The following is a 576,716-nucleotide window of genomic DNA, read 5'->3' as shown; positions in this document are numbered from 1 at the left end:
CAATCTTCTCATCTCACTCTTAGCAAGACAGCACATAAGCATATTTCGCAAAATGTCAAACTATTCCTTTAAATGTAAAACAATGATCTAAACCAGAGTAAAGTAATCCCTTTTAAACCTTGTTTTTCTGCTAAAAGTCAAATCTTGACAGCGCCCTTTTCACAGCTGAAGCTCTGGCTGCAGCTCCAACTCCAGGTTTGTTAGGGGGGTTGGTGCTGTGTGTGTTTTCGAGTGTGGTTGTGTGTGTGTGTCTCGACCTTGGGAGCACTGCTGGGTGCCATTGATTTGTTTACCTGTGCGCTGCTGACAGTTTCTCATTAGGTTTCTTTTGCACAACACTTCCAGGAGAGGAGACCAGAGTCTGCACTTCACAGCCGACGATGCGTGATCAATGTACCTGATAGATTGGCGCTGGCAATATAATTCTGTTGAATGGCTGTTTAATGGATGTGAGCGCTCCATTTAGTAGCCACAATAAGGTGCCTTTTGTGGCTGAAGCAGCATTGCTGGGCTGTATGAGGAGGAAAACAATATCTTGCAAGCAGGGCTTTGTTAAGATTACTTTGGCAGACAAAGAGAGACTGCAGGAGAAATGGTGTTTGATTCCACTGTTAATGGAAAATATTTAAAGTATTTGCAAAGTATAGGAAAAAATAGAATTTAGCATCATTAGAATTTTCAGCATTATTATTTCAGATAGCATGAATACAGTTTAGAACCTTTTAAACAGGAGTAAACAAGGCTAAATAAAGAAAAAAAAGGGCAACACAAAGACATAAAAACAATTTACTCTTTATTTGTGGACCTCTTATAATTCTGTTGTGACCCATTAAAACTTTTTTCTCCAAATGCCTCCAATTTTGGACCTTTAGCTCTCTGTAATGGTGCTTTTACCATCAGAGCTTCTCAGTATTTACATTGTGGCTACTGATAAATTCAGCAGACTACACTGTTTACTACAAAGCTGTATGACAGTTAGATAGTGTCGAACTTTGTAGCTCCAACAGTGTGTTACAAATTACTAAGACATGCTACAAATAATATACAAATACAAATACAACACTGGTAAAAATATTAAATACATTCTATACAAACTAATATTCAGTAGCCTGTTATGAGTTTGATGTTAATCATCCCAGGGGGGTCAGAACAGTTTCAGGGAAAGCTCTGTGAAAGGAGGTGAAAAAAATGCAACGTTAGTTATCAAAAGGAGACCGTATATAATAGCCTAAACATGTACGATTTGGTTAAAGAGACAGCAGACTAAACAATAATGTTATTTGAAGATTTAGGCTACGTGTAAGACATGGTAGAAAAATAGACATACAATATGGTACAATTAGGTACGATACGATACGATACAGTTCAATATGATTCAATACGATAAGATACCATAGACGTATAGACATACAGTAGTTTGGGGAAATTTTTTACTGTTTTTCAGTCAAACTAATAAATACCTGAGGACAGACCTTTTTAAAATGTATTTGGTGGTTAACTTGAAAGGGAAAAAGAAAACTCTTTTAGACATTCCAAAAGTTATTGGACCAAGTTGATTAAAAACATACTTTAATCTTAGAGGAAATTTGCACCAAACACCAAAGCAAATTCTTTACTCTTTACACTGTCATGAGGAAACACAAATATAGTTCATATAATGAGTGGACTGCTGAGCCCAACAGGACATCTCATGATTTTTTAATATGTGTTTTGTCTTGTTTTTCTTTACACAGTTTAAATCTGGGGAGTTTTATTTGAAAATAAAATGAAAATTTCAATCATGTATTTTAAGTATTTCACAGGAGTGTAAATACAGACTTTTGGGCTAAGTGGGAAGTGGGGAACCTCCAACAATGTGGTGAGCAGAAGACAGGCCTTTGCAAGTAACAGATCGATTTATATGCTATTTCTATTTTATCTCATCTTATTCATTTTTATTCTGTTTTTATTTTATTTGTTATTACATTTCTCCATTGCGAACTGCTTTTTTTTCTTGTGCATGTTGCTCATAAACGAACATTTTATCTAATCTGTTACTCAGATTGTCATTGCAGTAGAAATACATAAATACATATACCTGAATTCAAACAAGCACTAATTAAATTTAAAATGATGCCATTTGCTTTAAAAGGTAAACTCATCTCAGTCATGATTATTTTACTAAAAAAGAGGAAAGTCAGTAGCAATCTATAACAAAATTATAGTCTTATTCAACATAAACTATGCAAACTATGCAACTATAGATTAACTATAAAAGTGATTCAATTAAATTATTTTTATGGTATTTATTTATATGCAATGATGACTGCTGAGAAATATGTATATTGATATTGACCAGTATCACAAGCGGGCACTGGGGGCTATCATAACTACCTTATGCCTCTGGCATTTCAAATATGCAAATACATGCTCTTAAAGTATTTTATTAGTCATTATCTTATTTTTTATGGCTAGCAAAATACATATTGCAAAATTCTCCAAAGTAATTAAATATGTATTTTAAATTGAAATGCTTTCCATGTGTGTTTAAATAAAAAAATCTCCAAAAAAGCCTTTGCTTCTCAGATGAATCCTCATGTCTTCTTAAAAATTTTCACACGGTCACAAGGAGGCAGTGTTGCCTCTCTCCCAGCAGCCCCGCTGCCACCACCGAAATGTGGTGATGGACGGAATCCACTTATTTAAGGTGTTAAAAGTGCTCCTGATTTGCCACTGTAATCCTGCCCATTTCACAGGGACCAAAACAGAGCGAGAGCCACGGCGCAGCCTCCTCTAAAGCCCTGGCGTCCCAGCTCATGTTCTCTCCGTGACACAACGTGACACGGCAATCAGCTCGAGGACACATCAAGGTCTAATTACTCCTCAGGTGATGCGACCCCGGTGACATCCGCCCGCCGAAATGTGATTTTATGAAGACTGAAAGCTGACAAGACAAGTGTTTCCGTTTAAATCAGTTAGGATTTACATCAAGAAGGCCGCAGCGCTGATTAGATCCCTGCCTCTTGTTATGAGGGAGAAATACTCTGAATGCAGAAGTGTTCAGACATAATAGTATGGGTGTAGATACCGTATACGGCACCCTGGGGTGCTGCACAGGCTGTCTAGTTCTAGGTGCAGTCAACATCATATTTAGTGGGCTGGGACAGGCTGAGGGGCGAGGAAGGGGGCAGCCATTCTCTAATGATCAAAATAACACTTTGTCAATGTAATAGCTCACTGTTCTTCATTCTTTACACCCACCTGACAGAACATTTCTCACAGCTTTGTTTACACCAACGCTGCTGCCCTTGTGGTCTGCTGTGACATATATAAAAATGTTGCCCCATAAACCATGATTATTTTCATTGCAATTGATGTATTGCGATCACTTAGCGAATTCCCTCTGAAAACGGGCGTCTCGAGGAAGACGTGTAGGGCTGCAATTTTTGACTCAAACATCAATGACAATGTGAGGCTTTGTTTATGAAGACGAGGAGCAACAGATGGCAAGCATATCTATAAATAAGTCGCTCTTCTGAATAGGAGATTAGTGCATTTGAGCCGGTTTTTAATGGTCTCTGGGAGAGATTAAAAAGTAAGCTGATTCATAATGCGTTTCTCTTTGCGGTGAATCACTCATAAACAAGAGTCTGGAAAGAATCTATGGATAAAAAAAAAATCTCCAACATGTTTAAGAAGAGAAGTTGTATGAGTAAGAAGAAGTCAGACACGATGACACACGTCTCCTCTGCAGGGCTGCAGTTTCATGAATCTCACTATGATACAGGTGCAGCTTCACACATAACCAACTGTCTCCCCTCGTAGCTGCTCTCATAGAAATACTTACTTACTAGAACCATAAAGGGTTCTTCGGCTTGTACACATAGGAGAACGCTTTGCGGTTCCTGGTTTTATGAATGTTCCATGTGGAACTTTTTTAGGGTGCTACCTAGAACACAACATAAAGAGTTATACCTAACCACCACTAACAAGAACCCACCTAGGGAGTTCTACTGAGAACCTTTTTATATTCCAAGTGTTTTATGTAGAACTCTTTTTTAATATTCCAAGGGTTCTGTCAAGCATCCACTCAGAGGCTTCTACCAAGAAAACTCTATATTCCAAGGGTTTTATCTAGAACCCACCCAGGAGGTTTTACTGAAAACCCTTTTTTATATCCCAAGGGTTCTTCCTAGAATCCACTCAGGGGCTTCTACCAAGAACCGTCTATATTCCAAGGGTTTTATCTAGAACCCACCCAGGAGGTTTTACTGAAAACCCTTTTTTATATCCCAAGGGTTCTTCCTAGAATCCACTCAGGGGCTTCTACCAAGAACCGTCTATATTCCAAGGGTTTTATCTAGAACCCACCCAGGAGATTTTACCAAAAACCCTTTTTTATATTGCAGGGATTCTTCCTAGAATCCACTCAGGGGGTTCTACCAAGAATCCTTTTTATTCCAAAGGTTTTTATCTAGAATCCATGCAAGAGGTTTTACTGAGAACCTGTTTTATATTCCTAGGGTTTTATTTAGACCCCATCAGGGTTGTTATACCAAGATCATTTTTGTTTTCCAAGGGTTTTATTAAGAATCCACCCAAGGTTTTTTTTTACCGAGAACCTTTTTATATTCCAAGGGTTTTATTCAGAGCCCACCCAGGTTGCTCTAGCAAGATCCTTTTTATATTCAAAGCGTTTCACCTGGAACCCACACAGGAGGGTTCTACCAAGAACTCTTTCCAAGGGTTTTATCTAGAAGCCATTCAGGGGGTTTTATCGAGAACCTTTTATATTATAGTACAAAGAACCCCTGTCGAAAGACGTCCTCAATTATTTCAACAATCCTTGTTCTTTGGGTGAAAAGGATTCTTAATAGAACCCTTAGTCTTACAAAAAAAAACCCTTCAGAACCCTTACTCCAATAAAAGAGTTATTGAAGAGTCCTCAGAAGCAAATGGTTCTGGATAGAACACCAGCCCCTCAGGATTAACCCTTTTGGAACCATTACTTCTCAGAGTGTAGATCGGTGGAGACCTTTTAACCCTGCAGAACTCACTGAGCAACATGTGCATATTTCCACCCATTTATTTTTCAAGCAAACTATTTATACATACACATACATATATATATATATATATATATGTGTGTGTGTGTGTGTGTGTGTGTGTGTGTGTGTGTGTGTGTGTGTGTATGTATGTATGTATAAAACATCATTATTAATGCCCACAGCGATTATTCCAGAGCACAAATCAAACCACAAATGCAAAATAACCAATAGCTCTTTCCAAAGTTCATGGAGGATATAATGTTGATAAATATACATAAACCCATCTTGGTTTTAGCCTCTGGGTCACATTTTCTTCAACTTATTGAAATAGAATGGAGGAAAAAAAAATCTCAATTATATAACCAGTGCTGATCAGCCTACAGATAGCCGCCCACCTGAGGCTACCTCAGCATCCTCCACAAATATTGACAGAATTCTTATCTTTTTCCACATTTTCTAACAAACATGAAGCTCGTATACAAATCCATGTTTTTTTTCCAGCTGTTAACACCCTCAATTCCTCACAAAGACAGTTTTGCATTCATCATATGTTTCCTGGAACTGCAATACTCAGGAGAACGTCTGATAAAGTGGATTTGTGGCTGTATCTTTAGACATCCGCTGTCTGGATAAACTCTACATCTGTCTTTTAATGACACTGGTGCCACTGTCTGTTCTCTGCTATAAAACTGGAGACTCACCATGTTCGGCTTTAAGGGCTTTATTTGGCTGGTGTTTTCGAAAACAACAGGCTTTTTCTTATTTAATGAATTCATAAACACGCCTGGGAGAAAAGCATGCTTGACCTATGAGAAGGTGATTGGATTTCCTGAGAACTATTGACAGGTTGTCCTAACAAGTAAAAGCAACCTAAGGAGGAGCCATGCAGCCATAATCAATTGCTTAAAAGAGTGAAGAGGACAATCATGTAGCCTCCTGAGATGCTCTTGTTACTGTACACACTAATCTCAGATATATCTTTACCTATATTAACATACACTATCTGATCATATAAATCCTTTTGAATGCCATATGGACAGCAATAATTAGTATACTGAAGGCCAGTCAATTACATGTCTCAGTCATCTGCAGCAAGTGAAGGAATTATATATTTTCTCAGATGTATCTTCTGCGCAGACCTGTCAGGAACTGTCAGAGGTCATATGCATGACTTTACTTTGTGCTTGCAGACAGTTGATTTAATTCTAGGTGAGATAAACCTGGAAAACATATAGGTTAGTGCTAAAACAATCTGTCTTGTGACTCATTATGTCTCGCTCATCAAGGAGTTTATTGGTATCAAGCTTTTGTTCTTTTTCATCTTCCATGGTAGCACACATATGTGATTTCTGATTACCTATCAAATTATTGTGAACCATTCTAAAGGTACATGTTGCAGAAACACATACAATTTTAAACATAAATGCTTTTAAATTATACGCTTTTTCATGCATGTGAGGTGATATTTTTGGATCATTTGCACTGTAAAAATAAAGTATTTGTTTTAACTTAAGTTAGTGTCTGGGCTACTTTAAGGTGACTGAATTTGAAAAGATACGTTGAGATAATATTGTAATGATTCAAAACAAATAGACGTAAATAAACTTGATCTTAATTCAGCGTCTTGAGAAACTTAATTAAATGAGTTGATTGAATTTTGTATAGTACATTCATTCAACTCATAATTTCAACTTAAAAGTTCTGACGTATTCTGAAAATAGAAAATTAAAAATTTAAGTTGAATAAACTTATTTATTTAGGTTAAGTTAATGAGAAAATATTAATTGAGTCCACTAAAGTTTTTTCAGTGTGGGGCCAGTTTAGTGTGCGCTTTTCACCACTAAACTTAATCATGTCGGTCTTGTCTGTGACAAAATGTAGTTCTAACAACTTTATTAGTTTAGTTTTTATTGTTGTTTTTCATCAGATAGTGGGAGAGAGTATGGGGGCGCTGGTTGGTTTCTGGGTCTTTGTGCCAAAGATAATGAGACTACTATCCTGTACAACAGTTTTTTTTTTTAATTTGGCTCATTATCATCTGTGTTATTCAGTAAATTTGTCCTCAGATTTGTTCTTTTGTTCTGAGCAGTTGTGGAGGTTTTGATAAATAGTGTCAGTGGTGAAATCATACATATGGGTCCCAGCTTTTTATCCAAAGCAAAGTCTTACTGTAGTGTTGTCTTTAAGATCACAGGCAGTGAGAATGACATTGACATGAGCTGTTGTTATGTGGCAATAATACTTAAACTGTGGCCTGGTGCTGGGTGGCCCAGCAACCATTTTCTAAATCACAATGAAAATAAATTGGTTCACACTGGGATTTTTTTTGTTTGTTTATACCAATTAGTAAATCTTCAACAATGTCCCTTGGCTGTTGCTTTGGAAGTTAGCCTGCACATATAAGAGCTTAAATATCCTATTCATTCTGTCCCTAGGAGCAGTTTATTTTTACAGTTTATGTTCATGAATCATTTCAACCTTTGAGTGACTGAAGAGTTTCCAGCTTTGTCTAAGGTTATATAAACTCTTCAAAAAATAAAACCAAACCATTTACAACTAAAATGAAGTTGCAGCTATTAAATACATTAAACCCTTATCCATGTCAGTACTTGTTCCAAGTTGATTTAGTCAATATGTTAAGTCATTTAATTTGAGAATAAAGGATTTCAAAAAAGATGGGTTAGGGCATTCTAATGTTTATTCATTTTATTTGATAATAATAGGGTAGACGGGAGACAGTTGCAACAAGGGGTTGTCGCAATAAGTCTTATTCTGACACTCATAGTGCACATGCTCAGCTAGAACCTCTCCCAACCAGGAAGACAGAAGACACATAAAACATCTGCCGTTGCATTTATTGAAAAAAAAAAAAAAAAGTTTTGGAGGTATGGAAATTATTTTTTTCATTACCTGTATTCTTGTCCTACTGCCTGACATTTTGTATGAATTATTCAAAACTTTCTGGGTTGGAATCCTTGTTTTGTTGTAACTGACATGTTCAGCATGTGTCAAGGTCAGCGTGTTGAACTAGCACATGATGTTCTGTCATGGGAATGATAGGGCTGGGTTGCAGCACATTGTTGCACCCAAGAACCACACTGAAACACAGAGAGATTGAAAAGCATCTGTAACATCTGTACAGTGGTAGGCCTAAGATCTACACATAAACTGGCAAAACTTAATATGCTATTTTATAAATGCTACTCAATAAAGTTACTTAGTGAAATTTTATGTATTTTTAATATTATGCAAATGTCCCCTGATCCCCAGGGTTGGGTTCAGTTGCAACATCTGACATCCTTTCAAATAAGGATCCCTCCCTCCCTCTGCACTTTCACCAGTGGTTTTTGAGGTGTCAGAGTTACTTCCTCATGGAGTTACAAAACAATCCACTGTGGTTCACATGAGCGTTCACTAATATAATAATAATAACAATAGGTTACTGCCAGGGATGTAGTGGTAAATACAGAGGTGTCCCCTTAGTGATTGATACAACTGATTGACAACGCCACTTTTTCTCTCAGTCACTGTCTGAGTGACTATGAAAAATGTTGCAACCATCCCCAGTCTCCCCTATTTGTTATTAAATTTTGTAAAATTGGTCACTGAAGCAAGTTGAGTGCTCCTGCTGCATGCGTTATGAACATTAAATACATGCAACCATGCTCTCTGCCCCCACTCAGTGTCTGTGAAACCCCTCCTCTCTTCGTGGTAACTTTATGATAATGATATGTTAATGAGGGGACTCAGCACCGCGGACAGCTCCTGCGCGTCGCTCCGCCCCTTTCCACCGGCTGCGCGTCGCGCTCGGCGACCAATAGCTGCCGCTGCCTCAGTTGAGCTCTGGATACAACAGAGTGAGCTTCAAAGAGAAACCTGTCTGTCCGTCCGTCCACACAGAGAGGAGAGCAGAGGGATGCGAAGCGGGGCTCTGCTGCTGGCTCAACAACACTTGGATGGGATAAAACCTCCCGGTGACATTTTTAACCGCCTGTTATCGTCTGTGTGTGTGTGTGTCTGCCGTGAGGACTGAGGAGAAATGCTCCTGTAGCGCGACTCAAATTATCGCCCGCGTTTTTGCCTCAAGAAATATTTGGAGCTAACGCTAAGTTGGAGCCGTTTGGACGCTGACAAGTTTGTTTTTTTTATCAACTTGAATCACGTTTGACTCGTTTTTCTTGGAGCACCGAAGCCCCGAAGGACGAAATGGAGAGCGAAAAGTACTTGCCGGAGCTTATGGCAGAGAAGGACACGCTGGACCCGTCTTTTCAACACTCCCTCCGGCTACTGGATCAAGGTAAATGTCCGTGGTTAAATAGTGAAGTAAACAGTTTAGCGGTGTGAAAACAGCTTGGGTCTGCTCCACAGTGTTCAGGTTTAACGCTTGGTTCTGGGCTGCAGGCTACATGACTCCAGCAGCCCGCCTACTTCAAGTTATAAATAAGAGGTTTGTGGGTCTACTTAGAATTTCCTGCTCGGTCACACTAAAATAGCGAGGTCCTTTCAGCATCCTGCTCATTCTGCCAAGTTGTTATGCAGCAAAGGTGCCACAGCCAGCCTTCTGTAGTGTGGAAATCAGCAAACAGGGGCAGGTTTGACTGAGGACTGCACCTGCTTCATTACTTACACTTAACTTAAGCATTGCTATATAAGACCACACACAGGGCTTGAAATGAACTTTATTCCTGCCCAATTTTACTCTCAGCAGCTCAGACTTACAACAATTGTCCCAAATTGAAGTTCTCTTGTCATTCTGAAGCTTTAGTTAAGTCAAGTACAATAGTTTGTACACAATACACACATTTAACAGTGCAGTTATTTTTTTTAGATACTTTTATACACCACACTTTAGATGACATGTAAAAAACCCCCACATGTATTGACATTAACCACTATGGTGCAGCTAAATTAGCAACTTTTCTGGCACAGATAATATGATAAAGCAACCTTGAATGACATTGCATATTTACATTTTAGGACTGCAACTAACAATTGTTTCCATTGTCGGATAATCTGTCAGTAATTTCCTCGATTAATTGATTAGTTGTTTGGTCTGTAAAATGTCAAAAATGTTAAAAAATGCTCATTAATGATTCCCAAACTCCTATCTGACATCTTCAAATGTATTGTTTTGCCCACAACCCCAAAATACTCACTTTACAGTCGCATTTAAGAAGCTGGAATCAGAGAATTTTGACTTTTTCTACGCAGAAAATTACTCTAACTGATTAATTGCTTATCAAAATAGATGCTATTTAATTAGATTGTTGATTCATGATTTTTAATCGTTGCAGCTTGAATTATTACACAGTTGTGTTAAATACGTGATTCCGAACTGGAAATTACGGCATTCTATGGTCTGTTATTTCTCATTAACAGTCCATAACATATTGATGAATAATAGACCATGGTATGGACACAGTTCCAATCATAGACTCTGGAGGACCAATAAAGTCATTTTTAAGATTAATATTTTGTGCCAAAGTGTCATATAATAAGCAGGATAATGTACAGTGTGCAGGTCAATATTGTTAAACAAACTACAACAGGGTTGTACAGGACCTAGAATAGTGACCCGCTCACTGTACATTATCCCCTAGATGATAAACGAAAGTAAAATTATTTTTTTGTAATGATGAGTGTCTCTATTGTCCCAGAATTGTTCCAACACCAAATCTTTGCATTCCAAGTGCTATTTTTGTTGTCCTGGGACAGCAGGACATCCTTTATTTGTTGAAATTCTTACCACTGGCTCCTCTAAATAAGGCTTTTGTTGCTTATTTTGAAAGCTGGAAAAATGTAAATGAAGGTAACTGGTGTCAAAGTGAATATTTGTACAGAAATATGCACCTAATTTTAGTTGGCATAACATAAGATTACAGCCAACAGTTTATGGATGGGAGCAGCAGTAAAACACTAAACCACTTGACATCCCACTTCGCAGGCTGCAGTCATCTCTATCCCATGCAGACATGTGTAAGCTGTGGTGAAAGTAGTGGAATAATCACACTCTTATTCAAATGTACATGTGTTTCCTCCTTTGAAGAAGTGGACGTGACTGAAATGGAATTCTGAACGGATGGAGCAGCAGCGGCGGCGCTTGCAGACGCTTTAATTAATCCGTTGCACAGCCTTCTGCTTTGAAGCTGTCGGAATTTTTGCAAACACTTCTTCAGACGCAGCCCCGTGGAGCTCCTCATGTGGGAAGTGCACTGTTATAGCATCCAAGTGCATCCTTCAAGTACCACTCATGGGCTTTGTCTTGAGTCTAGCAGGCTGTTGTCGGCTTTAAAGGTAACAGACAGGGAGCACCAGTCTGTAAACAGTCCTGCTGCACTGTAACTAATTCTATTGAACCCCCAGATGCAGTTCCTGCACCAAGCTGTTTTCACACACACAGCCGTGTCCCTCCTAGTTCCTGCTTCCCAAATGTGGGACCTCAAGGGGTCCTTAAAAGGATGGGGCCCCAGCAAAGTGAGGCATGATTTAATTTTAATGTTGTTTACTTGCTGGTGTTTACCAAAGTGACAAACAGAATGACTTTTCTGGATATGCTGTCACCTTCTCAGTATACCATATGACCATACATATAAAGCTAATCAATTAGTTGTCAACAATTAGCCTAAATGAATAGGGAACTGTTTTGATGATCAGTTAATCAGTTTGAGAGTTTTTGTTTAAGAAAAAGAACATCAAAATTCTCTAATTCCAGCTTTTTAAATGTGAATAGTCTCTGTTTTCTTTTAACGCTTTTGTGACAGTAAACTGAATTTTCTTAGGTTGTGAACAAATAAGATATTTGATTACCTCAACTTGAGATCTGATGAACACCGATCAACAATTTTTTACCGAAAAACTAACAGATTGATTGAAAAAATAATCAACAGATTAACTGATAATGAAAATAATTGTTAGCTGATGCCCTGTTTTCATTATTGATTTATCTTCTGCTTATATATATATATATATATATATATATATATATATATATATATATATATATATATGTGTGTGTGTATATATGTGTATATATATATAAAAATATTGTCCTTCACAACTTTTTTAAAGCCTTATGTAATCTCTTCGAATTGCATGTTTTTGTTTGACCGTCCAAATACATCCACTTTGCAATAATATAAAAATAAACAAGCAGCAAAACGTCACACTTGTTATGAGCACTCCTCATAATATTTCCTTGAAAAATAACTTAAAGATTAATCAGTTATGAAAGCAGTTGCTGGCTGATTTAATGTCCATCGACTCGTCGATTAATTGACTATTAACTGACTCAAATTAACTGGATCATTTCATCTCTAATTAGAGTCGGGACAAATTGGATCCAGTATTGGTATTAATGCTGATACTGATGCAGCCTTATTCATTCATCAGATATCAGACAGAGATCACTGATCCAGAGCTCTTTCGTTAGTTTTTACTGATAATATCAACGTTTATAAAACCAGCAGATAAACATACAAACAAACCCACAAACAAAATAATAAAAAAAGAAAAACATGTTTGGGTATTGATCTTAACTTTTATTCCAGCTGTGTTTCTTGCAACCTCAGTTGAGACGTTTTGTGTAGATTTTCTTTACTATCTCTTTCAATTGTTCCTGTGTAGGAAAGTCCACTTCACCCCATTTCCTTATGATTGTTTTGTGACTAGCTATTAACAGTATTTGACCAGAAACCTATCCCTTATTCATACATAGTCTTTAGTAAAATTAAAATTACACAGTTAAGTGCCACTCACCCATATTTCAGTCTCATGTTTCTTTAATTTTATATATTGTACCAAATAGTGTAAAATAAGAGACAGAAATCAGCTGTCATGTCAAGCCTTGAAAAGATCAGTTCAATTTGTCTGAGCTGTTTGTAAGTGCACCAGAAACATTGTTGAGTCTTGTTCCTAGGACATCATACACTAATGTTTTGGGTAAAGCATCGCGAGCACAGCAAAATAATGGGAAAATAAAGAAATACGTTCAAAGGGCTGCAGGGTCAGTGCAGATACAGCCACCACCACTCACTTCCAGTCGGTCATGTAGTACATTGTTTTTTTTTTCTCAGCAAAATGTTGCATATTATGCCTTTAAACACAGGGGACAAGAACCCAAATACACAGTCACAAACTACAGCTGGTGTGAAGAAATATAACAGCCACTTCATTAGTGCCTAAAACTATAAACCAGCACAAAAATGACAACATAAACCAGTGTGTTCTGAACAGGCAAGTTACTTTCTCAAATGATCACAAATACAAAAATCTTCCTCTCTGATACAATCAGATCTGTTCATATTAAATGAGGTACTGTGGTAAAATTAATTGCATTTTGGACTTGTTTGGAGTTTCTGACATGAAAGAGTTTGGCGCTCCTGCCATGTCCTCAAATAGCCTGCTGATACATTAATTGTAATGTGCTGCTGGTTTAAGGAAATGTGGCACATTCTTCCCTGTAGTGTTGAGAATGGAATAGATAACAGTTTTAACCTTCATACAGTTTATCATCACATTGTAATATAGTGATGTGTAAAATCAAATACTTCTCTACTTGAATCACTGTCCTCTATTCATATTCAATGTATGCTGGAGAGAGTAATGGCTGTAATGGCTTGACAATATCGATGCAGATTTGAGTCTTGTTTGAAAGAACAGACTTTGCTTAATGCATCTTTCAGTAAGCTGATTCATGTACAGTAAGGTAAATTCATCCCAGTCCGTGAGGTAGATAAGGCTGTGTTTTACTCAGCACTTTTTGTTATCAGCTGCTTTCCTCACTCAAATCTGGGTTAGTCTTTTTCCTAAGAACACATATCCTCCTCACCCAGACCGGAGCACTGAATACTTAATGCCAGTTGAAAGACACTTACCAACCACTTCCTTGACAGAGTCTCTCTTAAAGTCCTTTATGCACACTGCAGGTCTTCTGTGAAGTTATACAGCAAAGATTGGCTATTTCCCCTTTGAGAGGTCCTAGAGAGAACCTCTCTGCGGTGTAATGGTTCCACCCAAAACCGTCTCTGGTGGTGCCACCCAGACCCCTTCCACCTTCGGAGGGTGCTAACAAGAACCCACCAGGATCTTGTACTGAGAACCTTTTTCTATTCCAAGGGTTTCATCTAGAACCTACCAAGGGGATTCTATTGAGAACCTTTTTATATTCCAAAGGGTTCATCTAGAAAATACTCAGGGAGATCTACAGAGAATCCTTTTATGTTTTAGTTTAAAGAACCCTGGACGAACCCTTGACTAAAGAGTTCTTCAAAGATTGTTCAAATCCTTGGGCGGGTTCTTTATATAAAAAGGGTTTTAACAGAACTCTTCTTCACCCTTTCTTCAAAAAAGTTCTTCCAAAGTAAATAGTTCTGAGTAGAACCTCAGCACTTCAGGAAGAACCCCTGTGGAACCCTTATGTCTAAGAGTGTAGGGTGAATGTTCCCCCTGTGTTTCTTTTTCCAAACATTTAAATACCTAAGTAACACAACTTCTTGATATAACACTTCCAATAAAGTTAGTTTGTGATGTTTCTGTCGGGGGCAAAGATTGCAGTTGGACACCATCGCAAGTGGCAGAATTAATCCGTGACATTTTATGAAGTAAGCAGAACTCTGCGGTGCACAAAATTTGGCCGAAAACAGTCTGCCACAACTCCAAAACTGTAAATACTGTTATCTCTCTCTTACACAACAGATGGAACACGATGCAGCTTAATAGAGCACTTCTTCTGCCATCTTGCTGATGAGTTCTGGACTTGATTATGCAATTGGCAGGGGAAGCAGGGAACAGAGCTAGAGTAACTAGAGTTACTGCGTGCAAGCGGCGAATATGAGATTACTCCAGGTCTGGAGAGACTTCCATTCAGGAGAAATTAGGGGAGCATTGTGTTGGAAGCTCGGGGACAGGGCGGCCTGCTTTGATAAGTTTGGGCCATTCGCAGAGCTCTTCTCCCAAAAGGACCATATCTCTGCCCCTGTGACAAGCCTCATACAGTCAGCCACAGACACTCAGAGCTGGAGGAATATCTTAAGCCAAAATAAGAGACAAGCAGGACCTGCAGCCTACATGGAATGAAAAATGCTCAGCAGCATACTAATGACAGGCTTCTAGGTACGGAAACACCTCAGGTGGCATGAAGTGCCTCTGCTATTTACATTAAATCACTGCTACCCTACAAAACATGGAGGAACGAGAGCGGCAAGCAACATTTATCCACAATACTATTTCTTTATCAGTTATTTCTGTGAGTGAGAAAGTGCACTCTTGACCTTGGAAACAGTTTGACAGGAATACAAATCTTTACTTGAGGGCTGTCACTATAATTTGAAATTCTAATTATCGGTCTAACATGTTAGAAAATTAAATATGCAGTCTGACCCATTGCCCTAGCTGTTGCCTGCAGTAAACTAAGCTATTGCTGATGTCTTTTTTAACATGACACCAAAGCATCTGGGGAGTAATGTGTGGAAAAACTGTGGAGAAAGTTAAGGCTATGTGCTGACTTTGCAAAATGCAACTGCCTTATAGTAAATGTATTTCAGCATTCGGTCACGTGGGGTGGGTTTGAATTAATCTGAACAAATCTTGTGTTGGTTTGAGTTCTGTTCAACCTGATTTTTTTGAAAAAGCTGAAGCAGTTGAAATCGTCTGAAAAATCTCACATTGTAAGTAAAGTTACAGTTAAATTTTATTTTGGTCTAACTATTTTCAGGATTAATATATTTATTTGACAACATGTCAAAAAAAATGTCTGTAAAATATTCCAAGGGGCGAAATCTTCAAATCAGAGCCTGTCCAACATGGGATTTTTGAGACCAGTTTCAGAGGGGGAAATTTCACTGATTACTGATATGGTGGCCAATTCAGTGAATGTTTGGGCTGGAATAAAAATAGACCTTTTCTACATGCTAAGATACTAAGTAGACTGCTTTCTTCAACAAATAACTTTATCAAAGAATATTTATCAAGTCCAAACCACCAGTTTATTTAAAAGGACAGCATTTTGTTTCCATTCAAGTCTTTGTAAGATCACATTTTCAAACGTGTATACCAATAAACTAATACGGTATATGGTGTCTGGTGTGGTTTACCATTCATACTTCTCAAAATAATTTACATTTTACAGGTACACAATGAAAACTGTATCAAAATTCAAAGTACAATCAATTTCTAAGAGTTACAAAGACAATAATACATCAGATATATCATGTTCATCAAAAATATCTCAATATCCACACTCATCCTTAGTTACACAAAAGGAAACTGCAGAAACATTATCATTATTGTGATTTTCACAGCCGTTAAGACTTTTATCTTTTTAATAGAATTCACATTGCTCAACAGTTTATGCATATTATCTTTGGGTGAAATTCCTAGAAAACTGTGTAAACAATAACATGTTTAAAATGTAAAGTCACTCCTTGCACCAGATGTATTCTGTTTGTTCAGTGTCTGGATGCTGAGCAGCATGCAGCATCCCACTCTGAATGTTTCAGGACCTCTGGCCCAGTTTGGACGTCCTAACCTCGGCACAGCACATAAGCTCCATATCTAGTGCTTTTTAATTGGATATTCCACAGCAGGAACCCAGCACACTGTTTGCATTACATTAACAGCCTCAGAGAGCTTCCTCACAAAGAAAAACAATAACAAGAACAAAAAAAATAACCCCGAAAACACATAATCTGCACAGACTGAGCAGGTGTGGGAAAGTATCCTTATCCTATGATGCCCCGCCGTTAATTCATACATTTCCATCTCATCAACAGAACAGAGGGATATTTTTAGCTGCGCTTGAGTTTTGCCCCGAGTGAGAGCAGTTCCTGGGTTAGAATGCCCAGAAGTGAACAAAAATAAGCTTTGGCAAAGGATCAAAGGCAGAGATATCGTTTTGTTGGGGAAACAGTGCTTGATAGTGATAATGATCTGTGGATCTGCGGCTGGCCGACATGCTGAGCCACACAGTGAGGTGGAGGCGCCACCACAGCCCTGAACCTCTCCGAGGCTGAGAGCTGACTGGCGATTTGACCGCGGATGTAGTGAACTTGCAAGTGAACTGTAAGAGGGCAGACGGGGAAAGCACCGGCGACCCGCTTTGCATTCAGACAAGCCGAGTAAGGCTGCCGAGCGGTGCTGTGGATCAGAGGTGTTTGCAGAGCTCTGTCTCTGCTTTGCTACAACTCCCACTGGAATCAATGTAGGCCAGAACTGACACTGGCAGACCTCGGCTATAAAACCCAGCAGCATCTCATGTCGTGCCACATGGTCGCATTGATTTCACTGCTAATGTGGGATGCATGTTCTGACTCGTTATGGCAGCTATAATCAGCCAACGACGCTGCTGTGATTGAGCTCTTTTCTCACTCAGATACAGCACTTGATGGGCTTTAATACAGCTAAAATGTCAAACCTGGAATATTAACACAAGTCATCTGTGTTCCTCAGCATGTAAACAAACAGACACAGCAGTTGTCAATGAGAAGTAATCAAATATATCATAACAGTGCTGGAAGAAAGCCATGAGCAGTCATTTCCAGCTCCACTTGGATAAGCTTAATTGACCCAGGCTAACAACTGGAAAGTAGCCAGAGGGAAAAAAGTGACTGAAGCTTGATCAGATTTACTACGCTGTAATATGTCAAATGTGTGTGTGTGTGATCTTTAGGTTGTTGAGGAGCTCTGTCCTCATATGGCCAAAAAAGTTTTAATCAGTCTATTCCTTACCACAGTGGTTCTCACATCCCACTCAGCCGCTAAAAGACGTTCAATATCAGGCATAAGCACTCAAATATATAAGTTTGGTAGCTTTCACGTGTTATACAGTAATCCCTGAACAGTCTTGGGAACAGGTGGTGGGAGGGGGTCACAAACACCAACCTGAATTATTCTGTGGGCTGCGACCTGAAAAGGTTGAGAAACACTTTACTAGTACCATCCAGAATGCCTGGTCAGATTTTCCTTCCTTTCCTTGTTGAACTTGGGCTACATAGCGGAAATATCGATATAACCATACAGTACTATACTACTATTCTATACTTCTTTTATTTTTAACTTCCATGCAAACAAAAACAGCTGCCTCACATTAAACAACACAAGTTAAAAACAAGACTCAAAACTGTAAAACCAACATTCTTTCAAAATGAAAGCTACGTTACGAATGAGAACAATAAAGCGTTACAGGATTGAGGTTAAAGAGAGAGTTCACCCAAAAATCAAACTTTAGTCATTAGCCACTCACCCTCATGCTGATTGAAGGTTAGGGTTATTTTGTTAGTCCACAAAACACTGCTGGAGAGTACAGGAAAACAGAATGGCAGAATGTCCCAACCAGTTGATGTGAATGGTGATCAGTTTTCAAATGGAAAAAATAACCCAAAAAACATCAAATGTCCCCATACTGCTCATGTCGTGTAATGTTTGAAAACAGGTCACCATTCACTTCCATTGTTTGGGAGATTCTGCAATGCTCTATTCCTGTGAATCTCCAGCAGTGTTTTGTGGACTAAAAAACTAAACCTGACTTTCAGTCGGCATGAGGGTGAGTAGATGATGACTGAACTTTCATCTTTGGGTGAACTATCCCTTTAACTCTTCCTCTGAGGCGTTTGGCCAACCAGCGAAGAGGTGTTACCGCCACCAACTGTCACTCTCAAGTCATGTTACAAAGGGGTTAATCACAAGGCAACTGCATTCACGATCAGGCAATAATGGCGTGAGCTCATGTGTTAGTAGCTCATGCAGTGAAAACAGTATTGCCAAATCTCTACTGGTGGATACATTTCTAACATTGCATGGAATATAGTATTATATAGCCCAACCATATGCTTGAGCTAATAGAGAACAGAGAGAATAAAACTTGACAAATTTTACACAATTTTTAAAGCCATTAAAGCATAGAATAAGCTCCCTGTCAATCTGAAAACCTGCACAGATATCTGTATTTTCTCTCCCAAAAAAAGAAGTAACCATGCTTGTCAGCATTAATTTGTTGTGTTGTGTTGATTTGTAACTGCATACAATATTTTATATACAAAGTTAGAGTTGATTTGTTTTCTGCTCTGTGTTTATTCCTTTGCTATTGTGCTATTGTGTTTGTTTGTCAAGATGATGCTCTGTGTTTTGTTGTTTCCCTTCACCTGCCCTGGGACTACAGATAGAAATGAACTAGAAAGCTACATCTGATATGAAGCAGCTTTTCTCTTTTTTTAGACTAATGCATTTTGTACATGGTCCCTGATATAAATAAATTTAATAAAGTAAATGAAAACAAAAATTCAGTAAACTAAATTTTATGTGGATATATTGCTGTGCGACTGCAACATCAAACAACAAGAAAACAAGAGACTTTGCTTTAGCATTGGTACCATAGTTCACATATCATATTGACCTATCTTTTACAATGTGACAATGCATATCTGATCATGCTGAGTCTCTTTGGAACTTAAATATTAATATTCAGTTACACGTTGTCCACTTTCTCTGGACCTGTTTTCTGTTTAAACCACCATTAAAAAATCATTATGCCACAAAACAGAGCTTATTAATTGCAATTACTCCTCTCCAGCTGTTGGTTCATTCTCCACAGCGACTCCATCACCGTCCATGCAATCCCATCACCATATTGCACAGGATACGTCTCCACCTGGCGCAAAGCTCGCCTTGGGCTCAGCTTGTTGATTTAATGTTGAGACTGTCAAATTTTCATGTCGAACATGCCGTTCCGGTATAAATGCTGCATTCATATTTCAAATGCCACAAAGATGTGCATTTTCCTCCTCCACCTGCATGCATACATTGCTGAGGGCCTGCCTAGAGCTGTCTGCTAGGACGGCTATCCAAGACTCTCAATTAAAGTGGCCAGCCAAGGCAGTGTAAATAATGCAAACTGTACTTGTTAAGGCAGGAGTATGCTGAAAGATGATATTCCACATCTCATTCAGAGGAATGAGGAGTGAGTTGGTAGGTCTTCGGTATGGCTGGGTAAAGTTGAACATTTTTTGACGCTGGTGCCAATTCCACCAAACAGTGCTCTTTTTGTGGATACTTTACTCTTGATTGTTTCTACAAAACCCTTTTATCGCTTAAAAGAGAAAGCCAAAGTTATATTGTAGTCTAAACCTGCACAGCCATTCAGAAATATTAAAGGGATAGTTTGGATTATTTGGAGCAGGGTTGTATGAGTACTTATCAATAATCAATGTATTAGTGACGGTGGATTAGGTCATCACTTCCTCAGTACCAGCACGGAAACAAACCAATTTACTGCTCTGAATAGGATAAGCAACAAAATATATTTTAGCCACCTATAAAAATAAACTCACTTTAAGCGTACATTATATTTTCACTGCTTTACCTTGCCATTACACAGCCTTTTCCGAAAAACCACCGTTATGTAAGCGTTATGTATCGTTCTCTGAAGCAACTAGACTCCTCTGGCTTAAACAGTAATTTGCTGGTCCCCTGCAGCCTTGATCAGTGTTGTTTGTTTTGATGTTGGTAAATCTGAAATAACCTTTTAAAACACCTCAGTCACACAATAACACAAACAAACTAACCTTTTGAGGCAGTGATAGATCATCAACTGCTGTGTTTTGCAAGGTAAAATTACTGTTTTTGCCAGTGGAGTCTGGTTGAGTGAGCGAAAGTGATCTGACAGCAGTTTCCTATTGGAAAAGGCTGTATGACAACAATGTGGTTGAAATACTGGTGAAAACACTGTAAAGATAATGTACACTCAAATTGATATAGAGTTTTTAGGTGGCTAAAAAATGTCTTGCTTCCGCCCCTGTCCACAGCAGTACGTTACTAATCTTCTTACATGGCTACTGCCACTTCCCCAAACTTGGGGTGTGTTGGCTACTGTCTTCGAGAATAAATTTAGGTGTTAGGTTTAATTCAGTACCAAAAGTCCTTATTTTTCAGCTAGACCAGACAGTTTAGATCTTTCTTTGCAGGGTGGATATTGAGAAGAGCCCTCATCATTTTCTCTGCATCACTTATAGATCCATTAATAATCATTTTATTGGATGATAATGCGCTCCGCAGTGCTGCCCAAGACAGGACGCAGACAGGCCAGGATTACACTGGATTAGGTTGAAAAGCAGAAGAAACCCCCAGACTGTATCAATCTGTTTACTGTGCCTGAGGCTGAGAGACAAAGGGAGATGGGGATGGAAAAAGAAAAGAGAGGGTAGGAGTGGGTTGGCAGGGCTGTAGTGAAAGTAAGAGTCTCTTTCCCCAGGGAAAGGTTATTTGTAAAGGGGATTGTACCAAAGTCAGTTACAAAAGGGAAAATGCAATCTGAGGGAGGGGGAACAAAAAATGGAGGAGTGAGGTGGAATGGGAGTTGAAATAGAAGGGAAAAAAAGACGGTTATGGGAGTGCTGTCGTAGATGTGTTAGTGATAAATAAAAAAGTTCGCTTGTAAAGGAAAATATAGAAACTCCCATGTTACTGTGAGCCCTTCAATCTCTTCTATACTTTAAGTACAACCCCAGTTCCAAAAAAGTTTGGACACATGGGAAAAAAAACAAAAGGCAGGGATTTGCAAATCATTTTCCACTTGTATTCAATTGAATACAATACAAAGACAAGATATTTAATGTTCAAACTAATAAACTTTATTGTTTCAAGTTAAGACTCTACCAAGTGAAAGCTATCGATTAACAACATCCAGAAATGCCATAGACTTCTCTGGGCCTGAGCTCATCTGAGATGGACTGACGCAAAGTGGAAAAGTGTGCTGTGTGCACATTTCAAATTATTTTTGAAAATAATGGACTTTGTGTCCTCTGTGCTAACATGGAAAAGGACCATCCAGACAGTTACCAGCACAAAGTTCAAAAGCCATCATGTGTGACGGTATGGGGGTGTGTCAGTGCCCATGGCATGATGAGTAACTGTCACATCTGTGAAGGCCCCATTAATGTTGAAAGGTGCATAAAGGTTTTGTAGCAACATATCCTTCCATTCATATGACGTCTTTTTCAGGGATGTCCTTGCTTTTTTCAGCAAGACAAGTTCAGGTACCAGACTGACCTGCCTGCAGCCCAGACCAGTCTCCTATTGAAACAGAGATCCCGGACTGTTCAGCACCTGAAGTCATATATCAAGCAAGAATGAGAAAGAATTTCACTTTCAAAACAGTTAGTGGATGTTGTTAAAAGGTGATGTAGTAAACATGCCCCTGTCAGCTTTTTTGGAACATGTTGCAGTCATCAAATTCAGAATGAGTGTATATTTACAAAAAACAATAAAATTAATCAGTCCAAACATTAAATGTCTTGTCTTTACACTGTATTCAATTGCACAAGTCAAAAAGATTTGCAAATGATTGCGTTCTGTCTTTATTTATGTTTTACACAACACCACACAACTTTTCTGGAATTGGGGTTGTAAAACATTCTTTTGGGAACGCATACTGTACTAACAGGTGAAAAACTAGAAGGAGTGGTACATCTCATCTATGACTAAATCAGTGACATTGCTGCTGTGATGAAAGACAAGTGTGATTTCCCACTTCCTCAAAGGATAGGAGCGGTGTAAATTCATTGCTTATTCATTTTTGACACTATGGAAGCTTTCCAAACACACTCCTCACTCTGCACATGTACAGGAACATCCTTTTATGATGAAAGTGTTTTACTTTAGTTTCATATTCAGCAGAGAGCAAAAAGTATTTGCAGCCCAGCTCCTTATTGTCTGCACTAAACTGAGTTAATATTTGACTTTGGAGTTTCTTTTTACCGTTTGTACTTGAAGGGGTCCTTTCTGTGTCCCTGCCTTGATCTCCCCGCGACAGCCACCGCTTCCCTTCCCCTCTTCTTTATTTATGTCGTTTTGTGTGGTTGGCACCTCAATAGAGTGGATTGCACTGGATTAGCTTCTCCGCCTTCCCAACTGATCCGATCCATTTTGTGTAATCCAACTCAATTTAATTATGTTTATCGTTCCACCTCGCTGGTGCAGAGGAGCAGCAGCACACCTCTACCGAGATAAGCCCGGGGACCTTGTGCCTTTTTGCTGGCAGAGTATCTGCCTGAGCCTGTTGCTTTATAAACAGATGGTGTAAGTCACCTACACTCTCAGTAAATACTGTGTTAGGTACAATATTGTGATTCACAGCTCCCCTCAAACATCACTGTGACATGGAAAAAATAGCCAAGGTTGGAGATCATCACCTCAATTTCTTTTTTTCTGTTGTTGTGAGAATTTGTACAGTTTAGTAACATCGCCCCCTCTGATGTCAGGAGAATTAATGTGCCCACTATGTATACAGTCTTCTTTATTACTTCTCCAAGTCTAATCTTTGGCATTGGGTATCAAAACCTCACAATACAAGCCTAAAAATTGTTTTTCAAGCGCTAGTCATTGGGAACAGTTCAAGGACTCACAGATAGCCCAGCTATGTGAAAAATCTAACTTTTTCTTCCTTATGTAGCAGTTTTGTAGCAAATTTTGTTGCAGGTTAAATGTATTCATGCCTTTTCTGATCTCAGAATTCCTATACGGGTGAGACATGTCTCAAACCTGGTCTCAGATACAGATTCAGTGTAGTGGACCACACTGAGCTGCTGATGTTACAGCCCAACAAGTACAGAGGAGGATAAAAGCAAAGAATAGACCCTGCTCTGTTTTTTGTCCTCAGCGCTCCTCTGTCATCTGCACTGCCTCTGTAAAAACTCTGCTTTATAACCCTGGGACCAATCTATTATTTTAGACTTGTTCTATTGTCAGGAAAAGGTCTGTTTTGTAATATTATTATTTATTTTATTATTATTTTTTTTTTCAGCATTTTCATTGGGGAGTTGTGCTGAGATATACAGCACTCGAGACTTGATATAGCACAGGCACAGCTAAAAAAGAAACCAAGAAAGTAGAACATTCGCATACTGCACGTCATGTAGAACATGCATATTGCAAATCCCAGCAGAAAACAATAGAAACAAAACAGAACCAGATAATATTCTTCTGTCACCATAAATTAGTGTCACTTTGATGTAATGAAAAGAAACATTTATAAACTTTCTTCCATAAGTAACCATTAACAGCAGTAATCTGCTTTGATGCTTAAAAGTCAAACCAAAATCACATTTATACCATCTTCTAGTTAAAAATAATGTTGTAAAAAGTAATGTTAAGTAATGTTTTTTTTTTTTTTTTTTTTTTTTTTTTTTGATTGTGTTTGAGTGACAGCAGCTTGCAGGCTGCCAGTGTGCTGGTTAGGGTGGAGTGATTGGAATATTGATCATTTAAATAGATGTCATGGACCACAGCACATCAAGCTAAGATGCGGGGCAAGACACGTGTTCATGTTTGTTTGTGAGTTAGATAACAAGGAGACTTTAACAGAAAAACTAATGTGGGTTGTTAAGTCATGTAGCTCTTGTGTTGCTGCTGTCAGGCTGTTAGTCATGCGATCATCTCTCAGCTTATGATAGAACACTATTCAAGTTTTGATTGGTTGTATTACAATAAGATATCATCTACATAGATGGATAACAGAAAAGCATTCTGTAGACTTAATGTAAAACTAGAGGGTGCCATCATGAAAACAAAAAATATGAAATTCTAAGTTTTTCTTACTTCTTTTCTGATCTTGTGATACATTTAAATGAATCAATTGACAGAATATGGCAGAAATTGAATTTAATATTCATAAATATGCTTTCACTAGTGTACAATCACCTTCAAAATATAAACCATTGTGATTTTACTACCATAGGGTGAGCCTTTTGTATTTGTCCTCTTCCACAGAGGTTACCAAGTTGCACTGCCATGTTTCTACAGTAGCCCAGAACGGACAAACCAAACCCCAGCTTGAGATATGGCCTGTTTTTAAGACGTTTTGCAGGAGGGTTGAACAATTAATGGCAATTTTATCAAAATCACCTGGCAATTTCAAATTGCAGGAGGAGTAATATTTCTAAAAATCAAAATGCTGTCAAAATACTTTTTTTTTTTTTAAAGTAAATATTGTCCTGGTGGCCTGGTAGCTCAGTTGCCCCACATGAGACTCTGCAGCAGCTGTGGGTTTGACTCCCACCTGTGGACCTTTGCTGTGTGTGATTCCCCATTCTCTCTCCCCCTCACCTGCCATATCTTCAGCTGTCCTGTATGTTAAAGGCATAAATAACCCCTGAAATATAAAAATAAAATAAAATTGAATATTGTCCTGCTTCAGAGATGCCCTGGCATACACATCATATTCTACAGACTATGTAACAAAAAAACATCTTGTTTGGTACAGAGCCAGGAAAAAATTCCACCATAATCACTTCAATATGTTTTTCAAAGAAAATGAGAATAATGATGTAAAATATAGTGCTCCCCCCAGTATTGCAATTAATATTGCAGTATTGCAGCCACCGTAGGTTGTCCTGTATGCATGTAATGGATAGGTGAGGTGTTTTTGCAATCTGCAAGCTCAATGCTGGATGCCACTGAATCCTACGCACTGGCCCTTTAAAGGAGAACACAGGAAAAGTGATTTACAATGCAGATATGTACATTGCAGCAGACAAAAATTTAATTGCAAATTGCAATTTCAGTTGGACTTTGAGTATTAATATCCTGTTCACTTTTTGAAAACAGAAAAAGAAACAGAGGTTTTGGTGGTGGTGATGGTGGTGGTGGGCATGAATGTTTAATGAGCGAGGGCGGTGGGATATCAGTAATGAAACTAAAGTGCGCTTTCTGGGTTTTTGGAGCAGGAAAAGTTATCTTGTAATGTACTGAGAGAGGAGGAGAGATGGATGCTCATTTACCACCAGTGCCAGGAGACCTTTCCTCGTGTCCTGCTGGGCTGCTTGCTTCGCTGTGTCCCCCATCTCTATTTTAAGAGCTTGATATTAAAGCCTAATTGTGTTCAGAGTTTTTCGGGACATCTCCCTCTGTTTCTTGTGCCCTTTTTTTTTCTATCGTATAGCGTGTCAACGAAATCATTAAAAATAGAATAAGATGCTAAGCACAATATGTAATTCCTGTGTGTTTTTACACAGGCTTTCTAAATGACCCCACTGCCTCATTTCCAGCACAGTGAGCAGATGCAGCATGTATATTGTTTTCTGTCAGCCTGTTAAACATGTCACTACTATTGCAATTGGCTGTAAAACATTCATTAAGTCTTATGGGCACACCATAAACAAGGGGTCAGAGCAGGATATATGACCCTCATAACAAGCACAGTTATCCACTCTCTCCTCGGTAATAAAATCATACCGCTGCTGCTGTCTGTTTGACACTACACCTCGTGTGCTGCTTCGCCGTGCCATTTGGCAGCACTTCTTGTTAAAGTTTGACCTAGGACTTGCCCAATCAGATGGCTTGTTAAATTTTGACCTGGAAGTGGAACCCTGTCTGTCTGCTTGTTAAATCTCCATCTCTCTCTGCGGCCATCATTAGCCTGCAAAAAATGTTTGGAGCTAATACGGAGTCTTTTTTTTGTGTGTGTGTGCGTGTATACTCGAGAAAACAAAGGCCTCGCAGCATGCTGTGAGCTGAGGAGTACATAGCTCTCACAAAAGCAACAGATTGGAGTTTTAATTATACAAACCTTTATTTAAAAGGGACAGATGTTCTGTTCTGCAAGAAGAAATTATCTGGGCAGAGACGCAGAGCTAAAGTTTCTTCTTAGTTGTGTGGTGCATAACATTTTTAATAAAACAATTAGTAAAACTGGAGGAAATATAATTATTACAAAATTATTATGCTGCTTCCCAGTGCAGTTTTCCTATTTCCATGTCTTTCCTAAAGATAAGGTCAAGTATTCAGCAAGACAGGAAGAGGCAGCTGCTTCTTTTGAATCCACTAAATGATACTTAATTCTTGGAATAATTCTTGGCTCACTTGTTGTTTTGGTCACATTTACAATCCTACATCTCATATTTATGCATAGCAATCGATTTGGTTAAATAGTGTCAAACAGAATTTGTTGTAAACTGGTCTTTCATTGTAAGGCACCTATTTTTTGGATGAATACAAACAATGGAACCATTAAACAAATGTAACAAAACAACTGAATGACAAAGCTTGGATTATTCCATATGATAAATGATAACTGTATTACTGCAATACTGCAGCAATCAGCTGACTTAGCTAGGTTTTCAAGTCAGGAACACAGCCTCTCATTTGGGACAGACTGCCTAAAGCATCTTGGGATTGCCAGGAGATGGCTAACAAAATGCTAATAACAATATCTGTTTTCAAGACAGAAAATGGATAAATAACTGCAGAAGACAGTGTATTTTTATTTTACCATATCTCTACAAAGATTTTGCAGTTCAAGGCTGGATCACAAAGTTTCTGAAGGACATAAGACCTCACAGTCCACACTGTAAAGGTACAACACTAGAATTAGCATTAGTTTAACATTAGTCTTTCCTTCGCAGCTTACTTTGTTGCTAACCCTGTCACTTTTACAGCAAAAAAGGTAACATTTAAGGGTCAGGGCTCACTTGCCCTGGGGCAAGTCCAATTCCATGTTGGGCAAGTAAATGTGGCAGCTCTCATGCTGGACTGGATAAGTGGTAACAAAGAATTTTTATTCAACTACAGCATAATCGCTTAATTGTTAAAGTAAAGTTTCATCCAGTAATGGCAGACAAAGCTGTCTTCAACCTCTCAAATATGAAGATTTCCTGCTTTTCCTAGCTATTATAATAAGATATCACCTTGGACTTTGAGAAACCTGAATGGACATTTTTCACTATTTTCTGACATTTTATAAAGGTGAACATGACGGTTAACTTTACTCTTATTTGAAAACCACTAATAACAAAAAAACAATTTGTGCCAGTAAAAAATGAATTTGGGTAAGTAGATTTCTGACCTGCTTACCTGATCGAACAAGAAAAAGCAAAAAAAAACCCAAATGTTGAACCCTGGGGTGCACCTAAATTATGTGCTCATGTACCTAAATGAATGAAAAAGTTAGTCGCACCAATGTAAAGAGTTGGTCTGGAGCCCTGTATGAAAAGAAAAGAAAAAAAAAATACAATAACTGCTCAAGCTCATTAGTTCCTACCAAAGACACAAATCTATAAAATGTCACAGACATTCTGATCAAGCTCTTGGAGCCAGTCAGGAGAAAAATGAAAAAATCTTTTCCACAGAGAAAAGCCTTCGGTGTTGTTTGCTCTTCTTTCAGTGAAGAAATGCTCTCCAGTTCTGACATAACTGATGCTATCGCAGTATCCACGCTCTTCAGGAGCCGCCATTGTTTCTTCGAGACAAGTTGTTTCCATGCACGCTCCTTGCTGTTGGCACACCTAAAACCACGCCTGTAGTCTGCCTGTAGTCTGCCATATAGGATGCTAATTGGCTGCACCACACAAACGGATAACATGAAGCCTGGCATGATAGATTCTCACGTGATCTTGTAATCTCATAAATCCAGCTGCCTCGCAAGGCAAAGGTAACTGCAGTTTTAAGGAAATATTACTAAAACAGGACAAATTTTTTGGCACTATTTTCAGCTGCGGATTAATACACATTTTGTGCACTTGTGCGTATTTACAGCAGCCTGTGGGACTGACTTAGAATAAACTACAGCGTGTGTGTTCACTCAGTGCGGCTCATTGATGTGTTTGTAAGGGGTTTTTGACAACAATGGAGCTCTACGGCACAGAGGAGTACGCATCAGACCATAGTTGTTGTTAGCAGGATCAATTTATTGATGGTTTTGGTCTTTTGATGAGTTTTCTTGACAAAAAGAAAATCCTTTTAACTATCTTAAATAAATGACTCCACATTCTAAAGATTTCAGGCCTTAAAAATGATCAAAACAACATGTATTTTTTGCAGTGCACAGCAGCTCCATCACAGAGGTATTTATAAAAGTAAACTGCAGCTCCAGCTCTTTATTAGGCAGCTCATTCATTAGTGACGGGATCATAAGTATCACCACTCAATCCTTTTCTGTCATGTGTAATGCATCTCTGGCAAAGATGATTGTAATTACAGCGAGCATGCAGTCCACACAGTCGACGCCTCCTGAGCTGGCGTGTCGATGGGAGGCTGCAAGAGGTGAACGGATAAAAATCAAGTTTATAGATCTGTGGTTCGCACGCGCCCACCCTTCCACCAGAGGGCCGGGGTTTTAATTGCTGTCTGACCAGAGCTGGTTCTGTGTGAAGATGGGCCACGATGATACGAGGAGTAGGGGGAAGGAATGGTTTTCTTTCTCTGTGGTTGTTGTATTGACAAGTTCTCATCCTGGAGGAGCTGATAAGAACACAGGATCCAGGGAGACACCCAGAGGAGTGGATACCGTTTCAGGGACAGGAATCAGAGCGGCTTTTCAGGGGTCCTGCGTCAAATCCAGGGTCTCGACGGCACAGAGGCAGGGTGGAATCTAACAGTGTTACTGCACAGTCTGCAGCTGATGGAGAAAATGCCAGAGCAGGTGGCATGCATGAGCAAAGAGCCTGCAACCTTGTAACATAAATGAAACAGCTGCACGCACGAGGACCATCGTATTTGAAATCAATGAGGGAAAGTGCATTGATTTACACAACAAAACACAAACACAGGGGACCTCGCTGCTCGCTTTATGTTAGGTCACTGTTTCAACGCTGCTTTATTTACTGGAGCATCTGCTCATACACATTTAGACACAAACAAAGGAGTATTCATGTCGGCTCCAGACTTTTTGTGTTTGTTTGAAAGCTGTACTGCTGTTAGCTTTTCAAATGATTGCACTTAATTAAGCATTTCTTAATACACTGTAAAATAAAACATGCAGGAATGTAATGGAGTCAACTAATCTTTTCTGGTTAACTTAAATATACCTGTTATAGTGAATTAAATTTTAAAATGTCTAGTATTTATTTTCATAACACTTCACAGGTTATAAACATGAGATCTTCTAACTTAAACTCTTTTGACTTAAGTTGAATGAATGCATTATAAAGAGTTCAACCAACTCATGTAATTATGTTCCTACAGAAACATAACAAGTATTGGCAGACTTCCCAGAATGCATTGTAGGAGAGCCAAACTCTCCTGAGCTTCTGTTTTATAGTTTGAAGAAAACATATGATGGGAACAAGTGAATTAATATCAGTTTTATTTGGCTAGAATAGTGTATTTGTTTTGTTTCAAAATTACCTCAGCTTTTTAAAAAATGTTTTCAAATTCTGTCAACTTTATTTTAAGGCAGCCTGGACACTAACTTATTCAAGGTTTTTCTTTTACAGTGTATAACAATTTTAATAATAGAGGAATGTATGGATTTTGTTGGCTTGTTTTTGCCAGTTTGTCATCACCGTAGTTTGATTGTTGTCCACATGTTGTCATGTATAAATGTGAGATATGCAAGATAGAACTGCAAGTATTAGTCGAGTAATTGATTAGTTGATGGAAAGTAAGTAAGTAAGTAGCCAAGTATTTTAGTAATCCATTAATCATCTGTAATTTTTCAAGCAAAAATGTCCACCAGTGTAAGGATCTGTTGCTTTTCTTTGTCATTTGTGACAGTAAATGAAAAGTCTTCAGGTTTTGGACTGTCTCTGTTGGTTGGACAGAGGGAGCAATTTGAAGGCGTTGCTTTGGGCTCTGGGAAATGAGCATTTTTCCCAATTTTTTGACATTTTATAGACTAAACGGTTAATGGAAAAAATGATTGCCAAATTAATCAGTAATGAAATAATCGTTAGTGGACTGCTTGATTTTTATAAGTGAATTATTTAAACAACATTTATATAGAAATGATTCCATCCCGAACTTTTTAATCCACATAAATGTTGATCACTGTAATGAATTTAGGAGCAATTTTGATTAGAACTACATAATGAGAAGAAAAAAAGAAATCTCGCTGCAGTGCTTTCAGAGCGGCTCAGCTGCTCTCTGGTCAGGGAGGAGAATGCATGTATCAGAGCAGGATCACATCACAGATCAATACATGATGTGTAACAAAAACCAAATACGGGGGTGCACTGACACACGTAGCTAACCCTCGTGTAAAGTGACATCACTGCAAACACTTGACTTATTGCTCCCTTTACTCCCTCACACAATGCCTTTGAGGCTGGAGAATCTACAGGGCTGGAGGACAAATTGCACTTTATGTGTCATAGATCTCACTGTCAGAAGTACATTACCCCCACTGCGCTCCTCAGGTCGCCCAGTGAGAGATAATTGTGACCCCTGCTGGGAGGGAAGAGCCCAACTTACAGGAGCCACCTTCTGTTCATCACAAGGCGCTCGTTGAATGCCTCTTCCTCTCGAGTTAAAGTGGTAATCCTGGGCTCGTTCCTGCGATGTTTTTCTTATATCCTCTCCATTTTTCAGAGGTAGTTACAGCGAGCAGCCAGGGCCCTCTGCAGATTTACAATTCAGTGTTCCCACAGGTTTTTCAGTTCACAGTATTCAGACATTAAAGTCTGGAATTCACAAAAGAATCTAAATCTTTAATATTTGCTTCTATGACATATGTTACCCTTAATTATATCTCAACTACTGTATAAGCTTTCTATTATTTTTTTGCAAATTCAAGTGTTTTAAATGGTAAATATGACTTGATTTTCATCACTTTGGTTGGAAATCTGTTCTTTTTGGTCTGAGTGTATGCCCAATACACATCACAGCCTGTCTATTCTTTTGTATTCATGAGAAACAGTAAATCACCAGCAGTAAGACAACTGTGATGATACATTTTGATGCATTTTTATAATGTATAAGGCGTATATTTACAAAAAGCCCAAGCTGTCCACTTTTGTCCACAGAATTGAATTTTGTATACCTAAACTCTATCCCTGGATGTAGGCGTATTTTCTCCTCTATAAAGGCAGACTGTGTAACTTATAAAACAAATCAAACAGTCTTCATCCAACAAATAAAGCGACTGCTCTCAGTTCAGTACACACAGGGGCTTTACTGAAGTTAACTTGGTCTGGTCTGACCAGTAGCTTAGTGTGGCTCATGTTTGCAAACAGAAACAGACTTTACTGAGTCAGTGTTGCTGACTTTGACTCATCGCTACTCATGCTTCTGTTACACCACATTTTAGTGCTTACTGTTGTCCTCATCTTAAACTTAAAATAAACAAATAAGTAAAAATCTATAAATTCTTTTTTCCTGTGCTTGGCAATAGTACTAATTCTCAACATTTCAGCTTTATTGTGGACATTTTGGCTGTTTTTTAATAACTTTATACCAGGTTTTGCTGTTACAAGTTATCAAATTCATCACTTATTTTATTCATCCTGCCACCTTTCTACAGATTTTGTATTTTACAAAGTTAGAGAAATAAAAATAAATAAATAATAAAATAAACAGATAGGAAAATGAGGCAAAAAGGGGGGAGAGGACTTCTCAACATTTCAGCATCATACATTTTGACTTTATTTTCAAAATAAAAAAAAAAAATACAACATTTCAACATTTTCAATTCAATTTCCACCTTGTTCGCAACATTTTGATTCTCGTCAAAATGCAAAATAATAATAATGATAAAAAATCTTCTTCCTCACTTTATTCCCCTTATGCAGGGCCATCATACTCTTGTTGTGGCTGCTTGACCAAAAATAAGAAAAGCTAGCTATGAATTTATTAATTTTTCTTCACATTGCTCTAGTAAGTGTAAAGGACACCAAAACCTCAAACATTCCGATTTTTTTCCAGCAGTAACTAACCATTGTATGACTATTGTGTTTTATCAGTCAGAGTGAATTGCTAATCACACATTTGTTATGTGAAAATGTGACATATTAAAAAAAAAAATAAAAAAACAATCACTCTGAAATGTATTTTGAATTCACACAACTCGCATCATTTGAACACATTTGAAGAATTTGCATGAGAACACAACAAGCTCATTCACACACACACACTCACACTCACACACAGAGAAACCACAGTAAAACACATCCCCTCTGCGCTGCTGTAGACCACTTCCCACTCTCACTGCCTCTCCACTGTAGCTGTATTATTCAGCTCCAGTCTACCTCCAGTACTGTTCTCTCCACATAACACAAATAACCCCCTTGGCAATCGGTAGTGTCTGCCTCATTATCATATTTATTTAAAGTATCGTATGACCCATTTCATTCCAACATGGGTTTCTTCTCGTCATGATTGAGTAGTCCCATATTTAAGGGTGGTCTCCAGAGATGCTGCTGTGCATAATGGGAACATTACTATTAAGCATAGTCACAGGCCCGTCCTTGTCATTAGAATGAAACCAGAAACACTTCTTCTGTTCCTAACTAAGCATTGTTTTAGGTTACAATGACTGCATTATTACAGATACATTAAAAAACTGCAGACTGGAAGAAAGCATCTTTCTATGGAGCGAATGTTGGAAATCCAACTCAGGCGATCAATGATCTGTCATGTAAGCAATACCAGATGAAATACTGAATATGTTTGCCCGGTGGCTAGTGATATAGTATATAGAGTCATGTTGGTGAAAGGAGAGGGCTGCGGTGCCACCCTTTGTAACGTGACCACTCTAATGGACCACATCTGATGAATGGTCATGATTGCGACAATAATACAAGGAGAAATCTGTCCGATTGCCAGGCATACACATCAGTGCAAGCTTTAATGGCCGAATCTGTCACTAAACGTCTCGAGCTCGTTCACAATGGCCACTGTCCCGTGGCTGGTAATGGAAGATTAATAGCAGGCTACCGGTCCATCTCTGATCGGAGTTATCGAATGGTTTCCCCTGGATACGTTTCTCAGGACTTGGCCACGTCTGGGCTGTATTGATCGGCCACTCGCAAATTTATGGTTATGTTTCTTCAATTTGCACAAAGGCAAAAACATTGTTGTCTCTCCTGGCATCAGTCATTGACTTCCTGCAGATGCGTCTGCCGCAGTAGGTCCCAGCTCTCTCAGTCCCAGAGGGTCGAGCCCTCTCCTTTTGTGACAACGTGAATGTCATCGCTGTTATTTTATCCATCTAATTGACTGTGACCTTCTCAATGCTTTACATTTAGGAAGGTTTATTGATAAAGGTTGTTCTCTGGTGCTTTAAATACTGCACATGCTGATATAATATGGTTGACTGCATGGAAGTAGCAGATCAGTGTTTTTCGTAATTGACTCTTCAGCTTATGAGTCTAGTCTTGTTTAAAATTCTTTGATACAAGTACCACTACCAGTACCTTTAAAGTGATATGAATATGAATAGAGTACTTTGGCTGCAACTAATAGCTATTTTCATTGTTGATTAATCTGTTCATTATTTTCTCGGTTAATTGATCAGTTGTTTGGTCTATAAAATGTCAGAAATGGTGAAAAATGTCAGTCAGTGTTCATCAAAGCCCAAAGTGAGATCCTCATCCTTGTTTTGCCCACAATGCAAAGATATTCTGTTTATTCTCATAAAGGACATAAATAACTTTTTCTTCATAAAAAACAGTTTATCAGTTATCAGAATAGTTTCCTGAAATAAACCTCATGCATTTTATGCATTTACTTTCATCAGATATTCACACAAATAGTAATTTCTTTCTAAATCAGGGTGCAAAACTGACTAAATACAGATGTGGTTTGACAGCAGATGTTATGATACTTCTTGGTACTGGGTTGTTTCAGTCAGTACCTTAAAGGTATCGATATCCAGCCCTACCAGACTGCTTTGCTCGCCTTGAGTTAGGGTGATGACATTCTTTCAGGAGTATCTTATAGGATTTTGGATACCAAAGCCACGGTGTATTCCTTTGAAAAACCTAGTCTAACCCACTCGGCCCTACAGCCCTAAAACTCTCGCCTCAAATTGATTTAACCTCAGCTCCAGCTTTAGCTTCAGATTTAGCTCCCTCCCAACCTGGCAACCCTCCGCCCCGCCCTCCGTCCCCACACTGTCTCGTTTAGCTTCAATGCACGGGGTTTCATTACCTCTGCCTTAGTCAAATGGCCGGGAGCTCTGGACTGATATTTCAACTGAGACATAATTAATGAGATGTGCATGTCTGGTTCTCTCTCCTCTGAGCGAAGCACTGTAAGACGTCTGCTGGGACTAAGTATAGGAGCTAGAAGCAGCAGAAAGAGGAGTAGAGTGGATACTTACTGCAGCTACACAGGTGCAGCAACAGTAGAACCAAGACCACAATTTTAGAAACAATGTCGAAATAAACAACTGTTCAGAAACAAAGCACGCAACTGCAATGAATTTGGCTGCACTCTTTCTATACCGTCTGTTTGACACATTACATAGAGGTCTGCTTGTTTAGATTAGAGCAACTCAGGTGCCGTATGACCTGGAATCAAAGAAAATTTACTGTCCTTAAACATGGATTTAGAAACCTAATCTACACTGTATGTAGTGTTGACCTGTTTACAAAAGCAGAATTCCACAGGCACTTTTAAGCAGAGTGAGTCAAGACAATACACTGGAAAAAATATTATTCCATCATAAAATGAAATGGCAAGCAGATACAAAGAAAACACAGTTATCACAATGTTAGGAAGATAGTATTAATTAAATCATATTATGAGTCTATAAAAAGGCTTTATGATCTTTTTAAGAACTGACATAATTAGGTGATTCATCAGTTCTTGATTGGAAAAATCTTAATAATTGATTTATTGTGTAAGTGCTTTTTTTTAAGGAAAAAGACACTGCTTCAAGCTTCACCAGCTATTATGAATAAAATATTACAGTAATAACAAAAATATCTTTTGGCATTTTTGTTATTTACTAACATTTTGTGGAACAAACTATTAACAGAGAAGTTAAAGTGATTATCAGATTAATCAATAATGAAAATAATCTTAACTGCAACCCTAATTTCTTTCTTCATTTAGACACGATATATTAAGGCATAACATTTGATAATCCAACCCCCAAAGATCAACACTTTAACGCAAATCTATTCCTTCCTCCCTCAAAAGAGTTTCGAGACGTTCAGGAAAGTGTCTGTGGTGTGTTTACTTACAGTGTGTTGTCTATATAATCAATAATCTGTTTTTTATTAGTTTGTGCCGATAAAGACAGACATATGAAGTGTTTGGCGGTTGAAGCTAGAGATGAAACGATAACTGGTTTCCAGATAAACCACAGTAAAATTCCAAATAACCATTTCAAATATTAATTATCATTATATCCCTGATTTATAGCCTTCCTTTGATGGTTCAGCAGCAACAAAAGGTTTAGGTTTTCGATATAAAACCTGGCCAAATGATTTCAGTGTGTGTATTAGTACTTTCTGAAAATGTGCAGCACATTAAAGAAACTGTGATAATACTGATAACTGTGATAATTTGGTCACTATAGTTTTGTCTCTAGTTGACACAATGTTTAATTAACATTTATTGAAGCTTTTCTAACTAAAGAACAAAAATATCACAATATATGTATTTCAAAACGACAATAATTTTCCAAATTATCAAAAGCAATCATATATATATATTTTAATATACAAAATGTCGTCTGTTGACTAGAATTTATCCAGTCTGTCTTTAAAATAGTTACCTGAAGGAGCCTCTTTATCCTCTTGAAGCTTGTTCCATGCTCTTACAGCACAAAGTGTGAAAAAGTGGGTATAATTTTTAAGAGTTCTCTCTTTACTCATACCAATTAGTCCAAAAATGGATGATAGGCTCGGCTGCGATTTCATATATTCTGTGAACCAGCTTGTAGAACTCAGTCACATCTCCTCCATGTCTCCTGTATACCCGAGGTAACTGTAATTATCTTAACCTTTCTACATATGACCTGGAATTAACTCCTCTCTGAACCTTTTCTCTATATTTTAGTTTATTAGGGCAGCAGACAGAACTTGCAAATTCAAGATGAGATCTCACCAAGGATTTATACTCACCAAGGATTTATATTAGAATATATTCTCTTATGCCAGGCTTAATTAAGGCTTTTCTTATACCCTTTCTCCTTTTCCTGCTTAGGAGCGCCTGAAGAACATTTTCATGTCTGTTGTTTCATCTTCAAGTTCCCTGTATGTGAAACTCATTCAACTCATGGCTTCTGCATCTTTTTAGCGAAAGGCATGACTTTGCTCACATGTTAAATGTTTTGCAGCCACAGATCTGAATGTGTAAAAAGTTGAAATTCGTCCAAATTGCTCTCAGATATTCTGAGCCAGAAATGAAAGTGGCGAGACTTGGCATTGTGTTTCCTGAATTTAAAGCCAGCTGCGGTGCTAAAAGGTGGACGATGGAGAGCACCGACAGTCAAACACATGGTTTGAAAATTATTTTTCATCCAGTATGGGCTGTTTGACACTACAGCAAAGTGTTATAGTTGTTTTGCTCTTGTAGTTTATTCAGTGAAAGCTGTGGAAAGCAGAACGCGACAATTAAACAAAGCTTCTTTAACACAATGAATAAAGCCCTGTGGCAATACTAAAATCATCATAAACAGCATATGTTATGTTTTTGCATAACAGTGTGTAATGACAGCTTTGGCACGGCATAAAAACACTTAGAAGCAGTTTTCTGGCCCTTGATCAACACAGATTTTTACTTTTACCACTTGACAAAGTATCTTCAAATGACTGAATCCAGTGCACAGACTCAAAAATAACTTCTCTGTCGACTCAGAGGTAACCTTAAACTAGCTTTCACGCCTGTTCAGTCATTATTTTTTGGATGAGCTGGAGGATTTAACTGTTAGGTAGGGAATTAATGTAGAGACTATTTTAGAAACTGTCTTCAGGAGGCAACGGTGTGTACATTTTTACTTTTCACATTTCAGAAATGACCAATATTGGTAGATAGTTTCCACTGTCAGCGCAGTTAACCAAACATCACACGTGTGTGACCTTCAGCTGCTGAGATTCCATCCCATTATCACCTGCCCACAGTTGGCATGTATGTGCTTCAAAGGCGTGTTTTGCACCCAGACTTTCACAGCGACCATTTAATGGAGAGTTTTCACTGCCAAGTCTCATGCAAACACACTTTCTATTATCAGCCGTTGTCACACCAAGAGTCCAGATGTTTTTATGCAGATTGAAATAACCCATTAACCCTGCAAGGTGCAATTTAATTCCTGAGCGGCTTTAAGCAATAACGGCTCAGACCCTAACCAGGCGAACTCGACGACAGCGGTGGTCAACTGCCTCCTATATATTCCATCTACCATGCTAATGATGTGCAGTGGGTGGTGATGCACTGAGGCATTACACATGCCTCCGCCGTGGTGTGAGAACAGCTTCTGTCTTTCAGATGACACAAAGACATGTCTGCAATGTGTTAAACCGTCATCCTGAAGAGTGTGCGTACCCTTCACGGCCTCTTTTCTCTAAGTTTCACAGCCTTATTTGCTCATACGTCTCAGGTCTAACATTGACAACGCTGTCAAAGATTACTGTCAGACAATATACCCAGAGCTTGAGTGTCGGCCTAAAACAGCATGTCTTACCTTGTGGTTAAGACGCTGAATAATTGGGGAAACAATCCCTGTTATTTCAGCGTTTCCTCCCCTTGAATTTTTTCCTCCTCTTGTTGTTGTTTTCCCTGCTCTGGTTGCTTCTGAGTGAAGTGACGTGCCAGTGGGTGACAACACGCAGCAAAATATGGTTAACATGTTTCATGTGACACTTCAATTTCCTCTCTGTCAATCACTGTGGCTGCTGTATCTCTCTTATTGCTCTGCCAGACTGACAGCTCATGATAGATCTAGTTCTCGGTTAGTGGCAGAAATATGTGATTACACAGATGAGCATGCAAATACATGCAAGCAAGACCTACATACACCTGCTCGCGCTGCGTATGCGCACACTCGCATGGCGAAAACTCCATCTTGCAAATCCATTTCCGTTAGGGTTGAGGCCGAGAATGAGCAGGAATCAACCACCTTGTTTTAGATAAATCTGTATCTAAATAAAAAGGCTCCCGGTCGTCCACTGATCACAGGGTTGGCAGTTTGACCACTAGCTCCTTTCACTAGCATGTCCTTTGGCAAGACACTGAACACCAAATTTGCTCCCAGTGTTCAGATCAGTACCTTTAATGGTAGCCAGTAGGGATGTAATGGTAGCTGATTGATCAAATTCAATCAAAATGAGCTTTCATTTTCAATGAATGAATCTAAATTAAGTCTGGATTTAAAAAAAACAACAGTTCAAATACAACACAGCAGAGCATATTGGCCTTTGTATCACACTTGATACCAGACACACTATCTTTTTAATAAAGAATTTTCGAATGTAAATGACAGTAGTCGGAGCATTAAACCAATGATCTGCTGATCTTTACGAAACAAGACTTAATAGTTTAACAATGGCATAGTCATCAGTCCTAAAAAATATATGTGTTAATCAAAGCTTGAATAAAATAGTCAAATCGAATCGAAAGTCAAATTGAAGCATGGATTTGGAGAATTATAACACAAATGGAATGTGGAAACGCTGATCCATATTGTCATCCTTTAATCATGCTTTTATTTTGAAACTCTCATGGCAAATCTGTGTCACGGTTTCTGTCCAACTGCCCCTCCTTCCTAAACAGTGGTAGCGCCAGACAGCTTAGGACAAGAAGCCAAGAAAAAGTCAGTGAAGATATTTACTCCCATCTCGGGAATAAATCAACAGTGTGGAAATATTTGCTGTCATTGGTGTTTGGAGAATAAAATACTCAGGATACGTGACAAACCCGGCCGGGCATCCAGTCCACCAACTTGTTGCTCTTGCTATGGTAATATTAGCTGCTCTGTTTCATCCATTTTACGGTGAAAAATGGTAACTGGTGGTTGCTTAAAACTGCAACTCACATGATCCCATGTTACTTCACAATGTCATCAAACTATGTCTTTTGTTATTGTTTTTATGTGAGAGGAATTTACATACTGTGCGTTTAAAGTGAAGTATACTGCATGTAACCAGTTAGAATAATTTATGTCTTTTTTTTTTTCTTCTGTTGCCGAAAGCAGAAAAGAAAGTTTTGGCAGCTTCTTCTTTAAGTGATTGTTTTAAATGGGCATATGATATTGTCTCATATTGAGTGCAGGCCCCTGAACTGAATCATGATTGAAATTGTGTTGTGGAAGACTTGGTGATATCAACAAATATTGCGCCACTGTCCAAAGAATCGATATGACATTGTATTCTGATGAAATTTTGATTTACACCCTTAGTAGCTAGCTGCCTTCTCTGTGTTTGTGTGAATAAGAGCCATTGAAATGCTGCCATTTACCATCTATAACAAATTCCTACATGGGTACTAAGACTTGAATCTGAAAACCCATTTAAATTCTAGCTGTGTGTGTATTTTTAAACCTGGCCTACATTACTTGTTATTTTTTTACAGTGTACAAAAAAGCAGCCCTCATGATTTATGTCAACACAGCTGGTTCTAAAATCATCTGAAATTCCCTGAAAATGGATTTTGTTTACAGTAAATCCTGCACAATCTGGGCACGGAGGTGAAGGCTCCTGGGCTCTGGTGTATGCCTGCTGTGGCCTCGGAGAGATTGTCATAAAAATGGTGCGTCCTGAAGAGACAGCCGGCGGCGTTGCTGAGTCGACAGCCCCACTGTGTCCTAGAGTAGTCCATTAGCTCTACCTGCCCCTTTTCTCCACAGGATCCCCACAGCACTAAATGAAGCCAGGCATATTTTCATCTTCCTGACAGCCTGGCTGCGGCTGCAACCATGGGAGATGGAGGTCTGTGTCAGCCTGCACATTCTGCCGCATTTCTGTCGGCAGGATTGGCCCAGATCACTATATCATTCATATAGGACTTAGCTTTTTTTCGTAGCCTTTTTTAGAACAACAGATTTCATTACAGTGAGGACGGGCAGAGCTTTGGTCACCATATATACAGTATATCATCTGACTATACCGAGCTGTCTGGGTTAGTTAGTTAACCTCCAGGTTCAAATGAGCCGTACCAGCCTGCAGTATCCAGGCAGCATCAGAAATGCAGCAGTGTGATGGCAGCTAAGGAAGTTTCTACACAAAGCTACACTTGCACACATCTAAATAAGCACCTACAGTGTGTCAATTATGGTGCTCTACTGCATCAGCAGTACGAATTCTGGAAATCATATAACTCTGGCCTTAAGCTGCCTTTCTGAAACCCTCGATGTGGCTCACTTTTTGGATGACTCATAATCATTAATTGTTAATCATTTATGAGTTGAATCAATTATTGATTCACGTTTTTGACAGCGCTGTATGGATTGGCAAAACAATCCTGACCTAAGAGGGACTGTGCCTGATTCAAAATTTTGCCAGTCGAATCAGTTTTGGCTCTTCAGTACTAATATCTGTCTATATTCTACTCTGTTTTTCATATAGATAATATTATACCAAACAAGTAAGTTAGCCCTCTGAGCGAATGTGTGCTTTCTGCGCGGTGATTTGGAAATGTGCAACAACAATTTTGCTAACATGGGCAAAATTGTTAGTTGCCACATCACAGAAAGCAGAAGATAAAGTTATCTCGGTGACTACTACTATAGATTCAAGGTGTTCTTGTACCTGTCCGTTTGGGAGTGTAATTCAGGCTTCACTCAAACTCGGCCGTGTCCACAGCTGCAGGTACTCATCACAGACATCTTCATTGAGTGGACGGGACAACTTGACACAGTGGATTGATTTTACGAAATGTCCCCAGAAGCACAAACGGCAAAAACTGACTAGTCAACTTGAGGAATTTCAGTAGAGTGATGGGCCTCCAACTGTTGATTCAGATCCTTGACTTTGAGGCGGTGGCCCTAAACCAAAGTTCCATTTACTGGCTTTTTCCACAACTTTCAACTGCATCACATGGTCTCCACCAGCAAATAATTTGAGTCTTGAGTCAGTTTGAGCATACTCCATCCACCGATGAAGACTGTGAGATGTAATTAAAAGCTGAAAATTATCAGTGAAGTCGAATGCCATAAAACAAAAACACTGAGTTTTAGTTCTAATGCAAAAGGACACTGTACCACATGACAAATTTACTTTTATATTCTGTTTTGGCTTTTGGGCTTGATCAAACATGTAATTTGTGATAAATCATTTGATGCATTGCTAATCTAATTTATTAGTACAGCTTTATGTAACATTACAACCTAAATTTACACAAGTATAGAAGAAAACAACGCAAACCTGTCTGAATGACACTCTACTGTGCAGCCAGAAGGCATGTTCCAGCCTTTATGCATCCAAAGACATAGGTTAAAAAAACATATGGCTTGATTTATGCACGGTTTCCTTGTGAATGACAGGGTGTTGTAGCAAGTAAACACGTTGGTGGCATTTGAGGAGAACTATACTTAATGCATGCAGAAAAGCAAGTTGCTACACCTCATATACTTGCATAAATTTCATAAACGGAATAACAAGTGATTGTTTTTATTTGTATTCTGACAAAAGTTCTCTCACTGTCATTCAAGTTTGCTGCTCATATACCTCTCAAAAAGCATTGTTTTTGTTCAGCTCTGCGCACTGGGAGCTAACCGAACCATCTGCCTCCAGAGTTGCTCTGCCTCTGAAAAATGTTTATAGAACAAAAACTCCAATCTGCAGAATGAATGCTACCCCATAACACTGGCTATACCTGGAGTATTTATGTGCGTTTTGCTGCAGATGCTAGGGAAGAAAGCTTTTCAGTGGTGTGGAGGAGTTGGAGCAGCAGCTCAATCTTAAACTATGGTGGCCCATACAAAGCTAACCACCCACTCAAGTTAGAGATACATTGAAATGTGTTTGTTTGCCCAAATGACTGAGTGAGATGGTGAAAATAAAAGAATGTGCACAGTCAAGGGTCATACATTCACTCTTTTGTGCAGTGTGTAAACTAACAGAAGCAATACATGCCACTGCTTTTGCTAATAATTTATTCTCCCAGAAACCTCTCAGGAAAAAGTGTTAAGTAAAAGAATGAAATTGGTAGAGTGCTGACCCTAACCCTGCCAGACAGCAGATGGTGAAGCACCTACTGCAGTGTCACCACAACTGCCAGATGCAACCAGCAAAAATTTGCAAAGTTCTGCCAACATTAACATACATTGTCCTTAGCTGAAACAAGATTCCAAACTGAAGCAGTTGTTGATCTTGCAGCCCCTAGTGGTTGGTTAAGAAGAGTGAGAAGTCAGCTGTCAATGGTCGTATAAAACAGTGAAGTGACCTTTGACCTTTTGGATCAACCATCATTTATCCTGGTAGATACTTGTGTGTAATTTTGTCATAAATAGTGTAACACAACCTTGAGTTATGGCCAAAAATACATTTAGTTAGGTTACTGTGATCTTGACCTTTAACCAATAAAATCCTTGAGTCTAAGGGGACACTTATGCAAAGTTTGAAGAAATTCCCTCCAAGCACCAAAATAAATTAGACTGATGGTCCAGTAGAATTTGAGATCAGCTTCAGACAAGCTCTAGGGTCAGTGACCATCATGCATGCACAAGCGTTTACATGCTGCCTTGCTGGGATAATTATAGTGTGGATATACAGTGAAGAAATGTACCAGACACCTCACTAATAACATAACAATAAACCAACATGAAAATAGCAATTACTAACATTAACCACAATGTTCTGAACAAATACATTACAAACACTAAGAAAAAATAATTTGTATTTTGGAACATAGAATTGCAAGCTTAAATTCTCAATAATGCGACATGGGAAATGGTACAAATGAGGGCTGTCTCTCACCCTATCAGCTGCACATATGAATGTCACAATCTTACAGCACCCCACAAGTTACATTACACAAACTAAACAAGCTTTCCATATGGTGAAAACTCTGAGTTGATATGCATCAGCATCAGCTGAAACAGAACCTTTCACCACTAAACTGAAGTTCAGTTTCGGTGTCATGCAATCTTACCAATACCAATATTGCCAGTAATGACAATAACAATAATAACAAGAGGGTTGGTATTACTGTAGTATCAGCAGATATCCAAAGTCAGATAAAGGAATCATGTTGGAACTGAAAAAAGTGGATAAGTGCATCTCTAGGTGATACACACCAATGCTTTTGCTAATAATTTCCTCTGTGAGAGACCTCTCAGGAAAATGTGTTAAATATCTCCCCCACAATCTGCATCCACAGTCATCATTACTTGCTTAGTTTTGTGCAGCTGTGAACACAATCAGAAAGCAACTCTGAGACGTATACAGCCTACCTGCACTCACATCCACTGTGGGTTTCCCACTCAACATTCAAGCTGTCAGTGAATAGAGTTCAATCGAGCACTGCCGTTATAGCTTCCCCCCCCTGCCAGTACTCCCCTGCCTCGTTCAGTTACAGCTTTAATTTCCTCCATCGTGATATTGTTTGGAGTCACCGCAAAGTTAGTGCGCCTGTGAGGACGCAGGTGCTGAGAGCCAAAGTGTCATCCCCTCTGGTGTGTGGTCGATAATGAGACTGGGAGAGCGGTATGAATAACTCCATGAACTCTTTTTCATTTCCTTAATCTCTGCCCACAGGCCAGTCCAGCAACACTGAGTCATTATTTTCCATCAGTTTGCCTGCTACTTGATCACATATATCGCCTCCTATGGGGCAGGATAAAGAAGGGAAGAAAAATCCACTGCACAAATGAAAAACGCTCCGTAATTCAATATCTTTAATAAAGATGGTGAACAAATCTCCTTGTTAAGCTCCATGTAGGGTGATTAATTGCAGATTTCCTTGCAACTTCCAAGCCCACAAGCAACTTGTGACCTCAGGCTACCAGACCATAGAGGTGGCCGCAGGACAAGCACTCCCCCTGCTTCAGGCTTTGGCCAAGCACAATGAACCTCACAAAGGCGTGTATTCTTTTTATCGTTTTTTTTTTCCCATTTTACTTTGCCTTGATCTTGTCACCAAGCTGGCTCCCCATCGTGGTTCTCTGCAGTATCCTCTTTCATAAAATCCCAGGTTTGATGTGCTTACCGGAGATCTGGTAAGTGCTTGGCAGTGCACGCCGGGTGACTCAGCGACCACGGATTCAGCAGGCCGACACTATCGCTCCCACAGCAAGGGCCTGAAGCGAGGCTAAGCACTCACAATTGATTTAATCACTTAGAATAGGAGCAGAATATAGGGAGGCTCTGTTCATGTCTCCCCCCTGCTTTTAAAAGCTTGGCCACGTACAAAAGGTTAATCAGATATGGTGACCTGCTGGAGACTGTGCTATCAAAGTAGCAAGGGTTACTTTCAAAAAGGACTGCAGATTAATCAATCAATAATGCCATCCACTGGGTCACTCCAACACAGTAACATACCGATTTTGCGCTGAAATTCATGTCAGAATGTGGTCAGAAATATAGAGCAGGTTAGTAAAGTCAGTAAAAATATATGGAGGTGTCCTTAACGGGCAAGACATGAGGTGGAAGTAAAGAATGCCACCACACAAAGCAATGATTTTTATTATTTTCTATAATGGAAAATTATATGAATATACTAGAACAGTGCCTCAGACTAACTTTTCCATTGATTGCACACTCACTACCAACTGTCATTGGTCAAACAGCACAAGATTTGATGGCACTTTTTTGCATAAGGGGGGTGAAAAAAATACTGATACACCCACATATCACAATATCATAGTTTACAATACAGTACTGGTCTCAAAATCACTGTGATAGTATTTGTGGCAATACTTAATTTTGTGTTGTATTTAAACCCCTGACTGCTAGACTGCTACAGTCACAGTTCTAATTGCATAAAAAAACTTTTTAAACTCAAATTTTATGAAAATGTTGTGTTCCATGACAGTATTGCAATTTGTTGCAATATATTGGATCCTATTCCCTGAGTTGCTAAAGATATTGTATCGGCAGAATCTTGTCAGTACACAGCCCTAATTTGCATCGTTGTTTCAGACTTTATTTACATAGTAATAATACAATATGGCACAGGATTCAATTGAACGCAGGCTAAAGACACACCACACGAAAGGCAAAATGTGCGATAATTTTATGTATTAAAAATGTCAAAATACATAATTAAAAAATCTGATTATATATCCTAATGTTATCAGTATTTACAGCCTGAAGAAATTCTAACTCAAAGAAGTTTTTCATCCAGACCTAAAAATGAATGAGTGAAATCTTTTATGCTATATCATTACTACTAATAAAAGGTAATAAATTAATGCTAAAGTTAGCCAACTACCCCAAGTGATCACTTCCTCCCAAGGTGTTATAAAAGATAGGCTGACATTATTCATTAAAACTAGCTTATGTTAGCTGAAGTTTAACGTGTGGGGTTATCAAAATGTTCACATTAAAACTTAAAAATTACCTGGTGCCTCGTTAGGTATAACCAGCAGTGCTGAGAGAGGGAGTTTAACCCCAACCCTCTCTTTACATGGCTCTGTGTGATGCAGTAGAACAGCTGTCATTTAAATTTGTATGATAACAACGTATCAAAAGTAATGTGAAGACAATATGAAAGGGTTCCCTCATATGGATGAGCTACAGAACGTTATCACCCCTCAGCTGTACTGAACTTCATGCTGAGTTTCAGCTCATTGTTTAGCTGTCTGACCCACATCTTTACTATTTTGGATCACTATCATCGCTTTCATAGTGTAAATTTCAGCCGCAGCGGGCCGCTGATTTTCCTGACAGTACCGTTGGAGAAAATAAACTTGGGACTTTGGGATGGGAATTTTTATTTATTTTCTTTCATTTTATGGGAGACAGGTATCCCCAGAAAAATCAGTGAAAGTGAATGACTACATTTGTGAGAATGTGTACAAGTATCGTTTTTCAGGCTTAATGTCTAATATAATTGTGACTTTTAACTTGTCTGTCAGAAGCAAGAGAGGCTGTAGCTTGGCGTTCTTATGGAGCCTCAGAGTGAACAGGGAGGATGCTGGGGTTGGATGGATGTGTCAGAAAAATGTCAGACTTTGACACAAAAGACTGTTTTTCATTTCCCGTTTTCTGCTGACAGTCAACATTGCTCTCTTTTGATGAAGGTGAAAGCTGTCAACTTCTTTTGTTAGATATATTTGTTTTAACCAGCATTTTAACCACTGGTGAGTTTCATTGTTAGTGTAACATCAGTATTGTTGTTATGGTTACTTACAGTCTTGCCTGAGAAATGATTTACAATAAGCGATGATGATTAAACTGTTGACTGTAGCTGATATGTCCCAGTTTACAGTGTTAATGGACACATGCCAGCCATTTAGAGGATTTTTCATGAAAATGCCCTATTACAATTACCCAGCTGTTATGCGAATGATGTTACAATTATTTACAGCCGTAATTGTTTCATCTATAATTTTACAGCTCTTTTACCTCAAGACACAATTTTAGGAAATCGAAGGAATTAACAATTAGAGATTTTATTTTAGATTTTTAATATCTGTTTCAGTGATTTCCTAAACAAATCTTGCTGTAATGTAAGTGTTTAAAGGGATTACAGTTGCCGTGATTGAATTACTGTTACTGTAATATGTTACTCTGCAGGCTGGCACAGGAAAGCGTTCAGACAGAGGGCAGGGCTGTGGGATTTCCTTGCTTCAAGGCTTGATGAAGTAGTTTAGAAAATGTCAAGGGCTCTACAGAGGACTCAGTTTGTAGCTGAGAAACATGAGGACAGCCCCTTGACATAGACACTATGGGAGGAAATGTGAAAGTGTTCGTGTGTGTGTGTGTGTGTGTGTGTGTGTGTGTTTAGCAGGGGGGTTAATTTGCACTGCTTTGCTCTTACACATTCCCATTTCTCATTATTTATTTAGTCAGAGTACACTCTTAAGCAGAGTGACCTTTAGCACCATCCTGATTGAAGTAGCCTGTGTACACTCTTAGAAACAGAAGTGCTAACTAGAACCATATAGGATTCTTCATCTTGTCCCCATAGGGTAACCCTTTTTGGGTCCTGGCAGAACATTTTATAATGGTTTCACTTGAAACCCTTTCGGAGAGTTCTACATAGAACCTGACATAAAAGGTTTTGCCCAGGACCATTTGTGAAAGGTTTCACCCTGAACCCCTTATGAGAGGTTCTACAGAGAACCCGATGTTGTAATGGTTCCACCCAGAACCCTCTTGGGGGGTTTTATCCAGAGACCCCTCCACCTTATTCTAGGTATTCTAGGCAATTCTACTGCTATCAAGAACCCACCCAGGGGGTTCTACTAGGAACCTGTTTATATTCCAAGGGTTTTATCTAGAGCCCATCAAGGGATTCTACCAAGAACCTTGATATATCTTTAGGGTTTCATCTAGAACACTCTCAGAGGGTTCTCCCAAGAAAGATTTTAAATTTCAAGGTTTTATCTGGAACACATGGGGTTCTACTGAGAACCTCTTTGTATGCCAAAGGTTTTATCAGGGGGACTACCTTTTTATACTCTAAGAGTTTTATCTGGAACATATTCAGGCGGTTCTTCCAGGAACCTTTTTATATTCCAAGAGTGTTATAGAACGCACTCAGGGGGTTCTCCCAAGAAAGTTTTTAAATTGCATGGCTTTATCTAAAACACAATGGGTTCTACTGAGAACATCTTTATATTCCAGGGGTTTTATCTAGAACACCCCCAGGGGGTTCTACAGAGAAGAGAACATTTTTATATTCCAAGGTTGTTCGCTGGGGGTCTACCAAGAACCTTTTTATATTCCAAGGGTTTATTCTAGAATGTACTTAGTGGGTACCCATAAGAACCCTTGATGAACCGTTGACAAAAGAGTTCTTCAAGGATTTCAACAACCCTCGAAGAACTCTTTCTTCCAAAAATAATGTTTTGAATGAAAAGGGCTCTTAATGGAATCCGTAGTCTTTCAGAGAACCCTCGATAAACCCTCTCTCTTCAAAAATTGTTCATCAGCTGCAAATTGTTCTGGGCAGAACTTAATCCCTCCAGGAAGAACCCTTTTGGAACCCTTATTTGTGAGAGTCTAGCCATCAGCAGGCCCTAAAATGCTTCATTGATACCAGGAGAGGCAATGATGATCCCTGGTGTCATAACCTGTAAAACCACATGCCAAGCCGTGGCTGAGGAGTCACTCCACTCATAGCTGCACTGCAAATGACAATGAGATAGGATATATGTATGAAAACAATATGGGCTTCTTTCCCGGCAATTAGTCTTGACTGAATCGATGAAGCGGCTGGATTGTCTTGTTTTTCAGCATTGCTCTTGGCTCGCAGATAATATTGGTATTGGTAGACAAGTCATTTCTGCGAAAATGATATCAGATTTGTTTAGAAAAGATCTTTTGCAGGGGTCTCTCAAATCCACTGCTTGTGGTAGAAATGTAGCCTCTCAGATTAAGTGGCTCAGCTGCATGTTCACCTCCATCTTTGGAGACATTTCAATGACGATACAGGCTGAGACATTGTTAAAAGGGGAGGGGTGGCGGTGTCCGTTTACCCAGGAGAGAGCCGGTGTAATCCATCAGCCTGGCTGCTGCCCGTTCAGCACAGCCGGCCCCAGCTGCCTGCTGCTAACCACCCCTCCACCACCTCGCACTCCGACTTCCCTGCCTCCTCCTTCGCCCCCCCCTCTATCAACATCTCTCTTTCTGTCATTCACAGCCTCTCTAGACTCGCCATTGGAGCAAATATTGTACACTAAAAGCTTCCCTGGATTTTATAATTTATTATACCTGATCATCTGCAGCTGACCTGACCACTAACAACAGCAAAAAGAGAAACCATACAAATATTTAATGTTAAGTGATGCATTATATACCACACGCTGGCTTGCATTAAGCCTATACAGTAACAAGGCAGTGTCAGGAGAGTACCAGTATGTTCAGCTTCCATAGAAAACATCTTTCTGTCTGTCAACAATTCTCGTATACAGACCAAACCCCATCTGATCCTGAAGATGTATTTTTTTAAAATGGCTCACAAATATGTAGTTTCATTTTTGGAAAAGTATAATTAATTTCACAATACACCTGGGCACTGTACTTTTAAAAAACTATTTAAAATTATAGATGTTCCGATACCATCTTTTACTTCCAGTACCAATTCGGATACCTGATCTTTTTGTGTCACCGGTTACTGAGTACCAATCTATACTACTAACTGCTGTATGATTTAATGTGATTACTATCATTACTGTACAGCCTTGCTCAGGTTAAACCATTTATAAAACAACTGCATACAGAGAATAAGTGCCATAGAACATGACTTCACCATTTTGGGGGAAAGAATTACATATGGGACGCTCCTGTGAAATAGCAGCGTCTCATTTTGAGCTTAATAAATGATATTCAGTAGTACGGGACTAGTGTACAGACAGGTGTACTTACCGATACCAGCATTGTAGGCTGTATCAGAGTTTGATCCTGGTATTGGTATTGGAACAACCTAATTGCTAATTAAAGCATCTGTTGGGAACTATTTTCAGTGGTGGATTAATATGCATTTTATGGCACCAGGACAGTGTGTGGTATTGACTCAGAATGTTGCCAGACTTAACCTTTAGAGATGCAGTTTGCATTTTAGGGAAATATGCTTATTTGCTGAAAAGATACATAAGACGCTCAATACTGCTATGATGTCTGTCAACTAATATGAAGCTAAAGCTAGCCAACGATTATCTTAGCTCAGGATAAAGACTGCAAGTGGTCACACTCCCTCCGCCTACCGTCTTGTTTGTTTAATATAAACAAGAATTGACAGTAAAAACTAAACTCAAAATTTCAAGGCGAGTCACTTTTGAGTTTTGAGCCCAACTCAGACTTCTGAGTCTTAAAAAAGTTTTACCAACTACTAATCTTTTGTTGAGATAATTAACTTTTCTCTTACAAAAGTAATGGAACTATTTCTTGGCCAAGGGAGCGACTTCTCAGAATATTGCCATCACCGTGAGGTTGCAACCAGTTGTGATTAACATGCTTATTTTCTACCTGTAGACATGTTGGTAGAAGCAGATTTTTAATTTTTCATGACAGAGTCAGGCTAGCTAACTCTAACTCTCGGCTGGGAAGCTTTCCCAAAATTTCAAACTATTTCTTTCCTGTAAGGAGAGTTTCTTTTGTAAGAATTCTTTTGTAAGAATTAGTGGGAAGTGCTGGCTTCCTTTTTGAACACACTGGTTTATGTGACCCTTCCTATATAACACTAAAATATACATGTGCTCAATATGTGGTAACACAACCAGTAGAGACAGATGGTCCACCTGCCCAGAGATGGTTCTGCTGGAGGTTTCTGCCTGTTAAAGGGCTGTTAAGAGTTTTTCCTCACTACTGTTGCCAAGTGCTTGCTCATGGTCAGATCTGATGGGTCTTTGTAAATAATATTAAGAAGTGTGAGGTTTAGACCTGCACTATATGAAAAGTGCCCTGAGAGGTTCTGTCATGGTATAAAATGAACTGAACTGAATTAAACCATATGTGGTAAAGACAGATCATACAGATCTGAAAGGAACCCTGTGTTTTATATTGGCCATTATTTCATTGTCTGATCAATGGAAAATATTCCTGTCATTCTGTAATGTTACATTGGTGTTTCTTTTACCAGCTATGAAAGCTTGCTGGTTGCAGCTACCACACTAACACACTGTAAAAATTATAATGCTGTAGTCATTTCATAATACTATTTGAAGTCTCTCTGGCCTTTGATGAAAAGCCTAAGGAGAACCTGAAGTTAGCTCTCCATATCTGCAAGTAAAACAAGCTAAAGTCAAATAAATTAAGCCACTGGACTACAGTAATTAGCATGAATGTAATTCCACTCTGGAATTAATGATTCATGGGCGAATGTTTAGCATCCTAATTTGCTTCCGCAGATTAAACCCATGTTCCCCCACCTCGGATGTAATCTCTTTTGTTTCCTGTCCGGCTCTTTCTGCTACATTTAGCACCTGTGTGTCTGTTCTTAGCTGCCTCGGTTTCAAAGTGAAAGGTGCACAGAAAAGTAAAAGTGAACAATGCTTTCAGTGTGTGCGGCTGGAAATGAGAGAGCAGCGCGTATCAGTTTCTTGTCCATTCAAGGGTATCGCTTACTGTAACTCTACACGCCGTCATGGGACACTGAGTAGGCGCTGAGGTGCTTTTCACTGCTGTCCAAACTGTGTCCAAAGCTGTGAGGAGTACATGTAATGTTCTCTCTAAAATATCTCAGTTGAAATGACTGTACTTCAATTCCAAACGTCAGACAAAAGCTTCATCTGAAGTCATTCATTGCTGCATTTTCTTTGAGGTCAAATCTCCTGCAGACAAATGACATGACGAGAAAAAAAAATATCCCATACAAGTCAAGTTATTATGAAGAAATATGAGGACCAAGAGAAATGATCACACTAGCTGTATTAATATTTGATCATTGCAAAATCATTTTAATCTCCTTTTGTAATTAAACTTTTGACAGTCATGTAATGGAGGTTCGGCAAAAGAAATGTGGAAAATATCACATAACTATTTAATTAGTTCCCGGAACTCATTAGAGGATTTTTGCATACACATTGCCTATAAATCTGATGTATGGGAATGACATGGTGGGTCATTTTGAACAGAAAAAAGGAAAATATTCAGTTTTGCTGTCTTTTGTGTGTCAAACTTGAATAGATTATGCTAATTACATATAAATAATTACTTATCTATAAATTCATAGCAATGAAATGAAGATATTAGAGAGATACATATGCAGTAACCGGGGTAATGATCTCTTTTTGCTCCTCCTGTGCTCAGAGTCTTGTTGCAGCCTCAGTAGGGACAGCCTGTCACAGGGCAACAGGAAAAGAAATGGAGTGTATTCAACAAACACAAAATAGAGCTGTTGGTTTTCCCTCCCCTGCGGAGTTGAGTTCATGGTCAAAACATTTTCTTTCAGTAAGCATCCATAAACTGTAGGCCTTGAGATTCGTCCCGCTGCGCGTCTAGGAGCTCAGATCATGACATCTTCCACACGGCAGTTATGACATTTTACATTTTCAGCCGATGCCTTCATCCTGAGCGCCTTAACTTTGAGTGCAACAGTCGAACGGGCTTCAGTTCCCCGCATCACAAGCAACCAAAAATACGGCGCGCACAAAGGTTTTGGGAACCTCGGCGGCTTTGAAATATTCATGTGACCGTCGAGGCATCGTGTAGGTGCAAAGTGGAGGAAGGAAAGTAAATAAAATAAGAGCCAAGGAGGAATAGAAGGGATTGTTCCCCCTCATAGGAGGCATATCATCCGTGCAGCTGGCCTAAGCAACTCTGTTAAGGCAGCGTAGAGTCACTCTTCGCTCTTCAGTGCCTTCGGAGACTCATTAGGACCTCCCTCATAACTGTAAAACTCGTCATGGTCTGCTCCCCGAGCAGTAAGACTGCGATCTTTCTTGGCATCTGGTTATGCTTCAGAATGTCTCACCCCTGCGTAATCAAGACATTTTCTTTTAGATCTTATGTCTTGTTTTACTTTGCTTACGTGTAATGGACTCCCCAGCAGCATTCTCTGTACTTACAGATCAAAGTCAAACACACATGCAGGGATAAGTAGTATTTTGTTTGTCACAATTACAAATTCTTTACAACCCATTACATAGAAGATGCTCTTATCTGTAATGGGACTCTTGTGTTAATGTTGGAAGGTGGACTGAGAATGTGAGCAGGCAAATTAAAGTTAACAGTGGTGGTCATAGCCGGTGTCGCTGGGACTAAATGGCCATTATTTTAAGGGTTAGTTTGTCAGCAATTTTTGACAACCAGTCATTCGCAAATGACTAATAAAGTCAGCTGCATTTTTGAGCATCACAGTGAGCATGCTGTATGACATTAGATGTCCTTTTTTTCTAGTCATCTGCACATTTTTTAATAGGAAGTAAAGTAATTAGAGGAGTCAGCTCACTTCAGATTCAGTCAGATAGCATTTGAAACATGATTTGGTGCCTCAGAGAGTAATTTCATAATTAAAATGTATAGATTATGAAAAGATTTTTCACTACATCTTGACTTTAGTGGTACAGCATGATATATTATGCGACTTGGATTCTTTCTTATGTATTTATTCACAGTTTTACTTCTTACTTAGGTTTAGGAAGGAAATTATGCAAGGCTGGATAATTACCATCATCAGGTCAAACTTTTAATTTACTCAATATTTTTTGATTTTATGACCAAATGCTCATAAAACTGATGACATTGCCATCAGCCCGAGCTGTACACTGTGGTCAGCTTTGTGCTATTTAGCAAATGTTACACAACATTTATGAGGCTGTCTATCTGCATGATAACACTGACATTATTTAGGATGTGACCAAATATGAGGGTAGTAAGTAGGACTGCAATTATTTTGCAGATATTGTAATTGCGGTTCGACTCATGATGACACGTTCCCTTATGTCTGGAGAATATTATTTGTTGATGAGGGCATCTTGGAAGCACCACAATGCTTCATATTAGGCTTGGACGGTATCCATTTTTTCCTACCTTCATACACTCCTGACATTTTATCTGGGTATATGATATTAGGCAGTTAACATGGCAAAGCAGGCTAGCTGGGCTAGCCCGTTAGCTTATCACTTGTCTATTGAAAAAAGTCTTTACCAGCATTATAGCATTACAGTAAATACACTTAACATCGATAAGATGCTTCAACAAAATAAAATACAGAGAGAGAATATATTTATTGTGCAACAGTGACTGACTTCTGCACTGTAATGATAGCAGATAATGAGCGGATAGACAGGAAGCATAAACACACACACAGTGGTTTCAAAATAAGATTTGAAAATAAAAGCCTCTGAACATAAACATCTGAATGTGAAGAATTCACAACATAAAATAAACATGATATTTTGTTCCTGTCATGAATGGCGGGGTTACCATGGTGGCCTGCCCGTCCCCCCAGACAATGGTAACACTAGGACAGTGCTAGCACTTTGGATTTCACAGGGCTTCACAGTGTTCAGCTGCTCTTAAATGGGCATTCTAGCTATTTGCTACTACATGTCAAGAGGCAGCTTTTGAAGAAGAGAGCAGTCAAAATCTAAGATGCAGGGGCGGAAATATCCTCAGTTTTAGTCCCTAGTATGAGTCAGGTTCCACAAATGCTGGATCCTACACTTCCCATAATCTCAACTCATTGGTGTCTCTGATCAGACCATTCATACTTGGTAAATGCTCATGTTGTTCAGTCTCAACAGCCCCAACTTGTAACACAGACTTTGTTAAAAAAAAAAAAAACAACCTCAAAAGTCTCAAACCAAGTTGAGAAACCCTGATGATGTTTTTTTTCTCAGGCCAAAGCTCCCTTCAGAGCCACAGAAGGCATTTAACAAATGTTTTCACAGACTGTGTGGCGAGTAAACTGAACTTTACGTGTTAAATTGGTGGAGTGCCCCCGAAACACTCTGGATCTTGTAGTCTGCCCATTGAAATTGAGCTGAATTATTGTAACACCTTTTTTTAACAGTGAATAATGCTGCAAGTTCATCTGTCATAAATCACACGTGCCTTTTTGAGGCACTAAGATTCAAGTTTTGTAAGGATATACAATGAAGACCTTACAATAGATTTAAATGAATTGGATAGACAGACAAATTCAGGCGTGTACATCTACTGTGTGATCATGTACTCAGCCGCTGCGCCTATTAATCCCACGTACAAAACTGTCAGATAATCTGTGGTAATAAAACAACAGAGGATGTATTTGTAGAGCTGATCCAGAGTGTTTGCCAGCCCTGCGCAGCTGATGCCAAACACTGTCTCTGTGTAGAAATGAGTGTACCTCCGCTGGAGAACATCAAGTGCCTTATTTCATTTGCAATATTGATCTTTCTCCTTCTCGAATTGTTTGAAGCGCACTACCATGAAAAGATGACAAACTGCAATCAAATTGATTTGGCTCAGTTAGGAACAGAGGTTGACTGAGCTTGTTGCGATCAGAGGACAAGCGGCGGTGAGAGGCGGCGTGTTTGCTTGTTGGAAAATGTTAGAAAATAATATGCATGTGATGATATCATAGCCACTCATGCACCCTTTAATGCTTCTCTAATGCCTACTGACTTAGTGTGGAAATGAATTTCTCTGTGCACCAGAATCCGAGACGTGGCTCGTGTGGATCCAAACCAGCGCTGAATGCTTTTAAGAGGCACTTACGCACTTTGAAGCATTTGTCTGCAGTCTTAATTGACACGCGATGAGTAATTGAAATAAAAAATGAAGGTGGTCTGGTCATTATCAGTTATGATGATTCAGTGTATTTTGATAATGCGGCCCGAGATGAGTCCCAGATAATGATGTACATTAAGCTGCACAGTTTTCATTTTCATCCTTAAATCCCCCCTCCCCAGGCCCCCCCAACCCTTTCACGGCCTAATGACAGTTTTATGGGAAACTTCATTAGGCGAAGGGATGTCGAGACCGATAAACATCAGCTTATGTTAATTGTGGGATAAAGTGGCCTTGCTGTGGTCCTTTCATGTTGAGGTCCACAAAAAAAAGTTGAGGTTGGGGTAGATGATTTATTGTTAATTAATACATGATTTATCTTTGCAGCTCCATGCATTTCTTTCCTCCCTATTCATTGGGACACAGCCACTGAGGCTCGGTGTTGTGTTGTACACTGTGGTCTGCAGATAACCTAATGAAGAGAAAGCATTACAGGCTGTACTGTTACTGTGGACTGCTAAACAAAGACGGTGATTCATCTAAACTGTAATCTGAGGAGAGAAGAAAATGGGTGTCTTTTAGTGTTAGACCACCATATTGGTATCATACAGACCTTTTATTAAGTATCAGATCTCAGACAGTCATGTGGTCCACCTCCTTGACCACAGACACATAAAAAGAGCCTGCAGTAATATTATACTCTCATTAGCTACATGCGTTATTTGCTCACTTAATTTCTGTTACTTTTTGTATTTGCATCTGTACTTTTTTGAGTTTCCAGGTGCAGCGGGTCACCCTGTGTTAGGCTTGTGATCACTAGTGAGTCGTTCATATGCCTGCGTATGTTCAGGGTACCAAGAGAATTAAAAAGTTTATCCAATGGAATCCAATGAATCCTCACCAAAAATTCCTGTTAAAAGAAGGCAGTTCCATCTGCCTGCTTTTGCGTGCAACGGTGGTGGAGGTATTTCTTTGTTTTATCCACATTTTGTAATATATGTGGTGCAGAGTGTGCTCCACAGCTAGAGACCTGTTTCTGCAGTGATTTCATGGGCAGACTGTGCATTTACTGCCAAAAGACAACTTTGCTGCTAAACTTAAATGCCTCCGCTCTGATCGCCAACACCCTTCTGCCCTGAGCACAGCCATCTTCACTGTGCGAACACACACACTGCAGTGCTTATGCATTGTGTTGATGGAAAATAGATTAGGAATGTTGACATATATCAAAGGAGAACTGCAGATTTCACAGAAAGTTCTGCTCCTGATTTGCAGACAGACTTTTCAGTGTGGCACGAACGCTGTCGTCACATGAGTATGATGCTAACGAGACATTTGTGGTCTAGACAAGGAGTTAACGAATACATCATGAAGTGAAGCATGTGACATAAATGTTTACTAAAGGTGGCCTGGTAACTCAGTTGGTAAAGCATGCGCCCCATGTACCGAGGCTGTGAATCCTCAGCAGTGGCTGTGAGTTTGACTCCTGACTGCTTCCCTTTGCTGCTCTGTTCTGGCTCTTCACTGTCGAACGAGAGTCTGAGAGCAGTAGCTAAAAGCCAACCGGCGACAGACTTAGCAGGTCGCTGATAGCCCATATATTTGTCCTACTTCTCAATCTGTATAGCAGCAGATAAAGACATCAGATCTGTGTGGGGTGATGAGAAGACTAACATTTCTCTTGATTAGTGCTGCTAGCTATTTATCTTTATGAACCAGCGACAGCAGTGGACGGAAACAATCTTTAACCAGTTTGGTTAAGCGCTAAATTTTGATGGAAAGTTGGTGAAGTGAAGAGTCAGTCCTGTGTGTAAATCAAAGTGCTACTAGTTACTAGTCAAAAAAATTCTAATGACCTAACAACTTGGTTAGTGCAACATGACATCACTTCAGCTCATTCTCATGGGCTGCAAAATCCTAAATCACAGCAGAAAAGAGCAGCAGCAGCACCAAGACTTATAAGTTAGTTTTTTCGTCCAGACTTTCCACCATTATTTTTAACTTTACTTCACATTCTGATATTTTGTCCCCACGGTTCATGTGCTTAATAGAACTTTTTCACAGCAGACATTTGACATGAAATAGTAGTGTGAATGTAGTTGTTAACAGTGATACTAATTAAAATTTTGTTCCATTCAGGCCGAACAGAGTCAGGATGTTCACATTGTGCATGTTGGCTCACAGGAAATGGAACAGGACCTTAATTAGTATCGCTGGTAACATCTATGTTTACCCTACTATTTCATAGCAATTTGTGAAAAAAAGGTCTGTTGCTCTGTTTGTGGACTTGTTGATTTGTGATAAGTGCAACCAACTTTTCAAAGAAATACTGGATTTGCATGGTAGCCATGATGCATGATGAAGTATATTAAGCATTTTAAAATGCTGCTTGCAAGCTGTCATTAGAGGTACGCTGTGGAGTTTTTTTGTTTTTTAACTTAACTTTAAGCCTTACTCATCAAAACACATATTAAAACCCTATGATTCAGTTGTGGCTGTGCAACGAATTACAGTCTTTAGCCAAAGCTACTATTGCAGACTGGCAGGCCTAGACTGCAACTAATGTGTTCACTTCCTAGGTTAACAAGGCCAGAAGCAGAGTTTCTAGTGGTCACTATTTCACTTAAACTGAGACAGTATTGACACTAGAGTCTATAATCTGCAGCTATAGGTAGAGTTTTCACAGTATTTTTTAGGATCATTTCCAAACATGAGCCCAATTTGACCAGTTCTGGTTTAATGCCATCCTCAGTAATAGTGACCATCTCATTATTGTATTTCTAATATGGTAGATATTGGCCTAAGAGTGGCTGAAAAAACGAACATGCACATTGATAGAGATACAACATTAGTCTGATTTGGATTAGAGGCAGCTGCTGTATGTTTACAGTTACACTCCATCGGTAATTGAATCTAATTAATTATGTGTAGTATATCTTTCACTTCTCTGATGGATATACAAACCCTCAATGGTAAAACAGGAGTTTGTTTCAGTGGGAGGCTTTGGCTTCATCCTGCTGCTTTCAGGAAACTTCAGAACAGTTTGATGTTTTTCTAATGTATTGTGTTAAAACTGAATATTTTATGACGAGAAATATTTTGAATTATGTATGGGAGAATATTATTAACCTATATAAGAGGATGTTTGAGGATCAAACTCATTCCATATTCAGCATTTTTTAGGCTACGGTTTTGAATGTTCTATCGATTTGCTTTGGAACTTACCATAGTCAGCAAGTTAAACAATGTGTTTTATTATAATATTCATAATACACTTAGCACTTCTGTGCTGAGTTGATGGGATGGCAAGGTCACACAGACAGCTCAATTACAAGCTCAAGGCTTTGTATTATGATCAGTAGTGTTTGTTTTGCATTCCAGGACATTTTATTGTTTCTTGACAGCTCAGCAAAAGTGTCCCCATCAGCCAAAAAGTCGACTTTAGCAAAGATAAAGTGTGACTTGATTCATGATATTGTAATTTTGCTGAATCAGAGTTTGTGTCCAATATTTGCATTGTTCAGCTGACATCTTTATTATCTGAGGAGCAGGAGGTGGGTTGTGGCTGAAAAAGTGATGAAACGCACACATGTCCTTTAATGTCTCTTAGATTCTACTGAACCTCGCTGCATCTGCCTCCATGGGGATGCTCAGGCGGGGGAGTCCTGGAAACTTATTAGGGGAGAACTTTTTAAGGACATCCATCCATTTGTCCGTCCGTCCATCCATCCATCCATCCATCCATCCATCCATCCATCCATCCATCCATCCATCCATCCATCCATCCATTTTCCTCCATTTATCTGGTGCCAGCAGGCTAAGCAGGGTAATCCAGAAGTCCCTCTCACCAGTAATGCTTTCTAGCTCCTCCTGGGGGATCCAGAGGCGTTCCTATGCCAGATGAGATAGCGGGTTCTGGGTCTGCCCTAGGGTCTCCTCCCAGTTAGACATACCTGGAAAACCTCCAAAGGGAGACATCATAATCAGACGCCCAAACCACCTCAACTGGCTCTGTTTGACACAAAGGTGCAGCGGCTCTAGTCCAAGGTCACTCCTGATGTCTGAGCTCCTCACCCTATCATCCTATCTGTACCCAAGGCATGGCACCACGATTAGCATTTACACCTCACAGCAAAGAAGGTCATGGGTTTCCATTCCAGTTCAGCCACAGCCTCTCTGTTTGGAGTCCCTGCGTCTTCATGGGTGCTCTGGTTTCCCCACCGTCAAAAACATGCACGCTAGATCAATTCTCCATTCAGTACCCCTGACCAAAGTGCTGGCTTAGATCTGGAGTTGGTCCCTGGGAGCTGAACATACATCAACTGGCAAATCTAAAACTTTTCCTTCTGGCTCAACTCCTCAGCTTGAATGTCACCTTTTAAGGACACCAAAGAATTTTTCATGTATTGCTGGCTTGCTTATTCCCACTTTACTTTTCTTTTTAATTCAGTTCTAATTATTGGTAATTAAATTCTGAAAAGGACGCAGAGGACCAGCTCACCCTACCTCTAAGGCCCAGACACCCTATGGAGGAAACTCATTTTGGCTGTTTGTATCTGCAGTCTGCATTCTTTCAGTCACTATACCTAAAGTTAATGACCATAGGTTGGAACATAGATCAACTGGTAAATCGAAAGCTTTGCCTTCCAGCTCAGCTCCTCCTTCTCCACAACAATTGCATCACGCTTTTCCACAGGAAAAACTTAAACTCCTTCACTGTGACTGAGTGCCACCTTTAAAAGAGACTAGATAATGTTTCATGTATTGCTGGCTTGCTAATTTCGCTTTATTTTCTTTCAATGCAAATTAATTGCTAATTTGACTTAATTTTAGACCACATGCGATTTCAAGTTATACCACAAACAACAAGTGCAACTTTGGAAACTTCCAAGACACTTACTGTCAGCGTCTTATCCTATAAAACCTCAATCTATTACACTTTGCTATTTAATGCAGCTGCTCATGATTTCATGGATGAGGGCACATTTTGTAAAGCAAAATGCTCTGGCAGGTTGAGAACACTTTGATAATCTCCTCGCGCTTCAAGTCTTCAAATGAACAGGTGCCAAGATAAATGCACCCTGCAACTATCCTAATGATAAGCAAACAACACAGGCCTAAAGTATAAGGAATGCTGTCACACGAAGCAAGAAGCCTGCAGCAATTCTGGCATCTGTGAGGCGAGTCGAACCCTTACAGGCCTCTTAAAACAAGCTTCTGCACTTTGAGCAACCCTCGCCACCCGAGGGGTTCTTTAAGGAACTTTAATGTTCTTACAGAACCATTTTAAATTTGTGACTCACCCCCGAGGGTGACAAGAGCATTCCTAAAGATCCCATGATTTTTGCAGTGAAAATGTTCTTTTGTGTTTGTCTAATGCTCTCGCCATTACCACTGAGTTTGGCGGATTAAGATCATATGAGTCTGACTTCCACAGAGATCCACAGAATGGAGTCTCTGACTGGCTGGATATATTTATGATGCTTCACAGGCCGGATGCTGAAATGAAAGAGGCACCACTCGAGGGGCTCTCTGTCTTAATCCGTGGACATTATCTCTACACTGTAAGCGGGTCTTGGCTCGTTACCTCGCAGTAGAGAGCCAGGCTGGCAGGGTTGCAGGGAGAGAGGCAGAAAGGGAAGGGGAAGGAGGGAGGGCCTCGCCCGGCCGCCGAGAATGTAATCTCCAGATTAGGGGGCGAGACGAATTCCTGCTGCCAGCCTGACCTTGTCAAGGCAATGGAGGAGCCAGAGTGAAATTGAGATTTCAGGACAGGAGCGAGTCGAGGCGCTTTTTTTTTTTTTTTTTTTTTCCTGAGCGTTAGCGTTTCTCTTTCAAGGGTCATAGCCTTGACACCATGATTCACGCTAAATGTGTGTGGTCACACTGGTAGCACACATGAAATGTGTGTGGGGCAAACTGTTTCTGGCACTGACCATACTGCCTGAAAACCCTCGGCAGTCAGTCAGTCCACTGCAGTCTTTGTGGGATAAAGCAACAACATAAAACATGTCTTAATTTATTGAGACTGGGAAATGGCAATGTGCTCAATTTTGTTCTCATATGTTAAGCCAACATGGATTTTGTATTTAGACATGTTTGAAGACTTAGTTGTCCCACATTATACCTAGAACGACAAGTGAAGACAAAAGAAAAATGATTTTGGCATCTGCACAGAAAATCCTGCAGTGCTAAAATACAGATTGTTTTTTAAATGAAATAAAATTACTTAACATGAATCTACAGTGTATTTGACATGTTTTTAAAGCCACTAAAAACTTGGTAGACATTCTTACTAGGGGTGTGTATCTCACTGACTGAGACGATTCGATACATGCTCAACAATACAATATATTTTATAAATCTTTAAGTGGCCAACGATTCGGTTCGATATGATTCAGCTCTGTCACGATTCGATACCATACAATACAATACGATGCAATACAAGTAGAGTGCTGTTAGTTGCCAAAAAATCCTGATAGTTTTACTAAATATAATAAAAGTAGAGACAGAGAGAAGGAGACATTACAGTGATGTTTATATCTTATTATGAGTCTCATGTGTAAATGAGATGAGAAATATGAGTATTTCTGCAGTAAGATGATGTGCTGCTCTGTTTCATATGAAGAGTGCTGTGGTTTTGATCAGTGTGGAGGAACAGTGAAGTGTTACCTGCTCTCACAGTGACATGACGTCTCTGTGGGTCAGACTCGTGTCTCTGTTCTCTGCTGTCAGACACGTTTTGCATAAATGATCTGCAGCAGCGTTTCTCATCTTTCTTATGAAGCCCAAACTTATTCTACACTTAAGCGTTATGAAAGTTTGGTGGTGCGATGTGGTACAATGTCACTTCTGTTGCTGTTTTCAGCGCCGTCTGTTATGAGCAAATGAAGAGGAGACACAGGAGAGGGACGAGGGAGCGCTTGTTTTGTGAGCCCGCAGCAGGCGTCCAGCGAGAGCGGTGCAGGCAGAGACAGCGGGAGAGGAACGTTAACAGTGGCAGCTCCCTGATGCCAAAATTAAACGTATGCACATCCCAATGAGATGTATCGATACGCTAGTGCTGCATCGATTTGTTTCCGATTCATGTTCAGCTTTTTACCGATGCAGGGCCGTCTGAACCGATGCACTCGTATCTAACACATTAAAGTCTGATGCATCGGACGCATGAGTGAATCATTACACCCCTAATTCTTACATTTCTCTAAAATGTTTAAAGCTATTACATATTATTATTGAGTTTTTAACTGCTTATGAAGAAAATGAAGATTGGCTGTTCTTATATAGTTATTCTTAATGCCTGCTACCAGGTCAGATTCTCCTTGAAATCAGATGAAACAAGCCTGTGTTTACAGTTTTCAAGCAACTAATACGTTAGGCAGTTAAAAAAATCATTTCATTTTTGACGCTATATTTTGTGATTATTCTTGGATTATTCTTATTACAATTCTTAGGGGATTTTCCAGCTGCTACAACCTTAGCCACTTGGCTTTTGTTAGCCAATTAATAATCAACCGTTAAGCAACATTTGAATCAGAACTTGTTTTTCGTTAAACTTAACACATAAATTCATAAACTGGTGGATGGAAATAAATGACATTATCTTTTTCAGCTGAGCCCTGGCCACTTCAAAACCCAAATCCACAGTAACCTTCTATGTAATTTCAGTAAGCATTTAAGATGTATTGAAATAAGTTTTAATCCAAATTTAAAATATTGTCATTTAGGTTTTTGTCCATTTTCCTGATAATCGGTTTGAAGTGGGCATTCTTATGCTCAGACATTTATTACAAAAATTAGGGCTGCACCCAGTGCCTAAAATAAAACAAAACAAAAAAAAATCCTGACAAAGTTTTAAAGCCCAAATATAGGTATTTGGGACAGCCCTGATGAAAATTACGCAATCAATTCCATGAACCAAAAAAAAAAAAAAAAAATCCACATAAGTTGTCCTAGTTGTCCAAACGGCTTCTCTGCTCCTGCTTAATATGCTTCTGAGTCTCAGACAGCTCAACAACAAGGAACTGAAGCTATTTAGGTTAGTTTTATGGCTCCAGACTCCTTTGACAAAAACAGATATTTTACCTCACATAACACAGGACCTCAGCTGTAAACACTAAAGTCACACAATAATAGAAACAAACTGACCGATCAAGGCAGCGGTAGACCAGCAACTTCTGTGTTCTGCGACGTAAATCTACTGTCTTTGTCAAAAGGAGTCTGGCAGCTTTAAAGAGAGCAAACATGGCAGTACACTTAAACTGATACAGATTTTTTTCAGGTGGCTGAAATACATTTTGCTGCTGCCTCCACAGAAGTACACTGCTTAGCTTCCATGCAAATATTCCTGTCAATGAAAACAGTGACCTGTATTTTAAACCAGGTTTTCTAACAGTTCCAAATATCTATTTAATGAGACACTCAAATTTAAAATCATATGCACATTTTACTTACTTTAAATGTGCACAGGAAGTTTTATTTTGTTCATCTTGAATTTCCGTACGTTTTCAGTTTGAACATTTTAACTTTCTGAGTGACCTCAGTGTCCTTTGATTGGGTTTATATAAGCATGTTCTGGTGGATAGAAAGTGGAAAATGAGAATAATGATGCGGCATTCCTGTTTGAGCATTTCATTCATTTGACCCGTAATTGCAAAACAACAAAATAATGAGTCTGTCTGCGGCAGACAGCAGCATACAGCATCAGTTGCATAAAGGAAGTGGCGGAAAGCTGCCGATAAACTACCATTGTGCTATTTAGACAAGATTCATTTTTATTGCCTCAGACGCTTGCTGGAGCAGAAGAGAAACTCACTGTCTTCCAATTTTCAATTCAATTATTTACGCAAGGAAACACACTGAGAGCTAAGCTTTTCTGTGCAGGTGCATCCTGTCTGTGCTGTGGAGAAATGAAGAGTGGTGCAAACACTAATAACATTCATAAAACACAAATGAATACAGAAAAATTGTCAGTTGTGCTGCTATTTCATGATTAGAAATGCAAGCAGCATCGCCTGGAGATAACAAATGTAACTCAACATGTAACATTTTACATTAAACATAATAAAAGATTGCATAGCATGTAGCTTAATTGAAATGCCAAATATCCCTCCTGTTATTTCAGACCAAAGGAGTGTCAATGAATAGTGCATAAAGGCAGACATAACTCTGACAGTCTTTATTTCCTGCAGCTGAAAGGTTTCTATGTGAAGCGTAAGCTGCCCGGGGGCGCCATGCTTAGATAAATACCACAGTTAGATAAATACCTGTAGGTTGAGCCAGTCACATAAAGAATTGTGGCATCTTTTTTATGTACAATTAATTCCAAAGCAGCAGTCAGTTCCACTAAATTGAACCCAGATATGGGGTTATATGGCTCCACTCGCGCTCTGAAGGAAAACACACCAGCCGGGGTTTTTATTCATTTCCATGCTACCTCAGTCTCATCCACAGCTTTCACTCACAGCATAAAAAGGTGTCATAAGATCTATAATTCAAAGTCCGTGTCAAGTTAATTCAAAGTTTGAGACACAAAGTGGTGTCAGAGTGCCCTTGAACATCCAAAGCCACTACGAGGTCTTGGATAATTAGAGTTTGAATCATTGCATACACCAGGGAGAATGTACTTCTCATTATATTTGTGAGCTGTGAACTTTTGCTTCACACATATTGTTTACCAAAGTGGCACCACTAAGGGCACCCGCACTGCCTTATTAGAGAACTGCTGAGCCAATGCCATTTTTCTCATTTAAATTAAAGCGACATCGGCTCTTACCACTTTGATATTATTGGTAATCAGTTATAGGAAATGAAAGAAGGATAATTCAAAGTGAACCATTACCTCATAATCCAATTTAAAGCATATATTCCCGGTAAAGTTGTCCATTAATAGATGTTCTTTGTGTTGTTGTTGCATGCATTTAGGATTGCAGTGGTTCATTGGTTTCATGGTCTACCATAGTATGAAAATAGATGGTTATGGTAGCATGTATATATGTTTATACCATACCGTATTAGTGTAACAAAGAAGAAAAATCAAGTTGATATCAAGTTTCATGTCTAAAGTGATGATTTTGTAGTACAGTATACCATGAAACTGTAACCATTATCTCATACCATTGCAACTGTTTATGCTTTGGATGGATGAATGAATTAACACGAGCATCGTTTTTGTCTGGATCTGTTTCATTGACATAAAAGAAATAGTTCAACACTTTGTTCATTTCTTGCTAAGATTTGGATGAGAGCATTGACACCACTCTTGTGTCTGTGTGACATGTATAGAGTTAGATTTTGCTAGGAGATACGCTTAGCTTAGCATAGCGTAAAGACTGGAAGCAGGAGACAGCTAGCCCAGAAGCACTGGGTGGTTGAATAAACTGTTGTTTGTCAATGAATAGTTACAACACAACTTGTCAATTTGAATTTTAGTTTTTCTAAAGACTAATCAAACAAGATTTTTTACCTGACATTTCACATTCAACGTTATAAACGCACCAAAAAACAGGATTATTAAACAGTTGAAAGCTCCATGGAGTCCAGTGACAATTTTATAGCTTTTACTTCAGTCTGTCTTTCAAATCATGAGATGTTGAGATGTTTGAGCGCCGCTCGAATGGAGACTAATGGCATTTGTGGCAGAGATGAGATGAGATGAGATGAGATGAGATATCCCAGTCCTGAAATAATGACTCCCATCAAATTCCCAACTGTCCACCTATGTCATGCACTGGTCAGGTGGCTGCAACCAGCCCCCACTGCAGACAGGAGAGAATAAAAAAAGAAAAAAAATTATGATTCCTGATCCTGCGCCGCTCCCTCGACTTTTGTTCCCTCCCTGTTTCAGTCCCATTATGTCAAGTAATTGACGGTAATCCCACAAGAATCCAGTGTCCCACCAGATCCCCCCCCAAAACTGTCCATTACCTGTAACCTCTGCAGAGTCATTTGACTTGGCAGTTAATGCCAATTTTACCCTTTCCTACTGAAAACAAAGGCCAGATGGTAGTAAGTGTTAGTGGGTTTTTGTCCAGTGTTAAAAAGGCTTTAGAGTCAAATGAGTTGCCACAGTTAGCATCCTTTGTCATCAAGTGGTGCTCAGCCAGTTTTTGTTCATGATCATTAAATATGACTCGATAAACATGCAAAGCATGGCGTTAAGGCTTTATATGGCTGGGATCTTCACTCTTAAGAGGCCCAATGAAAATGACATGCATTTGTTTCTCACCGCACCATATAGTTTATGTTGAAATTTTGTTGGGGTTGTTCTCTGTTGTAGCCTCAATGGTTTAGGCAGATGAAAAATGTCATTTCATATAAAAACAAACACACAAAGAAAAAATATAAATAAAAATCTTGTGCACTCTACAAACAATGCATTATAAAGAAAAAAACACATTTACATTTATTTATTCATACATTTATTCTGTTTGCAAAACAGATCAGAACGAGGTTCGATACATTCACTACATGAACAACAGCTACATGATTCCATTACTGTAGTTATGAATCTCCCTTCGGTCATGTCTGGCAACAAGGGACGCACCCGGTGTGCAGATACTGTATTTACGACGTACCTCACCCCTCGACATGAAACTGGGAGACTTAATGACCCAATTGCCTCCGTTATCAACTCGCCTCTCCAGCACACAGCTGAAGTCATGCATAATCCCACAAAATCTACCCAGCTTATGAATTTTAAATGGGGGAGGCCTAAATCACAGAGCTGCTTTTAAGTGAATCCATTTCTAATAGAAAAGCAGACAGCTGGGATGGTGTCCCGTTGTTGGGTGTCGACACCCAGGCGACGCTTTTTATAGACTGTAAATATATTTTTAATGTGAGCAAAGGTTGGAAGGTTGACATATTTGATGAAAGAGGAACCCTAAAAAAAACCTGAAACAAGAAGAGCCCAGGGAAACCAGGGTGGGAACTATAGTTCTCTTTGCTTAAATGATAATTCCAGTTCATTACAACATCAGTTATTTTAGTAGTTTTGTACACACCACCAATTGCTCTGATATGGGATTGCCATTCAGGAACCGTGCTGACTTGAGAAGCTATGCAAAAAATGGCTTGGCTTTTAAAGCCAACATGTCACAGCTGCTCAGAGATTTAAATGGAATAAATGAATGAAATATTGAATTGTGAAAATTTCTTTAAGTTATGTTTGGCTCTCTATATGCTCAGCAAGAGCCACTTACCCTATATATTGTTGAATATGTATGTAACATCCATTTCCCTGCAGGCTGTTGCTGCTGAAACGTGTTGGTATTCTTATTGGTGAAGAGCAGCTGAATAATTTTCATTCCTCTGGTTTGATTTGAATCATTTACCTTTGAGCAGCTGCACATGTACAACACATACAGCAGGCATATAATCCTTTAGATTCTCTCATGCTCCACAATTGTCTGATAAAACAAAAAGTAAATGATAATTCTGCTTTATTACATTTGTTTCATTGACCTGAACTTTAAGGTTGGTTTATTCTTCAGAAAAAAAAAAGTTGTTCGAAGTGTCATCCAATCATGTCACCGTGCAGAGACTGTTAAAAATGGCCAGGTGATAAACCTGCTGTTATAAAAAGAAGCAAGTACACACTTTTCAACCATCTCTGCTAAAATGCAGTGAGTTGTACAGATGTAACTGCTTTACACATGAAAAGTAAACGTGTGAAGAATAAAAAAAAAGAGAATTTGAAAGAGAAGCCCAAATACAGGGTTTTCTCATCTGTTCAATCACTGCATAAAGAATTGTGAGACTGTGTTTTTGGGAAAGTTAAAAATATAATAGTTGCACTGAGGTTGTAATTGAAAAACAATCAACAAACACCTCATGTGAAGCATGTGAAACATCCTTTTTTTCCTTTTTTCTTAGTACCGTAATTTCTGGACTATAGAGCGCACCTGATTATAAGCCTCATCCAGTACATTTTTAAAGGAAAAACCATTTTGTACATACATAAGCCGCACCTGTCTATAAGCCGCATGTGCCCACATTGAAACATGAGATATTTACAAAGAAAGACGGTACACAGAAAGAGTTTTCAAAGTTTTAATAATATACCTTAGCTTTTCTTTCCAAACAGTGCCTGTGACGCGGCAGTAACATAGCAGCAATACGGTAGCACAGCGAAGTTACATTAAACTTGCGTCTTCCTCGACACATATATTCCACCTGTCTCACTCTTGCCTTTTCTGCTCGAGCGCCCCTGGCGGCCGTTAGAAAAAATGCATAAATTAGCAGCATCATTACATAAGCCGCAGGGTTGAAAGCGTGTGACAAAAGTCGCGGCTTATAGTCCGGAAATTATGGTAATAATAACACTGGTTTTTACCAATTAAATAGCCGAGATATGGGAACTTAAAAACAGGGCAAGAAACATGAATAAGATCAAAAGACAGATGATTCAGAAACCTGCAGGTCTGTTGCACTTACTGGAGGGGAAAACATAGGTGAAGATAAGTGTATGCTGATATTTTTAAGTGCTTATCCCAGGGGCCAACAAAGCTCCTAAATCCGTTGGCCAAAATACATTTTTAGGTTTCCAAATATAAACTTATGTAAAAGCAATACAGAACAGACAACTGAATGCAACTTCACACTATCGGAGTCCTCCTTAACTATGACACTTGTGTTGTCCCTTTTCCATGAATTATGATGTGGTGTCTTCTGAAGGCATCGTTTGCGGTGGAAAACAAGCTGGACTTCTCAGACAGTGGAGGAAACACATCGACACACGCTCCAGTACATTACGTCCTTAGATGTGTCTTATTGTAGCCACTGAAACTTCTGCGTCCATTCACTGGCAACAAACTCAGTATTTGCTGTTTTTGTAGAATGGTGAACTAAAAGGTGTGAATAAATTGGAATGCTTGTGGAACCTATATGGAATATTTGGTGGCCACAGAGTGACCTTTAATGGCCACGGGCTATCATGATTAATGGCCAACCCTATCTACCGTAGCTGTTTGGGCCATTTGCAATGTATTAAGAGAGCTAGATGTGGCAGAGAAACACTAATGTGCATGTGTAGTGCGCAACAATGTGTAAATAAACCCAAAGCTTAAGTATTATGACTTTTGTGTTCGGTGAACAATTTTCTTTCAAGTGACTAGGCACCAGCTTTGAGTCTAGTATCCAGCTACTATGATAAATAAATGGTTTGAGCTCATAGTTTTCCTGTGCAGTGAGGGATTGTTACAACATTTCAGGTGTGCTGCCTTTTGGTGTTACCTCAAAACAAAGCGGTTTAGGCAATGTGAGTGGCACAAAACCAGATAACAGAGATCTCGTCGTCCACTGACTACCTGGGTATTTCTAAAGGCAAAATAGTTCCTTGAACAATGATGAGAACTGCCGCTGGCAGACCTGTGCTTCTTACGTGTTTTCACATGCACTCCTTACGCTCTTCCCCCCATTAGTGGTGGGCACACGACTTTGCAATGTCGCTGCTCCAATTTGAAGGGCCACCCTAACAACTTTGTGTTGGTTCTGCAGTGTAGTTTTTTTCAACTTTCAGTAAGAGCTGGGAGATTGTCCCCAGTCTCTGCTAAGTGAAGCATTTAAAGACTGACTTGCAAGTGTATGGCGATGTAGTGTATGTAGCTGAACTCTGTCTTATTGTGTCTTTCCCTATCAGACTTTGTTGTACAGTTCTCACCATACTCTCATATAAAATAATAAAAATAAGTAAAATAATAGCCAAATTGTAATAACCCAGAATTATCCTTTAGTATTAGTTATGTTAAAGGCTGAGAAACCAAAGCAATTAAACATTATGTGTGCTAAGGCTTAAATTGGAGCAAAATAATGAAAAGAACTGAGCTGCTCTTGGGCAGTTAGAAAAACCAACATGTTTCACCAGCCTCATCAGGGGAAAAGTATGTACAGTACATCCAACAATAGTGTATATAGGCCAAGTGGCTCCTCTAGAGCCCATAAAGTCAAACATAAGAGACCTTAAGGAAATCTTCAAAATTGAATATTGTATTCATTCATTCCATTTGGGTCTCTGAGCACACTGACTTTCAAAGCTCTATCATACCACTGGCTTTCTTTCATTCCTCGCATAGCACAAGTCAACGCTGTGGCAGAATAAAAGATGGTGTTCTCATAAAGGACAGCAACCCTTACCATCTAGAAAGAGAAACTTGCAGTGATATTTTTCAATGAGTTCCAGATTCACTGATTCACTAAAGGTTTGTGTCAGAATATCCCGCTATTCACCATCCATTTGCAGCAGGAAGAGAGGGGTCACATACTGTAGAACTGGAATAGAAAACAACAGGCACGTTGCACGTCTTCCAGTGATGCATGTTTAAACTGCTCGCTTTCTGAACGCTTGGTAATGACTCGGAGGTGGAGGTGGTTCTCGGTTCACGCTGCCATATTTTCTCCCTCGTAAACTGCGGCACAGACGGGATCTTTTTGAGAGAAACTGTGGTTAGTTAATTCACAGGAGCTGACTCTGTGTTCAGAGGGTGCGCTCATTTGAAGCTGCAGTTTGGCTGCTTATTACACCTGCTGATTGATTGCTGTGCCCTGTTGGGGATTTTATTTGGACTCAAAATGCAAAATTGTCTTTGTGGGCAAGTCTGAAAAATTGTGCTGTAAGCTATAAGAAAAAAAAAACGACAAAGAAATTAGACGATTTGCAGTTGAAACACAATCTCAGTCACTATCTCCCAACACATCAGAGACTGAATGTTTTGAGGACAACGCCTGGTGGAAGGAGGAAACTCTGTCTTGGCATGTTGCTAGGCGATGCATTAATATTAATGTTGTCTTTTCTCAGAACGTGTGCACTCTCTGCCCCCCCTGGGATAAACTGAAGCTTAAAGATATCTCCATCTCACTGATACTTCTTTTTTACCCTTGTTAAAACTCATATCAAGGGTTTTAATTACATCCTGCAAATGTAACGCTGCACAGCTTTGTAGAGAAATCACAATTGCCTTTTTAGTTCCCACTTTGCAGCGTTGATATGCTCTGCTAATTTCTGACCCAGTAAAATTGAAAGATGGGTATGTGGTATATCTGCTCGTGCCGTGTTTGAACATGCAAACATGTTTGAGTTTATCATGTTTTCAGATTGAGACAGAGCTTATTTCGCCTGAATCTAATCGCCGTCACATCTGGGTCTGAGCCAATCTTCAAAAGTCTCTATTAAAATGTAAACTGTAAATCTAAAGAATCATGACTTCCCTGTTTCAGTCTTATTTTTCTCCTTTGAAAAATCATTTTGAACACGAGAAATAAATCTGTAGACAGAGTTCGCCCTCTGCCTCACCCTTTCCCCTGCCGGGCTTTTAGCCTGGAGTCTTTGTCGTAGCCTCCCCTTACCTCTCAGCTGCCCTCTCTGCAAAACCATTTTCCTGGCACTGAAACACAGATGTTATCCATCTGATTAAACGTTCAAGGTTACATCTCCAAATACATCAAAGTCTCCGTCTCCCATAAGAGGAAAGCGTGACAGCCAGTATTTTTGGTAGCCTGGAGGTGCAAGCTCCAGTGTCCTCCCTGTCATTTTTTTCCACCCTGTACGAGTAAATTGGTGTCTCTGCTCAAATTACAAAGTATTATGATGATGGAGACTCAGCCAGCAGGTGAGATTAATGATTCTAAAGAGATCTAGCATTTTTTGTCAATAAAAACAGTACTGATAAGGTTTATTTACAAGGCCTGCTGCTCAGGAAGATAAGCCCATTTAGAGATAGTAACTCAACAATTATGATAATTGGTTAATTATTTAAGTCATTGTGTGAGCCAGAAATTCCAAGAAGTCTGAGCAGCCATTTTATCAAATATTATTCCTTCTTTTATATCACTGTGAAGTGAAATATATTTGGGTTTTTGGCCTGTTCTCTTGCACGATGTAGGGTGACACTTTACAGACTGCCCACAACTGAGCTTCCTGTGTCAAATCTGCAGTTTACCCCTGTGGTTCTTTCATCCCCAGTCTTTTAAAATATTTCACTATCGACAGATTGGTGCAGTTACATATTATTAATAGTTTACTGTTCACTTCGAATATAGTGTGTATTAATGTTTAGGTAGTATTTTTGATCATTTTGAGCCTGTGTAAAAAGGTCTTCTGTGGAGCCGACCGCCCTCCTCATAAACTTCACCATGGTTTTTTCATGTTAGTAGCCAGTTAGGCCAGCTAATTGGCTTACCTCGCTACTTAAAAACAACTATGTGATTATCAAAATGATGAAAAGTACTAACTAAACACTAATACACACTACATACAAAGCAAACTGTAAAATATTAACAATATGTACAAATCAAACTGTAAAATGTTAAGTATTTTAATAATTTAGGAATGATAAAGGACTTGGTTGAGCCTAGACAAATACTGCAGATTTGACAGCTATGACGAATGAAGGGACGGGCGATCTGTGAAAAACATACATCGCTACTGTGTGCAAATGGAGAGTTGGTTTATAAAAAGCAGCAATGTCACCTGCACTGCAAAAAATCATACAAGAACTTAGTAGAATTAACTAATTCTTTCTCATTAATAGGTTTTATTTATTCAAGTTAAGTATTTTGACTTGAAATAATGAGTTGAATCAATGTACTGTACAGAGTTCAATCAACTAAATTAAATTTCTAAAGAAACATGATTAGCATATTAGCAGATTTCCCAGCATGCACTATTGGAGAGTTAAGTTCAGCTGACATGTTTTCTGAAGTACAGCTGAATCAATATGAAGTCAGTTTGTTTTGAATCATTAAAAAATTACCCCAACTTGTCTTTCCAAATTCAGTCGACTTAAAATTCAAAGGGTGTGTGGACACTGCACTTAACTTTTATGAGTTAAAACAAATAGTTTCTCTTTTCCTCCTTCTTTTTTCTGGACAAGCAGATTGATATCAATTTAATCTGTGCATTAAAAAATGGGGCTGCAACTGCTACTTGTTTTCATTATTGATTAAACTACAGATTCTTTCTCAGTGAATCAGTTCAGTTAGTGTTTAAGAAATGTACTGACCTCACTTGAGCCCAAAGTAGTTGTCCAACCAACAGTCTAAAATTAGAGCTGAATGGTGTGTTTCCTTCTAGTCATTGCTAGGTAGATGCTCGTTGCTATAACTTCCGAGAAAACGTGGGATTTATCAGAGAGTGAGGAAGAAAGTTAGCAAACGTGACTAAACATAATGTGAATAAAATTTTGATGCAACGTCGTCCATGAATATGATTCCTGCCTGAGTCATGTCAGATAGATTTTCATCAGCTATGATGGTTGTTTAAAAGTGAAGAAAACAACTCTAAAAATGTATTGTTATTATTGTTTTGCTGTGAGAGAACCAGAACTTAGATATTGTACATTTCAAGTCATTATGTTAAACTATGCTAAGCAGCCAACTGACACCAGCTTTGTATATAACCTACAGAAACACCAGTGTTATTGATCTTCCTCTTGGAAAGAAAGCGAGTGTATTTCTCAAAATGTTGAACCGCTCCTTTAATCTATATTCATTAGCTGCAGTCCTGCTGCAGCCTTTTCACAGTCTTGTATATTTGCTGCTTGTCAACACCAACTGATTGCTTTTCTTCTTCTTCCATCTTTCTAGAGATCGAAAAAATTCAGAAAGACGAGGGGAAAGAAGAGGAGAAATTCATTGACGTCGTCATCAACAAGAACATGAAACTGGGCCAGAAAGTTTTAATACCAGTCAAGCAGTTTCCTAAAGTAAGTGCTATAGTACCACCACCAGAGACTTCGACTCTGAGAGTGTGATGTGCACAGATAGAGAATTTCAGATTGTGTTATTTATAGATAATGAAGCCAACTACAGTAGCTCTGGTTTTGATTTAAATTCCTTACAACAGCCACTTGACACGTTTTGTTGATGCTTTATGTTATTAGATGTAGCATATCTGGAAGCCAGCGTACAGGCAGAGTGTTGGCTGACAGAACTGGGGTAGAACTATATTAGGGATGTTACCTTGTGTCGGAAGAATTGTTTAAGCTTTAGAGACGTTACAACCGTAATTCTCACACTCCTCCCTCACACACACACACCTCTCCATTACACTGACCTTGGTCAATGACGCTTTGATGTCTCGGTATATTAATTTGTCAATGAATATTTATGAATATATGATTCAAAGGAATTATCTTGCAGTGGATTTCATTTTCTTGAGTGGATTTCTTATGATACTTGGTATCAGGCAGGAATTTGCCCTCTCATTCTGGCCTTGTGCCCCTTAAAAAAAATATCTGCCCTGCGGCAATAGTGGCCTTGATGCCCCGCCCGCACCGCCCCAGCTGATTTCACCGTTTTTTCCTCAGCCTCTTTCTTGTCGATACAGCTTTTAGACACAGCATCTTTTGTAGAGATTCTGATTGGACAACATCAAGTGAAATGCTGCGCACGTAAGTAGTGATGGGTTGGATTTCAACCTACAGAACTGGGTTATTTAACTGTGGTATAGACTCACAGCAGAGACAGAGCACCCAGGACAAGTGTGTGAAAGGGAGTGTGTGTGTGTGTGTGTACTTTATGGACAGGAGTGATGATGTGATACAAACTTTCTTTGATCATGAAGTCTGAAGCTACAATTCTATGGTTTACACTGCAGACTGGAGTCTCTCTCAACAGCTAGGAACACATTATATACACTCATATGCTGTCTCTGCTATGGAAGCCCATTACCACCAATGTGTTGAAAAAAGATCCTGGAAGTCATTATAATGACAAACTTTATCAAAATAATGACTTTCGACCACTAAATAATAAGTTAGAATCTAAAAATAATTAGTAAGTATCAAAAAATTATGACTTATTATTTCAGAACAACGCCTTCAACAGTGGTTCCCAACCTTTTTTTCCTTGAAGACCCCCTTTCTTGTATCTAAGGAAAGCTGAAAGTTAATGATTAATCCTTAATCGATTGATTGCTAAATAAGAATTTAACCGATTAAGCATGTATTAATTGATAATTAATCAATAGTCTAGAAATTACATTAATTGCACCTCATTTGACATTGTTCTGTCTGGCAGGGTCATTAATTAGAGAAGAAAACCTAAATAAGAAACTTAACTAAGAAAATTAAAAAAGAAAAAAAAAAGTGTTTTAATTATGATTAATTATTGATGATTGATCTATCAGTTGAGGAAAATGCACAAGATTTGCAACACTAATAGGAAGCCAAGTCTACTTACAGACAAGTGACACATTTTGAAACATGAAACTTTTTTCTTTCTTTTTTTATTACTCACTTGTCTATTCTATCGCAAAACATATTTTTGGTGAGAAAAGTACAATAACAGCTGCTTTAATGTGACGAAGAGGAGAAATAATCATTTTGTCTATTAATATGTAATTTACCAACTGTAAGGTGCTGAAATAGCTTGAAAAAAAAATACACCTTGAAAATGCTTAAAAAGTGCTTGAATTTGACTTTGGAAAATGAGTTAAATTCATTATTCATTATTAAAATCGTTGTTGTACAGTATTTCATGGCCTTGCTGTCTTGGCATTTGGCCTGCATGTCCTAAAAATATCGATACCAAAACCCAAGTGGCAAATTCCAGGCTGGCCTGCTTGGTATTATATAAATGCGCTTCGAGGTCTTTTTCAAGTTCTGTCTTTTTTCATGAAAAAATGTAGCTTGTAGGGTGAGTGTATGACTGCAGAGCGGCACATAAGTCACATGTATAGAGTCCTGGACAGTCGGCTTCACGATGACCTCCACGTGAAGCTGTTTTTGAGCGATAGCACTGTTGCCACCGTTGAGAGCACTCCAGCCTCGCCCGCCACCAAGGAGCCTTCACCGGCAGCTGCATTTACTGGAGGCGCACGCTCTGTGCATGACAGGGATTTCCCGCTGGGAGCGCGATGGGGAGGCTGGTGTAAAAGTGAGAGGGCCGGCTCTTAGACGGGGACATCACTCAAGTTTTCACCTCGGCCCTCCGGGGGGAAGGACAGCGGTAACCTGCAGGATGTGAATGGAGAGGACAGCGGGGAGGAAACACAGCACAGGAGTCAGGCACTGAACCAACAAAGCTTTATAGCTGCATTTGGGTTTAGTTTTCCTTGAATCATGCTCTTCTGCTCAGTATTACTAGAGTTTTAATGACATGTACAGTAAACTAATGTCAATGTAAGTTTAAAATGCAGGGTGTGAAAATCATCCATAGTATCCCAGGTTTTATATTAGTACACACCCAGCATTTAATTTACACATAATGGTCGCTTTGAAGACCAACTATAGAGGCGTGTTAGCTCTGTGACAAACACACGCTCAGTCAAGGCTCTTTATATTAAAATAATTGTCACTGAAGGATCAAATCTGTGAGCACTGGGGAGTTAAACAGGAGAATAATATCAGTAAGGAAACATCCACCAACAATACAGGGTTTCTGCTGGGCCTTAAAATGTCTGATAACGGTGGCCCCACACTACAGGAGTGGGCCGATTTACCTCTGATTCACCGCTCCCAACAATCAGATTAGTGGCACCTTGGTCGACACCCATGTTCAGCCCGGATTATCTGGTAATGTTAGGGGTTTACAGATCCAGTCTGAACTATAGGCTTTAAGATGTCTTACAATGTCTTAAATATGATTTTGACAGGTCTTAAAAATGGATTTATGATGATAAGGTTATGGTTATAAAGTTGTATTTAACTTCTGGATTGCTTTTAAACACTTTTTTAACACTTTAACAGCTGCAAAACGAAACCAACATTGAACCAATAAATATTAATGCATGCAAACTGTGCATGTCTTTTTTCTTTTTGCCAGTATGGATGCGAAATAAGTCTTGCATTCATGGTCTTAAAATAGTCTTATTTTTCCTTAAATTTATCTTGTATTATAAAAAGATCATTTCAAATTCATTAATGCATTATCCCATTATCATGTTACACAACTTAGATCAATTACTGCTGTATTCATATATCTGCAAACTGTCAAGCTGTTTTCATGTCAACCAGGTCATTCACATGAATGTGTTGATTCCAGACAGTTGCAAATATTATCTGCTAATATTATAATAATAAGCCTTTATTGTTCCCCTGGGGGAAGTTCCTATGCTACCAAGCAGCATGTAAAGTAATATATAACATATATAAATAAATTAAAATAAGCTCCACATTTACCAGCTGCAAGATTAAAGACACATTAATGAATCAATAATTAGATTTCTAAGAATATAATCATGTACATCCTACATAATGAGAACTTTCACAAGGTCTCAACGTATCAAGGTAATTTAAAATCATTACACACACAGGGTTGCATAACGAAAAAAGAGTTGTAGTTCATTCATGCTAAGCATAAATAAAACATATACACAGATACTAGTAGAATGAGATAAAATATTAAACAAAATAAAATAAAACATTTACACATATACACATACACCCAGGAAATAATTCTGTAGTGCATTTTTTTTGAATATATCAGTGGTAATAATATGGTCCACACTTTCGCATTGCTTGATCCCTAAAATGCCAAAAATGTAAATTCCAAGACAACGTCCTCAAAAATCAGAAAATATTCACATTTAAAAAGCTATAATCAGAGAAATTTGATTTTTTCCTTAAAAAATGACTCAAGCCAATTAATCAATTATAGAAATAGCTATCAATTAATCTAATAATCGATTATTCAATTAATTGCTGCAGCTGTAGAACAAAGCATATCAGTATAATAAACGTTCACCACAGAGCTTACTTCATGCCCTGATCCAAAATCCCAAGAAAAGACCTCATTGGCTTCTTTTGAGGGAACCAGAGCGATGCAAGCTCCTGGACTGGCCTACAAAAATCCCTGCAGCACTGCATTCCTTCTATTGTCATGTCCCGCCCTCCTGTCCCATTTCGCTCCAAAAAAACGTCACGATTCTCTCGAAATGCTGTTCCATCTGGACTTTAACTCTGATAAAAAGAGTTATTCTCACCAGGTGTTGACATGCGCTCTGATGAAGAGCTGAAATAAATTTTTTGGGGATCGCTGGGAGCTGTGTATGCATGTATGTAGTGTCATCTGGAGGCTGATCTGAGTCTCCCAGGTTCACAGCTAAACAGATTTGCTTTGACAGCTTTGATAAGTAGAGCCACTAATACGCTGTTTAGAGCTCCAACCAGCCACCGAAGGAAGACAAATTCAATTTGTTCCATCTGACAGGTAGCAATGGCAAGAGTGATCGGTCTGACTCGAATGGGTTTTCTCCTGAGCTGCGAGCATCACCTTTTGGCTTCTGGCATTAAAGTGGCACAGACATTTTCCAAATAGCCATTTAGAAGCACGTGGAGAGAGGTTAAATCCATCCTGCACAAACATCGCTTTTTATCAAAATGAAGCGGGCAAGGACGCCACGCAGCAAGTTCCAGGCTGCTGATTCTCTGTGATAAAATGGAGCTTTTCCTCAACCATGATTTTTAATACCCAACACTGACAAATCTTTTAGACTTTGAAAGATATTGGCAAGAGTGATGGTATTATGGTCTTGTGTGGAGTAGAGAAAGCTCTGCGTGCAACAGTCTCTTAAATTTCTTTTATATTTTCTTTTAATTTTCTTTTAAGAGGAGTCAATTCCAGATGGACTGAATTCTTAATCATCCAAATCTGTTCGTGCTCAGGTGTGTTGGATTATGAATACCACTTGATCATAAACTGGAGGGGCGTGTCCCATTGTTTGTTATTAGCGTATAAAGCCCCCTAAAAAAAAAAAGAGAGAGAGTGAACAAATACTAAATGATGGCTGTCAGAAGAAGAACTTCAGCAATGGTGAAATCAACACACTGTTAAAGAAACTTAAACACAGTAAATGTGTTATTTTCCAGAGTGTCAGTACTGGCCTTGAAGGAAACTGAAAATACCTGGAAAACGACAAAACATTTGCAATGATGTAAATGGCGTGTTGGCAGAGGGTCAATCTGTAATTGAAGTACGTGAGTGGAGGAGTTAGATCAAACTTAGAGCTAAGTAAACTAAGTCTTAACCTGTTTGATCAAATGATTGGTTGTAAAGGAAAAGAAAGTTTTCATTTTTCAAGAAAGCTTTTTTCTATTTGTTACCAGCTAATTGGAGATTGAAGTAAAATGTTTATATTTCTCTTTAAACTTTTATTTTTAATATTTAATATACTATTTATTAATGTAGGTTTTTTTTATTGGGATGACCCAATAATCCTTTTGGCCATGGCTGTGTGGACCTAAAAGAAAAGTTTTAAGTATTTTCAAAAATTCTGAATCACAGAGGTCTTTCAGCAAACAGTCATGAATGTCCAGAAAACATTAGGCTAACGGCTGCAGTAGAACATGACATTAGCTGTGGACAAACTGTAGCTCTGTTGGTCATGCACATATGCAAGCGATCGCATGATCCCCTCCAGTGGAGATAACAATAACTATACTTAAATCTTTTTGGTTGTTTAATAAACGATTGACTGTGAGAATAAGAATGATTTTTTTTCTGTCTTGGTGAGAATGCTCTCACCCGCTCATAAAATTTACTCTTACCTAAGAGAAAAGCAAAAATAAAAAAATACACTGGTGAATATTGAGAAAGAAATCAATAGGTACTAATAAAAGAAGAACACATCTTGGATATGAACGAAAATAAGACAGAATTTGTTTGTAAATCACTTCCTGCATGAGGCACAATGTCTTTTTAATGCCCACCCAAAACGCTTTTTATAGAAAAAGATCAGATTTAATTGAAACCTCGTCCACAGAAATAGAGCGAGAATCGAAGATTTCATATCATGATTTAAACAGTATGACACACAGTGTCACTCCTACTCAGGAGCTAAAAATACTACACCTTTTGAACAAGGATGCTCTATCAGCGCTCATCTGTACATTTGCCGGATCTGTGGGCCCTCTCTCAGAAAGCATCTTTTGGCAGAAAGCACCGCAGGCCATTAGCGAGGCGTAAGGAGTCCCACTGGTTTATTTCCAGTTCAGACTGTGGCTTTTCTCTGCGCTGGGAGCAGTGATTTATCCTTCTGCCGTCGTTCCTGTCCTGCTGTCCTCAGCACAATCACACCGCACTGGCTCTCTGTGAGCACACCTTTCGCCAGACTCGCAGTATTACATCCAGCGAATGATGAAAAGATCTCAGATGTGCCTCCCACCCTCTCTCCTGCACCCCCTTCACGTTAAGTGTGATTAATCATACATCCTTTCCCTGCTTGTGTCCGTTGTCTTTCTAATCATCCACATGACGCTTTTTTTTTTGTTACAGCTGAATATGATCCCACAAGTCTGTTTTTTTTGTGTGTGTATGTATTGTCAGTCAATGCATCTTTTATGTAGTTTTATAATTGTATTTATTTTTTTGTGCATGTAACACCACAACAGAGCAGCAGGCGACAACCTGTGATTAAACGCATCAGCTTTTCTTTTGGTGATTACAGGCAGCATCAGCAGCACAATCCTCTCACACAGTTTATTGACATGAACCAGTACAGGAGCCCAGGCAGGTTTTTGTAAATCACATAATCCCCCATGATAACTAAAGCATTAGCCAAACCCCAAAGCATCAATCACAGTAGGAGTCAGACGGATTTTGATTTCTGATAAACAGCAGGGATTACAGTTATGTGTTCAGTAAGACTCATATAGTTGGAGGATTTTCCATATGTGTGTGTGTGTGTGTGTGTGTGTGCCCATGCAGATGTATCGACTGGCTGGTGATGTGTTTAAATGTCCAGACTAAGACTCTGACATTTACTAGCATTAGTCAAACAAATATGAAGCAAAGCTGCATGATCTCTTTTTAAATAGCCTGGAACTTAAAATAGTGCCGAGCAAATACCATTATATCATGTCAATATGTTACCCACAGTGCTGTCTGAAGTGGCTCAAGACTGTGTGTGAGTAAGAGAACAAGTTGTAAAAAGTTATACCTAACGCTGGATGAACTTGAAAAAACACAAACGAGCTGCTGGTCCCTGATCTCTTTCTCTGTAATCAATGTTGAATTAATCAGTTTGAGGTTATTGGTTTGAGGGTTTGTCAATAATTTTTGGTTTATTTACTCCTTTATGACAGTAAGCTGAATATCTTTGGGTTGAGGCCAAAATAAGTTTTTTGATGGTGTCATCTTGAGCTTTAGGAAACTCTGAACAGCATTTTTTTTTTTTTTTTTTTACCATTTTCTGACATTTCACAGATTAAACAACTAATCAATTAAACAAGAAATCAAACAGATTAATCAATGAAAATAATCAGTATTTGCAGCCCTACAAATGTCTGCATATGAGTTTATAGTCCCTTTGTAGTAGTATTTATCTATCAGCTTTTGTAACATGCAGGTCAACAGTCCATGTGGACTATCTATCGTCTCATGATGATTTAGCTTTTGATTATCTGTTTTTTAAAAATTCATTAGCATTCATAAACTGTAATAAAAAAAAATCTGTAGAAGTACAGATAATATCCTGGCAGAAAATTACTAGTTCATTTTCCATTGAGTTTTCTCTTTCACTTTAGCACCTTTGGACGTTCTTGCTCCAACAATGCAGAAGGTTCTCCAGAGTTAGGGTAAAAGGCCTTTTTGCCTGTATTTTTACTGACTTTTCTTACAGTGTGTGCGGATACAATCTGGTTGCAGACGTCTCTCAACTCCCAACTCCATTCTCGCATATCAAGTTGCTAATCGGACTGTAAACAGCGAATGTGCAGTGAAGAGGAAGTCTTGGCCCGGATGTCCCTCGTCCATTATCTCAATGTCTGCTGGCTACACAGGAAGGCTCAAAACATTGCTCCCAAGGGCCAAGTGTCATCAGGTGACATCTGATAGGTTCCAAAATTGCATGGCCCTACGTTTATTGTGTGGTATTTGATTAAAGTTAGGAAAATACACTATTTAAGTTGTAGACAATCGCTTGCACTAACGAAAGTCGAAACTACATTTAAAACTAGACAGTGTCTCAAGATCCAACTCTGTCCTCTAGAAATTGTTTCTTACGAAAAATTCACAACAGGAAACTTATTATGAGAGAAGCAGAAAGCCTCCTGAAAGGAGCACCTCAGCTCACTTGGTAGAGTGTGTGCTCCATGTACGGACGATGGGAGCCGTGGGTTCGTCTCCCATTTACGTCTCTCCATTTCCTGTCATATCTTCAGCTGTCCTATTGATTAAAGGCATAAAAAGCACCCGAATATATATATATATATATATATGTGTATATATATATATATATATATATATATATATATATATATATATATATATATATGTATATATAAAAAAAATAAAACATAAAACCACCTGGTTGTATTAAACTAATCAGGAAAGATTTTACTGAACATATTTGCAAAGTTGCAATATGTGCACACATTTGTTTTCACTATTATGAGTGCTCTTGCAAGAATATCTGCTAGTAGCAAATGAAGCATTATTAGACTTTTTGCTAAAGCTTGGTTAAGGTTAGAGGAAAAACTGTGGTCTAGGTTTACTGTTGAAAAAAATAGGACGCTGATTATCTAAAACTGATGGTTTAACATTTTTCCTAGTTACCCCATGTAAGAAATCGCCACTGTCGGAAATGAACAATCTTTGACTTTGTTAGAAACACAGATTTTTTTCAGCAAAAAGTGGCCCTCCGATGATCAGATATAGCTGCTGGCACATAATGCAAGATTAGCACTTAAGGCTAGCCAAATTCTAATGAGCATGCTTGCTAGCATAACAGAGGCAGTGTGATTTCATCAGAGTAGCAGTTATATTCAGTCCAATGCAACATTGCTTTGACCTCCAGGCAAAACAGTGTCTTACATCCCTGCATGACTGGTGGAGGCTGTGCAGCCATTGGCTACTATCCAAGCCAAGTTCCACTGACACCTAGTTTGGAAAACTCCCTATCTGAGCCAACTAATCAGTTGACTTGTAGTTGTGTAGCCTGACCCCCACTACGATCTGGACTCAGGGAGCTGACCCTGCTTTCTGGTGTCTATCCTGCACTTTACACACCCACCGTCCACCCCAACCAGGTCCTCACAACTTGTGTACAGAAACATAGCACTAATCTAACTTGAAAAAGCACAATCCATTTAAGAATTATGTTTCCCAGATTATTTCCCAGATTTTTGTGTTATGTTACCTTTTACCATATTATCATGTCCAATGAAACCCCAAAACAGACATATGTGGTTTTAGTGTGTAATATAAAGCCAGAACATGGAAATTATGTCATTTTAAATAGTTTGCTGAGTTGCTTTTTATACAAACTGCACAAAGTTTCGAGAAGAGGGAAAAGCACAATAATGAAGCAGGGCTTTTTGGCAGCCTCCAATTTTTTTGTGGAAAATGCTTAGACAAACCCTTGGAAAGACATAAATATTCATTTTCTGTGATATTATTGGCAAAGTTGACCTTTGGACTAAGTAAGGTTAAATGCTTAACGCTGTGGTCCTATTGTGTTTTCTAGCTAATAAGTCACAGTTATAGGTCATCTGGGGGCAGCTGTTTGCAAAAATATTATTCAGACTGAAATAAAAATCAACTTCAGTGTGTTTAAACTTTTGCTACTCAAGGCCCGTAGCACTTCTTGTAATTCTGACTGTTGAGGAAAAATTCTTCAGCGTGACCTTTTGAAAGAGACCAAATCCATGCATGTATTCCAAATGGTTCAAGAAAAACTTTTGATTTACTTTGGGCAGGAATGAGAGGTGTAATATCTTTTGGGCAATGCCCATACTTCTCTTCAAGCCTGACCAGTTCTTTTTGGAAAATTATTTTTTTGGGTATTTTAAGCCGCTATTACAGACAGTGAGACAGAGAGACAACAGTTAAATGAGGGGGACAGTAGCAAAGGTCACCGGCCAGACTCACACTAGGAATGTGGTATTCTTAACCTCTGAGCCACGGGGTCACCTCAAACCTGTTCAATGTGTGCACTAAGAATTTATTTTTTATTATTTTGTACAAGTGGGTTGATATAATAGATCTAAAAGAGACAGTTTAAGAAAATGAATTGATAGAAAAGAATTAATGAACATTACATTTTTCACATTTTGTGTGTTTTTAATTAATTTTTTGTTGAGAATGACAGATTCAATTAGAAACTTGCCCACAGGATATTAATTGCATGAACACACATTGTTTACCAAATCCGACAGTCACACAAATTCTGAAGTTAATAAAGTCATAATTAAACTGAAGTTGTCAGAGGCTGTCAGAGGAGGAGTTTCCTCAGGTGTTCTGGTAGATCAGTTGGTTAGTGTGCTGGTTTTTCAGTCAGACCATTTTCTCATTCAACAGATTTTTTGGGGTCTTTCTATTTTAAACTGCACACTAGTCTACACTGTATCTTCCAAATGAAACTGCATTTGTTCTCCCTTCTGCTCACCAACAATCCAGTGTCTAGTTGTGTCCCTGCTTTCACTGAAACTCAAACAGGCTCCAGAGTAAACTCGTCTTTGCATCAATTTCTGTCTCAGTCTGTTTTTTTTTCTATTCCTGTAAATTGTGTAATTCTGTAAATGGCACCTACGCTGCCACTCTGAAAGCAACACAGGAGCGCGTTTGTTCCCGATCAGAAAAACAGCTTTTCCTCCCTGTTCAAACGTTTTCATCCATCGGCGTGCAGCACATTGTTGCTAGACTGTGCACTGAGATATCCCTACAAACATCCCGGACACCGTGTCCGATGCACGACCTGTCAGGAAGGTGGAACGTGTGCATGAAAGCTGTAGCAACACAGAGGGAAGTCAGCCGTGTGATCCGGCTGTGCAAATCATTGTTCAAGAAGACGGCACAGCTCAGTGATCAAGGCTCCATCCAGGTGGAAATGATGGATGCGCGGGACGTCGGTTAAACTCAGCACATTTTAAAATATTTCCAGAAACCCTGTGACGCCCCAGTAGCGCTGTCTCCTTCGATGATCTTTTTGTAAACCTGAATACATTACAGGCGGGATCCATCTTGTTTGCTCAGATAACTTTAAAACTCACATTCCTGACCCAACAATATGTGTCCTGCTCAATATATTAGGAGTTAATTAAGCCTCATTTACAGAGGACACTTACTAACATCTGGCTTTTGTCTTCAATCGAAAAGGGTACAGTTGGCATTCAGTCACAGGTATTTATCGGTTCCAACTAGGGCTGCACGATATGGTTAGAAAGTCAAATTGCGATTATTTTGATTGAAATTGCAATATGGAATGATAATTTTTGCATTACAATTTTCATTTCTACTGAGAAACACCACTTTTACTGCAGACACAACTGGATAACGTGAAGCCTGGCAGGATGGTTTCTCTTATAAATAAATAGATAAAGCGACCAGTGGAAACACTGAAAACTCGAACATGACAACATAGTCATGATTAATTCATATTCAGACATAACAGATATCATCAATATATCCCCCAGCCCTACTTAACTCACAGATACTTTTAAAAATGTCTTCCTCCAGGCTCACCTGCACACACAATTTGATCCTCAGCTTTCCAGTGCACATCTGAAAAAAATAACAAAGGAAAAAATGCCACTGTGGGCTGGGGGAAGCAAGCAACAACAAAAAACTTATATACACAGTAATTTTCGTGTAAAAATGGTACTCGTATGCAATTATGTTTCAGGTGATTCATGGAGTGTACAAATGGAGCATCAAAGTTCTCACACTGTAATGTGAAGGTATACTTACATATTTATTAATCCAAGGTCAGAACTTTGCAGGTTGCCACTTATTCCCATTTGCAAGCGCAGGGTTGGAATTAGCACAGTGGGGCATGGTATTTAAGTTGAGGCGAGGGCTGAGTGTGCTCCTGTATGATCACATCGAGCCACAGGTCTTGTGGTAATTATAAAAGTTGAAGGAACATACAGTATAGCAGCTGAGAAGTGCTGGAGCTCAGCCTGGCCAGGATAAAAACCCAACAGTCGGTTAATGCATTAGAGCGAATCACTAAAGCTCGCCTCTCAAATCCCTCACCCAGGAATTGGCAGGAGCCTCCTAATAAGCACTTGTGTTGTGAACAAAAGGAAGAAGAGATATAGGTGAGGTGTATAACCAAACTGGCTGTTTTTTTTTTACCTCCTGCTGGCTAATTGATGACCTAGATAGTTGAGGGAGACAGCTGTATAACTCACTGTTAAAGGAAAACATGGAGAGGGGGAGTAAAGCATCGCTCTCCTTTTGTCTCCCTGACCATCTCCAGCTGCTGGTGGAAATGTGTTTAGCCTGTGTAAAGGTTGTATGACTTAGATGAGTGTCTGCACAGTGGCAAAGCTGATGGTAATGCATAACATTTGGGTTTTTATGGCTAAAAAATGGTGACCTTGTGAAGTAATCAAAGCCAGGAAGCCTTTGATAGATGGCAACATGCCAGAGGTGGTCAAATCTAATGTTGGCCCAAACCAGCACATTATGATAATGTTGCACATTGAAATGTATGTTCAGACATTTGGGAACATGCAGTTCAGAAGTCAGTGCATGATATGACCTAAAATACAGTATATCTCAACATAAATTTTCACATTAACTGGTGTATAAATGATAAATGATTTTCTGATTCTGTGGCTATTTACACCCCAGCCTCAAATTGCATTTTTGGCTACTGATACCTGGGTACTTGTCTCTGCCATGCTAGGCTATATACACGTGGGAGCAAATAGCCACATTGACTGTTCTGACCCAGGTGCAAATAGCATCTGCCATTATGAGGGACTTCTGGACTGCACTTTGAGGCTAATTAGTTGGTTGAATTCTGCTGGTTAGATTATATTGATTTTTTAAATATATCATCAGCTTAAAAGATCACACCAACATAACTTTACAAAGATGAAAAATTATGAAAATAAATCAAGTGACATCACATAGGTAACACTGTTACAGGAAAGCATAGAGAGGGGGAGTAAAGCATCTGTGTTTAAATGTGTGCAAATGTGTTTAGCCTGAGTAAAGGCTGTATGACTTAGATGTGTGTCTGTGCAGTGGCATAGCTCATGGTAATGCATAACATTTGGATTTATATGGCTAAAAAGCGGTGACCTTGTGAAGTAATCAAAGCCAGGAAGCCTTTGATAGATGGCAACATGCCAGAGGTGGTCAAATCCAATGTTGGCCCAAACCAGCACATTATGATAATGTTTCACATTAAAATTTATGTTTAAACATTCGGGAGCATGTGGTTCATCAGATTTAGGAAATGTTTCGAATTGATATCAGTAAAGTTCTGACTTCACAAAAGTATATTGGCAGAAGTCAGCGCATGATATGACCCAAAATACTTCATATCTCAACATAAATTTTCACATTTACCAGTTTTTTTTTTTGTCACACTGGTGCACGGTGGATGAATTGGTTAAGCACAAGGCTTTCCTGTGGGAGAGCAGGTTTCAAGTCCTGTCAAGATCTGACAGTAGTGTGAAATTACATGTCAGTGGTACCATTTTTTAATTATTGTTTTCAATTTTAATTGCAATTCAGGTTTAGGAAACAAACCTACTTGGTGAGGTTTGGGGTGAGACAATAGTTTATGTCTGCCATGTAGCCACAGTGGCTATTTACACCCCAAGTTCAAATAGCACTGCCCTTTAATAATCCCTTTAATAATTTAGTATTGTGATAATTTTATTGAAAAATTACGACTGAATTAAGGCTGGTTGGTGACCCAGGGGTTAAAGGCACAGTTTACACATTTTCCCTCTCGCCTGTAACACTATTTATCCACCTAGACTGCTCTGATATGATTTGCAATTTTCTGTATTTTTTTTACAACATATATTCTCCTAAAAAACACACAAGAGTTAAGGCAGTAAAGTCAAGATCTCAACATTATTTAAATATGTATATTACTCATTCTTTATTGTGTATTTAATTCCATTTAATTCTATGTTTTTAAATGATAATGTCACTCACTTCATTGTCTATATGTTGGAGCTTGTGTGTCTTAAGAATTATCTTTATTGTCTACGCTGTATTGGAACCTGAAGGACACTACCTTTTGTTGGAAAGATGAAAAACAGTATTATTAAAAATGATGAATAACCTGATACATAAGTGCCATGTCTCTATTAAGAACACTAAAGGTGATTTTTTTTTTTTTGTTATACCACCACCATTATGAAAAATACGATAACTAATTTAACTAAATTTTTTTTTATTGATATAGCATCCCCTTTTTCTTTTTATTAAAGAATATCTGACTTCATCATTTCCTCCCCACTCTTGAAACCAAAGTGACACCCTTGCTGCTGGCTTTGTGAATTTAGTGCTAATTTTATGTGAAGATTTCCAGACAGATAGTCCATTGCAGAGCATCTTCTTTCAATATAAAAGCCATTAAAAGGTGAAACAGTGAACCTGGACAGACTGATTGTATCCTGATGCTGACAGGAAAAACTGCTGATAAGTTTTCATTAGCTTCAGTTGCTGTTTGAGCCACGTGTGATTGACATAAGAAATGTCTTTACTCTTTATCTCAAACGCACAGATTGTGATTGATCTGTGCTCTCCCTCGCTCTCTATTGCAGTTCAACTTTGTCGGCAAACTCCTCGGGCCACGCGGGAACTCGTTAAAGAGGCTACAGGAGGACACTCTCACAAAGATGTCAATTCTCGGAAAAGGATCCATGAGAGACAAAGAAAAGGTAACGCTCCACTATGTTATTTCACTTTTCTCCCTGCTCCTTTCTCTCTTTTACTTCCACATCATTTTATTTTGTTCTGCTGCAGGAATTCTTTCACCTTGTTTGAATTGAAGGTGGGCTGGGCCTCTTTTTAAAGCTAAGAGATTTAAAATAGGTGGTGCAATGAAAATCCAACTTAAATCCAAGTAGTTTGTCAGAAAATCTCTGCTCTTATTCCAGTTTCCCGCAAAATAGATATTTCTTCATGACATGTTGTAAACATTCTTGATTGTCATTATTTCAAAATTAATCAGATTAGTCACTCCTTATTAATTGTTCAGTTTATAAAATGTCACCTTAGAGTGAATATTGCACATCACAAGTTCCCTGAGCCTTCAAATGTCTTGTTTTGTCTGTATTTCAAATGGGTATTGCAGTCCAAATATAAAATATTAGAAAAAGTTGTCTCTCTCCACCCCAGACTTGAAGCTCAGGCAGGTGGCCTGGAGGTTTCATAAACACTGAACCCACACAAGCACAAGACAAGTGTAACATTATACTTTTCCAATGACAGCAACAATGAATCCTACACCGTGAGCTGATTAGCTGATGTATGTATTTACACTTTATTTATTGTTTGCAAATTATAAACCAGCTCATGAGGAATTTATTTATAGCTCTGTTCATTGTCTGTCAACGTAAAGTTAAGCCTGTTATCTCAGAAACAAACGCCTGCTGCTCTGAAAATACACACTCTGAGTCTGAGTTCATTGACTGCTTGCCTTGCTGCCAAACTCCATTAACACTTTGCTGATTTTAACAGTCCTCCTTCTAAAACATTATCAATTTCTCTGGACTCAGACACTTATTCAGCAAGTTTTAACAAAATTCAGTATTAATATGGGATGTAACAATACCAAAAACTCAAGAAATGATAAAAAGTCTGTGATATGATGTTTATCATAATATTAAAAAACCACTGTTGTGATTAAATAATAAATCTGACATGAACAGAATCTTTTGTTTATATAAAATTTGTTTTCCCTTAAACTTTAAGTGCTTCTGCTTTACTTCTTCAATAAAATTAATTATGGATGCCATTGTAAAACAACAGAACAACACAACAGTGCAGCAGTCATTGGCAATCCTTTTATAACATAAAACATTAACAAAATAAAACAACTGATCATGTAATATCACAGTAGATATTGTCACAATCTGGTCTGGTATCATGATATTGTGATCTACCCCCAGTATTAATTTAAGCCCCTTGTCCCAATCTTGTTTCTCTAAACTTTAGGACACCTCTGCCCTTTAGTACAGAAACTATATTACATATTTCTCCTTTAAAAATATGATCACATCATTCTGAATAAAGCTGAGTTTTTTCCTTTCACTGTACCTTAAATTCTTTAGATGTTTGTCTCTCTTTAAGTCAGATGTGAGCGGATCATCCCAGTAACTACCGAGTACGTTTGACTGACAGCTCGCGGGTCACATGGGCTGCATTCAGTTTTGAAAAACAGCTTCATCTTGAAAACAAATTTCAAAAGTTTATGGAAATGTGAATGATCTTGGGGATCACCAAACACGCCTGACATCTCTCAAAGCCTGCTCTCTCATAAACAAAACACACACAGTCAAATCACAGCGCAGACTGTGCACAAGATAACACTCGGTATAGATGTATGCTTTTGTTTTCATATAAAGTCTGTCACAAGACAAGAGAAATTCTCTTCGTAATGATTGGAGTATAAGTGGTGAAAAAAGGACGGATCTTATGAAGAGGCTCAAACTTGAAATTTCAAACACAATGCAGTTTAACAGCATCTATCATCCGTGATGATGTGGGTACATAAAGAGAGGATATAAATTGCTCTAACAGCGGCTCTTTAGCGGCAGAATTGATTGCCGACTGGACTGGTTAACAGAGAATAAATCGACTTCACTTGGCTCGTCTGCGTCTCTCCTCTCCCTCTGTTTGTCAGGGCTGATTTGTTGGCGGCGATGATCCTCGCTATCATACAGCACATTCTTTTTGATTACCGTGATCAATAGTCTTTGATGGTTGACTCCTCCTCGAGTACCTGGAGAAAAAGATCTGTCATGGAGATGTGCTGACCTCGGCGGCCCTTACCTGTCCGCTCGAACCCACTGCGGGATTTATGACTGACAGCTTTCTGTCGACAACGCGCCGCGCTGCGCTGCTTCCTCCTTTTTAAGGGGGTGAAGAGGGATACACCCTCGCTACAAAACTACTACTTCATCTTCAGCCGGTTGCTGACTTTCTGTTTTCAGCTGTGCAGCATGTGTCACTTTCAGCTCTTGAAATTCCTTCTGTAGGTCAGGGAGCTGAACCACTGCAGAGCAGGAAGAGGGGTCTGCTCTCAAGTCTTCTTCAGGTCAAGTGAAAACAAACATCACACAAACGAAAAGTCATTGCTAATGTGTACTTAACTTCTTTTAAATAATTATCTGGATTGGAAATAATTGTATTTTTTTTTTCAGTGACTCATTTAAGTGACTCCAATTCAATATTAAATTGTAGGCTTATTATCAGTCCGTCCAGGAATCTATTATTAAACCAGTTGCCCACTATTTTGATAATCAGTTAATTGGTTTGAGCAATTTTTTAAGAGAGAAAAGTCATTTTTTTTCAGATTCTAGCTTCTTAACAGTGAATATTTTCTGGTTTCTTTCTGGTTTGTGAGGACGACGTCTTGGCATTTACATTTTTGACATTTTATGGACCAAACAACTAATCAACTATTTACAAAAATGATCTACATATTAATTGAGAGTGAAAATAATCATTACAGGAGAGACTTAAAAAATTATATATATTTTTTTGTGTTTCAAGGGATTAATTAATCGATCGGTCAAGAGAGAAAGCCAATCCCTGAGAATTTTTGCAATTTTGTCCAATCACCACAACTTTTTTTTTTCTTTTAAGGTTAAGGTTTTTGGCTCTTTTCTTTCACTGTGACAGGATAGCTGAAGAGCAAACAGGAAAGAAGGCCACAGGTTGAAGGGATAACCTTCAGCTGCTGCAGGCTCTCAATCACTGCAACTTTAAGCAAATTTAACCAATTGTCATACTTTGCTGTAAGTTCCACCAATCATAGCAACCCCCAACGTGAACGTAACACATGTACGTCTCAATGAACTGACTCAGTGATGCATCATTATTTTGATAAAGCACGAGGAACAGTGCTTTTATTTTATGTTTGAGTTGCCTTTGACAACAATAATTTAATAGCAAAAAAAATGCCTAAAAACACGGCAATATGTATCACAATGTTTTATTTAAAAAGCTGCTGTAAATCAGGCATTTTTGCTCGCAAGAATCCCAAAAAAGCCGGCAAAAACCTGAAGCAACTAGATTATTAGACTGGCCAAATAGAAGACACTGGTTTTATTGGAATTTAGTGCTTCTTTTTCTAGATTAATATATTTATGGAAAATTCATGGTTTTTCTCAATATCATTATTTTCTTTTTGCCTCTGTGCCCTTTTTTCCTCATTTTTCTCTCCAGTTTCTCTGCTGCCCTCAAGTTGCTAAGCAAAAAGTGATATTGTGATATTTTTCACTTAAGCAGAGGTCACTCTTAAGGTGTGCACCCAAACTCTACAGCCGTGTGTATCGTGTACCATTTCCAGCCTTTTCCACCTGTGTCTGAAAAAATCCAGAGAATGTTTTCAGTCACTGGAGTGCAGGTAAGATTTTTGCATCAGTGTGAGGCAAAGAAGACAACTGACACATAGACTATAATAACAGTTACAGACTGTAACAGTCAGGTAACAAACACATGTTCTGACCTCGGCAGCCTTACCTGTCTGCACAAACAATAGATACATAAACCTAGAAAGGGCATTGCTACTTGGCCTTGACTCCAGTTTTTCCAGTGGCAAAAACAATGATGAATTTTTGATTCATGGAGTTTTTATATCTGTAAAAATTTAGTTGAGCCAGGAAATGCAATTTAAAAAGCTGTGATGTCATCACAATGTAAAGTTGAATTGCTCCTCCCATATGATCCGGGACATGTCCTCGAGCAGGGCTCTACTGGCTGACTAAAGACGACTGGGCTTTTGCTGTCAAGACTCCTCAGTTATGGAACGTCCCGCCTGAGGATCTGAGGCTTGCTAAATCAGTTTACATCACCTCTGAAAATGCACCATTTTAAAACAACCATTTTTTAACTGCAGGTTTTAATATTACTATTCATCTTTATTTGCTTAATTTTAGTTTATTTTAATTGTTTCAGTCTGAGGTCTACCGTGTAAAGCGCTTTGTAGCTTTGTTTTGAGAAGGGCTTCATGGATAAAGTTTATTATTATTATTATTTTTATTAAATTCTATGGGCCGAGCATGAACTTGAGCACAGGGACAAGGGAGGAAACACTACTGCACATATTCAGTGGGCCACATATTCAGGAAGTAAACCTGAAAGCTTGTAAACTTTTTCTCAGCTTAAGTGCCAAGCGAGCAATTCTCATTGGACTGAATGGGCGCCATCTTTGTGTCCTGTATCTAGTTCATTATAAGACATCTGTGGTGCAAACACACCGCGGGATTAATGACTGAGCTTTCTGTCAACGCAACGCCACGCCACGCAGCGCTGCTGTTTTTTAAGGACATGAAGACGGATATACCCTCGCTACAAAACTAATACTTTATCTTCAGATGGTTGCTGACTTTCTGTTTCTATGCCAGTTAAAGAAGAAAATATCCGCTTGGTAAGTAATAAGTATGAGGCAAAATTTCAAACTCATGAGATAAAAAGTCCTAATTATAAGATAAAGAATGAGAGAAAACGTCATTACTATAGTAATTTTGACTCTTTATCTCATAATTTTGATTTATTATCTTATACTTATGGTTTACCATGGGGATGTATTTTTCTTTCACAGGTGGTAATGGGCTTCCACAGTTTTCAGCTGCGCATCATGTGTCATTTTCTGCACTTGCGATTGTGTAGGTCAGAGAACTGCACCACCGCAGAGCAAAAAGAGGGGTCTGCTTTCAAGGCGTCTTCAAGTCAAGTGAAAATAAAGCAGTCTCGCTATTACAGAAGAACATGTTTCTATACATACATACATACACACACACATATATATATATGTATATATATTAGAATATTTTTAGAAAATACATGCTGTACCAGACATCTGACTGACAGGAAGATAATATACTGGTTTCATCCCGTGAAAGACAGGAGATGGAAACGTAATTGTAGTCTTGCTACTCAGAAAATACAGTGTAATAGATGTGTTGGAGGATGAAACTGTACAATGTTCAGTACATTCCTTTTTAAGCTCTTGCATATGGCGGAGACACTGCGAAGAGCCGGGATAATTGCTCAGATAGTCACTGCTGCGGGACCTTGATCTTGTGTTGACAAGAATGTGAGCGGAGAGAGGTTGAAAGGCACCAAGCTGTCGGAGTCGGAGTCTCCCCGCCTGGTTATGGCACCGTGGTTGTCCTGCCGCTGTCAGAGCAGGATGATGTAAAGGCATCCGTGTTCCGCGCCCCCTTCTCTTTAGCGCCGTGATTAACTCATCCATTTTCCTCCCTGGGACTTGTACTCCCTCTTTAATTTTCCTGATAGACAAAACAATCACATTGTCTTTGTTTCACTTTTGGTAAGTCCTGTGTCGGCTTTAATTGCTGCAGAGAAATGCCTCCATTGTCTGCAAAGGACTGATCTGTATGAGTGAGAACTGTCCTACACCCAGAAATTAACCTAGCCATGAGTGCTTGCTTGAAAATAAATTGTGAGTCTGTTATCAGTAGAAGATCTAGGGATGATACAATTTAAATCACATTAACAAGCGTATGAATTATGGGAGATAAAGTTCAAGCTGACAATGTTTTGCAACAAATTACACTTTTAATTGTACTCACCAGCTTACAGGCTTACTAAGTCAATCTTTTGACATTGTCATATTGAATGAATAAATGCAGATTGTAGAGTTGTTGTTGCTATTGTGTTTTGCCTCATTGTTACATTCTATTATCATTTCCAATGTCTTTTTCATTGCTCTTTCCCTTCACCTTTTGAGTGCCTCTTCTTATTTCTTGGGATTTTACTCTTGTCTTCCGTTCTTGTACAGTACAACAGGGCGTGTGCTATCTTGTGTGTCCTTTTTGAAAACATCTCGTGATGCGCAGGAAATGATGCATGTGTGGTTTATTTGGAATAAATGGAATAACTGTGCAGTGTGACCAGCAGCACTTCCTGAACAACAAAGAAAAAAATAATTCAATCCAATGCCACTCACCATACTGAACAGAGAATCCATGCAATCAGGCTTAATGTCAGTGAACCAAAAGCCCCTGAGCTATTAGCATGTACCACCAAAGATGGAGTCAAAACAAAAAAATTAGAAAATACGTGTGAATGGGTGGATTGTACAAAAGATTTTCCCGTTAATGACAGATAAAAGTTTTTACCAAATGAGATTTTTATAGGAAATGGTAGACGAGTAAATTTATTTATGACACATTTAAAAGCGCTAATGTTGACCAAAATGCTTTTACTATAAAGTCAAAACACAACTGAAAGGCTATAAAAACATCAATGGACTGAAAAATTTTGAACATTATGAAAACATTATGTACATAATCATCTTTGGATTTCAACTTGGTGTGGAATCAAGTCCACATGTGGATGGAGAGAAAGGCTCTACAACATCATTATTATTTTATGATTGAAATTGTGATTGCGTTCACAATCTGCAATACTGTCAGTGAGAATGATAATTTTTGCATTACATTTTTTCATTTTTACTGACAAAAAAAGCAATTAAAATTGTGATGATGGGTTATTATTGGAGTCTGTACCAAACAAACAAGGCCAGGTCATCTATGCAGCATTACAGTAGTTTGTTATAATTCTGTTCTCTCACACATTTTCCTGTTTCAAAAAATTGTAATTTGGCTCTGTTGTTGCAATTTGGATCTTGCAGTCACAGTGATATTGTGATTAATTGTGCAGCCTGGACATTAGCATCATACAGTTTACATTTGACTTTGCTACGGCTGTGATGGTATACATATTCCTGTGAGATGGCGATTTACCATGACTTCCTCAATACTTATGTTCTATTGGACTTTAATGAAACATACTGTCATAGCTCTTTTAAGGAATGGGACAGTGCATAAATGTGTGCAGTCTGCAACCAGGTAGAGTGAGTGCTAAGCAAGTGATGATGCTGCTCATAGCAGAGCAGAAACATAACACTAAGTTGTCAGCCTGGCAGTAAATGTACAGTACTGGTAACAGTGTCACTTCTCAACACCAAGAAAAGTCTCATCTGTTGTTTTCCAACTGCTGAAAAATTCACAGGGTTAGCCCTGAAGTATGCTGAGTAGGAGTAAAGCTAATACTAACGCTAAGGTTGTAACTTTACAACATTGGCTTGGTGCAGTCATATCCCTTTCAGAGGCTTTGCAATCCAGCACCGGACTGCAGCATGTTTTTTGAAGATGCAGAATAATAAATCCATTATGATAAATCCAGCACCAAATGTCTCCTGTAGTTTTTTTATGCATATTTCCATCTTGAATTCAGTTATTATTGTTGTTAGCATGTTCTTAGCTTCCCACTGGCAATACCACGATGCCTTGGGTCGAGTCTGTCGACCAATCAGAGTCTGTGTTCCTGATTTGTGTGTGACAACGCTGATCTTTAGGTGTATTAATAGATAGATGCACTGATCTCAACATGAGATTAACCCTTCAAAATAAAATTTGCGGTGATGAGGGTAAACCCCACCCCCACCACAGGCATCACACTGCAGTATGCTGTTATCATCACAGTCCTACTGAGCACTGTGGTTTTCAGAAGAAGTAGTGCATTTGCTTGGGATTATTTTTAATACACATGATGAAGATTATTTACAGCAGCAGAATAGTGGCTCATTGATGTATTTGTAATAGGTTTTGGAGGACAATGGAGCTTTATGGTTCAGAGGAATAAAATGTATCAGGCTTTGGATTTACAGGATCAATTCATTCTTGGTTTTGTTCTTTTCGTGGAATTTGATGACCATAAAAAAAATCATATGTTGATTATATATATGTTATCAGACTTGTGTTTACGATATAGACATCGGTTTATAGATGTCAGTGTATAGAGAAGAACTAATCATGAACAGCATAGGTATCACTTATCACCTTTGACTTTAAGTGATTGGTCAATAGATCTAGCTGAGGAAAACTGAAATACAAACTGTTGCTTGTCCATGCAGTGCTTTAAAAACAAATGAAAGAATCTTTCTTTATATTACTGGGAACCAGTGAATGGAGGCCAATAAAGGGCAGATACAGTATGGTCTCTCTTGGTACAGGCAAGGACTCTCACTGCTTTAAGACTGCTGCAAGCTGGCATTATATGGCAAGTATATGTTTACATTGCCTTATTAAATAGGACGTGATCTTTGAATGTCAAAAGTGTAAACAAACACTGTATAGAACTAGGAGACATCTGTGTTGCACGCAACGTGATGTGTCAGAATTTACTCCCATTTTCCAGCTTCTGTCCGTAATTTCATTTGTGCATGAACGCTCGAAGCTTGACATTATTCTTTACCTCTAAGCTCCGTCTGCAGGAGCTCCTGCGTTCAGAGCGTCGTGGCCTTCTGTTTCCAGGATGAAGGGCTTTTCATAAGTAGATTTAGAGAGGGAAAAAAAATGTAAACAGGAGGGAGATGCTGCCAATAGATATGAAAAACAGACAGCTGTAATCTCCCACCGTGGGCTGCTTAGCTGGACTCTTTTGCTGGATCACGGATGCTTCTTATCAGCGCTGCGAGAGGGGCCCCCATGTATGAAAGCTGCTATTATATCTACAATATCATATGCAAATGCTGTGGTCACACATAGAGATTGGTTTCATACCAAATGAGATCTCCCCTAGATAGAACATTGACACTTTCATATGTTAAATAGAACATGGAAATGGAAAAATGGACAGTTTTTAAAGAAAGTCCTCAGATGACACATGTAAACCGGATCATCTGTTTTCTGGCTGATGATGATAATGATTGTTTTTCATATCTTTTTTTCATGCAAATATACCAGAGAACACATTAAAGGGAAGAGGAAAGACAGATCGTCTCTTTCTAACACCCTGCTTACACTCCCCGCTCGACACCAGCAGCTCCGTCAGCGCTGGTGCTATGTGCAAAGGAGCCCTCTGCTCGTAAAGCACAGATTTATGGGGGAAATTAACATATCATTAACATACCACAGGCACTCTTAAAAGAAGGTTATTTATAATTAGGTGACATCAGAGACACTGGCGTGCTTGGTGCTGGAGAGGGAGAAGGGGAAGAGGAAGTTGCCGCCATTGGAAAGGCCCCGGAGAAGACTTTTTTTTTTTCTTTTTTGTTGAAAAGAAGAAACTGGGACGCCAAACCTGTTGTTTCCTTTGTGTAATGTGGTGGAGACATTTGGGGTTTTTGCTGTCCTATTTCTCGCCATCAATAACATTATTCTGGCCTGCTTCTGTCGGCACTGAATGGCCTGCGCAGCCCCTCACTGTTTACATGGTATGCTTTTCTCTTGCAGTCTAAATGAACTGTACTTGTGCAGGCAGAGGTGGAGAGGAGGGAGCTGCATCTGCTCTACTTTCAGGGGTTTGAGCAACTAAACAACAAATCCATCCTCTTTTAGGCATTCATACACACCTTTTTAAAACTAAAATCTGTAATTTTCCTGAATGTTGACATGCTCTGTACAGGAAACAGGTGGCTGATGTTTGAACGCCAACAAAGATGGCAGACTTATTGTTGAAGGTGGCCATTTGTTCAAATCAGCCACTGAAAAACTAATCGTGCTGAGTTTATGTTGTTGAGCACAGTTCATGTAAATAAAGATGTCATATGAACTGTAAGTCTGGTGCAGCATTTGTCAGCCGTGACATGTTTGACTTGACAGGCTGATCAACATCTTGCAATCGACATCACTTGTCAAACTCCATCATACTGATGGATGAATCAATGTATTAAGACAATATTTGGAAATATGGACACCATGGATCAGTTCTGAAAACTGTTCATATTTACTTGCGGCAGAAATTAGAATATGTTTTGTTCAAAACAAATAGGATTTTAGCCACATTAGCAGATGGGTTTGCTGGGGTATTAAGAAATCCTGATGGTCTGATTTTCAATACTGTAATAAATACAGACACCCCTCTTTCTTTTTAACTGATAAGGAGATGCTGTATTGTAGTGTGCAGCTTACGCCACTAGGGTCAGTCTCTGTGCAGCAGCGCAGCTGAGCAGACAAACATAGTTTTCATTAGAAGAAGAAACATGATACTTTGGGGATAAAGTTACAGGACTAAATTACTAAAAAAATAGAAAAATGCTTCTTCCCTTGTTTTGGATTATTTTGGATTTAGTCCAGATGTTAAAGGTAAACTAGCAAACACTGCAGACTCCTGACTTGTCAGAGTGGCGTTTCGTCATGAGTAAGTTTGGTGAGCGTTAGAGGGAGAGGTGCAGACTAATTACTGTCTATGGTGACAGAGTTATGGTGAATGCGCACTGAGCAAAGAGAGAGTTGAGCAGTGTCAGGTTGTCATCCTGGCGGAATAAGTACAGTGACCGCACTGTACATTTCCACTTTAGGTTTGAGTTTGTCAGTGAATAAAGGCTGCAGCTTCTCAAGACTGAAGTGGAGCTCCTGTGTGTGTGTGTGTGTGTGTGTGTGTGTGTGTGTGTGTGTGTGTGTGTGTGTGTGTGTGTTGTTTACCAGCTATGGGAATAGTGTGGATATGACGATCAGCTCCGCCTACATCGTGGGAGTAGAAGCACACTGTAGAAGTATAGTGGAGTACAATTTAGTTGAACACTTTCACAAGCTTTACCTAAATACTGTCAAAATACCATACACCCAATAAAATGTCAGGAGGGTATGAGGGTATGCCCTTTTCCAAACAGTTTCTAAGGACAAATTCCCAGATGGTTCTGTGTAACAAACCATCTGGCATGTCAAGAGAACCTGGGGCCACCTCCATGGAATATGTTGGTGGCCACAGACTAATGTTTTGTGTTAAACCCTGTAAAGGGAACAAAAATGTGAGCTTGATGAAGCAAAGAGTTTTGCCCAATGATGGTGCTACATAAAAAGTCATAGGATCACCAAGCTCGCCAAAATCAGAGGGATTAATCCTTCCGAGCATAATGGATATCTGCACTGTGGCAATTCATCTGATACTTGCTGAGATATTTCAGTATCGACCAAAACCGGATCGACTGACAGACAGACAGACATTGCCCTGGAGCAACACTGCTAGAGGGCCTAAAAAATTATTTTGGAGAATTATTTTTCCTCCAAAAAGCAAACACAAAACAATCTTAAACTGTTTGCTCTTTTTAAGATAATAATCCTTTAGATCCTTGCTTTTAATTTGTCTCTCTGCTGCTGTGTCCTTTTTTTTTTCTGGCACTTCACCTGACAGTCAAGTAAAATGTGCCCAGCGCTTTGATGTCTTTATCTTTAGATATTCTGTTGATGAAGAGGTGATACTTTCAAATCTTGTTCTTCTGTAGATAAATAACTACTCTTGACACTCCAGTAATTTTCTCCCAGAAAAATACTCTTTGTCCACATCAAAGGGATAGTTCAGATTATTTGAAGTGGGACTGTATGAGGTACTTATCAAAGTCAGTGTTGTAGATGCTGGTCGGCACGCCTCCAGAGAAGCAATGAACTGCCACGGAGAGGGTTGTCAGAAAAATGTGTTTTAGGCCCACCGAAAAAAGTCAGTTTAAATGTATGCTATATTTTGAATATTTTCACAGCTTTACCATGCTGCCAGGCAGCCTTCTCTGATGGGAAACCTCTGTTGTATGAGCCAAATATCATTTTCTCCAAACTAACCAAACTCCACTGGCAAAATAAAGAATTTTACCTGACATAATGCAGGAGTTGCTGGTCTACCACTGCCTTGATCTGTTGGCTTGTTTGTGTTATTGTGTGACTTTGGTGAATCCAAACTATCCTTTTAAAAGACCGAGGTCACATGATAAAACAAAGTAACTAAAATAAAGTGGCAGTGGTAGACCAACAACTCCCGTGTTCTGCAAGGTAAAATTACTGATTTGTCTATGGAGTTTGGTAGTTTGGGGACAACAAGATTTGGCTGCAGTTTCCTGCCAGTAAGGCTGTCTGCCTGCAAAGAAAAGTGCTAAAAATATTCTAAATATAGTGTTAACAGTAGTTAATACACTTACTATGGACTAATTCATCATACAACCTCCATTTCAAATAATCTGAAATATCCCTTTAATTATTATTTTTTTAATTCTTAGACATAATGCACTACATTGTTATAAAATCACTATTGAGTCGTATCAAGTATTATACTTGCCACCCAGAGTTGCTGAATTTATTCACATAGATGAGATAAATTGCAACAAACAGAGCAGATATTATGATGAAGTGTATAAAAGCACGTATTTTATCTGTACATTTGTTATGCGGACAGGCAGCTGTGTGAGGGACAAAAGCAATCGGTAAAATGTGACAGCCGCAGTTGAAAGGATTGTAAGGATTGCCTGTTCGCAGAAACACAAGTTTACAAGGATCCACATAAATATTTTCTGCCTGTTTTTTCGGAACTCTGCAGCATGGAAGCATCAAACATCATTATGAGATGCATATAAGGAAAAACTCTCTGCAGTAAATCCTTCGAAATACAAAGAAATGGGATAAATGCTCCTGACTGTGACAGCTAACACACACTCATTCTCTACACTGAGGATATACACTTGTAGAAATAAAAGCACTTACTATTGGAGAGTCATTTTTGGTTCCTGGGAGAAACTTTTAGAAAGGGTCTACTTGGAACCCAACAAAAGGGGTTATATCTAGAACCATCTGTGAACATTTCCACCCAAACAGAGAATCCTTCCACCCAGAACCCTCCGTGGGAAAACTTCTTTATATTCCATGGTTTGATGTAAGCCCACCCAGGGTATTCTACCAAGAACCCTTTTATACTTAAAGGATTTCATGTAGAACTCACTCAGGGAGTTCTAGGAAGAAGAACCCTTTTATTTTCCAAGTTTATTCATAGAAGTCACCCTCAGAGTTCTACCAAGAACCCTTTTATATTCCAAGAGTTTCATACACAACCCAGCCAGATTATTCTAAGGAGAATCCTATTACATTCCAAAAGTCTCTTGCAGAACCCATCCAGGGGGTTCTACTAAGAACCCTTTAATATTCCAAGGGATACATCTAGATCCCACCCTGGGTAGTCTAAGGAGCACACTTTTATATTCCTAGGGTTTCATGTGGAATCTACGCACTGGGCTACAGAGAACCAATTTATATTCCAGAGGTGTCTTGTAGAACCCACCCGGGAGATTCTACCAAGAACACTTTGATGTTCCAAGAATTTTATCTATAACCATCCCAGGGAGATCTACAGAGAACAATTTTATATTCTAAGATTTTCATTTAGAAGCCAACCAAGGGGTTCCAATGAGAATCCCGTTATATTCTAAGGTTTGCATCTAGAACCCATCCAGGGTCTTCTACTGAGAACCCTTTTATATTGCTAGGGTGCCATGTACAACCTAACCAGGGAGTTATATGGAGAACCTTTATATATTCCAAGAATTTAATGTAGAAATCAGCTAGTGTTCAACAAAGAAGCCTTCTATATTCCAAGGATTTCATAAAGAACCCACCCAGGAAGATTAAAAATTTTCATTCAAATTTTCCAAGGGTGTCGCCTATAATCTTCCAGGGTTTCTAAGAAGAACCACAATGTGTTCTCAAGATGAAGCACAAAAAATCTGTTGTATAATATACAATCTATGTTACAATTAGCCCTTCAGGAAGAGCCCTATTTCTCAGAGTGTATGATAACTGTTTGGTGATTTTTGTAGGAAGAAGAGCTACGGCAGAGCGGCGAGGCCAAATACCACCACCTGAACGAAGACCTGCACGTCCTCATCGAAGTGTTCGCCCCGCCAGCTGAGGCCTACGCCAGGATGGGTCACGCTCTGGAGGAGATCAAGAAGTTTCTCATACCAGTAAGTTCACTTCTCTCCACACGCTCACACACACACACGTTCTCTGGCTCTCCTCCTGAATCTCTCCTCAGCTGCTCTTTGGCCCCGGCCAACTCATTTTCGGCCTGTCCACAGCGAAGCCGGTGAGTAACAGCGGAGACTCCTTCACTCACACTCTTTGTCTGTTACTTGCACTGTAATTCTGTCAGGTTTTGCAGGAGCGCGCGTGTGTGTGTGTGTGCGTGCGTGCGTGCGAGGGAAGTGTCTGATTCAGTGTGTGTGATCCTGGGTGGGAAGTCAGTGGGTAAAACAGGAATAAAAGAGCGCAGGAGGGAATCTCAGCACGGGCCAAACCCTCCTTGGCAGCAGCATGCAGCACGGAGCTTATTTACTCTTCCCCCATTCATTATGGATGATCTCTGTGATGCTCAGAGCTATGATGATTTACATCTCATCATTAATTATCAGCAGACCCCTCCCCCACCTCCTCCCATCCCTTCCCTTCTACGTCTTCCCACTGCTGCCATGAAACATATTTATTGATAGAGGGGACACATGACAATCATATCAATTGTTTTATGATTAAAGACCTATTTCCATCTTAATTATGTGTTTTAATTTAGCAGCAAAAAACAACTGTGTGAGAAGATAAAGGCAAATGGGGTCCCAAGGATTTATCAGCGTGAGATCTGAAATGTTTTGCTGCCTCAGGAACAGCGGTCACGGCAGTACTGTAAAGTACATTAATTAGATATTCCCGGGGCTGTAGCCCTGGAGATAAAGGACGAAATTTAATACAGTGTAATTGAAAGCGAGTCTATTGCTGTCTGCGTCTGTGTGTGTGTGTGTGAGTGTGTGTTTGAACATGCTGCCTCTCTGTGTGCAGGATTACAATGATGAGATCAGACAGGCCCAGCTGCAGGAGCTCACATACCTGAACGGCGGCTCCGAGGATGCCAAGGTGCCATCGGTGAGGGGCAAGTCAGCCGTCCGTGGAAGAGGGACCCCTGTTCCAGGTCCTCCCAGGTAACCTGCTTCCAAGCATGTGTGTGTGAGTGTGCGCGCAAGTTGTTGTGTGTACATGCAGTTTATTTCAGCTGGTGAGTGGGTATTATTTACAGTTCAGGAGCTACAGGGAAGGCAGGTCTTTTTGGTAAATGGACGTGTACAGTATCATGTTGCATGTTCAGAGTTAATGGTGTCATTTAGAGTTACAGCACATTTACTGTATGACTGCCTCTGTCTGGCAACAAAACACCAGACATATTTGTTTATGTTTATTTCATTTAAAAAGGACAATGCATATTAATTAAAATGAGCAATTAAGTCCAATAAATAAGTGTGCCAGTTTTAGCTGCAGAGGCTTATTTTTATCTGCAGTCCCTGGCAGGTTGATGGCATTTAACAAACATCAACTGACAACGTACAAAAGCACATAAACAGACAAAACAGACTGACGGCATGTAAAAAAACATTAATTAATACATATAAAAGCACATAAGCACAGAGAAAGGCAGATTAGAGGCATGTGAAAAACATTAAAGAATGCATACTTGTGCACATAAGTGTAAATAGTAAAACATTGACATAATCATATATCAAAAAACATTAAAGAAAGCATACTGTATATAAGCACAGTAACCAATTTTTTATAGATTTGGAGAATGCTAATGCTATAATTTATAACATGAAAATGTATTTTGTTGATATATGTCATTAATTCAAGGTAACTGTGTTATTTGCTAGTCAGTGCTAGCTGGTTGCTACTTCCAACAACCTGCAGGAAAACACTTTATGTGTTGCGTACGTAAGAGTGAGGAAGGAAGTTGGTGAAGGTGATTAAAAGTAAATTTTCATCTGCAGTCCCTGGCAGGTTGATGGCATATGATAAAAGATTAAAAGATAACATGCAAAAGCACATAAGCCCATAAGCACAAACAAAAGCAGATTGATGCATGTTCGATTGTCCAGTAACCACTCTTGTATAGATTTGGAGAATGAGTAAAAGGCATATTGACTCGTATTGACTCATAAACATAATCAACCCTCTAAATCATCACTGTCGTATTTTTTCAGCCAGTGCAGCGTTTTGAAGTCAGAACTCTTATTTTAAAAAGTAGTGACCAACGGTTACATCACATTCTCTGTCTCCTCTCTCTGCTCTCTGTGTGTGAGAGCCGCAGAAAGAGTTAAACACACATAGACACACACACAGGCAGAGCAAACTGAGGATTGCTTCACTGTATTAACACAAAATCTGTTGTTGTGTGGAGGTGTGGAAATCAGAAAATAACACTTTCTCTGACTTTCTGCTTTGTACTTGTTACTGGTGCTCACTCGTCTTATTCCTAATTTGCACTCCAACTTCGAATGTTAGTAACTGCTACTTGCAGTTCTGATTTTTTAAATGTATCTTTTGGTATTGTTTTTTGAGTACAAGACAGATGTCACATCAAAGACCCAGTGTGTAAGATTTAGATGGATATATTAGCAAAATATGACATAAATGGTATATAATATTCAAGTATGTTTTCATTAGTATACAATCACCTGAAAATAAGAATTGCTGTGTTTTCATTGTCTTAGAATGAGCCCTTTATATGTATAGAAGGTGTGGGTCCTCTTCACTGGAGATCACCATGTTGTACTGGCATGTTTCTAAAGTACCCCAAAATGGACAAACCAAACACTGACTCTAGATCAGGCCTTTTGCATTTTTGTGGATTTTCGTCGGCACTGGAGGTTCTTCTACATACTTGGCAGGGGCAGGGTGAGATGAGGTGTTACCAATCTGCAAACCCACTGCCAGATTGCACAAAATCCTACACATTGTTCTTTTAAAGTTTTACTATATTTTAGACCTTATTTCCTGACAGACACTTTTTTTTTTTCTCTGTACGTGCCAAACATGTTCAACTGCCCATACAGTTTGGTTCAGATTTAGTAGATCTACTGAATGTGTCAAATGTTGGCTGCAGTGCTCACTGAATTTGGGGTTGTGACATGTGTGCATTAGCTCCTGATTTACTGAGGCAGCAGCTCATTACACAGTCAGTTCCTGGACTGATCCTGGGGCTGCCCTCCTAATGCCTGCTGCGAGTCATGGAGAGCTCATACTGTATGCTTATTCACTATTGGGATGTCTGAGTTCAGGAAAAACATGGTAACATGGCGATCTTGACTCCACGACGTTTATCCACGCTATGTGAGAGATTAGGTTGCTCCTAGAATTATACAATCTTTATGAGTACTTAGATTATTAATGCCACAGGAGATAAACAAACTTCATGGGAAATGAAAACCAGATGAATTAATAATACACACAAAATATACATAAGCCAGTGGTGGGATGGTCAGAGCGGCAGGTCCATCAGCTTGGAGTGCAGCAGGTGGAGGGGAGACGGTGTTGTTACCAGAGCCGGAATTTTGTACGGTGGCAGTAACAGCTTTTCTTTGATCGTGAAGCCTACATGGTTTACATGGCAGACTAGAGTCTCTGTTAACAGTGACAAACACATCTACATTATATATGTTCCTCTTTCCTATAAAGCATCTGTATTTTCATTGTGCTGCTGGATGTGTTGCCTCTATGTCTCTATGGTTTAATACCGGGAAACGGGATTCCCGGGAGGTCTAATCAAGACCATTTCTCAGTTCATAGGAAATACAATGACAGGAAACGGGAGAAAAAATGTTTTATTTATTTATCTTTTTTAAACACAGAACATATTAAAATATATTCAGAAAAATGTAGGCCCACAGTTTACTGTCATAAAACATGCAGCAGATATGTGTTTGTGTGTGTGCTGTGTGCCAGTAAAACACAACACAGCCTATTAATTAACACACAGCGCTGTGATTAAAAAGCGCATGCATGCTCTGAGTCTGACCTTGTGGGGTTGCGCCTCTATATTGTAGGTAGTACGGTAACACCTTTTGGCCAATCAGATTCATTCTGTTGCAGGCTGAGAGGAGTAGCTGTAGAATACTTAGGTTGATAGAATGGCTTAGAAAACAACAAATGACCTTCTTATTATTCACTGACTATTCTGAGTAAGTTTCTTATTTATTTTTTTTAATACAAACTCATTATATATTGTGTGCTATTTAGAATAGAGGAACATCTGGATGACTTCCAGTGTCCCTGTACTTAGCGTTAACAAATAGGAAAAAATTGAACACTTAACTGTTAAGTTAGATTCATTATTTCTGTTTGTTTAAAATCATAATTTTATTTGATTGCGTTGCTGTCCTGGCCAAAGGCCAAGTGGCCCCTGAAATGATGAGATTCCAGGCCAGGATACTGAGGTAAAAACAGTCAAATACATTAAATGAATGTTTTATTTAAAAAAGAAAAAAACAGTGACAGTGACATTGCATCATTTAGAGATATAACACAATCATTTTCATGTTCATATTTTAGTTTAATTAACAAGCTCAAAACCTCCCTGGTTGTTTAATGCAAACTATTATATATGTTGTTGTTCAATAATTAGTTCTATTTTTCTCTCTTAAGTTATCAGAATTAGTTTATGGGTCTATTTAATTAGTTTATTTATCTTTAGATGACTAAGTAACAGTACATTTTCTGGATATTTCTCTTTATCTAAGGTCTTTATGTAGAATTAATGTTAAAGTCATATTTCCTTCCTTGTGGCTCCTCCAGATCTTATCTTTGCTGTTTCTACTCCCAGTTTGAAATGACACACAAACAGCAGCTCCAGCCTGGTGCACCTGTTCGATAAATACACCACATGTTTTTGGGGCACGATGCATCAAATCTGGAGCTGAAAAATAGGTGTGAAAACACCATAATTCTGGCCACTGATGTTCACATTTTCCTGACTCCTTGTGTAAATGCAAATAACGGCCATCTTTTCTCAGAAGTAAAGGTGAAAGTAGCGGTGCTTTACTGCACAGGACAACCGCTTGTGTCTGACTTTGACGATGGATGCTGCAGTTTGTGTTCCATCACCTACCAGCAGACAAATCTAGTAACCTTCAATGTCCACAATCTTACTGTAAGATACTGTACTCTAAGCATATTTATGACAGCATGGGATGAAAACATTCATGAAAATATTTTCTTCTGCGCGGTGGTACCGTCTGGCATATGTTGTGTGAGAGAGAGAAAATAGTCCCTACATTAAACCGCTCACAACGAGGTCTGTGGATTATTATTATGAGTAACTGGGTTCATGATTTCATGAGACGTTGTTGTTGAGTTTTTCAGATCTATTTTTTTTGGCCCCACAAGCCCAGTGCCATTTAGTTCCATTATATCTGAGAGAAGGCAGACATTTCTGCTCATCTAGATGAATAAATAGCACCGCAGACCACAGGTAAAATTTGTATTTTTGATTTGGGGGTGAACTGTCCCTTTACAGGTGGTGGATCAGAAAATGCTCATATGGGTAATTTTGGAAGACACTGACAAACAACCCATTATGTAATTTAGGATTTGTTGGCATTAGCTGACTGGCAGGAAGCGCAGTGTATCATAATGTACAGGTACATACTGATATAAAATTATTCCAGTAGGACAGACTGAAATAAAACTTGGAACAAGCCAAACAAAGGCTTCCTGTTTAATGTGATGGGTTATCTGTCTCTGTGGAAGTTGTTTCTCATATTCTACAAGAATGAATGACAGCAAAAAGCGTCTTCTGAAGGCAGAAAAATGAGCCCTGATATTTTTCTAACTATGCTGACTGTGCGCAGACATCAGCAGGAACTACAAAGAAGAGGCAGAAACCATAGATGATTGGCATAAAACTACAAACCAAGGCACTGCTGTTATCATTTTAAAGTTGCACTGTGCAACTTCGCACAAGACTGGATATTTACTGAACTAGCAAGGCTTTCTTTCTGTTCACCAAAAGGAAACCAGCTGGACAAGAGAAGCAAGACATCTAATGCTGATGATTCCAGCTTTCTCTGAACGGAGCTGTCAATAAAGCTTAGAGAAAGTTCAATCACGAGGACTATTTCACTCCTTTCCCCCTCTTCTTTCATTGATCACACCTTCCCAGCTACACCTCTTGGCCTCTGTCCATTCCTACATGTCACTCCTTCCCTATTATCCTATAACATACACCCACATGGGAGCTGTTCGCTAATATACATTAAGCTGTAATGGTCATATAGTGTTAGGTCTTTGTTAATGAGAAGCCACCCTTTTCACTCTTACGACTAGATTCTAACGAAGATGGCTGTTCTGCGTTCTGCAAATGCAGGGACGGCATAGAGAATCCACTCAATTTTCAAAATAAAACGTTCTGTACAGACTCTCAGTTGTAAAAGTGCACAAAAAATAGAAATTGTATGCATAAATGTACGTTTGATTTTAGTGTGAATTGCCCCTCAATTACTTGATTATTAATCGATTATTAAATTAATTGCCAACCATTTTGATAATTGATAGAGTCATTTTTTTAATAAAAACTGTCCAAATTCTCTGATGTCAGATTCTCAGATGTGAATATTTTCTGGTTTATTTAGTTCTCTATGACAAAGGGAGAATGCAAGAAAAAGTTTGGGAACCACTGGATTAATCGACGATGAAACTAATTGTTAGTTGCAGCCCTATTCAAGACTCAATGTAGAATCAGTGTAGCATCATTCAGCTGTTATGTTGTTGACCAACTGTGGCAATCCAAAAAAAACTGGCCACTGATATTGGTCAGTGGCACTTGTAACAAAAGAAAAAAAAAAAACTGATCTACATTTGATAATCATAAACTGGTGCCTCCTCCTGATTAAACTGCTTTTAGGAGACACAGTTTCATTTGGATAAATATGGAGCATCTGTGGCCAGGGAAGTCTTTCGTCTGTTCTCTTCAGCCATGCTTTGTGATTTGGGCTCATGCTGCGTGCATTTGGTGAATGGAAGTGTTATGCTGCCATATTTCACCCGACACCAGCGCTCATGTGTGCTGAAATAGGTCAGACTGGCCATTAAGTGAGCAAGTACCTTTAATAGAAAAACAGAATTGATTGCAAAGACTGTCTGGTAGTACACAGTGATGCAATGTCTGGTGTCCATAAACATTAGCAAAGCAACGCCAAATTTGCATAAAAGCCTTTATATGCAAATGATCTCCAGTAGATGCTTGCCTCTCTCTACTATCCCTGTGAACCCACGCTAATTCCAGCTCTTCTGAGACCTCACAAGACTACAAATAAAAATACTCATGGCCATTAGAAGACTTTAACACTCTCTGCGTCACTGCTGGGCTTTAATAGAGAGACAAAAAAAAACACAAAAGGCAGAGTCGTGTTGTTTGTTCTTTGTGTTTATAAAAGAAAACACACTTCTTTCATCAGATTTTGAGATAAACAAGGTCACCGAGCTGGGGTGTTTGTATTGCTCTTAGTCAGAATATAATTGGCTGTGTTTTAAATTACAGTGTAATTAGAATTTACCGTGACTAATATGAGTGTGATAGCAGTGAGTCCCACAGGCTTCTGGTCGCATGCAGTTCTCTACATATTCGCGCTAACATGTTACTTTTGATCAGGAGCAGCGCTCTGGATTTAGACTTCACATCTTCCTCTTTGCTTTGACTTTGTCTTGAGATGCTGCTGCAAGAGAAGTCCTGCTCTTAAAGGGGAACAGACTCAACTGCACTGTAAAAAAAACAAAAAAAAACAACTGCTAACACTTTATATGTTAACAAACAACAAACTTATAATGTTTATTAAAAATGTGTAATGCTGTAGTTTATGTAATGTTATCATTAGTTTGTATGATATAAAATAAAAATTGTATTTTGTATCATAGCTGATAGAAGTTAACAGCTACATTCTGATTCATTTCATTGTTTTTTAAAATTGTTTTTGAATCAACTATTTATCAATTCACCATTTATTAATGATGATTATTATTATTATTAAGTGGTAAAAAAATAAAATAATTGTAAATAATTGTAATATTTGTTCAAGTGAAAAAAGTTAGTGTTTTGGCTGCTTTAAACTTTTAAGTGGGCTGAATTTAAAAATACAAGTTGAGGTAATTTTGTAATGATTCAAAACAAATAAACTTTTCAAGTCAAGTAAACTTGATATTAATTCAGGTGTACTTGAGAAAACATGCAAGATATTAGGTTGAAACAATAACTGTTAAGTCATAACTAATAATGTTTTCTTGAGATAATTCCCATTTCTTCTTCAGATGAATTTGAATCTTTGAGTTTAAGAAATCAGGTTCAGAGCTCATTTCTAAAACTTCCGGATTCAAATTTCCGTAAAGAAGAAAAATAAACTATTTCAACAAAAGATTGTAGGTCAGCAAAACTTTAATTTATTTTAAAACAATTTATATATAAAAAAAAAAGCTGAGTTGGATTCAAATTTTAAAATAATTACTGAAGGCAGCTTCCTTGAAAGTTCAAGTTTCCTCAACCTTTTTTTTTTCATTGTTTTCATTACGTTTTTCTCTCAAACAGTGCATGCTGGGAAATCTGCTAATATGCTGATAATTTCTTTCATCGTCAAAAGACTTCAAGTCAGAAGAGCTCAATGTCATTTCATGAAACTAACAATTTTAAGTTTAATCAACTTGAACAAATAAAACGTGTATATGTCCATTAAGTTAATGACAAAAGAGTTCATTCTACTTAATTCCTGTATGATTTTTTTTACAGTGTCTTTTTTTTCTCCGCTTGAGGGCGGTCTAATTTCTATCAAGTAAACATCCTCCGCTGTCCCCGTTAGTCAGAAAATTAGAGAGATTTTTTTTTCTTCCTTGTGCCCCAGATCTGAGACGTTTCACCAATATGCCGCACAGCTGAAATGAAATGCATTGAAAGAAAATGACCCGGAGAGCAACCTTGGTAGAGTTTGTGCTGCTGCTTCAAACCAGTTAAACGTTTTTAAAAAGAAAGCTCAGCCGGTGCAGAAAGCTTCAAACAACATGTTACCAGACCATGAGATCAGACTGCCTGTGATTTCCAACAGAGCAGCTTGACTTTTCCTTCATCTTGATTACAGTACAGGTCGCTTCTGTGCAGAATTTTACCTCACCCAAAACTTGGACCACGATATGCAAAACATTACTGGTAAAAATCGTCTTTTTTCTACTAGCACAGCTTTATTTCAAGACTGAACGTTTAAAAATCAACAAACACACAGGGAAGCATCCATCACAACAGGCAGAAATATCTCTTTTTCATCTGCGTTTTCCTTAATAGACAGGAAAGCAATTCAGCCACAAGACATGCTGTGTTTTGAGTAATGGACGTGACTCACTTTTTCTCGACTGGAGGAACTTGCCCTCCACCCTCGCTGTTCCTCTGTCTCCACCTACACATATAACCTGCTGCAGAATGTATCAGATTCATCGCTACGGTTGTACTGAGCCATTCTGGCCGATGTAGAAAATCATTAACTGGAGTGGAAGTAGACGAGGCAGCTTGACTCCAAACATAATAAATTACAGCACCTCAACATAAAGATCTGGACAGCTCATATTGATGATATATAATGCTATGCTTGTAATAGTATCTTTGAAGGCATTAAGATCATCTGAACGTGTTGTGAAGAAAGTGGATACACTGAATGTTACCTAATCCATCCACGCAATGCACTCATATTTGTTTCTTTGTCTAACACTTCACAGAATGTATCACATTAGCCTCAAAAAGCCTAATAAGATATTGGAAAAAGTATTTGAGTTTGTGTTCTTCTATCTAAAACTGGGTGGGTGTCTGTGTCTTTTGTCAGGACTCGAGGAGGAGTTCCTCCCCTGCATGCAGCTGTGCCCCGAGGAGCAGCACCCAGAGGAGCCCCGCCCAGTCGGGCTCCATCTTCCAGAGGGAGGGGGGTTCAGAGAGCCAGAGGCGCACCTCCAACCGCCGGATACAGGCCGGCTCCTCCCATAGTTCAGGACACATATGGCGAATACGTGAGTATGCTGCAACTCAAGGGCAAGTCAGCAACCATACCATATGCACAAATATACAAAACTAAAGGCCATTTAGTCAATAAAAATACAATTTAAAGGTGCAGTAAGCAATTCTGGAGAAATATAGTTGATGGTTGAGTCTCCTTCCCAGGTTATGAAATACCAGCACCTTGTGTTGGTGGCTCAACAATCAACTACTCTCCAGAATCACTCACTGGACCATAAGTCATTTTCGAGCAAAAAGGCCAAACAATTGCCCATTTCAGTTTCTCATTTTATATCACTGTGAATTTGATATATTTTGGCTTTGGATTGAACAAACAAATCAACTTGTTTCGTGCTGTGGGAGCTTGTACAAGGCATTTTTCATTATTTGCTGGCAATTCTTATTGACCAAACGATCTACAGATTGATTTAAAAATCAATCAGCAGGTTGATCAATAATGAAAATAACTGCTAGTTGCCGGGCTGCTTATCCCTCTTCAGTGAAAGATAATTGTTTATGGTGTCCACACATTAGAGAAGTTAGACTTCAGCATTTCTGGCAGAAATCTTGCAGTTTTAAACAAAACCATCCCCTAAACCCATCCAAGAAGAAGTCTGAATATTTTCTGGCATAAAGGCTTGAAGCTTACTTTTCCCACATGTCACCAGAATTGTAGACTAGGGATTTACAGTAGTATTGAACTTCCATATAAGTAGTACTAGAAACTGATTTTAATATAATGGTCAAATCAAAGCAGCAGAAGCCGCCATATTCCTACTTTTGGTCCCTAAGCTCTCAAAATCCTGAAATCTACATAATGCAACTAAATAACATCTGTCAGACTCTGCCTGTGCTTCTAAACACAGGCTTTCTGTTAAAGTCTGATGCCATCGTTGGGATTATTTTCTCAGTGTGGGTTCTCACCAACACTGTGTAGTCCAGTTGAACCAAACCCTGGAGAGTTTACTCTACTGTAAACCCTATTGCTAACTGTTATAGAAATTTATCATTACTACATTATGCACAGTTTGACCTTTTACCCACATATATGCTGAGCTTGTATAACTTGTGTACTTCATCACTCAAGTATTTTTTAATTGTTACAGTCTGGCCATGAGAACAGAACTGACTGTCCTGTCCTACTGATATGGATGCTTTCAAGACTACCTGTATCTTGTGCTCAGGGTCACACATTGCTATCACTTCCTGCCCTTTCAGCAGAAACATTCAGGCTATGACTCCAACTGATTAATAAAATACACAAAGACAACCTTTTGGTTCAAGTATTTTATTTCTCACTGGTAAATCAGCAAATTCTCACGACACAAACTCCCTGGCAAAATTATTCTTTCTGCTTACACCACTCAAAATATTATTGGAACAGTTGTTTCCTTTTTCAAAACTCTGAGGATGATTATTCCAAAAAAAAAAAAAAAAAAAAAAAAAGATCAGATTATAAGATTTTTTGCCCTGTTAGTCACTATGAAGTCTATTTTAAATTGTAGAGGGGAGGTTCCACTGCATGGTTGGCTCAGCTCGGCCCAGCTTGATTCCACTCAACTAAATGCGCTTTTGGTACCAGGTTCTTTTCTCAATTAATTTATTTTCCACTGCAGCTGGTACCCGTTCACTGTAGGTGGGATTCTTAGCTGATTGTCATAACAGTGCCGGCAAGCTCCATCCAATCAGTGGTCTGCTGTGCTTAGTTTTGGTTCAGCTCGCTTGAAATGTCACCTGAGGTGATACCAAAGAAAGCTGTAGGTACCAGGCACTACCCACTGTTTCTGCCAATAAATGCCCAGAAAAGAACAGTTCCATGCAGTGGAACTGTGGTATCAGAAGACTCCTCCTCCTCTGGAGAATCAAGACTATTTCCTTAAAACAAAGTCTTGTAAAATATAAGAGACAGATAACTGTCTACATCACTACATAACACTGTGTGTGAGGAAATCCATTGTCTCATAATTTGGGGGAACTGGCATGTTGCTAAAGTCTCAGCTTGTAAGAGCTGAACTCAAACATGCAGTGCTGTACGGTCCACCATATTTCATTTTTTGTCTTGTTACATGAGGCGTCAGCACAAAGAGTGTGAATTTATGATTGTAGCCATTATTGTGATTTGGTTTTGTAGCTTACCTGCAGTCTTGTGGGAACCTGGCTGTAATATCAACAGCTAGCAGAGATGAATATATTAGGCTTAGAGTCAGAGCCTTTGTGCAGTTGCCAAGAGAGTCTCCTGCCGCACTGTCAAGGCAAGTCCCCCTGAGACTCCAGCATCAACATCGCATATTTAGCAGATAGAAGGAGAGAGGAGGTGGCCCTCGCTGGAAAATTGCCCCAGCAGCCCATACCTAACCACATCTGACAGGTTTATTCAGAGGTTGCAATTCAAATGTGTGGAGGTCGTAGAGAATGACTCCTGGACCAGCTGTTTCCCATCATTGTCACAGTTGTAAACTGCATCCCCCAACACCTGCACCTGTGTATCTGGGTGGAGAAAAAAAAAGACCCCCAACATCTGCCACATGATAAATCTAACCGCATCGCTACAAATTAGAGCCTGAATGAGTTTGACTCTGTATTATCTGAATGCATCACCATCCACAGACAAGTGTTCTCCATCGGCCGCTGACAAATAGCCCCTTTTATTCATCAATGAAATGACAAAGAGATGTTTCGTGTTCACATTTGTTGCCTTCATTTATCACTGTTTAACATTCATTCTCCTTTTCGCTGTGCGGCATCGCCACGGGCCAAAACATTAGTTCAGCTGGAGGCGTTTTCTTGCTCTCTCTTGCGCAGACAAACAGCACCAGACCTCGATAACCTCGTGGTGATTTTCTCATGATGACACACGGGTGTACGGCATCTTTGTCTGGATGGTTTAGGTTTACATAATCCCACCCTGTTAAAGCTTCTATTTGTATCAGTATTAAATTACTCTGAATCCAATTGTTACCAAACAAAATCACAGAAACGTTATTATCCTGTGATCCAGTCTTGGCAGCCCCCATCAGTCTTGAATGGTTGCTGTGATTGCAGCCAAATCTCATTTCATGTAATTCATTAGGTGCATTGAGATCTCTGCTTTACCTGCTGCTAATCCCATTGGAGAAGAATTAAACATGATGTAATTCTCATATAAGAAGGCAGCATGTGATCTTTTTTTTTTCAACATTGCCGCTATGAGATCCTAGGAAGCTAATCAAAGTGGCAGAACCTCACTTTCGTGCTAAATCTAAGTGTAACTGTTTGTTTTTGTTCACACACAAGCTCAATTCCTTTGGGTGAGAAGACCAGGAAATGTGCAATGCACGTGGGTTGGTACTGTTTATGTTAAATCCTCCAGATACAGTAATCCGTTCTGAGCATTGCTGACTGTTGTGGCATCATGAAAAAAAAAAAAACATCCCACCCCTCAGGCTCTTCCCTGCATGTCCGGCCCTGTTGAGAGCCAGGCGTTGTTAATTGAATTGTGTTCTCTATGGTGCTGTCCTTGTAGCCCTTTTAATCTAAATTGAGTGTAATGGTTAGGAAAATATTTCAGATAGTGTCATAAAGAAGCTGCCTCTGACTGGTGTGGCGGGCGAGGCCAGTCATGAAGATAAGATTGAAACCTATTCACTTGAGACAAAACCTGTGATTTGAAATAATTGCAGAGAAAATGAATCTATTTTTATCTATTCTAAATGTGAATCATCTGTAATTTCCAACACACGTTAGACATTTGGGTAATTTATTTTCGTATCGTGTTTCTTTTCCTATTTTTATCAGCCATCCTAGCAGTGTTGGTTGGGTTAGGCCATCACTTTGTCTGGACTGAAATATCTCAGCAATTACTGGATGGATTGTCATGAAATTTGTTACAGATGTTCACGGTGCCCAGATAATGAATCATTATGACTTTGGTGATCAACTGACTTTTCATGTAGCGCCCCCAGCAGGCCATATTTGACTTTGTTCAATATTTTTCTTCATGAGCAAATACCTGTAGAACCAGAGATTCCCATCAGCCTCAGCTGTGTTGTTTTGTTGCTAAGCAAGCAACCTGCTAAGCACCACTGTGGTAACATTGCCTTTGTGAGCATGTTAGCTTGCCAATGTTAGCATTTAGCATGGCATAGCATGGTAGCATGGCTGTATAGAGCTGCAATGATTTGTAGTTGAATTGATTTAAAAGAATATTAATCACAAACTACTTTGATAATTGATTCATTATTTCAGTCATTTTTCAAGCAAAAACATTTTCTGGGTTGGTTTGTTTTTTTTTTTCTTTTGCTTTTTGGACCAGTGATTGGAGAAAAAAAGCATTTTGGAGATGACACTTTGGGATCTGGGAAATTGTGACAATTGTTCACTTTTTTTTAAACTGTCAGATTAATCGATAATGAAAAATATTTGTTAGTTGAAGCCCTAGTAAATGCAGCTCTAGTAAAAGGGTTTTAAACATGGGAGACAACAGTGAAAACCATGACAATCAATACATAATTAATATTAGAAATTCTGATATTGTAAAATCCCATTCAAGGTAATTCCTTCATGCGGCTGAGTCACAACAAAAAAGTTGTCAGTTCGAACCCTCTGGTCAGCCACGGCCATTCTGTGTAGAGTTTGCATTTTCTCAAAGTGTCTTTGTTGGTTTGTCCTGGTGGTCAGGTTTCTTCCACAGACAGAACTCCAAGCTAATGTAAAAATGGGCAAAGAGATGGAGCATGGATGAAGCTGAGGTGACCGAATAAAGTTACTACCTAGCGGCTAGCCATCTGTGACGGTACTTACCTGTCACTCAAAGCGGGCATGCCCTTAATTATGCATAACTTTAAGACTTAAAAGAATTTAAATGAGTGAGTCATAAAAACACACATACTGCACTGCTATCATGAACAGGGAAATCAGCAAGGTCTGGACAATATATCAATATTATACTGTGTCGTGATCCGAGACTAGATGTCATGGTAGTCTTTGGATATCGTTATATTATGATGCGGCATAAATGTAGTCTTTTCCTGTTATTAAAGGGTGCATTACAAGATTTTCTGATCCTACCAGATTGTTCTAGATGTTCTAATATTTTTCTTTATTTAATTAGTCATAATAGTCAGTAATTATCAAAAAATCTAATTGTGTTAATATTTTGTGAAAGCCCCAATCGTCATCCCTACAGTATTGTTGCAATTTCAAGGTATTTGGTCAAAAATGTTGTTGTTTTTACTTATTTTATCACCTCAGCTGCTTCCACCCCTTGGAGTACACATGTCATCAGTCACAACCTACGTTATCAACAATTCTGGTTATTGACCAACATTAAACATCACTACTGTGATAAGTCTTTCAGCTACATTGGACTAAAATCAGCTATATAGAGACCGAAACTGTTTTCCAACCAAGGCTTATTTCTGCTGTAAAATTTGACATTTTAAGATGGGGTCTGTGGAGATTGGCTTGCTTTTGGAGCCAGCCTCTAGTGGTCATTTGGGGATCTGCAGTTTTTGGCACCTCTACCTTGTCTTAATTTCTCAGCCCCGAAGTTTGAACATTAGCACATGTAACACACCAGACTAAGATATTGGACTTGTTAAAAATTATACATAGTGGTAACATTTGCGTTGTGAGCATGTTAGCATGCTAACATTAGCATTTAGCTCACAGAACCACTAGCATGGCTGTACTAGTTTTTTTCATATCTTGAAAAAGTCTTAATCATGGGAGGCATCAGTCAAAACCACAACAATCAATAAAAAATGAATATTAGAAACAGAGGGTAGAGTTTGCATTTTCTCACAGGTCCTGTGTGGGTTCCTCCTGGCGTTCCAGTTTCCTCTCATAGTCCACAGTCATACAGACGGGGCATACTGATGACTGTAGATTGCCTGCAGGTGTGATTGCTGGTGTGATTGTTTTGTCCATGTGTTAGTCCTGTGATAGACTGGCGACCAGTCCAGGGTGTACTCTGCCTCTTGCTCAAGGCGAGCTTGGATAGATTCCAGCCCCCCTGTGGCTGCACAGGATGAACAAGTACAGTCGAGTACAGCTACTTGCAAGTAGTGATACTGAATTTCATTTTCCAGTGCAGATGTGCTCCTGCAGGGCTAATTCATTAATGACATGAATTCCTTTTATAATACTTGACAAATGTGAATAAGCTTTATTTTAAACTTGGACCAGAATCAGAAGGTGGTAAAGTAACAGTATGGAAAGCTCAGACATTTGTCAAGCGTAACACAGGGAAGTGATATTTCAACTTGATGCATGGGCCAACTTTTTGGCATCCTCAATCTGATATCTTGAGTAGTATTTCTACCCCTGCAGCGGAAAAGTTTCTGCAGATTCCAGCCTCTTCAGCTTTCTGAAATATGCTGGCAGGAAGAGCCGTATAAATGACACATAACTTTGACAAATTTTGAGACCAAGACAGATGACCGAGAGTTACAGACGCTGGATTATTTGTTTTCTTTGAGCAATATCACGGGGTGTTATTTTTCCTTTTATTGTTAAGAAGTTAAGAGCGGTGTGTGGCACAGCTGTGCGGAGGCGCGACATTTCTCTTTGAACAGATGGTATCGTACTGAAGTCGTCTGGGAGGAACAAGGCTTTTCTTCTTCTTTTGATTTGCTTAATTTTCTCACGCTTTGTTGTTTCCATTCGTGACACCTTTCGGCTTTTTCGCACAGGCCGTGCAGCATGCGCACTTCTCAACAAAGTTCACAATGTGAGGACAGAGTGTTGTTGAACTCATTTGGATTTAGTGCAGCGCGCAGGGAACAAATCCAGCGCCTGAAAAGCCTGCTCTGGGTGTCAGTGGCCTCCTATCTGTTACAGTGGTATTGTAGAGCACAGTGGAGCGGCTGTGATACTGCTGTTGTAACATGCAGTGCCAGGCCCTCTGTTAGTCTTCAGTGGCCTCAGAGGCCAGTCCTTATCTTTTAACAACACGCCTCTCAGCCATCCACTGGCATACAAATGAAAGACTCACTTAGGGGCTGCTCTCCCTCTCCCCCGTCTGTCTCCACTCCCCCCTCCAACCTCTCACTGTCACACTAATCCTGTTTAGTGCTGGAAACACAGCTCCGTTGCAGCACTGTCATGCTATTGTGCTCTCCAAGATATTTTGAGTAAATGGTATATCAATACTAACACATCAGATACTGTATTATAATAGCTTCAATCACACTATCGTCTCGGCCTGCTTTCAATTTTAAAGTTGTTTTTCCATGTGTCAGACGGCAAGGAAAAGAATCATTTTAAATGTGCCGGTGTGATTTATAAACCAGGCATGTTTCTCCTCTCAGCCCGCTTGTAACTCAATTATAGAGTAGCTGCTCTAATAAATGGCAATAACATGCCATTGTTAAAGTTTAATGTGATCCTTAATACCAGTGCCGTGTTGTCCAATGTGAGTGGACAGCCCCTAGATAGAGCCGCCATTGAGAGGACTGGAGGACTCAGTTAACAATAATGGCACATGGCTTGTGCTGAAAACTAATCAGGCTATCTAGTACTAGCTCTGCTAACACTGTGCCGGGTCTGCAAAGGGCACTAAATGACAAGAAACAATGGGTTGTGTTTGTAGTGAAGTGTGTAGGCAGAATGGTTTGCTTTAGAAATGGTTTCCAATATGTATGAAAAAAATATTAGTTAAAGCTACTACAGGGACTGTTAGAGCAGAGCTTTTTCTGTATTGTTATTCTTACTGTCTGCCACCAAAGTTACAGTGAATAGTATGATAGCAAATTAAAAAGAAGCAGGAGGAGATTTTTATTCAGATAATTTTACTTTTTAGGTTATATTTTGTGATTATTACAGTGGAAACACTACCACTTTTGTCCATAGGGACATCCAAAATCAACAAAATGTGAAAGATCCTTGTTGTAGCTTTAAGTCTTGGGAATATGGATGCTCTGTTTTAGGCCTACAGCAATGGTGATGTCATTTGGTCTGTCTCACATCTTTGGTCCAGCTGTTTCAACACCTACTGAAAATGATATTTGTTATAAGTGTATCAAGTAGGGATCTCAACAGCTAATTTGCTTACCCACACATAGGGCTGTGACGGTATGGATTTTTTGTGAGCGTGGTGAAGTCATGAAGAATACCCTCATAGGTCCTTTAAGGAATAGGGCAGTGCGTAATATGTATGAGCGGTGTGCAAGTGAGGGAGAGCGAGCAGCAGACGGAGTGATGGTGCCGCTCAATGTAAAGTACAATGTGCAGGTTACAGTGGGTTACTTAAGAAACGCTACAGCTTCTCAAGAAAAAAATTTTCCTCTGTTGTTTCCCAACTAGTAAAAAACACCAAACCTTGTTATCCCCAAAGAAAGTTAAGCAGGACAGACTAACAATAAGCCAATGCCATTGCTTGTATCCCTTTTAGAAGCATTGTAATCCAGCCTTGAACAGCTGTGTCTTTTTTTGAGACAATTTGAAATGAATTAATAATGAATCTAACACTGAAAGTCTTTTTTAATTGTTTATCCATTTTTCTGTTTAAAACAGTTGTTGTTAGCTTGTTTTTAGCCGTCCGTTGGCAATTCCATGATGCCTTAGAGTGTCGACCTATCAGATTTTGCGTTCCCGACCTGTTGTGTGTGTAGCTGTCATCGAATGCATTAAATTACAATACATTTATAATTGATATGTATTGTTTCAAACTAAAAATTGCGGTGATGATGGTAATGAGCTCAACATTGCATCACATGACAGCCGTATTGCTCTTACGCCTGTGTCGTTGCAGTCCTACCCACACCCTCTGCTAACGGGTTTTCTAATTATCAGTCTCTTTCAGAAAGGCAACCAAGTAAAATGTAAATGCTACTCTTCGGTTTAGTAGTAGTTCCTAGCACTATGGTGTACCACATTGAGAACAAGCACCCAGCTGCCATGTCCAAGGATGACTCATAGTCAAAGATTACGTCGGTGCTAGATGGGGATAGAAAGTGTGATGCTGGTGTTATGCTGCCAATCAGTGCAGTAGACGGCAAGGGATTCACAGTGGTAACGTTATTTCTGTACCTCAAACCCAAGTACATTATGCCATCAAGCTCTACTGTGACTAAAAATTTACAAAACAATTTGAGGAGAAGTCAAATTAGCCAGGGCAGACAAGCTGGCTCTGACAATTGACTTACAGACAGCTCTTACAAACAAAAGTTTAATTCCAACTTTTCACTTCATCATTGCTGACTGGGAGATGCAGTCCAGTGTCCATCAAAAGCAGAATTAACTGAACCACCCCTAAAACCAAGAAAGCAATTTCTCCCAGTAGTCTTTCTTATAGCACGATGCTTGGACTAAACTGACAAATATGCATACAAGATTTTCTCTGATTTTATTGGGCTGATTGACGGGATGAACGTTTTTATGCCTCACTGCCCACAATGTAACTGGAGGCATTATGTTTTCAGGATGTCTGTCCATCCGTCTCATCCTTGTGGACACAGTATCTCAAGAATGCCTTGGGCAGTATGAACTAATTACATTTTGATGGTGAATGGTCACTGTGATCTCAAGTTTGTCCTAAATTTGGCACAAACATCCACTTGGACTCCAGCATGAACTGACTGGAATTTGGTGGTCATGGGCCGAGGTCACTCTGACCTCTGACAAAACAAGTTTTGGTGGTAAATCATCTAACAATGCCATGTTTTCTTATGTTTTTTTTGTTGTGATATAATCTCATGAACCCTCTCATGAATTTCTCCTGATTTTTACATCTCTTTTAATGAAATCCTTATAGAGAAGCTTTCCATTTCCCAACATCCATTTCCAAAATCAAACACTCTCTCTCTCTTAAATATTATACTAACTGCTAATTTCACTGTTGACAAGACGGTGAGATTAAAGAGGCTAACTTTTTAGAGCTTGTTTTTTTTTTTTTTTTTTTTTATATGAATTACAATAAATGATTAAACTCATGTCACCAGAGACTTACACGAACACCAGTTCCTGCTGAAATGTTTTATTGAAATATAAACTTTGACATTATAAGCTAAAGTATGTCAGGTGTAGTATATTTCAATAATACCAAAGCTACAGGTTACTGATGGTAAATAAAACTATATTTTAAGTTCAGACTTTAGCCCCTGCTGCCTTCGTAATATGGGGATCTAGTAATGAAGGTGAAAAAAAAATCACATTAAATAGTTTTTGTTTTTTTGTTTTTTGTTTTTTTTGCTGGAAAAAATAAATTCATTCAACCAATTTTGATACCAATAAAAGAGAACATTTTGAAGGTGTAAGAAAAACATTTCCTTTTTTTTAAAGTCTCAAACTTGTAGCACTGATCTGAAATAACTTTATGTTAAACTGTGATAAAAGTTCATGATATCAGTGGCTAATACAGCCCACACAGCTCATTATTTTTAATTAGCCCCACCTTTGCAGTACATTACTGCCGGCACTTCATGATACCACTGCTCAGTGTATTTAACCATTGAAGGCACTCAGATGTCTGAGGGGTTTTTTTCACATCAGATTATGTAACTCTGCAGCCTGAACTCTTTAATTTCTGATATTCACAAGTTCACCTTCCATTAATAGCCCCGCTGGACATGAAGCTTCGTGTCTTGGTACTAACTGACTGTTGATGAAGTTTGAGTTGATGAACAGTAGAGTTACAACGCATGATGTGTACGTTGTTTTAAAAGTTTAGGGTCTGAGTTCCCATGACACATTTCCTAGAGGTCATGTTTCATAGGCAAGCTTTTGAAACAAATATGTATGTCATATACTGGTAGAAACTTCACAGAAGTATTATGTTTTAATTTGATGTAAAAAAAAAAAAAAAGGTAACAGAGTGCTTTTGTTATGTGTCCAAGCATTATTTAATTTCTAAAAAAAAATCTGTGGTCAGTAAAGTAACCAGTTGAGTTGTGCAAGTTTTGACTGTCCTCCTGTTTTTATACCCAAAGAAAATGCATTAGTATTTTTATTTGATAACTCCGGCTGCCTTCACAATCACAGCTGCATTATTTTACTTTTTGTCCTCCTGCTGAGACTCCCTATCGTTCACTATTCATAACCACGCTTGTTTATTCCAGCCTGCAATAGGTACTGTATAATAGAGACAGCTTTTAATAGATTGAAACAGAGTGATCCTAGTTTTGTGACAAAACCAGGCGTGTTTGTGACAAAAACAGAGACATTATTTTAATTTCAAATGGGATGACACCGGCAATTCACAAACTTCCATCAGAGGGTGGCAAAGCTGTTTCAGCTTCAAAGACTTTAGTTGTGGCTTTGAGCAAATAGTGTATGTTGCATATTATTTTTGTTGTTTATTTCACCACTTTGAAATGCTAAAATATTAACAATACACAGATCGAATACAGCTGGTTGTTACCTGATGGCCATATAGGCGAGGGAAAAATGTCAGAAAAGCATTAATTTAATGTAATGTAAACATTGTTATTTCTTCTTGCTTAACATGACAAAGCTAATACCAGTTAGATGTTTGAATAATAAAATCATATTGCATTTCCAAAGACCAACATGCTTAGACAGAAGTTCACTATCATAATCTCATAGGTGTTCACATTTTAGGCCAGTTTTTTTTTTTTTTTTGCCAGATCAGTCCTCAGAATAAAACTGACGATTATCCATCATGCAGGTGCTCAATATTTATTTCTAAAACACAACAAATGTATGAAATACCATCCTTTTAGGTTGCCAGTGTTACCACTGATGTACACAACATCTGTTAAGCACATAAACATGCCACGAGCTGTGTTTTGTTTGGCTTTGCTGCAGTTAACCCCTTCTTCAGAGCATTTCAACCCGACCCACAGAGTAGTCACACGCATATGTGTAAATTATCTTCATTAGCTGAAAAGAGAAAGTGATGAAGTTGATTTTGTAGAAGGTAAACAGAAAATGTGGACTATTAAACATATGAACCATGGTTGCTGACTTGGGTTGAACATTGTGGGTGCAAAAAATGTCAGCCTATGTACTGTTTGATGGTTAGGGGCAGGGTTAAATAGCCTATTTTTCTGAAAAATGACACATTTTCTATCCTGGGAACAGGAGCTCAATATCCCAGTGTATGTGGGTTCCAAAACTAAGCGCTTCAGTGTATTATCCGGTGGTATTAATAATCATTATTGAGGCAGAAGAACATCATTTCAACATTAATCAACATTATAATGAACAAGTGTGCATGGCGCATGCAGCTTGACCTTCACCACAGCTGTGAAGCTGACATGCCGACATGAAGTTTATTGCCTGTGATCTGTCGCTGTCTGCCTGAACCGCCTCATGGAAGTGATATTTTACAATTCGTAAAAAATGTTGCAGCAAACGTCAGTCCAGCGCATTTCATCCCTCCAGCGCAGAGAACAATTTGCATCTTCATCGTTTAATGTTTTGAAGTATGTCCACACAAAGCTGGTGGCAGACATTATGCTGTGTGCCTAATTCAGATTGAAGAGCCACAAGTTACTGTATTAAGCGCGTTAATGATCAGAAGTGTTTGAATTTGTGACATTTTGTGCTTGTTAACCAATTAATTAAATAGTTGGTGAGCTCGGCCTGTAACACATAAGAGCAACAAAACACACACTGCACCTCATCATGTAGCTTAAATTAAATATTAAGAATAATATGGCTATGACTTTATTCGTGATTCTTTCAAATGCCAATGAAATTTTATTTTGCATCTTTTTCCTGCTTTGCCTCAAGATTGGGGGGTCGCTATACCCCCATCTTCAACTCTGGGGGGGGGCACAGGTGGCGCCTAAGACTGTGACACCATATCTGTAGCATATCTGACTATCTATACTGAGTACTGAAAAATGCCTCGTCTTTCAGTATCAAATTTAGATACCCAAGGAGAAAATCCCATCAGCATCAGTGAGTCATCAAGCATGCAGCATGTTTGAACCATAATCTAATAATGTTGGTTATTGGCTGTTTAACATGTTATTACATGTCATTGAGGCATGTAGGAAAAAGAAAATTTGCAACTTAACCTCTATACTACTATAAGAATAGTGGAGCATCATAATATCCGCAGTAGTAGGTTTTATGTAAAGCTGGATTGCATTACTTGTGCAGAAGATTTTTTCTGTCTTCTATTCCTGAACAAGCAGGACTACAGATGTGCCCAAGATTCAACATTTCAACTTTCCTTGTCCTTTTGGTTTTTTTTTAAATGGCCTTTTAAGCCTGTTCCCTCTTCATGTCCACAGCCTAAATATTAACATTGTTTGTACTATTGCCAGTATTATGATGATTATCTTTGGCAAAAACTCTTCAAAAATTGTGAGGATAATTATTTTCTCTGCTGGGTTTCATCAGGCAGAAAAAGGTTATGATGGGAAATTGCAAATCAAAGCATAGAGTTTCATCTGCCTGTTGAAATCTGCTTTTAATTACAGCCCTTTTGACAAAATTGCACAGCTTTTTGAGAACTGCTGCGCCTTTTGTTTTAAAAGGCGTTCGAGGGGTTGAATATTATCAAAAGTACAGCTGTTGACTAAACTTAGTCCTTGCATTAGCGTGGGGAATTGTTGACATTGCAAAAGCTCTTGTAACTGCAGAATTACAAATGCCAGCAGGGACTTAAATTCCCTTCCAGCTACCTCTAGACAAATAGAAGGGAACTGATAAAGACCTCCACAAAAACCAACACACCTTCCACTCGCACAAAAAACAACAAAGGAATCACAAGTGTTGAAAGCCACCCAATGGGATGACCAAGGAGAGGTTTGAGCATAAAAAAAATTATTCCTAAAATGCAGCTTGCAGGTATTTTACCCAGAAACATGGAAGTGTTGCTACATCTGGGTCTCTTTGTTGAGAGTCGCACATAAGTAGTTCCTTTACACATACTTCATTTCTGGAGGATTAAAGATAAAAGAGTCAATTCAAATGCTGTCATTTGGCAAATGCATGTTTCTAATCAGGAATTAGGGCCTTAATAATAATATGGATGTGATGAGCATTTTCTTCTGGTGCTAAATCTTACAGACATTCATTTCAAGCATGCAAATCAGGGGCAGATGGAATTAGCCAAGAAGTGTGTGGGGGATGAGAGATGTGTCGCTAGGGGTCGACGCCTTTTGTGGAACATAAGTCCCATTTATCCCAAATTAGGACGGGTGCGGCACTGGTTCGCTTTGATGTTCCTCTTGGCGGGGGCCTGGGTGGAGCGCCGAGCAGGAGGGGACGGGGCAGATTGCTGGAGCACAAACAGATGTTCAAGGCTCATCCTTTGAGGTAGTGATGAAACGTTGCCACAGCGAGAGTCTTTACATCCCACTGTCAGTCAGTTGACACAGAGACAAGGGCAGGGCTGCAGTTGCCACTCTAATGGGGCTGCATATGGGCTGCTATACCAATAGCGGCAGATTGGCAAGCAATTTGACCTATATCCGTGCTAAGTTGAAGGCTTCTGTACATCGCAATGTATCATTAAAACCTTCTCTGTGAGCATTTGATGAATAGTGAAAACATTTCTCCGTAGGATACCATGGTTTGGTGAAAATACTCAAATTCTTGCAAACCAATTTCGAAAAGGTGCTAAGGTCACAGTTTAACCAAACAACACGGCACACAGCAGCTGGTATCCGTCTTCTCAGCCTCTTCACTCTGCATTTCAACAAGTTTATAATGTTGCACAGGTCATCATATCAACCTCTCTTCACTGTCCAAATGTTTGCTTTTTTCTCCTAACCGGTTGGATTTTGTCTCTTTTGCCTCAGGAATATGACGACGGCTACGGAACAGCTTATGATGACCAGGGATATGAATCGTACGACAACAACTACAGTAATCAAGGACAAAAGTAAGTTCTGCAAATTTATCCAAATAACACTTAGTATTGGGCATTTACCAGCCTATTATTTCTGGCAATTCTGCTAATATTGGACATTTCTGCCTTGTGCAGTTCACATCCAATACCATGGTTGTGTGTCAGTACAGGGAGCATCTTCTCTTATGTATAGAGGTGTCGGGGTCAGGTGTGTACGTGCCACATCCAACATTCATTCCAGAAATTGTAAGTCTGTGACTTACTTTAAAACTGTGCTTCATACTGACCGTGGCCTGATGGTCTGAGGCTGCTAGGGGTTTAAATCACAAGTTTGATCATGATATGATACTAAAACAATTTTGACACGATATTTGCTGATATCATTAAGTCTGCCCTGATATGAATCGATATCAGATGATATCAATTGCCCATTTTATATACGTCACAGAAGAGGATGCCACTTCTTTTTTTATTGGCTTTGGCTATTAAAGAGAAAAATTTTGCATAAATGATTATAAATAATTGTTAACAGTTAAGTGCTGTAAAGTTTAGCTTAAACTGACTCCACTAACCCACATAAAACATGGCTTAACAACAAGAACATTTTGCAAAAGTATATAATTTGGGTCCATAATAGCTGTCAAGGTTCAAAGACTTAGATGTGGAATTTCAAAATAAGGGTATATCTTAAAGATCATGTTTTCACTTTGCATCAATGGGATTGGAGTTTTGATTATTGAAAATATACATCGATCCAGATTAATGGCTCATCAAACCCCTAATGGACACATAAAGTTACTCTATGGCCACCAGATATTCCATGTAGGTGGTCCCCTGTTGGCACCAAGTTTTATTCCCATACTGTGAGCCTTCAGTGACATGTTACACAAACATCCCAGTTCATTTCAGTTCATTCAACATTCAGCATTCTGTTACAACAGTGAACAGTGAACAGTACTTGTCGTCGGCTAGCTACCAATATAGTATGGGTTTACTAAACCTGCTCAAACTGCTAACATGATCCTTACAGAAGACACCAGAAACATTAAAGGTGGACTGCGAAAGAAAATTTAAGTGTGACTGCAAGTGTCTAGTGGCACCGGTTTCCTCTTGAAAACTGAAAACTTTCTGAGAAGCATCAGAAACAACACCTTCAGGAAACACCACATCAGAATTGTGGCACAGTTAACGATGGCTCTCTTAAGTTTCGTTAAATTGCCTTTTCTGTATTGTTTTTACATTATTCACAATTGGGCAACCAAATGTTGGGACTTAATGGCCCATGAGGTAAGTGCTTAAAATATTAGAGTCAGAATAATAATGTGTGATGTGAAAGGGATTGCTTAATTATCACCTGACCTACACCTGCAGTGCCCCTCAGCCATGAAGAGAAGTTTAGTGTCTTTTAGCTTAATGTTTTGATTATTACAGACCACAACTTTACTGTTTAGCTCACTGCTCGCTTTACCAGCGGCAGGAGGCGAAACATTAAATTGCTGATAAACCCTCAGTACAATACCTGCCCAGCACTAAACAGCAGACAGACAAAGTTAGCCGCTAGAGGTAAACACAGTGGAGCATAAAGCAGCTGAGGAGCCAGATATTTTTTCAGGAGTTGATGGTGAAAAGCAAAAGGGAGGGTGAATATAACTTTTATAATATTTAAAAGTCGATAGTGTGTCAGTGTTCTGTTTAGAGCTTGTTGTGCTGCCTTCAGGTTGCCCAAAAAACAAAACAAACAAAAAAATCGTGCTGCTTTATTGCTGGCTTTTTAAAACCACAATAAGCACAATGTTTTCCTAACTTTAACCATATCCCAATCATACAGTCGCTGCCACAGGGTACATATTGAAATAGACATAGACAAAATAAAACAATGAAACAATAAAAGTTAAGAAGCCTTTCTGTGTGGTGACAACACAATTCAACAACATCCAAACTCCATAACAAAAACTGAACATTAGAACCTCACTGCAGGACAGTTTTATGAGAATGTTTTAGTTTTAGTGTACTAACCAGAAATAAATAACCCCAATTCAAACCTTAAAACCTTCTAACCTTAAATCTTCTGGTCTGGAATGTTGAATAGCCACAGACGTTCAAGGTACTGAACATTTTCTAAAATATAGTTTTTGAATACTGTAGTCAACAAACTCCACTTGTCCTATTGTTAGCTAGTGCATGTGTGTGTGTGTGTGTGTGTTTTATACAAAGAAACAGATAAGCAAACTGTAAACCAAGCAGATTCAACTTAAAGTAAATAAACCCTAATAGTTGCAATTCTCTGTACATAATTGATACCAAATGCATTGACTGATTGATTTTCATGTTGAATATATTTCCTCTATCACTTACTTGAATGGGGGAAAGACATGCAGCAAATGGTCACAGGCAGGAATCAAACCAGCCTCAGTACATGGGGCGAACGCTCTACCAACTGAGCAATGGGAGCACCCTTCTTTTGTTGAAAGATTATTTTTTGGGAGGAACAGCATTGTTAACATTATTAGCTTTCAAAATCAGATAACAGTGGCTTCTTAACACTCCTTATACATTGTCTCTTCAACTGCAGACACTGAGTTATGAAGGCCTTGTTCCGACTACCAGTCCATATTTGTTTTTGGACACAGATTTTTCTAATTGGATCTGAGCCACTCTTGGAGGTTGTTTGGGTTGTTTGAGGGGGTTTGTTTAAATCTGGTCACTCGGATTTCAAAGTGCCTTTTCCATCACTTGCAATGCGACGCACATTTGACAATATGGAATCCAGAGTGATGGAAGTACAGCAAAGAGGCTGAGCAGCTGCTAGCTGAGCGCTATGAGGTACAACACACTGAAATAGGGTTGTCTGATGTTTACTAAATTGGTATGAGATGATGTCCACAGTAAAACATCGCAGATGGACGATGATGTTGTTGTTGGGGCGTCTGTAGCTCTAACAGCAACCTCCAGGCCAAAACAGGCATTGCAGCGGTTAGCCACAGGGTTATGTGGCCAGGTAGGGGGTGTGCAGGGGTGTTTATTTGTGCCTAGAACATAATCGCTGTGGAAACAATTACAAAATAATGTTTTATTTCTCTGATTGCCCAGTGTTCTTGCTACCACAGGTCCCTCTTCCCATGCAGTCCCTACGTTGCATGACCAGGAGGGCTGCCAGCAGAAAAGAAACTCAGAGCATCTCACTTTAATAAGAAAATAAACGAGACATGGAAACGTGACGTTTATGCAGTGACCAGCTGCAACAGTTCCCTTTTATTTTATCCCTCCCGTCAAAAACGTAATGAAACTTCTGCTTTTGGGCAAGTCTGAGAGGACACGCTACCTCAAATACAGAAGGCTTTTAAATCATGATGTTACAATGGTAGGAGGCTCACTGGTTGATGACTGTCAACCACTGGTGAATGACAATGGCATCATCCTTTGGCACCACCCTATTCTGAATGAAGAGTCTGCTGGCACTTTGGGGGGAGACTCATGTACACTGTCTTTACAGTACAGTTGTTGGAGGGTGTCACAGCACACATAGTTATTGATGCCTATGTTGTTGCCACAGCAACCAGTGCAGATAGGTTGGTTATGTCTGGAAATGCAAATCAGTGTTGGTCTGCCTTAAAGATCTGATTTGAGAAACAAATCTTTTTTTTTTTTTTTGCCTACAGCCTGAACAAAGCTGATAAGTCTAACTCCCTGCTGATTGAACATGTGCTTGTTACATGAACAAAGAGTCCTGGAAATGCTCCAACCTCATTGGTAGTTCCTGATAGACAGTTATTAAAACTGACAGAGGCCTGTCAATGTTCATCTCAAGGAATCATGGAGCCTTTTCCACTGTTATCATGTTATAATACTGCTCAGAGTTCATACCAGGGCAATAACAGTACTCTAAACAGCTTGAGCAAGTGCTCTGAATTAAAAAGCACTTGAATATGCGATGAGTTGTATTTATGTCTGAAGTTTATGAGCAGCATCTGAGGGTAGCGAGTTTGCTGCAGTCTGGCCATTTGGGCTTGAGTAAATGTAAGAGAATATGAGGTAAAAATTGAGATTTTGAAGCCTTTTGGCTTCAGAACAGCTGGATTATGGTGCATGAGATGCTAGGAGTCATTTAAGCTAATTTTCTGCCCTGTTTGAAACTCCAAAGAACACCTACTGATAATTTAGTATTTTGTGAAGTGTAAAATGTTTTGACTGACCTTTGGGTTGTCCTTTAAGATGAAGTCAAAAAAGTGAAATTTAACATTGAATTCCACCTCGTAAATCAGTGGGTTTTTTTTGGATCTAAGGTTTCAAAACAAACCAATCTCAGCAGACTCAGTGACGATTCACACTCTCCTCCAAGGAATTAATTGCAGCTCATTACGTTAAATGTATTATCTTTGTTTTAATCACCATTTAGAGTATCTGGCCAAAGGTGCATTTGGCTCAATGTGTTTCTCATCTCAATGCAAAATAAACAGTCCTAGTGTTATGTTGCTCCATTTAACAGAGGGTCCTGCACAGCTAAATGCAGAATATTGATTTTCTTATATCCAGGGAGCTATCGCACTCTCCAAGCCGCACAAGGTCAAAGGCTTTCGCTTTGGTTTGTCGGTGTCCCACTGTATTTTATCAGCACACAAGGTCCTACATTTATGTATGTATCTGCCTGTGCCACTTCAAAGAAAGAATGATTGTTGCTACATTTAGCGTGTCAAAAATTGGATTGTATTGGCAGCTGCTGGAAAAAAGGAAAACAGACAGAGAAAAAAAAAGAACATTATTCTGTCCCTTGGCTTTTGTGAGCAGGGTGGTCGATGTTTTCTTTTGTGAAGGTGTCAGGATGTATGTCACCCAGCCTTCATCCATCTTTTGTGCTATCTCCCCCTTTTTTTTTTTTCTTGGGCCAGCTCACACACGCGCGGACACACACGCGCAGACACACACACACTCTAACACGCAGAGGGATGTATCTGGAAGTGTTGCTGGTTAGGTGTGTAGGGATGCTTGCTGGGGGGGAACGCAGGTCCGCCTCAGGAATCTGCAGCTATTTGTTTTAAAAGCAGCCCGGTGAATAATGGTGGGGGTGTTTTGGTGAACGTGGGAGCTGGGGCGAGAGTCGGGGGTGGTTGGGAGGGAGGGATGGTCGGTGACGGCACAGAAGAAAAATGGAGTCCATCATGTAAAGGCTGGAGGCTGGGTCGACTCAAAGAGATTTTCATGTCTGTTATCTGGCGGGAGACAAAGCAACTAATAGGGCTCAGACATTGCAGCCTGCGCCTCCAGAGACAGCTGATTCACTTACTTCTTCTCTTATATGTGTGTCCTGTGTCCTGGATTTGGCTGAAAAGTGACTGTTACTGCAGGCTGATGTTGTGCATGTGTACAACATAAGCAGCTTCATGATCTAGATCTGTGATAATGATTGATTGATGTTGTCCATTTGTCCATAAATACATAAAGATATATTGTATGGCATGTTCTTTTTATTTGTTCTTTGTTTACTCTGCAGGCAGTACATAAAGAACTATCTACATCATTTTGGTTGTAATGTATTTTGCAGTACATTTTAAGGAAATTACAAGCCATATTTTGTATTAAATTAGACAAGAACTAGAAATAATATGTGATTTATTAGACAGTAAACAAACAAAGCTATAACACTGACACCACTGCTACCATTTAAAAACAATATGTAAACCACATCTACCAAGTAAATGCCAAAATGATAGAGATAGAGGAATATTTTGTTTATGAGTAATTACACAGACTTATTGTAATAGTCTACTGTTGGCAAATAACAAGGGTTTAACAGTGGGAAAATAGTACACTTTACAATACAGTTTTGTTGCAATGTGTCACTAATTACTCTCTAATACAGTGTAATAAGGGTCTAACAGTAGGAAATAATACACTTTATTACATGGCTTTGTTGAACGCTCAATTCTGATCAGTTACAGTATTCTGAGGTGTTATTACTTTATATCAGACAAATGCTGTCTATAACAGACTGTTGTTATGACACAGTTCTGATCATAGACTGTGGAATAATAAAAGCTTTGTTAAATCACTAAAATTATTTTGAAATTAATATTTTGTGTCATATTATTGATAGTTTTTGGTACATAACCGTGTAACCAGCAGGATAATGTACAGTGAACAGGTCATTATTGCAAAATAATGAAAAATAATTATTGAAATAAACCCCCCTCTGGATGATTCAAGACCGCAGCACTTTGCGTCAGGTTTCTGCATCATCCTGTCGGGATTTATTTCACAATGACAACCTGTTCACTGTACATTATGCTTTACATAAATTCTAATAAGGGTATAACAGTGGGCAATAATCCACTTTAGTTTACAGTACAGTTTGGATGTAATGCCTCTCTAATAACTCTAATTAAGTTGAATAAGAGTCTTATAAAGGGTGAAATGCTGTCTTATAAAGAAGATCATTTTTCTAGTTTTTGACTTGTTATGTCTTACTAATGTTAGGAGTCAGGAGTACTGTGTTTTTTTAGGGTATAGCTGTGTTTGTTTACTGACTAATACTATTTCTAGTTCTCTTCTCTTCTTTTAGTATAAGACATTCTAATTATATCATAGACCACAGTATATATACACATACTGTATGTATGCATATTACCATTCAAGTTCACTATAATCCATGTATTACCTTTAATTATTGCAGTTTCAGCAACTGCAGTAAATCCTGCAGCATAATACTGCTGTTCCATAGCCTCCTTCCTCACAGTCACAATCCTATTTAGCTTTGTGATGGACAAAGGTGCATTATTTTCACCCGGAGCCCGAGGATAGTCATAGCAGGTCCCAGCTGCAGCAGGGCCTCGAGGAGAGTGTGTGCTGGTGTGTGTTTGTGTGTGCCGGTGTGTGTGTGTGTGTGTGTGTGTGTGCGTGCGCGTGTGGACGAGAAGTCTCCTAACAATGTTTCTCGAAGCCTAAGGAGCTCCCAGTCACCAATCTGAGCTCTGACTGCGTGGCAGGATTTCAGTTGCCGGAGGATAACAAGCAGAACAATTTACAGTCTCTCTGTCATGGTATTACCCCGATGGCTTATGCTAGAAACAGGCCTGCCATTTGTGAACATGAAGGGAAAGAAAGAGGATGTCTTTAAAAAGCTTTTGCTCTTAAATAGATTGTAATGTTGCATGACTGGATTTACTGATACCTTAATTACCTCAAACTATGAAATACATTTTCATAAATTCTTTAAGCATGAAATGTATTTAGCTATAGGTGGTTAATGAGAAATGTTTTCTTATACTAGATAATACCACAATGGATTTGTCATAATTTATACTTAAAGTCAAGACAGAATTTTCTCACCAGACTCGGAATCACCAGAGAAAAGACTTTAGACTGTATTTGTGCTGATTTAATTGCTCGGCCAGGAGATAATTGATTTTGATAGTTGATTAATTAAGCCACTTATTAGCAAATGTGAAACATGCAGCCATTCCAGCATCTCAAATGTGAAGATTTGCAACTTTTCTATGTTTTATATCATTGTATCTTAAAACTTAAAGGGAGGATTTTAGTATTCGGCATCTAGCAGTGAGCTTGCAGGCTGCAAACACCTTGTGTCACCCTCCTCTTCCAAGCATGCAGGAGAACCTACAGTGCCTGTGAAACGTGTGCAATATGCAGGAGGCTGCACCTGGAGCCAGTGTTTGGTTTGTCCTGGTGGTACAACATGGTGGCCTCTGTGGAAGAGGACCCACGCCTTTTGTAGCTATAAAGAGCTCTTAAGTGACGAAAACAGAAAGATTCTTGTTTTCAGGTGATTATACACTCATGAGCCCATACTTAAGAATTGTATATTCATTTTTGTCATGTTCTGCCAGTAATCCCCTGCAAATGGCACGGACTGGACCTTTAGCCTGACACTGTTTTCTAGAGTTTTATACACTGAATTTTATCATTTTCATCAGTGATGAACATAATCATTAGTTAATAAAATCCTAAGTTTTGGCCATGTGACAATACTGATTAAAAATGCTCTCCAAATGCAGACAGTACGTTTATGTTTATAGTCAGTGTTTCCCACCATAAGACACTGTGTGTATCTTTAACACCTAACACATATAATGCATTCCCTTTCTCATAATATGTATGCAAAGCTGATTTATTATTTTTTTCTTGAATTGCTGACATTCTGTCTTGCTTACAATCTTCTCTGCCTTTGTTGTTACCGTCACCGGCTGTTGATTGGCAGGACTGTTTATCGTATTGCCCTTACACAAGATAAAAACAAAAACAACACCCACAGGGTACCTTTAAATTGTGAAGTCACACGAATGACTCAAATCAACAATACTTCTTCAAAAATTATACCACCATAAAAGGGATTCAAGGACTTTTATTATCATTATACAACCCAGGGTTGTATAGCAAAATTAGAGTTGTAGATCCTTCGTAATACACACAAAGTACAATATATTTACAGATAATTCATTTATTTCAGAATGAAGTAGGGTGAAAATATAAAATAAATACATATATACATACCCGTATGCACTTAGGAAATAATTCTGTAGTGCAAAAATGTCAATGTCCTTCATTTAAATTTAAAAAAGGATTCATATTTAAGTAATCTTGACAGCAAAATGTACTTAACTATGAAAAAATAAAAGTACTTAATCAGTAATTAAAATGAATCATTCATGTCAGCCCAGAGTTGCCTTGTTAGCCACAACAATTAAACCTACACCTTGAGTTTGAGCAGAGAAATGATTTAATGTTGGTATAACTGTGTCACATAGTTCACAGCTGGTTAATTAAATCTTTATCATCTTTTTGTGCACTAATTGTATGATTTATGCATTTAGCACAAAGTTCTGTAAACAGTGCTAATTAAAGCTGTCATATAAATACAATGAAGTAAAAAAAATACATCTTTTCTTTTCTTTTCACATATTTTATTTAGATTTCTCAGTATATACAATTAACAGTTTCCACAGTAACAAAAATAGACGTATGATCTTAACGACAAACCAAAACACAAGTCGAAGACAAAACACAAGACAATACAAAATAAGACATACACCAACATCCATCTACTCCGCATACATACAAGCTCAACATCTGTATATATTTGATGTATATTATTCAATAAAACCATCCTTCAGGTTGTGACCAATAGTTTTGTGGTATTATCATCCACTAATCCTTCATTATAACAACCCACAAAATAAATGAAAAATCAGTAAATGAAACAAAACAAAACCTCAAATCAGGCTTGAGTACATAGACCACTCCTTTTTCTTCTTTTCTTTATGCACACAATGCTTGCAATACTTCTCCCCGTATGATTTCAAATTAAGGTAAATTATTCTTTTTCATGACTATTGTCTTTTCCATCAAATAATAACACATTTCAGTTTTCCAGTGCAGTAGTACAAGTTGTTTAGTATAAGTTTCTTTGATACAGTTGAAGAAAGAAGTATACAAATCGATGCATTAAAATAAAATTTTACACTCAACAGCTGTGATAACTATTGTTCTATATGAAACCAAACCTTATGAATTTTGTTACAGTCCCAAAACGCATGGATCAATGAATTTGTTATTCCACATTTAAAACAGTTCCCTGATTTATTTCAATCATATTTATTCACCTTCTGTACATTATTTTATATTGGGCTAAATGCACATTTTCATCAACTGTTAAATTAAAAACAGTCATTCCATCGTAAATTAATATCATTTCTCTTTCAGTTTTGATTCCACTACTGTATTCTAGATTGCAGCAAAGTGTTTATAAAATTTGCTTTCTACAGGATTCTGTAAACTTTACCTATTAACTTATTATCTGTGTGAATCACATATGATTTATTCTAAATTGTTCTGCTGTTCAAATGAATGTAAATCAAACATTTGGAATAAACGTCTAAGTTGCATATACTTCAAAAATTATTGATTAGACACACTATACTTTTTTGGAACTCAAAGAAATACATTTGTTTCCATTCATTAAATCATCAATAACGTCTAATCTCAATCCATCCATGTAGACCAGTTTAAAGAGATAGTTCACCCAAAAATGAAAATTCAGTCTTTATCTGCTCACCCTCATGCTGACTGAAGGCCAGGTTTAGTTTTTAAGTCCACAAAACACTGCTGGAGTTTCGCAGGAAAACAGTGTTGCAGAATCTCCCAAACAATGGAAGTGAATGTTGACCAGTTTTCAAACATAAAAAAACAACAGAATAAAAATATAAAATGCCTCCATATTGCTCATCTGGTGTAATCCAAGTCTCCTAAAGCCCCAACATGCTAAGTTAACTAAAAAAAAAATATTTACAGCATGTTCTTAGCCAAAATCTTCTCTGTAGATCTTAAGCTTGGAGCCATGTTTATGTGCACATGCACACTGTCTAAACAGGGTGTGTGTTGTGATGATGTGCAAACAGCATGTTGGGGCTTTTGGATTACACCAGACAAGCATTATGGAGGCATTTTCTGCAACACCGTTTTCCTGTGAAAAGTGTTTTGTGGATTAGTGAAATAAACCCAACCCTCAATTGGCATGAGGGTGAGTAATTCATTTTCATTTTTGAGTGAACTATTCCTTTAATGGTGAATTTTGAAGAGCTATCCAATGAGTAATATATTTAATGAAATACAATATGTTTGTTTGAATTGCAGCAACACAGAGACAGTATAAGTTTTCACAGGTATTTCTTAATTTTTTAATAAACAATAACTGTGCCAGACAAATAAATTAAAAATGCTATAATTACATAAAAAATATAGTCATACTGGCCTTTTACTAGATTTTACTTTAATGCAGCACTCGAGTGCAGTCACACTGTTGGGCAGTGACAGTGGTCATAAAATGTTAATGCTCCCTGCTGGGAGTAACTGGGACAAAATACTATACTGCACACTAGTTAGACTAACCACTGCCAAACGAGACGAGACAACCTGTGTGACTAAACTGTCCACATACTGTCACTCAGAACAGAGCAGAATTGAGTCATTTAGACATAATTAAATATGAAAGCCAAATAAGGCGTACACAACCTTAAGACACGAGACATAAGTTGTTTTTAGATGCCCTGAAGACATTTTTGCGACATTTACATGTTTCAGAAGAGAGCTGACACCAGGGGGGGAGCCTCGTGGAACGCTACCTCAGCGTGACAGCCATGGCAGTCAGTCCCCCAGCCTCCTCTTACCGTGTTTATACAACACAGAGAACTGAGCCATCATCTTTTTTGGAGAGGCAGCAGAGGGCCTCATCTCGGGAGAGCTATCGGAAGCTGCAGAGCTTAGCTACCAATCTAGTGCTAAGGTCAAGGAGGTTGGAGAGGGCGGCTTGTGTGGAGAGCGTCTTTAATTTTATTAGCGGAGAAAAAGGTGACGTCTCTGTAGGGAAATGAGAAGGATGACAGCTGTGGCACAGCCCTGGCTGGACACTTGGAGAAGGTCACGGTGAGGTCGTCTCTCGCAGCTCGGGTGTGATCAAAGCATTATTTCATACTTGACACCTCAGAGACTGCCGGCTGCTGACACCTCGCACCTTCCCTTGCATCTTACTTTGGTACGCTACATCGCAGGCTGGATCCCGGGGCCCGAGGGCACAACGATGGCTGTGTGACAGTGTTTTAAAGGGCAGACGCGTCCCTGAGGAACAACTGTAAATCTTAGTACAAGAGATGGGCACGGAGGAGAACAGAGACGGACAGTGGCTGGATTTCTAAGTTTCATGGTGTAGCAGTTTAGAATCGATCGCTTGAAACAGACCAAAAACTACTGAAAAACAAGATCAAAAACACACACACAAACCTCCAGTCAATGAACAGCTTAGGGGCTAGTTAGTCATTTTTACTCTACCAAATATTACAAAAGACTGTAATATATCTCCAAGGCTTGATGTATGAATATTTCATTGGGACGGTACCTCTGTATCAAACCCTGAAGAGCAAGATATCAAACCATGGCAACAACTTGACGGTTTTCTCAATTTCACAGAATCTTCCTGCAAGCACATTCAGACAAGGACACTTCATACACAATACAAAGGGAAGATCTGAGGTCTAACATCAGCTAATGCCAAACTACCTTCACCAAGAATGCCTTTAGCAGCCTGCTTGCTCTTGAAATATAAAGGAATGCCACAAAAAGATTCCAGCATCCAGCTTACTGCTATAAAATGTGGTGGTCATAGCAGTGAATCATGGGGTCCCCCAGCAAAGTAGGGGGCTGTAAATGCAGACATAGGAACAGGAAGTTTATGATATAACCAGGATGTTTCATATCTATGTGGTGTTGCAAATTGTTAGCTGTGTTGTAGCCATTATGGTGCATCCTTGGGGAGTTTTTGCTCCCAAGGCATCAAATACAAAAGCTTTGTCAGTGCTGTAGGCATCCCTCTAGAGTTATTTCTGGAGGCACCCTTCTACCATAACGTTTTAATGTGCTGTCAAGGTCAGGTGACGTAGTATAAAGAGCAAGAAAGTCCACGTTTGGAGGAGGTGGGACGGATGGATGGGTCGAATAAACAAATGACTTTCATCCAGGAGACCGGGGTTTGTATCCTGTGTGGAAACCAAAAGTCAGCGCTGATTTCTTTTTAAGTTGTGAAACATTCGTAAGTTTCATTATCTGCGTTAAGCTATGTAAACCTACAAAACCAGGGTACTTATTTTAACCTTGATGATGATCTTCTCCTAAACCTAACCAAGTCGTTTTTTAGCTAAAGCTAATGCAGTAGTTTTGTTATGTAAACCTAACCAAGTACTTTTAGCGCTGAAACCTAACCAAGTAGTTTTGTTCCCTAACCAAGTAGTTTATGTTGCTGAAACCTAGCCTACAATAGTTTTTGTGCCTTTATTTTGAAAGTACACCTGGACGTTGTGTATTTATTTTTGCTAACTTGACTGCGTAGCCATGCTAATGTAAAACTGACTCTAAAGAAGTACCTTTAAATTCATAGTTTTAAGCATAGTTCCACTGACCAAGCTGCTAGATTTTAAAAAGTTGGGGGTAAGAACATGGTGCAAGGGGGCAATAGGTGTACTACACCAACAAACGTGCATTAGAGTTGCTGTACAGCATTTCAACAAGACTAAGAGTCTATGCTAGCAGCTCTGCTAATGTCAGCACTCTAGCACGCTCACAGTAATAATGCTGATGTTAGTATGATTCATCCTCACAGAACCATGAATGTCTGCACCAAATTTCAAGGCAATGCATCCATTATTTGAGATATTTCGGTCTAGACCAAAGTGTTGGACAGACCGACAGACTTGTCCCCTAGCATGACCATAAAAATGTTATCCAGAGAGGAATCCTTGGATGAACATAGACTAAAGATTCCTAACACATCATCTGCTGTAACTGGGCCATAATTGAATGTCTACAGTTTTTGCAGTGAAGTTTTGTCATTTTTTCTGCCAAAAATTATTGATTTTACACATTTATTGTGGTTTATGCTTTATTTTTTACCTCCTTTCTTTTCCTCTTACGCAAGAGGACCATGGGCTGACAAAATCAGAGCAAAGCAAAGCAAAAAATAATACATTCTGAGCATACAACAAAAGTAGATTCCCAGTGGGGTGAAAAGTGGTAGGTTATTTTTTTCTGGGTTTGTTTGTTTGTTTTTTGTTTGTTTGTTGTAACAATGTTTTTTTTAGATTACAGAGTATTGACTAGTTCTGTCATCTCATGCAGGGGCAGAACATGTATACATGTCAGTCGTCAGCTAGCTGTCGGCTATAGTCTTTGCGTCGTGTTCAGGTGCAGCTGATATAATGTATTTGATCAGCCTGCCTCTGTCAATGCTGCCTCTTTGAGGTCTGCTTGTTGTGTAAGGGCCCTAAGGCAGACAACACCCGTTTAGTACAATGGGAATATCAGTATTGTGTTTTTTGAATCTTAGTACAGATTGGCTGTGTTAGCTGTCTGCTTCTGAAATGCCTGCGGTGCTTCACAGATGCCGGGTACCTCGATGCTGTTTTCAGGGCAGACAGCTTGTCAAGATGAATGACAGCTGCTGTGTCGGGAATTAGACCATCTGAGGGGAAGGAGGGCGGGATTTACACCGCTCTCTCTGTCTCAAGATAAAAAGTCGCATATTGTAAATGTAAGGTCCTTTCAGCGAGACATAAAGCCTTCACAGATACCCAAACATGTTGCCAAATGATGGATTTTAAAAAGTACTGTGGACTGACTTGACTTGAAGAGGCAGTATTTTCCCTAGAGGAGGATTTCATGCACTTTTCCAAAAAAAGAAGCAAAGTAACATAAATGGTCTGTTCAAAGCCAGAAAGAAGACTCATTTGTAAAGTCAAATCTTTGCCGTAGGCCATTTCGTCCCTCTTTGTGGCTCTTCAGCAGGGGGTCAGCATTGGAGATAGCTTTGCAATCAGCCACCACACTGAGCAATCACCAGTGTATCCATAAGGAGGGTTTCCATTTGAAATTATGTGAGCTTCATTTCAGTCTAAATGGTAAAAAAAAAGTAAGGCTTTTTTTTTTTTTTTTTTTTTTTTTTTTTTTTTTTTTTTTTTTAATCCACTTTCATTGTATTGTTGACTGAAAATCACAACTGAGCTGGCATAATCAAAAAATTCAATGTGGGGGCATTTTTGTCAGCATTTTACCTTTTCAACCTTGTGACAAGAATGAATGAAAAACATCATTGCACAAGAAGCATAAAGGGAGTACTCACAGTCATGATCAGTTAAAGTGTAATATGCAAGAAATAGGCTAAAAGAAGAAAAGCAGCTTCTCTCCGCATCAGCCCTGCGCTGTATTACCTCTGCAGCCCTTCGTAATGTCCTACTAGATTTCTTCAAATTTATCACAGAGGACCGGAAGAGTAATGGCGATGTAAGAAAACAAAGTCCACCAGGGACGTGTACTACATCATTCAGATTTAACACCGCCATCTGTTTCGGGGTGCCCAGGAACGGCAACATCAGTGCTTAAGACGAAGCATTTACAGAGATGACAGATGCTCCGGAGAGGCAGGGTCTTTACCTGTGTGGAAAACTAGGCCTGGAATCAGATGCCTGATGAAAGAGACACACTTATCCAATAGGTGTTGTGTTCGCCTCTCATGGTGCACGCCTGCGCTTTAGACAGATGTGGGGATTTGCTTTTTCTTGGCCAGTGAAGTTTGGGGAGACACAAACCAGCGGACGCCTTCTGCTAATGAATGTCAAATCAAAAGCTGACCTATTTAGAAAGTCAAAGCGCTTTCACACCTATGACAGGGCAATATCTCGAGTGAGATCTAACCACCCCAGGCACCTCGTCTCAGGCTTATGTTCATGCTGCCAGATGCGCACTTCTGACAAGGCAAAGCTGTGATTTGGGATCGATAATGATAAATGTAGAATGTATGAGGTTAAAGTTTCTTAAAGTTTTATATTTTTTTATCTCAGGGTTTTGGGTTCTCTTAATCCACCTTAAATATTTTCACTTAGCAACATTTCTTTTTTTGTCTTGAAGAAACCTGACTCATTTTTCATGTTTCATATGATTATACTGTTTTGGATACAAAGTAGGGTTTGGCGATGTGGATTTTTAGATTATTCACTGATATATCATCTCAATATACACATTTCCTCTAAAGTAACCTCCCATAAATTCTCAAATAGTGCAAACATATGATGATCTTATAGAATATAAGATTATAAAGTAGCACAATATTAAACATCTGCAGCAATAAAATGCAACATATACAAATGCAGCTGTAATATTAATCCAAAAACATCATATACAATAGTAAGACTGATGGGTTGGTAATATAGATCTGTGCAATAAGATTTTTGATAAATAATCATCAGTAGTGTGGATATAATGACTGAGTGCAAATAATAAAACAGCTAGAACAGTCTGGTAAGTTCAGAGAAATATATCACTTAACTGTAATGCAGCCTTTAAAACCAGGATAAGACAACACTTATTACCATATTACAATATCAATATAATATTGATATATTACCCAGTCCTAATAGAAAGTATATCAAGTTGAATGTTATTGTGATACTGTATTACAACAAGGGCTTGGAATCATTACTAGATATCGTCAAGATATCGACTGAAATAATCCAGTACCAAGTTATATCAGAATTTCTCCTGTCACACAATACCTGCATTCAATCCTTTTTGTACCCAGATCCAGAAAGAAAAGACTATTTGCGTGGTTTGGCTCGCAGCCAATCACCACAAGAATTCTTTGATTTAATGCAGGTGATTGGCCCACTGCTACAACCGCTGTAACCCATACAGTCTGTGGTGTGGTGAAGTTGAGTGTGGTGTATTTGATGGAATTGGTATTTCAGCGTGCTGAGATGCCACCAAAACATTCAGCAGTACTACACTACACTATAGGCCTGTGGCATTTGATAAAAATAAATGCATAAAATGCCAAAGGATTGTTTAATTATTACACAATCTGTATCAAATGAAGTGGGAAAAAAGTTATCAAGTGAAACACTCTATTAGTATCCATATAACTTTAAGGGTACTGGTACAAGGTACAAGGTAGATTGATTTATCATTAACACAGGGTTGTATAGCGAGATTAAGTTTAAGTTCCCTGTTTTGCTACTAATAAAGGCAACAATTCTGGTGGTACAGCAGTGGATACTTCTGTATCTTGCCAGACAGCAGCAGGGTGAATTATTGGTCCTGGTATTGGTATCGTATAAGTGATACCCAGTCTTAATTGCAACACATATTCATGCAGATTTTATATTCTTGCTTTCTGCCACTTTCTAAAAGTCAGCTTGCTGCTAAAACTGAGCTAAACAATACAGCTAAATTGCTCTTCCACTTTACGTTAGCACATCTTGCTAGTTTGTTACAAGAGAGCTTGAAGCAACATGATGTGTTATATCAGACTTGTGTTAAACTTTTAATTGCATCATAGATATAATATATCAGAATTAGCACTTGGATGGTAGAAATTTTACTCATACAGTGCTAACAATGAGTAACTACTTAAATAGCCTAAAAATTAGGGACATACAACAATTATCAAGGCAGATAATGTGAAATCTATCTTTTTGTTGTAATAGTGATATCAGTCAGATTTGGTTCAGCCAGACCTATGAAATATTAAATCATTCATTTTGCTCACTATATTTTAGCCTCTCACCCTCGGGTGTGAATAAAATACATATGAACTTCTTTCTCATATATAAAAAAATGTAAAATTATCGGTTATCTTATTTTGTTGACCATAAGAAGCAGGTAATTATTGTTTATCCATTGCAGCTGAAGGAAGTCAATATGTTACTGTTAGTATTGTAGTTTACACTAAAAATCTTTACGGTGCACATTCATTTTAAAAAGGTCATCTTAAGTTAGAAGCTTAAATTCCAGATACATACATTTCAGAGTGCTGATTGCTGTCGGGCAGCAGACGCCGTGAAACTTTTGACTACACAAAGAAGCAGAATTTTCCCGGAATCTTTGACCTTCAGGATGCATCTCAGGACTCACCGCTCTCTGTAATTGAGAAGAGAAAGTAACTACGGAGAGAAGTTGTGTAGCAATATTGATAAAATGTCACCTCAGAAATTAGAGGCCCCTAACAGCTTTTGTTGCACTCTTCTCCTTTGTGCAGAGAGCAGCTTTCAGCACAGCAGACTACTATTATTGGTCCTCTCTGCCTTTAGCAACAGTTTTTTTTTTTCTTTTTTTACATTTTTTTTTTGTGAGATAAACAGTGAAAATAAATGAAGGGAGAAAAAGTTGACAGCCCACAGCATGTAAGCAAGCCTAAATTGTGTTAGCATTGCTGTGCAGCATCCTGGTTTGTGTTATTTGGATGTTGTTGAATCTGACACAGAGCTGGACAGGAAAGCTCACCATTACCCAATATGTCACATACTTCCCTATATGTCTGCGAGCACCTGTGAATTGTGACAAATTGATTTTCTGACATTCATAAAATTGATGTTTATTTTGAAGGCCACCTCTCTGGAATGCACCCCTGCATTTTAGCATAATGTGAAATCTAATTATTTAGCATCCTGTCAGGTCTTGTCTCGGGGTACACAACATGACGAGCCAAAACATGCATTCACTTGTTACGTGTCTCTCTGTCTCCCCGTCCTCTCCCTCCCTCTGTCTCTGTCGGCCAATGAGGGGTGTCAAGGATACTGCAGTGACTTGACATCTGTGGCAGATGCATGGTGGCACCTCCGCCGCGAGGGCTGACTGGAAACCTCGCGCTCGGAGCAGCAGCAGCTGGCCTCGCTCCTCGCAGGGAGACTATATTAGCGCAGGGGAAAAACCTTGTTTGCTTCTGCTGGCTTGGCATTGTTTGTAGTTGAATTATGAACTGTGTAAAATTTATGCTAAGCCTGACTTAAGGCACAGGCCTCTGCAGGGAGCCGTCTCATGTCTCATTGAGCTGCTGTAGTGCTCTTAAAAGGAATCCTCCCACTGTCCTCAATTGGTCGTGTTCATCCTCACCAAGAAATTGTTGCAGGAAACAATATGACAATCAGTCAGTTTGTTATGTAGCTGCTGAGAGGAATTATCAGTTGCAGGGAGGATGCCAAAGTAAAGATCAGATCACACAAAATACACAACAGCATATGTCTTTTCTTTACTTTATTGGTGTTAAACAATGCATTTTACAGCTGCATTGTCCAGGTAGTGATACTTCACAGTATCACAGCATCGAACAATTATATTCAAAGCAAAGTTTGTCCCCATTACTAACCCTAATCCACAGAACACACTTTTGTTTCCTATGGAACTACTTTCTTCTGAGGAAAAAAGTCTGTGAAAACGTGACAGTTTTCAACAGGGACACTATTTCTGGAAAGACACATTACAGTAGAATTTTTTTAAATGTAATTTTTCTGTGCTGGCAGCACTATAATCAAAACTGCATTTACTTCAATTGCATTATGCTGCGTTCAGACCCTAAAATATTTTTGTCTGTTGCCATGGTCACTGTGTCAGATTAGGCAATTATAGAGTCGTGCATTTTTGTCTTGGCCAAGAGACATGACAGATGACACGTTGCTCTCAGACTCATCATCACTTGCCACTGGGATGTCACCGAGAAGTAGGTGCTATAGGGACTGACTTCTGGGAACAACTGTGTAAACAGTGGTGTTGTGTGTGATACTGACTGTCTCTGTTCAGAAAAGCTTAAAAAAGGATGGAAAAGACAACAGTACTTTTTCCTCAGTTCTCCTTCACAGCACCAGCAGCATTGTTCCTCTGTAGTTTTGCCATGTTTATAGTAGTGTGTAGAAGACCAGTCTGTGCTCCTCTCAGCCACAATTTGGAAAACTGTTGTGGAATTTGTCAAAGAAGGCAAAAAAAAAAAATTCTAACATGCTAGTCTTTTCATGAAGGCATGCTAGATGCGGCGTAGGTAATCGTCCACTGTGACACACTAACATGGGATAAAACTATCAATTGTCGTGGTTGATCCAGATTGTCGATCCCAATCGGACGCAACACCCTACATCTGCTGGATCTGGCTATAATTGAGCTGATATCATGTAGTCTGAATATGGAATTAGCCTGAACTCAGAAGAATTCTTAGAGGATGACATCTCAAATACAGCCAAAACTCTACATGCAGGGGATAAACAGTTTTTGTGATTTTGATAAACCAAAGTTGAAAAATAGTTGTTTTATATTAATTTTGCTAAAATGAATACAATTATAGCCAAATATTTAATTAATAGCAGAGTGCAGAAGTTGTTTTGTTTTTTGTTTTTTTCCACAAAAAGTGAATGAATTATTCTGATGGTCCATTATTTCTGTAACCCCAATAGCCTTAAGGGTGTCCTAGTAGACTGAAAACCTATTTGTCTAACAGCCTGTTATTCTGAAAATGCCCATTGCACCACAGATCCACTGCTCTGAAAATACACACTTTCGCTGCAGTTTTACTGTCACAGACATATTTCCAGCGTTGGAATAAAATCATTGAGTTTTACCTCAGCTGGTGCACGCTAGAGTCATTAGAGGGGTTAAGGTTTATCAACTGTGGTGACCGGGTTTTGTTTTCAGAATAATGGGCTATTGGAGAAATGGGCTTTCCGTCCAGTGAGACATTTTTCTGACTGTTGGGGTTTCCAAATAATGGGTCGACAGAACAATGGCATGGCACCGCTAAGCCAGCAAACTAGCTAGGCAACTGCTATGCCAAAGTAGACTAGGCTAACTGACAATTTAGTTTCATCATTCAGCTAAATAGTAGCATTTAGTGTGATGTTAACAAGACTTTTAACAGGATTACTGGTGGCTTTTTAGAACTGGCAAATTTCATGTCACACAGAGAAAGCAGAATGTTAAGTGGAATATGTGCTGATCACAAAATCTTTTACTGTATTAACGTTTTGTTTCTTCATACAAACTTATATGGTAGCTCTTTTGCCACCATGAAGGGGCACGATTAATACGAATGAGTGTAATAAAGGAAACATGGAGAGGTACATCTTCAGTTTGTCAGTGAATGTACTGAAATATGCAAAGAGGAAAGATTAGCAAAAAAATAATGTGAAGATTAATCATAAGTTCATCACTTAGGAGCTATTCTTCATGAAGTAGATACTGCAAAGTGAAAATAGCAGACAGAATTTGTAAAAATTGATTTCCTGAAGTGCTGCAAACTGTGGTGTAATTTGATAGAGGAGTGGAGTGTCTCAACCTCTCAGACCTCAGTTTGGCTTTTTAAGATCACACCGCAAAAAGCTACTCCATTACAGTAACTGGAGTCAAATGTAATCCGTTACTTCCACCGCGGTGTGCCATTACTGTCACCTCTTTGCCCTCGGCAGTCGGGCGGTGTTGATGTGGCGTGCTGGGGTTTTGGATGGCGCCTTCAGCTCCTCTAATCCGGAGAGCAGAGAGGTGCTGCTGTCGCTGACAGACTGACTGACAGGCAGGCGGAGAGGACCCAGCTGTGATGGCTGGTGTCGGCTCAGTGGCAGCCTTATGATGAATTGCCTCTCTTGAATGATAGCGCTGTTACTGAATGATACTGACGCAGGATTGTTCTGTCAGCATCTCACCGGCGACCGCAAATAAAGAAATAAATAAATAAGCGAGAAATGAAGCGCTATGCAACTTGCCTCCCCATCTTTTTATTTTTCATTAAAGTTGCCACCTCTCATAGATCTCCATATGCAGTGATATGGAACTGGAAGTTTGTGCAGAAATACGGTGGAGGAAATTGCCTTGTACAACCACAAATGTGGCCGAACTTTTGAGCGATTGAAAGCTCCTCTTGGCTGTTTTTTACTTTCATATAAAGCAGAGTATAGCTTTAAAAAAAAAAAAAAAACTCCTCCTGTGTGTTTTTCTTTATTGTCACTGCATAAATTATATGTGATTGCATCATGATTAATATGATTTTGATGTTCTGTAATTATACTGAAAGCAAGTTACATTGCATTTCTTTCCTGATAGCTGCAATTTCCATTTCTTATTTTCTCATATTTCATATTTATTCACACCTCCCTGTTCTGTGTGTTTACAGCTCAGATGACTACTATGAATATGGACACAGCGGAGAATCATATGATTCATATGGTGAGTTGCTGACCTCTCTTCCTTCAGTATATCTTGTGTCAATTGTCAGAATATCAATTTCTAGTTCCTGCCTCTGCACTGCCATCTTCACCTCAGTTGCCATAGCATCTGGGTAATTGTGGGCTGTGTTAGAAACATTCAGAATAAACATGCTGAAAGTGATTTACTCGATTCTGCAGGTCCTCAAAAAGTTTAAGATCCAGTGAGCCGAAATTTAGTCCTTAAAATGTCTTAAAGCTATAACATTAAAGCTGTTACATTTCCGCATTTAATGTTTTATACTTTAGGTTGTGTTCTGCCATTATTCCAAATGTTTCCAACAATGTTCAAACACTGTCTGTCTGTAAGTCTCCTGTTAGCCGTTGTTAGCTTGTTGGTATAATTTATGGGAAAACACGAGATACGTCGGATACAGCAGCGAGTCAGGAAAGAAGTTGATGTGAAAGAAACTTAAATCCTACCTCATCCATGAACGTGCTTTCTGCCTGAGTCAAGTCGGATACATTTCTATCTGCAATGGTGGTTGTTTAACAGTGAAGAAAACAACTCCCATGATCCCATGCTTCCTTATGACACCATCAAATTACATCTTTTGTTGTTGTTTTAATGTGATGATTTTGACAGGTTTTTAAAAATGTAACGAATCATGAAATTATGAATTTATAAAGTTCCATTAACTTCAATCTCTCTTTTAAATATGTTTTTTTAGGAAAAATTGTTATTGATCGTGCTGTAACAGCTACAAACAAAGCCATAATGGAATCAATACACACTAATACAAACTGTGTAATTCTGTCAGAATCTCCTCTAATTAAGAACATAGCTCCTTGTAGAAGTAATGAGTTAAAATTGTTTCTGTTAACGTTACATTCGGTGCAATTTCAGGGAGATCGTGCACAAAGTCCAGCCCCAGCCTGACCCTCTCTGCACTAACAATGTTTCCTCTTTCAACATTTAAGGCAAACTACACACGATTTTCCCCAAAAAACAATGCATCTCGTAAAAAAATAATCCCTCTCAATCATGGCCCATGACCCATCAAATGTGTGTACTTGCACCTGCAGAAACCTCGCCCTTAGAGATCACTGAGACAACCATGTCTCGTTATTTGTTACGGTAGAGATGCCTTACCAACCCAAAATGTCCACGCATTATGTCCTATGAATTAGATCCAACTATCAACTATCTGTCTGTTGCGTTTACAAACAGCAACTGACAAATCCTGCTTATTCTACCTTTAAAAGCAGGAGTGCTCTGGATTTTATACACAGTAGCTAAACATCAGTCACATAAATGCAATGAAGACATTATTGAGCTGTTTTGGACTTTGATTTTCCTTCATATTCTTAGTACTTTTTTTTTTGCCAGTATGGACTAGAGATGCAACAATTAATTAATCAATGGAAAGAAGATTGTTTTATGATAATCAATTGATTGTTTCAGTCATTTTTCAAGCAAAAATATCAACACATGCTGGTTCCAGTTTCTAAAATGTAAGGATTTGCTTCTTTTCTTTGTCATTTATGACGGTAAGAGCCTTTGGTTTTTAGACTGTTGGTCACTTTGTGCTCTTGGAAATTGTGATGAATATTTTTTACAATTATTAACATTTTATAGGCTAAATAATTAATCGATTAATTGTGTAGTCGTGAGATTAATCAATAATGAAAATAATCGTTAGTTGCAACCTTAGAATGGACTTGAAATAGGTCTTTAACTGCATTCAGAGTGATTTTGAAAATGTCTTACATAGTCTTAAATTTAACTTGTTGAAACCTGCAGAAACTGTGGATTTATTCACACTTCAGATCTTTTACTCCTTCAGTTCATTTGCTCATTGGGAGACAGCCATGCCCTAAACACCAAGACCCATTCACAAACAAGTCATCCTTTTAGTTACAGCTGCAAATAAATTACAAAAAACAAAAAACAAAATCGGTCAGAGTATTAAATTTTAAATGATGTTTTAAATTTTTATTTGGTTAAAAAAGAAACGTTACTAACAGAAACTTTGACTTCAGAGATGTTCGAATTTAGGTTGCAAAACAAAAGTGCTGCCCTTGGGCACTGATGATTCCCTCACTTCAGAGGAGAAAAGAAAGTGTCAAAAGCAGGGAGGCTTTAACAAGCTGATAGTGGAGCTGCAGAATCACTTTTAGATCTACTTTTACTTCACTAAAACTGCTGAAATCGCACATGAAAAAGAACCAGCACTTCAGTTGGCCCAAAGAAGCTACTGTAGTCAGGGTGCTCATGTCTCACCTTCAGCAAAAGTCCATTCATAAATACAGAGATCAACACTGTTAAGTCTTTGGACACATTGAATAAAATTGGAGTGTGTGTGTGAAAAGAAAAGATTAAATGTGACTTTATATTAATTTTTTAACATTTCCAGCATATGCAAAAGCACTGACAAGATAACAGCCAGCAGCTTACTAGCAGAATATAATGTCGTATGCCAGAATGCTTATATGAAGATAAGTGTTCATAAGTTCTTCATCTTAAAGTGGCCACAAGGAACTTTCTCAATGTGTTGATTTTGGAGGCCCCTGTGGACAAAATTAACCTTACTAACCGCAGAATAAAACATCAAAATTTAAATTATCCAAAGAAAAATCTCCTCCTGTTTCTTTCACGTACTACTCACTGTAACTTTGCCTAGTAAAATGTAAAGACAGGCCAGTTTTACTTGATTTCACGGATAATCTGATCCAATGGCAGCCTCTAAGAACAACTATATAGAAATAGCAAATCTTCTCACTATGCCTTTCATATACATGTACTCCCTTCCACAGTTAACAAAGCCTCTAAACTGCAATATGATGCCATAATACACTAAAACTTAAGCAGCAAAAACGAGGGCTGAGACGATACACTTATCTCGCAATTTGATACTATCACGATACTTGTGTGGTGATACGATATGTATTGTGATTCTGCAAGTGTTGCAATTCGATATTACGTCTTACTGTGATTAAAATTGCGAGTGAAATTGATCAGTTTGTTAAGATAATTTGAGCATGATACTAATTTCTGTCAGCGCATCAGTCGGGATTCCCATTATATGCTAGCATTGTATTGACGGATCAAGTGGTAGTTATACAGAAAAATTAATTGATTTTTTCTCCTATACCTACTAACAACCCACCCAAATGTTGGCGAGCATGTGTGTGCCACAGTACTGTGTTTCTACATTTGGCTTTCTATTTAAGGCCACTTTCAGTGACTGGTCTTTGGCTCAAAAAAAAAGAGGTGTAAAAAGATCCAGTTGCCACAAAGTTCAGACAAAGTTAACACCACTGAGATACCTTTCAACAATACTGTGTCACAAGCTTTTGACAAGATACAGTCAAAAGTGGGCCAAGGTCGTATTTGCTGCAGAGTGCACTTGATATGATAGTAGAGCTAACAGAGAACAGTACAGTCGACCGTGCCGCTGTACAGCTGAAGGAGTATGTGTGTGAACAGAAAAACTACAAAATAAACTCTTTATATCAGTTATTCAGACTCTGGACTTGATGTGTAGCTTTTGATTATTTAAAACCAAATCTGTTCTGATGTAGGTGCAAAACACACAGCGTTGATTTGGATTGTGATGGATTAGTTTGTGCTTTTCTGTCTGCTGAGCTCCAAATAGAACCCAGCTCTTGGAAACAATACTTAAATTTATTATGTATGATATGTAAATGTTTCTGAACATTTTTAATGAGCAACTGATTACGTAATTAGTTAACTTTTTAATTAACGCAACACATTTTGACTCCCAACTTGTCAAATATGGCAGATTGGTCAGTGGTCCTATACATCAAACTATGACACTGTAGGTGCTCCCTAGCTTCAGCTTTGTAAGTGCAGGGCTCCCTGGTAAAGTTAGCAATATCCAACGTCCAGATAGACTTTCAAAATAAAGGCTCAGTTTTAGGAAACAAAACTACTGCTAGGATTAGAAAAAGATCATGCTTTAGAATGTAACTACTGTGAAACTACCAGAAAATAATATTTTATTTCACTGATCAACTGCTTTGTTCTCATTACGGCACACATACAGAGGCAGAGCAGACTGAGGATCACTTCAGATGTTTTCACACAATATCAGGCACTGGGCGGCGCTGTGGGCCTGTTTATTTATGCTTCTTAATGTGACCACTGTGAAACAATCAGAAAATAATGTTTTACTTCACTGATTCACTGCTTTGTTCTCACTACTACCAGCCTACTTTGAACAGTGCGTTCAGAAACAATGCTGCATATTCTGCCTTTAAAATAAGTAATAACATAACATACGTAACATAACGTAACTTCCAGAAGATGAAAAGAAGGCAACTTTAACTTTTGGTTTCACAACGCAAACCCCGGTCTCCTGGGTGAAAGTCCTGTGTTTGTTTCACCCATTTAAATGCGAACTTTCTTACACTACATATTACGTCACATGACTTTAACAGTACGTCCAAAACATAATGCGAGAGAGACAACTCCAGGACTGACGCTAGAGGAGTATTGAGAGTGTCATAGTCGGAAGCATATGAGGCATTGGGAGTGAGAGCAGGCTGGCAGTGCTAAAGCGTTATAGAAATTTATGTTGCATGTTTTTTAATGTCTTGAAATAGATTGAAAGTGATGGACTTTGTTATGAGAATTTTATGTCTTTTAAAATGTACATATGAGTACTCATTTGGCAAAACAACTGTATGTCATATTATGTGTTATTTCTTCTGCATCTGGAGGATAATATATTGAAGATCTATGTGCGTTCATTTCATGCTTTAGAGATTTGAATGTGTTTTTGTGGAAGCCGAAGCTAATAAAAAAAACTTTCCCAACTTTTCTGACCACACAAGTGGAAGAACTAAGCACCTTCAACTCATTAAAGTGCTGCATGCCTCCACATAAAATAAAAAGCGCTGCCACATGGGTCGCACAGAAAAAGGGCGACAGTTCAAAGAATACCAGATAAACAGCGTTGATGTGCATCCTTGTTCTCGAAACACAAGGTTACCTTGGTCTGTTTCTTCAAAGTGACTGTCAGTGAAAGGGTGACAGGTTTAATTAAGGGGTATTGGCTATGTGCTGCCAGCAGAGAGGCTGTACACAGAAAAAAAACAACCCTTTGTGAGCCTCAGCTCTAGGGAAGTCTCAGCGCTGGCTGAAGATCAGACAAAGGGTGCCATCGATACTGGCACTTTCACATTGACAGTACCAGGGGGTGAACAGGGGCTGATTTGGGCTAATGGTAATTGTGACCTTTTTGCTGGGAGCCACTAAACGGGTCCTTTTCAAGTAGCTATTTGATCCTCTCATTCAATTATCCGAGATGCATCCTTCCAGGTGAAAGTCAAGCTTCTTGGTGAGAGTCGCTGCTTGTATCCCCAGCTGCTTTTGTTATGAACCGAGCGCCGTCGATACCAGACACTTGGAGTGCTCGCAACTTTCTGCCGCATTGTTTTCATCCACGGGAGCGTATTTACAATATTTGCATAGAGCTTTAAAAAGACTTACACGGCTTGTTCTAAATGAATGAGTAGTGCGCCGCCTCTGTAATCACTCCCCATCTGTTTCTTTTTCCTTTTCCTCTTCAGGTCTGGAAGAGTGGGCAAACAGTCGCGGCAAGGCACCGTCAGCACGAACAACCAAGGGAGTGTACAGAGATCAGCCATACTCCAGATATTGAACTGTTTATACAACCCACACCTGAGTCCTCATGGCTGTTTCAACCCAAGTAATGGATTTTTTATGGACGCTCCCACCTTTTTAGAATTGAAAACTAAACCGCAAAATAATACAGGATAGTGAGACACTGAATGAGTTTTCAAAAACGGCATCCCCCCTGATTAAAAAAAAAACAAAACATACTCCTATTGGGTAAAATGTGTAAAGCAGTTGAGGTAATCTATCCTTTCCTCCAGGAGAAATCGACTGGACGTTGAGATTAAGAAAGACTCCATAGTACATTAAGTTTCTCTCTCAGCTATGTGATTGTGAAGAATGACATTGTATCAAGCTATTCTACTTGGTAATGATTAGTGACTCACTATAAGCTGTCGATACAATGTTTCTACACAGCTGCCAGTGCAACTTAAAGGTATCGTTTGGAATATTTGAAGTGGGGTGATGAAGCACTTATTTATAGTCAGTGTTTTAGCTACAATAGATGCCTCCAGTTAAGAGAAGCAGAGGGGGGCACCAGCACAGAAGCAAAGCAATGCACTACTGTGGCAAAACATATTTTAGCCACTTCCAAAAAGATCCACCTAAAATAATCAGTGTCAGTTTAAGTGTATGCTATATATAGCATATTTTTCCTGCTTTACTTTGTTGTCAGACAGCCTTTTCAGATGGGAGACCACTGTTATATAAGACAACTATCACTCTCCTCAAACCAACCAAACTCCATAGCTAAAATCAGTAAGTTTATTTTCCAAAACATGGGAGTTTGTGTAAAGCAACAATAAATAATGTGTTGTGAATTTGTCACACCGCAGAAATGCGTTATTAACCACTCAAGCAAATTTGAATGATTAAAAAAAAAGTGTATAAAATTTGGTCTCAAAATAAAAAAAAAAAAAAAAGAAGTTTTCTTTGACCTAAAAATTACCTGAAACATGGACGATCCATCCAGCAGTATTGGACATGTCCAGACACATCTGAGCCACCAGAGCCAGAGAACAGTGACAGGATGGTTTTTTTTTTTTTTTCTTCTGTGTTGGGTTTTTGGAATCAAAGTGAGCTCAAGTGAACTGCTGGGCACATTTGGACAGAGATCAACTGGGGGTGCGCTGACCACTATCTACTGTAGGTAGTACACTGACTATGGATAATACCTCACCCCACTTAAAATAACCCAAACTATCCCTTTAATTTATCACCCTCTACTCTTCAAACCTTGAACTGCGTGGTTGATCACTTTAAAATGTAGTAGCTTAGTTCTAGGAAAGTGCAGTACTGTAGATATTTTTTCTGAGGGGTAATTGGTGAACTTGTGTCCCTTGTAAATGAAACATTTACAAAATTGAAAAAGAGAAAAAGTCATACTGTATACACATTGTTTTGCTGTTTTCCTCCTTTTTGTAAAATAATAGTTCTTTAGTGTTAAAGGGCTTATAAAAGCATGGTGTGCAACTGTGGATATTGTCAGCTGTTTTATTCTGAAATAGCCTATGTAGTTGTGTTCATGATTCTGGCCCCCCAAAACATTCACCTTAATACATCTATAAATAGACGCTCATACTTTCTGTACACCGAAACGACCGGAGCTGCAAAAAAGTTCAGGAGCTATTTAATTTTTGTGATTTTTTTTTTTTTTAAGATGCTCTAAATAAGTAATTTTGATGTCATTATTTGATTTAATACAAGGTACTTTTCTGACTTTGTAGGCATAATAATCAACTTTAGGATACTAAATCACATGCTGGTGAATTGGTAGTCATTTCCATCTAGAGATTTGTTCAACTATATTGATTTTGAGCTTATGTAAGCCCTTTAATATTTTCTTCTTTGTTGATGCTGAATAAACATTTTGAAAGAAAACCCTTGTGTTGGAGAGAATAATTATGGACTCATAAAAAAGCCTTATAATTTAAACTAACAAACCAATATGAAAAAGATTGATATGTTTTGAATCCTGTAATGGATTAAAACAAAATGTATATCGCCATAACTAAGTGAAAAACAAAATAAAAGAACATATGTTCCTGCATAAAATCCAAAGTGGTGACAATGGCATTAGCAAAAATAATCAGAAACAGTGCAAACAGCAAATGGCTGTTTGCGCCCTTGTAACTGACCTTAGTAATCTGATAAGAATGGTTTCCTATTTGTATTTGAACGCCATGTGATGCATTTTGTAGGAAATCTCTCCGACTGAGATTTGGAGGATTTAGCGATAACGGCATCGCCGCTCTTGAAACTCTCTCCACTCTGTTTGTTCATATAATTCGATGTGAAGCGAACGCTGATCACGTCAAGCATCATCAGTAAACACACATTAACTCTCTGAGTGTTTACCCTGACAGAAACGGCTCGTAGCGCCGCATCAAAGCCTCCTTGACCTCTAGCCCATGTTCGGTTCAGTAACAGCGGGAGGGGTGGGATTGCTCTCTCTTCTTGTTTTGCTCTTTCTGTTCTCCTCCGGTCATGTGACCCTCTCCCAGTCGTTTAAAGAGCCTGCCTTTGCCCCGTCCATTAAAGAGACTCTAAATGACCCCCAGCTGACCTCCGCAGAGAGAGGATGGCAGTAGCTGTTTAAAAAGACCTCCGTCCCACAAGGTAAACAACCTGACCCAGTTTAACCCTAACCCTAACGTAGTTGGACATAAAACCTCTCTAAACTTAAATGTAATATGTTTTCCTGTCTCTGTTAAGTCCGTAATCTAGCCACAAAGCTGGGAATAATTAGATATCTGTAACTAAAAACTGTAAAAAAGTATGATAAATAGCAGTAATATTTCAACGAACTGTGTAGTGAAATAACTATCCTAAGACTTTGATAAAATATATCCTCTGTTACAATAATTGAACCATAAAATATTGTGTCTTGGCATTTGTCTTCACAATATTAATTGTAAAATATATTGATGTGAGGAACTTGCATGGTGATAGTGCTATTTATATTCCTTTCCAGGTTGACGTCCCGGTTACACCAGGCCATCCATCCAACTATCTCATTGGTGCTAAAGGTATGTAGTTTTCTTCACTATGTATCTGATGTTCATCATGATGTTTTTCCTGTATAATATATACTGAAAGTATGGGGTCAAATCAGGTTCAAGAATATTGAAAGCTTCAAGGTTGGACGTGATAAACCCTGGAGGATTCATGTAAAGCTTGCAAGAAAAATGGTCAATAGCTTAATATCACAGTTCTTTTAATTATTAAAATATGTGTGTTATGTCTCTGAAGTCTGTGATGGTTTCTTGCATGTAAACACAATGTTATAATGGACATATGGGGTCAAAAAAGGGCCAAAAAGCTTTGAGGTTTTGGAGATATTCTTGAAACGGCTCCCAGAACTCTGCCCACTTTGGTGATTTTTGTGTAAGTTATGTATGTTAATATACTGATATTATGGGATTAAATAAAGGTCAAAAATATTTAATACTTAAGTGTTCTTGAAAAGATTCCAAGATCTCTGCAGAAAAACGCGCTACAGCTTAATTTTAGTGTTCATACATATTAATCTCAAGTACAATACAGCTGAAGAACAGTGAACCTTACTTTATTACTTTAATGAGTTGTATGCAAGTAAATACAATGATACACTGAAATTATGGCATTGAATAATGGTCAAAAATATTAACTGCTTAAGGTTTGATCTGGAAACCCTAGGGGATTCTTGAGAAGGTTCCAATAAGCCTGCAGATAAATGGGCAATAGCTTAATTTCACAGGTCTTCTGATTATTATTAGATTAGATCTGATAATTCATTGCATCTAGACATGATAATATAGTATATATATGGGGTCATACAAGGGTCAAAAAACTTTGAGATTGTAGGGATTCTTGAAAAAGTTCCAAGAAGTGTCAGACAAATAGGAAATAGCTTCATTTTAGGGTTCCTACGTATTAAAAAACTACAAGCTATGATGTTTTTGATGATTTTCACGCAAGTTAATATGATAATATACTTGAATTATATGATCAAATAAAGGTCAAAAATATTAAATGCTTAAAGGTTGTAACAGGTGAACCTGAATTATTCAAAAGGTTCCAAGAAATCTGCAGAAAAATAGTCAACAGATTAATTTTTACGTTCATACGCAATTATCTAAAAATTGAAGTATGAGGAGTGAGATTAGGATGTCTGATGATTTTTGCACAAGTAAATATGGCAATATAACTGAATGGGATCAAATAAAGGTCAAATATATAAAAAAGTTCAGTTGGATCTGTTTGTAAAGTTTCAAAGAACTCTGCAGAAAAGTGGGAAATAGTTTAATTTTACAAATCTTCCAGTGATTAAAAGATGCATGTGTTGTCTTGCGTGTCTGTGTTTTTGTGCATGTAAAAATCGGTTTAAATAGGATGTCTATGCTTCAAGGTTGGATCAGGCAACCTTTGCAAATCCCTGAAAAGTTTCTAAGAAAAATGGAGACTAGCCCAATTTAACTCTTTTCAATTATGAAAAAGTGTGTGTCTAAACCATGCAATATACGCACTTATATAAGGATAAGGGAAAGGGGTTAGAGTGAGGGCTGGGGCTGCAAACAGTCCAACAGCAGAAATCCTCTCAGATGAAGGCCTGACCCAAACCTAACCTGTTTGGGTGTTGCATTGAAAACCCTTTGGAAGTACAAAATGAAATATTCCTCAGAGGACACAGTGTTATCATGACATATCAAATATTAATGTGACTTTGAGGCAACTTGATGTTCTCTTGACGGGTATTTAATGTTGAAAATATTTTTCCCGGGCTTGTGAAATCCTTCAGAATCGCACCTAGTTTGGCAGCTCGACCCTCAGCTCTCCTTGCACATTCCCCTCAAGGGGATTCCTGTCCCGCTGGACTCTCCACCTCACTTTGCACCTATGCAATTAGTCTATAAACGCACTCTGTGTCATCTGAACCACAACAGGATCCCTGTTACTGCAGTTTAAAAATGACACCCTGTGCTTGTATTAAAGTAGAAAAACATAATGCCTGAATGCCAAAAGAAACCTTGAAGTGCAGGTACCAGAATCTTTTAAAAGGACTCTCCTAAAAATCCCCTTCTTTGCTTTGCTTTTTTCATTTTTTTTGAAGCTCATATTGTTTGTCTTTCTCTTGTTTCCTCTCTTAATAGACTTGAAAAAACCCCACTCGAGCTCCCCTCTAAACATCCAAGCCCACACAATGTCAGACCAAATCCCGAAAAGGCCGCCCAGCTTCCACAAAGAGTCCGCCCTTGGCCAGGCGGTGGACTTTCAAATTTTCCGGACCGAGGTGAATCCTGCGGGGGACGAGATGGAGTAACCTGTTAAGATGCGGGAAAAAAAATAGAGCGGTGTTGGAAAAAAATACATGTATCACACATCGTCATTCTCTGGAAAAAAAAGGGAGGGTGAGAGGAAATCCGTGAGGCAAATTCCTCATCCTCTGGGACGATCTGTCGGAGTATATTTCCTTCAGTGCTTCACTGGCTCTGTATACATTTTACATACACACAGGAGTGCTATGAACTGACTGTGAACCTGCCCTGTGTCTTTCCTCTGTCAGCTACTCTAACGCGTACATTAGACGTTTACTGTTGCCTACCAGGGAAGACGAGTAAATAAATAATGCAACATGCTTAGGGAATGACATCATATTTCTAGCAAAGACGTCTCTTATCTCATATTCTTGCGCTCATTAACCTATATCCAATCCGCTCCAGTGAATAAATAATTCACCAAGTGCCTTATTGTTGCATTGTTATGACAGTTTTTGATGTTTAGTCCCATTAAAATATGAGGCAGTACACTAGAAAAGGTAGCAGTTTTTCTTCTTTTGTGCTGTTTTTTGGTTTTCTGTGTGCATTACCTACCCCAATGCTAGAAAACGCCACCCAGCCACACGCGAGAGTACAGTCTACTCCAGATGTATTGCTTAATCAGAATCGACTTGAGTGGATATTACAATTCCAAAATAGCTTTCTATCGGATAGAGAGCTTCATTCTGTCTTGTGCATAAGTCCAGATAGGCTGATCCGTATTCCACACAGTTGTATGTCCTCAGTGGCAGACAATAGTTTTCCATTAGAGGAAGTGATTCTCTCCGGAGCCTCGGGCCAAGCCTCACACAATAACACAGCGACCTAAAGCTTGCATCTCGGGCTCTCAGAGTCAACTCTCATCACCTCCGGGGGCTGATTCCCCCTCTGAGGTGGCTTAAAACGTCAGGCTTATCTGAAGTAAGCTTGTCCGAGTTAATAAAGTAAGAGCAGCTTATTTGATTAAGAATGCATACAAAGGAGGATGTAGTGATCTGTCACTGGGAGACAAGTCCATTTCAACCCTAGACTACAGATCGATGGGTCATGAACGTACAGGGACCACTGGAGGTGTTTTGGAAAAGGCTTCAGAGGATCTTGTACAAAATCTCACCACGAAAACATTTTTTCTTGATCTGTTTCTTACTACGAATGAAGAGGCCCTACATGAACACACTATGTTCCACCAACTTTTGAACTATTGTGGTTCTTTTCAAAGAGAGGTTCCTGATTTTTTTTTTTGACTATTTGTCCTTTACTTTGTCATTGATTGTAGCGGATCAGCTGAAAAAATGTAATGCGTATTTCTGCATACCGATCAGAGTTTTGCAATTTTGCATCTAAATGTGATTACAGTTCTGGGGTCCTTTGCTCGTGTTGTCAGTCAGATGTGATTAGACCACACCATACAGTCCTGTTGAAGCAGGCTTGTTGAATGTTTGAGCAAATGTTTAAACTCTTATAGGAACAGTTTCACATTTTAAGAAATACGCTTATTGGCCTTTTTGCCTGGAGGTTGTTGAGAAGATTGATACCAATCTCATGTCTGTACGGTAAATATGTAGCCAGCAGCTAGTTAGCTTATCTTAGCATAAAGATTGGAAACAGAAAATAATTAGCCTAGCACTGTACAATGGTTATAAAATTTGCCTACCAGCACCTTTAAAGCGCACTATTTAGCATACCATGTCTCATTTTTTTAAAAGCCAATTTAACAGGCAATAGGCTCAATAGTCTTGCAAACTAAAACCACAGTGCTGTGTCAGTATCAGCTGCTAGCTTGTTTACGTTCATACTGTCAGCGACCAGGTGCTAAGTTAATATTTCCAGCATGTAAGGTGTTGCTTCCTGTAGCGACAGGGAAACGCAGATAGTGAATGCCGCCTGAAATAGGCAGCTAATGGCAGGATACCCACAGTCTACATCCAATAGTCAGACAGACAGTAATACTATATGACTGACTATTTCTTGGTGAGGACCAATAACTTCCTGGAGTGCCCACTGGTCGCCACTGAAACTGGGTTTTCGTTTTTTTATACTTAGGAGTGCTGGATGGGAGATTTTGTTACCTTTAGAGCGTGCAGCTGTTTCCCACTGTTTCCAGTCTAAGCTAAGCTAACTGGGTCCAGCTTTATATTTACCATAGATGACATGAGAATGGCATCAATCTTCCCACCTAATTCTTGGCAAGAAAGCAAATACTATAAGTGTGTTCTCCAAAATGTAAAGTAGCGAGGAATTTTATCCTGAACTTTAACTTTGACTTAGGTTTTTTTTTTTTTTGTTTTCTTATTTAGTCATTAACATAACATAATATGTGATAAACGTACCCTTCAAAATGTTGTAATGACTTACAGTTGTAAGTTGCACTTCTTGGAAAATGAGACAATAAAAATTGGTTCAGTCTTTTTGTTGCTTTCAGACCATTTTTGCTCACTGTCCCTGGGTCAGATTCATGGGGGTAGGGGTGGTAGTGGCATGTATTACTGTCTGTCAGAGCTGGCAGGGCCAAGATCAGAAATCTTAAAAATGCATACATGGTGGATTTAATTGAATTTTCTATAAATACAGTACAAAATACAGGACAAAATAGTTATATATTTTTTTAACATGCCCTAAAAGGAAATTATCTCTGTCCTGTTTTGGCTTAGAAAGAAAATTTAAAAAGCAATGGCTTTTTGATTCTGTGAAGTGTGCTTACCTACTTGTATTCCTCTTAATCATGTTCAGGATCTAAAGTGGCCGCCTCCTGCCTTTTGTTCTATAATTAACTGGAGGGCTCTTAATCTTACTGAGATTAAAACACCCTGATCAATGCTGAAGTGTCCCTCTGTCTCCTTTAGAAGTGAGCACTAATGTGACCACGGGTCAGTGTGTGTCGCCTGCTAAGTGGAAACTCAGATTGAGAAGGATCGATCATTACGGGGCTTTGAGTGAACGGGCCTGAATAATGGCAATAATACACAGAATGTACCACCATAAATTTGACCGATGGCAATATTTTCAGTGACAGCAGACATATCAAACTTTTCCTTGATCTTGAAAATATAATTGTTCTTTTCTCATGTTATTTTACAGTGCACCAATAAGATGTAACAAGCTGTGCTTTGAATTAAATTAGACAAAAAAAAAAGAAAGAATATGTTAATTAGTCAGTAAATAAACATAATTATTGCCATAATTAGACACCATACACCCAACAGTACACAAAGCTGTACTATTTATCAAACTAAAGTGTATTATTTCCCACTGCAAATTACAATTACAATAAAACTGTGCACTCACCCAAAGACAAAATATCCCTCAGCTTCTATAATTTTGGCCTTTACTTGGTAGGTCAGCCCCACATTTTATTTTTAAATTGGGAATTAGCAGATCTGTGATTTCACTTTAGTTTACAGTACAGGTCTGTTGCAATGTGCCCCTTATTACCCACCAATAGAGTTCAACAGTGTTCTAACAGAGGGAAACAATACACTTTAGTTTACAGTACAGGTAATAAAGGTCTAATAAAGGGTCTTATACTGTCTAATGAAGAACAAATTATTTCTAGTGTCTAATTTGAGTAAATATGGTTTGTTACATCTTATTGGTGCAATGTGAAATAAAGTGTCACCTTATTTTTGCGCTCTTATTTTTGTAATTATAAAGCAAAAAAAAAAACATCAACAAGAAAATCAAGTCATCGGTGAAGAGAAAAGAGGAGGGAAAAGAAGAGGGGAACACAGGGTTAGAGCAGGTGCACAATGAAAGGAAATCCTTCTTTAAATGTGCAAGTGCTTTGTAGGAGAAGCAGATATCAGACAAGAAAAAGACTTAAAAACAACACTTCTTTTTAACGCACGCAAGCGAAGCCAGTATTTACTCTTGTCAGCCACATTGTGCAAACTGTACATCATGTTTCTGTATAATTTCCATCTGCTGTTTTGCATTAAACCCACCGTGTCGATAAGTAAATTCACGTGGATGTGTTGCAGACACCCTTACCGCTAATAAAGTTTTCCTCGTGTTGATAACAAAGCCTGATAATTCTTCTTTTGTCAGGTGTGTTGCGATTGTGCAGCTCTGACTACAATGAAGCACCTCTCCCTTTGATACCTCACTTCAAAGTCAGTATATGTTCAGCGCCGTGTGTCATGTTGGGAAACAAATCATAAAGGCAGTTCCACTGTCCCGACTGCTGAGGACTGACTCTCCATAATGAAGTGTGAACTAAATTTAGTTTTATTAACTCTGAGGAGGGAAAAATCGTGATGAGTTTTGGCAGTTGGCATGTTTTCCTAACTTCAAACCCCACCACTGCAGGGATATTATTTACCTTGATACACCCTTGAAATAATAGTTGCAGATCAAATAAGTTTTTGTTGCAAAAGGCTGTCTCAGTCTCCAACCTTTTAAATATTGTATGTTCCCCTCCGCTGCTGCCTTAGATACATCTCTCTCTTCATGTAAATGCTGCTGTTCTTTATTCTTTCAGGGTTTTTTTTCCTCCTGCTTCCATCCTTCAGGCCGTTCCACTTTGAAGTTGTTTCTCAGCTGTGTGAAATTTGAGATTAAAGTCCATCTGTTCATGCCCCCCCACCCCCTCGCCCATCAATACACACATGGATATAAACAAAAACAACAGCAGACAAAAAAAAAGTGGTTGTTGTTTTTAATGGGTCAAAGGCAGCAGTAATGTGACTGAGCCACAGACGGTAACGGGTCCGTTGAGTGAGCGCTTTCAGCTTCACTGGATCAATTACACCTGACACAGGCCGTTGCAGACAATGAATTTCTCATCTAATTTTTATTTATTTATCAGTCCAGGAAAAAGGGGAGCTGAGGCCACAATCTTTTAAAGGGACAGTTCTGGTTAATTGATGTGGGGTTGCACGGGCTACTACAAAAAGAAATATGTAAGTCTGCTGTCCAATAAGAGTATTGGAGCCATAGAATAATAAATATAATATATTAATATAGAAACCCTATTTATTATGTAATCTAGGTATGAAATTGTTTCCCCAGATTCAAAGGTTGCAAGACAAGTTAGACAAAAGCCCGTTATCCTGAAAACAAAAGCTCACTGATCTGAAAACACACACTCTGGGGTTGGAGTTCAGTGACTGCCTGCCAGACTCAACTGATAAACAGACATTTACTCTTTTGGCGAACATCAGTTTTAATTCTACTTAACTGAAAACTGGAAAACAAAAACACCAGACCAGAATGGAAGTTTCTAAAGGAGCAACATACTTCTTGCTGCACTGTTGTAAGAGAAGCAGTGTTTTAACTAAACATGTTTCCTTAATCTCTGATGACATATCACAGTCATTTTATGATTTACTGCAGTAAACATATTACATATTTCTCCTTTAACACACTCTATGTAGAATATTTTCACTGCTTTACCTTTCCATCAGACAGCCTTTTCCATCAGGAAATTGCCATTATGAAAGTTAAATATTGCTCTCCAAACCAACCAGACTCCATGAGCAAAATCTGTCATTTTTCCTAACAGACAATGGGAGTTGCTGATCTTCTGCTGCCTTGATTTATACATTTGTTAGTGTCCTTTGGTGTTTTAAAAGGACAGTTCAGATTCACACACAATAACACAAACTAACTAATCAAGGCAGCAGTAGACCAGCGACCTCTATTCTGTGAGACAAAATGACTGATTTTGCCGATGGAGTCTGGTTGATCTGGGGAGCAATATTTGGTTTATATAAAGGCAATTTCCCGTTGATAAAGGCTATCTGCAGGCAATGTGAGGTGGTGAAAATACTCCAAATATAGTGTACATCTAATCTAGTACAGATTTATTTTTTCAGATGACCTTTTTTTAAATGGCTAAAAACCCTTTTGTTGCTGAATCTGTCCACATCAATTCATAGCTTCCATGCTGGTGCTCCTCTCTGCTTCCCCAAAGTAAGTAATAATAAGTCATGTATTAAGTTATACTCCCCATCAAATAAACAAACTATCCCTTTAAGGGACTGTGCAGTCCTTCATGCCCCGTTTGTATGTGTGCATTGCAAACAAATTTCCTCCCTTTTTTATTTGTCTTTCAGGTGTAAATAGCAACATACTATATTTCTTCAATAAACCCAGCGTGGGGCCGAGGCTGCAGCAGTTTTGTTGGCTTTTCCGCTGGTCAGCTCAGTTAATAAACTGATGCATTCTGATGATATCCAGTCCCACCTCCACTGTATTGTTCGCTTTTCATTCCAGCTGCAGCAGCAGCAGCAGCAGTGAGGGAGCGCCCTCAGCGTGAATATTCTCTGTAAACCAACAGCGCTAGCAGAGACGGGAGATTAAAACAATTGTTTATGCTTTGAGTGCATATGGGGAGATATAAGCAATATAAGCAGACAGAGAGTTCAGAATGAAATGACACAGATATTGTGCTATCACATTGCCAGCTCAATATGAATAGACTTGTAGGGTAAGAGGATATTGCAAAGACAGCGTCATGAGGAAAGTTAAAAGCCCATCACCTATAGTGTTTACCTTAACACCTATTTCCACTTATGGAACACTGACCTTCCAAATGACATTTGCCTCCTGTTAAGCAGAGACTGTTTGGCATTTAGCACGTCCTCATTCAGCCACTACACTTTAACTCTGCCCAGGAACATGGTAAATAATGGAGGAAAGAATCAATGTGCTGCCCTCTTGTTCTACAGGAGAAATCTAATTACACTTCAAAATGATTTCTTTGTAAGGTAATAACTACTGTATATTAGCCTTGGTAAATACCAAGGAAATACAAGGAAATAATAAACTGTGTATTCCTGCTAATTCCAACAATATCAGTATGATGACTTATAACCAGCTTGTAATGTATTATATCTGCTTATATGTCAGGAATTTCATTACTTTACTTAAAGCACTAAATGACCACTTAGAGTAACTTATAATCACATTCTAAAGCATTAGAACAATGATTATAATGCATTATAAAATGCTGTGATCACTATGATCCTTTCCAAAAAAAAAAAAATCAAGTCACTGACAAGCAGTTATAAAGTGTTATGATTGAAAGTCAGAATTAAATGATCTGTTAAGATTATTGTTATGATAAATAATGAAGGAAAGAACGCTTTCATTGCTTTAATGCTTATTAACTAGTACTGAGCTGTAAAACTAAATGTTCTAACTAATTATTTGTATGCCAGTCAAAATTTCCTTCTTTTGTGTTTATTAAAGTAAGAATTTTCAGTTACTTGGGGAAATAAGGTCCCTAAAAAGATCCCTAATACACAAATATTTTAGGAAAGTAAGAAAAAAAAATACACTGAGTATGAAATTATGGACTAATATATTATCTAACTCATTATTAATTTATTGCATTAAAAAGTCCTTGTTTGAAATTTGCATTTACTCAAACTATTTGACTTTGTTTCAGCTTTTTTTTTTTTAATTTAACTGTAATCAAAGAGTACACGTAACACTATTCCAATTATTTAAACTCTGATAACCTCAAACCTTTGAGTTTATGAACTCAAAAAAAATTGATTGCCTCAATTTTTTTGAGTACTGCTTATTATTCTTTGGGTTTACAGTGTGATGACAAGTAGAAATGTAATGAACTAAGTGGGTGTTGACTTGAGTCAAAAGTTTGATGACTTTAGAATTGACTTGACAAAATTTTAAAAAGATTTGCAACTCAACTTGGACTAAACGCCACTGACTTGTGACTTCACTTGTACTTGAGCCTTTTGACTTGAAAATACTGATACCTTCCCTCCAAGTCCAAAGACTAAAAAGTGTGCAACAAATCAATTCATTTCCCTTCATTTTCTTAATCAACTAACATAATACTGTTCGTTTTAAGCAAGTTGATACTTAAAGTCTGTGTAAAGGAAAACAGGAGTTTTTTTTCTAAACACATTATAGATGATAGAATATAGTGTATGAAAATGTATGAAAACACAGAGCTGTGTACTGAATAGTGGAGTTAGACTGTTAAACTCAGGATTTCTGTGTTCAGGATATTTTTAGTGGACCTGAAACGTGGCTCGGTGAGGGACTGTGCCATGGTACCCCAACACTATATAAGCTCCAAGAATAACACAGCCTTCAGCGACCCTGTCAGTCCAAATCAGCCCAGCAGTTCACTTCAGCTCACTTCAGTTCCAACAACCTGACACAGAAGAAAAAATAAACATCCTGTCACCGTCCTCTGGCTCTGGTGGCTCAGAAATGTCTGGACATGTCCAATAAAGCTGCAAGACAGAGCATCCATGTTTCAGGTTGTTTTCAGGTCATAGTGGTGTTTGACACTGAGACAGCGGGACGGACAAGCTCTTAGGATTTCAGAGCAGAGAAAACTGCTCATCACAATTTTGAGACTAGATTTTCTATACTTTCTTTAGTAATTCAAATTTGGCTGGGTAGTTAAAAACACATTTCTGTGGTGTGACAAACTCAGAACACATTTACTGTTACTTGTTCTTTAATTCCACAGATCCACTTTGTTTGAACCGATCCAGCAGCTTCTATTCAAGTTGCAGGAGAGAATCATGAAGAACTCACATTACGTTACTGAGCTCCAGTTGGAAAAACTGATACCAAAAATAATTCTGCACAAAAACTAGCTAGCAGTGGTTTACAAAAAACACATTGCAGTATTCAAAAAATGCGGGTCTAAAATTAACTTTAGCAACTTTATTCAACATTTGAAGTTAGCGAGCTAATGCTTAGCTAATGTTAGCTTAACAGCGACGTAACTTTGTAACTCTCGACTTCACTTGCGACTTTTCAGTTCTGATGTGAGACATAACTCGTAATCTGTTTGCAAAGATTTGAGACTGACCTGTGACTTGCAAAACAGTGACTTCATTCCACCTCTTGTATTTTGTTACTTGGAAATTACAGACTGTGTACAGTGCACTTATAGAGACGCATCAACATCAGTGAGATGACACTTTACAAAATGTAATTCACCAAATGTCTACTTACAATATATATATGTAAATATACTATTATGTTCCTCAGTCAACTCGAAGGTGATACGTAATTAGAAAGTATTCTAATGGCAGGCAAGGAGTTAATTACTAGGAGGCTTTGGCTGCAGGATGAAAAGCAGGCCCTCCTGTCACTGGTTGGCAGCTCAACTCCCAGCATCTCCTGTTGAAATATTGAAGTGCGCTTGACCAAGATACTGAACCCCTACCTGCTCCGTCAGCCAGCGTCTTCCATGGCTGTATGTGGATGAATGAAGAGACACATTTTAAAGTGCAAAGGTATGTAATGGTACCTCTTTCTTATAAATCATGCTTCATAAAGGCTTTAAGGTGCAAGTACTGGCTTTATGCATGGATAATGAGAAATTTACTATTTATTACCCAGAATACTTTGGGGTTGCCAGGTTGTCATCCTTCAGGAGATGCCGCCCATGAACTGCCTGACAACTTACCCTCTGGAAAAAAAATACTGTTTATTATAACTGTTTTTTTTCCCCATCTTCTACATTTGATCGACACTGTACATGCTATAAAAAGATGCAGGGAAGAACAGACGCCATACAGAATCTATATAGGACTGTGAGTGAGTGAGGTACACGCAAAAGGGCAAAGCTGTCAGGAACTGCTGACAAGCAACAGTGCAGAACAACATAAATGTTCAGGTTTGTCAGTTAGATAAGACGGAGACTTTAGCAAGAAGGCTAATGTTGGTTGTTGTTCGGAGTCTGTGAATCTTGTGTTGTGTAACAGCTTGAAAGTTCTCCATCTACGTAGACAGAAAACGGTATTAGGGTCAAAATATGCAATTCAACTTCAGCTGGACTTTGAAAATACATTTACTTACATTTATCAACATAAGATGGACATTAATGTGATTAGTCACCATGCAATGATTTCCCAGCCCTTCTGGGTGATCTATATTTGAAGTCTGCACTCTGCACTACCTTCTCGTCTCTCGTCGTCTGCTTTCCCATCATGCAGCTCACAAGGAATTTGCCACATGTTACAGACAATGAACTGGAGCATCTGGTTCTTCCCAGGTTGTCCCTTTCTGTGTGTCTCCAACATGGATTTATAATAAAAACTGGATACCGCACTCCAAGCTGGTGCATATTCATTTCCATGAATGCTGACTGCTGAGCTCATGAGCCCAAGAAGTTTTCCAGCTTCTGAATTTTCTTGTGCGTTGTTCACATGCTCATTACCGGTTGATTCCAACAAGCACGGCACGTCTGATCCATCCTCCGCACGGCTGCAAGCCCCACCAGCAGCGTTTCAGAAGCATTTCAGCAGCAGAGTGTTTTGCCCGCCTGATTATGTTTACTTGCTCAGATTTTGTTGATTAGATCATCTTTCCTTTCTCTTTGTGCTTCTACCTTTTTCTTTGGGCTTCTATGTAGTTAAATAGTTTCTTTCCTGTCTGTGTTTATGATCGTGAGTCTGCACGGGGCCTTTTATTTTGAAAATTAAACGGATTCTCCCTGCCTTTTCTGTGTCTGACTTCCTGCCCGTTCAATCTGCTCTGTGTTATTTGATGTGGCATCAGTCAAAAGTAGACTCTGTGCGTATTTGAAGCGGAGAGCCACTTCTGGGACGTGCCGAGGCGCTGCAGGTGGAATCACAAACATTGTGTAGAGTGACTGAGATCGGCTCTGGCTGACATGGTGCAGCCATAACGTGACACCATAACGCCCTGTCCATGTGTTACAAAGTCAATTATACAGCAGTAATATGTGTAACATAATCAAATATACCTGACACCCTTAGGCCTCCATGATCAATATGTGGAATGTTTCTTTTACTGTTATACTCCATGGGAGAAATAAGTGACATTGTTCCATGTTTTAGCGATGTTAAACTACATTTATAGGTTTATTTTTGAGCTTAAGATTATTGTGTAATAGTCTAACATACTTCTGTGTCACTTAATATGTGTATGGGCTTGAGTTATATGGTCACAACTGACAGAAGATTTTGTTATTTATCTCTTGCTGTCAGAGATAAACAGAGATCACCTCTACAGATATCTATGTTCTGGGCTTCTTCATCACAACACAACACGGTTCTTAGACTTTACACTGGGATAATGTCACTCACTTTCAAATCACTTCTCTAGTCTCTGGGAAGTTTGCAGATATAAAACCTGCATGAATCAAAACCTGATAATATTGTTTGCCATTGAAGGTGTCAACAGGTTTACAGACGTCTCTGTTAATTTTAGTCTGCTTTTTGGGCCTCAGGAGACTTTGTTCATTGTATTCAAGGCTGAGTGACAACAATGTACCCAGCTCTCTTAGTACATGCATGGTTTCTACTCTGAGTGTGAATGTTGGAGTCGCAAGTGAGTGTATATACAGTAACACATTCTCTTCTCACCTCGTTGAATCCTGACATCTTTGTCATGGCACTTTGGCATCTTATGGGATACGCTACCTTATGTTTAATTACATGAGTGAAGCAAGTTGCAAGACAAAAGTCAAATGACGCACGTAACAATATGCAGCCTGAAATATGTAGAATATTTAGAAAAAGTGTTAGAAAGGTAAGAGAATGAAGAGGTGAGGAAGGGATTTGGCGCTGCCTGGGGGCAAGATGTGAGCCGAACGGCCTCTGAATCAAACTGTAAACTGTGTCACATCCAGGCTGAAGCAGAAAGAACTCAACTGTATGATCTTGTACTGTATTAGCTGGATGTCCTGTGTAGGACAGATAATCAGGTGAGGGGGTCCTGAAAGAGACGGTGAAGCTGATGTTGGCAGTAGTTCAGCCTGTGGGGGGGGGTTTGGTCTGGACATGCACCTCAGCAGCCATCTGCAGAGCTGATGCTGCTGTTGGCACTTTCAAATTTAAATGTATTTTATTGGCCTGAATATCACAACAATATCGCCAAAGCACCAACAATATAAACATATTATATTAAAGATATTATATAAGATAAAATACACATATATAATGTATTATATAAGATTAGATTAAGATAAGAAACACATTTATAGCTGCAGACTTAAAGGATTTTGGTAAAAACCTAAAACTTTCTTAATGACTTCATTAAAAGTTTGTCTTATAAATGGCTTATAAATAAATATAAAGCATCACTTAATTATTTATTAGCCATTATTAAAACAATTAGTTACAACTTGAAACCCACTGTAAAAGGTTGTCGTATTACAAAGTAGTACCTGAAGAAATGATTGTAATCTGTCTGTCTGTGGTGAGTCATTTCTGATGGTTTGATTTTGTCTCAGGCTTTGGGGGGCGACCCAACCCCCCCCTCCCCTGCCCCCTGGGGCTGTCAGGTGAACACGACTCAGCTTTAACGTTACATCAGTGCTGGATGAGATGATGAAACTGTCACCGCTCCTTTTCTCTGCGTGCCCCCTCAAATAAAAGTACAGAGATGGACCTACCAGACCTCTGGGACTGTCCGTCTTGGTGTCTTTTTTTTTTTTTTTCCAATAGTGCAGTGGATGATTTCATGCACCTTCCTCCTCTGCTTCAGACGGGCCTCTACATCCTCCTAACTTTCTCCAGCCCTTATTATTTCTCTCGGTCTTTGTTACTTCAGGTCAGCCTGACTATGTTGATTAGATGGTCTCGCAGCAGTGGAAATATCGAACCCTGGTCATTTGACCTCTCGCAGTGTGTGCCCTCAGAACACCTCTCTAGGTTTTAAAACACATATTAAAAATTTCCCTCACGTACACATTCTTTTGCAAAGGCCAGATGTGTGTGGTACTGAAAAGACGTGATGAAGCAAGCTGCTAACTCCACTGCTGGTGTTCATCCTTGAGCTAGGTCTAATGTAACTAAACTTATTTACAGCAGTTCAGTAACGTAAAACGTAAAAAGTACAAGTACCTACGATACTGAAGTACTTGTACTTTTCTTGAGTAATCCCTATGTTCTGTTTTATACCTATCATACCATACTACACCATATTTGACTAATTCTGATTGAATAAATGACAATGCATCACATGACGTGTCCTGCCAGGTTCAATCAAGAGTTCAGTTAGGAAGACCATCTTTACTTATTTAGTTATTTAGTTATTTTTTGTTAGATTTTGCCGCTATCTCTGTCAGCCGATCATATTGTTGCTGTCAAACCATAACAGTAACCGTTCACACATGCAATTTAAGGGGCGTGGTTGTGAATTTGCGTCCTTTCTTTGGGTCGAGCCCAAGTTTGGTGAATTTTGAGGAGGCGGAGTCACAGCCTCAACCAATAGCTAAGACGCTGGCCTCGGCAGGTGATGGCCACTCCCTCACACTGGTGTATTTGTGATAAGCATTCAATCTGCTTCTGTCTCTGCAGTTGTCGTAGCACCCTTTCCTTCCCTACTACAGCTTCATCACCCCCTTAAAACACATTAAATATGCCTACACCACAATGGGATCTAGTCTATTCACATTTCTCACCCTTTTGCACACATGTCAAATAAAAAAAGTCTTTGTTCAATCAGATCGAAGTCTCTCCTGATTAAAACAGGAGAGACCATCAGATGTTGCATTCCAAGGCGAGCTGAATGAATGACCATAAAATACACCAGAAGAAAAAAAAAGAACTAACGAAGACATGTACCCCAGCAAATATAATTACTAGGTAGAAACCACCCAGCATGCACTCCTGAACTGGCAGCCTCCCACCTCCAAAAAAATCCTGATTGGTCACATCAAATTTATGATGCGGGAAATTAGCAGAGCTCATCTTTTCAGTGTAGGGGGGGGGTTAAGGTCAGACCAAATATTGAGGCAGCTAAATGCCTATAATGTGATAATATCAGTTGTATAAAATGTCTTTTTGTATTTTCAAGTTCACAAATTACTTGTATTTTAATGAAGTACATTCTCTCATTACAGTATGTTGTATGTTTTAATACATTTGATGAGCAAGCAGGCATTTAAAATTTGTATTTGTGCCAATCTCTGGTCGTAGTAAAAGCAGCGTGTTGGCAGAGCAGTGTCTTCAAAAGCTGCATTCAGGCACACTGATGATTGAAGGTCACCTGCTTTTTGGAATGCGCAGCGGGACTGAACGAGGGTTTTTGTGTCGCTAAGTGAGCGTTTTGCCACCCTTAAATTTTCAAAGATTATCTCAGTTGCATCTGACTATTTTCTTCCTGTTAATACGGGACAAACATGTTTTAGTCTTTTTTACATAGATTTTAGTAGTGAAAATATGCCTTGCAGATGTCTGCGCAGGAGCAGGGGTGTTTCTAGAGGGTGGACCTGGGGGAGGGCACGGGCCACCCCATGATCCTCATGTATGATTAGTTATCTGTATGCACTGCTTTCTTTTGTATGTAGCCCCCTTTTTTTTTACATGGCTAAATTACTTAAATTTCAAATCATAAAAATAGAAGTATTTTTCTTGGTGGAATGCTGAGGATGAATTTAGGAGTCTCACAGCCTGAGGAAAAAGGTACAATGGTACAATTTCTTCAGGAGGACTTAAAGAATAAAGTACAGAAGCTTTATTTTATATTTTGTTGGGCCACTCTGTCGTGCTCTGACTGGTAGGACTATTTAACTTTGAAATAAAAATTTGAAACACAGGAATACAAGAAAATACTGTAATGTATTTAAATTAAAGTAGATATGAGAAATTAATCAGAGCATATTCATGTGCATATGTGGCACAAACTTCATGCCTCGAATAAGTCATTGGGCCACCTGAATCAAAAAAGTCCAGAAACCCTCCTGCACAGGAGCTAAAATTTTCACACTAATATTTAAACATACAACATGTGACTTCTACCGCAAGCAAAACAATAGCAAAAGATGTAATTTAATGACATTGCGGAGTAGCATGGGATCATGGGAGTTGTTTTCTTCATTGTTAAACAACCACAATAGCTGATGAAAATTTATTTCTCATGACTCAGGCAGATATCATGTTCATGGATGAGGTAATGTACGAAGTTTTATTCGTGTTTTGTTTATTCCCATGCGCCAACTTCCTTCCTCACTCTCTGACATATCTGACAAGATATATTTTCCAACCCATTTGCCATTTCCCAGGAGACTTTTCAGTGGCCTCTCTGTATTTCCTCCCAGGATCACAATTTTCCTGTATTTCTCCTGATTTATGGCAAATTTTCACACTTTTTTTTTTTCTTTTCATTATCACAACCTGTTTCTGGCAGTGTACAGCATGTGTAAGCCTCATGACTCTCTGTCCACCTGGACAACAATACAACTACACCAAAGTGGACTTCTTTGGAAAGAAGAATTCCCATTTCTTAAGAGAAGTTTCAAAGGAAAGGGTCATGCATTTTATGAAATCTGCTGCGTCAATTTTCTTTTAGGGGCAGGGCCAAAGATAAATGAATGAAAGAAAACTGATGCGTATTACTTTGTGTCAAAGGTGTGCCTTACTCTGTATTCTTTCCTTAGAATTCAAAATAAAATTTGAAGCATTTAACATAAATAGTGTTGCAGTTATTTAAAAAATGCATGAAATGAAGTCTCTGAAATTCAATTTTTTGGCTTTGAAGCATTAAGGTTGACAAGAATGATCTGATGTAGCCATACTGTTATTACAAACTACAGATTTCTTTACCTTTGAACAATGTTGGAAACATTTGAGATAACATGAGTACACAGCTCAACCAAACATATGACATATGTCTAGTGTTCTGTGACATCTTATATAATACAGCTTTAAAACTATCCTGATTTTCACAGGGGACAAATATATTCCAAGGCTTTATCTCATGGGAGATGCATTTTGTGGTGCATATATTTTGTTTTAATTAAAAATGACTGATGTCTTTATTATCTGTCAATTAAAAGAAAAGTGTGTGGATTGAAAATCATCGCACCACTGCTGCTTTATGTTTCCTTTACCTTCACAGTCGTAAAATCCCTGCAGACGGAGAAATCTCATGCGGCTGCTCATCCTGAGAGATCATTGCGTGTTATGGTGGGTCATATTTAGGGCAAATACAATGAGGTAATTTGGTTTTAGATTTAATGAAATGGCTCCGTTTAATGTGAGAGCTGTCTAAATGGTCAGGGTGGCTGCCGTCCGTAGGAGTGGCGGGATGACATAAATCAGCAACAAGGAAGTTTCCCTCCTTGCTTCCAGAAACAAGAGGCACTTTTTGATGTTAATTTGTCACAAAGCTGTGTGCACACACACACGTCCCCGGGGAAAATGATAGTGGGCCTCCCCCCCAATCACAGGCCTCCACTGTTCTACAGCCAGCCCCATTTAATAAATCACTTGGGGAAAAATATCACATCTCCTGGGTACCTTTAGACATGAAATCCTCCCCTGGAGTTCCAGCGGGGTCACGCTCGTACAAGAGCCGGTGAAATTAGCATTTTTTTGTCTTTATCCAAGCAATTCTTCACCGGGCTTCTTCAAATGACTTCCCCTAATGATACTCAAGGGTACTCTGTGCTTTTACTGTCTTTAGTAAGGGACAGCTCTACCCTAATTTCTCTTTTTGTTGTCTTTTCTCCACAGTCATTTGTCCGACGCTGCGACAGCCTTTACATGCTCTTGGACCAAAGACACCTCTAACTTTCTCAAATTTTTTGGGCTTACTCGCTCCCATTCAGTCCCTGACATCACACAAAACAACTGGAGTCTTCAAATGCAATCAGGTAATCCATCACTGTGAATAAGAAGAACAGCAGCCGCGTTTTGAAATCTGGCATCACAACATGAGTGGGAGGTTCTACAATTTCACACTTTCAAAGAATCTCATGTTGTGATTCAGGAACACCACAGGAGACGAGATGGAGGGGATCATCTTACTGTTCCTTCCTGCTTCTCTCATTTCTGTGTTTTTTTTTTTTTCCTCCTCAAAAATAACCCTTTCATACAACACTGAATATTCTCTGGTTATTTTAGTACCCCTCTCCTGTCAATAATCATCCAGTCAAATCTAAATTTACATGTCGGTCTCGTGTCTGAATAAGCCCCGAGTCACTTTCATGTAAAAGTCTGTAACAGTTTCAACATGACACAAGTCAGAAGTGAAGGCTGTCAGACAAGAGGTTAAAGATCGTGTGAAGTAACAATGTGTGTTCTGAGTTTTTTACACCACAGAAATGTGCTATGTATGTACGTAAAATCAAGTCTCTGAATAATGAAAAAATGGGCAGTTTTCTTTGCGTGTCTCGTTTTCAAACACCACTATGACCTGAAAAGGACCTGAAACATGGACGCTCCATCTAGCAGCTTTATTGGACATGTCCAGACATGTTTGAACCACCAGCGCCAGAGGACGGTGACAGGATGGTATTTTTTTTTTCTTCTGTGTTGGGCTGCGAGCTGAAGTGAACTGCTGGGCTGATACAAATAGTGAACAGTTTATCAGTCTTACTCCACAATTCAGTACTACATAGTTCTCAGTGTTTTCACATTTGTTCAGCAGACTGACTGAATGCTTGTAAGGGTCAGTGAGATGAAGGGGATTCATTTTGTTGCTATTTGTATCTCACTACTACCATAACACTACATCATATACACTGGTCCTTTAATGGGATCTCTCCCTCGCTGCAACCAGCACAACCACTTGTTCTGGTGTTTAACTCACACTGCACAGCTGATCTTTTTCATGACCAAATCGTTGTAATAAAAAGTCAGCACAAGTCATATTTGGCTGTTTCTCGTTATTCCCCTGACTGAATAGAGTGTCTAATGCCAATTAGATCCACTCAAAATGTCGTAAAAAGTTGTCTTTGTCTTTTGTCAGTTGACTGGTGTGAAACTGCTCCTCAGATATGACTTCAAGTGACACTTAAAGTTGAGGTAAGGTAAAAACTTTCATGTTCTAGACCCTCTAATTATGAGATATGAGAGTGGCAGAAACATGACAATAACATTTATCTGTGTGATATCCCTAAAAAAGTGTGTGACTGTCCAACTGAACTTGAGTCTGTCCATAATGATAAATCTAATCTGTGGTGAATACTGAATGTTTTCTGTGATTATTCATTCGTTTCTTTGCATTGAAAGCTGTTTGTTGCTAACATGGTTGTTGGCCATGGAGGTACATGAGATTTACTCTTCCCCCTTTCTGTAGATCTGTACTATGCTGCCAGAATCCCAAAGTTGAAAGCTAAATATGGAGCCATTTAAAAAAAAAAAAAAAATTAAAAAATGCATTTTTTGCACATGTATTTCTTGATGTGCCCAAGCGTGTATCCACCTCCCAGCACCTCTCTAATTAACAAGTTTGATCTGCACAAAAACTGAAGAGTAAAATCAAGAATTTGTTTGACAGGGCATTTTTGGCCAGGCACAGCAACTTCCCTCCTTCATATGTAAGAGGCAGATGTATGAGTGGTTGTTGGTCTCATCAAACCCTCACCAAGAATCAAAGGCTAACGTCAAAATGTCAAACTGTTCCTTTAACGTGTCTTTAATGCCATTGTCTGCAAACTGTCCCTTTAAAATAGGCAGCAGACGTCTGTGTCTAATAAATGATGAAACTGATGAGAAAATGTATCGGTGTATTCACGTGGGAGAGGACAGGCCAAGTGTCCCTCACAGTCCTCACAGTGGTTTTTAATTAAGTTTTCAACAGCAAAGAACATATTAAAATCCATCAACACTGTCATTTGTATTTGTTGTAACACGGGACCAAGCTGGAGGGTCTCTGGTGTTCTGCCTCAGGAGGGATATTTTCTTTACTTAGAACTAATTTAGTCTTTTTTAAAGTAATTTTAACTTTCAAAGCTCAAGATCATATTAATTCCTAATTAATATTTAGCCTAATAATATTTTTAAATGTGCTTCTACAGGATGACGAAACCCTGAAAAACTACACTTAGAAATAAAGGTGCTATCTAGACTCATATAGGGTTCTTTGGTTTGTCCCAATAGGAGAACCCTTTTTGATTCCTGGTTGAAGGGACTTGAAACCCTTTCAGAGAGTTCTCCTTAGAGCAAAGCATAAAGGGTAACAGCTAGAACATCTGAGTTTTTTTTAAAAATATTCCATATTTTATCTAGAACCCAATGAAGAGGTTCTGAGAGAGAACCTGTTTATATGTTTTATGTAGAAGACACTCAGGGGGTTCTACAGATTACAGGTCTACAGATACAGGTTTTTATCTAGACCCCACCCTGGAGATTATACAAATAACACTTTTATATTCTGAGGGTTTTAGCAAGAACCCACCACTGGGGCTCGACTGAGAACCCTCTTATATTATGGTACCCGTGACGACTTTAATTATTTCAGCAAAGAAGAACTTGAACTTTTTCTTGCAAAAGGGTTCTTTGGATGAAAAGATTTCTTGATGTATCCTTTAGTCTTGCAAAGAACCCTTGACAAAACCTTTTTTCAGAAAAGGGTTCTTCAGAAGCAAATGGTTCTGGGTAGAACCTCTACCCTTCAGGAGGAACCCTTATTTCTAAGAGTGCACTGTATGTACAGTGATGTAAAGCAGTAGCTGGTAGTTGGTAGGTGTCCTTCTATCACATCTGATTTGTGTGTCGTAAATGTGAAGGGTATTATCTCTCTTAATTCATTGAGAGAACGTGAAAACATGACCTTCACTACTCGAAACAGCGCTTGTGTTGGCACGAGGCTCGCAGCTTCCATTCATCCATCTTTTCTTCCGTGTTTTGCCCAGCTGAGGAGGCTCTCATGCGTCTTGTGACCCGCTCTTGCCGCACAACTTGGATTTTCTGAAAATGCAATTATTTTTAATGCCAGAGAAACAATTGACTCCTCTCAGATGTAATTTAATATGACAAAAAGAGCAAAATTGTGAATGAACAAAGGGCTGGGATGATTGGCAAGGGCTGAACCCTCCGAGAGCCCCTCCAGAGAGGTTTGCATCCACGCTGAATAGCTTCAGCTGGTCTGCTGGAATTTGATATGGCTACCATGACCATACTCTCAATCCTTAATGAAAGCTTTGTCTTCCTCACATGTATGGAAAAAGGCTTCAGAGCAGATCGCGGTTAATTTCCCCTTCTGTCAAACACAGGAAACGAACCAAAAGGTTAGCAAATGTTTAAAAAACACAAATTAAAGGTGCATTCAGTCATCTATTTTGAGGTCTGTCAGCAGGAAGAATTGCTACAACATCACCAGGTGTTTGGCACGGACCTCCCCACCCCTTTACAAGTCCCATTTTCACAATGTAGAGCAGCATGCTGGGTAATTAGAGCAGGGCTCCGACAGAAGAGGAAGCATGCTGCCGTGGATAAATGCTGGAATAACAATGCAGCTCCGTCAGTGTGTCAGCTCCACTTTTTAACCTCCGGTGCTGAAATGTTTTCTGATGCTGTTTGCCTGCTTTTAGCGCCGTCCTCTGCATCGCAGAGTGGATGAAAATGCCGGTAGGTAGGGGTGAGGTGTGTGTTTGTGTGCGAGCAGCAGGGGGGGTTTGGGTTAGGAAGGAAGCCAGAAACCTCAGCTCCAGGCCAAACAATTACTGAGTCATTCTGTATTGATCAAAAACCTCTCGTGGACACATTATGACCGTTTTCTGAGCTAGCACGAAAACCCTCACATGTCGTCTTTTTTAAAACCCAAACCAAAATTTGCTTTGAACCAACTGTTTCTCATAATGCCCCGGCTCAGACGTCGTTTAAAGGATTTGATGCGCATTAAACGAGCACTTTGGAGCGTCTGATGGAAAGGCAGCATGCATTAGGGTGACTATATTTGGTGGCTGAGCGGCAGGGCTACAAGCTGTCCCTACCAGGCTACTTTCACATTGGATAATTGACAGCACAGATTCTCACGCCCTCGCACTGCCAGGCTGCTGGACACAATTCAACATGGGAGATGCTCATTAACATAAGTTGGGAAGGTGCTGTCAGCCAAGTGCTCGGCTGTGAACATTTTTACATTATATAATGTGAACCATGGCAACGTAGATTCAGAAAGATAGATAGATCATTCCAATTTTTTGGTGAAAATGTATTCATCAAGGATTCATATATATGAAGAATATGTAATCTATAAATTTTTTTTTGTTGTTTTCATTTTTTTAATTTCTAAACTTGTTCTGTGCCAGAAAACACCACTTTGTCCCAGATAAGAATTCACAACTTCAAAAAATTTAAAAATGTGTTAAATGCCTTCGAAATCTAAAGCAAATATTTTTATGAAAATGTTGTCGCTTTAAAGTCCATAATTTTTACAAAAACATGACTTAATCAGGCACAAAAAGATTTAGTTATACCCTAAGGACCCCTGTCTCACTTCCTGGTTTAAAAAAGGTGGGAAAACTGCTCAAGCTCTGGAGAACTTTCTATTTTTCGATAAATTCATGAAGTAATATTGCTATCAGATGTGTCTCAGCCATAACATATCAACTCTGTAGCCCTCCTAAATCAAAGCTGAAGAAGAATTATGGTGTGAAAATGTTTTACTCATGACAACTGTGTTGTGATATTAAAAAATATAACATTTTGTCACCCTCTGAAGGACATGTCTAACAGCTGTTAATGTGTAAAGCTAACTGAACATGACCTTTTCTCCACAGTGTAGTCTCACTCCCTTTTTTTTCTTACTTTGTTTTTGTCTTTTTCGCTGTTACATCTTTTTTTTTCTCATTGTCTTTTACATTCTTAACATTGTTATTGTCTTTTTACATCTTCTTTTGCTAGCTATGTCATTTTGATCTTGTTATGTCTTTTTTGTCTTGTTAGATCATTTATTTCTTATTAAGTCTTTTTTGTATGGTTACATTTTGACATCTTTTTCGACTTCTTATACATGTTAAGGAATCATCCTTTTATGTGTTATTATTCCATCCATTTGGCTTGAAATTGTCTTAACGTTAGGAAGGTGGCACGCAGTGATGCAAGATAAAAAGAATCAATAATTCCACTCAAAATGCATTAAAAGTAAAGTAATGAGCCTGTTTTGAAAATGTAAGGAGTAAAAAAATACAGATAGTTGTTTTTAAAATGTAGTTAGTTAAAGTAGAAAGTTGTCAGAAAAATAAATACTCAAGTAAAGTACAGACACCTAAAAACTCTATTTAAGTACACTATTGGAGTATTTGTACTTTGTACCTTGACTTGACTCTGTAAATTTGAAAATAGTGTTGAGTGAGACTTTAGGGTGTATGAGCATAAACTGTTGAACTAAAAGTTCTCTATAGGGGAACATTTTCCTGCTGTTCCTACTTTCATTATTGTGAGCATGTAGGTTTGTGTTGTTTTAATATGTATTAAGTACTGACATTTTGACATTTAACTTATCTTTTATTTTCTGCTGACTGCCTGCCAGTGTTTGAGTGCTTTCATTTTCACAGCAGGAATTGAAAACAATGAGCCAGTATTTCATTTTTTCAAATAAAAAGCTCGAAAATATGAAAAAATGAATTCCAGGGGGCAAATTTTGTCTTTGCTACCTGCAATAATATGTCTGTTTTTGGTCATAAACAATGAACCTCACCTCAGTCCGGTTCTGTTCTTTCAATCATTGTTATTCTGGATCAGTTTTGGGTGACATCATCTCCACTGTGCCAACAGTCTCTGAAATGTGAGCTGTGCGTGTGCATGTGTGTCAGTAAGAGCAAGACAGGGAGAACAAATGTGACCCTCCTTTGTCTTACCGCCAACCACGCCACAAGCACAACTCGGTTGCCATGGCGCCGTGAAATGAAGAAAGTTTGACAAGGGTGCCATACATTTTTAAACCACTTATTGGCATTGCCTCAAAGGTAGCACCTCCCGCTGCCCTCCCCTTCAGCTGCTGTACAGCCACATCAGTGTCAGGCCCCGGCTCCCTGGAGGAGGGCTGCCGCGGCGGGCCGGCTGGGACTCAGGAGCCTAATTGGGGCCCGAGGACGCCTCCCTCTGCTGCTACAGCTGCGCTGCCGCTGGCTGACGGTAGGATCAAAACCCCGTGACTAGCCAGAGGTCAGAGGTCGCCTGGTGGCTGCTCAGCATGCAGGGCCAGAGGAGGACTCCGCTGTGTGACGGCAGGCGGATCAGGCAGCGCCGTCCTGCAGTCTGCGTGAACTCTGACTGAAGCCCTCAGCTGCTCACTCTGTCTCCGCCTGTAAAAGGAGAAGGCAAAGATAAATGTTGCTGATGTATGAAGTTAGAAATATGCACACTGTAATCATTGTTTGCATTCTTTTTCCTTCTGCTTTTGTCTCAATTCTGCTACAACAACGGCTCGAAACAGATTCTTCTTGTGTGCTTTTCAATAAATCCAGACCCAGCAGCACCTTGGCAAAGAGGCTGAGGTTTTCATTACGTCCTTGTTGAACTTGAAGTACAAAATACATGTTTGACTTTAGTCAAATATGCTGTAGGTGCGCTGGAAGATTTGATGGATTTTTCCATTTCACATTTCTTTTCACATTACAACTTGTTAGCAAATGTATGAACCTGAAATTACTGGATTTCTTGACAAGGTCAGCCATGTCAGGTTACAGTACTGAACTGTTTTTGCTTTTTATTTGTTCTTCAGTTCTTCAAACTCATAGTGAGTGAGTGGGTCTGCTTATTTTGTACATACAGTTCCTGTTTCTATATTTGACCTGTTTCAACAGTTCATATTTTTTTTATATTTCATCGTGCTTACATTTTTATATTTTTTAGTTTATTTCAATATATTTTTTTTGATGCTTCTTTATGTTTTTGCCATCCACTTTGCTGCTGTTAAATTTAAATGGTTACATATTCGTAAAAGAAACAGTCTGAAGTGTAAAAGTAAAGTTTAAAAAAAAGTACTAAGTACTAAAGTAAAAGTAAAGTAAAAAAAATACTACAATAAAAGTAAAGTTTACTATACTTTGTACTTTACTTGCAGGACTTTACTTGTAATTTAAGATTTTCACATTGTGTTGTTAATTCTTTTACTTCAGTGAAGGATCTGAGTATTTTTTCCATCATGACGGGTCACAGAATTTAACGGGTCACCAAATACAGTGTAACACCATCACTAGTGCTACCACTTATTTTGCTGAGTCACCAGTTAACACAGTCACTCAGTTGGTCTTGTTTCATTACGTGTTAGTTTTGTTTCCCTCGTAACTTAGAACAATGATCAGTGTTAAAATTGGATAATAATATGGATGCAGTTGGATTTAGGCTCGACTTATTGAAATGATTCTGAACTGTAACACTGTTACATGTGTTATGTGTCATGACACGCCGCATTAGTTCAGTGATGTCATGTGATGTAGTGGTTACCTCAAACATAGTCTTACCCTAAACCTTCCAAGTAGTTTTGTTGCCTAAACCTAAACTGCTACCCTTTCACACCCTTAATCACATGTTAAAAACAATGTTAACAATGTGATAAAAGTGGCTTTGCAGCTGCGTCAGCTACAGCAGCTTAAGGTACCTTCAGCTTCAGTATCAGATGGGGGGGCGGTGACAAGTCATCAGTGACAAACTGGGATGAAAACGCTTTGGTTCAAACATGATCGGTGAATACTCGGATTACAGACAGATCCTGGGGGGTTATGGGGGCTGGAGCCTGTCCCAGCTGAGACTGGGCGAGAGGTGGGGTTCACCCTGGACAAGTCGCCAGTTCATTGTAGGGCTGACGCACAGAGACACTCACACCTAAGGAAAATTTAGTTATCAATTAGCCTATTATGCTGCATGTCTTTGGACTAGGGGAAGAAGCCGTAGTACCCAGAGGAGAACCCACATGGGCACAACGAGAACATGCAAACTCTGCACAGAAACTCACCCCCCCCCCCCCCCGGCGACTGGAGAATTCAAACTCAGAACCTTTGTGCTGTGAGGCGACACTGCTAACCACTCATTTTAACTTATCTACTTGATTTAACTCAAAAAGTGTGGTGGCTCAACTGGACAGCTATGGACAAATGGAGATATGAGAAATGCTGCTGTTTTTTTTAAAATGATAATAACAATTGAATTATGTCCAGTCATTTAACATATTAACACTTAACACTTCTTGCACAGAATATATTTGTTATTTCGGTCCACTTGGCAGCATCCTGCTCCAGTATATTTTTATTTTTATGGTGTAGTTTCTCTGTACCAATCTTTTTCACTTCTTACTCTGCAACTGTACAATTAAAATCCATTAGAAAGAATCCCTCCATCTCTAGTAGGAGGTAGGTCATTCATTTCCAATTTAAGTGCTGAATGGTGGCAAAAACACAGCAGAATAAAGAAATGACCCAGCAGAACTTGTCTTTGATAGTCAAACTGGCTGAGATTTACACCCTGAATCCTCCTAAACGAGTTTGAGAAGACCCCTGTGACACGAGCAGAAGCAGAGACCGGCCCTTCAAAGCCAACGGCAACAAACTACAAGGCTGAATATAATTAAATGTGTATGGGCACAACTGTTTTGACGCTGCCAGGGTTTGAGCAATAAAATGATTTTGACAGGCAGGGATTTATAAGCAATACGCGTTTTAAAAAAATATACATGGTTTAGCACACTATAATGCATTTGTAAGCATATATAAGGTCATTCTTTAGCATTGTGTTATGCTATTTTAATAGCATAGTAATAAGCAGCTAAGTCAACAACAGTAAGTCTTCCTTTGAAGCATCTATAACTGGTGTATACACTGTTAATGAATGGTTGACAAGATATCACTGCTGGAATCAAATGAAACACATGAATATCATATGTGAAAAACAATGTTATTAATGAGATAATGAGATTACATTTGAATGCACTTTCAATGTTGCCCCTGTCTATAATGCATTATAAACATATTTCTAATGCATTTTTTTACTAAGAGCAGTGTGCAATTACAGTACAGAATTCATAAATATTCATAATGCTTTATCACAATAATACAAACATTTTATGATGACTTAGAAGATCAAGTATCATAATATTTCATAATTGCGACATATAATTCTATAATGTTATAATAAACTGTAATAATGCATTATTAAATGATTATAAAATAGGGAAAGATTTTCAACAGTGGAATGTAAATGTCCATCATTCAGTCCATCAAAAGGATTTGTCAGATTGGAGTATTTGATTTCTGTTATGACCCATAAATCAAATATATTAATTTTACAGTGTTTTGTGTGATGTTCTTATATAGATTTATTGTTTATCATTTATCATTATTGTTTACTGGTATTTTACTTAAAACAAACAGTGACTACATTTATAAGTTTCTCTAAGTGGTCATTGGGTGCTTTGATTCCTGAGGTGTACGCCGATATACCACATTACAATCTGGTAATAAATTACTAATCACATTCTAATTATAAAAACACATTAGAATTCTAAAAAAATAATATCATAATACTGTTCATTATAAACGTGCATATAGAAATTGTTATCAGGCAAAGCAAACTCCATCTCCTGATGAAGGCTATAATATGTGACTGAGAGGACCTTCATTACTGAAATCTATTAGCAAAGTCTCTTCATTAGTTACACATTTATAAACCATTTTAATCCTGTCTGTGTATGCTACATACATGTGTAAAAAAAAGTGAATACATGCTTTATAATATGCTAATAATACCATGCTTCATAGGAGAATATACTCGCTTTATAGGGGTTGTTAGTGTTATTAAATACTGTAAAGAGTAATATGTACCAGGTACAAACATGGCGGCTGACAGTTCCTTCCATTGGTTCTTGCTGTATTGATTATTGGTTTTACCGATAATGCATGTGCTGGATCAATACAGACCAGTGATGACATACATCATAATCCCGTTCACCTTTCAAAAAGAAAAATCTGTTGTTGCTGAGGACAATCAGACAGCTACTGGAGAACATCTGTCTTCGTGAAGCACATGGATCCACCAAAACCAACAATCAATAAAAAATCAAGCTGAAAAAGACGTTTCAGTCGGACTGAAATGAATTTATTGTCGTGCTCAACAGTCAATGGTTTTTCAAGGAGTCAGCTAAGCCGTTCACTTACAGTGCATCATTACTGCATTCACTTCATGCAGGAGGGAGGGTGTGTGTGTGTGTGTGTGTGTGAGGGTGTGTGAGGGTGTGGGGGTGGGTGGGATGATTTATTTTTGTTTATTCAAATAAACAGTGTCAGTGCAGCGGTCTATGACAAACACTCAATTGAATTGCTATTGTGATAAACAAGTTACTGCTCAGACACCTTAAAAAAAAAAAAAAAAAAAAAATGAGGCTGGGAAAACAAATATCAAGTGTTGCGGTGACTTCATTTCCATAGCAAAGGTATGAATGAACTCAGCATCACCCCGACGACAGCTGCTTTCTCAATCCATTCTTTTCATGTGGAGGAATTCATCAGCTTAAACACTGAAGTAATCAAACCAATGGTCTATATTCACATACTCTAACTACATCTCCTCTATATGCATTTCTCATACAGTAAGTCTACAAATATCTCAGTGTGGCATTTATATAACTCCTGGAATACTAATATCCAAATAGAAAATAAAATATCTTCATAAACATGGTTCAGTGTTTTACTGATTTTAACTCACTTCTAACTTGGAAGGATTGTAAGAAGAAACTTGGCATCACCAGATGTGTTTCCATCTATTTGATAAAACACTTGAAATATAAATGGACAGAGAAATTTAAAAAGTCAGGGAAAATGGAAAGAATAGAGAAAGGAGAAAAAAGTCTGTACTCAGCCCATAATTCATTATTAAAATGCACATCATTATATTATCTTGAGCCCCCCCCCCGCTTTTTCATATTTCTTTATTTTTTATGATTACTATAATGATTATTCTAGTACACCAGTTCCCAATCTAGGGTGTGGGACCCCACAGGGGGGATGCCAGAAATCACAGGGGGTTCCCAAGACTTTCTCTGCTCGAAGGTCCTGAAAATCAGATTTGCACGTCAACTAAAGTCACAATTTCAGGATTCTTACACCTTTTCCAAAGTCAAATTCAAGCACGTTTCAAGCATTTTCAAGGTGTATTTTCAAGCCTTTCCATACAGCTGTGGTTAATGACATACCTACATACGAAATGATTATTTCACCTCTTTATCACATTAAATCAGATCAACCAATATTTTATTTTATGATAGAAGGTTCAATGTTTCAAAATGTGTCACCTGTCTGTAAGTACCCTTGGCTTCTTATTAGGGTTACAGTGACTGAAAATGATGGCAAGTGATTAATTAATAATTAATAATACTTTTTTCCCTTTTTCATTTTTGTATTGTTTTTTCAAATGTACATGTTTAATTGTTAAATCCTTATTTGGCAATTAATCAGCTCAGCAAATATCTGATTCATATTGTTTCTTCATTTTTGATTATGAAAGTAATGTGATTACAATTTCAAGCAGTTTCATGCACTTTATCCAAAATCCCAGCACTTTTCAAACCTTGAAAACACTACATCAAAATTCAAGTGTTTTCAACGATTTTCAGCAATTCTCCCAGTCTGTGTCTGTTTTTTTTTTGTTTTTGTTTTTTCAGTTTAATATGCGGTTAAACTCAATATGGCATTCACAAATTTAAAAAAAAAATACCTACACATTTGGGATGTTGTTTGTTCACAAAGAAAGTGAGTTGAGTTTTGGATTATTTGAAGTACAGGGTGTATTTATATCCATTAGTGGATTTCATAATGTTATAGTCAAAGTAAAGCAAAGATTTGGGACAAAGATCTGGGAAAGGGTTTAGATGAAAATAGCTGGCTAAACATCTGTGAAAGAACATGCTGTCTATTTACATGTAACAACATCAAGGAAACTCATTTTAAGTTAATCAATAAATTATTTGTCACTCCCATAAAAATGTATAATATATCCACAGATAATACACCTAAAACTTTAAGATTCATACATGTGTTTTGGCAAAGTCATCTGTTGAAAACTTTCTGTAATTCACTCCATTCTTTCTCTACATCAGTCCTGAAAATAGAATTTATTTTACATGTCTGTATTTACTGAGTGATGCCAGATTTCCAATTAGATCTAAAAAAGGAAGAATATTAAGAATATTAATCAACAGAACACACTTGTATAATCTAACTCCCTCCTATTTCTCAGCTCTTCTTGACCAATCATCACAGTACCTACCTTTAGATCAGGGACATATTTTTTTCTAGCATCTGTTTTGCTTTGTTTTGTTTAGTGCACTTCTAAATATATTTTTTCTGTTGCTGATTGTTTTTTTCCTTTCTTTTATTTGTTCTTTGGCTTGCTTGTCTGGCTGTTGTGTTTACTCGGGGGTGTGGGGGTGGAGGGAAGGGGTGAAGGACATGAGGCATTCAGTGTACGCTCTTATGATTGTATGTTTACATATTGGTGCTGGTTTATGGTACACTTGTTGAAATGAAAAGATGCCCTTTTTTTAAAAAAAGAAAAATTAAATGCCCTCAGAAGGTATACCACTCTGCTCTGAATCCTCTCTACTTTACATATTTTCCATTTATTTGACAATTATGGGTAACACTTCTGACCTACGGGCAAAATGTTCAAACTTTGAAAAAAATCACACGTTTCCCTTTAATCTTTACCATTTTTTTTTTTTTTTTTTTTTTTGGTAAATTAACGCTCGGCCAGAATAAATCGGGGATTAAGCTAAAAAGCAGGAAGCAAGGATTTTGCTGTGGGATGTTATCAACTCTTGATTTCATTCATCAGCTGTGAAACATGGCTCATTTTCTTCTGTGAGAGAAGACGCTGAATTAAAAAACAGGGTTTTCATCCCAGAAACTAGAGCATGTTGTCACTTTATAGGCACATTTCCCACAAATCTCATTATTTCATCTTCTGTAATAAAACAATTTCCAGATGGTGAGAAAAGCAACTGTTGGATTTTGGTGATTGATGCGATTTGTAGGGATTGTGTTGCATAAAGTCATAAACTGTTATTTTTATGATATTTCTTTGTGACTTTCCATTATGAAAAGCTTATTTCTGATGTACTGACTAAACTAGATTGAAATGACAATGGGAATATAAAACCTATTGCCTGACAAGAATGTCTAAATTGAATTATTCTGAAAAACTACTGTATTAGAACAGTTACAACTTTCTTTTTTTTTGGCTTTTTGAAAGTCTCACTTTGTACAATCTATGCAACGTGGGTATGTTTGTAGCTGATTTTTCAATTTCTCCTTTACATCTCTGAGCAAATCTGTATTACACTGTTGGTGAGCCACATAGTTAAACAGTTTTGTTTCACTTGGAAATGTCACGTTATGACAAAGTTAGGGTCGGGCCATAGAGGTGTAAAACTGAAACAGTTCAGTTCGAGGGTTCGTGGCTATGTAGTTCGTTCACTTTCCTCTAAGTTAAGCGATCGCATTTCCGCTCAAATGCATTTCACATCAGTAAGTGAATGCATCACTGTTTACACAGCCTGATGTTCAGTGCTGATTTAGACTCGTCTTTGACAACAATGATCCAGCACGGTAACCTCATATTAAAGATTCCATTTTAAAGACTTGTTCATACATGTACATTACTGAAGAATAAACACATCTCTATTGTGAGTATATATATTTTTTTATTTTAAAAATTTGGTTATGGTTAACATTAAAGGGATTGAACACTCAAAAGTGAAAATTCTGTCATTATCTGCTCACCCTCATGCCGATTGAAGGTTGGGTTTAGTTTTTTAGTCCACAAAACACTGCTGGAGTTTCACAGGAAAACAGTGTTGCAGAATCTCCGAAACAGTGGAAGTGAATGTTGACCAGTTTTCAAACAGAAAAAACAACTGGAAAAAAAAACATAAAATGCCTCCATACTGCTTGTCTGGTGTAATCCAAGTCTCCTAAAGCCCCGACATGCCAAGTCGACTGAAAGAATATCATTTACAGCATGTTTTTAGCCTGAATCTTCACTGTGGATCCTTAGCTTGAAGCCATGTTCACATGCACACGCACACTGTCTGAACTGGGTGTGTGTGGTGTGACAGTGTGCAAAAGGAGATTCTGCAATGTTGTTTTCCTTTGAAACTCCAGCAGCATTTTGTGGGGGAGACCAGGACACAGCAGGGGAGGCGAGAACTAGGTTGTTCATCAGCAGTGTGTGGAGCCAGAAGATTTTCACACCTGAATTGAGGGTTTACTTCAACCAAACCAAAATTTGTGATTGTTGGAACAGAAGACAGATTCACCGATATGGTTTTGGTGGATTTTGTTTTGTTTCTGTGTGTTTTGTGATGAGCTGACAATGCAAATAAGCTTGTCTTTCTTCTGTGATAGAGAGAAACTTGAATTCAGGTGGTGTACAGCTGTAAATTTCTGTTTAAAGCTATAATATGCAAGATTTCTGCATTAAAATATCTTTTTAAGATGTGTACTAACATTATCCCCAGTGTTTCCAACAATGATCAAATGCAGAGAAATCTCATTTTTTCAAGGTAATGGTCTGTTTAGTGTTAGCCACTGCTAGCTAATTGCTATAACTTCAGGAAGAACACAGAATACGTCACATATGTCAGAAAGTGAGGAAGTTGCGCGTGAATAAAACCTTGTCCATGAACATGATTTCTGTCAAAATAGATTGTCATCATCTACAACTCCCATGATCCCATGCAACCACACGTCATCAAACTACATCTTTTCTTATTGTTTTAATGTGATAGAGACCCCTAGCCACAGAATTTACATATTGTGCATTTAATAAGGAAAAATGTAAGAATAAAAAAAAGCCTAAAAATCTAAAAAAAAAAAAAAAAAGAGAAGGTAGTTAGAGAAGCAATTCCTAAACTCATGGCTGTGTCCTATTCTATCTCAGACTTATCTTAACTTAGGAAATCCTAACTAGAGCTGTAAACTTGATTTTTTAAAATATATTTTATATATTTTTTATAGACACTCATCCTGCCATGCCTGTGTTTAAAATGTCCACAACAGCCACCTCACTTTCCTTTTCACTACATCTAGTTGGTGAGACAAGACAAGAAAAGATCTGGTGTCTCTGCAGTCGATGTACAGCTGGAGAATTTAGTGTCATCATATGGTTTGAGCAGCTGTCTGTGTTCATGTTGTTCCCCATCTATTTGTCACTTCCATACAGATATCAACAATTGTGCTGCCATTTCTGACAGTTATTTAGAGTTTAGGATGGGGTCAATGTCATCCTAATTTAGGAAATTCTGCAGTTAGAAACTTTAATAGATGGACTTCTATCCTAAAATGAGATAGGAAACATGTTTCTGTTATACCAAAAACACTAAATGTCATCCTAAACTGAGATAAGATAGGATTTCAGACTGAGGAAGTTTCTGTAATGAGGCTCCAGGTGGTCATTATTTGTAGGGATACTGGGCTTGAGTCACTTACAGTGGCCTCAAGAAGCTGAAGACTTTAAACCCATGACTAATTCCTGAGTGTAGACCCACAGTTTGGCGTAAAGTCAGTATTAAAATAAGTGTCAGACACAAGTCACCCTTGTGTGCTGACTAAGTGTTTATTCTCAACTTTTTTGCTATCACACCTCCTTTTTTTCCTGTCTTATTTACTACGGCCCTTGCAGTAAAAGCACAATTTCTACAAAACACCTACAGACAAATCCACTTCAACTCCTGCAAGGGTTTAATGACAGAGCAAGCAGACATCTGAGAGGAGACATTATCATCCCGGAGGACGAAAATGCTATTATAAACTGATTAGGTGGAGGAGAGCTGGATGGAAATCACTCTTGAATCTTTTTTTAACCATTAATTAGTGGTTCTGTCAGTGCGGTTCATTCTGCGGGGATGACTAATGCGTAGAGCTCTCCCACTGCTCCTCATGACCAGTTGGTACATTGCTGTCACATTTGCATATGTAGCTCTGACAGGAAAGAAAAAAATCCCGCCGCTTATTAATGTAGCCGGAGTTCTGTGTGCAGTCTGTATGTTCGAGTACAGACTTTGCACTTCTCGCTCTGAAACAAGATGACATGAAAGCAACAGGATAGCTGCCTTGCATCAGTAAGTGGTTGACTGCAAAATGACTTACGGTTAAGTTTTGCAAACGTGGCGGCTCTGACTTGTGTGAATGCATCCACTTGCACCTCCACTGCTACACTGAGACATGCCAAATGTTGCATCAAACTCTATTTAGATTTCAATTAAGGTTGAAACACAATCTGCTTCTGATCCTCTCTGACAAACAAACATCTCCCTCCGGACCCCGTCAGATAAATTATGAGCCGGAGAGGGTTTGTAAGACGGTGCTTACAGGCCGAGGCCCAATGAAAACATTGCTTAAGCTTGCGGCAACACATTCACACTGCTGTCCAGATGTCTCATGTGGAAATCTTTTCACAGACAAAATCAATATACTGCTTGTGTGATTTATTTCATGCCTACAAAGTATTTTAATTAACGTAATTTTTTTTTTTCATCCTCAGCTTTGGCTTTAAAGACCCCCTTCAGCTAAAAAATGTCTCTTTTTTTTCTTTGATGTTTGACTTTCACTAGAATTTTTTTACATCCCTCTGCTAAAGTTCTAATGTTTCCGTACTCTGAAGTCTGAGTTTGTGATGGCCATAATTTGTGACATCACAGATGCATATAAATGATAAAAAAGTGAGTCAAAAGGTTCATCCCAGCAATTACTTTTCAAGGAACTAAGAGGTTCCTTCAACCTGTTGTTGTCTGCATTTTCACCACAGTTCAAATGCCTGCGAAGATTAGGCAAATTAAGCTGCGTTTACACCACAGGAACTTTCCCCAGGGACCAGGAACCTTTGGAAGATCTTGGTGCATTTCCACGGCAGGAAACGGGGTCTACATTAAGTTCTTTGGACATGATTTTACGCTCCAAAAAGTCCCTGTTCAGGGGGTAATACTTTCCAAAAGTACAGCAGCATTGAGGTTGGGTGTTGCATTTCTGACTGGTCAAGTTCTTGCAGCATTTTCTTTCATGATACGTCATTGTTGCATATAAAAATAACTGCATGCATCAGTGGACTTATTTGTCCATTCATCTAAGGTCTTTAGATAGAAATGGAAATGTAGAAAAAACAGGCAAAATGGGCTGAAGAAACCATATAGTTCCCTAAAAAGTAGTTCCTGAGATTTTGGGTAACGCAACTTCAGTGGAAACCAGTAAGTGGTTGACTGTAAAATGACAACTGCTACACTGAGACATGCCAAATGTTGTATCAAACTCTATTTAAATTTCAATTTAAGGTTGAAACACAATCTGTTTCTAATCCTCTCTGACAAACAAACATCTCCCTCCGGACCCCGTCAGATAAATTATGAGCTGGAGAGGGTTTGTAAGACGGTGCTTACAGGCCGAGGCCTGATGAAAACATTGCTTAAGCTCATGGCAACTCACTCTCACTGCTGTCCAGATGTCTCATGTAGAAAATTCACAGACAAAATCAATATACTGCTTGTGTGATTTATTTCATGCCTACAAAGTATTTTAATTGATGCATTTTCTTCTTTATTTGCAGCTTTGACTTTAAAGACCCCTTCAGCTCAGAAATGTCTCTTTGATGTTTGACTTTCAAAATATGTGCAGTTTTCACAAGTTTTTTTTTCTCATCTCTCTCCTAAAGATTGAAGACTCTGCTTACAAATTTGTGAAATCTGTGTGTTGATGGCCATGATTTGTAACATCAAAAATACATAAATTATACAAGAGTGATGAGCTCTTCACTGGTAGGTGAAAAAAGGTGTTGCTGACAACATGATGCGTCATAGATCGGTGAAATCAAACTGTGCTGCCACCCAAAATATCTGCCTGTTGTTTTCTGCATTTCCACCACAGTCTAAGGACCTGCAAATATTAGGCTAATGTCCACCACAGGAACTTCTCCCAGGGACTAAGAACCTTTGGAGGAGCTCAGTGTGTTTCCACCACATGGACCAGGGTCTAGATTAAGTTCCAGGGGACATTATGTCTCCCCCTAGAAAGTCCCTGCTGAGGGTTTAGTACTTTCCAGAAGTTGAGTACTTGCAGCATTTTATTCCACAATGGCTTATCATTGTTGTATAATTGTGCGCAAAACTGAAATCTTCTCAGGTCTTTAGATAGTGATGGAAATGCAGACAAACTGGCAAAACAGGCTGAAAGAACCATTTAGTTCCTGGAAAAGTACTTCCTGGGACTAAATGTTTTCGGTACTGTGGGTGAAAATGCAGCTATAGTCTACTGACATATAAAAGAGCAACAATGACACAACATGAAATAAAATGCTGCAACTATGCAACCAATCAGAAATGATCAGAGCTGCAAGCCTCAACCATAAAATTTGTGTACTTTTGGAAAGTGCTACCCCCAAAGCAGGTACTTTTTGGCAGGTAAAATAATATCCCCAGAAGTAAATTTAGACCCTGGTCCCTATGGAGGAAACCACCAAAGGCTCCTAGTCCCTGGGGAAAGTTCCTGCAGTGGAAACATGGCTTTTGAAGATGTTGCCAGATGTTAGTCTCATGTGATTTAGGTAAGAATTATTTCATTATCTAATGATATTCAGAACCTTAGAAGCAAAATTCAGGGGATTATTTATTTATTTACTCTTTACAAATCCAAGTTGTCAAAGGCAAGACAATAAGCATACTACTACTACATTTAAATATATAGGAAATAAAGTCAGTTACATTTCTGATTAACCACACTGACTAGTTTTAGAACCATTGAAGAAAATAATTAACTTGGTAAACAGTTAAGACAATATTAATTTAGTATTCCTAATGGAAATTCTAAACATAAAATTTATAAAAGTAACGCCATCACAGTAATTAATCAAGACACTTGCGGAAAAATGAAAAGAGGTCTTCACTTTTGTTAGTGTTGCCTTCAGGGCCTCCCTTGACTACCCCCAACCACTGAGGTGGCTGAAACCGTACCTTGTGCCAGCTGTGTGTTCCTGAAATATTTATTGAGGGAGATGGGCGACATGAGAGAGAGAGAGGGAGAAATGGCTGTTAGTTGTGGGTCAGCTGTGGGCAACAGAGGAGGGTCAGAAAAGGGTTGGAGGAGAAGAGTTTGTCTGCCTTTACTTCTATTTTCAGTATTATCAGTGTATTGTTACATATGTGGTTGCTCTGATGTTTATATTAAAGCTGTTCTGATGAGTATTGTGTAATGTGAAAGGTGTTGCTTGTAGTGAAAACCTTACAGAGCTCCTTAAAGTGTTTTTGGAACATTTTACCCTCTTTTTTTTTTTTTTTTTTTTTAGCTCATGTTGATTTTGATGGCTGACAACTTTACTGTTTTGGTTCACTGTCACCAGTCTCATCAGCAGCAAGCATCTGTTTTCAGTAAAAAGGTTCTAATAAACCAACTGTACACTACCTCCTCGGCTCCAAACAGCTGTTGAGTATAATGGTGAATGTAGCATTTACATTTGTCAGGTGGCCAGAACACAAAATTAGAGATAATGTTGCTCAAAAACTGATGGATTTGTGTAAACAGGCAACAGTTAGCTAACACAATAACCATAATGACACTGTAAGGTTATAATATGCCAATACTGTTTAGAGTGTACAGTATATACTGTATGTAGATATGTTTAGTCTATACTGTATGTTTAAAAACTAAATTAAAACATAATTCAGGTGTGACCTCATTGACAGTTGGATTCAGCAGATCCCACTGACCACCAGATATGGATTGGCCATTGGAAAGTTTGGGAATGCATCGGGTGGGCTGGTTTTATGAGGACTTGTCTTATTTTTCCCACCCTGGCATTATACAGCCAGTATACATATATTCAATAGATCCTTCTTAGCTGCAGCAACACAGCTGGTACACTCCGTAATAGCAGGTAGCAGCTGTCATCACAACTGAAACTGAGATGATCTAGCCTGAAACATGGATAAAAAAAGAAAACCTATGGCCAAAAGAGAAAAGGCCAGAGAAAATATAACAGATTTATTTAAGCAATCTGCAGGTGACGATGAAGACAGTGATGAAGAAGAAGCAGAAACATCTAAGAGTAGTGAGCAGGTGCTTTGTTGTGCTTATTCTAGCTAAACTAGCTAAATGAACTGACTAAAGAACAAAATGTTCCTGTCCTGCTTCAGGTTTGACCATTTCCAGTTTAACTAGTCAGACTCCGAGCAGAGAAATTCAGAGAAATTTACGCTGAACTTCTGGTTGCGAACTACTTTCTGTCTATGGGAAAAAAACAAAACAAAACACATACGTAATAATACTTTCATTTTTACTAGAAAGAAAGTAGTTCCAGTGGATTCTACAGCAGAATGAAAGGAGTTCCTATATGAAACTGCTCAAAATAAAAGGTATTTGAATTATCTTGAATAACTGAGTCATGATTTTTAGAAAGAGATACAGCTGTTGAGTTTTTCACATGTATTTTTTGGTGCTTTGAGCATCACAAGCCGAGTGCCATTTCGTTCCATTACACTGGAGAGAAGGCAGACATCTTTACAGCCAACTCCAAAACTCTGCAACTCACACTTACAAAAACTTTGATGGACAAAAAAGCACTATAGACCAGGGGAAAAATGTGTATCTTTGATTTTGAGGTGAACTGTTCCTTTAAGCCCTTGTTTAAAAAAAAAAAACTGTGACATCTGTGACAGATAACCAATCACACTTGAGGATAATGGGGTGGCACTTGTGGTGGCCAATCAGATTTCGCCCTTTAGAAACATCTCTGGAAATAACAGGAAGAACCGGAGTCTCTTCAGTGCAAGCTGTGCCCCACTGGTCCCTCCCTAATATTTTTCTCTCACTTTTATAAGTCAGCTAATTTTTATTTTGTTACAGTCTTGTTTAGCTTAATGAAAAATGCTGTTGACAAAAACTGTGATGTAAATGAGTAGTGACCTCTGCGTCAGTTGACTGACTGGAAGCTGATCACTGTGACAGCAGATCCCAGTGACCCCTGAGTCCCTGCGTACCCACGGGTTGTGCTGTCTGTATTGCCTCTGGGTCCCAACGTCCACTGCAGTCCCACCTGCGAGCTGAAACAAGCGGCAGCATCCCTCTCTTCATCCCATACAGAAACGTCTTTATTACAAACCAGAGAGCTGTTTGGAGATAAGCAGGCTGGTTGCACATCATGGCTCTGTGTGCGCTGACAGCCCGACAGATGAAACATGTTTCCTGGATCCTTACAGTACTGACTTAACATGCTACCAGCACCAAACCCCAATGACACCTTTGGTTTAATATGTAAGGCATACACTGTAATACATCTGTGATGCTATGGTGGTAAAAAGAGATTTATGACACACAACAAGCTATTAAGGAGCTGTATGTGGTGGGGTAATCAGGGGAGGAAATGGGCTGGAAATTCTCTTCTTCATGCCACATTGATTCATCCTTCAGTGAGAGAAACCTCCCCATTATGCACACCTCATCTAAAAGGGCCTGAGGATGATCATTGCAGGCCCACAGTACGCCGATCCCAGGTCTGCTGCGAGGTCAGCGGAGGTCCTCCCTGCAGCATCTGGACTCTCAGGAGGCTGCCACAACTGCTTGATCCATGGAGTGTTGATAATATCACTGCATGAGCAAAGAGTGCGAGGTGCACCAACATGCATCATGTCTCTGTGGGCACGGGACGGCAAATCTGTCTCACAATACGAGCTTTCTGCATCGTGCTGCACTGAATACGAACATTTCTCTTACAAGGTGCATTTCACATGAAGTCTTTTTTAAAGAATATGTTTAGTGTTTTGTTTCCCTATTTCACAAAATGTTTGTTCATCAATATCACTGACTAATGTCCAGTGGCGGAGCCAGAGGGGTGGCCAGGGTGCAACACTTTAACTCACCCACCTGTCTGTAAACTCATTGTGTTGTTGATGACATGCTGATGAACAAAATTCTACAGCTCATTACAAATCGCAAATGGTGGCAGCGTCATGTAGAGCTGTGGTGGTAACAGCATTACCATGGCAACGTGATGCCGTCCCCTGCAATCTCAGATAGATCGGTGGCTGTTTATCAATGAAGACAACAACTCCCATGATCCCTTGGCACCTCACTACATCTGTTGTTATAGTTTTGCTGTGAGAGAGATTCCCAGTGGCAGATATTATGAATTATGTGTTTAAAACCCAGTCCCTCCGGGAAGTTGCAATGTTGTGATCACCACAATTCACCAAGTCCAGTTCAACCAGTCCTCATGAATTCTACACGACCTTGCAATTCTGTCCAAACTCCATAACTTTTCTGCAAATTGGACCAATCAACATAGCTTCCTGCGAATTTTCTACCAATCACAGCAGTCCCCAGCCGTTTTATTATTCACTTTTTTTTTTAGCTATTTTTTTATTTTGTCACAGATACTGAAAAGAACACGTTTGTCATCATTTTGACATTTATCGATGCTCTGTTCATGTTTATTGTGTAATTTTATGCTGTTTTGACTGAATTTGAGCTCCAGAAAGATTTTTGCCTTTTCATGGGATACACCCGAGGTGCACTTCTTTATCTACAAATAAAGCAAAATAAAGTTTTTGTAATCATGAGCCATTCTGCTAAAGTTACTTAGAACTTTTAATGAATTATATTAAAAAAATCACAACTTTCTACTGCAATTTTCACTTGCTCTTATATTTATTTGCAAAAAATGCCATTGCATCACATTTTTTTTTTTACAAAAGCTGCAATGAAATTAGACATTTTAGGCTGCAAGGCTGGAGGGACTAAATTACTTAAGGAGCCAGTGTGAAGGATTTAGTGGCATTAGGCTGTGAGGTTGTAATTCCAACCAACTGAATGCTACTCGTCTCACCCTTCCCTTCCAAATGTGTAGGAGAAACTACACCGGCCATGAAACTTGCAAAAAACGTGAAAGGACCTCATGAGGAGCTCAACATGATTCTGATATACCAGGCTCATTCTAAGATAATGAAAAGGCAAAGATTCTTATTTTCAGTTGATTATGCACTGACAAAAACATATCTATACTTAATTTCTGCCATTTTTTTGTAACTCTGACACAATGCACTTTTAAGAAGTAATTTTTTTAAAAATTACCAGCATGAAATGAGTGGCATGTGAATGTGTTATGGGTCTAACACAGATTAATATAAGTATAAATGTTAGTAGATGCTGAGTCTCATTTGCTCACAGCAGTAATGCTATGTTTTAAATAAATGTACAAGTTCTTCAAGTTAAATATCTTTATATTGCACATAAGACAGTGGTTCCAGTGACAGAGTGAATGTCATACTCTGAAACTGAGTGCGAATTTAGCTCATTCCATATTTCATTGACTCAATTTGCAGCAGATCCCCTCTAATACAGAGAATAGCCGCAGTAAATACACTTTCCCATTTCACTCAAAAATTTAAGCCCTTTGGTAAAGACCATTCTCTGTCCTCTCTTTGATTTGACATTTCATTTTATTATTTTTTGCCACTGGGCTGGCTGCACCGTGATGGCAGGACGACATGGAGGGCTAATACTGGCACAAAGTGGCCCTCGAGTGCATCAATGGCCGGAGCTCAAAGCAGAGCAGCCGCTGCGGTCAAGGTTATGATGCAATGAAAGCCATTTGCCTCATATTGCTGCGCTTTAGGCCACTGTGGAACAATTTCAGGGCAGCGCTGCTTTGTCCCAGACCCCTAACATGTCATTTAAATTCTGACTGTGAAACCAGATTGGTCAAAAACTAAAAATCCACTGCTAACACTCGCAACCTCACGGGACTAAAGTGACAGATTCAGCTGCTGATGATACCATGATATTGATTTTGAGTTAATTCAGTACAAAATGCCTCACTGTTGTGGTTGTGATTAAGATCCTGTGGCTTAATTTGATCTGCTGTTGTTTCGTTCGTCTAGTTTGGAGCCGTTTACTGCTTCAAAGTTTCTAATTAACTAGATACAGAGGAGAAAAAATCAGTCTTCAAAGTGAGTATCTTTAATTAATACTGGGGAATTAAGAGAGAGGGACCAGGAGCTTTATTGATCTTTTACCAGTTTTAATTAACTAAGTGAGTTATTTTGGCTGCTGTGTTACATTCCTTAAAGCAGCTTATTTATGCAGCATAACACCCGATACAAGTCGAGTTTTTGAGGTCAATCTCATATCTAATGAATGTCAAACCCATTTAAATTTCTTGTTGTGTTGTGTTTTTGTTTTTCCTAATGTTTACACTGTTTTATCAGAGCTGATGAGATTATGGGAGGGTATGGAACTACAGTATTATATGTTAAAGTAATTACAACGTGTCTGTTAAACAAATTAAAAATCCCAGTGTCCTGTCCTGTCTTATTCCTCATTTATATCATGGCTTTTTGGACACAGTTAGTATGGTTATCAGAAATGATAGACACCAGTGTTCTCCATTAGTTGTGTATTGGTTTCTTTTCTCGTGGGCAGAGGAGTCTGTGTTTAACTTAAATGTAAACCTTTAGGGAGACATTTAAAATAAGTCTGAACTTTGAAGAATGGATTAAAAAACTGCAAGTCTTAATCTTGTAAAACTCTTAAAACATTTTAAGATTTACTCCACACACACGCACTGTCTCATACCTTAATTTTTAACAACTTGTGAAATTATTAAATGTTTGTTTAGAATCTACTGTGTGTGCTAAATATGGCTTTTATGAATAAGGGTGGCTGTAAAGAAATAATGGTAATGCCACCACTTGTTTTTCAGGACTTGTCAGGATTTTCAGAAAGCCTTACATAGGCCTACACTAGTCTCCTCTATCTTGTCTGTATCTCCTTGCAGTTCTCAGACATTTTGGTGCGCATGTAAGTGTTCATGTTGCAGTGTAAAACATTCTCAAAGAAATTATTCTGAACTAGTTTATTTTTGGGAAAGTGAACTGAACTTGTGATATATGAACATGCACAATACTGCTGATTTGATTCTAAGCCCCAAGGTCAGAACTCAGGACTCAAACTATGAGTTTACAACCAGGCTAGCATGCTGCTAGCAACTCTGTGCTGCTGTGGGCACTCAGCCACTGCAGCACTTTAAGCTAAATGCTAATGTCAGCATGCTAACATGCTCAAAATGATCTAGAGCCATTGATGCATAATAGAAAACCTCGATATAGCAATGCAGCTCAAACTTGCTCTCTCTGTTAAGGATTTTTGATCCATGGAACTTTTATATTTGTAAAACTCTCCTAGAGCCAAGAAAAGTTTGCCTTGTGAGCGATTCTTAATCAACTAAATAGCGACATCTTTGTTTCCGGCACCCTGTGTTTAATGCATCCACGGTTAGAATGCTAACATGCTCAAATTGATGAAGCTAACATGCTGATGTTCAGCAGGTATAATTTTTTATCATGTTCAACATAGCTAAGCATGTCAGCATGCTAACATTTGCTAACTGCCATTAAAGGGCAACTGAATCTGCATTGTTTTCCAGATTTTTCATATGTAAACTCCCTCTCAGCTATTAGCAAAAAGCAGTGATGTAGGGTAGACATAATGCCCTCCCATCCATCAACCTAGGGTATTTATATGCAGCAACATCATCATATAGAAACATATGTCAGGTTACATGGAGGAGTACAGCTGAGGCTGATAGGAATGTCCACAGGTGGCAAAAGAACACACATCCTTTACTCAAGTAGGTACAAAGACTCTTGGAAAAGCCTGGTTCAACTTCTTTACTCAAACAAAAGTGAAAAAAGCATAAACCCTGAAATAAGTAAAAAAAAGTATAAAGTTTAAAGTATAAAAGTAAAAGTAGTCATCTGAAGGACATTTCTGCCAGTTGTTTCTGGGTAAAGTTAACTGAACCTCACCTTTTCTCAGTGGTCAAGCTTCCTTCTGTTTTTGTCTTGTTTGTCTTGTACGTAATTTTCATTGTTACGATATTATCTTTTAATTATCTTTTGTTACATCATTTATATATATATATATTTGTCTTGTTATCCCTTTCATAGTTTTTGTTATGTCTTTTGCATAATTTTTCATTTTCTCGCACCTTTTATCTTGTCTTTGACATGCTTCGTGTTGCATTTCATCTTATTATGTCTTTTTTATGTCATTTTCATCTTTTGTCTTGTTACATCTTTTACATTATTCTTTTGCCTTGGTATGCCTTTTATGTTGTTTTCGTCGCGTTATGTCCTATGTAATTCTCATCTTGTTACATCTTTTACATCATTTTCATTTTGTTATGTCTTTTGCTTGCTTTTGTCCTGTCATATACTGTTATGTTGTTTTTGTTTTCTTATGTCATTTTTGTCTTCCTATGTCTGCCATGTGTGATATGTCCTGAGATATTCATCAAGGAATCCTCTTTCTTGTGTTTTTGTCTCATCCATTAAGGTCAAAATCAGTCATGATGTTGGGGAGACAGCACACAATGATGCTAAAGAAAAATATCAAATTCCACTCAAATTAATTAAAATTAAAGTAATAAGCCTGTTTTGAAAATGTAAGGAGTAGAAAGTACAGATATTTGTGTCAAAATGTACGGAGTAACACTAAAAAGTTCTAAGAAAAATAACTACTCGAATAAAGCAAAGATACCTGAAAACTCCACTTAAGTACAGTAACTAAGTATTTGTACTTAATTACTTCCCACCTCTGGGGATGTCATTAGTTTTGCTGGTATTTGGTCATAAACCTAAATAATGGACAAATTGTGACCTTATGAAGGCACTAGAAGAAATGTCATGAGATCATCAAAGTTATTTGAATGTATCCTGAGGGGAACATAACTGTCTGTACCAAATTTCACGGCGAACCATCCAGCAGAGATAACAGAGAACAGTCAGACAGACAGACCCTCCCTATACAGCTCTAGAATGGCTTAAAAGGCTCTGTAATTTCCTAAAACAGGTGGGCACTTTAGTTTTCAGTAAACATGCTCAAACAGGAGTGAATTGTGCATTTGTTGGGGACTATTTTCAGCTGTGGATTAATACACATTTGCTGCACTGGTGAGTTTTTAACAGCAGGTACAAAAAAGTCCAACGATATGACTCACCGATGTGTTTTTTTGGCACAGAGGAATACATAGCTGGTATCCGATGCTTGCATATATTTTTTTTATTTATGACAGATGCTATATTTGTTGTTTTTTTCATGAGATCCGTTGACATTAATGTGAACATTAATGTCAACACATCCTGCAAGGTTAAAGACATCCAGGCAGAGCATCCTATAATATTCTTCAAATGAATATCATACCTGAGTTGAGTGACTGTGACAGGTGTGATTTTCAATGAAAGGTCATTTTCAGCCTTATATTGCTGTTTATATAACACATGGGGATAAATATCAATAAGGTGATAAAGAGCAGCTCTGAAGCTGCCTGTAATGCTGCAGGAGCGAGCTGTTTGAAGCTGCTAAATTTGAGACTGAAATTGCATTTGTGGTCATGTTCATCATGTTGCTCCTGCAGAGATCCCCCTCTGTTTCAGAAGCCGGCCTGCTGAGACTTTTGTTAAAGCAGAACCAGAAATACAGCTGGACTCTGTGAGGGGTTACTGCCAAGCTGGAACAAAAAAAAAAACAAAAAAACCCACGCCTGTGCTGTTCATGTTCACTGAGTTTTCTATCACTTGGAGGTTTTGGGTAAATAAAAACAAGAGGGCAAACTGTAATTTTCTGGATCAGTCAGGGAATAGCAGCAGGAATCAGGATAATAATTCACAGATTCTTGAGAACTGGGAGAAATCATGTCAAAAAAAAAAAAACCTTCTTATCAACACTGTAATTCCATTTTTGGGAGGAAATTTGTTCTTTTGGATTTATAGAATTTATGAAATGTTTCAGTCCACTTTAATATGTTTAATTTCTTGCTCTGTGCCAGAAAACACCTTTGTCCCAGGCAAGATATCGCCTTCACAATCTAAAACTAACAATAATAATAGGTGTAAATATGTGCTATTATAATTATCTCTGTTTAAACATATTTTTTAATGAAAATGTTGGCCCTTTAAAGTTGTGTCCCAGGTTTCCATCAACTCAGTCAGATTTCTACTATAACAATCAGGCATAAAAAGGTTTAGCTATACCCTAAGGACCCCTGTCTCACTTCCTGGTTTCAAAAAAGGTGGGAGTGCCGCTCAAGTACTGATAAACTTTTTATTTTTCAGCCAATTTCTTAAATAATTTTGCTGTCAGATGTGTCTCAACATGTTGACTCTGTAGCCCTTCTAAATCAACGGTAAATAAGAATTATGGTTTTAAAATGTGTATTTTGATCGACATTAAGAGAACTCTGAGACACTTTAAAAAAGATAAAAAAGGCAGTTCACCATGACGAGGCTGTGAAATGAAAAAATTGAACATTTTGTCAACTCTATAAGACGTTTACATTTAATTAAAAAACACAATGACCGGGAGGTTGCAGAGAGCCGAGGCAGCCGAGAGTTTGATCTTTTAACATATACTTTCCCAGCATTATTGAAGAGTGAAAATCAAAACCCCCTCAAAATATGGTTTTGTCCCAATTCTCAAGAATGAGTGAATTCTAAATACAAATTCTAAGAAAAAAGAAGCAGTGATTATCCAGTGAAGGATGCAGTTCTCATGTCCTGTACATCACCCCTGACAAGAATGTACTTATGTGATTAAACCAAGCTATGAAAAATTTAAAAGTCTTAAGTTCACCTACAAGTCACACTGTTCATTACAACCCTCAATATGAAAGGGTTGGGTGGAATTAAAATATTTATTAAGAGATTTTTTTTGTGTTCATCCACTTGAAATGTAGTCACAGGCTACATTAAACAGTGAAGGAGATTTGCTCTCAGTACATTAAAGCTACTGTAACTGATTCTTACAATTTAACATGTATTAAAAGACAGTGTGAAAACAATATAGCCATGTGAAAAGGGGCATTCATAGTAATGAATCTGCAAAGAATTATCAGCTAAATCTGTAGCACCCCCCCAGCTCTCCAAAGCTTGATAGTTCCAGTTCATTGTCTAGCTGTACGCCTGCAACTTTATGGTTTTGGAGCACTCTTACCACACTCATAGCGTTATTTTCGGGCCAGATGAGGCAGCAAAAGAGTGGCAAAAACCACTGTACACTACCTCCTTAGCACCAAACAAAAGGTAAAAGCTTTCCCTGAAGAGTTGGTAGAGACCAAAACAGAGCAAAAAGAAACTGCAAGTGGAAGTCAGTGAAGAGTCCATGATATACTATTTTAAAACAAAGAAATATGACATCATGAAAAAAATGTCCTCCATTAAATAAATCTGATGTCTTTTTTGTTTGTGTAAAATTTGCTTTTGCTTTTAACTTTAAGTGCCAATAATTTCCAGTTTTAATAAAATAAAATAAAACTAGCCATCCACGACCTAAGCATGTGCAAAATATTAGCATGAATTCTTTGGCAGTGTTGAATGTTTGAATTATGTATGTACAACTGCAAAACAAAAACAATGCAGCAGTCACTGACAGTCCATTAATTAAATAAAATACAAATCATATTAATTAGACATGTAATATCACGGTACATTGAGTCATGGTTTGGTATTTCATTGATACATGCTTTAATTGCAACATCACATTCATATATTGTTACATCCCTCCCAACAAGTTTGCCATTTAAACTTGAACCAGGATCAGAAATGTCTACGATTTGTCGACTGACCACGGCGTGGTTCTGCAGGCAGCCATCTCTACAAGATCAGTCTGAAAGAGAAGGAAAAAAAAAAAAAGGTCGCTGTTTCCTGTGGCTTCACTTAAATATGGTGGGTTTGATTGCTGTGTTCTTTGTGATGCTTCTGGTGACGATACTCTGACCAATCAGTGGTCGGCAGTGATTTGACCTCACACAGAAGTGATACCAAAAAAAAAAAAAAAAAAAAAAGCAGGCACCAGGTACTATTCCTTATGGAAACATTTTTTAAAAAGCGAGCAGAGTTGAGTGGAGCCGATACTACACAGTGGAAATGCACCTTTAGTTACACCCAGTCTTTTCTCCAAAAACAAATCAGTAATTTGGGGATGCCCGAAATGTGAAATATACGGCATTTATTTTCCCTTAGGAATGAACAACACTTGACAAACACTTTTGCCTCTACCTCCTCCCTAAATCATCCAAGCCATTTAGATATGATGAGGAGCTACGCACTACAAAACGCTTTTCTGACAGGCCGCGGTAAACAACAATCAGGTAAATAAAGAGCACAAACAGTGTCTGGGCTCGCTCATTGATCAGCACAAGTAGTGCGGCATCATAATGGGTCCTGCGGTATCTGATTTACAAACCCAGCTTCTGATAGTCAGACCACACTGTCTGTAAGAGGCTCTATTAATGTGGGTCATCAGCCACAGAATTCAGCTGTGCATGACTAATTCAAGCTTTGCATTCATTTAACAAATGTGTAAATATTCCAACCAGCCTGCTTCAACAGGAAAGAGACCAATCAGATTTAGGTCATTCTTATTTGACTTTTTCCTTGTTCACATTGACTTATTTTGTGGGACATGGTATAAGGAATTTATTATTGCATAGTTTTTTGGGTTGTTTATTTGTGATTAGAAGTATAAAGCTGTAAAATTGAGTGCACTATATACACTGTGGCTTAAGGGAGACCATGTTGTCATTCACAAACAACTGTCAGAAATGTCAGTGTTTATTGTAAATACCGAATTTGCGTTTGCGTCTCAAATCTCCCGGCGATCACGGCTGCCGACATTGTGGACATAATAACAACATAACTGCTAGACAAACTGAAGAGAGGCACCTGGAAAATGATTACCGGTCTGTTGGTGCAGATCAATTCAGAAAATGATGAATAAAAGTGAGATTTACTTCGAGATTTACTGTCCGTCACTGTGACACAGCAGACTGTCTCGTCTCCAGCCCTAGTCGCTACACGGCAGTTAGCATGTGCAAACATGCTACTGTAGTTAGTGCAGTTAATTAGAAAGCAGGTAGTGTTTAAGTGGGCTTTTAGGGGCTCCTAGTTCAACCATCAGCAGCAGCTGCACCATAAAGCTGCAGCACCAGGTTTTCCGTGTAATAACAACTCTTGAATGTTCAGCTTTGACTAGTGCATTAGGACAGAGGTCTTCAACGATTTCCAGCCTGTGAACCCTCAGCTTATAGAAAAAAGGAGCAGGCACCCCCCTTCTCCATATATTGCATTTAATAATTTCAGATCTTCTCTCATTTGCACGTACCTGTAGCTGCTGAGTTAGCAGCAGTATGGCTAATGTTAACTGTGTTACCTTATCCTCATCCTGCACTTTTGCGGGTGGATTGAGGCAGGGCTCGGGGCAACTAAAATGCCATGTCAGGTAAGAAATGTGAAGAACTGAACTATTTCAATAATTTATTATGGGTTAAATTCATGCTTGATTCATGCAAAAATGACAGGAAATGCTATTTTAGTCTCTCAAATATGGAGATTCACAGCTTTTCTACATTTATTATAATATTAAACCGAATAACTTTGGGTTTTAGACAAACAAAACAAGACATTTAAAGGGACAGTTGACCCAAAAATCAAAAAACATACATTTTTCCCCTGGCCTGTAGATCTATTTATACATCAAGACCTTGTGGAGTTTTGGAGATATAGGCCACATTGGTGTCTGCCTTCTCTCTAGTATAACTGGACTAAATGGCTTGTGGTGCTCAAATTACCAAAAAAAATGTGCATCTGAAAAATTCAAAACCAGTGTCTCTTTACAAAAATCATGACCCAGTTACTGGGTTACTACAGTTAATCCACAGATGTTGTTGTGAATGGTTTCATGTAGGAACTACTTTCTTTCTAGTAGAAAGGAAGTTTTTACAATTGCACAAAGAAAGTGTCAAAGACCCTTGGAGAACCTCTTGGGTGAACACACAGCCAGCCACAGCAAGAATTAAATGGACCTTTAGTATACTGACAACATTTGAACTAATTTAATTTACTATAGCATTACTTTATACTAAAAGAGATGATGTCTTCAGTTCCCCTACAGTACCAAATATGTGCGACATCAGCTAATATTGGCTTAGAAATAGACTAACATCAACAAATGTCCAGCACCAACCACAACACAAGCATTACTTTTGGCCAATACCCAGGATTCATGCTTGTGCAGGACGCTGGCTGCCGTTGACATAACAGCCACCTTCTGAAATTTCCTCATACTACCATAAGAGGAGATTAATTCCATTCTGATGTCTCTGTGCACACAACCATTTAATTAAGTAGGTGTTGTGTATTGTCTTGTCACAAAATCTACTGAATAATTTTTCATGTATGTTTTCAGAAACGATGACCTTGCTGATTTTGTCTACTTGTGTGTTTTGTTGTGGCACAGGACAGACAATCTGCTACAGGTGTAATGAAGCGCTGTGTGATTTCTCTCGTGCAAGCTGAAAACACACTGTATCTTAAAGCAGCCCTGACACATTGGGGAGTCCTCCATTATATGTGTTGAGGTACAGTATATGATACCCTGCCCGTGCTCAAACTGACCCTCTCTGTTCCCTAGATTGGTTATTGATCCTGCTTTCTTTACGCATATTGCCGCATGCGCTTTTTCCCTTAGCCCAGTCTTTTATGTGGAGACGGTCCAGCCATTGTGTCGTATCTCGTTGCATGAAAAATGCTGAACGGGATGAGCCGTGTCATCCTCTCCACCATGTCCCCCCATAAATAATGATCGTTTCAGAGGCCCGTCAATTTGGCTTTGTAGAGCAATATTTTTGAAAGCATTTATTTTTTTCCAATTCAATAGATCCTCATATTTCATTACCTGAAGCGGCCAGACATGTGGCTGTAATCCACAGCGGGCCGAAACCCAATCAATAGACATGATAAAGACACTCTAATCAATCAATACCACTTTTCTTCAGCATCAGTCAGATCATGGGAGTAGTTTCTGATAGATTTATTATTTTTTCTTAGAGTTTCTCCCATTCTTAAACATTTTACAGAGGTGGACACAAAGTAATCCAGTCCAATATAAATGCTCTGCACTAAATGCTACATGTATTTACACTATATTCAGAGGTGGATTTAGTCACTTTGGGGCCCCATCTTTTAAGTTTTGTTATGTCTTGCTGCATTTTTTTAAGTCTAGTCTGTGTCTTGTAATGCCTCTTTTACAACTTGTTATATTTTCTTTTACGTTGTTTTTGTCTTGTTACATTTTAATTTTTTAGGTAGCTTCCATCTTGCTATGTCTTGTTACGTCTTTTAAGTCTTGTTATGTCTTTTTGTCTTTTACTTCTTGTTACCTTTATGTCGATTTTTGTCTTCCTATATCTTTTTTGTCTTGTTCAGTCTGTCATGCGTGATATACACTGATAGGTATAACCCATAACAATAATGGTGATAATAATTAGGTTGAAATAATTGTTGATGTTAGGAAGGAAACGCGTAATGACGCAAAATAAAAATAATCAATAATTCCTCTTAAATGCATTAGAACTAAAGTGAAAATGTAAGGAGTAGAAGGTCCAGATATTTGTCTTAAAATACAAATAAAAGTTGCCAGAAAAGTAAATATTCAAGTAAAGTACAGATACCTGAAAACTCTACTTTAGTACAGTAGCAGAGTATTTGTACTTAATTACTTCCCACCTCTGGTTTTGAGGTCTGTTGGTACAGCAGAGGATACTTCTGTATCTCTTGCCACACTGCAGCAGGGTGAACAGGCTGTGGCTGCAGTGGGTGTTGTCTTTTAGCGTAGCTTCACTTCATTTTTCAACAGTTTGTACACCACACCGAGCTGTTTGTTAAACAGATTGGCAGCTGTCCTCCTGAATACTTTCTGCAGTGGAATAGTTCAAGCTGTGTGTTTGGGAGGCCCTGAAACACCCTTGAGTTAAACATCCAAATGACAGCTCAGCATATAGATTAGACATAATTAGAAAAAAGTTCAAAAACAAAACCTTAACCTTAACCTTGAGTTTTTGGGGGCCATTACTGTCCCACCTGTCTCCACCTGCCTATACTGCAAAGGGGGCTTATTATTTTTAGACTTTCAAACTTTAATTATAACACAGTAGCTTTTTATTATCATCCAACAGCAGCTATCTACAGTGCTAACCTTTAATGGAGTGTAGCTCTATTGTGCTTTCTCCCTCTAATGATTGTGTCTGTACTTAAAATGAGCTATGAGATTGTATGTGTGGGAGTATTCTTGCATTTCAATATCACTCGGCTGCACTGCAGTCACAGCATCCATTCAAATAAGGGAGGAAATAGATGGTGATTTGATTTTGAGGTGGTTCATTCTCGGGCACGCTGAAATTAAGATCTTCAGTGTTTTATTACTGAAGGTAGCTGGTAAGTAGTTGGACTTTGATAATGCGTGAAATAATTCATGATTTGGGATTAATGTCGGATGCTTGCTGGGTAGCAGAGGCAGGTTTTATCCTTTCACCTCGCTGCAGAGGTTTGCCAGAGGAGCGGGAAAATAAAAAGCTCAAATGTGTGAATGCGATCAACAGTCACGAGGCGAAAAGGTCTTTGGATATGCTTCACATGCTTGGATAATGAGCGAACACAGATACTAGTGAAGGCTACAGTATCACCTTGCAAATGTGGGCGGTTTTTGCTTTGTTTTGAGCGAGGATACTCATATATCATTCAGCCGTCCCCTCTGACAGGCAGCCAGCTGTGTCCATGTCAGTATTCTGTCAGAACAGCAGTTCTCTTCAATCAATCATCTGATTACCCATTCCAACATTTCCAAGATGAAAATGACGCGGTGAATTAGATTGGAATTGGCGACTCCGGTAGAATTAGCGAGCGCCGAAGGTCCCCCGGGGGCCCTGCAACTGGCCTGGCATCACTAGCTTATTACAAAAACATAATTGGGCGGCTGTGACACTTCACGGTGGCCCCCCTCTGTTTGCTGGCGCTTCACTCGGACGGTCCGTGATGAGGCAAAGCCTTGCCTTGTGTCTTTCGCTGTTGTACAACAAAATCAATGATTCGTAAACAGCGCTCAGTGACCCGAAACGCAGCAGTCGGTGCTGGGTGTCAGATAGGCACCCCTGCCACTACGTTCAATGTGATTATACACAGCCAAATGAACACCGAAGCCATTCTCTTCAATGGAAATGTGTGACATGAAACACACTCAGGAGCCTCGACTGTGTTCGGTAATTACTTGATCTTGCAGTTCACAGCCTTTGGTAACACACAGGCGGTAAGTCACCCAGACACCCAAAGGGTAAATGATAGCTCTACAGCACAGTATGGAGTTTCATACTGAGCAGCCGCTGTGCTTCAGCTCTCCTCCTAGTGACTCTCAAAAGTCCTTCGCACATCCTAACTTGCTCTAACTGACAGACCTATGCACACACACTCGTGTAGACACACACACTCCCTCTCTCTCCCTCTAAGACCCCGGAGGAGCAGGGGTCTGGCAAATGCTGCTCTATGTTGAAAGGGATTAGAAAGATTTGTAAGTGCTCAAGCTGACTCCTTCATGTCAGGATTGCAGCAGTAGCTGGAGGGCTGCGGTCGGACTCTTTTTTTTTTTTTAAATGGCGCAAGCAACTTTTTTTTTTTTTCTTTTTAGCCTTGCTTTTCTTGGCCGTCCTGCTGAGGCTAATGTGAGGCAGAGAGGCAGGCTTTCAAAATCCAAAAAACCTCCCGGCGCTGGCATTCTTCCGGCGCAATACAGCTGTATTTGCTGTCATTGGCGGATTATTTTCTCTGTGGGGTTATGATGTTGTTAAGACACTTTCCCAGCCGTAAAGTGGCTGTGCACAGTGGAAATGGCCTGTTCAGTTCTGACTGTATTATTCCTCCCTGTGGAACTTTGCGTTCTGTTACACTCTGCATATATTGTGCAGGCGGGGTAAAGTTTTATATCAATTTTTCAATTCTACATAGCCTGAAATAGTTGTCAAACGGCTGTGATTGAAAATTTCACCGTTCCCAGAAGAAATGCAGGATGTTATGAATGAAGGAAAAATATATAATCTGTCTTACAATTGCAAAACACGAGATTTATCCCGACTGAAGCGCTCCGTTCTGCATCTAGCCCAAATCAAATGATTATATGTGCACCACAAAAACCTATTTGTTTCCCCTCACTCTAATGGTCCTACCCATGGCTCTTTCCAGCCTTGTGATCACAACCTTCAATTTCATACATGGCGCTCTGCGATGGCACAGGTTGTATGAATAGCGCGGGTCAGGCACATCCCATCCAGCGTTTCATTATTCATTGTTCTCATTTTCCGTGAGAGATTCATTTCTTTCAGGAAGTCATCTAGAAAGCATTGAATGCCTATTTCCTGCTGGCCGGTGTGAGAAGGGGCTGCGGGAACAGCAGGGGCGGGGGTATGGAAATCTAGCAAATAGAGCTGACAAAAAAATAAATAAATAAAAAGCCTGCCTCTACACAAATTGCCTGCGTTTTCTGTTGATAGGAATCACAGCGTGTTTTTGTTGACCACGGTTGTTCATTTGTACATGCAGAGATATCTATGCACCTTAATACCTGAGTTACTTCATTCCCCCTTTACATTCTCTAGCAGAAAAACATCTATTTCTATATTTATGAAAAGAACCCAAATGGGGTTGGTAATAATGTATTGGCTTGGTCAGCATGCTCATTTTGTGATTGCCTCTAGATAGCTGAATGCTATTAGGCTGATTTGCCACTTGTGCATGCTTCTCTACAGTAAGACTGATGCAATGTGAGGACATGTGGTTCAGTTGACAAGACAAGAATACTTCAGCAGGCGGCAAAGTGTCACTTAAATAACCCAAGAATCATATGATTGTATAATCAATGGCACTTTTGCATACAGTGCTACTCAGCCGCAGTCCAGAGACGTATTGTTGCATGTTCCACACAAATGTTAATGAGCAGCAGTTGTGCTGCTGTGGTTGCCTAAATGGTTGTAGGTATAAGGAGGTACAGTGTTAATATTCGCGAGACAATATAGTGTGCACACCTCGGTATAAGCTGATCATAATCAATTTGTTGCTTTTGCCCTTTCATTCCATGCACAGTGCTTGTATTGTTTTCATGCTATCTAAACACTCCATCTTTGCACAATCCATAGAGCTCTGTCCTTAAACAACACCGACCAGATATCAGCAAAAACACAGGATTTTTCTTCCAGTCTCCAGTAATCCTTAGTTGTTTCCAATTCGAAAACAGATTTTCTGATGCTCTCTTGGACCCAGCTGAGTGAATATATATACACTAAAACTTTTGAGCTCTTGCCATATGGGCCTAACCTTTGTTACATATAACCATCTGGGAAGTTGTCTTTAGAAACTGTTTGGAAAAGGGGAGGCACTTTCAAAAACACATGGTAGGTGATGATCTGTCTATCACATCTAACATGAGCTGACTTCAACCAATCGGATAAAACTAGCTGAAGCTGGTTGGTCAGGAGTCTTAGGGTGCAGGGTGTGAACACTAATGGTGTCCTTTTCTGAGCTGTGACAAGCAGCTTGTGTTTTTTTTTTTTTTTTTCTTTTGTCCAGTGTTACTGTACTGTACAGTTACTGGCTCAGGAGGTGGAGCAGGTCATCCACTAATCGCAGGGTCGGCAGTCTGATCCTGTCCACATGTCGGATTGTCCTTGAGCACTGAACTGGTTGCCCACTGCACCTTTCCACCGCAGCTCTGCCACAATCTGTGCAGGTGTGTGAAAGAATGAATGAATGTAAAGTGCTTTTTCCATGAAGTTAGAAAGACAGTCCATTTACAGTAATTTATAGTTACAGTCAAGACTATTTGGGCTCATAATTCAAATGCAGACTGAATTCCAATTACTGTGAGGCACGATCCAAATATAGGCCAAAGTTAACTACACCAAACAGAACGGATTACTGAAGCTACTGTATGTGTTTTTTAAAAAAAGCAGCAGAACATTATTAATAAACTGGACTATTTAAAACATGCAAGGCAACTGATTTCAGTTTTCACTTTTAAAAATGAAGAAAATAGGCCTTATCTGGGTCAATAAAATCTTTGATTTACATTATGCTTTTATGATTCCTATTCTTCTAAATGGAAAAGATTTCAGGTATGAGTGGCTTGAATCTTTGCCATTGTTTTCAGCCCTGCCACTGAGTCAGGATGACAGCATCAAGGAGCGAGAGACAGGCTGCCACGGTGTATATAAATACCTGCTCTCTGCTGCTATCTAAGTTGACAATTGTCAAATGCCACTCCTCATTTCCCACCATGTGACCATAGCAACCATGTTCAGCTCAAGCTAATGAGTCTGAGTTAGCGAAATCAAATGTTGCGTTTGTCCTTGTACTCGCGTGTTTTACATTGCTGGTGTTGTGACCCAAACTGCCTGTGAATTTTGACAAAACAAAAGTCCTTTTTTTAATGAACATACTGTGGGTTTGACACAGGCATCAAACTGTAATATTCATAAAACCCACTCAACTCATTCAGTCATCCTGCTGCTGTCCAATCCAAGAACTTCAATCAAGCCAACTCAGCAAGTAAGTGATTTATGTTGTGGATATTATGGAGGTAGTCCCTAAAGGCATCCATTAGGCTTAACTACATGACTGAAAGCCATGACAGTGAAGGCAGTGACATGAATAAGGGGCACAAATAATTCAGAGGCAAGTTTCAATGTGCTTGACTATTCACATCTTGCACAACACTATTTTGCAAATAAATAATTAAGCATAAAAAATTGCATTGCAGCAAATTAAGATGTTGTCATCATCAAGTGATGATGATCTAGTGCTCCTTTTTGAGACAGAGAGGGGAACTTAAATATTTTAACTTAAATATCTAATTGCAATTATTTTGACTGATATTGCAATTGCACTATGATTTGAAATATTAGAGGAAAGGATAATTATTACATCATTAGTCTCATTTTCATTGACAAACACATTAAAACGATTGTGGTGTGTTATTTTTGTCAAGGGTCTGTGCTAAAGAAAGATGTTTTCTGAAGTCTAGAGAATGATGTGTTGGCCAGGACACCTCTGCAGCACACCACAACATTTAATTTAAAATGGTATTTTGACATGCGTTTCACCTTTAGACAATATTGTGCATCCTGCGATTTGAAAATTGCAGACCATATTGCAATTTCGATAAAATAAATAAAGCCCTATACATCATTGTCATACTTTATCTCATTTGCTTTTCCTCAAAAAGAAAATTGCTTATCCTTTTTAGCACATAAAACCGTTTTTATTCTGTGAAACAAGTGGTCTACCATGTTGAATGTTTCAAATGTGATGTTGTCAACAACATGCAGTTTGATTGGTCAAATCTGTACCCGCTGAAGGTGAAACCTCAGAAAAATGTACCTTCATCTGAACAAATAAAAGCAGTGTCACTCTGAAAAACTCTTTGTTGTTGTTGTTCATGTGAAAGCTTGGCTGTGTAGGTTTAACAACATTAACGTGCAATTTACTTGCATGACAAAAACATAGTGTGCAAAGGCCTTCAAGGTTAGGGACAAAGCCTTGTTTCGGTTAATAAAAATGCAAATGTTCATTGCAGGCAGGTAATGTAACATGAAGTTCAGTTTGCTATTTTACACCCACCGATGACCTAGACTTCCTCATCCTTACATTCCACCTCAATACACAGAGCACACTACGTCCTGCATTGGCACTGAACATGGTACATAATTTCAAGGGATCTTGGGCTGAGGAGGCATTATGGTAAAAGGAGGCTTCACAGACATAATTGGCATCACGCTGCCACCCATTCACAGTACAGAACACCAACGTCAATGGACAAATGCAACAGGAACCACTTTCAGTCAGAAAGCACCTTTACACCGAGTTACAAAATGATTTCTCAGATTTCTCCAAGTCTCCTGTTGCCATTAGCTGCCCCATGCTTTCAAATAGTCCACCCTCGTAGCCTTCACTCAACCATCAATAAGGGAAGTCAGCAGAGCCAGTTTCCTCCATTTGTGTTAACCCTGTAGACCTCTGTACAATCCCAGAATGATGCTGCAGTTCATTAATAATTTTCCTCCTCAACCTAAGCAAACAGCTCCATCGAAAAGAGAAAGAAATTGGCAATTACAAGTGGTTCACAAGTAAAAAAAAAACACTCTTTAATTTGACACCAAATATGTTGCAATTGTAGACCAAATTTGATTCAATGTATTTCTAAAAATACCAGAGAAAACAAGAAGTAGCACTGAAACTGCTCTAAATAGCTGTGATGCTGTGGTGTCTGCTTAAAAGTAGAGACAAAAAAAACTTCAGGTCAATTTTATAACCAGTATGATCCACAATATTCCTCTCTGTTCCCTTTCTGAGTCAACATTCAGAGTCTGACAACAACAGATCCTTCACTGGATACCGCTGGGCTTTCAAAATAAAATTGTCCCACACTTTACCCCACACGACTGCTTTAGAAGAACATCAGTAATGTGCCAGTCGGTAGTGTTTTTGGCAACTTGTATGAGAAGAATCGATGAATTTATATGTGGAAAAGTTGTGACCTATTCAGCTGCCTCACCCCCGAATATGTGATGTAATTTCAAGCAAAAAACTGAGTGCTTTTGTCATTTTCCATGATGGTGTTGTAAGTCATGTTTCTGGCAGCATATAGGAGAAAAATCACTGAATGTATATGTGGAGAATTCAGTCACCCAAACCAACTCTTTGTTGCATTTCACCTGAGAAAAAGCCTCCACTGCGGGCAGCGAGAGCCGAGTAAGATCCGCTAGTTTCTGATGGTGATTATGTGATGTCATTTCAAACTAAAAACTCATGTAGGTAGGTAGGTCATGATTTTGGTAACTTAAATGAGAAGAATCAATGAATTTAACTGTGGAAAAGTCGTGACCCGGTTGGTCCTTCCTACCTATCCTATGTCGCACTTCACCCAAGACAATAGTGTCTGCCTCAGAAAAAAAAAAAAAAAAAAAAAAAGTTTAAGTATCTACACCACAAAGCTCACTGGGGATGATTTTAAAATGACAGGCATTAAATATAGAAAGGGCACTCTTGGATGCTATGGGGTCTAGAGAAAAAAGAAAAAAAGATTGATCGAGATGAAGAGAAATGGTTCAAACTTGAGCCGTCATCTTGCCGGACACAATCCTGAGGGCTGTATTGATCTGTCAAAATTGAGTGAATCTCTTCACTCCTTCTGATCCACAGAACATGACACACATCCTGCATGGCTAGATGGAGCAGATGTCGGGTATTCCTGCGCCATCGCACGTATCAAAGTATAGTTGTAGCAAAGGTAATGTGGTGACGCGCAGGTAAGCGATACCCCTCGAGAGCCAGCTTCTGGTCTGTGAACTAGACAACAGCGTGGATCTGATATCAATCAAAGTCACATTGAAAACAATCAGCTGATATGATACACCCCGCGCAGACCGCAGGAGAGATTGGAGGAAGAGGCCCATGACATGCCGGCGGTATCAGACGTGGTGTGGGATCCATTATCACATCTCCCCTTCAGAGGATGTCACCTGCCATTTTACACTACTCAGGGTATTGATCATTTTGCACCACATTTAGAGGAAATTCCACCCAAGGTGACACCAGAAAACACCAGAGAGAGGCTAGGACTTAATCTCCTCCTTTGCAAATGAGCTCTTAGATGAGTTAATTTAATCCCTGGACTAAACAAATTAGAGTTAGGAGGTATCATGTTCTCTGCCAAGTCCTAATGGCCTCATCGTTTCTGAAGCGCCATGTGAGAACGGGAGAGTCCCTCAGCACTGCCTCATAAAATGCATCCACAAAAGACAGGTAAGGTGCTTTCTCAGCCATTAGTCACACAGCTCTATCTAATGGATACGCTAGGAATAGACAGGAACTGGCAACCAGTAAACACACTTGATGCTTGTTTATCTAATGACTAACTACATCAAGATTTCTTTTACTAATCAGTAAATTGCTGTATCATGGAAATGGTACAAACATCAAATGAGATAATGTGCTGGGATTCTTCCAGTGATGACAGTGGTTTATTTCTCTCTCTTACAAAATTGCTCTTGGTTATTACATACTATTATCCCATTACTGGCTAAAATGACAGATTTTTATTTGGCTGGCTCACCCGAAACCCATGCTTTCCTAAGTCCTCATGGAAATACAGTTGAAAGTACAGAATGCAATGATTTGCAAAAACCTTTCAACCAATATTCAATCGAATACAGTAGAAAGACGATGTACGTCATGTTCAAACTGATAAATGTTATTGTTTTTAGTAAATATACACTCATTCTGAATTTTGATGCCAGCAACATATTCGAAAAAATACTGGGACAAGGTGATGTTTACCACTGTGTTGCATCACCCCTTTTTTAAACAACACTCAGTAAGCATTTGAGGACAGAAGACACTAATTGTTTAAGTTTGGAAAGTGAAATTCTTTCCCATTCTTGCTTCAGGTACTCAACAGTCCAGGGTCTCATTGTCGTATTTTGCGCTTCATAATGCGCCACATATTTTCAATGAGACACACGTCTGGACTGCAGGCAAGTCAGTCTAGTACCTGAACTCTTTCACTATGAAGCCACACTGATGTAACACGTGCAGAATGTGTCTTCTCAGAAAAAGACATTGTCTGAATGGCAGCATATGTTGCTCCAAAACCTGCATGTATCTTTAAGCGTAAACGGTTCCTCATTGCTGCCTAATAAAATGCATCCATAAAAGACAGGTAAGGTGCTTTCTCAACTCTTATCTAGTGGGTATGCTATAAATAGACAGTAATTGCTGGCAGCCAGTATCTAAGAGTAAACACACTTGGTGCTTGTTTATCTAATGAGTGACTACATAAAGATTACTTTTACTGGTCGGTTATTACATACTATTATCCCATTACTAGCCAACATGAGAGATTTTATTTGGCTGACCTACAAAAACCTTGCTTTCATAGTTTTGGTTTTTATTATTTTGTCCTTTCAGAGGTCCCCACAGAAATACGGTTCAAAGTACAGATTGATGGAAATGTCTGCTGAAATGGTGCAGCAAAAGTCCACCAGCACTGTAAGCTTTCATTTCGCTTATAACACCTAAATCTACATCTCCATTAAGCATATTGCTTTTACGCAAATAGCAAATTTAGCAGTGTGTTTACTGGTATCTTACTGTAATTCCAAGGCTTTCTCTGCTCAGTGTGTGAAAAGTGAAAGGCTGCCTTACCCTTTTAAGAGTCCGCCACTAATATAGTAATGAAGACAGGATCAGAATCAATGCAGCAGAACTGGAGATACCATCTAGTCCATGTTTTGATGTTCTTATGGGCTGTATCTTCAGACTACTCCTTTTTCTCCTTTTTGGTAAGAAGCTATGGATTTGTAGATTTCCACATAATTAATTAAGTTCTATTTGTAATAAATGATAAATTCTTTGCCCAACCCTAGTGCCTACACTACCCACAATGCAGCTTGACCATAAATAAAACAGTTGGAGATTTGGGTGTGTTAGACTTCAAGCGGCTCAAGTATCCTTGAGCCTCTAGCCTCAAACAGACATGAGCAGTGGGCTACAGAGGTCTGGTTAGATCACTTCTTTCTAATTTTGTGTAAGCCGACTGTGACTGTTTTTAAGAGTGTAGTTTGGCAGCTTTTTTGCAACCAGAACATTAGCAGTACCAGCGGGAGTGTGGCGCTAGTGGTTGATGCACTGCAAGTTGGGTGGTACTTGGTTTTGGCTCATTCATTCAACAGGAAAAACTTGCCTCGCCACAAATTTTCAGGTATTACAGCTAAACAGCGCGCTAAAATACATGTGAAAACGTTTGAAGTGAGAAACGGGCAATGTATTAACAGAATTGTGATGCATAATTAATCAGCACTGACTAGTTTGAAAGTCTGATCCCAGTTCTGTGAGTCTGGTGCTTTTTGCTTGACGAACTCACTGAGAATGACGTGACTGTCAAAGAGAAACTATGCACACCCTGCTTTATCTTCTATTGCACTTCTTTTTCCAGCCAGTGAAGTCACCACCTGCTGGCCATTAGAAAGAAAACAGGTTTAAGTAGCAGTTAGCACTGGCTCCACTTTTCAGACCCAGAAGCACCATCCACCATTTATTATTGATTGACTATTATACAGTTTAGGATTCTAATTTCACACAGACTTTTGTCATTTTCAAACTTGTAGTTGTCAGATCCAATCAGTGCTGACTCAAGCGACATGCATTGAACTGTGTAAACCATATCTGAGCAAAAGAAAATCTGTGATACTGTATGTTATTTCCCTCAAATTGCTTTGCTTGTCATTTTACTATTTTCATAGCCACACTACTTGTTTTTGGAGGCAGTCATGTTTGCCTGGATGTTTTCTTCTTATCAGCATTACCTCAGTTATTGCATTTGGAGTGATTTGGAGTCTCTCTGTTTTTGTCTGAACCCCAGTCAAATGTGGTCCCACAAAAGGAACAAACAAAAAAAAAGGCTCAGTACTACACCAAATAACAGCTCGGAAGCACTCAGAAGCACTTGAGAGCACTCAAGACAGCCACACATTCTCTAAAATCACTGATAACTGCTGGAACACAAAAAATGAACACAAAATCCTTTTGCCCATTGTAGCAGTGTGAGTGTCTTTACAGTAAATATAGGAAGGGTAGATTTGTAAAGCCACTGCATCAATGGCGTTTTGTCAAGGTCAAGGTTAGGTACTACTTCCTTATAACAAACACTGACTATTGGTTTCACATGTAAAACAAACCCTGTGTGAAAGTTAAAGTCCAATGCAATTAAGCTCGTCTTGGTTTGGCAAAAGGGAGAAACTTGAATTCAGAAGGAAAATATGTGTAAAAATGTTTCCACTTCTTGACACAACAGTTTATTTTGCTTATTGGACATAGGGAACGAATGTATCGTACAACACTCGCCATTCGCATGCATCTCTGACTCGGGACTCGGGAGGACAGAGGGAGGTGGTGTTGGGGGGCCAATGTAACGGCAATTGTTTGGCGGTGCGTTTGTTTTTCTATGTCTCGCGTTTCTGTCCCTCCTCCTCCTTTCTCTTCTTTGCTGTGCGCTTCAACAGTGCACACAGACATGACATGACATGACATGACATGAGCTAACGACCACTTGTTACATTACTGCAAGTGCAATAAAATCCTCTAAACAAGTGTAATATATTAATTTAGTTGAGCTAAAACCAAGGAGATGTATCACTCTGAAATTAGTTGAGCCAAAAACAGCCAGCTTCTCCCCCTCCAACAAGCATGCTGTGGCCCAATTTGCAGCTCAGAGTCTTTTGACGCTTCTAACTGAATCTCTGTGGTTTGAAGTTTAGTTTCTCTCCTGTGTTGCCGTTTGTATTTTCAAATATCTACTTTATTTTTGCCACTTTATATCCGCTTTCAGTTGGGTAGGAGTCGTTTTAAGTTACTGCTGATGAAAACCCATTATCTCCTGTGTCACGGTCCCCAGGACTTTTATTGTGAAGAAATTATAGGAAATGAAACATCCAACGTTTTGCAGGTGCTTGACTTGAGACAAGTGCATCATATAAGGGTCAATGGTTTATTTATTCTAAAGCTGTAACTTTACATTGTATTTTCTATATTCAGCAGCATTTAAGTTAATCACTTTGATGTTCTAAAGTAAGAGAGAAAAAGAGACTTGATGCATTTTTTGTTGCTGCTTTCGAGTTTAAGTCAAGTACTTTGCTGTTTATGTTGCCTTTTTAAAGCTCTGTCTACACAGAATCGTTTTTTTTAACTCATCTAAGAGTGCAGTAAATGTTTGTCTTGAAAATAGAATTGTGTGAGAGAGGTGTGATCTCAATTCTTAGGGAGAAAAATTGCAATTCACATTTTAGCGAGAATCGTGCAACCCACTGACCCCAATGCTTTCCCCATAGGAAAAGGACTGATCATCTGTGGGAACCTTAAGATTTGAAAAAGAATTATTGATACTGTCAGAACAGATGTGATCTGATGAGATGATCAACATTTTTCAATAGCGGAACACAGGGAGACATCGAGTTGTCACTTTCTTTGATCATACGTCTCCATACAACTGGATATTTTTATGATTTTAGATATAAAAAAACAACATTTCAAAAAGTCAGTTTATGAAAAAATGATCAAGAAGGAGAGCATGTTCTTGAGATTTCTCACTGTGAAATGGTTTCCATGTTTGATGGAAGCAAATTCTGTGCTGGGGAATGTAGGCTCGTGTATTTCTCTCACTTTCATTGCAGAACATATTTACATTTAAAGAAGCGATGCTCAGTTTTGATATCACTTCTGCTTCAGGAAATTTGAAGTACTTCTTCAGACTTCTCTCCACCCGTGGTCTGACTGATGGAGAGGTTTTCAGATTGTACCGTGTAGTTTAAGTGGTTAAACATTATAGCTTTAACTTGAAACCCAGACTACAGTATGTGAGGCCCTTACCTGCACCTATACCCTCCGGCAACAATTCACAAATAGACACTTCACACCTCAGCCTGCTCAAAATGTCACCATCTGACAACTTTAAGCAGCTTTCCGTATCATTTTTTTTCCCGAACTGAGCTGACACCTGTCGCCTTGATTAAAGAAATAAATCAGCCTCTCTCATATTCTAAAAATATGCCGAATGAACATAACTTCTGCTTCCCAAGATCTATAATTAATGTGGTCACATCCAGCGCGGGAAGAGGAAATCTGATGTTCCCCTCTCCTCTCCTCCTCCTCTCCAGCGCCGTCCTCGGCAACCCAATAATCCCTGAGAGAACAAAGCGAGCTGTGAAAGCATAAATATAACCGTAGTATCAAAACTTTCAAATCTCTGCCGTTACTGTTCTGACAGCTGCCTGCACTAATTAGCCATCAAAGGTCTCCCTCTTCCACCAACAGCTAACACCAGTTCAGTGTATAGCTGCTGTCAGAGTGTGTTTGCATGTCGAGGAGTTTGTGTCTCCTTACCGTGGGCAAAATGAAGGTAAAGGCAAAGGAGAAAAAACACATGTAATGATTTTAAAAAGTTTGATGTGACTCATTTAAAGGGACAGTTCACCCCAAAATCAAAAATACATATCTTTCCTCTGGCCTTTAGTGTTATCTATCCCTCTATAGACCCGTTTACAGTTTGTAGACAATGAGAAAGCAACCGGAGTACAGCAGACCACAACAGCTTGTCAATGGGCCACTGCAAACACCAGCAGTTTTGATCGCATCCTCAGTCTAGTCAATACATTTAATAGCTTGCAGCCGTAGACGCCACCGGTTGCGCTGAAACGGTCCTGTCGGAAGTTTGAACAGCTTCTGTCGACCACTGGAATATCGATTCTGAAGTATCATAGATGCAACAAACAGACATTTTGGTGATTTTGGTGCTGGTAAAATGTTGTACTGTTTTGTAATTCAGCCTTTGCTTCTTGTTAACTTGTCTAGATGACGGGGGAGACTGCTACTTCTGTCGCTGAAATGAAGCTTTTTGATAACGTCGGCTGTAAAAGGGTCCAAAATATCACTCGGCTTGTGGTGCTCAGAGCATGAAAAATAAATAAATAAAACAAAAAATACAGTACCAGTCAAAAGTTTGGACACACTTCTTATTCAGTGCAGTCACCAAAGCAAAAGATGGCTACTTTGGAGAATCTAAAATATCAAAAAGCTAAAAACTTCAAAGATTTAATAATGTTATGAAATCTTTGAGACAGTGTGTGAGAGCCTTTCATATTTTATTCTTAAACTGCAACAACATATTTTGCCTTGTTTTCAGATTTATTGCCTTTGAAATAATTCCATAACGCACAGGGGCGTAATGATACACTGACCTGGATTGAAAATATCGATCTATATCATCATCTTAAACATACAGCTTTATTTTGAAATTATCATGGCATTTCTCAAATGCCTGGAAGTTTTCAGTCATAAAATTATCAAATCATGATTCAGTTTCTTTTTGTAAGTTGAAATAAATGTAACTGATTGTGTTAAATTGATATATAATATCATAAGATATTGACCGCAGGCCACTGAGCTGAATTGAATCGAAATCATATCATGCAGATGTGCACTGTTTGTCCAAATAATTGATATAATATTGTATCGTGATGAAACTTTGTTATTGTTCTAAAATGCAGATTAACACTGGAGACATCAAACTATGAGCTATTAGGGGTGTATATACAACATAAAGAAAAAAGACTGAATGAGAAGATGTGTCCATTCTTTTGACTGGTACTGTACATTTAAAAAATTTAACACCAGTGTCTCTTTCCAGAAATCATGACCTGGTTACTAAAGATAATCCACAGACTCTGTTGTGAGCAGTTTCATGGAAGGAACTACTTTCTTTCTCGTCAAAGGAAACTAGTTCTGGTAGATTCTACAGTAGAAAGAAAGTAGTTCCTACATGAAATTGCTCACCATAAGAGTCATAATATTTTCAAATGTATTTTTCTTTTCTGGTGTTTTACACTTCAGTTTACCAGTCAATTTATTGTTAGAAATACTTTGTATTTCTTTTTCTGATAACTTTTTACTTTTGCTCCCCAAGTTTTAACACTAATTGTTCCTTACTTTTTAAAACAGGCTTGTGACTTTATTGTAGTTTTAATGCAAGATGAAAACAATGTAACAAGATGGAACAAGACGAGAAAAGAGACAATAAGACAAAAACAACATAAAAAACATAAAAAGATGAAAATGACACAAGATGAAAATGGCAAAATATGCACAAATAGTAAGCCATAACAAGACAAAAATTACATAATGACTAATGTTACATAAATTATAAAATATAATATCTAAGATAAGAGAAGATGAGAAGATGAAAATGACACACAGACAACAACATAGGACATAACGAAACAAAAACAAGTTAAAGGACGTAACAGGACATAAGACAAGATGAAACAGACGAGGGGAAAACTGAAGGTGAGGTTCAGTCAGCTTTGCACAGAAACAGCTGGTAGAAATGTCCTTCAGAGGACAACTTTTTACTTTCATATTTTGAATATGTATCACAACCTGTACTTTTTCACTTCTACTTGAGTAAAGACATTGAATCAGTACTTCTACTTTTACCAGTCTTTTTTTTTTTACACAAGTATCTGAACTTCTACTTGAGCGTATACTTTTGCTACCTCTGTCGCGAATACAAGCAGCTGACATGAGCTTCCTCTGTAGGGTGTCTGGGCTCAGCCTTAGGGATAGGGTGAGGAGCTCAGACGTCTGGAAGGAGCTTGGAGTAGAGCCGCTGCTGTCCAGAGTTACCAGCTGAGGTGATTCGGGCATCTGATTACGACGGCTCCTGGACGACTTCCCTTGGAGGTTTTCCTGGCACGTCCAACTGGCAGTTGAAACCCAGGCCCAGTACTTGCTGGGGGGAATACATATACTGTCTGGCCTGGGCACGCCTTGGGATCCAACAGGAGGAGCTGGAATGTGTTGCTGGGGACAGGGTCATCTGGATTACCCTGGTCAGCCTGCTGCCGCCATGACCCACTCAAAGTGAAAGTAAATGGATGGATGGATGCTTTGAGTACCTGAGTCCCATTTAGTCCCATTATGTCCAAGAGAAGGCTACAACTGATACCTCCAAAACTAAAAATATGTATTCTTGATTCTGGAGTTAACAGTCCCTTTAAAATCAAACATGGACTCCAGCCTTTGGACAGTCAGGAGGAATGATAAACGGTTACGGATGAAATTATTACAGGTCTTTTGGGCTTTTGTGGCAACAATGATATGTGTACCCACTTACTTTGTCATGGATTATTAATCGGCAAATGTGAATCACTGTCAGTCCGAGCAAGGCTAAAGCTTATTATTTGTTTGGTTTGACTTTATCAAAGTGTCTCTCACTGTGACAGGTAGACCATATCCCTTACATTTGTCACTGATGATAAATATGGCCCATTTAATCCCAGTCATCCCGGGGAAACCAAAGCAGAAGACAAACGACGCCAGAGCTCACTCACTCTGAGGCTGAAATCTTCTTGTTTGATGGGGTACAGGTGGTGATTCACCTAACTCGATTTGCTCATTAAGACCCTCCGATGGTCTCAACGCCATCCAACTCCTGGGCCATGGGGGAAAAAAAAAAAACGGCGTATTAAATCAGCGCAGACTCAGCTGCTCGTCTCCCTGAACCCACCACGTCGCCCCGTGAAACCTCTCATCTTAAGAACTGTCACTTTGTATTAATACAGCCTGCAGACAATCTGATCAATTATGTAAATAGTGAATAATATATTAAATTCAGCATGAATTTCTCATAAGTATGTCACGTTGACAGAGAGGCTCCCTGTGTTACACTGTCGCCTGTTTGCTGCTATCAAAAGCTGATAAAAGCATTTAGAGATCCACCTTTGATATCTCCTGTGTGATGCAGAACATCTGTCAGAAGTCAGAAGATTTATTTAAAAGTGTTAATGTTTTCTAAGTACATTAACACAGGACTCACCTGCTGACCACTGTCAAACACAGTGGAAGTACTTTAACTTTAAAAAAAAGATAAAAATAATAATTTTACATTTACATTAGAGCCTGTAACCAGGATCACAAAATGACCAATATATGACTGGTTGCCTGTGGAAAAAGTGATGGTGACAACACCTGTGCCTTTCTGAAAAGTTAAGAGATGCTGCCTCAGATGCTCTCTCTCCTCATTAGGGACAACTAATAAAAAGGCACTGGTGATCTGAAAAAATGCTGTGTGGACACATACCCTTATACTGATATGGTTCAACTATGAAAAATATGAAACCTGAAGGATAATCATACAGTATAGGCGGTTTCCTACTAATGTTTCTAGACATGACTACCTGTCTTCACCTCAGCTGAAAGGTTAGAGGAGCTGCTCCAGGGGTGTAGCGCAAAATTATATACCCTGTACATAGTAATTCTCTATGGGCCCGTCTCCAAATCCATGGATATTCATTCTAGTATCTTTGTAGGCCCTCTTTGCACAAAGGCCATGTATACTTAGTTCCCTTTTCAACCCCAGTGCCACACCCCTTAGCTGTTCAATATAACTGGACATTGCAAAACAATGATGTAAAATACATATTTACATAAAGAGAATATTTCTTCAGTTAAATAACCCATAACCAGCTAAAAAGGAGAATCTATGGGGTAAAAAAAATGATACAGTTTACCGACATACTTCAAGGCTCAACAACAAGAATTGCCTGCTTGTTCAGGGCAAGTAAAATGTCATTTTGGGCTTGCAACTCACTTGCCCAACCAGGCAAGTGGTAAAAAAAAATTAAAACCATTTTGATAATCGGTTATTTTTGGGTAATTTTTCATGCAAAATTATCACTATCACAGACTTCCTGCTTTTCTGTTTTTATTATCACATTAAACTAAATATCTAAGGTTTTGGAACGACATAACAAGACATCAACTTGGACTTGGATACATTTTAAAGCCCTAGAATAAGCATGACAATGGATTTTAGTCTTTGTTGTTATTTGGTAACCACTAATAAATAAAACAGTTGTGACAAGTAAAAAGTGAGTTTAGTCAAGCAGATTTCTGACCATAAACTTTCTCAACCAGCAAAAGACAATACATTGAATCCTGCACTCACAGGTCTCATGGGCTTAGCCATGACTTGAAGCGATTATTTATCCCTCATGTCTGCAATATTTTTTTATTTTTATTTTTACAATATATGTAAACGTGAGTGAATAAATGTATATATCTGCATTTTTCAACCTGGGCGGAGCAGGGTGCCAGAAAGCAGCTCACTCTGCCCTGGGTTGTAATGCAATAGACAACTTGCAGATTTTCCCCTCTTTACCCAGCAGCTTGGAAGCAAGATTCAGGAGCCCCCAAAGTTCTGCTGCAGTGTTCATTCATCAACAAGCTGTAACCTTCACTGTACATTTACTGCCACAAGACAATATCACTGTAAAACTTTCTTTCTGCTCTGATTGCCTTTTCATAGTTCTGGAATATTCACACATACCAAAGGAAAACTGAACACTGCACAGAAAGTAAGGTTTCTCATTTGCTGCTAATGCTTTGAGCGTGATGCTGACAGGATGTCTAGACATGGGGTGAGGCTGTATTTATCCATGTTTTCTCCTTCTGTTGAAACAGAATCTCAGGGTTCTGTTTTGGTGCTGTTAGGGTGACCTGAGGTCTGGGCTGGTGTGGTATCTTGATGACTTGCTGTGTGCCACAGTTGGGGGAAAAGCACAGTAGAGAGTGTGGTGAAGCCAATAAAGTGGTGTATTGCAATCTTGGCACCAATAATAAGTGTCTCATTCCGACTCAGCAGCTCAGCATTAGTGTTCCGTTATGTTTTTGTCATTTTATTTGGTGGAAACACCATATATACATGTCTCTGATCTGACATGTGGTCACACACAAAAAACGCCTTTTCATTCTGGTTACAGGACTAATACCAGCAAGGCAGAATGAAAAATAAGGAATGATTCTTACTGGCTCCGCCATCTAAGATAGTTAGTAGCTTATACTGGCAACCTTTCCTTTACTCTGGTGACTCTCTTAACAGCCATCTGAAGGCAGCGGATCTATGTTCCATCTGTACTCTCTAATTGGGATGATGTTGCACGCTGTGAAGCTACAATTACAAGCTGCAGATCGGCTGGATAAGTTTTGTGCAACCAGAATGTTCCAAAATAACCACAGACACCCCAAACTTGATGTTTTGGTTAATTACTCTAGTCTCTACTGCAAATCAACAGGTGATTTGGGGATGGACACATTGAAAACAGTATGCACAGTTCCATGAAAAAACGACAGATGAAAGAAAACTTCTCTCCGTTAATAACCCCCTCAGGACCATCTGCTCCAGCCAGTCCTCTCCCGTTGCCTCCATCCAAAATGTCCAGGGCAGCCCCCCTGCTGGAAACATGTTCCAGCACAGATGTCTAAGTATTGCGCTGAACGTTAGCTAATGTTTTTTTTTTTTTTTTTTTTTTTTTTTGACTGTGCACCAGCTCTCTCTTTCATGATGTCAAGCTGCAGACAACAGTCAGTGCAATTAATAGATGGGTGAGTCATTGTCCCCCTTGGCCCTCTGTTCTTCTCATACATGTCCTCCCAGGCTTCATGCTTTTATACTTGGCACATTACAATGTGTTGACAAATCAACTTATGAGCGCTTAATGGCATACAACAAGATAATGTCACCCATAACAATAATGTCAACAACACTGAAAAAAAAAATCCCACTGAAAAATAGCAGTTCCTGGAAGGGTTCTTGGCTGCACGGTGTAGAAGACAGAATGTGTTCAGGCATTAAGGAATCTGGATGTTTTTTATTGATGTGTCATGCATACAAATAAAACTGCACAAATTAACATAAACCAGGTCCAAAATGTAGCACATACATTTTCAAACAGCAGACAGGCAACATTAGCTATAGCTAATATATTATGTTCAGAATTGAGGAGGTAAAAAAAATTCTTTACCTTTGCTAAATAGCCAGACACAATGCTGCCTATTTACACATGCAGCAGATACAGAACAACATTTGCATTTATTAGTAGCGACAACAGGGTGCAGTGGTTGCAAGTCAGTGACAGTATATGTCATCATGGCAAAATGTGGTCCTGGAACCACCTGCTGAGATCAATATGAAGGCCGAAGTAGTAGTCCTAAAGTAGGTGGGTAGAAGTAGAGAAGGGGCCATTATCCTCAACTTCATGCCCCTAACTCACATTTGTTTTAAGTCCCAGATCACTGTATCCCAGTTTCAATCCCGTCCACTCTTAAGACATGGGGGGAAATTTCACATTGTGTCATCATACCAAAATGTGGTTCTCTCCACACCTCCTGTAGTGGAAACTACACAAGAGGTGGTTTTGAGTACTTTTGCTGGTGTTTGTCTGTTGGTCTGTGGACAGATTTTGTCTACATGATAGCATCACAGCTGTGCAAGATGCAGTCATGAAACCTTACAGGTGTGAAATTGAGATTAAAACAAATGCAGACTTAGAAGATGGGTGTGGTCCAACCCATGAACACTGAGTACTTAAAGGTGGGAACATCAACATGCCGTCACAGCTGGTATCATATCTGTCACGTCTTTTGCCACCTGCCAAACATAATTACTTTTCGATAACCAGTTTTGGTCTCCTCCAACTCAAATACCTGGGTCTTTGTAGGTTAAATGCTCCATTTTGTTCAGCAGCTAGCCGCTAGCTTCATCAGTCTGCTGCTGGTGTTGGGCAGGTAGTGTACAGTGGGGTTTTTAGAGTTATTGGAGCTGCAAACAGCTGCCTGCTGCTATTGGAAATTAGGTTGAGGCAGTGGTGGGACTGCACCAAGCAATAAAGTTGCAAAATAAAACCAAAGCAATTAGCTGCACAATGTTAAAATGCTCTGTAGAGTTAAGAGAAATTGTTGCGTCTCAAAACCACCTTTCACAATACACATATTAATTTGATCAGTTTTAAAAATAAAAATATATATGAATGCAGCTTTAACAAGCACGTCCTTGTTATTTTGAGGTTATTTAAGAAACTTGGACTAGCCAATTCCAGGTTGTCTTACATTTAAGCTGCAAATGATGCTAAATGGAGGAAAAACATAAATATTCCTGCTTTAAGAAGCAATTTATCAAAGTTTCTCATGAGACTTCTTCCTCCGCAGTTAAGCTACTGATGAAGGCAGGCTGCTGTGGAAAGTTCTTAAGAGATCATGTTCTGCAGCCAAGACTCAATATTGTGCAAGTAGTTCCATTCCAGCATTTCTCACTGCAGCTGTAACAAGATTACTGTGCAGGCTAAATCATTGGCAGAGGGCACAGACAGACACATATCCTGCTTATTTACAGGTATACCAACACAAATATGATAAGTCTGGATCTGGAATAGTGTTGGACTGCAAATGGTGCCACTGACAGTTTGCCACAGCTTTAAAAAGAACTCTGCCTCTCTGAAGTTATATTTAAATTGCATTTGCTTCTTGAATTACTGAAGTGGTTTTAGTGAGAATTTGTTTAAAAAATTACAGCTGTGATTACACACTGTATAGCTATGTGGAAGCTATGTGGAAGACTAATTTAAGTGTTCAAACTATCAAAATAATGTCCAGCATATTTACCTTTACTATTGGTATCTGATAGGGATCTGATAGATGTTGGCCATTTAGGTACCCACAATGTAATTGCAGTTCTGAAAGTTTGGAGTGTACAGGGGCTTAGAAGATTATGATGTAAGTATTTGATGCTCTATCATGTGTCATATGTTGTTGCAGCAGTTTTTGAGTTGATACCATATACTGCATAGATTTGGTACACAATTTAACTATTTTTGACCGCTTGAGGAGCAATAAAAATAGTCGAAAATCCTTCCATAATACCACATTAAGACACAAAGACCTGAAGGAACACTTAGAAAAGTTCATGTTGTGATTTGCTATCACAAACTTTTGATATTCAGAGATTTCTGCCACTATTGCTTTTTTACAATTGAATGGCAAGTACTTCTGCTCTGGATATTGCTCTGAGACCCACTTATTGTCACTTCCTGGGAAAGCCATACTTCCTGGGTCATTTTATACAGTGAGGCCATGTCTCAAAAATGGTTTCACTACAATGAAATGGCTACTATGGGCATCATCACACAGGAAAACATCGGGTTCATTAAATTCACAGAAGTCTCAGTTTTCCAGTCATACCCAACTTATGCAATTCCAATGCAGTTTAGGAACCCTAGTGTGCAGAAATGTTATCATTCTTAGAATAAGAGAAAATAACGCATTTATGCTGCATGCAAAAAAATATGTTTTTTGCCCAAAATTGCATGGGATTAGCATAAATGAACAGTTCTGTAAAGGGGAGACTCTTGGGTACCCGGAGAACACATTTTCATTTAGATTGAAGCAAGACCTCAAGGGGCCTCTCTGAAAAAGGCCAGTTTTTCCCCCTGCCAAAATTTAGTCCCTCTTTTGAGTGTTATGTAGCCCCCCTTCCTGACAAGCTAGCATGCCATAATTGGTACCAATAGATGCTATAATCGAATCCACAGCAACCTCAGAAAGACAGTAATGTCAGGCGAGGGCGTTGCCACAAAGTTTATTAATGCAGTCAGCAGGACATTTTAATTTCTGGAAGCGGGATTCCCAGGATTTCACCTCCAAACTATTTCCTGTTTCCAGGGCAATAGAAAATGGGAAACCAGGAAAAAAAAGTTTGCAAAATATTCAGGACATTAACGGTTGTTCTGTGTAGCCAACGTTAGCAGTTGTCTGTGTAGCTAATGTTAGTGTTTGGTCTGTGTAGCTAACGTTAGTGACTAGCTAACGTTAACAGTTGTCTGCGTGGCCAACCATAGTGTTTGGTCTGTGTAGCTAACAGCAGTGATTGTTCTGTGTAGCTAACATTAGTGGTTGATCTGTATAGCTAACCTTTGCAGTTAGTCTGTCACTAACATTAGCAGTTGGTCTGACCTGTAAATGTCTCTTTAAATTAGATGTTGAGCTCTTGGATAATGATGGCATTTTCACAGCTTAAGGCAGAACTGTCACTGTACTGTGATGTTGTTCCTGTTTTCTGATTTAAAGACAAAATATTGCTGAAATTCGCACCCAGTGAAGCGTTTTCTCACTGGAGGCCATAATAATGAGTTGACTAAGATTAGCTGGTTTCACTCAGACCAGAGTGGTGTTGTGGTAAGTGCTGTAATGTGTGCACACTGCAAATGACAGTATATCATCCTTTATGTTAAAATGTATTTTCTAAATTGTAATTCTGCTAAGTAAAACCCATTTTGACTCAATATAACTGTAGTCGATTTAATGTAATAGACTAATTTACTACATTTACCTTTTTTTTGTATCCAAATTACATAATCCCTATACATGTAACCCGTTACTTTCCAGGCCTGGTTTTCTGTATGTTTGATAAGCTACTGAATGGCGTACATGCATCAGTGAGAAATAGCTTCTAATCTTCCCTCCAGAAACCAAGGTGAAATGGGACTGTAAAATAAAGTGTTGTTTTTCCCATGAAATTGCAAGGTTATTGGCATATCCTTTAAAAATCCACAGCTAGAATGAATAAAATAAAGATCCAGGATAAAATATACAACCTGCATATTCCTTCCCACCGCTCCAGTAAAATGTTTTTGTTTATAGTTGCAGTATCTGGAGTATTAAGAGCTTGAACATTAGTTCACCAACTGGCAGGCTGAAGTGAGAGGTGTATGTGTGTTACTAACTACTGAGCAAAGGGAGAGCTATTTTTCCTTATTAAAATCAAAAGTAAACAAAGCCCAAATAACATCCAACAACAGCATCCTCAGAGAGCATGAATTTCCGTCAAACGTGTGAATTCTTTTTTACTCTCTCTGGCATTTACCCTTGTATTCAGCAGGCCTGCAGCAGATCCTGCGAAGGTGCAGGGACGAACTGCTTTACTCAGAGTGGAGATTCTGACAGCAGGGATGGGATGGGGCTTTTGAGAAAATAAAAGCCATCACATCCAGATGTAAGATGACACCGTGCTCATTTGCTTCAGAGGTGAGAAATACTCAGGGCCATGGTGCTGAATGACCTTGGCAGTTGTGTCCCCAGGGAGAGGTGAATTAATAGCTGACCTTTAGATTATACCCTCTACTTCATTCTCTTTGTTTTCCCAGGCAAGTATTTACTTTTTATACAGTAGTATAATCTAAGGGGAATTCAAGTGATTAGAATTTATAAGTGTATGTATTCAAATAAGCTTAAAAAGGCAGTCATCATTGAATGGACAGTCTTTTCCTTGCTGCTGTCTGTATCTGTAAAAATATCTGCATTTGCATTCACACTGGTAGTTATTAGAATTCATCTTTACTGTCTCTTTTTATGTTAATGTATAAGATAAGGTACCAACAAAATATACAAAAGAACATAAAACTAACCAAGTAACTAAATTTATCAAATCAAATATTGGAACAAAAGAAAAGAAAAGAAAAAAAAACACAAAACAAAAGAAAATTTTAAAACATTAGTAAAAATGAAAGGAAAGGAGTATATAACAGAAGGGGACCCATATTGATGTGAAGTTTGTCTCTTAAAAATTCAAAAATTGAGACACATTTGACAATTAGAAATTTGACATGGGAAATAGTAGCTTGATGTGTCATAATTAAAAAAAGAAGGCTGTTGATACAAAGCACCATGTGTATATATCACACTCAAAGCAGATTACAGTCATCCTGAGGGGAATATGGATGTGTTTACAAAATTTCATGGCAATCCAATTACAAGTCAGTAAGATATTTCACTCAGAATCCCAATTATCAACCTCATGAGGGCACTAAAGAAAAATCTGGATCAAAAACATCATTGGGATACATCATCTGGGAACCATGAATGTCTTTACAAAAGTTTTTCAGACCAGTAGGAAAGGTCAATGCATTTAGGTCATTAAGGCGGGTTCACACAAGTCTTGATTAGTTTGGCTGAACCGAACCCTGGAGCATTTACCCACTTGGTGTGCTACATTTTGGTTGGCGTGAACACCAGACTCTGCTCTAGAGTAAGTGGCATTTCATTGGTTAAAAAAATGTTCTCTTCATTTTTTGGTGACTGGTGAGCTAGCTGTGTGTTTGCTACTAAAATGTGGTCCAGCCGGGGGAAAACCTGGACTAAGTGAGAAAGACATACATTAGTAAAATGACACTATTCATTCCAAGCAAGCTGACAGTTAATATCCCAGAGCTACTTTGGTTGAACCAATCTGACATCCCCCATCAAGTTGCTGGAAAGAATCATAAAGAACTAAAGTTATGTTACTGAGTGCCAGTTGGGAAAAAATATACCAAAGATTTTGCTCATGTACAAGAACTATCCATTTAAAACAAATTGCAGTTTGCAAAACTGTGTCAAAAATTACAGATGGACAACAACAACTTCTGGCTTTGACATTTGCGGTTGCATTGAGAAGGTAAGTTGAGGCTCTGTTTTTAAAATGGCGAGACATCAAAATGTCCTTCAACAATAGCCAAATCTTTTAATAACTTTTGATCACAAACTAGTCTAGATGGTACACACCAATTTGGAAGTCAATCTGATCAGTTCTATAGGAGTTTGTTCATATACAACATGTGGAACGCACCAAAAATGGACGACTTCCCATTGGGTTTAAGCTGTGGCTCCAGAAGGCTGGGTATCTCATCAAAAAACATGAAGTGCAAAGTTACAACAACTTCCTGTTTCATGGCAAAACATCAAAACTTGACACATGCCACAGTGACGTCCTTCAACAGTAGCTAAATCTTTTAATAACTTTTAGAAGAGGAGTACAGTGACTGATAGAGAGCTGAAAATTATGATGTCACAGTTAAACTGACCTCTGACCTTTTGAATAAAGCTAAATAAAAAACCTGCAGCGAAGGGGACGTCCATCCTCCCAGTAGCCGCCTCAGGAGGCGTTCTCGAGCTACTTGTTTGGCTCCTTGATTGGCGGCCAGGCTCAGCTCTTCAATCCAGAATCTTACAGACCTCTTTCACTGCAGCTGACGCAAGTTAGGTGCAATTTTTTATATTGATGAATTACGCAGTGTTAGAGACACTAAAGCAAATAATTTTGATTACAGTTTTACAGGCTTTACATGTGTTTTTTCACTTCCCCTGCATTTCATTTAATTATACATGATTCAAGACTCAGAAGTGAAGTTATAAATTTGAGTTAATTTGATAAAGATAAATTTACAGTGTTTATAGTTAACTATTAACAATTTTATGTTCACGGCAGCATCTTTAAAAACAGTTTACAGTTTTACAATTTGCTGAATCTGCCTCACACATTTACCTAAGTTACTACGGCATTAAAAGGAAAGTAGGAGAAACGAGAGAAATCAGTAGAAGAAGGAGGACATTTGATCATACTGGTTTAAACAGGACATTAAACCTGCAACAAGTGATGTGGCCATTATGCACTACAGGAAATGGATTTTACATTGCCCAGGATAAAAATCCAACACTCAAAACTAAACTTCAAATAAAATAAATGACACTAGACATTAGAGAACGACGAACAAAAACTTTAAATACACATGAGTTCAGGCCAGAGGCCCAATAAGATTTAGGAAAAGCTACAAAAGCAAAAGAGGTTATCCTCCATTTATCACCTCTAACATTATCACTCATAGAGATTTCATACAATTAATTAATAAGTTCTTGAACATACATGTGAGTCCATAAAGTGCCTCTTTCACAGAGCAGCTGTCCCTGTGGCTGTGGAGGGGAACAAAAGCTGTTAGGGAGCCAGCAGTGAATATATATAATGACCAAGTCAAACCAAATAACACACAAGGGGAAAACAAGATGGACCAGTACAAGGGAAACTAAATCCCCCCCTCTGACTTGGCAGCATATGGTTTGGTCTGATGAGCTGGATTTTAGATTTAACAGGTCCAACCCGTAGACACAGCTTTTGCTCAACCAGGAAGTGAACTGCCCCCAACAACCACAGTAAGTCAAAGACAAAGAAACACATGGTTAATATAAGAGAAAAGAGCCTGTTTAACCCCACAGTGTGAGAATGTGAGCACGCCATTTAAACAGTGTGAGGATACAAGCAAATTAACAAGATTTACATCAAACTATATGTTTTAGCGCGTTTGACTGCAGAGGAAATTAACCTGTGCAGGTGAGTGTGAATAGCTGATAGCATGGCTGTTAGCATAGTTGTTACCATGTGTGGCTGTTAGCCTGGCTGTTAGCATGGTTGTTAGCATAGTTGTTACCATGTGTGGCTCTTAGCATGTGTGGCTGTTAGCATAGTTGTTAGCATAGTTGTTACCATGAATGGCTGTTAGCATTGCTGTTAGCACTCTTTTTGCAGACACCACTTGTGCAGAGCAGCAAAATATTCTCTTCATGTTAAAATGTGTACAGAAATGTACCAAAAATGGTAGAACTACTTTTGTTAAAAAGTTTAGAGGGACATTCATCCCCAAATCTATTAGTTCCCCTCATCTGTTTATCCATTTGGACACTTTTGGTGAGTGGCAGTGTTTTGAATGTCTGTCTTCTCTAAAACTAAATGGAACTAAACTGCACTCAATTTGTGGTTTAAAAAAAACAAAACAAAAAAACAAAACAAAAAAGCAAGTTTAACAGCAACGTTAAACAGCAATGTTTCTTTAGGAATTGTTTTCTTTCTGCAGTATCTATATATCTATAGGTTTTGGGAAGGTTACTTTAAAAATGTATTCCATGGTACCTGTTTAAAATGTTTAGTCAGTAACCTAACCCAATTATCACAATATTAAAGTAATGCAGTTTAATTACTTTCGGATTGCCTAAGTATAAAATATTACATTATATGTTCAGGCCTGGACTGTTATCAACCACCTAAAGTTTCAGGGAGAGTCAATCATGTACACTTGAGTTAATACAACTTCTTGTGTTTTGGCAAAACATGGAAGTGCCTGCACAAGATAGCAAACATGCTAGGTGCTACCTTGTGCAGGCAGGCCGACTGTGCCACAGACTTTGTGCTTCGAACCACGTTCTAGTCTGTCTAAGGCCCAAGTGGTTTTTACTCCAATGCATCGAGCACAAGATGGCAAACACACCGGGCCACGCCTTTGTTTTGCTTTCATTTTCAGACCTCCTGCCTGTGGCTGCACAGACCAGACGCAAGTTCATTTGCTGTTTTGCAGACGTAGAAAATATGGCAACTGTGCTGGTATAAGATAGCAAAGCCACCTGCACCACCAGTACAACAGCTTTGTGCCTAGATAGAGCTTTCAGCGTGTTTAGCCCATCAGTCCTCCATACATGGACTTTGTTGTTCTTCAGACTATGTCATCTAACTTCTGTGGAATCAGTGCACCCATATGGAGATCATTGGGACACAAAATTCCTAACTCTAACCTTATAAGACTGGAGAGTATCACCGGTGGAGATGGGTTGCAGAGATTTTGTGGCCAAATCACTCAAAACATAAAGTTCTTCCCAATGACCCCAATCAAGCAATTACCCCATACAGTCACTAATGCAATCAAGGAGGTGCTCAGTATTGCTTATTGTTTCCTGGTGTGGGCAGGAGGAAAAAAAACAGCTGCTGCTCGTCTCTGTCCAAATCCAAATCATGTATTTGTACTCAAATATCTGTGGCTATGTACTTTAATTTAGAAGAGCAAAAGCCCCAGTGATTCATCTTTTTTCTCTTTTCCTGTTGGGAGTTTGGCTGCTGACGGCCAACCCCGAACCATAATGCTTCTGTCACTCACCACACTGATTCAGTTTACTCTCATTTCCCAGTGTCTGGATGCCAAGGGCATGAAAAGGATCAGATCAGTCCACTGGCAAGTGTCTCAGAGCATAAAAGAAGCGCAGTTAACAAGCACAATATCAACTGGGAACAAAGGACAGGGCCAAACTGTCGTCGTTAAATGACAAGGCATGGTAATACATAGCAGAGAGTGACATTTATGTATGTGCAGTATCATGTCACGGGCGATAAAAATCTGTCTCAGAAACACATTTTCAGGCAGGAATATCAGCCTCTCATCAGTTCTTCCTCACATAACATTAACATCACACCTTGTCCAACACTTCACCTGTAAATATTTAACCATGTAGTTTGCTCTCACTGTCAATATTTTATTGATGCCAAAGTGGTTTAAGTTATGGCGGGGTTAATCTTAAAACGGGAAACCTAGTGACACTGGGGTGAAACAGAGTTCACGAGCTGGGACAAATGGAAGTTTTTCTAGAAAAATACATCCATTATTTATCAAATTTATTGCCTATACTGCTTAGGTGTTTCTATACGAAGTTATACAACCATATTTTATTTTATGTCAAAGTCATGTACAGGAAACAATGTTGTGCCAGAGAGAAAAAAAAAATTCTATATAAGCCCCTGAGCCGACACACGAACGATGCCACCTTCCCCTCCCCTTCCTAACGGTCAGTTATGAATGTACATTAAGTGACTCTCTCAGTTCAAATCAGCCCAGCAGTTCACTTCAGCTCACTTCAGTTCAACAATCTGGTAAAGAAGAAAAAAAAGTCACTGTTTTCTGGCTCCGGTGTTGTAAACAACTGATAAAGATGCTAGAGGGAGCGTCTGTGTTTCAGGTCATAGTGGTGTTTGACACTGAGACAGCGGAGTGGACATGCCCCCAGTATTTCAGAGGAGAGAAAATTGCTCAATTTTTCATGATTTTGAGACTTAATTTTATATGCTGAGTGATGTTTTTAATTATTCAAATTTGGCCGGGTGGTTAATAACATGTTTCTGTGGTGTAACAAACTCAGAACACACTTTTATTGTGCTTTATACAGTCTTTAAGGCTTTTGTTTTAATTCCCATAGCTGAGGGTGAGTCAACTTCTTTGTTTTTCACTTCACCTTGTCGCCCTGCTGGTATTTTTCTCTACGGAAATTCATATTCACTTAACTAAAGATGTTTCATTACAGCCCCGTCTTGGAAATAGTTTGCCCTTTAAAAGAGAACTAGTGCATGGAGTGGATGAGGTTTCTGCTCAAATATGCTTCCCCTCCTCTACACTTTTCACAGACTGCGAGAGCATTTGCATAACATTTCTCTCACCAGCGTGGGGCTCTGATGAGTCGGAGGTCCTGCTCGCTGAAGAATACGGCAAGTGATGTGTGAAATAAAGCAGCAGATGAGACCTTGTTCTCTCGCGGTGGTGGAGAAGGCGGACGGAGACTGCAAACGGGGACAGGGAGCTCGTGACTGTTATAGCAGGTACCTGGAATACAAACTGAGAAAATATCTTGGCTTGAATCCTTTTCTTTTAAACAATTTAATATACTCACTTTAATCACACACTCCCTCAGAAGATGAATGTTATCAGAAATGTGTTGTGACCTGCAGGCACGTAGAGCAAACAAAGTGGGAAGATTAAATTTAATACGTAATATTTTGACTGTATAGACTTGTTATAATAAAGGTAAGCAATTACACTCTTTGACATTAGAAGAGATAATGCAAGACATAGGGTAGCATTAATGTATTTTTTTTCAGCCAGCTTCACTGTATGAAATGAGTAGCAAAGGAAACGTGAACTCTGTTATTTTGTCTCTATAATTAACATATGAAGATAATTTCTACTATTATTAGAGAAAAAATTCACCACCTCCTTGCCTCCACCAGTGCTGATTCAGCTTCAAATCCAACAACATCTGTAAAACCTGATATATATTTAGTCTATTTTTCTCCCATTTCTCCCCTCAACAACTAACCTCAAAGATTTCATCATCTAAACCATCAGCCTGCCTCCTGGACCCCATCCCAACTAGGCTGCATCAAGAAGTTTTGCCAGTTCTTCACTAAATATGATCAATCTGTTATTAATAAAATGGTTTGTACCACAGTCCTTCAGAGTTTCTGTCATTAAACTGCTCCTTAAAAAAACACATATGCTTCCTTTAGGAAATGCTTGAATTTCCATTTTTATGCAGATGATTCCCATTTATCTCTATCAATCAAGCCAGATGAAACCAAATCAGCTAGCTAAACTTCAACCACGTCTTAGGGACATAAAAACCTGGACGACCTGTAATTTTCTGCTGCTGAACTCAGACAAAACTGATGGAATTGTATTTTGCCTCTAACATCTCTGAAATTCATTATCTAAATATAGTTAGATGGCTTTGCTCGGCCTCACCCTACACCAAATCTCTGAGTTATCTTTGTTCAGGATATCCTTTAACTCCCACGTAAAACAAACCTCAAGAACTGCCTTTTTTCACCTCTATAATCTTACTAAAATCAGGCACTTCCTGTCCCAAACAGATGCAAAAAGCTAAAGTGTTTGTTACTTTTGGGCTGGATGCTTCAATTTCTTATTGTCAGGCTGCCCCAGTAAGTCTCTAAAGACCCTCTAGTTGTTCGAGAATATTGTGGCATGTGTCCTAACAAGAACTAGGAAAAGAGATCGTATTTCTCCTGCATTAGCTTCCCTGCATTGGCTCTCTGTACAGTCCAGAATAGAATATAAACACATTCTGCTCACATACAAAGCCCTAAATGGCCAGGCACCATCATACTTTAAAGAGCCCTGTCACCTCACAAGAACACTGTGCTTACAGAAAGCAGTGTTACTTGAAGTTCCTAGAGTCTCCAAAAGTAGAACGGGAGCCGGAGCCTCCAGCTATCAAGCCCCTCTCCTGTGGAACCAGCTCCCAGTGTGGGTTCAGGAGGCAGACACCCACTCCACATTCGAGTGTCTGGATGGTAGCTGGATGAGAAGGCTGGTGCTCAGACAGGCTGTGACAATAACTGCATTATTGCATTACCACATTGACGTTGCAATCATATGCCACCCGTGGGGTTGACTTCATTGCTGTCATCACCACAAATTTCCTTTGTTGGGTGAATCGCATATTATTCAATTGCACATTGCATTTGAGATCAGCGCTGTCACCCACAAGTTAGGAACACAGCCTTTGATTGACCAAAAGATTCAACCCAAGGTATGATGGGATTGCCAGTGGATGACTAACAATATAATAATAACAACTAGCTTTAACAGGGAAGAATGGATAAATAATCCAGAAGACGTTCTATGTCAGATTTATCGTTGTGGATTAATTTTAGAGTCAAAAGACAAAGGCTGGATTACAGATGTTCTGAAAATGGTATAATCACACCAAAGCAGACATTGTAGGCACAGAGATAACCTTATTGTAAAGCCTTTCCTGCTCAGCTTACTTTGGGACCAATCCCCTTCACTTTTCCAGCATTTGGGAAATAACAGAGTAGAGCCTTGACAAGCTGTAACTTGAACTGTACATTTACTGCCAGATTGACGACTTACTGCTAACTTTTTCTTTGACCAGTCTGTTGATCGCTCATTCTCTCTGACACATTACACACTACCCTATTTCCTAAAGAATGCTCATAATAGTATCCATGAATAAAGTTAAATAAAATGTAATTATTTGGGGAGTTTGATAAACTGTCATGCTGCAGGAATATGTTGTTGCAAAGTGAATTTAACTACCAGTGTTTTTATGTAAGCTAGCTAGCCAAATATTCCACTCAATTGCTCCATTAATTACACGTGAAATAAAATACAAATAAATCTTTACACTCATTTTAAGCAATATTGTTAAAAGTTTATTATTATTATTGTTATCTCAGTTACAATATTATTACACTATTCTATGCATCTTACAGAAATCTGAGAATATTATCTACAAAAGCACTTTATTCAAAGCTTTGCATACAACTAGATGGAAAAAAACTTGCACCATACTATACAATACTATACAAAAAAACTTTGCAAATCTGATTTTGTAGTTTTGGTAGCATTGCAGTAGGTGCTTCACCATCTGTTGCTTGGTGGAGATCTGCACTCTACTTAGTCACCACTTCTAGTTTATGTATTCAGTGATATATTTGAGACTTTGAGACCTTAAGTCATTTCTGAACTAGAAAACAGCGTTGAGAAAGGAGAAATACAGTCAGGTTTCTAGAGGTGAAAAACACGAGCTGACATGAGCTCAAATTAGATGTCATAATAGTGAGGAGAGGGGGAGGGAATGCAAGGAAACTAAAAGTCTACGATAAGTCAAGAGCCATTATGTGATTAGACCACATACATACACTGTAAATGAAAATTATGATCTCCTGTCATTTGTTCTTTGAATTGAGAGAGAAGGGGTCGAGATTTTCCAACAATGTATAAGTGTGAGAGCCTCTCAAATGGGCGCCGTTCTGTAATTAGAGAGTCACTGGTATCAATCACCCTGCAGTGGCAGGCTAATTTTTTCACCATCAATTACCTTGAACATTTTAGACGCTGATCAGACGAGACCCGTCTTAAACCCACTGCCGAGCTGTCATTGACACTAATGGAATTTTAAATCTTCCCTCACAGTGGAGTTCTACTTAAGTGCAAGTCCCAATTATGGGGAGGGTAATTTAGCTAATCTCCTCGAAAAGCGACGAGACTGCAATCAATATCAAAATATGTACCCTGCTTTGGAGCCAGAAATTTCCCTCCATTCTGAAACACCATGTCGCCACTTCAGAGATTAATGCAAACCATAAAAGGATAGCTTACCTGTACCAAGGAAAAGATTGAATCAAATATGATTTCGGTTAGTTTCTTTGTGGTTGTTTTGCCTTGGTTTAAGGAGTAAATAAGCATCATGATATTGGTTGGTGAGTCAGAGGAGTCTCAATACCTACTGACAAGACTGTCCTGGAATTTTGAAAGAATAATTGTGGTACCCAGGAAATTATTTTTTAGAATTATGGTGACCCTCTCGTCTAGCAGCATAATCAAAATGTCCAGAAATACATTAGTACATGACATCCACTGTATCTCAAGAAATAATGGCTGGGTTTAGTCGTCCCCAGAGGATGAGTTCTACTCTTATTCAAGTGAATCGATGGTCTTTTTTCCATTGGTTGAACATTGTGTTACAAGCCAATGCTGCATACTAATTGACTATAGTATGTACTCATGCTACACATGGCAGAATTTATTCTCCACACAACAGCAGGTCACGGTAAAGTTACCTTGATGAGGAGTCTAGCATCTATCAGTTCACTGTAGGTGTTCATCTTGTTCCATTCCGCCATTGCAAAAATTAAAACAGAGGCGAGGTCCGGTCCTTCCAGTGTCTCCCACGAGACCATATTTCAGACAGAAAGATGTATGGTAGTCTACAGTGAGTAGTGATGGGAATTCTGGCTCTTTTTAGAGAGACAGTTCTTTTGGCTCAGCTCACTAAAAACAGCCAGCTCTTTCGGCTCCCAAGTGGCTCCTCATTTTTTTTGTTGCTTAAATTAATTTATTACCAAAAATAATGTAAAACCGTGTGTAAAATAAATTACTAATGTAAAAAACATACATTATATCAAATGTTTATTATTTATATGGCTTTATTTATATACTCAACATACCCAACGTGGAGCAGAGTGCTTAATTTTAATAACAAACAACACATATTGTATAAAATACTAATTTTCTGTGTAATTGTAATATTTAACACTGGATATATCAGTCTTCTGTTATGCAATGAAGTTTTAATCTGTCAACAAGCAGATATTTTGTCTGATAATAATAAAGATTATATATATGACTTGTATATGACTTGGTTTTACAAGGCAGATAAAAGAACAGATGTTACATGTGACAGAAGGAGGATCTCTTCTATTTTAACTTCAATCAGTGATAAAGAAGGCACTTTAATTCTTCAGCTATGAACGTGGTCTGGAGACTACAGGTAACCTACAGGTGATCTAACAGGATGTTAGTGTCTCTTCCTCTATTCTCTCTTAAGTTTGTTGAAAACTGTCCGACTTGACTGCAGATTTTCGTCTCCGCCTGATCTCGTCTATTTTCAAGGCAAGATGCAGTTCATCTCGAACGAGCCTAATTTCTCACCTTTCCAGCGCGTTGCCTCTGTCTGTAGCGCATGTTCTCTCTCGTCTCCCTCCCTCCTGTTCCTGTGCTCACTGTGCTGTGTGTCTGTAACCCTTCCCCTCCTCCTTCTACTCAGTGTCACCTGGACTTCACCACCACACATCTTGTAACTTTTTTTTTTGGCCCTGTTAAATGTGTCAATTTAAAAGAAAGTTTTGCAAGTCAAGAAAGTCATACCTTGTTGTAGGTTTGTGGCGGTTCAGCAAACATCACCAACACCAACATGGCAACCCCTTGAAACATGATCTTACCTGATGATGTTTGATGCAACTTCTGGTCTATTTATCAGTGGGGAAGCAAAAGAACAAGTGAGAACCATTGTACGTGTGAATACATTCCAGTACAAAACGCACAGGCAGTCATACTAGAGCCTTTAGCTACACAGCTAACTGAGCTAATGGCAGCTAGGAGGCTAGCTCCAGCCAAAGCTACAGCAGGTAGTATACTGAGCAGCAGGTGATACAGTGCCCCCTGTTTGTTTGGACTTAACTTTGACAGGTGGCCATTTTTAAATGCCAGTCCTTCAAGATCAGGGGGTTTATACAGCAACATCACCATGCAGAACATCACATCGTGTGAGAAAAAGTTTGTAGAAGGGTCAGGAACATAGCATTTTAATGCCAAAATATATGTTCTTAGACCAAAACTTGAATGTTTGGATTTTGATACATAATGAATACTAATTGTAAGTTACAGAATGATATTCAAGGTTCCAAAAAAATAAATAAATAAATAACAGACCTGCCCTTTAAGATAGCTGAACAATCAGTGTAAAGCCCCTTTTTCCTATTTTGTAGTGTCTTCAATACTGTAAGATGTTACAGACATTGCAGCCTTTAGGGACTGCTAGCAAGGCTTAGCCTTTTTATATCATGATATCAATAATTTACAACTTTTGGGAGTGAAACTTTATAGGCTTCTCAGTTTAGCAGCTATTATATTCCTTATTTCTCAACATGACAAGCTACTGCTGAGCTTCTTTCTATGAATAGAAGCCATATCATCTCTCATCTCTATTTCTGCTCACTCCTTAAATTTAGCATCAGGTTCTTTTGATATGAATGCACTGTACGTGTGACTCTTTATCTTCCGTCAGATTTTGACATATGTAATCAATAACCTCAGACAATGCAACGACTTAGGAACATTCTCGGCTTCTGTCTTAAGTTGAGCTTTTAATAAGTTATTCCAGACTCATTTCTCCCCATGACACACTGTGGTCTCTTTTTGAGAGTTTAAATAAGCCTCAAGTAGATGAAACTTAATAAAAATCCTTGAGTGTGACCTGTTGTTGAAGGCACGCAGTCACTGCCAAGGAGGAAAACAATAAGTCTGGATTTTTTGCGGAGGAGGCAGTCAATAGAAAGGAACTATATATGAAATGTCGTTTACTTCGAGAGAGGAGTCATCGGCTGTGTTTACATGCTCACAGAAACTTAGCTACTGGCTTCACTCCAGTTAAGGTCTTCTTCAGGTTAAGCTGTTTATGTGAACTTTTGATACCCTGTTATGGAGTGGCTCTACCGCCATGAATAAACCAATAAACACAATATTCCTCTCTTCCTTCTTTATACAAGAGATAGCAGTAACAAGATGCACAGTGTCACTCACTAATGTGTTTTGTTGGAAAGGAAATGTAGCCTCAGTGTGTCTGCCTGAGCTTGTGTAAAAAAGCAAAACTGAACAGATGTTTATTTATGTCATAGAGAAACAGTAATTTTGATAAAATAATCTCATCAAGAGGTTGATATTGTAGCTGTTCAGGAGCTTTCAGTCATGTCACATAATCATAATTAGTAGATTGAGTTCTCATGGAATTGTAGATGCTCAAATATACTTTTCTTTCGGAGGAATTGTCAGAACGTCTTGTCCATGCTGGCTTAAAAGTTGGGCTTCAGGGTTTATTTTTGACATTGGCAGGAGTAATTTACCTGATGGATGGCTCCAAAACAGCTAGTAAATGGACCTTGTGAGCGAACGATCAAATTTTGGTCAAAGTAAGCATGTTAGTGTCAAACTGCAATTTTCTCAAGCACTCCTAAAATGTTTTCCCACGTTCAAAACCCCTAGAAGGCTTTTAACACTGCATACTCTTAAACCAGGGCTACCCTTAACCCTCACCCAACCCTCACGCTGTGCCTCTGCTAAAGCCGAGGTTAGCCCACTTTTGCATGTGCCAGAATTGTGCTTGTGTGAAAACTCTCGTGGCCAGAGGCTAAATGCAGTGTGAAAAGCCTTTAGGTTGATATGCTGTAACCACTTTGACATATCTTCACCTCACAGGTCTTGATATGGCTAACATGTTAGCAAAAACTTGCCTATTTACACATCAAGGAGGCACCAAGTAACAACCAACAACCAAGCAACGTTCACTTGCGTTTTGGATGCCTAATGGTTTTTCATCTAACTGCTAACATAAATGCTCCACTTAGTTCAACGCCAAAAACTTTGTCTGTCTGTTGGTCAAGCTTTTTGCTGAAAGCAGCTGTCTTCTCCTGCTGGAAACACCCCTGATGAGAACAGCATGACTGAACTAAGACAGGAGAATTGTGGGCCGTACAGCCGAAACAGTGAGCTAAAAGCTGCTCCTACACAGCGCCCACCTCATCAGATTATTATGGCTTAAATTCACGGGTTACAGAAGTGTTGCCTCATGTAGGTGGAGTGGGGCGGGGTTGTTGGACTCCTACAGACTCCGTCTTTGTAGTATGCTAGCTGTGTTTCCATGGAAACTACTGCTGCATCTCATTGCTTTGGTACAAAGAAGTACTTATTTTTAATCATTTTTAAACAATCTACTTTTTTTTGACACAGAAATATGCTTTTTTTCCCCCCTACACCTGTTGGGGGGCTGAGTACCTGTAACCTAACACTCCTTATGGTTTGTTACACAGAACCATCTGGGAAGTCATCCTTAGAGACTGTTTGGAAAAGGGCAGGCACTTTCAAAAATCACTAAGCTTAACAGATGAAGAAGATGAAACACATTTTCATTAAAAAAAAAACAAAAAAACAGGCGTCTGCTGCTTTTTGCTCTTCTTTCAATGAAGAAATACTTTCCCTTCCTGCATATTTTTTTGCAGGAAGGAACAAAAGGACAATTACAAAAGCTTTCACTGATCATTTCAGAACTGAGTGAGCAATTTGTTTATTTCCTTCTTTAGAATTTTCACATAAAAATATTGCCGATATTTAATTAAAAGATGAAAACCCCATGATTCTCCAAGTCCTCTCAAGATGATTTCTTTGGGCTGCTGATTCTCTTTTTACTGCAGAGAACATTTACTCAACAGAACCTAATAAAGCTGGGCAGCCTTTCCAATCATGTCTCAGCCTCACTTGTCCTGACAGCTGGGAGTCAGACTGAAGACAGATGGGAAGCTCGAACAGTAAAGAAAAGAACTTACTACATCTGACTTCTTAAGGAAAACTTAAAGGAGGATGTTTCCTTTAACATATAACAGCGTACTGTTTTATATTGGTAAAATCATACACATTTGAATGCATCAGCAAAATTAATTCCTCTTCTTTATCTTCATATATATTATGTCAGCTCAGGCCAGCAAATAAATTGCAAAGTCATCATCATTTGCAATTAATTACCATAATTTAAAAGGTTAAATAAATACAACGCAGTGAATACAAAACAGTGCAAGTTTCATACTGTATTCTAGCAGCCGTGCGACAGTAGGCAGCCAGATGAGGCACACATTCTGGGATCATTCACAGGTTTGAATGGTGATCGAGCACAGTGAGCGGGGGGGTCCGACAGAAAGCGTCTGCCCCCAGGGCTCCTGCTGGGATAATCCTGCCTCGATAACAGGAATGAATTTTATTCTAATCTCCTCCTTATCTGCGCCGACTCCATTTGGATGTACGCAAGACACATTTTCTCCTTTATGCACACGAGGTTCAATTCACAAAGTCAACATGAATGTGTTTAAGGTTGTTAATTAAAAACACACACGTCGTGCAAGCGTGAGCACACACACCAGCACTAGACAATGCAGTTTACCCCTAAGAAGCAGAATGTCACCTGAGTCACTGATTGCTAAATTTTGAAGGAGACTGAATTGTTGTACTTGATGATTTAAGGGCTGTTTCGACACCAGTTTTTCCTTCCCAACACAGATACTGACACCTGAACTTTGTGTATCAGCCAATACAGAGTATCGATCCTTTACCAATGTGTTCAATCCACTCGGTAAATACAGTTCAGTACAAAATTAAGTACAATTCAGTTCAGCACGATTCAGAACAAATGGTCAGTCAGTCAGTAACTTCAGTCAGTCAGGTTTGCAGCGTTGGCCTCAGCTCTGCTAAAATACTGGCAACTCATGCAGGAACTCTGACTGGGAATGTACAAAATTCAAACAGATTCCAGAGACCCTCTTTTTGCAAACCAGCTACAATATCATATCTGATGCAGAAGTAAGGCGTTTCTTTCTCTGACCATAAACTTTGGGAGGTTGCTGGGAAGTAGCAGGGTCTAATAGAAACTGGGAATGTAACGTCATCAACGCTGAGTGGGCCATTTTTGGAGGATACCAACCGTGACCTGTCCGCTGTCGACACGCATCTCGCTAGGAAGTCTCAACTTGTTCAACTCGGTGTCACTCAGTTTCGTCATGGTTGGTAAACACTGTTGTATAGCGGAGAGTAACAGCCAATCACTGTTAAATCGTGAGATTACTTTTCATTCTTTCCCAACATGGAAACTAACAAGGCCAACATAAGCAAGTGACACTGAATGGTTTGGATGGCAGCTACAAGAATCAGTCCCTCCAGGATTTCATGGGCTGTTCTTGGGATTGTGGCAGGTTAAAATGGCTGATTTCACCTCAGCTTTTCTAGAAAATTGTGATGAACGCTGCAAAGTTTTAGTGTTTAGCAATAAAAATGTAGGAGCAAGTGAAAATTAGAATTTAAAAAAATATGTTGCCTGCGGGGGGTTCACTAAAAATCAAAGGCAAGGAAATAATGCAACTGCACTCTGTTCTGATTGTTCTAAGTAATTTGTAACTAAGTACAGAAATTCTCACAAAATATGCATTCATTTTTAAATGAATGAGTTACACCTGGGGGGCTCAAACTCAGTCACACAGCTTACACACTATAAAACAAATTCTAAAATAGCACACACTAGCAATAGCTTTCTGGTCTTTTCAGTACCCGAACCAAAATTAAAAACAGAAGCTGTAAATACTAAAACACAGAGTCAGTTCATTGAAATGTACATTATGACATTTGCACAGGGGACGGCTATGATCAGAGGAACTCTCGGGAAGCTAAAATGATTGGTCACATTTGTGGAAAAGTTCCAGTGATTTGGCAAACTTGAAAAAATGTGCAGAATTCACAGGGATTATTTGAATTTGCATTTATGGTGGTATTGTTACCGTTTTGCTCCTCTGTGTGTTCTCTCAAAATTAGCACCAGTCAAATTCTGGTAAATGATTTTGAAAGTGTCTGGTGGTTTTGCTTCTCTCATCAGCCAATAAAAAGAAGGGGGTAATCTTTTGACTGTACGTCTCTCCAGTGCTGACACAACACTGTGGAAACTGCATTAGTTTCAGCTATGCCAGACTGTGTCTCCTACTAGGGCTGAATGATTTTGAAAAAAAAATATCTAATCGCAAATATTTTGCAGAAATCTGTGCCAGATTTTTTTTTAACAATCTGTAGAGTCTGATGCTTAGGACAGGACATCTCTGCCTCATGACACTCATTCATTTAAAAGTTTTTTGACAGACATTTTCTTTTAACAGATATTGCACCTCCTGTGATTTAAAAGCCATATTTCGATATCGATACAATGTGTTGTCCTGCTAATTATGGATCTAAGGCTAAGTAATACAGTAATATATCGCCTCTATTTCTCTGACAAAAGCTTCTCTTTGTCTTATGCGCATACTTGATGCATTTTTGATGATTAACAATTACTTACATAGTAACAGTAACACATACTCACCAGTACTCAGTGCTGCATTTTGAGCAGTATTTGAGCAGGCATTTTGCTGAAATCAGTATTGATAAAACCCTAGTTGATTTGTCTGTTGCAGATCACAGACGTGAGAGAGTATGGCTTCATTTATTAATATTACTCCTGTTTAAGTCCAGGTGACAGACGTTTTTGAATGTGCTCCCATTAGTAAACGTTGCCTGTCGTCAGTACGCAGCCTTCGCTAATTAGCTTCGAGACTGAAATTAATCATGAATTGAAGATGCCACAAATGAATGCCTCAATCTCACTGAAGTATTTTCACATTTCTCTCATAGTCAGTGTTGCAACACATTATATCAACAGCCCTTATGCTGTTAGCTGTGAGTGGCACTCCAGGAAAGTGGAAGACTGAGTGCTGACCTGTAAAACACACATGCAGAGAGACAGAGAGAGAGATCAAAATGAAAATGTTCCCTATAAAGACTTTTTGTATCTGGAACGCTGGATTATTGAATCACTGGACCATCTGAGCAACACAACTGCTTTACAGCTCAGATGTATAAGTGTATCATTTAGCAGGACCTCAGGCTATGAAATCCTACTCACATCTACACTCTTAGAAAAAAGGGTTCTACACAGAACCATTTGCTTCTGAAGAACCCTTTTGGGAAGAGAGGGTTTGTCAAAGGTTCTTTGTAAGACTAAGGGTTCCATAAAGAACCCATTTCAACCAAAGACCTATTCTTCAAGGATTGTCAAAATCCTTTTTGCACCATAATATAAAAGGGTTCTCAGTAGAACCCCTTGGCCAGATTCTAGATAAAACCCTTAGAATATAAAGAGGGTCTCCATAGAACCTCCCTAGTATGTTCTATATAAAACTCTTGGAATATGAAAAGTTTCTTTGTAAAACCTTTTGGGTGAGTTCTAGATTAAACATGTAGAATATAAAAAGGTTCTCCATAGAACCCCCTCAGTGTGTTCTAGATAAAACCTGAAGAATACAAAAAGGTTCTTGGTAGAACCCATCAAACCCTTCAAATATAAAAATGTTCTTGGTAGAACCACTTTGGTGGGTTCTAGAATAAACCCATGGAGTATAAAAAATCTATATAGACCCCCCTCACTGTGTTCCAGATAAAACCCACAGAATATAAAAGGGTTCTTTGTAGAACCCCCTGAGTGTGTTTGGGGTAAAACCCTTGGAACATAAAAATGTTCTTTGTAGAACCCCTTTGGTGGGTTATATAATAAACCCTCATAACAGAAAGAAGTTTTCAGTAGAACCTCTGGGTGTGTTCTTGATAAAGCCCACACAAAAAATATTCTTGGTAGAACCCCCTAGTCGGGTTCTTGTTGGGAAGCTGAGAAGGTGGAAAGGTGCTTGATAGAACTTCCCAACAGGGTTCTGGGTGGAACCATAGAAGGAACCTCTTGGGTGGATCTTGGGTGGATTTTGGGACCATCTGTGAAAGGCTCCACCTTTCACAGATGGTTCTAGGTATAACTCTCCAAAAGGGTTCCAAGTGGAATAATTCTAAAAGCTTCTAAACCAAATGAAAAAGGGTTCTCCTATGGGGACAAGCAAAAGAACCCTTTCTTGCTCTAGTTCTGACCTCTATTTCTCAGAGTGTATGTGAGGTGTATTTCATGCAGGGACATGCAGAATAAAGAGAAATACCTCTGCGGTATCACCAGCAGCGATCAATGCAGGGATATCTCACAGGTGGATTCCAGAGAGAACAGCGAACACTCACTCCAAATGTACAAAGGTATTATTACACAATGCCTCGCTATCACAATCTCCATTATTCTATTAATGGAGACTTGGGCGGACTTCTGATTAAAATGTCAGTGCCACGAAGGCAAAACCTCGCCGTGACCTCCCTGAATTTGAATTAATGAGATATTTAGACTGTGGTTTTCTTTCCCCACTGCCCCAAGGGCTACGTGATTATCCTAAGCTGTGGAGTACATCTGTGTCTATTAATTTTCATCTGACACTAAGTAGGCAGGCACATATTCAGCAGACATCCTGGTCACACATAGTGGAGCTTTGAACCCGCACGCTGTGGGTCAGCAGTCAGTTTGTTAAAGCTGAGGAGCTCCTCAACTGATGGCCACTCTGACATTTCTGCACCCTGAGCACGGAGAAATACTGTAGCTTCTAGCGGACTTAATTAAGAAAACGTCTCGTCACCTTTTCAGGATTGTATTGCTCGGTTGTCGTGTGATTCTTACTTATGTCCTTAGTTCACAGAACTGTACGAAATTAATGATGTGACGAGACGCTTCAAAGAAGTTGCTCTGTACTGTACATCACTGAGAACTTTTTCCACATACTGTACAGAAGCCTGTGGAATACAGAAACAGGTCAACACTGGGGTAAAACTGAGGCCATGATGTGAATTCCATTGGCAAGCCCTGCTGCATGTCCGTCTCCTCCCTGGCACTTACAGGAATCACAAATCACCTGAAACGGGCCCACCAAAAGAAATTTATCACAAAATGACATCATAAATTTATTTCTCAGAAGGAGTGACATCATTAACTCTGCCATTTGTCTTCCTGCAGTGGTCCTCCTGCATAATAAACCTCAATACAGCACTGAATTCAGGCTGCAATCAGTGGATAGTGCCACTTCTTCAAGTCCTTAAGCTTCTCTATGATTCTTGTAACACACTCCACATGTAAATGTTAGTAAGTATTAATCAATGTTTTTTTTACTCTAATATCAGCTCTGCAAATGTAAGGGATCTATTATTCTCCCAGATGGACATGTACAGGGACAGCCGTGGACACCACAGACCCCTATTCATTTTCTTCATACTATTTTCTGGAGTCTGCATTCCGCTTACCTTGCAAGGCAGCTTGATTCATGAGATCTCGCTAGATCAAGCAAGAATCCATTTTGCCAGGCTTCAAGGTATCTGATTGTATTCACACCAAAGGTGGTGCAGCCAATCAGCGTCCTAGGAGGGACTACTGGTGGCTAGGGGTGTGGTTTTAGGTGCAATGACAGCAAGAAGCGTCCATGGAAGCGACTTGTTTCAAACAAACAATGGCTTCCTGAAAAGGCTGGTGTAGATACTGCAATAGCATCACTTATATCAGAACTGGAGAGTATTTCTTCGTTGAACGAAGAGCAAAGAACGACACGACCTGTCTGGTCTGTTAGGTTAGCATTCCGCACATGTGCAGTGGTACATGGCCCATAGACTTACTATAGGACTAGACAGGGTTTTGCCGCTCAGCCCTGCCGCCAATTTTCTCCAGTGGCCACTTGTGGTGTTGCAGCAAAAAGTCCCCACTGGCCGAAAATGTAACACCACTGTGCATATTCAGCACACCATATAAGCAGGAAGTAAACCCAGACACTAGGAAACTTTATCGCCTCATGTGCCAGGTGAGCAACTCTTATTGGACTGAATGGGCGGCATCTTTGCATTCACTATCTAGTTCACTATATCTATGGCATGGACACGTCAGTGGATGAATCCACGTGGCTCCAACAAATTGGCAGTATGTGGATATCCACACTGAGCCTACACGTACATCCTCTGATGATGAAATTTAAGTTGTGAGTCCGTAAGGTCAAAACATCACATGGACCCTAGCACACTCACAGACGTGGAAGGTATAATTTCAGTTCAACTGTTTATTTGCTAATGAGGAGAAATGTGTTGTGGTGTGCAAAGATTCTTTTTCAGTTTACTTTTTGTCTTGTTAATGAACTGATTTGGACAAGATGCGCTGCAGCTCCCCTTTCTTCCCTAAGTTAAAAGACAAAGGCCATGTCTCACTGGAAGAGGGTGTGCACCAGCCAAAGTATTAGTAAATGCAGGGTCTCGATTGGAATTTGTTATGTGGGTGGTTTGAGGAGGAGGATGTGGCCTGGTGCATAATCTAACCAGGCGACAACTCATTTGTCTCCTTTGCTCCTTTAGGTCCGAGCTGGTCCAGCTGGTTTGGCTGGGTGGTTGTAAGATGCCAGGGGCAGTGATCGTCTCGAGGTCCACTGCATTTAATCCAGTCCCTGAACTTCACTTTCAGACAGTAATGAGTACATTTCCTATCACTAGCCAAACAGCCCTGTCCCAATTTAACCACTTAGCAAATTGTTTATTAAGCATTATTAGAGCCACCATAATGTAAACCATTTACTGAGTTTTAACAACAATTACTGCACGTATCAAGATACTTTCCTTCAGGACAATAAAGTCTGTCTATCTATTATCAGGGGTCCCCATAACTAGCTTGCTTTGAAATACAAAATATTTTACAGGATGAAACAAACATGAGTCTGCACAGCAAAATAGCACCATCTCAAACAACATTACTATATCATTACAAACACAACTAGACTGTCTTCCACTGACTGAGATATTTAAATAACTACTGCATGAATTCAAAGGATCATGTTCCCGACTTTCAGAATTTTAATTTGCCAAATACTTTGACAAATACCTCCCAGGCTAATGAGATTCCCACCATACCCCATGGTGGGTCATACTGAACATATAAAACATCGACCGTCAGTGCAGTTACATTTTTTCCTGCAAAATTTGCTTGTTGCATCTAGAGCATGAATGCTTCAAGGTGAGGGAAACATTTGGATTATGAACTACTCAACTGAACTACTCAAGGTGCAATTGTTTGTTTTTTCTCTAAAACATATCAGGCTCAACAATTTTTTAGTATATAAATGTATTTTTTAAGTGACAGGTGTATGTTGTGAAGTGAGATGTACCAATTTCATTTTTTCTTCCCAATACCAATAACTGAACGTGTCTAATGTGTAACTGTGTGTCCGTTTTAGGGACCAAGAAGTAAGACAATGAGGAGTTTGCTGGGGAAAAAAATAGGGTAACAATACAAACCAAGAACTTAATAACTAGGCCTATAAAAGAGGTCAACAAACTAGAACTACACTCAAAATAGCAGCAGCAAAACAAGGGCTTAACTGAACAAACTGACCTAACATATTAGGCACGTTTGAGATCAACTGCGCCTAGTTGGGAGAGCAGACGAGATCAGGTGGTCACCGCAGCAGGAGGCGGTGACAAGAAGCTGCAAGTCAAGTCGGACAGTTTCCAAGAGACTTCAGAGAATAAACAAGAAGAGACACTAACATCCTGTTAGATCACCTGTAGGTTACCTGTATTTTGCAGCCCACAGTGAAGTTGAAAAAGAGGACATTCCCCTACTGTCACCTGGAACATCTGTTCTTTTATCTGCCTTGTAAAGCACTTTATAACTGTTCGTTTCATAAGTCTCATATATAACCTTTATTATTATTATCAGCCACAAAATATCTGCTTGTTGACAGATTGAAATTTAACTGCACAACATAAGACTAATATATCCAGTCTTAAATATGTCAGTTACACAGAAAATTTGTATTTTATACAACACTTGGTGTTGTCAAAATTAAGAGCCAATAGGAGCCTGTCAGCTCATTGATCAGATGACAGCCAGGCGCTTGCAGTCAGTGGAGAGCAACTGCGGCGCCTGGTTTTAAAAACTGCGGCCGCCTTGATCTTGTGCGGTTATCGTTGCCCACGTCTGCATGATGTCAGAGCGAGTCAGGATCAAGTCGGACACAAATCTGTGTGTGTTGTGTGGCGATCACCGGTGATTGATTCTGTGCAGGCCTGGCTCATCTCATCGCACCTAATGAGACATGAAAGAACATAAATACTGGCTGAGCCAAACCAAATAACGTAAGGGGATGTCAACTAGAACTAATACAAATGGAAAACTAACTAAACCCAAATACCCATCTAACATGGCAGCACATGAGCTGGCCATTTAAAAGTCCTCTGTGCTTGGCCACACCTTTTGCTGCTCCATGAAGAAACCCCCCCCCCCAGCACGGTAACTCAACAGACAAAGACAAAAATGATTAATGTAACAGAAAATTGCTCATTTGTGAAAATGTGTGCGCTCCATTTAAACAGCGTAAGGAAAGAGATTACCAATCAAATAAACTGTGTAATGTGGACTTTAATGTGGAAATGAATTGTTGGGGGTGTGGTTGACTGCTAATGAAATTAAGCAATGTACTTAACAAAGTAATGAGGTGAGTGTGTGAACAATATTATAATTTCTCTCTTACTTTGTGTGGCCGTGGCCATTACATTTACCTGAACTTGTGTATGTTTACCTGTGTATTGGTCGATACAGAGTACCAATCCTATACCAGTGCGTAACAGCTGTATGAAAAAAAAAAAGATGTACAGGATAGGGATGTTCCTGGCGAGTAATTTCCCTCTTGATTAAACACAAAATTTAATTTAGACTAGTCGACTTGTCTAAGCTGTTAAAATTGAGCACAATTTATTAATTTATAATGTTAAACACTGTCCAAAAAATACTGTGTATTAAGAGCTATTTGAAGCCATTAATCACCGATCACAATCGCCAGATCGTATTTTAAGTGCAGCTGAAATGTGTGCCTCTTTGCTCAGTGTAATACAAACACTGCACATTAACCTACAAAATATGACAATGCAGTCTACATTCAACATTATTTTTATTTTGTAGATTAAATCACTGCCAAACCATGTTGGTTTTACGAGCTATCACCTGTCCAACTTTGCTGATAAAAACATTACGGCAAGAGAAGCTGCCTTCTGATGGGGCCGCAGCCCCAACTAGTGGTGGATGGCTGCATAACATGTTAGAGGCAACGATTAATATGTACTATAAATATAATTAATATACTACTATTAATAGTAGGGGTGTAACGATTCACTCATGCATCCGATGAAAAATCTAGCGACAGAAGTGACATTGTACCACGTTGCACTACCAAACTTTCATAAGGCTTAAGTGTAGACTAATTTTGGGTTTCATAAGAAAGATGAGAAACACTGCTGCAGTTGTCTCTCAGTCAGTGAGATACACACCCCTAATAGTTTACCCGACAAGTATTTCTGGTGCCGACTAGCAAGGGTGGTGATGTTTAATTGCGTAGTCGACTAATTGTGCACATCTCTAGTACAGGATTCTGCTGTAAATTAGCAGGGTCCTGTTTTGACAAGGGCATAGACTCACGTCCTCCCTGATGACCCAATCCAGCATTTTAGGCTGTGTTGGAGGCATTTCAAATGATGTAACAGTATGGGAACAACCTTATCAGATACCAAGCAAACAAAGTTTCAAATGTTAGATCTAAAGGAAATCACAGAACCTATATTTACAATTCTGTTACGCTGCTTTTAAAACTCTCCAAAAGTTATAAAATGTTGCTTTAAAGCCACTGAAAATTAGGCTTGAAAAAGTAAAAATGCATCTATGATATCAAAGTTTAGGTTTCTAATTATCTTCAAAGATCTGAATGAAAATAAACATCCATAATATTAGAAAACAGGGTTCCCAAACAGCTCATTTTGCTGTTTAGACCATTTTTCAAGTGTGTGGGCGTGTCAGCTCATGTTTGATTGACAGCTGCTGTGGACCGCTGTAGACGTGGGAGGCAGCAAAACATATTTTAGCACCTAAACAAAAGACCGCCTAAAAAAAATCAATATGGGTTTATGTGTGTGCTATACTAAGAACATTCTCCATTTTACTTTGTCGTCAGGCAGCACTTTCCAATGGGGAACTGAAGCTGCTGCTCTGCTCTCTTTCCCACCATGAGACTCCAGATGGACAGAAACAGTCTTTTTTATCTTGCAAGACACAGGAGTTGGAGGAGTTTGTGTTTGTTAGTTTGTGTTACTGTTTGATTTCGGTCACTTCAGTCTGTTTGAGTCTGAACTAACATTACTCGCTGCCGATCGGGGCAGCGGGCAGACCAGTAACTCCAGTGCCCTGCTGGGAAAATGACAGTAAAGGCTTTCAAACACACAAGTAAAGTGGGGAAAATGTCCTAAATACAGTGTACACATGAAATGATATCGATTTTTGCCAGGTTAAATCACCGCTTGTGTTAAAGGAGCGATATAACGGCTTCAGCCCCCTGCTGTTGAGTTGGTTCAGACTCAGAGACCAGCTGCAGCAACGAGAAAAGAGTTTTGTTGCATCCACACAGCGACTGACATGGATTTTTTTATGACTGGTTTGTGGAATTAATTCCATAATAAATCACAGAGGAAAAAACATGCCCAATTCAAACTAGGAAAGTGTACAAAAACTTACCTAAAATATTTCAAATTTGGATTAAATCTGATTTCAAATGTTTTTAAATGCTTACGACTATGTTATGACCCTAAATTACATGGTTAGAAGACTATAAAGGCTTTAAAGAAGTCTCCTCACTTCGCTGCTTACATACTGTACCTTACACTATTATGGACTATTTTTCTAAGCCATTAAACTTGTAACATGTAAAGCAGCACAGCAAATGGGCCAAAACATGAGCATTATGGGCATTTAGATGAGAGGGCAACCACACATCAAATCTTAAGTGAGCAGCCCCACATTGTCACTGCAGGGATTCTCTGCAGTCTACTGTATGTTGTGTAACAGCATTTTCCCGCATCATGTAAAATGCAGCAGTTCATCCATTTGTCATAGAGCTACAACAGTGGTGTGTGTTTATTACATATCACATCACCCCGCTACCTTTAACACAGTGTGTGTGTGCATTTTTATTTTAAGTTGCTCTGGATTTAATCGTCTGAAACATAAGTGGGAGTGTGTGCATGCTCAAGTTTTACACTACGAGTTCAGTTTGTTTAATTTGATCGACGAAGGAAAAAGGAAATATCGAGAGGTATAAAATCCATACAGGCAACTTTTTCCCGGTTCTATCGAAAAAAAAAAAAAAAAAAATTAGGACAGTCAAGTTACACAGTCTCTTTGTCTATTGATTTCCCTGTGGATGCCAATGCAGTTAATTTAATACAGTTCATTTTCTGAAGTGAGAGTCAAAGGAGGAGAGATAAAGAGCAAAGAGAGACATGGAGGGAGGGTGTCGGAGAGGAGAAAACACACTGGTTGCCATTGGTTTTCTCATACCACACTGTGCATTTGATGGCAGCTGCTGCGAGTTTGATATAATACAGACTTCCTTTCAAACACGTTGTTATTTTTCTGAATGTGTCATATTGCTGAAATGGCACAGACCTGAGTCAAGTGCTTGTATAACAATGAGCAAAGGCACTTCTCTCTCAGGTTGATTGAGACGTTGAATGCTGCAAAGGTGGGAATACGTATAATTTGAGCAAGAATCCAGACAGGGGTCTTCTTACTGATCCAAGGCAAAAAAAAAAAAAAAAAAAAAAGCAATGGGAAAAACGATTAGAGCATGAAATCAAAGAAGATCCCGAGCAAACCAGCGGTGCGATCCTTTTACCTGTCTGGCTCGCAGAAGGAGTGGGAAGAACTAGGAGACAACAAATCCCTATTGAGTTCTAGATGAGGATAATTAAATCAATCTTACACTGCTTTATTCGATTACCTTCTGGAAATCTTTACCAGTGTCCTCTGCACTGCATGTATGATATGCTGTATTTCTACCATGATTATGTAAAACAAGAGGAATGGTCAATATTTGCACGTAATCCAAATTGAAGATGGTGTTTTTTTCAGGGCACTGCTGAAAACACTTACTTTTTCTCTGAATTTCTACTCTTATCGCTTGTAAAAATGTATGAGGTCAGACATTGATGTTTATTTTGAAGTTTAATTAGAATTAAAGTATATATTCAGTGAAGAAATAAATTATCAATTTGTGCTTTAAGTTGTTGATAAATTGGTTTTGGTCCAGATGTGCTGCAGCTGCACAGTTTTCTTTAATGATCCAGATTTTAATGCACACCATATGTACTGTCCTATAAAATATTAAGCTAAAACTGTATATATGTACTGATTTGGCCAGAATGTAGCGTGTGGTATGCAAACAAAAGCATATGACACACACATACACACACACACACACACACACACACACACACACACACACACACACACACACACACACACACACACACACAAAACTAAGTAACTGGATTCATATTCTGTGCCTGTTTTCTTTGTTTTGTTTTTTGTTATTATTCTGGTCAGTGTCATTTTTGTAATTAGAATTTATTATTAATTTAAAAAAAAGGAATTATGCAGCTATTAAATAGCTTTTAGTTTCATGCTGCATACTACTATGAAAAGTAAAGTAGTGCATGTTGCAGAGCATTGGTTCCCAACCTGCGGTCTGGGCCACCCTTAAGGGGGCACCTGAAATCACAGGGGTACAACTTTTTCTGCTCTGAGGTCCTCTAAATCAGATTTGCATATGTTAACTAAAATCACAATGTCAGAGTTCCTACGCCTTTTCCGAAGTCAAATTCAAGCACCTGCACCGTACAGCTGTGGTAAATGACATATTTATGTACAAAGTTATTACTGCTCCTTTTCATCACATTAAATCAGATGTTATTGTGATATTATCAACCAAAGTTGTGTGCTGTGATTGAATTTTACAGGTGGGTAACAAATTGAAAGAAAAACATGACAAAGTTTCATAATGTGTCACCAGCCTTGGCTTCCTATTAGGGTTGTGATTTTTGTGCATTTTCCTTAAGATAGTTGAAAATGATAAAAATTGATTAATTGATTAATATTTCATAATTAATAAGATATAAAACACTTTTTTCCCTCAAATTTGTAACTAATTATCTCAAGTTACCTTATGCAGTGAATGACTCAGTCAGACAAAGCAATGTCAAACAAGGCACAATTAATGCCATTTCTAGACTATATATTAATTATTGATTAATATATGTTAAATTCTTATTTGGAAATCCATTGATTAATGATTAATCACTAACTTCCTATACAGTCTGGCTCATCGCACATCTGACTTATTAGTTCAACTAATTCAGGCAGCGATGTAATGCTGTTACAATTTTTAATTAAGTACAGTTTCAAACCATGAAAACACTACATATTTTTTTTAAGGATTTCCAGCACCTGTAGGAATGCTGCAATTTATACAAAAGTCTGGACACATTTCTTTGTCCTCAATTAAAAATAGTAAGCCACAACTCTGTGAGCTCTCAGCCCTGTGATAATGAATCATTATTATTCTTTTGGTAAGAATGAGTGTGTCTAAGCATTTAAATCACTTATTCTTTTAGTGTATGTTTGTGTGTGTGTTTGAGCTGGGGGGGGGCTCAGCTTTCTTTGGATACAAGTAGAGGTGGATTCCAGGACAAAAGGTTGGGAACAATTGTTGTAGAGTATGTAGTGCATATGTGGTGATGTTTAGTGGGTCGTCTTTACCCTGCTCAACACATTAGTTTAGAATAGTTTTCCTATTCCCATAGGTCAATGGAGATGTACTTTTTTAAGTCATTGGTCCTAATGAACCAGTATGAAGGATTTAGTGGCATCTAGTGGTGAGCTTGCTGCAACCAACTCACCTCACCCTCCCCTTCCAAGCTAGTAAAATGACAGTGGCATCTCTTGAGCCAGTGTTTGGTTTGTCCACTGTAGAAATCCAACATGGCAGACTTTGTGGAAGAGCACCCACCCCTCTTGTAGATATGTAGAACTAATTCTAAGCAAACGAAATAAAATCCTTATTTTTAGGTGATTATAGACTTATGAAAACATACTTATGAATATTATATTCAATTTCTGTCATATTCTGCCAATAAATCTTACACCGGACCTTTAAACCCAACTGAAATTTTGATGCGATGGCAACCCTCCAGGTAGAGTCAGGGATCACAAAACTTATTATAATTCAGCCTGAGAGGAAGACGAACATTCATATCAGAATTCTGACAAATCCATCCAGCAGTGGAGATCTTTTACTCTGGACTAAATTGGTGGACCGACTCCAGCTAAGTAACCAACGTTGCCCTCCCTGCAGCCAAATTAGAAAATAAGTTTTTCAGGGAAATGTGGTTTTATATGTACAAATCTAGTTTTAAAAATATTTTTTATCTGCACGTAATGCTTTAGTTTGCCTTTTATGACCAATTTCACAGGCCCTACTTAGCACATACATTGTGTGTTTCAACCAAGCCTAGTCCTATATACTTATACAGAGTCCTACACACACTACACAAGGGCCCCACCTCCTGCTCATGTCAAAGCAAGTGTGAGTGTTTTCAGCTTTGCATGAAGAAATAAATACACCACGAATGAACAGTAATCAGGTAAACTTGTGTTTGCTCCTCTCCAAGGTTGATATAATTCATTCACAGTAACATTAAGTTGCTGCTCCTCCCTCGGTCTGTCTGTTTGTTAGCTGAGCTGCAGTCTGTCTGTCTGTGTCCTGCTTATAGACACATCCAGAGCTGCTCTGTGACTTTGTCTCTGGCAGAAGTGAGAATGAAGTACAGCTAGTTATCACATTTAATGAGCGCCAGCGTGCAGCAGCGTTTGTAGTCTGTAGCTCAGAAAAGATGATGTGTGACGCGTGAACATATGCATGTGCACAGTTTCCCACAGCAGCCTCTGTGAAGACCTGTCTGTCCAGACCATACATGGACATGATGCGACTCCTCTGAGGTGACCGGGTGTGTAAAATGTATTCAAATCCTTTAATGAAACAAGAGTACTAATATCACACTGCAAAAATACTTTGCTACAAGTAAAAGTATGGAAATATTATCAGATAAATGTACTCAAAGTATTCATGTTGCAGTGAAATGTTCTCTGTCAGTGTCTGATGTTTCTGGATGAATATTATTGCTTCAATGTTTCTGCTGTTTCCTGCTGTAGATGTTAAAGGTTGAGCTCATTTTAACTACTTCATAGGCCACTGTTGGCTAGTTTAATCTACAGCAATGCATCATGGTCTATAAGACCATCAAATGTCTGTAGCACCACTGTCCTGTGAAAACCATTTATATTTCTAAAAAATGTCAGAAAACATCCTTTTTTCAGCTTTGTGGATTAAAAAGTGCAGTATTTTCCTCTGGGATGTAGTGTAGAAACATAAAGTTGGATAAAATAGAAAGTACAGAATAAGTGCAGTACTTGGTGTAAATATGCTTTGTTACTGTCTATGTCTAATTACAACTCTGGACTAATGGAAGATGGAAATTAATGGATTGATAGAGACTGATGATTGATTAAATATTGAATTAACTGAATAATTACCTAGCATTGGACCCAAAGCTCAGTGTTATGTTTTAGTATTTTTCTACATTTTATTATTTCTTACTTATTTTGATGTCAATATTCACTTATCTTAAGATTCTACACAAAATATTCTATCCAATAAATATTGTTTTTGTACCTCTTTCTGTTCTATATAGTAGATCTACTTATTCTTTGACTGACAGATGGAGCTAACAGTTTTAAAAGAGAGAGGACTGTAGTGGGGGCACCGAGGTGTCAGGTGTGATTGTGTGGCAAATGGTTTACATGGCTCTCCGGTTGGTTAGGGGCCCCATGGAGGTAAGAGCAGTGGTGGACAGAAGTGAAGTACATTTACTTGAGTACTGTACTTAAGCACATTTTTTGAGTATCTGTACTTTACTTGAGTATTTGTTTTTTTGGAAACTTCTGACTTTCACTCCACTACATTTCAAAGACAAATATTGTACTTTTGACTCCACTACATTTGTAGGACGGTTGTTGTTACTTTTCGACTGAGCTTTGAAGTCAGCTGTTGGTGTTTTTTTCTTTTCTAAAATGCAGTTGGTCACATGCTGTGTTCCTCACTAAAGAAAACCAATCACAATCTCAAATGGGATTGATGTAAAAGTGGAAATACATCATCCAGGTGCTCTCTGTAACAAGAACAAGCAAACTCTCCCTCTTTCATTCAAAAAAAAAGTGGTAATGGTGACGGCAGGAGAAAGACAAAATTAAATCTCAAGATGTTATTATAATTATTCATTATTCCAGGTAGCTTTTAAAGTTGGATTGTTTTTATCGGGGTGAAAAATACAGCATAATTCATGTATATATACTGCCTCTGAGGACAGAAAGAAATCTGTTATTTAACAGACTTAGAGAACTTCTTACAGTTATCTTCAATCTAATGTTATGATGTGATTTTAATACAGTTACATCAGAAAATTACAATAACTGGTTTTTGGTTTTGATTGTATTTCTATGCTGAAGTTTTTATAGGTGTTTCTGTAGGCTTTGTGTAGCAGAGTGGTTTACAAGCATCAGTGCATCATTAGATGGTTTCAGAGAGTTACAAGGTTCTGTAAATGCATCATGAAAACAATACAACATGTATTGATATTAGAAAATGTACTTTGTAATTTGTACTTTTGAATACTTAAGTATTATTAAAAAACATGTACTTCTAAATGCTTAAGTATTTTTAAAACCAAGTACTCTAGTACTTTAACTCAAGTAAAATTCTGACTGAGCAACTTTCACTTGTAGTTGAGTAATATTTGACCAAGAGTATCTATACTTTGACTCAAGTACTGGGGTTGAGTACTTTGTCCACCACTGGACCTGCTGCACCAACACTGTTGAAGCCTTCCTCTAACTTAGACCAGGCATGAATCCTACGCCCAGTCAGAGACAGCCATACAGGACGCTTTTATTTATTTATTTATTTATTTACTTATTTTTCCAGGGTGCCTAATACAGAACAAGGTGCCCAACCAAATAAAAGGGTTGGCCTGTTTTATTATCTCACTGATGACGTTACAGTTCAGTGGAGTTTTTTTAGGGTAAGTGAGCTCAGAGATGATTTCACCAGTTCAAAAGCATCAGCATGTGCTGTGACATCACAGATGATGACATCACAGCTGATGTCACAGCTGATGACGTCACAGTGATGTCACAGGTGCAAAAGTTAGTATATATAGGTCGAGTAGATGATTATAGACTAAGTTCAAGCCAACCCGCTCCCTTACAGGATGACTTAAGGGGCGGGTTGCCAACAGGCCCGTGGCTACGATGGTTGTACTCGTAGCCTGAGTGTTCCGTGTAGAACACTCATATGGGCCTGTTGCACCAGGAAGGTCTAAGCCTTCCTCTGGCTGAACACAACCCGTTCCCTTACAGGTCAAGGCCGGGTTGCAAAGGGGGGATTTAGGGTAGGATGGGACCTGCTGCACCAACACTGTTGAAGCCTTCCTCTAACTTAGACCAGGCATGAATCCTACGCCCAGTCAGAGACAGCCATACAGGATGCTTTTATTTATTTATTTATTTATTTTTGCAGGGTGCCTAATACAGAACAAGGTGCCCAACCACTTAAAAGGATTGGCCTGTTTTATTATCTCACTGATGATGTTACAGTTCACATTTTTTTTTAGGTTATGTGAGCTCAGAGATGATTTCACCAGTTCAAAAGCATCAGCATGTGCTGTAACATCACAGATGATGACATCACAGCTGATGTCACAGCTGATGACGTCACAGTGATGTCACAGGTGCAAAAGTTAGGATATATAGGTCAAGCAGATGATTATAGACTAAGTTCAAGCCAACCCGCTCCCTTACAGAATGACTTGGGGGGCGGGTTGCCAACAGGCCCGTGGCTACGATGGCTGTACTCGTAGCCTGAGTGTTCCGTGTAGAACACTCATATGGGCCTGTTGCACCAGGAAGGTCTAAGCCTTCCTCTGGCTGAACGCAACCCGTTCCCTTACAGGTCAAGGGCGGGTTGCAAAGGGGGGACTTAGGGTAAGATGGGACCTGCTGCACCAACACTGTTGAAGCCTTCCTCTAACTTAGACCAGGCATGAATCCTACGCCCAGTCAGAGACAGCCATACAGGCCACTTTTATTTATTTATTTATTTATTTATTTATTTATTTTTATTTTTCCAGGGTGCCTAATACAGAACAAGGTGCCCAACCAAATAAAAGGGTTGGTCTGTTGTATTACCTCACTGATGATGTTACAGTTCACATATTTTTTTTAGGTTATGTGAGCTCAGAGATGATTTCACCAGTTCAAAAGCATCAGCATGTGCTGTGACATCACAGATGATGACATCACAGCTGATGTCACAGCTGATGACGTCACAGTGATGTCACAGGTGCAAAAGTTAGTATATATAGGTCGAGTAGATGATTATAGACTAAGTTCAAGCCAACCCGCTCCCTTACAGGATGACTTAAGGGGCGGGTTGCCAACAGGCCCGTGGCTACGATGGTTGTACTCGTAGCCTGAGTGTTCCGTGTAGAACACTCATATGGGCCTGTTGCACCAGGAAGGTCTAAGCCTTCCTCTGGCTGAACACAACCCGTTCCCTTACAGGTCAAGGGCGGGTTGCAAAGGGGGGATTTAGGGTAGGATGGGACCTGCTGCACCAACACTGTTGAAGCCTTCCTCTAACTTAGACCAGGCATGAATCCTACGCCCAGTCAGAGACAGCCATACAGGCCACTTTTATTTATTTATTTATTTATTTATTTATTTATTTTTATTTTTCCAGGGTGCCTAATACAGAACAAGGTGCCCAACCAAATAAAAGGGTTGGTCTGTTGTATTACCTCACTGATGATGTTACAGTTCACATATTTTTTTTAGGTTATGTGAGCTCAGAGATGATTTCACCAGTTCAAAAGCATCAGCATGTGCTGTGACATCACAGATGATGACATCACAGCTGATGTCACAGCTGATGACGTCACAGTGATGTCACAGGTGCAAATGTTAGTATATATAGGTCGAGTAGATGATTATAGACTAAGTTCAAGCCAATCCGCTCCCTTACAGGATGACTTAAGGGGCGGGTTGCCAACAGGCCCGTGGCTACGATGGCTGTACTCGTAGCCTGAGTGTTCCGTGTAGAACACTCATATGGGCCTGTTGCACCAGGAAGGTCTAAGCCTTCCTCTGGCTGAACACAACCCGTTCCCTTACAGGATGATGGTCAAGGGCGGGTTGCAAAGGGGGGTCTTAGGGTAGGATGGGACCTGCTCAGTGGTGGACAGTAGTGAAGTACATTTACTTGAGTACTGTACTTAAGTACATTTTTTGAGTATCTGTACTTTACTTGAGTATTTGTTTCTTTGGAAACTTCTGACTTTCACTCCACTACATTTCAAAGACAAATATTGTACTTTTGACTCCACTACATTTGTAGGAAGGTTGTTGTTACTTTTCGACTGAGCTTTGAAGTCAGCTGTTGGTGTTTTTTTCTTTTCTAAAATGCAGTTGGTCACATGCTGTGTTCCTCACTAAAGGAAACCAATCACAGTAGCTCCTCTCAAATGGGATTGATGTAAAAGTGGAAATACATCATCCAGGCGCTCTCTGTAACAAGAACAAGCAAACTCTCCCTCTTTCATTCAAACAAAAAGCGGTAATGGTGATGGCAGGAGAAAGACAAAATTAAATCTCAAGATGTTATTATAATTATTCATTATTCCAGGTAGCTTTTAAAGTTGGATTGTTTTTATCGGGGTGAAAAATACAGCATAATTCATGTATATACTGCCTCTGAGGACAGAAAGAAATCTCAGTTATTTAACAGACTTGGAGAACTTCTTACAGTTATCTTCAATCTAATGTTATGATGTGATTTTTAAAAACCAAGTACTCTGGTACTTTAACTCAAGTAAAATTCTGACTGAGCAACTTTCACTTGTAGTTGAGTAATATTTGACCAAGAGTATCTATACTTTGACTCAAGTACTGAACAGCTGTCATTTATTTATTTGCTGGCATATTTGATAGCTCTCAGTTGTCTTTGTGAAGTCCAGACCCACTCCTTATGTCTTTATGCAAACTTTCAAACTTTTATTCAGAGTAATGATGTCTCTGACGGTGCAGGACATCCGTATCATTCTGATTTGGTCAGTCTGGCTGGCAAACGTCACCTGAATGTGGACCTCTGTCTTCGTATGTCATTGAAGTTGGAAAGGAGAAAACAAACATCCGTGGAGAGCGCGGATAATTTGATTAAGAGTAAAAGGTTTAACTGTTGCCATTTATTGTGGACAGGAGAAGAAGAGGCCACAGAGGGTACAACCAATCTGATCACTAAACAGAGCTGTGACAAATAGCTCTGACAATCCTGTCAGCCGTGCAAACATTGGGCCAGAGTGTCTGAAACTGAATGGAGACCCGTCAGGCCCTGCATGACAAATCGTCTCAGACTGACATTCTGTCTGCCAGCCCACTAACTTTCCACCATCAAATAGTGCGATGTCCGTGCTCAGAGATTACGGAATAAATGCCATATTTCTACCTTTCTCATTTTTTTTCACTTCCTGTTTACTTTGAGGGATTTTTTGCACCTTTTTTTACACACAAACCAGGCACTGTGACTCAAATATTCTAGACAGCAATAGAGAAGCACACAGAAATAAGTGAGCAATCAAAGCACAGTGAGGCTAGACTGACAAGTCTCTAAATGCTTCGCTCAATATAGATGGAGTTAAACTGAGTGGAAACAATAGAGAAGCAAAGTCCCTCCCCTTCCTGTGTGCCCCATGGGACCTAACTTCAGAAAAAAATACTAACAGTAGTCTATGGTGAGAGACAAATAACTTTTTGTTCCCATTTGAATTGTGCCATGAATTACACACATTATGTTTGGCATTTTAAAGGATGATTTTACAAGACAAGAACATGTGGTAGGTTTGTTGTACTTCAGTTTTGTGTGAAACCGTTCAGTGTACTGCATCTCTCGTCTTGCACAGTATACGTTGTAATGTTGTCTTACCCGCGACTCCTGGGCTTTTTATCAGGCAAGAAGAGGAAGAACGAGGAAGATACGTCCTGGTGTGAAAACACACATAGCTTCAGTGGCTAATGTTAGCTTTTTGAGGGAGAAAGTCATGGCATCACTTACACAACCATTTGGTGTGTAGTCTTTCTAATTATGTATCCTCAGTTGTTGCCTCAACCTAACCAAACTGTGACACTGTTAACCATGATGAAGTTCAGCATATTTTATGAGGGTCAACTGACTATGACGACAATGGTCACTTGACTATTGTTACTCAAAATGTACACCAGACTAAACACCATGAAATGCTACACTAAAAGCTTAAAATGTGCAGACACAACATGCAACGTACTAGTCCTTCATCATGCAAAGGTCTAGTAGCAAAACATCGCAAATAAATGATATGTTGCAAGTTAGACAATGTGTGGGAGTCCTTTTGCAACTTTTTGGTCTGCTCTTGCCAACGTCTGTGTCTTATCTACTAGATGTGTTACGTGTTTCCTTTGTTCTAGGCATAACATGCGAAATGTCAAAAAAGTAGCGTGCTGAAAATGATTATTGCGTACACACAGTTATGTGTAGTCATGTCAGAATGTGAATAAATTACTTAACAAGTTATTCTGGGACTCATTTTCCTTCATAGCCCCTTTTTTACCAGTACCAATGTGAAATAGGTCTTAAATTGCATTCACAATGGTCTTAAAAAGGTCTAAATTTAACCTGCAGATTTGCTGTAAATGCATCGCTCAACCCCGGGAAACCCAGTTAGTGGTTCAAAGTGCAAAGTGATTCTCATTCTCTGACATTGTAAACAGCTGTTGGATTTGAGCCAGCAACCGATAACAAACCTCCCAGTCTGTTCTGCTGGCTACAACCAGTTGAATCTGAGAGAAATGCACCCAACTGTATGCAAATAGTCACCTTTCTGAAGCAGAGTTATGAAAAAAGTTATCACTTTGCATTGTCACCGTGGGACATAGTTACTTAATGAGACTGCAATTTAACTGGAAATGCCAAGCACATTAAGTGCATTAAGTTTTTCTTTAGACCGGTTAAAACCCTGAATATGTTTTGACATGTACCTTTTACATTTAATGACATCAGAATCAGACATAACTTCGATGTCCTCATCCTTTAATGGAGAAATGTAGCGTGCTGTGTTAGCTTTTACAAGTAAAGCCAATCCATTCCAATTAGAGTTACCACATGAAGGTGCTGGAATAAAGCAGACCACCTAGCATCATGCAATCATGCAATGACATTTTAAATCTGTGTAAAGGAAAAAGGGAATTTTTCTTCTCAAAATATTATACATCTTAGAAACATTGCTAAAAAAAATATGTGGAAGAAATATGTGGCATTGAATTATGGAGTTAGACCATCTTTAGTTCACAATTTGTGCGTTCACTTCAGCCCACATCAGTTCCAACAACCCAACACCGAAGAAAAAAATACATGTTGATGATTTCTGTGTTCAGGATTCTTTTGGGTGGACCAGAAACCTGGCTTGGTGACGTGCTGGAACCATGGTCTCCAAACACTATATAAGGCCCTCGAACAGACAAATAAAACATCACCAGCTGCCCCTCCCCTGACCCTCCCTGACCATCAGTTACGAACATACCTTCAGTGTTTCTCTCAGTCCAAATCAGCCAAGCAGTTCGCTTCAGCTCACTTCAGTTCCAACAACCTGGCACAGACGAAAGAAAAATACCATCCTGTCACCGTCCTCTGGCTCTGGTGGCTCAAACATGTCTGGATGTGTCCACTAAAGCTGCTAGACAGAGCGTCCATGTTTCAGGTCATTTTCAGGTTGTGGTGTTTGACACCAACACAGTGCAGCGGACACGTCCACAGTGTTTTAGCAGAGAAAACTGCTAATTTTCTCATGATTTTGAGATTTAATTATATATATATATATATTTTAAAAACTTTGTTTTAATCATTTAAATTTGGCTGGGTAGTTAATAACATGTTTCTCTAACGTGGCAAACTCAGAATACACATTTATCATTGCTCTACTATTTCTTTAAAAGTTTATTTTCACATTAAAAACATCACTGTACACTCCCCTCTCATACTAAGCATACAAAACATACAGAATTATGAAGGTCAGTACATCCAAATCACAGACAAATACACTTTTTACTCACCTCTACTGGTATCTAGCGGGTAATTTTGGTTTTATTTGACCATGTTTTGACTTATCAGTCTTGGAGATTCCTGTTGACACACCAATACATTTCAGGGGGAATGGAGTGTTGCTGCTGGTGCTCACAGCACTAAAAAATAACATTTGAAAAATCTCTTTCTAGAAGTAATGCCCCGGTTAGTCAGGAAAACACAATCTGGACAGTTTTTATTGGAACTACTTTCTGCTGAAGAAACAGTCCCAGTGAAAACTGTTGACTGCAAAGTGTGTTACTTAACACAGTCTTGAAGGATCGCAGGCTATTGAAAGAGAGAGCTCATTCACCAGCAGTTTTTCTCAGAGCAAGGCGACGTTGTGCACTCAGTACATGAAAACAAAATCCAGAACGGGATAACCTTAAATCAAGCTATCAGAAACCCGGGGGAATAATTGAGCCATATTGTACTGTATGTGAAAAATTAAACTGAAAACTGCAATTTTGGTGGCGTGCAGGTTAAGCTTATTAAAGACACACCGGTTTGTGGTATTAGTAGTGACAGTGTGAGATTTTTCCCACTGAGAGTGTGATCTAACATCAGCCAGAGCCGTACACACCTGCCAAATACTGTAGGTGAAGTCAAGAAACGGCATAGCAAAGGTTTGTCTCACTGCACGTCGCTAATACAACACTGCAACAAAATTTAAGGCAAATTGAAATGAACAAGAGCAGCGATGCATGCTACAGCGCACAAGATGCATCACATTATCAATATAGAAAGATGTGAAAGGAGAGCTTCAGGAGCGCAGGAGCCTATAGAATGAGTTTCTAATATGGCTGGTGTACATTAACATGAGATTAACGTCTGCATTTGCATAGAGCCAAATGATTTGAGTAAAGCTTTCAGGTATTCACCACCCAGTATATACTACAGTAGCTGTGCAGATGTCAGGTGCTGCTTTTGCTCAATCAAATTAGATTATGCCTCATTATTCTGCACACCTCTGTGCAGGCTGTAGTTCCTGCACAGCTTATGAAAAGTTCCAAACAAATATTGGCAGAGTAGCCCAGTGAATAAAATAGTAGAGAGAGGAAAAGAAAAAAAGAGTGTAAGTTTGTGTTGCACAGCCCATTATACCTAAGAATTATGTCCATATTGGATATTAGGGAATCACTCAAGGTTTAATCAATTTAATTTGTTTATTTGCATAGGGACACATGCGTGCCATGAAACAATGCCACATACCATAGCATTTATAGCCTAATTTAATATGCAATGTTTATTCCTAGGGTGTCCTCTAAAACACTGGTTCCCAACCTGGGGTCTGGGCCACCCTTAGGGGGCACCAGAAATCACAGGGGGTCCCCAAGACTTAATCTGCTAGGAGGTCCTCAAAATCATATTTGCACATGTTAAGTAAAATCACAATTTCAGGGTTCATACATGGTTTCCAAAGTCAAATTGAAGCACTTTTCAAGCATGTTCAAGGTTCATTTTCAGGTTTTTCCAGCACCTTACAGCTGGTAATTGACATATTTATATACAAAATGATCATTTTACCTCTTAATTTTGGCTGATAAAAGCACAATAGCATCTGATTTAATGCAATAATCTTTTGTGATAGAGAGTTTCATGTTTCAAAGTGTGTCACCTGTCTGTAAGTAGACTTGGCTTCCTATAAGGGTTATGAAACTTGTGCATTTTCCTTAACTAACATTTTTCTTTGTTTTTTTCCTCTTTTTTTTCTCATTTGAAATTTAATTTTAAGTTTCCTTATCCAATGTATGGCTTCACCAGACAAAACAATGTCAAATGAGTTGCAGTTAATGGAATTTTTAGACTGCTGATTAATTATCAATTGATTAATACATGTTTAATCTGTTAAATTTTTATTTGGCAATCAATTGATAAACGATTAACTGTTAACTTACTGTGCAATCTGGCTCAGTGAATATCTGACTTATTTTATTTCTTTATCTAAAAAGTGAACTAACTAATTCAGTCAGGTAGCAATTCATTATGAAAGTAATGTGATTTCAAGCAGTTTCAAGCACTTTATCTAAAACTCAAGCACTGTTCAAACCTTGAAAACACTCCATTAAAATTCAAGTGTTTTCAAGGATTTACAGCGTTTATATGAACCTTGCAATTTATACAAAAGTCTGTGTTCCAGCTGGGAGGGCACAGCTTTCCATAGATACAAGTAGTGTGGGCTTCAAGGAAAAAAAAAGGTTGGGAACCACTGCTCTAAAATACACAAACCCAAATAGCAGAATACATATTGAGCAGCACAGGACAAGCAAATGCAATGATGCAGTAAAATCACCATAAAAGTGATTAAGCTGACCAGCAACTCTTCTAGTAGACTTTGAAATGATCCCAGTCAGGATCATTTATGAGTTTTGTAGGCAAAGAGTTCCACATGTTGAAAAGACAGTCTGTCCAAGTGAGGATTCACAAAAATCTTACAGTTTCCCACAGAGGCGTCCTGAGTGACTGAGCCAGAAATCTGGTGAGTCACCAGGCTGCTATGCACCTTAGGAGCCTTTAGGCAATTATGTGTGAGTTAAATATTAACAAATGAAATGACCAAAACTTAACATACTTATTCTCTTACTGCCTTACTCAACTTACTCTCCAAAATTTTAGTTTTATGATCATATATTATCACAAGAAGCTTGATTGTATTAGTAGCTGAGTATGACCAAGAAGTTACACAATGACTTAAATGTGACAAGATCATAGAATGCATAAAATATGTAGACTGCATAAAATGGTAAACAAGTTTACTCACCATTTTAACATGTTTCTCCAATTTTAGTCTGGAAACTCAGACAAGCCCAAGACATTTAATCTGATCAATACATCATCCATTAATCTTTAAGTTTAATTTGTGGACTTCTGAGGAGGGCTGAGTCCTGGAAAAAAGCAAGCAGACACAGATTTCTTAATTTTGGAATTAAGTTTTCAAACTGTGCTGCTGAGCGCTGCAACTGCTGGGCAGAAGCTGACGAGATAGTTTTATCAGTCATTATACAACTATATTTTCTGCATATATCTGAATATCTGCATAAAGACATGATTCTAGGTAAGTCATTTATATATAAACTGTAGTGAGCTGTAAGATTATAGCAGTTTTCCGAGCATGAAGATTGAGAGGTGAGTTTTCAAACCATGCTGCTATAGACTGTATGTGCTGTGACAACTGGGTGGAAGCTCACGAGATAGTTCTATTGTATAAATATATAGTTATATCGTCCGCATATGTCTCTCATATATATATATCTGCACGGAGACATGATTCTTGTATAAACTGAAGTTTATAGTCTCTAATTAAGATAACTTCTCATTGTTACTGATCAAACAGAATTGGAACTATTGAAGAGTTTTATCAGGAAGTTACATTTGGAAAGTTCATAAATTAGAATATCATGGTTCAATGTGTAGATGTTCACATGTCCCTCACATGCTTGGAGCAATTTTGGGGCTACAGAAATCCAGACTCTAGTAAACAAGAAAAGTTAAATCCACCGACGCTTCCGTTCACTACAAGACAGAACTTCAGTCCCCACAAGGAGGAACAAGAGGAGTTTGCGGTGATGGTTGTCCAGCTGATTTTTCCACTTTGCCTGGAGGAAGTCTCCAAATACACAGTTGTGGGCAGCACTCAAGAACACTTAGTGCACCATTCAAAAAGGATGACAAACATGGGCATGCAGCGTTCCAGATGAAGTGAGACCATTCTTTGGTTTCCCCGATGAGCTGACTGTTGAGAACAACAATATGCTGCAAAGAAACAGGTATATCTAAAACACTGCACTCAGCGTACTTGGCAGTGTTACACAAAGGGCGCAGAGGAGTGGAAGCAACAAAAGGAAAGGGCAGGAGAATGTCTTTTTGCTATCAATAAGTGATGACACTGTGCGGGCAGCGAGGGTTTGGAATAGCCAGCAGCTCCATCAACCAAAGCAACCGCTGAAAGTTTAACCACCTGCACTATCCTGTGCTACTTCATACTTTCCAGTCCAAAGGATTCCTCAAAAGTTACACTGTCCTAACGGTGCTCAATACAAGGCAAGGCATAGGGTCCTTCCCAAAGAGGTCCTTCACAGACGGGGTTTGGACTTTAGTTAACCAAGATGTTTCGAGACATCAGTCTATGTTTACACCCCGACATGACTGACTCCTTGACCGTTATACAATGACTTGACAGCCATCCATGAGGACGCTACACCTCTAACACTGAAGTTTCAAAATAAAAGAAATTTGCTGCAGAGTCAATACATGCAACCAACAATACAGTCATAGTCTTATGCCCATTTCTGTTGGCCTTGCCTTGAAAAGTGTGTTGGCATCAGGGATACTGATCCAGACAGGTTCAGCGGCTTGTGATGCCCCCTCTTTTGTGGCCTGTTTGACCTGTGGTGTTCCCCAAGGCTCCACGCTCGACCCCCCGCTGTTCTGCGCATATGCCATCACTGGGACATATCATATATAAACCCAAAATTTAGTACCGTTGTTACATAGATGACATGCAAATTTATTTTCCATGAAACATCTGTGAATAAGGCAATTTAAGTCAAGGCCAATTTTACTGTCTACAAATGTCAAACCTTCACCCAGAAACCTACTTGTTGAATTTCACAGTGATGTATTGCAAAACACATTACACTATTGTCTTTATCAAATGAACAATCAAGAGTTAAAGTCTATTCCTTACTGCCACAGATACACCAGATTAAACTGCAATATATGTACTTTAGAAACTGTCTCTTGTAGGGACCACTGAAACAGTTCCTCTCAGTCGAGATATCGGGAAGAATACAGTATCATGGAAGTACCACATACACAGTCCACTTAGAGTGTGTCCTTATATTATTATAATACCTCTCAACTTAGGTCGGATGAAAGGCTTCAGCTGTGAGACATTTATGTTCTCAGCTGAGACCCTGTCATGTTGGACAGCATCGCCACACCCCTGTCTGAAATGGAGGCTACGTCATAAAGCCCAGACCAATTTGTTTCCGGTCAACTTCCTTTTCACCCTTTTTATTATTCTTCTGTTTGCTTTCAAAACCTCATTACCAGCTTTAAGGTGGAATGATTTCACATTCTTTGTTTTGCGTGTTTTATATGTCTGCTTTTGTTTACCCTGTGAAATCTTTTTGTTCTGGTAAATCTGAGAAAAATACGAAAAGAAATAGATTTATTTCTTTCCAGATTACCATCATCTTTGCACATAGATGTGTGACTTGTGCAGTCTTGGCCTCTTTGTGTTTCTTCTGCTTCATCAGTAGTCACGGTAACATTGTTGTCATCCTCATGTTGATGAAACCAGGGGTGCGAGGGTGCCTTCCAAATAATGCACCACATGGTGTGTACTTGGTTTAACTATGTATAAAAAGAGAACAATGAATAGCGTTTTACAGTTTCTATCTTGATTGAATTCTGTCTGCAGTCATTACACAACATTACCTGTTTAGAGGTGTTGACGCTCAACACATTGCTCCTTAGATGGACATCCCAATCATTTTGTTGTTCCCCACAGTACTTACCAAGCGCGTTTTTTATTGTTCTTTTGTTGCGATCATTCTGTCCGTTTGCTTGGAGATGGCAAGCTAATGCAATGCAGCATTTGGCACCCAGAGCCTCAGAAACACCACTGCTGATTTGCAGATATATTAGAGTATGGTACTTAGCTTGAAAGAGGTGATTCGACTTCAGATGTTCTAGGTCACATATACAATGTGTTTTCAGAACTGTACCTTTACAAATTCACGCCCTTGGTCAATAACAATCCTCTCTACTCGTCCAAAGTCAAGTAGAGTGTTGACTATTTTCGTGGACACCTGAGTGGCTGCTTTAGTGTGGATGGATTTTGCAACAACCCACTCAATGAAAAGATCTATGGCTGAATAAATCTGTCACATGAAATACAGACTGTTGTAAATCTTTGTAGCATCCCTTTTACTAATTTTCCTTTCAACCAAAACCTTAGCATTTATTACCTTTTAAGGGGTGTATACTCAGTGTTGTTACACTGCTAAAATATTGCTCAATTACAAGTAAAAGTACTGGTATTAGAAATATATTTAAGTAAAAGTACATAGTATTCAGTGCAAAAACTACTCAGAGTATTAGTTACTTTTAACTGTTGATATCACAGTCACCTCTCCAAACTAGGGTAGAAAATTTTATATACGTTTTCTTGAACCAGTAATTGAAAATAATAATCAATTCATAATTTTTTATAAATTTGTTTTACACTTTTTGGTCATTTTTTCTCGTTTTAAGTCTAAGAATGGCTGCAAACGTCTCTGCCAGACAAAACAATGTCAAATGAGTTGCAATTGCTGCTGTGTCTATTAATTAAATATCCATGAATAAATTTTTTATTGGTTAAATTCTTAACAGCAATTTGTTGCTTAATGATCAATCATTAACATCCTTACTACAAACCTGTGCTGCTGCAGCATTTTGTTTTGTTTTTCGTTTGTATGTCTTTTTTTTTTCACTGGCCAATTTGTGATCAGATCACCCGATTAGCTACTAAAATGCAGATGAAAGGTTTGGATACTAATTAAAATTGTACTCAGTACTCAACTATGATTTTAAAAGTAACTGAGTAGATTACACCTTTGCATTGCACACTTAAATACGAGCAAAAGTACAGACTTGAAAATCTACCAAGTACCCAAAAAAACTACTTAATTACAGTATTATGAGTATATATCATGAGTATATCTGCAGCGTAGGGACGGGTTAAACTTTAGTTTTGCATACCAAAATACTTCTACAGAATAATTGCATTTAAAAACTTAAATGAAATGCATTACAGTTTATGCAGATCTTAAAAGGTATCAGATCTAATGGGATGTATATAAATTGCATTGTACACACCCACTTCTGATTAGGGTTGGGCGATGTCTACCACACTGACATACAACAATGTCCACAGTGAAACACTGCAGTGGACACTGATATTGTCGCTGGATCTAAAAGGGTCTTCATCTTGCAACCACACTTTGTCTGGTGTTAAAAAAAAAAAAAAAAAGACAAACAAAGTACAGTGAACAACAGCAACAGCTTCTTTTTATTTTCTCTCCTGTGTGTCAAAAAACGAAACTTAAGCAACAAGTCTTTGGCGCTCAGAGGGGACGCACTACCTAAATTACAGAAGGCTTTTAAATCACGATGGCTCAGCGGTCGATGACTGGATGATGGAATTGTCCACCAGCCAAACTCTACTTCAGATTCTGTGATAACTCAGTCAAAAAACTCTTACCCCACACAGTTGGCTGGTGGTAGGATGCCAATTCCCTCTCCAGTGTCCGGCGTCTCCCTGGATTAGTGCCAGGGTTGTCGCGGCACTCCTTCAAGACATCACAAGCTCGATCCTTGTTGCACACCCCCAAGCTAAGTTTGTCCTGGAGCTTTGAATACAACTCCCCCTACAGCGCAGCAGGAACATGCATTCATTTAGGAGGGTGCATGTACGTACAATAACTTGGTAGGTTACATTATGACAAAAAGAAGAACCAGAAACCCCAGCGGCCCTGACAAGTTGCAACTACGCATTAAGTATAATGGCTAATATTGAGAGCTAAGACAGAACAACTCACAATAAACAGACTTATAATGTTCCTGACATCTCAGGCTTAAAGGCTTTATTCACACTGTGACTCTCCTTTCACCAGATATTTGTTTATGCCTACCAAATCACCGCCTTCCTGCTCTCAGGATCTGCAGAGGTCATGGTGAGGTCATGAATACGCACAATTTATCAAATGGTGTTTTTTTTCTGTGTGGGATACTAAGGCCAAGTTCAAGCATTCAAGTCATGTGCAAGGCACAGTAGTTAAATCAAGTCTCACTTTTGAAAAATTATCTGCTGTGTTATCACCACAAGTGCAATTCAGACTCGGGAATTATCTCATTTACGTAACAAAACAGCTGTTAACCTGCTACTGTGTAAGTCAGGTCAAAGTAAAACTATGAGTATTTAATGGGAGAAAATGCTTCACATCTTTTTGAAATATATTTTGTTTCTCCATCTCTTTTGACAGTACAGCGACTTACAGATAGAAAAGGGAGGCCGACAGATAATCAAGGACCCTGACCTTGTGAGAATATGGGCTGTGCTGGAAATGACATTTTGTGTTCTGTTCAATTCAGTCATATAAACAAATCTTCAAAACTAGTAACTGATAAATACATTCGTTCACATAAAACACCCCGTGAAAATGAATCATGCTGTAGTGAGTTACAAGTCCAAACCTGGGGAAAAAAAATCAATAGCAAACCACTGCAAACAAACAAACAGAAGTGACAGCACAAAGCTTGTGTAATTTTAAGTTTGTGTAAAGGAAAGAGAGTTTTTCCTCTAAACACATCACACATGTTAGGAAATAGTTGCTGAAAACATATGAGAGCACTCAGAATTATGTAGTACTGAATTATGGAGTGAGACTTAAACTGTTCAGGATTTTTGGGGTGAACCTGAAACACGGCTCGGTGTCGTGCTGGAGCCAAGGGCCCTCCAATACTGTATAACCCCCATGAACCCCTCTGGTAAGTCACAAACTAACTGAGCGACTCTCTCAGTCCAAATCAGCCCAGCAGTTCAAGTCAGCTCGCTTCAGTTCCAACGACCCGACACAGAAGAAGAAAAATAAAACCATCCTGTCACCGTCCTCTGGCTCTGGTGGCTCATACATGTCTGGACATGTCCAATAAAGCTGCTAGACGGAGTGTCCATGTTTCAGGTCCTTTTCAGGTCACAGTGGTGTTTGACACTGAGACAGTGGCGCGGACACACCCCAGTGTTTCAGAGCAGAGAAAACTGAAATTGAAATTGTTGCACCATTGATACAAAAGACAGTATTCTTTAAAGTAAGATCAGCTAAAGTTTAGCTAGTTAATGTTAGCTAACATTAGCTAACAAACTAAGACTCTTGATCAAATATTATGTCGACAAAACCTAACAATCCAAGCTGATACAACTAATGTTAAATGTTAATAATTGTTAGTTTTAGATAGATACCAAAAGGGGAAAATAACTGAAAAAAAAATCTTGTTCTTAACATGGTGGAAAAAATAAAAATGAAATGAAATGAGAAATTAACTATTAGTAGTTAAAGCATGACCAACAAATGAATTCATGTAAATTTTATAATAAAATAAAATATTATGATAAAATAATAATTATGTAGGCTATAATTCCTGCTTTCAGTTATTAAAGCTGTTTTGTTTGTTTTTGTAAAATATGATATGCATTTTTAATCATCTGCAGTGAATTGTAAAAGTCATTTGACATGATTAAACCAGAAAAGAGAGAGTGCAGGTGCCACCGCACAAGGAAAAATATCTAAAAAACATGTTTGTAGGCTCCTACAGCTTGATGACAACCTCAGCTGCTGAAAAGACGTTTAAAATGACAGTAACGTACCTGTCATCTGTGCATAATGTTATAAACACAGCCAGCTTCAGCTTCATATCATCCTCCGAATCCGTAACTCATTTCCATCTTCAATATTAATAACAAATTGTAACAGTTACAGTCTGATGTTGATATAGATTCTAATAAATTCAGATTTTTCATCTGCCAGAATTGACGAAAACATCTAATTTAAGAAGTTTAATCACCATGAGCATGGCCTGTTACACAGTTTACTACCCAAGAGTTTGATCGTTTCAAACATATTTTCATAAATGAAGAGTTAAAATCAAAATGCCCTCGAAATACATTATTCTCCAGAATGAGCACTGCACACTATCTGACATTTAGAGAAGCTTTACATGTGTCATATTTGCCTATAATGTGAGAGACGGGGAAGCAGCAGAGTGTTCTCTTGAAGCAATACCCAGGAGGGGAAGTCGTCTTATTTTCGTTGCATTTCCTCAATTCTTTCTTTTAAAGATTTTCTAGTCTAGGGACATGTGAGCTTGTGTTGCTCCCTTGAGTCCAGGAAGTGGAGCAATTATTGAGTTACTTAAATAAAAATTGAACAAACTGTCCTAAATTGCAGCGAGATGGGCAACTTAACTGAAGGTCACATTTGCATACAATTTCCCTCTATTGACTTGTAACCTGAACAACGGTGGCTCGGAGAGGTGAGTATTTCCAGTGACAGCAGCAACATGCTTGAGTGCCGGCGAGGAAGCCCTCGGCCGTGTAAAAGACTCCCAGTAAAGTGTTTGTCACACATGCTGAAGCTCATTTTTCCCAGACAACACGCTTTTCCTCTTTGTCGCGGCGCCACAGGCACGCACACCAACAATCACAGAAAGCGCCTTTGGTGCAGAAATGTCATGCAAATCGACTCCTTCCTGAATGTGGAATATGCAGCCACAGTCGCTCAGGTGGAGTTTTAAAAGGAGCAGAAAGGCAAACGTGTTTCCAGCACGTCTCTGCTGATGAAAAATGGGGCATTGATGGCCGCTGCCCTCCATCTCTTCTTGACACAGTTACAACCTGAAGCGAAACTCCTCAAAACTGTTCGATAGCAGCACATGATGATTTTAATTTTCTGAAGTTTTCTATAATGGCCCGGCTGCTGAATGTTTTTTCCTTCACATTGAGAACATTTTGGGTTTCTTGCCCCCCACGAGCAACATGTGACCAGCTCCCATTAATTTAATCATACACTTCACCCATGGTACTTATCAGTGGGTCATGCCCCATTATAAATACAGTTTTCTCTATTCATGCACACAGTGATTCCCAGTAGGGTTGAAGAGTAAGTGATTAATTTGATTGGCTTCCCCCTCCGGCAGTACAGCCGCAGCCTTGGCGCGAGTTCTTTCATTGTGCTGAGCAGATGGGAGCTGCTACCGAGCTCCTGATGAAATTTTATGCGAGTACAATCTCACCTCTGTGCAGCACTTTGACAAACACCCTGTCTAACATGTTTTTTTTTTTCTAGTGATGAAACAAACACTAATAATTAAAATGATTACTTTGTATAAGGTTAACATTGCATTAATGTGAAGCACATGTAAATTATGTATTCAGCACACATGATGAAAGCAACATGAGAATAGACTGGTTTGCACCAACAAAGAATAATTTAATAGAAAATTACTTACTGGTTTAAAATCAGTAAAATTAAGCAGGACTCTGTTGCTCAATTATAATAATACTGTCTGTTAGGTATATCGTTTATTGATGTAAACCAATATTAAATAGTTAAGTTAATATGGAGATGCTTGCTTACCCAAATTACAATTAAATTCATTAATGAATTCATGTGTTTCTTTGGGGCCTAATAAGTATAAAAGACAACAAAATGTTACATTGTTCCCTAGCTAAAAAGGAAACAAAATGCTACATAGTTTGTGAGTTAGCTAAAAGGTTAACAAAATGTTACACTGTTTGCTAGCTTGATAAAAAAAAAAAAGTTAACCAAATACTACATTGTTTGTAAGTTAGCCAAAGGTTAACAAAATGTTACATCGTTTTCTAGCTTGCTGGAAATTTAACAAAATTTTACAGTGTTCGCTAGCTAGCTAAAAAAATTAACAAAATGCTACATTGTTTGTTAGCTAGCTGAAAGTTAATATATTAGATTGTTTGTCAGTTTGCTTTTTAAAAATCAGACAACAGCACAATGAGAAAAAAGAGACTGTCTGGCAGCAAACTTGCCGACTGTTACTGGATCAAAGAAAGAAGAGGCACATAATGAAATTCAATTTGTTTAAATCTGTTTACACTGAGGAACTTATTTTGCTTAATCCATCTATAAAAAGCGGCCATTTCAAAAGTTAAACCTCCTCAAGTCTGAGTTCAAAGTGACACTAAAATTGGAGTTTAAAGTTTTGGTGCAACAGAAATCTATCTAGGTTTAGACTAAAAATTAAACTGAGGTTTAATGAGAAGTTTAAAATGATTTTTTTTTTTTATTTCACCGTAATTTTAAAGTATGGTGCAACATAATTTAATGTTAAACCATGATTTAATTGAATTTAAAAAGTAACTCCTGTTTGTGCAACTCAGCCATAGTGTTTCATTAGTTCACTGTGGAAAATGACGCATTATTTATCACTAACCAGCTGTAAAACTTAAAGTTAAATAAAGTGGATTTTCATGTGCTTAATAACTGTGATTAGTGTGATATAACCTTTTATGCAGCAATTCTGCTCATGAGAAGTCAAATGGGGGGGTTAGATTTGGTAAAAAAAAACAAAAAAAACAGCCCATATAATAAAGGTATAACAATGATTTACTGCCATTTCTGTGTTTTGTCACCTTCATTAAATTAACAATCCCCGTTTGTGGCAAAGGGAGGAGTTACCACTGAAATATATTGGGTTGGTTATTGAAATTCTGTCAGCATTATTAACCTTATTAATAAAAACATCAGTGTTGGTGAGGTTCCAAGTTTTTCAGATAACTCAGTAAACCCGATTTTTGGAACCAGCCCCAGTTCTAAATATACGGTACAGGGATGTGCTCAGCAGAAAATACACACTGACTTTGGCGCATAAATAATCAATGTCCAACAGCACACTCCTCTGAAAACAGAAGGAGAGATAGACATCTATATCTTATATCTTACTATGATTTTGTAGCATTTGACCAGAAGTGATTGTGCACATGCACATTTAAAATGGTTTAATCACATTTAAAGGACAATATATCAACAAACACATTAATAAACACTTAGAAATTCCCTTATATCTGCCTGCAAGAACGCTTTAATGTGTTATAAGCCATTAATTAATTGCGTAAAGAGTGAATATAAATATAATTAGGGGTTTGAAGTGTGTCTTGAGGATTGAAGATTTGTTCCCTATTTCATTTGTCCTCTTGTCAGCCTGGTGGCCAGTTTGCTTAACCCATGAAAATCACTAAATTAAAAATGCAGAGGGGCTGCCTCGTGTAACATGACACCTTCAATGTTAACCTGGAGGGAGAGAGACACCTGCGTCTCTGCATATCCCATTAATCTTGTTATAGTCCCATCCTCTTTCTTACTGTTAAATATGCATTAAAAAGAATGGAGTCATTGAGTATATTTGGCATATAAAAGATACGGGCTCATCATTAAAAATCCATGTAAGCCCTTTAAAGCTGAAGAGAGGTGATTTCATGCTTGGCTGCATCATTTCGTAGGTGCTACACTCCGCCGCCGCCGCCGCCGCCCGCCCGCCCGCCACCACAATACAAAACACACACACACACACACACACACACACAAGAACATACACGGCATCAGACGGTGACGTCCTTGGTTCTGCCTCCCCCATGCGAGGCTCAGCGGGATGGATGCGGTGTCTGAACTAATGGAGCAGGGAGAACACAGGCTGGCTGCGAATAGAAGGAGGTGGAGGAGAGATCAGGGTGCTCTTGAAGCACCTCTTTGCATTTGCACAACAGCAGGTTACTGTCATCGCGCTTTTTTGGAGGAGCAGGGTAATATTTAGCGGCAGATTCCTTCCCTGGGAGCTGGAAAAACCGGAGATGCTCCCTCTGGACTGCTTCTGGGCCGCGATTGAAAGGTCCCTTCCTTTTGTTTACATGCGACTTCACGCTCATACATCAACTCATTGCTGAAAATATGCTTCTAAATCAGACTTGGTGCACTAATGATACAAATGTGCCAAAAAGTCCCCAAAAGAACATCTGCGGTTCCATAACCATAAAAACATTTTGCCTCTGATTAATGTGGTATTCTTAGGCTCATGGCTCTCCTTAGCAGACCACCAGACGAGATGTTCAATCAACTATGCATGACTTGACCTTAATGGATTTTTCACTGGGAGGCTTGGGTTGGTTATTAGGGAACCAGCTCATGTGGAACAACCTTGTCCCCTTGGGAGGGGAATTACACCAGTTCAGAGGAAACCCACATTATGGCATGAGGAGAATAGAGGAAAGCACCATTTCCTCTTGGCTCGCACACATCTCTCAGTTTAAAATGTGCCAACTGTGTGATCTCCAAAGAAAATTTTCCATCTGCTGCTTGATTATGAATTCCCTATTCTCTTTACTTTATAGTTAGAGCTGTCGGCCTTTTGACTGCGGCGCTGCTCATTTGTCCTCGCAGGGTTTAATGTCGCCTGTTGTGATTTACTCGCGCACTTGTCACATCTTTCACTATATTTCGGACGTTAAAATCAGCTCCTCGTTATGTGTAATTAAACAAATGTGCCCGTGATTGGCTTAATTTACAGTGGACGAATGAGTGGTGTTTATTAGGCCTCGTGCATTTTTTAAAAGTTGCTGCAGAAATTAAATGGTTGCATCGGGCGCCTGGTTTAAAGCGATGACCGTTATTGCGACGCCGACCACGAGCCTTGATCACCGAGCTCTGTTTACCCCATTCCACTTCGCACACATCGGTAAATAAACAAACAAAATGGCCCGGTGTTGAATTAATTTTCTCCTCCAGCTGTGTACTCTAATTGGGATAATAAGCTGAAAGGTTATCAACACTCCATGAGGCATTATTCAAGCACCTAGCTCACTCTCTCCTCCTCTTGCCTCCTTCAGCAGAGTGTGTCTGTGCCACAAAGTAAGAAATGAAACAACATATCCATTTATCTATAACTACACCTAATACAATACAACCCTACAATTAATGTTAAAGGGGGGTAAAAAGATAAATACTTATTGATTCAAGGCTCGAGAGTAAACTGAGTTTTTTTTAAAAAATGTGAATCAATTAAAATCAATTAAAAATGCATTAAGGTGCAACACTACCTACTGATGAGAAGCAGAATGATTTTAAAAAGCCGGGGCTTGACTGGTTACTTTTTAGAAAATGGATGTAAACAATCAATTCATTCAATGCAGCATGAAACAGCAGGAAATCACAATCCTTTAATAAATTTACAAGATCAACAACAGTCCACAGAACTTACAATAAATAGTGGCATCCGGGTCTGAAAAGTGAAGCCAACGCAGAAGTGCCTTGCACCCTTGAACATGCGTTCGTTTTACAGCCGGGCATATACAGTGCGATTTTGGGCTGAAACATGACCACTGTGAAAGAAATGTGCTTTTTGGTCATAGCTCCAAAACAGTCGTCCTACGTCGCACTGTGAAAGAGATTCAAAGACGGCTGTTGTCATGGTCTTGCAACCAAAAATAACCCGGGTCAAAATTCTGAAAGTGTCAAAAGATTTAGGACATCCTAGGCCTATTTATCAAACAATAGGCATGCACAAACGTACATTCATGTATGCTATTTTCGCATACTACAAATACTTAATTTTAAGTTTTCTTTCCCTCGCCACATTCTCCTTCTCTTCCACTTTGGATTATTTTCCGTACACATCAATACCACTGTTGCAGGGGCTCTGGTTTACCTTCATTGTTTACCACTGTAGCGTTGTAGATGGATGATGCTTGGATGGATGACTACAGTTCAAAAGGTGTGATCATCATACAGTCTGTTACATCAAACTTGATATCATACCCAAGTTTATTAGATCCATGTTGTACAGTGTGGCTTGCGTTAATCCTGGCCACCAGGAGGCGACTCCACTGGTTATAAAAATATGTCCAATTGTATGTACCCTTAAGGCAAAATGACCTCACTTCTCACCAGATTTATCACCTCACTAAACAGTTTCCTTATGTGTTTATGGTCTCCATGGCTAGTTTCAAGTCTTCTTCAACACAGCATGAAGTTCATTTTGTAAACTATGGTCCCATTTAGAGTAAAACAGTGTATTAGTGTACTTTTTAGCTGTGATGCAAGAAAAGTTGTGACCAAGTAGCCGTCTGGTTTCCAACGAGACCTCCCGAAACAATATGACATATGACATATGAAATATGACAAACTTTGTGCCCAGGCAGGCCACCATTTTTTTTCCTGCTGAACATCAATCAAAGATTTTAAATTAAAGGGGTAGTCCAGCTATTTGGTATTGCACTTATAATAATATAATAAAATGAAGTCAGAAAGCTAAAAAACAAAGAAAACAAACAAACAACAAACTGAATAACTAATGGATCCTATCCTTTATTTATTTTTCTATGTACAACATACAAACAAACATGACCACATAAGCATACACATACAGATATCCAATAAACCCCAAACAGATACCCTAACCATAACATATACACACGTACAGCACACACACACAATTATTGACATACATAGTAACACATACTTGTTGTTACAGTCACACCACCACCCCTACCCTACACACACACACACACACACACACACACACACACACACACACACACACACACACACAGGCAGACACAAACATGTAATGTCATTATATCACAGTATGTACAGAGGTGGGTGAAAGGTGAAAAAGGTGGATCTTACATTTCCCATAATGCAACATTGGTGACAGTCTTTCATTAGATAATTCAAATGCCCGCAGTTTGTAGTGCTGGCTCTCCTGACATCATCATTATACAGTACAAATGTATTCACAGGCTGTTTATTACTGATAATAATGAGTAAACAGTGTCATGTGCACAGTTGGTGGAGGAGCCCTTTAAATCTAAATCGTTTTGGGTCAAATCATCTCACTCTTCATTTGCAGGAGAATGTTCACGTACATTGCTCCGGCTGTTATTGAAATGGACGCCTAAAAGCCAAGTGGAAGACCGTTTGCAATACTGAGCCAAACAAATAAACATGACTTCCAGTGACTGGTTTTCAATTTTTGTTCCAACTGTCTGAACAAAACTTGTCTCTCCTTAAATTTGACTATCTTGTAACTGTGTTGTTGTTTTATTGGATTCAGTATATCCCCAGTGGATTTTTCTAGGAGAAATCTTGTCATTTGTGTTTTGACAAGTAAAAATTAATTGGACTGACACTTGATTTCCACACAGGCTTTGACGCTCAAGGTTGTTATCATCATTATTTTTATGTCTTTGTTGAATAACACAATGGTTCTGCACATCGTGTGACTTATTCATCAAAAAATTACAAATGCTCTTCTTTTTATTTTGCATTAACAATGACATTATATTGGTCAGATTCACGCATCTATTGATGACTTAATTGAACGTGGCTTGTCTCAGTCAGAGGGCGTACAGGAAGTGCTTTTCTTGTTGAACTGAGTCCAAGTTCATGGTAAAAACAGGTCCATTATAGGCCATCTAATTAGACCATGAAGTAAAGCAGCACACTGCATTTAAACAAGACCAAAACTCTTTAGTCATGCTTGCAGCCCTGTGAGGCTAAAATGCTGATTATGCAAACAGCAAACAAAGTCACTGGGTGGATGAAAAGTGCTTAAACTATCTAGCACAAAATGTAAAGCTTGACCAGTGCTACACAAATGTTGTCATCTAAATTCTCTACATGTCAGATGTAGCTCTAACATTTTATCACTATAACCTGTATTTTCTCACCTTCAGCTGCTCTTTAGACATCATAATAATTATAGTTTAGCATGCTAACATGAGCATATTAATATGTACTAAGATCTGGTATGAGACATGAAGGGTCAAGGTAATGCAGTAGTAGTGGGCTGTAATGCTCATTAAACACTGGAAAATGCCTTTTTTTCCCCAAAAAATATAACGATTGGCCTGAGGGAAAAGCTGTATTTTGAAGCAGCTTTCATCAGTCTAACCTGTACGCTGGACTTAATCTTAACATAGTTACAGGGAAAGTTTAGCACCTTTCGTGTGACGTGACTGTTGATTGTAGTAAGTTGAAGCAGTAAATTCTTCAGTGCTGCATCAGTTTGCACGCGATGCAACATGCATCCTTTAATCACAGCTTTACATACTAATATTAAAAAGTCACATATATTTAACTTTTTAGAATATTTGTTGTATTGATACACTAACTTAAAGAATATATTTACATCTAACTTTAATATTAGGATTTTTTAGCAGGGCAAAAAGTCCCTGTGAGGATGTAATTTAGTCACTAGAAAACAAACTGGATGAAAAGTACTTAAACATAAAATATGTAATTTCTGACACTGTGGAGATCTCTCACATAAAAACAAGAAAAGATGTTGTTTGATGCGATCATGAAATTCTTTTCTTTATTGTTAAACAACCACCATTGCAGAAATGGTAATATAAGTATAATGTTAAGTTATCATGTTTTGTAACATTTCTCACAACCTTCCTCACTACCTATGTATCTGTGGCTAGTGGATAGCAAGGAAATGTAATGTTAACTTGAATAAGCTACAAAATATTCTGGGTAACGATTTGAATCACGATACGGTGCAATATATTGTGATACATTCAATACTGTCAGCAAGGTGATATATTTCATATTGTTTTCGTTTAATTTTAGGTTAACTGTCATTATATAAAGAACTCACCACCATATGAATAAAATCAATATTTAAAAAGTTATTTAATTTATTTTATTATCATGATACAGTGTCACAAAACACAATATCGTGATCATCAAGTGTATCAATGTTCCCTCCTGGGTTTGATCACTGTTTAAAAAAATTGGGATGATGTAACACAACTCAAAAAAATGAATATGATAAGTCTAGTGTTTTTAGATATTTGAATGCAGAAATGTTGCATATTGAAGTTATTTCACACGAGAAGGAGTGCTGCTGTACTGTATATCAGCACTCTGCAGCCTTGTGCCTACAACTGAATGACAGTATTGATTATTCAGAACAATGGCATGGTCTTGAGTGTGATATTGCTTTTATACAACTGTTAGCAGCTGACCATCCTAGTCACTTTCTGTCAGTTTACACATTACCAGTAGAACTCAACTTAGTTCAGATGAATCCATGAAACTGTCTCAAGACTCTATTTAGCGCTGTCTTCTTAGAGAGTGAATTTTTGAGACTTTGGTATGGACCAAACCACAGGACTGAGACGGCTCGAAAAGGTGGAACTCGGTCCTCTTTCAGACAGACTCTGGTGTGGTTTGTTTGTGGTCTGAAAGTAGAGGAACCAACCACAGCATTTTACGATACCACGTTTGTTATTGTAGCTAATTTAAGGAGGTAAACTACAAATAAATCCATCTGCTGCTCAGCAAGTGATCTTATAATTTATCTGTTTAAGCCATTTATATATTATGCGCACCATTTCATCGCTATTAACATATATCTGCGTAAGCACAGGTGTTTTTCCCTGATTAATATACAGAAAGCTGTTAAAACTGCTGTTTTAACAGCAACAAATCATTACTGTGCAAGACACCTCATTTTCATCCTGTCTGTGGTCTCTTCTTTGTGACATTAATGAAACAGTTATTAGAACAGCTGTAAAGCAGAGTGATAACTGTAGTTAAAGTCTCAGTGTTGTTGTTTATCAGCACTCTCATCAACTTACTTGGTCAGAACAGCGTGTTGCATAATGTAGTTTTAAATCATTACCACTCTTGGTGGAAAAATGTGAAGCTTGGCCTGACAGTGGCAGCTGAAGATGCTTTTCCCTCTGCCCTTCACAGTGGTCACTGTATGACATTTCAAACTCATCAGGCTCAGTTTTCAACTTTAATTATTCTAAAGCCCTAGTTGCATGGGACTAGCAACATCGTGGGGACCTCTACTATTTTGTAATGACTACACAGGTCTTAATCTCATGTAATTTTGCCATGTCCGTAATTTATAAAGTAAAAATTTCACAGAGGTCCTGTTGCTTTCTTTGTTCTTTCTTCCAGAATAATGGAGGCTGCATCGGCAATTTATAAATGAATGTTTTGACGGCATTTTTGGGTGCAAATTCAGGAGGCTCATCTTGCTGCACAGCATGGAGACCCATTTGCAGAAAGAGCAAGCTCAAATCAATCAGGAGAACGAAATCTCTAAAGATGATGAGATGGATGACATGCATGGCAGTGTGCAGTGAGGAACATCATTCCATCTTTGAACACGCTTGACAACAGACAAACAGACATACAGTCATATCACAGAGACAATGTCTGTAAATTCGCTTAGCCTCGCAAAACAGATGTGATGGGGTAATTTCTAAATCATGAGGTCCCCAGGTAGTAGTAATCCTGCAAACAGGGCCTTGTCTGTGCTTTGCCAGCTTTGGCTGCAGTGATCTGCCTTAAAGTCTGTGTAAAGGGAATTCATTTTCTTCTATTTAGCACTACTTTGTGGAGTTTGACCAATAAACTGTTGTTCTTCATTTCTGTGTTCAGGATTTTCTGAGGCAGACCTGAAACATGGCTCGGTGTTTTGCCAGAGCCATGGTCCCCCAACACTATACAAGCCCCATGAATGACACCGCCTCCCCCTCCCTAATGGTCAGTAACAAACGTACCTTCAGCGACTCTCTCAGTCCAGATCAGCCCAGCAGTTAATTTCAGCTCACTTCAGTTCCAACAACCCGACACAGAAAAAAATTATACAATCCTGTTACTGTCATCTGGCTTTGGTGGCTCACACACATCTGGACATGTCCAATAAATCTACTAGTTACGTGTTTCAGGTCATTATTGGGTCGTAGTGGTGTTTGACACAGACTTTTTCATTATTTTGAGGCTTAATTTTAGCGATTTTTTCAATCTTTCAAATGTGGCTGGGTGGTTGATAACATGTTTCTGTAGTGTGTCAATCTCACACCACACAATTTGTTATTGTTTTACACAAACTTTAATTGATCAGAGAACAATTGAACTGTTTTGACGTTCTCTCACAGCAGCTAAGCCAGCATTCTGCTGCCTGTGTCTCGTGAACAGCTATCGACAGCACATCTGTTTGATGAAGAGATACTAATAGGATAACAGACCACACAAAATGAGGTACATCACTTATGAAAAGACTCTAAGCTCAGTTGCATTACATGATACAGATCAGAGACATGGCATCCCCCTGCCACTGTAATTATGCACCACAATGGTGCCAATGCATTTAAAGCAGCCACATTATTACAACTGACAGTAGACTCATCTCTTCATCACTTATTCAGTGCGAGGCAATTTTCCAAGGCTTCCCCAGATGGTTGTCAATTTTATGCAAAATGGAAAAGAGATTCAGTCCAGCAGAGCCCAAATTGATATCTCCAAGTCATAGGTTGGATAGTTATTTGAAAGCCTTGAAATAAAGTATGGGGTCTTGGTCTCATATCTGTCTGACAAAAGTGACAAAGAAAAATACAAGGTTTTCCAGAGATATCCTTTCGAGAGGGATGACAAAACATCCTCGCCGGCTTTTATGGAACCATTTATTCCACTTTAACATCGCCCACACTTTTAAGGGTCACTTAGGTTGCCTTAAAAGTGGCCATTAGCACAGCTTTCAGAGACAGGGACCTCTTGTAGGAGGAGCACCACTTGATACAAAGAGCTTTCGTCCCCTGATCTTTCAGTCTAAATGCAGCGCTTCGACACTAAAACAAACATATCACGCAGGGTTAAATTAGAATGTGTCCAGATAACAGATCGCAGCTTGTTTGAAATTCATTAACACCGCACGCATCAAGTGTATTCACTCCACTTATATTTAGCAGCCTATCATTATTAAATAGGACTCGCGCAATGTGATGTTTGATGATTTGTATAAAAACCCGACAGTGAGTCTTGTTGAGCCATTCATTCACATCTTCTCATTGCACATACCTTCTCGCTTGTTTTTACTTCCTGATTGGTTGTTTTTTGAATCCATTTGTGTCAGACTTAAAAGCCCATGATGAATAGGTTGGACTTGACCTGACTGATCTACGGCTTCCTAGAGTGTCAGCTGACTGACATCCAGAGCTGTGAGCCAGAATGCGATTGCTTTCCTCAGTGATGTTTGTTGTAGCAAACAACTCAAATAGCTTTTGTTAACATTCCTGTAAATTTCCGATTGGGATTCATCCAAATATTCAGCATCTCACTAGAACTGTCATCTTCCTTATTCCTACTAAATGGCACACATTAAACAACAAGGCCTCAGATGACAAATGGCAGCAAAAATTGACTCTTAAGGATCACTCAGTATTTACACAAATGTAACTTTGTTAGGCGAAACTGGACTTTGGTTTGGTCAGTTTGGCTGATTGATTTTACACAATAAAAGCTGCTCATTAGTTTTTACTAGTTACTGCTGACATTGATTAATTTTCAACATACCTAAATTGTTCTCTTTTGAGTGAATAGTATGCACGATCTGGTATGATTCGCCTTAAAGAGCTTGTAAAGCAACAACAAATGTGTGTTTGGTTTCTGACACCACAAAAGCACGTTATTGACCACCCAGACAAATTTAAATTTGAAAAGAAAAAAAGGTCAAAATCCTGAAAAAATTAGCAGTTTTCTCTGCTCTGAAACACTGGGGGTTTGTCCGCTCCACTGTCTCAGTGTCCAACACCACGATGACCTGAAGACAACCTGAAACATGGACGCTCCATCTGGCAGCTTTATTGGACATGTCCAGACATGTTTGAGCCATCAGAACCAGAGGACGGTGACAGGATGGTATTATTTTTTCTTCTGTGTCTGGTTGTTGGAACTGAAATGAGCTGAAGTGAAGTGCTGGGCTGGTTTGGACTGAGAGAGTCACTGAAGGTACGTTTGTTACTGTTTGTTCGGTAGGGTGAGGGAAGAGGGAGAGGGTGTCATTCATGTGTCGGTTTGTTAGGCTTATAATGTTAGGAGAACATGGATCCGGCACGTCGCCGAGCCATGTTTCAGGTCCACCCAAAACATCCTGCAAAACAGTTTAAGGGTCTCCACATTTCAGTTCTACATAGTTCTCAGTGTTTTTGGGAACTATGTTCTAACATGAATGTGTTTAGAAGAAAAACTGATGGGTCAACAGACTCAACCCAAGGCATCTTTGTATTTCCAGTGGGTGGCTAACAAAACGCTTACATCAACATCTGTTTTCAACATGAAAAAATTGATAAATAACTACACAAGTGTCTTTATCATTATGGACATTATGGACTTATTTTACCACATCTTCAAAAAAGACACTGCATGTCAAGGTTGGATTAACAAGCTTCTGAAAGGGATATGATCGCACCAAACCAGCATTGTAAAGGTGCAACAATAGTGTTAGCATTAGTCTAATGTTAGCCTGTCCAGCTCTGGTTACTTCAGGACTAAACTCGTCACTTCGCTGGCAGTTGGGAAACAACAGATGAGACTTCCTTGGTGTTGAGAAGCTGCAGCGTTTATTAACTGACACACTGTAACCTGTATTATAAATTTACTGCCAGATTGAAAAGTGCTCTGCTATGAGCAGCATCATCGCTCACCTGCTACATGCTCTACCTCACTGCATGCTGCACACACTTACGTATGCTTCCATAAAGTTCAATAAAACATAATTATTAAGGGAGTCATGCCATCCCGCATCACCACGATCAGAAAAAATCCATACTGTCACAGCCCTGGCTGTATTGCAGTCATGTGATTATTGTCACAGCCCTGCTCTTCAGTCATGTTGTTGACATGTGCTGAGACTGGATCAAAAATACCAGTGTTAGTATAAGAGTCATCGCATAGCCCGTATGATGACTGAAACAATCCTGTGCACACTTGCATATAATGTGCATCTTTGTAAGGACAGGGATTTGTTTTTACTGTTTTTCTTTAGCAGTGCTCTATGATGAAAGACTCTCCTGTGAGCCACAGAGCTTTATATTGATGCAATGACTATACAAGATGCGGCACCCTTTGCTTTGATTTATTAGCTACTCTTCGATGTAACTGTACCCACATTTGAAAGGTACATATTGGTCGCAGCCCGCTATCGATTCCTCTACAGTTAAATGGATGGCTTTGTTTAGCAGTGAAAAAGTGAGCAATTTTACCCGCACTAGCAAGCTGTTTAATAGTCCCAAATCTATATTTCATTAAAATGATGACACATTGCACCCCTAGCCCTCTCCTAACTCCTGTTCTATTGATCCCCAACAGTTTGGGCCTTGTAGAGAATAATAAATTGCCTCTGCACTCTTTTTAAACACTCACCTTCCATTATACATGTAATGAAGCACAGGAATTACACAGTTACATGAGGGAATTTGAGGTCACCCTGCCATGAATCTTTATCACTCAAGATGTGTTATGGAGCAATTTCGTTGTCATGATTGCCACGCACAGCAGATGGACAGTAAATACCATCGAGCAATGTTCTCACATGATATACTGCATGTTCTCTAACAGAAGAGGAGAAACAGGAGAATCCATCTCACTTAGCCGCTCATAGTTCCCCAATTTTTTGTGGATAACAGCCAAGAGCGCCACAATCAATACCATTTCTCTACTCACAGACACACACTCTCCTGCTTCACATGTGCCCCGATCACAGGGAGAATCCCCGGCTCGCAACGTGTCATCATTCATGAGAAGATGACCTTTACTGTCCCCAAACACCGAGCAGCGTTTAGCCGGAGAAGACAGCGCCGGACTTTTCCCGCGTCTCATTTTTATTTTCACACAATTAAACCCGGGCGAGGGGACAGAGCAGATCAAAATGGGATGAGAGAATGTTTTGGTAATGGGAACCTGTTGTGTTTATGATGAATACTGGCCAATCCGTCTGCCTCTGGAGGGTAAACACGTTTGACATTTGGTGTTGACCTTATCCCTCCTATTAGGCTGCTTGTTTTTCTGACAGAGATGGATAAGGGTGCTTTTTCTCATTTCATCATATAGAATGATGCTGGTTAACAAGGTGTCCTTGTTAGGTCAGAGCATATTCACATTTACATGTTTCACTGGGACTGTCACATTAGAGGTGAGCTCATAATGAACGGGGGCCGCTCTGACTGCCGCTTTACTGAAACGAGGAGGCCATAGGCTGCCATCTGAAATGTCAATGTGCAATGATTTTAAGTGATAGCATGCAACATTTTCACATAACTAGATCTCTATCTATACTCATTATTATCCTCTGACGCACTGTAAAAAATCATGCAGGAATTTGGTGAAATCGACTTATCTTTTCTTATTAACTTATATATACATTTTATTTATTCAGATAAGCAAAACTGTGACTCCAAATAAGTTTGGACTAGATGTAAAACAGAAATAAAAACAGAATGCGATGATTTGCAAATCCTTTTCAACCTATACTCACTTGAATACAGTACAAAGACAATATGTATAATCTTCAAACTGATCGACATCATTGTATTTTTGTAAATATACATTCATTTTGAATTGGATGCCTGCAACAGGTTCCCCAAAAAGCTGGGTCAGGGGCAACACTGGGAGAGTTGTAGAATTGTCATAAAACACCTGTCTGAAACATTCCACAGGTAAACAAGTGAACTGGTAACAGGTATCTTGTTCACCTGTTAACAAGTGAACTGGTAACAGGTGACCGGGCCATCCTCAAAACCACTTTGTGAAAAAATGCGAGGTCCAACAGTTTAAGACCAGTGTTTCCCAGCACACAACTGCAAGGACTCAAGAGATTTCACCATCTACAATCTATAATCATTAAATATTTCAGAGAAATTCCTGCATGTAAGGGGCAAGGCCCAAAACCAACACTGACCCCTCAGACGGCACCGTCTTAAAAACTGACACGACTATATATAATATATACATGAGTATATCAATATAAAAATTACATGGGCTCGGAAACACTTCAGAAAGCTGTTGTTGGTAAATAGAGTTTGTCACTACATCCACAAATGCAAAGGACAGGTTTTGGAGCAACAACATCCAGACAACATCAACCAGAGATGTTCCTGCTTACAAAAAACAGTTTGGCGAGTTCAGGTACTAGACTGACCTGCCTGCAGCCCAGACCTGTCTCCCGAAGTGTGAGATGCAACAATAGATAGTCCAGACTGCAGAGAAGTCCAGCAAGAAGTCAAGCAACAATGGGAGACAATGTCACTTTGAAGAGTTCATAAATTAATGTCCTCTGATCTCAAACACTTGCTCAGTGTAGGAAACAGTCCATGTCCAAACTTAACTGTTGTCTTTGTACTGTATTTAAGGAAGTATACGTCAGTAAAGATTTTCAAATGTAACCCACTGCCTCAGCACGCCCGTTGCCATGTTCTCCATACCTCCCCTGAACTCTGCGCTGTGATTTTTTTTATGTTGGTAGTGGAGTGTTGTGAGGGAAGAAGGAGGCACCAGACGCAGGATTCAGGATTGTGGTTTTGAGACCTCGGCTGCACTTTATTTCACAGTGACACTCTTAATCTCAGCTGTCTGCTGTCACAGTGGCTGCTGGCTTCATCACCTTGCGGGGTAAGTGAAAGTAAACTTCTTTAGAAATAAATCTTTAACTAAAAAAAAAACAAAAAAAACAACAACAAAAAAACAACAAATGACAACAAAATGAATAGCACAAAAAATGCATATCAAGTGAAAATAAATTTTACTGTGTAATTAAATTATATACAGTACTCCTAAAGGAATAAACTACTGACATAACATGACATTCTCAAATAACTCAATAACAATAACTCAAACACATGACGGACTTTCGCCCAACATGTAAATAAACAGTACACATAAACAAGGGGACAGAATGGGTGGTTTTAAATCTCAAAACTACAGTGCCTCGGATGGGACAAACAGAGTTTAATTGCTGCTTTGCTGTGGAATAGACAGTGCAACAGTGCCGCCTTGTTACTTAAAGAAGTAACTGCCTTACACAAATAATTGCTTTCTGTTTTTATTTACATTTTACACGTCGTCCCAACTTTTTTTTATTTTGAATTGGGGTTGTAATTATTTTCAGAACACTCCAGAACTTCTTCTAACTTAACTTATTAAATTACATTTCAAAAGAAAGATGATTAGCGGACTTCCCAGCATGCATTGTTTGAGATTTAACGCTCCTAAGACCCTTCTTTTTTATAGTTCGAGGAAAACATATGATGAGTATTACATATATGGTTATGTATATGAGTTCTGAATTCAGTCCCCACCTGCTTACACATTAAATATATTCACTGGGAGCAGTTTAAGGTATTGTCTTTGTTCCAATGCTGCAGCAATGTAGCTCCAACAGGAGCAGCTGAAGCTTTAAGTTCTTTGTGTGGAATAAAGAACAGACTTTGTGTGAGGAAAGTGAGGAAATGTCAAAGGAAATCAAATGTGTTTGCAATGTTTTTCAATGTGGCTGAATAGTTCAATTGGTTAAAGTTAATATTATAATCTTATGTTTTCTCAAGTACAACTGAATTAGTATCAAGTTTATTTGACTAGAAATTTGTTTGCAATCACTGCAGAATTACCTCTGCTTGTCTTTTCAAGTTCAGTCAACTTAAAACATTAAGGGAGCCTGGACACTAACTTTTGAAGTTAAGACAAATAGTTTATATTTATCACAATTTCATGAAGGCTTTTATCAGATTATGGCTGGCTTTCCAATAAAGAAATTGTTAGCCAGAAGCTACTGTAGCTGAAAAGTCAAAGAACAGAGTTCTGCAGCCTACACAAAGTCAAACAGTAAATCAAAGAGACATCACAGTATACTGAACGCACCGCTTGATTGACAAGTGACCTCTGGGAGGTGCAGTGCAGTAACGCTGCAGCAAGATGCTAATCAGGATTAGCACCTGAGATCTGTGGTGTGCAGCGGCAGACTGTGATAAAAAAATGGATGCGGAAATTTGCCCCAGACTGACCCAGACATACTCCACCCACCATCACACATCCGTTACTTGGAACAAAGGATGAAATTATAAAAGGTTATTTTAATTGGTCAATAAAATTCTGTGTTTTACACCAAAATGAAGACTCATGAAATTTGATTTATTCATGATTTCCTCCACAAAGACGTAACCAGCCCACTAGTCAAATACGGCATGCACCATGATCCATCAAACAGCATGAGATGCCTTTTCTCTTTTGTGTATCTGTGTTAGTGGACACACTGCTGGATCACAGGTCAACCAGTGCACCAGTAAATCTCCTGCCCCTCCATATGGCCCTGTGCTCTAATGTTTACCATTAGTGAAGAGATCAGGTCAGGTTTTCTGAAGTTGTGTTCACTAGAGTGCTTTTGACCAGATGCGTGGGTTGCATATAGCTCGGCTTTTGTATAGAAGGTTTGAAAAAGGGTTGGAAAGCTGTGAGTTTATTCAGTGTTGCCCTAAAGATGATCTGTTTATGTTTGTTTGGCATTAACTATGAGACAACAGGGTCAAACTGTGGTTTTACACAGAAAAAAAAAAAAACGATAGAGCTGCAATCCCTCTGTCATGCAGTCAAGCGAGGTAACAACAGAACTGACCCAAGTGCAGACATGCAACAATCTGAGGTGAGATTCAAAGTTTAATAGGAAAGCAAAAACATGGAAAAAAAAAAAAACTTACAGATCCAGGCAAACAAGGAAAACCAAAGTCCAATCACTTGACCACAAAGAGAAGACAAACCGGCAACCAAGGAGGGAAAGACACAGGATTAAATAGACTGCGGAGGGGAAGGATAAGACACAGGTGAGGACAATGAAGAAGGGGTGAAAATAATCCGTGATCAAGAGCGGGAAAACACACAAAGACAGGAAGTTAAAACAACAAAGACACACAAGGGAAGACATAACAAACTAAAACAGGAAATTACCAGATGAACCCCAAGACCGTGACACCACCTTGCAGGGTCCTGCTTTAAAATCAGCTCAGTTAAACTGCAAATGCAGGACAAGCTTCTTTTAGTGGACTATCAGCAGCAGATTACTATGCAGCACTGAACCACTGCTGTTAACGCCTCAGATAGTTAAAGCAACATTATGCAAGAATCAGTATTATTTACAACTTGGCCACCCAGTTTTAGACTTTTACACCTCTGTCGACAGCTGTACATGTGCATGTGTTGACATGCTATAAGCTATTACAAGGGGTTTTTTCCCCATTCTGAGAATATGGACTGCATTTCATATAGTCTGTTTTCTTGCCCAAGGACACATATTGGCTGGTGGAGCTAGGGATTGAACCGTACAACCCTCCTTCTGAGTCACATTCACTCCTTTCTGATACAGCGCTAGCTTCTTCTTACAGCTAGCTGAAGACCCATAGTTGGTGGTAACATGCCATAAAGCGTTACACACTTCTTGCAGGTGATTGCACCCACTTAATCCAATTTGCGTATTGTTGGAGCAAGTGACATTCTCATTATTGAAAGTCAATTTACCATCAAAATGATTTTAAAGCTGTTATTTTAAGGTTAAAAAGTTGCAAAGTAGCTGTGTTTACGAAGTCTCTATTTAAAGTTAGTAATAGCGCTCACAATGGAAATTGTGTGCATAAAATGATACCATCAAAATAAAGCATGCAGCCAAGTCATTAGAAAGTGATGCAGTTTTTGTTTTTGTTGCTAAAACAGATACCTGTTCCAGATGGAAATGAGGTTGATGAGAGTCATGGGAAAGAACCAAAACAGATAAGCTGTGTGCCGTAAAACTAAAACGTTGAGCTGAAAGACACTAAAATGTGCTGTAGAGCTGAGGGAACTGCAGAGTTGGGTCATAAGTTAAAACCAGATGTGGGTGTTGCTTAAAACCGCCTCCTCCTCCATCAGTTGCTTTTGCAGACAGGCTGAGAGGAAAGAGTGAAGATAAATCCATGTTTTAATTCCAAAAAGTTTTAAACATAACCACAGAACTCTCCTCCTACTAGTAAAGGAGTTTGGCATAAAAACAAAATCAGTGTGACTGCGGTGTTTCTTCCTCCAGAAGCTCCAGTCTGTCCCCAGCTCTGTCCCCCAAAAACTTTCAGCAGCTGTCCATTGGTTCTGTGCTCAGGTCCAACCCCGTCCTCTCCATGCTTGTATTTCACAGCAATAAAATATTACTTTCACTTGTTGAGTTTAGTGGTAACTTTCTTTCAGGCTGCAGACTCACTGGTTGTTGCTGTTGTGTCCTTGACAGTGCAGAGCTTCTGAAGGAGCATTTGAAGGGAGGGGTGTGTCTGAAATTGATATGAGTAGATCAGACATTGCAGGTCAAGTGTGCTTTTTGTTGTTTTTTTCCTTTTTTTGGTTGCTTTATTTATTGTATATTAAAAGACTACACAAGAGACTCACAATTGAGCTTCAGATACAGGATTTGATCATAATAGAAGACTATTACAGAAGTTTTGTATAAACTTATCATGAGTACTGACATAGACACATTTTGCTATGATGATACTCAAAAAATACATCAGATATATGCTATTTCAGCAAAGTACTCACTCAGCCCTGTTTTTCATATTATATATAGTCATTTCTCACAGCTGTATTTGGAAGCTCACAAAAGAATCCATCTTACCAGGCTTCAAGTTATCCAATTGGTCCCAAACATGGTGCAGCCAATCAGCATCCTAGGAAGGACTACCAGCAGCTATGGGTGTGGTTTTAGGTGTGATGATAGCAAGAAGCATCCATGAAAATGACCTGTTTTGAACAAACAATGGCGGCTCCTGAAGAGGTTAACATAGACACTGTGAAAACATCAGTTATATCAAAACTGGAGAGTATTTCTTCATTGAAGGAAGGGCAAAGAACAGCACTGAAGGCTTTTTTCTCCATGGAAAAGATGTTTTTGCTCTGCTCCCGACTGACTTTGATCTGACTGGTTGCAGTTACCCTGTGTTAGACAACTTGCAAAGTGTTTTTTTTTTTTAAGTGCCTGCCCTTTTTTAAGGACTACTTTCCCAGATTGTTCTGTGTAGCAAACCATCTGGTGTGTCAGGTGAAGTCATTTCATCCATTGTTAAAATGAAAATATTGATTAGATCAGCTTTAAGGAAAAACACTTTAAGGCATGAGCATCATTTAAATTTGATTTTTGTCAACCACCTGTATTGATTTGGACTATCTCTACACAGTTCCAAACTAAACTGAACAATCTATAATCTTTGTAGTGCAGATGGAATGGAGGGTATTTGCACATTATATGACATTGTGCCACATTTCATGCACTGATTGTGTACTTAAATAGAAGTGCAAATTCATAACAAATGAACAAAGCCAGGTTTGAGAGACAACTGTGTAAAAAAAAAAACGCAGGTTTGAAAGTCACTGCTGGTTATATTCATACTGTGTTGTCCATAGTTAACATTCCTGCCTCTCTTGTACTTCTCCAAGCATGTGAAGCTTTCTGGATCATAAAAATCTTTCTTTCTTCAGTTCACAGACTCTGCACCCTGTGAGAACACATTACAAGGCCTGTGCTTCCACCTGAACCCTGGCTTTGATTACCGAAAAGAGCAGGTGTGAATTAAGCGGGTGCAACAGGATAGCTTCCTGTGAATAAATGCATTTTGATTATGAGCAAACATTGCCCTCCTTTGGCCCTCATTATGCAAATTAGGAATTGTATTTTAGGGGAAGGGAAGGGATGGAGGGCGCGGGGTGATTTGTTTGCAAGAGGATTTTGTGCAGCCTGGCAGTCATATGCTGTTGATTAACGGACTAATGGACAGGCAGCAGAGTGGGGTGAAGTAATTTCATACCAATCACTATTCATTACTTAATGAGAGATGATGACTCGGGGCACTCTGCGGCTCCGACGGCAGCAAAAGGCAAAGTTGATGAATCGTAATAAAAAAATCATATCATTATTTACCTCTTTAAATTCACCGGGGCTAAGGAACATAATTAAGAGGCACACGGGAGAACGATGGAACAGTTTTTTTCACTGAAAGACAGTCATTTATTATGACCTAATAGGATTTTTGTTTACAGCGCGGGCCATCAGAACAGCAGCAGTCTCTACCTGTTGAACCAAAGCATAATCAAATCAAACACACAGACCCACAGTATATTTCACTTCTCAAACGCTGCTCAGTTACTCATTGACTTTGTAGCCGAGTGAGCCAGAGAGAGTCATCTTCTTTTATGATTTCACTTAATTAAATTTTACAGGATTTTATTTTAATGACATGTTATTTCTGGAGCTTGTGCAGTGGATAATGAAGAGGCTGTAATCTTAAAGCAACGATGCACAGGAACATGTTTTTTGAGCGGCTGAAATGGACAATTTTGTCCTTGGTTAATGGATTGATAAACGGAGTGCAGCTTAACTTCAGGTCACACAATTGTGTATTAGTATAATGAAAACATCTTTGTCATGCAGTGGTTGTTGGCAAAGTTAAACAGAGCATTGCAAAATGTTAATTATTGACTGTATCTACCTTATCCTTGCTCTTATGACTCTGTCCAGTGTCCATGGACTTGTATTTGATGAATTGACAGCTTGTTAAAGTCTGTGTAAAGAAAATGTGTAGTTTCTAAAGTCTTCTAAACACATCGCACATGTTCGACCATAGTTGGTGAAAAGAATGTGAAAAGACTGAAAATTATGTAGTACTGAATTGTGGAGGCAGACCATTAACGAACCAACACACAAATGACATTTCCTCCCCCTCTCCTCACCCTCTAACAGTCAGTTATGAACGTACCTTCAGCGACTCTCTCAGTACAAATCAGCCCAGCAGTTCACTTCAGCTCACTTCAGTTCCAACAACCCAACACAGAAGAAAAAAATACAATCTTGTCACCGTCCTCTGACTCTGGTGGCTCAAACACATGTGGACATGTCCAATAAAGCTGATGGATGGAGCGTCCATGTTTCATGTCATTTTCAGGTTGGAGTGTGTCACTGAGACAGCAGAGCGGACACTCCCCTAGTGTTTCAGAGCAGAGAAAATTTCCAGTTTTTTCAGGATTTTGACATCTAATTTTATTTAATGAGTGATTTTTTTTAATCATTTAAACTTGGCTGGGTGGTTAATAACACATTTCTATAGAGTGACAAACTCAGAACTCACATTTATTGTTGCTTTCTAAGATCTTTAATCACAATATGTACTGAAATTTAAAAAATACTTTTAACTGGATCCTACGTTTCCTAATCTTGATTTCTTGCCTTTTTTGGGCCCATTTGTCAAGTTTAACATATTACTACTGTTTAGATGCAACATACAATTATTTTTGTTATGAAAGAACCCACTGATTTTTCAGCTAATGTCTTAGTCCATAAGATGTCATACAAAATACGTTGTTTGTAATCAGTGTTAGGTTGTGTTACTAATTCATTACGGCAGGTTTACTTCGACTGCCTGTGCGTTGTGGAATTTGTTGGTTTTTATTTTGGTATTTATGTTAACAGATTGGAGCAATCACACAACCTGAGTGTGCACTCATGTGCATGTTGTGCACGGCTGCAGTCACGCTTCAGCTTCAGGTCTGCCTCTTTTTTCCATGCAACTTGCGCAGTTCTCAAAAACAACACAGTGAAAATGTTCTGTTGATAGTCACATCAACATCATACCCACAACATGACACCTCTCACTATACTTTCATTGCCTATATCTGTAGAATATGTCACAGACAAAACAAATCAGGTGAAAGGCAGTGTTTTTCTCCCCTCTCCTTCTTTCTCTCTGAACAAAGGGGAATAAATAAATCACACTGCTCTCTGGTTCTTCTCTTCCAAATTCTTTTGCAAACTCTGTAGAACGATAGAGCTGGCAGTAGCAGCACCGCAGTAGAAACACTGCTTGTGTGGGCATCACAAGCATATGAGCTACAGCTGCTCAGCAAGGTAGCCATCATGCGCAGGTACACGCAGCCAGTCTGGTCCGAGCTTTAGAGTACTTTTGTGTTACCAGAAATGAAAACCTCTTTACAGTTCCTCACATGTTGGATATATTGTCCTGATGATGCGACAGCAAATAAGGCAGGCCTATATTTTCTTGGTCCAGGTAGCTTCTCAAAAGTCATGCATACGAACAATAAAAGTGTGCAGCGTTTTCAAATCACGTGGACCCACCCAACCAATGCTCTCTGTAGTTTACTCTTTTATAATCCAGGAGAAGTTTTTCGAGAAGTGTGCGACTCGAAGCAAGATTTGATGCAGAATTTGTTCAATGCATCCATCTCAAAATGACTTGAGATACTTGGCGATTTCAGTGTCCACCGATTCTGAGGTCATATGTCTGTCCTCTGTCTCAGATTAAAAAAAAAAGTCACCCTCAGAGTCTCTGTTGACAGGTGCAGGCAGCTGTAGTTCTTGCAGTGCTGGAAATATGATAAAACTGTAATTCAGCGGATTGCGTTTTTGAAAATATAACAAAAGAGTACTTCAAACGCAAAGCTAATGCATTTTGTGACTTATTACAAAACTTGAGCACTCTAATGAGTTACTTTGAGTTACTAGCATGTGACACCAGCACTGTTTGTCCTCATATGAGTTTTGTTGGTGCCTTCTAAAGCCTTTACTACTAACTGTAAAAAGAATTCATATTTTTGTAGCTCTGTCCATCATTTGTAGCAGTTCTTCTAATCGCCCAGATTTGGAAATTTGGCCTCATGGCTAAAAAGATGTTACACAAGGACAGAAACAATTAGCAGTCTGACAATTAAATGTAAGCAGACCTTTTTCATAGCAGTCATGATAACATGAAATAGTTGTGTAAACACTAGTGTTACAAATGATATTAATTAAGGTCATGTTCAGTTTAAGGACCTTTCCACTGAGCCAACGTGCGCAATAGCAGCATCTTGACTCTGTTTGACCTGAATGGAATGGAACCTTAATTAGTATCATTGGTAACATCTGTGTTTACATCACTCTTTCATGTCAGAATGACTGCTGTGAATAAGGTCCACTGTAAACATTATTACAGTTCACAGACTGATTTCTTGGTTCAACTTTGATCTGTTGGACTGACCGTGACGCTAACAGCTTTCTTGTGCAATGTCTGATTATCAGTGGTATTATATTTCAGTGTTTTGCAGTCTGGCTCAACACATTATCATTCTTCTGTAGGTGGAAAAACACTTGTTTGTATTTCTCTAAACCAATCACAGTCGTCTTGGGCAGCGCTAAGCCCAGGATGCAGCAACGGAGCCCCTGCAAAATAGTGTCAGTGGGGAACTTGTTTTGGTGAGACATTTGCATGTGGGAAGGTGAGCCCCGACATTAGAACGTCTAAATCACCGCAAGCTTGTTTACATTCATTCAATTTGCCATTTGCATGTAGGTTGCTAACTCAGAGATTGTTTACTTTAAAAACACAGGTAGTGCCTGAAATGCTGCCGGTAACGATCAACCAATGGCAGGCTTATGGCTTGATGTCACCAGGCATGTCTGTGCTGCGATGCTTCTTGCCCTTTAGGAACTATTCTTTGCAATGTTGTTGTGTTCCTGAATCTTAGCAATTTAGTACTGGGCATGTCATAACCAATGTTGTCATAACCAATTAAACTGATGGAAAGAGCTATGAAAAGAAAACCAAAACTGTCATAAAATGGCAACCAAAACTACTTTGTTGTGGTTAGGAAAAGCATACTTGTGTCATTTTAATTTTTTGACCAAACAGCTAATACTGTCAAGTTTGTCAAAGGTGAAGTCTATGACTAGTTTTTAACTGACCAGCAGTCCAAAGTTCAAAGATATTATTTCTATAAAAAACATAAAACAGAGAAAAGCAATATGTCCCGACATTTAGGAAGTGAGAACCAATTTATATTTACCGTTTTTGCTTAATTAAAACTACTTAATGATAAAATTGTGTTTAAATTGTTTGCTCTAGGGCAGGGCTCTTTAACAGTTTTAACAGCAGGTTAGCTGATAGAGAGATGGAACAGGCCCCCCCCACTAAGTCAGAAGCATGGCTAATATTAGCTGCGTTAGCCTCACCTTTTTGCCGGTGGTTTCTGAGGTGGAAGTTGAGAGTGAAGTTATAAAATGATCCACTGGGGTTCATAAGATCATGATATAGCTGACTGGCCAACGTGTTTCACTAACATAGCTAAGTAGTTCACTATTATGGATAGATGCCGCACAGTGATTTAGCAGGTTAGCTAGCTCACAAAAGAAAAGAAACAATATCAAATATCAAACAACAATTTGAGGCAGCCCCTGCATTAACTCTGAAGACTCCACCGGGGTCCTGCACCCCCTATTTAAGACCCCTGCTCTGGGGTGCCACAGCGAATTTTTGCCCTAGGGCCCCAGATCAGGTTAATACGGCCATGACTTTAACATACATATTTAAAAACACATAATTTATAAAGTAATTAACCTCCCCTGTGCTCAAGTTGTACACCTAAAAAGATCAGAAGATTAAACATTAAAAGCAAAAGTGCCTTTTCCTGAACAGATATTTCATGTCACTTGCTTATCATTTTCCTGCAAAACTCAGCTATTAATGTGCCATGACTCACAGTTGTTGTTTGTTAAAGGTCTTCAGGCAGGGTGTTAAAGATGTGTTTTATGTCCCAATTTTTTATCATTTTTGGGGTTATTTAAGGAGAAATGTGGTAGATTTTATGGTATCTGAAGCAGTTTTATTTCTTCTCTGCAGGTTTTTATGAGTTTTTCAGAGAGCTATGTGTTACTTCAGGAGCTGAGGCACCCAGATGAAGTGCCGAAGTGCATATGGTCCAATAATCTAATCCATATGGTTGAAGTTATTCCTCATGTAAACATCCAATTAAATATGCTCTCTCATTCTCCTCGCAGTGTTGATCCATCATTACTGAACAGGTGCTGTTTGAATAGTGAACTGTGTAAATTTTGGAGCTTGCCGAAGCTCTCCTGTCCCCTGACAACTGGTGTGCGTGTGTTTTTGCGTGCACGTGTTGGTCTGAAGAAGAGAGACAGACAGGGAAGTAAGTCATATTCCAGATCACTTCACACAGTGGGAGGGAGACGGCGGTACGCCCACATCAGATTGATTCTGGTCATCACAGTAGATCACATTTCAGCCTCAGTAAATTTGAATTATGTAGCCACGGTATTAGCTGCACAAGACTCCCAGATGTGAGGCCACCAGCTTTACGCTCTTCAAGTCTTTTATGTCTGACTGTAATGATGACCATCATGCTTCATCCCTGCAAATAATGTGTTTTCTCAGTTTTTACCAACTTTGTCCAGCTGAGGAAATAACCGTTCCTTCTTAGAGGCAGTACACAACTATCAGGACGAGGTGTTGAAAATGTGGAAGAACGTTCCCTTATAACAGCGCAAGTCTGGATAGAATAGAGCCCAGCTAACATATTACCCAGTTGGTAACATTTGTCCATTGTTGTCTGTCTTTTAGTTCAGTTTTATCCTTCATTAGTAAATTCTACCAACATGAATCAATCAACGTGCATCAGCGTTTTTCCCATGATCAAGGCCCGTCCACTACATCTCCTGAAAGAAACAAAATATTCTATTAGTATTACCTAATTTATATGCATTCATTCAAGAGCGTTTACTGCATTTTGCTGTAATTTACAGTTGGTTGCTTTTTTCTCACCCCTTCATTCTTTGTTCTTTGTATATCACCAATCAACACACGGAGCAGAGCAGAGGAGCGACAGGTAGTTACATAACTGAGCTACCCAACAAAACTAATTTATTACTGTAATCCATCTAAAGCCAAAGATAGACAGATGTCAACCCCAACCCGGTCAAAAGCTAGTCAAGGCTAGACCAAACGAAACACCCTGCTCCTTCTGAAAGAAAAAATATTTTATTTATGATATTTGCCTAATTTATGCACAGTCATTTCAGCTCAGTGTGAGGGCATTTACCACAGTTCGCTATAATTTAAAGTAATTTTTCTCACTCCTTTCGCTCCTCTGCTCTGTTTGCTTCACCAGTCACCCCACACATAGACAGGGGGTTGAGGAGAGACAGGTACTTATTCCAGTTAGTTACGACTTTTAACGTTACTGTAAGTGCAATAAAAGCTTCACAACATTAGTAATTTATTAATGCAGTCCATCTAAAAACAAAGTTAGACAAATGTCAACCCCAAACCAGTCAAAAAAGCTAGCCAACACTAGCTAGCTGTTAGCAGTTAGCAGACAGGTTTACCCAAACACTGGGCATTGGGTTATGTATGTGTTTGTGAAAATGCTAATAGATGATGCTAGAAGTGCATGTTCCACTATCTTGACTGTGTGCTACAAATACTTGAGTCACTTTGCTGTATTACCTGATGGCTGTGCAGTTCATCACTCCTCTAGTAGAAAGGATTGACTCGTTACTACCTGAGCACACAGTTAAGAAGTACATGGATGACCAGTTGCTCCTCATTCGCTTCATTTATGGACTGCATAGCAAGATACTTGTGAGAAACAGCTGGGACACCCTGGTCTGTGCGATAGCAGACATGAAGAAGCTCACTGAAGTTCACCTGATGACAGAGGAGGATACATGCAGATTCATTTTCCAACACTCCAATAACTGGAAATGGCTTGAGGTGATGAAAGACCCTTACTCACTCAATATACCAGTGACAAAGAGCTTGTCAGCCAATATAAAGAAGGCAATTGTTTTGGCACCAGCAAAAAATCTGTGAGCTCTTTCATGAGTTCGTCAAAGATGAGGACCGTCAAATTGCTGAGTGTTTCTTGGACCCAGATCACGTCTTCCCCTGCATGGCAAGAGAATTTTCTGATCATATATTGAACGGAGAATGATGAAGAGTAGCTGGAATGATGGAAAATGGTGATCCACAGTGCATTCTTTTCTGAGACCTTGTGTGCTACTGATTTGAAAGGGTTACTGCGTTGTGAAGACAGGCAGCTCAGACAGTTCTTCAGTGTCATCCTAAAACCTACAACAAACTAACTAATCATTCCTATCTTGCAAACTTGCTCACTTAAAACCAGCAGAGGTAGCGAGAGCACACGGTCGGTTGCACCTGAGTGAAGGTCGACCCCCTGAAGGTCTAAAGACCCCAGACCCAGGGGAAGTTGGGATGGCCACTTCAGACGGGGAATGCCAACACTGCAAGGGTAAAACAGGTGGTAAGGCTTACTAATTCTTAATACTCCCTGGAGGGGGAACATTTCGACTCAATGTTCTAACCTGGATACCCTTTGTAGGATCTGAGACTGACGAACAATTGTACCTGTCACTCACGTCCGCACATAGTTTAAGTCGTGCGGCCTGTTGCTCTCTTAAAGTTGGTGTGGTCTTTGTGTTTTTGGAACAGGTGACATTAGCTGACATCTGGCTGAACACTTCTCTGGTTCTTGAGCCGACTTCTCGATTGAAGAACATAAAGCCCTCACCCCATGCTAGTGTGAGTCAGACCTCTTTCTCATCTGCAAGACAACCCTGGATGTGGGAAGAAAGATGCAGTCTGGGAAAGAAATTCAAGACCCGAGTAACCCCCCTCTGCCAAAAAAGAAAGATTTTCAAATCTTAAATTTATAACTTTAATGCGGGGCAATTTCTTGTAGGTTTTTATTTTGCAAAATTAGAGAGTACTCAAAAATTTTGTCTTGTAAATTAGTGACTTTTTTCTCTTAAATTCACCATGAGAATCTCTCTTTAATGCCTTCCTTTTTTGCTCGTTTTGTTCTTTTCGACTTTTTCTCTTGGAAATTCTGAGTATTTTTTCTCAAAATATTACCCCTCTCCCAGCTCCATAATTTTCATCTGCAGTGGTTTCTTACTTGTGAATTTATATCTCCACCAAGTTTTGCCATTTTAAATCCTGGTGTAAAATGGCCTGTAATCTTTTTACTTCTTCCCTTTTACCTACCAGTAGGTAAAAGAAAAGGGAAAAGCAGTGCTCAGAGAGAGGGAGTTCTTACTCTCACACAATGCCAATATGCTGCAGCAACATTTTAAAAATAAATGTTGCTTTAATTAGTTTTTGCTAAATTGGTGTATTCAAGAGAATAATAAGCCGGTACGAAAAGGTCATCCATGTAGAAAACCAAGATATTTTGTGTTCCTGCACAACACTGCATCTCTTGTTGTAGTAATGTGTTTTTGTTATGTTAAGTGAACTTGAATTATTTGTTTTTTTTAACAGGAAACTGACTGCTTCTCATATGATCATAAAAATATTGAGTACATTTGGATAATTAAGCTATTTGCTGACAAAATTAACATAAAAACTGTTTATCAAATTTTTCTTCCTGAACATTTCAGTGGACTGTATAGAAGTGTAAAAGTTTTATGCCATGCATGCATTGGGTTTTATAGTGTCCACTACTTTCTTAGCTGTAATCTAAAGTGTTATCCCATCCTCTGATTCTTTACCTGTGTACATAGTCGTTGATAGAAAATAAAATCAGTCCCATCATGCAGGAAACATTGCATCACTTTTTAAACTTGGGTGTTACTTTTATGGTTTATTGTTTGTACTGACTTTGCAGCAACAGGTGGCCTCCTGCATGTGTTCAGCCGTCCCCACTGAAGTCCAGCTCTGCAGCAGTACAAGTTTCTGACACCCTCCCACTGCTGGATAATGAAAAATGCATCACCATTGATCTCCTCCCTGTTGCAAATCTTGCATAACGTCAACTCGAACAAACCGTCCTCATTTATTTCTGTTATTCGTTCTTTGTCCTACCTGGTCACCATTAAAATGTAATGCTGACGGTTAGATACCCCAACATCAAAGCTGCTGGCACCGCTTCTTCCCAAATGAGATGAGGCCTCCTTTCAATTAAAACCGACTCCTGGCTGTTCTTTGTCTTCTCGCGTTGGTGAATTCTCTGTAACCCTTTCATCACCTCCTCCTCATTAATTCACCTCACACGGCTTTCACTGCATTTCTTCTTCTCTTCCTCTCCTGTTTTCCGACTCCGAGCTACCTCACGTCGACAGCTCGGCATGTTCGCGATGATAATGAAACCGGGAGTGGTTGCAAAGGGCTGATGTCCACATCCCATGCAAGAGCGCGTAACCCGGGCTCCTGTTCCACCACCAGCAGCAATTCCAGCAGGTTGCCTTGCTCTGCGAGGATTAGCATGAATGTACAATGAAGCCTGCGCTGAGGAGGCCAACACAGCTTTCTGTTAGCATAATTTTTTCCCTCCTTTCAAATTCATAAAGCGGTCCATCCCTCCCTCTTCTAGACTCCCTGCTGGATGTCTCCACTGAGGCAAACTGAGGCTTCATGTTTCAAAATCATCAGCATTTGAGCCGATGTCTCTATTTGATTCTTCTTGTAAGCATTTCTGCCAGCAATCCATACTGTTCCACTAAATTAAAATGTTTTAAATCCTTTAATGTTGGCACTTCTTCCCTTCTACCTACCAGTAGGTACCCAGTCTGCATTTCATTTGTACCTCGTATGTAAAGTATCACTGTAAACTCCAAATTTGCTCACTCAAATTAAAAGTTTGATGTAAAAAAAAGCTGGAACACAAAAGTTTTTATGTGCACAGAAAATAATTTTGGAGCTGGTTCAACAAATAAGAATAAGAATAATATTTTATTGATCATTTTTTACAAAGCAAGGTCCCATGGGGCATGCCAGAAGGGGAGGGACTACACCTTGATGTTCAATACTAACTGTCATCATGGTTTGCAATGTTTTAGCTGTACCCTAAGGACCCCGTCTCACTTCCGGGTTTAAAAAAGGCGGGAATACTGCTCAAGCACTGGTAAACTTCATTAAATAATATTGCTATCAGATGTGTATTAACCATAACATGTCAACTCTGTAGCCTTTCTAAAGCAAAGCTAACTATAAATTCTGGTTTAAAAATCTGCATTTTGATTAGCATTAAGAGGACTTTTTAGCTTTTTTTTTTTTTTTTTTTTGGCAGCTCACTATGACTATGCTGTGAAATGGAAAAAAAAAAATCCATTTTGTCAAATCCATAAGACATGAAATCCTCCAGAGTTTCCATCTGACAGAAGTGATGTCTACATTTAATAAAACATGTAATAACTAGGAGTTTTGCCCCTTTATTAGCAAAGGGTTTGATCTTTTAATTTATATTTTCCCAATATAATTGAAGAATGAAAATCAAAACCCTTTGAAAATATAGGTTTACCCCATTCTAATAATATTTTGTTACTGTAGGAGTGTGTGTGTGTGTGTGTGGGGGGGGGGGGGGGGGGGGGGGTGTCTTGTTTTTATTTCTGTTTTGATGGGGAAAAATTAGGGTGTGTCCCCTGAATGCATCAATGTAGGTTTTACTGCGTCTCAAATTTGAATTTGTCAGTGATGCAGGACACGTACCTATCAACATCACTGTGTCTTTATTAGGTTCCTCTTGCGAGCACTTCTACCAACAATGCAAACTGTTCAGTTCCACTCCAATGTGAAATATCTACCAAAGATGACATTTGAAAGTAATCCCTGGTAAAATCTTTTGTCCCGACTACCTTGACAGAGGATCCACAGCTGCTGGTGATTAAACGGCTCAGTAGCTTTAAAAATTAGCTCAGAATTATATTACTTTTTATTAATAGACTTCTCTTTTATAGTGTGGAGAGAGAAAACTATATCTGTGTAAAATGAAAAGGGTGAATAGCCAACTCTTCAATTCAATTCTGAAATTTAATCAAATTGCCAATTAACTGTATTAGCAGGGGAGGCTGCATGTTTAGAATTGATGGATCCCAGTTGCTCCTCTTCCTCATTCTTAATGAAACTGTACGGCGAGTGAAGTCTTTTGAGGTTGACCTTCATCTACTAATCTGCTAATTAACTTTGAATTAGACTCTGATGCTTAATTATTTACCTGCATATGTACAGCTAAATATTCACAGATTACGGGGGGTGAGCATAGATAAAGATGAGAAAATTTGTGTACCGTGTCTTATTGAGAGGTCCTGCAGACATGGCCACCCTGGCACTGCTACAGAAACCCAGGCAGCTATTACGCCCATCCTCCCCCATCTGTCCCTCCATCCATCTCAATCCACCCTCCCCCCACTTATCCCTGTGGAAGCCCAGAGGAGGTGGAGAAAAAAGCATTGAGGAAAAAAAAAAGAAGAAATGTGAAGTCAGGATTTTGCTTTTTATACGTTTTTTTTTTTTTTTTTTTTAATGTATGGATACGCAGCTCTAATCAGCCTAAATCACAAAGTGAAGACTGCAGCAACACCAGCAGACTGAAACATTTTAATGAAAGCTCCACTCAAACTCGCATTTAATTTTATTTGCCCTTTTTCTCTCATGTTAAAATACAGCTACAGGCAACTGGTCAGCGAAAATCCACAGTCATTTTCGCTTGTTTCCGGGCCATTATGGGCTTTGTGACTGGATCCCGTCTTGGGCTGAAATGGAGGAAGCATCCTGTAAACCTGCCTGATTTTCAACTATTTGGTCCTCGTCTATTCCTCTAGCTTCTGCTCGCACAATTCGAACCCTGTGGTGAAACAATCTCTTCAGAAATGGCCCAGTTTAGGAGATTTTGATCTGCAATCAGTCTCAATCCTCTTACCTTTTGCAAAAACCTGCTTTTCCCTCCTTTCTTAGAGCTATGGTAGACAACTTTGTTTTGCTGTCACTGAGAAATAATTTCATAATAATCTTTCAGTGAATTGTAAATCAAGAGGTCTGAGACAGAGCTAGACTTCTGCAACTCCTCTTAGGTGCATTTCCAGCCTTTGGGGAATCTGGCCCGTGATGGTTTAAACTTAAACTTTTGGGATTAAAAATAGGATTTATTTTCACCCCTGTGTCTCAGACTTTGCAGGAGCAATCCACAAAGAAATTGTGGACCGCCCAGACAAAAGATCAGCGATTGTTCTTCTAAACTTTTGGGATTAAAAAGTGGATTTATCTTCACGTTTTCTTGTAAACCTGTGTGCATTAGTGAGCTGTGAGCTGACTGCACTTTTTACATTAAGATAATTAGTCTGTCCATGCTGACCGGAGGAGAAATCCACACAACATGGGGCTTTGCACTGGCATTTTTGGCCACACTGAGTCAAACTGTGTTGCGCTGAGTTGCATTTCCATTACTGCTTTGATGGTGCCAACAGCGCCCCAGATGGACCTGGAGTGGGGATAAAGCAAGCCTGTCCTGTCTCCAAGCAGGATGTGACGATGTCTTGCCGACCGTGGGCAAATCATGACAAGCGACCTTTTCTCCCCTCAAACAAGCGAGTGTTGTGATTCTCAGCTCATATGTGTGCAGAGAGAACAGAGAGAAAGACGTTTTTAAAAGTCTCTTTATGTTCAACACTCAGTACTTCTGTAGTTTCTCTCCTCTGTTGCTGTTCGTATTTTCAGGTGTTTACTCTATTACACACAGCTGATGTCTTCTGGTCCATGCTCGCTCATGATTGCGTTGGTAAACTGTCATGTGTGGACATGACGTATGCTGCTTGCTTGTAGGAGGGGCTCAAGACAGAGAAAATGAAATCTAACTCAGATGAGACTGTTTTTAGGCTTTCTACCTACTGCAGCTTTAATGGATGATGTGTTTGGAGGCTGGTATAGTGAAGGGCTCAAAGGGATCTCTCAAAAACAATCTTCCACACCTTTTAAGATCTTTTGTCACTGTGTGAGAAACATTTAATGAAGTTTCTAAAATCTATACTTGTTCAATTTGTGCTCATCATAGCCTTATTCAACTGAAACTTATTCACAGAGTCTATTGGACAAAGACAAGACTTGCTAAGATATATCCTGACATGAACCCTGTCTCTGATAGATGCCATCAGACTGATGCAACACTTATTCATATGGTTTGGTCTTGCCCCCTCAGAACCTTTACCTCCGTTTCAAATAAATACTGTGAACCTGACCTGTAGCAGCACTACACATTTATTCAATGGGCGAGAGACTTGAGGAGTTTGTTGCACTTAGATACTCAAGGAGGGATGACACAGGAATGTTTGTTAAAACTTGCTGCTCACATATCAGTTTATTGAGGAGTTCTCCTCTCTCGCATAAGTTTATAATGTTTTTATTGTTTATATCGCCAGCCTTGAGATAACATTATCATATTTATTTGTTGGATTTACCTTTCTTTTTTTTTAAATACATGCATCATTATAATACTTACTTTTACATCCTCTTGGTGGTTTTTTCTTCAATCTTATACTCTGCCTATTTTATACATAAGTGCTTTATGCAATAAGTGTTTTGACCGCTGTGGGTTGTTCTTTTTCTCCTCTTTTTTTTTTTCTTTATAAATGTATTATTTTCTTATTTCTCCTTCCTCCCATTTATTGCCTGTCTGTCAGCCTTTTTTTCTTATTTGTTTTTCGCCTTCTTTTCTCTTAACTTTAGGAGCCAGAGGCTGAGAAAGGGGGAAGTAAATTTTGATGTTTATTACATATATTGTATTCTTGCTCTCTGTTCTTGTCACAAAAATCAATAAAGATATTTGTCAAAAGAATACAATTACAGGCAGCTGGTCAAAAGACATTTGTAATTATTTTATTTGTATTTTTGACAGACATTATTCTCCAGATAGCATATACATTTAGTTAATTTTGTAATGTCAACATTAGAGAAAGTGAAAAAGCTGCTGTATACTAACCTGACACACTAGATGGTTTTTACACAGAACCATCTGGGAAGTCATTCTTAGAAACTTTTGGAAAAGGGCAAGCATTCAAAAAAAAAATTGGATGAACCATCTGTCTATCATGCCTAACTTCAACCAATCAGGTCAGTGCTTCCGTGGACACTTCTCGCTGTTGTCATGCTTGTCTACACCAAAAGTCGTGCAGACACAAAAAGATAACGCAAAACCAAGATGGATGCATACAACATGAAATCTAGTGAGTACAGCATTTTCAGAACAAATTCAAAACATCTGCAGTATCTGTCAGTAATGACCCCTACCAAAACAATGAACAAAGAAGCTCAGATTACAGCACACTCATATTTTTACACATAAAAGGACCACTGTGTAGGATTTAGTAGCATGTAATGGTGAGTTCGAAGATTGCAAACACCTCGTCTGACTCTGCTTCAAAGCCTGCGGACAGGGGTCTGCGACCTGCGGTCTGGAGCCGCATGCAGTTTTTTGACCTCAGTGGTTCTGTGTGGCTTTGAAAAAATGATTAAACAGTGGCTCTCTAATATTTTATTAATTTTAATTTATCACTATTGTGGGCCTAAAATGAAAAATCTTACATTTTCCAATCATAAAAATGTAAGTAAATGTAAATTTGTAGTCTTTGTAGCCTTAACATGGATTACTCTAATGAAACATACATTACATTATGCAAATAAACCCCCCTAAAACTTGCACAGTGGACCTTAAATGTTCAAAAATCTTGTATATGTAACCTTTAAGCTAAGTATCTCCTGGCTGCAGTTTCATTTTGAAGAGGCAAACATGAGAGTATTATCAATCTCCTCATCTCACATGAAGCAATTAAGCATATCTTCCATGACAAACTATTACTTTAAGGCATATTTATAAGTCATTTTATTGAGTTCCCATGCTGCTGGTGCTCACGATATCTGGCCTTCACCATTCAAAAGATGTGACTGATAAAAAGGTTTAGATGCCCACGCCTAAGTCCCTGACTGTCCCAAATGCTGTCCACAGGAAGGATGAGGACACTTTTGTGGAAGTTGAAGTTAACTTTGCATGTGTAGACCCTCCTTCCTGTAAATTAATATAAATTAGCCTAAAATGTCTATGGGAGGTATACCCAAAGTAAACTGAAAGCTGTTGTTGAACCATTTTGTGTACATGTGTTGTTTGATCTTTGACAGGAAACGCTGTGCAGCAGTCAGAATCACTGTAAGTGCTACTGGCATTGAATAATAGAAGTCTGAATACACTGAAATTTAGGTTTTTATTTTCCCTGTTAATATTGTTTTGCAAACAGATGCCTGCAGATGACCTATAGCTGAATTTATTAGTTAAAAAACCCAATGCACCAAACATGGCACATCTGCACCGTGGTTCTGATCCGTCCTCCGTACGGCTGCAGCGCCCACCAGCAGTGTTTCAGAAGCATTTCAGCAGCGGAGCGTTTTGCCCACCTGATTATGTTTACTTGCTCAGATTTTGTTGGTTAGGTCCTCTTTTCTTGCTCTTTGTGCTTCTGCAATGGATCAGCAGGCTACATGGTTAAATAGTTTATTTTCTGTCTGTTTTTGTGATCCTGAGTCTGCACTGTGGTCTTTTATTGTGAAAAGGAACTGGATTCTCGCTGCCTTTCCTGTGTCTGACTTCCTGCCTGTTCGATCTGCTCTGTGCTAATTGACGCGGCGTCTGTCAAAAATAGACTGGACACGTATTTGAAGCAGAACGGAGCGGAGAGCTGCTTGTGAGACACACAGCAGCACTTCTGATGGAAACACAAGCACTGAATCGCTCGCGACGTAACGCGACGCAGCCGCCCCTGATGGAAATTGCGGGTTAGAACAAACATAAAGACTTAGACCCACAATGATAAATCTGATATTAACTGAGTCTTAAAGTAACTGGCATTTATTTGATAATCAATTAATTGTTTTAAGTCACTTTCTAAAGAAAAAAAGTCAAAATTTACCGGTTTCTTTACTCAGTAAACTGAATATTTTTGAGATGTGGACTAAACAAGACATTTGAGGACGTCATCTTGGACTTTAGTGATCAACATTTTTTCACCATTGTGTGACAATTTATGGACCAAATAACTAATTGATTCATGGAGAAAATGGTGGACAGATAAATTGATGATGAAAATAATCGTTAGAGGAAAGCCTTGACGTTTTGACTGACTTCATTTTTCAAGTGATAAAATTGTGACAGGATTAATTTATAGATGAATTGTTTTTAGTCCTCTTTTGATAATTAATTTGGATAAATCAAGACATTTGGGGACGTGATCTTGACCATGATCGACATTTTTCACCATCCTCTGACTTTTCATGGACCAAACTAATGAAATAATCTTTAGTTGCAGCCCTAAAAACATTATATTAGGCTCAACAATTTCACCATATTTATATCGAGATAATCCAAAAGTAATGCAAAGTAATCAAGTTACTTTGTGATACTTGGATTACATTACTGACTACATTTTTAACAGAGGATTAGTGAGATGGGAATACATTTTTAAAGTAACCCTGTCTGCTCAACTTCACATCCACACTGACTGAGATGTTGCAGAGTTGTTGTTTTATTCAAAAGAAAGTCTGGTGTCAAATTTAGTTGCCTTTCTAATCCCTGGCAGCAACAAAAGCTCAGCGAAAAACAAACTCTATTATACAGCAGAGAGCAACAGCTGTATCCAAAAAAGCCGGACTCATCAACATTAGATCTGTTGTTTCTTTCAACCCTCTGTCATCCTTTATATATGAAATATAAAATATAAAGAAATCAGACAAGCTAGAATTTTGTTTTGATGTGTTTTGAAGTTTGAACTCTCTGCATGATGAACTCTCTGATATAAAAGACTTGTCTGTATTGTGACGCGGTTATCAGTTCCTCATCTTAAATCTTCATTTCGTGTGTATCCCGTCGCCGGCGTCTGCAGCCCGAGGCGGGCCTGCAGGGCTGTTGCACTTACAGGACCGCTGCAGCTCCGCATGAGGGGAAAGTTAAAGGAGTTCTCACTTCTGCGGCTTCCACGTCGCCGGAGAAGAAACCGACTGAGACTGCTTCAGCGAGGAACACGGGTAAACAAGAATGCATCTGGAGGACAAATGTCGCGCGAGAAAAGCATGTGATTCTGCCTCGCAGGAGCCGTGTGATGTTCAGAGGAGGATCACAGCGGCCCCTGACATCTAAAGACGGCGCCGTCGATTCCCAAGAGTCCTAGCCCTGCTCCAGATCTGGATGGAGGGAGGGGCGGGTAGTAGGGAGGAAAAAAAAAATGTGAATACATGTGGCTGTGATGCTGGATTTGGATGCATTTCAGAAAAGCACACCATATGCACTTGTCACTGAGTGGATAATCCCGAGATATGCGGGATCAAGGTTAATCTGTCGTTAAAAATGAAATGGATTCAGAACATATCAAGACACAATATCTCCAGCTCAGCATGTTTTGTGGTTTTGCCATCGCAGCAGATTTTGTTGAAGGGCGAAAGTCATGATGACTTACTTGAGAGTCCAGACATAAAGCCCATATGGATATTTTTTTTTCTAGCACGCTGTATCCTCTTTCACCTTTCTTTCACTGCCTCTTCTTTTGCATGATAGAGTGGACCTTTGTAAGGATCATCTATCATTACATGGGATTACCATTTCTTTGCATGCCGGGATCTCTTAGGATTACAGGGAGATTACTTCATATTTTATAAACCCCCCCGTGCCAGATCTGCCTTTATCTTTTCCATCCGGCCGTTTTTTTGGTAAGACGCTGAATCTCCACCGTCCTGAATCCTTGTCAGGGAATTCATTTCCACATTCTCTGCATGAGTAAAACTTGTGATTTATGTGCATCCTTCTTCGTTCCAACGGCCGCAGAGAACCTGCAGCGTCTTTTAAAGACCCAAATGAATATTTATAGATCTCAATTTTTACATTTTTTATACCGATTAACCAAACAAGCTTTGAAACTCCCTCAAGACTCTCACATGCTGTCGCTTGTTCCGTGTCCCCCCAAGGCTTTGAGGGAGATACAGTAGCTGTGCTGCGTCGGAAACAACACATCATTAACAATGCAGCAAGCCATGATGGGTAAATGTGAAGGTCATGTTCTGATGATACTGTCATTACAGAATCCACATATTACATGGATGATGATGAGGAGGAAAGTGATGGATGAAAATCTTGTCACCAAAGACGCATGTGATGCAAAAGTTGACAGACAGAAATTAAGACAAAAGGTACAGTTTGTAAAATAAAATGGGATCTATGGCAGAAATGAAGTTTAATATTCATAAGTATGTTTTCATCCATGTATAATCACCTGAAAATAAGAAATATTGTGTCTTTGCTACTTCAGTATGAGCCCTTTATATCTACAGAGGACGTGGATCCTCTACCATGGACGGTGACATGTTGCACCTTCAGGTTTCTACAGTACAACAGACAAACCAAACTCTGGCTCTGAAGAAGGCCTTTTCTCACACATTTGAAATGAAGGTGAGGTCAGCAGTACTCATTTGGTCTGCATCTACAACACAAATGCTAAGTGCCACTAAAACCTACACACTGGTCCCTCAAATACAAAGCTGTAGATGGGAGGTGGTTAGCTGTAGGTTAGCATACAGACTGGAAGCAAGTGACAAAGTGAAAAGCACATATCAACAACATTAAAGGATACAGGGGGCAAGCAGTGCAAGGTTTATAAATGTTGCCACTCAAATCATTTTATCTATTTTAGATTTACTCCTAATGGGTCATGCTAAATTGAAGTAGTAAAGTAGTAGTAGTACTGTAGTAGTAAATGTAGTAGAAAACAGAAAAAATATATATAGTAGAATAAATAATCAGATCAAACACAATTATGAGAATAAGATGCAAATTGAAAAAAAGATTTTTATTTGTTGTTTTGGTAAGTGTGTTCTGACTTTGTAAAGAACAAGGATGGCTGGTAGCCATTTTGTATTGCCTCCACTCCTTATGCTAAGCTAGGCTAAACACATCCCAGTATGACTGATTTAAAAAAAAAAAAAAGTAAATTAATAAATAAATAGCAAAACTGGCATGTAAAAATGATGTGATAAATAGCCAGTGTTTGGGAAAGTACTTTTAAACTGTACTGTACCAAACCTATATGTAACCTATTTATAGCCTGCATAAGCTACATCTCAACTACTCTTTAAAAAAATAAATAAAAATAGCCAGTCAAACTGAAAGTACTTTCAATCTGACTCTTGAAACTCATATAGATACAAAGAGGTATAACTAAAATGATATTGAGTAAAATGTAGGTGTGTTTGATTTAGGGACTAGGACAGCCCGATCGTAGAGGCTCAGCAGTTGCTGAGGTGGAATCAGGAAAATCTTACATCTCCATTTGAAATTCATAGCATTTGATTGCACATTTTAGATGCAAACCACAAGTGATTTTAATCAAATAGCAGGTGATTGTCAATAAATGTCAACTGTGGCCAGTGAACTGTTGTATTGTGTCATATTGTGTGAAAAAACAATCATGAGAATATTATGAATATGTAGTTTGTTATTGGCTACCTAAATTACATGACAAAAGTAATTAACTCCTGAAAACGTGACAGATTTGTGTGTAGTTAAACTACCATCCAGCTACAGCAAATTGTAGTCAAACTTAAACTCCATGTAGTTTTAACTACACCGCAGCACCGGAAATCACATCAACCTGCTGAGGAATTTACAGATAGAATACATACAGAATAGTACTGTTGTTGGCACAATGGTCGCTTTTAGGTTGTTTCTTTTTTTTTTTTTTTTATTTACATTTTTTCATCTTGTTTCATTGTTTTTAGTCTTGTTGTCTTTTCAGTTTTGTTATGTCTCTTACATTGTTTTTTGTCTTGTTAGGTTGTTTTTAGTCTTTTCTTTTTCTTTTTGTTGTCACATGTTTTGCTTTTTCTTTTTTTGGTCTTGTCACATTGTTCTTTATCTTGTTATGTTGTTTTTTGTCTTATATCTTTTCTTACCATTTTACATGTTTACATTGTTTTTTGTCTTGTTATGTTGTTTTTTTTGTCTTATCTTTTTTTGCCTTGTTGCGTTTCTAAGAAACTACAGATATTTGTATTCAGATGCAGGCAGTAAAAGTTAAAGGTCGTCAGAAAAATAAATACTCAAGTAAATCGTCTAAGTGGCAGAACCTAAAAATATCAATTTATTATTCATAAGCCGTATTGCTCAGCCCTAATATCAATTTCCTCATGTAATTATAGGAAAGAAAGCAAATAGCATATTTATCAAAAATTCTTTCAAATTGCATTGTTGGACACTATATTAACCATCTCTCTTTGCTCTTAGCGTCTCTCTCCCTGTGTGTCTTGACAGCCTGTCATCCCCCACAGATATATCTGGTTTCAGGATTCACTGACCTCTGCAGTTACAGCCCACCACAGCTGAGAAATGATATGGATGTGACTGGTGAAGTGTGTTCACCAGCAATGCTGCGAAATTGGCGGGTATTGTTGGAATCACTTTTGGGAGTTGACTCGCTATTATCCAGCACCAGAGAAGGTTGGTCACCTTGAGGAAAGGTGAAAAGAAAAGTTCCATTAACAAACTCTCGCTGGCTTCCCGGCGCCCGGATGAACGGATTTCGTGTTTTCGTAGCCTTTTATTCTCACTTTCGTTAATCAGAAGTTTTACCTTGTCCTCGAACCACCTACCGTTGAGACGAGGAGGCATCTTGACACTTTATTGCCAGCACGGATGCTACAGTAAATGTTAAATGTCTCTGGATCAATATGGTTGCCCATAGCTCTGCACTGTACCGGGTCTCGCACACTGCTCTGCTCATTAGAGATGTGTCTGACCTATAGGCTTACATCAGCTCACTGGCAGCAGATAGATATACCTGTAAGACTGAACACACGTACACACACACACACACACACACACACTTTTTGTTCTGCAGCTCATCAGTCCAGCTCTGAAAAAGCAAAAAATTACCTAACCTCAATGCAATAAGACAATCTATCACAATTTAAAGGGTATTGTGTCTTTTTTTTTTAAGTCTCATATTACTGACAAACTCATATTACTGCAAAATAGCCTCATTTCTGAACCTTTTAATAACCGCAGCCTGTGTCACATAACAGGCGAGGACAGAGAGTAGTAGCACCATCTGCTGGAGACACTAACAAAATGTCCACGGCAAGTGAAGGAATGAGAGAAAAACTGGAAATCGGGAGAATATTTATGTCTGAGAATATAAATGATCTTACAAAATGAAAGATCCCAGCATCTATCACTCATTCACAAGGAATTCAGTCAGACTGACCCTTGTTTCAAACAGGAAAACGTACTACAAATGATTGATAGAGGACTTCTCTTTGATTTGCAGGAAAATCTCTGGCTTGAAATTTGACTTCTCTTCAAACACAGCGCTGGCAGAATTTCCTGATGGAGACCAGACACTAATTGTGGAGTAGACATGGACTCCTGTCCGAGGGGATCTCGACCTGTCGAGTGAGGAGACGGATGTCCTCAACCTCATAACAGGCTGGAGGCGTGCCGTGTGAACAGCAGCTGGCCTTACTTTAGCCGTATCAACAGATGAGAGCTAAAGTGAGGACATGCAAGGTTTTATCTTTTAGAAAATGATGTCAGCAGCATAACATCTGCCTCTCAGAACAAGTAGAGGAAGCTGGTTGGTTAATATAAAGTTATGGCAAAAAAAGAAAACTCTTTTATAGTATTTTTAATGACAGTGAGTATATTGATATCAGTTTATCAGTCATAGATGATATAAATGCAAATGTCTTCAGAGGCTGAAGTTGATTCTAAGAAAATAACCCTAGTGATGTCATCAGAGTCACTCTTCAACCAGTCGATTAGTTGAAAAAACTGCACGTTATCAGTTAAATCAGCCACAGTGCACTGAGTGACTCAAATGTGCGTTAATCAAAGTTACACAAGATTATGGTGTTTATTTTTGTCTTGTAATGTCTTTTTTGTCTTTTATGCTGTTTTTCCATCTTGTTACATTGTTTTTAGTCTGAATTCTTTTCGGTCTTGTTACGTCTTTTACATAGTTTTTTGTCTTGTTACATTGTTTTTAGTCTTGTTACATATTTTCCATCTTGTTTTCCATCTTTTATCCCATTTTTTTGTCCCGTTACATAGACAGTACAGATATTTGTATTCAGATGCAGAGAGTAAAAGTAAAAAGTTGTCAGAAAAATAAATACTCGAGTAAAGTTCTTGAAGAATCTACTTAAGTACAGTAACAAATTATTTGTACTTAGTTACTTCCCATAAGCCATATTGCTCAGCCCTAATATCAATTTTCTTATCTAAATGGGTACACAACATTGGCAATCACATGAAGTCTTGCAGTTTGACCATTTCTTTCTCACATGTAGTTATATCATCGTCTTTGTGACGTTTTATCATGTAAATTAATATACAGCAGCAACACACATACAAACAGGGTCACCTCACACTGCAGTATAAACTTCCACAGAACTTTTTCCCAGTATTACACAGTTTGACCAGTATCATCCCAGCCTGTGGGAATAGCAATATTTCCAACATGCTCGTGCTAAATTCAACAGTTTAACGACTGAGTAAACATTAAAATAACATGGCATACTTCGGCCCCAAATAATAATTCTGACGAATGAGAATGTTGACTTTAACCAGTGCTCAAGAATATAAAGACAAATGTTATCGAGATGCATTATGGGAAGTGTGGGATCCATTGTTTTTTGTGGGGTGATTGGCCCATTCCCAGACAAATGCTGTGGTCAAATACTCACAACAATTATGTCCTGTGTCTTTTCCTAAATATGTCTCCTTGATCTCAATGGAAAATGTCTCCAGGTCAAGGACATACGTGAAAGAAAATTCACTTAGGGCTTAGGAAAAGACAGCAGACGCTGTCCAAAATTCATCTACAATGTTCTGCAGAGGGACTTGATGTTGATAGTTTGTTTTCGTGAACAGCTGAGTGGTGTGTCACGATGTTGCTGTGGAAAGGAATTGTGAGACGGCATTATCTCCTCTCTTTTTTGTAAATGATGGTCCAGTGTGTCCTTTAGTAAAGGAGATAGAGCAGTGAAGCACCTTTCCTCAGAGAATTCGACCAGCTCTTATCATAGAGGTCTGGGTCACTTCATTCAGTTTGGAACCTTCCTAAGCAGAAAGGACTATTCAGCCACAACCCATATATCAGTATATTTCAGCCTGTGCTGCTCATTTTGAGCATTACTTTTAGCTATGCTAGCTGCGTGGCAGTAGGAATGATTGGCTGTCGGTCCACCACTTTTTTCAAGAATAAAATATCTCAACAACAATCAACTGGATTGCAATGTAATTTTCATGCCCCCTCAAACGTGTATCCTAATAACTTTTGTGATCCTTCAAGTACAAAGCTGGGGTTGGGAGGTGGTTAGCTGTAAGTTAGCATAAAGTATGAGAGACAAGAAGCCTGGCTCTGTACATTTGTAGTTTTAGAAAATGCCTCAACAGCCGTTGGGCGGATTGACTGGGGCACAAAATTCCCGTCCTGTGGTGATCATCTGACTTTTCATCTAGTGCCACAATCAGATCAAAATTGTAAGTCAGTACTTTGATATATGAATGAGCAAATATCTGCAAAAATATTCCCATCAGCCTCAGCCTACTTGGCCTACTTTGTGCTTAGTGCTATTTAGCAAATATTAGCATGCTAACACGCCAAACTAAGATGGTTAAAGTGGTAAACATTATGCCTGCTTAATATCAGCATGTTAGCAGTATTAGTGTGAGCATGTTAGCAGACCCACATTTGCATTTAGTTCTGATCACAGCTGTCAGAGCTCAGAATCAGAAAGACTGTAATGATCCCTGGGGGAGGGCAGAATCGCTCACGTTACAGATGCTCCCATACAAGAGTAGAGAATATATAAGTGTAGAAAGAAAATTGAAAATCAGTACATAAACATGTACTTTCTACTACAATTCATAACATAAAGTACAACAATAGTATAAGAATATGCACAAGCCTTGTTCTATAATCTGTAGCAACAAATGTGTGTATATACATATAGAATATTATATATCTTGGAAAAATAGAAAACAACTAGTGTCGAGAATTGCTGGGATTACTGTTGATTTGTTCATCTGTAGTTGATGTACTAATTGAGAATGTAGATGTGTCATTTCTGGCTAATATCTTTGTTTGGATTAAGAAAAAGAGGCCCAACTAAGAAAACGTTTTGTTTTTGGTTTTTTTTTTACTGTGCAATATTCAAAATAAAGCAAAATGGTAGATTCCTGTGGATTAGGATATATTTCTCAGTCTGCAGACACTATCACACCCCGATATCATACTTGCAGGCTCCCTTTTTCAGTTTTAAAGCTATAATATGTGACATTTTCACATTAAGATATCTACGAATGTTAGACCTATATTATAAATTCTGTTATATGTATGCTTACATTATCCCAAACTACCATAATGCCACGCCACTTCACGATGTCATCAAATCATGTCTTTTGTTATTGTTTTAACCGCTCGTGGCTTAAATATTGCGTGCTTAAAACACTTTCTTTGAAATACAGTATAATTTTCCAATGACAAGACAGAATACAGGGGAGAAAATGAGTTTAGAAACCCAAAAATGAGTTACTGGTATTGATTTACAGCCCTGTCACCCCCCATTATGGTCACTCTGTGTAATGGAGCAGTGCCTTAAATAAAAAAAAAAACAGTCCTGCTGGTCATAATAAGAGACTACACTTGTTTTTGAAAACATGTACTTTGTGGCAAGGTGTTCTTAGTTGGAACATCCTTTCAAAGAAAAAAAAAAAATCCTCCAAACAAACTGTGCAAACATGATTGTGCAGAAAGATCTGTGGCGATTTGCTTTCCCCCCATAGCCGCTTTCACTCTTCCAGATTAAAAAACATCAAGATGGAGGGACATCATTCAAAGCCGCATTCAGAGTCCAGATCTGCTGCCTTTGTGCTGCTTTATCTTCCTGGTAGTTAGGTGTGAAATCCTGCTCATCAGTGTCATGGGAGATAATGAGACCATGTGAGATCTTATTACCTTCCAGCACCGACAGTTTCATGCAGCAATAATTACTCCCACTGGCGGCTTGCTTATTGACGATGCCTGCCCAAAGTATCACTCTGGGACTAATGGTTTCCCTCCTTCACAAGGCAAACAATGGAATGAACACCGCTTCAATCAACTCAGAGTGATGGATTTAATGACAAAATCATTTTTCCTCCACTTTATCGCAGAGGAGGAGCGACACATGCAGAATAAGATAGGTCTCCGAGGGGATGTGTTTGTGCGAGAGCTGAGCTGTAAACAAGTGCGCTGCTTTTATTTGCTGTGATTTCATTGCATTTGATGATAAGTGAATGTGACCGAGCAATTGCTGTTAACTTGCAGCAAATGAAATGCATTACTATGTGTGAGCGCGGGTCCCTCATCAGTTTTCGCCGTGATGTCTTTAGGGTCGGTGTGGAAAAATGAGCTCTATTGATTTCAAGGCGAGGAAGAAAAAGGGTAAAAAAGCAAGTAGAGGGACTCCAACTAGCCTCAGTTGGATCATGAGTTCAACATGCAGTGACAAATGGACGGTGGAATGAGAAAGAACACCCTGAAATCAAATTGAGTATGGATTGTTGTGGCCTGGATTTATAGCCCCGGGGTATCCCAAACCTGGAAGTCATAAATTGATGCAGTTGAAATGGCGCGTCAGCGGGGGATTGCCGCTATGATTCGTTTACTGCGGGTGTCACCGACGGACAATACAAATGGCGAGTCATTGTTGTCCCACAACAGGGCTCGTTAATAGAATATACACAGACAGAAGTTAAAGGCCGTGACAAATCTGCCTCTGCGGAGCACGTGGCTCGGGAAGGCAGGAAACAGCCACATATCTGCACACAGCACAAGCACCACTCAGGGACACTGACACTGACAGGGTGACAGCCTGGCTGAAGCAGTACACTGGTCTGCACCGACAGTTCCGTGCCTCTGTATTGGTCTTTTAGGAAAAATTAGGCAACAGACAGTCAGTTGATTTATGATGGATCTGATAAAGTTTGGATAACTACAGACAGTACACTTTTAGAATTTAAGGTGATAACTAGAACCATAAAGGGTTCTTCGGCTTGTCTCCATAGGTGAACCTGTTTCTGGTTCCTGTTAGAACCGTTAATAATGGTTTATGTTCTAACCCTTTCAACAAGTTCTACTTATAAACCAACATAAAGTGTTATACAAAGAGCCATATATTAAAGGTTTCACCCAGACCGTCCTTATAAGAGGTTCTACAGAAAACCCTTCTATGGTCTAATCGTTCCACCCAGAAATCTTTCTGGGGGTTTTATCCAGAACCTTTCCACCCTTTAAGAGAGCCGACAAGAAGAACCTTTCCAAAGGTTTTATCTAGAAGACATTTAAGGGGTCCTACAAAGAACTTTTTTGTATTCCAAGGATGTTATCTAGAACACACTCACTGGGTTGTAGAGAGAACCCTTTTATAGTGTAAGGGTTTTATCGGGAACACACTCAGGGGATTCTACAGAGAACCCTTTTAAATTCCAAAGGCGTCATGTAGAACATACTCACTGGGTTCTCGAGAGAATCCTCTTATATTCCAAGGTTTTATTGAGAACACACTCCAGAGGTTCTACAAAGAACCTTTTCATAATCCAAGGATTTTTTTCCAGAACCCACCAAGTGGGTTCTACAAACAACCCTTCTATATTCCAAGGATTTTATGTAGAACCCACACAGGGGATTCTACCAAGAGTTTTATAATATGTTGTAAAGAACCCTTGACAAACTCTCTCAATCCTTGAAGAACTTGTTCTTCCAAAAAGAGTTCTTTGTGAACGAATGAAAATGGCTCTTAATGGAACCCTTAGTCTTACAAAGAACACTTCAAAAAAGGGTTCTTCAGAAGCAAATAGTTCTGTGCAGAATATCAGCCCTTCAGGAAGAACCTTTTTGAAACCCTTATTTCTCAAGGCTTACCTAGTATGCTGCAGGCCACATTTTGGCCTTTTTTTGTGGCTCCAAAACTGACATCCATACAAAAGTTTTGTCTCCTCTTAAACCAGAGAGTCTGCAGATTAATTCCATACCTGGTATGTCATGATCCGCTGACGTGAGGCGTGATACGAGATGAATCAGCCCCGGCTTTGATAGCTGTCATTGCTGCTGTGTATCTAGATGGTCACTATACTCAAGGTCTGCTAGTAATCCAATGAGAGATGCAGACTCCGAAGGCTCGGGGAGGCAGGAAACAGCCACATATCTGCACACAACACAAGCACCACTCAGGGACACTGACACTGACAGGGTGACAGCCTGGCTGAAGCAGTACACTGGATTGGTCTGAGAGGAGAGTATTCTGATTTTGTATCGGCCTTTTAGGAAAAATTAGGCAGCACACAGTCAGTTGATGGATCTGACACAGTTTCAATAATTACATACAGTATCTGCAGGCAGATAGAACAGATCATACAGCAGTTTATATTAGTTTTTATTATCTCCACCAGCTCATGTTTGCAGCTAATCTTGCATATCAATGGAGCCATCAGCATAATATTTTCTGTGCATATCTGTAACTGTATGTTCAGGACAGGGGAAGTAACTAAGTACAAATACATTGTTACTGTAGTCGCTAGTAGATTTTTCAGGTATCTGTTCTTTACTTGAGTAGATTATATAACAATACATAATGAGACAAAAATGACATAACAAAAAAAAACAATGAAACAAGATGAAAATGATGAAAACTGACAGGAAAAGACAAAAGACTAAAGAAAAAATCTAAAATTTCTTAATAATATTTAATAATACGACATAAAAGATGTAACAAGATGAAATACAGTGAGAGATTTGTCCCCAAAGAACCATGAGGTTCCGTCAGAATTGCACATAAACAGTTGGTAGAAATGTCCTTCAGAGGACAACTTTTATTTTTATACATTTCAGACCCAGGTACTTTATTACTTCTACTTGAGTCTGATCAGTACTTCTCTCTTTTTTTAAACAAGTATCTATATTTTGATTTGACCTGTCAAATCAATACTTTAAAATTGATTTCATGGATTTCTTTGCTCCTCTAGAGTGTATGATCAGGACTGCACCCATTACATCATTATGTTCCTCAGAGCGACGATCTGTTACACAGAAATAACTGACCTTAGAATGATGTAATGGACCAATCAGAATCAAGTATTACAATGTTGTTTCGCGTGGAATAACTTGAATATTTTAACCAGCATACATTTATTTTTTTTCATACCACAGAAAATATGAAATAATATATCTTTGGATGTTAGTAGCCCATTTGCCTTTAGAGTTATTTTGCTTAAAAAAGGACAGTTCTGCTTTTTTTCACAACCGATGTATTTCTGTAGTTTCTGACCATGAATCCCATTTATTATGATAATATAAATAGATAGAAATAAATCCCAAATTGCACCTGAATGGGCCGCTATATTTTAAAACTGCATGCTCTCACAACTATATTAAGTATAATTAGACATATCTGAAGCACTGTAAAATCAAATATATATTTTAAACTAAATATGGGCTGTTATTATGTTATGTCTGTTGTGTGTCTGCTGTCAGATGTTGGTCATGCTGAAAACAGAGATCTCTCCATCCTGTGATGAAGACTGTGAGATGAAGTAAAGCTACAGAAGAAGCTGAGTGGACCTTAATCTTTATTTTTCTCAAATTGGGGGAAGATTTCAATGTTCAGGTATGGTTTCACTTGAAATGAAGGTATTTTCAGCATATGATGAAATGTGGGATAAGTTTAAAACCTGTTTCACATAGAGGAGGATTAACTCACGAGAGCTGTGTGTTCCTTCATGTTCCTCCAGGCACCAACCAGCATCCCTGCAATGAGTATGTCAGTTAGAGAGTGATCATTTGATTAAACACAAACTTTTTACTTAATTTTTTTTTAAACAAAATATTGTCCTTTTTTATCGTCCACTACTATGAACATTTTGACTGGTGTTATAACTCCCAAGTCTGGGTTAGTGGATGAGATGTGTAACAATAATTAAAAGTAACCAGTGAAAAGGTAAGAAGGGACAACTGAGACAAAAGTACAAACAAAGAGTCTTTTTATTAAGGAATTAAGTGCAAAAGTAAGTTAACTTTAAATTAAGAAAAGCTAACATAATAAAAGGTTAATTTAACTTACTAAATGTCTTCGGCAGCCATAATGTGGAAAAGTTAATTTAAAAAAAATGTTGATCCTTAATTTATGAAACATTAAATATATTCCGGTAACACTTCATGTTAATACTAATATGCACTAATAAGACCGTAAGTGTGAATAATAGCATAATAAACATATTTACTGTTAGATTATAAGTTTATAGACAGCTTGAGAATGTCCTCAGTTTCTTACAATTGTTCATAATAGCATTACAAAACCATTTATTTAGGTCAGTTAACTTTTCTATCATTGTGAAACCTTTACTAAGGTTTTGCTGTTACTTTATCAAGATTTTAACATACTTTGTTATTCATTTTTTTTAGCAGTGAAATATGCACATATATATATGCATAACAGTTAAATATGAATTTTGGGGGTGCCAGATCAAGACTGTGAACCGTGCTTATTAAGGTTAATTAAGCCTTTATTAAGCACTTATTAACAGTTAACTATGGTTTTGGCTGTATCAAAAGTTTGAACAGTGCTTATTAAAGTTAATTAATCCTTCATTTTGCACTTTCAGTTACTTGTGATTTTTCATTTTCATTATTTCAGGCTTTGCTAATAACTGCTAATAAATGCATAATGAAATCTTAACAAGGCGACAGCAAAAGCTTAATAAAGGTTAACAATGATATAGTTGTCTATAGTGTATAAACTGTTAATACATTTCTTATAAGTGCTTATAAATGTCTTATAATTTCACAATAAATATGTTTATTATGCTATTACTAACATTTACATAGTCTTATAACAGATTAATGTTTATAAGCATCCTATGAGAGCCTTATTGCCTATTAACTAACTCTTATTACAAACACCTTTATATAAGATGTTAGGTGTGTTTCATGTGTTTTTATAACGTGTACTATACACTCAAAATTTCAATGTTGCTTTTGATTGGTTCTTTTGAATTTGCTCAGCCTCTTGTCCTCCAATCAGATCTGTTATGCCTGTGACCAGCTGACAGTGTGAGATAAGAACATTTTTCAAAGCTGGAAATTTAACACTATTCTCCTTATGAGATCAGAAAATGGTTCTAACGTCACTGCACTGCGTAAAACATGCCCGTTTATTTGAAATGCTCATTATCAAACCCGAGGAAACACAATCAATCTGTCAATCAGAGCTGTGAGGTTTCAGGCTTTTAATTCATTTTTTTTATTTTTCATGTGATTAATTCTCCCTTTAATAATACTTGTATGCTGCCAACGTAAGCTTTCACATCATCGACAGAATTCCACTATCAAGCTTTAGCAGTCTACACAAAACATCTTTGTTCAGACGTGCAGCCGGGTGACCCGCCTCCTGTGAGATTAGGATGAACCAAACGTACACAGCTGGAACTGTTTACAGATCATATCTTACCTGAGGCTAGCTGCTGCTCCGGCTCTCTGAAATGACTCCTGCTTCTTCAGGCTTGCTGTCGACCTGAAATCCATCCTGAAGCAGCAGTGTTACGGTTTCAGCTCTAAAATTCTTTTTCTTAGCATTGAATGCACCCAGGTTTGTTGTTTTTTCATGTTCAATTGATATTGATTACATTTTTTTTTTTTTTTTTTTGCTGTGGCATGATTTTTTTTAAAAGCTTAATAATTTGTTCACTTAATCGTGTTGCACTTGGGATGAATAGTCAGGCTTGCAGAAATTTCCTCCACCTTTCATCTGCATTTTTGTAGCCAGTCAGGTGATCTGATCGCAAACGGGCCAATGAAAACACAGACATATGGACGCAAAACAAATCCGAGCGCTGAGGCAGTACACCTTTGGAGCAAGGATGTTAATGATCAATCATGAATCAGTTAATCGCTGTTAAGAATTTGACCAATTAAAAATGTTTTCATGGGTATTTAATCAATAGTCATGGCAGTAATTACACCCATTATTTTGACATTATTTTGCCCGATGGAGCCATTTGTTGAAAAAGGAAACTTAAACTTCAACTTAAATAAAAAAAATGACCAAAAAAAATATTGTTTTGTATCTCATAAATTATTAATGATTAATCGATTATTAGCATTTTCAACTATTGGTTCAGGGAAATGCACAAAATTTGCAACCCTGGAGAGGTGACTGTGACATCAGCAGTTAAAAGTAACTAATACTTTTTACTTTTACTTAAGTATATTTGAAACACCAGTACTTTTACTTGTAATTGAGTAATATTTTAGCAATGTAACAGTACTTGTACTTGAGTACAGATCTTCAGTACTTTTTCCACCACTACAAATGTAATCAGTTACATTACTTTGATGAACTAATGAAAATAGTTGCATTAAACTGCGTGATCACATCTGCCATCAGGTCAAACATATCAGCTGGCTCACAAATAATGAGCTCAGAAACTGAGCAGCTTCATTCACAGAGATCTTGTACATAGTTACATCTGGCCAATGCAATCAAAAAAGATTTGTTTTGTTCTGCTGTCAAAACATAACTGCAATAACAATCAACCATCAACCATTTAATAATCACCTGCCTTTAATGTCACACTAGACCTGATGGGGGATAGTTAGACATACAGACATTTAATTTGAAAAACCAAAACCAAAATATTTTTTCACATGTTACAGATAACTCCAAATTGTTTGTAAATGATAAATGTATTATATGTTGTTATTTAAAAGGTGTCTAAGAAAGTCTTAATCAAGTTCAAGAAGCTTTTCAATTATTTTAAAAGTGCATTTTCATTCACTGAGACATTTGTCTCTTACAGCGGACCCCAGCAGACCCTGGCAAATAAAATGAAAGACAGTGAACAAAACCAGAATGCAAAAGGAACATTTTTATTTTAACATCATATCTGTTATAATAATACTATGCTATATATATATTTGTATTTATATTTTTACATAGGACACAAGCTACTAAGGAATACATACAGTACAGTCAGCAACATAGAAAAATATTAGAGTAGTATTGGCACAGATGAAGTAGTATTTACTGTACTTTACATGTTATACATTCAGCAAAAGAACTGCAGAATGAAATAAATACATGTTCCTCACAGTGAATCAAACATCTTTTTACATTCAGTTCAAACACATGAAGCAGACGATGATATCACATCTCCTCTCACACACACACACACACACACACATACACACACACACACACACATATATTACACATCCTCCTCCACCCTCCACACACACACACACACACACACACACATACTCACACATACATACTACACATGGACAGGACTCTCGGTAAAGGGCAATCAAATACAAAAAGGTTCAAGTCAGCTAGTTTTGAAGGTTGACAGCACTTGCAAAGGATCTATTGGATTTATGGATCACCTCTGAATTCACTCTCGGTTATTACAGCAGCATACATGTACAGACATATTTAGTTATAAAAAACAAAAATACTCGGCTCTACAGAATGGAGTTAAAGGAGAAATCTGTAATATATGAGCATGATATGTCAACAGAGAACAAAGAATCATGCCAAATTGAAAATCTTGCAACAGTCGCGGTGTCTTGAAATTTCTATTCAGGCCCATAATGTTACTGTTATCATTTGCCCTTTTTACATTAATTGGAATTCAAATTAATGCCGAATGTTTGCTGAATTAATTAGTGTCTGTTTATGGATTGTAAAAAATCATTAATAATCTTTTAGAAGGAGTAGATGTTTATAATGATTAAATTGAGCAATATGTTAATGGGGTTTGGCAGGCAGTAAGGCAGACAGTCGCTGAACTCCAGCTCCAGAGTGTTCTGGAAGCAAATTTCCCATTCATTCACTCCACTGACGTTTCAGAAAATCCTTATATAAGTAGTTTTTCATCCTGGAACCATGTCAGCCAACTACAAGATTAATCACAATCATAAAATATTTGATGATTCCCAAAAAAGAGATTGGGGAAAAAAAGGTAAAGGTAAGAGTGAAGGAAGTGCTCATCTTATATGCCATGGTGCATGATACCACTTCTTAAATTTAACTTTTGTCCGCCAATCAGAGATGTCACACTGTAAAATCAAATGCTCAAACTAATAAATTTTGACTTAAAATTTGTTCATGAGTTCAACTAATCTAAACATGTTCCAATAGAATTTTCTTTCTTTGTGTCTATTAAACTCATAATTTGATCTATATAAACTTTATTGAAAATGAAATAATTAATAAAAAGTATTCAGTTCCATTAACTTACTGCAGTGAGAGAGGTGAGCTGAAGTTGCATTTACTGAAAAAAAAATTTAGGTGGCTTAATCAAAAATTTTCATTTTATTGTAATCAGTGAGTATATGTAATGCTAACTCCAAATATTTAAGCTCTGATAACCTCAAACTTTTGAGTCTGTGAATTAAAAAAAAATTGTGGCAGCTGGATTGTGGGTATTGTAGTAGTTATCCAAGACAAATAAAAATATTTTTCTGAGAACAAGGTTGATATCATTCAGACTTGAGGCTTCTACAGGAGCATCATTTCATAGCTTGTGGTGAATCTACTTTGGATGGTTACAAAAATTATGACAAATAATTTATATCCTCGACTCAGAATATGAAAGGGAGTTTCACTTCCAGAACGCCACTGTTGAGTTCCATGAACAGAGTTACAAACAGCTGATCAATTTACAGTTATCACTTGTTACGGTCAAATTACAGAGTTGCACTCGTCTTGTGCTCCTGCAGTGCTCCTGCTGCCTGCCTGAGCTTCCTCACTTTATGTGGACTGCTGTTCTCATTTTAGGGCGTCCAATTGTTACATATTGCTCCTTTAATGTAAATACAATTCTTTCTGATCTAATCCGGCGTCTTCAGGTGAAACCCTTTACAGGACAGCCATCCATCTACACATGAAACAATTTCAAAGCTGCATTTGCCCTTGAAGGGGCCAATCTCAACACCACAAACACTCTTCTCCCTCCGTCGATTCCTGCTGACCCCTTTGGGTAAACACACATGGCCCTAAACGCAAACAAGCTAAAGCCTCATCTATATACACTATGTGAGTGTGTGTGTGTGTATGTGTGTGTGTGCGCGCGCTAAAAAGGGCGGGGGTGGTGGGGGTTGAGAAATGATGCATGATGCATGGCAGCTCCTACAGATTGCTTACACAGCTCTGCTTAGTGGCTTTTTGAGAGCGATCTCTGCTGCCCTGAAGGAACCCATTTGATTAGAGTCAATCACGGTGACACTCTGCTTACCGTGCAGCGCCGCAGCAACAAAAAAAAAAAGAAAAAAAAGAGCACTTTGCGACGCCACCTTTTGTCCTTCTTTGAAGATGATACAATGCCTGAACGGCGGAGACGGACAGCCGCGGTCAGTTTTTACAAGTGCAGGATGCGACCTTCACATATAAAGAAGCAGTGCATAAAGCAAGAAAACACACAGGGAAAATTAGCGGTTTAGACTTCGTAAAGCTAGTGGAGGTTGATTCAAGGTTGTCGATAAAGTGCACTTGCCATCAAACCAGTGCAAAGGTTAAATATAGTTCTCTGTATGTACATAACTACATATGCAGCGCTGGATATGAGACATCTGTGGCAACACTATGATAACAGTTCTCTAATGTCAAAATGTAAACATTATTTGATGGACAGCACGGTGATGAGGAAACAGTCCTCAGCTGTATGCTGGGAAACGACATCTCTCGCGTCACGCTTGAGTGTGACAGCAAAGGTTGTGGATTTTTTTTTTTCTTTTAAAAAGCATACATTTGCTGATGAGATGATCAGAATATGGCATCCTATATGTTCAACAACACGAGACAGTGTCTGCTACCACGGTGCTTCCCTGCTCTCATCATGCATCATATTGAACTTGGTTAAAACAACATGACAGCGTGTGAAGGAGAATCTTGGCAGTGGGTCTGTTTTATGCAAAATCATCCCAGTAAAACAAAAGCAATGACACCCTGATTTACATCATTTAAGAAATAATGAATTTCAAAGTGCCTTATGGAATCTATCCTTGTGTGGACAATTTTAATCTACAATTTAAAACGGCTCATTAACAAAGTGATGGTCATTAGACCATAGGATTGTATAGTACAGTCATGGATAATGTGTTTTTATTTCACATTATGTGTGCATATTTGCTCTTAATTATATCAGTAAGCTTGTTTTTGTCCCACTGTCTCATGATTCAAGAGACAAAATAGAAATAGGTTGTGTATCTTAATTGTGTTATAGATAGAGATAGAGATAATGTTATAGGTTTGCTTCAATGTTATCAAAGAATTGACCATTTGCCAAACTCCTCCCCTAAACAGCAGCTGCCCAATCATAGCTTAGCAACCATAACTATCAACAACAGGCCTGTCAAGCTGTGGATTTGTTGTACATGTACGTATAAGACATGTTCTGCATTCAAAGAGTTTATAGAGTGGCATCTTTTATTTAGCATTTTCAATCCTAAAAATGTTAGCATGTCAGGCTAATTAGTTTACTACCTGCAGTAGTAACCAAGCATTATTTCCGAGGCCAAGGAGCAGATCATTAAGAGCTATGTTACATTAGTTTGCAGGTTTGAGGTTGCTTTTGTGTGAAGCTGGTCCTGGATGCTATCAGAGTTTAGGCTAACTTTAGCTGCTGTGCCCTGCTCTTTATGGGATTTGGGGAAAGTTAGCAATCCAGCAACCCAATCAGTTTAACTCGAGATTGTACATTTGCAAAACTTTTTTTTTTTAATGTTAAAGCATAAACATACTCCTTGAAATATTAGTTAATATGTTAGCTAACCAGCCAAACAGAACTACAATTGGACAAAATCTTATTTTTTTTTAATGTACAGTAGTCAGCCGGAGAAAGATTTCTCAACCAACTCATGTAGCTAGCGACAGTAAGGGAACTTTCACACCTCAAGGTCCAAACCAAGGTTCATATATTTGTTACATCGTATTCATTTCATATGTTTAGCTTTGGTTTCACCTTCCTATACTTCTGACAATAGCCTGCCAGAACTTCCTAAAATTAGTCAAAAGCCCGGACTATTCCAAAAAACATTTTCACACTAGAAACAAACCAAGCTATGGATTAATTTGATTAAGACTGAAACCACTTCTTTGGCTGATTGGTTCGGGCGATGGGGAGGTTTCACACTTGTTATTTTGCTTCAAACTGGAAAGTCCCAAAGTCTGCACAAAACAAGCACCTTAGACAAAACGAACAGAGAAATAAGATTCCTGCTTCTGTCTACCTCTTTCTGAAATGAAGGACCTATTGTTGTGGGCTGGGCTTGGCAAATGATCAATTCATCAGTCTGGTCAATCAACTTTTCAATCTCTCAGTGCAAACAGTCAATTAAAAAGTGAAGTCTAAGGCAGCGGGTAGAGCAATCTGGTATCAAAGACACTATATTGCTCACTTATGCTGTAACCATACACTTCTGTCATGGTCAATGAGATGAACTGGCTGACAGATAAACAGAAGTAAATGGATGAAAAAGCAGATATGCACTGGACTGAATCATAGGCTACATGGGGTAACACTTCTGCCTCCATTGTATACTTTGATTTTCATTTGATAGACTTGATGATAACAACACACAAGAGATCACATTTAGATGGATTACTTACACTGTAGACACATAAGCAGATAAAAAATAAATAATTTAAACAATATATTCATTTCTGTATAAAGGAACATCTATGTTTTGTACAACAAAATACTTCATGTACAATCAAGGGGATAAATGCTGCGCATCTATTGCCTCAGTTCTAAGGATAGTTTAAGACTATCATCGGTGTAACCCTTAAAGAAGAATTCAATCATCCGGGCTTTAAACCATCTCTAAAGGGAAAGTAGTTAAATGCTTTCGACCACAATTAGCGTCTGTTAGTGTTCTGGCTGAGAGGTTATTCATAAGGCCAACAAAACATCTACAATCAATCCTGTGATAGATGTTTTGTTTTGCATGGCTACACATCAAACTCAGACGTCTGAGTTAGCAATTTCAACAGTCACAATACACGGATCTTTAATAACAGCTGCTAACAATCCTAACAAATGGGATATACGGGCCTCGCCTCTTGGATACCAGGGATTATATACACTGAATATACTGTACAAAGTGAAGGTAAAGACCTCGTCCTCCAAAACAGCTCTACCAGCCATCAACAGTCTCCGTCCCATAAGCCTGCAGTGCTAGCACCGTTATTTGAAGTAGTTGAGCCCTGCCACTAAGAAGAACTTCTCCAGGAAGAGCTCAGAGTCCAGGACAGCGATGTGGGCGGCGCGGCCGATCAGGGTGTTGGCCGTGTTGGGCAGAGCGTGGAACACGTTCTGGCGGATCAGCCGGCACTCTTTAGCCTCCACGAGCGGCTGCAGGAGGTTGTTGATCATCTCAGTGTAGACCGGCCCTTCAGTGCAAAAAACGAGGAAAGCTACAGTGAGTCCTACAGTGTAACTGATGATCTTTTTTTATTCCAATACCACCCAAGAAATACTATAGTCTGGCACATAACCCTCCACAGATTACCACTATTTGGGGTGTGTATGTTTCATTTGTCTGTAAAGACTAAACAAACATGATATAACGTGATAATTAGTGAGGGTAATACAAGCATAATACCACTTTAAGGACATGGTGAGCACATGGTAACATATCCCTAATTGGCTACAGTTCTTTACATTTAGAAAATCCTTTACCCATCACTAGCAATGATCTGTATTTTCCCCTGGAGATTCACCAATTTAATTAGAAACACTGAAAAACATTTTTATCACCCAAAGATGAAAGAAATTGGATGCCCAGATCCATGTGATATATGATCTCTTCACAGAATCACCCACTCCAGTTAAAGAAACGACACCATTTGTATGGCTGTCAGTGCTGGGTTATGGCAGCACAGAGCTAAGATTCAGTAGTTAGCTAGCTAGCATGGTGTGGCAGGTTATGACACACTCACTTTTGGACATGCAGATCAAATTCCCCCCAACATTTTGTCACAACTGCCTGTCTTGTTTCATTCGGAAATATTTGACAATACATTGATGGACTTTATAGACTTTAAAGTGAGCCTTTGTACATTTGTTGAACAGCGGGCAATGTGGCCACATCTGGACATTACAGGATAATAATATGTGCGAATACAAAGTGTAATAAATTAACAAGAGCCATACTACTGACAGAGTACTGAGTCAATGGACTGACTTTGTAGTAATCTGTAGTAACGGTTACACAGTTATATCTATCTGAAGCATGCTAAAATTGGCTAACAATGGCCACCATAACGTTTTGATCGTACCAGACCAAATAGGGCTGAAGCAGTAAAATCAGTGTGTTAAATTAAGCAAAGGGTACATTTTATTGCTTATGATTTTACTTTAAATTTTAAAGAAGACGATGTGTTATTTCTTCATTCAAAAATTACATGTCACTTGAAATAATCCCAAATTAAAATGTCCACGCAGTGATGTTTACAGAAACACTGCTATTGGATTGGTTCTCAGTATTTGCATAGATATTAAGGCTCAATTATGCCTCTTTCATGTACAAAAATAGATATGTCACTTCATGCATAGAGGCAATATATTCTCTAGACGGCGCCACTCAGAGTCAAGATTTACCCCAAAGAAGAAGACGAGTTAAAAGTTTCTAACAACAACAAACATGGTGACGCTGGAGGAGGTTGTGCATCCATTAAATATATCACGACTAACTTATGACAAACAGTATTTCCAGTACTTTTGGATTTTTAAAACTGCTTTGTTGTTCTGTGGTTATGTCTTGCTTGGAATATATTTTACACTGCCCCTATGACTGCCAACGGCACTTCACTGTTTTGTCCATATCTGTAAATATACAGAAATACTGGTTACTTATTACCGTATTTCTGCATAACGTACAGAAGGCTCCATCCATATCCATATGCATATCTAATGTTTAGCATAAATGGGCCTTTAGGAGAGTTGGATTGTTGTTCTGAAACAGTGAAAAGAGAAAGAAAAGAGAATCCGGTGTAGCATTAATACATGCACTTCTGACCTGTGGTCCTGTCTTTAAGAGCAGTTTTGCACATCTCTATTCTTGCAGAGTGGAAAGGAACATAACGGTCCTGTGGAGACGCCACCAACACCACATTCTTGAAGAACTGGAGCCCTAAAAGGACACAAAACACACGGGTAAACGAGACTGCAGAGTGTGTGTGTGTGTGTGTGTGTGTGTGTGGGAGAGAGAGGGGGAAAAAGGTAGAGAGAGAGGAAGACAGAGGAAAGGAGTGAATTGGTTGTAAAACGCAAAGTACAATCACAAAATACAATGACAGACTTGATACGATAAAACTGCGTTTTTTCTCAAGTCTCCTGTCAGTGTGCTTTTAAGAGAGTGCACTGGTGGGTTTCCAATGACAGGGTTTGGATCATTTTGTCAGCCTGCCACAGCGCTGGAGGGGTAAAAAAGTGTTTTCAGGCTTATCTTCTTCAAGCCTGTGTGACAAACGACTGCTTTGTTCCACTCACACAGTGGGGAGGCCTCTCACAGGCCTCTCTCAGCTCGCTGGCAGGGGTTTGAGTGTTAGCGAGCTGACACATACAGAAATTTGACAAAAAAGACACGATGACAACATTTTCATGAATATTTGAATAGACTGTCTTTCAAGTAATAGTCTTTTAAGTGAGGCAGTCAATATACTGTCTCTGTTTCACATTTGCTCGCTTTCAGCCGGTACCTGGTTTCTGACTCAGGAGATAGAGGAACGTTTTCCGTGGATCGACGTGATCTCTGAAGGTGAGCTGCAGCAAGGAGCCGGATTTCTTCAGCTTCTGCATTAACCACAGACCTGAGCAACACATGGATGATATTCTTAGATTAGAAGATGCTGCTGAGGAGCACAAAACGTGGAAACGCAGTGCCGCACAGCATTGTAAATACAGCACATCTGCAGTGTGCCTCACCTGTGCTGACCAGCGTGCTGTTGTTGTACAGCGTTCCCAAGTGTGGGCCTGACAGTGAGAGGAAAGTGTGCAGTTTGGGCAAATAGCAGCGGAAGCGAGGCCTCGTCAGCACGGAGCGGATGATGATGTTCCCCAGGGAGTGTCCGATGAAGCTGGTGGACGAAGACAAACAACTTTCACAGAGATAAACTTGCAACTTGAGTGGGAGGCTGGAAAAACAGAGCCTCCAACGCTGCTGACCTACAGTACTGTGACACTGTGCAGTGTCTTATTATAGACTCTGCATTCTGCAAATAAAAGAGATGAATAGAACGAGAAAGGGTTCTTCAACTTGTCCCCATAGGAGAACCTTTTTGGTTCCTGGTAGAAGTCTCACTTGGAACCCTTTAAGAGAATTATACCTAGAACCCAACCCAAGGTTTCACCCGGAACCTCCTACACTCTTAGAAATAAGGGTTCTTCCTGAGAGCTGAGGTTCTACCTAAAACCATTTGTTTATGAAGAACCCTTTTTTGCAGGAAGGCTTCATTAAAGGTTCCTTGACTCATTTCAATCCTAAGAACACTTTTTGGAAGAAAGAGTTCTTCAAGGATTGTTAAAAAAAACCACTGTTGTGAAGGGTTCTTTGTAACAAAATATAAAAGGGCCTGGGAGGGTTCTCAAAAAAATCCTTGCAATATTAGAGGATTCTCAGTAGAACGCCATGAGTGGATTCCAGATGAAACCCCTGGAATATAAAACGGTTCTCAGTAAAACCCAGGGGATCAATCTTGTTAGCATCCTTGGAAGATGGAAAGATTCTGTGCAGAACCCCAAAACAGGGTTCTAAGTCAAAACATTACACTACAGACGTTACCTGTAGGACCCCTGAGTGAAACCTTTCTCAGATGGTTCCACGTGTAGCCCTTAATGTTAGGTTCTAGGTACAACTCTCCGAAGGGTTCATAAAAGGTTCTCCTAAGAGCCAAAAGGGATCTTATGGGGACACTTTTTTTATATAATTTTCAGTTCTAGTTAGCACCTTTATTTCTAAGAGTGTATGAGCAGTTATACAAAGAACAATTTTATGGTGTCATGGTTCCACTGGGGGTTCTTTACAGAACCTTTCCACCATCTAGGGGTGCTAGCAAGAACCTACCCAGGGGTTTCTACCAAGGACATTTTTATATTCAAAGGGTTTTATTGAGAACCAACCTATGGGGTTCTTACAAGAACCTTTTTACAACCCCAATTTCAAAAAAGTTTGGATGCTGTGTAAAATGTAAATAACAGAATGCAATGACATGCAAATCAGAACAAAGGCAAGATATTTCATTTAAAACTGATAAACTTGTTTTTTGTAAATATACACTTATTCTGAATTTGATGTCTGTAACAGAAGAAGAAACAAAAGACTGTGAAAGTTGTGGAACATCTGTCTGAAACTTTCAGAAGGTAAACAGGTTAACTGGTACCAGGTGACAGGATCATGATTGGGTATTAAAGGGCATCTTTAAAAGGTTCAGTCATTCACATGCATGGGTGGGATGAGGTTCACCACTTTGTGAAAAAAGTGCGTAGGCAACCAGTCCAGCAGTCTACAATCCATAATATCATTAAAAGATTCAGAGAATCCAGAGGAATCTCTGCATATAAGGGGTAAGGCCAAAAACCATTATTGAATGCCTGTGACCTTTGACACCTCAGTCAGTGCTGCATTAAAAACCCACATAATACTACATGTGATCAGAAACACTTTGGAAAAAACATTGTCAGTGAACACAGTTCATCACTGCATCTACAAATATAAGTTAAACGTTTTCCATGCAAAGAGAAAGACACATATCAACAACATCCAGAAATTCCACCTTTCAGAAATTATGGATGTTGTGTCCTCTGGACTAAAGAGGAGGAGGACCATCCAGATCGTTCCCCGCACAAACTTCAAAAGCCAGAGTCTTTGTTGTTATGGGTGTATGTTAGTGCCCATGGCATCATGGGTAACTGTCACATCTGTGAAGGCCTCATTAATACTAAAAGGTACATACAAGTTTTGGAGCAACACATGCTGCCATCCAGATGACATCTTTTTCAGAGACGTCCCTGCTTATTTCTACAAGACACATTCTGCAGGCTTCATAGAAAAAGAGCTCAGGTACTAGACTGACCTGCCTGCAGTCTAGACTTGTCTCCTATTGAAAATGTGTGGTGCATTATGAAGCAGAAAATATGACAATAGAGACCGTTGAGCACCTGAAGTCGTATATCAAGCAAGAATGAGAAAGAATTTCACTTTCAGAACTTCAGCAATTAGTGTCCTCAATTCCCAAACACTGACTGGGTGTTATTACAAGAAAAAAGTGATGTATCACAGTGGTAAAATTCTGCTATTCTCTTAGAATTAATCAGTCTGAACATTTAATATCTTGTCTTTGTACTGTATTCAACTGAATAGATTGAAAAGTTTTTGCAAATCATTGCATTCTCTTTTTCTTTATGTTTTACACAATGTCCCAACTTTTTTTGGAATTGGGGTGTAAAGACCCTTTGATGAACTCTTGACAAAAAAGTTCTTCGGGGATTTCAACAATCCTTAAAGAACTTTTTCTTCCAGTAAGAGTGCATTGCATGAAAAAAGTTCTCAGTTGAACCCTTAGCTTTGTTAAAAAGGGGGTTACTTAGAAGCAAATGGTTCTGGGCAGAACCTCAGCCATTCAAAAAGAACACTTTTGGAACCTTTATTTGTGAGTTTAGGAACTACTTCAGATGGAGGCTATTTGGAGAATTTAGCTACTGCATTGGTAATTACAGAAAATTCATTAACTTGTTAAATGTTTAAACATTCTCAAAGGCAATGACAACTTAATGATGCTCACATAGAGGACATACCATACAAATTAATAGCGTCTCCCCAGCAGTGGGAGATATTAGATTCTTGAAGCTATGTCTGTCACTTAGTTTAATTACTGTACTGTTACAGCTCTACCCAAAATCCCTCATCGCCATGCCTGCTCCTTCTCATGTGTCTTCTACCAAACTAAATATAGAAGAAATGTAGAAAGAACCAGATGCTATTGTGGCAGTCCATTGCTTTTGTCTTTGATACGTTCTCTCCAGAGAATACGCCGCAATAAAGAAAGTTGAGAAACTTGGGTAGGGACTCTTACAAAAAAAAATAAATTGGCACATTGAGGGCAATTAAGCAGGAAGATGAATAGCTTAATTTGATTGGAACTAGGCAGCACACTGCGGCATAAAGGAGTACAGTCTATCAAGTCAAAGTCAGAAACTTATTGGCACTGTATGATAAGAGCTTTTCATCCATTTTGTGCCACTTAACCCATTCTGAGTGTACACAGACCATATATTATCATGAAACAGTGATTCTCATTCATGCTGAGCCCTTGTGTCATTGTACAGTCTCTGCTGCCATCTACTGACCAAAGAAAATGCTGCTTGAAGGGACAGTTGAAGTTATTTGAAGTGTGGTTGTATGAAGTACTTATCAATAATCAGTGTATTACCTGCAGCAGTAGGTGGTCGACATGCCTGCAGTTTAAAGAAGCAGAGAGGAGAACCTGCACAGAAGCTAAGAAATGGACTGTTGTGGACAGTCAGCAACAAAAGCTACTTTAGGCACTTAAAGAAGACCTACCTAAAAAAAAAATCAGTATCAGTTCAACTGTACGCTATATTTAGAATATTTTCAACACTTTGCTGTCAGACAGCCTTTTCTGACAGGCAGCGCTTGTTATATAAGCCAAATATTGCTCTCTCTATACCAACCAAACTCCATAGGTGAAATAAGTAATTTTACCACACAGCACATGGGAGTTGTTTGTCTACCGCTGCCTTGATCTGTTTCTTGTGTGACTTCAGTTTTTTAAAAGGAGAGTTCAGATTCACCAAAGTCACACAATAACACAAACAACCTATCAGATTGAGGCAGCAGTAGACCAGCAACTTCTGCGTTCTGTGAGGTAAAATTACTTATTTCACCTATGGAGTTTGGTTTGTATTTAGAGAGCACTATTTTTCTCATAAAACAGCAGAATAAAGCTGTGAAAATATAAAGTGATAGTAAATGTTTTTAGGTGGTTTTTAAATGGCTAAAATACCTTTTGTTGCTAAGGCTGTTAAGGTTTACTTACTTGGATGGATAGACTTTTCTTACTCAAATGGGAGAGTTTTTTGTTGTTGCTGTTGTTTTTTGTGTATATCTTTTTTCTTGTACTACTTATTTTCTATATCATTGTTTTCTAGTCCTCTATTACTTCTTTTCATATTACCATGTGAGACCTATGCTATAAAAAGGGGACTTTAAGTTCTGAATATAAATGTTTAGACTCAAAATTGTAATCAGTAATTGTGATTGCACTTTGATTTGCTCCAGTTTATAACTGAGGGAGACCTGAGATACGCCTTGTAGGCTTTTGGCCTTCCTTGCATGTTTTTATTATTATTTATGTTGTTTGGTTTATGTGTTTAATTTGTACTAAATAAATCAAATCAAATAAATCATCAAATAATCTGAACTATCCCTTTAAGCTGATGACAGCTTCTTTTCTGATTCAAATAATCAATCAAAATAAATCAAAACCAGAGTCGTCAGTAATGTGTATGTTGCAGAGTATTAAAGCCGATCGTCTGACCTTATCCTGCCGATGGTGAGATTGTACAGCTGGATATGCTGAATGATCTCATCCAGCAACCTGTCCGTCATGGTGTCGAAATCTGCAAACGTGTCGGTCTGCGAGGGAAAAAGGGAGAGGAAAAAGCACAGCAGTCAGCGCTCTGCAAATCGCCTTAAAGCACTTTCAGTAAAATGTGACTGGACTTGTTATCAATTTTCTCTCATATCGCCGTCGTCATCTACAAGATGTACCTGGTTCCTTTCAGACATGAGGAAGTCCAGCCTGGACCCCGGCAGTCCTAACTCGATAAAAGTCTTCACCAGCCGAAGGTCTGCGCTGTTTCCTGGAAGCAAAGAGGAAATTAGACATACAGTTTCTGGCTTGGCTCTTATGAAGAGTGCCCATTAATCATTTAAAAGACACCTGGAATTTGTTTTAAGGAATTAGTATTCACAGACTACATAGCACAAAGTGATATTTTAATTTTGTAGGACATACTCTCAGTGACTATATTACATTTCCAATGCTAATAAGACGCTAAGATCTAAAAAAACGAGAAAAAAAAAGTGTACAGTATGTGTCAGTTTAATAGATGTTTCGTTCTCACAGTGGAATTGGTCCGCAGTGAACCAGAACTCACCATCAAGCCCGTGGACGCACACCACGAGGTGAATGCCGTCATCAAACTCCTCATCGTCCTCCTCAGGGGGGAAGTAGGGCAGATCTGATGCCAGCAGAGGAAGGTCGCTGTACAAGCTGGCCTGAAAGCTCAACTCTTTGAACAGCTCCTCTTTGGCTTTGTAGAAACTGGAGAAAGAGGAAATGACATTTGAAAAAAATAATAAAAAAACAAGAGAGATTATGTTCTGTGTGTTAGCAATAAATTGAAAAATAAGTTTCCAGTATTGTGCAAAGACAAGCGAATAATGTGCAATCTTAGTTACACACACACACACAGATAAAATGCTGATGTAAGATGCTGTTTTTCAAAAGAAGTTTGTACAACACTAAAAGTGCATCTCTCAGAGGTGAATCACTACAGTTTTCTCCCTTTACTCCAAAATACACTCTTATAAATAATGGTGCTAACTAGAACCATATAGGGTTCTTCTGCTTGTCCCACTAGAACGGCTTTTCTACTAACATGGAACTGGCCCCACTCCAGTTCAAGGTATATATTCTCAGGTCATTGTGCAACACTATTGAATCTTGAATGGACTGTGGTTCACCACAGCTGGAACCACAGCTAATTTGGTGGAAACAGACCTTGGAACCCTATATAAAGGTTCTACCTATCCCTTTCAGACCAACCTTTTCAGATGTCTCTTCCTGAAATCCAGCATAGAGTTATACTTAGAACCATGTGACAGGTTCCATCCAGAACCCACTAATGGCCCTTTTCCACCACATTAGGTTTAGTTCAGTTTTGCTCAAGATTCTCTGAACCTTGATGTGATCTAGTGAACCAGCCTGCATTTCTACCACTTTTGAGCAGAACCATTTTAATCAAGGATATCATCAACAGAGTGCACTGCACAATACACACTAACCTGTAGAACATGAGACATTCACTTTGGTTCCCACAGAAAACCTGTTATTTTTTGTGTTCCTGCCATGAACCAACTTTCCAGATTCTGAGCCAATTTATCTATGGAGGAAATGTTAAGAGCAGTTCAAAATTACATACATGGACCGTAACAGAGCCGGTTCCATGTTGGTGGAAAACGCCTAAACAGGAATTTCCTGTTTAGAAAAAGGGAACCCTTCTATGGTGTAATGGTTCCACCCTAGTAACCAACTTTTTGGATTCTGAACCAATTTATTTTTGATGGAAATGCTCAGAACGGTTGAAATGTAAGTGCAGGATTCAGAACTGGACTAGTTCCATGTTGGTGAAAACAGCCTATCTGGGAGTTCTATCCAGAACCATCCCACCTTCTAAGGGTGCTAACAAGAACAAGGTTCTACCAAAAACCCTTTATATTTCAAGGGTTTCACATAAAACCCTCTTGCCTTCTGGGGATTTATTCTAGAAATTAAATAATCTATGTTAAAATTATTAATGCTTAAATTGAGGAAACTTTAAAATGATGTTTAATGAGTGAAAACATGATTTAAAAATCTCAGAACAATGATGTTTCATGCTTTCAACAATCTCGGTTCTTCGGATGAAAAGGATCCTTAACATAACCCTTAGTCATATAAAGAACGCTTGATGGGCCATTTCTTCAAAAAAAAAAGGTTCTTCAGAAGCAGATGATTGTGGGTAGAATCTCATTCTTTCAGGAAGAATTCCTTTAGACCCTTATTTCTGAGCATGTATAACAGAAAACCTGCTTTGCATTTTCTATCTGTTTAATTTTAGCTCACACTGCCCAGTCTTGAGCAAACAGAGGCTTATAATACACAAAAGTCCCACAGACTCACAAGTAGCTTCTCAAAGTTTTATTACCCTGTCATCCCGCCAGGTTACAGATATGAGCAGCGCAGGAGTCAAAACAAATCCGATTCCAGCTCCTGTACTTTTCAGCTAATCATGATGGATTTGTCTGCGCTCTTTGATGTGATTTAATACACTCAGGAGGCATTTCACCTCATCTTGACTTCCTCATTTCATATTTGCCCTTGCTTCATTTTGTTATGCTAGGCTTTCCAAGCATGAGTAACTGCCAGCTACTGCAGATGTCAACAGCCGTTTCCACGTGCCCATAAAACCCTGTGTTTTGGCCTTGTTTCCTGGAGCTGGTGTGGATTATAATCTCACTCCAGCAAAGTTTACCCTGGAAGACAGCCTGCATTTTCTGAAACATTATTTACTGACATCCAAGTCAGAAAGGGATTATTTTCACCTGCCTGAAGACAAGTAACTAACACATTTGAACATGCTTGAATGCAGCCTTAATGTCCAACTGAAATTACAAAAGGCTACCCCTTTTTGCAGCCACAAATCAGTCAGAAAAAGCTTTTCAAATTAGGGGTTTGTATCTGAAAGAAAGAACAGTCTCAGGAATGCGCTTTTAGCCTCTTTTAAATTGTCTGGTGTTCATGTTTGATTGAAAGTAGTGATGTGCATGTCATGAATCAACTGTTCAAAACTCTTTTTACTGACTTGGGAGTGACAGGTCCTCATCTCCACTTCATTCACTGACCTGCCCCTCCTGCTACCTGCTACTGGCGAGTCCAAACTGTGAGGTGAGGGTTCCATGCTGCAGTCAGTAACAGTTCGATCCATTCAGTCCAATAATATTTGGAAAGTCTATTTAAATGATTTTATCCAATTCAAGTTAGCGTATGGCAAAAATGGACATTAGCAGGCTCGGCCAGTGGAAGTCTCTGGTGCTGGGGCTGGTCGGGGATACACAAAGCGCTGGGTGACTGACCCAATATGAATCAGTAAAAAGAGTCGAACCACACATCTCTGATCGAAAGCTGAGCAGATACTGAAATGCAATGTAAACTACTGCAGCTATAGATTGTTAAGATAAAAACTTATTGCTGAATGATTTTTAAAATATATCTAATTGTGATTGTGAAAATGATTATGGTGTGATATTTGCAGGCATCTGAACCAAACAAAGATGTTTTCTTAAGTCTGTAGAATATGATGTATAAAATATTTTACACTCATTTTGCCATTAATGAATTTTGTGTCTCCTGTGATTTGAAAATTGCAGTAGGCCATATTATGATTTCAATAAAATTTTGATTGTTCAGCCTTACGTAACTAAATTGGTCTCAATTGACAAATGTTGCAGGTAAGTTTAAGCTGCTCAGAGGACTACAACTGACTACCTATTTTGCTATCTTGACTGCTAACACCAGCAATGTCCCCCCTTAGCAGATAGTTGATTGACAGCATGATCAGCAAGTTAAAGTGCAACAAAAAACATGTGTCAGTGCTTGTCAATAAGGAGGACATTAGCGAGGAAGCTAATGTGGGTTGCAATTCTCAGTGGCTGTGCATGCGTTGTGTAGCCGGCTGCTGTCTGGCTGTGAGTTAGTGTCACTGTCCTTTATGTAGACAGAGATACAATTGCATTCTACCTGCTAGACAGCTAATTTGCAGTTCAAGGGCTGTGGCTCTTTTTGTGTTGTGAAGACAGCTCCTGTCTGGCTGTTAGTCAGTGTCATTGTCTTCAAATGTAGATAGGGATACAATGACGTTCTGTCTGTTCATGCACAGACAAAAAGGTAACATATTTCAGCTCTTTTTTTTTTCAAGAGATCACAGGAAGTTGGATTTACAAAGCAGACCCATATAGTAAAGCAGAAAATAACTTGCTGTGTAGTTTAAAATGGGTTTACAACACATTTACAGCACAATTCGTCCTTTGTTAACACAAAATTTACCTAAATCATAAACTCACTTTAGCATCCGCTCGTTGGTCTCGTCATCCATGTTCAGGGGATTGAGCGAAGACGAGGAGATGATACCGAAGGAGCCCAGGGGCTGATGGGTGATAGGTGAGGTAGCCTGGCGAGCGGACATTCCACTGATGGACGGAGAGTCTCTGAGAACAGAAGAAAATGGCAGGCAGGTCGGGGCACAGGACACTGACATATTCACCACCTCCACCATCTTCTTATTCACGAAGGCCAGCCCTGAGTTGGGGATCTTTGTGGGCTTTGTCTGGCAGTCTAAAGGCTCTTTCTCATTGGCTGATACCCCCTCAAGGTCAACAGTTGATGTGATATCGTTTGCTATCAGCCCTGTAAGGTCGCTCGGCCTCTGTGCGGCGGTGGTGCTGTTGGGAAGGTCACTGGAGTGTTGAATCCCAGAAGGCTCAAGAGATGTTGGGGAGGGATCCCGACACTCCGGGTCTTCAACAATAAGCGGTTCGCTCTGATGGAAACTTTGGCACTCATCTCCAGTGTTAATTCTCTCCTGATCTGCTGCACTTTTATGCACACATGGTTTGTTTCCACAGCTGCAGGGCGCTGCTTCCATTTCAACGAGATGCACATCCTCCACTGAGGCGCTTACTCCACTCATGTGTGTTTGATGGTTCATATTCTCCCCCTGGCTGCCAATAACAGCACTTTCCTTCACATGAGGGCTTTCTACAGACTCTTGTAAAAGCAAGACTTCAGACTCACCACTTAACACTGACTTGGTTCTGTTTGTCTCTGACAGGTACTGTGGAGGGTTTGACTTTTCAGAGTTAATATTCTCCTTGAGAATATGGCCAAGATCTGTTGTTAAACTTGGGTCTAATAGAGATGATTCTGATTGCTCTGAATCCAGGTTGCTGTTCAACGAAGAGCAATCCTGCTGTTGCACTAAGCTCTTAGAGTCTGTTTCTTGGTTGAGCAGGACATGGTCCTCCTCAGTGTCTTCAGGGCTACTTATCTGCGGTGCAGAGACTGACTTGGTCAGTTTGCTGAGTTGCCTCTGCTGCTGGTCCTCCTCGTAAGGCAGGGAGCTAATAGATGTGAGTGAGGCCTGTATACCTGCGCTTGGAAGGCTGCCGTTGCTCTCCATCTGCAGTCCTTCCAGAGAGCTGCGGTGGACCGGATGGCGACTTACTATTTGCTGTGGAATCTCCCGTTCGCTGGAGAAGTCTAGAGGTGGCCGGCCTCGCAGTGCAACCTCCAGGGGCCATGCCACCGAGCTGGGCTCGCTCTCAATACCTGAGTCCGAAATAACTGAGGATGAGCGCTTCATGATTTTGGAGCCCACCAGACCTCCACGGTGAGTCATCTCTTTTCTGAGATCACCAGGAAAGGGAGGCATTACTGGATGCACATTGGCAGTGGGTAGGCTGATGAGAGGAACGTCCTCACTCTCATCATCCATGGAGTGATTTAATGGCATGGCAATGTCAGACTCCTCTTCATTGTTTTCACTCTCTTTTGCATTGCTGTCATTTGGAGGATCACAAAGTTGGACAGTAGTTTCTGTTGCATGATGATCAGGAGACTCATCGCTGCTGGTATTAGAGTCAATGAGGGGAGTGTGGTTGGAGGAGAGAACCAGAACTGCTTCTCCTATATATGGATCTACATCACAAGGCTTAACTGTGATGTACCTCAGGCCTGGATTACAGCTCTCCTCATCCTCCTCTTGTTTTCCCTCTGATTCCCTCAAGTTTCCTGCCGCTGCTCGAGACGGTCCAGCACCGTCCTCAGCAGGAATGAGGTTCTGGGTACTTCTGATGTTGGTGCTGGTCTTACTCTGCTCTGCTATGAGTGAAACATATGTGGGCAGGTCCATGCAGTCATCACTGTCCAAGGGATCCTGGGGTATTGCTGGTGATCTTTCAAAAATCCCATTGGCAGGAGTGATTGCAGGATCGGAGCTTATCTGCCTATCAGCAGTTGGCACATGTGACACCCACTCTGGAAAAAAAAGCAAATTGCAGTTCTAGAGTAAAGCACTGGGCTTAAATAAGCAAAAAACAGCGATGAGCAGTAATAAATTCAGCCACCTTTCATATTTACCTGTTTGAGGAGACTCCACATATCTGTCCTCAAAGATGATGGGCAGGCTGTTCCAGTCTCCATCGATGTCCAGGCACTCGACAGGTAAAGGAGGCATCTTGGTCAGGTAGTCCGAGCTCCGCACTTCTGCAGCTATCTGGCCATGTCTGTTGATTCTGTTGAATCAGCAGAATGATGTTGTAAATACCACAGTATTCTCCCATTCATGAACATAATTCTTTCTCTGAGAAGGCTGTCACTTACAGTTCCTCTTGAAAGGTCAGAGATATCTCTTTGGGGTGTTCGGTGAAGAAGTATGCCTCTGAGAACCTCCTGACCTGGTGTTTCCAGAGAAAAACAAAACAATTTTCAACTTGGTGAAGCCTCAGCCTTGTCTTTAATGGCATTACAATGAAGTAGTCAGTTGCACTGAGCCAAAAATTCAAGGTATGCCCAAAACAAATGCTTCAAATATCTTTTTTCCAGTCTGTAGCTGCGTTTCGATCCAAATGTTTTGCAAACTTTAACTAAACTGACAGACGAAAATGCAAGTGAATGCCTGTTTCCATCCACTACTCTTATGTGATTATTAGAGGTTGATTGATATCCCCTGCTGAGATAAGCAGTAGGTGGCGCCAATTCTCTGGTCAGAAAACAATTGTACCATTGCAGAAGAAGAGGGCGCAACAAGATGACGTGAGTAAAAGAACACCAGTCAAACCTAAAATGGTGAAAAATTTTGTGACATTTCTGTTTGTTTCACGAATTAACGTCAGGACGGTTACAATTGGAGTGATCATGCATGCATCATAGCGCCATGTGAGCAATGACTACACTGTTGGAGTGGAAACAGCTGATCAGCCATGTGAGTTAAATGTTCACTAAGCTAGAACCTATTTAGAAAAAAGGCTTTCCATCACTCATTAAGCAAAAAAGGCAAAAACCACCTCAAGCAACTTTAAAACTTTTTTGCAAACTCGGAGAAGACTTTTTGAATTTTGCCTTTTCCACCAATCTTTTCTGCTGCGACACTTCAAAATCTGCATGAAAATATGTTCATGTAAACACAGCTTGCGACTCAAGCTAGATCCAAAAGCTTTCTCCTTCTCCAGGTTCAATTAGAAATGCATCAGCCTTGAAAGTCAGCCACTGTGACAGGCAAATCACCAGGAACACTATTTCTGGTGTATTTTCCACCCCATAATAATCACAGAATAAGTGTTAATTGAAATCCTAACTCCACTGGTGGGTGGAGGCATGACAGTATCCCCTCAGGGTAATCAAATACCAAAGCAAACATGTTCATTATTTTCAGACAACTGAGATGAAACAGTGCCACATAACAGAGCCTTGAGAGCTACTCCACTGTGAAGCACATATTCAAATTAAATAGTCCAGTGATTAGATAGAAATTGCATTGGAATTGATATTAGCTTGCTCAGCTGGCTTTAAGCTACTGAGGTCTACAATTGCATCTTATCATTTCACTAATGTCCTCTGTTGTGCTCACAGATAGTCTGACTCTCCAGAGTTTTGTCAGTTTATGTCACAATTCTACGGACGCCCTGAGAGGCAAGCGAGAAAAATAAATTCTGGTGATCCACTTTCCAAGTCTGTTCTCTACTGTGTTTATTGTAGAGGTCTGAAAGCCAGACCAGACAGGCCCCCGAGAGGCTGAGTCCATTAGGGCAAGGCTCGGTCCTTTTGTTTTTTTAATAGACAGGGATTGGGTCAGATTCAAGCTCATTTAATTGAATAAAATGAAATGTGCACGTTGACCATGCCTGCAGAGCATCAGTAGAAACCGGATAAGTTGGAGAGTGGGGACTTCCTAAGACAGTGGCTCTCAAAATGGGGTTCCTGGCACTGAACTGTTGGGTCTGTAAAATGTTTTCAGATTCATTCATTGAAATTATCGTAATATATTTATATCAGCTGGGATAGTCTCCAGCCCCCTGCAACCCTTCAAGGAAAAGCAGCTGCAGACAATGAATGAATCAGACAAACAATGCACTCAGTGGTCATGTGAAGTGCTAAGAAAGGTAGGCTGTGAATATTTATTTACTTATTTACTGCTGTGTTGCTTTGCTTGTGCCAAAAAGTTGGCACATCAGAGGCGGGTGCACCGTACCAGAAAACAGTGGTTTTGCTGGCAACTTTGTTGAGGATGGGGTAAGGCTTGGTGGACCAGGGCCGGGCTACAACAGAGGTTTTAGGCCCATGCTGGTGATTTGTTTTAGTTTTATATTTTTGTTGTTATTGTTGTAATGCTAATTTTGGTCATTAGAGGCTGAACTGCACCAATATGGAAATATATTTCCCTAGTTGCCAAAAATATCTGGCCAGAAAAAATACAAGAGTAAGAGTAATGTTACAAATTTGCTAAAATACAATATATGTATCTTGTTAATGATCCATCTATGTATCTAATGCATGTTGAAATTCAGACTCACTTGGAAGAAAACTGCTTTTAGTCCAATTTAGAACACAGGTTGGTGGTTCACTTCAGCCCCTTGTGTGTATTACCACAACAAATGTGTAGAAAGCTGGCAAAACTTTTTTAGATGCGACCAGCGACACTATAGGTTGCTCTGTCGGTTGGTCTGCCGGTTGGTTGGTTGATCGGTTGGTCAATCTCCAAAAAGTCCCCTAGCATTTGGCACCTTGAAAGGCTGGAATATTTGCATGCCGATTGGGTAAAATAGGGCTTGATAATGGAGGTGGCCAATCGCAAAAAGATGCATAAAACATTGGACAAACCATTTGTTGTGCGCTCTTGGGGGAGGGATCATTTCACTCAGCAGAGTTCCTATTTCAAGGAACTTAAAAATCCTTTTTGCTCACTTCAGTATAATTTAGACCTTTATCTCATATGATACCTTTGTCCCGGTCCAACTTGGAGGTTTCTTCTTCAGCACAACTGGTTTAAATGTTATTTTTATGCCCAAAGAGATTATTCAAGATCTTGTGAAACCTTTAAGAAAATTGGTCACAACCTGCCTTAAGGAGCTACCTGCAGACCTAAAATGTCAATGATTATGAAACCGTTGCGATTGTTCTGTAGTATTTCTGTATTTTGTGTGGGTGCTGAGGATGAAGATGCGGCTGAATGTAAAAACGCCGGCACAAATCACAAGTCTCTCGGCTGCACTCTAATACGGAGCCGTGTCTGGACTGCAGCTCGGAGAACAGACAGCGAATATTGAAGTTTGAGCGTTGTGTAAGCGCGCCTTTGATGGAGCGCGCCTCTCACCCTGAGCGTGTGGTGCTCCTGGGCCAGGTATGAGAGGATGTGGGGGTTGAGCACAGCGGCCTCCAGGAAGCGGCTCCACAGAGCAGCCAGCTGGGAGCAGAGCTGGCTCACGTCCCTGCTGATCTGCTCCCCCACCTTCTCATGGCCCTCCTGCAGCTGATGGAGACAGAGCGGAGTCAGAAAAAAAAAAGATATTGTTATAAAAACTGAATGCATTAGTCCTCCCAGAATACATTAGTGCATCATTCTTGTATCTGGTGCTCAGTTTTCCTGCTAACATATTTATACCTACCAACAGCCTGCTGTCTGTCTGACTTGGCCATCACAGCTGGGCTGTCACACTTGATTTAACACTTCAAAGCCATTATTTTTGAATACATTATTGATCCCTGTCATGACTTCAGATTTTTAGTCACCAAAGAAAATACTGAAATCTTATCCATCCTCATTAGTATTGTCTGAGGTAAAATCTACTGTCCTACAGCAATAGTTAAAGAAAATAGTTCCTTCCTTAGCACTCCTTGTTTCAATTAATCCAAATTCCTTTCCTGATGGTTCACACAGTGGTTTTCAAAATGGTTCTGGGGTCCACCAGGGATCCTTGAGTGGGTTTTAGGAGAACCCCAGCAAAAGGAGGAAAAGAATATTTTAACATTTTTTAGAAGTTGAAGAATAGGGTTGCCCATTTTATTTTATTAATTTTTCTTTTTAAAAAAAAAAAAAAAAAAAATTATAGTGATGCAAGTTTGATTGCTGATTGACTCGTATGTAGATTTTATTGTGTTTAAACCCAAAAATAAAATTAAAGATCAATTAAAGGGGATTCATTAAGAAAAACCTCCTCTTAAGTTGGTGGTCTGGAGTGTAATATGCATCTATTTTGGGGGTCCTTGACATGATATAGTTTGGGAACATAGTTAACATGCCAACTAAAGAGAAATTTTAATTTTAAACAAACCATTACAGTTTTCATTATCTATACATGAAATTAACTGTTTGAAGCCATGCACAACTCACAGTTTTGCAAATATAATTTAACTGTTTTACATCCATGGGAGCGCATGTGGGCCAAATTAATGTTTCAACATCATAGCAATGATGCAGAACAATAAAGTTAAACTCACAATCAGAAAAACTTCAATGTACATCATAAGAAGTTTGTTGAACATGAACATACCTGTAACTCTATTGTGAGCTGATTTAGAGTTTCTTCTACAGGCAGCACCTCTGTGGACAGAGAAATTATTTGTAGAACTTAATGCAGATGACTTGACTACATCAAGCAATATCTATCTATCTATCTATCTATCTATCTATCTATCTATCTATCTATCTATCTATCTATCTATCTATCTATCTATCTATCTATCTATCTATTCGTGGTATATACAACGTATACTTGTACACTGCTACATTTGAGATACAAATATTATATTTTTTTTACTCCATCATATTTAACAGTAACACAATATATGACCTTATGCAACATGATGCATTATTATACAGTATATTAAACTAACCAAACTACCCCATCATCACAGCTGTATGCTCCACTAACTGAAATAAAAACACAGACTTCTCTGAAAACATGCATTGAAATGGTGAAACACTCGCTGATACAAAACAGCAATCACTGATTTCTGATCATGCATTTGAACCTGCAAACATGTACATGTACACACAGATAGAGGAACAGACACACAAACATAAATACTAGTAAGGACTACATCCATGCGTGCACATGGATACACACCCACACATACACATATACATATGCAAAATGTATAATGATAGTGATGTGATAGATTTTTACATAAGTGATCATGATACATGTAAAAGAATGTCACTATTGTGCTTCATGTATTCTTGGTAATGTCATGTTATGACATTTTTAAGTAGAAAACACATCTGTAATACATCTGTATCATGATATTGTAACCTGTTGCCGTGACTAATGATATATAATGCTCAGCAATAATGTGTCAGCAGAAATAATGCAGTATTACATATAATGTAATAATATGCTGGAAAGGGTCAATATGGATAATGAGTGCTAGTATTTTAACATTCTTGTATTTGCACTTTTACCTGAGTAAATAGTGCAAAGGACAAAAAAGTAAAGGCTTTAGTGCAGAGCTTTGTATACTCACCTAAGTCTAGTGGGGTCTGCTGGAGCTGTGGGATCTCCTTCAGCAGTGCAGTGTAGTATGTGTGCAGGCCTCTGTGTGCGACCAACAGGAGGCGACAGAGCCTTCGGTGCCACGTGTGAGCTCTCTGCAGGCAGTTTTCACTGGGCACGTAAAAGCTTCCCTGCAGAGAAGGAGACACAGAGGAAATGTCAGCCGCTATGTAGGTCAGCAGTCACCTCTAACAAAACGGCCTGCCTTAATAACGGACGTGTACGCACTTGAACTTTATAGGTGCCACTGCAACAGTTGTGTAGGCTTGTCTCTGACCTTGTGTTAAAAGGAGGAGAAGATAATTCCATGGAAGATCAAATACGACGTTAGAAACAAATGGGCCCTAAACACAGCTTGTTGCGAGCCGTAAAAGCAGATCAATAGGTGGACGTCGCATGGGGAGGATGTGCCGCATCCCTGTTATGACCTTTACAAGTTCACAAGCACGAGAAGATGACCCAGAATCCAAGGTTTTCTGGGGCTTGATGAGTGAGAGAAACAAGGAATTGTGTATATAAAATAGTATGTATTAAAACTGAAGAATCAAGCGTGTTGATCTTAAAATCATCCCTGTAGATAAAATCCCTGTTAGCTAAATATAAGCTGTAATATGGAGCATGTTTCCAGTAGATGGCTCTCTAACAATGCAGTACAGATATTAACTGTATCTCACCAGTGCAATTTGCAGCATATAGGTTTCTGTCCAAACAGCTGCAAATCACCACAGATTTGATGCTTTATTTTTAGACATAAGGGTTCCAGAAGGGTTCTTCCTGAAGGGCTGAGGATTTACCCAGAATCATTTGTTTTTTAAGAACCCTTTTTTGAAGAAAGGGTTCATCAAGACAAGGGATTCCATTAAGAACGTTTCTCATCTGAAGAACACTTTGTCCAAACAGCTACAAATCACCAAAACTTTGATGCTACTCTCCTAGAAATAAGGGCTCCAACAGGGTTCTTCCGGAGGGCTGAGGTTCTACATAGAACCGTTTGTTTCTCTTTTTGAAGTAACAGCTCCTGAAGTTTTTTTTTTAAGTCTAGGGATTCCATTAAGAACCTTTTTTCATACAAAAAACCTTCTGTCCGAACAGCTACAAATCACCTCAGACTTGATGCTTTGGTTGCAATTGCCTTGAAATTCTTCTTGAAGGGGTGAGGTTCTATCCAGAATCATTTGTTTCTGAAGAACCGCATTTTAAAGACAGAGTTTGTCAAGAGTTTTTGTAAGGGTAGGGGTTCCATTAAGAACCAAATTCATCCAAAGACCCCTCTTTCCAAACACAAAATCACAAAGCCCTTGAGGCTACACTCTTAAAGATAAGGGTTCCAAAAAGGATTCTTTCTGAAGAACCCTTTTTTGAAGAAAATGTTCACTGATTGTGTTTTGTAAGACTAAGGGTTCCATTAAGAACCTTTTTCATACAAAGAACTCTGTCCAAACAGCTACAAATGACCTAAGTCTTGATGGTACCTTTATAAAAGGTTCTACCAGGAATCAAACAGGGTTCCAAAAGGGTTCCTCCTGAGGGGCTGTGGTTCTACCCACAACATACCATGTTTCTTTGTAAGACTAAGGGTTTCATTAATACCCTTTTAATCCAAGGACCCTTTTTGGAAGACAGAGTACTTCAAGGATTATTGAAATAATTGAGGAACAGTTTTGTTAAGAGTTTGTCAAGTGTTCCTTGATAGAATTCCCTGAGTGGGTTCCTGATAACACCCTTGGATAAAAGGTATATAAAAGGTTCTTGGTAGAATCTTGCAAGTGAGTTCTTGTTAGCACCCTTGGAAGGTGGAAAGTTTCTAAGTAGAACCCCCAGAGAGGGTTTTGAGTTGAACCATTATGCCATAGAAAGTTCTCATAGCAGGCTCTGAGTGAAACCTTTCACAGAGGGCGCAAGATATAAACCTTTATGTTGCGTTCTAGGTAGAACCTTATAAAAGGTTATATCAGGAAACAAAATAGGTTCTCCTATGGTGATAGAAGCCTTTATGGTTCTAGTAAGCACTTTTGTTTCTAGAGTGTACAATCGTGTCTTTCATTTATCTTGATGAAGAGCTTATGGTCCTCTGCTCAAACAACTATCACTGAACACGTCAGCTGTCATAACATGGAACCATGGGAGCCTTGAACATGACCACAGACTTCCCACGTCCACATCACCCTGACCTGGAAAGGTCTTCTACCCAGCGAGTTCTTCCCATGGCTGGGATATTTTGGTAGCGCCAGTGGGACTCTGAGCTCTGAAAGGCATGTGATGCCTGAGTATCTGGGGATGTACTGTAATTTGCCCCGAGCAAGCAGAGTCTCCGGCCCTATCATCATACCTGTACGCGCTCTGTAATTGCAGCGGCGCAGTATACCCAAACCAGGAAGGAACATCTGTATGTTTACTTTCATAATTCTTTTTACCTTTATAGAGGCCTGCCTGGATCAGTCTACAAGCAAAGGGCAGAGAAAAATAGCTATTTTTTCAGTATGAACTAGTCATTATCCCAAAACCAGAGATTCTCTCTGAGCTGACAATGCCTGGGATGTGCCGCAATTGTAAGTCACCTGACGTGAGAATTTCTGCTTTTGTTTGCTGCTGTTGACACAGTGTGTAGTAGCATCTAAGCGTCCTGTTAATCCTGCTTTCAAAGGGACAGTTCACCCACAATCAAAAATATTATTGCTCTTACCTGAAGCCCTACCCATTTAGATAGTTTTGATGTGAGCTGCTGAGTTTTGTAGATATCGGCTATAGAGATATCTGCTTTTTCTTGAATACAATGGAAATAAATGGCTTATGGTGCTCAAAGCACCAGAAACTACACTGAAAAAGCTCAACAGAAATGTATCTTTCTAGAAATCTTCTTGTTGTAAGCAATTTCATGTAGAAACTATTTTCTTTCCATCGTCCACCAACCTTTTCACTGCACAGAAGAAAGTGTGCATCTACTCAAAGAGGAGAGGCTCATGCTCATGACAGCACAGGATGTAAACATCAATGGTGACTACGCTGTAGCCTCTCATGTATAAGTAGATGCATGTTTCTTTCTACGTGGTGATAGGTTTGGTTAGTGTCCAACACTGCATTAACAGTCTCTTGAATAATCTCCTGTATTTCAACTAAGGTGGCTCCATTTAGACTAGTCATAAAGATGCCATTAAATGTAATAAGGCTGATTTGGCGACAAAGTACAGAACCAAGGTGATTTAACCTACAGAGTTACCTGATGGACAGAAAGCAGTCAGCTAATTTACTTGTTGCTTAAGTAAGCTAACCACTGTCTGCTGTAATCAGTCTGCTAGTTGAGCTAGTTGGCCTGGTTAGCTCAGTTATCCATGGAGCTAGCCACCAACTAGCTAACTGAGCCCCAGCAAACAAATAAATAAATAAAAAAAAAAAAAACATGGTACTGTATTCCCTGTCAAACTGGCCACTGTCTGTCTCAGAGGCTGTGTTTCCTGTGTTCATGGGAATTATCCATGACACTATTATAAAAACATTTGACAGTGTAATAAAACTTAAAGACATCTTTATGTCAAGTCCAAAATGAAAACACACTTATAATGGTGTCATGATGGCCAGCATCAAAACCAACCACAATTTTGTCTTAGTCAGTGTCAAGTTGTGACAACAAAAACATCCTAAATTAATGACAGCTGTCATTAAAAATTCATAGACTCCTTCATGTTCATGACAGGTGTCATGACATGCTTATAATAGTGTAATCACTGTCTTATTCACACCTTAGCAAATAAATGGTATCCTATTTTTTTTCTACCGAACTACACCTACCAGCTGCATCACCATGCAAAAGGAAACATGGATCTACCCATGTCCGAGAGGTTACAGTTCATCTGAGGAGGATGGCATTGATGTTTGCTTCCCTTGCTGTCACAAGCACAAAGCCTCTCCTCCATGAGCAGATGCACGTTTCCTTCTGCACGATAATACAGTTGATGGACGATAGAAAGAAAAAAGTTCAGGTCCTGAGAAACCGCGTCATGATTTCTGGAAAGAAACATTCCTGTTTCTTTTTGGCGATTTTAGCACCACAAGCCAAACTCTGCATCTCACACCAAAACAATCTATTTGGATAAATAGCACTACATATAAGAGGAAAAATAAGTATTTTAGCATGTGGGGTGAAGTGTCCCTTTAAAGACATTGTGTACTGGTAAAGAAGAGCTTCTCAAAGGACAAAATATCTGACATGATTTTTGAGTTGTTATCTTCACAACCTTGTTTTATTTCCGCCAAAAAGAGCAAAGATTCTCAGGTGTGTGACTTCTAACAGCATCATTTTGCTCTCAAAACATCCTTTCATACCACGGAGGGAACGTTTCCTTTCCTTTTGAGATGTCTTTTTTTCAGAGATAACAAGATAACACTTAGAGGAAACGCTGTGGTGTTAAGGGGGGAAAGTGCTGAAATCGTAGCATAGCCGCAGGTGAAAAGCTCTAAATAAATAAAGGTGAAGGAGGAGGCGGCGCTCTGAGCACATTTCACCTGCAGCTATGTGGTACGTGGCGCTTGTGAGCAGAACTCATTACCGCGATCAAACGAAACCCCCCTGCTTGGCTAAACGCAGAGCTTATTAAAGTGCCCAGCCAGGGGTGGGAGTAAAAACCAGGAGGTGGAGGGTGGGGGCGCAAGCAGGGCGCTCATTAAGATTTACAGTGTAGGCCGTGACGTCCGCAGGGACCTGAGAGATGCATGTTCTAAAAGGATAGAAAAAAATGGTACCAAGGGTTTTACAGCTGTACAAAAGTTTGAATAATTGGCAAAAAACAGAGAAAAGTTTAGATAAAAGAAGATCTGATCAAAGATGAAGTCTACATCAAAATCAGTCACTCTGTTAGGGGTGGAAAATCTAATATCTGAGTTTGGCCTGCATGCTGCTAATATTGAGACATGCAATAAAAATAGTGCAAACGTAAGAAGAGTCCAGAAAATGGTCCAAATAAGTTTTTTTTTTACATGCGCTATAGTTGTGTCCCAAGTCCATAGCACATGTCAATTTTAAACAGGTTTTGAATATAGTATGTTGGCAGTAGAAAGGTGACAAAATTAATTGGACTCAAAGATGTCATGTGCACTAAATCTCTTTGATTTTGAGTGACAGATACTGTAGGCGTGCCTCAAATCCATGTTACATAATCCTATACAGTAATCTTAAAGGGATACGATACACCCTCAGTTTGGAGAAACAGCAAGGAGTACTGGCATTGAAGCTAAGCAGTGTACGCCTGTGGACAGGGTCAGCAACAAATTGTATTTTAACCACTTACAAAGCAATCCAGCTAAAAAACCAATATCAATTTAAGTGTATGTAATATTTAAAATATTTTTAGCACTTTACTTTGCCGTGAAACAGTCTTTTTGGCCAGGAAACCGCTGTTATATAAGCCAAATATCACTCTCGACAAATCAACCAAACTCCATAGGCACAATCAGTAATTTTACCTCACAGAATAAGAGATGCTGGTCTGCTGCTACTTCAATCTGTTTGTTTGTGTTGCTGTGTGACTTTGGAGTTTTTAAAGGTTAGAATTCACCAAAGTCACACAATAACACCAACTAACTAAGATATCAAGAAAGCAGGAGTCTAGCCAGTCCTGTGTTCTGCAGGTAAAATGAACAATTTTGCTCATGGAGTCTGGCAGCTTTGGACACTGCGCTATTTGGCTTATATAACAGCAGTGTCCACTTCCACACACTCGTGAACTGATATTGATTTTTTTAGGTGGACCTTTTTTAAATGGCTAAAATATGTTTTGCTGCTGACCCTGTCCACAGCAGTACATTCCTTGGCTTTTGCCTCGACATTATCTACTGTAGCTAACACCCTGACTATCAATAAGTACCTCATACAACCCTACTTCAAATATCCAAAGCATTCCTTTAATAGTATGCTTTTTCAGCAATTAGTGTACAGATATTGACACACTGCATCATTTTATACTGAACAGAAAATAATTGCACAAATTTGGATGTCAATGAAGATGTGACTGAGTAGCTCTTAATTTCCACTGTGCATTGTATTGTGGGAGAATAGTGTACATAAATCAACCGTCTGGATACACTATACTCTATATATATACTACAAAAAAGGGTATGTTGCATTACTGAAGAGTATTAGGGCCAGTCACAGGAGAAAAATGAGAGGAGAATGGAAAATGAAGTTAAACACCTTTTCGACTTTATTCTCAGTTGTGCATTGTTGCAAAACTGATCCAAGAAGATGTCAGAACACTAAAAGTTAAGTATTACAGTAATCTTGAAAAACACATATTGTGGGAAGGTTTAGTCACAGTTCGACACACAGTGGAGCTCGCATTGTATCATTTTCTGTTAGCATAAAAAGTAGGCTGTTTGACAAAAAATGTTTGGGAACAACACTTTGCTTTGTGAGATACCATGTCTGTATGCTAAAGTGTGAAGCTAGAGCCAGGAGACAGTTAGCTTAGCCCAACATAAAGTCTGGAAATAGGGAAACAGCTGGCCTGGCTCTGTCCAAAGGTAAAAAACACACCAACCAGCATGTCTAAAGCTCAGGGAGTTACAAGCTCGAACTACTTCTTGGGTGCAATGACTTCTTGGAAATGACAAACTATTCTTTTAAAGGGAAAAGTCAACACTTTCATGTGGACGTCCCATCAGTGGTGATGGTAAACAAACAATTGAAGCAATATCACCAATATATATAATGACCAAGTTTGTCTGAGCAGCTTTAAAATGAATAAAGTTAATTCTTCATGTATAAAAGTGACAGCAAGAGTTTCCAGCTGCTGCTACTTGAGAAATCCTGCTCTGAAAGCAGTCTAACTGTATGTTTAGGTGATTAAAGGGTAATAAAATAATTTAAAGTAAAAGATATATAATCATGATGAATAATTATGATAACAGTAATTGGATTATCACTTCTGTCATCAGGCAATTGTGCAGTCTGACTGTACTGTAAATGAGCACAGAGGCCTGAGAGGGAGGTGACAGGACTGCACCATCATTTCCAGGGAGAGCTGCTATCACTTCCAGATGCTCAGCCTGGAGCCTGCATGCCTGGGCAGGTGGGTTAATCAGATATTACGAAAAGCCACAGAGCAGCACAGTAATAATCTCTGTGTTGGCCTCTGGTCTTTAAGCCTCAAGACTGCACGGAGCCCCGACAAACAGCCGATTCTGAGGGACAGACGGGTCCAGGATCGGTAATCCAGATCGGGATGTCTCTCTGCAGAGCTCCTGGGCTGAATCCTGCCGCTTGTTGCCGACATGCCAAAACAAATCACAACTAATTCCACCGGCCTCTGTCCCTAAACCGAGATCACGTTTACGTCATCCTTTGGCATTTAGCCGCTTGCTTCGACAAAAAAAAAAAAAAAAAAAGGGAACAACCAGCTGAGCGGGGACAACGCCTGGCTCATTTTGAGCTGTTTTCAGCTTTGTTGGGACAAAACGGGCTTTCAACCGTCTGTGACTTTCTGTTTGCACGCAGCCGAACCGCTAAAGGTTAACATACCTCAGAGATGACAGGCTTGCAGTAGCCAGCTCCGAACACAAGGTTCTCTACAGACATGGCAGATGGGTCGCTCGCGCTCTCTGGCGAGCCCTTCCCCAGCCAGGAGCCCTTCCCTGTACGTGCAAAGCTGCAGAGAGAGAGAGAGAACAGGGACACAGGGACAAGCCGTCAGTGTGTGTGAGTGTGTGTGTGTGTGAAGGAAAAACAGATAAGCTGAGGGATGGGAACTGCTGCTATTCCAATCAATCAAGTGCTGCAGTAATCTATGTAATGCATTGCTAAACACTGAGTTTATGATATTGACAGCTGAATTCATCGGGTAAGTGTTTGGAGAATGAAGCAGCTAAAGGACGCACTCTTAATTGCGGCTGCCAAAACAAACAGGAAGATGCCAGCAGATCATTCTCCTCAGTTCTTCTGTCCTTGATTATAGTTTTCACTGAAAAACTCAAAATCTCTCTGGTATAAACAGTTCTACAATCCAATAATCTACAAGAAAGATCTATTCCCTTTTCCCTAAATCCCTTCCCTGAACAACTATTGTCCAATCGGAGCTTTGCAAACGTAGCTCGGCACAGCAGGCCTGTCAAGCTTTAGATCTGTCAACATGTCAGAGTGAAGTACGTGGAGTTATAGCAGGATTCAATATTAATGTTCTTTTTCACTGGTTGGACAAGTGGGTCAAAAGTCTGCTGGCCTTAAGTCAATTCTTACTTGCAGCTGGAGAACTTGTTTTAATTGTTAGCCATGTTGACCTCTAGTTACCTAGTAAGTGCAATATTCTGCTTTTTTTTAGTGTTGTCGTTTTTAGTCTATCCAAAGCCAAAAGCATAATAGCAAATGTGTAAGGAGTGGAATAAACAGAATGTTTATTTGATCTACGTGAGTTGCCCAGCATGTTCGGCATTTCTTCCACATGCTCCACAAGGTTACAGATTATATTAAAGGCATAATGCAACTTTTTTCCTAAAAAACACAAAACAATATAGAGACTCATAGAAACTATCCCCCTTTAATCATTATTTTCTCATTATTTTGCTGCTCAGGACACTTTACCAACACAAAATGTCTGTATTTGACATTCTGCGACTTTGACTCAATAATGAACTATCTTTCTGGTGTGTTTAAGAACAGCTCAGACAAACGCTACTGATTCTTCTTTTTAAAAGACCAGCAAAAATTGCTGTTTGCAACATCATCAAAATAGTCAATGGCCAAAAATGGTCCCACACGGTCGTCAAAAACTGCAATGTGGCTATGAGGAGGGGGACAGATGTGTTGAAGTTGTGTCCAAACCCAATAATGGTCCAGTTAGACTTTCTTACAAACCACGAAATATTAATCATACTATTACTATGAAAAAAGTAAGTAAATGCAAATTGACACAGCATGCGTCCATGTGGAATGGCTGTGATCAGACGTCTACACAAAATCCACTCCAGTTACAAAGACTTTTACTTGACATCCATTTTTTTTTATTTAAAAAACATTTCTTTATGTGTAAATTATATTCCTGTCTCATCATTACAATCCTGTGATGTTTGTAAGAGCCATAAGTCTTTATCCAAGCTGTCTCTGATTCCACTTGGGAGAGATCTGAGCATTTAAGTCAGTGTTGGGAGTAGGTCACGGTGGATGAATGGGTCAAAAACAGGACTTTCACCCAGAAGAAAAGGGTTCAAGTCCTGTGTAGAGCCAAAGTCATATTAAGTTTTAGAATTAGCTGACTCATTATCAGTTTTTCAGGACGTGTAATGCTGTATACATAAACATTAGCAGAATAGCTGAATAGGCCGATTATGTTAACAACATATTTTGACATTGACAGGACGCCCAGATTGGACATCCAGCTGGAGGTCAGACAGGGTACAGTGCCAGACGTTGGCAAAATTTTCATTCTGGAGCTATTTTTGAACCATGATAGGATGTTTTAAATTGGATGTTCAAACAACGGTCATTCAACATCTCAATGTTTGCTAGGAATTAAGACTAATACACTGTGTGTGTGAGGAGGCTGATATCTGAGTTTTCAGGCCAGTGTTAGTGTTGTCCTGTCTTTATTGCAACCCCAGCTAACAACATGTGATGTTTCCATTTTTCTTGTAACCTCAGAATTGAAAACATACAGTTAACATCATTCAGTCTTCTACATGGTTCATCAGCTGGTGAGGCTGCTGATTTCTTACCTCAGAACCTCGGTCACATTCAAGACTCAGGTTCAGACTCAGGGTCTTAACAGGTTTCTCTTTTTAAAAGGACCCTGCTTTCTGAGCAAAACCTCAACTGGGTTCTTTTAGTTATGTTATAATAAAAAAGTATTAATGCTTTGTGTGAATTCAAGGTCCGTAAAATACAAATGTTAGCAAGATCCCTCTGAATTGTACCTGATAAGCGGCTGATGTAAGGCAACCAGTGAAGCGTGTATGGAGACAGAAATGACGGACAGGTGGAAGTAGTCGAACATGACAGGGACGTGGTGGTGGAGGCCTCTCCGCGGATGGAAGTGGAGGCTGAGGGTGCGACTGCTGATCAACGGGACAGTCGCTATCTCTGCCAGCCTGAGGAATGGAAGAGGAGACACAGATGTTACACTAATATATACATCACACTCTTACATAGCTCTTAATCTGCTAATCTGCAGAATTTTGTTTTTGTGTGTCTTTAGTGTTTAACACTAAAACTTAAACGCTGCTCACTGCAAACCAAATGGGTGGAACTGGACGAGGTCATGCAGGTACATGACTTTGCATCTGTGCATCTGTTCGCGCTGAAACAGATGAAAAATGACGTAACAAGATGAAAAAGACGTAAAAGACCTAACAAGAGGAAAAACAATGTAACCAGATAAAATAGATGCAATATTACGGAAAATGACGAAAAGGACATAAGACGAAAAAGATGTAAAAAGACCAAAAATTACATAACAAGACCAAAACAATCTAAGAAAATTAAAAACAATGTAAAAAGATGAAAAAGATGCAATAAGATTAAAAATGGTGAAAAGGACAAAAAAAAGACGAAAAACATGTAAAAAGGCCAAAAATGATCTAAGAAGACGAAGAACGTTGTAAATAAAATTAGCACGACAAAAAAGACAAAAAACAATGTAGCAAGATGAAAAAGACATACAAAAAATACACAGCAAGCTGAAAAAAGACCTAACAACCTGAAAAACAACAAAAAAAAGACCTTGACCTTGAGGTGGAGCTGCATTAGACCAAATTCCACCCACTGACTCTGCAGTGAGCAGACAGAATAAAATCAAGCTTTTTTTTTTTATTGCAAATTAAAAAGTTGCAAACAGAGAGTGTAGATTAATTATGTGTGCATTAAGTGGTTTTATTGCACATAATAAAAAGAAATGCTATCTATGTTGTAATGTATCTATTATAACTGACCCTGGAGAGTTTGTACCTTGGTACTAAAAGCAGCAGCTCTTTGTTTAAGGACTAAATGACTAAATGTCTTAGTCTTTTGACAGACTCTTCAAAAAACGCTGGAATAACATAGCTCCATAATTCAGTCCTGTGTACTGTCGGCGAGGACTATAATCACACAGGTATGACGAAAACAGTTCAAACCCACAGACACAACACTAACTCCTCTTCACTAATGCACAGCTGCTGGTCGATACGTGAGCAAAGCCCCAACAAAAATTGCACCTTTTCCCATGTATGCTAATTCAAAGTACCCATTTCTTCTCCTGTTTGTCTCAGGCAAACAGGCAAATCACAGCAATCGAGTACTGCTAGCACCAACGTTGTGATCAGGTGCTTAAAGAGATGGCTATGAGCCAAAGGACATAATAGCCCTTATTCATGCCTAGTTTGCATTCTCACTCTTGCATAAAAGCTGCACAAGGGGAAAGTCTAGTATTCGCTCCCTCTCTCTCAAACACACACACACACACACACACACACACACACACACACACACACACAAATATTCTGCTCACACACTTTTCCATCCTGCTCAAAAAAACCTACTGTTGTTCATTGTCGGTGAAATGAAGATCCAGCTTCAACTGAAAGTCCACCTCACTCAAGGCTTCCTCCACCTGCAAAATGTTAATACAGTGATGTTAATGCACATTATTCACTCAGCTCTATTTCCACTTGGTGTGCACTTTGGGAGTTTTGTAGTAATTTAATTGTGTTGATGACAGCATATCCAACAAGTCATTAGGTGTTGCATTGCCATAGCATATGATTTACATAATTTCTATATCATCAAACCATTAAGTGAAGTCAAATTAAGTCAGTTTTGTATATACATAGGCCAGTATCACAAATCACAATTTGCCTCATGGGGCTTTATAATCTGTACAGCTGTAATGAAGGTACTTTTCATTACTAGCATCTTGTAGCACAATGTGTATACAGTCTAAGAAATAAGGCACAGATTGAAGGGTTGAATGTTTTTGTTAAAATGTTGTTTGTATTGAGATATTACAGCTACGGCTGGGTACCATTCACAGTTAAACTGATACGATACCAATATCGGAACCTGGAATTCGATGTTACCAGTATGGTACACAGTACGTGATTTGCTATTAATTATGAGCATTTTAAACCCAACACAAAATTCAATCATTCCCTATCCCCTACTTCTCTCCCAAACCTGTCAGTCCGTACCCGGGGCATTTAACACTGTTGTTTTGGTCTCATATGAAGGGCATGTGATATCATTTCTGTTATGTTGTTGCTATGCTTGCATACTGTAGTACTTCCCTGGTAACAGAATGAAATTCACAAACACTGGTTTCATACTAAAGTTTCGGACACACCAATAAATCTCACACTCAAACGTTTCCCTGATCAGCTTTGCATTTCACATTACAAATACTGCAGCAAGTGTTGTCTGTGTCGAGTTTTGAATAGTGTAACTACACTTGCATTTTCAGCACGCTATTGCCATGATTCACTGTGACTTGACCAAGCTGCTGCTCGCTCTAATATCACTCTCTCTCTTTCTTTATACCCGATATTACCTTCTCACCCAGATGCAGTCCCAGATACTAAAATTTAGCACAGATTGATTTAACTTTAATCAGTACTCAGTGGTACAAGCAATTCCATCAGTGCCCTTAAAAGTACCTTACTTGTAGCTGCCTTACAGCTGAAACTGAAGGCTGGCCTTGTACTGACAAACATACACCTACATGTTTGACTAGCGTGGTTGGTATCTGCGCAGGAGATACCATGTGTTAATGAGTGTACAGGCATTAGTGTATTTTAATCTGCTGTTTGGTGATTCTATTGTAATGTGTAACATATATAAAGATCATGTAGATGATTTGACTTTATGTAGTATTTATGTATTTTAATGTATTTGTTGTGTTTGTGTAGTTCTGATGTCAGGTGATACTGTGGTAGGAGTCAATGTCATTGCCAGTGGCAGGCTATATAAGGCTAACAGTTTCCATAAAGCACTGCTGCTGTCAGGACCACATGCTGCCTGTGGCCCACAGTATTATATGTGGAGAGGTATGACTGTTACTGAGCCTGGAGGGGATCATGCAACCAGTTGTGTGAATGTACATCTCCTGAGTATTTGAGCTAATCTTGCATATCTCTGGACCCATCAGACTAATATTTTTGCTCAAGGACTTCTCATGGTTGCAACGATTTTACATGTTTGAAAAAGCTTTGTATGACCTGTACCAACTACTTACTCCTCACTCCATTTCACTGGCCAGTACGGACCGCAAGTCAGCAACAACTGCTAGGCTAAAAACAACACTTACCTACTAGCAGTGTTGGGAAGTAACTAGTTACATGGAACTCAACATAACTTAAATTAAAAGATAAATGTAATTGTACTCTGTTGCAGTTACTGAGAAATGTGTAATGAAAAAGACACTTATTATATTACCTGGCAGTGATCAGCAATTTTCCTTTAATTTGAAACTTATGTCAAACATAAAATATGAGCAGCAGTGACCAACAAGGGTATTATATCATGCATCACCTATGAAAGAAATACACTTGGGCATTGGAAAATGAAGTGTGGAGTTTAGATTAAAGAGCAGTGGACCTTGAGACATTCAACAATGCAGTATGCATCTTTCAAACACCTAGTCAGTTCAGCTGGACCCGCAAATAAGAACCACGCTCCAGCTTGGACTTAAGGCTGCTCCTGTTCGGTCAGGAAAATGAAACAGACGAAACAGGACTCAGGCTGGCCAGACAACCGGAGGTCAGAATCTGTTGCGCCCACATCTCACAGAGACCTGCTCCGCCGTAACATCCCAGATCGGGCAGGAATCCAGCAGGATGAGGGGAGGAGAACCCTGTTTGACATGGATGATGCTTCGTGCTTAAATGCAGTCAAAGTTGATGGACTGTGTTTCTAGATATCAAACTGTTTTCTTTTTTTTACAAATCATTTTTTGGGCTATTTTGCCTTTTTTATTTTAAGATAAGACAGGAAAGGGGGAGAGAGGGGAAGACACGCAGCAAATAGGATGCAGGTGGGAGTCAGACCTGGCGGCCTCTGCAGAGGACTGATAGCCTCAGCACTTGGGGCGCACGCTTTACCAACTGAGCAACAGGGGCGCCCCAGATATCAAACTTTTAATGTGAAGATGTCGGCGAAATTCAAAAAATGCACTACAGAATTTTTTTCCTGGGAGTAGACATGTATATGTACAACTGCATATCTGTAAATAATATATATATATTCTCTTATTCCATTGTGAATTTAATCAATTATCTGTATATGACACAACCCTGTGTTGCGTAATGATAACTTTGCAGATTCCTTGATTGATTCCCTAATTTACAGCAGTAGAAGGATGTAGATGAATAATGCTATTCGGCATAGAGCCTAATGTGACCAACCTTGTTTGCAATTTTAATTGAGTCACTTCAGAGCTCTCTTTAATGAAGTGTTTATGTTCTCTGTGTGGTGTCCCTGCATTTCTTTTAATCTGATGTAGGTTGAACAAAACTGAATTACTCTCATGTTCAAAGTGCCATACACTATCACAGCTTAGGGGAAAAAAAGAGCACCTATTTAAATGTGAAAAACAAAAGGTAGGAACAAACTACAAAGGCGGTGAGTCTTTTGAAGACTGAGGTGCAGTGTTGCTAATTATAATAAAGGTTAGGCGCCATTCTTCTTCTCTTTCTTCTTACATTTGTCCAGAACACACACACACATGCTGTAACGTTCACATACAGATCTTTGCAGTTGTGTCTGGTATTGATGTTCTGATTGATTAAGCATACATATGGGTGTACACGGGGGAAATGAGGGGCTATTTTTGTCTGTCCTATCTGTAGCCGTGAGCGGCAGATAACCACCTGAAGGTTAATGAGTGGGGAGCCTTCGGGAGAGCTTACAGCTGAAATCTGACATGCCTTTAAGCTCCTCTGTCTCCACACCTCCACATGAATGTCTAAATTTAATGAAATCTTCTAAAATTAGGCCTCACGCTGAGACAGAATAGCCAGACTGAAGCTGGGATCCTTTTGCAGTAATCCAGGCATCTTCACTGTAGACATATGTCAGAGAGCAGCTTTGGTGCGGGGTAATTTCAATGTGTCAGCTATGGCTATCATATGGACGATTAGCTCCAAGCAGGGCAATCTCAACTCCCCCGCACCTCAGCCTCCTGCCCGTCTCATCGCTGTCACCGCTGATCAATTTGAGCTCCGGTGGCTCCCAACAACAAAAACAGGCAGAGTGGACTCTCAGGGTCGCGCCCACGGTGAAACCGTAAAGGACAGTACATCAATAACTGTCTGGCAGGTTTACACGCCTGGTCATTTCAGCTGAACATGGGCAGTCTGGGGCTCAGGGAATTTACATTAAAGCATGTTAATTCCAAGAGGCCAGTTGTAGAACTAAATAATCCTCAGGCTCCTTCTGTTTCTACAGTGGTTAAGACAAAGTTATTTTCAAAAGGGGGATTAACTTTGTCACTTCCTAAAAATTAGTTTAATTTATAATTGGTAATCAAGGCCAGCCTTAGTCCTGTTGAAGTCCCAGGCTCTATATTGTTTCAGGGGCCCAAACCCCAGTGAATAATTTAACCATCTTTTCATCAGCACTGGCATTTCCTGGTGTTGTCAGCAGGCGCAATCATACAGTGACAATTCCTAAGATTTCTTTCCTTCAAGAGCCATGGCCAGCCTCAGCCCTGTTGCAGGGCTTTTCTATTGTCACCTTTTATCGCGCTGAGCTGTGCTGAGTTGCTCTTGAGATGGACCATCTCTGGAGAAAGGCCAAAGCATGCCCGAGCATGCCCTCTGAGCGGGTTGTGGTGATGTCTCGCCAACCGTGGCCAACCGGTGACGCTCCCCCTTGTCCACCTCAAACAAGTGTGTGTTAAGACAGAACTCGTGTGTGCAGGAGAGCAGAGAGAAAACAGTGTCTTTTTTAAAAGTGTCTGCATGTTCAGCTCTCAGTGCTTTTGTAGATTCTTACTGAATCTCTGTCCTGCGTTGCTGTTTGTACTTTCAGATTTCTGCTTTATTTTACTGATTCATGTTTACAGAGGTCATGTTAAGTTATGGCTGATGAAAGCCCAATATTTCCTGACTTCTGCTGTTTCATAATAAAAGCTTTGAAATAACAAAAAAAAAACAGGGGACGTTTATTATGAAGAATTTATAGGAAATGAGGTGACCTTAAAGTGTGTGGCCCTCATGCAATGGAGATGCAAATCCCTGCTGTGCATGGCTGGTGAGTCAAACCAAGCCAGCATATGTGTATGGAAAAGGGGTACAGGAGCCCCAGGCACTATTTTGCTTCAGGGGCCCAAACTTCAACCATCTTTTCATCACTTTTTTCAAAACCACTGAGATTTCTGGTTATAAAGGAAAAAAGTCCAACTAGGTAACCCCAGGAAAGTATGGAGTCCCAGCCCTGTTGATAAGTCCAGTTATTTCTAGTGACTGTACAACTATAGTTTCAATTGCTAAGATTTCTTTCCTTTAAGAGCCCCTTTAAGGCTGCTGGGCTTCACTTTTGTGAAGAGCTCACCAACTCATCAATCTGCTTATGTCTATATTTGCTACAGTTTGTGCACTTTGCCAGGGGAGGGGCTCTGCTCTGTTTGTGAAGCAGAACAATCGATAGTTCTCAGTGTGAGGGTCAGAATGAAGCCCCTGCAGAAGCTTGGAAGATAAATCCGAGGCATGCAAGATGATTAAAAGGATAGACAAAAGGTAAAACACATATTCTTGCTACACATTTCTTGTCTAGTCTGGTTTCTGTGTTTTTAGGGCTGAAAATTAAAGTCAGGGAAATATCAGTCTTAGGTTGAAGTGATCACAGCCAAGGCAGGAGTTTCACAGGTGGCTTTAGCTGCCGTGCCCCTGAGTTTGGCCTTTGTCCCTCAAAAAATTATTAAGTGGCCTTGATGCCCCACAGTGCCCCAGCTGATCACACCATTTTCTCCTCTGCCTCTTTATTGTCAATGTGGTTGTTAGATCAGTGTCTTCTGATTGAACAACATCAAGTCTACAATGAACCACTGGGAAAAGGGACATTTATGTCAGTAGTCTGACACAAATCTAGCACTGACCAACCAGGACGCTTGCACTCCAAGTTCGTTAGCAGCAGAACCCAAAGAAGCCACAGGCGAAGTGCGTTGCTCGCTCTTAATAAAATCACAGTAACTTAGTTCAGTGTGCGATGGCTTATCTTGACGATTTTATTTGAGATGTTCTTGTGGCCAACCAGCACCTGATCCTGAAGACTGGCTCTGCAGAGGGAGTTCTGTTCACTCTTATACTAATATTTAAAGCTACCAAAAGGAACTTTAATGTTTTATTGATTTTGGAGACCTCTGTAGACAAAAGCAATAGTGTTTTACACCATAATAACCAGAAAATATAGTGCAAACAATAAAATTATCTAAATAAAAATCTCCCTCTGCTTATTTTTAACCGGTTAACGTACTACTCACTGTAACTTTGCCAGGAAAAATGTAAACACAGGCTCGTTTACATAGGTCACAGAGAGATATCAGTATTAAACTGTACCTTTAAATACTTCATTGTCTACCTACACATGCTGACATGCTAACATTTGCTATGTATCGCCAAAAACAATGTACAACATAAATTGTTCAATTTGCTTCACATATGACAGTGGCAAATTCTTTAATAACTGAGTCTGCTTTGACCTTTTATCTGTACATTTTGTTGTGACAAAAAAAAGAAGTAACTGTTTTGTTGACATTAGCATTGCTTGTTATGATCAGAAAGGCTGCTAATTACATTGCTAGCTAGCTTTGACAGACACAGTCACCAGATCAGTCTGAAAAGCTCGATATTTCAAGTCACTGTTAGTAAATGTCAGAGAAGTATTACTACTCCATTATTCAGCATGATTATATGACTCCTTTATTACGTAGTTATGGTAGATTTCTGCTTTAATTAACTGTCTTAAATCTCTGTTATGAAAAAGGAGTATTGTTTATGTCTCATGGTGGGAGTGGGGACTAGAAACTAGTGTAGGAGGGAACATTGGTTGATAAAAAGCATTAATTAATGGCCATTTAATTTAACTATTATACAGCTGCTTTCACTGTAATTATCTGTCATGCATTTTACAGCCAGACTGCTGATAAAACACATGCAGCCAAATGGCATTCCCTGTTCCCCATTCTCAACAGGAAGTGTGCATGTGTGTGTGTGTGTGTGTGTGTGTGTGTGTGTGTGTGTGTGTGTGTGTGTGTGTGTGTACAGAAAATGTCACCAGCATGACTCACCCTTTCTCCGTCCAATAGCAGGTGGACTTTGAAGATCATGCAGTCGTTCACCGTAATCTCCTCGTTTCTGTAGAGGATCTGAAATATCCGGCTGAACACGGTGCCATCGTAGACCCCCGGTGAGCTGAAGCTGCATTCTCCTGCGGCGGGACACGACAACACGCACAACAACTATCAGTATCACCGATTCGCTGATCTGCAGCAGTCGGTTGTGTCATAAACAATAGTAAACATGAATAATTAACTGATAAAACACAGGGTTGTTCCTGGAACATGCTGTTTTCATGAATAAAAATAAAATTAGGACTTGAATTTGGCAAATGCATCACCTGATATTTGCAGTGTGTGTGCTCAGATTTGTGAATATGTGCACGGATTTGAAAATGCATAATGAGTCTTGTGAATGCTTGACCTGACATTTCCAAATGTTTGCTTGGATTGGTGAGGGATCTGAGTGTGCGTGTGCATTCAGATCTGGAAACATGTGCCAAGGTTTGTGCATATGTGTCCAGATTTTAGAGTGTGTATTAGTATTACAGTTGTAGTTCATGTTCTCAGCTTGTTTCTAGCTGTCTATTTGCCATCTTTTTAATTCAACAGATACTGTGATAAAATCCTGCTAATATCCCGGAGAGTTAAAAACGTTCAGTGAGCCATCTAAACACCATAGCAACATGCACAGAACAAGTTATAAATGTTTGCATAAGAAGTGTCCATGTCAACATGTACAGAAATGAATACACAATTATAAATCTCAACCTGTTCCACATCAATCTGCTTGTTGCACATACAGGCTGCACTCATAAAAAATAAGGGTTCCAAAAGGGTTCTTCCCGAAGGTCTAAGGTTTTACCCAGAATCATTTGCATCTGAAGAACCATTTTTGGAGGAAAGAGTTCTTCAAGGATTACTGAAATCATTGATTTAACTCTTTTGTCAAGGGTTCTTTGTACCATAATATACTAGGTTTCTCAGTAGAACCCCCTTAATGGTTTCTAGATTAAACCCTTAGAACATACAAAGGTTCTCAGTAGAAACCTCTGGCTGGGTTCTACATTAAACCCCTGGAGTCAAAAAAGGTTCCCAATAGAACCCCTTGGTGGGTTCTAGGTAAAAGCCTTGGAATGTAAAAAGGCTCTCAGAAGAACACCCTGGGACAGTTCTAGATTAAACTCTTGGAATATAAAAAGGTTCTCAGTGGAGCTCCCTGAGTGTGTTCTAGATGAAACCCTTGGACTATTAAAAGGTTCACAGTAGAACCCCCTTGGTTGGTTCTAGATTAAACCCTTGGAATATAAACAGTTTCTCAGAAGAACCCCCTGGATAGATTCTTGTTAGCACTTGTTAAAGTTGTAAAGTTTCACAATGGAACTCCCAGAGAGGGTCCTGGGTGGAACTATTATACCATCAAAGGGTTCTCTGTAGAACCTGGGTTCTGGATGAAACCTTTCAGAGATGGTTGTACGTATACCCCTTTATGTTGAGTTCTAGGTAGACCTCTTTGAAAGGGTTCCTAGTATAGCCTCAATAAAAGGTTGTAGGACACAGGGAGTAAGAACCTGTTCTAGTCAGCACTTTTATTTCTTAGAGTGTAATTTACAAAACACCTCCAAAGTGCAAAATATGTCCTTTTAAAGTCCTGTAGCAGTGAAGGATTAGTTTGACATTTTGGGCAATAGACTTGTTTTTTTTCTTGCAGCAAGTTAGATAAAAAAGATCCATAACACTTTATTAGCATAATGAGTGGAAACAGGGAAACAGATAGCCTGGCTCTGTGCAAAGGTTACAAAATCTGCCTACCAGCACTTCTAAAGCTCACTAATTAGCATGTTATGTCATTTTTGTTTAATCCATACAAAATCTAAAGTGTAAAAAATAAACCTCATGGTTTTACACGGAGTTGGGAAGCCAGCATGGCTGCCAAGAAACAGTTTGATACATTACTCCCGGTTGCAACTTTTGTACTGAGTAAACCAACAAGATATAACGTGGCAATAAGACAAAGCTAAGCTGCTAAATTGTGTACTAAGGTGAACAAAATGCCAGGGTGGCAGCAGGCTTGGAGAGTAACAGTAAAATCTACTGGAACTACCTTCCTTTCTGCTAGAAAGAAAGTAGTTCCTACAGGAAACTGCTCACAACAAGATGTGTGAATTATGTCAAGTAACATGGTTGTGATTTATGGAAAGAGACACTGGTTTTGAATTTTTCCAAATGTATTTTTTGGTATTTTGAGCAACACAAACAATGTGCAATTTAGTCCCATTATGTTGGGGAGAAGAAAGATGATCTCTAAAACTATAGCACCACAAATCAAGGGAAAAATAGGTATTTTTGATGTTGGTGTGAACTGTCCTTTTAAGATCATGTAGCCTGCCCATAATTAAAGTATATAAAATGTTAGCTTAGCAAGCTAAGATACAAACTAGTGCATAAACACTCAGCAGAATGCAGGAAATGAAGTGTTTGATGCTCAAAATTTCCACTCACTTGGATTTTTCTGCACACAAATAAGTGCACACATGTATGCATGAAACAGTGAGTACCCATCACTGATAAATGGCGTCCCTGCTGTCTTCATTGTCAACATCTCCCATGTTGCAGCACTTCTGTGCGTGATACGATGACTGTTTACTCTTTGCTGCTAGCACTTTCCCCAGCCCGGCCGCGCTGCAGCGACCGAGGCAGAGCCGCCGTCCAGCTGCGAGCCGTGAGAGGCCTCTGAAATCCCCCGCTGAGGCTGTGCTCTTTTCTGTCTCATTCTCGCTCTCCCCGTCTCGGCAGGCCTCCTCCTGATAATGCTGTCACTACTTGCAGCATCAAGCGGCCCCAGCCAGGCTGACAGATGTATGGGAGCACGACTGTTGTCAGGGACTTGGCGGATGTGTGACAGAGACGGCGTAATCCCTCTGGGTGTGTACTGTATGTGGACGGAGTTGTACGTCTGTGTCAGCACCGTCGCCCCACAGTTGATGTTTTGTTTTTACCATGTCTGCTCACGCTTGTTTGGGTTTCTTTCCACTGGCTCTGCGCAGGAATTAACATAAATGATTGTGCGTTTGACCCGTAAAAAGGACTCATGATCTCCCTCAGGTGCTTCAGTGGCCTCTCTCCTGTGCTGGGGCGGCCCTTCAGTGTGGCCACAGTCACTCAATCAATAAATTGCCCTCACCACATTCACACGCTCACACACGCGGTACTGTTCTATCTTTGAATGCCAGTTTGCTTTACAGAATTGATTAAGTGTTACATTTTGTACCAAGGGAGCAGGAGTGATAAGACCTTGATAAGACAGCTGCTTTGCTGAGATCTCTGCTTTGACATTGATAGCAGTGCCGTTTGCAAAAAAGAAAGCAGCACCTGTACAATTTAATACAACAGACTGAGTTCTACTTTTTGAAAATAACATTAGATTTCAGTCTGGAAAAGAGGACGGCATTCATTTTTTTTTGGAGACTAGCATATGTTAATGTTGCTTTGAATTTCTTCGAATCTTTATTGTAAAATACCAGATATTTTCCTCTCTAAAACTGTAATATGTTTCTCCTTGTTTGAATTAGACAGCAGCCACAAGCAGCATTTACATGATAATGGTAAATGTTAAGTAACACAAATCATTCGCTATCCTGATATAAGTCATGAAGCAGGTTACTGTACACCTTAGCAAATGCCATCTTCAGTGCAACATGTGCATGTATATTAAATTTAAATTTATGTATTAGTCTTAGTCCCCTCAGTCGACTGAGATTCTTCCACTTGAGCAATCGTCGTTTTTCTTTGTCAGGCAGTGCGCATCACACTTACAGGATAAAACAGACATGAGCTTACAAAAATGCACCGGGAGAACATTTCAAGGAGAATTTAAATGGAATCATAACTATCTTTTTATATTAAGTGGTGCACTTGGCGAACTGATGAGACAAGTTGACAGGAGAGGTTGGTAAACAAGATTCAGCTCTTGTTTTCTTATCAGCGTCATTGTACACAGAGCAATGTAACAGCAGGACAGGCTGTAAACTTTATAAACCGAGTCTCGAAAATCACCACAAACCACAAAACTAACTGTGATGGGAGAGGAGAAGAGTGACAGAAACTGTTCATCCAGACGCACCAGCAGAGGCGCAAGACAGGGGACACTTCTGCTTATTTTTACCACTGATAGGCTCAGACTGTTATTCTGACAACGTTATGGAGCGCATCCCGACAGCGAGAGATGCCAAACTAACCAGACTCCCTTTGTAAAACATCTTCATCATCAGCTTCATTCAAGAAACAAAATCAGACTCACCAAAAACATCTTTTCACTGTCCCAACGATCGCCAAAGCAGACGCATGCTTTAATTTCTCTGACTGTGTGAAAATATTTTCACATCACAGATGATGGAGGAAAGCATTAAAACAGGAATTTTACTCGTAAAAGAGACTCATGTAAGCTGGAATTTAGTGTGGTACACTGCACTGTAAAAAAAAAAGAAAAGAGAATGAATCATTAAATATTCATACGGGACGGCCAAATCTGATTCAACTATCTATTCAACTCATCTTTATCAGGGACAGCCTGACAGCTCTAGTGGAATAAGGCGGTGCAACATCCGTAGAAGAGCAGCCGTGCCCTCTGTAGATAAAATCGTCCCCTTCTAAAGCATCAAAAACACAATGATTCTTATTTCCTGGTGATTACACACTGGTCCTCTAAATCTTGTAAATGACAACAATTATTATTACATAAAGTAAGTCAGAATTATGAGGAAAGTCAAGAAATGTCTTTTCACTTCAAAATTCACAATTAAGACTTAGTCAGAAACCATGAAGGGGCCATTAAAGGGGCAGTTCAACCCAAAATATTTTTTCCCCTGGCCTGTTGTGCTTTTTATCCAGCCTTTTTATTAGCCTTCTCTCTACCAGAACTGCTTTCTTTTTTTACTAGAAAGAAAATAGTTTCTCCATGAAACTGCTCACAACAAGGTCTGTGGATAATCTTGAGTAACTGGGTCAGGATTTCTGGATAGAGACACCGGTGCTGAATTTTTTAAAAAACAAATTAGTCCCATTATATTCAGGAGAAGGCAGATAACTCTGCTGCTGATATCTCCAAAACCATAGACCAGAGGAAAAATATGTATTTTTGAATTTCGGTGAACTGACCCTTTAAAGTCAGTGTTATGAATCTATTTTTCCCCTGCAGAAAGCATTTTCTAAAAATGTCAAACACAGTAACAACATGCAAAAAAGTGGATCTCATCTACCTGACACTAAAATATACAAACACTATGAAAATATTTGCAATATTGAATATTATTTCCTCACTGTTCTTGTTCATCTTATTGGATATAAATGTGTCAGAATACATTTCAGTGCTCCCATTCATGTTTACAGTGAGTCAGATGTAGCTTCTGTTGCAGCAGAAATACATCAAACCGGGCCAGCTTGGACATTTTGGTGCGCTGCAGTTCTCACAGGTGTTGGGGAGTTATCACATCCTGCACATTAAAACCCGCTGAAATGCCCTTAAGCTTTAGCCACAGTGAGTCTGTGCTGGAAATAATCTGCTTACAGCCTCTGGTGCTCTACATCTGCTGTGTGTGAGAGTGTGCGTGTGTACGCGCTTGTCGCTCCCTATCAGTAAAACACACAAAACTCTCAGCGCAGAATTGCTCTTCATGATACTAATATGGGGGAGTATCTTATTCTGTGCAGTAGGAGACACCTTAAACAGCGATCCAATTCTCCCAGTTAACACTGTGACTTGAAAATCACCCAGTTATTGTGCATGAATCACAGTCATTAAATACTTGAGTTGAGTGTTTGGCACGATCCTTCACACAAAATTCATTTGTCTGAAGGGCACAGACAATTGAAAATGTCAAGCATACACCTTCACAGAGAACACAGTAAGGGATTATTTCCTGGGTCTTTGTTTGATGGATGTATTTCCTCTCTCTGGCTGCTGCATTTATGCTCAGGATGAAGCCTGCCAGGTGTACAGCTTAATACATGACCTTGTGGAAGGCGCTGCAAAGGGGAGGGGAGGGCTGCAGCCTTCCCATTACAATATGGATATGATATTCACTGTAATGTACACTGCTGCAGTGTTCCTTATTGAAACATATGCTACTCAATGGGAAAATAGGAAGACTGTAGGACTGCAGTCAGTGGATTAGATTGTACAGCTGCCTCCCAGAAATTACATTTATATACAACTAATTTCCAAAACCATGCATTTCACATTTATTATGCACTTCATTTGACTAATTAACTTTTTTTTTTTTTTTTTTTATGTCATGATATTTTAAGTAGAAAAGCCTATCCAGGGACAGGGGATGCAAACTAGCCTTGGCTAGAAAACATACATGCAACACATCTGCAGCTTGTGATTTTAACCTGATACAAACTAATGAATAAAAGAAATAAAAGAGCAAATACAGTTTGAGAGAAATGTAATGCAGAACGTTTTGTATCAACATGATGAGGAAAGGTCGCTCCTTGCAAGTTGCAAAAATGCTGTTTTACTGTTTTACTGGGCGTGAAATATTGACTGACAAAGAATTTCATTTGTCATCCGCCAAAACAGACAATCTTGCAAAATGGATTCTACTCATTGTGAGTAAAGCATTATTCAAAACTCACCAGCGACTAGAGACACGAGATGTATTTATTAATATTTAATCAAAATATCGCTCTTTTGCACCTTTGTTGCAGGAGTCTCAGGAGATTTTTAGTCCAGGTCATCTATGCAGCACTACAGTACCTAATTATAATACCTTGCACATTTGTCCTTTTTCAAAACTTTGCATTTTGGTTCTGGTTCTGCGATTTGGATATCGCACTATTGCATATTGCCATTTCATTGCAAATGTGATTAATTGTGCAGCCCTAACCCTAATTACCAGAACAATAAAGAAATGTTGTCTGGGCAGGAACTATGCTATCACCACAACATAATTATGAAGACAATTTTTACATTTCTATTCATGTATGGATTGAATAAAAGACGTAGTTGCGAGGCATTTTCTCACCTTGCACAAAGCCAGGCTGGCTGTCTGCCGTTGCTTCCAGGCTTTAGCCTTAGCAAGGTTAACTAAAACTTAAACCTGCATTAAAGCTGTGGTGGGAAGGTAATTTTTGGTGTCACTGGGCAAACAATCAGCCCATTATCATCCTAATTCGATGTGCTCTTAATACAACCTTAGCGATTCTAGAGAAAGATACCTGACTGTTGAGTCAAATACCAATGTGTTGGGATGTTGGTTGAGTCAAGTCAACAATGCAAAGCTACAAGCTGTGAGTCACCAGTTTAGACCACTTAATTTTTTAGTTAAGTTCCAGTACTGCTGAAAATGCTGGTATCAATGAGTACTTAAGGCTATACATGAATTTTACTTGAATTTCCTCTCTTGTTAACTCTGTTTTGGTCTCCACCAACTCATAAAGAAATTCATGGCTCTTGAGCAGCTGAATACTCCACAGAATTCACAAGCTAGTTCCTAACTTTTTCTGTCTGCTGTTTGGTGCTGAACAGGTAGTACACAGTGTTATTTTATCAGAGCTTTTCCCCAGAAATAAGCTTCCGGCTGCTTCTGGAAAGCAAAGCCGATGACAGCGGTGAGACTGAATTAACACAAGCAACCCGGAAGTTAGGCTTGCTCTGGTTCCCTCCACAAAAAGCTAATGGAATTTTCCCCATTTCATTTTGGATTAGTGCAGAAAATAAGCTCTGTGGCCAACAAAAGTTGATGGTTAAATGTTTTGTACAGCAAGATAATCTGCCAAAAAGAACAAGGCTTTTATGATTTTTGAAGAGCAAATGCTATTGACAATCCCAAGCCTTGTTTTAGACAAATAACCTAAAATCAGATACAATAGTCATGTGATCATTTATAGTTTAAAAATATTGATTACATATTTGATATCACAACCCCCTCTTACAGAATGAATATCATTTTATTCTCTTCATTCTTGATGTTTGCTTTAGTTGCTGACTCACTTTTCTTTACATCAAGAAGAATAGGATGAGAATAGAGATAAAATTGTTAAAAATCAACTATATTACATAGTATTTTGTCTTCTATTAACTACAGCAGATGTGTCTGTATTTATCCATACTGTGTGTTTCACTGAATCCTCCTCCAGCTGGACTATGCTATCTTCTTTTCCTCACCTGACATTGTGTAAAACTGCACCTCCAGGATTTGGCGCTCTAAAAATAGACTATTGAGAGCAAGACTACTCTGAACTGCTATTTTTATCGTTTCCATTGCATTCCATTATATTTTATTACATTTAGGGTTTCGCTCCAACTGTGAACTAATGAGGTATAGGAAATGTTCTCCCCTGCTGGCATTGCTGTCACTAGGTTTCTGGGGAAAACGCTAGAAATGACATGAATCACTGTCACATCTTAGACTGAGACTCATCGCCTTCACAATTAGCCACATCCTAGCCACCACACTCGAACATTCACACACACACACACACACACACACACACACACACACACACACACACACACACACACACACACATCGGTTTAGCTATGGCTGTGAGAACATTTAAACTGACACATTATCTCCCTGGTGGCTTTTACCTTAACACCTGAAGCTACTGTACATGCCTAAATGTCCCTCTAATCCCCAAGGTCCTCATAAGTACGGTGGGTTGCACTGTCAGGAATTGGTCCTTACAAGTACAGCTACAGCTCAAACCATGAACACACACACACTAGTTCTGCTATAGCTGTGAAAATAATTGGAGCTACATACCTGATATAACCTGAATCTGCACACAAAATCATATTTAGCACCCCAATGTCCTCACAATCCCGAATGTCCTCGTAATTGCAGTAAGTTGTACTGCCAGGAATTGGTCCTCACAAGTACAGCTACAAATCAAACCACACACACACACACACACAGTGCTCCAGTCATGACGAGCTAAAAATAGCCATTATTACTGCGAATCAGTATTGCCAGTGAAACGGCTTCCTGCATTGCCAGAGATTCAGATTTTAACGCTTGGGTTGATTCAGAAACACTGTGTCACAACCTATGAATACAAAAGAGGACAAGACATGTGAGGAATCTTTTATGATAGAAACCATCTGCAAAATAATTGTATTTAGGAATTAGAGGCTGTAAAACACACAGTGCATGAAATAATGTGCTGTATTTATTTTGATTTACCGAGCTGATTGCATGTTTTGTTGCTGATTATCTACAGTATTTTAATTAAGAAAGAAACATTTCATGAAAAGACTTTAATTTTGTGAGAGAAAATTTGAACAACTTTAAACATCATGGTGACAAATTAATGTAGTTTTCTTTAAAAGAAGGCATTTTAAGATTAACAGTCCTATTGTGCTCCACGCTGCACTGCTTTAAGCCTGTTCTGTCAAATTCAGTCCGTAATCCCTCATTATAAGACAAAAGAAAAAATGCTTCTCCTGGAGCACAAAAATTCTAATAGTTTATTTGTTGTAACTATTTGGAGGCATAACAGAAAAAGGAGGACCACTCAGTTCTTGTCAAGAAATGACATTGGATTCAGGAGAGCTGAAGCTGACTGAAGTGTAAATGACAGGCTTGGGGAGTAACGGGTTACATACAGTATTATGTAATCAGGATACAAATAAAGGTAAGTGTATTCCATTACAGTTACAGAGAAAAGTAAAAATGGTGATTATTAGCAGGATTATAATTCTATAATACACTTTAAAATAAAGAATGATATACTACCAAGCACAATGTGCACACATTTTATGAGTCTCACAACAGCACTCTGGTCTGAGTGAAACCAGCTAATTTTACAGTCAATTCATTATAATGGCCTCTGGTGACTAAATGCTTCACTGAGTGGAAATTTCACTCTTATTTTGACTTCACAGTACAGTGCAAGTTCTGGCCTCATCTGTGAAAATGCTGTCATTATTCAGAGACATCACCTTTAAATAAGCATTTAATATAAAAGAGGAAGGTCCAACCGCTAACATTAGCTATATAGAAATTCAGTAAGCGAGCTAACCTGTCACTGCTACTACTACTACTAAGACTGTTAATATTTTGGGGCTGTAGATGGTGATGCTGGTGACCAAGGTGTTGGTGGGTAAAAACACACAAAGCCACCCAAAGTAAGTTTATGGCAGTTTACTTAAAGTTTGAATGTGCAGTGTGAATCACTAAATAACAGAGAACATTTAAATGTGCATAACAAAGGATGGAATATCTGGACAAACAATTAATAAACTTAACAATGACCATAAAACTTACAGTATTAGGCTAAAGCCTTTGAACATATTATGTACTGAGGTGATCGGAAAGTAATGCAAAGTAGTCGGGATTAGTTTACTGATTACATTTTTTAACAGATAACTGGTCCCTTTATCAGAATACATTTTTAAAGTAACCCTCCCAAGCCTGGTAAGTGCACTCTCAGTTCTGAGCCTAACTCCCCCTACTGCATAATTTTGAAAAATGTTATAAAGTGTCATGGTGGGGGTGTACAAGACAACCACTGTAGGGTGCCTGGCATCGTGGCTATGAAGTGTGTGACGTGGGAGGTAACAGTGCTCACTGTAGCAATAAACAGCTAGTAGTCAGAGCTAAGCAAACATTGGCAGTTGCTATCAGACTGTCCATGTCCAAGGAGAAACATTGGAAACACAGAAAGTCCGCTGTGAGGACTCAGACCGCTAGAGCTTTGACAGTCACTGTAAAGCACATTTGTGGCCCTTTTCAAATGTTTGTGTGTTGTAGCTAGCCGAGGTAATGTTAGCAGCTCAGAGAGGCTGCTCTCTCCGGTGTGTGTGCGTCTGTGGGGAAGTGCCAGTACATCGCCATAGCCCCACTGTTTCTCATCATCAAGGGTATGAATGCAGTCCGGTTGTGCTTCTACAGCTGATGAAAGCACAAGAACTGAAAAATCCTATTTGATATGTCTTGGTCAGCATATATTTGAAACTGAACACTGTTTCACAGACTCCCACTCTGATTAGTGGGCATTAACTTTCTTTTTTAAATATAACTCTCATGACTTAAGCAGTCCCAAGTGGTCAACGCTATCTCAGCTGATTTATAAAAAGTAGGTGGTGTTTTGAGCCATTTTCAACCCATGAAATGCTGATCTCTATAGATTTATTAAGAAGTGTCTATAACACCAGTAATGATGTTTTAATCTGATATAATTTAGTTGACAGCTCAAAAAAACATAAGTGCTCAGCACCTCTTTAACATTCTAAACAAGTGATCTTGTCTCTATTTGGTTTTTGGAACATATTGGAGAGAGAAGATTTTCTGCAGAGTGAGTCAGTCCATCTTTAACCCAAAGACAGCCAGATGTCCTAAATCACTGAGACAAGGTAGAGCCATAAAATTCCCAGACACCATTCTCATTTTCTGATGCAGACTCTGTAGCGGGGGCGCGCCAAAAGAATCACTTACTGCGCACTTGTTTTCTTGTTATAAAATCCATTTGGTTGTTTTTAATTCTCCGGCTTGTATCCACAATTAAAATGAAAGATTCCAGTGCTTTCTGAGGTAAATCCACTCAATAAGCCGATGTCAAAATATGGTTGTTTTCCTCTGGCATCTGTGGATTGCTTTATTTCAAGAGAAGCCTTATTCATGTCTCTAATTTGAGCTCTTTTGAATCCACAGATGTCAGAAATACAGCCAAGACGTGAAGGAACGAATCTGTGAGACAACTAGAATCCAGAGAAGGTAGTGCAAAATGTTCATATTTCACATTCACATGATTGTTCACTGTAAAATCATGCTCGACACACTTGTTCCAGCAAAGGCGCAGAATATAAGAGCACTCCCTGCACTGCCTTGTACTTTAACACAAAACACTGAAAAGATTACTGTTTTCACACTCACTTCAAAGACAAGCATGAACAACACCATGTGTGTAATTCAATCCCCTGTGTTCCTGTGTGCTTTCTCACACTCAGGCCCCATTTGGATATGGACCACTGTGAATGAAACATGTTCAAACATGACCTCAACTATAGACTCAACCTATTATCACAATTTGTCTCTATTTGGGGCAATGATGACCTAGATTAAAGTTTAGCTGTTGGCCATTCAGTGTTCTCTAACAGAACCTGACAATTCTATCTGCTCAAAACTTGTGTACAGTGTATCGTCTCTGGCATATCAATTGTCTTGTTTTTGTCAAAACAGCAATTTATTCTTGTTATATATACACCAGGGACAGGCCCAGGGGCCTCAGTGTCAGTTTGATGTGACAGTTAACATTTCTTGCTGGACAGTCAATCAAACAACCACAAAGCAACATAAAGCGATTACTAAAAGACAAAAAACAACTACAAAGAGACATAAAACAATCCCAAAGAGATGTAAAATGAGTACGAGATAGAAAAAGGACTGAAAAGAGATGTGTAATGACCCAAAGAGATGCAAAATGACTTTAAAGAGACAAAAAAGGCCACAGAAAAACACAAAAAAGAGACAAAAACAAAGAGACACAATACAACCACAAAGACACATGAAATTACCACAGAGAGACAAAATGACAGCAAAGGAATGCAAACAACCATAAAGAGATGCAAAATGACTACAAAGATAGACAAAATGGCTACAAACAGATCCAAAATGACCATAAAAAGACACAAAAAGACTGAAAAGACAGAGAAAACAACAAAAAAGAGACATGAAATGTCCAAAAGTGATGCAACATGACCACAAAGAGATGCAAAGAATTACCAAAAAGAAACAAGAAATGGCCACAAAGAGTCACAAAGTGACAACAAATGGACGAAAAAAGGCTAAAGAGAAACACAAACTATCCACAGAGCGACACAAAATGACCCGAAATGACAACAAAGATCCAAAAATGACAACAAAGAGATGCAAAATGACAACAAAGAGATGCAAAACAACTGCAGTATGAAATAGCTACAAAGAGACACAAAATGACAACAACGGAATACAAATGAAAGCAAAGAGATGCAAAATGACAGTAACAAGGTGCAAAACAACTACAAAGAGACACGAAATGGCTACAAAGAGATGCAAAATGACTACAAGGAAGTATGTTCAGTCTGGGTGGTAGGAGGGCTTTTTTATGTCTGTTGTCTCATAGTCCATCCATGACTGAATATGAGTTCTGTCCTGTAAAACCTGAAATCCTCGATCTCTGGTGCAAAGGTGCAAAAACAGATAACAATGACCGAGAACCAATATCGAAGAGCTGGGAGCTTATCTGCAGACAAGAATGAGGACAGTGTTGTGAGACTGCTCTGTGTGATGTCTACACAGTGTGTGTGTGTGTGTGTGTGTGTGTGTTTCTCCTTACCTGTGTTGTCTTGTGTTGTTGCTATCAATCTGTGGGGCACTCGAGGTGAGACCTTCAACCCTGCTCGTACCTGGTAGAACCTGAGGGACAGGATACAAACGTAACGTAAAACACTTAAATAAATAAATTTATGCACTGTCATGTCCAAATGGTCTGGAGGTACCAAGAAAATATATAATTTTTAATCAATCACGAATAGTAAAAGGTACATGCTGCTGCTCACCATTCTGCTTCATACCAGAGCCTGACTCATTTATCTGCTGATATTATTGACCAATATGGCCTATAAACGGGTCTGTCAGAGACCCAGGGATCATTCAGATCATGTGACGTGGGGTTGTATAAGGTGGTCATGGATAGTCAGTGTATTAGCTACAAGAGATGCTGGTCGGCATGCCCCCAGTTTAGAGAATCAAAGCAGGCTCATCAGTTCTATTGCTGTGGACAGGATCGGCAACAAAACTTTAAAAAAGATCCACCTAAAAAGATTTATATTAGTTTAAATGTACACTATTTTTGGACTATTTTCACAGCTTGGCGTTTGCCATCCTAAAGCATTTTCTGACAGGAAATTGCTGTTACAGAAGCCAAATGTTGCTGTCTCCCAACCAACCAAACTTTATAGGCAAAATCAATAATTATACCCCACAGAATACAGGAGTCATTTGTCTACTGTTGCCTTGATCTGTTAGTTTGTTTGTGTTGTTGTGTGACTTCAGTGAGTTTAGAATTACATTTTAGATTCACTGAAGTTACACAACACAACAAACGAACTAACAGATCAAGGCAACAGTAGATCAACGACTCCTGTGTTGTGAGATGTAAAATTACTAATTTCACCTATGGAGTTTGGTTAGTTTGGAGAGAGTGAAAACTGGCAATGCATAATGGTGGTTTCCATCAGAAAAGGCTGTCTGATGGAAAAGTAAAGCACTGAAAATATTCTACATGTAGTGCACATTTAAATTTTATTAAGTACGTAATTTTTTTGTTGTTGACCCCATCCACAACAGTACGTTACAGGGGGCATGCTGACAGGGACCTACTGTAGGTAATACACTGACTATGAATAAATACCTCTTACAGTTCTGTTTCAAATAATCTGAATTATCCCTTAACATTTGTAAAACAAAACTGTAACAAAAAGGTATCAAAATGACCTGATGCAACCATCATGTCACAGTTCCCAACAAACACAGTACTCAAAATAGCCTTCAGCTGCCTTCATCCCTATGTGGTAAAAATATACAAGTATTTTAGGTACTTACATAACTTCAAATTGAGCATTGTGGTAATATGTCTAGATGGAATACAGGACGCTCTGTTTGAACATCGACAGGGACAGGTTTTAGGTAAAAACTGCAGCTTTTAGATTTCAGAAGTGCTCTTCATGACATGCACGAGAAGTTATAACAATGTCATGTTAAACAAAATCAGCCATGAATTGTACAAATGTAGCTAAATTATTAAAGGATAATGGGGAAATGGCTATTAATAATGAAAGGACACGCACCTCTATTCAAAGGCTGTAAAGTATACTGTACATGGTATCAGATGAGCACTGCTGCGAGAACTCTACAGAACTGGAAAACATTTAAAGTAAGTTGATCCCAGTAGGGAAATCAGCTGTTACGGCTTCAAATGTAATTGGCTCCATGAGAAAGAAAATAGAAGCACGGAGCTATAAAATGGAAAACAGAACAGTCTCGCTGACTTAAACAGGGATTATTTACATGCCATTCCTGACTATAGGCGGCGATGGAAAACACGTCTTTGAAAAGGTCACTTTGACAGTTCGAGTCAGTGCTGCTTTGTGTAAAAGCACATCTCAGCTCTCCGGGGACACATTGGCAATCTGAGGGACCAAAGCGTGGGGCTGTGAACACTGTCATCACATCAGTGTGTTAGCGGCAGCCGCTCAAGATGGAGGCTTGACAGGGAAGAGCACGGAAAAGGTTTTTGAGGGTCGATAAATAAATCAGGGGTGTTTATGGGATGAAGGTCATTTATAGACTTGTGTGCTCAGCGTTTAATTTTCAATAAACTGCATTATTAGGGGAGACAGGGAGCAATTGTAACACTCAATTCCTCCAATCACGTGTCATCTGTGTGAAACGTACTAGGCAGACGTTTTCAGCAGAAAACTGTGTGGATGTACAGTGTTGCCAGGTTGATTTCAACATGTAGCTTAAGGCGGTTTTGGTATTTAGGTTCACTCGTATTGATTCTGTCCACTTTGGGAATATTTTTGTAATACTGTAGATTATTATCTTTAGTGAAACTCGCAACATCAATCTTTTCAGATGGGGTTTTCAAGGACAAAAATCTTTTATCACAGTGTTATCATAGCAATGAAAGATGGGAACTCAACAATGGACCAGAAATGATGTATTGATCCCCTATCAACCAGAGAGACTGGTATAAAAAGTGGGGTTGAAGTTGTCAATATCAGTTTAAGTGTATGCTGTATTTATTTTCACCTCTGTACTTATTTTGCCTTATTTGATGGGAAATCACCACTATATCAAATATCACTCTCCCCAAACCAACCAAACCTTAAAGGCAAAATCAATAATTTTACCTCACAGAACATGGGAGTTGATGTATTCTACTGCCTTGATGTGTTTGTTTGCGGTATAGTGTCATTTAAAACTTAAAAAGGATAGTTGGGCTCACAGAAGTCACACAGTAACACAAACTATCAGACCAAGGCAGTATTGGACCACTCAGTAATTTTACTTCCACAAGGTAAAATTACTGATTTCACCTATGGAGTTTGGTTGGTTTGGAAAGAGTAATAACTGGACTGCATAATGGCCCATCAAGCTGCCTGATTGGGATAACAGAAAGAAAAAAAGTGGTTATTCGTTTGATTTTATTGATTTCTCCACTTAACAGTGTTAATGTAGGGGAGGCCAGGGGCAACTGTAACACACTCCAGTCAAAAGAATGAAGAAGGGATGTCACTAGCAGGATCATTTCACAGATTTAGATGACTGCAAATTTAAATTTACACCAATTTTATCTCTAGGTTATTGGTTAAAAATTAACATGAACAAACTATGCTAATCTAGGTGTTGCTAGCTAGTATGTGAGATTTTATGATGGCTGCGAGATAGGGGAAATTGTAAAACTGAGTTACAATGTAAGCACCACATTTGTCTGTGTTTACATACTTTTCTGTTAGGAAGAAAACATATTTCACTTAAGCTAGATGTGAAATTACTTTTAATACAAATCAAATAAAAAAAAACATCTAAAAGAGATGTATTTGAAAAAAAACAAATACTAAATTATATCATGATATACTACAGCAGTATTAGAATTACTTAAAGATGTGCTTTTATTTGAGATATAGTGGGTTAATATTTTTCAGAGTAACAATTAGCCCTACAACTGGAAATTACACTTGCAACACTTGCATTAAATTTAAAATTATAGTCTTTTCCTTATTAATGAAAATATATCAATTGTATTATTAGTGTATACATGTACAGATGCCTTATATCAAAAGATTACTAGTGTATTCCAAGTAAAAAAGTGTTACAACTGCCCCTGGTCTCTTTTATTTATTCTGACTATTAGGTCTAAGAGGCAGAAAGAAGGCATCTAAACTATTTGTTTGTATACAGATGGTGGAGGACAATGGACCTTTAAGTTTATAATAATATATAATGTAAAGGTACAAGTTTATAATATTTTGTTTGCATCATTAAACCAGAATAAATGACATTAAGAAAATGCAGCTGTGTCCTTAATTTGAGTATCTGAAGCTATTTAAGATTCTAACTTTGCCTCTGTTAGTGAAAACTAAAAGTGTCATGCTTATCGCCTTCTTCACAAATCAAATGCAGATTTAATCAGTATTTTTAATGCAATCAGTGTACAACTGGGCTCTTCAAAGTGTGCAGCTGTGTGGTCCTCCAGTCTGGTACATAGATCTGTATTGATTTAAGCAATTAGATTGCTGTGTAGTGAGATGCATAGGTCCTGGTGACTAAACTATTCCTATCCCACCGTGCTTCATCTTTACATTGGGATCGAGTACTCAGATATCTGCTGCTATCTGAGGCAACGTGGCAACCGCTAAAAACAAACATATTAGTGCACTCAGCTGAAGGGATTACCATGATAAAGCTTTAGCCCAGCCCATTTGGAGAGGGAAAATCATTTTGATAAAGCTGGGGTTTCAGCGAGCCGGAGGCCGACCAGATGAGAGGCTTTAATCTTCCTGCAGACAAATCATTGGATAAACATGGCCTTTTTTCATGTTATAGAATATAATGAAAAACTCAACTGAGGAAGTACAAATTTTAATTTTAGCTCTTTTATTAATACTGCTTATTATTCTTTTTATTGGTGCAGTCCATTATATTAAAATTTGTTGTTTCTGTGTTGTAATGTTTATGTTTGTGTATTGCATTGCCATCCTGAGGTCAGGAAAAGTTTAATGCCCCCATTTTTGGGGATGATTATTTTTCCCAAAAAAATAACAAATATTTGCCATAGAACCTACATAATGAAAGAAATTCAGACACTGCACTCTGTTAATGTTCAGAGTATGTTTATTAAAATACAAGAAAAGACAGTGGCTGCGTCTGAAATTCCACGTTAACATTTATATTTCAGATTTTTTAGTAAGTCCAAAACCTTATCATGAAGCCAATAGTGCACATATTTCCAAAGGAATATTATAGTATGCAAGCACTGGAGCCTGTGCTGGCATAAATATCCCACAATGCAATGTAGGAGTGACAACAACAACAGCATTGTAACAGATAAGACAACAGAGACGTCAGCTGAGGGAGCTGAACTTGTGCCAAACGACAGTCAAAAGCCGATAGCAGCTAAAATCTGCTAGCTTAGTTAGTTTTTAGCAGCTCCTGTCTAGCGTGGCATTTTTTTATTTTCTATTTTCTGCTGCCTCATTTACTTTAGCTGAATAAAAAACTGAATCTCAAGATTAATACCAATAGTTATTTGTATATAATTCAAAAATCAGGAGGTACATTTAGCTTTTGTTAAGGCTAACTATGTCTATCTCTCATCTCTCCAGCTAACGTTAGCTTTAAACACACAATATCTAAATTCTGCTGCTAGGGGTCTCACATTAACACATAACACGATGCAGCCGCGGCAGGTGGAATTTAGCCGTCGGGCAGAAATCATGTTCATGGACAAGATAATATTTGAGTTTCATTCATGTTAAGACTAGTCTCGTGCATGAAACTTCCTTCCTCACTCTCTGACATGTCTGACATATCCTTTGTTTTCCTGGAAGTTACACCAACTAGCAACTAGCTAGCAGATAATGCAGTTACACAACTCAACAAGATATATATCATATGTCTAGTGGTTTTAAACATTTTAAAGTGGAAATGTTACATATTATAGCTGTAACTTGATAAAGCTCTCTTGTTTTTGCCAACCTGTTGGCTGTGTCTCTGTTCAGAGCTATATGGATGAAAATGGCTTCTCCAGCCTACAGCTGCTCTTCTCAGTTTTGTAGTCACTGCAAATTGTAGGTTACATCATGCATGATGTGAAAAAGTCAGATACTGGTCTCAACTCAATTTTGACCAAATTTAGTCTGCCTTTTAGAGCAGGGTAATCTGTTGTCCTGAATGTTGATGACAGGTGCATTTACCCCACGCTGAATTCTAAACCACCCTTTCATGGACCACATGATGTCCTGACATACATTTTCAGGGAATTATGGGTACTTGCTCAAACACAAATGAAAGTTGTTCAACGCATTTTTTTTTTTCCTTTTTCTGAGTTAGTCAGTTTTACAGAGTAATCTTTGTCCAGCAGAAGGGAAAGAGGTGGAAGGGTACATCACTTTAATTTACCCAATAAATTAAATTCACCATTCCAGGATGAGTCATTCTCATTAGTATTCACTCATCTTTTTCGACACATACGAATTGCAGTGCACAAACAGGTACCATACACCATATTTAACTAATATATAATAATTAACAGTATTTTAATCGGTGGGGGGGATGGTGTATTTTCTACAAAAGTCAAAGCAAGTCACTGTCTGTGATTTCCTATACAATACAGTCAGTTTCAGTTTGAAACCATTGTACTGAACTACTTATGTATCCTACAAATTTGATTTCAGTTCATGTTCACTTAAAGGGGGAGTTTGTACAAGCAGAGAGGCAAGCACTAGCATGGAAACTACAGCAACAAAATGTATTTTAGCGGCTTAAAGAAAGGTCCACCTAAAAGAAATGAAATTATGTATACACTATATTTACAATATTTACACGTACACATTACTTTGCCGTCTGACAGACATTTCCATTGGGAAGCTGCCGTTATACAAGCCAAATATTGCTCTTTCAAAACCAACCAAACTTCATAGGCAAAAACTGTCATTTTAAATGGCAATATACAGGAGTTGCTGGTCTGCCACTGTCTTGATTTGTTAGGTTGTTTGGGTTATTGTGTAACTTCTGTGTTTTAAAGACTTAGTTTGGATGCACAGAAGTCACACAGTAACACAGACAAACTAACAAGTTGAGGCAGTGGTTGTCCACCAAGCTCATATGATCTGTGAGGTAAAATGACTGATTTTGCCTATGGAGTTTGGTTGGTTTGGAAAGAGCATTATGTAGCTTGTATAACAGCGTTGCAGTTCATTTCTGAGCTTCCATACTGGTTGCCCCTCTCCGCTTCTCTTAACTGGGGGCGTTCCAGCTGGCACTACTGTAGCTCACACGCTAACTCTCAATAAGTACCTCATACAAACCCACATCCCATTAAAGTAGAGGAAACAGTCCAAAGAATAAAACACACAGGTAGGAAATTACGTGGATCAGCTGTCAGCAAATCATTGTGAACATGTTCTGTGAGTTTGCTGACTTGCCAGTCGTGAAGTCAGTTAATAAAAACAAGTCGAATGACTATGCTAATATGATATCTGCAGAGAAAAATTGCTTACCCCCTTTGAAAGAGATCCACATTGTGAAACTTGTGCAACTCTACAGAAAACTCCAGTGTTCCCTGTACTTCAGACATGATATAATCCCACTCATCACCTGCCAAAAGAGTAGACACAGTAAATATCAGATAAATCAGTGTAAATAAGACACAGTGAAAGATAAGACAAAAGATGATATTTCTAACAAGCTCACAGTTATTTTGTTGGGTCACTGAGGTGATATGACTCATACAGTCCAGCGTGGAAAATGAACCTGACTGAAGACCAAGACAGACATCTTTGTCTGAATATCAGCATAATTGTTCAGGTAAATGTTGGAAAAATGAACAACAGCCTGTGATTGAATTATTTCTGGGTAAAAGAACTGACGTGTGCAGCTGGAATCTGCTTTCTTTCTTGTATCTAACTTAATAAGGGATGCTGTGAGCTGATTTGAGTTCAGCTTCTATTCCTGTAAATGTCAGCCCTTTGCTACATTGTTATATTATTACCTGTATAATTATGGTTCTGCTGCTTTAATATATTGCCCTTTAATTAAATATCAAATATCTAAAAAAAAAAACTGGCAATTATCTGTTATCTTCTTTCCACAATTATATTATAATGGTATTAGTAAATTTTGTTTTTACTGTTTTTATTTAAAGGTCTATTGTATCCCAAGGCTTTCTCTATGTTATGATGTGTTTAAGTTGTGTAATGATTTTGCAAATACTATTTCAGTAACTCTTGTACCTTGACAAGCATTAATTACTTTTTTCTTTTTCAAGAATATTTTTTATTGCAGTTTCATTTAGAATACATTCATTTTAGGTAAATAAAAGCAATCTCATTTTTCAATTTTCATATAGCCATAATTATTTTGCTGAGAGAGAAAAACAAGGAAAGAAAAAAGTATAAAACAAATGCATAAACACATTTACAGCTACTGTCTTTACAGGAGTAATCATTCATACCACACCTTTACCCTCCTTCAAACCTCTTAAATGACTTAACACTCATCACTTTGCCTCATCAAACACTTTACTCCTTCCTGTAATCTTCAAATGGAGGATTTCGGCCAGTTCTCTCGGCCACATTTCAAATGAGGGTGCAGCACCAGACTTCAGTAATTTTAAAACAAGCTTTTTAGCCAATACAAATTGCAAAACAAGACTTTTAACCAAAACTGTTTGAGATGAACATTTAATCTTCTGGAAAACAAAGTTTAATGAAAAAGAATGATTCATCAACCTCAATTTCTATGCTGTATTTTTACTTGCTAGTTTAAATTAAAACGTCTATTGTGATCACACAGCACTGAAACTCTTGTTAATCTCCTGTTATACAGGTACCTAAACTAAACTACTGAAAATGTACACATTCAGTTCCTATTACACCTTAAGACCAGGGGTTCAGCTGAGTGCTTTATTGTATTTAGCAACAAAATAAAACTAAAATTACTGTTATAGTGATAGTTCAGATTATTTGACATGGAGATTTTTATCAACAGTCAGTATTTGTTACAGTGAAAAGGGACTGGCATGCATGAGTATGTTATATTTATGTCATATTTAATATTTCCACTGCTTTACATAGCCCTCACACATTCTTGTCTAATTAGAAAAAAATTGCTGTTTTATAAGCCAAATATCACTCTCTCCAAACCAACCAAAATCCATAGGTAAAATTACTCATTTTAGATTGCAGAATACAGGAGTTGCAGGTCGACCACTGCCTCTGTATGATAATGGTTTGTGTTACTGTGTGACTTCTGTGCTTTAAAAGGACAGTTTGGATTCACCAAATTCACACAATAACACTAACTAACTGGGGCTGCGGTAGACTAACAACTCTTGTTTTCTGCGAGGTAAAACAAATGATTTCGCCTATGGAGTTTTGTTGGTTTGGAGAGAGCGATATTTGGCTCAGTTTCCTGTTAGAAAAGGATGTCTGATGGCAAAGTAAAGCAGTAAAAATGTACTCTAAATAGTGTATACTTAAACTGTTATTTTTTCAGATTGACTTTTTATGCATGGCTAAGATTTTTTTTTTTTTTGGTTGACCCTGTTCACAACAGTTCCTAACTGGGGATGTGCAGACAGGCATATAGGTAGCTAATACACTGACTATCGATAAGTACCTCATACAGCCCTCCATTAAATAATTCAAACTACCCCTTTAAATGCTTAAGTGTTAGGAATACAGGCCTGTGCAAACATGGTCATTGCCTCAGCTCATTGAGACAAATGCAGTGTGCCTAAATGCATCAGACCATTGAAAATGGAAGTCTCTAAATGAACCTGTGATCAACATATCCCAGGCTCACTGAGACTCAATTCACACCCATATGAAGAGTGTTTTCCATTAGCAGCAATCAATCAGTGTTTCCCCAGTACTTCCAAACATGAACCATTCATTTTACTTAAAGTCCACGCTGTCTGAAACTATTAGGGAAAACACAGACATGGACTTTGCAGCATTCAGAGAAAGTGCTGTGGAAGCTGAAAACCTGAGCTGCAACCAACCAAACGGAGATGAGACACTGACAGTGTTTACAGTAAAAGCATATCAAATACCCTCTCTTTGAATGCTTTTGAAATACGGTCCTTGCATGTGTGCGCCATTTGGTTCGTGTTCCTGTAAATGTTGTAAAAACTGACACGCAGCATCATCATTAGAAAAGAAGATGCACGCATGGGTGTCATAACAGAAGCGGAGTCATCTTCAGAAGTGTGACTTCACTTGTGCATTACGACCGCTCCTCAGCTAAGCTGGCTTAAAAGCATAATACTGTTTCAGTCGACTTTCTTTAAGCGGTGAAGATTTATCTAGTCAGGCTGGTTTTATTACACCAGAGTGCAGACACTGGGGTATTGTGAGAAGTTAATTCGCTGCTAATAAAATGCAAAAGTTCCTGCTAATTACCGTTAACTCCATCTTGCAGATATCCTCTGAATACCACCAATCTCCCTACCATGGCCTACAAAGTGACAGCCTTGAACGTTTTGTGAGGCTAATTTATGAATTCATTGTTTGTAAGGCCCAGCAGCACTCATTATATTGTCACGTCCATCTGTTCTTGCACAGCACACACAGTTTATAATTATAAAAGTGGCAGATTTACCATTTTAATTCGTAGTAGTAAAGACAAGTATCCCTGGCAGATTTGATCAGCTGTAGCTAGCTAGCTAATTAAGCTAACAGGGGCTCCGTTAATTGGTTGAAAGCTCACCTTTGGCTTTTAATGTCTTCAACGAGGATCCTGTAAATGGAGTGTTTATTGTGTTTGATGGCTATGTGCGATATTGTGCTAAAAAACTGAGGCTAAAGCAATACGTTAGCAAGAAGTTAGTATCCTCCCCAGCTGATTATCCATTTAACAGACATGGAAATAAAGAAACAACTTGTATTGTAATGTCAAACGAGTTAGTCCTGTGAGGAAAGTGTAATGTCATAGTAATGTCACGTATGATTACATTGTAACCTTGGTTCTCTAAGTGAAAAGACTATCTCTGACCTTTAGCGTTAAAATGTCACTACTTTATTACTTTATCCTATTAAACATCTGTGTGAAATTTTGTCATAATTAGCCGCAAATTTGGTTTGTAGTGTCACAATGACTTTTGACCACCAAAGTCTAATGAGTTGATCCTTGAGTCCTGGTGGACAAATTTGAAGAGATTCTCTTGCAGATTTGATCAGCTGATAGCTAATTAAGCTAACAGGAGCTCCATTAATTAGTTGAAAGTTCATCTCTGGCTGACTTTTAATGTTTTCGCTGACTCCATTTAAAACAAGAATCCTGTTAAAGGAGTGTTTATTGTTTTTGATGGTTCTGGGCTAACAAACTGAGGCTAAAGCCACATGTTCTCTGCAAAACGGTAGCATCATTCCCAGCACATGATCCATTTAACTGCCATGAAAATAACGAAACAGCATTGTTGTTGTATTACAAAGTAAAACAAGTTAGTCCAGTGAGGAAAGTGCTGTGTGTTCTCATGTAACATATGGGAGCATTCCCTGATCATATGAAGTAAATTACATGGTAAAGAGACACAACAGATAGAAATGATTGTGAAGACAAACCATCATGTTTGTAAGACTCTCTGGAATAATATTGCTGATGTTGCTGGAGTGAAATAAAAAGCAGGACAGAGCCACTAATGTTACCATAAAAACTGAAAACATCCAGGACTGGTTTTTGAGGAAATACTACCCAGACTACACAGGCACACACTACACTTCTTTCAACAATCTGAACTATTCCTTTAATGTAAAACATGTTCTGATTAAGCCAAGAGTCAGTTTTCATTTGTCTGCCAGGAGAAGAGAAATGTATTCCAGTGTCCTTACCCAACACAAGAATTTCATTAGTGTAAACAGGGTGAGTCTCAGGTGTCTTTTCAGTTGGAAGGGAAACATCCCCTCCACCTCGCTTATGCTGATAAGATGTATTATAGGAATCTTGCCAAGTGTAGGGAAAGAGGGACCAGTAAATCTTCAGTAAAACCTCAACCTCTGCCTTCAAAAACCAGCAGTCTGAAGGAGAGTAAAAAGGTGACCATGTCCATGTTAACGCATGAACATAAAAGCTTAAAAGCAGTACAGTAAACAGGCCTGAGAAACACACTAACCTCCTCTAATGCAGTACATTAGCCACTGCTGCAAATGGCCTGAAGAGTGACAAGAGATGACACAACTGCTTTGCCTCTTCCTGCTGAATCTGCATGTCACATCGACACACTCACCACATAAGAGCAAAGCTTTTTGTGTGTCAGGATGACCACAAACGATGCTCATAATGTCAGGAGACAATTATTGGTCATTTTATGTAAGGCTGTGGGACGCTGGAGTATGTATGGTTTGTGTTTCCTCCAGCATTGATTAAGATAGCCGAAGCTGCTTCACTGCCTCCCTAATTCAAGCCAACGTCCTAGTTATCTGTTATCTGCTGCCTCAGAGATTCAAAGACGGAGCTGCTCACTTCTCCAGCAATGTGTTAGGTAGGCAGTGAGGAGGAGAATGAACACTGTGTGCTTGATTAAATGGAGGCTCACAGTTCAGGGACTTGGGATTTAATATGCTTTCTTTCCCACCAAAACAATCAGTATATGGCTGGAGCACACAGAGGCTACATACGCTGATTATCAGCCTCTGCTGCAAATTCATCAATAAGTTAATCAAATCGGTGAGGCACAGGCCACAACACCCACGCTGACGGCTTCAAAGGCATATAGCTGTCATTCATCTATGTAGGATACATCATGTTTCCTTTGAGCACGATGACAATGATGATCACGATGATGACGATGAAACAACCCATCGACTGCAGCATTAGACAAGGACTTAAAGGGCCACATGGGGTTATGTTTATTTTCATATTGTCAGCTAAAATTAACCAACCAGTCAAGTTGCATTTCCATGTCTGTCCAAACTCATATAGTGGAGACTTTGAAGGACATCAAAGGTTCAGTAGGAAGCTATTACATTAAAAAAAATACTTTTTGTCATATTTTTCTGAAACTGTCATCAGCACGAGACAGATTATAGGTCCTCCTAGTGCTCCTCATGGCCAATCAGAGCCAGGAGTCGTCTCTAATGCAGGTGGCTCAAATTCAAAATGTTGGTAATTGATGAACTGGGAATGAGACTCAACAATCAACTATTTTTTTTAGCTAAATGAAGTCACATTGTTGGCAAGCATAGGTAGGCAAATTAAATTCTAGGAATGGCGGACCCCGCCACCAACAATGAAAACTACCATATAGAGATGTATTACAGATAATAAATACACTGAATGGCTATTGGCTAAAAATAAGTGAACCATAGATAATATCACCATATTTGATGACCTGGGAATGAGACAGATGCAGATTTGTTGGCTGCACATCCATGCTGCGGATTTCCCATTCCACCACATCCTTAAGGTCACTACAGTCACTACATCACTACAGTTTCATGATGGGCAGCCAACATTATTGTCACCAATTCAGTATCTGATCACATGGCTCTGAATAAAAGGCCACAAACTTGTTTGTTTGTTTTTTTTTACTGAATATTATGATGTCACAGTGAGGTTGACCTTTGACCTTTTGGATATAAAATGTCATTATTTTTCATGCTATTATTTGTGTGAAATTTTGTCATAATTTGTGTACGCCTTATTGAGTTATGACCAAAAACGTGTTTTGTGAGGTCACAGTAACTTTAATATTTTATGTCTCATTGAGTCCAAGTGGACATTTATACCAAATCTGAAGTAAAGTCCTTCGAGGTGTTCCTATGATATCATGTTCACAAGTTTGGGACAGATGGACGGACAATCCAAAAGCATAATACCTCCAGCCATGGCTGTCATATTCACAGAGGCCTAACACATCACATGAAAAGACCAAAAACAAAACATTTGCTTATTTCAGTGTTTTTCAACTTCCAAGGCCTGTCTGTGGCACTCAGCCCTTAGATGATTCTTGCCTGCAGTAACAATTTATTTTCAAAACAAATCCCAAATGTGTTGGATTTTTTTAAAAGCCTTTGGCGTCTCAGACAATACTTGTTAGTGAGGTTCTTTGCTGGTTTTGGCCTTTTAATTGGACTTGTTGAGAGAAAATGAAAAATAAGGAACATAGGTAGACTTACCCATCTTGTTTTTTGTTTGGGGTTTTTTTGTTTTGTGTTTTTGGTTTTTTTGTTTTTGTTTTTTTGTCTCATTCCAGTAGGCTTATCTTTACACTGTTTCAACAATGATCTAGTATTTCCACACCAGGATTTTACACGGCTTTGAAATGTAATTTAGACCATCATGTTTTCATTACATGACTGTATTTCCTGATCAGTTCCTATTTTTTTACTTGATTTCCTAGAAATAATGGAAATTGAAACAAAGTTTTGAGAAAGAGTTTACTTATTTGTAATTTCTTTGAAATAGCTGCCCCATTTACATAAAACTTGCAGTAAATAGAACTGAATCCAAAAAATGAAAACATCTTAGAGATTTATTTTTTTTTCTTCTTTTCTATTTTCTCTTATTTTTAAAGCTATGATCTGTAAGATTTTCATTAAAAGAAAACCCTTTTTTGGTTATTTGTGCTTGATCTACTTTACGTAATACCTCTCTATATGGTAGATTTCATGTTGGTGGTGGGGTCCGCCATTTCTGCCCTGGAATTTAAACAGCTTACCCATGTTTGCCTTCATCAAGACTTTGTTTGGCTGCACTTTAAATAGATACATCAGTAGTGTTAAGCCACACTTGAAGATACCACAGCAACCAGAACTGACATATTAAGGACTTTAAATTAGAGCTGTCACAATATCAGATTCTCACTACACCATTATCGTAGCCAAAAGAATTCCTGACCGATATTTATAGAAATGTCTATTTTAAAAAAAAGGCTATCAATCAAATTCATCTTTGATTTTGTTTGTTGTGCATTTAGTCTATTTTTGGCAAAAGAATTCCTCTTAAAATATGAGTCTAGGAAGGCAGGGTGAGAGTCTGTAACAATTGTACAAAAGTGTACAAAAAGTACAAGTACACTTAACAAATAGTGAAAGTCAACCAGAACTAAACAAAAGATCTACAAGGATCATCAATATTATCAAAAGTGTACTGTTAATATGATATCAATATTTTATTTTTTAAACATCCTGGTTTTTGTCTGCAAATTGCAAATTCACACTACTTTAAATCTTCATTTACCCCTCAGTGCTTCAATTTCTGTGGCTGAAGCTGGCATAAAAAATATCAGACTTATCCTTACCCAGCATCTTACAGAGAAAACTTTTTTTTGGCTGATTCCAGTGGGCCTATATTTAGACTGTTACAACCAGGATCCAGCATTGCCCACCAGGATTGTACAGGGCGTTGAAACAGAATGTAGACTATTGGGTAATAAAGTGATAACACTCTGTATTACATGCCTGTACTTGTTTCCTAATAATTAGGAAATTTCCTTAAAATAATGGAAAATAGAAGCAAAGTTCTGAGTAAGAGTTTATTTAGTTTTGATATTTTTTAGAGGAATTTCCTTGAAATACAGTAGCCACTACAGTAGCAAGTCCGCCATTTCTGCCCTGGAAGTTAAATTGCTTACCTATGCTTGCCTACAATGTGACTTTGTGTGGCCATACTCTAAATAGATATATCAGTAACATCAAGCTGCACTTGAAGATACCAAATCAACCAGGACTGATATTTTAAGGATTGAAACTTAAAATATATCCCTTAATTTTTCTTCTATGGCTGAAGTTGACAGGGATGTAACCATATATTGAATATTGTGATCTTGCAACAAAAAAATTTCAATATTGTGCCTGATTGTGATTATACATATTGTGATATTATATGGTTAATTATATTGTTGTATCATTATTTCATGTTATTTTATATTTAAAAATATATATTTGAATTTGTACATACTTCATACATTCATTACAAAAGACAAATCATTTTTTGCATGTTTAGATGGCTGCTACTTTCATTTTATTAAAGAGGGAAAGAAGCACTTGAAGTTAAAAGCAGGGTTGCAAATTTTGTGCATTTTCCATAACTGGTAGTGGAAAATGCTAACAATCTATTAATGAATTATTAATTAATAATTTATAAGACAAAACATGCATTTTTTTTCCCACATTTTCATTTCTTCCTTTTCACTCTTTGTTTATCATTTTCCAAATTCCACATATGGCTCTGCTGGCAAAATAATGTTGAATGAGACACAATTACTGCTATTTCTTTACTATTGATTATACATTTTTAAACTGTTAAATTTGTAACGGTGATAAATCAATTTATGATTAATCACTGACATCCCTAGTTAAAAGGAAAAACAAATGCTCTGCACATAAAATGTATTATTCAATAATGGGCATTTTTTTCAAGTCATTACTTTTCTTTGTTTTCTAATATCATGATAAATATCACACCATGGACTTTTTATTGAGGTATTATTGTACCGTGATCTTTTGGTATCCCTAGAACTTGGTATGAAAGATTGTGGAGCAGTCAGGTTAAATAGAAAAAATACTAAACATGTGACTGTTGTAAACCACTAACCTGTTAAGGGTTTAAACAAAAATCAAACCTACAACACCAATGAAGGTTACATAACCAGGGGTATGTTGAGCCCTGTTCACCTTGCTACTGTACAGACCTCTGTTCAAATGTATGCTCTGATCTGATCACTGCACAATGCTGCTGCCCGGCACACAGACCTGCACAACCTGTAGACTAGCTAATGCTGATCATTTGCTCCTTATGCACTTTTACTATAACTAACTATCTCTTCCTCATTTTCTACTTGCTGCAAATCATTAAACATTGATCATTACAAAACAGCCATCTGCTGTCTTATTACTATTTAATGCAAGCCACACATACACACTGGCTTTCTTGGAGGTCTGGAGTTTGCAGCTCCAGTAATTCCCCCACCTCAAGGAAAAACTGCTCTCCTCCCATTCCGGCCGCTCCTGTTGGTGTCAGTTCAGTTGGGAATGCTGAGTGACATCTCCGATCTCAATTTTGGGGAGGTGGATGAGGGGGGGAATGTGAATGTGGGATGAGCAGATTTCACAGGCTACGTAGGTGTCATTGTGACAGAGTCATTGTGTGCCACGACTGGAAGCTGCTGTATGTGTGCACAGCTCAAAGGGCCGGAAATTAATCTCAGGCATTATTCCATTCATTAACATCCAACTCCCTCTGTAGAGCACAATAACTGAAAAGGGTCTATCAGCAAATATAGGGATCTGTGACAAAGGACCAGTGAGTTACAGCACCTCCTTCAAGCAAAGAAATTAAATGAAATAATGAAAATGATGTATGTATTTAAAATATTTTAATTTCATTAAGATCTGTCAAATTAAAGTTACTTTAATAACACTTCTTTTTCCACTGTGCCTGATTTTAAGGAAAAAGAATCTGCACACTGGATATGTGAGTGTCCTCACTGAGCCAGCAATCATGTGACAGCATAATCTAGCAGTTGCTAAAACCTTCCATGATGCTGTACAAGGCTCTTTGTTGTCAAAATTACAATTCCAAATCCCTGCAAAGGCAGAGACAGAGTGGCCTGTGTTATCAAGTTAAATGAATCGGAGTATGACTTTGAGAGGATGTGACCGGCATCTTTGCTATCTCCAAATGAGATTCTCTTATGATCAAAAGAGATGGAGATTTTCTGCAAAAAAACAAAAGGGCAATAAAGTCATTGGCCGGAAAATCCTACATTCACCACATGAGATGTCTTTTGTGGTGTTTGGAGAGTCGCTAGAGCATGAAATCTGCACTTGAAATCCTAAATGGATTACAGTTTTCCATTACTTTAAGTTAACTATTTCAAACATTTCATTAGGCTACTTTTAGCTAATGATTTCACTGTTTATTCATTACCTTTAACTGGGCCTATTTTATCCGTTGCTAGCTATGATTTGGTCTATCCATTACTAGCTAATAATTTCACCCTTTTATGGATTACACTTATCTAACTATTTGAATAGTTTTAACCCCTATTATTGTGCGTTACGTTTAGCTAACTGTTTAAACAAGTTTAAGCTGTTACACTTCTTGTTTTATTTAACTGCTTTAACCATTTCTCCATTACTTTTAGCTAACTGTTAGACTGCTCACTTGTTTTTATTTATTTAGCCATTTATCCTTCACTTTTAGCTAAACCATTCAGCCATTACCTTTAGCTAACTGTTACACTTCTCTGCTTGTTTGCATTCAAATAACATTTTCATCCATTAATTTTCACTATTTAAACCATTTTCTTTTAAACTTCTCTTCAAGCTAACTATTTTAGCATATGTATCCATCAATTTAAGCTAGTTATTTCAGCTATTTATCCATTACTTTTAGCTTACTGTTACATTCCTCTGCTCGTTTGCTTTTAGCTACATATTTCAGCCATTTATCCATCATTTTTTAGTATTCAAAACATATATTTATTACTTTTAGCTAACTGTACACTTCTCTTTTAGCTGAATAGTTTTTGCCATTTCTTTTTTTCTATCACTTGAATCTATTTCAACCAACTGTCCATTACTTTTGGCTAACTGGCCCACTTCTCTTTCAGCTAAGCATTTTAGCCATTTGTTCATCAGCCTTAGCTAACTATTTCAACCACTTATCCATTAGTTTTGCCCAACGTTACACTTCTCTTTCACTGAATTATTCAAACAATTTATCCATCACTTTTAGCTCACTGTTACGTTCCTCTGCTCATTTGCTTTTAGCTAACAATTTCAACCTTTTTTCATTACTTTAACTAACTGTTATGCCTCTCTTTTAACTATTCTAGCCATTTATCCATTTGCTTTAAATAACCATTTCAACTATCTCTGATACACTTTTCTTTTAGCTAACTGCTTAAGACATCACTCAGCCATTTATCCATTATTTTTACCCAACCACCACAACTATTAAACCACTTATCCATGACAACTCTAATTGATTAATTTGCTTCTATGAGGATCATTTGCATGTGTGTGAGAGCCACACATACAAATATGCATATGCTCTTCAAAGACTTGGGCAAAAGTATAAAAATAGGGCACTGGATTGAGATTTTACTTAGAAGGGACACACTTTAGTCCTGTTAACAAGGTCTTGTGGTTTTCTTCATGTGAAATGTTTACACCAGTCACATGAGGGCCTGAACTCGTGCTGCATTACAGCATGAGCTGTAATCTATTTAACCTTGCATCATTGTTTACTTCTGTTCTTATCTTTTGTGCAGCCCGCTGTGACAAACTCTGCTGCATTGTTTCATTTTGAAGTGGCAGCTTTGCTTTGTTCATTTTAGACAGCGTGTGTAGGACTGTTTGAGACTCCAGCAGCATCTGTGAAAAACTGATAATAAACAGCACACGCTGTACTGTGGAGCAGCTTTGACAAACAGATACAGAACTGCACAGTTGCCAGCTTAGTTTGTCAATCTAAATTGAATTATTTTATTTAGATAAGTATTATGAGAGTGCCTGCTTGTATTTTTTATTAAAACCTTTATTTTGAAAGGCTAATTTGACTTAAATGTCCTTTTTTTGCTTTTTTAACTTAGAAATGTGGAGTGTCCTTAACTGTACTTACTAAAGGACACATGTCCAATGACTACACATACAATAGGTCAGTCAAAGACCCACAGCTGCCATGTGAAAGTAGAACATATGATGTACAAATGAAGCTAAAATCTCCACGTTTCCTATCAAATCCATCCTCGTTCAGGTTCTAACGAGCAGCCTGCAGTCCACAGTAGCAGCTTTCTCTGCTGTGTGATGTATAACAACGAGCAATCCTCTCATGTTCCTCACACACACACACACACACACACACACAAACTCACACACACGCAGACAACAGCCATCCCAGTGAAATCAGAAGCAGCGTGTCACATGTAGAATAAAACAGCCTCACCTTAGCAGTGATGAAGAGTAATGTCCGCAGAGGGTTCGGCTCCAGCCTGCACTGAGTAGATCGCAATGTTTATAGCAGCGCTTCTCCTGCTGCTGCTGCTGTTGCCATGGTTATTCATCCAGACCCTGTATGTTCTGCAGTCCCCCCCTCTCTCCTCTCCTCTCTCTCTCTCCCTATTCCCTCCCTATGTCTCTCTCTCTCCTGACGGGGATTTCAATTTGGGAAAGTGCGGCAGCGTCTGTCGCGGAATCTGCCTGCTGCTTTGTGTTTATCCTGCCGGTTCGCCCCGCGCTTTGCACACAATGAACACATATAGACAGTGGGCAGTTTCATAAGGGGAATATTAATAGCCAGAAGCAGCACCCAAGCTGTGTGTGTGTGTGTGTGTGCGTGTATTTGTGTGTGTGTGTGTGTGTGTGTCCTGCTGCTGCACTATCAGTGTGTGCGCGCGAGTGTGTGCGTCCAGCGGGCGAGCTGACGTCAGAGCCTGCCCGCTAAAAGCTGAAGTGAACCGTGCCGTCGGAAATTACCATGCCAAGAAACAAGGGACGGGTGTTATGCAAACACAACATTAATGCAATGACAGGAGGCAGGTGACTTGGCCATGTCAGATTAGCAGAAATATAAATCAACTTTTCTGACTCTGCCATTTTTGTGCAGTTACTTACTAAAGTAGGGGAGACCGGGGGCAACTGTGACATTTTTTACACTGTCCTCCACAACTCAGACTGCTTTATACACATTCATTTTCTGACATAAGAGAGAAGCCCCTGACTGTTTTTGTAGCTAACTCTTACATTTCTCATTTTCTTTTACCTAACTATTTAACTGTTTGGCCATTTATCCATCACTTTAGCAAACTGTTGCACCTCTGAGTTTGTTTGCTTTTAGATTACTATTTCAGCCATTTATTCATTAGTTTTAGCTAAGTATTTAATCTGTATATCAATTTTTTTAGCTAACTATTACATTTCTGCTTTAGCTAAGTATTTTATCCATTTATCCATTCTGTTACACTTCTGTCATTGATGGCTTTTAACAAACTATTTAACCATGTATCCTTTACTTTTAGATAACGATTTAAATATTTATCCATCACTTTTTGTTAACTATTTATTCATTTTTAGCTAATTGTTACACATCTCTTTTAGCTAAATATATTTTAGCCATGTGGCCATTACTTTTAGCCGACTATTTAAACAATTTAACTCTTATTTTTGGCTAACTGTTACACTTCTCTGCTCATTTGCTTATAGCTAACTATTTCAGTCATTAATCCATCACAGTACACACCCACTCAGACAGCGACAAGTGCACTGAGGTAGAGGAGGAATGAGAGGCAAACATCCTGTAGAGGCAGAATATTTTCACATCTAATGTGATGAATCGAGGGTTTATTTCGACCAAACAAGAGTCAGTGATTGTTGAAACAGCAGACAGACTAATGAAGCTGGTTTTAGTGAGTTTTACTTTGAAGTTTGAATGAAGTGTTTTACAATGATATAACGAGGCAGTCAAGCTTGTCTTAAGAGAGAAACTTGGATTCAGAAGATGTGCGGTTTTGTCTTTCTGTTTAATAAGGAAAATAACTGTGCATCGTTCGTGTCTCAGCTTGTAGGGCTTTTTTAATACTAGGGGACCATGCCACCATAGGCATAACTACACTATATTAAGTACATTTTTACCACTTTACCCTGCCATCAGACAGCTACTTCCATAGACTCCACTCACAAAACCTTTTACCTCACAGAACACAAATCTCCCAACTTCTGTTTGTCAACTGGTTTGTGCAAAATGTGAATTATAAAATGTTTGGCAATATGCACCATTCAACCAGCAAGTCAACTGACATGATTACTAACTTAAACTTGCATTAATTAATCTTTTTTTGGCCTACTGGGGCCAAAAACAACAGGGAACACAACAGACATTTCATAACATATTTTTTGCCCAAACTTTTGCATTCATGCATCAAGCAGAAACAGACCAGCTCAAGTGAGAATTTATTTGGAGTCATGTTTGTGGCCCCCTGTCAAATGTAAGTTCAATATTTACTCTCCATTTAGCTTGTTTTAGCTCGGTCTCCACCAACTCATGAGGGAAATATTGAGCTCATTAGCAGCTAAAGAGCTAACTATATTCACCAGCTAAGTTTGTCTGTCTTTTGATGCTGGGCAGGTCATGTACAGTGGTGTCTATCCAACCCAGTCTTTTTAAAACTACTTGGTAACATTTAGGAAATGATCATAGTTTGGGTTAAATAAGTATGGTACGTCATGTAAGTCATGATGTTAGTGTGTCGTAAGATGCACGAAACACTGTTATTTTAAATTTTAAGTAATGTTCACTTGTTTTCACATGGGACCATATCCCAGCTTCTGCACATGCAGATTTTCTCTGTCTTTATGATACATCACCTGACACTTTTTTAATGGGATGGATTGATGTATCATCTGCACACAAAAGGGAGCTTTTTTTTTTTTTTTTTTTTGCTGAAAACAGCCTGCTGCTAGAAACAAGGTTGATGAGAGCCATGAGACTGAACCAAAACAGTAAAGTTATGTGTAATAAAACCAAAACAATGTGCTGAAAGATACTAAAACTCTCTGCAACACTTGAGCAGAACTGCAGAGTCAGCTCATAATTGTCTGTGGGTTTGTCACTGTGAGTGACACCTTCCACATTCCACATAGTCACTTTTTCCATTATTAATATAACCTAAAATATTAATGTAGCCTTAATGTGGATCCTGTTTTATCTTGACGCCCTGTCTTGAAAATAGCCTTTGTGTCCAGTCTGGTTTAAAGACATTTCATAACAGCTTTGTGTTTATTTGCTGCATATTTCTAAATTAATGTGTTTAATCAAATTACCACACTGCAAATCATGGGTCCATGTAGTATTCCAGCATGGAAGAAAATTTGTACACATTACACAGTGGGAGGAACAGGGAGTTAATAGGGGCTAACAGCTCCTTTTTGCCCAGGGGCCTTCTGGCAGTTTAATCTGGCCATGTGCAAAGTGCAGAGAAATCTAGTGTTGTGTTGCCTGTGGTAAATATTTCTTTCCAGACATCAAGGATGAAGTCAAAAATTGATTTTCCCACAGACATTTAAAGGGAAATATGTATGAAAGAGCTCCAGAATAAGTGAATTACAAAGCAAGAAGATAGCAGTTGGAAAATTAACCACATTTATACACAAACACAAATATATTCTTTGAATATAACGGTTCTACTAGGAACACTTTCAGAACTTTTTACCTAGAACCCAACATAAAGGGTTATACCTAAAACCTTGTGTGAAAGGGTCCACCCAGAACCTCTTATGGGAGGTCCTAAAGGAGAGCCCCTTATGGTTCTATCCAGAGCCTTTCCACCATTTAAGGGTGCTAAGAAGAATCCACCAGCGGGGTTCTACCAGAGGGTTCTTCCAAAAACTCTTTAATATTCCAAGGGTTTTATCTAGGACCGACACAGGGAGCTCTGCCAAGAACCTTTTTGTATTCCAAGGGCTCTATTTAGTCCACACCAAGGGCGTTCTCTGGAGAACTTTTTTGTATTCCAATGGTTTCATCTAGGGCCCACCAAGGGGGTTCTACCAAGAACCCCTTTACATGCCAAGGGTTTTATCTAGTACCCACCAAGGAAATTCTGCCATGAACCTTTGTATATTCCAATGATTTCTTCTATAGCCCAACTCTTTTACATTCCAAGGGTTCTATCTAGTACCCACCAATGAGGTTGTGCTAAAAAACCTTTTATATTCCAAGGGTTTTAACTAGTAACCACCCAGCGAGTTCTGCCAGGAACCTTTTTATATTCCAGTGGCTTCTTCAAGAGCCCAACCCCTTTATATTCCAAGGGTTTTATCTAGTACCCACTTAGGGGGTTATGCTAAGAAAACCTTTTATATCCCAAGGGTTTTAACTAGTAACCACCCAGGGAGTTCTGCCAAGAACCTTTTAATATTCCAAGGGTTTCATTTAGTCCACACCAAGGTGGTTCTCCCAAGAGCCTTTGTATATTCCAATGGTTTCATCTAGAGCCCACCCAAGGGGTTCTACCAAGAACACCTTTACATGCTAAGGGTTTTATCTAAAAAACATCCAGGGGTTCTACTGAGAACCCCTTTACAGTATATTATGGTAAAAAAAAAAACATCCCTGATGAAAGAATTCTTCAAGGATTTCAACAATCAACTCTCACAAAGGGTTCTTTGGATGAAAAGTGTAAATTAATGGAACCCTTAGTCTTACATAGAAGCCTTGATGAACTCTTTCTTCAAAAAAGGGTTTTTCAGATGCAAATGGTTCTTGGTAGAACCTCATTATTTCAGGAAAAGTCCTTTTGGAACCCTTAGTGTGGTGTAGTGTGTAAGCCAGGAGCTTGAAAGAAACAATAGACTCAAATCTAAAGAATAAAATGTTCTATTTTTGTTTCACTTCCCAATTTTGGGAATCTAAGGAGTGAAAGTGATCAGATATCTAATGCAGACTGCGTTCAGCAAAGTAACAATAGACAGACACCCAGTAACCAGGGCTATCTCATTTGTTCCTGGCAGTCAGGTACTGCAATTAAAATGCCATCTGTCCTGGTTAAACAAGTCCTCACAGACTAATCACTTGTCAGATAAGGGGGAGGGGAGGATTATGTAACTACAAGTGAATAAAAAATGTCCATGACCAATAAGCTGTTGGCGTACTGTGTATTTAAGGGTTGTCAACAATAGGAAATGAGTTTTCTCTATTGTTCTCCTTGTGTTTCTCTGATGCACCAAAGTGAAGCTGTACAGGATGACTGTTTCCCTCCTCTGTTCCCAGTTTCACCTTCCCCTTCACAAACCCAAAGTCAATTGCTGCTTTTCTCTCATGGCGTTCTGCCATAAGATGCGAGCACTCTTGATTAAGAGAGAAGCACTATTGATTTTTTTTTTTTCTTTTCCAGCCCAGATGACCATATAGTCTGAAAAAAAAAACTGGCAGAAATTTCAGAGAGGTTACACAGCAAGGACACCAATTTTCACACAGTTCAATATCAGACTTAGATGATAATTTCTGGTCTGTAAAAGTATAACCACAGAGGATAACAGTTTCTTTCTGTTGCTGTACCCCAGCAGTTGGATTTTGCTTTTTATCTGGCAAAAAAGTGCTCTCTGGTGATGTTATGTAAAGCAGGGATGATCAGAGACACGCCCACCTTATCCTCAACTAAGTTCATATTGTCAGTGTGAAAAATAAAATAATGATATTAAAATAAAATATACCCCAGTCTCATTCCCAACTCATCAAATACTGACATGTGGACACTGCACCTTAGCAAGTCATACAAATAATGTATGCTAATGATAACATATGCATATCAAGCACGACAAATGTAACAAGATGAAAAAGGACATATAAGTCATAGTAAGACAAAAAAGACAAAACAAGATAAAACATGTAACAAAATGATGTATCAAAATGAAAAATACATAACAAGATGAACCATACAATCAGAGGGGATCTTTTTATACACTGTGTCTATACTTCTACTTCTATTTATAGAATGTGTGTACTTTTGCCACCTTGGATGCAATGCAACACAACGCAACAGAGCGCAGTACAACGTAACGCAACATGACGTACTTATTGTAACCCTGATCATGGTCTTATCCTAAACCTACTCAGGTAGCTTTGTTGCCTAAACTAATGCAAACTGTGACTTTTTCCACAGCATTAAAGGGAGAGTTCACCCAAAAATGAAGATTCAGTCATTATCTGCTCACCCTCATGCTGACTGAAGGCCAGGTTTAGTTTTTTAGTTCACAAAACACTGCTGGAGTTTCACAGGAAAACAGTGTTGCAGAACATCCCAAACAATGGAAGTGAATGGTGACCAATTTTTAAGCATACAAAACAACAAAATAAAAACATAAAATGCCTCCATACTGCTCATCTGGTGTAATCCAAGTCTCCTAAAGCCCCAGCATGCCAAGTTGACTAAAATAAAATGTCATTAACACCATGTTTTTAGCCTGATTTTTTACTGTGGATTCTTAGCTTTGAGCCATGTTCACATGCACATGCACACTGCCTGAACTGTGTGTGTGTGTGTGTGTGTGTGTGTGTGTGTGTGTGTGTGTGTGTGTGTTGTGACAGTGTGCAAACAGCATGTCATGTCATGATGCCCATCCCGATGCTCTGCAGATGGGTACCAATGATTGCAGAGTCTTCGTGTCCTGGGCTTTTCACGTCCCATACCAGTTTGTGATTTTTCCAGTCAGGATGTTTTCTATTGCCCCTCTGTATTGCTCCTTGTCTTCACAGTCACCAGGTGTCAACCCAATTCAACACCTATGTAACATTTTAGGGCAAAGTGTTAGACAGCACTCTCTACAGCCATCACTAAACCACAACATGAGGGAAAATCTTTTGGAAGAAGCCAAGGCTCTCTAAGCCTGTGAAACTCCTCTGGAGGGATGAAAAGCATCATCCCTCAGTGTGGCAGGCCAGAGAGAAAAAAGAGTTTTTACAGTTAACTGAGGTAGAAAAGTTGGTATATCAGGGAAATCAGTATATGTGACAAAGTGCGCAGGATGCCCGCAACTTTGTAAATTGACAGTCAGAAGTAGTGGTGAGTCCTCCACTGTAAGTTGATCAGCTGTTTATACCTGTCAATTGTCTGTCAATGTAAAGCCTGTTATCCTGTGAACAAAAGCAAACTGCTCTGAAATAATACACACTGGATGATGAGCTACGTGGCCCCTTGTCTCACTCTGCCAGAGTCCATTAACATTTCGCTTAATTTAACAGTTAGAAACATCTACGCCTTCTACAAGATTATAAATGATTTCTTGTGATACATAATCAGACACTTTCGTATTCAGCATTAAATTAAACTCTAATTATTGTGAAATGGACATTCAAAACAGTTATTCTGGTCCAGAGTGGTAATTTCAAATGGGGACGCCACAGCGGTAGCATTCATGTCAAGTGAAGCAATCTCCCTCCTTGATCTCGGATACAGATTTTTCCTTTTAAAAGAGTTATGTTTGAAAGTGTGTTGACACATTTGTGGTGTCTGCTGATTGCTTGCTCAAAATACAACCATAGGCTGCAGGTCAAATCAGTATTTTCTCCAGTAGGGAGCAGAAAACCCAAATCCACAACTCAGAATGTCCCCTTAAAAACACCTAAACTAATTGCATGCTTTCCCGTATTATGGGAAACCATATTAATGTCTAGCCGACTAACAAGGCTGTCAGCCAGCTGTTTGGTCAGGTCAACTGAGCTGATCTTTAAAAGCTGCAGCTACATAACTCTACACCCACCACACTGCAAAGCATTTACTGCGTTCAAAACCTACCAGGGTGTAACGGTGTCACTTCCACATAGGCTAAATTTGGTGGACCACAACTTGTTTTTGCAGTTTTGTGATGAAAGCCCTCCTGCTCGTACATATTTAACAGCTTATAATACAAAATCAAGCTGTATTCTAACTGGAGGGCCTTGGCCGTCTGCAACTCCAGGTCACAAGTGTGTTAGTCATGGGGTCTGCCGCGTGGATGAATAATCACAAACTGTTTTCTCTTTCCCTCTGCCCGCACTATCTGTGTCTGCTCTCTCATTGAGACCATGAGCTCTCAATTATCCAGGCTGGACACATGATCTCTGCCAGATCTCTGAGGAGGCCCAGTCACTGGATCATGTTTCCCTCGCAGCTCTCTCAAAAACAAAAACAATCAATTCCTGCAATATGATACAGTAAGTAAATACTTTATCCTTTATATTGTTGGTTGTAGTAAATTGCAGAGTATCAGGAGACTGTGAGGTTATTGATCCATAATATCATATTATATAGCAGGGACAGTAACTGCCAGGCTCAATAAACCAATAACCCAATATATACACACAGGAAACACAGTGCAAGGGCTAAAAATATAGGAGAATAATTTGAGTTCTATGATGGGACATGCACATACATAAGAACATGTCCATATGCTCCTGGAGGCTCATTACAGAAACACTCCCTGAGAGGTTATTCAATACGATACGAGACGATACGATACGATACGATACGATACGATACGATATGATACGATACGAGATGGTATGGTACAGTGTGGTGCAGTATGATACGATATTATATGATACGATACAATACAAAATACTTTATTAATCCCAGGGGAGACCTGAGTAGGACAGACAACAGGTAGGACAGTAGAAGGTATACACACCTCAAGGCAGTACAAGAGCACTGTAATAAACAGTGCAAATATCAATGTGTGTGTACTAAAACATGTTAGGGGCCTAACATAGTATCAACATATTACTTAACATTCAAAGAAAGAGGAAATAATATCTTCTGGTTACAGAAGCTTCCTCATGGCTGTGTTCTGTCCTATCCCAGACCTATCTTAACTTAATATATCATAAACTAGAACTGTAAACTCTATTCTGTATTCTGTAACTGCTTCCATTCTTGACAAGCTGTCTCACTTCACTTGTCACTGGCTTGTTAGCTTGCTATAATGGACGAGAGAAGAGGAGAGGAAACACCATCTTTTGGGGTTTTTTTGTGGGGGAAAGGAAACCAAGAGGGCCAGAATCACGCCCCTTCTGGTTTGCCCCCTGGGACCTTATTTAAATATAAATGGCAGTCTGTGGTGGAGACAAATTATTGTTTTGATTCCATTTGACCTGTCCCATGAATTTCACATATGATGTTTGTCAATTTCGAACATAATTGTACAAGACAAAAAAGTTCCAATTTGTGGAAGGCTGGCTAGCTGGCATAATCTTCATAATTATGCCATATATTATATTTTGACATTTTGCATGGAAAATTACAGGTTTATTTCAACCAAATTAGCAACTGTGAAAAGACGAGCAAAGACGGTTTTGGTGAGTTTTATTGTGTTTCTGTCAAGTTTGAATGAAGATGACACAGATAGCTAGTTAGCTAACAGTTGTCTAAGACAGTGAGATTATTACTGAAATGCTACAAAACATTGTATACAAAATGTGAATACTATTAAAAATACGTAGGCTACCAAGCTAATTGTGAACAGTGAAGCAGCTACCTACAGTTTGTAGGTGAAGGTAATGTTAGTGTAGGTTTGACAGGAAGTTAACGGACATGCTCGTAAAATGCATATGTCACACTACATTGTACAAATACAGAATACATGAACAAAAATTTGAAGCGTCATCATATGATTTGAGTAGGCTTTCAGTCATACTTACATACAGCAGTGGTGCCATTTGTGGCGGTTATCTTGAATTAAGGACAGAGTCTTTGCCATCCTAACTTTGGAAATACCTCAGTTAGGATGGTCCTGTAGCTAATCCTATCCTAAGATAGGATTTTTTTTCTAAATTCAGTGAAGAAACATGTTCAGATGAAAACACAAAAAAGCATAAATGCCATCCTAAACTGAAATAAAATAGAATTTTAGACTTTCTGTAACAAGTTTCTGTAATAAGGCCCCCAGGCATTTTCAGACTGACTTCCCTTTAAAGCAGCTGCTGCAGAAATTATAGCGCATCCATGCTTTTAAAACACAAATGACATTTGCTTCAGAGAGATCTGTACGCACTGGCAAAGCAGTTCCTGTCACTTCAAAAAATGTTGCCTACCATACACGCTGGAAAATCTTTTTGGGATGAGAAAGTTTAAGCTGTAAGAAATGTCAAAATGTCTCTAAAGCTAAATAAATTTAAAGAATGTCACTGGGCATTTTCTGATTTGGGTTAATGTGATTTTCCTACGAGAAATTGGCCCATCGCAGCTCATTTTAAGCTCTCAGATCTTCTAAAGTGCAGCAAAACTCACAGATCAAACGCCATAGAATCAATTACATAAGATGCAGGATACATAAACAGCATGTCTGCCTGAGGCCCCTCAGGTAATAACAAGGCTTCCTCCGTGTCAACACTACACACTAACATGCATTTTTCAGCTACACTGATGAGTACACATGATTATGAAATCCACATTTCATCACTCACTGGCTGCTTCTTCCCTATCCTGACGATAATTATTAAGAGAATTACATACAGGCATACGTGTCATTAGGAGGCACCGTAAAGAAAAGAAACAGAGGGTGGTTGGGTGGAGGTTTACACATGGAGGCCCACAGGCTTCTGCATCTTTTTAAGTGTCGGTAATAAAAAGTAGTCACCACCTCCTGAAGAACTCCTGGCCAATGGGAACCCATTGAACAAACTTTTATGTGTCCTCAGAAAATGCTTGAGCATCTCCTGCACCGCTCCTCTCCGTCAGTCCTCAACATGCGCAGGTAGGACTGACTTCAGGGGGGAATTTTCATATCTGTGGCTCCTTCTGCTCCTGCATCTCTCCACCGTTCCTCGCTGCTGAGCCTGTCTGTCTCCCGTCGCGGAGGGGAGTGAAACATGGCCTTCCACAGCTCTGGTTTGACGAGGTAAGTATCTCATTTTGAAATTCTGTCAGGGCTCTTTTGTCTTTGAGCTTTTTGTGTCATTTACATGATAATTAGGACCAATTTCAGACTCAAATAACAAGTAAACAAAACAAAAACGAAAGCATTCGTTTTAACTTCAAAAGTTAGGGTCCAGGGTGCCTTAATATTTTAAGTTGACCAAATTTAAAAAGATAAGTCGAGCTAATTTTGTAATGATTCAAAACAAATGAACTTTTCTTGTCAAACAAACTTGATATTAATTCACCCAAGTATGAAAATTCATCATCATTATCTGCTCACACTCTGACTGAGGGTTGGGTTTAGTTTTTCAGTCCACAAAACACTGCTGGAGTTTCACAGGAAAACAGTGTTGCAGAATCTGCCAAACTATGGAAGTGAATGGTGACCAGTTTTCAAACATAAAAAAAACGAATGATTAAAAAAAAAAAATAAATAAATAAATATTTATACCATGGTTTCAGCCTGAATCTTCACTGTGGATCTTTAGCTTGGAGCAACGTTCATGTGCACATGCACACTGTCTGAACTGTGTGTGCATGTGACAGTGTGCAAACAGCATGTCGGGGCTTTAGGAGACTTGGATCACACCAGACAAGCAGGAGGGAGGCATTTTATCTTTTTTGTTTCTAGTTGTTTTTTACTGGTCACCATTCACCTCCATTGTTTGTGAGATTCTGCAGCTCTGTTTTCCTTTGAAACTCCAGCAGTGTTTTGTGGACTAACAAAATAAACCCAACCTTCAATCAGCATGAGGGTGAATAGATGATGACTGAATTTTCATTTTTAGGTGAACTATCCAGTTAATAAACTTAACATAAGTTGAACCAACAACATGATCAATGAGCTCTGGTTTGATGAAGTAAATATCTTAAATTGGATTTCTCTCAGGGCTCCTCATCAGCAACTTTAGTATTTAAGCTTTTTGTGTCATTTAGCTAATAATTAAGCCATTAAGTTCAGCCATAATTAAGTTCAGACTTAAATAACAAAAAAAAAAAAAAAAAAAAAAAAAAAAAACACTTAAACTATTTGTTTTAATTTTAAAAAGTTAGTGTCCTGGCTGCCTTAAAATTTTAAGTTGGCAAAAATAAGTTGAGGTCATTTTGTTATTATTTAAAACAAACATGCGTTTCTAGTCATATTAACTTTATATTAATTCAGTTGTACTTGATAAAACATGTTCAATAAGCCCAAGATATTCAGTTCAACCCCACTGACAAACATTACAAACAGATTTGATTTCCGTCTACTTTTTCACACGAAAAACTTAAGCTTTAGCTGCACTGTGAAAAAAAGTTGAGAAAACTCATATTATTAAGTCACTAAATTTTTGAGTTTTAAGTCAAACTCATACTATTATGTTAATGTTAATAAACTAACACCATTGTTGTCGACTTATTGAGATAATTTAGTTTTCTTCTTTGGATAAAACTGAGTCATCGGGTTTTAAAAACCCAAATAATTATGTACAGCAAACATTGTTCATTTGGGTTTTTGAAAATTAAATGCTTGCAATCGAAAATATTAAATTATTAAGTATTATATGCTCTTACTTTACTTTTGAAATACTTTTTTAAAGTTTTTAAAGAATAAAAGTAAATATCTCAACAAAAGATTATAGTTTGGGAAACTGTTTTAGTTTATTTCAAGTTTGAGTTGCAAGTTTTCACAGGCATTTTTTCTTAAAAATTATATATTAAAAAAAAGGAGGATCTCAAAAGATGCATGCTGGGAAGTCTGCTAATATAGTGATCATGTTTCTTTAGAAACTGAATTTAATGACTTGATTGAACTCTGGACATTCATTCAGCTCATCAGTTAAGACTTATAGAAAAGTGTAAAAATAAATAAATAAATAAATAACACATTTAATTAAATTAAACAAAAATAAGTATATTTATGTGACAATAATGATTAAAGATTAGTTGATTCAACACAACATTTACATTTTTCTCTGTGCAGCACTCTGATCACTCTTTATGGGTGCAATAAGATTTGTAGCTTAGCATAGATTAAAGAAGCTGGCCATTTGCCTTTTAATCTGGCCCACACACACGCACACACACGCCGCCTGTAAACCACCACTGCGTGACATTTCAACAAAGTAAAAGGGAAAAAAGCTCTTAAGTGATAAACACCAAGCTTCCGGCCTTTAGCACTTGAGTGTTTCCATTTAATTTGCTGGGACAAAGCCTGAATAAATGAATGAATATTTGATTAACGTCTACAGTACAGCATCGGGATCTGTGAAGACGTTTTCACACATCTCTTACTCAAAGTCTTTGTCCTCACATCAAGTTTATAAAGACTGAAATGTACTGCTGATTGCTTCGTGCTCAACAGCCATCCATTTTTAGGGTAATTAAGACAAATGAGAGAGCAGAAATCAAGCCAGGAGTGTTGGCTCGTGCTCAGCATTCTGCGAGCACCTATGGGACGTCACGACATGGGTGGCAGCGAAGGGAAAGTCCCATCAAACCTTGATGAATGCCAGGAATTGAAGCAGATGACATGTCATTACTTAATTGACTTGACTGAGTGATTTCATGGCGGGATATTTACTGGAATATATTTGGGGATTTTCTTTGTCTTGGCAAGTATTTTCTTCACTTTCACAACTCTAAAACAGGACCTATAATCTCATAGGATGCAAATTACATACATTTACACGTACAGTAAATGTGATATGGGTGCATGTTTGACAGAATTTCATGTTAAACATTTAAGAAGCCATGCCTTCAGCTCAAAGCTTATATTACGACAACTGTCAACTCCTAGAATCCTCCGATCTTCAGACGGCTTTCATGTCATTTACTCAGAACGAAAAGTCACCCCTGAGGATTTCTTTGCCTGCTATGCAAAACACTTCAAGCAGCAATTTCTTCTGCAAGGTTGTCACTATATTAGCCTGAATGTGAGGACAGATGCCATCTGACAAAAATATCTTGTTTCATACCACAGGAAAAAGAAGCAATTTTGTTTCCATTTTTGTCTTTCTACATTTTGCTTTTACTTTGTAATTGCTGTACAGCCACAAGTGTGACGAAATACATTGAGAACTAAGTCAGAAGCTTCAGAGGAAGTCAAAAGAGATGATTTAAAGAAAAGCAGACTTTGCAGAAAATAGATTTGATTTGGCCAGTATTGATGTTTATTTGTTGTTTTTCTGTCTGACATTAAGGAATAGTTTGGCATATTGGGAAATAGGTTTATTAGCTCTTTTGCTAAGAAACAGATGACAAGATTGATTTCACCTTCATATTTGTCTGTTGAATATCTGGTTTCACAAAGATAGACTTTGATCAAAGTAACCAAACTTCAAATATGTAAATGCATCCGTTCCTCAAATTATCTGAAATAGGACTAATTTGTCCAAACTCTTGGAAAGTTAAGACTTAAGACTTTTTTTTCCAAATTAAAAGACATGACCGAGAAATTGTGCCAGACCACTCAGTTTCCAAAATAAAACCACTAACGATATATTTCCAAAGGGTTACTGCATTTTCTAGAAACTATTTTCTTTCACGCTGCTTGTTCCAGAGTATTGTTAACAAGCTTTTTTTTTTTTTATTTTGTGGCATTAAGTATGACTGGTCAGTGAGTGCTCTCATGTTCAGAGTTAGCCTGGTGGTTGGGTTTTATCACTTGAAATAAGTACAATAACTCTTTATTGTCGTGAAATTTTCAAACTTGGTTTAGACTAAGTTAAGTTAGATTAGAACTAGCCTAACACTATAGACCAGTAAAAATATGTGAAAATGATATTCATAGAAAATAGTTAGCGTAGCAAATCAGGAGGGAAAAGCTAATCTGGTTCTGTCTGGTAAAAAAAAAACTGCCTATGTAAAACTCCCAAAAAACCCTTGTTTGTTTAATCCCTACAAAAGATGAAGTGAAAAATTTGTGACATAAATTGCGGTTATTTTTACATGAGCTAAGCTAAGCTAACCATCTCCTCACTGTAGCTTAATATTTAAAGTATACAGAGTGCTGCAAGGAAGATCTCTCTGATCCATACACAAAAAGCCAACGGGATTTTTCAATTGGATTTAGTGCAGAATATAAGAAAAATAAGCTCTGTAGCAAACAAAACTTTATGATACTTAAATGAACATGTTTATGTATTTATATTTAATCACCAGAGGTAAAAAGCTAACATTATGCTATAAACAAACTACACCGTGGTCCCATGACTCAGGATCACCCCCGCTAAGTATCACTGAGTCCGGTCTAAAAACAACAACCTCTATAGTCCCATTTAACCACCTTTTTAAGATACATAAATGCTTTGAAATACACAAGTGGGTAATTTACAAATGCATTTTATGCCAAAGAACAAAACAATAAAATCTCTTAAACTTGTTAACCAGAGACCTTCAGACAAATATCGAAAACAAAAAAAACCTGTTGACTTCAAGAAGAGCCAACCAGAAGTGCTAATATGCGAACTCATTTCTGGGTTTCCGGACTCATTCCTGCAGTATCAGTCTTTCAATATGTTCTCATATGTAAATGACAAAGTAGGGCACTTGTTAATGACTCCCAAAACCACATTTATCACTGGTGGAAAGTGTCAGTGACAGATGTACCACACCTTAAGTGCGCTATGCTAGGGCGCTTGGATCGCTCAGTTGGTAGAGTGTCGACCGCATTTACCGAGGCTGTGAGTCCTCTGCAGCGGCCGTGGGTTCGACTCCAGCCCATGGCCCCCTGTTGCGTGTCATTCCCTCAGTCTCTCTCCCCATTTCCTGTTATGTCTTCAGCTGTCCTGTCATTAAAGGCATAAAATGCCCAAACAAACAAACAAAAAAAAAAAGTACACTATGCAACATTAAACATGTGTGAAACGGAAACAGTTTGGTTGAGTTTAGACAACAAAGCTACTTGTTTAGATTTAGGAAAAGATCATGTTTAGGTTGAAAATAACTACTCTACATTATGTAGGTCACGTGGCGTAAGTCACATAAGTCACGTGACATAAATTGTGTATGTAGTAAATATTTAGATAAGTCAACACTGACTTTTGGTTTTACATGGACCACGAACAACACATCCTCATACCTAAACACCACAATAGATCAATTGTCAGTTACTCCCAGCATATACCACATATATCACCAGTGGAGAGTATCGCCAATGACAGGCCGACTGGACCTTAACTACATTATATCAGTCATGTGACATAACTCATGTGACATTACACAACATTGTGAAACAGCTGTAGTTTGGTTGGTTTAGTTGGCTTTGACACAAAAACTACTTGGTTAGGGTTAGGAAAAGATCATAGTATGAGTTAAAATAATTACGTTACATGTGTCATGTGACTGTAACATCACTCGCCTGACGACATGACTCACATGAGATTTTACACATAGTTACATTACACATTTATCAAACCAAAGGAAAGTACTGGCAGTGACAGACCAATTGGTCACAATTTGGTTAGATTTGGGCACCAAAGCTACTTTGTTAAGGTTAGGAAAAGATCATGGTTTGGGCTAAAAGTGTTTAAATTACACAAAGTTTTAAAAAACTCCATGTTTACGTTTTGTTCCACACAGGATTCAAACCTCGGTCTCCTGGGTGAAGGTCCCGTGCTTGTTTGAGCTTGTTTAACCCATCGGTCCACTCCACCTCCTCCAAATGTGGACTGTCTCGCTCCCCCCCCTGTCATTCATGATATGTCCATTAGGGGGCGCTTCCTAACAATAAACAGATATCAGGCATAAGCTCGTCCTGGATGAAAAACTGCTCTTGTCATCATTATTTCGGCCATGACGACCTATATGGCTGTTTTTGTTGTGAGGACGGGCTGCGATCTTCTCGTCTAACTCTCAGCAAAAAAGCCAATTAGTAAATTTCCCCTAATATCAAACTATTACTAAATAATTATTGGTTTGTAAATTTGAAGAGTTCAATAATAGTTTATCTCTTGTCAGATTTCATCAGTGATGTATCGTTGCACCAGTCTAGACTGTAGATGAATCGGCGTGGAAGGCAGACAGTCAATCCCACTGAGGCTCAGGAGATGCTCCTTTAACGTGAAGGGCATAATATTAGAGCCCAACGCCTCCTCTGAAGAGACCTTGCTGACTTAGCCATTAGTCATTTCTCTGACACTGCACTCACTCACACACACACACACTCCTCAAGCAAACACACACATTTCTAAGAGAGAGTTCACAGACTGAAGACGGGTGACGCCCTCAGTAACACCACCCCTACCTCATTTATTTCTCAGATTGATGAGCTACAATCCTTGCTTCAAGAAAAGAGTCCTCACTATCACTATCAGTCACGGCGATGCTGCATTTGGGGTTGCCGTGGAAAGCTGTCACAATGCTGGAGGACACACATCCTGCATGAGAAGCTAAAGGAGGAGGGTGTGCTAATGCTCATAAAAGGGTGGACAAAATGTACCACTGCTAAAACACTGTTGTGTAGGATCACCTTGGAGAAGCTGTCATTTATCATCCACCTTCTCCAGCATTTAGTGCACATACATTAGGCTACTTGAGAGGAGCAGAAGCACATACCTCCACTTCATAATGCAGGCAATCATAAATAATATCCATGTTATTTATGTATTCAATAACGGTTGATGTAATTGATTCAAGAGGCTTGTAGTGATTCATGTCCACTGCAATAGAGCCATCCTGAAGAAAGAGTGGAGTTTTAGAGAGAAACTTAATCTGGCTGTCACTGGACTGCTCTGAGGCCAGAAATGATCTGATTTGTTAAATTACACCTGAATGGGCGGGGCCAAGGAATAACGACCTGTCTGACTGAGTAACATATGACGCCCAGTAAAAGGCAATCGATCAAGAGGATGACAAGTTCAAATGACCTGGCCTCAAATTACTCATGCTAGTTTTTAGTTAGCCTGCTAATCTTTCAGTACCCTATAGTACACACTATAGCAATGTACGAATGAAAAATGTCATTCATTACAACTTGGCGAAAAATGCATCCCAACTTAAGGTCCACTTACAAGATTTTTCCAGGGCTAACAGGCAAATACATGGTTGCCAACATATTGTTGCCGGTGTACCTAAAAATGTCAAAAACAAAAAAAAAAAAAAAAAAAAAAAAAAGTGGGGGAAAAAAAAGCTATGTGGACATATCACCTTATATTGACATGGCAGATGTTTGCAAAAATGTACAGCTATATACAGAATTGGGTCCTCTTGATGGATGTAAATACTCTTCTTCTAACTCTGTTTTTGGTCTCCACCATCCCCTGAGGGGAATATCTGGCTCTTTTGCTGCTAAATGCTCCACTATGTTCACCAGCTAGCCTCCAACCATGTTTGTCTGTCATTTATTGTTCATCAGGTTCTGTACGGTTGAATCTATTTGAGGTTTCTCACTGAAAACAGGTGCCTGCTGAGGCTGGAAACAAGGTTGATAAGAATGACCCAAAACAGTGAGGCTGCAGGCCGTAAAGCCGAAACAATTAGGCTACCTTAAAGAGGCCAACACAACTTAGTTCAGCTGAAAAAAAAAGATTGTAGCAACTTTGATTTTTCACCATAGTTTATTGTAAGCTATTTGAAACCAGTTTAGCTAAGTCTCTTTAGCATCAATAAACAGAACTAAACAAACTACTGTATTATCAACCACTGATCTCATTCTGTGGTCAAGGTAGCAATAATAAATATGCAACGTTGGGTTACACTTAAAAATTAAGTTCTTGAGTAGGTTTAGGCAACAAAACTACTTAGGATTTAGACAGTATTGTGTTTTGGTTTAAAATAATTACTTTCATCAAACATGCAGACCCTCATTCTTTATACTACATTCAGTACAACAATTATTGTCCATGGACTTGAGTCTATTACGTTTTGAGACTAATTTCACAAACTGCTATGATACTGGGTTGATCTGCACTAAAATGCATCAGAAACGTGATTATTTTATTCATAAAAATGTGTTTGTCAATGTAACTGACAACTGTTCCACCTCCATGAGATGTTATGACTTTCTCACTGTCATATTCTGCTTACAGTAATCTTTTTTTTATCTTCACTGGATGCATTTGAAGGAACAGCGTAAAGTTTTTCTTTCTATTAATGTGCTCAGGATGAGCACAGAGGACACCAGCAAAGTGCTTCATGTCATCCTTGTAGAGTTATTGATCCACGCTCAAAGAAACTGTCAAAGAGAATTAGATGCATGAATGAATGCTGATTTTCTCCTTCATTCCTGAACAGAAAGCAACCGTGGCATCTGACGATGGTGGCGTACTCCCCTGTCTGCGTGGCTCTGCTGTCCCTCCTCCTCGCTCCAGCACTTGGACGTAAGTCACCCGCTGTGCGATGCACCATCATTGACACATCACAAAATCAGTGTACCGTATATTTCATGAATACCGCCATCGCTGTGAAACTGTTTGTCCTGTAAACACAGACAAAGACTCAGGTTAACGTTAACGCCCGCGTGTTGACTGTTGCTAGGTCATTCTCTTTATCAGAACTCACAAAGCAAAGGCCAGAAATAGCAGACACACTGTGCTGGTCTGTGTTGTGGGATTAAATCAGATTAAATGTCCCCTCTGATAATCACAGCAAGCCCCTTCGCTGCTGTTGTTTGGGGACACAGTAAAGCTAACATGTGAGTGCCAGATACAGTAGGTGTACTGCTTTTTCGAAATTTGCCTCATTGTCACGGCGCGCACATGCAACTGCATGTGACACCTTAATTGTGGTTCATCTCCCGCTCATTGCACTAATGACTGGCTTTCTGAGCGTAATGCCGCGGCAGGCAGTAACTTTAACAACTTGAGGCCCACATGCACAGTCAGATAAGTGTTTAGTGGTAGTAAATACGGGATTATAAATACCGTCTCACCACTTTATCTCATTTCTCAGCAGTTATGAGGGATCTGGGAACGGCTTCCAGATGTGTGGTGTTCACGCTGTTCACTGTAAATGAGCTGACTCAGGTTATTGACTGGGGAGGCCCTCTGGCAGTCACCATCCATGTTTCATTGAGTTTTTTTACAGAGGCTCTTCCCCTTCACATCAGCAGAGTAGTGACTCAGGGATAGCGCCCTCTACTGACACATCTTAGGAATTGATTTTCCTCTATGACTTGTCTTGGGACTGGAAAAATTTGAACCACATATATTTAAGAGGTGTTATACTGAAACTGATAAGCTTTTCTTTTTTATATTCATGCCAGTGTGTTAATGGAAATGAAAAACCAGACCAGACTTTAATTTTGTGGATTAATAAAACAAAAACAAAATAAAAGAATAGATTTTTATTAATGGTAAGGCTCTTATTTTAAAAATAAATACATTTAATAGTATAGATTTTCATTGAAGGCAATGAAAACCTAGGCCAGATGTTTATTTTGTTGATTAACAAAAATATAACAACAATATAAACGTACATTAATGGAAATGAAGAGCCAGGTCAGGCTTTTATTTTGTATATTAAAAAAACTCCAAACAATACCAAAATAAAAAAACAAAAAAACAAACAAACAAAAAAAACATAAAAGTGTTGTTTTTTATTAATGGTAATGAAAAATCAGGCCAAACTTTTATTTTGCAAAGTAACAAAAACAAACAAAAAGTATACATTTATAGTAATGAAAATAAGAAGCCAGGCCAGACTTTTATTTCTAGATTAAAAAAATAAAACAACACAAAAGTATGGATTTTTATTAATGGCAATGAAAAATCAGGCCATGCTTTTATTTTGTAGACTGACAAAAAACAGGCCAGTCATTTATTTTTCATATTGCTGAAACAACAACAATATAAAAGTTTAGATAAAAAAAATAGCAAAAACAAAACACTGAGACAGTAATAATGAAAGCTGAAATCAAATGGCAGTGATGTATTGCAGGTTGCAGTTTCCACCAAAGGAGGCTTCTATCTTGATAAATCATACACATAAATAAGAAGGAAAGGGGCTCACCGGCCACATTGACCTTCTACAGTAAAATCTTTTTGATGACATATTGCTTTGGCCACAGTCATGCAACACTAGCCGCCATATTTATCAACATTATGTTTCCATCTCTGATGACATATTTGGATCACAAGGGGTCTGCAGCAGTCTGCATTATAAATCTCAAAGCCTGTGTTGATTGCATCTGTGTTCATGCTTTGTCATGTGAAACACTGTAACTGTAGTTGTAACAGAAACTCACATTAAAAATGTAGCACAGTACATTATGATGCTAATCCAGTCTGACTTTAAAGACTTTGCTTTTCCTGTGTATCTGTCTCCTGGAACATGTCAACTGAATTAAACTGACCGCTAATACATTGCTTTTGTCAAATTCAGCAAAGAGCAGATGTAACAAGATTACTGCCTTTTTTTATGTCCAATCAGAACCAGACTTCAACCGATTGGATGGTGATACCGTCTGCCCACCAATGAGAAGCGGACAAGATGATCTTCCAGGTAATGACCTACAGTTGGGTTGCATTCAAACAAAAGCAAAAATCAGCAGTTGAAACTGTTGTAAAACCACAAGCCTAAGCCGTGAAAATCCTTAAAGCAGAAAATAGACTATCTAAAGGAAGGTGGTGAGTTTAATTAGTTGAACAGGGTGGGCTGCCTAATGCCTCAAGACACCTTCAGATTTCAAATGAGCCAAATAAAATGTTCCACTTGAGCTATACAGAATTTCAGTTGGAACAATTCGAACTCAGCAAGATTGTAATTGCTCACCACTGCCCTGTTTCCAACTCCTTCAACACATCTGCACACATCCTGCTCTGTGCTTTGAAAAACTAATGCATTGTTAAATAGTTGTTTATTTCACACTGGATTCACTGCTATTCCTTACCAGCCTTATCATTCATTTTCTGTAACTGTGAAATAATTATACCTTTATGATGGAAAAAGGCTGTAATCCTATGCTGGTTGGTCCAGACTGAACAATTTCCACACACTTTCAAAACTTTCTATGGAGGACACATATATAATGCATTATAAATATATAAAGAAGACGCTTCCTGACTTTTCTATGGCGCCACCAGCAGGTTGAGGTTAAGATGGTGAACAGGGCACAAATAGATTTAAAATTACACAGAGCTCTGTCATTGTAAAAACTAATCCAACTTTATTGATATAAATCAAAATTAAATAGAGTTTAATCAGTATGGAGATGTTTGCGTACCCAAATCAAAATAGATTAATTAATGAAAAATAAATTTGAGCACTGTCGGGATCTAGAGAGCATGAAAGTAGGGTGGGAGGATTACACTTTACATTGCTAGCTAGCTAAAGAGTTAACAAAACAGTACATTGTTTGCTAGCTAGCTAAAAATTTAACAAAATATTTCATTGTTTGCTAAGTAGCTAAAAAGTTAACAAAATGTTACATAACTGGCTAAAAAGTTAACAAAACATTTCATTCTTTGCTAGCTCGCTAAAAAGTTTGTTAGCCTACTCGACTCAGCAGCAAAGCTCTAATTTCTCATTGGCCTAATTAATGGAAGAATAAAAAGCAGACTGTTTTAACTGGGATGAAAGAAGGGGTTGAGATTCTTTGAGGAACTTGATTATTTAAACTGCAAGTGTAAGTTTAATAACATTTCAAATGTAAGTTTTGGTGCAACAGAATTCAATTTAATCTAGGTTTAGAGTACAAACTAAAAAGGGGATCTCAACTTGTTGCACTCCATGTCCATTTTCAGAATCATTCAACTCAGTGTAGTGGACACATTCGGAGGTCTGGGCGCAGGCAAAGGTTTAAATCGAATGTTTCTTAATTTTGAGCTAGTTTGAAAGTTTGGTGCAACATAATTTAAAGTTAAACCATGATTTGTAATAAGGTTTATTAAATAATCCTTGTTGGTGCAACCTCAGTTTAAGTCTTGTTCCTAATTAACAAGAAAATCATACTGACTGCTTTGTTGAGACATAATCATTTGTTATCAAGACCATGTAAAACTGTATGATCTCAATAAAACAAACACTTCACTGTATGGTGTCATCCCAGAAAATAACATATTAAGCAACCTGTCTTATTCTTTATTCTTCCTATAAAGTTTGCTCCTATATATGTAGTAGTGTTTTGTTATTGTATACAGTATATGTTAATGATCATTATTATATCACCATCACAATATATGTCACACATTATCCTTCATAGGTTTCGATCTGATCACCCAGTTCCAGCTGGATGTGATCGCTCTGAAAGGTGTGAGGAAGGTGGACGGCTCCACTCCCCTCCAGGTGGCCTACCGCCTCGACAGGGAGGCCAACTTCCAAATTCCAACCATGTAAGTGCTGTACAGTAAAGAGGGTTTAAAGGAAAACAGATAAAAACACACACGAATGTCGAGCGGCAGGCAGCAGTGGTCTCCTGATGCAGGTGTTGCATTATTACAGGTCCGGCACAGATGTTACTGCGTGGCGAGCAGCATATAATTGGTAAAGAAAAACATGTCTGAACCTATTTTGGCATCTCTCAGACACAAAGGCAGAGCGGAGGCATTTTGTGTACTTGTGTGAGTGAGTGTGGGACCCTAATTGGAGCCCTTTGAGACATATTTCACCATGCCTTTTTTAATGATTTATCTTCTGTTGTACATACTCCTTTAAAGGTTTAGACTGAACAGAGACAGCACTGGATTCCTGTTAAGATTTGCCCTACTTCGTAATTAAAGGGTAGTTGTAGCAACATGGGGCAAAAATAAGCTGTGGGCCCCTCTTGAGAGACCCTTTGAAATGTTGTATGTTGTTTTGAGGCAATAAGTCATTCAAATAATCCAGCGGTCTAAACAAAAAATTGAGAGCAGTTTTGATAGCCATTAATTAATCTTTAAAGGGTTATTCATTTTGCAAAGCATAGTCAGGAATCCACTTAATATTTCACTTTCATAAAGTTGAGTGACTTGCAAGTATCAGACTTTTAAAAGAATGATCCAAATCGAAGCAGCAGAGGCCAAGACTTGGCATCTTGTCAGTATCTGTCAAGCTTTAAATACAGTGCATCTGTTAGTTAGACCCTCCTTGTCTGAAAAATGCCTGTATCTTTCAAATCCCATGCCTTTAATTTATGAATTTGTAATCTCAAACCTCAGCTCAGACCACCCTGATGACATCACTATCACATCAACAGGGTTACCTTTCAACTTGCCAAAAATCAAGGGCAACAGGAAACATTATACAACTGTTTTCACAGGATGAGTAGTATAATGCTCATGGTGACCTACTCGAGGTTCATTTATGAAACTGGTGGATGGCTCATTTGAGCCATTTATCATGAAAAAAAAATCAAAACATGCACTAGTCCCAAATGTACCCACTGACACTGCATGAATGAAACTGAATGTGGTTTCGTGTTGGACTGCTGGTTGGACAAAACAAGCAATTTGAAGATGTCATATGGGATTATGGGAAACATTTATGGACATTTGACCATCATAGACTAAATCATGACTGATAGTGAAAACAATCATATGAAAAGAATGGTCAAACTTAAAGCAGCAGAGGCTGACATATCCAGACTTTTAGTCACTTGCAAGACTCAAGCACTTAAAATATTCAATCTCACATCATCCGTCTGTTTATTATCTGTCATTAGACCCTCAGTGCCTGGTAAATGCCCTCGTCTTTCAAATTCCACATGCCCAGTTTGTTCTGCAGACTGTCAGTTCAAAATCTGTAGTGATGACACCATCAGGGTTATTTTTCAAAACTTTGTGAAGCTCCCCAAGAGAGAAGCTGAGTAGATGAGTAAACTGAACTTCATGTTTTAAATAGGTGGAGTGTCACTACAAAGCTTTCAATGAACAGTTGATCTACATGTCAACCCTCGCCTGTAGTCATGAGCTTTTTTTTACTGACTGAAAAAATGAGATCACAGATAGATGTGGGCGATATGAGTCTCCTCTGTAGGTTGCTGGGCTCATTCTTAGAGATGGGGTGAAGAGCTCAGACCTTCGGAGGTGACTCAGTGTAGAGCCGCTGCTCCTTTGCTTTGAAAAGAGCCAGTTGATCTGGGTTGGGTATCTGATCAAGATGCCTCCCAGTTCCCTCACCTTGGAGGTTTTCTGAGATCATCCAAGTGGTTGCCTTGGAGATCTTGCTGCCTACCAATCAGGGATTTCTAAATGCAAGGTACAGTGCATGCTAACAAATTTACGCCCTTTATATTTTTAAGGACACGCTTTACGTGACACAATGATCTCCCCCCATTCTCTTCAGTAGTAAGTACATGACCTCTGCATTTTATCTCCCCAGGATGAAGGGCCATCCTAAAGACTTTGGATTAGTTCTGCAGTTCTTTTTTTCAAGTCTTTTGCCTTTATTTGACAGTGACAGCCAAAGATATGACAGGAAAGGGGTTAGAGAGAGGGGATGACATGCAGCAAATGTGCCGCAGGTGGGAGTCAAACTGCCGGCCGCTGCAGAGGACTGATAGCCTCAGTACATGGGGCACGCGCTCTACCAACTGAGCTATAGAGGCGCCCCAGCAGTGCAGTTTTTGCTCAGTTTTTACAACGAAAGCTGAGAGATTGTCCTCAGTCTCTATTGAGTGAACTGACCTTTGTGTCCACCCAGTTTGTAATACAGGCTGTCAGTTAAAAAAAATTGTAGTGATGAGATCATCAGGGCTACTTTTTCAAAATCCTTCCCAAGAGACAAACTGAGTGGATGTGTAGACTGAATTCCATGTGTAAAAATGGTGGTGTGCCTCTATCAAGCTTTTGATTTACAAGTCGATCTTTGATCTAATGCTTACCTTTGATCATGAGCTATAAGAAGTGACCAAAAGAAGGGGAATGTGGATACAAGCCACTGAAATTAGCTTCTTCTGTAGGGTGGCTGTCATATGTTGTCATATGTTCAGGATGTCTGTGATGTCTGTGAACCTCCTCAGTCGTCCAGGTTGTCTGGACTCTATCTCTAGAAGCTTGAGGTTCTTGAGTCCGTTCTACCTCTCACCCAAAAGACTCCTTCAGTACCAACTACTGACTTTCAAGGTTTAATGACCCAGACAAGAGGTTAACTATTAGTCAGTTAGAACTATAGAACCCTTTTGAATGAAAGATGAAACGTCTTCAAGAACCCCAAGCAAGCTGAATTGCCTATGTACAGCACCTAGTGAATATGATCAGGGTGCCTGCTGGGCACCTCCCCTTGTGGGTTTTAAACTGCTTCATCCTACATTTTCCTATAATGCATCTCAGTAGCATATTTCATTAGATGCTCAGTGCCTGGTAAATGCCCACATCTCTCAGATTCCACAGTTTGTAAAGCAGACTGTCAGTTAAAAATTTGTAATGATTGCAACCTGAGGGCTGTTTTTTCAAACTTTCTGCAGACTATATAAAGCTCCTAGAGAATATGAGCATGCCTTGTGGGTGCCTGCCCCTTGGAGGTTTTCTGGGCATGTCCAAATGCTTGGAGACTGTGAGGTAGACCCAGAACATGCTGGAAGGATTATATATCATATGTTGCCTGGGAACACATTAGGACCCCAAAGGTGGAGCTGGAAAAGGTTGTTGGGGAGAGGGGCATCAGTTTACTGCCTAGCCTGCTGCCACCATGCCCCACACGTAATAAGGTGCAGACAACGGATATATGGCTCCTACATTTTTGAATAGTCACATTACCACAAATCAATGGCAACAACAGTTGCAAAAATAATTATGAACCCTTAACCCTGCATTGAAGCTGGGGGTTTCAGGGCCCAGTGAGGTCTGTGGTCCTGGGGCAGTTTTACACTTCACACCAGTCTATAATACAGCCCTGCTTAGCAACTGCTGTATCAAAATATAGCAGTTTTGAACTTATTTAGCACAAGTGAAAGGCATGCTGTTCAAGATATAATTTCAAAAATGCTTCAGTACAGAGTGTGCGGGTTAATGGCTTTACACTTTACATAACCAAAGACGTCTCCCGGTGTTTCCCAGTGAGCCCGCTCCACTCTGTTTTGGCTAATCTGTTCCTGCAGGCCAGCTTTCCTCGGAAGCTCTTATGTAACTTGCTGGCACCCTGCATCTACACCACTCGGGCCTGTCACACTGAATGTAAATACATGTTTATTTCCTCCGCAGGTCCAGTGGCACAGACTGTGCTTTGAAGTCTGTCCCTGCCAGCAAGCTTTAAGCTGCACTCCCTCCCTTTTTCTCTGCAGGGCAAAAGCAGCACATACTTTGGACTTTTTCACCTCAGGCAAAGCCAGAGCGTGGTCTTCATTTGTTTTACTGGCTTACAGGAAACGCTTTTTTTATTGCCTCACCTTGATCGTTTACAAGATGGTAAAAGTTCGGCTGCAGCGCCCATCTATTAATGCACCACCTACTGAGAATCTGGCTTGTTAAAAACACAGAGAGCAGCAGACTGTGGATACTAACCAGGACTGCATGTTGTAATTGAAGCACTGATTTATACACTGACGCAGCCTCTTTCATAGTATCTCATTTGAGATATAATAGCACGCCTTTGTTTCTTTGAAGGACGTATCTTAATATTTGACTCTCAAAGACCATAATGGCAAGGCTTTAAAGTTATTTTTAACCACATCTCGTGCTTGATTTGACGGCAGTTTTGCTGTGTGGTGTTTAATATTTTGTTATCATGAATTAACTCTGACATTTAAAGATATTTTTAGAACATGACCTGGCTGCTTGAGAGACATCTTTGAGCTTTTGTCATTCAATAACTATGATGATGAAATATCATCAAACAAACTAGAACATTCTACCCTGATACTTTAACTAATTTGAAGCTAGGGCTACACATCGTGGACAAAATCGAATGGGCTATCATGATATGTTTGATCAAATACCTCATAAAATTGATATTCATTAATATTGTGGCAATATTGTAGACAAGTATGCCATTACATACATGCATCACACCCTATGCATAGGGCACCATGTGCTGGAGGGGGGAACCAAATCAGCCTGTCACAGCTCTATCTTTTGCATTAATAAACTCTGCAAGGACACCCCCGTATACTGATACTGATGTATTGCAGTATCATTTAAAACTAGAGGACCATAGTTATCATGTTAGCATGTTGGGAAGGGGGCTGAATAATGCTCCAAATTTATGCTAAATTGTAACGGTGAACGGTTGAGTGAAAATTGGTTTTCAAACTAGAAATGAATGATTGATCGGGTCGATTACCTGGCATTTTGAGATGATTGGCATTGGCCTCTGCCTGTGCCCACAAGACCAATAAACAGAAAATGTCTGCGGACATATCTAACATCTTAAATTGTGACTTCTTTTCTTCTTCATCATCATACTGTGCCTGTTCTCCCTTAAATACCAGTCATGTTCTATTTACAGCATAACCCAGTGCAACATCCATCTAAAAAACATGTTGCTGTCTAATATATTAGATTGCAATGTGCAATGTGACTTTTCATTGCTTTGTATATGGCTATACATGACTCTATAAATATTGGCATTGGTATCGGCCATTGAAAAACCCATATTGGTCAACCACTACCAGAGACCAATCAAATTCAGGCTGTTACACTTGGGACACCCAAATGGTCAGCAGGCAAAGTTTGGCAATTTCCTAAGGCCCCAAATGACAAAAGGCCCCAAAAGCATCATAAATGTATGGTCAAAAAAGTTTTGTTTTGTTTTTTTCAACAGTCCACTAATTCATTATGTGTTTCTAAAAATCCATATGCTAAAATGGCATCAGAATGCTTAATTCATGGGTGCATGTGCCTCCCCTATAACTGAGATTATACAATTATCTTACAGCCAACTTTAGTAAAAAAATGGCTTGGCTTGGTGAACAGACTGTGGAAAAATGAAGTGAGGCTACACCAGTGGTGCTAAAACAAAAGGAAGAAGTGTGAGGAATACCCACCCCAGCCATAGCCTGTTCACCCTCCTGCCTTCTGACAAGAGATACAGAAGTATCCACTGCTGAACCACCAGCCTCAAGAGCAGCTTTTTCCCTCAGGCTGAGAGACTGGTTAATTCATCCTCCTCACTCCACCATAAATAGAAGTTTATTTTTCTGACTTATTGTTTATTCAAGGATTTGAAAACTGGAGAATAAGGGATGCAGAGGGCCAATGCTGGTGTTAGTCTTAGGCTCTACAATGACTACAAATGCCCCTGGGTTCGGATAACTTTTGGTGCTTTGAAAAAACACAAAACCAGGAAAAGCCACCACTTATACAATATCCCAATATGACGATATTGATAATCTAAGATGATAATCTAGTCTCATGTGACAGTGTTGATATAATATTGGTAATGTATTGCCCTTGTTTGAACCCCTGTGCCTGATGTCTCTCTCAGGCTGAACTTTCCTCGTGGCTTCCCTGACGAGTACTCCTTCATGGTGACTTTCCGCATGATCAAGAACACAGTGAACAAGGTGTGGAACGTCTGGCAAATAGTGGACGAAGACGGCAACAAACAAGCCGGACTGAGGCTGAACGGCGACCAGCAGGCTCTGGAGTACTTCCTGATGGGCGCCGACGGCAACCTGCAGACCGTCACCTTCGCCGGCCTCTCTGTGCTCTTCAACACCAGGTGGCACAAGGTGATGATCGGCGTGGAGCGCGACCAGGTCACCCTGTACGTGGACTGCCAGCCCGTGGATCACAAACCCATCAAGGGCAAAGGCCCCATCAACACAGAGGGAGACACTCTCATTGGCAGGCTGGATGCTGATCCCTCCGCCTCCGTAGTGGTAAGCGAGGATGGAGCATTGCCTGCTGCATTTAATCATGTTCACTGAACTCTCCTTACAAGCTCGATCAGTGAAATGGTGCTTTCTGCAAACAAACACATCCTGGTTTATATGTGTGCTGCGCTCTGCTATAATTCTAAAGTGCTGCTGTCACAGCAAAGCTGCTCAGCTGGGTTCCAGTGGGGAAAAGGAAAAACTTAATCCCTGCAGAAAATAGCACTGGTGTAAAATCAAGCCCAACCACCCGTAGAGGATTGATTGATTCAGAACTACAAAGAAACAACCGAACCATGACAAAGCATTTCAAGATTCTTTGTCAATGTCACATCTGAAAATAAATGCATAGAATTATATTTGTAACATCAACATCTCTTTTTCAGTTTGAACTGCAGTGGATGTTGATCCACTGTGACCCAAAGAGAGCCCAGAGAGAGAGCTGCAACGAGCTGCCTGCCACCGAGGTACAGTAACAAGGACTGGGATCTGCTCAGCATCTGCTGTGGTTTGTGGTTTGATTCAGGTTGATAGGGCTTCCAGCACGCTGAAGGAAAGCAGGGCAGAAATGCTGAGATAGAATTGCAGGAGTGTAACAAATACTTCGCCAAGCAATTTCCTTTAGTACATCCAGAGGTTGCAGTTCATCCGGAACAACTTGCAAGTCCGACAATGTGGAGATTTTTTTTTTATTGTTGAGCAGCAGATTGGAGTTGTAGTTCTGCAAACATTTCTTAGAGGCAGAGCTGTTAAGGACCACGCAGACGTGATCTCACTGGCCGAGTTAAACCTCAGCGCATGCAGCCAAAACACAGTCGCTTGTTAGCTGACTGGCAAAACTTTAATAAAAAAGAGGAAGTGTGATCAAATTAAAAGTGTGAGATCAGAAACCCAACCTGCATAGTGTGCATTGTGCCAGATTTTTGTGGTTGCCGTTTCATTTTATCTCAGCACAGAACATATCTGGCATGTGCCACTCGTGTCGAAGTCAGAAAACAACCAGTACCACATGTAGCCCACAAACAACAACATGGCTTTCATGGTTACATCTAAGTGGAAAAGTTATTGCACTGACTTTACCCACACAAAAACTTGGGGTAAGATGAATAAAAGTCTCACTCTGATAGAATGTACAATCCCGATTCCCTAAAAATCCTGACACTGTGTAAAACTTAAATAAAAACAGAATGATTTGCAAATATTTTTGGACTTATATTCAGTTGAATAAAGTACAAAGACAAGATATTTAATGCTCAAACTGATAAAACTTATTGTTTTTGCAAATATACACACATTATGAATTTGATGAACCAAGGACACTAATTGTTAAAGTTTTGAAAACGAAATGCTTTCCCATTCTTACTGACTTTTTGTTGTATTTTGCGCGTCAGTATACATCACACATTTTCAGTAGGAGACAGATCTGGACTGCAGGAATGCCAGTCTACTCCCCGAACTCTTTCACTACACATTGTCTTGCTGAAATACCCAGGGACGTCTCTGAAAAAGACGTTGTCTAGGTGGCAGCATACGTTGCTTCAAAACCTGTATGTACTTCTCAGCAATAATGGAGCCTGGATGGTCCTTTTCCTCTGTCCTCCCAGAGGACATGATGTCCATGATTTCCAAACAGAATCTGACAACAGCACACTTTTCAACTCTGTGTAAGTCCCTCTGAGATGAGCTCGGGCCCCAGAGAGGTCAACAACATTTCCAGACGTTGTTGATGTATGTCTTTCTTTTTGCATGGTAGAGTCTTAACTTGCATTTGTAGATGCAGTGTTAAACTGTCTTCACCAACACTGGTTTTGCAAAGTGTTCCATATCTTTTATACTATGGGTTGTAATGCCAATTTTAATGCAGTGCTGCCTGAGGGGTCAAAGGTCACAGGTATTCAATGTTGATTTTGGGCTTTGCCCTGTATATGCAGAAATTTTTAAAAGATATTAAGGATTGTAGATTGTGAAATCTCTAAATTCCTGCAGTTTTGTGTTTAGGAACGTTCTTAAATATCTGGACTATTTGACCAAGCAGTTTTTCACAAAGTAATGAACTTCACCTCATCCATGCTTGAGTCTTTTGATGATGCCCCTGGAATATCCAAACATGATAACTGCTACAAATCAGACCTATTTACCTGTGGAGTGTTCCAAACAGGTGTTTTTGAGCATTCCATAACTTTTTGTCTTTTGTCAAAGTCAAGGTTTTTTGACATTTTTTTTTTCTGAGGGGCAATTCTTTGCACAGCCAGCAGAATACAGTCATCATCACATCGTACAATTGTTTACACACAAACAAAAAAAATAAAATTACCAAAAAAAAACTCACATAGAATAGCATAGTACTATTTAAAAGACTAATAGCTACAGGAACCAAATAGTTTTTAAATCTGTTGGTCCTGTATCTTAGATGGAAACAACTTTATATATTTACAAAAAACAATTAAGTTCTTTTGAAAATTAAATATCTTGTCTTTGTTCTGTACTCTATTGAATACAAGTGGAAAAGGATTTGCATCCTTTTGGAGTTGAGGTCTGTGGTATGAAGACTGTTGATTTAATAGGTTACATATGTTGCCCTGCCTGAAATAACTTCCCCAGTAGCCTACAGGCACATTACCTGCTGCTACTTGATAATCAGCTGACGGAAATGCAATATAACCCCTGCCACCTGCTATTTAAGACCATTAAAAGTGGTTTTCTACACGCTTGTTGCTGAGGAACGCACAGCAAGCTGGCAACACTAAACTACAGAGGCGGCCAAGAACTGCCATGCTTGCAGTTAGTTTTTTAAAATGCAGTAATTTCAAGATCAAGAGTTAATTGTGAGAAAACAAAAGGCTGATCCGTCCTCATCATTTAAAGAAAAGATTAGCTCGGGTGCAACTTCACACAAGTGCACTTCAGTTTCCTTGTGATAAATTAGCACAGCATCTCAAGGAATCTGCCTTTTGTTTTCTCGAAATAATGTGATAAATTATCCTTGTTATCATGAGAAAACAAGCTTCATTATGTTGAGATAACGAAATAATTAATTTATTATCTTGAGATAATGGCAAGCATGTCTGTTCTCAGCCTCCGCACCTAACAGAATATACTTTAAGAAAAACCTATCCATGGAAATAGCTTTTATTTTCATTCCTTCTTTACAGAGGGTCAGCAGACTGACTAACTATAGATGACTGTTACTACATATTACCACCAATTTAGAACCTAAGTTAGCTCTACTAACTAACCAAGATAGATTACCGCAGCGTGAACTTTTTTAGCCAGTAACATGAGCAACAGACTTTATAAGTTAGCTTAATTTTCTCGTACCTTTACTGTACATTTTTCTTGGTTTCTGTTTTTTAGCCAGAAAAACCGTAGTTAAAGCATGTTAAAACAGGAAGGGAGTTAGCTAGAAATGGATGAACCACCCTTGCATGTTCTGTCTGTGTATTTATGAGGTAGATTTGTAAAGCTCCTAATAAGTGTATTCCTAAATTGAAACATTTTGATTGCGTGTAAATTGTGTCTTTGACTTCGCACCACCATGGGCATATTTGTACCTGATAAAAAAAATGCACTACTGTTGCAAAACACTGGCAAATTCTAGCCTCTGTGAAGTCATTTCCTGACTAAACCAGGTTATGTTGCGTTCATGTGATTAGTTGTGTTAATTACAGCTTTCTGACTTAATTGTGTTTTCATGTCACTGAAAGCACTTTGGCATTTAGTCGGATGGAAGTGCCTGAAAAGGCGAACAAATATGTCTGTCTATCATTCATTGTAATTTTAAATTTACTTGATATAATGCCAGATTCCCTACACACAGTATTTTTCATCCTTACACAATCAATTTTGCAATCATACAACCGTCATGTCCGAAGACAGAACACTGACAAGCCAGAAAAATGGGTGTCATTGGTCATGAGGGTGGATAGAAATCATTCATCAGTGAAAACTAATTGGAAATCAGTGAGGAAGAATTTAATAGTGGTGAGACTGATTTACATTTTTGTATAAGACTAGAACTGAAGCATGAGGCATCTAGTAGATACTCGTTTTTTTCAGGTTTTTTCCAGGTAGGACAGTGTTATCCTGAAATTAAAGCACACACACACACACACAGAGATTGTGAAAGGCTTTTATGACTAAATATTATCTTTCATTTCAGTGTGGCTTTAGCACAGTTAATGAGATCTCTGCCTCGAAAGAAATACTTGCAGCCTGTGATGAAAATGCCACTCTGCTGTCTCACATCTCATTCTGTAGAAAGTCAGTGCAAATATTTTCATTCATTCACTTGTATCAAGATGCAAATGTTCCTACCTAATACAGACAGAACTGTTTCCTGGCCTGGTGCTCTCTATTAGTTTTCAGGCTAACATTCCTGCATCCTGCAGCTGTGAGTAGTAGAACGGGTTCTGTATGTGGGGAGTGTTGGTACTATGGGCTGTATATTCAAATGACAGCATGATAAACTCACCACTATGATCATGAACAGGTGCGCTTCTGCTGACACCTTTGGTGAGGGAAGTGGTGTGACTACTTTGACTAACTCTCCTTTTATCTGATTTCTCTTCTTGCTTCTTCAGATGTATGCCAATGCTGAGGTATTTATTCATCTACTCTACTTCCTTTTGCTTTGTCAATTTAAGCAAATAATCTACTAAAGTGCTTTGGTTGCCTAATTGCCTCATTGCTTTGTTCTAAATCTAATTTGTGGTGGTGGTTTCACTTGTTTGCTTTTTAACAGTTGTGTAGGTAAATCATTTAATCAATTCTACGCCAGTTCACATGTGTAAGTATGGTGTTGTATTGCTGCCATTCCAGAGAAAGAAAAATGGATCAGTATCATTTTATAATGTGAATAGTTTATTGTTATAAGATGTCTTTCACATTATAAAAAGAAATTTTCTTGTTAATGTATACAAAGCTATCACTTTATAACAAGAAACTTAATAACAATAAACATGATAACTATTGTTATAACAGAACATTTAATGTTATAATGTTGTTATAACAATATGTTATTCATCCTGTTGTAACCTGAAAGCTATCATGTTATAACATGATATCATGTTATAACATGATATCATGGTTTTATAAAAAAATTGGTTATGTTATACAGTTTTATATGTTACAACATGAAGTGTTTTATACATAATGTGACAACTTGTTGTTATAACATAAACCATTTCATGTTACAACGTTATATGTTATTGTTACAGCGTGAAATGTTTAATATTATGTTAGAACAATATGGTATTATAACCTGAAAAGTTTAATGTTATAACCTGATAACTTATTGTTTTAACATTTAAAATGTTTAATGTTATAACATGATAATATGATAATGTATTGTTTTGACATGAGGTGTTTCCTGTCACGTAATAACTTACTGTTACAACATGAAACATGTCTTGTTATAATGTGATAATATATTGTAATAACATGAAACGGTTCATGTTATACCATAAAATGTTGTATGTTATAACATGATAACTTACAAATTATCACATTATAACATGAAAATGTTCTTGGTATAACATTAAATGTTTAATATTAAGTGATAACTTGTTATATAATGAAACATGTCATGTTATATAACATGACATAACATGTTATAACATGGCATAACATGTTATAACATGATAACTTATATTAAACTTAAATGTTACATTTTATGTTTAATGTGTTTAACATATTGTTATAACATGATGTTACGAAATATAAGTAATCATGTTATCACTAACTTGAAATATTTTATGTATAACAATTAGTTACCACGGTGTAACATTAAATGTGAAAAACATCTTGTAACAAAAAACTTTTCACACAATAACTTGATACTGATCTGTTTTCCATTTTCTACTGAGGCAGTGATATGCTTCTGTATTAAGACTGTAAATCAAGTTGGCACAAAGAAACATGGAGTTCTACGTCTACAGGCTTTGAAAAGACACATACATCCAGAATGTCATATTAACATCAGTATCAGTACCATTTAAAATAATTTGACCTCCTTTGCTCAGGTATTTGTCCAATTTTCTGTTTTGCTACTTTAAAAACACAACATATTAAATAACTTAAGATATAATGTGAAAGAATTCACCGTTCTGGATTTTTCTTTCATTAAAAGTTAAATTGATAGTTTTTATTCAGTCATTTCACTGTCATTTGCTGACTGTTTGTCTCCACTCACAGCCTGACAGATCAGTCCAAGGACCTCCAGGACCCACTGGTCCAGAGGGCCCCAGAGGCCCCGCAGGAGAAAACGGCAGAGATGGAAGAGATGTAAGTGTTTCCTCCTCGATAACACGCATTCTTTCTACAAATTGCTACAGTTCCTTATTGTCTGAATCATTTCTGTTAATGCAGAGCAAGTACTCCTCTCTTTACGTCTCTGCTCACTCTAACTATGTCATTTTGTTTCTCTTGCAGGGTCTTCCAGGTTCTCCTGGCAGTCCAGGTGCTCCTGTGAGTATGACAAGTTAAATGATGCACTGACAAAATACTGCACAGACCTTTGATCCATCCTCACTCTTTTTGTGCGTTGTTTGTTTGCCATGTGATACCTCAGGGAAATCACTCACTTTCCCTCCGCGCTCCAGCATTCGCAGAATTTCAAAGCGGATTTACGAACATCATAATATGACTTGTTGTGACACATTATTTATTAATTCTAGGAACTGCAGTGATTTCATAGGCCAAGCCAGATATATTTACTTTGAAACTGCAATGATTTTGTGGGGAAATAATTAAAAAAGATAAGGTCTGTAGCAATCAGTGGCTTTTGATATTTGGTAACCAAGAGAATCTTAACAAATCAACACACATTTCACACATTTTGAAACCACAGTAGAAATCTACAGCAGCTTGCAGAAGCTTGAAGCTGAATTTCCTTGAAAGCTAGGAAATTCAGCTTCAAGCTTCAAGTGAACTGAAATAGAAAGTGTGCTGCAGTGGTGGATCACAAAGTGTAGTCCTTACATCCTTACATGACTGTAGAGATGAGGAACATGGTAGTTTCTGGATTTACTTCTTTGTATATCCCTTTTACACAGGCCTACACAAATGCTTGACGCAGCATCAGGTAAATTTGTCATAAGCTGCTTATTTACACAATATCCATGTTTCTTTTGGTGCATTTAATGCACATTTTGAAGCATCACATTACCAAAGGTTGATAGAAACTGCAAAATGTGAGCAAAACGTCAAAAGCCTTATTTTTGCATAAACCAAACCTTTCACCTACATTTTGGTAGCCAGTAAGGTGATTTGATCACAAACAGGCCAATGAAAACCAGAACAGAAACCAAAACACCGCAGCAGTACAGGTTTGAATGAACCTGATGAAGGATGTTAATGATTATCATTAACCATTAGTCATTAAGAAACCAATTAAAAATCTATTGGATATTCAATCAATAATCATGGCAGTAATGGCACCTCATTTCACATTGTTTTGTGTTTAATAAAGAAACTTATTAAAGAAAAAAAAGTGACTCCCCCAACAGAAAACATTCAAAATTAGAAAAAAATGTGTATCTTATAAATTATTATTGATTAATCGATTGTTGGCGTTTTTCAAACATCAGTTGAGGAAAATGCACAAAGTTTGCAACCCTAGTTTGGAGAGATGACTGTGAGCGCTGAGCAGAACAGAAAAGAAGTTGAAGGTAATTTAGACTGAAGATTTAGAGAAACAGAAACTCCATTATTATCATTAAACATCAACAGTTAAAAAAGTAAATAGTACTCTGACCAGTTTTTGAGACAAATACTTTGTAGTTTTACTTAAGTATTTTTGTAACACTAGTACTTTTAGTTGTAATTGAGTAATATTTTAGCAATGTGACAGTGCTTGCACTTGAGTACACATTGTCAATACTCTTTCCACCACTGAAATATACGTACATATGTTATATATTTTGCTGAGTTGTGCAATTATAGTTTCCCAAATGTTTCTAATTGCTTTAACTCCTGGAAAAACATGGGATACATCAGAGAGTGAGGAAGAACGTCTGCACAGGTCCCTAAATGTCACATGAATAAAACTTTAACATTACCTTGTCCATTAATCTGATTTGTACCTGAGTCATGCCAGATAGATTTTCATCAGTTATTGGCAGTTGTATAATAATGAAGATCCCACGCTAATTTGTAACGTCATCAAACTATGTCTTTTGTTATTTTTTTAATGTGAGACACCCCTAGCAGCAGAACTTACATATTGTGCATTTAACTCACATGACTGATCAGCTGTTTCTGCACCAAGCAGTCCCTTCATGATTCCCATGGCTCTATAATACCTCCATGATCGCCAAACACAGATCACTGTATGAGGCTCAACTGGTGCTCTTTTAATTACATCATCTTGTGGTGCCCTTCTTCTCCTGCAATAGTATAATGGTTTTCTGGCTGGAGAATTGGCGCCACCCACTCCAACCAAGCCCTAATAATTGCATAATGGTAGAGGATGGAAACAACCAGTCATTCAAATTGTTAGGTTGTTCATTTACTCGAAATTTGGTTGACTTACAATACAATACAATACAATTTACAATACTTTTGGATGGAGACACTGATAATGTTTGCTAACACAGAGGACACGATAATCCATGGAATCCCAAATTGAGAGGATTTTGTCTTTGTATTTTTAGTTTTAAAGATATTAAAAGTCTTTCTAGTCAATCAGTGATCCCCTAACCCTAACGCAGGATCAATCAATTAAAACTTCTAACCCTATTTGTGACAGAAGTTCAAATATTCTATTCCTCCTTTTGCAAGGAACCCCTATAGCCCAGTCAGGGACCCCAGTTTGAGAACCACTATGATAACAGGCAAGCTGGAGCCCCTCCTAGCTTCAATACGTGGCTGTTTCAAGCCATTTGTTTGCTACTATTGGATTTTCACCTTTCGCAAGGTTTGCAAATAAATTGGCAATCTGGTGAGGAATCAGAAGTTTCAGGACTACAGATGTCTTGTAACAATCCTTATACTCTTTCTGTTGAATTCAGCAGAGACCTAGCCATCCTTTCTGCCTCCAGGGTGACCATTTTACAGCACTGTGTAATGAAATTTACAGCATTTTAGGTTTCTTGAAAGTCCTTCTTCTCACACATACACACAAATAACACCACAATGTGTATCTGCAGTGATGCAACAGACCTGAAACTTTTTTTGCAACTAATTGAGCCTGAGGGTTAACTAGAGGCAACATGTTTACTGCTGCTTCTGTCATCTATCGTTGTTCTTTTCCCGTCCAGCTCATTTGTTATCTGCTTAGCCTCACACAAACTCAGGTCGTCGCTGATCTAAGGAACAACGAGCGCGCGGCCCACCTTTCATTGATTAACTGTTGACTGTCACCGCCACTGTGTATCTTAGCAACAGAGCGGAGAGATGCAGGAAGAAGATGAAACTGTTGTTATTCCTGTTGTGTCTGTTTCCCAGGGCAGCAAAGGGGAGCAGGGGGAGATCGGTCTTCCTGGACAGAGAGGCCTGCCCGGTCTTCCAGGATCTCCTGTAGGAAACATCACTTCATCCACTGACACACACGTTTTGTAATATCTGCCAGTACTGCCTGTGTGTGATGGTGTGTTATTGTTGTCTGCAGGGTACTTCTGGCCCAATGGGCCCCAGAGGACCTGTAGGGGAGAGAGTGAGTAACATCTAGATCAATTTGAAATCACTCAGTCACAAGATTTATGACAATGTATTTGATTTTCTTTCCCCTCCTGACGGCAGGGACTTCCTGGCTTTCCTGGACCTCCAGGTCCTCCTGTAAGTGGACAAATCTCTCATTAAAGCAACATGCATGGAGATTATACCATACTGTACGTGACTATGAAGATACTACCAATACCAATATTCATCTAAATCTAATGTGTCTCTTGTTTCACAGGGCCCAGCAAGCGAAGGACCACCGGTGAGTGTTTGCTACATCCTGTTTTATTCTGAAACGTTGTTGTGATGCTCGTACGTGGCCTTTCTTACCAGCGACTGTGTTGTTGTATGAACTGTTGTGTGTCTGTCTCTAACAGGGACCACCAGGAAAAGCAGGAATCCCAGGAGATGAAGGAAACATCGGACCTGAGGTCAGTGCGAGTGTGAGGGGATGAAACAAACTGATTTTTAATTTAAATAAAGTGCAGTCACTCAAGTATTGTACTAAAGAGAGGGTTCGGATTATTTGAAGTGTGGTTGTACAAGGGACTTACACTGTAAAAAAAAAAAAAATAGTAGTTGAGATTTAAAATTTCTAGGCATCAGACTGCAATAGATTTTTGAGTTTGGAGCTGTTTTAGTTTTCTTCTTCAGATTAACTTGAACTTCCTTGTCATGCTGCATATGTCTAATTGTTAGCAGTTCTACTAAAGAGTGATTTCCTGTCCAAACTTCTTACATGGTTTCATTTAAATAATTGTTCAAGCATCAATGAGATCAGATTATCCAATATGCCACAAAAAGCAAGAGGGATTTTTTTTTTTTTTTTTTTTTTAATTACAGATTGTGAACTTTTTTTCTTTTTAATTAACCTCTCAGATGTAGCTTATGATATGAACTAGTGGACTAAACTCACTAAGTGTATATAAAATAGTTAAAGATAACTTCATGTTGACCTGCTATATCAGTAGAATGTTGTTTATAGATTGATGCATCAGTAACAATCTTCTAATGTCATATAACTTAATATATATTAGTCACACAGGAAGTTTTTCTGCAGAATGACTACTATTACTTTTGATACTTTATATAGGTTTTGCTGACAATGCTGCAGTACTTTTGCACAAGTGATACTACTTGTAATGGAGTATTTTTACATTGTTACTTGTACTAAAGGGCTCGTAATTAATAATTACAAAAATAGTGACAAGTTAAGATTGTTGCATACATCAGCCTTTAGACTATTAGACAAGCTATAAATGTCATTGTTTACTAGTTTAAAGATCTTTCTGTTTTTGCATCAAAAGCTTGCTTTTATGTGTTTGATATCAAATGTTATAGTAATATTTCTTTTTCCTGCAGGGTCCCCCTGGAGCCAGAGGAGGACCCGGTGTCGCAGGGCCTCCTGGCCCTCCTGGTCCACCAGGGCCTGTGGTAAGAACTGGAACTAAACCACACTAATTTATCTTTAGTTTTTCATAGATTTTAGACAGGTCACATATTGCGATGTTAACTGTAAATCATTTTTATTCCAGTTTTTATTCAGGCACTTAAAATCTTCCACATAGATTACGTCTGCTGATTGATGATATTACCTGATATCATTTTGTTTAAATTAAATTAAACTTTTCATGTCAGACATTACAAGTACAGTTATTATTTAGTAACTGAGAGTTTTGATTGTTATTTATAATTAATCATGATTAAAAAGCCCGTGAGACAGAGTTTAGACATTGATATGATAAATTCCTACATACGTTCTCTTGTGGAGTGTCATCAGACGCTTCTTATAGACTTAAGCCTGAAATCTAAAAAGTGTACATCTGATTGTTTTATGTCAAAGATGACTAAATTGACTGGTCAGTATCTGCATGCCTGTTAATGAAAGCTCACTATCAGCCCCATGCTGTATACTGACCATCTGCTGAACAGGTGTAACCCCAGTAACCCTCATACTAATTTGTCATCTCTATTTGGACACTTCTACATTTCCTCTCGAACTCATATTTCTATGTGAAATCATGAGCGTATGATGGGGCTGCATGCTGCAGTTGATCCTTCTCATTACATCTCTGGGGATTTCGGCTGTGGTGGATTTATGTGGACATCTAAACCCTCGCGGCTGTTTTAGATGTCACTCTGCTGTGTTTTAGGGACCGCCTGGTGCCAGCAATGAGGGAAGTGGGGAAGCTGTGAGTGTTTTACTGTCTTACACACTGCCAAATGTTTCCTGGATGCATGGCAACTGGAGTGGTGACAGTGAATTTCTGATCAAATGAGTCATTGAAGTTAAGAGGCTCTGCGGCAGCATGCTTGTTGAGCATTCGGCTGTCTGTTTTGTCTGTCCCGTCTCTTATTTCTGTCATGCCTGTCTGTTCATGTGTGTCTGTAGTGTCCTGCTGCCTGTCCTGCTGGACCACAGGGACTGGCTGGGCTACCAGGGATGAAGGTGAGGAATGTCATTGTCAACATAACACTTAAGTTTTGGTTTGACTTAGTTATTATTTAGTTACGTGAGGACAGGAATTTTCCTTTTTTTTCCACTTCTGCTATCTTATCTTATTTTCTCTTCTCTTATCTTATCTTATCTGACCCCTACTTCAGCCCTCCAGCCCACGCACACATGTACATACAGCTGAAGAAAAAAAAATTACTTCTGAGGTTTAACATTCAGTTACAGTTTTTTCCATTTCTTAAACCTTTATCTTCAGTAAATGTCTCTTTTGTGACATTTTTTTTCTTTGAACAACCAAACAGAGTAAACGTATACACATTCATAATGATTCATTATCACAGAACTTGAGAGGTCACAGAGGTGGATCCAACTAAGGAGCCTATTATTTCTGATTGAGGACAAAAAATATATTTTAAATAGTTTTGTATACATTTGTATAAATTGTGATTAAATGAACATCTCCAAATCATTTGACCTCAGAGCAGGCAAAGCCTTGGGGATCCCCTGTGATCTCTGGCTGGACCCCAGGTTGGGAACCAATGCAATAAGCTGTACAAAGATGAACACACACCTACACAACAGGCAAACTTGGATGCCATGAAAAAGACTTCCTAAATTAAAATGACTGCAATTTATCATCCAGCACGACAAAATCATTTCAGTTAGATAACTCTTGTTTAAGAATGTTTATTGCAGCAGCAGGACATTAGAGTTTGGCGTCTAGGCTCTGACCTCATCACTCCTCATAGATTATGTTCACATTAAGATATTGAGGAGTGATGAACACATATCTTGGACCCCCCTGTTAGAGTCTGCAGGTGGATGCTGGGGTGGTGGTGAGGCTGAATGAACAGGCAGTGGTGCTGAAGCAAAATTAAAAGAAAAAAAGATATTCACAGTAACTTTTCACTGAGCAAATCATCAGGTCAAAAAACTGCAAAATGAATGGCAGTAAAGAGTCAACATCATTGTGTTAACATCGTCATTGTGAGCATGCTGACATTAGCATTTAGTTCAAAACAGTGTTGTCATTAGGTACAGCCTCGCTGAAGCGTCAGTGTGGCTGTATTAGTCTAGTTATTATAAGGAAAATGGAAAACAGCAGCTGCTTGAAGGCAGGAAATAAACATCCACCTAAGTAGGAGGGGAACCTCTGGACTTCATTTAGACATTTATATTCATAATGAATATACAGGAACTTTAAGCTGCAACAGTAATAATATCAAATCTAATAATACAAAATTGTTAATGCGATTGATTGGTGCCTTCAGGGACACAAAGGTTTGCCTGGTGATCCTGGAAAAGATGGAATCCCTGGAGAGAAGGTATGTGTACCAACTGTGTGAATTCCTGTTTCCAGTCTTATGTATGGGCAGAGATTGATACCAAGAACAACCCACATGTAAATGATTTGATTGCAGCCCATAAACAGCTTAATGTGATCATCTCTGTTCTCGGAAGTTAATTAATTTGCTCTTGTTTGTTTGTTTTTCCACAGGGAGACGCAGGAGAACCAGGTCCTCAGGGGGCGCCAGGTCGCATGGGAGATGACGTAAGGGAGCCAATTCCTCAGACACAGTGTCTTATTACAGTTCTGTGTCTGTCTCCATGGGAGGATGTGGCCTATATTTTTGAAGAAAAAAAAAACAATGTTCTTTTGTCATTTTAGGGACAAAGAGGTCCCATTGGATTTCCTGGAAGCCCAGGAGAAAAGGGAGACAAAGTAAGTTAAAACAAAGTTTTAAAAAAATGAAAATTTACTGTGATGATGATGATATAAATATTTTAGTTTCACATTTGTTGATAAAAGCCTCTGTTCACAGGGTCCTCCTGGCTTCAATGGCGTCCCAGGACCTACTGGCCCACCTGGAGCTCCTGTAAGCCGTCTTAATTTGATTGGTTCTATGTCCTCTGTCCTTGGGCATTTGCAATAGAGCATGATGTAATTGATCCTTCCTAAGTCCCAGCTTTTTTCGCTCTGTGCTCCAATGACAGTTGAGTGGGCTTGGTAGCTTTCTTATTTCTTGTTTCAGTAGCTAATGTTAGCAAAATGCTAGTTTAGCCAGCATTTTGCTAACAATAGCCAGCTAAATATGTGACCCACTATGTTACTTTTACAGGAAGGGGAAAAAGTTGACTGTGGTAACAAGTTTGCTGAACTGTTATTGGAGCAAATAGCAAAAAGGGGCGGGACCTAAAAAGGTTCAGTTGAAAACTGTCCAGATGTTCCTCTGATTGAATCTTATCTTTCAGGGCGTGGAGGGAATCCGTGGACGTCAGGGTTTGGAGGGTCCTAAGGGCGACGAAGTGAGTTCTACACTTCAACTTAGATTCTGGACTATTTTGCAAAATATAATCTGAAAGACTGTTGGGCTTAAAACTTTGATTTTGATTAGGGAGCAGTGGGACCTCAAGGAGAGCAGGGTCCTAAAGGGGATAAAGGAGATGTTGTAAGTATGCTCATGATGGGATTGAATACACTTTCCCGTGGCTCATTCATTCTTTAGCAAGGTATTGTTTAAAGTGTGACAGGGTTATAACTGTGTTATGTAACTGCACAGGGAGAGCCTGGTTCAGACGGCTTGGATGGACTTCCTGGAACTGATGGAGCAAAGGTGACCTTTTTCAACAGCAAATATTTTTTTTGTTCAGTATTTAATAGCTTTATATACTGTAATTCTTCAAATAGTGGCCGGGGCCTTTATTAGAGACAGGCTTCATTTCTAATGATTTCTGTCTGATTTTAGTGTCTTGTTTTGATCTGCTCGTGTTTCCCCTGTTGAAATGAACTGCATCATGCTATTATTACAAACTCAACACTCACTATATACATACAAATTAAAATCCCTCTCACTTTTCAGTGGACAGAAACCATTAATTTATTAACAAGGCCTTTATTATGAAACATTTTCAGGAACATGTTCTGTAAAACTCATTATTTGAGACAGCTTTTATTTAGTGTTCCAGTTCTCAATATCTTTTCATACCATTTTTCCTTAAATAAAGACCAGGGCTATTATCAGAGACAACCTTTATTTCTAATTCCCTCTATTAGATAAGTACAATTGGTCATTTTTTAGTGCAAAGTCCTGTTTTGATCCACTCCTGTTTGTCCTATTTAAGTTAACTGCATTATGTTGTTCATACAAACTCAGCACTTCCTATTTCATATTAAAAGTTCTCAGACATGGAAAAGTCATTTTTCCAGACCTTTTTAAAGTTAACTGAATTATGCTGTTAATACAAACTCAACACTTCTGTTCTGTTGTGTCTGTTTCAAATTAAACGTCCTTGAGCATTTGAGAAGACACAAACCCTTCATTCTTAAACAAAGCTTTTGTTGTGAAAATGTGTGGAAACGTGTTGTTCAAAAGTCATCATTTGAAATCCAGTTTTTATTTGACAACCTGTCTTTATTTGAGGAAATATTTTTGGTACAAAAATATCCACATGTTAAATTGTCCCCCAAGAAGCATGTGATAAAGATTCAGACCATCATAAAACTCAAAACTCACTTCATTCACTCGTCTTTTTTCTTATGAATTGAACATTTTATTTATGAAGATGAGGTTTGTTATTTTGTATCCAAAGATTAATAATGTTTCCTCACCTTTTCTATAAGACATACTGTTTATACATATGGACTAACACTTTCTTGATTGATGACTGACTCTTATACTTGTGTGTATAAACTTCTACTCAACAGGGTGAGCCTGGTACTCCTGGAGCTGTTGGTATCAGGGGGATTGTGGGTATTCCAGTAAGTCTAACTTATTTTAAATTCATTCTGTTTCTCTTAAAAACTGTTATATTTTACACTGATGGTCAATAATATTGGGAATTATGATTGAATATAAGTGTGTGTATTGAAAAGCGAGTCAAAGCAAGGACACGGTGTTCTCTGAGGCCACGGAGGAGGTCAGATAAATAAAACATTAAAGTCAAGCAACCAGCGGGAAGGAAAATCCATTGCCAAGAGCACATCAACCTTTGCCTGTAGGTGTGTGAGGTGAGAGGCTACAGATACGGCTTGAATGGTCAAACTGACTCTACCAACAGCGCCGTAGGAAAAGAGCCTCGTGTTTTCTACCCTAACCTCTGACAGAAGCTATGCAGCCTCCATTTTTATTTTCTGCAGAGTGATTTTGTAGCAAATAATTTGCAAGCCATCACAGGAAAATGTGTGGTTGTAGAGAGTCCACTGATGACATTTAAAGCTCCAGTGCCATTCTTTTTCGGGTTTTTCAATTGGAAACTTTAACTCAGCCAGTAGCAAATGCAGTGACAAAGGTTAGACTGCTGATGCCTCCCCTTCCCTCAACCTAAGAGGTTTATATGTAGCGATGTAATCCTGCAGAAACCTACGTCAGGTCATGTGGGAAAACATTCTCAGAACGTCTTTCTTTGATGTTAAAACATGTCCTTCAACCAGAATTTAAATGTTCAGATTTGAATACATAAGAAACACTACTGGAAGGCTACAGAATGTTATTAAGACCTACAACAACACAAAAACTCATGGACCTGCTCTTTAAAAGAAATGGACAATAAGCATTACATGTAAGTTAGTAGCATACTTGTCAACCCTCCAGTTTTTCCCAGGAGACTCCCCATTTTTCATCACCCTCTGCCTATTTTCTCCCAAGATCACTATTTCTTCTGTATTTCTCCTGATTTCTCACAAATTTTCATACGTTCTTATCCCTTTTCCCCAATCACAACCTTTTTCTGACACTATACAGCGTGCACAAGTCCTATATGACTCTAAAAGTCTACTAAACCAGACTTCCTAAGAATTCCTGTTTCTTTAGGAAAGTTTTAAAGGAAAGGGACATGCATTCTCTAAAATCTGCAGAGGAAAAGAATAAATAAATGAAAGAAAACTGAGGAATATAAGTTTATGCCAGAGATTTAAGAAAATTCACACAAGGACAAATTATTCTGTACTCTTTTCTGAGAATAAAAAAGTAAAATTAAAGTATTTATTAATTTTTGTTTTCATTCTTTCAACATTGCCAGAATGCAGCTAACAAAGTCTGTGAAACACAAAATTTGTTCTCAAAATCCTCTCACTTTCTGAGGTCTTAAGGTTGGCAAGTATGGCTCAAGGGCTGAAGTGTTGGTCTGTTAGTTGGTCCACTATTTTCATCTCAGCTGAAATATTACAACTATGAAAAGAACTGACATGAAATTTTATACAGAGATTCATGGTTTCCAATGATGAATCCTAATCATGTTGGTGCCCTGATTTCAGCAGATTGATTTTTGTAGCTTTTAGTGGAATATGTCTAAGATGTTGAACATGGTAAACATTACACTTTATTAGAGTCCAGATGATGTGACATTTAAAGAGTATCTAGCTTCTGTAATGTAATGTACTTCCAACTGAAAAAGGATAGGCAGGCGGAACATAAGGTTGGGAGGAATTTGATTTAAACATTGAAAAGTGGATGTGCCATAACCTGACTGTTGCTAACAAGCTAACAAATGAATCTTAGCTCTGTGCTGCTAAAAGTTGGAAATTGAATGATGGGTATGTCATGATATTATTGGCTGAAATTGTTTGGTGACATAAGCACACATCATATGTTTACAGGAACGAAACATGAATGGATATTGATAAAAAAATATTTTATTTAAATATTTTTTGGCATATATTTTTAATAGTCCACAATATGACCAGAAATGTGATCTAAAAGGGTTAAATTACAATTTTTCATTTCAACTAGAGCATCAGCATGTTAGCATGCTGTTAGCAATTAGCTCAGAACATCGTTATGGCTAATGCCCCTTTCACGTGTTAACAACTTGCTAACTTTCACATCATCAAGACAGTTGTATGATGAGAGAGTTTGTTTGTGTTACAATACTTGGTATTCACAATATAGCACCATGATTACAATTCTTTGGCTAATGTGCATCCATTTTTTGGTGTTTTCAGGAACTTTCATATTAGTAAGCGCCATGTTGGTTAGGCCCATACTGGAGCTTTACGACAAATTGAGTTTCCAGTTGTATTACATCATGGAATTTGACGTGAACACAGGTCGTAAATTCGTAATTACAATAACTCCGCAGCAAAGATACATCCTCACAGAGCCACAAGTATGTATACTGAAAGTATCTGAAATATTTTGATGCTACATTTACCTTTTTTCCTGTTTCCTCTTCACCCCACATAAACAGGATTGAAGGGTTAAGCAGCAACAGATGAATTTTCTTTTTAAGTTTCTTATAATGTGTTGTTGTCCCCAGGGGCTGCCAGGAAAGCAGGGAGTAGTTGGACCCCCTGGTGAAAAGGTAATTGGAATCATTTCCTAATAAATGAAGCGTGTCCACGTTGTACATCCAAGATTTTATTGCTGCACTATTAAACAGCAGCAGACTGAGCTGATAGAAATGACAACTTGAAGACTAACATGATTCTGATTGTGGATTTAGGGCGATACTGGTGCTGAGGGAGCCGTCGGGCCTGTTGGACTTCCTGGAAAGACTGTGAGAGTCTCCCATCAAGCCTCCAATAACACTCTGATTATATTTATCTGTTTATCTGTTGGTCTGATGCAAGTCATATTTCATCTGTGCTCATCTGTTTTCGTGCAGGGTGAGTCTGGAAAACCTGGGGAAGATGGGATACCAGGAGCTAAAGGATCAACCGTGAGTTGACATTTACTTTTCAGTCATGTGCAGGTCATGTTCATGGTTCAGTTAGTTGCTTTTCTATTGATTTTAGTGTTTAATGGAGGAGAATTGCACTTTTTATTGAGGTTTCAGGTACATCAGTGTCACTAAGTTGATGTGTGAGCTATACTTGCAGCTGTTAAGTGTATCTGTAATCAATTTCCAGGGAGAAACAGGAAAACAAGGACCAGTGGGCCCTGCAGGTCCTCCAGGCATCCAGGTGAGACACTCCATGTACCATTGATGGAATTATACCTAAGTACAAATTTTAGGTACTAGTGCTGTTTGCTCTTACTACCACTAAATATTGTACCTTTTTACAACTTTTTTGTACTCCATTACATTTGTCTGACAGCTTTAAGTATTAGTTACCTCAGATTACAATTTTGTGTGAAAGTGAAAACAAAGCATTTCAAAATGTGGTGGTTTTGCAAGTGTTTGTGCTAAATTAAGGATTAAGTGTTTCTATATGTGTTGGAAAACCAAAAACATCAGATACAATTATAAAGGGACTTTTACTTTTTGTGTAATTCTGATAAGAATAATTGCTGTATTTTTAAATGTGGTTCCTATTTTTTTTACATATTTTGGGATCTAAATGGGGTCTAAATGGCTAAGGGCTCTATTATAATACTGAATGGACATGTACGTGGACAGCTATGAACACCATGGACTACTTTACAGAGTTTGCTTGGAGCATGCATTCCCCACATTTTGGGTATTTGAATGAGTCTAGGCATACATCCTTGAATAAAGAAATTACGTCACACACACCTTAGTGGGCACTTGAGCACTTGTGGATATGGACAGTATAATACTGTCTTAATTGGTAAACTGACCCTAACATGTTAGTTCAGATTCGGACTTCAAAAAAACAAAGTCACACAATAGCACAAACAAATTAACCAGTTGAGGCAGCAGTAGACCAACAGCTCCTGTGCTCCACAGGGTAAAACTGCTGTTTTTGTCAATGGAGCCTGGTGGCTTTGAAAAGAGCAATATGGTGGCTTCATCTCTACAAGGATCCTTTCCATAATGTTGTCAGACAGACAATCTGAGCCTGTCAGCGACAGAAACAAGCACTTCTGTGGACATACTTTAATGGGTTTATGTCCCTGTGGATTATGTTGCAGCCATGGCATTATATTTGAATTATTTATTAGGTTGCTGCAGAGTGAGTCGATCTACTGCACAAATTCCAAAAGTTTTGTATCTATTAGTCATTTAGACCTCAAAATATGTCAAAATTAAGGCGAAGGCTTAAAAATACTGGGATTAGCCTACTTCCTTATGTAAGGTTTTGAATGTCAAATGTTTACTCGTAGTGGAGTACTGACACTTTTCACTTAATTAAAGGTTGTGAACAGCTCCACCACTGTCATATACTGATCTACTTTCAGAGTGTATGTAAGACTATGCAGTGTGCTTTAAAAAGTGGCTCCTGATAAGAGAATGAAGAGAATTTAAAGACTCAAGATGACCAAGACCATTGCAAACCTTGAAAAACTGTCAAGTGTAAAAATGCAATAGATGTTTATAAAATGTTGCGTTTCCAGGGTGACAAAGGAGATAAGGGTGACACTGGTGCCAAAGGTATGAAGGGTCACACTGGACACAAAGGTGATCAGGTACACAAATCTCATTTTTCATTTTTCTCTCTATGTTACTTTTAGATTTTACCAATATTACTTTTAAACATCATGATGAGAATATTTAGGTGGAGCGAAGTGCATAATGTTTTCTCATGTGTCGTCCAGGGGCCTATGGGACCAGTGGGATCAAAAGGAAGCCAGGTAAGAACTGTCATCATCTTTGTATTTGTTTAGAATCTGTCTGTGAATGAGCTTTCACTGGTCCAGTAGTTACACGCTCACCATGTTACTTTTATAAACAGGGGGACACTGGTATAACAGGAGATCCTGGGGTCAAGGGAGACCAGGTATGTGGAGCTAAGTTTTCTTTAGTTGAAAATGCAACAACCTTTCTCCCTCTGTGCGTGGATTTGAAGGAAGTCAGCTGATGTTTGCGGTGTGTCTTTGTGTTTTCAGGGCCCTCCTGGTGTTACTGGAATCAAAGGAGAGGTATTAAAACTGCCGTCTGTACTGCAACTCTCACACGTCTGTTTCTAAACTGTTGCCTCGGGATATTTTCACATAGGAGTTGATAATTCTACCATTTGCATTGTATACAAAGAAGATAATGTTACTAGTTGAATTTGTGCCCTGAGTATCTAGATTAAAAAAAGAAACAAACAATGAAGACGTACCTGTAATAGCTGCAGTTTTCCTAATGCCAGAATAGGGTGGTAATGATTTCTTTGTTTCCACTTAAAGCGAGGAGAGAAGGGCCAGAGAGGAGCTACAGGAGAGGAAGGAAGGACAGGCCAGCCGGGTCATGAGGGTTTGGCTGGTCCAATGGGACCTCGAGGGCTGGAGGGAGAACCAGGCCTTCCTGGATCACCGGGCCCCAGAGGTCTACCTGTAAGTGTTATCATTGTTAATTTGTAATAAAAGGCCATCAAAAGCTTAAATCAGACAATTTGGCCAAAAGGTGAGATCAACAGTGATTTGTGGTGACTAACCCTGCTTAATCATTAGCTAGAGACAGAGCAATATCATAACCAAACAGGAATTATGGGTTTTCAAAAGGCAAATACTTTTAATGATCAAATGATGTGGGTCAGGGAGTTATGGGTGAACAGGTCTACAGCTCTGAAGTATTTGAATTAAATCACTCTTGTTATTAGGCTTCGCCCACATTACACACTAACTTCACTGTAACATTAACATCCACATGTTAACATTGGCATGGTAGCATGTTAGCATGCTTACATTAGCATTCAGCTGGGGTCATTCCTATGTTCCTGGGGCCCTACATTCAGAGGGTCCTATGTTCCCAGAGTCCTATGTCCCACAGTTCCTAGGTTTAGAAAGTCCTGTGTTCCCAGGTTCTTCACTTCAGAAGGTCCTATGTTCCAGATGGTCCTACATTCCTAGGTTCCTAGCTTCAGAAGGTCCTATGATCCAGTGGTTTTAAGTTCAGGAGAGCCTACATATCCAGTGTCCTATGTTTCCAGGGTCCTGTTTTTCAAGGGTTTGAATTTCAGTTTGTCCTATGTTCCTGAGTCCTAAGTTCAGTAGGTCCTATGGTCCCAGGGTAGTGTGTTTCAAGGGTCTGAAGTTAAGGGGGTCCTACATTACCCAGATCTACACTATATAGCAGACAATGGCTTAAAGGTAGCATTAGGGATTAACAGAACCTAGAACCCTGGGAAAACAGATGTAGTCCCCAACTGGCTCAGAATACTGCCATGCAGCCTCACAAGGCAGCTAATATAACAGTAAACAGGTCATAATTTTATTGTTTCTTGTTTTCATCTCTTCTATTTGTGTATTGTGTTGTTAATGCAGGCTGTGAGCCTGATGAATGACACCTATATTGACTGAAATTGTACAAAACTATGGTCTTGTTGTGTTAATGATTCTTAAAAATTCACAGGGCCCAAAAGTGAGTGATGAGAAGCTTCGGGAGATGTGCTCAGCTGTTGTTGAAGGTGCAGTTTGTTGACTTATCACATCCATATCTTCACATGTATTTAACCAGTGACAAGTACTTCTTGTAAAATAGTTTGTTTTCAAGTTAATTTCCTCTTTGTCTTTCTAGAACAATTAGCTGAGTTCATGAAAGAGTTCTTGAAGAAGCCAGCAGCCATTGGTGCCCCTGGTATTGCAGGACCTGCAGGACCTCCCGGGCCCCCTGGACCAGCTGGAACGACAGGAGCAGCCGGACCCCCAGGGCCAATAGGTGCCAAAGGCCACCCAGGCTTCTTTGGACTTCCAGGCGTACCAGGCAAGAAAGGTCAGCCAGCCTTTTCAAATCCATTCTCCACAGCTCAATAATAAACCCGGTCCTTAGATAACCAAAGCAGCTGGCCGCAGCAATCTTCTGAAAAGCTTTAAGTGGTTTGCAAATACTGAATGTGTTTCAGGAGCACTGTGATACATAAACTGTGCTGTTGTTTGCTTCTCCTTTATTTTCCTGGAGAGCATCCAGAACTAATACAGTGGATGTAGTGGCAAGAAATGAAATGAAGCCTTTACTGAAAACAAGGCTGTGGGTCCTGGCAGGAAGCCTTTGTCTTCACACCGCCACAGCACAGTGAAAGAAGTTATGTAAATCACTCTGCAGATGGAAGAGATTCACCCGTGCATTACATTATACAATCAATGATTCACTAAACGAGGCTGAATCAGAGTGAAGTCATTAAGTTTCCTAATTACATCGCCGGAACTGTGGAAACAGTATGCCTCTCTTATTTCAGATCTGCATTCATCTGCGTGTCCTCTATGTGTTCTTCTGTTCTGCAGGTGATACCGGGGAAAAGGGAGATAAGGGGGACAAGGGAGAGGACGGCGTGGGAATCAAAGGAAGCCCAGGCGAACCAGGTGCACCAGGTAAGGCTACAGTCTTGTCATAATTAGAGCACATCGCTGCTGAGAGGAAGCCACCCGTCTTCAAAACGTTTACGTCCTGAATTGAACATTACAATCTCCTCACTTTTTGTGTTCGAAATATGAACTATAATGATAGTGCCGCTATTGTGCAGATTTTACATCTTCCTAAAGAGGACAAATTTGTAGAAACAGCATGTAAGCATTAAGTCTCTGGGTGGGTGTTTCCAAAGACAGCGGTTGACTTTTTTAGGGCCAAATTTGTCTGCAGAAGTGCTGTTAAAGATGCCCTGTGGAGTTTTTCTGTGAACAAACAAAGCTGCTGAATAATAAACATGCTGAATGCATTTCTACCCATGTTAAATCCTGCATTGATGCATTTTGTGTCATAATACCACTGTAGATGAGTAGAATATTGTTAAACCAACCAAGTACTAGTTATTATTATGGTTAAAAACTCCACAGCTGTAAACTTCACATTGGCTATATATTCTTCTACAGGCTTCAAAAGGGGACGGTGAAGTGAGGTGTTTGCATCTGCAAGCTCACCACTAGATGCCACTAAATCCTACACACTGGTCCTTTGATTTCACTTCAACTTTAACGTTTCACGCTTTCCCTCTCCGCCTCAGGTGCAGCAGGCGCCCCTGGCATTGGCAAGGATGGCAAAGATGGAGGACGTGGCGAGCCAGGAAGTCCTGGTGCCCCAGGAACTCCCGGTCCTAGGGGACCTTCAGGACCGCCCGGGCTTTGTGACCCATCGACCTGTATAGGCAGAATTCCACCTTTGTATTTGGTCAGCGGAAAGAAGTCTGCCAGCTACAAGAACCCGTGAGACATCCCAACTGATTGAAACAGTCCAGATCTCATCCTGCGGTGACCACGTTTAAGGGCTTCTCACAAGTCGTGACGTGCTGATCTTTGGGAGTCCTCAGATGTGTCCATCTGAACCACGCATCAAAGAAAAGACGCAAAGGGAAACAGAGACAAGGCACAATTGTAGAATACTGTATAGACGTTTTAACTTGTATGTGATTTTAGTGAGAGCTTATCTGATGTTCAAAGATAGCTGCTACTGATGCCAACGCAACTTCTTCCAGCTGACGACAGGCAAACACGCCCATGAGTTGTCCCGTACAGATCTATGCAGTCACAACTCCTGACCGCCAGCCTTCAGGAACACAAACATGAGCAGGTTGTAGTCCACTCAACAAAAATGTGAAAGCAACAATGTATTTACTCCCATTTCTCATGAACTCAAGTAAAAGATCTAAGACTTCTTCTATGTACTGTAAAAATGAAAAAGTTAAGAAAAGTCAAAATCTCAAGGCAACTTACAGTTCTTTTAATAGATTTATGAGTTTTGAACCAAACTCTAAGCTTTTGGAAAAGTTTTACCAGCTAATATTGTTTAGTTGAGATACTTTGAGGTACTTTTCTTCTTTAGATAAACTTGAATCTTTGATTTTTAGAAATCATCAAAAAAAAAACCTAAAACCTATTTCAAAAATGACTGAGTAAATTAATTGAAGTGAAAGTGAAAAGTGGTTAATATGTTCGATTAGAACCATTTTATTTTCAGGCACCCAAATAATAAATCCGGTTCACAGCTCAATGTGACCAGTTTTTGAAATAGAATTTTTTGAGTTTCTAAATCTAAAGAAGAATAGTGAATTACATATACAAACCTTTTTGTTTTAATTTAGTTCAAATTTTAAGAGTTTAATTTTGTCCCAAAACTTGTAAATCTGTTGTGGTAAGTTGCCTTGAAATTTTGAGTTGTCTCAACTTTCTTTTTTACAGTGTGCGCACAAGAGGTTTATTTCTCTCAAATTTTGTTCAAAAATGTGTTAATTTGTGTTCTTTCACATAGAGCTACAGATACTGAAACCTCTTCCCAAGGGGGCAAAGTTATGACCTGTCCTACTCCACCCCTGATTGGCTTATTCTGATATTCTTACCCAAATCCTAACCAGTCCCTCCTCATGCCTGAACCAAACCAAGCCAACCAATGAAGGCAGTGAGTACTAGTCATGTAAAAGCAAAGCAGTCAGAGGCACAGTAGGGCAGCATAACTTGGCCCTCCTAGGGAAAAAAACATATGTAGTTCAGTTAAGCTCAGTGCCTAATAAAAGCTTTTTTCCAAGGAAAAACTGCAGTGTGAAGTTTAATTTGTGATATAAATTTGACAGAAATGAACCATTTGTGTGCAGAGAAGAAGTCTTATACATAAGCGTTGCATTTGTATTTTTGTTGTGTGTAAAATAAAGGCACATCTCTTTGATTTCCTCTTTTGCATGTACTTCTTTTAAATCCTCGAATAAGCTCTCTGAAAACATTGTTCCTCCTCTTTTAGCTACAGTACATGTAAAGTCTACATCAAACCTGGTCCCATTTTGACCCACTGATTCTCCACTGCAGTTATGAGCCAGTCAGGAACAAAATTTGGTAAAGTGGAACTGTGTTTTTAGCCTTTGCTTCCAAAACAAAACTCTAAAAAAATTCAAATCAATGCTTTCTCATTTAAAATCATACACGTGTTTTGCCTGATTTTGTCATATTAATGTTCTTTTTCAAACAGTGTAATAAAGTGATGTGTTTTGGAAGTTTTTGCGTAGTAAGACTATTTAATGGAGAACAAAATCTACAACTACAATTCCAAAAAAAAAAAGTTGGTCATTGTTGATTTGAATACAGTACAAAGACAAGATATTTAATGTTCAAACTGATTAACTTTATCGTTCTTTTTGTCTTTGATGTCTGCAACACGTTTGAAGAAAGTGGGACAGAAGCATGTTTACCAGTGTGTTAAATTACACAAAAGTGAAATTATTCCTCATCCTTGCTTTATATATGCTTCATAAAGCACTACACATTTTCAATTGGAGACAGGTCTGTTCTGCAGGCTAGCAAGTCTAGTACTAACTACCACTAGATCTGGATGGTCTGTATCACGATACTGTTACCGATTAACCTTTTTTGAAACCTGTTGCAGGCATCAAACTCAGAATGAGTATGTATTTACAACAACAATAAATTTTATCAGTTTGAACATGAGCTATCTTGTCTTTGTACTGTATTCAGTTGAATACAAATTGAAAATCATTTGCAAATGATTGCATTCTGTTTGTGTTTATGTTTGACACAACTGGAATAATTGGGGTTGTATCTTAGAGCTGCTGCAGCTATGTTCTATTACTATTAAAATTCAAATATATGCAAGTGAAAATGAGTCACAGTATTACATAGCACAATTAAGAGAAATAAGATGGTTGGTATTCACACGGCAAGGTCGATCAATGAACTTCACATTCCGTTCTACAGTCAAATGGTTTTGTGTTGAAAACAAGGTCCCTGGGTTGTTATGGATATAATCTGGATTCAGGAGGGCATTTCACTGTTGCCTGGTTACAAAAGGAGAGTCAACATCATCCCCACCTCTGTCTGCGCAGCACAAATACATTCACAGATCAAATATGACCTTTACCGAGCTGCTGGGAAGAGTTAGCACAGCAGTCATCCAAAGGACATCCCTTTGATTTAATAGATCTTATCATGGCTCAGAGCCAGTGGATTTTAAGTTGCGTGCATAAGTGAGAGGATGCACATGCTTCATAAAATTCTATTCAGCACAAAGACTGGAGATTGCTTTTTATATTCAGATACATATTTAACATGACGGATGGCAGATCTCAAAGGGAACTTATTTTAAATGTATGGTGATAAAACTGAGCGGGCTCTTTCAGACAGTATGTGAAAATTCAAAAAAACATAACAAAGCCTGTTTTATAAAATGAATCTGTTCCAGTCTTTATTATACAGTACAGTACATGTGTCTTTCCAATACTTACAATATGCTACTAATTTAAAATATCTTAGCACCAATTCATCAGGAAAAGATGGTGAAACAGTTACTGCATTAAAACACTACTGTATTTGTTCAAATCATGAATAATTTAGCAGTATAACTTAAGAAAATCTTGGCAAAAACAGCTAATTTGAATAATGAAAGATGTTTGGCTTACTGTATATGTATTACAAAATCTTAAACTGTGTGCAGAAACTTAGCGTCCCACCCTGTAACACAAAGTCTATTGGTAACTGTAACAAGCATTTACAAAATGGAGAAAGGGCAATACTGATACGGTTTCACTGACAAAGAAGCAGCTAATAGAAAGATATATTAAATGGTATGAACATATTGACAGAGCAGGTCATTTATTTCAATCACATATTTTGGACCAATTTTTATTCTGAATTTAATGTAGTTTTAGTGATATAAGTATTTCTCAGAAGCAGAACTGCTCTGAAAGCATAAAATGTCTCACTGGTTGAGTTAAACCTCAGAGGAGGTACTTGTAACATTGTTGGTGGCGTGACCTTACAGTGAAAAGCAGCTAGTTAGCATAACTGGCCAGCTAATTTTAAGCTAGCCATTTTCAGGTATTTATGCAAGCTACTAGGTCCACCCTGCCGGATTTCTAACCTCACGTGATGACCATGGGTTAATGAAAAATAAGCCTTTTTCATACAGTAAATATTTTTTATATTGAAACCACACTTTGGTAGCCTATATACAAGTTAGTGATCTTTGTTTGGAAAAAATAACACCCAATTATTGTAATATAAGCCAACCCATGTAAATTTGTTGTAACTATGTAACTATGTATGCTGAACAGAAGCCTTTTGTCCACAGGTGGCAAAAAGTGAAAATGGAAGGATAATGGTAAATTCAACCTTTTGCTAACATTAGCTAATATTAGCCACCATAAGCTACTGGTCATACCAGACCAAGTGAGGCAGCAAATCCCCTGAGTCTACTGGATTAGCAAGGGTGCATTTTATTGCAACTGAACTTCTTATCAACTTTTCATTTGTAAGATGAAGAAGGTGATATGTTTTTCTTTAAAAAAAAAAATATAGCCTTGCCTTTAAGGACTGTACAAAAGAAGTGGACATAGTCACCCTGACATCACCCATGGGTTTGTGTTTTGAGTCTCAAGTTTGGCACTTTGGCTTTCAACATGTTAATTGGGATTCTATAGCAATAAAAGGCCAAAACAAAATTAAAGCACTTTTACAACCAAGTGTCCTTTTAGGTTAAAATGTTACAATCAACTTTCATGAAGTGAAATTATGTGCAATGGTCAAACTTCTGAGATGAAAACAAAGACAATACCAAAAAACAACTTCACGGCTAGTTAAATGGACATAGCGACATGGATGTGTATTGCTACACCTCTATCCTGATTACTGTTTTAGCATCTATTTTACTCTAAACAGGACCATAATTTACAAAAAAATAACATTATGTTGTATTGAAGACTTGAAACTATTGATTAAGGCCATAAACTCATTAGGAATTGCTTACTGAGGTCATGAATCAAGTGAAAAGTAGGGTCATTTTCTCATAGACTTCCATTGCAACCAGTGGAGTTGCCTCCTGCTGGCCATTAGGAAGAATACAAGTCCAAGGCACTTCTGCATCGGCTTCACTTTTCAGACCCAGAGGCTACGTCCACCTCTTTTATGCAGTCTGTGCTTGCCTTACCCTGACAAATTAAATCAGTCCTGCCTCCAGAGCAGTTGAGAAATATTAGTCAAACTAAAACTTCCAGTCTGCTTTACCAACATCTTCAAAACTGAGTTGTGTCTGACCCACAACTTCACGTTCTTATGATGCGCCTTCCATTAGGTAACCTGAGCAACAAATAATACATATTACTGGCCCATATAGTGGTAATCTTTGACCTGTAGGTCTTACTGTCTTGCCAAGCTCAGATGAGATTTCTGTATTCTCTTCTTGAAAATTGCTCCCCCGCTTCCCTTTTGATCTTGTTTTTGAAAGGAAGACAAATGTGATACCTTTGTGGGGGCTATTTAATAGGTTCTAGATGACCAGCATGTCTGAGGTTGGGGAGAGGTGTAATTGGTCCATGAGGGACGTAAGGCAAAACATCTTTCAAATGGGCATCACAATGCTCTGGTCATCAAGATGCATGGAAGCAGCTCTCCAATTTCAGGTTCCAGGGGACAAATAAAAAAAGCAAGGTCTTTTCAGAGCAGGGCTGAGCTGCCTGCCCGGGCACTGCCACAGCGTAGGCACTTAATAAGCCTCACCGAACAGAAAGGAAGTGACACATTTAAAGAAAGTAGTGTGGAACAAGCAGCTTTTCAAGAAAGGTGAACAAAGGCTGCAATTATACCACCTCTTCAAAGCTGTTTACTGCTCAAGTCTATGCATACCTCAAAGTGAGAATGACCAGAGCCACTTCATTAAACATAAAAGTACAAATCTAACAGTGACACGTCTTCCTGTCATGACGTCTCGCCTTTTGAGACTTAAGGTTTAATGGGCGTCCTGGGGTTGAGCTGGGAACAAATCATTACATGGGATGTATGAATTATGCATATGTGTCCTGTTATTACCATTTTGGACAGAATTTCGGGCAAATTTAACTTCAACTTGTCTCACAAGACGTTGATATTCATGATCCTTTAAAGTTTGCTGATATGTGCTCCAGATCAACACCAACAAGAACAGAACCAGACGGTACTTCATGATGTAGAATATCCAGGTAGAAAGTGGGCCATGGGTCTTTTTACCTGCAGATGTTACAATCAGTAACTGAACATTTCCACCTCACAACTTGTGTTTAAAATTTCCAGATTTGTACCATCCTAGCATTGGTTCGATTCAGGAACCAAATCTTTAGTTGTGAACGCGCTCTAAATGATACAATGTCATAGAAAATAAATGATAGGGTGGGTGTTGTGTTACATTTTTTTAGGCAATTTAAGAGAATTTTGATATGAAATGTTTCATATGTCTCCCAAAGCCAAAACTAGAACAATGTATCATCCTCACATTGGTTCAATTCAGAAACCAAACCTTTAGGTGTAAACCCATCCTAAATAATACAAGTTCACACAAAATGATTGATAGTGTTGATACTCTTGCTTTTTTTGTAGGCCAATAAACTGATTTTTGGAATCATATCTTTCAAATCTCTCCCAAAGCCAAAACTGAAACAATCTTACTTCTTATCTTACTTATGTTGGTTTGATTCAGGAGCCAAAACTTTAGGTGTGAATGCGCCCTAAATGAGACAAATTCATACATAATGACAGTGTGGGTACTGTGTTGCTGTTTTGTAGGCAAATAAACAGAATTTTGGAATGAAATCCTTCCAATCTTTCCCAAAGCTTGAAACAACAATGCCAAGGCTCTAATTTATGAGTAATTTCTGCTGCCTCCAGTTTGTACCCAGAATAAAATCTTGTTTCGTTTATGTCTAAATACAATCAGACATAATCACGTTTACAAATGTGTTTAGGGGGGAACTTTTCCAGCACTTATTTCATTTTCCTGCCTGCTTTGGGGTGCCGATACCATCCAAAACAAGGCCACATGAGAACAATGCTACTGGCTTGGAGGCGAGAAGTGCACAAATGTGGCCATTCATCACTCCCCACACTAACTCATTAACACTCCTCCTACACAAAATCACTATTGGTATTTGAGATTGTGCCTCACACTGTCTGTCCTCCCCCCTTCCCATCACTGACAATAAAACAGATAATTCCCCTGACTGAGTAATTACCAATAGACTGGTAGAAGACCCCATAGCGAGGGATCAATTTAGTGAGCAGTAACTGACATCTATTGCTTGACAGTGTGGGCTGTGAGCAGTAATTGATGCAAAATGGTGTGAGGAAGGCAGGAAAAACAAAGACTGTGGTCTTCCTGCAAGAAAATGCCTAACTGGACTTTTGAGATAATTACTGATGAAACGATACAATATCAGACTCCCAAATCTTCACTCCCGATGGAGGGTTTAAGAGGAGGGAATTGCACCATCCTTGTTATCTCCCTATATATTTTACAGGAAGCATGCGAGTGAGGAAAAAAAAAACTATTTAGCTGCCCTCTTTACCCCATATTTAATCTGAAATAGTCCCTCGATGCTTAATCCCCATCCATCCCAAGCTTCATACCAAAAAACAAACAAAACAAAGAATCTGACCGGCAGCACATATTGCTTCAGCCCTCCGTACTGAGGTGATCTTGAAAAAGAAAAGTTCTTGATTCAGACTGACACAACCAAGTTCATAAATACAGCTGGACTTCAAGCTCCATGTGTCTCCTCTTTCTTAAGTCCCCTTGACGTTTTTGGTGTGGGGTCTTTGCGCCAGGCTGGCGTAGTAGGCACACTGGCTGGGGTCACATTGGCCAGGAGGACCTGGAGGGCCGGGCTGGCCGTGGGGACCAGGGTTTCCTGGCTCTCCTTGCACGCCGGCTTGTCCCGGGCTTCCGTCTTTGCCGTAACCAGGCAGACCGGCTGGGCCTAGTGTGGGAGAGAGGAACAATTAGGGCTCCAAGCTGGGTGGAAGCGACCTATTAAGAATGAATACAGTAAGTAAAAGACTGGTTGTTACCTATGGGGCCAGGTGGTCCCTGCTCTCCTCTTTCACCAATACCAGGTTCTCCCTTTTCTCCTTTTTCTCCCTTATCACCTGGAAGGAACAGGAAAACAGAGGAGTCGCTATGATTTCTGCACGTCATCAGTTCTGATTTTATGACAATAAGCTCAGGTCCAGACACTTTTAATGGAAAAGATGCAGAGTAAACAGGGTTCAACTTAATCTGTACTAAGACTTAAATGTTTTACAGGGGGGTTGTGTTTTGCACTGTTCTTTGGTCAGGCACAGTCGGTTCATAAGGGATTTGACCCAGGGCTATCCTTTGCCCCAGACTAGGGGTTAACCCTGGGTTAACTTAGCCCCTTGTCCCATACACATTGTTAAGAGTTAAGTTAAACCCAGGAAATTACTGCACTTCTAATGAGAACATTTTTTCTGTGAATATTCATTTAATCCTTTAGCCCCATGTCACACTGGCAGCTTTTAGCCTCAGTTTTAGTTGATTTTCAGGGGATCACCCCACAAATTCTGGGCTAACCCTGCTCTGGAGAAACAGCTCTCTTAGGCTGGGGCTAGGTATAGTGTGAAAAGCCCTTTGGAGTCTCTGATGGTAAAAGTGGGTCACCTTTGTATTATTGGCTGCCGCCTATGGTGACAAACAAAGAGTTTTTTGTCTTGCACCAAATCTGTTGTGCCTTTTATCAGCAATTGCTATAATACACTTATACCAAGCGCATAGTGCGCACATTATGTGCTGCACTCACTGCAAACCTGGAAGCAAAGGGGGAATGATGCCAGAGCTACACTAGCTGCCTAAGCAGCATGTATGCAACCCTTTGCTTTGCATTTTAGTGCATATACAAGCAGGCTAGAGTAGCCCTACAGCCTGCTTGAGCAGCTTCATCTAAAATAGGGGAAAAAGCAGTCTTTTTCTCACCTTGGCAGTGCCCTGGCAGTAGCAGTGCTGCAGCAGCAACACTGAAACATTGCTATTTGTAATAAGTAAGGGTACTTTGTTTCAAAAATCGAGAGCTTTAACACAAAAACTTCATGACTTGTAGGTGCTGAGCCAAAAAGGCTTACAACCGTCCATGGTCTCCCTTACATTACTTTTAATTGCATCTAATTAATTAATTATTTTCATTTTAATGTCAGGAAATTGAAACAAGTAAAAATTCTAACTTTTTCTTTGCCTTTTGTGTAGATTGTATGAAGACATTTGAAATGAAAATACAGACACTTTTAGGAAAAGTCAGGTACCAGCAGCATTGTATTTTTTGAATCAACAAAGTTATTGCACATCTAAATTTGAAAACAGTCAAAATGAACGCCTTGGCTGCTCAGGTGTTACAGAGATCAGCCTCCAGCTACAGTCTTACGTCTCAAGTTGCTAATCAGACTGTAAACAACAACCGGTGCATGAAAGAAGAGGAAGTCTTGGCTCAGATATCTGTTATCTGGACGTCTGCTGGCTCCACCAGAAGCCCCGAAACATTAGCTGTTGGCCCCAGATGTTTAATACTTGTCAGACGATAGCAGATGGGTTTGGAGATTGGAAAGAAGCAAACACCGTGGAAATAGTGAAGCAACAAAAGCCTTTAAAGAGAACTTTGTCCTACCTTTAGGGCCCAGTGGTCCTCTGGGTCCTTCTCCTCCATTCTGTCCAGGCATGCCGGGCTCTCCAGGTGGGCCAGGTCTTCCAGTGCTGCCATCCTTACCAGGAGGTCCTGGAGGTCCTGGACGGCCCGCTGTGCTCTTCACATGGGCTGGCTGCATCTGAGCCATGAGGTAAGCCAGTTTAGCTAAACAGAAAGGAAAAGTGAATTAAATGTCACAGAACTCTATTAAAGGGACAGTTCACCCCAAATCTTTTTCCTCTGGTTATCCATCCTGATGCAGAGTTGCGGAGTTTTACCAGCTGTACAGATGTCTGCCTTCTCTCCAATATAATGGGACTGAATGGCACCAAAAACATGGTTGAAAAATTGAACGCCAGTGTCTCTTTCCAGAACAAATGATCCAGTTACTCAAGATAATCCACTGACCTTGTTGTGAGCAGTTTTGTGTAAGAAACTCTTTTCTTTCTATGGTAGACTACCAGAACTACTTTCTTTCTACTAGAAAGAAAATAATTCATAAATGAAACTGCTCACAACAAGGTCTGTGGATCATCTTGAGCAACCGGATCATGATTTTCCAATACGACACTGGTTTTGAATATTTTTTCGACTGTAGTTTTTGGCACTTTGAGCATCACAAGCCAAATTATAGTGGAGAGAAGGCAGACATCTCTGTGGCTGATATCTCCCAAAACTCTACAGCTCACACCAAATTATTTAGATGGATTTGTATTTTTAATATTGGGGTGAACTGTCCCTTGAAGGCAACACTAAATGAGCCCAAATGAGGCAAATTTTTCACTGAGCTCTTCAGGCGAAATGGGAGCCAAAAACAAATAGTCTCCTCACCATCTAACTGTTTAGCCAGCTCCTCCTGGATGAGCCGTCTCATCTGCTCCAGTGATACTGACTCTCCCTGAGACAACAAAGACGTTAATGAGTAACTCAATTATTAATACCTACATTTAAACCAGCTGGGTGCATGTGACTGTGACATGAACGATGTCTCAAAATCTAATTAAGCTTCATTAAACTTAAATCAGGAATATGACTCACCCTTTGGCCTGGGACACCGGGATTCCCTGAAGGTCCTTGTGGCCCAGGAGGTCCCATTTCTCCTGGTGGTCCTGACATACCCATCATCCCTGTGTGGCCCTTTCTGCCTGGAGGTCCAGGGTTTCCAGGCATGCCTGGCTCTCCTGAATGTCCTTTATCTCCCTTTATGCCTGGGTCTCCCTGGATTAGATGACAGCAAATTTAAATTTACAGGATCAAAGCTGGATTACTGGACGGTGAGGAAAGCCTTAAGGGAAGTAGAGTTGGTTCTCTACGCTCTCTTTCATGTATCAGGATCTGTTTATGTCAAATGTATGTATGTATATTTCTTTTTAAATTTATACCACATACGCGAGAAATCATCTAGATTGCTTCATTATCTGTTTTGGGGTTTATATATGTATGTAATGAAAGGAGGACCACAGTAAATCAAAGCTGGTCTGAAATGTCTCTAGACAAATGAAAAAGCTATTGACAAAAATGTGAAAAGCTCTTTTTGTCATTTTGAGTTGGAAACTTCAGCTCATTTGACTGGTGACTGTCAAACTGGCGAGCCAGCAGGATCCAGTATCAGATCAACATGTCAAAATAACACATCAGTCAAGCTTCATGCTGCACTGCCCAAAAAAATCTGGTGAAAACTGAGAAAAGGCTGTTGATGGCAGAGCTTGATGAATGTCTTTTTGAAGTGAAAACTATCCTGTGTTTAAAGTCTGTGGTATTTATTTATTTATTTTTTTATATTTTGGGAAATCTACATCATTAAGTCCCACTACAGCTGTTACTGACAGGTCCTGCGATGCACTGTGCAGACAACAATCACCTGGACTACCTGGACTGAAGAGACATGAGAAATATTACAGCACCCCTGTGGCGTAGGGTTTATGACACTGAACTTAAACTGCGATGGTCTCCCTCGGTTCCCATCATCTCTCCATTATTGCTATCTAATAAAAGCATTACAATACAGTGTCTCTTTCTGTATTTGGTAGTCTTCTCTTTTCTTGAACTGTGTTTCAGTATTTTCTTGTTTTTTCTCACTTGGCAACATGTTTTTTTTTCTAAATGCTGTGCTTGTACAATCAAGTTGTTTCCTAATTTTCTTGTGGTTTCTTTAGATTTAATATATTTTCTTAAGTGTGTTTGCATTGAATTCTCAGGGCTACTGCTATAGAAAACTACAACAAACATTTTAAAAAATGTTTGAATCTATACAAAGTTATTCCAGTCTGGAATGGTAATTTCTAAGGGGAACACTGTGGCTGTAGCGCTCAAGTGAAGCGAGTATTTCAACTCTTAACGTGTTTCCTTAATCTCTGATGACACATTGTGGTTAACTTATGATTTATTACAGTAAATATATTACAGAGCTTTCCTTTAAGTCTCCTTTGAAGCAACTAAATAACAAGTTAATATAGGCTTGATGCTGGTAACTGTTTTTCATGTTGACACGTGCTGCATTAGCTTTGCTGGTCTACTGAAGCCAGTCAGTTCTGCTCTGTAATCTTCGCTGACAGTGTGTGCGTGTTTGTGTTGCCACTGCATGTAAATGAACTTGATAGACAAGCCTTTGAGGTAACAATATAGCCATGTGCGAAAAAGTACTGGCCAAACTGCAGGAACTGCAGGAAACTCTGACGAGCACCTAGCAGCTATGTTGCTAAGACCATAAAGTTGCCTGCTGGGCAGAATGAATGACTTCATTTATCATAAATGAAGTAACTTGCAAAAACAAAACAAAAACTCAGTGCCAATACTGTATATCCTGCTGTTGAACCAGCCTAAATAACTGCAGGGGAAACTCTGTCTCCAGCACTCACCTTATCTCCCTTGTTGCCACGATCACCAACTCTTCCTGGCATTCCCTAAAAAAAAACAACAAAAACAGTGGATGTGAGAAAGAAATCTGTTTATTCAATATCATGTTAGTCATCAGTGATCTGGTCAGGAGCTTACCTGCTTTCCCTCTGGGCCAACTGGACCAGGCGGACCCTGCAAATCCAGACAAAAGTTTAAAGCATCATCCGCAGCTGGTGACATCCATGAGCTGCAAGTAATCTTTTAATCAAAATATGTCGAATGCAGCACTCACCGCAGGACCTTTAGGCCCGCTAAAGCCTGGTAATCCCGGGTTGCCCGGTTCTCCCTTGTCTCCCCTGAGACCCTGTGTGACAGCAGAGACATGGCCGTCCATCACATGGCACACACGTGGCGTACTGTACTTGTGTTCTAAAAGCCTCGCTCATTACTGAGGATTCAGCAAGATTAACATTTAGCTGCAGTTCTTATCAGCATGCAGCAGTGCTGTGGATAAAAATCTCATAAACCAATCTTGTGGTGGGACATGCCAGCTTGAAGAGATTAAAATTCATATTTACAGGGGACATGTGGGCCTGAAGACAAGCTGGGTATAGCAGCCACAGAGTGAAGGAATGTATTAATGCTCACAGAAAAGAGGGAATGGTTCATTTTTTTCACTTTTTCAAAAATTCTTGGATGGATACACTATCGTCTCTGCTCCTTTCCACTCACTACACCCTTCTTTCTCTGTGTGGCAAATTTGGCCATCTGATAACATTTTTGGCAATATCTGATGCTGCCTCGAAATACCTCCGCTGAAATCACACTCCATCTCCTCCTCTAACCTTCCTGCATCTGGTTCCTGCCCTCCTCCCTCCTGCAGGCTATTTCTGATGATCTGCTCCCTCTGCTGACTGATATCATCAGCTCCTCTCTGATAGCTGGCTGCACATCGTCTGCCCTCCAGTTAGCAACAGTTACTCCTCCTCCCAAGAAACCGTCCTGCAGCCCACGGACCAGTAGTGTGCATCCGAATCTATTTCTGTCCAAAACACATCGCTGTGGATGATACCAACCAGCCAAATTACAAATTCTCCTCACACACAGGTCTCACAAGATCTCACTATCTTGATCTACTACATCTGATCTCCATTACATACAGTATTATATCTGTCAAGATGACCTCTATGTGCTTCCTCTTCTTCGAGAAATCATGATCAAATGCCCTCTAAGGCAGCCATTCTCAACCAGTGACCCTCCACTGAGCGCCATCTAGTGGGCCACAGAGGCAGTGGTACTGTTGACTGGCTAACGTTCCCTTGGATGTTGTGACACAAAATCAATCAATTTTTGAAAGGAAATAAGCTCCAAAGTTTGTGGTGAGACAATATGATGTTGAATACTTTAATTGGATTCATAAAGAATTATTACTGTTTTCTCCTTTAATTGGAAAGGTGGAGATTTTTTTAACAATTAGAAGTGAGCTTGAAATGACAAAATCTTGAGAACCTCTGCTCTCAGGTGCCCTACATGTTAGAAAAGTAGGTCTTTATCTGCCTCAAAGTGGGTGACCACTGAATAAAAAAAGCTGGTAACTCATAATTTCATGACAGCTGCCTTCACTAGATTTTAGAGTTTTGAATTTAACTTGAACTCTTAAGTTTTGAAATAAACAAAAAGTTTTGCAGACATATACTATTTTGTTGAAATAATTTACTATTCCTACAGACGCTTGAAAATTAAATGGTTGCAATTGAAAATATTAATTTATTGACCATTCTTCACTTTCACTTCAATTAATTTACTCAGTAAATTTTTAAAATACAAAAAGAGATTCAAGTTAATCTAAAGAAGAACAGTAAATTTTCTCAACAAAATATTAGGAGTTGGTAAAACTTCTTCAAAACATAAAAGTTTGAGTTTGGGTTTGGTTCAAAAATCTGTTGAGGTAAGTTTTTTTCTTTGTCTTTACAGTGAAGAGGTACTACTGTGATGAAACAAAACAATGTTTGTATTTACTTCTTATATTATACATTGTATTTATTACTCTATTGTCTTTCTTATGTTACTGTTTTTTTGTATTAATAAAGTTGTATTTTACCTCAAATTATCCTGAAAATCGCAGGCCCAAGTGACCATTTGGGAACTATTTACATCATTAAATTTATATTTTATTTATATATTTTTTATTTATATATTTATATTTTAAAAGTCTGTCACTATTATTATTTTAGCATTTTTAAAATGATGCTGTTGTTACGCTCAGACCTGGGGGTGAAGTTACACTTTAAACAGTAAATAGTTCTCTTTTTCCATTACATAGGTGTAGTAATTATTGCCAATAAAACACATAATAAAACTATTTTGATCTTAACTATGTTTAGGAACTATTTCAACATAAATGGATGGTGAGTTGGTGGTGAGCCCCCTGCCCCTCAGGCAGCCTGAGTCCGCCCCTGGGCCTCAGTGTCACCCTATAAACTGTGTAATCACTGAACCCTCACAGACTTTAATTAACCTCATCTGTGTGCTCAGCGATAACTGTGAGAGTACAGAGAGTACAAGAGCTCAGAAAGCTTTATGAGGACTGGGACAGTTGAAATGACATGTTACCTGAACATGAGCAGTAAATACACGGCTCGTATTTCAAAAGTAGCTTAAAAATGATTAACATGATCACAACTTTGTGGAACAAAGAAATGAACATGTGCTGATGTATGTAAGCTTTCTCTACTCTTCTGAGGGATTTGATCTCAGTTTCTAACATTAGTATATTATAAATTGTGGCCAGTTAAAACAAGGAAACTCATTATCATAGAAGTAAAGTGTGCATTAGAGCCTAGAATGTCCACAGAGGAAATGGATTTCAAGGTAGAGCAGTCCTGAAACACTGGAGACTTATTAGGACCATACAGTAAATCCAGTCCGCGAATATGTGAAGGCAACCATTGAGACCAGATTTACCCAGATTCTTTCCTTCTTCACATCCTCGCTAGTTGCCTTCATTTGGTTTCCTTCCCTAGACTCCTTGACCCAGTCACCTGCCTGTTGCTAACTTTATGCCTCATCTTGAACAAGGTCAACCGTCTTCTCATCCAGTCTGCCGAGTCTTTGTCTAATCCACAGTGGTTAAAAAGCAGACACAGACTCAACTCTTCTTTTTCTTAAAAAAAAAAAAAAAAGACAACTTGACAGATTCATAATTGCACTCTTCTAACATTGTCAGGCACACAATGGACAGTTTTTAAAAAGGGATCGAAATTGACGCGGCAAAACCAGAAATATCTTCTTTTTAATCCCCTGTGCAAAATAAAAATGTAAAACTTGCCAACAACACTACCCACAATGCAACCTTGCAGGGCCAGTGCTGACATAAGACCTATTCGCATACCTGGGGAGTAATTTTTAATAAATGTGGATGTCATCTGTGAGCTTACATCATGTGAATCTGCCATGATCAGTAAAAATTGCAGAACTCTTGTGATGACATTAGCACTGAGCAAATGTGCAACTCCGTCATTTGGGGTCATTTTTTGTTTTGTGCAAGGTCTTTTGTCTTTTTCTGTGCTTTTTTTCTTCCTCTTCCCTGGTTGAAAATTAAATTAATCCCTGGAGTCTGCATTGGCAGTTATAAATGAGAGTTTTGACAGAATTCTGGGTGAAAATTCATGAGGCTCATCTCCCTACTCAGGATGCACATGGAAATGGGAACAACAATGTTCCTCTTGTTGACTTGTCTTGAAGTCCAACTGTCCTGTCATCTTATTTCTGAAGTCTTTGTGTCTGCTTTTCGCCGCTATAGATTAGACAGACATAACTCTCCCTTTTCTTAAAAGAGTACTTGACAGATTCAACATCACACTCCCATTATACTGTCAGATTCACAATGGACAGGTTTTAAAAAGGGATCAAAACGATGCAGCAAAACCAGAATTATCTTCTTTTTTGTTCCCTGTAACAAACAAAAATGCCACCTACATTACCTACCAGGGCGGTTTCTAGCTTTCTAGCAAGTTATGTGGGGGCTCTTATTTTGTAAAAGTATGGCGAGGGTATTCTAAGATCCTAGAAAAATCTTAACATCTCAAGTTGTGTGTTCATGTGAATGAATATGAATAGTGACATGTCCTGTGACAGAGCTTCTCCACTGATCTCTACATTACTCCGATGGCTTTGGGGGCCTTATAGAACCTCACAGTTGGCATATAGGAAGAAACGGCCCTCTTGCCCACAATGCAACTCTAACTGTGACAGTTCAATCATAGCTGTGTTATTCTGGTAGCAGCTGTGGACTCGAGCAGAGATGAGGTCTGCTGAGGTCATTTCTGTCCACTTCCACCCTCAGATTTTTCACTTTTCAACTTGTAGCCTTCAGACCCAACTGACGCTGATTCAAGTGAGATCACTTGAGGACATTTACCAAACTTCACACAGCTTTTTTTTCACATACACAGCAGTAGACTACTCCCCAACACCTCTGATGTGTAAAGGCCATGTACAGACAGAGTCGGGACAATTTGTGACCATTTAGCTTACATTTACATGCATCATTATTATATGATGAATATATTCGAATTAGACGTTTTTTTATACAGAGTGCTCTCACAATTAGTTTATAATAACAGTATTTGAAGCAGTTTGCCTTTATGTTAGAGACTGAAGAGCAAACTGGGTAGAATCAAACCTTTGGATATGTGACATGCATCTTAACCGCTCTGCTACATGGACCAGGACACCCCAGTAGAAACTGTTTTGTCAAGGACGGGCCTGAAGTGTACAATAATCAGTGGTGAAAACAAGCTTCAAGGCATTGAATAACTTTTTGCACTTTGGAGGTTCGAAACTGCCAGAATTCTAAATAAATGATTGAATAAATGACTCAATAAATGACATCATATGCTGTTAAATCCCCCCAAAATTAATATTAAAAGTAAATGCGGACATTATTTAATTTACAAAATGTGACAAATATATTTCTGTTTTTATTTTACATGCATGTTAATTCCCCTATTTATTTACTTTCCCACTGAACTGCAATTTTAATTTTTATTTCCCTTTGCATTTCACCCCCTATTAATTTCCTCTGACTTATTTATGTCTGGATTTCTGGATTTTCTCTGTGCAAATACGCGTGGTCATTTTATTTATAGTGTGTCACTGGGGTCAGCCTTTCATCTATTAATCAATTATACATATGCAAATGCAAAATAATACATAAGTACATAAATAAATGTAAAAATGAATGAATCAATAAATAAGATGTAAAAGTTCAGTAAATACAGAAATATTAATGTTTGTCACATTTTATAAATTAATCAATGTCTATATTTACTTTTAATATTATTCTTGGTGCATTTAATTGCATATTAATTTATTTATTATGCAATTTTATCCATTTCTTTTGTAAGTGCTGTTATATAAATTGTGTGTTCATAATACACTGATGAATAATTCAAAAGTGAGGACATTTAATGTCTTAAATAAGTTAATAAATAAGTAAATAATTTAATGCAAGGTTAAAAATGTATGTATTTAAGTCTGATGTGTAAGAGGTAAAAAATATAATTTACTAAAAATGTTGTAAGCACATATGCTCTGCTTCATTGTTTATATTGTACGTTTCTTGTCTGGAACTAATTTTCCCTGTTTGCGGTGCACCTGCGGTCAAGTTCATTTTGAGACAGTTTTCATTCAAGTTAAACTCGCGTCTGAAGCCCAAACAGATGGTAAAGGAACCTTAAGAAACTTACAAGAGACTTTAAGGGATTTTCAGGGACTCTGAACCTCCTTTTATAACAAGCGTTTCACGTTGTCATTTTGTGTTTACTTTGATTTTCATGTCACGTGCCTCGTAACTCATTCAGATATTTTGCACTGTGTTTATTTATGAATATAGCTCTCATGGCGTAAGTGTGATGGTATGAAGGCGAGGATGCAGCAGAGATGTGCCCAAGCAATTTTCAAAGAACCGACCTGTGTCTGTGTTGTTGTGAAGAGAGCTACATCGTTATTCATTTTTGCTTTTGGTAATATTGGTCCTCCATAATAACACAACACAACATAACACAATTCAAACTGTTTTGATAGATAAGAATTTCACTTGAATTTCAAACAACATCTCGGGGCCTTCAGGTTGCAACACAGAAGACAAATCAGAGATTGTTCTATTTTTTTTCTCTTTTTTGTTTCTGACAAGAGGCATTATTGGCCACCTTCACAGCTGTTTTGTGTGATCAGATCTTCATTGTTATTTGGAAATATTCACACTTAAATTTGGTGAATTTTTCCGTCTATTCAAATATAATTAAATTGTTAATGCCAGATGTCAAGGGGCCTACTAAATATATCTGCTTGCTACTTTTCTACCAAAACACTCTCAGCTTGACACACACATCTTCTCTAACTCAAGGACAACCTTGACAAGCCTGAGCTTTTTTCCCTGATGCATCCGAGCGTGACCTTGTTTGCATTCTGCATCATCAGATGATTCAGACCCGTTGTCACCAGGGACGGTGCGTGGGTATTTGTCTATGGATGCACTTGTGAGATTCAAAACCTTTCCAAGGCGCACAACGCCGCCGAGGGAATCGCGGGCCTTGTGCCTCTCAAGGAGATGGTCCGCCTCAACGTATTCCCCGTGCTCTGATGTTACTTTTTTCTTCTCCTGGCAGCAGCAACCTGGTCAAACTCCTTTCGATCCCAGCTCTCCCGGGGGAAAGCCACGTTCCCAACCCCGGGTCAGGAAAACATTTACTCCAGTCTTCCATCATAATCTGACGGTTCATCTCTTCTAGAAATACTTCACATCCCCCTCACGCCTTCACATCCAACATCCAGTGGCTGCATCTCTATTAGCTCTTAAAACGCTACTTTTCACTAATTTTTGTCCATCCAAAAGCACTTCTCTATTGAATGTGGTGGCACTTTATTTTACAGTACATTAATAAGATGTAACAGGCTGTAGTTTGTAGAAAATTAGACAAAAACTAGACATAATATTCTTTATTAGACAGTATTACACCCTTTATTAGACCCTTATTAGAGGGTAATTATGGATGCATTACAACAGAACTGTACTGTAAACTAAAGTGTCTCATGTACCACTGTTAGACTGACTGTTACGTCTTATTAGTGTACTGTAAAATAAAGTGTGACCCTAAATGTTTTCATGTTGTGGTGACGTGTTTCTGTGTTTCTATTGTTTGTTTGCATTGTTAGTCATCCAAGAACCTGCTGCGCATGAAATGATAAGATTATGTACAGTAGGGAGAGAAAACTCACTGGAGTTCCAGGGAGACCCGCTTTTCCTGATGGTCCTGGTTCACCTGGCTTGCCCTGGGATGCAAAAGTAAAAAAAAGAAATAAAAAAAAAATAGGACAGTGAGAAATATGATGGGAAAGGACAGCAAGAGAAATGACTTGAGTGCCTCTTTACATCCATATCTATCTGTCTGTTTGACACTGTGCTGCGTCTGTCTTCTGTTTGCGTCAGACAGGCCTGCCGGTGACTGAAAATGACTCACCGGCTCTCCTCTCAGTCCGCTCAGTCCTTCTCGGCCTGGTGGTCCCATAGGGCCCTGCCAAAACAAAAACAGGCAGTTTGATTATGTCTTACAGACGCTTAAAACAAAGGCAATTAATCATATCATCATCTTCAGGGCAGGCTGGGGAAAATCTGCAGGCTTCATTTACTGGAATACAGCCTCTACTGTAGTGGTGTGAATCTGAACTCCACTTTTTGTGTTAGGAGTAGGTGGGAAAAATATTCTCACTTGAGGAGAACATTCTGTCTCCAAGCCCCACATCCGGAGGATGAGTCAGGTAAAAAGGGTTTTTTGGTGAAGTGTTACATCCTGCTCCTCGACAAATGGGGGAATAAAAGTGCTGCAGCCTTTAGATGTGTATGTGAGAGGGTTTTCAGTTTGTCATTTGATGAATTTGATTTGGACGAAACTCAAAAGACACACAGCTCCTCTGGGTTTAAACGTTACACTGCTGGTACTGGACCTCTACGACATGATTAAAGATTCTGTGGTCTGCTGGAAATGTTGTATTCTGTCCAAAACTTTTTTTAATCTTAGGGTTATCTGCATTCTATCAATCAATGCAGGCTGGTTCCAGACAGCAATAATGATTATTCTCAGGGACTGCAAGGTGCCTCAGGAGTGGCTCCTTTTCAGAACCGGGTAGCTGAGCCAAGAAGGGCTGCTGCATATGAAAGAAGGTAAAGACGAGTAAGGAAGCCAGACATTTGCTGTGGGGGCAAGAAAACTGCTTTTATAACTGCATAAAAAGATCTAAGGTCATTCTGTTTGAAGGGGTGTGCATATGCATAAGACTGGCTTGACAGTCTTATAACCATGCCATGACACCTGTCATGAACATGAAGGAATCTGTATTTATGACTGTGTTTATGACTGTTGTCATTAAGTGTCATTCGGTCAAGGATGTAATTTTTAATGCAAAGTTGACCTTGTTTGAGATGCCTTTGTTATGACAACTTCAGATTAACCAAGACAAAAATGTCTTTGTTATGGCAACTTGACATTAAAGGACCAGTGTGTAATAATTACAGGAATTTATGTACATATATGAGATATATTATATATAAGTATGTTATTTATTATTAGCAATCAACGTAAACACATAACCTATATGCCATTTATAGTTACATACTGTCGGGTCGACTTACGGAGATCATCATCCTGCGCCGTCTACGGCAGCGCAGAGCGGACAAACTGCACTAACAGTGAGTCTTGGGAAGCCCATGGCGACCTTACGTAGACGCCGCAGCGTAAACACGGAAGTAGACGGGGAGGATAGACGCGGGTGATTGCTGGCAGACCATTTAGCGTTGTGAACCTTGACTGGCACAGTTTTGACAAGTGGAGGATCATACATACACTGTACCAGAACAAAAAGCAGCGGACAGTGAATCCCCGTCATCCAAGAAGCGGAGAAGAAAGTAAACGCAAACATGACAGGAAATGGCAAAAACACAAATCAACATCGGCATAGCGTTTACACGATAGAAATCGCTGTTGACAAACGCTTTCACAGTGACGCCGAGGTTGCCTGTTTTCTGCTGGACAGGTAATTCATCCTACACACATAATTGTAGGTTGTTGTGAGATAGCTTTCGCTCGCCATTTTGTCCGCTGACGGCCACAGTACTCTTGGTGAGAGAGGGGCGGTGTCGGGGTAAATCCTCTTAGTTGCAATCTAAGGTTTGAACGTTAGACGTCACTGGAAATCATACACTTCTCCTTTAACTTGTCACTGTCTTTGTCATGTCAATGTCATGTCATGTCAATGTCATGACAACTTGACACAAGCCAGGACAACATAACCTGTCAACGTCTTTGTCATGACAACTTGGTTACATTAAACTGTCATGTGTGGTTGGTTTTGACATTGAGTTATGATGAGGCATTTATAAGTGTGTCATGAATATCTTCCTTGACCTCAAGTAACATGATACGTTTTGGACTTGTCATAAAGATGTCATTAAGTTCACTGTATAATGCTTTCATATCGGTGTCACGAATAATTCCCTCGATTTCAACTAAAGTGGTATCATATGGACTTGTCATAAAGAAGTTATTAAATGTTATAGGGCCAGTTTCATGACAGAGTACAATACCAAATACAGTATATTTATGAATGTTTATGACTGTTGTTATTAATTGTAAACTATGTAATTTTTAGACATCTATCTATATATGACAACATAACATTAACCAAGATAACATAACACGTTAACGTCTTTGTTATGAGAACTTGATTAGATAAAACTGTTATATGTGGTTTGTTTTGACACTGGCGGCCATAAATATTTTCCTTGTCATAAATGTTATAAGGCCAGTTTGACACTAGAGCACAGTACCTGGTTGATTTACAGAGTTTCTTGATGGATAGATAACTAGTTCACTCGTTGCTTAAATAGGCTAACTGCTGTTATCTGTAGCTGGTGTTGGCTAGTTAGCTTGGTTAGCCATGCAGCCCCGGGATGCATGGAGCCAAACCTCGCCAAACCACCTCAGTACTGTATTCCCTGTCAAACCGACCATCGATGACCTCAGAGGCTGTGCTTGATCCTGGCTGTGTTCACTGGAATCTTTTTTTTTTTTTTTACCTCATGTAGATTCCACGCTTTTATAGGCATTCTATTGCAATCTTTGATAATAACTTAATTTTTGTCACACGACTTTGTTGCATGGTTTCAAACCCCTCTCTTTCCGTGTGGACTGAGTGAACTGCAGAGGGAAACTGCAATTTTCCTCCTGGCTGTTATAATTTTAACGTGTGAGCGTAGAATAAAAATTAATTCAAGTCATGAAAAAACACTGTGACATCTGAAGTCTAATAACTTACCTCCTTCCCAGGTTTGCCATCACGCCCAGGTGATCCAGACTTTCCATCTTCTCCCTGTTTGGCACATGAAAAAAATGAAATAAGAGAAATTTCAAGGCCCTAATTTAGAAAATAGATAAGATTTACTTGATCGCACAGGAGAACATTGTCTTGGAGCAGAGACACAGTGTTTCATAATAAAACCAAAACATTTTGAGACAGTTTGGACTGTTTCTACTTTATCGCCAAGGTAAGAGATACAAAACTGAATCATTATAATCTTTTTTTAAATAAAAAAATAAGTAAATAATAACATTTTTCACTGAGGAATCTCTCTGATTATTCAGATGACTTTATTGTGCCAGCCTAAATGAAAATTTGTGTTGCATGCATTGCTGTCTGCCCCTTTTTTTGATGCTAAGAAATTTGATTACATTTTGGGATACCAAAATATAAAATATTTAGAAACCAGCTACACACAGTGGATCCAAAGTAATGTTTTTCTTGTACCTTAGCTGTATTGTGTTGGTATGTACAGACTGCTGCAACATATCAGTTATGAAACATTTATGAGCAGAGAAGCCTTGGAGAAACTAGAAATTCAGGTTTTTGTGAAGATTTTTGAAACATTATGCCATGTTTGCATGGTAAAATAATAATATAATAATTCATGACAGTAGTTGTTGCACAATAAAACAATTTTAATCTAAACCTGGAGTTAGAAGTGTTTCACTTTAAATGTGATTTTCGCCTCCTCCACCCAAGTACAGGTGATGCCCTTTATATTTTTTTGCCCCTGTTCTTCAAAGCAGCCTGAGTCTGTCACTGTTTAGCAGTACACCTGCACACAGTGGTGTATTTCTATGTATTTAAATACTGGAGCACTCCTATGCATGCACACTAGTGATTCCCTGGTCATAAATATTAACGTTCTGATTTATAGCGGATGAGTTGAGGGTGGGAAACAGTGTAGGTCTCCCCTGTGAGGGACGTGCTGTGTCCGCATTTACGCACAAGGAACAGCAGTGTAGCTTTATTGATTATTTAATTATTTTGCTTCTGGAGAGTTTCCCCTGTTCTGTAAAGTTCATACCCACAGTTTTGAGTTTTGCTGCTTAAATGTTTTATGACCTAGATTCTCAAACTGTGGTGCGTGTATCACTGGTGGTACGCGAGCTACTTCTAGTAGTAGGTGGAAGAATATCAGAAAAATGTTCTTAAAATTAAGTTATTTCAAAAATATACTATTCAATCAAATAACTGAAATTTAAGTTAAAATAAGTTTTGACTTTCTTGTATTTCTGCTACATTGTAACATTCGTGCATGTAGCTCACTCATACGTCATCCATAATTACAAGTAGTTATGAGCTAAACTGTGAAGGCAAACTAATAAGCAGAAGTAAAATGAAGAGACTAAAAATACATGGCTTCAAAAACACTGCAGCTGTGGTTCCAAACAGGAACTATTACAATGAGAAGTGTAGATCAGGAGGAGATTATTTGAAGCTGCTGTGCTGAAAATGAAGTGAACGACAGTGAACTTGTTCTTGTGCTTGTGGTTGCTTAAGAAACGCCAGTGAAGTGTCTACAGCAATGATGAATGATGACTCGTATGCACATTCAGATTTGGATGAACTCATCCACACATCAGTAATGCTCAAGCTTAAATTATGGCTCATATCAGGTAACATAACCACTGTTCCTATTATTGCAAGTTTAAATACATTAGCCAGCTATAACTGAGCACACAATCAAACGTTAGACTGAGTTTATTAATGGTTTCATCTTTTTGACAATATCCACGTGAGCACTCTCTCTCCCTCTCTGAGTGAGTCTGCATCAAACTTTTCTCATCAACACAGAAAACAACTGGACATACATGAACACTGCCAACATAAGCATTGAGCCTTTTAAACTATATTTTAATTATTTAACTAAGAGTACTACACTTTATTGTTATCTTTTTGCCTTGAAGTTAGACTTTTACAGCTTTCTGTCCATTTTGCTGCTCTGTAATACAGTACTGTATTGTCCAGAGACCAGACAAGGCAGACTTGATATCCATAAAGTTAATTATGAGGATCTATATGACATTTCTACATTGTGCTGCGGCACTGTGCTAAATTTGTACCTCTTACTGTATGCATCAACTCTCAATTTCCTGAATAACAGTGAATATAATTTCCGTGTGACTGACACTTAGTGACAGTAATTATAAGCAGAGGAGGGAGTGAGTCTGTGGAAACACTTCACAGTTCTTCTAATAAGTTGTCTGCTGTCACTTGGTGTGTGTGTGTGTGTGTGTGTGTGTGTGTGTGTGTGTGTGTGTGTGTGTGGCAGAGCGGGGCGGGCTGCAGGGCTGAGACTGCCTGCCCGCCTCGCTGTGGCTCACTCAGGGCTGTCCGTAATGAGCCATGCTATTGGTCATGGCGCTCTGGCAGAAACCTTTCCTGCGGGCGTGTGCTGTGTGAGAGACAAAGCAGCAGGTGCAGTGACTCTCTTGAGGAAGGTGTGTGTAAGAGGTGCCAGACATATCTCGACATTGCGGTGCAGCATGCCAGAAACTGAACGTGGCTGTGTACCCTGAATTCCTGGAGTGAATAGTTCCAGTTATGGTTGTTGAGTGGAGGAGGTTATCTGTCTAAATGTATAATCTAATGTTCTTCACCAATTTTATACTTTCTTTGCAAGAATGTTGATACTTGCAAAGAATGTTCTTCCAATTGCGTCATTATTTCATTCTTATGGGCTGTCTGCTTGGCATGTGGTCAATTAGGAAAACAGTTTTAATACTGACATTAAATGACGATAAAGAAGACAGTTGGGGTAATTCCAGTTGTGTGCAAAATTATGTGATGATCTGTGTTATGTCAAATTGTCACACAGGACGCACATTAGGGCCCGTGGAGAAACTAGTGCTAACTCCGGTAGCTGTGCCAGCATGCAGCACCATCGACTTGCTGTCAGGAAAACTGCGCATCTCATCGAAAACAGAGTAAAAGCACTGTCACCTAACATATATAAATCCGCACTGAGGAGGATTTTCTGCTTTTCTATGCAGTGTCAGATTTCCTGAACCATTTTAGTTCACATTTTGAAGGTCTGAACTGTTTCAGTTGAACACTGCTGCCACAGACTGTGGGAGCTTTCACAGCTTGGCCCTGTCAAAGTAACAGGAGACATGTCTCTGCTTCTTGTCTGCTGAAATCCTAAGTTATATGTTCTTTTTTATTTATGGCATAGCAGTAATTGATGACATTTCATTGCAGTTGAATTGCATGAATCATACACACTAATCAAATGCATGAGTGTCAACATGAAATGTGCCATATGTGTATGGACATACTGCATGATGAATACCAAAATCTGTGGGTATTTTTTGCTATTGGTTGCACAATTAAGTAATATTCCATTATGTTAAGGCCAATCTTTAAATACTACCTCCTTTCAGACTGCATGCTGGTATTATGTATCCTGTTTGTGTCTATGTCTGACTAAAGACAGCTGCCTAAATCAGTGTTTCCTAAACTTTTTTTTCTGGGGACACACTTGAAAAATGACAAACCACTGGGGCCTCATTCACAGTATAGGCCTTATTAATAAATCTTGGGAAGAGTATGAAGGTTCTATTTCTGCATCACTTCTGCATGATTATTTTCATAGCGTATTAATTGGTTTTCTAGATTACTCGATTAACAGTTGTTTGCCTATAAAATGTTAGAAAATGGTGAAAAATGTTGATCATTGTTTCCTAAACCCCAAGATGACGTCTTCAAATGTCGTATTTTGCCCACAGCCCAAAGATATTCAGCGTACTGTAATGGAGGAGAAAACAAACCAGAAAATATTCTCATTTAAGAAGCTGAAATCAGAGAAATTTTTACTTTGTTTTCTTAAAAAATGACAGATTAATCAGTTATCAAAAATCAAAAATGTTTTTAGTTCCTCTTAGCAGGATTAGATTACAGGATGTTTTGGTCTACTTCATAAATGAGACAAAATGTGCATTTAGGCAGAATTAACAGAATCTAGTTTACTCATCTCATCAGAAAAATAATACACATTTTAACACTTTATAAAAGGTGTACTCTAGATATAAATCTTAAAATTGCAGAATGTCTTCCACAGTTTTTTAATTATTTGGGGACCTAAATATAATCTCCTATGATCCATCTGTGGGTCACGATCCAGTCTCCGGGAATGACTGGCCTGAGTGATCACCTTGGTTTTACTTAATTGGGCTTCCATGAGAGAAACATGAACAGGCACCTATGTCACCATTGCGTGGTATTAATACAGCCCAGGCGGTAAGAATTTCAAGCATTGTAATTGTAAGATAAAAATTGCTTTGGGAGTCCAACATCATATGTAAACAAGAATAACTATTACAGATAGTAGCTTGTACAGCTTAATTTATACATTATCAGGCCACCATGGATGTGTCCCTTTTCTCCAAATTCTATTAAAGCAATAGGCGTGCAATTTACCAGACAGAAAGTAATTGTGGCTCCCTAGAGATGATGAAGCTCATTAGGCAGGAAAATGGTGCGAAAGAACAAATAATATTGTTTGTGCTCCAGAAAAAAAAATATTGCTGTGATTCTTGGTTCTTAGGTGCAAGCTGTTTTGTAGTACACTGACCTTGGGTCCTGGTGCTCCAGGTTCTCCTCTGTGGCCCTTAAAGCCCTGTATAGGAAGGAAACAGCAGTGAATCAGTCACAGGTATTTGCACCACCGGCTCCTGCCATCAGATCTGTTTACTGGTGGTTACTTACCGGCAGTCCCCTGAGCCCAGGGTTTCCTGGTGGTCCAGGTTCACCTTGCTTGCCCTGAAATGAAAGCAGACAGAGTTACAGCATCATTAGCTGTGTTTCCATCTAAATGTGATGCAAATTTTAACCGAAGAAAATGCAAATGAATCCTTTTCCATCCATTTCCATCCACTACTGTTAAGCGATTATTGGGAGATGGTTCATCAGGATAAGCAGTTTAATTATACTATACAGAGTTATAGAACGAACAAAATGTTTTAGTCACACATATATAACATATTTAAGATAGATGATACAAAATAAAATAAAACAAAATATTTTCTTTCCCAGGATGGCAAAGGCATATCTCACCCTACTCTGCCTCTGATTGGCCTTCCCCAGTATTCTTATCCTAACCAATCTAAGCAGCCCAAATCAACAAAGGCAACATGTTCTAGCCAATCAGAGTCAGTGTAGGATGGGTCACGACTTTGCCATCCAGGGAAAAAAAAGTTTTGGTTACAGTTATACATATGTACATAGGCTTAATCCGAAATGCCATACTAACATGCTATTTAGTAGGTTAAAACAGTATGTGAAATTCTTTGGTGCGTTTTTTGAATTTGCATCTGGTTGAATGTTAATAGCAGCAACAAGATGGTGATGATAATAGGATCAACTTCTTTGCATGTAAAGTTTGACATCTGAAAAACAACTCCCATCAGTGGGTGGCGCCAATTCTCCAGTCTGAAAACTATTATACAATTGCAGAAGAAGAAGGCATTAGGATGACCTAATTAAAGAGCACCAAAATCTATGCAAAAAAACAGGATGGAAATATGACATTTCTGTTTATTTCATGTATTAATGTGAGGAAGGTTCCATCAGGTCTGTATTATAGAGCCATGAGAGCAATGAAGAGACCGTCAGAGCAGAAACAGCTGATCAGTCATGTGAGTTAAATGTTTGCTACATCAGAACTTAACTTGTCTATTTGAAACTGAGGAGGTTTTTCAAAATTTTGCAGTCAACCTTATCTAAGTGCATAAAAATACATAGATGGAAACACAGCTACTGTTTGACCACATACAATCAACTTTATCTAAAAACAGACAATGTCTTGTTGTTGGTGTTCAACCTTTATATACTCTTTTGATCATTGAAAGGATAAACATCTGCATCTACTTACAGGTTCTCCTTGTTCACCTGGTCGGCCATCTTTTCCCATTTTTCCAGGTTCACCCTACAGATCAATGAAATCATTTAGCATATTCAGCTGTAAAGATTGTATTTACATCTCAGACTGTTTACACCACACTGCAGAGACTGTATGAATATTGATGATGCTGCACATCAAACAATCTTTCTTACGATCAGGCCAGGAAGACCTGGTGGTCCCTGGATTCCTTTGAGACCCTCTTTGCCCTGGTGGAAACAAACAAACACAAACAGGTCACCGTCACAAGAGGAAAAGAAATGATTAATGGCTACTATTACCACACAGGCTGGCTGACCTACATGCTGGAGGCGAGAGGTTTGTACAATAATGACACATGGGTAATAAGTTTTCTGAGGGGAAAGTACATGGAGTGCAGCCTGACCTTTTCTCCAGGGGGCCCCGGGGGGCCGACGGGGCCGGGCTGTCCATCGTTACCCTGAAGAGGAGAGAGATAGTGTCAGTGGAGGTCAACAGAAATAGAAAACCTGTGAGATGAAACCCAAACAAATGAGTCCTGTTTACACGAAACTGAGGTTGTTAGATCATTTCTAGTGCGTAACATGAAAAAATAGAGAAAATGAGACCAAAATAGTGACTTACAGGTGTTCCCATCAGGCCAGGAGAACCTGGATGGCCAGGAGGTCCTGGGTGACCCTGTTAATACAGGAGACAGTGATTAACATGTGATGACAATGTTGTGATGAAACGTTTCTTTAAAGCCACTGGAAACCAAATCCACAAACCCTCCAACTATGTATTTAATGCTAATGTTATTTTTATTATTAATGTATATATTAGTAAGAATCTAACAGGTATTAGCAATCAAGGTACCACTTTACAATAAGTCTACTTATAAATGCTTTAAGTTGCTAATTAGGTTGTAAACACCTTATAAATCATTAATAAACAAGCACATCATAAATCAGAATGAGTTCACTATTTGGCAAAATCCAGTTACTGCTTACTATTAATTAATCAATCAATTAAGACTGATTATAACTGGCAAAACGGAGCTTTATTGTAAAGTGTAAGCATCACAGTATACCACTTTAATATCCACTGTGCACAACAAACTGATGGTTTATGTCACATCAACACCTGTGACAATAATGAGCAAGACTGCCAACAGCATGCTGAAAATGTCAAGGTAAACAAAGCCTCAGTGTATGAATCTGGTCATTTGATATGCTAATTCAATGCCAAATGAAGTTTTTTACTTTTAATATGTGCTGATGGTGGTTACTAACTTACTAAGTTAGTAAGTGCAGCTGATGGAGAAGACAAAGCTCAGATTTGAGCCTTTACAGTACAGATAAATATGACAGTTGCCTTTTTATGTACAGTATTGTAAAACCCAGTAATGATTTATAAAGTGTTTACAACCTAATTAATTACCTAATTATAAGCCATTTATAAATGGCTTATAGTGTCACTGAAATCAACAACACTTAAATAACTGTCATTAATAAATGGTAAATTGATAGTTAATTAAACTTAAGTTTTTTTTTCTTGTTAACAGACAATGAAAGGATGAGAATTAACTATGTAAATTAATTATTAGTAATGCTAAAATGTATATGATTGTACCATTAGTTTATAGTTTAGGTTTAGTTAATTAGTTAGTTAGTTAGTTAGTTAGTTAGTTATGGACTTCTCTGCATTTGAACATTGTTGGAAACTGTTGGGATAATGTAAGCCTTGTGTTTTTAATTTGTATTTTTTATAATTTATGACTGTTAAAGCTGTCATAAGATATCATTAGTTACAAATGATGATTTCTATAAAGTGTTACTGGAAAAAATAATGTTTTTTTTCAAAGGAGTCTGAAAGCATAAATAGGGCCTCCAGTTTCCTGTCAGAAAAGGCTGCCTGACAGCCAAGTAAAGCGGTGAAAATATTCTAAGTATAGCATACATTTAAAGGGATATTGATTTTTTAAGTGGCTAAAATATGTTATGCTGCTGACCCTGTCCACAGCAGTACATTGCTTAGCTCCTGTGCTGGTACTTCTGAGGGAATTAAAATGTGAACTGTCTGGAGACATGGTCTAAGCAGAAAAATGAGCTGTTTTTTGAACCAGGTTTTCTAATAATTTTGATTTGTGAAAGTTTATTTACATGACTTGTGAATGTTAAATAAGACGCACTACTTTAATATGCATTTTGTTACTGTTTCAAACCAAGTTTTCAGAGGCTTTAAACACAGAGAGAAGAGAGGGGCAGCGAGAGATAAGTGTGAGACTCATGAGTCATAAACGACAAATATACCTTGTCTCCTTTGTCTCCTGGGCCTCCAGGAGGTCCTCGATCACCTTTAATACCCTGTGGTGAGAAAGAGAGAAAGATCATATGAGATGTCATATTTCAAGAGGAAAGCATCCATCTGAGAAACTATTTGTCAACAGAAAATAAAACCTCAAATGGTCCAAATATTACCAAAAAGGAGGATGCAGCAATGGCTGTATCACCTTTGAAATATGACTCAGTAAATTTCTCAGTGGTAAACTTTTCACCCAATTAGATTAGACCTTGTGAGGTTAAAAAAAAAAAAAAAAAAAGTCAAAAGCAATTAATTAGCATTTGGTCCATTGGGAGCCATGAGAGCGCAGTTAGTGTGCAAACTTGCCTTTGCACCGTCAGCTCCAGGGGGCCCTTGAGGTCCAGAGGGTCCCGGCGGCCCCTGTAATGACACCAGTAGAGAATCAGTCTCTGTCCAGACAGACAGTGGCGAGCACCGTCACCAGGTCCTTATCGTTCACTGCTGCCCCCAGAGGAGGCCGAGCTAATGATGCAGACAGAAGCGCTCCATCCGTCACACCAACTGTGACTGATGATGACAAACGTGTCGCTATGACCTCATGCATCACTGAGGGCTAACACAGTGGAGACACACGCTTTGTAATGCTCATTTAAAGAAGAGAACAGTTATCAAAACAGTCTTACATTCATCATCTTACATCATACATGAGAATATTAAAGAATGTCTCTAACCTGGTACCCATCTGTTCCAGGTTTCCCTGGAGGTCCCGTGTGTCCTTTGTCTCCTGGGACTCCTGGGAGACCGGGTGGTCCGGGTGGACCTGCAGGGCAGTCTGAGCAAACGTCCTAAGAAGTGGCAGAGATGTGTTTGTGATAAAGTGATCGCTGTCAGGATCCCAAAAGAAAGTCTTTTAGCATTGTAAAGGAGAGGAAATGCTCCTTACCTTCAGGTTTAGATCAGAGAGGTCTGCTGCCTTTCCCTGAGAGACAGGCAATGAAAGAGTTAATCAACCAGGGAACGCAAGATTAGGGATCTCTATTTAGGAAACCCATTCTAAAAATGTCCTTATGCATTCAGTATAAGTTACAAGATCAAAAGTATGTTAAGACCTTAATGCACCTGCTGAACATCTCATTCTGACACTGTGGTCAGTAATGTGTTGCTATAACAGCCTCTACTCCTCTGGATTTACTCCCATTCAGATATAAGCTTATTAGTGAGGTCCAACAGTGACGGGTGATAGGGTCTAGTTCACAGTTAGTGGTCCAGTTCATCCCAAAGTCAAAGTCAAGTTCTGCTACATCAGACTGGGAAAACCATTTCTTTACTGACCTCACTAGCACAGGTCATGTTAATCAACATACTTTTGGCCAAAAAGCAAAGTATTATCTATTTAATCAAGCGTTCAAAAAGTAGCTAAATGGCTACAACTGTATCACTGGTCTTTTAGTTTTGTCTTGTATCATGTTAAACTTGAGCAGTTTAGAGCCAAACCTACTGTGTCATTTGTGTACACAGAGAAAGTTTATGTTTATTAGTGTAAGATTAGTATCTCTTTTTATCTCAGACGAAAGGAGCAAATAGGGAAGTCAAGTGAAATGTGTAAAGAGCAATAAAGGGAGGGATGAGTCAAACACACAGACTTTCACCCAGGTAACCACTGTCCATGTCCCATGTCAAACTAAAAGTCATCACTGGCTTATTCTAACTTTCTTACTTAAGTAATGTACTTGAGTTACGTGAAGTGTGTAGCATAACTTAACTAACGAATGTAAACCACTGTTCATGTCCCATGTGAAACTAACAGTCAGCACTGACTTCTTTAACTTGTGTTTGCAAGTTAAAGAACATAAGTAACATATGTAAAACACCCAGCCTTTCATACAGTAGAGACTGCTGCTTGTATCTAGATCAAGATAGGTTTTTTTTTTCACCCAAACCACAATCTTTTCCTAAACCTAACCAAGCAGTTTTGGTGACTAAAACCACCCACACTGTGATTGTTTCACCTGGTTATTGGCAAACACCCTCTTCTGCCACCTACATATGAGGAGGTGTTGCTCTGTACAATATTCAGAGGATGTAATGCATATAAAGTTAACATTTTATCACAATCAGTAGCAGCGATAGTACTCGTCGCTCCCTGCCTTGTTCTGTACTTACAGGCTCTCCTGGTGATCCCTTCTCTCCTGGCCTTCCTGGTAAACCCTGCATGCGGAGAAAAGAAAATGAATGATGTTTTCCAAATAAATATGATATAAATAATCATATGAATGAATATAGACAATATATATGATATGAACATGAAATTATAGACATAATTAGATAGCACTTGAGATTACTGCTGTAATGTTGCTTTAATCTAATACCACCAGGAGACTCTGCGTTAATACATTATTCTAATTGACCCAGATATACAAACTTTTCTTTATTATTAAACTATTACCCCATTATTACCATGTTATTACAGAGTTTTAATACAAAGTGCCAATAATCAAACAAAAGTTTAAAACTACTAATTCAAAATGTTTTATTAAAACTTTTATTTCATGATGTTAATATTCATCACAGAGTTTTTGTCCTACAAGTAAGGCAAGCTTGCCAGTTATTTAATTGACTGTTGCTTCAGTCACTTTGGGTCTGCATAATCATGAATTAATGGGTCTCAGAGCAATAACACAATAAGACATGTGAATATAATTATGGACTTAATTATTCATTCATTCTCTTGTTTATTCATTTTTGGACTCACATTATGTCCTGCTGGGCCCTGAGGACCGGCGACTCCTGGTGGACCCCTCAAGCCCTGAAACACAAACAAACAAATATTAGAGGAACACATTTTTGTAGGCATAAACATATTCAACATTAATATTTGGAAAATATTTACCGCAGGTCCAGGATCCCCATTTTTTCCCGGAGGCCCCTACAAAAAAAACAAAACATTGCCCATTTGAAAATGTTTAAATAAATCCACTGGAGAAAGATGATGTAACATCCGCCAGCACTGATGCTCATACCGGTAGTCCCATTTTGCCTTCTCCTGCAGCACCCCTGTCCCCTGGTAACCCAGGTTCTCCTCGTGACCCTGGTTGACCCTGGCAGAGAAAAAACAAAGCTTACTTTACCGTCCTGCTCTTCAAATAATGTCAGTTCAGCTGTAATGTTTGGCTAAGAGTCTCGCTTGGCACAGAAACCGTCACATTCAGCGACGCCTGCTGATCCCAGAAATACCACTCTGTTTTTAATCTGCGATGAAAAAAAAAACAATCTGCAGTTGACATTTTGGTACTCAGAAGAGAGAACGTATTGGTGATGGGGGTGAGTGATTTGACACCATAAATCCAGCAAATGCCCCCTGTCCGGCCTCGCCCCATTCTGTGCCCTCTGCATCAAGCAAAGAGACGCCCATAATCAGGCCAACGGTCACAGTGCTGTGGACATAGAAATTGCTTTTGCTGCTTTCAACAAAAATGAACTGTTTTTCTTATCCAGGCCGGAAAAAAAGAAAAGTTTTTCATGTCAACAAAAGAGCACCTGTGCATGATTTAAAAAAAAAAAAAAAAAAAAACACCTCCGGCACACACACACACACACACACACACACACACACACACACACACACACACACACATTTTCCTATATTACCAAAAGTGGACTATCATATTACACCCACCAAATGTGGTGTCTTGTTTCAGCACACATATATATTTTAGAAATTTTACTTTTAAGGCCTTTACCATTATATTACTGTATTACTGTACTGTATTACTGATGCTTTTTAAAAAACATGAAAATACTCTGATGTCTACCTACAAAAGAGGGACCCTCCATACACTGCATGAGCTGTCTGTACCCATTCTGTCACCTACTGACTGTTCTTTTTAACCACAAAGACTTGCTTTGTTTCTTTCAAAAATGGGCAATTGAATTGTTATCAATACTTAATCAACTATCAGTGATGCAGTCACTATGATGATGACCACTTTAACTGAGAATAAATTATGTTTTGCCTGCAAATCAGAAATAACTTGGCTACATGCACTAATATCAAGAGATAACTACTGAGAGCAGTATCAGCAACAAAACTTACTTTTTCTAAGCTTGAATTACATAAAATACAGTAAAAGAAAATGTTTTGTTTTAACTTTAAACAGTTAATGTCTTAAAATTCTGGTTTAAGTTGACCAAATCTGAAAAGACAAGTTCAATTAATTTTATAATGACTTTTTTTTTTTTTTTTTTAAAGCTCATATAATGATCATATTTCTTAAGAAACTTAATTTAAAGAGCTGACTGAACTCTACAGTACATTCCTTCAACTCATCATTTCAAATCAAAAGACTTCGAGTTAGAGGAACTCATGTTTGTAAAGTCTGAAGAGCTCTGAAAATAAATATTAGAAATTTTAAGTTTAATCAACATATAAATTAAAACCTGTATATTTATGTTAAGTTAATGAGAAAACATTAGTTGATTCCACTCAAATCCTGTATATTTTTTACAGTGTATTATATAACAAGAGATAATAGAAAAGAAAAGTATTCTATTTTGATATGAATCACAGATTCTATGAATATAGGCACTGACATGCTAATATTGGAGTTACGTACTGCAGCCTATCTCAGAACCAGCATAAAAAGACCTTATAATATACACACACACTCTCTCTTACACACACACACACACACGCACGCACGCACACACACACACACACACACACACACACACACACACACACACACACACACACACACACACACTTTCTTTGCAAACTTCTAAAATTACATTACCTTTAGCCCTGGGGGTCCTTGAATTCCCTGTGGTCCTGGTTCTCCCTGTAATATCACAAAATTACATCAATCATATTTCTTGCTACTCAAATACTGGAATTAAGCCTCTTTTGAATAAATCATTTTGAGTTGAAAGCATGGCGCATGTGTTGTGATTTTTGCAGCGAGGCCTCGGGGCCGCACCTGGCAGCTGTAAAAAACAGAGCCGCTTCGAGCCAAATCTGTTGTGCTCCCGTGTTGCTTTAACGTGATATGTCTTAACAGTGTTTTTCCTGTTAGCTGCTGCCTCGTCAGCAGGACAGCCACATGTCTGGGGTGAAAAATGATGAAGAGACATGTTGCGCTGCAGAGCAAAATGTGCCTACTCAGGCTCGTTTTCTCACCGTACAGCTGGTCATATTGTGCTGTGGCTTAATGTGTATTACAGGCAGGGAGACGTTTACAAGCAGAACACATGTGGAATACAAGAGGCTGCACGTGAATGTGCTTTCTATTACTGTTAAAACTGATGAACATTTTAATTATCAAAATATAGTTTACTGTGACTAATTGACAGCACACCTTTAACAATACTTAGTTTTTGATCGGTGACATCATATAAAAGGACCAATGTGTAGGCTTTAGTGGCATCTAGCAGTGAGCTTGCAGACTGCTAACACCTCGTCTCACTCTCCCCTTCCAAGCATTTACTATTGTGATTCAATGTAACAACTTATTGCAATCTCTGCTCGCTCTTTTGGCACTATACCATGTAAAATATGATTATGTCATCAGTCCTTTTCCAAAATCAATGTGCATCACCTTTCAGTCTGTTTCAGCAGCATTTTTGTTGCTACTGCTCATACAAACTAAAAATACAAATATATGAATAAATTACTTCTTGTAGTAAAGTGCTACATTTAGCTATTCCTTCTCATCAAGTAGTGAACAATAAATAAAACAAAAACATATAAATATAGTGTTTGTATGTGCTGCCCTGTCCTAGCGTGCAGTGTCTCCACTTAGTGGTAGTTGCATTTTTAAATCCACTGGGAATTTTGAGTTTGAGTTTTGATCCTTTCAGGCTGTTGTAGCTGGTCGGTGTCGAAGCAGCTGGCAGTTAGTTCATTTCCACAGAGCAGAGGAAATACATGCCTGAAAGTCTGAGCACACATGTTGTTTTATGTTAAGTGTGTAAAGTAACACGGATCCGCTTGTTAAAATAATATCACCACGATCGTAATGCTACTTTTGGTTAGCGCATGAATGACAAATCCCATTATGTGTTAGCCTTGAGCTAACAGATTGAGTGCTACTTATTTATATACAAAAATAAATGAGCAGTCCAAAAAGCTATTCAGGAATTGTCTGAAAAGAATCGCAATACATAAGTGAATCAATTTTTATCTCCCAGTGTAGCATGTAGAGAACCTATGGCAGTTGGAAAAGTAGCATAAAACCTAAAAGGCTGTATCTAGAAGCAGTGTTTTGTTTGTGTATAACATGGTAGTGCAACAAATCAGCGTCAAAAACCTCCATCCTTTGTAGCTGTAAAGGATTCATTTAAGGTAATTGTGCACTAATGGAAACATACTTATGCATATTATACTTCATTTCAATAGATTCTTGTGACTCTAACACACTGGACCTGTAAACCATACTGACCCGCTGCTGGACCAGCCCTTAAAAACTTTATATTACACAGAACTCTGTTTTAAATTCTAGTAGAGAGGAAAAAGTTTCCAAAGATACCAAATATATTTGCAAATGTGTACCAAATGATGCAAAAGACATTTAGAGTATTTGCATCAGATGGCATTTTGCAGATATGAAAAACAGGGAGTTCATAAAAGAAATCATATAATTATATTCAGTGAATATAAATTTGGAACAAGCTGTTATGCATATTTAAATATAAATGCCTGTAAAAAGTATTCACCCCCTTGTTTGTTTTCCCTTTTTATTGCTTTTACAAATGGAATCATGGTTGATATAATTTGGAAAACAGATTTCTACAAATATAGCCAACTGGTGCTTGTAGTCTCACAATTAGTGACATGGAGATCACCTGAGTGCAGTGAACGTGTCTCAGATGACTGTAGTATAAAGACACCTGTGTGTGGAAGGTCTGGTCACTGGTTCATCAGTATTCCTAGCTACAGTTACACCATAAAGACAAAAGAACACTTCAAGCAACTCTGAGAAAAGGTTATTGAAAAGTATAAATCAGGGGATGGATACAAAAATATATCCAAGTCAGTGAACATCCCCTGGAGTTCAGTTAAATGTATAAATGTGACTAGTGCAGGCCGTCATCACAAACTGAGTGATGGTGCAAGAAGGAGACTAGTGAGGGAGGACACCAAGACACCTGTGACGACTCTGAAGGAGTTAAAAGCTTCAGCAGCTGAGATTGGAGAAACTGCATACAACAACTGTTGCCTGGGTTCTTCTCCAGTCAAAGCTTTATGGGAGAGTGGCAAAGAGAAAGCCACTGTTGAAGAAAGCTCAGATTAAATCTCAACTAGAATTCACCTAGAGGCATGTGGGAGACTCCATGGTCAAGTGGAAGAAGGTTTTGGAGCTTTTTGGCCACCAGACTAGACACTATGTTTGGCACATCACCACAACTGTGAAGCACAGTGGTGGTTGCATCATGATGTGGGGATGCTTGTCAGCAGCAGGCCCTGGAAGGCTTGTCGAAGTAGAGGGTAAAATAAAAATAAAGGGAAATCCTGGAGGACAATCTGATTCAGTCTGCAAGAGAACTACAACTTGGGAGCTTTATTTTCCAGGAAGACAATGACCTGAGGGACACAGCTAAAACTACACAGAAATGGTTTAAAGACAACAAAGTGAATGTTCTGGAGCGGCCAAGTCAAAGCCCAGACATCAATCCTATAGAGCATTTGTGGCTGGACTTGAAAAGGGCCATTCACAGTTGATCCTGTGCAACCTGACAGAGCTTGAGCAGTTTTGCAAAGAAGAATGGAGTAAAATTGCAGTTTCCAGATGTGCAAGCCTGATTAAGACCCATCCACACAGACATAGTGCTGTGATTGCAACCAAGGGTGCATCTACTAAATACTGACTTGAAGGGGTGAATATTTATGCAGTCACTTATTTTATGTCATATATTTTTATTTAATTGACATTACTTTGTAGAAATCTGTTTTCACTTTGACATGAAAGAGTTTTTTGTTGTTTTTTGTCAAATTATATTGCCCACAATTCCATTTATAAAAGCAATAAGAGGGAAAAAGATCCAAGGGAGTGAATACTTTTTATAGGCGCTGTATATAATACTGTCAGACAGGGTGGAAATAGACAATTTTTCCAACCTTAAAGCTGATTACTTGAAAGAACTTTAATATTGTGTTGATTCTGGAGGCCCTGTCGACTAAAGCTCCACTCCCATAACCACAAAATATAATGTCAAAAATAAAATTAGCCAAAGAAAAATCTCCTACTGCTTCTTTCTAACTGGTTAACGTAACTTTGGCAGTTTCATCTGATTTCAAGGAGAAACGGACACGGTGGCAGACACTAAGAATAACTAAAAGAAATAGTATAGTATAGTGTGACAGAAAAAATGTGTTTTACCGTTTGCCCGTCTTTCCCTTTCCCTGGTGGTCCAGGTGGTCCAAGTAAACCAGGCTCTCCGGTTGGGCCTGCGGGACCTGCTTGTCCTGGTTTCCCTGGTTCACCCTAAAATAAATGTTAGAATAAAAATATAACTTTATTGACTCTCAAGGCTACAACAAGTGCATCAGCAGGTGCCTTAGATACCCTGATTCAGAGTGTCTAAGGCAAAAACATATCATTCATATCACTGTGTGTACTTCTCACAGTACAAAACACAGTTATGTTTGGTGTATTATTTGCATTATGATTGGAGGTACTGCAGAGTCATATCCACTGAAAACACATGTATCACACATATGTCTTTACTTAGATGAGTGAATGTTGGTGATAACAAGTCACACTTTTAAAGAAATGTCTCTACAGTAACGTGTGAAAAGCCAAAGAAAAAAGAAGAAGATATAAAGAGTAAAGATAATAAAGAAAAACGTCACGGTAGGCAGTAGAAAGTGCTCTGAATTGCCATTGTCAAACTACACAGCTCCATGTAGCTGCTGCTGCTGCAGGATTGATATGAATTCAAAGACTTCTTTGTTGAAACAATAATGGAGGACATACAAGGTCAACGTCTCTCCTCTGCAATCTTCTTTTCACTCTGCGTTACCGAAGCCATTCCTAACATAGTCTGAATACTTTCAAAACATCCAAACAAAGCTTTTAAAAATAGATGACTGACCTTGTCTCCTCTTTGTCCAGCTGGACCAGGAGGCCCGATGATCCCTGGTATGCCCTACGAGACAGACAACTGGTAATAACACGCTGAGGTGATTCTTTATCACTGGCTACTGTTCATGTTTTATACACAGACATCGTTCTTACACAGAGGAAAGTCAAAGAGAATGTAAGCAGGTATGGAAGGCCGTTTCTGCCAAAAAAAAAGACCTTATAAGTCCAGAAACTTTGTCAAAATAATGACTTAGTATCACAAAATAGGTTAGTATGTCAAAGTGACTCAGTGTGGTAAAACAATGAGTTAAAATATCAAAAATAATGACTTAATATCTCCAAAAAAATGACTTTTTACCTCCAAAAATTAGAAACTTTCTCAAAGTGATGACTTAATATCTCAAAATAATAAACAGGTATCTCCACATGTGGACTTTGTATCACGTAATATTGAGTTAGAACCTCAAAATACTGAATTAGCATCTATAATAATAATAATAATAATAATAATAGTAATAATAATAATAATAATAATAATATGTCTTTGTATCAAAATAAAGAGTTAATATCTAAAAACGAGTTGAGTTAGTATTTAAAGATAATGACTTAAAATAAAAAATAAAAGAAAGAAATTATGAGAAAACTTCTTAAAATAATAGAGTTAGTATCTAAAGATAGTTACTTAGTATCTCAACATCTCAAAATAATGAGAGAATTTCTTAAGATAATGAGAAACTTTCTTGAAATAAAAAGTTTATACCTCAAAATAAGGACACATTTTCTCGAAATAATGACATAATATCTCAAAATAATGAATTCATATCTCAAAATAATGAAATTTTCTTAAAATAATTAGTATCTCAAAATAATATAAAGCTTTCTCAAAATAATGACATTCCATCTCAAAATCTCAAAATAATGACTGTATTTTAAAATAATGACTTGAATATCTCAAATTACTGAGAAACTTTCTCAGGATAATGCATTAGTATGTCAAAAATAATGAGTTAGTATCTAAATCCTCATTTTGAGAAAGTTCCTCATTGTAAGGACTTACTGGGTCTTTTTTCATCACACTGGCAGAAATAGGCTTTAATAAGCAGAAATCAGTGACTTGCACCTTTAAAAAGGTTAGGAAGGACGTACCACATTCCCTGGTAGTCCACGAGGACCTGGAGGACCAGCTACACCGGGTGGACCCTGGGAGAAACACGTCAGCTGTTACATCTGTCACAGTAGAGTACAGTATATCTCTCCGTTTGGCGTGAAAAGGTGCACTGCACAAAATCAGACAACTTACAGGGTCTCCGACACGTCCTGGTTCTCCTGTGAGTCCAGTGTCACCCTTTGGACCCTGGAGAGAAAATATAAAATTAGACTTATTCCACTTCAAACCACTCTCTTCAACACATTGACAGGATCGCTAGCGTCTTACCGCTGGTCCAGGTTGTCCCTTAAAGCCTTGTTCGCCAGGTAACCCTCTTTGACCCTTCAGAGAAGACACAGGAATTAACAAACGAGTTTCAATAGCATAGGCTTATGTGACAATATGTCACCGTTTTCACATAAAATGAAAATTACAATGTCATGTTTCTCATAAAGCTGTAAGGACTATTATGATTCCAGATGACAAAGATATGAAATTAATGAGCCTTGTGCAATGAAGTTTGTAGTTAATAGCATCCATATATGAAGAATTACTACAATATTCTGTTATTAATCATCTTCATAGGGTGCTTGAGAAAGCCAAAGATAACAGTAATACATAATAGCATTTTTAATTGTGTGTGTCAATGTTGTACTTAATGTATTATGCTGCTTCCAGGGCAACTTCAGCCTAAATATACATATATATTCTGCATGCTATTCTGGTCCAACTAATGGAGTATTATACATGTATAAAGTGAAATGGACAGGAAATCAGGCCAGTGTATTACTCTCTGTTACAGTTTAATTTACTCAGCCAATTAAATTAAGTCCCTCGAGCTCCCATGCTGCTGCAGGATTGCTTCACTGTTGCCATACCAAATCTCTACTGACATCTAGTGGACTCCACTGTGTGTTGCATGATGTAGTTTAGAGATAGAGAGAACAAATAATTTACCATCTCTCCTGGTTTCCCTTGATCCCCCTTCTCTCCTTTCTCTCCGGGTTTTCCCTAAAGGCAAAAACAAACGATGCAATTATCAGTTTGAACGGAAAAAGAAAAAGTAGGTGGAGGCAAGAGGAAGAACAGAAGATTCATCTCTTAAACTTGTAAATGCAGTGCTGCAGCTGCATTACAGAAGCTTCCAGACGTACAGATCCTACCTTGAATGTTTGGTAACATGGTTATGATTAGGACTAGGGATGATGAATCTATGGTCGATTAATCGGTCGTTAAGAATTTGAGCAATGAAGTAAATTTTAATCAAACTAGTAGTTCATAAAGATCTGAAATGTAACATAATTTTATGAGCATCCTCCCCAGGTTTGATTGATGAGACAAAAAAATGCACTGGTATTGTTTGGTATAAGCAAAATTTTTGTGCGATTAAACAATTAATTGATTGTTCAACCCTAGTTAGGACCTGATTTAGGAAAAAAGCCAGGAAGAATTCATGGATTACACAAGCATCCTAACTTCCCAAAATCTTCAATAAACACTTGTAACTTTAAGATATCCATTAAGCTGTCCTAGCTTTCCCTTTTTATTTATCTTTATTCATTTTAATTTAAAGACTCACTGAGATTAAGAATCCTAAAACAAACGTAAAACAAAATAGAATGAAAAACAGAACAAATTATAAAACTATTCCATATCAAAACCTTCATTAACATTCAAAACATCTACAGCTGGATGTGATGCTTTCCAAGTCTTTCAGAAACACTTTAAAGGTGTCGATTGTGACCAGGTGCTGTGGATTTAGGTGATTTTGCAACTGATTCCAAGCTGAGGGAGCAGCTTACTTAAACATCATTTTTCCAAGCTCAGTACAGACTTTGGCAACAGTTGGTGGAAATAAATTCTAGGAAGGAAGACAATAATTTCCCAGACTTCTTTGTTGGATGTAGATCTGTAGATAAGAAGGAAGCAGTCCAACAACAGCCTTGTAAGCCTTTTCCAGTAGTGTTAGCTAATTTGTTTACCTGTATGGCTGCTCTTTTATTGCTTTTGCACAATGGATGCCAAATAGAGGATGCAGAGACTGTCTCTGCTATCTTAACAGTAGCCCCCTCTCTTTCTTTTATCTCCAGAGTTAGTGTTGTTAGAAATCTCCCCAAAAGAACATCTTTAGATTTTCATCTGCCTTGAAGTTAAACGCCTGTCACAGTTTATGCTCCATTTTTTATGTTTCAGTATGTTTGAGAAAAATCTACAGTGACAAAGTTGTTTAGCTCAATGAGAAATGAGAAAAGTAGTCTTGCTTGCTAGGTAACAGATATGAAAGTTGATAAATTATACTGGATTAAGTATGTAGGGTTTCCTAAACTAAGGTATAGGATTAGATAAGATAAGATTCCTAAAGTTAGTCAGGATTTGTTTCTGTAATACCTAATTATGAAAACATTACATTAGACTATTCCTATCTTCCTGTATTAGACCACCTCCAATAGAAACTCCTATCAGGAGTGAAATAGGCAGTAAACACCATGTCTGAGCGTTTCTTGCTTGGAAACTGCAGTGAGCAAGGGCAGTCTCAAAGAACAAATTCAGTCAGGCTGGGTATATGATGTCATAAACCTAGGCAACCAATCCCGTTAATCAAGGGAGTGGCGCTATACATATCATTAGCGGCAATGCTCAGCCAACAGGAAAAGCCAGATGTACTTAGTTGCTGTGATCAGCTAGCAAAACAGAGGCGAATCCTTGAATACTAAATGTAGGCAAGGTATAGAGCAATACGTGAGCTATTTTAATAAGGTATTTGAACTTATTTTACAAAAAATATGGAAAAATATTCTTAAAAAACATTGTATAGACTCATGAAATTTCAGTCATCACTTATGACTCACTTCTTGTGTGGTTCTGTATTTCTCATTATTTTGCGGTGCTCAGAATGCTCTATGAACCCAACACATTTGTATTCGACATCCTGACAATGAGACTCAGCAATCAGCTCTCTTCCTGGTGTGTTTACGAACATCTCAGACAAATCCTACTGATTCTGCCCTTATGACTTCAGGAGGGAGCTTTCTGTATTACAGCCCCAAGATCACAGACAAAACAAAACTAGCTGGTATCAAATAAAAACAAAAAAAACAGCCATCAATAAAATCCCAATAATCTCAAGCAGAGCAGAGTTTGAGCTGTGTAATAAAAGTTGACTCACGGGTTCACCAGGCTCAGGGATGACGCTAGCCACCTGTGAAGAAAAAACACAGAGGCAGACAGAAGATTATAATTAAACACATCTGTATCACTGTGTAACAGTGTCACTGATTATGATACCGTGTAACAGTATCATGGTTGTGTCATATATTGCCTGGCTGTGGCTGTACAGTATGGTAACACACTAGAAATAGCAGAAATTCTACTTACATTTCCTGGAGCGCCGGGTGGTCCCCTATCTCCCACTTCACCCTGAGGCAAGAGACAAAATGTTCACATTGTCTGCATACTAATGACCTTATTACAGCAAATACTGCAGGGTGGTCATTACTGAGACAGAGGAGGACACCTCTGTAACTACTGTAACACGGTAGGATACACATGCTTGACATTTCATTTTACCTTATATATGAAACAGGTTCCTTATTTCTCATTTACCTTGTCGCCCTTTTCACCTTTTGGCCCAAATGGTCCTTCCTGGCCTCTTTCTCCCTATGAAAGACAAGACAAATTCAAGATTTAAAACATGTCTACAGACCATATATGCACTTTAACCCCTCAGATTCTCCCCAGCCGATATTACTCATTGGTCACAACCATGTCACGCCAGTTTGTCAGGAAGGGCAGCTAAATAAATAGCTCAGAATTCAGGCAGAATTTTGTCAATCTACCATCAAATAATGATGAGTGATATGTGTGATTATGTTAGTCCCCGGAGAAGCCATGTAGTGAGACCATTTTTTTAAAACTTGACCTCACTGTATAAAATTACATATTGTGACCTCCAGGATAATCACAGCCTCATGAAACTTCAAAATCACCAACTAGAGACCCGGGGGCATTCAGAGGATGTATGGCTCTCATACGGATATCGACAAGAAGGCGGTGTCTAAACAATTCCCTGAACAGAAGTCCTTGTCATCCAATAACTGTAAAATGCAGCTGACCTTTCCTAAACCCCACCCCCTTTTGCTCAGTAATCCAAAAATGGCAAACTTGGTACCTCTGTAAACTTTCTCCTCTCCCTGTAAAACTGGCATATGGGGTCAACTAATGTTAGAAAAACATTGTTAACTAGCTAGCTAATGATTGACGGATTCAGCTAGCTAGTTTGCAAGTGTTTAACTCTGGAGACTTACATAAGGTTTTTGATACCAAGTCACAGCATTAATTTTTCTGCAGTGTTCCACAAGGTCTTGGTGTCTTAATGTGATCGTTTAGAAGGATTTTGAGTGATCAAAAGTGGCAAAATTGTGCACCAACTCTGGGTAAAATGATGTATCAACCCAAAAATGGCTGCAAGACCTTATGATACATGATAGACCATGAGAATGGCCATTTTATACTTCCACCAAACATTCTTCTAAACCCTTATTCATTCAAAACTTTCAAAGTTTGAATAGATGCCTAAGGAAAGCACAATATTTATTACAGATTTATGACTAGGAGAACTTCACACAAATTACCCCCCCCCCACAAAAAAAAACAACAACAACATAAGACTCCAGTAGGGAGGGAAGGAGGCAAATGTGGACTTCTTTAATTGGAAGTAGGAAGTCAAGAGCAGTCCATCTCAAAGTGGCATGTGGGGACACCCAGCATCCCTTGAGGTTGTCCCAGGAGGTTATCCAGCTAAATTAGGAACTGTTCATTTCACTAGAGTTTACTTTACCAGAAATTATTTCTGTTGCTTAATAATACTTCAGGGAGCTTAAGAGGACGCCTCCCAATGCACAGGGGTAGATATTACATAATTGAATAATAAATCAGCAACATTAGCTGAGGGTTATAGCTGTGAATGAACATATTCTTGCTAGTCACACCTACCGTAGCACCTCTTTCTCCTCTGGCTCCATCAGCACCTGGTTGTCCAGGGGCACCGGCTTCTCCCTGTATAAAATTAAAAAACAACATACATGTGTCATTATAAACTACATTTCATTATCTTACAAAATATCTCAAGCCAATAAAGTCGACAGCTGTGAACTCACTCTCTCTCCTGGAGGTCCTCTTGGTCCGGGAGGCCCGTCGTCACCCTGGGGAGAAGACACGCGGCCATTAAAATGTCAGATTTACATATGGAAAACACACTTGCTATCTCATAAGCTGCATATGTCTTTGGTCGTGTCCAGTCTTGTGTGTGTGTGTGTGTGTGTGTGTGTGTGTGTGTGTGTGTGTGTGTGTGTTTCTGGGTACGATGAAGTCACAGTACCTTCAGTCCAGGCTTGCCAGGAAAACCATCTGCTCCGCGCTCTCCCCTGGGCCCCTGCGAAGACACAAGATTTCGATTTAGATGTCAGACTTTCAAAAAAAAAAAATGTATTTGCCAGAAATATTTGCCACTATATAGTAAAAGTAAAACCACCACATTCAAAAAAGCCCATGTTTCAAACAAGCTAAATTTCTTTAAGAAGATTTTGTTTCCTTCTACTAGTCGTTCTTTAACCTGATAATTGGACTGAACTGTCATTTTGTCTTTTAAAAAACAAATTCAGCCTGTAAACAGGTTAGCTGCTAGCTTCACAATTAGTTTCCCAGGCTACCTGTTTTAGCATACCTATTTTATTTCTTTAGCATTTTCCAGTCTATGTCTAAAGTACATATGCTACTCAAATAGTAATACAGTGCATTTTTTTATGGGTAATGCTGCTGTTTTCCACACTTGCAAACTTATACCTTGTAGCTTAGAAACTCACAGTGACTGTTTTTTTGTCTACTTAGGGCTGGAACTCCACAACAAGCTGAACAACACACACAGTTGACATATTCTGGTCTTGAAAAGTTGATAAAGCTAATGTGTTAGCAAACAGTTCCCTACTTACACAAAGAGGACACAATATTTCTAAGAAGCTATTTTTCTTTGAAAAAATATTGTTTGCTTATAGGGCAACTGATAATTATTTAGCCTGAAAATCAGACACAACTGCCATTTTGTTGTACTTGATTCACATATGTATCCTTAAAATACAAAGATTCAGTTAGCAGGCTAGGTGCTAGCTTCACATTGAGTTTCCCTTACAAAATTGCATTAGCTTACACATTTTGTTTCCTCAGCATTCTCCATTCTTTATCCTAAGTACATATGTGTTACTCAAATATTAATATAAAGTAAATTCTCTAGCTAATGCAGTTGTTTTCCACAATTCTACATTTCTACATTTTCATGCCTTGAAAAAATGATATGGCTAACTTGTCAGCAAACAGTTGCATATTTCCCCCTAGCACAAGTGTGTTTTAAACAAGCTTCAATTAAAACAAGAAATGTTTCTTCAGAAAGTATTATTTGTTTAAACTGGTAGTTGTTTAGCTTGTTAATCCAATTGACCTGCTATTTTGTCTTACATAATTCATATGATTCCTTAAAAACAGAAATTCAGGCTTGTTTCTGGGTTCACATTGAGTTTCTCAGCAAAATTGTGGGTAAAACACCACAACAAGCTTAACAACACATATGCCTGACATATTTTGGCCTTGAACAGTTTATATGGCGATCATGTTAGCAAACAGTGGCCTATGGCCTATCAGACACATTGTTTAAAACAAGCTGATTTCCAGCCTGATAATCAGAATGAACTGCCATTATGTCCTTCTCCTATCATCATAGCATAGACTTACTGTTTATTTGGCATACTCCAAGATGTCCTAAGCACTACTTCAATAGTAATACTGAGTAAATTTGGCATGTTATGGCCTTTTAAAGTTGATTTGGCTAACATGTTAGCAAACAGGTGCCTATCCAGCACATATACAAAGCAAAGTTAGCATCCATAAGAAAACTTGTTTCTGACCATCTGAAGAACCTAAGTCCAATATTCACTATCCTTCTTACTTTGATTTTGTGTTCACTAAAAATATATATTTGGGTCTTAGGCTGCTAGATGCTAGCTGTTCAACAGCTAGGTGCTAACTTTGTCCTGTGTTTGGTGGCATACAGCTGGGTTTTTACATCTCTTTAATGGGAAATGGCTGCCTGCTCCAACTGGAAACTAAGTTGATGAAAACATTGAGAGTGAACCAAAAGAGTCAAGCTTAAGGCTGTAACACAAAAAATTACACCCAGTCATCTCAGCCATTGTTCATGCAAAATTTCTGACATGTGCAGCTTTAAAGTTTAACTGCAAGTTTGTTCACTGTGAGCATAGAAGAAATAATGAAAAAAGAAAAGTTATTCTAAAGGTCATACTGACCATGGCACCGTCATTTCCAGGAAGACCGTCCAGACCGTCTTTACCAGGAAGACCCTTTGAAGATCAGTGACAAAAGGTTGACATTTAGTGATGGGAACAGAGAGACGACAACAGATATTGAACACCTATGATTGAAAGTACTACAGACAGTAAATTATGTTTTTTATTTGAGAATGAAAGGCCAACTCACAGGCTTTCCAGACTCTCCAGGTTTGCCTGAAAATCCAATCTCACCAGGGAGACCCTACAAAAAGAAAAAAACAGGTATGTGAACATGTTATTCATTCTGTACCAGAATTATTTAAGAATTATTGTGTCCTGATTTGTATGTCTGATCACTTACAGGAGGTCCAGTGTGTCCTTGGTTTCCTGGTGGCCCAGGTGGACCCTGAGGACCCTGCAAAATAAAAGGAATATCATTGAAAGTGTTGTATCACTTTATCATCAATTCATAATCTTGAGAATCTGGCAAAACTGTATTTCAAGGGGTTTTTTGATTTTCAGAACTGACAAAATGTTACATTTTCTCATTTCACAGCATAATTGTAGTGAACAGACATTTTTTAAGTTGCTCTGAGTTCTCTTAATATGAATTAAATACAAATTTTCTAACCATAATTCTTATTTAGCTTTGATTTAGAAGGGCTAGAGTTAATCTAGTAAATCCAGTAAATCTAAAGCTTACCAGTACTTGAGCAGTTTTCCCGCCTTTTTTATACCAGGAAGTGAGACAGGGGTCCTTAGGGTATAGCTAAACCTTTTTATGCATGATTAAATAATGTTTTTCTGAAACCCTGATGGCAGAAATCTGGTACACAACTTGAACTTAGAGCCAGCATTTTGATTTTCATAAAATAAAAATCAAGTTTAAAACGTAGGTGGTTACAATACCACTTTTTTATTCATGTTATCAGTAGGTATTGTTGGTTTTAGATTTGAAGGCTTTTAACACAGTTTTTGATTGTTTGAAGTTGTGAATTCTTGTCTGGGACAAGGGTGTTTTCTGTCACACAGTATGTATAGAAACAAACCAAATAATTTTATAAATTATATATATTTTATATGTAAAAAATACTTAAAAGAAATTCATGAAGGAATTATAGGACTGGAAAGACATGATTTGTCCCAATTCCCAATTTATCCCACTGTGCCAATAAGCAATATATTTGGAATAAGTCAAAACAAATTTACCTCATAATTTTATTCATATGAACTTCCAAAAGTCAGTGTCCATTAGTACCAGTGAGCCGCCACTAGAGGGGGGTATTACAGCACTGTTTACAGCTCATTCAACCTTGGTTACCACTTGAAGACAGGTGTATTTCTATTTTGCTCCAGAGAGCAATTTGCAGAATTAATTGACATAACCTGTTGGTTTTAATCTACCCTGTTTATTTCCCCTCCATTAAAACACACAGTGAGGACCCCTCTGAGAGAGCAGTAATTTTGCGCTTTGTGGGTCACGTAAATCCATCCCACACAAACCCACACAATTAAAACACCAAATTAATTCCCCTCCGTTCTCCTTGAGAGGTCATTGAGGTGCAAGAACACTGCAGGAGCTCTACATAAGAAAGAGGTCATTTGAAACGAGTAGTTTACCAAGATGTGTGTGTTCAATTTGCTTTCTATTTCAGTGAAATTGTTCTTACAGGGGGTCCAGGAAGGCCATCCACTCCAGGCAATCCACTTTCACCTTTCTTTCCCTGTGAGAAAAAAAAAATAGTCAAATTAGTTTGAAAACTAAATTAAAAAACATTTAATGCAAAAGATGAGTTGTTTCCAGAGCTGGAGACAGTACTGAGGACGTGTCTGAGGTCATGTCCCTCATATTGTTTCTTCCATTTTGGGTTTTAGCAACTATGGCAGAGTTTAAAAATAGTAATGTTTTGAAACTCTCCCATAGTTGCACTTTCTCAGGCTCATATCAGTATTTTTAAACCCAGCATTATTCTGCAAAGATTCAGCATTTCTCCACCAAATTTGACAGAATAAAGAGGGCTTTGAAACTACATTTGTCAGTCTGAACGAGTAGTGGAAAAATGTATTCAGATCCTTTACTCAGGTAAAAATACTGTACCAATACGTGGTACGTGAAGGGAAGTTGGGGGTGAGCAAAAGAAACGAGAAAACAATGAGATCTGCAAAACTGAGGAACAGACTATGTGTGGGAAATGAATTAAGACTCAGACTGTCTCAAATTCAGACAAACATTGCAGACTGCATTCTTGTCACTATCCTGTGTTTATTATTTCACAGTTTCAAGTGGATTTATACATACGCTATATGTGTATGTATAGGAGGCATAAAAACATGAAAAGATGGAGATACATAGGTGGACGTTGAACATCTGAAGGGGTACGAAACTAAAAAGTTTGGGAAACACTACAACAATGTAAATATACTCCATTACAAGTAGATGTCATGCATCAAAAATCCGTCAGTATCAGTCAATTCCTCTGACTGATACTCTTATTACTGTTTTAGGAGCTGGAGTTGGAGCTGGTTCAAACTAATTTATATACAGTTTTATGTACGTGAGATCATTCACTGGAGAGGGAAGAGGAAAAAAACTAAGTTTTTTGACCCATTTTAACATTTAAAGAAATGCAACTACGTGAGAAGTTTAGAGGAGAAAATCTGTATTTGTTGGAGCTGTTAAAAACACATGTGAACCTGACTGCTTTTTGTAAGATGTCAGAAGCCAAAAAGGTTGTTTTGACATCTGGTTTAGCTGCTCGCAAAGTGTTGTATTTCTAAAGCTTGTTATAATACCTATTATGTATGTCATCATCTGGCAAGTAAAATAATGTCAAATAAATGTAGTGGAATAGAAAGTAACCTTCAATATTTCTCTCTGAAATGTAGCAGAGTGGAAGTAAAGTTACCCACCACTGTCCATAATTTAACAATTTGAGGTTTAGTTAACTGTGTTGATCTTAAAACACTCTACAAAGCCAAAGCACTTTAACTAGCCTACATATTTGGCTTAACATCTTTCCCAAACGTCCGTTAATATGCCGTAAAATTGTTCAGTTTCCATCCGGCTCCAGAAGATGCTGTCATACACACATATAGCACTCAGTCACAAGAAATAGACAAGTACACAGTCAAAGAAAGTTAGCCTTAGCTAAAGCTAAAACTAAATCAACTCACTAATTTTTTTCCTTGCTGTTGTCTGTTGTAACTAGCTTAAATGAGCAGCCTAACTTCCACGCTAGCTTTCAACTCAAGGGGAATTCATGTAATTTGATTTGTTTAAGCTAACTTTAACTCACAAAAGTACTACCTTGTAAATTCATTTACAGGTGTATTATGTTGATTTTGATATAGCCCTAGACCTTTTTCACAGTAGTCATTTTGATATGAAATAGCAGGGCAAATATGTTACCAATGATACTAATTCACACATAGGCTACTGATTAACTCTGTCCCAGCTACATTGTAGTGAGAGATACGGTAGCTGGTGAGACAGCCATGACTAAAAATAAAACTAAATTTACTTGCAGATTTTTTTATAGCCTGCAGTTGACAAATAACAATTTTGATGAGCCTACATCAAAACACGTTGGTAATTCAGTGAATTATTTCAAATAATTTAGGAAGCAGCTAAATCCAGTCAAAGTGGAGGAAAAAGTAGCAAAACTGTTGCTGAAGCAAATGTTGCTTTATATCACATATCTAAAAACAATAAAACCTTGTACATTCAATTACAGCTGTATTGTGTTGATTTTAATATAGCCCTAAATCTTTTTCACAGCAGCCAGTTCGACATAAAATAGTAACATAAGCACAGGTGTTGCCAATGATACTAATTCACTCTGTGTTATTTTCAAGTCAAACATGGTCAGGGTGCTGCTATTGTGCATGTTAGCTCATCAGTAAGACTCTGCTACACTAAATAGCACAGGACATTAATTTGACAGCTAAAGAAAAAGAGAGAGCTACATTATATTAAGTGAAGGCTCCTGTAGCTGGTGAGATAGCCACGGTTAGACTTAGCTAAAGCAAAAACTAAATTGACTTAATTTTTTTTCCTGGCAGTTGTCTGTAATTGGAAAGCATCCCTTTCAGTGAACCATGATGGTGGTAATTCAGTCATTCATTCTTTATAACAGAGTGAAGCAGCAGTTAAACCCAGCCATCATGGAAAGCAGGAGTAGCAAAACTGCTGCTAAAGCTAATGTGGCTTGTTTAGATGAGCAGTAACTTTGATGGCAGTTTTCAGCTCTAGCTGAATTCATGGGATATGGTTTGGTTAAGCTACCTTTAAATTACACATTTAAACAAGGTGCTATGGGTCCCTCTCACTTTGACAATGACAAAAAAACATGGTTTGAAATTGTGAACTAGCTTTGGATCATGGGATTTTTTTTTTCATTACTTTTAAACAACTATATTAGCTAATGAATATCTATCTGACATGAGTCAGGCAGCAAAAATGTTCATGGACAAGATAATAAAGTTTTGTTCATGTTAAGTTTAGTTACGTTCGCTGACTCTGATGTATCCGAAGTGTCTTGTGTTTTATAGCAACTAGCAAGCTGGAAAAGCACATTACCTTGATAAATTACGCATTTCTCTGCGTTTGATGATTGTTGGAAAGATTTTGGATAATGTAACTGCACAACTCAACAACTTTAATGCAGAAATGCCACATATAGCTTTGAAATTGACTTATAACTGTATTATGTTGATTCCAGTATAAAAAGACGTTTTCCACCGCAGCCATTTTGACAAATAATAGTAGGTAAACACAGGTGTTACCAATGATACTAATTAAAACAAAACCCTTTAGACCATTCAGGTCAAACAAAGGTAGGGTGCTGCTATTGTGCATGTTAGCGATGCTACACTTAATGGAAGGGGACCTTAATTAATGTCATTGGTAACATCTGTGTTTACCCTGCTATTTCATGTCAATATGGCTGCTGTGAAAAAAGTCTGTTCAAGTTCATTTTTCAAACAAACTAGTTAGACCAGACCAGAAAGCTAAAATAACACATTTTGTCCGTGCATACTCCACAGGAAAACCCTAGTGCCTGCTCTTAAATACATTTTTTCTCTTATTTTTCTTCATATGTTTGTTGATGCCTTTCCTCTGCAGCCCTTCAAGACCGTTCCCATTCCATCCCAGGCTGCCCTCAGCTGTCATATCAGGATAGAGGTGAATAGACAGGCCTCAGCAGCGGTGACACACACGACTGATGAGAGCTTTGCTGCAGGGGAAGTGAGAGTGGCTCAATCTATAGCAACTCAACCATACAGCCCACTCTATCAGCACTGGCAGCGGTGGAGACCACCCTATTATCGCAGCTCTCAGCCTACCTTCACCACCACCCCCACTACCTCCCACCCACTCACCTCCCTGAGCATCTTCAGCTGAGGTATAACAACCATAAAGCTGGGGGAAAATAGGTCAAGCTCCTCACCATCTGGCTGGGTTTTTTTTTTTTTTTTAGGATTCAGGTGGAAAGCATCCCATGGGGCTGTAAAATGCTTCAGCGAGACCTCCAATGATATTAAAAAATAAAATCAAGGCTGCACAGGGGGAGATTTTCTAGATATTGTGGAATCTGAACCCAATGTGATGTATTTATTCATGTTAATAAACTATAACCCTCTCAATCTCAGAGAGGCTTGTCTGGCTGGCAGAGGTGGGAAGTAATTAAGTACAAATACTTTGTTACTACACTTAAGTAGTTTTTTCAGGTATCTGTACTTTACTTGAGTATTTATTTTTCTGAAAACTTTTTGCTTTTACTCCCTTTGAACACAATATCTGTACTTTCTACTCCTTATATTTAAAAAAACAGACTTGTCACTTTAGTGATTATTTTGTATTTTGCATTAATGCAAGCTAAAAACACAAAAGAAAATTACATAAAAAAGAAAAAAGATGCAACAAGATGTAACATGACGAAAAAGACCTAAGACATGAAAAAATGTAACAAGATGAAAAATTTGAATCAATATAATAAGACAAAAATTAATGTAACAAGAAGAAAAAGTCCTGACAAGCCAAAAAAAAACAACGCAAAAGATGTAGCAAGACATGATGACGAAAAAGTGTAAAAGACGTAACAAGACGAAAAACAACGTAACAAGACCAATAAGATGTAACAAGACAAAAAACAGCAAAAGGCATAACAAGATGACAAGACATGAAATAAACCAAAAATGACGTGATAAGACCGAAATGTACATAACAAGACAAAAAAGTCGTAACAAGCCAAACAACAGCATAAACGATGTAGCAAGACGTAATAACGAAAAGGATGTAACAAGATGACAAAAAACCTAACAAGACAAATATACGTGACTACAAAAAAGACAATACTATGTAATAAGATGAAAAGAGACAAGATGCTTAGCGTGGAAACAGCTGGCAGGAATGTCCTGCAAACTTTTTACTTAAATACTTGGAGTACACTTCAGAACCTATACTTTTCACTTTTACTTCAGTAAAAAAGTTGAATCAGTACTTCTACTTTTATCAGTTTTTTTTTTAAACAAGAATCTGTACTTCTGCTTGAGTACAGAACGTGTGTACTGTTACCACCTCTGTATAAATCTCTTGATCTCAGAGTAGCTCATGTGGCTGGGGACAAAGTGCAATCTGCTGGTAGGCAAGTCTTTTATTCATGTCCAGAGGAGGCTCGCCTTGCCTCCGCTGCCCAACCGAGCAGCTGCAAATGTTGATTCCAACATATTGCTGATGAGAAGTTAATTGCTCCCAGTAGAGAGGGGGAATGGAGGTCACTATCTTTGTTAATGTTTTGGAAGAACAAATTATGTAGAACCACTGTGTCTGTTTTAATTACATACTGCTGGGCGATGGGACCAGTGTGGAGCGAGACAGAGGGAAAAAAAAGAACATGAGAGACCAGGGACAGTTTTTGGAGATAATTCCACGAGCACTGATAACAGCTACAATATCAGCGCTCATTAGCATGAGGAATAAATATCAGTTTTCTTAATTCTACATAATCCCAGAGGAATATGATAAATACAGTTAAGGGACTATGGTATAAACTTCCAATTACTGCATATTAGAGTTTTGTTCTACAAGAGCCTCTCTGGAGGCATAATAATCTCATTTTAGTCAAAACTCAGCAGGCGTTTTTTCTGCATAATATGTAAAGTCAGACTAAAGCAATAAAAAGCCCCCAAAGTCCCCAAGACACCATGCATTAAAATATCTTTTTTTTTCTCAGTATCATCACAATATCATAATTATTGTTGTGATTTAAAGTTGGATTGCAGGACTTTTCATATAAATGAATGTCTGTTTTAATCCTTGCCAAACGAGTTCACTGCTGATTAAGTCGCCAGGTAAACTTCTCTGTAGTTCACTTTTCATGTGGATCTCCAGTAAAATCCTCAAAGTGTGCTATATTGACCAAGACAGCAAAATTCTTCTGCTCCCAGAGCCATGGCGACAGTGCCTACATGTACCAAGATGCATTGCACACAAGCTTCTAGTGTCACTCAAGCATGTACCTATTGCTTTGTTGGTTGAAACATAGTGTTAGGTGTCAAAGATACACATCTGGCCTGGCCTCTGGCTCACGTTGCTGCTCTTGGACAGGTTGGCATTTGGAAAATATTTGGCGTTAGCAATGTAGCTTTTATTTTTAAAACTATATCATACATCACAAGTCTTCAAGTGTGTGAGGCGCAAACTTTTTAAAGCTTGTCACTTCACATCATCACATGATGTGAGGTGTCCTCTGTGGCCTTCCATGAAAAAGGCAAGAGGTAAGAGCTATTCTAAATGCTTTCGTGCCCTGAATCGAGCCTCCCAGGCACAGTTGACCTGTCAGGTTTCCTGTAGACGTCTGCCTGTTTCACTTATATGAACAAACTGTTAAACTTCAGTGAAACCACATCCTAACCCTGACCTCAACATAGCTAAGTACACAGCCCTACAGCTTATGGTATGTTTATGTTATATGAGGAGAAACATTTGAGACAGGGCCATGGTTGGTGTGACAGTCTGCAGTTCACGACGGTAAGATTTGCATGCAGACTGAGAAGTAATGCTTCAGAGGTACAGGTTCGGTTTTGTACATAAAAAGACAAAATGATGACCTGGGACCAGTTGCACAAAACACCTAAGTTAAGATATTCCTTGGAGTCCAAGTTGAGCTTACCTTAAAAGTAAATTGGTTGCACAAGTAAGGGATAATGTCCCTTAGGGATAATCCTGTACATTATCCTGCTTTTTACACCATTATGTACAAAACAAATCAATAATTTGACACAAAATATTCATTTAAAATGCTTTTTGGGGTTTAACAGTGACTTTATAGCTCCTCCAGAGTCTAATATCAGAACTGTGTCCATAGCAACTGTCCTTCATTACAATGACCTGTTAGCAACAGCCTGCTATACAGAAATAACAGACCTTAGAATACTGCAATTGACCAATCAGAATCAAGTATTTAACAAAGCCACATAATAAAACACTGTTTAGTCCTTTATGGGTTCTTTAAAATGTTGACTTAAGTATTTCAGGGAATCCCTTAAATACAGAAAAAGGTTGCACAGTAGACCTTAGCAATTTAAGTAAATTAAACTTAAGGTACCTCTGATTCTTAACTGTTAGGTTAAGTTTAGGGGGATAAATTAATGTATGGAATAAATTATATAAAAAATAAATTACTGTTACAGTTTAAATGAGAGGGCTATGTCTTAAAGTGTGCTCCATGTTAGCTAGGATGGGTTATAACATTAGGGTAGCTATAGTCTAGACTGCCATAGCTTACATAGTTTGTGTAGTGTGTGGTATGAAATCCACAACAAATAAATAACTCGTTAGAAAAACTCATTTTTATCATGAATGACTTCTGTACAGAGATTTCTTATTATTATCATTCTTATTTCTTACTTCTCTTTATGAGCTAGGTAGGCTAAATGTTAGCTAGACTAACCTTAACAGTCACTTCTTGTAAGCTTTATATTTACTTAAAGCTATTCTTACCAGTTCTGCTGACTTTCTTCATGTAATTAGTGATCTCTGTTTTGGCCAGAAGAGAGAAATTGCTGCAATTTTTTGAAGCTCTTGGATGGTGGCGACAACAGGTGAATCAAGTGCCAGTGCAAGTAAACAAACGATCTCAATGGAAAGTGTATGCAACTCCTTTAAGTAAATCCCTGAGGAGAGATTAAGCTTTAAGTGTTACACTTAAGGAGGAGGTGTTTTGTGCAAGATTTTCTTTGCCAGTCCAGAAGCCAGTTAGAAAACCTGCACTCCTTTTGCCCAATGATGCGACTCAAACATTAAGATTCATTCTACCTCACAAACAGTTTTGCTTGTTTACCAGAAGACTCCATCAACATGTGCTGTAAACTCAGGATGGATATGAATACAGCACTCTGAAACCAGAAACAACAACACCAAGTCTGCAGGTTTTTAACAGCTATGTACTTTGTTGAGCATCTCCTGGTACAAGTGTGGGGCCTCAGTACTGAAGTGGCGAGGAGGAAATGTTTTCCATCAAAATGAGACTCTTACCCTCTGGCCGAACTCTCCTGGTTCCCCAGGTAGACCCTGCATACCCGGAGGACCCTAAGGAATAAAATGTTCAGCTGAGTCATCATGAGCTGCTCGGCAGTGCATCTGAACAGGTGTTTTTTTTTTTTTTTTTCACAACAAAATATCAAAAGCTAAACAGCAGCAAGGAGAAAATATAGAGGAAGGAAGTAATAAATCATGATGCTTACAGGAGGCCCTTGGGGGCCATCAGCCCCTGGAGGCCCTGGAGGTCCAGCATCTCCCTGAAACAGATCAAACGCATGAGTAAGCTCGATCACATACATAATATAACATATGTTACTATTGGAGATGACAGCTATGGCTAACACTGCTCCCTTGAAACTGCTCAGACAACAAATCCTCCAAAACACATTGTACTGTATTTGCATTGAAAAAATGGTAATGTTAATTTTTAATGTGCAGTAATTAAATACACCACAGTATAGTCTGTAGTGCTGTATGTAGTTTTCATGCTGATGACTGCATTTTTTTATGATGAGATGATCTGCTACCCAGTTCTCTTCCTCATAAAGAAGTAGTTAATTATACTGTACCGCACCACTAGTGGTATTTACTTACATGATGATGAGGTAAACATGATAAACTACTCACCTTTTCACCCCGTAAGCCTTCTTTTTGAAACTGAAATAAAAAGGAAAGATAAATGAATAACCTCATTATGCTTTTTTCATATGTGTATGCTACCTTGGTCTAATAATTATGTAACAATTAGTAATTCCTGGCTCATGCAAATAGTTTAATGGTGTTTCATTGCAATTTTGACATCCAAAATCTCTCTATGGCTTCCTGTGGGAAACATAATCTTGCTTAAAATGATTCCCCCTTCTTTGTTACTTGGGAAAATAAATATATTGGATGAATATTTTCTTCTGTATGGAAGCCCATTTCTGCCACTCTAGTGGAAAAAAAAGATCCTTTAAGTCTTTAAATGTCTTAGTTTCTCAAAATAGTGACTTCATATCTCAAAGTAATGAAATGCTTTTGCAAAATATTGACTTTATATCTCAAAATAATATCTCAGTATCTGTGTTTCTAAATAGTCAAGATACCAACTCATTATTCTGGGAACATTATTCATCATTGTGAGATACTAAGTCATTATTTTGAGATTGCAAGTTATTATTTTCACATACAACGAACTTATTTGGTCCTTTATTGTTCTGGAACAAGCAATTACATTATAATTGTCATTGTCAATTCATTAAATCTCAATATTTTTTGATGAATGACTTTATTTTTTAAATACTGTTTTCTAACTGAAAGCCCCGAAGCCAAAGAAATTGTGTTTACTATCATATAACAAATGTATCATCATGTCATATTTTAGATTAGCAAATATTTTTTTAACTTGTGCTTAAAAATTAGTTAAATGATGAATCGATCATCAAAATCTGATACAAATTCAAAAAATGCACAGAATTATTTCCCGGATGTATATGTGTGTATATATATATTTTGGTTATACATTTTTCCTTTTTCATTCTGAATTTAATTAAGTATCTGAATATATGTTGTATTTTGTTTAGTATGAAGGAACTACAACTCTAATTTCGCTGTGTAATGATAAAAAGTGACCCTGAATCCTTGAAAAATGGCTACTGATTTATTTCTAATTAATCAGAATAGACATGTGGTTTCAGTTAAAGAACGAGGTCAGTAGGTCAATCCTGTCAATGATTATCTGGTTTGTTTGAAGTAATAGTAAAAATAGATCATAGATCATCATCATAGATCTGATCACAGATAAAATGTACAACATAAACTTAAACTGTATGTTTGTTGTTTTTGTCTGCTTCAAAAAAAACTCCATTATGTCCATCATCTCTAAAGAAACCTGTAATTCTTAAGAATTAAATTTTTATATCCCTTTGGTCTATTTTTGGTACTTACCACATCCCCAGGTAATCCGGGAAGGCCTCTCTCCCCCTGTGACATGGTGCACACAACAAGGGTGAAAACCCCGTCATTAGAATCAAGAGACTCTCAGAGCAAAGCACCCCAGGCAATATGGTAATGATACGGCAACGACCATAATTTATGAGATGACGCGTGTTAAAGTGTGTGCTTATTTCAGGTTTAAAGGAAAGTGATTCTTGTGTGTAAAGTACCACAGAGATACTTTGTGCATATGTGTGTGTATGCGTGCATCCTTATGCATGCATATGGGTGTGGTATAAGCATGTGTGCACCACTGGAAGACTCATCAAAGTCAGTAATTACAGACAGACAAATGAAGTCTGCGTTTCATTTTCTCAGACAAATGAGTGGGCAGACTTTGATGGCACAGAGGAGACTGAGGAATGTCTGGAGAGTGCAGACAGAACCTTGGGAAACTGACGATACCTCTTTCAAATGATTTATATCAGCACAGCTTAATAATATTATGCTTACGGCGATATCCTCTATGAATTGTTTCTAATCAAGTGAACAGTGTTTTGCATTCAGCGCAAGAGGAGCATACCTTAGTGCCTTTAATTCCGCTGGGCCCAGGTGCACCAGCCATTCCTCTCAAACCCTAATCAATTTTAGACAAAAGTTTCATTAGCACAAGGGTGACTCACAAAATCTATCACAAATTAAATATCTGTTTGTAATGGCAGGATCATGACTTACATCTTTCCCAGGAAGACCAGGTTTGCCAGGTAATCCATCCAAACCTGCCTCGCCCTAAAATGAAAACAGTGTACAAGAAAACAAATTTTAAGTATTTTTGTACTCCACCAATTAAATAAATGATCTGTAAGTCGATGAAAATTATTTTACATAGAAATACAAGTTTTTTGTTGTAAAAATAGCCTGCTTGCAGGAAGTGAAAGATGTTATATTACATTATTGCGACAAATAAAAATTGTGTAGTCGGCGTCAGAGGTAGGGTGAGGTAAGGGTAAGGGTAAGGAAGGGCAGGGTAGAATGGGGTAAAGGGTAGACAGTAGGGTAAAGGGTAGAGTAAAGGGTAGAGGGTGAGTAAGGTAGGTAGAGGGTAGAGTAGGGGGTAATTTAAGTAGGATAAAGTGGAGGGTAGAGAGTAGGGCAGAAGGTAGAGGGTAGGGTGGAGGATGGAGGGTAGGGTAGAGGGTAGAGTATGAGGTAGGGTAAAGGGTAGGGGGCAGAGGTAAACGACAGAGTAGAGGGTAAGGTTAAGAGTAGATGGTAGGATAGAGGGTTTAGAGTAGGGTGAAGGGAAGGGTAGAGGGGAGGGTAGGTAGGGTACAAGGTTGGTTTGAGGGTAGAGGTACAGGATAGAGTAGAGGGAGGGGTAAAGGGTAATGGTGAAAACAGTGAAATATATCAAAAAAAGAAGAAAAAAAATGTTGATCGCTAACTATGTCATGTTGTACTGAGGCACAGCGCTCTCCTTAATACAACCACGACAGCGGTGCTTTTAACTAAATGCTAATGTCGGAAAGCTAATATGGGTAGAGGGTAGGATAGAGGGTAAGGGGTCCATTAGAGTTGGGAACATCCCAAACAAAAGACCTGTCAGAGGTGAAAATAATCAAATACATAAAAAAAACCAAGAGTTAGTTTAGCATGCTAACATTTGCTAACTTGCATCAAATGCAAAGTGCAGCTGAGACTGATGAGAATGTTACTGATGATTTCAAAGCAATCCATCCAGTTGAGATACGCTGCGTTCAAATGTGCTGTGTTTACAACGTTCACAGGTAACGTCCATAAGAACGCCCTGTTCCTGTGGTATTCACAACGAATTGTGACATGATTTTCAGAAAGAGTGGTGTTCACTTTCTGGTGGATGGTAAGCTGTTGTATTGTAATTTTAGTTGTGTAGAGCTTTTCTTGGTAGTTTTTCTGGAACATGTTGATATTCTCATCTTTTCATTATGCCTTTGTGTTTCCTCCTTAGTGTTAGCAGCTTGCTAGCTTGCTAAATTGTTAGCTTTGGTGACCTATAGACATGGACAGTATTGTCAATGTTGCTGTTGCCTAGCAGCAGTGTTTCATGACTTAACCACTTACATGACAAACATATTGTGGACACAACTTCTGGTGTCATAGCCACAAGCTATTCCATGATTCCATTTGAAGACGACAATATGGTTAACCGCCTGGTCTGTATTACTATTCCTAGAGCCACACTGCTACCATGGCTAATAGAGAGCAGACCTGTAAACAGTAGACACTGCTGTGGAGCCCAAAACACATCTCTGACTTTTCAGTCAAAATTGCCCTGACTTCAACCCCAGGTTCTTCCTCTAAACCATCTATTGCTTTTATCACTTTACTGGGGCAAGTACTTTTCCAGTTTTCACCTACAGGAAATTGCTTACTGACTGACTGACTGGCTGACAGACATCTCTGAACCTGGCAATGGCATGTTTGAATGGAGCTTCAGTATACCTAGAACCTGCTACACATCCTCACGCCATATGGCAAAGTAATCAGTGTACCGATTCCGTGTTTACTGCTTTATACGGACCCCTCGTTAAAGTCGTTTAAATTTAAATTCACGTTGACATCTCAGCATGACACAAAAGCAATCGATACAGCTGTTTCTTATGTCTCCCTGCGGTGGTTACTCAATCTGTTACTTGTAGTGTCACTGCAATCACAAAAACATCTTGCCAACTTGACTTCAGGTGGAAACCGTCGTGATGCTCGGAGATAACCTCTCACTGATTTATGAGCAGGCTGGATTGCTTTCTAACATAAATGTAAGGGAAGGTGTTCACGAATCGGAGGAAACTTCAGACATCAACAAAGCTTTAGTGAGCCTGAATGAACTGCATTATGGCCAAACACCCCCGCAGAATCCCAGACAGGAAGTGTGGAGAGTGAATCAAGGAAGCCACATCTGTTTGCACAATTACGCCCCTCAGTTCTAAGTTCCTCTGAGAAGAATGGCCTCTCTCAGACGTTAACCCTGTCCTCAGGATTTGCAGTATGAACTCTGTTCTGTACAGGTTTGATCTAACATCATGGTTCAAATCCCAGAACACGCTGAGAAAACATGGAAAGTAAATGAGCAGCTCTCTCTTGTCTCTCAGCACGTCCTACTTTGATTAAGTGCTCTTGAGCAAGATGTTGAACCCCTGTCTGTTGCAGCAGAGTTACATGGCCAAGGCTTACAGTTGTTGCAGCTCACATGTAAGAATGTGTAGAACTGTGTGGATGTGACGCATGCTGATCTGTTTACATTCAACTGTTCAAATGTGATATTTCTTACATTAAGGAAGTGGTGCACTATTACTTACCCTGGCTCCTGGAGTTCCCCTTTCACCTCTGATACCTGCGTCACCCTACAATAAAACATCATATATCATTTCAAAAAATTAATATTATCATTGAGCAATGTATGAACTTCAAGGGACAGTTCAGAATATATGAAATGAGTTTGTATGAGAGACTCCATCGTCTCTGTATGACCTACAGTAGATGGCAGTTGTCACACCCTTAGTTTAGATAAGGAGCAGGAGTACCAGTGTAGGAAGCTAAGCAGTGTACCGCTGAGGACAGGTTCAGCAGCAGAATGTATTTTAGCCACCTAAAAAAAGGCCCACCTAAAAACATCACCTTGCTCTCAGACAGCTTTTTCTGACAGGAAACTATTGTTATATAATCCAAATATCACTGTCTCCAAAGTAACCAAACTCCTTAGGGAAAAACAATTATTTCATCTTGCAGAACATGATAGTTGCTGCTCTATGGCCACGTTCATCAATTACTTTGTTTGTGTTATTGTATTACTTTTGTGAATCCGAACTAACCTTTTAAAACACGGAAGTTACACAATAACACAAACAAACTAACAGATCATGACAGTGGTAGACCAGCAACTCCAGTGTCCTGCTATGTAAAATCATACATTTTGCCTATGGAGTTTGGTTGTTTGCAGAAAGTGATATTTGGCTGTCTGCTTATCTACTCTTGAACGCTTGAATGCTGATTTTTTTAGGTGGCTAAAATATGTTTTGCTGCTAGCCCTGTCCCTAGCAGTAACTTGTTTATCTTCCGAACTGGTACCCCTCTCTGCTTCTGTGGTTAAGCACTATCAGCTACTATGAAGGACTGCCTCATACAACCCCACTTCAAATAATACGAACTATTCCTTTAACTGAACATTTGGTGAAATGCAGTCAGATTATACTCACAGTGACACCTTTTGGTCCTGGCAAGCCGGGAATTCCTGCATCACCTTGAATTCCCTGTAGGATATAAATTGAGCAACATTATATTAGTGGACGTTATTGAGTCGGCACTCTCCACAAGCGTCACAGATACTGACTCAGCAATATCCAGCAGGCCAGCTGGGACTCAGATCTGCTGAGTCAGAGCGGGATCAATGTAAGAAATGTAACTGACCAACTGAGAAACCTGAAACCCCCAAAAAAGAAACAGCAGTTGTCAGTGACAAAACCCCTGACCCCATGAGAGAACCTTGACCTTTGACCTCTGACCTCACTTTCACTCTTTTCTCCTGCAAAGAATGAAAGAAATGTCTCCTCTTAATTTTTTTATAACTGCTCTTATTTCCTTCTAAATACAGTCCAGTGTACTTTTCCAAAAAGTTTTCTCATATAAATGATGCACCACAGTGTGCAATGTTTTCTTTAACTGTAGTTGTGACTCAGAAAACCTTTTGGCTTGGCTTTACACAAGCTGTAAAGACAGTATATTAGTACATTCATGTGGTGTCGGAATAATGGGAAAATGAGCAATTCATGTGAACGTCCCATCAAGTCGGAACGACAACTTGGAAAATTACCATCTGCTCTTAGTAGCATCCATATTGTTTCCACTTTACAACTTAAAAGCACATGAACACACCAAATAATGACTTCCCATCTCGGAAACTGGGACTATTTGAGGAGCACGTGAATGCACCATAACACTTTGCACTTAATCAAGTTTATCACAACTAATAAAACACATGGGGAAATGATTCTTTAATCAGTGTTGCCACTTTGAGTTTTACAATCTTTGTTTTGTGACTTCTGGAAGAAAAAAAAAGAAACTACTGTTATATCATTTGGCCAATAATAATTCATTCAATAGGCATTCTTCACAAAAGACATTTTGACATGTCACAGAGGAAAAGCACAGGCCTAAATAATAAAATTACCGACAACTGAATTCATTTGGCTCACTGTCACACTGTCATCGTTAATGTTATTGATAGACCCTGTACTTCTCTTGCTGTTGCAGCTGTGAAAGGGGCCTATTATACTTTAATATGAAGTAAGTGAGCTGTCCTGTAGTTCCAGGCTAACAGCCTGCTGGAAAAATGTTTTGTCATCGCTGCTTAGCCTAAAAGCTTCATCATTATTCATATTCTTTTTTAAAACTATTTTGGAGCAGAAAAACTCTCCAATCAACCACAGCTTGGCATAATGTTGCCTTATACAATGGTAAGACTAATGAAGTAGCAAAACTTACTTAAAAACAAATAAAACTAATTTAAGAAAATTCTTGTGGCAACGTGTTGGTAAGAGCAATTGGTAAACAAACTTCAGCTTTTGTGTTTTTGCTCCGTCACTGTACACAGAGCAATGCAACAGCATAGCAGGCAACTTTACAAACCGTGACTAAATCTATAAAACACAAAACTAACTGTGATGGAAGAGGAGAAGGGAGATAGAAACGGAGCACTGGTGATGCGCTGTCAGCCATTTCACCCCAGCGCACTGCAGAGCACACAGGGCAGGCAGAGAGATGCTCTGCGGTGCGCTGGGATTTCCTACTTACATTTTATTCTTTGTATTGAACGGCCAAATCTGAGTCAGCTAAAGCCATAAAGTATATAAAACATAAATAAGAATAGAATTAAATAGAAACTATGAATGGAAGTCCAATATTCACTCTCCCTTTCACTCTGATTTGATCTCTACAACCTGCAGGGAAAAATATGTCTCTTTAACTACTAACTAGAATTTTGTCTGTGTTAGCTAGCTACTGTTTGTCGCTGCCATTTGTGCTAGGTAGTTAGCGTACAGGACTCAACTGAGAACAAACAGACTGCTGGAGCACAATGAGCAAAAACACTAAACCATTCAGGTAAATGTGCCATAAAAACAAAAACGTTTAGTTTAAGTTAGAGTTAGAAGAAGCTAAAAAAGACTCTGTGCTGATCCCACTTGACACCTTATAATTTAAAAATGAATAGTGGTGTTTTAATAAGACCACATCTCGGCATCTCTGCAGATTAGGCAGCATATTTGCAAAGCCGACAGCAATTTATTTTTCACATATTTTGTATTATGGCAATTTCAAATTACATTTTAAAGCTACTACAAGGAGTTTTTAACTGGTTGTGAAACAGTCTCATTTTAACACTGATACCTCTATATGACCTATAAAAGCAAAAAAGACCATCATAGAGAGGATTGTCTATTTTTAAATAGTTATTCCTAATGCCTGTGGTGGCAGACCAGGTCTGATTCTCTGTGAAATCAGATGAAATGAGGTTGTGCTTACATTCTCTCAGGCAAAGTTACAGTGAGAAGATTGTTAGCCAGTTAAAAAAAAATGCAGGAGCAGGTTCTTATTGAGAGTTTTAACATTCTATTTTGTGGTTACGGGGGTGGAAACACGACCGCTTTTGTTCACCGGGGCCTCCAAAATCAACACAATATCATATATGATATATCATATATATCATATATCATATTGTAGTAGCTTTAAAGTCATTTCTAGCTTCCTTATCATATAACTGGATTTGAACATTGAGAAGTAGGTGTGCCATAACCTAATGTAACATGCTGTTGCTAGCTCTATGTCACTAAAAGTTGAAGACAGATTAAATTTTGACATCAGAACACAAAGAAACAGATTTTCCTCCATTTGTTTTTGGCATATATTGTGAAACTGTTTAAAAGGCATTTGTCTTTTCATCTTGACTTTAATGGAAATACAATATACCATTTCAAAGATGGGGTTAGGACGTGATCTCTATTTTGATGCATGTACAGTCCCATGAGAGCAGCTGTAGAGTAGTGATTTAGTATTCTCTGTGTTGTATCAAAAGGGGGCGATCGTTCGCTCCCGTCCTGGGGCTGAGCAGCCTGTCACAGACTATTGGCCAAACCTATGCCAGCACCTCCTCCCTCCTCCGCCTCCTCCCCCTCCTGGCTCTTTCACCAGCTGCTGCTTCGTCCAAGGGAAAGTCAACTAAACTGCCCCCCTCTTTCACAGGAAATCGATAACAGGCTGGGAGGTAATTGTCCAGAAAAACGTATGTACGCCCACTTAACAGAACAAGCGCGTCTCTGAGATCAGTGCCAAAACCACAATGACTAAAGATATCCTTTTTTTTTTTTTTCCTTTTTACCCGCATCAACACTGTTTTAAAATACTTCCAAACATCAGCCAAATGCATGTGCACTGGATTAAAAATAGGAATTCACACACCTTCATCCCAGCTGTGCCTGGCAGTCCTGGATTACCAGCTGCTCCTGGTGTACCCTGTTTATGAAAAATATACAGATGAAAACATCTGCAAACGTTTCCCAAACATGCCTGAAATACCAAAAAATGTGTCTCTTACTTTATCTCCTTTGTCTCCAGGTAAGCCATCAATACCTGGCACACCACCAAGTCCCTGTTAGATGATTGGAAACACATAATTAATACCAGTATGTGAACTTAAGTGATTCGACATATTAAAGAACAGTAGAATATTTAAGATCCTCCACATGTCCAGGTCACCTTCTCTCCTTTTTGTCCAGGAGCACCTGTCAACCCTATGCTGCCTGTATCACCCTGTAAACAGAAGGCGAGGATTTATTTTGACTGTTGTGTAATACAGAAGCATGCAGGATGGCGACGATGGCGTGCTGTCAAAGAGTCAACCTGGTAGCATCAAAGAACACGGTTTAGGAGGATTAATACAGAACAAATGTTAGAGATAAACTGACTTGATTAATCAGACAGTGGAACGGTGACAGACATTTGGATTAAAGAGAAAAGTTAACATTACAAACACAATACAAAGGCTGGTCTGCACCAACAAGGATAACTGTTAAACCTGATTAAATCATGATTTAACTTTGAAATATGTTGCAGCAAACTTTTAAACCATAAACTTTATCTTAAATTTCAGACAGATTACATTTAAACCTCTTTAAGCCTCAGTTTAGTTTTTTTTTTTCAATTGAATTCTGTTGCACCCAAAACTTCAAACACCAATTTAAAGTGTGATCCAGCATTAACTTTAAACTTAATAATAATGTTCCTCGAAGAAAATTAAGGAACAGACTCAACTCAATTGAGTTTTATAATGCGCCTCTTCTTTCTTTCATTCCAGTTGATTAAAACAGCCTGCCAGTTGCTGCTAGGCAGTCTCTTTTTTTTTTCTTACTATGCTGTTATCTGCTGTTTTTCAAGCTTCTATTTGAGAATATTGCTCCATAAATGCAGACAACAGGTTTTTCTCAAAGGAGGAGAAATTAGAGAGCTCAACAGCAAACAATGTAACCTTTCATTACTTTTTAGCCACTTAGCAAACAATGAAATATTTGGATGTTTTAGCTAGCTTGCAAACAATGTAATGCTTTGTTAACCTTTTAGCTAACCTTTCATTACTTTTTAGCCACTTAGCAAACAATGAAATATTTGGATGTTTTAGCTAGCTTGCAAACAATGTAATGCTTTGTTAACCTTTTAGCTAGCTAGCAAACAACATAACAGTTTGCTAACTTTTTAACTAGCTAGCAAACATTGTACCATTTTTTTTTTTACTTTTTCGCTAGCTGGCAAACAATATACCATTTTGTTAACTTGTTACCTAACTAGCATTCAATGTAATGTTTTGCTAACATTTTATCTAGCTAGCAAACAATGTAATATTTTGTAAAGGTATACAGAGTAGCTGAAAGTTAAAGGTTTCCTTGCTGCTTTTAAACTCACAAGGTCCAGACAGAACCCTTTTTTCCAAGCATCTCCATATTGATTACACTCTTTAATTTTGTGTACACCATTAAACTTGGATTTCGAAAACAGGGTTTAGTTTTTAACTGTGCAACAGAGCTCTACATGACTTTAAATCTTACTCAGTTTACTCATTTTAAATCTAGGTTTGCTAAACAGTGATAATAATGAGTTAAATTAATCTTTGTTGGTGCAACCCAGTTAAAGAGTTACATGAGTCAAGATACACAAAAACACACAAACTTTTGAGTAAATGTTTGGGAGCCAGAATATGCTAACAGCTGTCAACCACTTCACCAAGACCCACTGTGGTCTGGTCGCACATCCAACCGAAGACTCAAGGAACAATGGCTTTCTATTGTCCTCACAGTGTTGCACTTTTGGTTTGAACACTGATGTCATATATGCTAAGCCAAGGAATCCCTTGGAATTCGAAAGCTGGACTCAGTGAAAAGTAATGACTGTTAAATTACACAGTACCATGAGGTCTTGCCCACCGCAAGACTTCCCTCAGCTTCATAAACCACTTTACAAGTCACACAAGGTTGCCCTCTAATTATTTTAGGAGCTTATATCATTTTAACGCACGTCATTTCTTTCATCACAGAGATTAGGAGAAAGGCCCCTGCTCTGCTGCGCCCTATAACGAAAAAGACATTATCTATAACAACACTGCTACATGGGGAATTGCCTGTTCTTGTCAGTTAGAGATGCAATTAGAAGCAATCAAAGCTGGATGAATTCACTTTCACCCCGTGCGACTCGATGACCGACATTGCCGTTTTTAACCACAGCTTGAAGCCGGCTTACGTCATGTTTTTGCATCGGCTTTACAAAACTTTACGACAACAAACTGAGAAAGTGAAGACAGATGCTCATGCAGACAGTTAGAAATAGAAAAGCAGCAGGGATGCTCTGCATTAAAGTTTGATTTAATGCAGTTTTATCAAACCAGCAAGGTTTCGAGCAGCCAGAGCTACAAAATGAAAATAAATTTATCATGAAATGACTTCTGCTGTCTGTCTGACTGAATTACTGATGTTAAAATGAGAAAGTTTGCTGCTAGTTTTTTACACAGAGAGAAAAGAGCTAAATAATGTAGGTACCCCTGTATTATCCAAAAGAATTGCATTCTCAAAACTCTCACTACCAAACCAGATAACACAAGAGAGACAACCATATGTCTCGTCTTCCAGACCTCTTGTGGCCATTTTAAGTGTCCCTCTCTGGACAGCTTGAATGATGCATGCTGGGGACTTTGTCTCAAGGAATAAATTATACTCTGAGACTCCCAGCTGGCACTGCCAAGCAGGACAGAGGCTGTGATTTGAACTGGGTGGGCGTCTGCATCGGCCTGCCCTCCCTGCTACACATCCTCTGTGGTAACCTGTCCTGTAATTCTGACAATAACAGCTATGAGCATTTTCCTAGCCACTCCCTGACAGAAGAGAAGTCGAAAGACAAACATAAAACGGAAAAAAGAAAGATGTAAAATCAGCCATTCTTGAGAATTGGGACAAATTGTCCTACCAAAAAAAAACGTTATAAATTATTGATACCAACACTCTAAAACCATTTCTGGGGTGAAAATGTATTCTTTAAGGATTTATATATGTGAAAAATATGTAATTCGTCAAATGTCTTGGTTTGCTTTAATTCTTAAACTTGCTCTGCACCACAAAACACCCATGTCCCAGACAAGAATTCACAACTTCTAAAACAACTTAAAAAAGTATTAAAAGCCTTCAAAATCTAAAACTATCGATACCTACTGATGGCATTGGTTTAAAAATGTGATACTATAATCGTATTTTTTATGACAATGTTGGCCCTTGACACACCAGTTGGTTAGTTACACAGAACCATCTGGGAAGTCCGTTTGGAAAAAGGCAGGCACTTTTAACACTTGGCAGGCAATTGGATGCTAACCTCTTCAGGAGCTGCCATTGTTTGTTCGAGATGAGTCGCTTCTATGGACGGTTCTCGCTGTTGTCACACCTAAAACCACCCATGCTGACGTCTACATTTAACATAAACTCTAATCACTATGAGGCTGGCCTGTTAAAAGTTTTAATAGCCAAAAGTTTGATCTCAAAAATATATTTCCCCATCATAATTCAAGAGTAAATATCAAAGCTCCCTCAAAATACAGCTTTGTTCTAATTCTCAAGAATGGGTGAAATAGAGTTTTTTAAAGAAAGAAAGCAGAAAATTGTGTCTATAAGATTTACATGCATATAAATATGCACGAAGACAAACATATATTTGGGTTTATGTGATGCTCATGCAGCATCAGTGAGAGCAGGTTTACTTACCTTCTCACCTCTGTCACCTTTGACAGAGATTACTCTGCCCTGCAAATAATTAATCGATAAGGATCAATTATTATCGAGGCAGAAAGAAGAGCAGATGAGATAATAGCTGGAAGGCATGCAATCTGGAATAAATGAAATGTGTATGATAGCATATCTACAGTACCAAGAAAGCTTTGAAACTATCAATCAATTAGCCGTTATCTCTCCATTAAAAGAAAACTCATAAATGTGCACACTTTAAGTTTTCATACAGTTTCTCCTTTTGCTCCTTTGATTCCAGGCGGTCCGATGGCACCCTTAGAGCCAGTGTCACCCTGAAAATGTATGTTCACACTATAAAAAGTAGAGCAAACAACTCCGCAACATAATGAAACTGTAGTTTCACACACAGGCTAGTAGTTAAAGGCAATGGTAGATGACCTTTTCACCCTTAGGACCTGCAACACCGGGTGCGCCGATCTCTCCCTGTGAGAAATGAAAATAATAAAGACGTCTTTCGAAAAATCCAGTAAAGAGAGGATTCCCACTCATCCATGGAAATAATAGGCAGGGATAAAGGCTGGTTAAGTGAGGTGGTCTTACCTTGTCTCCTGCAGGACAGGAGCAGTTCACTTGAGGTCCTCGTATTTGCTCGCCAACTGTAGGTGTTGGAGTGGGGATCTGGACAGGCGGGGCCTCTGTAACAACTTTTTTAGGGCACTGAAAAGAGAATATTTAAGCCAACAGTGATCATCAAACCATAAAAAGAGAGCGTGGTGGTTTGAATTAAGTGGCAAGAGGAGCTGATGAGCCTTAAGCCACAATGATTTGTCTTTCTTTTTCAAATGTCTTTCAGGGGACATCACACTTTTATGGTCATTAATCCTGCATTCATATGATGTTGGCACAATCTGAAAAATTAGTTTCTGACTGGCAAAATTCACATTTTTTCTCAAAGGAGGAGATGAGGAGATAAAAACTGATGTAGTTTTTAGCTAGCAAGCCAATAATGTAACATTTTCTTAAGATTTTAGCTAGTTACCAACATATGTAATGGTTTAACTTTTTGGCTAGCCAGCAAACATAACATTTTGTGAACTTTTTCTCTAATTGGCAAACAATATAACATTTTGTCAACTTCTCAGTTAGCTAGCAAACAATGTAATATTTTGTTAAGGAATACAAAGCAGCCAAATGGATCCCCCTGTCCCTTTCAGAAACACTCACAATATTCATTTTAATTTTGGTAAGCATACACATCCATATTGATTAAATTCTTTATCTTGAGTTTATATCAATAAACTCAAATTTACTAAATAGATTAGTTTTTAATAATACAGCAGAACTCTGCTTGATTTTAAAACTAGATAAAGAAATAGGTGGAAACAGCTACCCTGGCTCTAAAGTTTAAAAATACAGCTAGCAATACTCAGTTTAAAGCTAACTAATTAACACTTTGTATGTTATTTGTTTCACTCAAAAAACAGTGTTAAAAATGGCTTTACAGGAAAATTGTATGCTGTAACTATACCTTAGCTAACAATGACAGGTGTGGTGACTTTATGGGCTCTTGTTTTCACCACAAGGTTGCTAGCCAACTACAGACTCCAGACATAATCACTAAAATGTTAAATTACACCTTCACATGTAAGTCTGGCTGGCTCAACTGAATATAAGTGGTTGACTTATGTGCTTTTGTGACCAGGAAGTCATAAGTTTGTCACTGATACAGCTGATTAGTTTTGTTTTTGAGTGTTGCCGCGTAGCTAGCAACTATCCACCACTGCCTTGTGATTACATCATATTAAAAGCCTGAGACAGAGTTCAGACGGTTTACAAAATTAGCCTGGTTGTATGTTAGCTACAATAGGTAACAAATCCCAATACTGAATGTTCGTGTTAACCTAGCTGGGTGTTTTTAACCTAAAATCTGAATGCATTAAATTAGAGACTAGCTTGGGATAAAAACAAGACAGCTTTGTGTTAAAGTAACTTGCAATTAGAAACAACTCTACTTATATGATTGTAACTTTTAATTCAAAGAGATCTGAAACATGCTTATTTATGTGCCCTTGTGACTGGAAAGACATATATTTGTCACTGATACAGCTGATTTGTTTTGTTTTTGGGTTCAGCTAGCAGCTAGCCACTACTGCCTTGTTATGAGCACATCTGATTAGTTCTGTCGTTGAAGCCTTTAATAATATTCACAGGGTTTACAAAATTAGCCTGGTGGTATGAGAGCTGTATAGGTAACGAATCCAAAAACTGAATGTTATAACTTTTGTGGTTTTTGGGGAGGGGGGCTAAAAGGTGTTTTCAGTGAGAGACTAGCTTAGAATAAAGACAAGACAGCTTTGTGTTAAAGCAAGCTGCAATTAGAAACAAATCTACTTACATGACTGTAACTTTTAATTCAGGCTTTCATGTAGTTATTATGCAGTAGTACATCTGTAGACAACCAAATCTAATTAACCTTTAAATCATATTTTTTAGAAATGTCAGAGACCATGGAAGTTAATTTCTTGGTTTATGGTAAATATTGTAATTCTACTCTAGGGTTTTTGAGATTAGCTGCTTAGCTAGCAGCGAACCAGTTGTGAGAACTGATTAGCCCTGTAAGTGGAAGCCTGTAACAGTATTCAGAGGGTTTACAAAAGTGTGTATTTTTAATCTAAAAGTCTCGGTGCTTAAAATTAGAGAGTTGCCTGGGATAAAGATACAGTTTACTGCCTTAAAGTAACCTGCAATTAGAAACAAATCTATTTATCTGACTGTATCTTTTAATTCAAACAAATCCAGTCTTTTTCAAGCATCTCTCTTCTGCAATTTATGTAATATAGTATATTTGTAGACAACCAAATCTCTAATTAATCTCCCCAATTTTAGACAGTGCCTAAAATACTCACAGGTCCGTTGGGTAGATCACAGCAGGTTTCCAGCTCTGCGTGTTTGGAATCACAGTAAATCATCATCCTCTGGAGGTCAAACTGCATGAACACACACAAACAAACAGATTAACATCAAGAAAATAACCTCATTTTACACACATTGCAATGGAAGATATAGCAGAGTCAAAAAAGTACATCTACCCACTTTAATAATGCTACTTTCCATTACATGAGTATATTAAACTAGCTCAAGACTCACATCAATTGGCACACTGTCGTACAGCCTCTTCCCAATCACTGTCTTCCCCTGGATGTCGATGTCCTCCCTGTCTTCAATGGGCAGAGTCTGGATGTGTTTGCAGTCCAGGTACAGAGACACAGACTTGGCCTCCACGCTCAGGGCAATCTTGTGCCAGCTGCGGTCAAACAGGTTGTCAACTTCGGGGTTCTTGAACACAGCTCTGACAGCATCCTTTGTCAGCCCGACGGCGTTGTACTCCACCGCCTTGTTCTCGCCGTCCAGACGGATGGACACCTGACAAGTCAGAGGCAGGATCATGTTAATGATGGGTGCTGAGAAACACAGACGGTCAAGTTTAAGTAAAGATATAGGGCTAGAGAAATACACAGAATAGCTCCACCTTAAATCAACCGATTCAGGTACAAAGTTTCAAAGTTTTCTAATAATTTTATTATTATAAAATATACTGTAAACACATGTAAAGTATGGAAAAAAGATATTCTTTATTGAGGTGGCTGTACATGTTACTTAACAAGTAATAAGGGCCTTGTATGATGCTTAACATTTATATGTAACTTTCTTAAAATTGTTAACTTTTCTTGAGTTTAAGTAACTTGCCTATAATGTCATTTTTAATAAGCTTATTTTGTTGCTTTATTAAGAGTTCTACATACTTTATTATGCATTTGACAGTTAAATACACATTTTGTGGCTTTTAGATCTAAAGTGTGAGCAATGCTTAAGGTTTATTACACACTTATTAGCGGTTAAATAGACCTTTTGAGCCCACATGAAGGATTTATTGACCTCAGTAAGCATTGTTCACACTTTAGATCCAAAAGCCAAAACGGCATACTTAATAAATGTATAATAAAGGATTTATTAAATAATCACATGTTAGATCTGATGGCAACAAAAGCACAATTAACTGATAATAAATGCATTGTGAGGTGTGTAGAAATCTTAATAAAGTAACAACAAAAGCTTTGTAAAGGTTTAACAATGAATGAGTCAGTTTAACTCAATAAATGTGTTTGTAATGCTATTATAAACAGGTATATGAAACTCATAAAGCTTTTATTAATGTTCTTGAGCAGTCTATAAACTGTCAACAAGTTTCTTAAAAATGTTCATAAATGTGTCATAAACTAACAATAAATGTGTGTTATAATGCTATTATTAACACTTCTACAGTCTTGTTAACACAGATTAATGTTAATAAGCATCTTATATGTTCTTTACTACCTATTAACTAATGTTTATTACAGACACCTTAATATAAAGTGTTACCAAAAGATAAACTGCTGTAACATGAAGAATTACAATATTACAGTTTCAGATTCTGTTTAAAAATTATAACCTGAAGTCTGGATTTGATTTTATTTGTCTTGGCCAGAAATAAATACTCCATTTCCATGTTTTGCACCCAATAATTCAAAAAGGATATGAATCGTCAGTAAGCTGAGCCTGTTCTAAGTGGACCATGTAATTGGCTAAATCCAGACACATAACAGTCACATTTATTACTGTTTTCATTGGGCTGACCCACCTGTGGGATTCCATATTTGTCAAAAACCTGCCACAGGTACCAATCTTCACGTCTTGAGGTTTTCCTGAACTTGAATGTTGTCACAAAGGCGTATTCATCGGGCAGCCCTTGAGGAAACACGTCCCTGCAGAATAAAAGCACATTCTTATTGTTAACATAAACCGTGCTTTATTTTACTCCAATGATAAACACACAGTTGCAGTGATCCCATTAATACACAAACCCTGTTTCACAGAGTAACTGACTTGTTTTACTGACCCTGCTTCCTAAGCAGAGTGACATTCTATTATTTTGATTATGAACAAAACAGAATTATATTTCAACATCCACCACCTGCATTGATTTAAAGGCATAGTTCAGATATTTGATGTGAGGTTGTATGAGGTACTTGTCCATGGTCAGTGTATCATCTAAGTGGATTTGAACTAACTCTTTAAAACACCAATGTCACACAATAACACACACAAATTAAACAGATTAAACAAATTAAACAGGTGGATCGGTAACTCTAGACCACCATAGATGGACATAACAACTTCAGTTTCCCATCAGAAAGGGCTGCCTGACAGCAAGGTAAGGACATGAAAATATTCTAAACATAGCATATACCTAAACTGATAGTAATTCTTTTGGTTGGCCTTTATTTTAGGTGGCTAAAAAAGGTTTCGTTGCTGACTCTGTCAGTAGTCACAGCAGTACATTGCTTTGCTCTCTACACTGATACTCCTACTACTTCTCCAAACTGGGGGTGTGCCTATTGCTATCTATTTGTAGCTAATACACAACAGGCCTTTTTCACAGCAGCCTTTTGACATGACATTGTAATATAAACACAGGTGTTACAGAGTCAGGGTGCTGCTATTGTGCTTGTTGGCTCACTGGAAAGGCTCTGGTTCACTAAATGGAACCTGACCTTAACTTGTATCATTGGTAACACCTGTGTTTACACTACTAGTTCATTCCAATATGGCTGCCATGAAAAGGTCTATTTGTGAGCTTCAGAGGTGTTGGTAGGTGAATCTGTGAGTTTGGACAGAACCAAGCAGGACATTTCTCCTTGTTTTATGTTTTCTTGTCTTTTAGGGTTCCTGTGTCAAAATCTAGTTTTGTCATCATTATTATTTTAAGCAATAATGTGCTTTTTTTTTTTTTTAAAGGTTATTTTTTGGGCATTTTTGCCTTTATTGACAGTGACAGCTGAAGGTATGACAGGAAAGGGGGGTGAAGAGACAGGGGATGACACGCAGCAAATGAGCCACAGGCGGGATTCGAACCGGCAGCCGCTGCAGAGGACTAACAGCCTCAATACATGGTGCGCACGCCCTACCGACTGAGCTATAGGGGCACCCCATCAAGAATGTGCTTTTTATGCTTATTCCTACATAAAGCTATTTTGTGCAAAGCAGCAAACTAAATGCAAACTAAATGAGACACAATATATTGCACTAGGTAATATTATCAAACTGTACTTGTGGATTGTGCATGTGTACATGCACAGTACATAGAGGGGGCAAGAGGTCAGTAGGGCCCCAACCACAAATTTTTGCCCTGGGGTTCCCTAACAGATCTTGTCAGACTTAAAGGTGGAGTAAAAGCCCAAAATGCCAGCATCTTTGAACCTGTGAATCAGACTCAACAATCACTGATCCTCTCCAGAGTCACTTACTCCACCAAGTCAAATTTTGGCAAATATTTAGGAGAAAATGTGTAGTGTGTTGTTTTGCAGTACAACAGTACAACAAGATGATGACTTACTCCGTCTGCTGTACGATGGGCATGGTTCCGAGGCGAACATACGAACTTTGGCCGTCGTCTTCTCTGGTTCCCAGAATATCCCTCACATTAAAGTAGTCCATCAGGTCGAACCCTGCAGCAACACAGTAAAAGAGCCTAGTTGGACTCGTGACAGCCTCTCACACACATAAATAAGCACACAGGGCTCTTAAGTCGTGAGGTTGAGTTATGGCTTTGTCAGATTTCTCAGGGCATACCAGGGTTTAATTGGGTCATTCCCACCACACCCTGCAGCCACTGTGTTTGTGGCTTTTTGGAGGCAGATTAAAATCGCAGTATTACTGAATAAATGGAAAATGGTTGTAAATAGTAATGTTAGATTCGCTGCCAGAGGAAAAAACTAGTTGCCGTGGCTGGTGAGGTCCTTGTGTGAGAGTCTGGGAGTGTGTGCACGTGTGTGTACGTTGCCCTGCAGCGTGTGATTTGAAGTGGTGTAACCACAGACCATATTTAGGTGGTTTAGAAAGGACACTCCCTTGTACAACAAACAAGTGCTGTAGCTATGGCAATGCCAGCAGGACGAGAGCTCGAACAGCAGTAATGCAGCCAATTTGTCCAGCAGATCTGACTGAAAGCTGCTGGTCATGTCGTGTGGACTGAGCTCTTCTGAAAAGCAGACTGTGCCATCAGTGAGGCAACAGGATGAGGACAGCTGAAACATATTTCTGCATGGCCTTAGTGATCAAGGTTGGGAGGGTTACATCAAAAATATATCCCGATACAATCACTAATTACTTGTTAAAAAATGTAGTCAGTAACCTCATTCAAGTCTCACAATAATAAATAAATAATGATTACCTTAGTACCAAATTTGGTGAAATTATTGTTTGTTTGTTTTTTACATTCATAGGTTTATTGTATGTCTCATTTCAATGTACTTTGTATGCCATTCACACACAATACTTTAACTCCTGGTCATGAGCATCACCACCTACAGTCCCAAAGTATTTTTCAGTGGTAGTGGTACTGACAGATTAGCTAACTAACATGTAGCTAACATGCATGGTTGATCTGTGTAATTATTGTTAGCAGTTGCTTTGTGTAGCTTGGTAGCTGGTCTGTGTAACTAACATTAGCGGCTGTTCTGTGTAGCCAACATTTGCAGTTGGTATACGTAGTTAAAGTTAGTGGTTGTTCTGTTTAGCTAAAGTTAGCAGTTGCTTTGTGTAGCTAATGTTAGCAGTTGATCTGTGTAGCTAAATTTGGAAGTTGGCCTGTATGGTTATTGTTAATGGTTGTTCTGTGTAGCTAACATTAGCAGTTGGTCTGTGTAGCTAAACATAGTGGTTGGTCCGTGTAGCTAATGGTAGTAGTTGGTCTATGAAGCCAATGTTACCAATTGGCCTGCGTAGCCAATGTTAGTGGCTGTTCTGTGCAGCTAAAATTAACAGTTTGTCTGTGTAACTAATGTTAGTGGTTGATCTGTGTAGCTAACGTTAGAAGTTAGCCTGTGTAGGTAATGTTAGTGGTTGCTCTGTGTAGCTACAGTTAGCGGTTGGTGTCTGTAGCAAATGTTAGTGGTTGGTCTGTGTAGCTAAAGTTAGCGGCTGGTCTGTCTAGCTAAAGTTAGCAGTTTGTCTGTTTAGCCAATGTTAGTGGTTGGTCTGTGTAGAAAATGTTAGCAGGTGGTCTGTGTAGCTAACACTAGTGATTAGTCTGTGTAGTTCATGTTAGTGGTTGGTGTTACTTGTAAATGTCTCTTTTAAATTAGATGTTGAGTTCTTGGATAATTATGGCATTTTCACAGCTTAAGGCAGAACTGTCACTGTATGGTGATGTTGTTCCTGTTTTCTGATTTAAAGACAAAATAATGTTGAAATTTCCACCAAATTAAGCCTTTTTTCACTTGAGCGTATGATTATGAATTGGAAACTGTAAAATTAGCTGATGTCACTGAGACCAGTATGGTGTTGTGAGACTTGTGAAATAATGTAATGTTGTAAATAATGCCATTCTTTATTTTAAAATGTATCTACAGTTTTTATCCTGCTCATAATCCACATGTCTACTAAATTTATCTGTAGTCTGATTATGACTTTTTCCTGTAACTGTAATGAGTAACAGTTACATTTTTTGTATTGTGATTACATAATCCCGTTACATGTAATCCATTACTCCCCAACCCTTTTAGTCAAGCAGCTCAACGTATGAGATGTAAGGTTTCCGGTGGGAATATTAACACCAGTGCACTAATCTTTAGAAGAGGAAACTGGAGCATTAAGGTGGTAATGTGAGAGTCTGGCACAAGCTTAGTGGGTGTCAGTAGAAATAGCCTGGAAACAGGTGGTAAGACACACAGGCTGCCCCTGTGCCATTAGCAACAGAGTATAAAATAACAGAACAAACAAGAGCCATCAGAGCCGACTGGATAACTGAGGGGATCAGCCGTCCGCCACAGCTACTTTGTCTGTCAGTAAAGGACGCCAAGTGTCTCAGATGCACTGTTATTGAGGACACATTACTATACACTCAGACTACTCCTTACACTCAGAGTGAACTGTGTCTCTGCGCCGGTTTGTACGTGATGAAGACCTTTTCTTGGGGTGGGGGTAAATTTCTCATACACTTCTATTTCATTTGGATGCCATTTATAAGTTGACTTCCAGTAATTGGTCAAAAAATCTGAATCATACGAAAAATGTTTTAACATTAGAAATGAACCAGAAAAAAGAAAAACAATGCAACCAAAAAACAAAATGATCTGCATGGACACAAGGGGAGAGGCGGACGACCAAGTGTTTTAAGGATCTGTCTGTATGACATTTAAATTATGGCAGAAATGTAATGTGATAGTGTGTTTTGATTAGTGCATAAACCTGAAAATAAGAACAATTGTGTTTTCGTCACCTTAGAATGAGCTGTTTATGTCCACAGAAGCCACCATGTTGAAGCACCATGTTTCTACTGTAGCCCAGAATGGACAAAACCAGACACTGGCTCTAGATACTAGTCTAGTTGAAGAAATAGGTTCCTATACATCCAAATAGATTCTTTTGGCAACTTGTTTTTTTAGGACCCTAATGGTGTCTAGTAGAGAATATTGTTGTTATTACAGTGTTATAAGCCTAAATTTTGTTATTTTCATATTTTTCACCAATAGAGAGTGTTTGTATCATGTCGTTGACCTGTCTATTTTATTCCTAGTGTCAAAATTATAAGAAAAAGTGTGTTTGTCTTTCTATATGAAAATTGCAAGTTTTTGCCACTCACATGGCCATCAATTCAAGATGGCCACCAAACCAATCTCATGGGATATTAGTCAATCTTGACTAGATATCATTAGGGTCCTAAAAAATACATTTTAGGCGCATAAGAACCTTTTTTCTGACTTTACTAAACAGCAATATGCTTTTTGCATGAGTTTTGCAGTCTCCATAGCTTCTCCTGTGAACTTGGAAGGGGAGGGTGAGGTGGCGATGTTTGCAAGCTCTCCACTAGATGCCATTCAATCTTTTAATTGACATTGGGTCAGACAACTTTATTAAAAGAAGTTTCAACACTTTTCAGTGATTTTACAAGAAGATGAAGGAATGAATGAACTGACAACACTGTCAGATGCAGGCCCGCCTATGAACCAATCAATTGCAAGTACAGGGTGATGCAGCTCACATAGGTGATGATGACAGGATGTAGGTATGTCATGTATAGTTGTGTTTTTACATAATTGCAATGTGAAAACAAAACTAATGGGATAAAATGTGGAAAACTTGGACTTGGAGCTGTGAAAGCATTTTTAAATGAAAAACAAACAACTTGCCTTTGGTTTCTCATGTTTTGTTCCAGGCAGGGTGCTAAATTGAGCTTTTTGTCCACCGGCCAAACAGCTAATGAGAGTTCAAAATTTAACAGCCACTCAGTAGATGACCATTGTTTTTTGGGGGCTGTTGAGTGAAGTAAATCCACCAGGCACTTAAATATTTTACAAGCATTTGGCTGGCGGCTGGTGCTAATTTTGGCCCCTGATTGTTGGTTTCCTTTTGTCATCAATTTAGTATCAATGTGGTGAATAAGTGCCGTTTTAAAACACAGCTTATGTGCTTGATACTTTGGGCTGTCATCAGCTTCAAACGCAGGAGCTGTCAAGCTTAAAATGTGGAATGAACTAACTGCTGAAGATTAAAAATTACTGCTGAATTTTCTCTTTTAATTTGTGTATCTTTCCACTTTTTAAATAATAGTTGTTTTAAACAATAGTTTTTGTAGCATCACCACATGCTTAATAGGGTCTGCACACTAGCTTGCTCCTGAAACATCACATGGTGGTATAGGAATAAATGTTCATGGAAGCATTATCTAGTGTGTGGTCCCTAGCTTCTCCTCTTTGGACATCTTCTTCTGTCCAGCATATAGTATGTTCTATTTTGATGTGCATGCTTTTGTAAACTTCTGGAAAGAAATCCAGACTAGAGATGATACTGTTGTCTCAATCAGGATAACCAGCATGTCTCCAAGTGTTGGAGCAGTCGGGGATATTATTGTAGCTGTGTTCTCTAATGGTACACTGTAAAAACGAATGCTCACATGAATTAATTGTAAGTAGTGAAAATTTCAAACTTAAACTCTTAATTTTTCATTGATGGGAAGTTTACTGAACATGTAAAAAGTTACAAAACTCACAATTTGATTTGAGAAAACTTTCATCATAATTTCAAGGCAGTTTTATTATTATTATTATTATTATTATTATTATTATTATTATTATTATTATTATCATTTTAATTTACTTTTTATCTTATTGTTGTAAATTATCGTATTTTAAAAATTGTTCAGTGAACTATGAACCTGATTTCTTTCTTTTGGCGCTTGATAATTAAATGGTTGCAATTGAAAGTATTAAATTATCAACCATAATTCACTGTCACTTCAATGAGTTTACCCAACAATTTTTGAATTACACATTGTTTTTGTTTTTTAAAACTCAACGCTTCAATTTTATCTAAAGAGGAAAAGTACATTATCTCAACAAAATATTAAAACATTATTAGTTGGTAAAAAAATTTCGAAACTTCCAAGAGTTTGAATAGGGCTCAAAATTCAAAATTCTATTGAACTAAGTTGCCTGAAGTTGCATTAACTGAAAATATTTGAGTTGGCTTGATCAATCATTTATTTATTATTTTAACTATAATCAAAGAGTACATGTAACACTAACTATATTTAAGCTCTGATAACCTCCAACTTTAAGTTTATCAATTAAAAAAAGGTGGCAATCATTTTTTTTGAGTTTTGCCAACTTATTTGGGTTTACACTGAACTTGTGTGTGTTTCTCCATGGTTAAAACCAAAGGAGACACCTGTACTTGCAAAACAGAATACATGCAGCTTATTGAAATCTGCTGAAGAAAGTATGATATTAAAGGGCTTGGCTTACTTTTGAATCAAAGTGGAAGTCTGACATTTTAGGAAGTAAAAAGATCAAGCGTCTGATGTTTTCTAATGCTCAGCTCTATCTGAAAAAAGGGATGTTTTGCTGCTCATCAGTCTCGTTGGAGGGTTGCTCGAGGAAGCCATGCAGCTGTGACTCTCACTGGCCCTGATCCCCTCTGTCACCACTCCTGCATCGTGCACATTCGCTCACCGCGCCGTTTCTTTGGCTGTTTGCGGGCCATCTCAGCGCAGAGCTGTAATTTGGACTGGCAGCCGATAGCGTATAATCAACCCAAAAAAGTTATTTTGGACAGCCAAGAACGACCAAGGGGTGATCTGCGGGAAAAGCCAGATGAGTTCACCGACTGGGAAACGCAAACGCATACACACACAGCGTTCTTTTGATCAGAGCAGATGGCAGCATTTGTGCAGGAGATAGCGAGCGCAGAGCCGCAGAGATGCTCTGCAGCCTCCTGTGTGCGCTCAATACCCCGAGGGGTCAGACTAGACAGCCCATGATAAACACAAGTCTGACTCAAACCACAAGGCCTCTTCGCTGTCAAATCGTAATCAGCGGCAAATAGTCTTGACATTTCTCACGGAGAATTACACTGTCTCTGCACCAGTGTACAGAGCATTTGTTGTGTAATTATAAATGGGAGTGTACAGCAGCTGCTGGTGTAGTGACGATAAATACTACTACTCCTCTATAAGTAAGGAAAATCTCTATGTGCTCAGCCACAACCTGAAAAAACTTTACTTAAGACAATGTATGTCTTCAAGCGAGGCCACAGTTACAGACTCAGTGCATTTGGGGAAAACCCCGGACATCTTTGTCATGTCAGGGAGCGTCTGACCTCAGACCACTGTGTGATAACATTTTGCCCCAAGTGAGGCCCCGTGCAAGTTTGGTCTCTCAGTTCTGATTATGACTCAACCAGTGGAGGAACGAGTACAAAAACTCTGTACTCAAGAAGAAGTATTGTTACATTACTGAAAAAACTGCGCTCCCATTTGCATATCTATTTTTAAACGCTGGTAGAATTGCAACAAAATCAGATAGAGCAATGATTCTTTTTGCATATAAAACCGGAGGAGTTACACTTACATATCATGCATTCAACGTGTCCCAGAGTGCTGTTTCCTTCCACTAATGGGTTTGCAGGAATCCAGTAAAAGCACACACAACAAAAACATTATAATCCAGGCCGCCGGTGTGCATGTTTCAACACAGTAAAAAGGGCTTTCATTTAATTTATTGCACTTTTTAGCATACATATCAAAATTTGGGATATAAGGCTTGTATTGATGTATAGCAAAATGCTAAAATGCTACAAAAAATGGTACTACAGCATGTACAAATGTAAAGCTATGCTCTGGCAGACTTGTTCTATGGTAGGTCATAAAGGTTTAAAGTATAAAGTAGGGCATTACTAGTACACGACTACTGCATTTTAGTAGTCATCGCCAACAAGTAGTCGACTAGTTGACTAACTAACCAGTCACAGTAGATACATTATTTTACTCTGTAACGATGACCAATTCTCATCACAAAAGTCTAAAAAACAGCCAGTAAATGGTTAACTAATGTAGACTGGACCAACCTGGCAGTAGGTGTAATACCAGAGTCCTTGATTGGCTCTAAGTGGCTGTTTACAAATGACAAATCTGTTTGGACTAAACACCCAGCAAGCTTGTCTGAGCTGTTGGACTGTACAAACAATGCAACTGCTTTCTTGACAAGGACAACGTAAGACTTTCCTTCTCTAAATGCCTTAAATCCTGTTTAATCCAACTATTAGTTTTGATAGTCAACTAGTTGATTTTTCTGTGAAACTCCTAGTAGAAAAAAATCTTAAAAACTACTAAGAGTATTAGTTACTTTTGAAACGTTGATGTTTCATGCATTATCAATAGCAGCCATTCAATCAATGCGGTTTCTGTTTCTCATATAAATCTTAAATCTAACTTAATCCCTGCTCCAGGTCTGTTCTGCCCAGTGTTCACGCTGCCTCTCCAAACCTCAGTTGTTTGGTTTTTCTTCATTCATTCTCATTTGTGTTTGTGATCAAACAGCCTTATTGGCTACAAAAATGCAGATGAAAGGTTTGGACATTACTTCAATTTGTACCCAGCACTCAATTATGATTTTATTTGTAACTGTAATTCTAAGTAGATTACATAGTGTGATGTTTACTTTAGTACAAGTGAAATTACACACTTGAAAAAAGAGCAAGTACCCAAAGAAATGATTTAATTCCAATAATTTTAGTAGCTGTAATTAGTTACTGTAGTTAAAATTATACTCAACAAAAATATAAATGCCATATTTATATTTTTTCTGTGCAAATCAGTTAAAAAAAATATATAAGATCTCTTCGATGCACACAAAAGTTTTTTTCTCTCAAATTTTGTTCACAAATTTGTTCAAATCCATGTTAGTGAGCAACAAGACAATCCATCTACCTGACAGATATGGCATATCAAGGTATTGATTAAACAGTATGATGATGATACAGATGTGGTCACAATAAAAGGACACTCTAAAATGTCATGTTTGGTCTTATGAAAAGACATTATTCTGGCATGGAACTGTGGCTGTTTCACAGGGCAAAGTCATGAACCGCTGTACTCTGCCTCTGATTGGCTTACCCTAAGCAATCACTCATCATTCCTAAACTTAACCAACCCAACCAACAAAGGCAACAAGTACTAGCCAATCAGAGGCAGAGTACAGCGGGTCATGACTTTACCCTTCTGGGAAACCAATTTATCTGTAGCCCTATGCGAAAAAGCCACTTTTCTTTTTTTCTTTTTTTTTTTAGATTAAAAGTCACATAGAGTGTCTTTTTGTGTCTTTGACACATCTGTGCAATGATTTATATGGCACATCTGTCAGGTGGATTGATTATCTTGCTGAAGGAAATGTTCTCACAAACATGGATTTTAACAAATTTGTGAACAAAATTTGGGAGAAACAGACCTGTTGTGTGTACAAAAGAAGTCAGAGATTTTTTTTACTTCAGCTGATGAAAAATGGGAGCAAAAACAGTGTGCTGAGTTCATATTTTTGGTGAGAATATTTTTCATATACTCCTGGTGGTCCGTCCTGGGTTCACACTGTGGGAACAGTTATAGTGTAGAAATCCATGAGAGAATTAGTAATCTCACACAATCTACATGACAGTAAGTATTCAAAAAGATTATAGTGACTGTAGCTTTTAGGGAGCAGCATTTAATTTGTGGTGCTGGCAGCTACATGTAAAACCAGTATAAATCAATGTACAGTATACTTAGACTGTATTTCACAATAACCAAGCTTTTGGTTACAACAAAAGATTTTCTCATATAATTTTCAAGTGGAACAAAACTTTTTGGGGGGAACTTTAGCAAGACTTTTGGAAGAAAGAAAGGCAAACAAAACACAGCCTAAAAGGATTTATTCCAATTAGAGTGCTTACAGCACATCTGACAAAGTGGTACATCTGCTTAAGAAAACATGAGTGGTTTCAGTGATTTATCTAAAGTTTGTTCTTATTCCTCTGCGGTTTAGAGGAAAAGCATAACCACATAATTAGCACTTGCCCAACGGAGAGGATCTGATAATATGTCTCGACAGTGGGAAGTGATGCTGTCATCTACTCCTTTGCTCTGTGCTGCCAAATCATCCTTGATTGGCTGTTCTTTCACTTTGACCGAAATGTTGCTTTCACTTGCAAGTGTATCAATTAGTCAACTCAAACTTTAGGTTTTCTCTACCAACACGTCCTCATACCTAAATGACAGAATAGGTAGTTTACCACTGACTCCCAAAATGACATATGTGAATGTTGGCGAGTACCAGCGACAAGGGTTCCAGATCTTTGTCGTGCCAGATCTTTGTTGTCATGTGGCCGTGAAATGGTCACAGGTTGGTTAAGTTTAGGCACCAAGACTACTTGCTTAGGTCTAGGTAAAGATTATGGTTTGGATTTAAATACATAACATAAATTCAATTACGCACATACTTTAAGTTACATACATACTGGCTTTTAGATTCACACGGAAAGCTGCCTGGGTGAGTTGACCATCTATTCACCCTAACGTCCCTCCTATGCAGACTTTGTTGCTCTATATACTACACCACCTGACTTCCTCCTTTGCTCCAGTCATAATTACTACAGCCACGAGAAGTCACCGCCCAGCAGTAAATGTAAATATGGGTTGTAATTAGGTGTTTGCACAGACACCTATATGGTTGTTATTCTGGTGAGGGCGGGCTGTTCCCTGCATGATGGTGGGGCAGCACTAAGTTGGCTTCAGTGGTGAAAAAGTACATTTACTATAGTTTTGTCAAACTTACTAACTAATTTAGCATTTTCATTATATGCTCCTTAGTAATTCCATGCTGCACTCTACTATATTTGAGGTATTGTACCTTTTACTCCAAACTGTATCCATTTTAAACATCCAGTAATTAGGGCTGCCACCTGGTAGTTGATGATTAAGATTAGAATCATTGGTCAGAGCCTCGTAGTCGGCAGAGATTCCTCCAGTTGAGCATTGTTTGTCAGGAAGTGTGCGTTACAGCTACAGGATAAAAGATTACAAAAAAGCACAGGGAGGAATTGAAGGAGATCATACATCTCTTCTTAAATTAGTTGGTGCACTTATGTGCTGTCTGTTGACTGCTGAGACGGGGTGAAAGAAGAAGTTGGTAAACAAGTTTCAGCTCTTGTTTTTTGTAAACTTTACAAACCGAGTCTCTAAATCACCACAAAACTAACTGTGATGGAAGAGGAGAAGAGAGATAGAAACGCAGAGCAGCATGACGCGCTGTCAGACACCTCATCCATGCAGACGCACGCACAGAGCACACAAAGCAGGTGACGCTTGCATGTTTGCTTATTTATTGTACTTGGTTTTGTCATTGACCAGTTCAGATTGTTACTGTTACTGTCTGACAACATTACAGAAAGGATCACAACTATAAGAGACCTTAAGATATGCTTGGCTTAACCAGGAACTGCCATTTAATTGCTCTCGCCAAACTCACCAGACTCCTTCTGCATCATCGTCAGCTTCACTCAGACATTACAGAAGCTAAATAAAACTCACCAATAACTTCTTGGTTCGTCTTTCCACTGTCCCAACTATAATCAACTCTCGTTTGGTTCAAACAAATCCTTAAATTCATGGCATAAAGAAGCACGGTGATGCGCAGGTGATGCTGGACAGCAGCTGCAGCCTCAAGAGAAAAGCTCCACAGGTCTGCTGATTTTATAACTGAACTATAGGTGGACGTCCACTTTAAATTTCTCTGACTGTGTGAAACTATTCACATCACAGATGAAGAAAGGCACTAAAACACAACAAGTCTAACTGGTAAAACATATTCATGTGGGCTCATTTAGGAATTTAGTGTGGTGCACTGCACTGTAAAAAACAAAAAGGACAAATCATTGAATAGTTGTATAGGATGGCCAAATCTGACAAGGATGGGACAGCCCTGCCAATAATACAGTAATATATATGTATAGCATCACTAAGCTTTAATGGGACAATTCTGCATAATGAGTACTTTAAATAAGCATAAATAAAAGATCTAAATACTTTTTCCACTTCTGATTGGCTTTAAGCAAAAGTAAGGTAAAGTGAGGTTTATTGTCCCACAGGGAAATTTGTTTTGGACTCATAACTGCTGCATCACACATCATTATACAAACATATATCACACATAGACACTTGCGTAGACAGTTAAATTCACATGTTGAGTGTGCACTTCCTTGAAAGTGAATACAGCAGCTAACAGTTGTATCATTATGGGATTTGAAAGAAGGAAAGAGCATATTAAGTATCACTGTAATATATCAGCTTGTCATTCTCAGCCATCTCTGATGGTTTTAGTCTTGCAAAGACATTTCATTCTCTTGCTTTTTTTTTTTTTTTTGCTTTTTTTTGGCTCAGTTGTCAATACTGTTATGGGAAAAAAGTACTTCACAGACAGATTGTCAGTCTGTTTGTTTTTTTGTGTGGAGTTCATATTATGTCTGCATGAATTTCCTCCAGGTGCTCTGGTTTCCTCCCTTTGCCCCAAAACATGCAGGTTAGATGAATTTCTGTTTTATAGAGACTTTTATAGCCCGACAAGAACACATTTCTCAAGAACTACTTCAATTTTGGGAAAGAAATATCTGAATACTGGCACTGAAGAGTCCATCAGCAAAATGTCAGTAATTTGCTATCAAACATCCACATCAGTTGCCCCCTTGTTTCAACACAGGTGCCAGCCAAATGTGTTAAACTTTGTAAAACACAACTCTCACTGCTCTGACATCTCTCTTTCCGTGAAGTTCAACATAGCAGGAGTCCCAACAGTCATGGGCATCTGTTTTTTCTCTTAGCGTGATGGATGTGGGTGGAAGACATAGACAGGAACTCAGATCCCCCAAAAGACACTCTTATAACAACATCCGACCTTTCTGGATAAACGCTATTCTAGAGTTCTGAGAAACCTTCACAGCAGCTTGGAGTATAGGAAAAAAAAAACATCAGCTGATGGAAGACTAGTAATGTGCTTCTCTTGGTAGATGACTAGGTCAAGTGCTGAACTTGAACATCACAGCCGCATTCAAAGAAATATACCAGTGTGTTTGCAGGTTTTCCCTCCTTGAGAAAAGTTAAAAATAAAAAAATATGTATTTTTTTCTTCCTACTTGTACAGCTGTTTATCCATTTAGAATGATTCGGTGTGAGCTGCTGAATTTTGGAGATATGTCTGCCTTCTCTCCAATATAATGGAACTAGATGGACTTCAGCTTGTTATGCTGAAAGTACCAAAAATATACTTTTGAAGCAAATTCAACAAACAAAAGAAATTCAACATCAGTGTGTCTTTCCAGAAATCATGTTCCACTGACCCAAGATAATCCACGGACCTTGTTGTGAGCAGTTTCATGTAGGAACTATTTTCTTTCTACAGAGCTACACCTGCCAACTGGATCATAGCGCTAGCTAGCACAGTGGTGCTAGTGTTGCAACTCAGCCAAGGAGAACGCCATGAAAGTTCATACAAGCCTCTTGTCCATGAGTAGATATGCCTTAATTACTACTCAGTGATACAGTAGGCATTTGTGGTTTGGTAGAAAGAAAGTAGCTCCTACATTAAACTGTTAACAACAAGGTCTGTGGATTAGTGAGTTTCTCAAATTTCTATTTTTGCCACTTTCAGCACCTCAAGCCGTGTGCCATCTGGTTACATTATATTATATTCTTATGGCCGATATCACCAAAACTCTGCAACTCACATCCAGACTATCTAGATGGATAAAGAGCATTACAGGTAAGAAATAAATATTAAATATAAATAATTTTTGGGTGAAATGTGCCTTTAACAGAAGCCTTTCACAAATTCATTTATTCGCTTTTTCTGCTTCTACTTATTGATTTTTTTTTTCCATATGGAAATGAATGTAATGGTGTGCACTGTACCTGTCCAACAGAGGACCTTGGTGTTGTTGCACACTCACCAACAGGGGACCACTAAGCCAACAGGGGACATTTTACAGATCATGCTTTAAATCATGCTAAAATCATTAGTTGTATGTGTGTGTGAATACGAATATATAGTTGGAGAGTTTTGTTTGATGACAGTTTTTGCTCTGTATTTTACTGTTTCCTTTCACCTGCCTAGGATTACACATGGAAATTAGCTAGTAAAATAAATCTGGTATGAGGCATCTTTTGCCATCTTTCAGATTAATGAATTTTGTAATTGGTCCCTGATATTAAAAAATAGCCTAGAAAATAGACTTTCAAAAATGTAAAGTGGGAAAATGCAGGCAAATTCGAGCATTTTGTTTTTGCATTATGAATTTTTATAAGGGTTAGAATGAAAGATGAATGAGCCAGAAAAATAGCACTTTTCCAGTCATGAATAAAACCAATTCAGTTTCCAATCAGAGAGAAAACTGCAAGTGAAAACTGTCTAAATCTTTGCATATAAAAAAGTATCTCTTTGTTTAAAGCTAAATGTGGGAGTGTAGGAAATGCTTTCAAAAATAAAGAGTTGACTTTGTGGTTGACGAGCACTGCCAGTGCTGCATGTTGCCGTTAGAAAAGCAGCACTTTGCACATACCTGGAACTTCTTCAAGACCATAACTGGTACTGTTGGGCTTGAACCGATCAGGTTGAACCTTCATGTTTGGACACAGGACATCTGAGGAGAGAAGACAATAGCTCAGTAAGACACGCTGTAAATCAGGATGTGATTCTGTTCTGGATACGCACATTGTAAAAAAAAAATCATACAAGAACTTAGTCAAATCAACTAATCTTTTCTCATTAACTAAACATAATTAAACAAGTTTAATTTATTCAAGTTAGTTAAACCTAAAAGGTCCAGTATTTATTTTCACACTGTAAAAATTAAAACATTGAGAAAACTCAACATTTCAAGGCAACTTACTGCAAAAGATTTTTGAGCTTTGAGCTCAGCTCGGACTCTCTTTTAAATTAAGTTAAACTATTTCAAAACTGATTGAGTAAAATAACTGAAGTAAAAGCAAATAATCGTGAATATTGTAGGGACCCAAATAACGACATATAAGGTTCACAGTAAACTGTGACCAATTTTTGAAAAACATGAGTTTTTCAAGTTTATCTAAAGAATACATGTAAATGATCTCAACTAAAGATTACAGGTTAGCCAAACCTTTTTAAAAACTTTATTTTGAAACTGAAGCATTTGACTTGGGCTCAAAGCTAAAAAGTCTGTTGCAGGAGGTGAAATTTTGAGTTGTCACAAAAAAGTTTTACAGTGCAGAACACCTCAGAACTTACAAACACAAGCTCTTCTAACATCTTCTAACTTTTGAAATAATGAGACGAGTGTAACAGGAAATCAAATTTCTTTGTAAAATCCAGTGTGATTGAAGAGTTGTTGGTTCAACTTAATATATCAAGCTTATTAGACATGTTTTCCCAAGTACACCTGAATTAATATCAGGTTTATTTGACTAGAAACGTTCATTTGATTTAAATCATTGTAAAATTACCTCAACTTGTCTTTTCAGATTCAGTCAACTTAAAATTTAAATTCAGTTTTTTTTTAAGTTGAAACAAATAGTTTACTTTTACAGTGCAGGGTAGGCAAAGGGAACTGTTTAAACACTTGCATTGGTAACTGTGTCTCACTGGTGGAAATCCAATCATGTGTTATCGTTTTCTGACAAGAAGCAGTCACTCTGAAACTTTATGACGGGTCAGATGAAAAAGGTGCGAAGTGTTGGATTGTTTTAGGAAATGGTGATCTCATAGAAACACAGCCTTTGGACTGATATGTGATCCGAAGAGCGCCGGCGCAGACAGACTGCCCCCCATCCCTCCTGTCTGATGTCTGGGGAGTGGAGTGTGTGGGTGGAGGGTGGCTCTACGCGAGCAGCAGGCACATCCACAGGCCCGAGGAGCAGTAACAGTTTTATATTTCAACACACATATTTCAGTGCTGGTGGTGACAGTGAGAAAGGCAACACTGGTGGGTCGAGTTTTTATTGGCAGAAGGAATATTTTCTATTTGTGTCAACATGCCAGCTTCACTGCTAAAGAATGCAGATATGGGTGCTATTTAGTTTAATAGACATAAACATTGGCTTAGACATGAGCTTGACATTTTTAAAGGGTCGGTTCACCCAAATTACCAAAAACAACAAGCATATTTTGTCACTTGGATGTGGTGAGATTTGTTTATGGGTCTCATGACACTGAAAATTTACATTTAATAAATTAAATATCTTCTTGTCTTTTAAGACACAGTTTCGCAGACCACACTATCAACAATTTCTGCTGCTCTCTGCCAGAGAAATCTTTCCTATGGAAACTGTTCACATCCTCATACCTTGACTTCCAAAGCAACATATATGACAGTTGGAGAGTCCCAGTGACAGGTGCACTGGACCTTCATTTTCATGTGCTTAACATTAAGAAGTGGATGCAGTTTAATCAGGTTTAGGCACCAAAACTACTTGGTCAGGTTTAGGAAATGATCATGGTTTGGATCCAAATATGGATGTTAGTTATGCACTATAAGTTACATATATGACATGAGTTAAATATGCCACGTGAGTTAAGTTACATACTTTACAGGGGCGGATCTAGAGAAAGAGGGTGGCACGGACACTTCAAGGGGTGGCAAAAATATATGCCGATTTAACTGCAAACAATCATATCAATATTTGCCCCCAGTTTTCAACTCAAGAACATTATGTCATTGTACTTTGACTTTGGAATTTCAGTCTTGTAAATTTCTGTCCAGCCTCAACTTTTCACATATGTATTTTGAACTAGAACTGTCCTAAACTGGGATGACAGCTGGGGTGGCAAAGGCATCTTTTTGGTCTGCCCTGATACTTCAGTTACAATGAGGCAATTATGACTTTTGGTCTCACACAGGACACAAACAGTAGTCTTCTGGGTGAAAGTCCAGGTGTTTTTACATATGTGAGGAAAGTTAAAGATGCAGTAAGCAATGCTGAGGAAAAATATCTGTTTTTTGAGTCTTATTCCCAGAACACTAAATGCTTACGAACTTGGGTATGACAATAAACAATTAACTCATTATCTTCAAGCCACAAACCCATTTGATGACCTGGGAATGAGACTCAACAATCAACTTTTTATCTCCTGAATTGCATACTGTGATTGGCCAAAGTCTCCTGTTACCACATTGCTGTGCCTTGCAGAGCTGCTAGTATGGCGATAGTCTGTTAGTTCAGTCTAAACAAATTTTTTAAATGTTGTAAACAAAATTCCTGTTGCCTTTGTTGCACTGGCGTGGAATTATTCTTGCATAGCCAGATCTGTCTCCACAACACTGTGGATGAAGGTCTGGCTCCACACATAATCATTCTGCTATAGAGGAAAGAAACGCTTGTGCTTGTCACAACTATCACATGTATTTTTTGTGGCACTTAGTCCAGGATGCAGTGACAGTTCCCTTACTAAATATTGTCAGGGGAAACTTGTTTTGATGAAACATTTGCAAATGGGATGGCGAGCAGTGGCATTAAAATGACTGCATCACTGGGAAAGAAATTATAACAACTGTTAACTCATTTACATTCATATCATTAGCGGCCCAGGTGCTAATTTGCCATTTTCAGTGTGTAGGGTGCTATCTCCTAGGTTGTTGTTGTTTTCCTAGGACCTTGAACATGCAGATAAGGGCTTTTTCACACTGCATTTAGCCTCGGGTTAAGAGAGCAGTTAGCCCCACACTAAGGGAGCTGTTAGCCTAGGGCTAAAAGAGTTTTCACACTGGCACAATCCTGGTACACTCCAAAGTGGGCTAAGCCCAACTTTAGCCTAGGGCTAGCTGGGCCTGCTCCAGAGCAGGGTTGGCCCAAGTTTGTGGGATTATCCCCTGAAAATTGACTAAATCCAGGGCTAAAAGCTGTCAGTAAGCTTCACCCTGAGCTAGCAATATATGTGTGAAAAAGGGCCACATTATCCTATGGTACAGTTCAGGGCTAAGAATAGCCCTAGAATAAGAATATACAGTGTGAGAAGCCCTTAAGAGGGCTGTTACCAGGACAAGAGAGCTTTCACTCTGTCACAATTCTTGCCCAAAGTGGGCTAACTTTGGTTTTAGCCTAAGACTTGCTGGCCCTGCTCCAGAACAGGGTTAGCCCTGAGTTTGTGGGGTTATCCCCTGAAAACTGACTAAACCTAGAGCTAACAGGGGCCAGTGTGAAACAGGGCTAAAAGATCAAAAGAGTAATCATAAAACATTCTACAAACCCAGAGCCACTAGAAGTGCAGTGTGAATCCTGTAGCCCTGCGCTTGTCCAAGGGTTGAGCATAGCCCTGAGCTATGAAAAGCTCTATACCGCAATGCCGCCTGAAACAAGTGTCCAATGGGAGGTGGCATAAGAAACCTCACAGGCAGATGTAACAAAACCTAGACAAATAAAACCGTCCAGAGGAGACAAATGAGAAGACATGCATTTTGTCATCTGATGAGTGACAGAGATGAATTTCCCATCCCCTCTTCACAATGCTGCAGATTGAAATTTCACTTCTCTCAAGACAAACGTGGACTTATCAGTGTCTGATGATAGTCGTCTGTGATCTGTTCCCCTGCATTCGCTTTACAGCTGACAAGCTGAACATAAATATAACCTTCTCACACACCCCACACTGCAAGACTAATATTGTTGATTAGGTGTGACAGCAAATGCAGGCTCTTTTCATCAGTTGGTAATCAATCTGCTCAGAGGAACTTCTCATTAAAGCTAATATTAGCCCAACAATTTGTCTGCTTCCTGACTGTCAGTCCTAAATATTATCTGTGGCTGAAAATGTCACAGTGAGACACTCCAGCTTCCCTAATAGATCAAGTACCTGCCAAACATTTACTATTGAACCCTGCAATTTTCTTAAATCACGGCTATAAAAATCATCATGTCAGAGTGGCTTTTAACATTTGTGCCGTTCATTATGAGAACAGCTCTGTTGACACGGCTTGTTTTTCTGTTCCTGTGCCTAATAGGAAAATCCAAGCAGCTAATTTAACTGTCAGCATGTGCATACTTTTTTAGTAATTCTACAAGTGCTGTTATCTCCTTTTCACATGGTTTATCTCAAATTTCAGTTGTATAGTTTGTCCTTGTTTGTGTCTGCCATCAGTTTGTTTAGCTGTAAAATTAAAGGAGTCTTCATTCTTTTTAAAGTGATAATTGAAGATCTCACAAAAGATACTACCTTTATATTGTTTGTAAAGCCAACGTGTCTACCAAAAATTACCATTCTGTGAATGAATGGAAGTGCGTCACTCTTTTTACAGACGGTGTTGTTGCACAGCTCTGAGACTTAGCATGCTAGATAGCCGAGCTACTCCCTGCACTTGTGGCCCTGAAGCTATAATTTGGGGATCTGGCTGTGAGTTAAAATGGAAGCGATGTAAAAACCTGCCTTTGGAAATAAATGTCTCAGACAGGTTCATGGTATCAGCACAAGCTCGAGCATTACACGCCTAACAACCACCGTTCTGTCAGAGATGGATAAATTTTTAATTCTCACTATTACCCATGTTACCTGTCATCATTATGGCTGCTGAATTTTTTAAACACACTGTGGGTGTTAAACAAGATCTTTGATATTAGAGCGCTCTGTCACCAGGGTTGTGTGGGGTCAAGTGTGTAATCTTATAGGTCTTTCAGTGAGGCCACACACAGTCTATTGAATCAGTACAGCACATAATAAGTAGTGGCCCTTTTTAAACCTATAGATTAAAAGGTGAAAACATTAAACATGGACATTGGAGCGGCTGCACTGGACCCACTTGAAACATTAGAGCTATAATTTTCTGGGTGAAAATAACTCCGATGCTCAGTGAACCGGTCGTTCTGACCACTGATATACTTAGAGACTCACTCGTGGTGATTTTAGAGATTACAGAAAGAAAACACTGGAACTGTCTTTTTGTGCAAATATAGCTTCTGGTTAGTTCTACAAAGCATTGTGCTCGAAACTTGCAAGTCAGCATGTTTTATAATATATAGGCACCAGTGTTGGGGGTCATTTCATTACAGTGTAGAAGTGCAGCCGATTTATTGATGGCGATATGTTGTCTGATATGGCCAATATAATTTTTATGTATATTATGTAAATTTTTTAATTTATAGCTATTTCTAATTATTGAAAAATAGTGGTGAAAGTAAAAAGTTTGCTGTTTCAGTAACTTGACATAATAAAGTTTATTCGTAGATTTTTTTTCCTGATTTACATATTTTATGAGAGATCATTGCAAAAATTGTGTGTTTATGCACATATTCTATATTCTGTACATTAATATAATGTACAAAAAACACTGGCCAGTATATTGATATCAAAATTTACTTGCTAGCATCAGTATTAGCATCAGCCCCAAAATCCAGTATTGGTCAAGCCACAGAGGTAATATAATAGGATTTCGGTAATATTTTGGCATTTACTGTGTCAAGTAATGCATTACACATTCAACTCTGAAAGGCTGTAGTAAAATGAAGCTGGTGAGGAAATGTAACAGCCACTTCACTAATGGTTAAAGATACAAACTAGCACAAAAATTTAAATTACCATCATAAACCATAAACTGAACAGACACACTACAAATACTAACAAAACTTGAGAGCTAACTTAACTAACTACTCAGTCCAGCCCTATAGGCATGTGGGCCATCGCCACTCGCTACAATATTTTAACCTACATCTCAAACCAGAACAGAGAGCCAGAGAGCAGCACACTCTGCTCCACTTAGGTATATATAGATAGATAAATATAAACTGTAAAACATCATACAGGAATTTAGTGGAATCAAACATTGTAAACATAACATAAAGTTTTATTTATCTAACCTAATTAAACCTTTGAAGTTTCAGAAGTTTATTTGTTTTGAACCATTACAAATCACCTCAACTTGTCTTTTCAAATTCAGTCAATTTAAAATTTTGAGGCAGCCCGGACACCAACGTTTTTAAGCTAAAACAATAGTTTATTTTTACAGTGTATTCGTTCGGTGCCTTTTTGAGGGCATCACCGTTGCATCTACGCACATACTGTGAAAAAAAAAATAGACTTGAAGTATATATAAATGGTTCAGGTGGCAGTAAAGTCCATGAGACACAGCTAAGAGGAGAGGCTTGCATCGGGCACAGAGCCAACATAGAAATGGGGCACATGGGAATGATTGAAACATCTTTTTACTGCAAGTGTTTCAATGTAGGGCATACAGCTGTGACACAATATTACCTTCTTCCATTTTATAAGCCTAGTCATCCCTCTGCATTTATTTTGGTGTAAGTGCTGCAAAGGCAGTGGAAACCACTACTCCACACAGACAATACTGTAAAATATTTTATCACTTTCAAATGATGTATTCCATCTTGAAAGTAATTTTCCCAGCACTGTATCTAACCTACATTATTGGCTGGCAGATTGAAAGTCTGTGGAGTCAAGGAGCAGGGGTCAAAGGTCAGTGGCTTTAAAATGACTCCATGTTGCCCTTGCACCAGTATTGCCCTGCAAGACGATATGCCCTTAAAAAAGAATAAAGCCGTTTCAGAGACTGAATCAACACTTTCTTCTTGGGAGTCTCTACTTCTGCCTTGTCAAACTTGACAATTTAGAGCCAGAGCTGAGAGTTTGTCTTTGCTCATCTGTGCGTTAAACCATGTAATCATGTCATTTCCGTTTTTATATTTACTGTTTGCGGCTAAGACTTATGGCATCCTTTTCTTTCCTGTCTGGCTAATTTTAGGTAGGAATTTCAAGCGTTGGAGTGCAAAGCATCTATCTTCTCTGAGAAAACAGTCACACACAGACACTTTTTCACTTCTCCACACAGCTACCGCACAACATGAAGCTCTTACTTCATTTTTTAGGTCTATTTTTGCTAATTCATTTGGTTGTGCAAGTGTAAAGTAAATACTACATGCATTTTAAGCTAAAAACATTACAGTGAGCTACTTTCTAAGCCTGTGTTGAAAGATTCTCTCAGCTTACTAGTGGAAAAACCATTGAGGTTAGTTTAAGACAGGCTTTCCAGTGCTAAACACCTCTGCACCAGAGCAGCAGTCAGAAAGGCAGCTACGCCACAGAAATGTCTTGGTTTGGGAACTGTCATTTACAAGCCAATTTTTGCAACAGCCCCCTCACACGTTTCATTTTCAGTCACAAAGAAGCCACGATAGCACTGGATGAGTGTGCAGCAGCTCTCTGTGGTTGGGGTGGGGTTTTGTGGGTTTTACGGTCTTTCCTCCGTGTAGTGCTTAAAGGTTAAAATAAGAGTCTAATTTGATTAAGTGCACATTCAGGGTGAGGCTGGCTCTTCAAAGAAAGGCTTCAAACAGAAGCCGTGAGGCATGCAGTGTGTGAGTGATGTGTTGGCAGCGAGCCTGATGGCCGACTTACTCTCGCACAGCCTCCTCCTCAGCCTGCCCCTGATCTTGTCAATGGCATTAAAGTCCGTCACATGGAAGACGTGGGCATTCTTTGGCTCGGCGGCGATCTCCTCCAGCTCCACCTTTAGCGCCTCCCCGATGCCCACAGCAAACATCCTGATGCCGGCTTTGGCAGCTGCCTTCGAGGGCTCCAGAACATAATCCTGGCTTCGGCCATCTGTGAGGAGGATGGCCACCCTCTGGATGCCTCTGGCGATGGGCCTCGCTCCGTTCCGCTCCGTGAAGATGTTGGTGGTGGTGTAGCTGATAGCGTCCCCGGTCATTGTATTCCCCCCCAGGTAGCGGATGTTCCGGGCGGCTCGCTTCACGTCCTCCAGGGTTCTGTGTCTGCCCAGGTTGAACTCGGTGGTGGGTCTGTCACTGTAGCGAACCACGGCCACTCTTGTCTTGTCGGGTGCCACGTCAAAAGACTCTACAAGGTTGGCCACCCATTGCCTGATCTTCTCAAAGTTCTCTTTTCCAACACTGGATGACGTGTCCAGAATAAATGCCAAGTCATAGTGGACATTTTTACAACCTGTGATAGGTAAATACAGGAGGATTTAGTCACATAGAGTCGTTTTAAACTCCACCACTGGAATTATATCAGAGTATTCCATTTTAAATGGATAGTATGATTCTTTGAAGTGAGGTTATATGAGGTTGGTATGGTGGTCAGCGCACCTCCAGTTTGGAGAGGCAGCATGAAGTAGCAATGTAAGGCCAGGTTTCCAACACAACTACGCATCAAATGTGAAAATATAGTTATATTCATTTGGGTAAATACATTTATTGTAAATTCGATATTCTAAGTAAGACAAAACAACAATAACTTGTTGAAGAACATTTGTCCAAATATGTATATTAGTGGGGGAAAAATGTCCTTAATGATATAAATCACTATAATTGGATGGCTTCCACCCTTAATAAAGAGTCTGGATCCAATTTCTGCCTCTTAAAAATAAGTTTTTTCCTTGTCACAGTTTCTTCAGTGCCTGGTTTTTGTGGGAACAATAGGCTTTATAAAGAGTACGGTCTTGACCTGTTCTATTTCAGAAGTGCCCTGAGAGAACTTTGTTATGATTTGGTGCTACACAAAGAAAACTAAACTGAATGAATTGTCCTAAACCCAGAGTCTGAAATGAGGTTATATCAAAGTGGAATGACAATTTCTGTGCTGAAAGACATTGGTATTGCAAAAGATTAAATGTATGGCTATTTTGCACTTGGAGTGAATTTTAGTCTATGCTTACAGCATTTAATCAAGAATTAGTTTAAAGACCCTCCCAAACAGAGTTTGAGACAACTTATTACTTTTTAAGTTTTTTTTTATTATTAAATGTAAATTTAAGACATTTTAAGACTTTTTCAGGACCTGTAGCCACCCTGTAATTTTACCTTGCAGAACATGGGAGTTGGTGGTCTACCAATCGGTTTGAATTGATATAGCATGACTTCTTTGTTTAAAAGCTTAATTCAGATTCACTGAAATGACACAAACAAACTAAAGCATCAAGGTAGCAGTCGACCAGAAACTCACGTGTTCTCTGAGGTAAAATTACTGTTTGCAAAAGGAGTTTGGTGGCCTTAGAAACAGTGATATTTAACTGTGACTTCCCATTGGAAAAGTCTGTCTGACACCAAGGGTAAAGCAATGAAAATACTCTAAATGTAGTGCACACTTTAACTGATGCTGATCTTTTTAGATGGCCAAAATACCTTTTGCGGCTGACCCTGTCCACAGCAGTACATTGCTTAACTGCATACACCAGTACTGCTTCCCCAATTTGGGGGCATACCATCAACCATCTACTGTAGCTAATACACTGACTATCAATAAGTACCTCATACAACCCCACTTCAAATAATCCAAACTATCCCTTTAATGAACTTACCTGCCCTCTGTGCTTCCACTCTCTCACGGGAAAGAGTCAAGGCCAGGATGACCAAGACCAGGGTGATCCTAAATCCCAGTCGAAATTCCATCTCGGCCTTGGTTTGGGTCTGATTTGTTTAGCTTATCACCACCATCAAGATGTCCAGTCTGTGGAGAGGTCAGTGGAAACATCAACAGTTTTAATATACTCTACAGCCAGTTAGCCTACTTTGTAAAGCTGTCCCTTGGCAAACAAGATTTTTTGCAATAATTTCTCTCCAACAGTGAAACCAAAGTGGGTGGAGGACTTCATGTAGTGAAGGGAGATTGGTGTAAAAAAAAAACACAGGACTCCTACAGTGGCTGCTGCCACGTCTCTATATTGACAAGGGATTGGTGGAAAGCTGATTTAAGATTGCATTAGGCACTTTGTATGTATAAAGAAACTTGGGCTCCGACAAGAAAAAAGATTCTCTATCTCCCTTTCCCCATTGTGCAGTATTTCTATTGTCCGCTGCTTGGATGTCTCTCTGGTATGGAAGCTGGCAGGAAATGTTCTCCATTCTCAAGATGTGATAATTGAAACCTAGGGTTGAAATACACATCTTGCTACAGCAGCAAGTGAATACTCCATCCAGAAAAAACTGGACTCACCAAAGACTGCCAGAACTTGCTGCCAAACTATTTTTTCACCGTCTCCACCCACAACACAGTAAAATAGTAATGTTAGGAGTGTGCAGTTTGCTGATGTAGCACTGCATGATTTCTCCACAGTGATGTTTTAAAGTTTGAAATCCATGCAGGTATCTCTATTTGTCATTTGGGGTTGCTGGAGTGAAAATTTGTGCAGCTTTGTTTCACCAGCGTGTTGCAAAAGATTGATCAGTCTGTCCCTGTTGGATTCATTTATGAGGCTGCTGTGCCTGGTTGACGCTGACAGAAACCCATCATATAAACACAAAACTATTCCTGTTCTTATTGTACACCAGTGGATGTGATGCCTGCCATTAGGGCTGATGTGTGACTGACCGTAGCCATAACACGGACTCATCCTGACTGGGAGAGTGTCTCATTGCGGGGGGTCACCGGGGGAGGATGAGGAAAGTCTGAGTTATGCACAACTTGGAAAGCAATAATACGAGTCCCCTGTGTTCCGAAAAGCTCTTTACCATCCTTCACCACCTTTCTGTTTGCTTTCCACAGAAAAAAAATCTGTAAACCTGTTTGTTTTCTAGAGGTGGATGGTGTCCAAACCTACAAACTGTTGTTAGGAATGTGCTTAGTGGAATAATTTTGAGGAAAATAATGTTCGCATCAAATATAAGGTTACAAAGACAAAAACAGCTTGTCTGGCTCTGTCCAATAATAATAATAAAAAAAAAGATATCTAAAGCTCACTAATTAACATGTTTTACCTAGTTTGTTCACCACATACAAAAAAATTTAGTGTAAAATGACAAGTTGAGGTTTTATGGGGGGAAATGTGCCGACTATTTGTTGGCTGACAGCAGTAAGCTTGTTAAATATCATGTAGCGATGGCTGTAGGTTTTAAAGACCAATAGCATTGATTAAAAGGACATATTGACACCATGTTGATATCATCTCCAGTTTGCATAACTACAGAGTCAGATCTAGCAGGTAGCCTTTCCTGACTAGCTGCCAGCACATTTTAGTGAGGATAGCTTGACGTCAAATGTCAGTGTGGATATTTCTTACTTTAGATTTTCAACATTGTCCTATGAAGAAAAAACCTGAGCTGCTGAGCTAATTGAATATAGACATGTGCCACATTGACAGGTCACTGCCAACCCAGGCAAAGATTTCACCACCCATTACTGACTCTAACCCTGGAGGAGTGATGCTGCCTTGTGAAGAAATTTTGGCATTGTGGCCATACCAGGTGTTGCAGCTTTTGCATTAATCACGTGGAGCCTGAGAAGCATTTCATTCCATATACAATCATGAGGAATGGAGCAGCTGTAAATGATGAATACATCTTTTTGAGTAATCATCTAAAATGATATTTTCATTACCAGAATATGATCCATTCGGTCCAATAACATTTGGAAAACTTAGTCCCTTTTAGTCATGTGTGGGGGCACTAACAGAGAGTCAGTCACTTCAGCCAGATGCACATGCTCTCAAATGGTTCAGATAGGGAAGGACTCTAGTTGGCATGCTCTAGACAGCATTTCCCACAGAATGACAGGGATCTACTAGAAACATTATCCTATTTCTAGTAGCTTATTTACTTATTTCACCATTTTAATCCTACATAACTGTCGCCCTTATTTTAGTGTTTGCTCACAAATTACCATAATCTGCTCACGGTGCTTTTTCCCTCAGTTCTCTCGAACATCTACACTTCTGGTCTGTTACTGCACACACACCAGCTCGCCACGCCCCACCTCTTTCTGTTTCTTTTCCCCTGCACAGTTTGTGTCTGCTCTGTCGACTGTCTCTGTGAAAAAAAGCTACAACTTGCTTCGGACTTTTTAACAAAAGCAGGTGAGTCGCATGTGGAGGAGGCTTGTTGTAAATGATGTGACCAATCAAAATGATCAAATATATGGAAACTATTGATTGAGATTTAAAAAGAAACTCAGTTTTTTCTGCATACCATGTGCTATTACCAACAACTGCAACCCATTTTGCAAGAGCAGAACAAACAGGTAGAGGGGTGGAGCGATGGGAGATGATGTCATTCTCTTGAATGGACTAAAAAAATATAAATAAACCATTAATATACTTGGGTGGCCTGCCCAAGTGAAGTCTGTGCGTGGGAACACATAGAACCCACTGTTTATAATTTTTACGCATTGTTGGTCTTATTAAACAAACAAGAAATAATGTGTTAATCAGTGAGTGTAAGTGTACATAAGTAAGAGCTAACTGTCTCCCCTAGCTTCCACTTTTGATGCTAACCTAAGCTAGCTGTCTCCCAAACGGACGGATCTGAGAGTGTTGTCTACCTTAATTCTAAGAAAGCTAATAGGCATGTTTCCCAAGAAGTTGAACCAATCCATTTAAGTTGAGACAAAATGAAAAATGCTTTTTAACCCTTTTAGATGACATCTGTCATATTGTGCACCTGTTTCACAAAATATACCTAAAAAATGAATAAAATCCATTTCTTGGTATTCATATATCACGATCCAGTCATGGTTTATTGCTGTAAAACAAAATATGATGTTAGCTAATTAGCAAAAGCATGGTTCAGCTGGTTATGCCCCACCTATTTATCCTGTTTCCCTTAGAAACGCTCTTTCATCTGTAAATCAAATACATGGTGTTGGGCAGATTTTGTTACATTCAGACACAGCCAGGCTAGCTGTTTCCCCTTGCCTCCAGTCCTTATGCTAAGCTAAGCTAACCATCTCTTGGCTGCAACTTTATATTTAACAGACACATATGAGAGTGATGTCAATCTTCTCTTATAACTCTTGCTAAGCAAGCTAATTAGTGTATTTCCAAAAAAAAAGTTGTTGCCACCTAAAATAGAACTGAGAACTAGAACTAGAATAGATTAAATGTTGGTATGGTTTTGAAATAGAAAGTGATCTGAGCAGAAAATTATTCCAGGAAATGGTTTTGGAGAAAAATAGCAGCTTGATGACTGTGACTTGACCCTGTGCAGCCTGTGAAATAGAGAGTGCATTATTTACTGTGGGTAAAAGAAAGTGCTTTGGCCTCCACATACAAGTTTTCTTATCAGATTCTCCATTAGGCTATTTCTGCTACTTGGTTTCACTGGTGCTATTAATGAGGCACGCTAGTTGAATCACTCTAATTGCCCCAATTAGTGTGCATTTAAAATCTGAGAAATTCAGCCCAGCAAGACTTCAGTGAACAGTGAACAGCCGCTCTATGAAAGCAGCTGAACAAGATTTGGATTCATGCTCCTAATCCTCTTTACCCAATTCTGCACAAGTCTAACATATTCTCATTTGTCTCCCTTTCATCTATGATTACATTTAAATAAGCTGTTTGGGTCTCCCGCCGCTGCGTTGAATTAATCTGCAGTTTTACAACATATACAGAATCTGAGGCAAAGTTAAAAACAAGCTGGGTTGACTCGTCACACTGTAAAAAAAACGCATGCAGGAATTTAGGGGAATCAACTAATCTTTTCTCATACACTTAATGTAAATATTCAAGTATGTTTATTCAAGTTAATTTAACCTTAATAAGTATTAACATGACTTCTTCTAGCTGAATGTGCTGTACAGAGTTCAATCAACTTATTAAATTAAGTTTCTCAAGAAATATGATCAGCATATTAGCAGACTTCCCAACATGCATTGTTTGAGAGTTAAAACTCTCCCAAGATCCTTCTTTTTTATAGAATGTAGAAAACATATATGATGGAAACTTGCTGTCTCTAATACACTTTAAAGGGACAGTTCACCCCATAATCAAAAATACATATCTTTCCGCGGACCTATAGCAATATTTATCCATCTAGACAGTTTTGGTGTGAGTTGCAGAGTTTTGGAGATGTCGGCTCGAGATATGTCTGCGTTTGCTCAACTATAGTGGGACTAAGTGGCACTTGGCTTGTGGTGCTAGAAGAGATGAAAAAAATACGTTTGTAAAAATAAACTACAGACCTTGCTGTGAGCTGCTTCAAGTAGGAACTACTTTTTTTCTGCAGGAGAATCTACCCGAACTACGTTAGAATTTACCTGAGCTACTTTCTTTCTAAAAGTAGCTCTTACATTAAACTGCTCACAACAGGGTCTGTAAATGAGTAACCAGTTCATGATTTTTGGAAAGAGACACAGGTTCTGAATTTTTCAGATATGTGTGTTGGTGCTTTGAGCTCCACAAGCTGAGTGACGTTTAGTTCCGTTATATTGGAGAAAAGGCAGATATCTCTACGGCTGATATCTACAAAACTGTGCAACTCCCAATAAAAAACATCTAGATGGATAAATATCACTACAGGCCAGAAGAAAAATGTGTATTTTTGAATTTTGGGGTCAACTGTCCCTTTAAGATAGCTCATGGTTGCTGTTTTCACAATAATCAAAACACTGCAAACATTTTTTTCTCAAGTACAACGGAATTAATATCAAGTTTATTGGACAAGAAATGTTTCTTTGTTTTGAATAATTACAAAATACTTCGACTTGTTTTTTCAAATTGAGTCAACTTAAAAATTTTAAGGCAGAGTGCACACTCTTTTTAAGTTCAAACCATTTTTTTTTTTTTACAGTGCAACATGTGAACCTGAGGCCAGATTCCTTACAAACTTGGGGTCTGTATCATCAGGCCTGTTTCCACTTCCTCTCTCAATGGGACTGCAAATGTAGATGTCTATAACAGAAGCACCGCGTTTATCATTCCCAAAATGCAAAAAACAGAAACATTTTTTTTTCCAAGTGCAACCCAAGAAGAAGAAGAAGAAGAAAAGAAGTCTGTTTTCTGATAGAGCATCTGAACAGCATGTGGATACAAACAGCATCTCATGCCAACAATTCAACACTGCTAAAGAATAAATAAGCATTTTAGAATCAGTTTTATAGGAAAACAGAATTGACAGATGGATGATTTTTTTTTTCTTACCTGGCCTGTCACTCAGTCAGCGTTACTGAGGTGTCTGTCTCACTCTGCCTCCAGCACTCACAGCCTGAATCAGCACCGGGCCAGCATCATTATCAGCTGATAATAAATCCCAAATACGTCCCCTGCAGGTGCCAGAAATCAAGATGAGATTATTATATAATCCAGGGTGACAATCCAGTGTACGGTGTTGTTAAAGAGTGAGCTGAGGTGAGCTTCAGAAACCTTGTGGATGGGTGGACAGAGTGGGAGGGAACTGCGAGAGGGGGGAAAGTGTAGAGTTTCACTGGTGACTTCTACTGTTCTTGACTGCGCTGTGCTCACACATAAAACCGGCTGAGAGGCGCAGCCAATTATAGACCCAACTTTCTGGATATTTTTGTCCCTTTTTTTTTTCTCTCTCTCTCTCTTCTTTATGGCTGCACCCATCTGAAGTGTTGCCCTCAAAGACAAGGCACAGCCTCTTGGCGGCCGCCTCAACTGTCCGGCCTTTGCCACTGCGAGAGCCACAGCGGAGCCGCCCTGGGCCTCGTGGTGGGCCGGGCAGCGTTGGCTTCAACCAGCCACACACTTATGGAGAAGGGCTGTATTTAAGTTGGGGAAATGATTACAGAACACTCGTGCTCGCAGCTTTGTGTTAAATGTCTGTTCTTGCACTCACTCACAGTAAAAGTCTGTGATCTATATCATTCATGTCATGCTGTTTTGACAAGTTTACAATCATGTCTATCTGCTCATCTATCATTTTTTTAACACTTATTCTCATATAACCAGTGTTATATGAGAAAAAGTTACTTAGTTACAGTTACTATTAGGGCAACCAAAGTGTTGCTCTAGTTGACATTGTCCTCATTTATCCATTAGTCACAGAAAGAAAAAAGACACTTCAAACTACACTTTGCCATTAGGCCTAAGGGATTGTAGTCTGAGGACTGTAGTCACTAGACACTGATGCCAACTGTGCCATAGTTATTAGCTTGTTGGTTCAGTTAGTGGTCCTGTTAAACTAGGATACAACTGACGGAGGCTAGTTTGATGACCAAATATACAGTACCGAGGTGATTTACAGCTGCTCTGACCAGGACTATAAATCTATATTTAAATATTAATAATGTATATTAAAGATTGTGTAAAGCAAATGGGGAGTTTTTCGTCTAAAAACATTACACACATTAGAAAATACTCTGAGCTATATAGTACTGAATTGTGAGGTTAGACCATTAAACTGTTGTTCATGATGTCTGTGTTCAAGATCTTGATGACTGATGTGTTGGAGCCACACTATGAACACATGAACAACACCGCCTCTCCCTCCCCTCACCCTCCTTAACAGTCAATTAGGAAAGTACCTTCAGCAACTCTCTCAGTCCAAATCAGCCCAGCAGTTCAATTCAGCTCACTTCAGTTCCAACAACCTGACACAGAAGGAAAAAAAAATACCATCCTGTCACCGTCCTCTGGCTCTGGTGGCTCAAACATGTCTTGACATGTCCAATAAAGCTGCTAGACGGAGCGTCCATGTTTCAGGTCATTCACAGGTCATAGTGGTGTTTGACACTGAGACACACCCATATCATTAATTATGACAGTTAGTTAATAACAATTGTCAAACTTTTATCTGTCATTGTACTCATTATTACTGAGTTATTACTCCTGACCACCAGAGGGCACCAATGACTAGCATTCCTACATGTAAGCTACACTTTTACTGCCTTAGACAGTTGGATATGGTAAAAGAAGACCACAGACAGACAATGTTGGATATTCATGTTAACCAATTGAGCTATAGTAGTTAATAAATAATTATATGATGAATATAAATATTATATTATGATAAAAAGCAAGCTCCCATTGCCTGTATTGTCCACCGTAATGTCAGGTGATGTCAGATCATAGATCGGAAATTAGCCTGCGTTTGTTAGCTCTCCTGTGCAGCTGTCCAGTATTTTCAGGTAAGATAAAAGTAACAAGTAATAAGCCCATATAAATTTCAGGAATTGTGATTGCATTGTTGATTTTAAAAAGTAATTAGTAACACATCTAGTTACTGCCAAAAGAAATGGAATTACAGTAATGCATTCATCCAAACACTGTATATTATCATATAAAATATAATATAATTAATGTCTTTATTTGCCTCAGTGGTTTCTGTCACTCCCAGTCTGTAGGAGACGGGGCACCAGTGCGCCAAAAGTTGTGGCGCATTTTGTGAAACAGTTTCAATCCCTGGTTTAGATTAAAATTGTTTTATAATGTGACTTAGACTACAAAAACTACTACACCTCTATACATCTATTGAACTATTTAGAGCCATGTTGAGGACAACTAATTTTCTAGCATGTAAGGCAGTCAGCATGGCACTACATTGCATGTGCTGCACTAAAAGGGCACCCTGGAGTGCACTTTATCACATTTTGTCCACTGGAAGGGCACCCTAGAGGGCAATTTACCATGTTTTATCCACCATAGGGGCATCCAAGAGGTCATTTTTCCCTGCGACCTGCTGAGTCCACCAGTGACTCAGACTTGTTTTCTTGAGCAAAGCACTTTACTTTATTTCCTCTTTTGCAATATCCCAATTTCCTCAGAGATGATGAAAGTTTTATTTTATATAATATCGAGTTTGTAGAACTTATTATTTATTTACAACAAGCAAACACACGGTGCAAACAACTCATGGATGAATAATTTCCACCCTGCAATTTCTAATTCTAAACCTGTCCTCTGTGATAGAGAAGCCTGTAGAGTTTTCCAACCTGTAAATCCACGTCCTGATTTGATCTACACATCCAGAGGATGACTGTATTTCACATTTACGTGTACACTGATGTCCTTATCATGTGTGGTCATGCTCCCTGGCAGCAGAGGAAGCTGCAGTGAAACACACCAGTCCTCTGTCTCTGTCTCTGTCAGACATCCCGCCTGGCAAACACTCTGTGTTTCTCCTCTAAAGTCCTCTGCATCACAACTCTCGCATTGGCAGCTCTCGGCTGAACTTTCCTTTTTAAAGCGCTCCTATAGTTGTCACCGCATGCTTCGTCTGGACTAGAAAACACATCCAAATGTGCCGTGGGCTTGTTGAGGCACCAGAATTCTCTAAAACACAGTGTCAATATTTCAATGTCATGGACAACAAACAAGTTAGCCATTACATGCAGGCCTATTTACAGTGCCTTTGTAGCCAAGGAATATGAGCACAGTGCAGGCTATGTATAGGCTCGGTGTGAAGTGGATGGGAAGTGGGCTGACGATTCGGGGCAGATGCACGTTATGAGTAATGCTGTCAGTCTGAGGAACCGTCTGTCGCCTTGTGTGAGGGGGCTAAAGAGGTGACCAGCATGTTGGGTGAGCGAGAGGCTGCGTGCGGCCTCCATGTAGTGCTGGAGAATGCCATCTGTCATCTGATTGACAGCCAGCTTTCATGCCTCCCACATCAGAAAGAGGCTCTTCTTCCCAAATATGTTCCAAATTATTTGTGTTGAAACAGAAGTGACTATGAATTTTTAAAGGTAGAACTTAGGGGTCAACTTTTAAGGTAACATTTTCACCATAGCCACATCCATTTTTACATGTTTTGACACCTGATGCCTCTTTAGAGCACATGCTTTGTGCTCTAAAGAGGCATCAGGAGGGCGCTGTTCTTCCAGGACCAAGTAGACCTGCACTGCTTAACTTATGGGGAATTTTCTCTTCTGAGCTGGACCGTTTCAAAGCTGCATCATTCCATGTTTTTGATTCAACAATGGATCAAGGTGTAAAAAGGTGTAGTTTGATGATGTCTTGAAGCAGCATGGGATCATGGGAATTATCTTCACTTTTAAAGAACCACCTAACTCTGTGATGTATCCAACATTTTCAACATGTCCAACATATATTTTCTGAGACGTTATAACAACTAGCAAGTAGCTACCAAAGGCAAACATACCATTACCTTGAATAAATTATGGATTTCTATGCATTTGAACATCATTGTAAGTACACAACTCAAACTATTTGATATATGTCTAGTGTTTTTAGACAATTTAATGCAGAAACCTTACATATTATAGCTGTAAGGGTAACTTGCACATCAAAATCGTCTTCCAGGTGTTAAGAAGTAGACTAAACATATATGAAAAAATTTGTATAAAGCCTTTAGTGTCTCCAGAAGGAGCTGTCTAGCTGAAGCAATCACTTAAGACAGCATCTGTTAGGGCTGAAGTGTGAAAATTAAATAAATCTATAGAGTTAGAAATTTCCAGAGTTTTCTGGAGCCTGCTTTTCATTTTTGTTTGATGCTAGCAGCTCAAGGCTCTATTAGCCACTCATAGCATAAAAAACCTTACGTTAACTCTTCTAGCAAACTGTCAGTGGTTGAGTTGCATTTTAAATGTGGTAAAGTAGGCGGCAGGTTTTGACAAGGAAGAAGAATGAGTGGTATAAAAGAAAATACCAACAGTTCTTTAGGAGTGCAAGCTAAATTGCTCTACGGAGCATTTTAGCACCTTTTAGTTCCTTGTTTTGGTTTCATAACTTTACTGTCTTGGTTAAGTCTTAATGCAAGTGTTGTAGTGAAGATCATCTAAATCGAGATGAAGTCATGACCGAGACCAGAGTGTAAGAAGATTGAGAAAAATGAACAAGACTTTGACGGGTTGAGAACAAGTCAGGACCATGTTGAAATTGACATTAGCTAACACTGATGTAACATGATCACATTAGCTACTTAGCTTTATGTGGCCTTGTTGTTGTTTATCACAAGCAAAAACCTAACTTAGCTATGTAGCTTTGTTAGCATCACTTAGCTTACCTGTCTCCATGATTCTTTTCAAAGTTTGATGTTGTCCCAGCAGTCACAGTAAGTGTTGCATTGCGGAAATCACACACATAGTTAGCCTCTTCTTCTCCTCTCTCCCATATTCACTTTCTTGGAGTGTGTGTGAAGAGGGGCAGGAGGGGTGACAGTTGTTAGGGGTGACAGCCGGTAACAGTAACAAAAATTTAAAATGAGAAATGAGTCAAGTTATTGGTTGTATTTGAAGCAGAAAGTTTTACAACCAGTCATATTAATGATGGAAACAGAGGATATAGTGATACCCTGACTGTCTTGACCTATTTTGAAATAAAATTCTCTTCCTCCTAGACGAGACAGGGCAGAGTAAAAATACACTTAATCTCAACCAATGTCAAGTACTACTACACTACTTAAGGATCTAAACAACATAATTCTACCAGCAGCAAGCAGCTGTTTTTAGTGAAAGATATTAAAGTTATAACACCACTGTAAGCTACCTGCCTTGCACTTAACACCAGACAAAGTATACAACTAGCTGGTGAACATAATGTAGCATTTAGCAGCTAAAACAGATATTGGACTTGTCAGGTGCACAGAAACACGACTCCAAATGAATGCTAATACTGCTGTTAGCTAACACATTAGCAATAATGATTTTACAAGGTGAAACTTGTTAAGTAGTAAAATTCTTATCAGAATGCTGAAAGAAATCAGGTGTCTACTAAACTCAGTATGCTAACCAGCTAGCCCCATCCCATCCTGTTTCATAATACAACTTTATACCTCAAGAGATAGTGAGTCACTGTGGCGTCTGTCGTCAAACTGGCTTCTGTTGGTTTCAGAGGCTGTGTTCTGTTCTGGTCTGACCATGGCACCCTCCTCTTGACAGAGGCCCAAAGCACATTGATGTTTCAAGCTCCCAGTCCATGCATAGTCACCTTATAGGACCATTAGCTGTACAGGTAACTGAGCTAACTAGCTAAGGGCAGTTTAACCTTATGTTTTTCACTCTCTAACTTTATTTGTTGAATGGGTAAAATAAATGTAGGACTTTTGTCCAGGAGCCCAGCGTTTGTCTCCCATGTGAAATCAAAAAGTCAACAAATTTCAAGTGACATAATGTTCTGTGAGTCACGTGACTTGCACATGTATATGACTTAAACATAGTATACTTATTTTAACATAAATCATAAACCTTTTCCTAAACATACCAAGTAGCCTAGTTTGGGTGCCTAAAGCTGAAAAAAGACAGAAGGTTAAGCATGTTAAGTTAGGCATGTTAGTCCTTTTCAGTGAAGTTTAGTCATGTGGGAAGAAAATTTGTAACAAGACCAAACATCTGACAAAGATAAATTGATGAATGAACCAGGCAGTGTATAATGGCATAGACATTGAGATCATAAGGATCTCATTTATATTAAGTTATATCTGGCTAATGACCAAAGGTCCAATCAAGCATCATTCAAAAAAGACTTTGGAGCATTAGCCCAATCTTCCAAAGTGCAGAGCGTCATCGGTGGGAGGAGGAGGACACTCAAAACACAACAAAACAGGGACTGTCACAAACATAAGAAACTCAGAAGTCACTGCTGATACATATAAGAAATATCTTGAATCAGGCAGTTGGAGTATATGTTAAATATACACAAACATCACAATATTCAACTGAAAAGTTGTATTTAACAGTCACGTAAGGATGTTAATTTTGTCAATCAGTCACTGTCTGTTAAAATCCTCCTAAATTACTGATCATACCATCTTTATTCCTATGAGGGTTTTCTGTGCTGTTTCATTATTTTGGATCATATATAGTGATTTAATTCTCCCTGTGATGTGCCAGGAGCCTTGCTTTGTGCTGTGCCTGCTTCACTTAATTGAATCAGTGCATTCTGTGATCTGGGGAATGGCTTTTGGAAATGGGACAATCCATAACTTAGAGAGACC

At 38.8% G+C, this 576,716-nt stretch overlaps 4 protein-coding genes across 7 annotated transcripts; 2 read left to right on the top strand and 2 right to left on the bottom strand.

The window, feature by feature from the left end:
• Positions 1–8,880: 8,880 nt before the first annotated feature.
• On the top strand, positions 8,881–161,903 carry khdrbs3 (KH domain containing, RNA binding, signal transduction associated 3). Of its 2 annotated transcripts, XR_014772098.1 has the most exons (11): positions 8,881–9,324; positions 74,516–74,634; positions 89,389–89,505; positions 103,401–103,547; positions 104,413–104,552; positions 113,250–113,430; positions 128,116–128,198; positions 149,641–149,693; positions 155,270–155,409; positions 158,311–158,365; positions 160,469–161,903. XR_014772098.1 is itself a non-coding variant. In XM_084739726.1 (9 exons), exons 1-9 carry the CDS (start codon positions 9,234–9,236, stop codon positions 155,359–155,361), a joined length of 1,023 nt encoding a protein of 340 aa, XP_084595852.1. In that variant the 5' UTR covers positions 8,881–9,233; the 3' UTR covers positions 155,362–156,814. The 2 variants fall into 2 exon arrangements, 1 of the variants encoding a protein (XP_084595852.1); XM_084739726.1 differs by lacking the exons at positions 158,311–158,365; positions 160,469–161,903 and having other exon boundaries at positions 155,270–156,814.
• Positions 161,904–339,875: 177,972 nt separating this feature from the next.
• On the bottom strand, positions 339,876–398,322 carry fam135b (family with sequence similarity 135 member B). Its single transcript, XM_084739266.1, has 19 exons — positions 398,226–398,322; positions 391,274–391,353; positions 377,963–378,102; positions 371,223–371,293; positions 369,621–369,794; positions 367,237–367,363; positions 359,698–359,857; positions 358,725–358,774; positions 357,548–357,703; positions 354,559–354,632; positions 354,316–354,470; positions 352,242–354,213; positions 348,515–348,681; positions 348,126–348,217; positions 347,893–347,990; positions 343,262–343,413; positions 343,036–343,146; positions 342,354–342,467; positions 339,876–340,725 (listed from the first exon to the last, which is right to left on the bottom strand). The coding sequence occupies exons 1-19, from the start codon at positions 398,300–398,302 to the stop codon at positions 340,520–340,522; spliced, it is 4,176 nt and encodes a 1,391-aa protein (XP_084595392.1). The 5' UTR covers positions 398,303–398,322; the 3' UTR covers positions 339,876–340,519.
• A 22,528-nt stretch (positions 398,323–420,850) lies between these two features.
• col9a1c (collagen, type IX, alpha 1c) lies at positions 420,851–465,000 on the top strand. 3 transcript variants are annotated; one of them, XM_084739838.1, is made up of 38 exons: positions 420,851–421,043; positions 429,278–429,363; positions 431,414–431,485; positions 433,185–433,314; positions 439,322–439,718; positions 440,099–440,179; positions 444,293–444,310; positions 445,905–445,994; positions 446,142–446,177; positions 449,157–449,228; positions 449,320–449,364; positions 449,451–449,486; positions 449,608–449,631; positions 449,747–449,800; positions 450,732–450,803; positions 451,523–451,561; positions 451,762–451,818; positions 453,096–453,149; positions 453,323–453,376; positions 453,494–453,547; positions 453,648–453,701; positions 454,078–454,131; positions 454,221–454,274; positions 454,386–454,439; positions 455,531–455,584; positions 458,080–458,124; positions 458,266–458,319; positions 458,428–458,481; positions 458,672–458,725; positions 460,062–460,133; positions 460,263–460,298; positions 460,400–460,444; positions 460,554–460,586; positions 460,839–460,985; positions 462,004–462,058; positions 462,169–462,363; positions 462,873–462,959; positions 463,589–465,000. In XM_084739838.1, the coding sequence occupies exons 1-38, from the start codon at positions 421,015–421,017 to the stop codon at positions 463,789–463,791; spliced, it is 2,850 nt and encodes a 949-aa protein (XP_084595964.1). In that variant the 5' UTR covers positions 420,851–421,014; the 3' UTR covers positions 463,792–465,000. The 3 variants fall into 3 exon arrangements, with proteins under 3 accessions (XP_084595964.1, XP_084595965.1, XP_084595966.1); XM_084739839.1 differs by lacking the exon at positions 444,293–444,310; XM_084739840.1 differs by lacking the exon at positions 451,523–451,561.
• Positions 465,001–470,881: 5,881 nt separating this feature from the next.
• col22a1 (collagen, type XXII, alpha 1) lies at positions 470,882–570,214 on the bottom strand. Its single transcript, XM_084739836.1, has 65 exons — positions 570,002–570,214; positions 564,452–564,600; positions 562,528–563,094; positions 554,717–554,797; positions 541,194–541,305; positions 539,439–539,562; positions 537,908–538,183; positions 537,667–537,747; positions 535,361–535,477; positions 535,199–535,243; positions 535,030–535,092; positions 534,779–534,817; positions 531,243–531,296; positions 531,082–531,135; positions 530,946–530,999; positions 527,690–527,743; positions 526,793–526,837; positions 524,193–524,246; positions 524,041–524,094; positions 523,470–523,505; positions 522,171–522,200; positions 521,747–521,800; positions 521,538–521,591; positions 513,670–513,723; positions 512,361–512,414; positions 512,208–512,261; positions 512,018–512,071; positions 510,043–510,096; positions 509,822–509,866; positions 509,658–509,720; positions 508,269–508,322; positions 508,041–508,082; positions 507,832–507,864; positions 505,623–505,676; positions 504,954–505,007; positions 504,819–504,872; positions 504,665–504,718; positions 503,529–503,582; positions 502,814–502,918; positions 499,232–499,276; positions 497,459–497,536; positions 497,329–497,364; positions 497,191–497,244; positions 496,602–496,646; positions 495,382–495,417; positions 495,170–495,283; positions 494,805–494,858; positions 494,447–494,500; positions 492,780–492,833; positions 492,562–492,615; positions 492,332–492,385; positions 492,150–492,203; positions 490,985–491,038; positions 490,851–490,895; positions 486,230–486,283; positions 483,379–483,432; positions 483,137–483,190; positions 476,148–476,219; positions 476,012–476,047; positions 475,876–475,920; positions 474,056–474,235; positions 473,849–473,915; positions 473,000–473,182; positions 471,396–471,473; positions 470,882–471,304 (listed from the first exon to the last, which is right to left on the bottom strand). Exons 2-65 carry the CDS (start codon positions 564,540–564,542, stop codon positions 471,111–471,113), a joined length of 4,869 nt encoding a protein of 1,622 aa, XP_084595962.1. The 5' UTR covers positions 564,543–564,600; positions 570,002–570,214; the 3' UTR covers positions 470,882–471,110.
• Between the last annotated feature and the right edge of the window lie 6,502 nt (positions 570,215–576,716).

Source organism: Lutjanus erythropterus, chromosome 16 (assembly GCF_056507025.1).
Source record: "Lutjanus erythropterus isolate fLutEry1 chromosome 16, fLutEry1.hap2, whole genome shotgun sequence".
Taxonomy (NCBI): Eukaryota; Metazoa; Chordata; class Actinopteri; order Lutjaniformes; family Lutjanidae; genus Lutjanus; species Lutjanus erythropterus.
Note: the sequence above shows the minus strand (reverse complement) of the source record. Positions and strands in the feature narration are given on the sequence as shown.

What these genes read in the sequence shown, in the direction of transcription:
- khdrbs3 (XM_084739726.1), top strand. Translation starts at nt 9,234, where the DNA reads ATGGAGAGCGAAAAGTACTTGCCGGAGCTTATGGCAGAGAAGGACACG. An exon ending in CAGTCAAGCAGTTTCCTAAA is followed by an intron (nt 74,635 to 89,388) that starts GTAAGTGCTATA and finishes TCTCTATTGCAG; the next exon opens with TTCAACTTTGTCGGCAAACT. An exon ending in TACAGTAATCAAGGACAAAA is followed by an intron (nt 128,199 to 149,640) that starts GTAAGTTCTGCA and finishes GTGTGTTTACAG; the next exon opens with CTCAGATGACTACTATGAAT.
- fam135b (XM_084739266.1), bottom strand. Translation starts at nt 398,302, where the DNA reads ATGTCTGAAGTACAGGGAACACTGGAGTTTTCTGTAGAGTTGCACAAG. An exon ending in TTCACCGACAATGAACAACA is followed by an intron (nt 369,795 to 371,222) that starts GTAGGTTTTTTT and finishes TCCATTCCTCAG; the next exon opens with GCTGGCAGAGATAGCGACTG. An exon ending in CTGACCTTTCAAGAGGAACT is followed by an intron (nt 354,471 to 354,558) that starts GTAAGTGACAGC and finishes CTGATTCAACAG; the next exon opens with AATCAACAGACATGGCCAGA.
- col9a1c (XM_084739838.1), top strand. Translation starts at nt 421,015, where the DNA reads ATGGCCTTCCACAGCTCTGGTTTGACGAG. An exon ending in AAGGAAACATCGGACCTGAG is followed by an intron (nt 449,801 to 450,731) that starts GTCAGTGCGAGT and finishes TTTTTCCTGCAG; the next exon opens with GGTCCCCCTGGAGCCAGAGG. An exon ending in CAGGTCGCATGGGAGATGAC is followed by an intron (nt 453,377 to 453,493) that starts GTAAGGGAGCCA and finishes TTGTCATTTTAG; the next exon opens with GGACAAAGAGGTCCCATTGG.
- col22a1 (XM_084739836.1), bottom strand. Translation starts at nt 564,542, where the DNA reads ATGGAATTTCGACTGGGATTTAGGATCACCCTGGTCTTGGTCATCCTG. An exon ending in GGGGAACTCCAGGAGCCAGG is followed by an intron (nt 524,247 to 526,792) that starts GTAAGTAATAGT and finishes TTTTCATTTTAG; the next exon opens with GGCGAGGCAGGTTTGGATGG. An exon ending in AAGGGAAACCAGGAGAGATG is followed by an intron (nt 505,008 to 505,622) that starts GTAAATTATTTG and finishes TCTTCTCTGAAG; the next exon opens with GGTCAAAGAGGGTTACCTGG.